The sequence below is a fragment of the Microcaecilia unicolor genome, chromosome 7 (genome assembly GCF_901765095.1).
Source record: "Microcaecilia unicolor chromosome 7, aMicUni1.1, whole genome shotgun sequence".
Taxonomy (NCBI): Eukaryota; Metazoa; Chordata; class Amphibia; order Gymnophiona; family Siphonopidae; genus Microcaecilia; species Microcaecilia unicolor.
In genome coordinates this window covers 70,226,311-70,744,146 of record NC_044037.1, presented here as the reverse complement: position 1 = coordinate 70,744,146, position 517,836 = coordinate 70,226,311, and the positions used below count along the sequence as shown (strand labels likewise).

The 517,836-nt window shown below is 42.0% G+C and overlaps 1 protein-coding gene across 2 annotated transcripts; it reads right to left on the bottom strand.

The window, feature by feature from the left end:
• Positions 1-188,881: 188,881 nt before the first annotated feature.
• Positions 188,882-507,363, bottom strand: LOC115474265 (gamma-aminobutyric acid receptor subunit beta-4). Of its 2 annotated transcripts, none has more exons than XM_030209660.1 (9): positions 507,284-507,363; positions 502,421-502,509; positions 408,207-408,274; positions 276,827-277,047; positions 210,699-210,781; positions 206,238-206,375; positions 203,187-203,339; positions 202,671-202,927; positions 188,882-189,253 (listed from the first exon to the last, which is right to left on the bottom strand). In XM_030209660.1, exons 1-9 carry the CDS (start codon positions 507,361-507,363, stop codon positions 188,882-188,884), a joined length of 1,461 nt encoding a protein of 486 aa, XP_030065520.1. The 2 variants fall into 2 exon arrangements, with proteins under 2 accessions (XP_030065520.1, XP_030065521.1); XM_030209661.1 differs by having other exon boundaries at positions 202,683-202,927.
• Positions 507,364-517,836: the final 10,473 nt, after the last annotated feature.

The window sequence follows — 517,836 nt, the reverse complement described above, 5'->3', positions numbered from 1 at the left end:
CAATAAAGACTAAAACTATAAAGCTTTTACTGTTCAGCCTCTTAAATTTTGTTGCAATTGTATGTCAGGGATCCTATGAGTCACAATGATTATTCAGTTCCCTCTGGTAGCTGATGAAGAAAAGGTCCTGGTACTGTAACCTATGTGGATCCGTCATGCCTTGATATTTGGCTATGGGCCTTTGCCAGACTTCAGTGGAGACTTGCACTGAGGCACCTTTCATGTAGTCTAGTCTCTTGGTTGTGGGAGATCCCTCTGGTTAAACTGTGAGTGGAAGATGTCACCGAATGTTAAATAAAAGGTTCTGCAATACTTCAAAATAAATGGTGCAAAACAAGTCATTCAATTAAAACACATCAACCAACCTCATCATTGTTTTGCAATGTGGGCCTTATACTTATTTAGGGCAGAGATCAGTCTCTGCATGACTTCAGGCAAACTTATCATTATTATCATTTTTTCTCTGTTTTCAGTCCAGTTAGGACCAGATTCTATCTGTGGTGCCAAGAAATTGGTGCAGAACAAAACCGTGCTTATCACTATTCTATAGACCTTGCCTAAAGTTAATTGCGGTTTATAGAATATGTAGCAGCATCCCTTGACTAAAATTTAGGCGCAACCATTTACACCAACTAAATGGTGTAAATGCCCACGTCTTATTTGGCATGAATTGGGCATATTCTGTAACAGTGCATGTAAATTTTAGGAACGCCCTAAACCCATCCATGCCCCTCCTGTGGCCACAACCCTTTTATGATCCGCACATTACAATTTACATGCACCACTTATAGAATGCACTTAGAAAGTTGCATGCATAAATTCTACGAGACACACAAAACGTGGAATCAGTCAATGTAGATAGGAACCAGATAATCCTTTTATTAGAGAGAACCTGGCATAGCTATGTTTCGGCACAGCATGTGCTTGCTTCAGGGGTAAATGTTCTTGTGTTGGAGTGACAGATGAGTTAACATAAAGCATCAAAAGCTGGTCATATGAGTAATTAATCTTGGTAAGCAACCTAAATAGGTCTCAAATTAGGAAGAACACCGTGCAGTGTAGATTGTCTCACTAAGAAAATCATTCAAAAGATTTTCTTAGTGAGACGATCTACACTGCATGGTATTCATAATTTAAATTTGCTGAGACCTATTTAGGTTGTTTACCAAGATTGATTACTGATAGGACCAGCTTTTAATGCTTTAGCTCATCTGTCATTCCAACATAAGAACATTCTCCCCTGAAACAGGCACATGCTGTGCCCGAAAGATGGTTGTCGGGTTTTCTCTATTAAAGGATCATCTTGTAATTATCTACATTGACTGACCCCACTTTTTGTGTGTCTTGTGGATTTTCTCCTTTCAGGGAGGTTTTTCTGTCACTTTGTTTATGAGTAAATTCTAATTAGTGCCAATTAGTGTTGATAATTGCTTGTTTGGCCATTTAATGGTGCTGATTAGCTTGTTAAACAATTAAGCAGATTTGCACATGCAACTTTAGTTGCTGTTTATAGAATCTGGGAGTTAGTCTTATTGACCTTTGTAGCAGCCTAGTGTCTTAAAGAAATTTCATTAGATCAGGTTTTTCTTAATTCTTTTTTCCCTCTTCTCTTTTTTTTTTTTTTTTAATCTTTAAGTCTTGCATGTTTCTTTTTCATAATTTATATTCAGTTTACTGGATATAAGTTCCATTTTCTTACTGTTATATCTAAAATGAAATTGGCTTCAGTTCTTATCTCTCCAGAAAATGCATATTACAATTCACATAATCCTTCATATATTCACCTTCCACATATCTGTTAACATATGAGATCATTTCTTTCCAAACATACTGCCTAACAGTATCAGTCATCTTTTGCTTCCATCCATCCTATCCCTATTACGTGACTATTAACAGAACTCTTACAATGCAGCTAAATTGCAATAAATCACATTTCTTGTTACCAATACTACTTTCTCAAATCACGATCTATAAACCATAATATATATATATTTTTTTTGCAAAAGTACCTACTTACATAATTCCTACAACATGGAAGTAAAATCCCCATCTTTGGGTAAATTATGTCTCTCTGCTCCTTTATATCTTTACTCATACAATTCAAAGCATAACCTTAAACCTCTGACAATGTGGCTTTCTGAATTAAACAACTGTGCACAAGAAGTGACACAAGAAAATCATTATACAGACAAAACTTAATTTATGGAAAGACAAATTAGACTTGTATAAAAGATAAAAAGTATATAAGCATCCTAATTTAATAATGCACATAATTTAAAATGTGTTAATTCTTGATGATTCTTACATAATTTCAAAACTATTTTGACACCTTACAGATTACTCCAATTACTTAAATTTGATTCCCATTACTGCTACTATAATTTGCTTTGTAATAGTAAATGTCAGACAACAAACCAGTTCATATCTGCTTTAGTGTGTGTGTGAAAGAGGAGGAACACAATTACACGGACAATTTAAAAATTCAGAAAGGTATTACCTTTTTAGTTGGACAAAAATAGAACAAGACATAGAAAACTAGAATCAGAATATAAAAACACTATAGTTTAGAATTTAACTTCCTTCCTAAAGTTAAACAACAAGAGGTCTTTTGGAAAAGGTTTAAATATTATTCATCAGTCCTGCAATTCTCTTATCTTTTCCTGTCACTGAAAGTGGATACAGGCATTAAGTACAGACTGTAACCTTAAATCTAAGCTGAAATGTAAAGAACAAGCAAAAGGTTTAATTTAAGATTAAAAAAAAAAAAAAAAAACTTTCAGTGCAACTGTAATGGTCATCACTTAGAAATCAAAAACTCTATGGGGTGTGGAGCTGCTAGTACCCTAGAAAAATGACTCAAAAACTCTACATACTCGAAAATGACAAACTACATATGCTGCTTAGATGACGAGCAGAATGTTGCCGTGTCAAGCTGTGCCCATCCCAATTATAGCCCAGGCACCGAGACCCTGAAGCAGCAGCGTGAAACGCTGGCCATTGTCGGCTCAGGGCTGGACTGGGAAGACTGCACAGCAGAATAATTGATCGGGCAACAAAGTCCTTTGTTGAGCACCACCTCAAAAGATAAGTGCTGGTGTTCATATCAAGTACTGCTTATTGTTCGTCCATCGATGTCGGATTTATATTGAAAATGCATAATGCTCTGTAATACCTTCTACACCTATCAATAAGTGAAAGTCTATCATATTTTTGAAGGTTTTTTGTGAAAGGAGGATCACAAAGATCTGTTTCAGCTCCGCTAGATTATTGAGTATCTTGGAGCTCCTTGAGGTCTTTTTCCTTCATATAGGGAATATGCCTTTTTGTGATCATCATTTGCCTAAGCAGCATATGGAGTTTCTGGTCATCACTTATACACATAAAGAAAGCTTCACTTGACACAATTTATTAGAGGAAGTTAAAGATTGAAGTCTAATGCTCATGCCGTTCCATGTTTCAAATATGCAGTGTTTGTCAGTTTAGGGTAAATCCTCCTCCCCCTTGCTGCGGTCAGGGAAGAAAGGAAGTCAGGTTATACAATATTTGTACTTGGATCAAATTTAATACGGACATTAAGTTAATTCTCCGAGGACAAGCAGGCTGCTTGTTCTCACTGATGGGGTGACGTCCACGGCAGCCCCTCCAATCGGAATCTTCACTAGCAAAGTCCTTTGCTAGCCCTCGCGCGCACCGCGCATGCGCGGCCGTCTTCCCGCCCGAAACCGGCTCGAGCCGGCCAGTCTTCTTTCGTCCGCACTCGATACGGTCGTGTTTTCGCCGTGTCGAGCCCCGGAAAGTCGACCTCGCGCGTCCTTTTTTTCGACGTGTTTTTCTTCGGAAAATCCTTAAAACTGTTCGGGAAGTGTTCCAGAAGCCCCCTTGGGTTTCGTTTGCCCCTTCCCGTATTTTCAGATTTTGCCCCGGTAAGTTTTCTTTCGTCGTCGGGGTAGGCCTCTTTTGGCCTCGGTTGAGATTTTTCTCCCTCAAAGTTTTGGTGCTCATTTTCGCCATTTCGGATTTTGATTTCGCCGGCGTGATTTTTCCACCCATGACATCGAAGCCTTCCAGCGGCTTCAAGAAGTGCACCCAGTGCGCCCGGGTAATCTCGCTCACTGACAGGCACGCGTCGTGTCTTCAGTGTCTGGGGGCCGAGCACCGCCCTCAGGCCTGTAGTCTGTGTTCCCTTTTGCAAAGGCGGACTCAGGTAGCGAGATTGGCCCAGTGGAATGTTTTGTTCTCGGGCTCTTCGTCGGCATCGGCACCGGGGGTATCGAGTGCATCGACGTCTTCAGCGTCCAGAGCTTCATCCTCGGCCGCCAGTGCATCGAGGCATCGGCCCTCTGCATCGGCGCCGAGACATCGGATAGCTGCATCGATGTCGGTGGTACCGGGACCTCGTCTGCTGATGTCGTCGGACGGTGGTGCATCGTCGGGAGTGCAGGTGAGGGCTGTCCATTCCCCTGCTGGTGGCGGTGAGCCTTCGGGTGGGTCTCCCCCTACCCTGAGGGCTCCTGCGGTACAGCCCCCCCGAGACCGACCTCCTTCGGCCTCGGCCCCGAGGAAGCGACGGCTGGATTCTACGTCCTCCTCGTCGGTACCGGGAAGCTCCGGTGACATGCTTAGTTCCAAGAAGTCGAAGAAGCATCGTCACCGGTCCCCTTCCCGTGTCGGTACCGAGAGCTCTGGGTCGCCGAGGGAGTCGGCACCCAGCAGGCATCGGCACCGAGAGGACCGCTCACCCTCTGTTCAGGAGGTGTCGATGCGCTCCACTCTGGACAGCCCGGAACAGCCTCCACGCCCGGAACAGGTTCTGACGTCGACGCCTGCATCGACTTCCATGCCTTTCTCTGCAGCCGCTCTGAACGAGAGCCTCCGGGCCGTTCTCCCAGAGATTCTGGGAGAGCTGTTGCGCCCTACCCCTCCGGTACCGGCGGTGCTTGCGCCGGCTGGCCCATCGCCCGAGGTGAGGTCTCCGGCGTCGGTGCCGCGTGCGGTGCCGGCTGCCGTCGCCTCCCAGGAAGGCTCCCCGACTACGTCGGCGGAGGGAGCTTCGCCGATGCGGGCGAGGGAGTCTACCTCTCGACGCCCCCATCGTGGACGTGGCTCCACGGAGTCGAGTCGGGCACGGTTGCAGACACAGGTCCGTGAGCTTGTGTCTGACACCGAGGGTGAGGCCTCGTGGGAAGAGGAAGAAGACCCCAGATATTTCTCTGACGAGGAGTCTGAGGGTCTTCCTTCCGATCCCACTCCCTCTCCTGAAAGACAGCTTTCTCCTCCTGAGAGTCTGTCTTTCGCTTCCTTTGTCCGGGAGATGTCTACGGCCATCCCCTTCCCGGTGGTTGTGGAGGACGAGCCCAGGGCTGAAATGTTTGAGCTCCTGGACTATCCTTCTCCACCTAAGGAAGCGTCCACTGTTCCCTTGCACCATGTCCTAAAAAAGACATTGCTTGCGAACTGGACAAAACCTCTAACTAATCCCCACATTCCCAAGAAGATCGAGTCCCAGTACCGGATCCATGGGGACCCAGAGCTGATGCGCACCCAGTTGCCTCATGACTCTGGAGTTGTGGATTTGGCCCTAAAGAAGGCTAAGAGTTCTAGGGAGCATGCTTCGGCGCCCCCGGGCAAAGACTCTAGAACCTTGGACTCCTTTGGGAGGAAGGCCTACCATTCTTCTATGCTCGTGGCCAAAATCCAGTCTTACCAGCTCTACACGAGCATACACATGCGGAACAATGTGCGGCAGTTGGCGGGCTTGGTTGATGCGCTCCCTCCTGAGCAAGCCAAGCCATTTCAGGAGGTGGTCAGGCAGCTGAAGGCGTGCAGAAAATTCCTGGCCAGAGGGGTGTATGACACCTTTGATGTTGCGTCCAGGGCCGCTGCTCAAGGTGTGGTGATGCGCAGGCTCTCATGGCTGCGTGCCTCCGACCTGGAGAATAGACTCCAGCAGCGGATTGCGGACTCACCTTGCCGTGCGGACAATATTTTTGGAGAGAAGGTCGAACAGGTGGTAGAGCATCTCCACCAGCGGGATACCGCATTCGACAAGTTCTCCCGCCGGCAGCCTTCAGCATCTACCTCTACAGGTAGAAGATTTTTCGGGGGAAGGAAGACTGGTCCCTACTCTTCTGGCAAGCGTAGGTACAATCCTCCTTCTCGACAGCCTGTGGCCCAGGCTAAGCCCCAGCGCGCTCGCTCTCGTCAGCAGCGTGTGACTCAGCAAGGCCCCTCGGCTCCCCAGCAAAAGCAAGGGACGGGCTTTTGACTGGCTCCAGCAGAGCATAGCCGACATCCAAGTGTCAGTGCCGGGCGACCTGCCAGTCGGGGGGAGGTTGAAAGCTTTTCACCAAAGGTGGCCTCTCATAACCTCCGATCAGTGGGTTCTGCAAATAGTCCGGCAAGGATACACCCTCAATTTGGCCTCCAAACCTCCAAATTGTCCACCGGGAGCTCAGTCTTACAGCTTCCAGCACAAGCAGGTACTTGCAGAGGAACTCTCCGCCCTTCTCAGCGCCAATGCGGTCGAGCCCGTGCCATCCGGGCAAGAGGGGCTGGGATTCTATTCCAGGTACTTCCTTGTGGAAAAGAAAACAGGGGGGATGCGTCCCATCCTAGACCTAAGGGCCCTGAACAAATATCTCGTAAAAGAAAAGTTCAGGATGCTTTCCCTGGGCACCCTCCTTCCCATGATTCAGGAAAACGATTGGCTATGCTCTCTGGACTTGAAGGATGCCTATACACACATCCCGATACTGCCAGCTCACAGACAGTATCTGCGATTTCAGCTGGGCACACGTCACTTCCAGTACTGTGTGCTACCCTTTGGGCTCGCTTCTGCGCCCAGGGTGTTCACAAAGTGCTTGGCTGTAGTAGCAGCGGCACTTCGCAGGCTGGGGGTGCACGTGTTCCCATATCTCGACGATTGGCTGGTGAAGAACACATCCGAGGCAGGAGCCCTGCAGTCCATGCAGATGACTATTCGCCTCCTGGAGCTACTGGGGTTTGTGATAAATTACCCAAAGTCCCATCTCCTCCCAGTGCAGAAACTCGAGTTCATAGGAGCTCTGCTGGATTCTCAGACAGCTCGCGCCTACCTCCCAGAGGCGAGGGCCAGCAACTTGTTGTCCCTCGTCTCGCGGGTACGAGCGTCACAGCAGATCACAGCTCGGCAGATGTTGAGATTGCTGGGCCACATGGCCTCCACAGTTCATGTGACTCCCATGGCCCGCCTTCACATGAGATCTGCTCAATGGACCCTAGCTTCCCAGTGGTTTCAAGCTGCTGGGGATCTAGAAGACGTGATCCACCTGTCCACGAGTTTTCTCAAATCCCTGTATTGGTGGACGATTTGGTCCAATTTGACTCTGGGACGTCCTTTCCAAATTCCTCAGCCACAAAAAGTGCTGACAACGGATGCGTCTCTCCTGGGCTGGGGAGCTCATGTCGATGGGCTCCACACCCAAGGAAGCTGGTCCCTCCAGGAACGCGATCTGCAGATCAATCTTCTGGAGTTACGAGCGATCTGGAACGCTCTGAAGGCTTTCAGAGATCGGCTGTCCCACCAAATTATCCAAATTCAGACAGACAACCAGGTTGCCATGTACTACGTCAACAAGCAGGGGGGCACCGGATCTCGCCCCCTGTGTCAGGAAGCCGTCAGCATGTGGCTCTGGGCTCGCCGTCACGGCATGGTGCTCCAAGCCACATATCTGGCAGGCGTAAACAACAGTCTGGCCGACAGGTTGAGCAGGATTATGCAACCTCACGAGTGGTCGCTCAATTCCCGAGTGGTGCGCCAGATCTTCCAAGCGTGGGGCACCCCCTTGGTGGATCTCTTCGCATCTCGAGCAAACCACAAAGTCCCTCAGTTCTGTTCCAGGCTTCAGGCCCACGGCAGACTGGCATCGGATGCCTTCCTCCTGCATTGGGGGGAGGGCCTGCTGTATGCTTATCCTCCCATTCCTCTGGTGGGGAAGACTTTGTTGAAACTCAAGCAAGACCGAGGCACTATGATTCTGATTGCTCCCTTTTGGCCGCGTCAGATCTGGTTCCCTCTTCTTCTGGAGTTATCCTCCGAAGAACCGTGGAGATTGGAGTGTTTTCCGACCCTCATCACGCAGGACGAAGGGGCTCTTCTGCATCCCAGCCTCCGGTCCCTGGCTCTCACGGCCTGGATGTTGAGAGCGTAGACTTTGCCTCTTTGGGTCTGTCAGAGGGTGTCTCCCGTGTCTTGCTTGCTTCCAGGAAAGATTCCACTAAGACGAGTTACTTCTTTCTATGGAGGAGGTTTGCCATCTGGTGTGACAGCAAGGCCCTAGATCCTCGCTCTTGTCCTACACAGACCCTGCTTGAATACCTTCTGCACTTGTCTGAGTCTGGCCTCAAGACCAACTCTGTAAGGGTTCACCTTAGTGCAATCAGTGCATACCATTACCATGTGGAAGGTAAGCCGATCTCGGGACAGCCTTTAGTTGTTCGTTTCATGAGAGGTTTGCTTTTGTCAAAGCCCCCTGTCAAGCCTCCTACAGTGTCATGGGATCTCAATGTCGTTCTCACCCAGCTGATGAAACCTCCTTTTGAGCCACTGAACTCCTGCCATCTGAAGTACTTGACCTGGAAGGTCATTTTCTTGGTGGCAGTTACTTCAGCTCGTAGAGTCAGTGAGCTTCAGGCCCTGGTAGCCCAGGCCCCTTACACCAAATTTCATCATAACAGAGTAGTCCTCCGCACTCACCCTAAGTTCTTGCCAAAGGTCGTGTCGGAGTTCCATCTGAACCAGTCAATTGTCTTGCCAACATTCTTTCCCCGTCCTCATTCCTGCCCTGCTGAACGTCAGCTGCACACATTGGACTGCAAGAGAGCATTGGCCTTCTATCTGGAGCGGACGCAGCCCAACAGACAGTCCGCCCAATTGTTTGTTTCTTTTGATCCCAATAGGAGGGGAGTGGCTGTGGGGAAACGCACCATATCCAATTGGCTAGCAGATTGCATTTCCTTCACTTACGCCCAGGCGGGGCTGGCTCTTGAGGGTCATGTCACGGCTCATAATGTTAGAGCCATGGCTGCGTCGGTAGCCCACTTGAAGTCAGCCTCCATTGAAGAAATTTGCAAAGCTGCGACGTGGTCATCTGTCCACACATTCACATCTCATTACTGCCTGCAGCAGGATACCCGACGCGACAGTCGGTTCGGGCAGTCAGTTCTTCAGAACCTGTTTGGGCTTTAGGATCCAACTCCACCCCCTGAGGGCCCTGTTTGTTCTGTTCCAGGCTGCACTCTCAGTTAGTTGGTAAATTTTTTAGGTCAATCTCAGTTATGTCCTCGCCGTTGCGAGGCCCAATTGACCATGGTTGTTGTTTTGAGTGAGCCTGGGGGCTAGGGATACCCCATCAGTGAGAACAAGCAGCCTGCTTGTCCTCGGAGAAAGCGAATGCTACATACCTGTAGAAGGTATTCTCCGAGGACAGCAGGCTGATTGTTCTCACAAACCCGCCCGCCTCCCCTTTGGAGTTGTGTCTTCCCTTGTCTTTGTCTTGCTACATATGAGACTGGCCGGCTCGAGCCAGTTTTGGGCGGGAAGACGGCCGCGCATGCGCGCGCGAGGGCTAGCAAAGGACTTTGCTAGTGAAGATTCCGATTGGAGGGGCTGCCGTGGACGTCACCCCATCAGTGAGAACAATCAGCCTGCTGTCCTCGGAGAATACCTTCTACAGGTATGTAGCATTCGCTTTCTGCAACATTCAATCCCATTTAGGGAAATGGAACTTGATATACCGCCTTTCTGAGGTTTTTGCAACTATATTCAAAGCGGTTTACATATATTCAGGTACTTATTTTGTACCAGGGGCAATGGAGGTTTAAGTGACTTGCCCAGAATCACAAGGAGCTGCAATAGGAATCAAACTCAGTTCACCAGGGTCAAAGTCCACTGCACTAACCACTAGGCTGCTCCTCCACTAGGCTACAATTACCTAAACCCAAAATAATCCAGTACAACCATTTTTTTTTAATGGTAAGACAGAAATCAAGGACTTTCTTAAATCTGCTCCAGGTGAGAAGACAACATAACATTTTATTCACACTCAGCACAAGCAAGGCAAACTTAAAACTGGGGGGAAGATTATAAATTAGTTAGTACCATAAGAAAAGAAAATTTAGAACCCCCAAAGTTATGAAATTGTCAGCGGAAAGTGATTAGTGAGAACTTACTTGTGTGTGGCATAATCTTTCTGACTTCTGCTATTTTTTGAAAGCAGAAATACAGGATATGATTTCTCCAAATAGCACGGTTTGATAGTGCAGATTGTTTCTGATGATCCTTATGAGTAAAGCTAATCTTAGTTCAAACCACATATTCATTTTCTGTAGGGATTATAATGCAAAAATGACAAAAAGACCAGAAACTATATTACAGATTATAACATTTACATTTATGAATTAGGATGGCTTATGTATGTCTTGTAAGCATCCACTAGTTGAGTAAAGCTACTGTTTGTGTTATAATTAGTAGAAGGAATATACGTTAATGTTAATCAGATCAGATCAGTAGTTGTATGTCTGCCTATGTTTCTGATTTCTCCCTTCTACCCAGTTCATAAGATTTAGAAATGGGATAGATAATAAGGCAAGAATATGACTTATTCTATAGGTTTTTCCTGAATGATGAAGTTGTTTTCATGCCCTTTTCAGCTGGTGCAGGAAAATCTCACGTGACATGTAAGATAGCTGAACATTAGGAAAGAATCCCCTTTCTTAAGGTGTGGCTGCTTTGATGTGAAGAAGTGCCTGAACTCCAGGTCTGTACCTCCCCAAGCAGGAACTGCAAAAAAAGAGTGTCTTTGCCAAATTAGCTGTTGTCCTCTTTTTTACAACAACCTATAAGGATAGTTTCAGGACCTATCTTAGGAAGATGTGTCATGCCAAATGGATATGTTAGTCAAAGATATGGCATAGTTTGACCTTGTATCCATATCTTACCACCCTTCCTGAGCTGCACCTTCTGCAGCAGATTTGGTGATTATTTTTTTTCCTCTACAACAAAAGCATAACCATCCAGGGTATTTTCCTTGGCTTCTGATTTTTTTCTTAAAGTTATTTAACGAAGGAGGATACACTCTATCAGGGAATCATCTTCCCCTGGCTTTGCAAAATATCTATCTATTCAATCACCAGCCCATCAGATCTAATTTTTTTCAGGAATCCTGACCTTGTATTACTAGTTTACTTGAGTACAATTAACTCTAGTCTGGCAGTGGGGCAGTTCTTCACGCTCTGGAAGGAAGCAATCATCTGCTCAGTACTGAAGAGGACAGGCCTGCCTGCGGATGATTCATCTGTTTATAGACCTATTTCTAACTTGCTGAATGGGTGGTGCTCATGCAGCTTAGTAATTCTTTGCTAGTATGGGTGCTCTTCATCTTCTGACAATCAAGGTCTTAGAGCTGGGTTCAGCTCAGAATTATTAGCATTTTTGTATAGTGATTTGAGAGCAACACTGGATGATGGTAATTCTGTGATCTTGGTTCACTGGACTTAACACCTGTATTCAATTTGATTGACTCATATTTTTTTCTGTCCTTTCTGAACTCAGATTACAGGAGAGGGTCTTGTGGTTCTCATCTGGTGGGAGATTTCTTCATGTGCTGTTTGGCGCAAATATTACTCCATCATATCCCCTCCAGTGTGGAATTTGCAGGGCTCTGTTCTAGTGTCCATATTATACAATATCTACCTTGGTCCTCTTGCGGCTCTAGTGTAGTGCCTTTCTACCTAGCCCTCAGGACACACTCAGCCAGTCAGGGTTTCAGGCTGTCCAAAGTAAATATTCATAAAATACATTGCATGCACTGCCTCTTTGGTATGTAAATCCATCTCATTCGTGTTCACTGTGGATAGCCTGAAAACCTTACAGGCTGGGTGTGCCTCAAGGACTGGGTTAAGAAAGCACTGCACTAGTGGCCTCATTTGGGACTGAAGGGTACTATGTTGCAGATAATATCCAGCTAACCGTTTGACCTCTGGGACTAAGTGGCTTAATAACCATTGCTAAAAGTGACTGTTTCTATGACTTCTGCTATGTGACTCTAACAGCTCTTTGCATCCTACTCGGCCTCCTTTCCTTATGGGTGCTGCTGTTGCTTTAGTTGACACCTTAAAAGTTTTGGATTGCCAGCTTGACTTAGCTCTTTTCCTTTGATCAGCAGATCAGAGGAAAAGAGCTAAGTCAAGATGCCAACCCCAAATTTGTAATGTGTCTAATTGAGCAACAGCAGCACCCATAAGCAGATCTCTGCTTTGAAGGTCTGTTCTTTACTATACTAAATAAGGTCCATCCAGTCTTATGTAGACTGTCCAGTACTTGTGGGTTCTGGTCCACTCTCTGGTCCTTAACTTGATTATGGGATTGTTTTATACTCTATTTTGAGCTGTTATGTGTTTTAGATTTTGTGTATGTTTTATCTGTAAGCTGCATTAGTCCATAAAATCGTTCACAGGGAAGCTCTGACCTACATGTCAGACCTTATAGACTTGCCTATTAGGAATGCAAAAAGATCATCACACACATTCCTCAATCTCCATTATCCTAACTGTAAAGGGCTAAAATATAAATCCACATACGCGACCAGTTTCTCATACATCAGCACGCAGCTATGGAACGCACTACCGAAGGCCATAAAAACAACGCAAGACCTAACCGTCTTCCGAAGGCTACTGAAAACAGATCTTTTCAAGAAGGCATACCATAAACATCTATCTTAAATACTATATAATAACACTATGCACGATCTATACAAAACCGAACTCTTATCACATGACTGATCAACCTCTTTGATATTAATGATCAAGCAATACCACTTTAAACCTTATGTTGTATAGGGTCTCTCTATAGTCAACGACCTAATGTATGTCACAATCTACCCTATACCATGATCTGTTCCATATATGTTATGTTCCAAGTATATTATCATGTATATATGCACCTTAACGCAATACCATTTGTAACTCTTACCCAGAAATGGCAACCGCCATTACGGCAAAAGTATGTATGCACCTTAACGCAATACCATTTGTAATCCTGTTACCCGGAAACGGCAACCGCCATTACGGCAAATGTAAGCCACATTGAGCCTGCAAATTGGTGGGAAAATGTGGGATACAAATGCTACAAATAAATAAGTATTCAATGCATTCAAAATCTCCAAAATACATCCATCAATTTGCTGTAGTTTCACAAGATTCAAGACCATGTTACACCACTGGTTGTGACAAAGCACTGGCTGCTTATGGTCAATAGGACAAATTTTAAAATTCTACTACTTGGCCATAAGGCCTTCTATACTAGGGTCGTGACTTACTTGTTCTGACACATAATGCCTTTTGACGTCTTCACAACCAACTAGATCTGCTAATGAGAATCTTTGTCACGTTCCCTACCCCACTGTGCAATATTGGAATTTACCTATCATCCACCATTCTTTTATTTCACTCACACATTGTGGAATTCTTCACCAATCTACCTGCACAAGGAATACTTGTACAATAAATTGAAACTGGGTGTGAAAATTTTTTTTAAGGCCTACAAGAGCAGTCTGGCCTAATAGTAGCAGGTTGTATTGCCACTACTTTTCTGATGACTTGGTATTATTTGTTAACTGTTGTTTGCTCATAGTTGTTAGTTCTGTCGTAGGTTATTTAAAATAGAACCCACATATTAACATTTCTATGCAGTATACAAACAAAAGTACATAATTCAATATATTAAAAACACCACACGCCTTATCAGAAAATAATTCTTACCCTGTCTTTGTCTTGCCTGTTCCTGGTTATTAGTATCTGTTCCCTGTTTCATTTTATTGTAAACTGCCTTGTTTTGATTTATTCTATAAACAGTGATTCAGTAAGTTAACTAATAAGCTAAACTAGGATATATTTTGGAGAATAGTGTTAGGTGCACTAGTGGTTAATAATGGAGGCCTACCGAGTATTCTGAGAGTTTTCTCCCTGTTTTCTGCTGAGGCTAGTTTTCTGTTCAGCAGTGGACTGCTGGTGGAGTGGGGTAATAAAATCCTTAGGATGTGTAATATGTATGAATGGAAATATCTCCCTATAAGCAGCAGCAGCAGTTTTTAGTCAAGAACAGAAACCGAGAAAATGACATCAGATAAGACCATATGGCCTATCCAGTGTGCCCATTCATACCATCTATTAATCTCTATTAACCCTATTTCTCCCTCAGAGATCACTTGTGCTTGTCTCATCTTTTCTTGAATTCAGATAGTCTGTCTCCATCACTTCCACCAGGAGCCTTCCCATGCATCCACCACCCTTTTCATAAAGAAGTATTTCTTCAGATTACTTCTGAGTCTATCCCCTTTCACCTTCATTCTGTGCCCCTTATTCTAGTGCTTCTTTCAGTTGACAGAGTCTTGCCTCTTGTGTCTTTATACTATGGAGGTATTTAAATGTCTCTAATCATATCTCCCCCCTCTCCTGCCTTCCTTAGTATACATATTAAGATCTTTGTCCCTGTATGCTTTACACTGACCTAACTCTATGCTATTTAAATATTTTTGATGGCTCAGTCTCTAGAATTGTACACTGGAGCATTATTATCTCTTTTGTCCCTCTGGCTATTCTCCCCCTGCACCCAAGCATCCTTCTGGCTTTTGCTGCCACCTTAAGATCGTCAGATAGTATCACCTCAAAAGACCTGCCCTTTTTTCATGCACGTAAGTGCTTTACCTCCTGTACTGTACCACTCACTACCTTGGGGTTGGCAGCCCAAATTTATGGCATTGCATTTTTCATCATTATATCCTGGCTGCCAAATTCCCTCCTTATGTTATCCACACCATCCAGGTTGTGTACCCTATTGCAGATTTTGGTATCATCTGCAATGAGACAGAGCTTACGAGACAGTCCTTAGGCAGTTTCCTTACAAAAATGAAAAGGTGGCACACCACTGGTAACAACCTTTTCATCAGAGTGAATTCGATTTACCACTATCGTGTCTCCTTCCACTGAACCAGTTTCTAGCCCACTAAGTTGCTTTAGGCCCCATACTGAAAGCGCTCAATGTCACCTGTGTGTAAGTGTGTCAAAGGCTTTGCTGAAATCTGCGTACACCACATCTAGCACTCTCCTTTGATACACAACTCTTTGGTCACTGAGTCAAAGAAATTACTCAATTGGATTCCAGAAATCACACTAACCTGTATTTTAGAAGTGCTTCTATTTATTTATTCACCAAAGAGGTCAGACTAACCACTCATTCCAATTTCTTTTAATGTGAGTATTAGAATTATGTTTGATGTTGTGCTACTCTAGTTTAGATCTTTTTTTTTTTCTAGAGAATGGGTCCCAAAGTATGTTGGTTGAATCTGAAGTTTCTAAACCTAAATTTCTAAAAATATGGTGTACCACAAGTTGAATTTAAATAGTGGCTTGGTTATGCAATCAATAAAGAATAGGTCAAAACCTTAGTGTTAAATTTGTCTTTTACTGCTTTGTATATTCTAATTATGATAAAACAAACTTTTGAAGTAACCAAGTTTTAAGCAGTTTTCTAAAAGTTGTGTAATTTGACTGATGTCGTATATATTTGAATAACGTATTCCACCATTTATTTACTTGTAAAGAAAATGTCAATGCAAATTCTGTTTTGTATACAACCTTTAAAGAGGGTAGAGATTTGAAATTTTAAGGAATGCTTAGAATCAACAGCATAACTTTTAACCCGCTTAGTAATTTAGAAATAGAATGAGCCTCTACTGGTAACTAGTGAAGACTACAAAGCAATGGCTTAGCACTTTCAAATCTGGAGGTTTTACTAATTGGACGAGCTGCAGTGTTTTGTAATGGCTGCAGTCGTCACTGCATAGCAGCATTGCATCCAACAGAAATAACATTATAGTAATCCAAATGCGCCATCAGTAAGGTCTGTACAATCAGTTGAAAAACAATCAAAACATGATCTATTGTGTCTTAACTTCCACAGTAATCTAAACACTTTTGTGGACAACAGTTGTACATGAGGTTCAAAGGTCAGTGAACTAGCCAGAGTCACGCTCAAAATTTTCAATTGAGATTCCGGCTTACAACTAACTCCACCCACTGAAAAATCTTTAACAGAGTACTTTTGATGGGGATGGCTGATAAGCAGGAATTTTGTCTTTTCTGAATTCAACTTTAATTTAGCTGCCTTCTCCCAAGACTCCAGACACTCCAACCTCTGCCTGATTTTAAATAAAACATCATGAATCTCATCATCAATCGGGATATATATAGTTATATCATCCATATAAATAAATAGGTGAAACCCCAATTCCTTATCCGTCTTGCCGGGGTGTCAAATACAAGCTTCTTTTTGCCTCTACTGTTCACTACTCCAGCCCGAAGACTTGGAATGCTTTATCTCTGAACCTAAAATCTCAATCTGATCATCACCTTTTCAAGAAGGTGTTGAAAACGTTCCTTTTTGAAAAAACTTACTCCATTAGTAATTCTGCTGTTTAGTCACCCTAATTGCTGTTAGTGTTCTGCTGTAAAATTCTTGTGTTGTACTTCTCTCTTTTGTAATTCATGTAAGCCACATTGTGCCTGCATTTGTGGGAAAATGTGGGGTATAAATGAACCATAAATAAAATAAATAAATTCCTCCATTCTCAAGCCAACGGGGCCATAAGTATGTTAAATAGAATTGGAGACATGGGGGAACCCTGCGGAAGACCACATATTCTAGAGTGGAGGAGTGGCCTAGTGGTTAGGGTGGTGGACTTTGGTCCTGAGGAACTGAGTTCAATTCCCACTTCAGGCACAGGCAGCTCCTTGTGACTCTGGGCAAGTCACTTAACCCTCCATTGCCCTATGTAAGCTGCATTGAGCCTGCCATGAGTGGGAAAGTGCAGGGTACAAATGTAACAAAAATTAAAATGGGAAAGAAAGCCAGCAGATCAATGTCACAACAAAAAGATTTTATTGAAGATACTGTGTATGAACAAATCGCCCGACACAGGCCGTGTTTCGCCCACCTAGGGCTGCGTCAGGGGCTACAATGAACAAATATATAATAATTATCATAGATCATAATAAATAAAATATAACACACATACGAACATAATATATCAAATATATGAATTGACAAAAAACAATTAATAAAATATGGAATATTACTAGGTATACATAGAGAGTATACTAAAATAATTACATGAATAAACATATCGATACGCACTGTCCAATATAAATAATATATATATATACATGTACATAAAAGAGCATATATAAGAAAATATATATATAAAAGAAGTATATATAATGCAACAATTATATGACAGTGCATATAAACATATATATAAAAGCATAATAAAATCTGACATCACGTAACAGCAAATCAAAAGGGCACTGGTATAGTTATGAACTTCAATACAAATATGTATAAAAAAATGTATAAATGAGATAATAAAAGGCACATACCTAATTTGAAACCTTCGTAAAGGGGCAAATATGGTGCATAAAAGTCAAGAAAAAACCAGCTAAAACGGGAATACCTATAATCATGAATCAAAAAGAATTAATAAAAAGCAAAAAATAAAATTAGAGCGGATCAAGACTAATGATATGACATTAGTTTAGGTATCATAGGGGGTATTGACACTACATTGTATATTGACATGACTAGTGCAATGTGTTTATAAAAAATACTATATACAAAACGTCTTGCAATCAAAACAACATCATGGCACAGCAATGTCACATATATAAACACTAAGTGCAATGTAATAATAAAATATCTAAAATGTTACAAGTGCCGTGTTATAAAATGATGCACTTATTGTTATGTATGACAAACAATTATCAGTGCCCTTAAAGGCTGACAGAAGCGCAATGAAATATTAATACAGCATCAGAGGAGAATTAAACCACCACGTTGCTAGTAAACTTCCTGCTATACTACTTCAAGTGATTGTACAGTGGGGGAAATAAGTATTTGATCCCTTGCTGATTTTGTAAGTTTGCCCACTGACAAAGACATGAGCAGCCCATAATTGAAGGGTAGGTTATTGGTAACAGTGAGAGATAGCACATCACAAATTAAATCTGGAAAATCACATTGTGGAAAGTATATGAATTTATTTGCATTCTGCAGAGGGAAATAAGTATTTAATCCCTCTGGCAAACAAGACCTAATACTTAGTGGCAAAACCCTTGTTGGCAAGCACAGCGGTCAGACGTCTTCTGTAGTTGATGATGAGGTTTGCACACATGTCAGGAGGAATTTTGGTCCACTCCTCTTTGCAGATCATCTCTAAATCATTAAGAGTTCTGGGCTGTCGCTTGGCAACTCGCAGCTTCAGCTCCCTCCATAAGTTTTCAATGGGATTAAGGTCTGGTGACTGGCTAGGCCACTCCATGACCCTAATGTGCTTCTTCCTGAGCCACTCCTTTGTTGCCTTGGCTGTATGTTTTGGGTCATTGTCGTGCTGGAAGACCCAGCCACGACCCATTTTTAAGGCCCTGGCGGAGGGAAGGAGGTTGTCACTCAGAATTGTACGGTACATGGCCCCATCCATTCTCCCATTGATGCGGTGAAGTAGTCCTGTGCCCTTAGCAGAGAAACACCCCCAAAACATAACATTTCCACCTCCATGCTTGACAGTGGGGACGGTGTTCTTTGGGTCATAGGCAGCATTTCTCTTCCTCCAAACACGGTGAGTTGAGTTCATGCCAAAGAGCTCAATTTTTGTCTCATCTGACCACAGCACCTTCTCCCAATCACTCTCGGCATCATCCAGGTGTTCACTGGCAAACTTCAGACGGGCCGTCACATGTGCCTTCCGGAGCAGGGGGACCTTGCGGGCACTGCAGGATTGCAATCCGTTATGTCGTAATGTGTTACCAATGGTTTTCGTGGTGACAGTGGTCCCAGCTGCCTTGAGATCATTGACAAGTTCCCCCCTTGTAGTTGTAGGCTGATTTCTAACCTTCCTCATGATCAAGGATACCCCACGAGGTGAGATTTTGCGTGGAGCCCCAGATCTTTGTCGATTGACAGTCATTTTGTACTTCTTCCATTTTCTTACTATGGCACCAACAGTTGTCTCCTTCTCGCCCAGCGTCTTACTGATGGTTTTGTAGCCTATTCCAGCCTTGTGCAGGTGTATGATCTTGTCCCTGACATCCTTAGACAGCTCCTTGCTCTTGGCCATTTTGTAGAGGTTAGAGTCTGACTGATTCACTGAGTCTGTGGACAGGTGTCTTTCATACAGGTGACCATTGCCGACAGCTGTCTGTCATGCAGGTAACGAGTTGATTTGGAGCATCTACCTGGTCTGTAGGGGCCAGATCTCTTACTGGTTGGTGGGGGATCAAATACTTATTTCCCTCTGCAGAATGCAAATAAATTCATATACTTTCCACAATGTGATTTTCCGGATTTAATTTGTGATGTGCTATCTCTCACTGTTACCAATAACCTACCCTTCAATTATGGGCTGCTCATGTCTTTGTCAGTGGGCAAACTTACAAAATCAGCAAGGGATCAAATACTTATTTCCCCCACTGTATGTAAAAACAGGGATGATTACAACATTAAAGCAGGGACCACAAAAAGTGTGGATATCAACATCTCTAAAAAAAGCAAAACTGCTACAGTCTGAAGATTAAAAACAAAAGTGCAATACTGCTTCAAGTGAATATGTATAAAAACAAGTAAATGCCAATAGTGCAATGATGCGCATATATAAAATGTGTCTCAAAACAAAAATATACTTACTGTGGTCTCTAGCATACACAAATGGACACACCATTATTGAAGCTGGAAAAACTATTGCAAGTGTCCTGTGATGTTTATATGCATCATTTCCGGGTCAAAGTTAAAAAAAGCAACAAATTAAATTAAAGAATGCCAGAGACTAAAAAAAGAAGGGGAAATAGCTATGAATCAAATCAAATTTATATGCAATGATCGATTAATAAATGCAGTGAAGAAAATACTGAATAAAAAACAACAATGAATGTGATCTGATGTAACACAGGATATGTAAATTATATTGATGATGGGACTATGTGCGGTAAAAAATAAAATTTAATAAAATGAAAATAAATTGAATTAAAATTAAAAATGAAAAAATATGAACTTATACACCTCTTCTGCTGGGAGACCATTTGATTTGTATAAAAACCACTGAAAACAAAAATGTAAAAAACATGTATGTGAACACCCTAAGTAAAAAAGAGCATGTCAGTGAGCCATATATATAGAAAATGCACAACAATAAAAATATAAGAACAAATTAAAAACCATATATATATATATATATATATTGTGAATAAAAAATGAAAGAAAAAAAAATATATATATATATTATTTCACAGGAATACTGATAGGTCAGTCTCCATGTTCAGACCCTGAGGATGTAATGTTTGTAACTCAAAAATGAATTGTTGTTCCTTTCTTAGGAGGAGGGTGTCTACTGGTCCACCTCTCCAGTTCTTTTTGTGCACAAATAAAATGCAAAAACGCAGTTCTTCAAAAAGATGTCCTAAGGTTTTTGAATGTTCCACCAGTGGTTTCTCAAGTGCATTCCTTTTTATAGCACTTTTATGCTCGATTATTCTAGTGTTAAATTGTCTCTTGGTTTTACCTATATAGGCTAAACCACACGGACAGATAACCACATAAATAACGTTTTTAGTCTTGCAATTAGAGAATCCTTTCAGATGGATCTTTTTATTGGAAGATGGAATATGGATGACTGTGGTTCTCATGTTCACATTACAAACAGAGCATGATCCACATGGGTAATGTCCAACTGGTAAATTCCTCAATGTTTTGGATTCAATGTGTAATGCTGATGGCACTAATAGATCTTTTAGGTTTTTTTTCACGTTTATATGCTACTAGTAGCTCTTTGTTATCAAAAGCAGGGATGCCTTGTATTAGATGCCAGTGTTTCCTAATAATCTTAACAATAGGATTGGACATATGATTGAATGGAAGTGTGCATACAATTTTGTCATTACTTTTCTTCTTAGCTGGTTGTAACAATGCAGATCTTGAAATCCCAGAGGCTCTTACAAACCCTTTATTAATGTGCTTCAATGGGTAACCTCTCTCGTGAAAACGTCTTATCAAATCTTGGGACCTAAAATGATAGGTGCGGGGATCAGAACATAATCTTCTTAACCGCAAGAACTGACTATAAGGTAAATTCTTCTTCAGGGATGAACTGTGACAGCTGTTATATCTTAAAAATTTATTGACATCTGTTGGTTTGCGGTAGATGTCAGTGATAAATTTATTGTCTCTGACGCTGATTTTAATATTTAAAAAAGGAATACTTTTATCATTATAATTCATTTGAAAATTCAAATTTGGGTCAAGGTTATTTAACCAGATGAAAAAGTCTTGCAAGTCACAAATAGTCCCATTCCAAATTAGAAAAATATCGTCTATATAACGCTTCCACAATAAAATATTGGTTTTGAACCTATTTTCAGTTAAAAACTTCTCTTCAAAATTACTAACATATAAATTCGCAATAGATGGTGCGAATGTCGCACCCATTGCAGTGCCCTTGATTTGCTGATAAAATTTACCATTAAAAGCAAAATAATTTTTGGTTAATGCAATCACTGCTAGTTCAATAATGAAATCAGTAGGTACGCGATGATAGAAATCTCTCTTTAATATAGTATTCCTCATAATTTCAATGGATTCTGATTGTGGTATATTGGTATAAAGACTCTCTATGTCTAGTGTAACTAAAACCATGTCTTTATTCGGTGTTATAGTATTCAATATATTAATCATGTCCGCTGAATCACGTACATATGATGGTATACGACTGACAAAGGGTCGTAGGAACTTATCGTCAAATATAGAAAGTGGCTCTAAAACTGAACCGCATGCAGAAACAATAGGTCCACCAGGAGGAGAGGTAAGACATTTATGTATTTTCGGGAGGATATATAGTGTAGGTATAACTGGTTCTCGTACAGTTAAAAAATCTGCTTCTTTGGATGTGATATACTGTGCTTCCTTTCCTAACTTAACTAATGAACTAATATCTTTCTGAATTATAACAGTTGGATCATTTTTAAGCTCTTTATAGAAGGTATGATCATCTAGTTGTCTATTGATCTCATTAATGTATCACTGACATCTACCGCAAACCAACAGATGTCAATAAATTTTTAAGATATAACAGCTGTCACAGTTCATCCCTGAAGAAGAATTTACCTTATAGTCAGTTCTTGCGGTTAAGAAGATTATGTTCTGATCCCCGCACCTATCATTTTAGGTCCCAAGATTTGATAAGACGTTTTCACGAGAGAGGTTACCCATTGAAGCACATTAATAAAGGGTTTGTAAGAGCCTCTGGGATTTCAAGATCTGCATTGTTACAACCAGCTAAGAAGAAAAGTAATGACAAAATTGTATGCACACTTCCATTCAATCATATGTCCAATCCTATTGTTAAGATTATTAGGAAACACTGGCATCTAATACAAGGCATCCCTGCTTTTGATAACAAAGAGCTACTAGTAGCATATAAACGTGAAAAAAACCTAAAAGATCTATTAGTGCCATCAGCATTACACATTGAATCCAAAACATTGAGGAATTTACCAGTTGGACATTACCCATGTGGATCATGCTCTGTTTGTAATGTGAACATGAGAACCACAGTCATCCATATTCCATCTTCCAATAAAAAGATCCATCTGAAAGGATTCTCTAATTGCAAGACTAAAAATGTTATTTATGTGGTTATCTGTCCGTGTGGTTTAGCCTATATAGGTAAAACCAAGAGACAATTTAACACTAGAATAATCGAGCATAAAAGTGCTATAAAAAGGAATGCACTTGAGAAACCACTGGTGGAACATTCAAAAACCTTAGGACATCTTTTTGAAGAACTGCGTTTTTGCATTTTATTTGTGCACAAAAAGAACTGGAGAGGTGGACCAGTAGACACCCTCCTCCTAAGAAAGGAACAACAATTCATTTTTGAGTTACAAACATTACATCCTCAGGGTCTGAACATGGAGACTGACCTATCAGTATTCCTGTGAAATAATATATATATATATTTTTTTTTCTTTCATTTTTTATTCACAATATATATATATATGGTTTTTAATTTGTTCTTATATTTTTATTGTTGTGCATTTTCTATATATATGGCTCACTGACATGCTCTTTTTTACTTAGGGTGTTCACATACATGTTTTTTACATTTTTGTTTTCAGTGGTTTTTATACAAATCAAATGGTCTCCCAGCAGAAGAGGTGTATAAGTTCATATTTTTTCATTTTTAATTTTAATTCAATTTATTTTCATTTTATTAAATTTTATTTTTTACCGCACATAGTCCCATCATCAATATAATTTACATATCCTGTGTTACATCAGATCACATTCATTGTTGTTTTTTATTCAGTATTTTCTTCACTGCATTTATTAATCGATCATTGCATATAAATTTGATTTGATTCATAGCTATTTCCCCTTTTTTTTTTAGTCTCTGGCATTCTTTAATTTAATTTGTTGCTTTTTTTAACTTTGACCCGGAAATGATGCATATAAACATCACAGGACACTTGCAATAGTTTTTCCAGCTTCAATAATGGTGTGTCCATTTGTGTATGCTAGAGACCACAGTAAGTATATTTTTGTTTTGAGACACATTTTATGTATGCGCATCATTGCACTATTGGCATTTACTTGTTTTTATACATATTCACTTGAAGCAGTATTGCACTTTTGTTTTTAATCTTCAGACTGTAGCAGTATTTGCTTTTTTTAGAGATGTTGATATCCACACTTTTTGTGGTCCCTGCTTTAATGTTGTAATCATCCCTGTTTTTACATACAGTACAATCACTTGAAGTAGTATAGCAGGAAGTTTACTAGCAACGTGGTGGTTTAATTCTCCTCTGATGCTGTATTAATATTTCATTGCGCTTCTGTCAGCCTTTAAGGGCACTGATAATTGTTTGTCATACATAACAATAAGTGCATCATTTTATAACACGGCACTTGTAACATTTTAGATATTTTATTATTACATTGCACTTAGTGTTTATATATGTGACATTGCTGTGCCATGATGTTGTTTTGATTGCAAGACGTTTTGTATATAGTATTTTTTATAAACACATTGCACTAGTCATGTCAATATACAATGTAGTGTCAATACCCCCTATGATACCTAAACTAATGTCATATCATTAGTCTTGATCCGCTCTAATTTTATTTTTTGCTTTTTATTAATTCTTTTTGATTCATGATTATAGGTATTCCCGTTTTAGCTGGTTTTTTCTTGACTTTTATGCACCATATTTGCCCCTTTACGAAGGTTTCAAATTAGGTATGTGCCTTTTATTATCTCATTTATACATTTTTTTATACATATTTGTATTGAAGTTCATAACTATACCAGTGCCCTTTTGATTTGCTGTTACGTGATGTCAGATTTTATTATGCTTTTATATATATGTTTATATGCACTGTCATATAATTGTTGCATTATATATACTTCTTTTATATATATATTTTCTTATATATGCTCTTTTATGTACATGTATATATATATATTATTTATATTGGACAGTGCGTATCGATATGTTTATTCATGTAATTATTTTAGTATACTCTCTATGTATACCTAGTAATATTCCATATTTTATTAATTGTTTTTTGTCAATTCATATATTTGATATATTATGTTCGTATGTGTGTTATATTTTATTTATTATGATCTATGATAATTATTATATATTTGTTCATTGTAGCCCCTGACGCAGCCCTAGGTGGGCGAAACACGGCCTGTGTCGGGCGATTTGTTCATACACAGTATCTTCAATAAAATCTTTTTGTTGTGACATTGATCTGCTGGCTTTCTTTCCCATTTTAATTTTTGTTACATTTGTACCCTGCACTTTCCCACTCATGGCAGGCTCAATGCAGCTTACATAGGGCAATGGAGGGTTAAGTGACTTGCCCAGAGTCACAAGGAGCTGCCTGTGCCTGAAGTGGGAATTGAACTCAGTTCCTCAGTTCCCTAGGACCAAAGTCCACCACCCTAACCACTAGGCCACTCCCACTTATTCCATAACCATTCATTGTACTCAGTAAAATGTCATGATCTACCAAATCAAATGCACTGGACATACTGAGCTGAAGCAACAGCACCTATCATCCCGAATTAATTTTGCCTCTGATATTAGATATCTATGTAGCCATTAGTATTTCTGTGCTAAACCCATTTCTAAAACCTGATTGTGAGTAGTGCAAGATATCATATTTAAAAATTCCATTAGCCTAGAAGACACTATGCCCTCCATCACCTTAGTCAGAAGTGGTATTGTGGCTACTGCACTATAATTGGTAATCTCACTTCTAGAGGTTTTGTGATTTTTTTTTTTTTTTTGTATTGGTGTCAAACTAAATTTCCCATACTCTTTTGGAAAATTGCCCATAACAAAGCTTGCCTTCATAATTTCAATCACACAGCAAACATATTTTTGTGAAGCTAGCTTCATAAGATTAGGTGAACAGGTATCAGGCATACAATAGGAAGATGAATATTTTCTTAGATAAGTAGACGGCAATCTGAGTAGTAGGAACATATGAGCACCAGATCCTGTCTGCCGTTATATCTGACCAATCATCAAACCTCATATCTGTCTGACTTGCTCTTGAACCCCTTCTAGAATGCTGAAAGAAGCTGAATATAATCGCAACCAATAAGTATCTATTGTTTGTATTTTGTGACTTATGATGTAAACCTATTGACATGTAACTCATGACCTAATACATTTTGCCAATAAAACAGAACAGACGATCTCAGGGAGTTGAAACAGTTTTGGGTGAGCTCACTGTCATTATGTGGGACCCCCAGGCTCTCTCCCAAAGGCCTTTCAGATATATATTAGTGGTGTGTGTGTAGATTTCTTTCCTTTGGCCTCATAGATATAGGAGTAATGAGCCGGTTATATGACGGGTCTCTCACCTCCTAGGGCATATGGCTCCCTTGGGTTTCTACACACCCAAATCATCACTTTGCACTTCTTTGCATTACATTTTAATTGCCAAACATTAGACCATTCTTCTAACTTTTGTAGATCCCTTTTCATGTTTTCCACTCCCTCTGGGGTATCCATTCTACTACAAATCTTAGTATCATCTGCAAAAAGGCAGCAATGTCCCTCCCAAATATGTTGAACAGAATCGGCCCCAGCACCAATCCCTGAGACAATATGCTACTCACCTTTCCTTCCTCTGAGTGAATTCCACAGACCACCACCCTCTGGCACCTGACAACTGGTTTCTAATCCAATTCACCACTCTAGGCCCTAATTACAGCCTATTTAATAGCCTGCTATGAAGAACTGTGTGAAAGACTTTACTGAAATCCAAGTAGATTACATCTAGAACATGTTCCCGATCTAGTTCTCTGGTCACCTAGTCAAATTTGTTTGGCACAATTTACCTTTGGTAAAACCATGTTGCCTCGGATGTTGTAACTCATTGGATTCCAGGAAATTTACTATCATTTCCTTCAGCAACAGTTCCATTACTTTTCCAATAACTGAAGTGAGGCTTATCGGCCTGTAGTTTCCCACTTCTCTGTCACCACTTTTGTGAAGAGGGACCACATCTGCTCTTCTCCAGTCCCATGGAACCTCGCCCATCTCCAAGGATTTATTAAACAAATCTTTAAGAGGACCCGCCAGAACCTCTTTAAGTTCAAACAGTATCCTGGGATGGATCCCATCCGGTCCCATGGCTTTGTTCATCTTCAATTTTTCAAGTTGTCCATAAACACATTTTTCTGTGAACTGTGCGATATCCATTCCATTCTCATATGTACCTTTACCAGCCGATCTTGGTCCTTTTCTAGGAATTTCTTCTGTGAACACAGAACAGAAGTATTTGTTTAGCACATTCACTTTTTCTTCATTGCTGTCCACATAGCCATCCACAGCATCTTTCAGTCTCACAATTCCATTTTTAGATTTCCTCCTTTCACTAATATACCTGAAAAAATTCCTGTTTCCCTTCCTTACATTTCTAGCCATCTGCTCTTCCGCCAGACATATCTCCCTCTTGGTTTCTTTCAGTTTCTTCTGGTATTCCTCTCTGTGTTCCTCTTCTTGAGTTTTCCTGTTTTTCTTGATTGCCATCTCTTTTGCCTTTATTATCTTAGCCACTTGTTTGGAGAACCATATTGGTTTCCTTTTTTCTTGCTTTTCTTTACTGTCCTAATGTAAAGGTCATTAGCCATTTTAATAGTTCCTTTCAGCCTGGACCACTTTTTTTCCACTTCTCCTATCCCATCAGCTATTTCTTCAGGTACACCCCATTTTATTAAAGTCAGCATGTTTGAAATCCAGGACTTTGAGTTTTGAGTGGTTGCCCTCCGCTCTAGCTGTTATATCAAACCAAACCATTTGATGATCACTACTGCTCAGGTGGGCACCTACTCTGACATGAGACACACTTTCCCCATTTGTGAGCATCAGATCCAGCATCGCTCCTTCCTCGTGGGATTCATCACCATTTGTCTGAGCAGGGCATTTTGAAAGGCATTCACCATCTCCCTACTTCTTTCTGATTCTGCAGATAGAACTTTCCAGTTCATATCTGGCAAGTTGAAATCTCCCAGTAACAGCACTTCCCCTTTCTTTTCCAACTTTTGGACATCTGCAATCAGATCTTTATTAAGCTGCTCCGATTGTGTCAGAGGTCTGTAGACAACACCCATGTGGACAGATGTTCCATCTTCTCTTTTCAAAATCCATATTGGTTCTTCTTTTCCCCAGACCCCTTGCATTTCAGTCGCTTTGATATTATATCTCCCATATAGAGCCACTCCTCCACCTTTTCAATCATCTGTATCCTTCCTAAATAGATTATAGCCTATTATGTTTGTGTCCCATTCATGGGAGTTATTGAACCATGTCTCTGTGATAGCAACAACATCTAAATCTGTCCCTACCATCAGGGCTTGCAGATCATGAACTTGTTGCTTAGACCTCAAGCATTTGTGGTCATTGCTTTCCAGCTACATTTCAGTGGCAGTCTTATCTTCTGTATACTATGATATTGCTAAGAAGTGAAATGCTAGAATTGTTGTTTTGATTGCTATCTGTACTACTGTCACAACTTGTCTTTTTTGTTGGGGGTGACTACCTGAATTGACCTGCTTCCAACTGCCACCCCAGCTTCTAGTTTAAATGCCTAGACACATATTGTCAATCTCTCACCAAGGATTCTTTTTCCTGCCACAGTGAGATGCAGTCCATCATTACAATATAGTCTTTGTTTTTTAAAGAATCTATCATTTTCCTCGACCAATATAGTGGCGAAAGACCAAGTACATAGCCTGGAAGTTTTGTTAGATGCTGGATTAACTTTTGATGATCATATTTCTTAGTTGGTCTCTTCTTCATTTTACTATTTATGCCAATTATGCAGGATTTGTACTTATTTTTACAGAGACTGATTTTTCTCAGTTGCTTTATGCTTATCTTCACACACTGATCATTGCAATGCATTGTTTGTGGGATTACCTGATAAGACTCCAGCATGTTCAAAATGCAGCTGTCCAACCTTTGAAGAATTTAGGTTTACGAGATCATATCTCATCTGTTATTTCTTTTTTGCATTGGCTTCATATTAAAAAATGTTGCATTTTCAAAATGCTAGTGCTGGCATATAAAATGTTTCATGGCATGCACCAAGATATGTTTCCGGTCAGATGCCAGTTTACACTCCTAAGCAATCATTATGTTCTCAGAGTTGAGAGGCATTGGTGCTCATTTTCAAAGCACTTAGACTTACAAAGTTCCATAGGTTACTCACATAACTTTGTAAGTCTAAGTGCTTTGAAAATATACCTCATTGTCTTTTACCTCCTGCCATGTCCTTTCAGTTAGTGTGCTTGCTCTTGAGCTTACTCTTATTTTGACCTGGTTGTGGAACAAGGTTCCTCCCTCTATGAGATCTATTAATGATCTTTTGAGCTTTTGTAAGGCTGTTAAAATGTATTTGTTTTAATCTAGCAATTTGATGAGTTGAAATGGAAATTGTCAGGCTGGAACCATTGTTTAATTTCATTTATTTATTTATTTTTTTGTTATATCTTATACTGTTATGAATGTAATTCTGTAACCCGTTCTGCGTGCTGTCAGGAGGACAGGCTAAATAATGGAATAAATAAATAATGCCACTTCTCCTGCCTTTCTTCTTACCCTGTCCTTTCTGAAGTGTTGCAAAGGGAACATGAAGAGGTGTCTCAAGATCCTCTCCTTTCATCCTTTCATCAATTCGTATATATACAACAAAAGAACAAAATGTCTCAAAGGGAGACACACAAAAAAAAAAAAAACCCAAAACTTTCTTGCTTTGATTTTTGCATTAAATAAGATTGTCCCCTTCTCCTCTACTGCTAATTCCAGACTCCGTTCCTTTTACCTCGCAGCACCTCATGCCTGGAATAGACTTCCCGACCTTGTACGTCTAGGTCCGTCCTTGGCCGTTTTCAAATCCAGGCTAAAAGCCCGCCTCTTACTTTTGACTCCTAACCACTACTCACTTGCCCTGTACCCTTTTATCCCCTCCTCTTTAATTCCCTTACTTCTTAGTTGTTCTGTCTGTCTGTGTGTCCTACTTAGATTGTGAGCTCTTTGAGCAGGGACTGTCTTTTTATGTATGATGTACAGCGCTGTGTATGCCTTGTAGCGCTATAGAAGTGATAAGTAGTAGTAATAGAAACAGGTTTAGATGAAATGTAGGTTTCCTCCTCATCCTGTAAGAAAGACTGTCTGCTCCCTTATTGAAGGTGCTGTAGATATTATGTGGCTCTCAGGGGTCATTCATTGAGGAGTAGCTGGGCTCCTGGTGGCAGCATTGCTTCAGCAGATAATAGCATGACACAAGAGCTGTTCCCAGAATATAAATACATCTCTGGTTTTGGCAGATTATTTTCCCCCTTAAGTCAGGTTTTAGATACACTAGTGAAATCAGTAGGTGGAGCATTCTATTAATTTATAGTATAGAGAATAAAAGTCTCTTATGGAGCTCCTAGTGCACTCATGGGAGTACATATGCCAAGTAGCTGCAATAAATAACGAAAAACGTTCCAGTAAGGGGAACTGTGGGTGACTTTAAGCAATGGGGAAAGCAGGTTACACATTTTGAAATGCTAAATAAAAAAAATAATAATTCCTTTCTTAAAAAGAAGATGTGATACTTTATTGCTTTGTCCTAGTTTTCAACTTTATTTTTGTATTAATGGGGATCAGAAGCAGAGCTGTGAAATTAACTTTTGAATGGAACATACAGGTTCATAAGATATTTAATTTAAAGATGAAACATGCATATATGTGTGTGTGTTTTAACTGGGTGCCTATTATGTGTTTTCTCCATGGCCATCAACTCCCACCCATTCTACAATCCACTTTAGTATCCCTGCAATCACTTCTATTAATTTATCTTTAGGCAACTCTAGCCACTGTCCCCTGTAAGACTGTAATTGGCATATGCACGCAAGTCATGCATGTCTATTCTGTCAAAGAGAAATGAAAAGTAGGTGACAGTTAAGGTTTTCTACTTTCTCATGATCTCAGGATTGTGCACAGTCTGATAAAATAAAGGAAATACCGAAAACTGCCTTTTTTGTTTGTTTGTTTTAGACTATCATGGGTTTGGAAAATCTATAACAATTTTTCACAGCCTTACCATGCAATGCCTAGCAAGTCTGTCTTCATTTTCTCCCCATCTATTGTTAATTTATCACACTAGCTAGGCATCTTGTTTCATTTTCTGTAATTAAAAAAAAATAATAATCTGAAGCACCCAATTAACACACACACACATATATGCATGTTTCATCTTTAAATTGCTTTATAGATATTTTTAAGTGCTGGCCCTGTTATGGATGAGCAAAGGCAAAAAGGTTTTGGTTCATTTCGGGATTTTTTTTGCAGTTTGTCCTGATTTTTGGATGTTTCACATTCCTTTTAATAAATGTATAAGAGAATTTTAATGCATATCAGAACTTTTTAAATAGCTTCATATTGATTGTGCACACTTTAATTCATAGCGTATGGTGCATAAATTCTACATACACTAAATTTATGGCTTGCTCATGAATCAAATGTCACTAATATATGCATATCCTTAGTGGCTTTAGCGTGTTTTATATTCTGAGTACTCTAATATATTTTTTGAATGCAATCACAATAATCTTTGATTATGACTACATTCTTTATTGTTAAAAGTCTACTTCTGCAAATTCACTGTTATTCTGTCCTTGCGCGTGCACTCTCTGTGTCTCTGTCTCTCTCTCTAATCAGTATGATGTCTGCATGAGGTGTTGATGAGCGGCATCCTGATTTTTTCTCATTTTTAATTATAGAAGTTGCTAATTAATATAAGCTTTCAGCCATTTGAACTACTAATTTTTCCTTGGGTATGAAATGTAAATTGGAATAAAAAGAGATTTTTAATGATTTGTTCATGTTAATCTGACAACTGAATTGTAAAAATAGAATATGCTGTACCTTGACCTCTACTCTATAATCTCTGCTCTCTCTTGATTTTATCTTCAACCCAATTCAAAATTCTGGTTTTGCCCTTCCACACTGACCTACTTCAGCTGCCACTTCATCCCAAATGTGCTCTCCCACCCCTAGTGCTCCTGGTCACAAGCCCGGATATGAATGCCTATGCTTAAAAGGAACTGTACCTTTGCAACCATCAGGCAACATGTTTTTATAGCAAAGCACTGGATTTTACACACATCTGCTAGTTTTCAGGATACTGCTAAACCGTGGCTTTTTGAGTTAACTCGGCCCAAAAACTTAACATGGCCTCTTTTCTCAAAACAAGCTCCCCAATCAGTGCAGTACTTTTCATAGCCGCTGAGAGGGGGGGGGGGGGGCAGAGGGGACAAAATTCCCTGGGCCCTGCCTCCGTCGTCGACCATCTGTCCCCTGCATTGAAATCGCAGTCTCACCTCCGTGAAAGCAGCGCTGCAGGCAGCAGAATGCCTCCCTTCGGGCCTCCTTCCCTCCCTGTCTCCTGCCTTCGTCTAACGTAACTTCCGCGAGGGCGGGACACAAGGAGGGAAGGAGGGCCGAAGGGAGGCGTTCTGCTGCCTGCAGCGCTGCTTTCACGGAGGTGAGACTGCGATTTCAATGCAGGGGGCCCGGCCCGGTGGTGGACGGAGGGGCGGATCAGCAGCGGCAACCTGGGGGGGGGGTGGAGGAGGAGCAGTGGCTGCGGCGACCTCAGGGGGGTGGAGGAGGGGAGCGGTGGCGACCTTAGGGGGCGGTAGAGGGGGTACCGGCGGCGAACTCAGGGGGGGCAGGGCAGCAGGGGCCCTGCTACATTTTAAAGAACTGATTGGACATATTTGTATGAAAGACTTGCAGTTAAATGCCTTATTTAAGGTAAGGTATTAAGAGGCCCTTTTACTGAGGCATGCAGAAAAAATGGCCTGTGCTGGTGTAACCGAGTGTTTTAGACACTTGCAGGTCCATTTTTCAGGGTGCATGCAAAAAAGGCCATTTTTTGTGGCCAAAAATGGACATGTGGGAAAATTAAAACCAGCGCACATCCATTTTTGGCATGAGACCTTACTGCCACCCATTGACTTAGCGGTAAGCTCTCACTTGTTAACTGGGCAGTAATTGTCAGCACATGTACACTACCAATTACCGCCAGGTAAGGACCACGTGGTAGAAAATTTCTGTTGTGTGTTTGGACTCGCGTCAGAAATGGAATTAGTACCCGGGGCATGCACTAGCTGGGCGATAGTTACAATTTGATGCGCATTGTATACACATAGGCACCTATGCCCTAAGAGGCTCTTTTATAAAGCTGTGGCAAAAAGTGGCCTTAGCACGCCCTTACATGGGTCTTTCCCACACGCTAAGGCCACTTTTTGCTGTGACTGAAAATGGTAGTGGCAGCTGCATTGGCTCTCATAGGCTGCCTGCGGCCTGCACTGGGTCTCTGTACAAAATTACAGAGCATATTCAAAAACATGGATTTATGAGACAAAGCAAACATGGATTTAGCGGGAGGAAATCTTGCCTCACCAATCTACTACATTTCTTTGAAGGAGTGAACAAACAGGTGGATAAAGGTGAGCTGGTTGATGTTGTGTATCTGGATTTTCAAAAGTCATTTGACAAAGTACCTCATGAAAGACTCTAGAGGAAATTGGAGAGTCATGGGATAGGAGGTAGTGTTCTATTGTGGTTAAAAGATAGAGAGAAGGGTTAAATGGTCAGTATTCTCAATGGAGAAAGGTAGATAGTGGGATTCCCCAGGGGTCTGTGCTGGGACCGCTGCTTTTTAACATATTTATAAATGATCTGGAGATGGGAGTAACTAGTGAGGTAATTAAATTTGTTGGCGACACAAAGTTGTTAAATCACAAAAGGACTGTGAAAAATGGCAAGAAGACCTTACAAGACTGGGAGACTGGGCATCCAAATAGCAGATGACGTTTAATGTGAACAAGTGCAAAGTGATGCATGTGGGAAAGAGGAACCCGAACTATAGTTACATGATACAAGGTTCCACATTAGGAGTCACTGACCAGGACAGGGATCTAGGTGTCATCATTGATGATACGTTGAAACCCAATGTTCAGTGTGCAGCAGCAACAGCAGCAGCAGCTAAGAAAGCAAATAGAATGTTAAGAATTATTAGAAAGGAATGGAAAACAAAAATGAGGATGTTTTGTATCACTCCATGGTGAAATTGCACCTTGAATATTGTGTGCAATTCTGGTCACTGCATCTTAAGAAAGATAATAGTGGAATTAGAAAAAGTACAGACAAGGGCGATGAAAATGATAAAGGAGATGGGATGACTTCACTATGAGGAAAGGCTAAAGTGGCTAGGGCTCTTTAGCTTGGAGAAAAGACAGCTGAGGGGCGATATGATAGAGGTCTATAAAATAATGAGTGGAGTGGAATGGGTAGACGTGAATTGCTTGTTTACTCTTTCCAAAAAATCTACTGCTTATTTCTAGGATTTTATACTGCTTATTTTATACTGCTTAATACATTTTATACTGCTTATTTCTAGGATAAGCAGTATAAAATGTATTGTACTATTTTGGGATCTTGCCAGGTACTTGTAACCTGGATTGGCCACTGTTTGAAACAGGATGCTGGGCTTGATGAATCTTTGGTTTGTACCATTATGGCAACACTTATGTTCTTATGTAATTTCCTCACAGAAATTGAAGCATATACTACAACAGTGCATGTAACTTAAGTGGTTTACTAGCTAATCAGCACTCTTAATTGGATGTTAAATAATTAGTTGTAATTGGCATTAAGATTTACATATAAAACTCGCTAAGTGTATTCTGTAACATGATACGTGTAAATTCCAAGTCGCATAGTTGAAAGGGGTGTGGTTATGGGTGTGGAATGGGCGCATCATGGGTGTTTCAAAAATCTATGCACATTATTATAGCATACTCCTTCTCTGCACCTAATTTAGGCAGTGGGATTTTTGCCAAGTAAAGCATGGCCAAAAAGGACATGACTGAATTTGGTTGCATGGAGAGGCACTTGACATATTCTATATACCGTTTGGAAATTTAAGCCAATTCAATAAAATTTAGGCATACTTTAAAGAATGTGCCTAGGTGTATTTTTTTACTATGTGGCTTTTTCAGGCACCATACATAGAATCTAACCCTACGTGCGCTTCCCACACACTGAAAAATAAACTTTTAATTTTTAGCACTGGGGCGGGGCGGGCGCAGAAAGTAGGCACGTTCTGTGCAAATTGGTTAGTGTAGTTACATTGCCGCTTGCTAACTGATTATCATGGGGTTAGCACATGAGCCCTTACTGCCTGCAAAATAGGCGGTAGTAGGGGCTCACGAGCTAATGGCTACATGTTACTAGGAAATTAGCACACGGCCATTAAAACAGAAAATTAGGATTTTTGGCCATTTTACTGATGTGGTAAAAATGGCCAAAAATCCTATTTTCTGCATTAATCTAATTAGTTGATACTCAACAGCTAAGGGTTAGGTTTTTAGGCATTGATATGTTTTTGCAAATTAATGTTTTGCCTTTTATAATCTTTTTCAATTTCCTCTGGTATCTACATTTTCAGTTTTCCTATGCTCATGGATTTGAATTTTGAATTTTTTCCCTTTGTTTATAATGCTTGTGTAATTTATTAAGAATCTGATTTCCTTTCAAATGAAAAACAAAATTTACATCTGCTCCAGAATGTTATGCTTCTTTATGATGCCAAATCCACCAATCAAGTGCTTATACAGCTAACCACAAATTATAGAATAAAATTTAAGGTGCTGGTTCTGGCATTCAAGGCAATTTGCATGGGTCAGCCTGCTATCTTATTTGATATGCTCAGGCCTCTGTGTACCGCTTTTCTCATTTAGGGCCCTGTTTAGTATTATAGGCATGTTAACATTTTTAACACGCATTAACCATGTACGTGCCTACAATATCCCTATAGGTGCCTACATGGCTAGTGCACACGCTAAGTGTAGGTGTGCTAAAAACACACGCCTTAGTAAACAGGGCCGTTAATGATAAGCTCCTTGTAGTTCTTCTACCCATTTGAACTTATCTGGAGTCAACTCATGTCTTGGTTTTTTACATCCTTGTTCCTCTCATTTGGAATTCACTCCTGAAATATCTTTGTCATGACACATTCTAGCTTATTTTTGAAAGGGAAGGACACCATCTTCCGACACAAATCGGGAGATGGGCGTCCTTCTCCCGAGGTCGCCCAAATCGGCATAATCGAAAGCCGATTTTTTGCATCCTCAACTGCCTTCCGTCGCAGGAAAGACCAAAGTTCACGGGGGCGTGTCAGCAGTGTACCAAAGGCGGGACGGGGGCATAGTTAAGAGATGGGCTTCCTCGGCCGATAATGGAAAAAAGAAGGGTGTCCCTCACGAGCATTTGGTTGACTTTACTTGGTCCCTTTTTTTTCACGACCAAGCCTCAAAAAGGTGCCCGAACTGACCAGATGACCACTGGAGGAAATCGAGGATGACCTCCCCTTACTCTCCCAGTGGTCACCAACCCCCTCCCACCCTAAAAAAATTAAAAAAACATTTTTTTCCCAGCCTCTATGCCAGCCTCAAATGTCATACCCAGCTCCATGACAGCAATATGCAGGTCCCTGGAGCAGTTTTTAGTGGGTGCAGTGCGTTTCAGACAGGCAGAGCCAGGCCCATCCCCCCCCCCCCCACCTATTACACTTGTGCTGGTAAATGTGAGCCCTCTGAAACCCACATGTAGGTGCCCCCCTTCATCCCTAAGGGCTATGGTAGTGTTGTTCAGTTGTGGGTAGTGGGTTGGGGGGGGGGGGGGTTGTGGGGCTCAGCACCCAAGGTAAGGGAGCTATGCACCAGGGAGCAATTTGTGAAGTCCACTGCAGTGTCCCCTAGGATGCCCGGTTGGTGTCCTGGCATGTGAGGAAGACCAGTGCACTACGAATGCTGGCTCCTCCCACGACCAAAGGGCTTGGATTTGGTCATTTTTGAGATGGGCGTCCTCGGTTTCCATTATGGCCGAAAACTGGGAATGACCATCTCAACATTTAGGTCAACCATCTCTAAGGTCGACCTAAATGTTGAGATTTGGGCATCCCCAACCATATTATCGAAACGAAAGATGGACGTCCATCTTGTTTCAATAATACGGGTTTCCCTGCCCCTTCGCCGGAACGTCCTTAGAGATGGACGGCTTAGAGATGGTCATCCCCGTTCAATTATGCCCCTCCACATTACCCAAATTTAAATTTGGTCTGAAGCCTTTTTCTTTTTCCAATGGGTGTTTGGGCACTGATGTTCTCTCGGTGAGTTTGGAGGACAGTGATGTTTAGCTGTTTTCTTTTCCTTTCCTTCTCTTTCTCTGGTCTTTTATTTTAAGAAGATTGTAAACTGCTTTGATATGCTATGCTATGAATGTGGGATGTTAAAGCTGCTAATAAGCATAAACTGCCACATCAGTTTCTGGCAGTTGAATGCATGCTGAATTGAGCCAGGAAGTATAAGATGTACACCTTTTCCCCATGTGGTGTGAATGTTACACATTTGATTGTTTCAGTAGGAGGTATAATTAGAATGTTATGCTCCAGTTCTGCATAGCATCCTTGCTTCAGCACTTATACTCCATTCTGGAAAGGGCACAGAGGTTCACTGAGACTTTCTGCCTCAAGAGGATCAATGTGAATACTGTTCACTGCTGGTTAAAAGCAAAAAGAAAAAAAAAGTGGTGAACAAGCATCTCCTTTGCTCAGCATATACTGATTTAGAGGTAGAAGCAAGAGCCTCTGCAATGGCATTAAAAAAAAAGTACAGATTCTCATGGCATCAACCATCTAGCTTTTGCAAAGACATGTACAGTAGGAAAGGCTTGCTGACATGTTTTGGAGGGAATCATGGAGATTGTGGAAGTCCTCAAAGATTATCACTTGACCCTGCAGTGCCACCTCTATAACAAGAAGGTATAGAGGCCAGGAAGCATTTTTCTACCTGAGGACATGGTCACAGTGTGCACTGTATTCCCCTTCTTCTCCCCCTCCCCTAAAGAAAGGCCTCTGGTCTAATTGTGAAGGTAGTAACTCCAAGCCCCGCCCAGCTATACAGTTGAAATCAAGGTGTGGCTAGTGTGTTTTTGACAGGATCTAAAGTCCAAATTCATACCTTCACTGTTGGAGGGAGGCTAAAGTTTACTTATGGTAACTCTTAGTATTTATTTAAAATAGTTATACACCTCTTAAGCAGTTTAACAGCAAACACAAATATCATATCAAATTAATAGACAAACTTAGTTCTTGTGGGGAAAAAAAATCCTTTCCAGAAGAGTCAAGATGTCAACGGAGTGACTCACTGCTGTGGAAGCATCCAAAGCATTTTCTTCTTATTTGAGTAAATTTGCCTTTTTGCCTTATTTTCCTGATGCCTAAACATAAGGGAAAGCTTATGTCGGTGACTTCTTCGCCACGACAAACTGTAATAACAGCTTTTGAAGCCCCCTCATTGGACGTTTCTGCTGTCAGAGTTAGGAAGGACTCTCTGATCAGGATGCTAAAACTTAGCTGAGCCCATCTGGCCCCACCTCTCCCCCTATTCCAGGAATGCTCGCACAGCAACTTGTCAGGTCTGGAGAGGAGCCCAAAATGGATTCTGAACTGTCTGTTCAGGTTGCTCAGTTGACACCCGGTGGATTTGATTCAGCTTCAGTTCTAGTGTATTTTTTAGCGCTGACCTCAAGAGGTTCTGGAGTTTTCAAGAGGAGGGAGAGAGAGGCATTGAAGAAACACCTACGGCAATAGGTAGTACCCTGAGTAGTTTGCCTGTCCAGTTAGCCTCTCTTCAACCCCTTGTTGGAGCCTCAAGAGGTGACTGGACACTTTGTGGTCAACAATGGAAAGTCTTCACAAGCTTTATTTTTTGTTTTGATTTCTTTAAATGCTTCAACTAAGTCTCAAACCCTGGAAACTCATCTGTCTCAACATGACTAAACTTGGGACTATGGAAACTTCTACAGGGGAATGAAAATTTCTTTATCATCCTCAAGATAAGATTATTTTCATGAGGAAAACTGAAATGACATCAGTCCTTAAATTGTCAGAGACTAATTTACCTATTATGCAAAGGCTGTATTATGTACCTATAACTAAGGTGAGAATACTCAAACTGTTCAAACAGTGCTAGATATCTCAGCTGTTTTGGAGTTATCTGAAGTGAAGGTTTCGAGGAGTACTACATTATTGGCATCATTTGTACTTCTCCATGACAAAGAAGCAGTTTTAAGACTTTATCATAAATCTGCGGGTACTACTTCTTTGGGGAGAAAAAGTGTCTGTTTTTCCAGATGTTTCTAGATGGATGCAACTTATGTGGAAGAATTTTTGTCTATTTGCTCTGCTGTTTTGTCTCTGGGGGCCACTTACGAAGTTTGATTTCCTTGTAAGTGTTATGTTTCTTATCAAAATACTCATTATGGGGTCCTTTTACAAAGCTGCAGTAAAAGGGGGCCTGCGCTATCATCAGTGCATGTTTTTGACTCGTGCTGAGGCCCATTTTTACTGCAGTGGGTAAAAGGCTGTCTTTTTTTTTTCTCAAAAAGAAATGGTCATGCAGTAAGTGAACCACTTACTGCATGGCCATTTACTGGGGTGGCAGTAAGGGCTCCCGCACTAACCCGGTGGTAATCGGGCAGAACATGGTACTGCCTGATTACCACTGGGTAGGCACTGACACTCAAAAATATAAAATATTTTTGTAGCACCAGAAATAGCACAAGCTGGGATTGGGAACTACCGCTGGGCTTCTGCAGTAGCCCAACAGTAGTTCTGGATTGGCGCATGGCAACTGTTTAAGGGCCCCATGCCATTTTTGAGCCCTCACAGCTACATCTTTTTCTTCAGGGTAAAGAGGTACTTTCCACCGTTTATCAGACTGCTCCTTAGTTTTCCTTAAGGGCCTGTTTAAAGTACATGACGGGTTCCTCCAGTTTTTCTTTGTAGTGTTATTTCCTTTACTGCCATTTTCCTATGGATTTTGTATAACTTCCCCTATTTGTAGACTCTCTATAGAGATTTATATTTCTTTATGTTGACTTAATTCCTTTAGTCTATATTTTCTATATTTTTGTTTTAAAGTTTTGATGGTTACATGTATATTATTCAAATTAAATAGAAAAAAAATATAATTTACAACTGCCCACTGATGATATCATTAACTTCCAGTACCCACCAGGAAATAATAATTTTTGCAGATTTCTGCTCTTTTGGATGGCAAGGTACTTTAAATTGTTCCACTATAGGAGAGGAGGCCAGGATTTTACTCCAGGGGCTTCCTGATTCCACAGAAAGCAAGGAGTTGTTGTCTGATTTCTAGTTCTTGAACATATATCTTATAAATAATGCCTACTCTACACACCTTAGCACACCTTTCTGAATCTGAAGGAAATGTACATTCATATTATTATTGTGCATGCTTGGGGTTTTTTTTTCTTTAGTTTTAATGGGTTTTCTTTGTTTTTCATTTTGTTTCCCCTTTTTAGGCTTCTTTAGTGTTTCTTTTTTTGTTTTCAGTTTGATTACATATAACTTGCAAATTTAATACAAAAAAGGATAGAAAACAAAATGAAATGTGGATTTTATTTGGAAATGTAATTAAACAAGAATGCTTTTGTTGCATTTTTCATTTAATTTCAAAATGAGTACATATCCCTAATTCATATGAAGTGTCTCAAATTGCTGTGGGAGCACATTACTTCCAGGACAATGTGTTTAGCTTCAGTTCCATGGGTATTTTGTTAATGTCCCAGTGGGAGGCTTTCCATCCAGTTATGAAAGATGGAATTTGAGGATTTACTTTAGCCAGCTGGGACAAATATTCAGCGCTGTCCTGTTAAACTTATGTATACAGGTTTGGTCACATGAATACCAGACCTAAAGTTACCCAAATAAGTTTATCTGGCTAAATCCTATTACTGAATATAATTGGTTTAACATTTTCATTGATTACTTATGTAACTACAACAAACAAAAATTACAGAAAAAAACCCCTACAACTTTATAAACCTCAGGAAGAAATTTAACCATATATAGAAACCTGTCACTGTACATCATATCTATATTTGACTTTTAATTGGTGTCCAAAAGGCTCTGTGTAGAATGATAAATAATGATTATTTTATAGAAGCTGATACCATAACTTAGGTTGAAAGCATTATGGACTAGATTCACTAAATGATGCACAAATATGAGTGCTGAAAAAAAACATGCTCGCTGAGTGCTATTCTACAAATGGTGCTCTGAGCCGGGCACTGTTTATAGAATAGAGTGCAGCTTTGGGATCTGCACCCAACTTTGGGTGCAAGGATTTACACCAAATGAAACCCGGTGTACAACCTTGTGTATAATTTAGGTGCTATTCCCCCAAATTCTATAATACTGCATGTATCTTTAGTCAATGCCCCTGACCTGCCCATGCCCCTCCCATGGCTATGCCCTCCTTTATAGAATAGCGCGTATCAAGACGTGTGTGTAAATACAAATTGTTGCCAAAAATTGATAACACCCAATTATTGTTGATAATTGAGTCATTACTCAAATTGTGCATACAAATTGGGCATGCACAACTTTGGGTGCCATATATAAAATCTGGGGATATAGGACCTATATTCTAGTTATTTGAGTGCTTATGGGGCTCATTTTTGAAAGAGAAAAATATCTAAAAATTGGCATAAAGCAGCATTTGGACATTTTTCTCACAAAAACGTCCAGATCAGTTTTACAGATGTTTTCCTATGCTGTTCTTCTGTAGTGCGTCCAGATCTCAAGGGGGCATGTTATGGGCATGTTAAGAGTGGGATGTGGGTGTTCCTAAGACTTGGACATTTTTCAGCCATACTGGAACAAAACAAAACTGTCGAGGACTAAAACTAAGACTTTTGAGCTAGACCTGTTTTTATAATGAATAAGGCACAAAAAAGTACCCTAAATGACCAGATGACGACTGGAGGGAATCGGGGGTGACCCCCTCCCACCCCCAAAAATGTGAATACAAATATGACTTACCAGCCTCTATGACAGCCTCAGTTGTTAAAGCTAGGTCTATTAGAGCAGCATGCAGGTCCCTGGAGTAGTGTAGTGGTTGGTGCAGTGCACTATGGAGTGAGGGTCTCAGGTCCCTATCTCCCTCTACCTTTCAAACTTGTGGTGGAAACTGTGATCCCCTCTTAAAATCACCAAAACCCTACTTTACAGTGGGTTTCGGGTGTGTTTTGGAGGACTCAGCAGACCAGATAAAGGAATAAAGGTGAGATGTGTACCTGGATCATTTTTATGAAGTGCATAGAAATGCCCTCTAGGGTGCCCCATCGCTCTCCTGGGATGTCTGGGGGACCAGTCTACTAAAAATGCTGGCTCCTCCTACATCTCAATGGCATGAAGAGACATTTTGCACTTATTTTTTTTAATGGAGCAAAAAACAAAACGTTCAAAGTACAAACCTTGTTCAAAACAGTATTAAAAAAATAGACGTTTTTCTTTTTCGAAAATAATTTTTCCCCTATTCAGATTTTGGACGTTTTGTGCAAAACGTCCAAAGTCAGACTTAGATGTCATATTGAAATTCTAATCTATGTCGTCTTAGAAGAGTGTTTTGGTTTTTTTAATGTGCTCTTGAGGAAGAGAGAAAACTCATTTAGAGGCCACTAGGTAAAAGGCCTTTTTGGGAAATGATGTTAGGGGATTGGAGGATCTTCATAATTTAAAGACATCTGTAAAAATCTAGTTCTTTTGACAGGTCTTATTTTCTGTTATACTTAATGAGTGGAGGGATTTAGGGAATTTTAATTGTGTGTTAGATGGTGTATGGAATGTTTTTTTATTTATATGTATTTTAGTGGTTTGATTAATTTATGGATGTGTTGTGATGTGATTAATAAGTACAATAAACAGGAAGAATGGTAGAAGAGGAGGAAACGAAAAGGGAAGAAAAAATATAAACATTTCCAGATGGGGGAGAGGGGTGGGGGGAAGAAACAGACAAAGGAGGATGGACAAAAGACACACTGAGCTAGAAAATCAAGCTAGAGAATCCAGTAGTTTATTGCCTTATAGAAAGTATCCTATCTGCTTTTGTCTCACCTAGAATGTAAACCGCACTGAACCCTGGAAAGGGGATATTAGTGGTATACAAGAATCGATTTAATTTGAAAGTCTCTGACTTAGACAGGTCTTCCACATAAAATCTAGAAAGTAATGCAGTATTTCATTGGCTTTTTTTTTAAAGTTTGATTTGGTGCATGATTAATTTTTTTGTATAGAGGATATATGCACACATTGGATCTGAAACAGCTTGTAACAAAACATTTTAAAATGTGTCCTTGGGTCTAATTTAAAAGTAGATTTTACAATATGCCCTGGTATAAATTTACTATCACGATCAGACCCTCTTCTCAAACAAACTGCTTGTTCACTACTGGCACCATGAGGAACAAGTGTACAAGACCTTATGTCAGCCCCTTTTAAATACATGCCGACACTCATAAAGTAATTGCTGAAAAACAGGGAAGCCTGTGTATATCAAGAAACACATTAATTATTTGTAAAGGTCAGGAAAACACGTACCATCTATCCATATAAATATCTACATGGAATATCTCTTCCTAGTAGCTCATTTTAGAAGATTTCTAACTCTTTCTAATCTCTTGCCCCTGAATGCCAGAAATATTTAAGAAGCAAAAATGTGGGAGAAATGGGAGAGGAGAGATGAGTTCCAGGAGCAAATACAATGCTATTCTTTGTATCCTCTCTTGGGTGACAGATGACTCTAGGTCAGAAAAAGCAGTCATAATTGTACTATTTTATTTATGGCTTGTAAAGTGCTTGCTCAGGATTGGTTGGCAAAGTTCGAAAAGGGTTAGATTGACCTCTGGAAAGCTACTTGCTAATGCTTCAGTATGTCAGCACTATAAGTTGCCTCCATGCATTTGCTCTAACTGGTTCAATAAAGAAATACATGTTTAATTACTAGATGTCAGGATGGAATAATGGTAATGAAGGGTTGGGCTATTCACTGAGAAAGCAGGCCAGGAGAAAAAGTGGTGAAATGTCTGAAGAACCTTGATCTTCAGAACAGGTCTACTACCAACAATCTTTAATTGATTGAGAACTTCCTACAGTATTTCTTGCTGATTGCTTCACAACTTTTTATTCAGGGGCCCTTTTACTAAAGGGTTGACGTGCGGCAATGGGCTTGCTGCACTCTAATCTGGAACTACTGCCGGGGTACTGAAGAGCCCGGCAGTAGGTCTCATCCCCAGTATACACCATTTCCAGCGCTACAAAATATATTCTATTTTTGTAGCACCGGTGCTTACCTGTTGGTAATCGGGCATCACTGAGCTGAGAGAAATTAGGAAGTATAATAAATTGGTAACATAATAATGGGAGATTTAAAATTACTTCAAAAAAGGAAGCAATCCAACAAAACCAATTATTCATCCGAAAAGAGTTTGCATACCACTCGCTATCCTCAAACTGTGTCAATTTGCCATGAAACTAAATTCCCAAAAAATGAAAACAAAACAAAAACAAGAAGTCTCAAAGCCCCCAGGAGCCAATAATATGCTTTTAAATGCTTAATTGTGGCACCAGTATTATCATTGGATTCTGAGGTGTACAAGCATACATTAAATTAACAATATTTGTAATCCGCTTTGAGGGCCAAGGTTAGGTGGAATATAAATACTGGATTAAATAAAAAATACAGGGATAGGATTATTTGAAAAGCAATGGAGAAAAAACTGAGAATATTGTTAGCCTCTGTACAGGACCCTAATGCAACTGTATTTTGAAGATTGTGTGCAATTTTGGTTGCCCCATCTCAAAAAGTATATTACAGAACAAGAAAAGATTTTAAAAAAAGGGTGATAAAATGATAAAGGGGATAGAACACATCCCTTATAAAGTAAGGGTAAACAGGTTAGAACCTTTCATCTTGGAGAAAAGATGACCTAGAAGGGATATGATAGAAGGTTCTAAAATCATGAGTAAGATTGAATGGTTAAATAGGGAATGATGGTTTAACCTTCCAAAAAAACACAAGATAAGAGAATAATCTATGAAATTAAAGACCAGCAGATTGAAAATAATTTGTAGAAAGATTTTGTTTTGTGTAGTGTATAATTAAATTGTTGAACCTGTTATCAAAGGATGTGATAAGAAAACTTTTATGACCCCTAGGGGTATTACCACCAGACTACTGCTAGGGATCAATGGCACCATTTTAGAAGAAGGTACCATCAAGGGCAGGAGTGACTGGGATCACTCTGCCACATGCAGCCCAGGAGCTTTAGGCCACAGCTTGGCAGTCCAATGTTCCTGGACAATAAAATAGACCCTGCTTTTACTTGGGTTTATTGTACCAGCTATGCTGTGGCTTGTGGTGTGCACCCGGGACATACTACAAGTCGCAATGTAGTGTTTACACAATAATGTGATGCTTTGCACAGATTTGCATGTTTTGTGTTTATTATTATGTAATGTAGGGTGACTTAAGCATTAGGACACCACACCCAGCATTAGAGTCCTTTAATATGAATTAAGGGGAAAATAATGCAGCTTGATAACTACCTGCCTAAAACTAGGGTTATATCCAGTTTCATGTGTGGGAAACACAAACATGTTTTAAGCCTGCAATGACTGTAGTAGAGAAAAAGTATTGGGCACAAAGTTAAGTCTGAACATCAATGTGTAAATAAGATCTCCTGAAATTATAAGAGAAGGATAATCCACACATGCTGAGAATATAAATTCAGCAAAATTCTCATCTTTGGAAGAGGAGTGTGGTAGCCGTGTTAATCCACTCTTAAGGTTATCAATAGAAATCAAACAAAATAAAACATGGAAAAGAAAATAAGATGATACCTTTTTTATTGGACATAACTTAATACATTTCTTGATTAGCTTTCGAAGGTTGCCCTTCTTCGTCAGATCGGAAATAAGCAAATGTGCTAGCTGACAGTGTATATAAGTGAAAAACATTCAAGCATTGCTATGACAGTCTGACAGGGTGGGAGGATGGGGGTGGGTAGGAAGTATGCATGGGGACATCAAAGTATATCTTTGGTATTCTAACAGGGTGGGTGTGGACAGGTGAGGGGAGGGTGATCAACAGAGACATACAGCTTTATGGTTTATAATGGGCTAGGAACCCCAGGTCCTTGTTAAGTCCTTTCTGTTGGGTGTTAAAATATTCAATCATTCTGACTTCAAAGGTCTTACGTTCTTGTATGGTTTTAAAGTTACCTTTGAGGATTCTCACTGTGAAGTCACTGGTGCAGTGTCCTGGTCTTGTAAAATGTTGCCCAACAGGCGTGGGAACCCTGCTGGCACCAGCATTGTTTATATGATGTCTATGTAAATTGAATCTTGTCTTAAGCATCTGGCCTGTTTCTCCAATATAGCATCCTTCATTACATTTTTTACACTGAATGATATATACCACATTGGAAGATGAGCAAGTGAAAGATCCCTTTATGTTGAATGTCTTTCCTTTGTGGATGACTTTGGGGTCCTGTGAAATATTTTGGCATAGTTTGCAACTGGATAAATTACAGGGAAGTGTGCCCTTCTGTTCCTTTTCAGTCTGTGAAGGAAAAAAGAGCGTATAACATAATAATGTAAGAATGTAATACTGGATCTGATCAAGGGTCCATCAAGCCCAGTATCTTGTTTCCTACAGTGGCCAAACCAAATCACATTCTCCCCCCCCCCCCAAAAAAAAAAAAAAAAATCAAGATTCCATACAGCTACTTCTCATAATTTCTACAGCACTACGAAATGTATGCAGTGCTGTACACATTATCCCCCTAATTCTATATATGGTGCTCAAAATTGGGTGTGCAAATTTGTGCATGTGCACAATTTGCACATGCAATTGCATAATGAGCCAAGAAGCACTGATAACTGGGTGCTGACAATCAACTATTGGTGCTAATTGGCAATAATTTCAATATACGCATAGATCTTTATAGTCACTGTTCTATAGAGATGCATGTGTAAATTTTTCCACATGGAACTGATAAGGGGGTGTAGCCATGGGAAGGTCAGGGGCATTCCTAGAATTTGTGGGCAGTATTATAGAATAAGGCAGATCCACACCTAATATAGGTGCAAGGATTTACACCAGGTTTCAGTTGGTGTAAATACTCATATCCAAAATTGGGCACAGATCCCGGCACCAAATACTATTCTATAAATGGTGCCCAACTCAAGAGTGTCATTTATAGAATAGCATTTATTTTTTCAGTGTCATATGCAGAATCTAGCCCTATAGGCTGGTATATTCACTGTCCTTAATGGGCTCATAAATGTGTTTTTTTTTGTAGCTGGGGCAATGGAGGGTTAAGTGACTTGCCCAGGGTCACAAGAAATTGCAGTGGGAATTGAACCCATTTCCCCAGGATCTCAGCTCACTGTACTAATTATTAGGCTACTCATCCACTCCATGCTGCTTACCTCCAGGGATAACCAGTAGATTTTTCCAAACATACCCTAGTGTTCATCAATGCAAGGCCCCGGGCCAATGGTGGCCCCTAGAGACCTCTGGGATGGCACCCATTGTCTTTATGGGTTTTGTTTGCTGCTACTCTGCCTCCTAGCCAGGCTCACGACAGAAAGGGGAAACTGGATGGGTGGGGGTGGGGTGCCGCATGCTTGAAAGACAAGGCGATTCTCAAAAGACAAAAGAGAATGCACTTGGAAATGCTCACAACCTTGAGGATATCCCCACCCCCAATGAAGTCTGAAGGTGGGCTGGGGCAGATGAATGTCATTGATACACACTGGTTAGCAGTGTTGTGGCTCCATGTGGGAAGATATTTGGTGGCTCTCCTTCAGCTCAATAGAATCCAAGGTGGCTCCAGGTATACAATGAAGTTAGGAGTAATCTAAGAAAGTATTATTTCACGGAAAGGGTGGTGGAGGTTGTGGAGTTGAGGACTGTGTCAGAATTTAAAAAGGCATGGGATAAGAATGTGGGATCACTTAGGAAAAGGAAGAGTTATGGGTACAGAGGATGGGCAGACAGGATGGGCAATATGGACTTTATCTGTCGTCATGTTTCTATATTTAAAAATTAATGGAGACTACTGCCCTAGTAGCGGTTTATGGACATTTCCTTCAGAAACCTGTCCAAACATTTCTTAAACCCCCAACTATGCTAACTGCTTTTACCACATCCTCTGACAATGAATTCCAGAGCTTATTTGCTGACTGAACAGTATTTTCTCTGATTTCCTTTAAATGTACATCTTAGTAACTTCATTTCATTTCCCCTGGTCTTTGTACTTTTTGAACTAGTGGGATTAGAAGTAGGAGAAAAATGGAGATGGATATTGTATTTTAAAAACTGGAAATTCACCCTGAGGAAACCATAGTGCAGGCATAATGACAAATGCCAATGGAATAAAAAGTGAAAAATTAAATGTTGCACCATTTATTTGCCCTAAGCTAATGGTAGATAGTATCCTGGAGGTCATAGCAATGACAATGTTACATTACCATTTTCCTTTAACCAAGTCTCTGTAAGATTCAAAGAGGATAACTTTGTATAGGTAATCTAGATAGTAAAATGAATGTTTAGGCCTGTGCATTTAGAATAATCCTAGAATTCAGTAAAAGCTAAATACATATATCATCTAATTCTATATATGGCACCTTGAGTTACATGCACCTAAAATTATGTGCTGGCATTTACACCAGGTTATCATTGGCATAATTGACTGCATCTAAAGTCTAGTTGCATGGATAGATTTAGGCATATTCTATAAACTGCGCTCAACTTTAGACTCAGTATACAGAACATGCATTACCATGTTTTCCTTCGGCGCCAATTTTTTAGGCAACATATATAGTATTAGGTCCATAGTGCTGTAAAAGAAGTGTGTATATTTGGTGCCACTCATAATAGGAAAGCCAGTTTATAAATGGAAAACATTCATAAAGAGCACCACTTCAGGTAGTCAGTGCATATAAGTAAAACTATATATACACAGATGTGATTTGCTAATTATACGTATAAATGATAGAGTTTGCAAGCATGCTTGTAGAAGAACATCCAATTAGGGAGCCATCTTCCAAAACTCCTTATCCCCAGGAAGGTGGTTTTGAACACTAGAGAAGTAAGCATAATTTCCCCCTCAAACATACCTCCAAACCATTAGTCTAAACCTACAGTTAGCCAAGGGTTATACACAGGGCTTTTTTTTGAGGGGGTACTTGGGGGTACTGAGTACTGGCACCTTTTCCATTGTCTACTAAAATTGACCCATGGTCTCCAAGTTTTAATGAAAGAGCTCAGGCTCTACACACCAATTCTGCCTTATCATAGATTCTGTGACTGGTTGCAGGGGGCCTGGCTATTGTGGGGTGGATCTCTCAGTGATCACCCCACCCCTGAAAGGTGGCCTGTCTTTTGAGTATCGGCACCTTTTTTGCTAGAAAAAATGCACTGGTTATACATGACTCAATATAGATATAAATGCTGATGGGGAAATTTACTACTACTACTTAGCATTTCTATAGCGCTGCCAGGGTTACGCAGTGCTGTACAAGTTTAAACATGGGGAAGGACAGTCCCTGCTCAAGAGAGCTTACAATCTAAAGGTAAAAACTATGTAGTCAGTGTAGGTATCAGGAATGGGAAGGTGGTTAGGCACCAAAAGCAAGGGAGAAGAGATGGGCCTTGAGTAAGGACTTGAAAATGGGCAGGGAGGGCGCATGGCGTATGGGCTCAGGAAGTCTGTTCCAGGCATAAGGTGATGCGAGGCAGAAGGGGCATCACCTTATGCCTGGAACAGGCATAGTTTATAGAATATGCTCACATGTCATTCTTGCTACTGTAATTTAGGTGCACCTAAATTACATTTAGGCCAGCTAAAACCAGGCCTAAATACGATCGGGTGTATTCCATAATAGTGCACATAGGGGTCCTTTTAAAAAGCTCTGGGAAAAAGGACCCTGTGGTAGCTATTTTTAATGCAGCTAGTTAAAAGCCCCACAAAAATAATTGCCACGCTGTAAGATAACCCTTACTGTGTGAAGCACTTACTGCCACCCATTGAGATGGCAATAAGGGTTCCCATAGTAACCAGGCAGCGAGCAGCGATGCCTGATTATCACCGGGTTACTGCCATGCTAGACAGAAAAAAATCTCTGGAGCACTGGAAATGGCACGCGCTCCAGCTGGAACTTCCACCAGTGGCCGCGATGGGCCAGCGGTAGTTCTGGATTGTCAAGTGGTAAGCCTGCATTGGGTTTACCGCCACTTCGTAAAATACCTCCATAGTTTTTTGAAATGCCCATAACCCACCCACTTCATGCCCATGGCCACACCCCCTTTTCAGCTGCACGCATTAGAATTTATGCACACCACATTGTAGAATATGCCTAGAAAGTTGTGTGTGTAAATTCTAATGCACACAACTAATTCTGTTAAGTACCAATTATCGACCAAATTAGCATGCACAACTTACAGCGCTAAGGGGATAGTTTAAGTGGGCACCCCTAAATGTTTGCGCATAAATGCCAACTTATACTAGTATTCTAAAATGTAATCTGGGTGCCCAGATGTCATTATAGAATTCATGCTTAGTGTTTTGCATTTTGGTGCCTAAATTTTACTCCATAGAGGGCAGTTTTTCATGCAAAGTGAGCTTCTAGACCAAGTAAGTTTGTATAAAATTGTCTGAGGATATACTTCAATAAAAGTAGGTGCTCTGAAAACAGTGCCTACTTTTTATGCAGTATTCACATAGGCATTCCTGGGGGTTTAGAGTGGGTGGAATCAGCTCTTATGCATGTATGCCTGCAAAATGCATTCATATGTGTTGATTTCTACAAGCCCCTACATGCACAAGGTTACTTCTGTCTTAGAACAGGTGTAACTTTTGTGCAGCAGCTCTCAGGGAGGTAATGTTATAAAACAGATGCAACATAGACCCTAATGTGCCTTGAAAGCTTAGATGCCTACTTATAAATTTACCCTCATAGTGATTGGATCCTCAGGACACCAAGGCCTAGTAAAATCCTTCTCAATATTCTTCAAACTGTTGAGTTGTCACTTTCTTGGGTTGATTTCTTCCCCTTTTGGATTGATTCCCAGGTTTCCAATATTTATAAATCTTTTTTCCCCCTCTGAACAAAAGACGTCCACGTAGTATTATAGCCAAGGCACACCTGTAATTAAAGCTCACCTTTCTGTAATCTTACTTTGCCTGTGTCAGTGAGATGCCTGCATGGGGTTTTAAATAACATCAACATTTTAGTAACCCTCATTCACTAAGATTAATAATGATAGGAGCAAGAATAAAGGAAGCTCTTAAAACATTATCACCTCCCCAGACATAAAATGCAAAAATGAAATCTTAATTATTTTGTTGGTTTTAACAGCAAGTGAAAGAATGATGTCAAAAATAAAGACATTTTCTGAGATCCTAAGTTGCACTGTGGGTATAATCCTGGGAGTCACTGACAAGTATGAGTAAGTGCAGCAGAAACTGTGAATATTTCGGTCTCAAGTGGTGGTAAGCCAGCTACGTAAGCAAGACCCAAGGTGAAGAGCTTTCACATGTGATCCTGCGCAGATTGTGTCCTGTGGATTGATTCTCTACCAAATCGTTTTTTTTTTTATTTGCTAGTGCTGCTGATTTACTTTATAGTCTTTATTTTAGGAGCTATTTTGTGGTTTGCATATGTATATGCCGGTGTTCACATATGTATACCATATAAATGAAAAAAATCTGTTTTTAGAAAGCCAGGATTTACATCTGCATATCACAAATATGTGCAAATGGCAAGGGGGCAGGGCCAAAACATATCTGTGTATTTCCCATTTTAGAAAAGGAATGCATGTCTATGAGCACCAAGATGAGCTCCCAGCTACTTCTAGGTTTCATAAAAGTGCATAAGTAAAGCATATTTGCGTCTTGATGTGCAAAGAGATTTATTATTGATTTAAAAAACTCATCAGGAGGAAGATTAATTTTGTATTGTCATATTCTACTACACTCTATTCTCAAGTTGCTCAATCAGTGCATCGACATTTGCACATTTTAAGATTGCACAACAGTTTTCTGGACCCTCCTATTATAGCATTTAAATATGGGAGAACTATTGGTGAGATATTGATGTATAAATGTTTGGATCAAGTTCATAGAGAAGAAAGAAAAAAAAAAACATTAAAAATGTGGCAGTTGTCAGTGGTGTGAATTCACCTTGGAAGTTCCAATGTGGGAAGATCCATAAAAGCAGAAAATCTTTTTTTTAAGAACTCTGACATCCTGCAATAAATCCAGTGTAATTTATATGATTCAGTGTCCCTGCTTTTTAATTTATATGGGGAAAACTTCTTGGGCTGCACAATGGAGGCTAACTGCACTAGTGACAGCATACAGTAAGTATTGGGTGCTAACCACTGTGTTTAGTTCATGCCTGTTCTCTGCCCATAACCTACCTAATATAGCATGCAATTTATGCATGAATTAGCATACACTAACGCCTGTGTTTACAAAGGTGTGCTATAGGCATGTTAGCATTTTTAACGTGCATTAAATGCTAACAAGCATCAAACACTAACGCACCTATAGGAATGTATTGGTGCGTTAGCGTTTAACGCGCCTTAACTTTATAGGCATGTTAAAAATGCTAACGTGCCTTAGTAAACGTACCCCTAATTGCTTTAACACACTCAACCTGAGAAACATCAGGAAACATCAGACGCTTGCAGTTCATAAACAATGCATCCCTATGTTTAAAAAACATTTTCATGAACCATTCCCTATCAGAGTTGAAGGCCAATTGAACCAGTAAAGTAGGAGGAACCATAACCTTGTATCAGATCTTTCAAGAAAATGTGTTAAATCCAAACTGTTCATAGGAACTCCAGATGGTTGGGGTGAAGATGAAAAATCCTTTTTAGCAGATGGAAGGTAATAAACCTTTGAACATGGAGAAATGGAAGCTTCTGGAACTTTCATAGACTCAAAGAGGTATCTTTTAAACATATCATAAGCAGGAATAGAAAAAACCTTTGGGAAATTAATCAGACAAATTTGACCATCAAACCACATTTCCCAACATTTCCACTGTATTTCATAAATTAACACTATCCTTCATCCAGATCTCTCCATGGGACTCCAAAGTCTACAACTTATCTTGGAAAGATTTTGCCTTTTTCTCTAGGTCAGAAACTTATTTTCAAGGCAGATGACTCTGATATCATAGATTCCATAGTATAGGAAGGTTTTTGCATCTGAGTGCCTAAATTCAACTGAAGAGCAGAAATTGCTTCCCAAATAGGTTCTAAATTCCATTCTATCATTAATTCCAGTCTATCATTGGGATTGGTTCTGATTACATGGAAAGAAGCTACAATGCATCCCATTTTGAAAAAAAAACCTTCCCTTGATCCTTCTCTTCCACTTAATTACTATCTTGTCTCAAGCCTTTGTTTTGCATCAAAAGTGGTTGAAAAAGTGGTCTGTCTTCAGCTAAAAGATCCTTCATTTACATTCAAGCCAATCTGGCTCTCAGGCAGCTTGTAGCACTGAAACCATCTTGGCATCTGTTCTCAGTGATGTACATTCCTCCCTTGATCATCATTATGTTGCTTTGGCTATATCTCTTGATCTGTCTGTGGCATTTGACTTGGTCGATCATGCCCTGCTGTTGGCTCAATTACAGTCTTTGGGAATTTCACATGCTGTATTGAACTGATTCAAATCTTTTCTGTCAGATCGTTCTTTTCACTTACATTTGGATCAACATTCATCTTCAAAAAGGTCTCTAACGTGTAGAGTACCACAAGGTTCCATTTTTTCTCCGCTTTTATTTAACATTTTTCTCAGTCCTTTAGCCACATTTATTCAAAGCTATATCATCACCTTTCATATCTACACAGATGACATTTTATTACTTTACCGAACAGATCTTCAATCTCGCAATATGTCCCCTCTTCATTCCTGTTTAGAAGCCACTGCCCAATGGCTTTTCACCCATAAACTGGTTTTGAATCGAGAAAAAACAATAGCATGCTGGCATACGGGCCATGTGCCACCAAACTCTGTGACTCTTTCTTTACTAGAAACAGTGATTACCCCCGTCTCCAGTTTCTGCTATTGGGACATTATTTTAGATTCTCAACTATCCTTCGAACCCCAAATTTCTTCATTATGCAAGACAGGATTTTTTCTTCTACAATAACTATGGACAGTATGGTCCTTCTTCAGTCATGATGTCATGATGCGTTTCACTCACTGATTGTAGCTCTTTTTGTGACCAACTACTGTAATTGTGTTTATCAAGGAATTCCAAACTTCGTGCTTAACCATCATCAAACTCTTCAAAATATGGCCATCTATCTCCTCTGTCATCTTTCAAGATCATATCACTTAACAGCATACTTGAAGGATCATCATTGGCTCCCAGTTAGATTCCGTATCCAGTTTAAAATCTTGCTTCTGGTATTTCGGGCTGTCAAGGAACTCCACAGTATCTGTCCAGTCTGATGATCCCCTACTCCCCTGCGTGTGTCTTGAGGTCTCTAAATGATCATCGCCTGGTGTTGACAAGCCCTCGGATAACTCAAATGTAGAGCACTCACCATTGTGCTTTCTTTTTTGTTGCCCCTGTGCTGTGGAATTCTATGCCTCTATTTTTTTGTGGTGAAACCTCCTTGAAAATGTTTAAATCACTATTGAAAACCTGGCTTTTTGAGCAGGCTTTACCAGTGCATTTTTTTCTAGCAAAAAAAGGTGCTGGTACTCAAATGCCAGGCCACCTTTCAGGGGTGGGGTGATCACTGAGGGACCCACCTCACAATAGCCAGGCCCCCTACAACAAGTCACAGAGTCTATGACAAGGCAGAATTGGTGTGTAGAGCCTGAGCTCTTTCATTCAAACTTGAAGACCATGGGTCAATTTTAGCAGACAATGGAAAAGGGGCCAGTACTCAGTACCCCCTCAAAAAAGCCCTGAGCTTTACTCAAATATGAACACTTGAGTAATGAAATGACTAACTTGGAAGCCAGATATTCTGAAAGTATGAGTCCTGAATGTTCACTGTTCTCTTTACGAATGGTATGTGTTCTTTCCTATCAAATATTGTGTTTCTCGTTTCATTTCTTCTGATTTTTGTTTAAGAATTGTGAACCGCTTTGCCCTGATTGTCAGTTAAAGCGGTATAGAAAGTTTGAAATAAAATACCTGAGGTCACGGCAAGGGAATCAACTCACTCCCAGTGGTAATGTCTCTCACAGCTGCCCTGTCTTCCAAACCTTGTGTAGTAACCGACAATGACTCAGACACCAACACCCCAGCATGGCTGAAAGATCTTCCCACAGAGTTCCTACAGCAGGCACGTTTCTTTCTGCTCAGACCTATGCCAGTTCATGCACGCTAACTTGCTTGACATCACACTCCAAAGACAGCAGCAGTAGCGCTTGAGTTGGGCACTCCTCTCTTCAGGAGACAGAGTGACATCTTCAAGGGTGGGCCAGCTGACTCACTGCCAAAGGGCTGCCCCCAGCTGAAGTGCTCACTGAAGCTAATCCAGTTCCATGCATCACGAACAAATACATTGGCCCTGCAGCAATGGAAGTAACGTCTAGGGCCTTTGGATAGACTGGGGATATAGATTGACGTTTCACCATCAAAAACAAGGTAGGGCACAGTCAGTGTGTTGAAACTGCCATCTTGATTAGGCTCCACCCCTCCAAATTTCTATATTAAGGAGTTTTTCAAACATTCTGGTACTTTTTTTTACAGTGTGTTGAATTTCAGGTGAACTTCAATTATTGTCTGAATTTCAGGATATAAAAGTAAATATTTATAAGGATAAAAAAATAACATTGGACCTTAATTGTCTGTACTGAGATACATTGCAGTTCTAACTATAACTTCAGCCAGATTGTTGTTAGATATGAATAACTACTGAAGAACCCACCACAACTGCTGTAATTCTTTTCATGTGATGTGTTTGTTCAGTGTGAATTTTTAATATCTTGCAAGGTAATGAATCTAGATAGCTATGCGTTTCACTGATAAGATTTGGATTGATGGGATCAGAAACATGCTGATTCATCAAATACTATTTTCTGTGCATGCACATGTATAAGAACTCTTACTTTTGTGTAGTCAGAAGCCAAATTCGGAACTCTGAATTTATCATTTGTTAAAGTTCCCACAATTGTGTATGGAGATTATTAGATGGTTTAACTTGTGGTTGACCTTTTTTCATTAATTTTTTATCATGATGCAACTTGTGGGATGTTTCAATAAATAGAGTTTCTGATTTTAGGTTTTAATTGATAAACACTGACAAAACTCCCAATTTTAAAAACACTGCAATAGATTTTTTTTTTATAAACCTCACTTTCTCTAGTAAGGGGTAAAATGTCATGGATCTGATTTACTGCCTTTCTGTGGTACAACCAAAGTGGTTTATGTTTATTATATGAAGGTACTTTCTCTGTCCCCCATCTAAATTTTGCACCTGGAGTTACAAGGAGATACAGTGGGAATTGAACTAAATTCCTCAGTTTCTTAGCCCACTGTACTAACTATTAGGCTACTCCCCTGGCTTGCCTTGTATTCTCCACTCAGTTTATGTTTCTTCTTTGCACTGATGGCTCTTAAGTGCCACAAATGTATGTGATTTCATTGGAAAAAGTACCCAGCTATAGTACCTGTGATGCCATAATCAAATATAAACACTAATATTTTTATAAGTTCAAAGAACCTGAAATTAGCTAGAAAACACAACCACATTTACATTTATAAACACCTAAGAACAGAAATTCTAATCATAATCATTAGAATAGAATCCACTCAGAGGAAAGGAAGGTGAGCAGTGGAGTTCCTCAGGGGTCGGTGCTGGGGCCTATTCTGTTTAATATATTTGTGAGAGATATTGCTAAAGGGTTGGAAGGAAAGGTGTGCCTTTTTGCGAATGATACAAAAATAGCCAATAGAGTGGATATCCTGGAGGGAGTAGAAACGATGAGAAGGGATCTCCGAACGTTAGAATAATGGTCGAGAGTCTGGCAGTTAAAATTTAATAATTTTCTATTGCACCAGATAACCTGATCAAATCTTATTTTAATACAATTTTTATTTTGTTTTAATTTGCTGTGCTCAGTAACACTGTTGTGCCCTTTAAACCAAATGTTCTGGATAGGGTACACAGCAGCCAAACATCATAGCACTCGCCCTTCCTTCCTTCCTTCCAAAACTCGCACCCCAAGAGACTAAAATTTAATGCCAAGAAGTGTAGAGTGATGCACTTGGGATGCGGAAACCCGAAAGAGAGATACCGGATAGGAGGGGAGAGATTAGTAAGCTCGACTCAGGAGAGGGACCTTGGGATGTTGGTGTCGGAGGATCTGAAGGTTAAGAAACAATGCGACAAGGTGATGGCCATGGCCACAAGGATTCTAGGCTGCAAAGAGAGGGGCATAACCAGCAGAATAAAGGAGGTGTTGATGCCCCTCTACAAGTCATTGGTGAGGCCCCACTTGGAGTAGTGTGTTCAGTTTTGGAGGCCTTATCTTGCTAAAGATGTAAAAAGATTGGAAGCGGTGCAAAGAAAAGCTACAAAAATGGTATTGCATTTGCATTGCAAACCGTATGAGAGACTTGCTGACCTGAACATGTATACCTTGGAGGAAAGGAGAAACAGGGGAGATATGATACAGAAGTTCAAATATTTGAAAGGTATTAATCTGCAAATGAACCTTTTCCAGAGACGGGAAAGTGGTAGAACTAGAGGACATGAATTGAGGTTGAAGGGGGGCAGACTCAAGACTAATGTCAGGAAGTATTTTTTCAAAGAGAGGGTGGTGGAGGTGGTGGAGATGAAAACGGTAATGGAATTCAAACATGCGTGGGACAAACACAAAGGAATCCTGTTTAGAAGGAATGGTTCCGTGGAATCTTAGCAGAGATTGGGTGGTGACGCTGGTAATTGGGAAACAAAACGGGAGCTGCGCAGACTTCTATGGTCTACACCCTGATCGTGACTGAATAGATAGGGATGGGCTGGAGTGTAAATTTTAAGGGGCTTCGATGTTAGCTTCAGAACTTAGTACAAGAACAGTACTGGGCAGACTTCTATGGACTGTGCCCTTAGAAAGGCAAGGAAAATCAAAGTCGGGTATACATATAAAGTATCACATACCATGTAAAATGAGTTAATCTTGTTGAGCAGACTGGATGGACCGTACAGGTCTTTATCTGCCGTCATTTACTATGTTGCTATGTTAGAATACACTGGGATCAGAAAAGAACTGTTTAATATATAGATACCTGCTTGTCCTTTATTCATTTAGATGTTTTTCTGATTCACTTGTGTTCCTCACTAGGCATGAAATATGTAATGGGAATGAACCTCTTAACATTGCAGAAAAGCTGAAGTCCGCAATATTAACTTGTCCCATGACTCGGAGCAATAATGACTCCTAGATAAATATATCTGAGGTCATCATAATTGGGTTCTGTGTTGATCATATCTTCTGGGACTAAGAAAAGTCACCTTTTAACGTGAAGCTGAAAGTCCTTTTATTAAAATATCAGCAGTAGACATTTATTATTTGCAGTATCTCGTTTCAGTTCTTTTTTTTCTGTTTCCTTGTCTTTCTGAATGTCATCTCACTATCTTTTTAATACCCACAATGAAGGAATAAGGGGGAGGAGGCAGAATAAGACTTGAAAATTCAATTTGTGATAGGGTAAAGGCATAAACATCTCATTTGGTAAGGTTGAATGGTTAGAGCAATGGGCTGAGAACATTGAAAACCAGAGCAGAAATCTCATTTCCTCCACTAACACTCCCTGTGATCTTAGGCAAAGGATATAATTTTGGAATTTACAATATGAACACAAGCAATCACTTGTTTCAGAAAAGTAGCAGAAGCATTCATAGAGAAAAAAAAAATAAATCATTCATAAAGGGAAAGGGAATGAGACTTGATATACCACCTTTCTCTGTTTTTTTTACAACCTCATTCAAAGCTGTTTACAAATTATATACACGTACTTATTTGTATCTGGGGCAATAGAGGATTAAAATGACTTGCCCAGAGTCACAGGGAGCTGCAGTGGGACTCGAACCCAGTTTTCCAGGATCAAAGTCCGCAGTTTACAGTTTATGTAAACTTTCTATACCATCTATACTGACATGCAGGACTAGGCAGTGTACTGTACAATCTAATATCTGGGAAAATATGGAAACAGGAACTACAATCTTAAAAAGGACAGGATATGTTCATACAAGAAGATAGGTCCAATCACCACCAGAGATATACAAATGCTAAAAACCTAGTAAATAAAACTTCTTACCTGGAAAACAAAGCCTAGCGCCTGTCCACATGACTAAATTTAGTTGCAGTTATTTACACCAAGCAAAAAACTTGGCGTAAATGCTGGCAACTAAGTTAGGCATGGACCAGGTGTATTCTATAACAGTGCGCATAGATTTTTGAGCCACACTCGAACCACCCATGGCTATGCTCCCTTTTTGGTTCTGTATCTTAGAATTTACATGCATCATTTTACAGAATATGCTTTGCAGGTTGTGCACCTAAATTCTAATTAATGTCAATTAATGTCAATAATTGTTTGTTAAGTTGCAATTATCAGCACTGATTGGCTTGTTAAGATAATTAAGTTGTGTGCGCAAATCAGAATATAACCTGATTTGCGCATGCAACTCCGGTCACACTATATTGAATCCAGGGGATAATCCAGAAAACCCACTTTGAATGTTATTAAACATATGTATTACATTCTCAGACCCATCTCCCTAAATTTAAATAAGAAAAATAAACAATCATGAATATTGAGCAAAATCAATAAATCCAGGCAGATGTGCCTGCTAAAATACCTACAGCCAGCTATTATCAATAGGATTCTGTTGCAAAAAACATATAAAGTATTCAGGGCCAAAAAAAAAAAAAAAACATACTTCATTGAGATTCTTTACAGAGGTCAGGAAAAAAGCATTTCTAGCTCCCCAAAACATCAATTCCATAGGACAAATATCCATTTTAAGAACTCACTCCTGATCTGATTTGAGGGCAGAACTACTACTACTACTACTACTTGACATTTCTAAAGCGCTACTAGGGTTACGCAGCGCTGTACAATTTAACATAGAAGGACAGTCCCTGCTCAAAGGAGCTTACAATCTAAAGGACAAATGTACAGTCAGTCAAATAGGGGAGTCTAGATTTCCTGAAAGGTATAAAGATTAGGTGCCGAAAGCAACATTGAAGAGATGGGCTTTGAGCAAGGATTTGAAGATGGGTAGGGAGGGGGCTTGGCGTAAGGGCTCAGGAAGTTTATTCCAAGCATAGGGTGAGGCGAGACAGAATGAGCAGAGCCTGGAGTTGGCGGTGGTGGAGAAGGGTACTGAGAGGAGGGATTTGTCCTGTGAGCGGAGGTTACGGGCGGGAACGTAAGGGGAAATGAGGTTAGAGAGGTAATGAGGGGGGTGCAGACTGAGTGCATTTGTAGGTAAGAAGGAGAAGCTTCAACTGTATGCGGTATCTGATTGGAAGCCAGTGAAGTGACCTGAGAAGAGGGGTGATATGAGTATATCGGTTCAGGCGGAATATAAGACGTGCAGCAGAGTTCTGAACAGATTGAAGGGGGGATAGATGGCTAAGTGGGAGGCCTGTAGGAGTAGGTTGCAGTAGTCAAGGCGAGAGGTAATGAGAGCGTGGACGAGAGTACGGGTGGTGTGCTCAGAGAGGAAAGGGCAAATTTTGCTGATGTTAAAGAGAAAGAAGTGACAGGTTTTGGACGTCTTTCTCAGAAGTCCATCAGAAGGATGTCCAAATCTCAAGGGGGCGTATCAGGGGCATGCAAAGAAATGAAAAGTGATGCACTTAGGGAGCAGAAATCCACGGGAGACGTATGTTAGGTGGTGAGAGTCTGATAGGTACCGACGGGGAGAGGGATCTTGGGGTGATAGTATCTGAGGATCTGAAGGCGATGAAACAGTGTGACAAGAACTAAGAAAGTGTACCTAGACAGAGTCTCAGAACCTGAAATTTGCAAAAAACCAGAACTATTTACTGTATCAGAAAGTAACCCAGGCCCATCTGATCTGCCTTACTGACCAGGGAAGGAAGAAATACCTAACTACTAGAGAAGATTTTTCAGAAGACATCATAAACACCCCTTGAAAAAAATGTACAAAGCATCTCTGAAGAGGTCAGATTGCGCAATCATGACAAATAAAGAACATGGAGATTAGTTCTCTGACTCCTTTTCCAAAAATTACAGTTGGCCAAGAATCTTGTCTTTAACAAACATAAGATTATGATTCTGAGTTTGTAATTTCTTCATTTGTAATCTCAACTAATCTAATCTACCAGCAAATTCTGCATCAACCTGGTTCTGTAAAAAAGAACAGGACATTTCAAAGACAAAGGTTTCTCCACCTAGCAGTCCATAGAATATCTAAAATTACTATGGGGCTCATTTTCAAAGCATGTAGGGCCTCTTTTATTAAGCCACGCTAGCAGTTCTGTGTGGCAGTGCTGATGAAGCCCATTCAAAGTGAATGGACTTTGTTGGCATTGTCACACTGGAGACCACTAGTGCAGTTTGATAAAAGAGGCCCTTAGACTTACAAAGTTACATACAGGCTCATTTTCAAAAGAGATGGACATCTAAAAAGTGACATAAATCGGCATTTGGATGTCCATCTCACAGAAATGTCCAAATTGGTATAATTGAAACCGCATTTTGGACGCCTTTTTCAGAAGTCCATCAGAAGGATGTCCAAATCTCAAGGGGGCATATCAGGGGGTGTGCAAAGAAATGAAAAGTGATGCACTTAGGGAGCAGAAATCCACGGGAGATGTATGTGTTAGGTGGTGAGAGTCTGATAGGTACCGACGAGGAGAGGGATCTTGGGGTGATAGTATCTGAGGATCTGAAGGCGACGAAACAGTGTGACAAGGTGGTGGCCGTAAGTAGAAGGTTGCTAGGCTCTATAGAGAGGGGAGTGACCAGCAGAAGAAAAGAGGTGTTAATGCCCCTGTACAAATTGTTGGTGAGGCCCCACCTGGAGTATTGTCTTCAGTTTTGGAGGCCGTATCTTGCTAAGGATGTAAAAAGAATTGAAGCGGTGCAAAGAAAAGCTATGAGGATGGTATGGGATTTGCGTTACAAGACGTATGAGGAGAGACTTGCTGACCTGAACATGTATACCCTGGAGGAAAGGAGAAACAGGAGTGATATGATCAGTGCTTTTTTTGTGCCGGTACGCAACGGTACGGCGTACCGGCACCTTTTTTTTTTTTTGCTCCCCCCCGCCCCGTGAGTCCATGTCCCGCACGCAGTGCCAGCCCCCATTTCCGGCCGCTGCTGCTTCTCCTGTTGAGCAGCAGCGGCCGCTACACAAAGAAAAAGATTTTTAAAAAAACTTCAAACCTGGCTGAAACGCGGCACCCCGGCATTGGCTGTTGCCCCGCAGCCGCTCCTCCTCTTGCCTCTACGTCACTATGCTCCTCCGGGGTTTTCCTCCAGGGGCAGTGACGTAGAGGCAAGAGGAGGAGCGGCTGCGGGGCAACAGCCAATGCCTAATGGCTGTCTACAGTGCCGGGGTGCCGCGTTTCAGCCAGGTTTCAAATTTTTTTTTTAATCTTCTTTTTCTTTGTGTAGCGGCTGCTGCTGCTCAACAGGAGAAGCAGCAGCGGCCGGAAATAGGGGCTGGTGCCGCGTGCGTTGCGACTTCGCGCCGTTCGCGGGAAACTTGGCAGGGAGAGGGAATCCAACAGAGGGAAGGATTGGGGAGAGAGAGAAAGAGGGAAACCAACAGAGGGAAGGATTGGGGAGAGAGAGAGAGAGAGAGGGAAAACAACAGAGGGAAGGATTGGGGAGAGAGAGAGAGGGAAAACAACAGAGGGAAGGATTGGGGAGAGAGAGAGAGAGGGAAAACAACAGAGGGAAGGATTGGGGAGAGAGAGAGAGAGGGAAAACAACAGAGGGAAGGATTGGGGAGAGAGAGAGAGAGAGAGGGAAAACAACAGAGGGAAGGATTGGGGAGAGAGAGAGAGGGAAAACAACAGAGGGAAGGATTGGGGAGAGAGAGAGAGAGGGAAAACAACAGAGGGAAGGATTGGGGAGAGAGAGAGAGAGAGGGAAAACAACAGAGGGAAGGATTGGGGAGAGAGAGAAAGAGGGAAACCAACAGAGGGAAGGATTGGGAGGGGGAGAGAGAGAAAGAAAGAGGGAAACCAACAGAGGGAAGGATTGGGGAGAGAGAGAAAGAGGGAAAACAACAGAGGGAAGGATTGGGAGGGGGAGAGAGAGAAAGAGGGAAACCAACAGAGGGAAGGATTGGGGAGAGAGAGAAAGAGGGAAAACAACAGAGGGAAGGATTGGGGAGAGAGAGGGAAAACAACAGAGGGAAGGATTGGGAGAGAGAGAGGGAAACCAACAGAGGGAAGGATTGGGAGGGGGAGAGAGAGAAAGAGGGAAACCAACAGAGGGAAGGATTGGGAGGGGGAGAGAGAGAAAGAGGGAAACCAACAGAGGGAAGGATTGGGGAGAGAAAGAGGGAAAACAACAGAGGGAAGGATTGGGGAGAGAGGGGAAAAACAGATGGAAGGATGGGGAGAGAGAGGGAAAAACACAGATGGAAGGATTGGGGAGAGAGGGAAAACAGATGGAAGGATGGGGAGAGAGAGGGGAAAACAGATGAAAGGATGGGGAGAGAGAGGGAAAAACAGATGGAAGGATGGGGAGAGAGAGGGAAAAACAGATGGAAGGATTGGGGAGAGAGGGGAAAAACAGATGGAAGGATGGGGAGAGAGAGGGAAAAACACAGATGGAAGGATTGGGGAGAGAGGGAAAAACAGATGGAAGGATGGGGAAAGAGAGAGGGAAAACAGATGGAAGGATGGGGAGAGAGAAAGGGAAAACGGAAGGATAGGGAGAGAAAGAGGGAAGACGCTGGATGGAAGAATGCAGAAAGAAATAGGGGAGACACTGGAAGGATGGGGAGAGAAAGCAGAGCTGCTGGATGGAAAAGGGGAATAGAGAAAGACTGGAGAATAAGAGGAAGGGGCATGGGGAGAACAAGGGTGAGGAAAAGATGAAAAGCCACAGGTAGATGAAGGAAATTAAAGAATGGATAGTAAGAATGAATTAAATCTGGACAGAGAGAGAGCCTGAAAAATATTGAAGAAAGCAATGAAAAAGGAGACAAAAATGACAAATGGCACAGAAGAGTTAAGCGAAAACAAAGAAAGGAGAATCACAGACTGGGACCAATATGGAAAGAAAAACAGTCACCAGACAACAAAGGTAGAAAAAAATCATTTTATTTTCATTTTAGTGTTTGTAATATGTCCAATTTGAGAATTTACATTGGCTGTCTTATTTTGCACTGGTTATACTGGAGCTGTAAGAGCTTACAGAGATTATTTATAATGAAAAAAAATCACGTTATTTTTTTCTCCTATAGTACTGTAATATTTTCAATGATGTCTGTTTATATGCACCATGGCTGGTATAGGGGGTGTGGTTAATGTGGGTGTGGCTATCATAGGGGTGGAGCCATGTGTGGTGACCCCGCCCATAATGAGTACCGGCACCTTTTTTTCTACAAAAAAAGCACTGGATATGATACAGACGTTCAAATATTTGAAAGGTATTAATCCGCAAACCAGGGGCGTATCTGCGTGGGGCCTCAGGGGCCTGGGCCCCCGCAGATTTCGCCCTGGACCCCCCTACCGCTGCCAACCCTCCCCCTCCGTTGCTCGCCTACCTTCGCTGGCGGGGGACCCCAACCCCCGCCAGCCGAGGTCCGCGTCCTCCTGCCGCTGCCGGCTGCCTTTGGTCCTTTAATTCTTCCATTGAAGCTGGCGCCGACGAAAGTTTCTTTTGAGTCTGACGTCGCTGCACGTTGTACGTGCAGGACGTCAGACTCAGAAATTGTTTCTGAGTCTGACGTCCTGCACGTACAACGTGCAACGTGCAGCGACGTCAGATTCAAAAGAAACTTTTTCGTCGGCGCCAGCTTCAATGGAAGAATGAAAGGACCAAAGGCAGCCGGCAGCGGCAGCGGCAGGAGGACGCGGACCTCGGCTGGCGGGGGTTGGGGTCCCCCGCCAGCGAAGGTAGGCGAGCAACGGAGGGGGAGGGTTAGCAATGGCAGCGGCTGGGGGGAGGGGGATCGGCAATGGCGGCGGCGGCGGCGGGGGGGGGGGGGCTATAATGTGCCCCCCCTCTCTGGCCCTGGCCCCCCCTACCGCCGCAGTTCAGATACGCCCCTGCCGCAAACTAACCTTTTCCGGAGATGGGAAGGCGGCAGAACTAGAGGGCATGAAATGAGATTGAAGGGGGGGCAGACTAAAAAAAAATGTCAGGAAGTATTTCTTCACGGAGAGAGTGGTGGATGCTTGGAATGCCCTTCCGCGGGAGGTGGTGGAGATGAAAGCGGTAATGGAATTCAAACATGCGTGGGATAAACATAAAGGAATCCTGTTCAGAAGAAATGGATCCTCAGGAGCCTAGCCGAGATTGGGTGGCGGGGCTGGTGGTTGGGAGACGGGGATAGTGCTGGGCAGACTTATACGGTCTGTGCCAGAGCCGGTGTTGGGAGGCGGGGCTGGTGGTTGGGAGGCGGGGATAGTGCTGGGCAGACTTGTACGGTCTGTACCCTGAAAATGACAGTTACAAATCAAGGTAAGATATACACAAAAAGTAGCACATATGAGTTTGTCTTGTTGGGCAGTCTGGATGGACCCTGCAGGTCTTTTTCTGCTGTCATCTACTATGTTACTATATGTTACTATGTGTTCAAGGTAGGAATTGGGTGTTCCTAAGACTTGGACATCTTTGAACCATAATGGAACAAAGCAAAAATGTCCAGCATTAAAACTTGGGATGACCTCCCCTTACTCCCCCAATGGTCACTAACCCCCCTCCCACCTCCCAAAATTGTGTTGAAGAACATTACTTGCCAGCCTCTATGCCAGCCTCAGATGTCATACTCAGGTCCATGACAGCAGCATGCAGGTCCCTGGAGTACTTTAGTGCACTTCTGACAGTTGGACCTAGGCCCATACCCCCACTACCTGTTACACTTGTGCAGGAAACTGTGAGCCCTCCAAAACCCACCAGAAACCCACTGTACCCACATATAGGTGCCCCCTTCACCCATAAGGGCTATGGTAGTGGTGTACAGTTGGGGGTAGTGAGTTTTGGGTGGGTTTTGGGGGGCTCAGCAGACAAGGTAAGGGAGCAATGGTCAGATGTGTACCTGGGAGCATTTTATTAAGTCCACTGCAGTGCCCCCTAGGGTGCCCGACTGCTGTCCTGGCATGTCAGGGGGACCAGTCTACTAAAAATGCTGGCTCCTCCCACGTTGCAATGGCTTGACTTTGGACATTTTGGACTTGGACGTCTTTTTTTCGAAAATGGCCAAAAATCAAAGACGTCCAAATTGCAAAACATCCAAATCACGGGACGTCCATGGCATTTTTGAACACAAAAGATGGGCGTCCATCTTTTTCGAAAATGACCTTCTCCTTGCTTCAGAATTTGGATGTCTCTGTAAAACCTCCAAATTCTGACTTAGACGTTTCTTTCAAAAATATCCCTCATAGTCACCTATCGAACTTTGTAAGTCTAAGTGCTTTGGTAATACACATCCACGCAATTTTGTAAGTCTAAGTGCTTTGAAAATATGCCTCTATAGGTGGTTTAATGATTAGGGAACATCCAAATCCCACAGTAAAAGACTCAATAAGAGGCAACATTCCACACTGAATTTTTGTGGGAACATGAGATCCTACCTACCTCAGCATTAGAGTCTGGTCATGACACATCACAGGAATTATGTTTATCTCTGTGGACCTCATTGGGAGTCCCTGGGAGACAAAGAGGTGACCAGATATTTAGGCTCAGCACAGTTAAAGTCACCTTGGGAGCAGCTGCCTACCAACTAAGCTCATCTTTGTGCCCAGGAGAAATCTGTATAGGTGATAACATACAGTTGTTCATAGTTGTTTGAATCAGTTGAGAAGCCAGTGCTGTCCCTGATGGGTGGAACCAAATCCACTGCTTGTTTTGATTTGGTTTATTAATCTGCTATACTGCTTAATACAATCAGGGTTTAAAGTGGTTTACAATAATAAACAGCAAACAATAAACTATACAAAAATATATTAAAACGCAATAAAGTATTAGAATAAAACATCATCCAATAAAAAGAAGAAAAAAAAATCATATTAATCACCTAAAACAAATTAAGAACTATCAAAACTACTCTCAAAAAGCCAGGTCTTCAAGGCACTGTGAAAACCAACATAAGTGGTGATACTGCTGATTTCAACTGGTAATGAATTCCATAGAGAGGGTGCAACATAACAATGAGCTCCATTTTTAGTAGAAGTCAATTTGGCTGAACTCAGTGAAGGAAGCTGAAGCAGACAGCCCTGAGAAGAATGCAATAAGCACTGAGAAACTTGCCTGTGTAGCTCGTCAGAAAGATAGTTAGAGGTTTCCATACAAAAAACCTTATAGACAAGGCACAGTAATTTAAAGGTAATCCTTGCAGAAATGGATAGCCAGTATAGTTCAGCCAAGACTGGAGAATGGTCAAACTTATTTCCTCCAACCAGCAAGCGTACTGCCATGTTTTGTACCAATTGAAGTTTCTTCATGCTGACCTTGGCCAGCCCCTAAAAAAGCAAATTACAATAGTCCAGCATACTAGTGACTAGAGTATGTACAATCTTTATCAGATTGAATTTACTAAGGAATGGTTTTGACTGATGAATCATACAAAGCTGGAAATAAGATTTATAACATGTACAATTTATAAGTTAAAACCTTAATGAATTGTCACAACAAAAGCTCCAAGTAATTTTCCCCAGAGCAGTCACAAAATAGAAAAAAATAGGGAGAAAAAATAGTGCTGGAATCCCACCTAAAACAAAAGGTCAGTCTTCTGGTTCTTGTTGTTCCCAAAGAGACAAACCAAAAGGGGCATGTGCATTTGGCTCTCATCTTTGTCCACAGACTGCAATTTATGCCATGCACAGGAACAGAAGGATGTAGTCACTAGAAGGGGCAGGGCCACAGTCATCAACACTGCTATAGCCTGTCCAACCCAGCGTGGGAGCCTCAGCTGACAACAGACTTGTCTGCATAGCCTCTGGCAAGGTAATTTATCACCTGTAGCCATTGATTGTAAGCTCCTTGGTGCATACATTTATTCTACCTGAATTCTAATAATGTTGTAAGCCACCGTGGGCATCATTTGGAAAGGTAAGCTAAAATAGTATTATTTTTTATACTGTAACAGTTTCTAATAGGGTGTATCAAACAAAATAAAGCATGGAAAAGAAAATAAGATGATACCTTTTTTTATTGGACATAACTTAATACATTTCTTGATTAGCTTTCGAAGGTTGCCCTTCTTCGTCAGATCGGAAGGGTAACCTTCGAAAGCTAATCAAGAAATGTATTACTGTATGTCCAATAAAAAAGGTATCATCTTATTTTCTTTTCCATGTTTTATTTTGTTTGATTTCTATTGATTACCTTTAAAAGTGGACTAACACGGCTACCACACCTGTCTACTAATAGGGTGTAAGAATTGGGATACTTGAGTAAGGCCTACTATTTGGTATGTTCTAGAAATGTACTAGAGCACTCAGATAATTTGCAAGGTTCTTTTCCTATGTGAGAGATTCACAAATATGAAAAATAATAACTTAGAGTCTACAAGGAAGCTTTTGGTGCTGGAGTAGGAGTGAAAGGAGAGAGCCAGTCTAACACTGGGCTACTTCTTGAGGACATTAAGGATGGCGAGGCTGCCTTCCTTTTCCAAGTTAGAGAAGAGGATAAGGGTTAACTTTATTTATTTATTAGGATTTTAATGCAGGGGAGGTTTGCTGTAATCATCCATAATATATCAAGAGAAGTATATTCAATCCTGATTGGAAGCCAGAACACTAAGTCCAAGGAGCTTCAGCACTGCATGAAAATCAAAAGCACTGGAAGGAAATTTTTAAAGGGAAAGGGGAGAAAATTTGATATACTGCCTTTCTGTAGTTACAGTCAAAGTGGTTTGAATATTATGTACAGGTATTTATTTTGTACCTGGGGCAAGGGAGGGTTAAGTAACTTGCCCAGAGTCACAAGGAGCTACAGTGGGAATTGAACCCAGTTCCTTTGGTTCTTAGGCTACTTCACTAACCATTAGGCTACTCTTCTACCTATTTCTAGTTACCATGGTGACATGATGTCTGAGATTTGTGGAGTCATTTATCTATCTATCTTTTCTGATATTCAGTCAGTGGCGATCAGTGTTTTGCTGACTGCTGCGACATTAAACCTGGAAATTCAGTGCAGGGCCATGTCCGGGCTCCAGCATTGAATTTCTAGGTATAGGGAGGTAGCTAAAACATAACTAGTTAAGTACGATATTTGGCACTTAAGCGACTATAACCAACCACATAAAGATAGGACTGCATTTTATGCGGTCCTATTTATGCGACTATCATAACTAGTTAAGTGTTGATTCCACCTCTGAATGACCCCCCCCCCCCCCCAAATAGCCAGTTTTGGCTTGAGCGCTAACCAGGCATTTTGAACTATCCAGTTAAAAGCCACTGAAAATGCCCAATTAGCCATGGACAGTTCTCTCCTGGCCATTTAAATCGTTTTGAATATCGGACCCATATGTTTTAATGATATTCTTGTTACTACCCTGAATGGAAATCTTGAAAGCCCTGCTGAAGTATGTGAATGATGATTTATTTAGATAGATGAAGATGATCACATAGATGATTTATTAAGATAGTGACATTACCTGGGGCCATAATAGTACTATTAAAAAAAATAACTTTCAGTCACAGAAGAACGATTTGATATTATAAGAAATGTGCAGTGTAGTCACTTTTCAGCTTACTAAAGGAGGGCACAGAGGAAGAACCTGTGAGGATGGCTGAAATAATCTGATCTATGGTAAGAAAAGATTAAATAAACCAGGAAAATAAAAACCAAGGTCAGATTAACTCAAATCCAGAAAACTATTGAAAGGTTAATGACTTTGAATACAAGAAGCACAATGAGCCTTCAGAGTTGGGAAGTGTCAAAAGTTTATTGAAGGACCCAACATGGGCCGTTTTGCCAAACACATGCATCTTACTTCTTCAAAAACCAACAGCAAAACAGATGCAATCATAGTGTTCCTGTGATGGCTCACTGTGTTCAATTAAAAAAAAACATCAAAACTTTAATACAGCTGTCAGAATTTACACACCTAGTTATAAAATATGGCCCAGTTCGTGTAAATCTATGTGCAGTGATTTACGTTACATTTTCATTGGTGTAATGGAGACACGTAGTTTTAGGCCCTGGGATATCAACTAAGCGTATTCTATATACTGCACCTAAATCTACGTTCCACTTATAGAATACGCTTAGCCAAAAATGTTTACGCGTGGATTTTTTTGGCACCTTATATGGAATCTGGCCCTTTATGCCTTAACAGACAGTAAAGATTTTTAATAGGTATAGAACTGAACAAAGTACTTTTCTTAATAAGACTCATGATGTACTCATCTGATCTAGACAGCTTTTCTGTCTCTTAGATATTAAGAGGACCTATCCTCTTTTGGGGATCCTTTAGGTGTGTCCTCCAAAGGAGGTAGGGGGTTCTTTTAAGCTACTCATGACCCAAAACACTTCCCCCCACCATGAAATAATATTCTGCCTATTAGCCTGGATTCATGAGTGTGCTACAAAGAGAAAGAGAGGGACAGCACAGCAGACTTTAGAGACAGCAGTCTTGGTGTTAGGGGAATTTGATTTCCTTTTTGTTTCCCTTTGAAGTTTTTGTTCTCATTCTGTCTTCTCTGTGGTCACTCAGTGAATGTGTCATGGACCCTGTAGGGATAACCATAGAAGATCATTCTTACCAATGTCTATTCCCTTGTGTCCTCAGTTGAGAGAAAGAACATAGGAGAGGGAGATAGTGACTGTTATTTAAAGGCAGTTCTTCATTCAAGAAAGAGTTAAGAAAAAATAGAGAACAGAATAAAATGCCAAAACTAAAGTGTCAATTTATTGAGGAGCGGAAATGAGGACAATATTTCTATGCTTTCAGAACTGACTGAGAAGCTGAACACTTACAGGCTCATTTTTGAAAGAGAAGGACGCCCATCTTTCGACAAATCGGAAGATGGGCGTCCTTCTCATAGGGTCGCCCAAATCGGTATAATCGAAAGCCGATTTTGGGCGTCCCCAATTGCTTTCCGTCACGGGGATGACCAAAGTTCATGGGGGGATGTCGGAGGCGTAGTGAAGGCGGGACTTGGGCGTGCCTAACACATGGACGTCCTTGACCCATATTGGAAAAAAAGGGTGTCCCTGATGAGCACTTGGACGACTTTACCTGGACCTGTTTTTCTTACGACCAAGGTATAAAAAGGTGCCCGAACTGACCAGATGACCACCGGAGAGAATCGGGGATGACCTCTCCTTACTCCCCCAGTGGTCACTAACCCCCTCCCACACTCAAAAAAATCTTTAAAAATATTTTGTGCTAGCCTCTATGCCAGCCTCAAATGTCATACTCAGGTCCATCACAGCAGTATGCAGGTCCCTGAAGCAGTTTTAGTGGGTGCAGTGCACTTCAGGCAGGCAGACCCAGGCCCATCCCCCCCACCTGGTAAATGTGAGCCCTCCAAAACCCACCACAAACCCACTGTACCTACATCTAGGGGCCCCCCTTCACCCGTAAGGGCTATGGTAGTGGTGTACAGTTGTGGGTAGTGGGTTTTGCAGGGGGGGGGGGACTCAGAACACAAGGTATGGGAGCTATGTACCTGAGAGCAATTTATGAAGTCCACTGCAGTGCCCCCTAGGGTGCCCAGTTGGTGTCCTGGCATGTGAGGGGGACCAGTGCACTATGAATGCTGGCTCCTCCCAGGACCAAAGGGCTTGCATTTGGTCGTTTCTGAGATGGGTGTCCTTGGTTTCCATTATTGCCGAAAATCCGAAATGACCAAGTCTAGGGACGACCATCTCTAAGGACGACCTATATTTCAAGATTTGGGCGTCTCCAATCGTATTATCGAAACGAAAGATGGACATCCATCTTGTTTTGATAATACAGGTTTCCCTGCCCCCCCATTGGGATGTTTTGCGAGGAGGTCCTCAGCAAAACTTGGGCGTCCCTTTTGATTATGCGCCTCTTAGTGTACAAACCTGGCACCTATATATCCGTGGCAAATAAAGGTGTTGGTGATTTATAAGTTCATATAGACTCATATAAGCATAAGAAATCTGCTTGAGGAGAGAACGTATCTTCAAAATTAAGGGGATTTTTTTTTTGTAGAACTATGCAGGAAAACTGGAAGATGCAATATCTGCAGCTGAACTTGTTTTCATCAGAACAGTAATACACTGCACTTCCGTCTTGCTGAAGAAGGTATTAGAAGCAGCTCAAGATAATTTGCTGCTTGAAGCAAGAGATGAGATGACCCAACCTCCTCTCAAGGCATCTGAAAGGGGGAGGGACTTGGTGGCCCCACATCTAATTCAGCAGCTTCAGATAGCATCCAGTGCCACTCATTTGTCTCTTGCATGGTTCAATAAGCATTTGTTTATACCACACAGGTTTTCTGTACCCACAAAATCTTGTGTTATTCAGATGTTTAATGAACCACATGATGAGGGGAAGAGTGTCATGGGTGCCTAGTCACAGCTGATGAGTCAGATGAAGGACCACTAGAACTATGATACAGTGGATGAAAAGCAGCAGGACTTAAAGACTAGTGATACTTCTTTCAGTATTCACATGAGGAGGGAGGGGGTGCAAGACATGGGAAAGGAAGGTGACTACTCAGATCCCTTCCCCCGCTGACATATTACAATCACTAAATCAATGTGCAAACAATTTTTGTACCTTTTCCTGGACATTTTGACCCTAACATATCATCTTCATCTTACAATCTACAAAGACTCCAGTTTTCTCTAGGGCTATTATAGCTACCACAGCTGTACAACACTGATCTATTTAAGAAATCAATATTTGCCACATATTATGTGTGACATGGTAAAAATTGAGGGAACGAAGTACAAACTAAAGTCCAAACAAAAAAACAGCACCATGGGCCTTTAAAAATGGAACACAGTTCTTTAAAGAATGAGCCTTGACAAAAAGACCCGACATGGGCCTTGTTTTGGTGACTAGCACCTGCATCAGGGGTCACAGTGATGATGTGGAAAACTTGGGGAATAACTCGAATATATTCCTCTATAATATATTATTCCTTACCCCACGTCTCATATAGTAAAAGCTACAAAGCAACAAGGCACTTTCACTTTCTGTATCCAAATGGATAGTAGTAGTAGTCCAAACACTCTTCCAGTGCTTACAAACCTCAGTACCAACGGTGGCATTAAAGGGTGAGAAACCAAATAAACATCTGGAGTTTCACACCCTAGGTAACTTCTGCAAGGAAATGACTCTATTTGTATTTTAACACCAGAGCATTTATCTAATTCCTCAAAAGAACATTACAAAGATTCACAATGCAATTTTCATTGCAGTTTATCACATAGTACAAAGTGAAGCTGAAATTAAAAAATGTCTGACTGGCTCATAAATCATCAAATTAATGAGGTAATCAAATAAGGTAATTAAATTTGCTGACGACACAAAGTTATTCAAAGTTGTTAAATCGCGGGAGGATTGTGAAAAATTACAAGAGGACCTTATGAGACTGGGAGACCGGGTGTCTAAATGGCAGATGACATTTAATATGAGCAAGGGCAAAGTGATGCATGTGGGAAAGAGGAACCCAAATTATAGCTATGTCATGCAAGGTTCCACATTAGGACTCACTGACCAAGAAAGGGATCTAGGTGTTGTTGATGATACGTTGAAACCTTCCGCTCAGCTAAGAAAGAAAGTAGAATGTTAGGTATTATTAGGAAAGAAATGGAAAACAAAAATGAGGATGTTATAATGCCATTGTGTCACTCCATGGTGCGACCGCACCTCGAATATTGTGTTCAATTCTGGTCGCCGCATCTCAAAAAAGTTATAGTGGAATTAGAAAAGGTGCCGAGCAGGGCGACGAAAATGATAAAGAGGATGGGATGACTTCCCTATGAGGAAAGGCTTAATCGACTAGGGCTCTTCAGCTTTGGGAAAAGGCGACTGAGGGGAGATATGATAGAGGTCTATAAAATATTGAGTGGAGTTGAACGGGTAGACGTGAAGCATCTGTTTACGCTTTCCAAAAATACAAGGACTAGGGGGCATGCGATGAAGATACAAAATATTAAATTTAAAATGAATCGGAGAAAAATTTCTTAACCCAACGTGTTATTGAACTCTGGAAGTCGTTGCCAGAGAGTGTGGTAAAGGCGGTTAGCTTAGCATAGTTTTTTAAAAGTCCACAGATCATTATTAAATTGGACTTGGGGAAAATCCACTATTTCTGGGATAAGCAGTATAAAATGTTTTGTACTTTTCTGGGATCTTGTCAGGTATTTGTGACATGGATTGGCCACTGTTAGAAACAGAAAGATGGGCTTGATGGACCTTTGGTCTGTCCCAGTATGGCAATACTTATGTACTTATGTAAAGGGTATTAAATCTTTAACGCGTGGTTAGTGAGCGCAAACATTTTGCCTGTTAGTGGGCGGTAAACTGCAGGTTATTGATTTTAAAATAATTTTTCTGTGAGGGGTGTGACATGGGCAGGGAATGGTCATGGAAGCATTATCTAGCTGGAATATTACATTTACTGGGCTAGATTCTATATATCGCACCTATAAATTTGGCGTCAAAATGAAATTTGCCTAATTGCATTCTGTAAAGTATGCCTTAATGTAGGTGTACTTTATAGAATAAGCCTAAATTTCTCTGCAGTTTATAGAATATGTTGAGCACCGGTACACATGACTAAATTTAGTTGTGGGCAGTTATGCTAAGTAAAACCTGGTGTAAATGCTGACTCCTAAATTAGGCGCGAACTGGGTGTATTTTATAAAAACATGCACAGATTTTAGAAATGCCCATGACTCACCCATGACCACACCCCCTTTTCAAATATGCGACTTAGAATTTATGTGCAGCATGTTATAGAATACACCTAGACAGTTCTGTGCATAAATTCTAATTAATTTTATTTTATTTTTGTTACATTTATACCCCGCGCTTTCCCACTCATGGCAGGCTCAATGCGGCAGCCAATTGGTGTCAATAATTGCTTGTTAGCTGGGAATTATAGTGCTGATTGGCTTGTTAACCAATTAGGTTATGTGCATTGCTATGGAATACACATTACCTAATTGGTTAACAACCCAATCAGCACAGCTAATTGCCAATTAACAAGCAATTATCGACAGCAATTGGCATTAATTAGAATGTATGCACAGAACTGTCTAGGTGTATTCTATAACCTGCTGCACCTAAGCGTACTCTATGCGGAAATCTCAGTGCAATCTATAGAATCCAGAGGAATACGCACTAACCCCTGGATTCTATATAGCGTGCCTAATGTTTCATGGCAAAATCCAAGCGTATTCTGTAACAATGCGTGTAACTTAATTGGCTTAACAAGCCAATGAGCATTGTTAACAGCATTTAACAAGCAATAATGAGCACTAATTGGCAATAATTTGAATTTACACACATAACTTGCTAAACATATTCTGTAATGTACTGCGTCTAAATTCTAATGCGTGCAGGCAAAAAGGGGCATGGTTATGGGTGGGAAAATGGCATTTCAGGGGCATTCCAAAATTTATGCGCATTGTATAGAGTATGGCCCAATGCTCCTAAATCTGCATGCCGAAATTTACACTATATTTTCATTGGTGTAAATGGAGGCACATAGTTTTAGGCACTAGGATATCAAACATATTTTATATACTGTGCCTAAGTATAGGCACCCCTTATAGAATACGCTCAGATGGAAATGTTTTCTGCGTGGATTTTCTAGGTGCTATATATAAGATTTTCCCCAAACTGGATAACACAGAGTTAACATTGAAGCACTTAGCACCTCCTAAATATGAGGCGGTAAGTGCCCCTACATTAACTCCTAGCAGGTACCACACGCTCCCTCCAGGAACGGAAAAATGCTTACTAAAGATATAAGACACCTGCAAGCTTGAACTACTGAAGTGTGGTACATTCAGGTACATTAGGTATTTCTGTTCCTGGGTGGCTCAGATTTGCAAAAACAAAAAAAAAAGTTACAATGGGGTCCAACGAAAGGTTTGATGATGACTTACGTAGATTAAAACAGATTAAAAGGAGGTTAGAATGCAAATGGATTAAACAGAAATCTGCTATCTCTAAACAATGTTAGCTGGAGGCCATCCATGCATATAAAACAGCTTTTAAGAATAAATGTGAAATATATTATTCAAAATTGATTGGGACAGACAGACGTTATGAGTACAACCACCTGTTTAGAATTTTTCCTAAGCTTATGGACACATGTTATTGTCAAAATTCATCACATTTAGAGGCCCTTTTACTAAGGTTCGACAGACCTAATGTACGCCTATTGTGAACTAAAACAGCTCTACCGTGGTAGTTTTCTGCATAGTACACACTAATCTCACACTGGAAAATATTTTTTATTTTTTAGTGCAGGAGGCGTGCCCATGGGTGGAGAGTAGGCATGCCTGAGCTAATTAGGTAGTGCGGGCACATTACCATGCACTACCTGATTAGCATGGGAGCAGCGCAGGAGCCCTACCACCTCCTAAATAGGTGGTGGTAAGGGCTCCTGCAGTAATGGCCACAAATTAATGGGGGAATTAGCATGTAGCCATTACAAAAAAATATGGCAAGGTGGCTATTTTACCTCCATGCTAAAAGTGGCCACAGCATGTGGGCTTCGTTCTGTGAGTCTGATGTCCTGCATGTACAACGTGCAGGACGTCAGAATCAGAAGGACTAGGAAGCCTTTTGCGAGGAGGACCTCTGCTGATGGGGGGGTTGGGGTCCCCCGCCAGCAAAGGTAGGCGGGTTGGCGGCGGGGGGGGGGGGGTCGAGCGGGCCATCGCCACTGGTTGAAACCCTCTGCTCAGTGTGAAGTGGTGATGAAGAAAGCAACTAGAATGTTAGGCATTATTAGTAAAGGAATGGAAAACAAAAACGAGGATGTTATAATGCCTATGTATTGCAATTTTGGTCACCGTATCTCAAAAAAAGATATGGTGGAATTAGAAAAGGTACAGAGAAGGGTGATGAAAAGGATAAAGGGGATGGGACGATTTCTTATGAGGAAAGACTTAATCGGCTAGGGCTCTTCAGCTTGGAGAAAAGATGGCTGAGGGGAGATATGATAGAGGTATATAAAATAATGAGTGGACTGGAAAGGGTAGTCGTGAATCACTTGTTTACTCTTTCCAATAATACTAGGACTAGGAGGCATGAAATGCTACAAAGTAGATGTGAATTGCTTGTTTAATCTTTCCAAAAATACTAGGACTAGGGGGCACACGATGAAACTACAAAGTAATAAATTTAAAACAAATCTGAGAAAATATTTTTTCACTGAAAATGTAATTAAACTCTGGAATTCATTGCCAGAGAATGCAGTAAAAGCATTTAGCTTAATGATAGCTTCCTAACAGAAAAGTCTATAAGCCATTATTAAGATGGCTTGGGAAAATCCACTGCTTATTTCTAGGATAATTTACTGCCAAACAACGCAGCTAAACTCTACTTTATATCTCTGATAACAACACAAAAAAAGTAGAGTGCTATGGGAGAATCACTATGGTGGAGTTTACGGGCAAAGTCTCATATTCAAGTCGCAGCTGATTTTAAACTTGTTCGCTGCTAACATTCTAATCATAGACACATGCCCTCCCTCCTACCATTGATCTCAGCTAGCAGCAACGCTGATTTCTTTGTATCGCTTTTTTTCTTCTTTTTGTTTTTTATTTTTTATATTATTCTAACATGCTGCTAGCTTTCATATTACTGTAGCAAACTTGCTAAAGATGGCTTTAATAACTTATAACTTATCTGCATGCCGTTGCTGCCCTTAGCTCTCACACATTGGTCACCTGCTCCTCCTTTACTCATTCACACCTCTTCCTTCTCTCTTATCTGTCTCCCCTTCATTTCCTCACTTTCTTCTTCAATCCCTCCTTCATTTCTATCTTCTTCCTATCTTTTCTTCAATTCTCCCTCTTCTCTACCTCTCCCTCCATTATGTCTGTCTTCTACTGCTTCTTCATCTGTCACAGGCGGACACAGGTAGACTCACATAAAGAGGAGGTAATATGGGATGATCCTGTTTAAACCAGTGCTTAGGGGTCCATAGAATAAGCTGGCACCCTCTACTCTACTCCATTATCGCCACTTGTTCTTTAAATAAAGTTGTGTACTGGTTATTTAGAAATGCTGATTATTGCATTTGTTAGGTATTAAATATAAATATGTATGCAAATTATTGTATGGGCTCACTTTCTAGAAGTGTGCTTTTTGGGGATAATTGGAATTCCTATTCTCAGTTAACTCTAATCCACCAACCGTTTGTTCAGTAGTCTTGGTTTTTGGGTTTTAAATACTCATCCTTTACCATTTTAGGATTTTTCATCTTTCTTGGTAACATAAAAGGCAGTATGACAAAACCCAGAATGCTTGGGCTTGGAAACTGTGATAGGCTGAAATTGGTTTAAAAAGGGATTGTATGAATATTGGCAACTTTGCACTAACTTTTCCTGGGTTTGCTTTCAAACTTTACCTATTAAACTTTGATATAATCATTGAGCTCCATTGTGAGAATACAGCACTGTCCTATTCTGAAAACACAGGGGTATGACGGGACCTAGGGTTTGGAGAAAGACTCTAACCTAATCTTGGTGTTGGCCATTCTGTCTAGATTGAAATCCTGAGCAAAAGTCTTCCCCTAGAATGAGGCCTCCTCCTATCCCTAAAAATAAATGCCTGTTGTAACGAATTCTGAAGTGCATTAATTGTCTTTGTTTTAGGTAATTCAGAAGTGCTCGGGTAAGAGGGACTTAAGTAGAACATCTGCTTGGTAGCTTGCGGACATTGCTATTTAAAAACAAGACTGAGGCATTTTCAGTCATAAAAGAATGATTTCATTATATGGTAGGAAATTTTGCAGCATTAGCACTTTTGGCTACATGGAAAGAGAGCAGTAAGAACAAACAACTTAGAAGACACCCATAAAAGAATCAAAAGTTTGAAAAATTAAGGGAACAGCTTCTGCCAGAGCTCTGAGCTGACACCGGTAAATCTTATGGCAGTCAGTAGTCTTTTCAACATTTCTCTTTTCTCCCTTGATAAGCAAACATAAGACATCTGATTACCTTTAATCCTCTCCTCTTGGCAACGTTGACAAAAAATGTTTTGTTTCCCTGACAAAAAAAAAAAAAGTTAATCCTATCCAGAGGAAGAGAAATATACAAATATATATTGCACAATAAGTTTAAATACTTGGAAATTACAGGGATATGCTTTCATTTGTTTCATTTCATTATTGCTTACTAAACAAATTAGTGTGCACATTAAATCAAAATATTGCACACTGAAAACATTTAGTGAACACCACACAAAATGACTGAAAAAAATTAAATGCACATCCTAAACAAATTAGTCACAAAATTATATCCTGTCTCAGCAAAGAATCAATAAAACGGAGACATAGATGAACTGAGTGAAGGGTAATATAAGAGAGGGAACAATTCACTATCACAACCCCTCCCCCCCTTCCCCGGGTTTCCTGTAGTAACTCTAGTTGATCTGTGACAGTTACACAATTCTGCAGCTCACTTTCTGAAACTTTGCAACAATTATGTAGCACATTTGTCAGGGCATGGCTAAGGAAGGCATAGACAAACTAAGCGGGCCCAAATATTTTGGCAGGGTTCTTTTGGATATGTAACTCAGTGGCTCCCATGGCAGATTTTTGCCCTGTTAAGCCAGCCATTAGCACAAAGAACAGTGTCTGTGTGTGTGGAGGGGGTGAGGCAAGGAGGGTCAGAGCCACTGTTGCCCACAGAGGTCTATCCAAAGCAGGATTATGGTGTAAGCAAAGTAAGCACGTACCTAGGGCCTAAAGGGCCGATGCTCAAAAGTCTTCATTAAAAATCAAGTCAGTTTAGATCCATGGTAGAAGTTACTGATTTTGAAATAGTGAGTGATGCTCAAAGGAAATTGCATACAAATGAGATTCAAGTAAATTTAGCAAGCAGCTCAGTAGGGCAAGCTCCTAGCACATGCACAGAACAGTCTCTCAGTAAGTGTCCTTATTCTGTGCATGACCAGGAATCCCGCTGTTGTACTCTCTCCTTCCCAGCCCCCCCCCCCCCCCCCCCCCCCCCCCCCGTCTCCTTCCCTACAGTGCTCTGAATCTGGCTCCACTTTCCTTCTGCAGCTTACTTGCCTTTCCTCAGGCTGCACTCAATGATTTTCGCTTGAGAATCTCCTCCTTTCTGAAAATCCCTCCCAGCTCATATCATAGGGGCTTTCCTCCAGCCATTTGGCTGTCTGCTTGTTTCTCGGCCCCCCCCCCCCCCCAGCTGACATCATAGGGAATTTTCCCAGCCAATTGGCTGTCTGCCCCTATGATGTCAACTGGGAGAGGGTGAAGAAACAAGCAGACAGCCAATCAGCTGAGGGAAAGTTCCTATGATGTCAACTGGGGGGGGGGGACTTTCAGCAAGGAGATTCCCAAATGAAATTATTGGGGGTAGTCTGAGGGAAAGCAAGTAAGCTGCAGGAGGAAGGTGGAGCCAGCATTAGAGCAATTTGCTATTGAAAAGAATCTCCTTCTTGCTGAAAGCACCCCCCCCCCCCCCCAGCTTGTTTCACCACCCCTCTAAGCTGTTCTCTGCTCTTGGACAAGCTTTGCTATTGAAAAATGCAAATAGAATGCTTCTTTCAGAAGTCACTCTCACATGGAGCTCCAGACCTCAAACAAAATTGTGCATATTAAAGGTAAGCACTCAAAATGCTCATTTTAATACTAATCAGCTTGTTGTAATCCATTTGAACAGGATTACCATTAGCTGCTACTACGAAGAACCCTTTTGTGCATTACTTGCAAAATAACATACACACTAAACTGGATAGAACCAGTTAAAATCGGATGTTCCTAGCATGCTAAGCTTTGTGCATCGGCCCCTATCAGGTATGCTAACTCAGCAGTTTCCAATCAATATGATCAGATATTCTGGTGTTTTGTTTTGTTTTTTTTGCTCTAATAAGTCAGCTGTGCCCAGCAGAGGGAAGGCTGATACCGCTGTCACCCACAGAAATACCACCCCCTGTGCATTATCCTGCAGCCCTCAAGAGGAATCAGCAAACAGTGGTTCTTATCTACTGCTGCCACTTCCTCTGGAATCAAAATCTTGTGTTTTGTGAGACCCACTGGCCCCACAAAATTCTGACTGCATAGGAAACCTAAGAGAGGAGACAGCTGCAGCAGGAATAAGTAAAAAACAAACAAACAAACAAAAAACAAAACTGCTGACTGACCCCTGCCTGCTGGAGGGGATCAAGCAGGGGATGTTGAAGATAATTATGCGACGTGAAATGGGGATAAGATGTGTTATGTGATTAAACCATGGGGTGGGGAGATGAAAGGTTTAAAAAAGTATTTATAGTTTGGTGGGAAGTTCAAATTGTTTCTCTGCCTAGAACCCATCAAAGGGTTAATCCTGCCATGATATTTGTACAATGTTGTGTAGATTTGCATATTAAATGATTACTTGTATTTTCCTTTTTGAAATTTAAAATTATTTTCTTACATTTCTTATTTGGTTAACGTATTTGGTCTTTCCAAGGGGGAAAACGATTTTAGCAATCAGTGTTGGGAAGAGATGAGGAAAGAAGACAGGAATAGAGGAAAAGAGAAAGAGCTCTCAGAGGAGGAATGTGAAAGAGGGGGCAGAGGAATAAGGGGTGGAAGGACTGTCAAGGATTGAGGTTTAGAAGGAGGGGAGGGGATTGTTCATCAGAGGGTGAAAATCTGAGATCAGGAGACTGAAGGTAGGGAGGATTCAACTCTCATGCTCTTTCTTCTGGTGTTGATTCCTTTACTCACTTCCCCCCAACCCCCAAGTCTCTACTCTCATCCACTTATCCCTTCTATTTGTTTATTCGCTTACACAGTTTAAACCTGAAATTCCCAAACCTGTGTCCTGTGATTCAAGTCAGGATGAGCAAAACCAATATACATGAGACAAATTTGCATGCACTGGAGATCCAGTATATGCAAATTTATCTCGTGTGTTCATCGTGGACATCCTGGAAACATGACTGGCTGGGGAATCATCTGGTTTGGGAAGCCCTCTCTGCTCCTCACCTTCCAATTTCAGCTTGAAGTTAGGAAGACATCGGAAGTGTAGTACGTCCTCTTCTACTGTCCAGAGTCACACTGTCTCTCTCTCTCTCTTTTTTTTTTTTATCATGCAGTATTATGGTATCCTCACATGGTTCAAAGCATGACACTGGCCCCAGGCAGCAAAGGAAGAGGGTTTGGTCTAAGACCCTACATTGCTGCTGTCGTCTTCTTAATTGCAAACCCAGATTGGGATAGGGTAGATATGTGAAAGGTGCCATCACCTCTTTGGCTTGACCCTTGATCCCCTGGGATGACTTTTTGTGGGAATTCCATGGTGAGGTCTGGATTTTGTGATTCAAATTACAGCTTTGAGAGATTGGGGATCCTACCCTATGTTCCTAACAAATATTAAGAACTCATTAGGACTTTATCGTGAGTTAAACAGGGGCTAATCTTGGAGATGTATATATACATACAGACAAAGCAATACTAAAAGCTTTAGCAACCTTTTCTCTTGTGCACAAAAAAAACAGACTGCCACATTGCCACAAACTAATTTGTGAACTGATTTAGAAAAGTATTGTTACATATTCTTGCCCAGGAAGAGTAAGCGTAGCACAATCCATTCATCGTCACTTCGGTCACATCCTATTTTATTACACCTGTTTCCCAAATTGCAACTAATTTCTGTAATAGAAATTAGCTTTGTTAATACCACTCTTTCTAATATCAAATCTTCCCATTGTACTACTGAGAATGTAGCTATCTTTGGTTATAATAGCAGTTATTACCAAGTAATTATGGGTTCAAAAATAGATACCAGATCACACACCTATTGTACCATATTTATCAGTTCAGCAATAGCTAAGACCTCCTGACTGGGTCTGTTTTTTCAGACATTCTGTTAATAGTTGTCAATCACGATCAGCTCATAACTTTTTAAGTACAAGGAGTGTGGTAACCTGTAAAGCACTGGTTTTAATACACATACACAAATTACACATATTGCAGGTTTACAGCGCCATTTAGGGCTTCTTTTATAAAGCCACACTAGTGATTCCTATGCGATAAATGAGAGAAAGCCCATTCAATTCCTATGGGCTTCCACTCATTTGCCACGAAAGAATCACTAGCACGGCCTAGTAAAAGAAATCCTTAGATAGGTTGTGGATGTGTGAATGTAGATGTGTTAGCGAAAATGTACAGAAAATTGAATATATTTTACAAGACCAGGGCTGCATGTGTGAGCACAAAGTAAAATAGACATATCTCTGCCCCCAGAAAAAATGTAGAAAAGGGCAAAAAAAAAATCTATAAGAGATACAGTGCACTCCATTTAAGTGCATGTCGGATAAGTGCATGCTCTGTTTAACTGCATGCCGTACTTCGGTCCCGTTTTTGGCACCATCAATTTCTATGGGGACAAACTTCGGTTTAGCGCACCACTGATAAGTGCAAGATTCGCTTGCGCTCTGCAGGAAAGACTCCGCATAAGCGCACACACGGAATATGGAAGTCGATTGGCACGTGACAAAGGGGCGGTAAATTTGAAATCTCATTGGTTAACTGCCACAGGCAGAATAAGTGAAAGAATGCTGTTAGAGCGTACACTGGAGTCATCATCGTCGCTCAACTGTAAGACTTTAACACTGGCTGAACGAATAGAAGTTCTTAAAAAATTAGAAAACAAACAAAGTCAAACATCTATTGCTAAAGAATATGGTGTCAATCCCAGTCAAATTTCACGTATCTTGAAGCAGAAAGATCAGCTTCTGGAAGACTGGCAAAACAATACAAATGCACACAGAAAATGAAAACGGGCGGGAAAAGCTGAGTATGTAGAAGATGCTCTTCTTCAGTGGTTTTTGCAAGTCAGGAGCAGACAGTTTCCTGTCAGTGGTGCACTGATTATGGAGAAAGCTAATCAGCTAGCTGAAAGTCTTGGACTAACTGAATTCAAAGCCACTGTTGGGTGGTTGGAAAGATGGAAGGAGAGGAACAACATAAAATTTAAGAAACAGCATGGTGAAAAACAAGACGCTGATGACTTTGGTGCTGAAAATTGGGTTGCTTCAGTTCTTCCTACCATCTTGAACAAGTTTGCACTTCGTGACATTTTCAATGCTGACAAAAATGGTCTCTACTGGTTAGCGATTCCTGATGGGAAAACTTGCATTCAAACAAGCCAAAACTAGAGGAAGTAATAATAACTACAAGAGACATAAGGAGATAACAGATGAAAGTTACAAAAGAGATTGGTATTAGAAGTAAACAGAATTAAAGCAGAATGAGTAATAATATCTATAATTTTAGGGTACTTCGTTAATGGTGCTCATCCATGAGAAATCTATTGAAAAGAAAGGCTTTAAGGATCTTTCTGAATTTCAAATAATTACGCTCCCATCTGATTAATTTCAGGAGTGAGTTCCACCACTTGGTACCTTGGTATGGAAAACCTGACATGAGAACTGACTTGGAGGTCACATTTTTGCAGCTAGGGTAGTGGAGGGTTAAATAGTCTCTGGAGCCAGGAAGAATACTTGGCCTAGGCATATTTTTTTCAACATGGATTTTTTAGGCCATATATAAACTCTAGTTCATTATCCTGCTTATTTTCAAAGGAAATCGCCGGCCATCTTCTGACACAAATTGGGAGATGGCCAGCCATCTCCTAAACCCGGCCAAATCGGTATAATCAAAAGCCGATTTTGGCCGGATCCAACTGCTTTCAGTCGCAGAGCTGGTGAAAGTTCAAGGGGGCGTGTCGGCAGGGTATGGAAGACGGGACGGGGGTGTGGTTAAGACATGGCCGGCTTCGGCCGATAATGGAAAAAAGAAGGCTGGCTCAGACGAGCATTTTGCCGGCTTCACTTGGTCCATTTATTTTTAGGACCAAGTCTCAAAAAAGTGCCCCAATTGACCAGATGACCACCGGAGAGAATCGGGGATCACCTCCCCTTACTCCCCCAGTGGTCACCAACCACCTCTGACCCCCCCCCCCCAAAAAAAAATAAAAAACTTTTTTGCCAGCCTCTATGCCAGCCTGAAATGTCATACCCAGCTCCCTGACAGCAGTATGCAGGTCCCTGGAGCAGTTTTTTGTGGCTGCAGTGCACTTCAGGCAGGTGGACCCAGGCCTATCCCCCCCCCCCACCTGTTACACTTGTGGTGGTAAATGGGAGCCCTCCAATCCCCCCCAAAACCCACTGTACCCACATATAGGTGCCCCCCTTCACCCCTTAGGGCTATGGTAGTGGTGTACAGTTGTGGAGAGTGGGTTTTGTGGGGATTTGGGGGGCGCAGCTCCCAAGGTAAGGGAGCTATGCACCTGGGACCAATTTTTGAAGTCCACTGCAGTGCCCCCTAGGGTACCCGGTTGGTGTCCTGGCATGTGAGGGGGACCAGTGCACTACAAATGCTGGTTCCTCCCATGACCAAATACCTTGGATTTGGCTGGGTTTGAGATCGCCGGCATTAGTTTCCATTATTGCCGGAAACCAATGCCGGCCGTCTCTAAAGCCGGCCCAAATGCTGAGATTTGGCCGGCTCCGACCATATTATCGAAACGAAAGATAGCCCCGGCTATCTTGTTTCGATAATACAGTCGGGACGCCGTTTTACTGGGCCGGCCATCTAGATGGCCGGCGCCGTTCGATTAGGCCCCTCCATGTGAACCCTGTTATTGAAGGTTGCTAAACTGGACTCTACTCAATGTTCTAACTGTAGATCTGTGGCAAATATTTCATTCATAGCTAAGACTTTAGGACTATCTTTATCAATTTCAAATATTGGATAGTAGACAATTGAGTTTTCATCCCAGATTTAGTAATGAGACACTACTCTTGGTGCTGATGTCAGAATTAAGAGGTATTTTGGATAAAAGCTTGCCAACAATAGTTATGCAATTAGACCTATTGGTGACCTTTGATCTGGTCAATCATGATATTCTCTTGGAAAGATTGGCCAATTCTATATAGGTTGTCCATAGTTGGGCATGCATCCCAGATTCATGTGTGAATTAATTAACGAGCAGTTAATAAATAATTGGTGTTAATTGGCACTCATTTGGGTTTTCAGATCTCCCTGCCCCCTATTCTATAAAATGCGTGCCTAAATTTTATAATGTGCAACTCAAATGGGGTGTGGTCATGGGAGAGGCATGGGCAGGTCAGGGGTATTCCCAGAAATTAGGTGTCATGTTATAAATGTCATTTATGCACTCAACTGTCATTAGTTGTGCGCTAGCATTTACACCAGGTTTCAGAAGGCATAAGTGCCATGTCCAACGTTAGGCATGGATCACCCTTTACAGAATACTATATTAGTGCAGATTTTCCCAGCACCTGATGGCATCATATACTGAATTCTGCCCCTAATGACAGCTTAAAGATGTCTTGTTCTGCCATCTCTCTTCAGATGTATTTTTATATTTTTTATTACTGCAGCACAGTTTATTTGTGAAGTTATCCAGGGACCCTTTTACAAAGGTGCTGTAGCTCTATGCGCGTGGAGCATGTGCCGAAATGAGACTACCACCAAGCTAGTGCATCCCTCTGGTGGTAACTTTGGGATTTGGTGCGCACCCATACCACCAGGACAATTTTTTTTTTTATTTCCAACCACGTGTGGCATTTTCAGCATTAATAATCAGTTGGCATGCGCTCACTGGTCACCACATGCGTAGTGCATGAGTCCTTACCAATAGATCAATGGGTGGCATAAAGGGCTAAGGCCGTAAATAGGCACGCGCTGGTTTCAATTTTATTGCAGGCCCTTTTCCCGGCCCTTTGAAAAAAAAGTCCTTTTCTCCAGATGTGGTAAAAACTGGCCTGGCACGTGCCAAAAACATGCGCCCCCCCCCACTACCGCAGGCCACGTTTTGCTGCGGCTTAGTAAAAGGACCCCCTAGTTTTGTCAGAATTGCCTTGCACTGATTATTGCCGCAGCAAATATCCAGTGTAGACCAGGATAGAATTTCTAGCACAGTGCAGGTATGTTTAAGGATCTGGGTTCTGACTGATCATTCTGGGTGCAAGATTAACCAAGTCTATTATAAAATAGAATAGAAAAACTGTCAGAAGTAATCAATAGCAAGCTTTCTATAGGAAAGCACAACAGTAGGACAGAGATGGAACTGATGGAGGAGACCTAAGGTCATCTAAGGAATCAGAATGCACAGTGAGAACACAGGCGACTGGAAAATGTAATGAATCACAGAGCTGCTAATTTTAATGGAAGGTTTAATATTTGAAATTCAAAAATACAAACATCTCTCTTCTGTCCCTACAAGGAAAGTATACACTGGAGATAAATCTACATACACAATCTTTTCCTTTGTGTTTTATTTTCAGGTTAATGCAGTCAGGGGCCCTTTTACAAAGGCACAGGAGGGCTAATGCGTGAGTAGCGGGTGCCCAATTGGCACTACTGCCAGGGTAGCGTGTGTGCCCAGCGGTAATTATAATTTTGGCGCATGCCGAATCCCATGGTAGAAAATAATTTTCTATTGCGGGGGTGTGGGGGTGTGGGGGGGGTGTGGCATTCCCGGTGGTAACCAGCAGTGTGTGGTGTTCCCGGCGGTAAACGGGAGCATGCCCAAGCTGGCGCGTGCTGCATGGCTACCGTATTGGTAGCGTGTGAGCCCTTACCACTAGGTCAATGGGTGGCAGTAAGGGCTCAGGCCATAAATAGCTGCAAGGTAGTTTTAATATTAGCACAGGCTCAATTCTCGGCCAATTAAAAAATAGCCTTTTTTTCCCAGCCATGGTAAAAAATGGCCCTGCATGCGCCTAAAAAATGCACCCACACTACTGCAGGCCACTTTTTACCGTGGCTTTGTAAAAGGACCCCTAAGTGTGTTCCCCTTAAAATGTTCAGTATTGATGTAGTTTAAATATTGGTGGTTTTGAAACATGCCTATAGTTACTTACCAGTGACATCTCTTTGCTGTATTGCTCAGCCCTGCTAGCACCATTTCATTGTTAAACACTGGAGATAAAGGTTTGATTGATATGACTGCTCACAAATTTCATACTTGAGCTAATTCAGCCTTGTTCTGTGGTTGCCCTCGTGTGTCCAATATACCAGCACATATTATTCCGTGGAATTACAACCTGGTGGATTTTGCATATGTATCAAGGATACTCTCTTTACATATCCATGGACATGGTTCCCTTGTTTCAGGCTGAAGGCCATCACTTGTCTGAAAGAGTGATTGGAAATGTACTGTGGAGTAAAAAGAGAAATCTAAATGCTAGATTTATTAAAAGACACTCCCACTTTGAATGGGCTGTGTTAGCATTGTTGCACGGTAGCCACTAGCACAGCTTAGTATAGGCGGGACTAATTTGTTACCATGTGCTAAAACACATTAATGTGTGCTATTTACTGCGGGTCTTATTTTATGCAATCCAACCTATTTACTAATAATCTCCCTCATTCTATAATTTTGCACTTACTGTGAAGCATCAAAGGCTAGATTCTGTAAAGATAGGAGGAAAAATGATGCGCGCTAAACTAGTATTCTGTAAAGGGTGCATGCACAATTTAATTGAATAATGAGCTAATTAGTGCTGATAATTGGCTTGTTAACAACCAATTATTGTCTAAATGTTATGCACAAGTGCAAAAATGGGGCACAAAAATGGGTGGTCATGGGTGAAACAGGAGTGTTACTAACATTTACATGCATTGTTATAGAATGAGGGGGTGTGCACCTAATTTAGGCATTTCAGCAGGTGCAAATGGCTACGCCTAAAATGAGCTGCAATTCCTGGACGTAAACTCTAGTCTTATACTGTGCATAGCTTTAAGCGTGGTTTATAGAATAGCCTTTTTTTTGCACCAATTTTTTTGGCACCATATATAGAATTCGCCCCTTTGTGCCTAACTTTGGGTGCAAGCATTTACGCTTGCCAAAAGCAGTTAGGTGCACAAATGCAGGTATTCTATAACATCGTACCTAATTTTTGAAGAAGCCACTTACCCACCCATGGCCCTTCCATGGCCACACCCCCTTTGGAGTGGTTTGCTATGCAATTTTGGCATAGAATAGTGTGTAGAGCAGATCCACCCTTAGGGCTAGATTCTATTTATGGTGTCTGAAAAATCGGCGCTGACAAAATTTCCATCTAGGTGCACTCTATAAACTGCTTCTAAATTTAGGTGCAGTTTATAGAACACACCTACACCTACTACTTATTATTTCTATAGTGCTATTAGATGAATGCAGAGCTGTACACTGGACATGAAGAGACAGTCCCTGCTCGACAGAGCTTACAATCTAATTAGGACAGACAAACAGGACAAATAAGGGACATGGATACTGAACAAGTGAGTAAGGGTTAGGAGTTCAAAGCAGCATCAAAAAGGTGGACTTTAGCTTAGATTTGAAGTTGGCTAGAGATGGAGCTTGACGTACCAGCTCAGGAAGTCTATTCCAGACATATAGAGCAGCAAGATAAAAGGTATGGAGTCTGGAGTTAGCAGTGGAGGAGAAAGGTGCAGATATGAGAGATTTACTCAGTGAACAGAGTTCCCGGAGAGGAGTATAAGGAGAGATAAGAGTAGAGAGGTACTGAGTTGCTGCAGAATGAATGCACTTGTAAGTCAATAAGAGGAGTTTGAACTGTATGCAGAAACAGATAGGGAGCCAATGAAGTGACTTGAGGAGAGGGCTAACATGAGCATAGCAACATTGGCGGAATGTAAGTCATGCAGCAGAATTTTGAACAGATTGAAGGGGAGAGAGATGGCTTAGTGGGAGATATGTGAGAAGCAAGTTGCAATAATCTAAGTGATAAGTGATAAGAGTGTGGATAAGGGTTCTGGTAGTGTGCTCAGAAAGGAAAGGACAGGTTTTAGCAGTCTGTTGAATATGTGCAGAGAAAGAGAGAGAGAGAGAGAGAGAGAGAGAGAGAGAGAGAGAGAGAGAGAGAGAGAGAGAGAGGAGTCAAAGATGACCCCAAGGTTAGAAACTGATGAGACAGGGAGGATGAGAGTGTTATCCAGAGAGGTAGAGAATAGGGGAAGAGGAGAGGTTATATAGCCTAAACCTAGTCATGGGAATTTACGCCATGGAAAACCTGGTATAAATACCGGCACCTAAGTTAGGTGCGGTGTAGGGGTATTCTGTAACCACACACATAATTTTTTGTAACCCCCATGATCTGCCCATTCCACGCCCATGGCCACACTCCTTTTCTGGCTGCATGACTTAGAATTTATGCATGCCACTTTATAGAATACACCTAACAAGTTGTGAGTGTAAATTCTAATTAAAGCCAATTAGTGTCAATAATAGTTAAGTGGCAATTATTGGCTCTGATTGACATGTTAACTAATTAAATTGTGCTTGCAAATACAGAATATGCCTGGATTTGCGTGTGCAATTTCAGTTACACTATATAAGTTATGCATAGAAACTGGGGGATAACTCCCAATTACTGCCAATGTATTGCTTGTTAACACTGATTATTGCTTGTTATCACCTAATTAGATAATTAGTTTGCACACGGATCTGTGAACCATGACAACTGTGCACCCAACACTGGGCAGCATATACAGTATCCAGGTAAGTGTTCATGTAATGTACAATGCTAGGACTTACATATGTCACACATGGCATTTATGTGTAAGTCTGTGGTTCCCAAATCTGTCTTGGGGTTACCTCAGCCAGTTAGTTTTTCTGAATATCTACAGTGAATATCCATGATTTAGATTTGCATGCACTGCCTCCATTGCATGCAAATCTAACTCATGAATATTCATTGCAGGTATCCTGAAAACCTGACTGGCTGGGGAAACCCCAGGTTAGGTTTGGGAACCACTGATGTAAGTGCTTGGTGCTCTTCTATCACATATGTGCCAAAAGTCATAAACCCCCAACTTTAGAAAGCTACATGCCTACATTTCCAACTATCATGCAACTCTCCGTGCACTACTTATACAATAGGGTCAACTGTGCTTGTAAATTAAATGCTAATTGACCTTAACATCCAATTTTTGCCTTTAATTCATTCTAATTAGCAGTAATTGGAAGTTATGCACTGTTGCTATTCTATAAGTTGCATGCTCAAATTCAGAGCACACAACTCCAAGAGATGTGTAGACATGGAAGAGGCATTGTTGGGTCGGGGTGTGTCAGGCAGTTACATGTGCTGGTTATAGAATACTGGCATTTTTGCACTTAACTGTCTACAGTTAGGCACAAGTATTTACACCAGCCATTTAGATGGCATAAGTGCTCGTACCTAAAGATAGGTGCATAAATGCAGACTTATGCTAGAAATCTATAATGGCAGTTGTCCTTAGTCCTGTGGAAGGAATTTGAGAAACACTTTGAGAGACAAATTAAACCTCATATCTAATTTGTAATTTTAAGAATGTAAAAATCAATATAAATAAGTAAGAAAAGGACCGATGACAAGTTAAGCGAACTGTGAGTCTGAGCATTTCAAATGAAACGAGTCACTACAAAGGTCCGAAGAATGATAAAAGCTGAATAATAAAGATATTTTTAAGGTTTGGCATAAATAGTTTAGTCTCTATGATGATTTAATGATTATAGATAATAGAATTAGAGATATTTCATATGTTTGAGTCTTTTTATTATATATTTCACTTAGGTTTGCCATAACCCTCTCTCTCTTTCAGCATCCTTGCCAGTCTCTGAGAAGGAACCTTATTATCATGGTATTCAGCAGGGGAGATGTGAATCTTTATGCCAAGAGTGGTCCAAGCTAGGAAAGAGTTGGTCCACATTCTCAAATGCTAGTGGCTGAAAGGATTTAGCAGAAGAACCAAACTGGAATGCATAAAACCAAACAATGATCTTCACAAAAAAGTATGAGCAGAAGATATGAATCAATCTGAAGAGAGATCAATGAACCAGGACTCCAATGTTGAGGAAGTAGTAGACTAGAAGGCTGGAAATATATATATACTGTGTATCCTAGGTATGTATAATAAAGTTCAGAGAGCTAGGAGGATTAACAGCTCAACAAGCAGTTTCATAGTATATTTTTCTAGTGCAAAGGAAAAATGGCCTAGCAGGACCTTATAATATCCTCTGCTGTTTAACAGCAACTTCTGGATGTCCATTAAGCTGTCTTGCCAGGAATCTTCCAAGAGATAAGGTGAATGGAGGACATCAGCATTAAACTTAGGACCTGCCCTCAAGCCCATAATCCTTCCACTTGATCAGATATTGTGTTTTCCAATGGACTATTGATCACAGTTGGAACTGCAGGCATCTTTTATTGAAAGGGTCTAGAGTAGCAGGTTTCAGTAAGGAGACATGGAATAAGTAAGGGATCTTGAGAGTTTCAGGAAGCTGAAGATGCATAGTTACAGAGTTAAACCTGACACAATGCATAGTTATAGGGTTAAACTTCTCTGTAGTGACACATGGGCCAATAAACCTAAGACCTAATTTTGTATAAGGGATTTTTAGGTGTAGGTTTTTAGTGGATAACCAGATTTTATTGCCTACTTGATACTGAGGTTCTCATTGACAGTGATAGCCTGCAAATCCCTTCTGCTGAGCTATGAGATTTTTAACATTACTTCACACCTTGGGACAGGTTTTGTGTTAGATCCAATCTATCCACTACAGGAACCTCAGTATCTGGAGCAGCATAGCGTAACAAGGCAGGATGTTGACCATAAATTGTAAAAAATGAATTGCCCTGTAGATTTACAGGTTTGGTTGTTCTGGGTGAACTCGGCCCAGGAAAACAAGTTCAACTAGGCAAGGGAGGGATCCAAGAGGATAAATACAAATGGTATAAATGGAGGAATTGAAAGTGGGTGATAGAAAGAGGAGAAATAGGAGGCTGAGGAAGGAATGAGCAACAGAGGTTGGAAATAGAAGGATTAGGGAGGTAAGAGTAGGAAATAGAAAGCTGATAAGTAGGTAAAAAGTGAAAAGAGCGAGACTGGAGGAGCAAGATGTTGATTGGAACTCCAGACTTTCAAGATTCTGGCCATAGGTAGTGCTTGATGATGAAAGACCTGCACAGAGTGAGAATACAGAGATCTCATTTTCTCTGGAGCAGCAGAGCAAGATTCCCCAAAGACCTGGAAGTGAGACTGCAGTGGAGGAGTCAGGGCCCTGGAATGAAATGGATACCGCCTCAAGTGGTAGGGCTCCTCTGACTGAGGTATTGTTTAGAGAAGTCAGTGCTTGATTGTTTGGATAAAGTGGTAGAATCTTTTCTTTGCTACAGACCTTGTTTGCTGCATAAAAACAGGGTATAGGAAGCTAGGAGGAGTGGCTTAGCTTTGGTGCCATAGAACTACTGGTTGAACTGAAGGCAAGTGACACCATGCTTGTTAAGGATAAGAAGGCTAACTATTATTATCAGATGAACATGTTAGAAAGTCATAGCCAGCATTTGAATTTATGACTTAAGAACTCTCTCATATCTCCTGTATTGCCATCAATGAAGATGGCGAAAAAATACTTTATGGAGGTTCTTCAAGTGCCTAGGTAAACCATCCCTCCATTAGGTTGTGCCTGTTACATCACTTCTGGCAGGTGTGAGGTGGAAAAGAGTCAGAGAGTTGGGTTATCAGTAGACTGTTTGGATTTGATGAATATTTTGGAAGGTTTTGAACAAGTTGTCTCCTCTTGAGCAATTCTGATAATGGCTTTTGCCTATGAAGCAGATAAAGACTTGACATTAAGACTGAATTTTCATGATAGGCATGAGATGTTTTGGGGCTATCATGTAAATATTTTTCCTGATTTCTCTAGAGGCACTCAGATGAAATGCAAGACTTTCTTGGCTAAGTGATCTCAGGTTTTGTACTTTTAAGCTATTTCTTCCCTTTAGCTTCCATGCAAATGTTATGTTAAATTTGTGGGTAATAGTTTTACTTTCTTTGACCTAAAGCAGTTATAAAATTTTCATAATGCTAAGACTGCTCTGGTAATGAGGTCTACTCCTACTGTAACTATATCCCAGTCATGCTCCTCTGTGAATCATGTCTCTGTGACTGCCACAAGATAAAAATGAATATGAAAGAAATGGAGGAAACAAGATAAAACAGAAGGATCACTGTCAGAAACATCCAAGATGGCCGCAGTCTATTGAGGCGCTGTGAGTCGCGCTTTACTTTTGTTTCCAAAATGCCTAAACGACGAGGGCGAGTAGCAGCCAGAGCCCCGCTAGCTACTCCCTCCTTACCTGGTCCTATTGACCGCTTCGTTCGACCACAGAGTGTTGCTTTTGAAAGCGGGACGTTACCAGCTGGGATGTCCGGCATGTTAGGAGATTCGGTCTCCCCTGGTTTGGAAACCACCCTTAGTCCCGCTATGCGGACTCCGCCTCCCCAACCGGTTGCAGCAAGCTCCTTTCTTGTTGACTCGATCGGGTCTCCCAACGAAGATGAGAGGGACCCGGAAGAATATCGAGTGGAGGACTCGCTTTCATCTCAAGTTGGAGAAACGCTACCACCGTGGAATGCGGGGAGAGGTACCGAGGAACAGAGAGAGATCCATGCGACGGCATCTGAGAGGTTTGAAATGCCTAAAGAATTAATTGTTAAACCAAAAGAGGTAACTTTAGACAAACTATGGGATTTGGTTTCTGCCTTGGGACAAACTTTTCTGAAACAGGCAAATGAAATTGCCCCAAAAGTAAACTTATTAGAGAAAGACTTGAGACAGCTGGAGGGAAAAACTAAAGAAATGGATAATAAAGCCGAAAAGGCTGAGCAAAGAATTGCAAAATTGGAAACATTACAACCTTTGATGATAAATGACTTGGCTAATCTTCGAAAAAAAATGGAAACATTTGATAATTATACTAAAAGTCATAACCTAAGATTTGTAAACTTTCCTAAGATACAGACAATATCTCCTCTTGATATGTTAAAGAGATACTTCCGAGATGTCTTGAATGTAACAGACCAGAATTTGCCACCATTTACTTCCGTTTATTATGTCCCAGGAAAAGAACTGAATCAAATTCCTGAAACTCCAATAGATGTATCTCTTTTGCTTGAGACTTCTGATTCTGAATTAGCAACGGCCGCAACTTTGGTTGCTACCGTTGCTTTGCTGCCGGATAAGGGTTGGATCTTCCGTCTTTTCTTTCGTAATAGAGAAAAACCCTTTTTGGGTTACAAGATACTATTATTTCCTGACGTCTCTAAGGAGACAAGGAAACGGAGGAAACAATTTTTGCTCCTTAAGTCTGGAATAGTGCAGTTGGGGGGTACCTTTTTTTTAAGATACCCCTGCAAGTGTATAGTTAGACTTGATGGAAAGAAATATGTGTTTACAGAGCCTACGCATGCATCAGCTCTTATAACTTCGAGAAAAAAGGATAACGCTTAATAAATAAGTAATACACCTCAATGGCACTTGCTTAATCCTGTTAATTTTCAAAATTTAACTAGATTCTCCTTGTATTCCTGAATCTTGGATTCTCAGTTTATGGACTTGAGTAGTAACGATTTCTTTAATAGATTGTTAATCTTTATTGTTATATGGTTTTTTTTACTCTTTATGTTCTTTTCCGACCAAGATGTTTTCTTGAATGTTTGATGAAAATGAATAAATAATAAAATTAAAAAAAAAAGAAACAGATGTAGGGGATGAAAGGAAGAAGATGGGGACTAGAAAGAAAGGAAATGGAAATGAGACCTTGGGAAAATACTTAGGAAAAGATTAACAAGGAAAAATGCTAACAAAGACCAGGATCAATTGAAAAGGAAAAATAAAATGACCAGATAACAAAGGTAGGAAAATATTTTCACTTTTTAGAGAATGAAATATGTTGTTTTTGTATTTTGTTTATCACATGAAGAAATACATTTTTGCTTCTTTCTTCAGTGTTCTATTGCTCAAGGAGTTTGGTTTTTTTTGTTTTCTATTTTATTTCTAATTCCTTGACTATGTGATAGCCTGTGTTTTCCATGTGTAACTGAGATGAGGGATTCTGTTAGCACCTAGGTTCTGTCTTCTGTGTAGAAATCTGTAACAGCCTGACTAGTTCTCTTCTCTCAGTTGGAGATGTATTGATATTCTAGACACTGTTCATAGGTAGGGTTAGTGCAGTTTGAGTTCTTGGACTTGGTGCTGGTAAAGTGTGTCCGTTTGCAGCATTTTCTGTTACTTCACATACCCCCTCGTTCTATAACCGCACACACCCAATTTTACACTTTGCATGCAAAATTGTATGTGCAGATTATAAAATACCTACAGTTACACAAATAGCTTAATTCGCTGTAATTGACAATAACATCCAATTGGTCATGATTAGTATTAATAAGGGTTGCATGTTAATCACCGTGATTAATGCATTAATTATGAATCGTGATTAAAAAATGTAATCATAATTCATAATTAACCTGCCTCCTATCTCCTCTGCCTGCACACCTGCACACAGAGTCTGTCTGGCATCGCTCCCTCTCCCCCCTCCCCCCCCCGGTTGCTCTCCTTTCCCCTTCCCACCCAGTTTACCTTTAGCATTGTGTAGGTCTTTGGCCTTGCAGCCATGGCAGTCATACTGAAAAGCTGCCTATGGTCTGCACTGGGCCTACCCTCTGACCTGCCCCAAATGGGAAGTTGCATCAGAGGGGCACAGGACGGGTCAGAGGAAAGGCCTGGTGCAGGCCACAGGCAGCTTTTCAGTACAGTTGCCGTGGCTGCAAGACCAAAGACTTTCTCTATGCTAAATGTAAACTGAGTGGTTGTAGGGGGGAGGGAGAGGGAGAGAAAACCTTGAGTGGCCGGGGGGAGGGATAGAGAAAATTGGTTGGCTGGGGAGGGAGAGAGAACCTTGGGTGGCTGGGGGCGGAGGGAGAGAGAACCTCAGGTGACTGGGGGGGCAGGACAGAGAACCTCAGGTGTCTGGGGGGGAGGGAGAGAGAGAACCTTGGGTGGCTGGGGGGGGGGGGAGAGGGATAGAGAATCTTGGGTGGCTGGAGGAGAAGGGTGGAGAGAGGGAAGTGGAGGGAGAATAGAGTCAGAAAGATGTTGGGTTCAGAGAGATGGAGCAAAAGATAATGAACCTCGGGTGGAGAAAGTGAAGGGAAGGAAGAAAAAGAGAGAGGTGTTAGACTGGGGGGGGGGGGGGGGGGTTCAGAGAGAGGGAAGAGGGAGAGAGATAATGGACCTGGAGGTAGAGGAGAAGAAGGGAGAGAGAGTTGGACCTGGAGGCGGGAGAAAGAAAGATGGGCCTTTAATCAGTGGCATAGCCACAGGAGAGATGAGGGGAGGGGCCTTAGAGACCTGGGCCCCCTGCTTTGGGCTCAGGCCCCCTCCATAGCTGCAGTACCTGTTCAATGCTAGTGGGATAGCTCAAGCCCCACCAGCCAAAGAAATCCACTTCCTGAGTCACCCCTTCCTCTTCGTACTGCCTCAGGACTGAGGAAGTCAGCGAGGTGCTTCCAGCCATCAACGCTTGCACTCCCGAAGCATGCTCAGTTTGTGCATGAACTGACCATTTTGGGGAGTGCTGACATCAGCAGCTGGAGGCACTCCATTGACTTTCTTGCTCTTATTTTGCATCCCTTTTCTAATAATCCGTAACATCCTTTTTGCTTTTTTGGCCGCCACCGCACATTGGGCAGAATATTTCAGCATATTGTCTATAATAACACCTAGATCTTTTTCTTGAGTGCTGACACCTGAGGTAGGCCCCAGTATCAGGTAACTATTATTCGGATTATTCTTTCTAATATGCATTACCATACCATACCATAGCATTCCTGCATTTGTATCCTGCCTATTTCTGCATAAGAATCAAAGCAGGCCACACAATTAAGCCAACCCCCCCCCCCCCCCAATAATTAAAACATCTAAAATCACTTAAAATAGGTCTTCAATGATTTGCAGAACAACAAATAATTAGTCATTGTATGTATAAATACGGGAATAGTGTTTGTTCCATAAACTACTAGATTGGTAACTGAATGAACTTTCATGAAATCTTTTACATAACACATGCTTAACTATAGGAAAGCCTAAGCTTAATGTGGAACAGCATTGAGATGAAGATCTGAAGGGAGGTATAGATAATAATTGAGTTTGACAGCTTGGACATAAACCATATATAATCTTAAAAACCATACATGCAACTTTGAATTCTATACTTGCAGCAACTGGCAGCCAGTGCAAATCTATCAAAATGGTGTAATGTGATCATACTTTTTGACACATAAATCAATTTTGCAGCTGTATTCTGCATTAGTTGCAGTCTGTTCAATAATTTACTGTGAATTTCTTCATATAAAACACTACAATAGTCCAAATGTGATAAAATTTTCACTTGAATTAAAACTCAAAAATTATTAGGAAAGAATAATTGAAAGCTCTTAATTACTTTGCATTTGCTTTTTTCTATGTCCATTTCTCCTTTCCTCTATTAGGGGTCCTTTTACAAGTTGGGCACATGCCAATCCATTTTTAGCACGCCTGTACAAAAGGCCTTTTTAAACTTTTTGGTGAAAATGGACGTGTGGCAAAATGAAAACTGCTGCACATCCATTTTGGGTCTGAGACTTTACCGCCAGCCATTGACCTAGCGGTAAAGACTCACACAGTAACTGATCTATGAGCGCCAAATGCCACTTGGCACATGTCCATTATGCACGTCCGAAAAGAAAACATATTTTTCAGATGCGCATATCGGATGTGCGCCAAAAATGAATTTACCACAAGAACCATGCATTAGTCAGGCGGTAAATCCATTTTGGCGTGCGTTGGGTGCGCATAGATGCTTACACAGTTTAATAAAAGGACCCCTTAGTCCTCCTCTTTTCTCACACTCCTCTTCTTTTATTTTCATTTTGCTGTACTTCTCTCGCCTCTCTTACCTTCTTTTTGATCTGGATTTTTCTCCTCCATTCTTCTTTTTTCCATTCTCTCCCTCTGCCACTAATCCCCTTCCTAGCAGAACTTACTGCTTTAAATTTTGCAAACTTGCAATATCAGGCAAAAGAAAGGGAAAAAACCCAACGCCAATGACCTCCACATTCCTTTTTGAGCAGGAACCAGTACACAAAGCAAGGCTGCAAATAATATGATTGGTGATTTATAACTCACAACCTGAGATTCCAGAAGGAACATTGTGCTCAGATATGTGCACTATTGTACATAATGGGGGGGGGGGGGGGGATTCTATATATGGCACCTAAAAAAAATCCACGCAGAAAACATTTCCACCTAAGCTTATGCTATGAGCTGCGCCTAGTATATAGAATACTCTGAGTTGATATCCCAGCATCGAAAACTATGCACATCTATTTATACCAACAAAAACATAGCGTACATCCTGGCATGTAGATTTAGGTGCAGAGGGCCATATTTTATAACAACATGTGTAAATTTCAGAATGCTCATAAAATGCGCATTTCCCTGATTATAACCACACCTCTTTTTGTCTACGCGCATTAGAAGTTATGTGCACTGCATTACATAATACACTTAGTGAGTTGTGTGTGTAAATTTCGGTTATTGCCAATTAGTGCTCATTGCTTGTTATGTGCTAATTAGCTTGTTAAGCCAATTAAGTTACATGTGTTATAGAATCCGCCTGGATTTCAGCATGGATCTCTAGGCGTACTGTATAGAATCTGAAAGAATATGGGATCGCTACATCCATATTCCCCCAGATTCTGTATATCGTGTCCAACTTTGTGTATGCATCAGAGATGCGTGAAGAAATAAATTGACTAATGAGCTTGGAAACATCAATGATTGGGTGCTAACAACCAATTATTTATGTTAATTGGCAGATAAATATTTATTCAACTTCAGTCTTGTGTATCTGAAAAAGGGGCATGGAAAGGGACATGTCAGGAGCATTCCAAAAAGTTGCATGTGGATTTACAGAATTCGCCCGAAACACAGCTAAGTTGAGCACTGGCATCTGTAACTACATTTAGCAGGCGTAAGTACGGCATTCAAAAGTTAGGCACTGGATCCACACCAAATGCTATTCTATAAAGGGTACTCACTTGCTCTGGGCAAGTCACTTAACCCTCCATTGCCCCTGGTACAAAATAAATACCTGAATACATGTATACCGCTTTGAATGTAGTTGCAAAAAACCTCAGAAAGGTGGTATATCAAGTCCCATTTCCCTTTCCCTTCCCTTTATAGAATAATGCTTAGTGTTCTTTTTTTTGGCACCATTTATTGAATTTCTTCCATTGTGTGTGTATGTTTTATAAGGACTATATATTATTAATAGCTATCGACTGATGCATGTATCCACAATGGAAATGTGAAATTGTCCTTGCATGGTGAACTTAGGGATCTAAATTATCTAAATATTTTAGTTATGACAATAGTGTTAACATCCTATTCTTGTGAAAAGTACCATGGGAGAATACCAAGGTATTTCTTTTTCCCCATATTCCCTTGAGTGAGGACTAATTCTCCATTTTCCTTGCTTATCTCCTACATTCTATCTTTTCAATCTAGTTGAAACAATTTTTAAAGTTTATTCCTGTAAGTTGCATGAAATAAAGATGAGCACATTTCACACACAGCTGCCCAGCTCCAGAAAGTTCATAGGAGAGAAAGAGAAAACAGGAAAGCGAGCACTGGATCACTGACTAGTTTGTAGATGGAGTTCCTGTGGGATGTTGAATTTCTCTCTTTCCTTCAGACTGGAAGGTTGCTTTACTGATGTGCTTGACTGGGCATGAGGATGGCTTGTTATGGACAGAGTGTTCCTGAGGGCCTTCCTTCTGTAGAGATATCTGCTCACAGGCAGCTCAGTACAAGCTATGAGATGATAAACTCAACCTGCTTTTTTGTTGTTGTTGCTGCTGCTGTTGTTGTTGTTATTAATTTGAACTTTACTATGATCCATAGAACTACTACAATCTCAGTAAGCACCACTAAACAACAAAAACAAAAGGTTAGAACATATCACATCCCAACCCAACTGACCTCCCAAAAAAGAATCATCCTTCCAGCTTCCATTACTACCTACCAAGAGATGACAGGAATGTACAGAATCTTTTATCCCTCCAAAAGTATAGCATTCATTTCCCGTACACCATATCCCCTATATTTCCAAATCTGTCACCAACCCCCTACTATCTGTTCTTATATGTACTTAGCACAGCCCAGGCTAGTATGTATAAAGGGCTCCTGTAGCTCTAAATAATGTGTTACCTTATTTCTATGATGTGAGCTGATTTTACACATAAGATCAATTTGATCCATAAGCCTTATCGAGGATTGTTGATCCAGACCTGATAACAAACAGGCAACAAATTTAACAATTAACATTTAGGATCCATAGGCATGCTTTACCCAAAATCCTCAACAATAAACACTTTTACCATCCCTCTACTTTTGGACATTCCCATCACATATGGTAGAACCTCCTCTCTCACACACACTTTCCAACATAATTCTGAGGTAAATTTCTTCATTTTCTATGACTGCACAATGGTATAATACATCCTATAGAGCACCTTATACCAATTCGTTACCAAGTACGTAGATATTGATACACCAGCCTGGCATGCAACCCGCCCAATTTATCCCCGATATTCAGTGCCGGTGCTCGGCCATGGCCCAGTACTGAATATCGACGGATAAGTTAGTCAGCGATGATCAGCATTTAAAAAAACACTGACCACCGCCGGCTGACTATTGGAGTGGGGAGGATGGAGTAAGTCTTTATATCCAGAGGACCTGCACATCTATTTTGACAAAACATCACCCATGCCACCTGGACAGTATTTTCCCCCAGATATGTCCAAAATTCCTTTTTGTAGTGTCTTAATAACTACCTCCAGGATCTGTATTGGCAGGGATTAGAATAGATAACAGTGTATCAGAAGGATATTTATTTTAATGCTCATTCTTTGCCTGAGTCTAGAGAGATTCAAAGCCACATACAATTCCAGGTCTCTATAGCTACTAGTCTGCAAGGGGGGATAATTTTGTTTATATAGGCAGTCTAAATCATTAGGGATCTTTACCCCCAAATACTGTACCATCTGCTTGGCCCAATTAAAAAGGAACGATTGTCTAATTAAATTCCACATTTTTCTCTGCATTATGTATAGGTTACCCAGATTTGGGTGTGAATCCCAGATCTGCACATAAACTAGTCAATTAGACATTAACAATCAATTACTGGGTTACCAAGCACTTAATTGGCAGTAATTAGGTGTTGCATGCAGATCTGCCCTGCAATTTGGATGGGCTGGAGTGTAAATTTTAAGGGGCATCGACTTTAGCTTCAGAACATTTAGTACAGGAACAGTGCTGGGCAGACTTTTATGGTCTGTGCCCTGAGAAAGGCAGGGACAAATCAAACTCAGGTATACATTTAAAGTAGCACATGCCGTGTAAAATGAGTTTATCTTGTTGGGTAGACTGAATGGACCGTTCAGGTCTTTATCTGCCGTCATTTACTATGTTACTACGATTTCATAGCGCACAACTCCAAGGGGGATGTGCCCATGGGAGGGGCATAAGTGGGTCTGGAGTGTTCCCAGAAATTAGGTGTGATGCTATAGAATACCAGCATTTGCAATTCGAACTGCCATGAATTGGGCATCAGATTTTGTGCCCAAAGTTAGGCAGAAAATATGCAACTAAGTTAGTATTCTATAAAGGATACTCCATGCAGAATATTGGCTTAATGTGGATCATCCAGGTCACTAGCTTTGGGTGCCATTTGTTGAATCTAGTCTTTCCTCCCAAAGGTTCACCCCAACTTATTCAGCATTAATTTAAAACCCCCAACCCCCCTATATCTCTGTTACTCATTCACTAGTGCTGGAATGGCCTGCAAAGATTTGGTAATCATAAATATTATATCATCTGTGAATAAAGTACCCCCACCTCAATTTTACAAATATATTACCATTTTTCTTAATATACTCCACTAGTGGCTCCATCATTACGGTAAATAGTGAAGGTGATTGTCTAGTTCCATACTCCAAGGTAAATGCCTCAAATGCTCACTTTTGCTTGAATAAGTGCTTGAGCCTCATAAAGGAGGGTCTTTTACAAAGGTGCACTAGCATTTTTAGTGCACATTAAAAATTAGTTCATGCTAAACATGTAGCTGCCCATAATGGGCATCTACAAGGTTAGCGCGTGCTAATTTTTAGCATGTAAAAGGGGCCCATAGAGCCTGCACCCATCTAATAAATTTAGGTCCAATTCACATTTTCTAGTAATAACCACATAAAAACCCAGTGGATCTTTTTAAGGGCATTTTCAGCATGGCTTCTTGCTATTGAGATCAAGCTAGCCATATAAATTAAAACCTTTCTTCCCAAGAGCAACTTTTCGATACCTAATACAATCAATGGTTCTAAGCCATGCAGATTATTGTAACAGAATCTACGCGGGCTGCAAAGAACAACTCATTAAAAAACTCCAGACCACCCAAAATACAGCAGCCAGGTTGATAGTCAGAAAAACACGCTTCGAAAGTGCCAAACCCCTCCAAGAAAAGTTGCATTGGCTCCCAATCAAAGAACGGATCATCTTCAAAATCTGCACCTTAGTCCACAAAATCATGTACGGCGTAGTCCCAGGATACATGACAGACTTTATAGACTTACCAATAAGAAAAAAAGTCAGATCGTCAAGATCCTACCTAAACCTACACTACCCAAATTGCAAAGGACTGAAATACAAAACAACTTACACAGCCGGCTTCTCCTACATAAGCGCACAACTATGTAATGGGCTCCCAAAAGCTGTGAAAACAATCCACTGCCACTTGAACTTCAGGAAATCACTAAAAACCTACCTCTTCAAAAAGGCCTACCCCAACAACCCCACATAACCCTCTTCACCTACCAACACAGCATGACTATGATCAAACAGAACATCACGCAATCTTCATCCATTCCGACCCTCCACTTATACCTCATATGATCACTATACAACTTTGTATTTGTTATCCACCGACTGGGCAAACGCCTTTGACGGTACTATGTAAGCCACATTGAGCCTGCAAATAGGTGGGAAAATGTGGGGTACAAATGCAACAAATAAATAAATAAATATAAGTCCAGGCAAGCATCTGTTGTTATTGCTAGCCTGTTTACTAGGCACAAACCCAAACTGATCTTCATGGATAATCTTTGGGGTAAATGAGAGGCTAGAATCTCAGCTAACAATTTAGCATCTAAGTTTATGGAGAAGATGGACCTATAGGAGCCACAAACTAGAGGGTCCTTCCCTGGTTTAGGGATGACTCTGATACCCACAACCTGCATTGATGGTGGGAAATGATCACCTTTGACCATAGCTTTAAATAAATTCATCCCACAGATATAGATAATTATAAAACTGGCCAAACACAGGTCCTGATCTTTTTTATTCTCAAAGTATAAAATATCTTGGGCATCTTGCAGCTTGATAATTTGGTTGCACATAACTCTACGCTTAAGTTTATGAGCAAGCAACCTGCCCAGCTTTATTCCATGTTCAAAGAAGGTTTGTTTAAGCAAATTCAATTTAAAGGCCAGTGTACCTTCCCTCTGCAAATTATGGTCCCTCCTGGCTTTCTCCAAGTTCGTGCCCACCCCTGGCTCATATTCCTTTTATGCTTACCCTCCAGATCCTCTAACCACCATCTTCAAACCATCACATACAATAGGATCTTTCTCCTTCTTATCCAGTTGGTTTGAAAGTGCCCTCTAATTTCCCTCTCCAGCTTCTCACACAGCCTCTGATCACCCAAAGGTCTATCATTTAAAGCCAAAGCTTCAGGCCTTTCTCCTGCTTCAGCTTCACCATACCAAATCATACAGATGTATGGTTAAGTATTTTCATTGTTGCAAATTAAACATTTGAATATATAGCTGTAGCAGACAATTCTACAAACTCGATGTAAACACTCATTAGTGTAAGCAACTGTCAATAGGGAAGTTAAAAATGTACATTGTCTAACCCAAATGTTCCCCCATCCTCCCACTCACCTTCCGTATACAACTACAACAACAAGAAGAAATAAGCAGGCTATATAAACTACAAAGTTCTTTGGCTTTTGAAAGCTTTCTTCTTTCCAACAATGCCTTAAAAATTCTTCTGAAAATCACAAAGTAGGGTTTAGACAATGGGCATCCAGAAAAAAAACCAGTGGAACATGGCAATCTCAGAGTTTATTGAAAAATAAATTGCCACTTTCTGCTGTTTTTTCTTTTTCTGGATGGCCAATGTCTAATCCCTACGTTATGATTTTCATTTACACTTCCATAGGGGTTCTTTCCTCATTGTGGTTTTCTTTGTGAAAAATTCTATTGCCATACACAGGGGCAGTTCAGCACTCCTTTGCAGCCTGCCACTTTAGATCTTCACAGCTGTAACAACTGAAAGCAAAGACAGCTGTCGAGTTCTCTGTCTCAGTCGCAAGTACTAATTTGGGCTTCCAGTTTTCATTTTTCCCCTTCCTACTCGAGTGATACTGTTACCATACTACAATTCCCTGTCTATAACCTTCATCTCTGTTTGAGATGTAATATACACGTCTGGAAAAAGTATCCATGCTACAGTGCTAGCATCATACAGGGCTCAAAATGGTATTTTTCTTTTTTCGAAAATGACCTTCTTTCCTATTCGGATTTTGGGCATTTTGTGCCAAACGTCCAAATTCGGACTTAGATGACATATGGAAAATGCCCCTCCACATGTGGTTGGCATGGTGTCAAATTGCTGACGGCTCTGTTTAATACCAGTGTTGAATCATGAAGGAGTGTGTCATAGAGTGGTGCTTGTGGCTCTGGTTGCCTTGGGCAGTCTGAATGGACTGTGCATACCTTTATCTGCCACCATTTACTATGTTACTATGGAGTTAGTGAGCACTTCTAAGGGGCAGACACTAATTTTTTTTATCCCTTAACCTCCTACCAGGTAAAGATAAAGGAGTGGAGGAGTAGTGTAGAGGTTAGAACACTGGGCTTCCAAGGCAAGCTTGGTTCAAATCTCACTACTGCCCTTTGTGACCTTGGACAAGTCACTTAAGGGGTCTTTTACTAAGCAGCAGTAAGCCCAATACAAGCTTACTGCTTGCTAAACAGGAAGTACCGGCGGGCTACTGTAGCAGCCCGATGGTAGTTCCCAACCCCAGTGTGCGCCATTTCCGGCACTACACAATTATTTTTATTTTTGTAGTACTGGTGTTTACCTGGCAGTAATCGTGCAGTTCCACATGCTGCCCGATTACCACTGGGTTAGCCTGGGAGTCCTTTCCGCCACCTCAATGGGTGACGGTAAGTGCTTCCCTCGAAATGGCTGTGCGGCAAGTGAAGCACTTGCCGTACGGCTATTTCTTTAAAAGAAAACCCATCCTTTTACCTGCTGTGGTAAAAGGGGGCCTCAGCGCACATCAAAAACACACACTGATGCGAGCACAGGCCCCCTTTTGCCGCAGCTTAGTAAAAGGACCTCTTAAACTCAGGTACAAACTTGGATTGCAAATCCTCCAAGGACAAGGAAATACCCATATTGACCAACTAATGAAAATGTGTGAGTGAAATCTAAATAAATATTTGTATTAAGTTCTATGGCCTTACGTATCTTCCAGGAGAGGAACAAAGGACTCCAAAATCCACCTTGGTTGTGAAAACCTTATTGTAGTTCTGATATATCTGGCAATCACAGCAACCCTACACGACCATGGTTTAGCATAGTCTGCCTGCGTCAGGGGTCTAGAATTGTGTTTGTGCAAATTCTAGTCCAAAGCTTCTTTCTAAGAAACAAGATCATTTCAGAAGAAAAGACCACTCTTTTTAAATGCAACAGCTAATGTCAGCAGTTCTAGACCCCTGATGCAGGTGGACTATGCTGAAACGTGTCTGTGTTTATTTATTTATTGGGATTTATTAACCGCCTTTATGAAGACATTCACCCAAGGCAGTATACAGCAGGTACAGTTAAACATAAAACTTACAATTTTGTTAACAGCATAACAATAGTAAAATGACCAAGAATAAAGATAAATACAATAGAAGAGGTGAAAACAGCAAATTGAAGCCTAATAAATAGGATTACCATGAAACAAGTTATAAAATGTAGACATTTAACAGCACTGAAATTCAAATAACAGAGATATAATACAATGTCAGCATAATACTAATGAAACATCTAATAAGCACACATTAGAACATTCAAATAACAGAGATATGATACTAATGCTTTTCTACAATACAGTTTACCATATAGCTGAGGGGCCAAGTGCAGATGGGGACAAGATGGGTGGTACAGAGTCAGTTGGAATAATTTGATGGTTAGCTAAACTCAAGGCAATGTCTTTGTACAGTTAAACAAGATATAAAGAACTAATCTAATTTACAGTGTAAGTAGCAAGCTAATCCAAATGCAGAATGAGTGTATAGTAAGGCTTGGGAAAAGAGCCAGGCTTTCACCTGCTTCCTGAAGTACAGGTAGTCTCAAGTTATATGTAGCCCCTCTGGGAGTAAATTCCAGAGTGTGAGGAGCTACTCCGGAGAAGATTCACTGGTGGGTATCATATCATACAATTTCTTTCGATGAGGGGACCTTAGAGGTCTCAGTGGTGTGTAGTAGAGGTCTAACTTATTATTTACGTACTCTGGCCCATTTTATCTGAGGGCCTTGAAAATCAAACAGAGAGTTTTAAATTTAGCTCTTTAAGGAAATGGTAGCTTTTGTAGTTTTTTCAGGAAGGGTGTGATGTGGTCAGGGGTGTATCTACATTGGGCCACGGGCCCCTGTAGATTTGGCCCTGGCCCCCTCCCCCACCGCCAACCCCTTCGATCCCCCTCCCGCCGCCAACCCTCCCCTGCCGCTGCTGCCGTCGGGTATGTTTGCTGGCGGGGGTCCCCAACCCCCGCTAGCCGAAGTCCTCTTCTCCAGTGTGGCCGTGTTGCTGATCTGCAAGGGCAGGCTTCTGTTTCTGCAGGACGTCAGACTCACAGAAACAGAAGCCTGCCCTTGCAGATCAGCAACGCGGCCATGCTGGAGAAGAGGACTTCGGCTGGCGGGGGTTGGGGACCCCTGCCAGCAAAGGTACCCGGCGGCGGGGAAGGGTTGGCTGTGGCGGGAAGAGGAGGTCGAAAGGGTTGGCGCTAGGGGGGTCAAAGGTGGTGGTGGCTGTGGGGAGGTCAGAAATGGCAGGGGGTTTAAAAATGGCAGGGGGGGGGGGGTCGGCAGCACCAGGGGGGCTAAAATGTGCCCCCTCACCTCAGGCTCTGGACCCCCCTCCCGCCGAAGTCTGGCTATGCTCCTGGTCATGCCACTTGCAACCTTGTATAATTCATGTTGCAGCATTCTTTTTGGTTTGACCAGTGTACAGGGCATTACTGTAGTCTAGTTGTGATGTTATCATGGCATGGACCACTGTTGTCAGACTCATCTTTTCAATAAATGGAGAGAGATTTTGTAGCTGCCCTAGGTAATAGACACAGTTTTAAAAGGTTGTTTGAATTTGCGGGATCAGAGTGAGCAATGAGTCTAACATTATCCCAAGATTCCTGACCTGTGATTGTAGGAGGAATCCATACTTCCCAAAAGGTATTTTGAAGTCAGATATTTGACCACTGTGTTAGGACAAGAATCTCTCTTTTGCTTGGGTTCAGGCAGAGTTTGTTATTGTTTGCCCATTCCTGAGTTGCAGTTAGTCAGGCAGTCAGTTTATTCAAAGTTGTGGGTAGGTCTAGCTCAATGGGTATGAGTAGTTGCACATCATCTGTCACGGTTTCTGTGTAGATCCTCAAGAAGGGACACAAGAACTGTCTCTGTTCTGTACCCAGGTCTAAAATCAGATTGACAAGGATCTAGCCAATTACTTTCAATTAGTCATTCGTTGAGTTGAATGTAGACTGTCTGTTCTGTAAGTTTTGCCAGGAAACAAATGTTAGAGACTGGTCGTTAGTTTTCGAGCTTGTCTTGGCCAAGTGAGTTCTTTCTCAGCAAGGAGCGCACATCAGCTTTTTTTTTTAGTGTTGATGGCAGCTACCCTTCCACATGAGAGGTGTTAACAATTTTAGTGGCCCCTTCAATGAGGACTATGCTTGCTTGTTGTACTATCTTTGCTGGGTAAGGATCAAGAGGGCAGTTTGTAGGCCATAGGCCTTTCAGGATTTTTTCAAGAGCTTCCTCTGTGACCTGGTTGAATGAGTCCTGGATGACTGTGCATGGTAGGAAAGAGGGAGTGTGTTCTTCATTAGCTGGTGAGAGCTTTGATGGGACTATCTGTAGATCCTGATGGAAACTTTTAATTTTGTTGGCAAAGTATGTGACAGAATCATTGCTGGTTAGTTGTGACTGGGAAGGCTGGTTCTGTTGTGGGGTTTGCAGTAGGCTATTTACTATTTTAAATAGTTGCTGGGTTGAATTTGCAGCTTCTTCTATATGCTGAGAGAAATATAGTTTTTTTGGCTGTTGTTAAAGCCTGGCAGTACATTGCCATGTGTTTCTTACAGCTGAGCCTGTCTTCATCTAGGTGAGCTGTGTTGGGTCGCTGTGATTTCCTAGATTTATTGGAACTACAATAAAATATTCACAACCAAGGTGGATTCTAGATTTCATTGGGGCCCATATTCAGACCATGGGAGGCAGCCTGGCTAACTCCTGCACTTGGCAGTGAACCTGGAAATTCAATGGGCCATATCCAATGACCAGCATTGAATTTCCAGGGTTTTCTTTGGCCACTATGCACATAGCCAATTAAACTGATATTCATCAGCTGACTGGCTAAGTTATAGTAGCCAAAGATAGACCTGCTATTTATGCAGTCTATCTGACTGCTAAACTTAGCTGGTCAGCCAATGAATATTGGCGCTAACCGTCTATGTCACATGACAGCCAGTGATCGGGCTAGCCCCTAAGCACTAATATTCAGTCAAGATAGCAGGCTATCTCGTGTTCAATATTAGTCCTGGCTGATTAAATAGCATGGAATATGGGGGGGGGGGGGGGGGGGGGAATTGTTCCTATCCTGGTCATCATCACTTCTTTCTGTTTCTTTGTTCTATTGTGGGGACATACCCATTTCATTTCTCTATTTATATATTGCCCTATATGTGCAGGTAACCTGAAGACTGAAATGTCCTTGTGAAACATAGACCTGATTAGGACTGGTCTGTATTTCCTACTAGTTCAGCTCTGCTTATGTTCTGTCCCAGGTTTTATGGCTAGCACCAACAATTTGTCAGGTATCAAAGGATTAGGCTCCACACGGGTTAAAAAAACAGAAGATCTCATACCCTAAATTAAATTATATTTGCATGTTTGTTAATAAAACTGTTTAGTCAAACTAAACAGTTTGTTAATACAACTGTTTAGTTCATTCTTCGACAATGGTCCTGATTTTTTTCCCAAGCACTGGGGCAACTTAGAAACCAGGGATCAAAATGCTCCCATTCTTTCTGCTGACAAAGTGCTGTTTAACCGCAGCAAATGACGTGTTCTGAATATGGATTTTCACATGCCATCTGTAAACTTGTCATTCCTTAATCAATCACTTTCCATCCACATCAACACAAAGATGTACTATATTATATTGAATTAAATTCCCAAACAGCTTGGCAGAATATTAAGCAGGTATCCTTGAATAAAAAGGCTGCCTTTTATGGTAGATTTATGTACTCGTCACTGAAGTGAAGATGGGAGAGGAGAAGGAGGTGAGGAATTCTCTTTCATTGCGTATCAATTTCCACGTGAAGCCTTTTTTTAACTTCCTTGCATCGTTATTGTACTGTGTGCGTAGAGGAAAACAACAAATGCATATCAAAACCTGAAATAAGCGGGCTCCCAATAATACAGAATGCTTACTCAGTAAGTTCCTTCTCTTTTAATCATAATCACAGAAATACAGAATGCAGACATGACAAAGCCAGCAGTGAAATCCTGCAGAGTAAGTCATTTTTACCCCCTTGCTGAACAGTTTTTCAAATTACTTGGTTGAATTAGTTGCCTCACAAGACATGCAGAAAATAAAGATCCTTTTTTCCCCTTTATACAGTTTTCCTGTACTGAAGCAGAATAAGAAGGTCTTATGAGATGTACCAAAGTGTTCAGTAATAACATTAAAAACCTAGATAAAGTGAATCTGTTTATTACATCAAGCACTAGAGATGGGAATAGGGTGGACAAGAACAAAGAAGGTCAGGAGCGACACCACTGTGACAGAGTGGCATGATAAGAACTACCTGCTCAAGCAGAGGGTTTTCTTACTAGTTCTTACTAGTTTCTTACTTGATCCAAAGAAGCTTAGCGGTAATTGGGAAGCAAAGCCAGTGCTGGACAGACTCCTGCAGTCTGTGCCTCGATCGTGGCTGGATAGATTCAGCTTCAGAAGTTGGAGAACAAGGCTAGCACTGGGCAGACTTCTATGGTCTGTGCCCTGATTGTGGTTGGACAGATTTGGGTGGGCTGGAGTGGAGCTTTGATGACAACTTCAAAATTTGGAGAACAAGGACAGTGCCAGATAGACTTCTATGGTCTATGCCCTGAAAACGGCAAGGGCAAATCAAGATCAGTTACACATCATACCTTATGCTATGAGTTTATCTTGTTGAACAGACTGGATGGACCATAAAGGTTGTCATCTACTCTGTTACTTTGGAGCTCATTTTCAAAAGGAAAGAAAGGTCCAAAAAGTGGCATAAAGCAGCATTTGGACGTTTTTCTCACAGCAATTGTACTTTTTTCTCACAAAAACATCAAAAATCAGTATTTTTGAAACCTATTTTTCAGATGTTTTTCTATGCTGCTCGTCTGCAGTGCATCCATATCTCAAGGGGTGTGTCAGGGGCTTGTCAGGGGCGTTTTAAGGATGGGATTTGGGTGTTCCTAAGACTTAGACATTTTTCAGCCATAATGGAACAAAACAAAACTAAAACTAAGACGTTTTGAGCTAGACCTGTTTTTAAAATGAATAAGGCACAAAAAGGTGCCCTAAATGACCAGAAGACCGCTGGAGGGAATCAGGGATGACCCCCCCCAATACCCCACCTGTGGTTACTGACCCCCTCCCACCCCCCAAAAATGGAAAGGGAGTGGAGGAGTGGCCTAGTGGTTAGGGTGGTGGACTTTGGTCCTGGGGAACTGAGGAACTGAGTTTGATTCCCACTTCAGGCACAGGCAGCTCCTTGTGACTCTGGGCAAGTCACTTAACCCTCCATTGCCCCATGTAAGCCGCATTGAGCCTGCCATGAGTGGGAAAGTGTGGGGTACAAATGTAACAAAAAAATACAAATATGAATTACTAGCCTCTATTGGAGCTGCATGTGTTATAGTCAGGTCTAGTAGAGGAGAATGCAGGTCTCCGGAGTATTGTAGTGGTCAGTTCAGTGCACTATGGAGTGGGTGACCCAGGTCCCTATCTTTCTCTACCTGTCACACTTGTGGTAGAAACTATGATCCCTCCCAAAGTCACCAAAACCCTACTGTACCCACATATAGATGCCCCCCTTCACCCATAAGGGCTGTTGTAGATCTGTATAGTGGAGGGGGGGCAGTAGGTTTTTGGTGGCTTTCGGAGAGCTCAGGGGACAAGATAAGGGAGCAAAGGTAAGATATGTACCTGGGAGCATTTTTATGAAGTGCACAGAAGTGCTCTCTAGGGTGCCCCATTGCTCTCCTGGGATGTCTGGGTGACCAGTCTGCTAAAAATGCTGGTTCCTCCTATATCCCAATGGCTTAATTTTCTTTGTTTTGCACTTGTTTGTTTTTTTTTCCCCTGAAAATGGACCAAAAAACAAAACATCCAAAGCACAAAACCTTGTTTGAAACAGTATTCTCGAAAAAAAAAAAAACTTACATTTTTCTTTTTTGAAAATGACCTTCTTTCCTATTTTTGCAAAACGTCCAAAGTAGGACTTAGATGTCATATCAAAAATGCCCCTCCATGTATATGTTACTGTGTTCAGCTGGACATGGACTCACTTATTTGGAGAAGAAGCAGAGGAGTAGTGATGGTGGGGTAGTTCTGGGCTGCACAGATTTTCTTCCTTCACCCCTACCCCCAGGGAACTTGAGCATGAAGATACCTTTTTTAAAACTTATTTTAAAGATACATTGGCACTAAGGCATCTTTATAAAACACTAGTACAAATTCTGCAGACATTCTCCCAGAATCTATATAGGAAGTCAAAACTTGAGCATCCCAAATTTGGGTGCATATCTCAAATCTGTGCACAAACTAGTTAATGAGCCATTAACAATCAATACTTGCTGTTAATTGGCACTAATTTGGGTTTACCTGTGGATCTACCTATTCTATAATTTCTGCACCTAAATTATATAGCATGCAACTCAAAAGGGGACATGGCCACAGGAGGGGCATGGACAAGCCAGAGGCCTTCTTAGAACTTAGGCACAATGTTATAGAACAGGGTTATTAACATGCCCAATTGCCATTAGTTGTGCACCAGCATTTGTACCAGGTTTTAGCAGGTGCAAATGCCCAGACTTAGGCACGAGATCCACACTATGCTAGGATTCTATAAAGGGCGCTCCATGCAGAGCACCTTTTTCAGAGAACTAGTTTGGCGCCGATCTTCCCGGTGCCTAATTTTGGGCACCATTTATAGAACTCCTTCCCACTTGTCCAGATTCAGTAAATGGTGCCCAAAATTAGGTGCTGTTATGATCCGTGCAAAGAGAGTATTCTGTAAAGGGTGCCCTTTACAGAATAGTAGCATGGCACACTTTCTGCGCTTAACTTTAGGCATGCACACTTATGTGTGGCAAAAGTATAAATGCTGGCATCCAACTTATGGTGTGGTGTGCAAATCCAAGTATTTCTATAACACTGCGCCTAATGTCTGGAATTGCTCCTAACCCGCTCATACCCCGCCCATGTCCACACTCCCTTTGGAATTATATGCTATGATAAGTAGGTGTACATATTATAGAATAAGCCATAGGGCTCTATAAATGGCACTCAAAATGGGCATTGGAAATGGGCATTGGAAAAGATTGGCACTAAGTGCTATTTTATGAAGGGCAAACACCCTTTATAGAATAGTGCTTAAGTGCAGATCTCATGCCTAGCTTTGGGTGCCAGACTTACATCTACTGAAACCTGGTGTAAATGCTGGCACCCAAGTTGGGTGCACTGAGCCATTATTCTATACTAGTATAAAAGGCCCGTTTCGGTAGGCAATGAAACGGGCGCTAGCAAGGTAATCCCCCCCCCTGCAGCGTCCTTCCTGTCTCCCCTGCCCCCCCCTGCAGCCACCCATCTGGTCTCAGGACCCCCTCCCCACAACCCTCCTCTGCCCCTGCAGCCACGCATGTGCAGCGGCCCTCCTCTCTCCCCTGCTCCCCCTGCAGCCACCCATGTCCAGCGACTCTCCTCTCCCCCTGCCCCCCCTGCAGCCACCCATGTCCAGCAACCCTCCTCTCCCCCTGCAGCTACCCATGTTCAGTGACCCTCTTCTCCCCTGCCCCCTGCAGCCACCATGTCCAATGACCCTCCTCTCCTTTCCCCTTGCCCCCCCTGTAGCCACCCATGTCCAACGACCCACCTCTCTCCCCTGCCCCCCCTGCAGCCACCCATGTCCAGCGACCCTCCTCTCCCCCTGCCCCCCCTGCAGCATCCCTTCTGTCTCCCCTGTTCTCCCCTGCAGCCACCCATCTGGTCTCAGGACCCCCTCCCCACCTCCCTCTTCCCTGCCCCCCCTGCAGCCATCCATGTCCAGCAACCCTTCCCCCCTTCCCCCCTCCAGCCACCCATTCCAGCGACCCTCCACTCCCCCCTAGGCGCATCACCCAAGCCCCTACCCCCCCTCGGGCACATCAACTCCCTCGCCACCCGCAGCCACCAATATTAACGCTGTCCGGCCACTGCTGCGTCTCCTGTTGAGCTGCAGCGGCCGGTACAAAAAGGAAAAAGCCAAAAAAAGATTTTAAACCTGAAACACGGCTCCGTAGACAGCCATCTGGCATTGGCTGTTATCTCTGCAGCCGCTCCTCCTCTCCCCTCTGACGTTGCTGCGCTCCTCCGGGGTCTTCCTGCAGGGGCAGTGATGTAGAGGGGAGAGGAGGAGCGGCTGCAGTGACGACAGCCAATGCCAGATGGCTGTCTACGGAGCCACGTTTCAGGTTAAAAAATCTTTTTTTGGCTTTTTTCTTTTTGTACCGGCCGCTGCTGCTCCACAGGAGAAGCAGCAGCGGTCGGACAGCGGTAGTATTGGCAGCTGCGGGTGGCGAGGGAGTTGATGTGCCCAAGGGGGGGGGGGGTAGGGGCTTTGGTGATGCGCCAAGGGGGGGGGCACTGAGAGCTGATTGGTAGGCAGGGGAGGAGTAGGGAAACATGCGGAGCGTGTTTCCCTACTCCTCCCCTTGCCTTGGAATCAGCTGTCAGTGACATCACTGACGTCAGTGCATTCTAAACTGCCTAGCAGACCACCTCCGAGGCAGCCACGGTACCAGGCACATTAGAACGTTGGAGGTGAGAATTATTATATAGGATGAATGTGTGCAATCTCTTGGAACACCCCTCACATGCTATACCCTTCCCATAACCATGTCCCACTTGTGTTGCACACCTATAAAAATTATGTACCCTGCATTACAGAATAGTGCACGACCAGAGGCTTGCATAAATTCTAATTGTAGCCAATTAAAATCAATAGTTGGTTGTTTGCACCCAATTATTGATTGTTAATGGCTTGTTAAGCCCAGCAGCACACCTAAATTTTGGTGCTCAGCTTTGGGTGCCATACATAGAATCCGGGGGATGGTGACAAGTCACCCCCTCATTTTTCTGGGGGAGACAAAGTATAGGTTTCAACAAGACACATACAGATGAGGAGACCAACTTTCAAGCTTGATTAGAGATAAATAGGAACTTTAGTCAACCAAGAATAGGTAAATCCAGTGATCTTCAGGGTACAACTGCTTCGGATCCACCCAGTATTTCAGGTGGGCCTCTTAGAACCATATGAAAAAAATCTATTTCTAAGTTGGACACTTCCCCCCATAGCTCATAATATTGAAGGGACATCAGGAGTTTATTTTCAAGCAGATTCTCAAATCATCTGAGACAACTACTTTATATAGTTGATTGAAAAGGGTAAATGCACATAGTTTCATGCCCTAGATTATAGTATAAAAAAATCCTTTTGTATCCAGTCAGTCTCTACATCCTCAGGTTCTATGTTCTGCTGTTCTCATGCTCTTCTGTTGGGCTTTCTCTGCCAGTTTTTCTCTCCATGGGCTTTTTCCACCATTGACCTCATTCCATCCTATAGCAGGAAGAAGTCCTATTGTAGAAGTGGCAGCTAGCAAAATTAGCCGCACAACATTAATGGAGTCAAGAAGATGGAGTAAGCTGCTTTTTCTTCTTCCCCACCCTTAACAATGTTCCTCTGTCTCCTGTGTGGGAAAGAGATGGGGGAAAGCAAACAAAGATCTGGACCCAGTAGTGGCTGCTATGGCTTCTTCAGATATCGCTCATTACGTATTTGGGTATTATTAAGAATTCATTGAATACCTTGACCATGTGCCACTACAATAAAACATCTCAGTACAACACATTTAGGGTAATGAACAGGGGAAGATCAGATGCAGAAACAAAGCATTTCTATATGATCTTGTAGTTTTAGACTCCATAGTAATATGACAGACAAAAGGATGGAGAGATACAAAATGGAGTTCAGTGAGTAAATGCAGCTTAAAATGGGTATAAAAGAAAGCAAATTCACTTAGCACAATGTCATATGTATGGGATGACTCATAAAGAACAATGCAAAACCGGCAAAAGAAAAAGGTCAAGGTATTCCTTGGAGAAATACAGAAAAAAAAATAATACAAACTCTGAAACTACAGTCTAAGCTAAAAAAGATTCCATTGGGATATTACAGCTTTACACAGCAGTACTGCTTAGTTCTCTTGAAAATGCCCGATTCTTGCTTCTTTTTACTTCTGGCTTACTTTACAGGTCTCTAATCCAAAATCATTTCATTTCATATAATTTTACAGGTTTCTAACATGATTAGGCATCTTGTTAGCATACTAGTCTTCTTCAACTGTATTCTGTAAAGTAACAAGTTACCAGTGCTACTAAAACAAATGGATGGAGTCACTCAGGGAGGAATTTTGCACAAAAATGTAAAATTCTTTATAACAATTTTTGAATATTCTGCACACATTATTTTAAAATTCAGCATAGTTTATTTGTAATTGTTTTGCACAAAATTCCCCCATCATAAGGCCTGACTTCTTCCCCAGGAACAAAATCCCCCATTCCCACATTTCCCCCTCCTCAGAGTCCTCCTTCCTGAGCTATTTCTCTTGCTTCAACCGCAGTTCTCTCTTCTCCCACCTCCAGCTTTCCTTATCCCCTTGTTCTCTAGCCCTCAAACTCCCAGTGAGACCATTAATTCTCTTTGTTCCCAAGATATGCCCTCCCACGCACATACTCCCATCCCCTTTTTCTCCTTCTACACACATACCCCTGTGAAGAAACAGTGTGTTTTAATCCTGTAAAATGTATTGGATATTTCCCTGTTTTAATTATGTCTGAAGTGTAGTTCTCCTATTTGGCCAGCAGATGGTGCATGTTTATGCTTAAAGCTGTTATAGGGAACTGAGTGTTCTTTTTCTTTAACAGAAGCAGGAAGCAAGCAGCAGTATCTATTTAAAACTTGTTGACTGGGCTCTGATTGGCCTGGAGTTTGAAATTACCCAATAGTGCTGACTGTTGCTTCAGTTGTAGCTTGGAAGAAGAAAGAGACAGATCTCTTTGCTAAGGCTCTGTGAACAATTATATGTCCTGATCTTCCTAGGTACTGTTTAGCCAGTATGCAAATGTTTAGTTAGTGTTATAATTGATTCATATTTCAGTTACCTGTTATTGTTTGCCAAGTGTACATTTTTGTCCACTGTTCCAAGTTCTGAGAATAAACACAATTGTTTGTTCGTTCTGCCTGTCTGTACTGGTGGTTTGTGTGTTGGGTCTGTGAGTGCTTTCTGGGAACTGTGGGACCACTGGGAGTGTGGCCACTGTAACCTAGAAATCACTGGGGATAATTTGAGCACGGGAGACTCGACCAGAGGCAGTTGTGACCTAGTCGGTGCTAGTGGGTGCTAGTGTAGAGCACAAGCGGCAGGTGCAGGCAGACCTGTGCTGTGCTGGGGATACATGCTTTAAGTGGCCACAGGGTGTAACCCCAGGCAGGTGGCTAGGCATTTCATGACACCCCCATCTCTCCATCTTTCTCCTCCTGGCACATATTCCTGTCTTGCCTTCTTTTTCCTTGCTCTGCATGCAGAAACCTCCACCTCTTCTTTTCCTTCCCAGATACTTTCCACATTTCATCTTCTTTCTGTCTCTCCCTCACAAGGCATATCCTCATGCTGGCTTCTCATACCCCCATAGCTTGCTGTCAGGCTTCCTCTGGCTACTCTTCCACGATAGATCACCAAGCTTGCTCCCTCATGCAGCTTGCTCTGCCCCCAACTTCATGGCATACCCTAAAGCTTGCACTGCCCCATGGCACACCCCAAAGCTTTCTCTATCCCACCCCTACCCTCAGCTAACTCCCCATACCTCCAAATTTGTTATGGCTCTCACCCACACAGTACAGTCCTAAGTATGCTTTTTCCCAACAAAGATGTTCTGTGTCACCTCCCCCCCCCCCCCCCCCGGTACCCCAGCTTGATCTGTCTTTGCTCCCTGTCATGATCATGCTATAAGAGGAAAATGAGTGAATAGTTTCACATGGGGCTTGACTACTGTCTTAAGCCCGATTGCTCATTTGAATTATGCCACTCTACAGAGGCCTATGTGGTTCAACTAAGCCATCAGAAGGAGAATGTGGCCTGATGTGCACTATGCCCTGCTTCCTCCTGCCATGTGATTGGGGAAAGGAGGCAGAAGAGGAATGGAGGACAGCTGCTAACATCAGTGCCAGTACCAATGTAGATTTCTGCATAGCAACTGCAAAATTCTGTGCAACTGCGCAATGCAGAACTTATAGAGAATTCCTCCAGGAGTATAGAGTTACATCACCTTCTTCCTCATTGGTTGCTCTCAGTGTTAACATTCTATAAAATGCCTTTCTATAAAATGCCTTTGTCTGTGATAACATCTAGAGTCTTCCAGGAGCAGCAAATTAAAATTACAGTAAGAAATGCTTATTTTAGAGGTATTTTTATTGTCTACAAAGGATTGCCATCTGATTCCATTATTTCAGGACAAGTTGATCTAGTCCTTTCATATATAAACTTGTAACTGATTTCTATATTGATTTTCTCATGAAAAGCAGGTCTATTTCAGGCAGATTGAAACTGATTCCACCCAGTGGTAGGATCAGTCATGTACACAAAGTTAGTTCTACCTTCAAAAAGAAAATCAATCTAAATAAAAAGTTGAGAAGACATGGCCTAAGTCCAAATGGCAGTGGAGTTTGGGCTTTTATTTTTCATTTAGAAATAAAAGCGCAGCTCTGGTTTTGCAAGTAACTCTACACCAGCCAGGGAATTTAAAATTAAAATTGTTTTTATTATTCAATTTTAAATTAGAAATTCTAAAAATTTTATATTTTTAATAATTATTATAATAATCAAATCTAATATTATTTAATCTTATATACCACTAAGTTCCCCTGGATGGGTTCAGTGCAGTTTACAGTAGTTAATAGGCAGGTTTTCAAAGAGAGACGGACAGGTTTGTAGTTTATAGAAGAAATTATAGAATAGAGGAATATGCAGTCAGTGAGAGATAATGGGTTTGAAATATTTAGTAAGTGAAAGATTGCATGTTTGCAATAAACAGTATGCTTTTTCCAAGAGAGGTGGAGAACAGGTTCGTTCGACATTAGATTAGTTCAAGATAAACGAATCTAATTCGTTTATCTTGAGCCTGCAAAAAGGTGGGAAAATGTGGGGTACAAATGCAACAAATAAATAAATAAATACGCTTGAGGTGTGGTTATCATAGAAACCCTGTCATTGCGAGTTAGGAGGATGTAGTGACTTACAGTGTGGTCATCTTAGAGATCCTCTGTGAGTTAGTAGGATCTTATATCAGTTTTTGGGAACAGAAAGGTTTGAGGGATGGTTGGTAGTAGGTATTTTGGGCATTGGTCCAGAATGCATTGGGTGTGAGAGCATTTCAGAAATTATGATTTTGCTTCAGTAAAAGAGATGGTTTGAAAGGTGTCCCATATCTGATCTGCCTTGTGAGCTCGGGAGGAGAGTGTTGTAGCTTTTTATCTGGTGTGTCAGCGATGAGGCTCTGTGTAACTGGGATGTGATTTTGTGGGTCTTCTTTCGCTCTAGCTAGTTCAGAGCGAATTTGGATGACCTTGTTATCAAAGTAGTCAGCTAATTCCTGTGACTTGTGTAGAGTGGAGATTTTGATAACCTTAACAAGGAAAGCACTCAGCATGAATTATTTTTTTATTTGGTACTAGATTTTTTTTATACAAATCAATAGCACAGAGATGGAGGCCACGATGGTGCCCACAATAGGAACAAGTTCTGGAACATCATGATTTGAAAGTGATATAACTTTTAGTGAAGCTCTGACTATTTTCTGTTTATAATTTGTTTGTAGTGACCAACACATGGCCTTGAAATAGCAGCCATGTGAAACATGGTCCATGTCGGGACCCAAGAACAACCTCTACAGCTAAGTCATTTGAAGTTTTGAAGATTTATAAATATATTGACAATTGTGTAAAAGAAGCAATTATAAGGAACATACTACAAAAAATTGATTTAAAAAATAGTGTGCGATGATCAGATGCCTAAGGATGGCAGAAACAAGAAGAAAAAAACCTTTTTAGGTCAGTGATTGTCCTCAAGCTATATGAGCACACTTATATATAAAAAAAAGATTTCATTTTGGTGTTAATTATTGTAGGTAATGGAATAGCTCTGTGGGATTGTGTGATATCATTTTAGTTTTTAAGGCAGAGATGGCTTTATTAATTTCCTGTAAAGAGATCGGAATGTTCAAGGATTGTACTTCAGCCTCAGACAAACCAGGATGATGCAATTTAGCTAAAAACTCATTGATATGAACAGCGGTAGGATTGTTTTTTTTTTTTTTTTAGAACGATAAATCTCAGAGTAAAACTCAAGGAAGTGATTTGCGATGTCCTCAGGCTTGGTGAGCCGTTTGTATTGATGTGTGACAGCACTAATGTTTGGAGCTCTCTTTTTTGCCTTCAAGTAGGTAGCTAAAATTTGGCCTGCTTTGTTTATACCAGCATAATAATAAGATTGTTCCTCTAACAGCATAATCCCAGCATTAGTACTAAGTATTGTATTAACTTGAAATTTTAGCTTCTACAATGATGTCAGTGTGGAAGGAGTATGAACGTTTTGATACATTGTATCAAGTGTTTTAATCTCCGATTCCAATTTATCCTTAAATTGTTTTTATACACAGTGTACTTTCTTATCTCTTCTCTTAAATATGCCTTTTAGGCATCCCATATAATTGAATAATCCATAGTTTGTTTATTCCAAACATGATATACCACTTTTCTGTAGATGCAGTCAAAGCGGTTTACATTTATACTATTTTTAGAGGTGTCCACCTCATTGTGTAGAAAATAATTCTCGGACCAGCTTTTCAAATTAAGGCAAAATTGCTCATCTTGTAGCAAGGGTGCATTAAATCTCCATGTTTTAGAACCAGTTGTGTTCAGGTCCTACATCCAGAGAATAGGGTAACACAAGCATGATGCAAAATATGTTTGGGTTCAATAGAAGTGTTCAATATTTTAGAAATTAAAGAATCTAAGGCAAATAGGTAATCCAGTCTAGAGAATGAGTTATGAGGTAGAGAGTGAAAGGTATAATCCAGTTCAGTAGGATGATGAAGGCGCCAAGAATCAGACAAGTTCAGCTCTGCAGTAACTCTTACAATGTTATTCCTGCCTTAAAAAGTCTAGATCTGAATGTAGATTTGCGGTCTAAATGTATGTCCAATGGGAGGTTCATGTGACTGCCTATTATCATATAATCTACACCCAAAAGGGCAATCTATTGTGATAGAGAATAGAATTGTGGTTTATGTAGATTGGGAGCATAGACATTAATAAACACATATTTAAATAAAATATTTCTTGTGCATATACCACTTCAGTAATCCATCAACCATCAGCATCAGCCAAATGACTCAGCACTTCATGTTATAAAGTTTTTGCTAGCAGTGTGATAATAGCATTTTTCTTCCCCTGTATAGGGGAATAGTAACATTCAGCAACCCAATTCTTCATCAGCTTCCGAGATTCAACTGCGGTGAGATGAGTCTCTTGCAAGAACACCACAGGTGGGTGAAATTTTTAAAAATACAATAGAACCTTCTTTCTCTTTATAGGATGTGAAATTCTCTTTACATTCAGGGAAAAGACATTATAAACAGGCATCAGTACACCACAACATAAAATGTGTTCTTGCCTGTTGTTTATATGTACTGTATGTAATAGACATTGCTTAAAGCCAGGTTTGGTCCCTGTGTCTTGAAATAGGATAGGACTACAAATCTTTGTCATTCTGTAGTTCTCTGTGATAGGCTCTTCCTGAACGCATATCCCAGTCCCCTGTGCCTTATGGGACTCACACTATTGGCTAGCTTGATTCTCTAAGCTTGCTGGAAGTTAGCCTCTCCCCCTCTTCTCTCTCCTTCGAGTAGGGGGAAATCAGTCTGCAGCATGCTTTTCTATGAATTGAAATCTAACACTGCTTTGATGCATGAGCTTTTCAAAACCTTTGTAACATCATCACATTTTCACCAGTTTAAAAGTATTTACAACATCTACACTCTCAGCACAGTGCTGAATCTCCTGGCACCTCTTTGTGTACAGAGAGAGACACTTAATAAACTCCACTATGCTGGGCAGAGACTCTTGTTCTACACTTCAGAACTGTAAGCCATTTCTTTTGTTTGATTTTGCATTAAAGAAGATTTTGGTTCAAGAGTTCTGAGTCTTCTCAGCTATGTTCTATACTCTGGCTTAACTGACAGTATTTACTAACAGCACTTTTGCAAGGACTGTAACAAAATGACTAACCAATAGTCATCATTGTAGTGCAAAAAGACAAAACAAAATAGTACCTGGGCAGAACAACCCCGAAGGGAGAATGCATTTTTGCCTGGAAAAACAAACTCACCAAACAAGAAAACAAATAAAAAGAGAACAAAATCAAAACCCTTGTTCATCCACACCATACCATCCCTACATACCATAAATAAAGAGAGGGGTCAAAGCACACGATGGGTGTAGGGAGAGGCTAGTTGGGCACAACCATAATAGAGCAGAAAGAGCAATGATCCTGAGCATGAAGAAAGTACATAATAGGAGCACATAGAGCTGATCAAAAGAAGCTACATACTAATACCTCATGATGCAGTAGACATGAAAATTGCTTCCTGTTCCTCCAAATACTGCTCCAATAGTCATTGGCCAGTATACGATTTAGTTGCAGTACGGTGTGTAATTTTCATTATGGATGGGGAGAATAGACCATATTTGGCATCCAAAGCTGGGCAAAGTGCAAAAAATCTTCTCCTCTTCGCAATCGTTTGCTTTGCAAAGTCAGCCATAATAGAAATTCTGGCAGCTTTTCATTGCAGTGCAGCTCCAGATTTAGCAGAGTGCAGAATTTCGCTTACTTGTGGAAAACGTAGTACTTTTAGTTCAACTGGGCATGGGCCTTTTTGAGTTAGAGACAGGTGTGCAGGAACTCTATGGGCACGTTTCATTTCAAATGGCCTCACAAATTCCAGTTGTAGCATATCAGGTATAAAATCTTCAAGAAAAGGTAAGATATCTTTCCCTTCACTGCCTTCTGGAATGCCCAATATTCTGAGATTATTGTGCCTATTTCAATTGCTAGCATCCTCTAGCAATTCTAACACTATTTTGTGGGTCACTTGAGATTAAGCCACTTCAACTTCTAGTACACCAATTCTGGATTCGGCCTCCATTATAAAATTTCATATGATGTAAGTCTCTCTTTGACTTGGGCCATATTGAATTGGATTTCCTTTATTGCCACGCTATTTTTAGTTAACAAGGTCAGCATGCTGCTTAGTTGCTCTGTAAAAATAGAGGTGAATGCTTTGGCACCATCATTTCCTGTCGGAGGCTTACCAGGAGAAGGAGGATCACGTTTCTGTCTTTTTGTTGCCAAACCCAGAGTAAGTGCAGCTTCTACCTTGTTTTCTTTAGTGGCAGCCATAATCATATGCCTGGATAATCACCCACAGGTAAGACTGAAACACTCAGGATAAAAAAGAAATGAAGTTAAAGGTATTGTGCCTGAGGAGCTCCTGCCCTATACGTCCATATAGTCAGTGCTTATGAGCGCTCCTTCTTTTGTATTGTATTGCAATTTCATTTTAATTTGTTTGAGTTATTAAGTTCTTAATTGCATTTTGTCGAAGTGGGTATGGTAAATGTACTAATAAGCATAAACATAAACAAGTTGAAGAGTAGCAAATCTCCTGGACCAGATGGTATCCATCCCAGAGTAATGATAGAATTGAAAAATGAACTTGTGGAACTATTTTTAGTAATATGTAATTTATTTTTAAAATCGAGCATGGTACCGGAAGATTGGAGAGTGGCCAATGTAATGCTGATTTTAAAAAAAAAGGTTCCAGAGGAGATCCGGGAAACTATAGACCGATGAGCCTGATGTTGGTGCTGGGCAAAATGGTAGAGACTATTATAAAGAACAAAATTACTGAGCATATTCAAAAGCATGGATTAAATGAGACAAAGCCAACATGGATTTAATGAAGGGAAATCATGCCTAACCAATCTATTACATTTCTTTGAAGGGGTGAACAAACATGTGCATAAAGGTGAGCTGGTTGATACTGTGTAACTGGATTTTCAAAAGGCGTTTGACAAAGTACCTCATGAAAGATTCCAGAGGAAATTGGAGAGCCATGGGATAGGAAGTAGTGTCCTATTGTGGATTAAAAACTGGTTAAAAGATAGAAAACAGAGAGAAGGGTTAAATGGTCAGTATTCTCAATGGAGAAGGGTAGTTAGTGGGGTTCTCCATGGGTCTGTGCTGGGACCGCTGCTTTTTAACATATTTATAAATGACCTAGAGATGGGAGTAACTAGTGAGGTAATTAAATTTGCTGACAACACAAAGTTATTCAAAGTTGTAAAATCACAAGAGGATTGTGAAAAATTACAAGAGGACCTCACAAGACTGGGAAACTGGGCGTGTAAATGGCAGATGACGTTTGATGTAAGCAAGTGCAAAGCGATACACGTGGGAAAGAGGAACCCGAATTATAGCTACGTAATGCAAGGTTCCATGTTAGGAGTCACCGACCAAGAAAGGGATCTAGGTGTTGTTGATGATACATTGAAACCTTCTGCTCAGTTTGCTGCTGCTGCGGCTAAAAAAGCAAATAGAATGTTAAGTCCTATTAGGAAAGGAATGGAAAACAAAAATAAGGACATTATAATGCCTTTGTATCGCTCCATGGTGCGACTGTATCTCAAACATTGTGTTAAATTCTGGTCACCGCATCTCAAAAAAGATATAGTGGAATTAGAAAAGGTGCAGAGAGGGACGACAAAAATGATAACGACTTCCGTATGAAGAAAGGATAAAGCAGCTAGGGCTCTTCATCTTGGAGAAAAGACGGCAGAGGGGAGATATGATAGAGGTCTATAAACTAATGAGTAGAGTGGAAAGGGTAGACGTGAAGCGTCTGTTTACTCTTTCCAAAAATACTAGGACTATGAGGCATTCAATGAAGCTAGAAAGTAGTAAATTTAAAATGAGTCGGAGAAAATGTTTTTTAACTCTACGTGTAATTAAACTCTGGAATTCATTGACAGAGAATGTGGTAAAGGCGGTTAGTTTAGCGGGGTTTAAAAATGTTTGGATGGCTTCCTAAAGGAAAAGTCCATAGACCATTATTAAAATGGACTTGGAGAAAATTCACTGCTTATTTCTGGGATAAGCAGCATAAAATGTTTTGTACTTTTTTGGGATCTTGCCAGGTATTTGTGACCTGGATTGGCCACTATTGGAAACAGGATGCTGGGCTTGATGGACCTTTGGTCTGTCCCAGTATGGCAATACTTATATACTTATCACATCTACTGCTCCCCTGGTTCCCTCTCACCCATCCCCCTTTATTTCCTCCCAATCCTAGGCTACTCTCACTTCCTGCTTGAGCATGCAATCTTGTGGAACAGAAATCCACCAAAAATTCCACTTATAGAATTACCTCCTTTATGAATGTTCCTTCTAAATGGTAAAACCTTTTTGAAAATAAACCTCAAAGTACATAAAGAAGACTCTTGGTTTCTCTGCCTCTGTTCTTCCTTGCTAGCTAGGGTTAATTAAATAGTAAGCAGAGAACCTTGATATTGATTCTTCAAGCTTCAGCTGGCAGCAGAGAGAATCCTTTCTTATTCAGTATACTTGTAGGGGAGGTGTTTTATGTTCCGCTTACAGGAGATATCCTAAATTACATGTAACTTGTGCTCCACTCTACCACTGGATGCAGATGTACAGCTGGGAGTTGAGGGATCGTTAAATACCACATGCCCTAAGGTACTTTCCTACCTGGTCCCCCCAAAAGTCTTTTAGCACCCTTAGACTTTATGCTATCTTCTCAATAAACCACACTAGACTTGCTGCTAAGGACGTTACAAAATAAATGTTGACTGGAGTACTGTCCTGGCTACCAGACAGTCCGGTTTCATGGTCTGTTTGTTTTAACTCCTCTCTCTGATTCTGTTCCTCACCTGTCCTATCAATTGAATTATAGTTCTTTTCTGTTTTATCTTTTCCTTTATTTTTATTTGAATATAAACTACTTTCATTCAAGTCTAAAAGGTGATATCTCAAGCTTGAAATAAACACAGACATAAACATGTGAATAACTTGACAGAATGCTTTTTTCTAGAGTAATGAATGCCAAAAAAAAAAACAAAACAACTTATAAAGCAACACAATCCAAGAGGTAAAGTCAACAAAAATCAGCTTGAGATAGGAATCTTTTTTTCTTCCAACTCCCTGGCAGTGAACTTTTAAACAATAAACACATCCAGGCCTTTCTCTGCATTAGAATCTGCTTAATGTAGTTCAGTTGTCCTTCTCCAGCAGAAGAATGGACAAAACGTTTTAATACTTACTGTTGAGCTCCTAGTAATATTTCTTCTTTTCACAGAAACTCTCTTAGCAGTTTCACAAGTCTAGAAGTCCTCCTTCTGAGTCCAGCAAATAAGTCCAATTCTTAGACCAAAACCAGATAATCCCCATTGCAATTTAGGAGAATGATGTTAACTCCCATCTTACACCAGATCATTTTATGATCATCTTCCTTTCAGGAATCTTCTAAACCAGGAGTACTCTTCTTTTGAAGGCCTGGAAGTGCTGACCTCAAGGCCCACCTACTTTTCCTGAAAGACAGCTAGAAGGAAAATAACAAAGAACCTTCTAGGCTCCTCTTCTAAAGAGAAACCTTCTCTTTCTCTCTCTCTCTCAGATCTTTTCCAGTGGAAAGTATCTAAACTACCAAACTATTCCCGCTCTTTCTGATATCTTTACAAGTGTCTATTGAGACAGCTGGAAAATTAGTAAGAGACAATTCGATGGGACACAAGTTATCTACTATGGTCAAGTTTGTAGTATAGATATGAGATAAAATCTATCCAGTCTTTTCCCTGAAGTTCTTCTTGTCATTTTGAGTGTAATCAGGGCCGGTCTTAGCAAGTGCGGGGCCCTATGCAGACCAATTTGATGGGGCCCCAACCTAGCCCTGCCCCCATCCTAACCCCGCCCCACCTAGCTCCACCCCACCCTAGCTCCACCCCCACCCTAGCTCCAGGGCCGGCCACCCCTCCCTCCGAGCTCCCGGGCCGCTCCCTCCGAGCTCCAATCCCCCAGCTCCAGGGCTTCCCCCCCTAGGGCTCCCAGCTCCAAGGCCCCCCTCCCTCCCTCCCGGTCATTTTTTAACACTCCCCTCCAAAATCCAGTACTAGGTATGCCGAGAATACAAAACACTCAGGACCTATAGAGCAATTCTACCATACCTTAAGCAGTCATTTCTACAAATCACACAAAGAAAAGGAAAACATCTTAAAACACTACAGTGAGCACTAGAACATCAATTCACCTATTGTAAAATGAAACCAGACAGAATAGTACAGATCGTCGATCCTGCACAGTCAATGCCAACTGAAAGCCATGTCTTTTTCACAAACACAGATACACCCTAATCCACTATAGAATAAGTAGTAATATTTAAACTTTCTATTTAGACAAAAATTAAACTGAACCCCCAAGAGGCCAGAATCTGCATACAATGCAACACCACAGAAACAGAAAATGTCCCCTAGTACTGTGCAAAATATAAAGACAGCAGATGTAAATTTGAAAAAAAAAACCCAAATACCAATCACCACTTTACAAATTAAGAAATAGAAATAAAACAAATACAGAACATAAAATAATACCATTTTATTGGACTAATAGATTTAGCTTTCAGAGGCCAAAACATCCTTCCTCAGGTCAATATAGTATAGTTCTGTTACAGTATCCTATCCTGACCTGAGGAAGGGGGTTTTGTTCTCTGAAAGTTAGCCAAAATTTATTAAAATTAGTCCAATAAAAAGATTACCTTGTTTACATGTTCTATTATAAACATTTATTAACACATCTACAATACTACTTTATCCTAGACCAAAAAATAAAAATATATATTTTATTTACAGTTTGTCGTCTCTGGTTTCTGCTTTCCTCATCTTCTTTTCACTGTCTTCCTTCCATCCAGCATCTGTCTTCGCTCTCTCTCTGCCATCCAGTGTCTGCCCTCTCTGCTGTACCCTCCATCCAATGTCTGCCCTCTCTCCCTGCTCCTTCCATCCACATCTGCCCTCTATCTCTGCCCCTTCCATGATCCATCCACCATCTGCCCCTGTCTGCTCTCTCTCTCTCCCCCATCCATTCACTGTCTGCTTGCCCTTTCTCTCTGCCCCTTCAATCCACAATTTGCCCTCCCTCTCCCATCCATCCAGGGTTTGCCCTCCCTCTCGCTCCCCCATCCAGGATCTGCCCCTCTCTCCGCCCCTTTTTTCAGCCCCCAGTTCCAACCCCCACTATCCCACCAGTCCCCCATTTCAGCCCCAGCCCTTTTCTCCCACCAGTCCCGAGCTTCAGCCCCCCAGCCACTTCTCCCTGTCCCCTTTTCAGCCCCCAGTCCCCAGTTTCAGCCCCTGCCCCTTTTCAGCCTCCAGCCAGTACTAGCCCCCTTATCCCACCTACCCTCCTTTTCAGCCCCCAGTTCCAGCCCCTTCATCCACATGCCTTGTATTAGGTCCCCCCTTTTCAGAGCCATTCTCCCACCTGACCCACGCATGCCCCATTTTCCCACCAGCCCCAGGCATGGCCCCCATTTTCCCATACTGCCCCTTCTCAGACCCCAGTGCCAGTCCCCTTCTCCCATCCGAGAACCCCCTCCCCAGTCCCCTTCTCCCATCCAAGAACCCCAGTCCCCTCCCCACCCGTCTCCTTCAACCATCCAAGAACCCCTCCCGACCCCCTTCTCCCATCCGTGAACCCCCTCCCCACCTCAGTCCCCTTCTCCCACCCAAGAACCTCATCCCCACCCCCTTCTCCCATCCGAGAATCCCCTCCCCAACCCCAGTCCCTTTCAAACATCCAAGAACCCCATCCCCACCCCCTTCTCCCATCCGTGAACCCCCCTCCCCACCTCAGTCTCCTTCCCATTTGAGAACCCCCTCCCCTCCCCACCCTTCCCCCACCCTTCTCCCATCTGAGTCCCTCCCCCCGACCCACCTACCAGCTCCGTTCTCCTGCCGCCCACCACCCTCACTGCCTTTTAAAAAAAACAATTTTAAAGCGCCGGAGTGACAGGCAGTGCCTCCCGTCTGCCCTGCTACTAAAAATCTCTTTGACGTCGCGACGTTGGGCTTTCCCACATTGAGTCCCGCCCTCCTCTGAGGTAACTTCCAATTACCACGAGGGCGGGCGGGACTCAATGTGGGAAGGCCCAACGTCGCAACGTCAAAGAGATTTTTAGTAGCAGGGCAGACGGAAGGCACTGCCTGTCACTCCGGCGCTTTGAAATTGTTTTTTAAAATGTAGGACAGGGTGGGAGCAGCGGGAGCGGAGCCCCCCTACCCGCTGACATACGGGGTGGACCGCCCCCACCACGCCACCGTCACGCACGCGCACCGGTCGGAGGGAGGGAGGACTGCAGCTCGGGCGGTCGGGGCGGGGTGACCTCAGGCGCGCCACGCGGAGCCCCTCTGAGCGCGAGGCCCTATGCGGCCGCCTCGGTCACCTCCCCTTAAGACTGGCCCTGAGTGTAATGTTATAATAGAAAGCCTATGTGAGAAGTCCAACAAGATACCTATTTAGGGGACCTTCTACTAAACTGCGCTAACAGATTTAGCATGCGCCAATTATTAGCACATACTAAATAATAAGACGCCCATAGGAATATAATGTAACTCACCTTGAGCTAATGCTGAAAAAGGTGTGAGCAAAATCCAAATAAATAAATAAAAAATAAATTTAGTGCACACTAATCATTAGCGCTTGCTAAATTCATTAGCATGGCTTATTAAAAAGACCCCTAAGCCTTCTTCATAAACCAGCATAGATGCCTATGTTCCTTTTTGTGATAATCTCCCAGAACTAGCCCCAATAGTATAAAAATGCCCATGTATTGGTTTGCAAAAGATGTAAATGTGTGCTTGTATACTACATGTGTACTTGTGTAGTTTATAAAACATGCACATATATTACTACTGTTTTTCCTCTCTATCCAACCACACTGCAGGGAATGCCTTGCCTGTGTATTGATCACATAAAACTTGATGCACTCTTTTAATGCGTCTGCTTTTTACATGCAATTTTATGAGTCCTTTGCTACATGTAAAACAAGCTTTACTACTACTATTATCATTTCTATAGCGCTACTAGACGTACGCAGTGCTGTACACTTGAACATGAAGAGACAGTCCCTGCTTGACAGAGCTTACAATCTAGTTAGGACAGACAAACAGGACAAGAGATAAGGGAAAATTAAGGTGAGGATGGTAAGATAAGGGTTCTGAACAAGTGACTAAGGGTTAGGAGTTAAAAGCAGCATAAAAAAGGTGGGTTTTTAGCTTAGATTTGAAGACGGCCAGAGATGGAGCTTGATGTATCAGCTCAGGAAGTCTATTCCAGGCATATGGTGCAGCAAGATAAAAGGAACGGAGTCTGGAGTTAGCGGTAGAGGAGAAGGGTGCAGATAAGAGAGATTTACCCAGTGAACGGAGTTCCCGGGGAGGAATGTAGGGAGAGATGAGAGAGGAGAGGTACTGAGGAGCTGCAGAGTGAATGCACTTATAGGTCAATAAGGGGAGTTTGAACTGTATGCGGAAATGGATAGGAAGCCAGTGAAGTGACTTGAGGAGAGGGCTAATATGAGCATAACGACCCTGGCGGAATATTAGTCGTGCAGCAGAATTTTGAACAGATTGTAGAGGAGAGTGATGGCTAAGTGGGAGACCTGTGAGAAGCAAGTTGCAATAGTCTAAGCAAGAGGTGATAAGAGCGTGGATGAGGGTTCTGGTAGTGTGCTCAGAAAGGAAAGGGCGAATTTTGCTGATATTATAGGGAAAGAAACGACAGGTTTTAGCAGTCTGTTGAATAAATGCAGAGAAGGAGAGGGGGCGTCGAAGATGACCCCAAGGTTACGAGCTGATGAGACAGGAAGGATGAGAGTGTTATCCACAGAAATAAAGAATGGGGCAGGAGGAGAGGTTGGTTTAGGGGGAAAGATAAGAAGCTCAGTCTTGGTCATGTTTAGTTTCAGATGGCGCTGAGACATCCAGGCAGCAATGTCAGACAAGCAGGCTGATAATTTGGCCTGGGTTTCGGCTGAGATTTCTGGTGTGGAGAGGTAGATCTGGGAGTCATCAGCGTAAAGATGATACTGAAAACCATGGGATGAGATCAGAGTACCAAGGGAAGAAGTATAGATGGAGAAGAGAAGAGGTCCCAGGACAGATCCCTGAGGTACACCAACTGACAGTGGGATAGAAGTAGAAGAGGATCCACTAGAGTATACACTAAAGGTACACTGTGAGAGATAAGAAGAAAACCAGGAAAGAACAGAGCCCTGAAATCCAAGTGAGGACATGGCAAAAGCTTTTTTAAAAAAGGTTGAACTTATGCAACTTCAAATGTTTTGGAAATACAAGGTACTTTGGTGCAAACTGCATAGATACTTTTACCTGTGGGGTTTAGACCGATAAGTAAAACAAGGCTGCATCAGTAGTTTTGCATTGAATATTTCTTAGGGAAAAATTAGGTGTAGAGATTTGCACTGCTTTCTCTGTGCATAGTTTCAATCTCTGCCCTCATAAGAACATAACACATGCATCAGACTCAGCATCTTGCTTCTGATAATGGCCAATCCACGAGTATTCGGTAGCATCCCAAAGACTAGATCCATTCCTTGTTGCTCACTCCTGCGCATATCCAGCAGATAGCCAAGACCTGTCGCTTCTTCCTCTTTAACATCAGCAAAATTCGCCCTTTCCTCTCTGAACACACCACCCGAACTCTCGTCCACGCTCTCATTACCTCTCGCCTGGACTACTGCAACTTACTCCTCACCGGCCTCCCACTTAGCCATCTATCCCCCCTTCAGTCTGTTCAGAACTCTGCTGCACGTCTCATATTCCGCCAGAACCGATATACTCATATCACCCCTCTCCTCAGGTCACTTCACTGGCTTCCGATCAGATACCGCATTCAATTCAAGCTTCTCCTTCTTACCTACAAATGCACTCAGTCTGCTGCCCCTCACTACCTCTCTACCCTCATCTCCCCTTACGTTCCCCGCCCGTAACCTCCGTTCACAGGATAAATCCCTCCTCTCAGTACCCTTCTCCACCACCGCCAACTCCAGGCTCCGCTCATTCTGCCTCGCCTCACCCTATGCTTGGAACAACCTTCCTGAACCCTTACGCCAAGCCCCCTCCCTGCCCATCTTCAAGTCTTTGCTTAAAGCCCACCTCTTCAATGCTGCGTTCGGCACCTAACCCTTACCGTTCAGTGAATCCAGACTGCCCCAATTTGACTGCCCCGATCGGACCGACCGTTCACTTGTCTATTAGATTGTAAGCTCTTGAGCAGGGACTGTCTCTCTTTGTTAAATTGTACAGCGCTGCGTAACCCTAGTAGCGCTCTAGAAATGTTAAGTAGTAGTAGTAGTAATAAGTGATAACTTTCTCACGTCTTTAATGGTCCATTGTTTTTCCTCCAAGAACTTGTCTATACCCTTAAACCTAGCTGTGATAATTGCTTTCTGCAAATCCTCTGGCAACAAATTTGATAGTTTCATCGTGCATTACATGAAAAAATACGTTCTTCAAGTTGTTTTAAAAGTTCTACCCATTAGTTTCACTGAGGGTCCCCTAGTATTATACTAACTGAAAACATAAATGACTGTTCTTTATTAACCCATTCTTCCCTACCCATGGTTTTATAGACATCTACCGCATCCTTTCACAGTTGTTTCTACTCCAAGCTGAAAAGCTTTCTTCCATCCCTTTTATCATTTTGGACAATGTCCTTAGTTCCCTCTCTCGAGCTCCAAGAGTAGTGCTAAGCTGTAGCTGTCCTGGAAGACTGATAGGAAAAAAAAAAAGGAAAGTAGGGCATCTGATGACACTTCTAACACAAAATCATGAAGGCATAAGGTACAAATGAATGGAGATTTTATTGTAATCAGAGTACCTCTAAGACTCAACACGGCGCCGTGTTTCAGCATTGCTGCCTGCATCAGGAGTCTATAAGAACACATAAATATACACAGATAAATAATTACCATAAAATGTTGTAAAAAAAACAACAATAAAACATAATAAAACACTATCAATCCAAGGTATACATCTACATAGAAGTACACGGATAACACATTGAAAAATGACAATATAAGGAGCAATCTGTGAATAAAAGCATAATGAGCAAATCATATATCAAATACATCTACACAGAAGTATACGGGTTAGATAAACTTATATATAAAAAAAAAGAACAGCAAAATCAATATCAAAACATAAATCAAAAATTGTGCTTCATCATCAATCTTCACAATTATAAACATAGAGGAGAGGAACATGATAACATTGAAAGAGAAGAAAAAAAACCCAGAAGTGGTAAATTCCAGTCTTACACACTTACATTTAGAGGTAACATATGAAATAAAACTAACCTGAGGAAGTGTAGTCCAAAAGAGTCTCAAACAATTAGAATGGGAAAGACTGAGCAGTGCTGTTAAAAATATGAAACCAGCATATAATCTGGGTAAGCACCTATATATATATATATATAGGATCAGCGTGAGATAAAGGCAAGAAGTATTAAAATATCGAACTGCACGTGTGTCTTTGGGGCCGTTGTACTAAGCTGTGGTAAAAAGTGGCCTGCGCTATTTTGCATGTCTGAAATTAGCATACGCTGGGCCATTTTTTACCATGGCGAGTAAAAAGACCTTTTTTTAATTGGGCGGTAAATGGCACTGCGCTAATATTAAAAGTAGCACACAGCTATTTACTGCCTGAGCCCTTAATGCTACCTATTTACTTGGCAGTAAGGGCTCACCTGCTACTCCTGCATAAATCAGACAGCACGCGGCAATGTGGCCATGTTGCTGATTACTTCCAGGAACACCCCCTGCGGTAGAAAATAGAAAATTATTTTCTACCACGGGAAACAGCGCACACTAACTTCAAAAGTACCACAGGATTCCCTTGCTACCCTGGCAGTATTGTTAATTTCGCACATGCTACCCGCACTTTAGACCTACCGAGGCTCAGTAAACGGGCCCCTTTGTTCCTCCACCTCTGGTAGTTTTCTCATGGAAGACTGATAGCCAGCAGAACTCAAATTTGAAAATATACCATCTATTGAATCCCTGCCCCCCCCCCCCCCCCCCCCCATCAGCAAACCTACCAGTTGAATGTGAAGGGTGAATGTGAGACAATTTGGACGTGGCACCTCTTCCTTAACTGTCTAAACAGGGACATCAGCATAGGAAGGGTGGGGGGGGGGGGGGGGGACAGAGAGTGAGCACATGCTGGCTTACATGCCCTGTGTTCAAAATTGAATCAAAAGTAGGACCGTTTTGGGAATCTAAATCTGTCTTGTTGAATTATCTACAAACATTCTTTGCATTTAGCTCACACCTTTCTCAGTGGTAGCTCAAGGCACGTTGCATTCTCTTTTTTTCCTTTTCAGGATTGTGGTGGAGGTCTGGTTCCTCGCTACATCTGAGCTTCTTGTGCAGATTCAGCAGCTTTTTGTAGGCTCTGTAGGTGTACTGCACTCCTTCACCTCTCCAGGTGCAGTGGCTGTGATAGCCAGAGACCATCTTCCCTTTCAGTAGATATATTTTAGTATGGGAGGCAGGAGCCATGCTTCTCCTCTTGCAGTGAGCAGAGGCAAAAGACAAGACCTCTGGGCCTGGTATTTATACCAACACAGTTTTCCTTAAAGGGTGTCTTCTGTCACCGTTATCAATCACGGGCAGGACAGCCAGCCCTCTGCTTTAGAAGCTGTCATGTTCTAAGTCAAAAGGTTACATACCTTGAACTGGTAAAATCACTAGAGATCTCTGCTGAGCTGTTTTTAGCAAGCAGAACCTGAGGGTCTCAACAGTTCCTTTATAAGAGTCATTAACAGGAAATTATTTCTTTTGATGTTCACCAAACTGAAAACCTGGGAGCAATGAAGACCTGCCAGCTATGGGTAGAAGTCTAGATCAAACCTATCTCCTTCTTCTAAGGAACTGAGAACCCATGAACATTCACAAAATGTTTAGAGATGAGATCTGAAAAATAATATAGGACAGGCTTAGTGTCCCTCATGACAATATTAGTAGCTGATGTCTCTGGCAGAGAAACAAAGCCTTCCTGAATTAATAACTAATGAAAGAAAAAAAAACAGATTTCCAGACTGGGGCAGCCAAATGCAAAACAGAATATGGAATTGATCTACTGAATAAATAATATAGCAAATGAATACCTTTTATGTATCTAACAAAACCACTAAAAGCTCCTTCAAACAATGTTTTAAATTAATAAAAAGGGTTTAGATGTGGAACAGATAGTGTGCGGGTCATTCACCCTATCACCAGAGTGATCTCAACTGCAGTCCTCAAGGGATGCAAACATGCCTTATTTTCAGAACAACCAAAGTATGCAGATTTACTCAGCTATTGGAATATATTCAGATATGTCTGATGACTATGTATAGTCAATGTACTGAAAACCCTGTGCTTATTTGTGGCTGATGAGACTTAAGGGCTGGATTGAGAACCCTGTGCTATATTCTGCTGCTGATTCTGTGTAAGTTTTTTTTCTGTTTTTAGGTAAGAAAATTATAGCATAACTGAGCAATAGTATAGCATTGATCCTCTTGTAAATCAAGGATTCTGTAACCTAGTGAACAAATTCCTTTCTCCTCCACTGTATAGTTATGAGTTGAGATTACATTATATGAGGTACGGCACTCATTTGTAGATGAAAATAGTAATTTTGGAAGAAACGTTATCCATCTACATCAAAACTGGGAAAATAATTCTAAAAGTAATGTGTGCAGTGCAAGAATGAGATGACTAGTGAAATTCAAACTTCTCTCTCCTTGACAAATTGATTCCTTCAAGTTCAAATTGGAGGTACAAACCAAGGAGCAGTATGGACACATTTAGCGTTGTTATTCTTATGATTGCTTGTTTGTTTTGGTTTACTTCATTATTATCCATTTTCTATCTCCTTAATATGGACTTTGAATCTTTTCAGGTTTTTTTTGTTTATCTGTATTTGAATATAATTTCGTTTTATGGGTTCTTTGCTTGACTATTGTTTTGAGATGATTTAAATTAAAATCGTAATTGCATCGCTGCACATCGGGCATCAAGCTTTTTCTATGTCTCAATTGGCTGTAATGGCTTCCATCTCCTCCTGGGTAGTGCCTCCATGCATAGATCCCTCTTGAGTGTGCTTCTCCAGGTCAATTTCAGTATTCCTCTTCTTCTCAATCTGCCAACTGGTCTCCATTTTAATGTCACTTTGGGATGATGATGATCTTGCATGCATAAAATGTGTCCTGTCTACCAGATTACATTCGGTAAAAAGATCCTATAATCTTCTTGAGTTGTTTTTCTTCATTATCTCATCATTCATGATGTCATCTTGGTGAGTTACACCTAAGATTGTCCTCAAGAATTGCTGGTGAAATATATCCAGTTTCTTTTCCCATGTCATTAGTCTCATATTTAACATGAAATAACATGGGGGAACCCCCTTACATTTTGTTTTATTTCTTGTGTTAAAAACATAGAAACACAGCAACATGACGGCAGATAAAGGCCATATGAGCCATCCAGTCTGCCCATCCTCTGTAACCCCCAATTCTACCTGTTCCTAAGTGATCCCACATGCTTATCCCATGCCTTTTTAAATTCTGGAACAGTCCTTGACTCCACCACCTCCACCGGGAGGCCATTCCATGTCTCCACCACTCTTTCTGTGAAATAATACTTCCATAAGTTACTCCTAAGCCTATTCCCTCTTAACTTTGTCATATGCCCCCTCATTCCAGAGCTCTCCTTCATTTGGAAATGGCTCTCTTCCTGTACATAAATGCCCTTGAGATATCTAAATGTTTCTATCATGTCTCCTCTCTCCCTCCTCTCTTCCAGCGTATACATGTTAAGGTTCATAAGCCTGTCCCTATAATTTTTGCATTCAAGACCGCTTACTAATTTTGTAGCCGCCTTCTGGACCGACTCCATCTTGTTTATATCTTTCTGTAGGTGCGGTCTCCAGAACTGCACGCAGTACTCCAAATGGGGCCTCACCAGAGACTTATACAACGGCACTATCACCTCCTTTTTCCTGCTGGTCATGCCTCTCTTTATGCACCCAAGCATCCTTCTGGCTTTGGCCATCGCTTTTTCTACCTGTTTGAAAGCTTTAAGGTCATCAGACACAATCACCCCCAAGTCCCGCTGTTGTAAAGAGTACACACTATTTGCAAAAAAGTGTGCACTCTTTGGGGTAAATTCTGTAAGTGGTGCCTAAAAATCACCGCTAAAAAGTTTACACACTGAGAGCTATTCTATAAAAGGGTACACATCCTTTATAGAATAGCGCTTAGGATATAAACTATGCCTAACTTTAGGTGCCAACAATTATACCTGCTACAAGCTGAATTCTATATTTACCCACATAAAAATTTTGGAACACCCCCAAAATGCCCGTAGCTGTGCCCCCTCCTAAATTTATGTGTGTTAGGATTTATGTGTGGATCATTATAGAATATGATCTGCATATAAATTCTAATTAAGCCCAATTAATGCCAATAATTAGTTAGCAGCCAATTATTAGTGCTGATTGGCTTGTTAAGCAATTAAGTTGTGCTTGCTGTTTATAGAATCCAGGAGTTTATGGACAATGTGCATTACTGCAATATTGTCTCCCCCAACCCTCCCCCCCCCCCAAAAAAAAAAAAAAACATAAAAAAACCCAACCCCAGAACAAACAAAAAAATCTGTATAAAGAACACAGGAAACTAAACAAAATGAAACATTTTGGCCTGCACACCCCTAATGGTTGCCTGTCAAGCTATCTTCAGTTTGTATTTTCTTTCCAGACTTGTCTGTTTCTATATCTCTTCTTTCTACATGATCTCTTTCTCTTATATTGTTTCTCTTTTGCATTCTCTTCTCATCTTCCTCTATTCTAACCATCTTTGCACTTTTCCTGGATTCTGTTCTTTTGCTTGGGTCCTTAGATCTGGGTTATAAGGCAGTAGTAGGCCTGTAAATTCAAGTTTTCATTGGTATCTTTATGGAATGAATGGAGTTAAATATCTTGGGACTTTATAGAATTTGCAGGTTAATATGTGAAATTAACTCTAGAGTCAGCAGCTGCTGCAATGGGGGAAAAGTGCTGATGGTTACAGCTGCCGGTTTGATTTATGAGTGCTCAGGTAGCTGTAGACAGACTGGGGAGAAGTGCTTTTGTTTAGATGCTGGTAAAAGCATTTTTGGAGATACATCACTGTGTAGCTATACCATCCTCAGAGAATGAATAGCTCCTATTTCAGTAAGAAAGAAAAGGTACTGTATAGTGCAGGGGTACAAGGAAAAGGAACCAGCTGTGTCTATAGAGTGATTGCATTACCTAATGTATGGCCAGTTCTAGTTTTACAGCTGCTGTTTCAAAGTTTTTACTCACTTTGGAACATTCATGGAATGCTTTCAAATGAGGATTGAAAACCAGGACTGACTCACCTGTTTTTTAGGACCTGGATTTAGGTGCTCCCCATAAATGACTAACACCTTTCAGAAGCATTTTTTTTGTGCCCAAATTTGGGCATCATTTACAGAATTGAGTCCTAAATGACTACCACTACTACTTCTTATCATTTCTATAGCGCTACAAGATGTATGCAGCGAAAAAGACTATCATGCTGCAGAAAAGACTATCAAGCCCAGTTATTCTTTCCACACAGCTAAAGGTACATGCCAGATTCCAGCCACAGAGTGAAACAAACTGTATGGTTTTTCCTTATCCTTTGTGCTTTAGCTTTTTGAGTAGAAGAATATATAAGATTCTCCAGGGACCTCACCTTTTCCATGTCTAACCGCTAAGAATGTGCATGGGAAATTTTTGAGCTCAGCTCATTTTCAGGTACTGAAACATTTGTTTCATTCTTTTCATTAAGGTCAATGGGGCAAGGAATTTTGTACTATAACAACAGGGTGTTCTTAGGGCCAGCGTTAGGAGGCAAGGGAAGAAATAAGATAGGTGCCCTGGGCTCCAAAGCTCCAAGAAGCCCTCACAATCAAGCAACTCCTCCCTTTCTCTGTGCCCTGTCCTGGTCTGCTTTTGAAAGAATTTGTTTTTTACAGAGCTTGCTGCCCACCTCTGACCTTTTCCTCTTCCATGTTCTGCCCAGGAGGAAACAGGAAGCTGCAGCAGAAAGAATATAATGTGGCAGAGGGAAAAGTCAGATGTCAGCACAGACAGCCTATCAGGATTGCTGTTGTGCTGGCATCTTCTGTAAAGAAAAATACTTTGGAAGGTAGACCAGGGGGGTTGATGTTGGACAGGGCAGGGAGAAAGAGAGGAGATGCCAGTCCATGAGAACTCAGGATTGTAAGAACAGAAACAGGTGGTCATCATTCCAGTTCTCACTAGACACCAAGGACCCCAGTAAGGCAGAGGATGGGGATTGGGGATGAGAAGTGGGTGAGTCTGCTGGGGGAGGGGGAGGCTTTGAGGAGTCAATGTTGCCAGGTGGTCTAGTGGGGGAACTTTGTTGCAGGATTTTGAAGGTGAAAGGGATTGGATGCATTGGACTGGTGGGGTAGAGGGTCAGTTAAGGAGGGGGCTATGGATGGTATCAAATATGTTATGGGGGTGGTTGGGGGAGGATCAGAGGCTAGCAGACATGAAAAAGAAGGATTGTCACGGCCAGACCTCAGCATTGGCACCTGACCTTTAGAGCAGACACTTATGCATGCCTGGGGGCAGGTGTAATCCAACATCTAGATGTTTATATATCTATGTGGACTCCCATTATAAGATAAGAAATCCATACCACTATGTTAGGCCCTAGCCACTCACTCCCCTTGCTCCTACCATAAAATGTATTGTACTTTTTTGGGATCTTGCCAAGTATTTGTGACCTGGATTGGCCACTGTTGGAAACAGGATGCTGGGCTTGATGGACCTTTGGTCTGTCCCAGTATGGCAATACTTACGTACCTATGTACCATGTTTCCTGGCATTGAAAACTTGGTGAGCATCAACAACTGTAAATAGCCCTCTCTAAAATGACTTTTACATGCGTATGCGAATCAACAGGTATAAATGCTGCTATTTACACATGGGGAGGTTTCTCAGATTAAGGCCTTAATGAACATATATTACTGCATAGCAAACTACACTAAGAATCATCAGGCACTCCTGGCCTTTCTCGTCTCCTTTCCTCTCTTCTTCCATGGTCTGTAAGTTAGAAGTCCAAACTCCCAAAGGCCCCTGAGTGGGACAGCCAGCATTTTCCCACTACATGGTTACATAGACTTCCATCTGTTAGAGGGAAGGAAGGGAGACTTGAGGGAACTTCCTACATTCAGAATTATATTACCTGCCAATTTCTCAGGTAAACCTATTAGAGGGATTGTTCCAGACTACATCACTCCTTGTTAGTTTGACTGGGATAAGCTGCAGCTGTAACTCGGAATATTGTCCCTCTTACTATGTAGGAAAATGAATTTTGTGGCCTGCTACATATAGCAAAGTGGTCAATATGAAATGTTAGACATCCTAGTACTAAGATAGAAATCTACGTTATTTGACAAGCTACAATGGTAGAATCATGCAACCCGTGCCAATGTGGCTACGCTGCTGATTACCACCTGGAATGCCCTCTGTGGTAGGAAATAGAAAATTATTTTCTACCATGGGAAGCAGCACACACCAACTTTGGAATTACCATCAGGCACCTGCGCTACATCGGTGGTAGTGCCAATTTGGCACACGCTACCTGCATGTTATCCCTACCGCTGCTTAGTAAAAGGCCTCTTTAGTGTTTTCATTTTATTTGATGTTTATCCCAATTTATTTTACTTTAAGGAAGGATGATCATTTAATTTAAAAACAAAACCTAACCACAAAAAAATAAAAAAAATAAAAAGATAAGAAAAAAAAAAAGGAAACAAAGGCCCCTTGCCAAGCTCCCTGGGCCTTCCTCTATGGTTCTCTATCTCCCCTATATCTTATTTATTCATCCATGAAATGCCCATAGTGGAAGTGAGGCAGGAATAATCTCCAGTAGCTCCTGCACCACCAAGGTCCAATAAATTAAACTACCAGGCCTTCTCTCATGGCCTTTTGTACCTTACTTACACCATTCATGGGATTACCATAATGGAAATAGGGCAGGGACAATCCCTATTGCTCCTTTCCCATCAGATTATATTTTTAAAAGGGTACCTCTCTTGGAACCACTGTTAGCCAGTTGGTTTTTCAGGTTTGTTACTATGAATATGCACCATGAAGATTTGCATATGTTGGGCCTCTAATCTGTAGGAACCTATATCATACATATTTACGGTGGATATCCTGAAAATCAGACCATTTTGGTGTGCCTCAGGACACAGCCAGACAACATTGCTCTAAATGGCAAACATCTGGCCTAGCTCTGAGGGCACCAGGATTTGCACTAGCATTTTTAACATTTTAGTTTCAAATCTTTCACATTAATTCTGTCAGCTCTAACACACAATGTTGAATAAGATAAGCATAGTGCTGGAAACTCTTCAGTATGTACTGCTAGGAAGGCATGGCTTTCTGCTATTTCATAGCAGTTCAAGATTTCCTGTATTTATCCCTTGCCCTCTTAAAGTGTGCTAAACATCACCTCATGTTCTGGAATTTTCTTTCCCTTAAAACAGGATTGTTTCTTGTTCATTATTAATACCTTTCAAGTATAGTAATGCCTCATATCTCCTGTCTCACCTTTCCTCAAGGGGTATACGTGCTTAAATTTCTAAGTTTCTCCTCACAAAACTTCTGATGCAGACCTCATGCTAGCCCTTTCCTGGATCAAATCCATTCGATCTATATCCTTCTGAAGGTAAGTGCTCCAAAACTGAACATAATACTCTAGGTGAGGTCTTATTAATGATGTGCACAATAGCATAATCATCTCTTTTCTACTACTTATACCTCTCCCTATTCACCTTTATCATCCCTCTGACTATAGCCACCACCTTGTTCCATTGTTTCATACCTTGATATCATCAGGTGTAAGTACCATGAGGGCATTCCTGTTTCGGGGATATCAGTTTCTTCCCATGTTATGTACCATTCCCTTTGATTTTTGTGTCCAAGATGCAAAACCCTGAACTTAGCTGCCAGTAGTCAAGCATTCTTCAGGTTTTCCTAAATCACTTCTCATTTGGTCTGTTCCCTCTGCTGTATCCACTGTGTTACAGATCTTAGCATCATTCAGAAAACCCCCGCCCCCATAAACATTTCCTCCTAATTTATTCACATTATCACTCACAAAGATATTGAACAGAACCATCCCCAGGACAGATCCCTGAGACACTTCATTAATCTCTTTTCCTCAGAGTGAAATCCATGCACCACTACTCTCTGTCATCAGTCACTCAACCAGCTTCTAATTCAATCTGCTACCTTGAAAGAGTCTCCTCAGGTTGTTTCATTTATTGATGAGCCTTCCATGCCCTGAAATATTGCTTTTGCCCACTTTGGGGGTAGTTCTATAACAGTGCGTCTACAGGGTGAGGCAAAAAAAAAAATAAAGTAACCCCCCTCAGCAACCGCTTCAAATTTCAACAAGTAATTATTTAGTCATCATATTTACTTATTACTATAAAACAACGTTTAATTATCTTAAGCTATGTTGATGTTACTGATATTTTATCATGACTACTTATTTTTGTGCATTAAAAAATGTTTGAGCTAAAACACAGTAAAATAACATAATTCAAATGACACAATTAACAATGTGTCAGAATTTTGCAGTCACTGTGAATGCTTAAAGCGTCCACCCCCAGCTTTAACACAGGCCTTCAGGCACTTTGGGAAGTTTTTTTTACAGCCTTGTTGATCGGTCCCCGTGGCAGGCTCTCCCAGATCATCTGCAGTGGTTCCTTGAGTTCGGCAATTGTTTGCAGCTTTGGATGATAGGCCTGCAACACTGCTCCCCAGACATGGTAGTCCAAGGGGTTTAGGTCTGGTGAATGTGGAAGCCACTAGTCCTTTGTAATAAAATCTGAACAGTTGGCCCAGAGCCAGTCCTGTGTGATGTGTGCTGTGCGTGCTGGTGCACCATCTTGCTGAAATATGAATCCGGTGGGTAGCAGTCGATTGCAGTCCTTGACGAGATTAGGAAGAAGATGGCCAATGTAATATGCACAGTCAATTTTAGCTTTCTCATCCACAAAGTGTAGTTGTCCCTTCCCACTGGAACGCTCACCAGCTGAGACCATCATGTGCTATGCAAACGTTATGTTCTGGACTAAGAGACGAGCTGGCTTGATGTCAGCTTTCTTCCCACTCACCCAGACTCAGTTGTTTTGGTTACTGACAGGGGCGTTAAGATAGAAGTTTTTCTCATTGATGAAGAACACGTGTTTCGTCTCTTTCGTGTTACGATCTTTGAACCGATGAAGAAGAGCCGTGGCTTAACGGTCTATAATTTCCCAGATCACTCTTAGAACCCTTTTTAAAAATTGACATCACATTGGCCACCCTCCAATCTTCAGGTACTATGGTACTTGGTGGGCAAGCTGATGTTTCTAAGGACAAACTTTCTTTTGCTTGCTTTCCTTCTTTTCCATGTGCATGGGAGGAGGACTGAGTGAACAGCTCCACTAACACAATGCATGCACAGACATTTTGATCTCAATGTCTTGCAGTGCTTTTGCCAGTTGCTACTTGATTTGCAACCTTTTTCTAGTAGGTTCTGTTTTCTTTTTTTTGTTTGAGATGCTAATTAGAACTTGGCTGGAGTCAGTGTATGCTAAGAGGTAGAAGAGGGAAGATATTTTCTATCAATATCTGAGCAGTAAGCATAGACATCAGGTTTAATCATCGCTTATTTATCCTCTCAAACAAAACCAGAAAAGGAAAGAAAAACCTCCTCTTTCCTTGCTCCTCTCTACTGCTGTATCACTGTCTGCACTGCTGATACCTGGTCTACTCTCTTGATTTGATGTCTTGCTCTATTGTTGCTATGCCACTCTAAGATCTGCCACTATGTCACTGCCTGCCGTGCTGCTGCCCAGCTTGTGATCTGGATTTTATGGCATATATTGTTGCTGGTGCCACTTTAGCTGCTGCTGCTGCTGCCCTGTCACTCTCTTGTTTCTTTTTCTCCCAGAAAGAGAACAAAAAAAAGAAAGAAAATGTTTTCCTTCTTTAACACTATTAGGTCAATATTCAAAGCTAGTTAAGAACATAAGTATTTCTATACTGGGACTGACCAAAGCCCATCAAGCCCAGTTTCCTGTTTCCAACAGTGGCCAATCCAGATCACAAGTACCTGGCAAAATCTCAAAAGAGTAAAACAGATTTTATGCTGCTTATCCTAGAAAAAAGTAATGGATTGTGGACTTTTCTTTTAGGAAATTATCCAAACTTTTTAAAACCCTGCTAAACTAACTGCTTTTACCACATTCTCTGGCAACAAATTCCAGAGTTTAATTACTCATTGAGTGAAGAAATATTTTCTCTGAGTTGTTCTAAATTTACTACTTAGTAGCTTCATTGAATGCTCCCTAGTCCTTGTATTTTTGGAAAGTATAAACTAAAATTTAAGTCTACTATTTCCACTCCACACAATATTTTAATTAACTGAGTAAGAGAGCTTCTTGCTGGGTTAACTAGAGCAGAGCAGGTCCCAAGGGAATATTCAGTGGCACTTGCCCAGATAGTGCTGCTGAATATCCCCTCTAACCTTCTAAGCTGAAACCAGTTATTCAGAGGGCAGTCCAAGAACAGAGTTGGGGTGGAGTTGGCACTTAGCTGGTTAAGTGCTGATATTCAACAAGTTGTGGGGCCCTTTTACTAAGTCACGTAGATGCCTACGCACAGCCAATGGAACTACTGCCTGCTACCATGTGGCCCGGGTGGTAATTACATTTTTTACATGCAGCGCTAACTGGGCAGTAATCGGCATTGTATGTGCGCTGACAATTACTGCCCGGTTAATGTGTGAGACCTTACTGCTAAATGAATAGGTGGTGGTAAGGTCTCAGGCCCAAAATGGATGCATGCCAATTTTCATTTTGCCGCACATCCATTTTCTGCCCCCCCCCAAAAGGCCTTTTTTGCAGGTGTGCTGAAAAATGGACCTGCGCGCGTCCAATACATGCATCTACACCAGCGCAGGCCACTTTTTGGCGCACCTTAGTAAAAGGACCCCTAAGTTAACTGGCCAAATAGGACCACATAAATAGCAGCCTATCCTTTATTGGCTTAACTAGTTATGTCTGAACATTGGCACTTAACTGATTAAGTGGCAGTTGTTCACTCATACCCAGATATTCAATGCCGGTACTCAGACATGGCCCGGCATTAGGATTGCCAACTTTCTGATGAAGAAAAACCTGACAGTTACCCTGCTTCATGCCCCATCCCAAGTCCCTTGCTACACCTATTGTTGTACTCTGTCCCTCTGCCATCTTAAAAGAAAAAAACTGCCATATGTACGTATGTTCTATGATTACTTCACAAACTTTACATAAAAGAAACAGAGCTAAAGTAACCAAATCCTGCAAACAACAAAACACATTCCAGACTATACAGAGAAGCCTGTCATAATAAAGCAGCACTGATGTCCAGAACTCAAATAGCACCAATTCTACCTACAACAAGGCAGTAACCTAGAATAGTAATATACTTCCAGTCCAAGTTAGACTGCCAGGGCCGCCGAGAGACTAAGCCGGGCCCGGGGCCGCTGCTACCCTGGGGCCACAAACCGCCCCCGGGGCTGCTGCCGCCCCCCAATCGCTACCACTGTGGCCTCTCTCTCCTGCTCTCAGGCCGCCGGCGCCGCAGTCCCCAGTCTCCACCCACCCACCCTCAGCCCAATTGACAGCCCCCCTCCGTCCGCCACCGGGCCCCCTGCATTCAAATCGGCAGCACGCCTCACCTCCATGTGAAAGCTGCAGATCGCCTCCCTTCAGGCCCTCCCTTATTATGCCCTGCCCTTGTGGAAACAGGAAGTAACATCAGATGAGGGCGGGACACAGTAAGGGAAGGCCTGAAGGGAGGCGATTTACTGCTTTCGCATGGAGGTGAGGCGCTGCCAATTTGAATTCAGGGGGCCTGGTGGCGGATGGAGGGGGGCTGTCGACGGAGCCGAGGGCGGGCGGGGTGAGACCGGGGACTGTGGCGCCGGCGACCTGGGAGCAGGAGAAGGAGAGAGACCCCAGCGCCAGGTCCCCCTTGGAGGCCCAGGCCCAGGGAATTTTGTCCCCCCGCCCCCCCTTTTGGCGGCCCTGCAGACTGCTACAAATCCCTACAAAACAGACATTACTGGCATGACTTCCCTGTTAGTTCTTTTCTTGCATCCTTTCTGACCTGCTTACTTGCCTTTATGCATGTATGAATGCAACTTAGTTTTCATCTGTCAGGTCTTGACAGAATTACTAGTGCTTCCATCTATAATTCTTGTGTAGCAAGAAGAGCAGCATGTTTTGTGACATTGTCATTGCTACAATCATTGTACATAACTGAATTATCTGTATCTCATCTCTTATTTTCTTCCAGTACCAAATACTGTGGTCATGAACTAGTATTTTGTTGCAAGAGTTCCTATCCAATTGGTTTCAGCTCTGACACTGTATTTATGTCAGTGTTCATTCAGATTTTAAAGATGTTGACAATGTTATTGGATGCCTTTCCCTGCCTGCATTTGACTGATTATAGATTTTTGCTTTAACCAGCATTTATAGTCATTGTATGCTGCTACCTCTTGGCCAGGAAAAAGGACTCAAGAGAGAAGTCCTCAGTACCACAAGACAGAGAGTTGACATGCTGGAATCCCTTCTGCTTTTCTGTTACAGAGACACTGGAATAAAATCAATGCCATTTTACAACTTTATGACAGTTTTTTAAAAATCCAGTTTTATAGATAAATGATGAGTGTTTTAATGTGAGAGTTGGCAAGAGTTCATGAGGATTGATTGAAAAATACTGTTGAAAATGAATGTTTATTGCCAAGTTAGCTAGGGTACATCCATTTTCAAAACCATTTACACAAGTAAATAATGTTTTAACAGGGTAAATCGGGTGTCTGAAAAATTGCCTTCCTTCAATTTGGCTAAATTATATGTGGTCTTCCACAGAGGCCAGATGTACAGGCAGATTTGTAGTCAGCTGACTGAACATTGTCATCAAGTTAAGAAAATGAACATGCGAGTTCCTATTTTTTTCCCATTCTGAAGAGATTTCAGACTTTCAGTGGATTATTACTGCATGACTGATGATTGATTTATGTGATGGAGGTCATAAAAATGCTTTAGATTATTCAAAAATGCAGTTTCCAGTAGCCTTGATATAGAGATCAAATGGGGTGATTGCCTGTGATCATCAGTTTAGTAAGACAGTACCTCTTTATGACGTATATGAGAGTAATTAGTACAGTCACCATCCCTCCAATTCTGTAAAGGTTGCTAAAAATTGCATGTGCAAATTAATTGAACGGTGAGCTAATTAGCACCAATGGTTTTTTTTTAACAAGCAGATATTGGAAATAATTAGATTCAATTGAAATTTAAACATAAATTTACGCACAGCATCTGCACCTAAATTCTACATGCAAGTAAGAAAAAAAGGGCACAGCAATGAGGGTTCATGGGCAGAATGGGGGTGTTCCTAGCATTTATGCGCATTGTTATAGAATAATGGGGATTTGGGCCTTATTAAGGTATATATATTTGCACCACATTTTAGATGGTGCAAATGGCCGTGCCTAAAGTTAGGTACGATTCCCAGGCATAAGCACTATTTTATAAAGCGTACCTAAATTTAGGGGTCCTTTTACTAAGCTGAGATAAAAGTGTGGGTGCATGTTTTGGGTGTGCGCTAGGATATTTAAATTACTTTTAAAATTTGCACCCTGGTCCATAAAATTCTTTATGGTGAAGCCCCAGGTTACATGGATACCCTTATCAATCTGCCATCTAGGAATTCTTGCAGATCATCCCGTTCATATTTAAACCTCCATCATCCTACCTGTAATGGTCTCAAATATAAATCCACTTACGCTTCCACCTTTTCCTTTATTAACACTCAACTATGGAATGCGTTACCTAAATCTGTGAAAACTATTCATGATCATCTGAACTTCAGAAAATCTCTTAAGACCAGCTTATTTGGAAAGGCTTACCCTAATGGACCCGTCTTAAATCCATAATTCCTGGAATACAACTAATTTATGGACCTGATGGACTCTATTACCCTTCCCCTCTTTTCCCTCGTCCCTTGTAATTACTATCCTTCCTATTCACCTTACTATAGTTCATTTGTTTGTTTACCGGATTGGCGAATGCCTTTACGGACTGATGTTAGCCACATTGAGCCTGCCAATGGGTGGGGAAAATGTGGGGTATACATGCTATAAATAAATAAATATTTTTTACCATGGATAGGAAAAAGGGCTTTTTTAATGGGCCGGGCAATGTGCTGAAATTACGGCCTGAACCTTTAACACCGCCCATTGTCCTAGCGGTAAGGGTTCATATGCTACCTGCATGGTAACCATGTAGTGTGCTTCAAGTGCTGACTATCGCCAGGATTCGGCATGAGCCAAACTCAGAATTACCACCAGGCGCATGAGCTAGCCTGTAGTAATGCCGATTTGACGCATGCTACCTATGCATTAGCCCTCCCACACCTTAGTAAAAGGGCCCCTTTAAGCGCAGCTTATTGAATAATGCTTTTTTTGGTGACAATTGTTTTTAGGTGCCTTATGTAGAATCTAGCCCCATGTGTTTTCTCATTCAATAATATGACTACCAGCTTGTAACATCAGCTACCTTCAACGACGAGGTGAGGAACTTTGTGAGCTCTTTGTTGGACAAGGAAATCTGTGAGCTGTTTGTAAGCTGTAGGCTAGCAAAGATGATTTCTCGATCCCTGATTCAGTTTTGCAGACACATGGGCCATATCATATCTGTATTTCTTTTCATTCAAGGAAGTGATTTTTCTATTAATTTATAATGCACAAAAATGCTAAAATGGAAAATTATGCATGACATTAGGGTGCATATTTGAGAAGTGTTGTTCAAGGTTTATGTAGATGTCCATAAACTGGCATGAAGGGAGGAAGTTATCAAGATGCTTTAGGGCAAGAATCCACATTATTTGCTCTTTGATGTGACTTACAGGGCATTAATGCAGGTTGTCTTGCCCTATTACAATGATAATAAAGTCATTGTGGGTTACATAGTTATGAAATGAAAAACATACAAATCATGTAACACAAATTTTTATTAAATTACATACGTGACTTGTAGTGAACACTGGATTGGAATTGCAAGTTGAGTTATTGTCATAAAATGATGAAGCATTGGGCTGCCAAGCTGTGATCTGATTCTTCTGGACCATCTCTAAAAGGGGCAGCAGCTATAGAAGAAGTCCCCCCAAGTGCCTCGCCCATCAAGGCCCAGTACTGCTTTCCTATACAATCCTCCCAAGATGTGCCCCCATCCTGAAGTGTTGCCTCCCAAGTCCAGAAGGTACCCCCAACCCCCACATCCCATGACTCCCCCTCATCCAAATGTTCAAAAACCATAGTAGTCTAGGGGCTGGGCAGGATTGATTCTCATCCTCTGCCAGCACTGGGATCCAAAATGGCACCAACTCCTATCAGTAGTCTTGTGGTACTACCAGTAGGGATCATCTTTCTATACAAGAGCAAAAGAAGCAACAATCCTGGCAGTCATGTTATCAGTGAAGCTGGCATGGGCAGAGTGACTGGGGACCACAAATGATACGGTAGGCCTAGGGGGTGGGGGAGGCCTATTTCTGAGTCCAAGAGGGGAGCTTCTTGTGTTGTTGGGGGGTGGGAGGGAATAGGGGCTACTGGCTGCACAGCATAGCTGAAAATGCACCAGCATTTTCATCTGAAACCAAAACAAAGCTGAACCTGAATTTCGGGCCAGTTTTGGCACCAAAGCCAAAACTGAATCCGTAATTCAGCCAGCTTCTACATGTAATGCAGATATACCACAGGTTGGTGATCCATTGTAAATCAAGTTGCAGAAAAAGTTCTCTTTTCACTAACTTCCCCCTTAGATGTTTATATTGCATAAACATCTAAATCCCAATTTTACAAAGCTGGGATAAACATATCTGAACCCGTGAAATGTGCATATGGCAGGGGTGTGTGTTCTGGACAAATTTGGGGAGGATCTAGGGTAGCCTAAAATATAAACATATTTTTGGGAATGCACTTCTATGTGCACACACTAACCGATCAACATTGTTGTGCCCACTCTCCGCCCCCAGCACTAAAAAATAAGTTTGGGCAGAACATGCACATGCAAAAACTACAGAGGGACAGCTGTGTGCACCCTGCGGTAGTGCATTTTAACCTGCGGTAAGCACGCATTAGACATCTACTTATGTTTATTGAATAGTCTTGAAATAGGTACTTGCTTACCCTCTTGTAGGCACCCTGTTGTAGAATAACCCTATATACTATATACTATAATGAGGGGCATACAGGTACCGCATACAGTTTAAGCTTCTCCTTTTAACCTACAAATGCACTCGATCTACAGCCCCTCCCTACCTCTCTACCCTCATCTCCCCTTACATTCCTACCCGTAACCTCCGTTCTCAAGACAAATCCCTCCTGTCAGTACCCTTCTCCACCACCGCCAACTCCAGGCTCTGCCCTTTCTGCCTCGCCTCACCCCATGCCTGGAATAATCTCCCTGAGCCCATACGCCAGGCCCCCTCCCTGCCCATCTTCAAAGCCTTGCTCAAAACCCACCTCTTCAATGTCGCCTTCGGCACCTAACCATCATACCTCTATTCAGGAAACCTGGACTGCCCCTACTTGACATTTTGCCCTTTAGATTGTAAGCTCCTTGGAGCAGGGACTGTCCTTTATGTCAATTTATGTTAATCTGTACAGCGCTGCGTAACCCTAGTAGCGCTCTAGAAATGTTAAGTAGTAGTAGTAGTATTTTCAATATGACATCTAAGTTGGACTTTCAACATTTTGCATTAAGTGTCCCAAATCTGAATAGCAAGCATATCCATTTTCGAAAAAAAGAAAAGAAAATTGTCTTTTTTTCCCCCAAATATCATTTTGAATAAGGGTTTGTGCTCTGTGTATTTATCTTTTTAGGTCATTTTTGAAAAAAAAACCCCACACAAGTTAAAAATGCACAAAATCAAGCCATTGGGATATAGGAGGGGGCTAGCATTTTTAGCAGAATAGTCCCCCCAGACATTCCAGGAGATCAATGAGCACCCTAGGGGGCACTGCTGCTGGACTTCATATAAATGCTCCCAGTTACACATCTCACCGTTGCTCCGTTATCTTGTCTGCTGAGCCCTCCAAAACCCACCATCCCCAACTGTACACCACTACCATAGTCCATATGGATGAATGGGTCACCTATATGTGAGTACAGTGGGTTTTTAGTGAATTTGGGAGGGCTCACAGTTTCCAACACAAATGTAAGAGATAGGGGGAGGTATGGGCCTGGATCCACCTGTCTACAATGCACTGCTCCAGGGACCTGCATGCTGCTCTTATGGACATGGCTATAACTTCTGAGACTGTCAGAGACTTGTGAATACTATTTTTATTCACATTTTTGGGGGGTGGAAGGGGGTTAGTGACCACTGGGGGAGTAAGAGGGGCAATCCCCGAATCCCTCCAGTGGTTATCTCGTCATTTAGGGCAACCTTTTTGTGTCTTCTTCATTAGGAAAACATTAAAGTTTTCGCCCTAGGCATTTTGCTTTTCTTGCATTATGGCTGTAAAACGCCCAAGTATTAGGCATTCCCTAATCCCGCCTTTGAAACGCCCCTGATATGCTCCCTTGTGATTTGGACGCACTGCAGATGAATTGCATAGATAAATGTCTGTAAAATTGGTTTTGAAAATACCAATTTGGTCATTTTGAGATGTACTTAGGAACAACAAACATAGTTTGAAATGTCTATATGCGAATGCCAGGAGCCTAAGAAATAAGATGGGGGAGTTAGAATATATTGCACTAAATGAAAAATTAGATATAATAGGCATCTCTGAGACCTGGTGGAAGGAGGATAACCAGTGGGACACTGTCATACCGGGGTACAAATTATATCGTAGTGATAGGGTGAATCGGATTGGTGGAGGGGTAGCATTGTATATTAACGAGAGCCTTGAATCAAATAGATTGAAAATTCTGCAGGAAGCAAAACACTCCTTGGAATCACTGTGGATTGAAATTCCATGTGCAAAGGGGAAAAGGATAGTGATAGGAGTGTACTACCGTCCGCCTGGCCAGGACGAACAGATGGATGCGGAAATGTTAAAGGAAATCAGGGACGCAAACAAACTGGGCAACACAATAATAATGGGGGATTTCAATTACCCGCATATAGACTGGGTTAATGTAACATCTGTACACGTAAGGGACATAAGATTTCTTGATGAAATCAAGGACAGCTTCATGGAACAGCTAGTTCAGGAGCCGACAAGAGAAGGAAAAATACTAGACTTAGTCCTTAGTGGTGCTCATGATCTAGTGCAGGGGGTAACGATACGAGGGCCGCTTGATAACAGTGATCATAATATGATCGGTTTTGATATTGGCATTGAAGGAAGTGAAACTAGGAAATCAAGTACGCTAGCGTTTAACTATAGAAAAGGTGATTACGACAAAATGAGAAAAATGGTGAAAAAAAGACTGAAAGGAGCAGCTCGCAGAGTAAAAAACTTGCATCAGGCGTGGATGCTGTTTAAAAACACCATCCTGGAGGTTCAGGACAAATATATTCCACATATTAGAAAAAAGGGAAAAAAGACTAAACGTCAGCCGGCGTGGCTAAACAGTAAGATAAAGGAAATCATTAGAGCCAAAAAACAATCCTTCAGAAAGTGGAGAAGAGAACCAACTGAAAGTAACAGGATAGATCATAAGGAATGCCAAGCCAAATGCAAAGCGGAGATAAGGAGGGCAAAAAAGGACTTTGAGAAGAAATTAGCGTTGGAAGCAAAAATACATAGTAAAAACTTTTTTAGATACATTAAAAGCAGGAAACCGGCCAAAGAGTCGGTTGGGCCGCTGGACGAAAATGGTGTTAAAGGGGCGATCAAGGAGGACAAAGCCGTAGCGGAGAAATTAAATGAATTCTTTGCTTCGGTCTTCACCGAGGAGGATTTGGGGGGGACACCGGTGCCGGAAAGAATATTTGAAGCGGGGGAGTCGGAGAAACTAAACAAATTCTCTGTAACCTTGGAGGATGTAATGGGTCAGTTCAGCAAGCTGAAGAGTAGTAAATCACCGGGACCTGATGGTATTCATCCCAGAGTATTAATAGAACTAAAAAATGAACTTGCGGAGCTACTGTTAGAAATATGCAATCTGTCCCTAAAATCGAGTGTAATACCGGAAGACTGGAGGGTAGCCAATGTTACTCCGATTTTTAAGAAAGGTTCCAGAGGAGATCCGGGAAATTATAGACCGGTGAGTCTGACGTCGGTGCCGGGCAAGATGGTGGAGGCTATTATTAAGAATAAAATTGCAGAGCATATACAAAAACATGGACTGATGAGACAAAGTCAGCACGGATTTAGTGAAGGGAAGTCTTGCCTCACCAATCTAATGCATTTTTTTGAGGGGGTAAGCAAACATGTGGACAATGGGGAGCCGGTTGATATTGTATATCTGGATTTTCAGAAGGCGTTTGACAAAGTGCCGCACGAAAGACTCCTGAAGAAATTGCAGAGTCATGGAATCGGAGGTAGGGTATTATTATGGATTAAGAACTGGTTGAAAGATAGGAAGCAGAGAGTAGGATTGCGTGGCCAGTATTCTCAGTGGAGGAGGGTAGTTAGTGGGGTCCCGCAGGGGTCTGTGCTGGGTCCGTTGCTTTTTAATGTATTTATAAATGACCTAGAGATGGGAATAACTAGTGAGGTAATTAAATTCGCCGATGACACAAAATTATTCAGGGTCGTCAAGTCGCAGGAGGAATGTGAACGATTACAGGAGGACCTTGCGAGACTGGGAGAATGGGCGTGCAAGTGGCAGATGAAGTTCAATGTTGACAAGTGCAAAGTGATGCATGTGGGTAAGAGGAACCCGAATTATAGCTACGTCTTGCAAGGTTCCGCGTTAGGAGTTACGGATCAAGAAAGGGATCTGGGTGTCGTCGTCGATGATACGCTGAAACCTTCTGCTCAGTGTGCTGCTGCGGCTAGGAAAGCGAATAGAATGTTGGGTGTTATTAGGAAGGGTATGGAGTCCAGGTGTGCGGATGTTATAATGCCGTTGTATCGCTCCATGGTGCGACCGCACCTGGAGTATTGTGTTCAGTACTGGTCTCCGTATCTCAAAAAAGATATAGTAGAATTGGAAAAGGTACAGCGAAGGGCGACGAAAATGATAGTGGGGATGGGACGACTTTCCTATGAAGAGAGGCTGAGAAGGCTAGGGCTTTTCAGCTTGGAGAAGAGACGGCTGAGGGGAGATATGATAGAAGTGTATAAAATAATGAGTGGAATGGATCGGGTGGATGTGAAGCGACTGTTCACGCTATCCAAAAATACTAGGACTAGAGGGCATGAGTTGAAGCTACAGTGTGGTAAATTTAAAACGAATCGGAGAAAATTTTTCTTCACCCAACGTGTAATTAGACTCTGGAATTCATTGCCGGAGAACGTGGTACGGGCGGTTAGCTTGACGGAGTTTAAAAAGGGGTTAGATAGATTCCTAAAGGACAAGTCCATAGACCGCTATTAAATGGACTTGGAAAAATTCCGCATTTTTAGGTATAACTTGTCTGGAATGTTTTTACGTTTGGGGAGCGTGCCAGGTGCCCTTGACCTGGATTGGCCACTGTCGGTGACAGGATGCTGGGCTAGATGGACCTTTGGTCTTTCCCAGTATGGCACTACTTATGTACTTATGTACTTATGTAAATTCATCCAAATGCTGCTTTATGACACTTTTTGGACATTTTTCTCTTTCATAAATGAGCCCAAATGTGTAATCAATGAAATGAAAGGTTAGTTCTACTCATGGATAAGTTTCAAAGAGAGTTTGTTTTCTCCTATGTCACAAACTTGAAACTTGGCCTCAGAATAATTTATGTCAGTTAGGGTAATAAGTACTGAGAAAGTATTTTGTATGACTTTTATTGTGCATCGCAGAACTGTAGGTGCAATAAGGAGCCCTGTTTACTAAGCCGCGCTGTAGGCGAGCTAACGTTTTAGTGCACACTAAAAATTAGTGCGCGCTAATGTTAGAGACACCCATATATTCCTATGAGTGTCTTTAGCATTAGCGTGTGCTAAAAAGTTAGTGCGCCTACAGCGCGGCTTAGTAAACAGGGCCCAAATGTTTTTCTATTAAGGTATTGAGAATGTAAATATGCCTAGTATGTTCCAATATGAAAGATGCTAATAAAATAATACAGATTGGCATGCATGTAGAATGTATGCTACATGAAAGCGAACACGTGAGATATGACTTAGTAAGTGTGAGATGAAGGTAAAGATATACATATAAGGAATTATATAAGGGTTGACTATAAGAAAAGAGATGATCTGATGTTGTAGAAAAGATTGTAAACAATATGGCCCTTATTTGTGTTTTGGATGTCTACAAACTGGTATTTACACATCCAAATCCTGATTTTATAAAGCCAGGATATGGATGTCTAAAACTGTTGTAGGTCTGTATGGCAAGGAGGTGTGGCCTGGGCATATTTTGGGTGGAGAATAGGGAGGGGCTAAAATATGGATGTCCAATTACTGAAAGGGAAGGGACATCCAAGTAAAAGGTGGCGGCAAGGGCTCCTGGTGGTAGTGGCCATGTGCTAATGGGGAAATTATTGTGTGGCCATTACAAAAAAAGCCAAATGTGACCATTTTACTGATGCACTAAAAGTGGCCGTAACACACTGGAAACCTAGCAGCACAGGCCACTTTTTAGCATGGCTTAGTAAAAGGACCCCTATGAGAGCTGTTGGAGGCAAATACAAAGGAGGCATGTTTGCGAGTGAAGAGATGATTATAGGCCTGTAGGTGGAGAGCATAGTGTTAATGGATTGTCTGTGGTGGTTTCTCCTTCTGTCTGTGAGAAATATATCTTTTGTGACAAATGCCTAATGAAAATATCTCTTTCCAACTGTCCTTGTTTGGGTTAAAACATTTTTTTAAAGCTAACTATAGAGCTTCCAGAACGCAAAGCAATTTTAGGTGAATCAAGTGTCTAATATCTTCAGTGCCATTTCTTTTTGTGCCTGACATTTATACATGTCTCCTTTAGCAGACTTTTGTAAAATTGAATGGCTTCCCTCTCCGGTCTATCTACAACTTTTTAAACTGTAAAATTTTGTCCAGCATTATAAACTGAAAAAAAAAGAAAATATGTGAAAATAACCTTTAAAAAAATGAGAGGATTTAAAAACAATGCATTACAGTTTGTGAGATTTTTCTTTTAAAACTTTGGGCCTTGTTGTTTTATCTTCAAAGACAGGAAATGTTTCTTACTCTGAAGTTTGGATAGACTGCTAATTTTGTCTATCATAAATTACATTAGAGCTATGACTTGTCTTGAAAACAGGATAGGAGACAGAAGGAGAAGGAAATGCAAAACATTAGGATCTGTTTCTAACTGCCACTAAAGTCGATGGAGGTGAGCAAATGTATCCAGAATAATCTATGTAAAAAAAGACCAGTTGGCCTACCCAGCCTTCCTATTTATTCTTGTCCATAGTGCCAGGATTATGCCAGCAGCCAACTATAGAGACATGACCACTTATAGGACATCCAAGTCAGTCTTTGTGTTCTTCCTTTCCTTCTTGATTCTTTACCTTCCTGGATAGATGAGCTTGAAGAATTCCATATTTAAACTAAAACCTATTTTCCATATATCATGCCTCTGAGCTTTGCACTACTCTAAACAGCTAGAAATACTACTAAAATGGTTATCTGAATACTTTCAAAGTAGAATAAATGTAATTAAAATAATATTTAATCCTTTCTTCTACCTAGAAATTATAAATAAATCTTACTTCTGAAACTTTCTTCCTCTTTTTCTTATCATTTTGCAGACCTCCCATCTGAGGAATAGTGGATGGTCCCTAGGGCAAGACGGATGTCTTCTGTGAGATGAACCATCATCACTGAGCAGTGGGAGGGATACCATGCTAACAGCAGCTGTCGTCCTCTCTCCCTAAAATCTTCTACCATATTGAGACTTGACAATAGAAAACCAGTGTTTCTATTTCTGTGATGTCATATTCAGACTGAAAGTCATACTTCTACTGGTATCCACTTGATGTCAACTTTTTCATTTGAATTTGCTTTCTAGGAACTTGTATAAGTGTATTTTGAAGACATACAGCAACCCCTTGATATATAGGATTGAGTTCTACATATTTTCCTGTATATCAAAACCCATTTCCCCATAGACTGCCAATATAAAATTTGACTGGCCGATATTCAGCCCTCGGAAGGCAGGCTGGCTAAGTCCCATGATTGGCGCTGAGCCTGAATATTCAATGCTGGACCATATCCGATGACCGGCATTGAATATCTATTTTTTTTGGCTGGTTTAAACTTAACTGGCCAAGTTAATATTCAGTGCTGGCTGGTTAAGCTTATAGCTGCCAAAGATAGGACTGCTAAACTTAGCTGGTGATGCTCTGAATATTCACAGCTAGCTGGTTATAGTGTGCAATATATCCAGTTAGCCACTATAGTCTAGATTCTATGTATCATGCCTAAACATTGGTGCAAAAAAAAGAAATACGCCTAGGTGTATTCTATAAACTGTGCCTAAATCTAGGTGTAGTTTATAGAATACGCCCAATGGCCATTTTCTGCAACTATATTTAGTCATGGTCTTTTATGCCAATGAAAACCTGGTGTAAATGGTGCAGCCTAAATTACGTGTGGAACGGGCATAATCTATAACAGTGCGTGTAAATTATAGGCATGCCCACAACCTGCCCATGGCCATGCACCCTTTTCATAGTCGCATTGTAGAATTTACACGCTTCACTTTATAAAATATGCTTAAGTGGTCTTTTGCAAAGCCGCACTAGTGTTTTTTTGCTCATGCTAAAAATCAGGTTGTGCTGAACGCTGAGACTCCCATGATATTCCTATGGGTATCTCAGCATTTAGCGCATGCTGATTTTTAGCATGAGCTAAAAATGCTAGGGTGGCTTTATAAAAGACCCCCTTAGACAGTTGTGCATGTAAATTCTAATTAATGCCAATTAGTATCAATAATTGCTTGTTAAGTTCAATTATCAGCACTTATTGGCTTGTTAAGCTAATTAAGGCAGAGGAGTAGCCAGACTCAGAATTTTGGATGGGTCCAGAGGTAAATTGGATGGGCCCTTCCACATGCATGTGCCCCTCCCCCAACACACACCACAAATATCTTCCCTGAGATATTTTTTAAGAACATAAGAGGGTTTGTTTCACCTACCCCACATCTTCTCCATCTCCTGTGCGGCGTCCTGTCATCTGCGCTCCTGTCTCTGAACTCCATCTCTTCCTGATGTTGGTACAGGCAGCCTCGGCACCTGCAGCGATTCATTCTCGCTGCTTGCGCCAGTCCCGCAGGCTTCCATCTGCCATATCCCGCCCTTGCTGACATCATTGCCTGTTCCCTGTCTGGCAGAACGTGGCAGATGGAAGCCTGCAGAGCCGACGCAAGCAGCAAGAATGAATTGCTGCAGGCGCCGAGGACATCTGTACCGACACCGGGGAAAGAAGGGGTACAGAGACCAGAGTGTAGATGCTGGGATGCTGTGGAGAAGAGGGGGGGAGAGAGCAGTGTGGTACTACAGTTGGGTGGGCCTGAGCCAAAATTGGGTGGGCCTGTGCCCACCCATAGCTACGCCACTGAATTAAGGTGTGTGCGCAAATCCAGAATATGACCAGATTTCTGCACACAGCTCAAGCTGCGCTATATAGAATCCAGGGGTATGCACTAAGGGCACCTTTTTACCAAGCTGCAGCGAAAGTGAGACTGTGCTGGCATCGACATGTGTTTTTCACGCGCACCAAGGCCCCCTTTTACTGCAGCAAGTAAAAGGGAAGTCTCTCCTGCAGGAAATGGCCACATGGCAAGTAAAGCACTTGCCTTGCAGCCATTTAAGGAGGGAGCCCATATTGCCACTCAGCGGCATATCAAGGGTGGGGCGGTGGGGGCGGTCCACCCCGGGTGCACGCCACTGGAGGGGTGCAGAGAGCAGCCATCGGCTCCGCTGGTTCCCTGCTCCCTCTGCCCCGAAACAGGTTACTTCCTGTTCCAGGGCAGAGGGAGCAGGGAGCCAGTGGAGCCGAAAGTCACGCGGCTGTTCCCAGCAGCCAAGAATGCATCCGGGGGGAGGGGTTTTGATGCGCTGGGGGGTGTCATTGCACCAGGAGGGGGGGGGGGGGGTTGTGCTGTACCCGGGGGGGGGGGGGGGGTGCGCATCGGCAATCCGCCCTGGGTGGCAGCCGACCTAGGATCGTCACTGCTGCCACTCATTGAGTTGGTGATTAGGGTTCCCGTGCTAACCTGGCAGTAACTGGGCAGCACACGGCACTGCCTGATTACCGCCAGATATGATGGTGCGCTAGAGGTGGGAAGTACCGCTGGGCTGCTGCAGTAGCCCAACAGTACTTCCTGTTTAGCGGGCGGTAAGCCCGTGTTGGACTTACTGTCGCTTAGTAAAAGGAACCCACAGAAAAATAACCAGCTATCTCGTGCTGAATATTAGCGCTTAGCCAGTTAAGTGCTATTTAATTGTCCAGGCGCCATTCCTGGCTGGTTAAATAGGGCTGAATATCGGCTGGTGAGTGTGTATCCATGTACATCCATGGAGGTTCTTAGCTAACATTTGTATATTGAAAGGTACCTCCCATGACAAACAAGCTAATGTAGAATAATATTTTTAGGTATTTTGTCAGTCAAATTTCATTTACCTTATTCATTTTTTTTAGTTCTAACAAAATTTGATTCTAGTGAACTTCAATTCGGTTAAATTTCCATAAATCAAATTTAGGTCTCTAAAATCAAATTTCATTAAAGTGGCATTCTGTGAGTTTCCATTTTATAAGGGATTGCTGTACATGTCCTTGTGTGTAGAATGATACAAACTTAAAACAGAAGAGGGAAGAACAGAGAGAGGAATTCCTACATATATGTGAAAATATTTGCAGAGTAAACAGAAACAGCAAAACGTGTTAATCTCTGCAGATGATTTTACCATACAATTTAAAGGCAAAATTTTGAACAGATGGGCAATTTTTTTTTTTTTTAAATGGTACTTACAGATGGATATACTCTTGGGCACTGTTGCCATTATGTTTATCACAGTTTATAATATTCTTCTTAAATGTCTTTTGCAATGGTTTTTTTTTACTGTGTAAGCCGCACTGAACCTGCTGTATGTGGGAAAGCGCGGGGTACAAATGTAATAATAAATAAATAAAATAAAAAAACATGCTATGGAATTTGTAAATTTAGGGGGTCTTTTACTAAGGTGCGCTATTGTTTTTAGCGCACGCTAAAATTTGCCCATGCTAAACCCTAGAGACACCCATATATTTCTATGGGTGCCTCTAGCATTAGCGCTCACTAATTTTTAGCACACAACTAAAAATGCTAGTGTACCTATAGCATGGCTTAGCACAGAGGGCCCTAAGGTAAGCTAGCATTCATTAGCGGATTCCGTTTTACTAAGGTATGCCAAAAAACAACCTGTGCTGGTGTAGATGCGTGTTTTGGACGTGCGCAGGTCAATTTTTCAGCGTGTCTGCAAAAAAGGCCATTTTATGGGGGGGGGGGGGGGGGGGGGTCCGAAAATGGATGTGTGGCAAAATTAAACCCAGTGCACATCCATTTTCAGCCACCGTACTGCCACCCATTGACTTAGTGGTAAGGCCTCACGCGTTAACCAGGCAGTAATCATCAGCATACGTAGAAAATTTCTCCCGTGTGTTTTGGACATGCATCAAAAATGGAATTACCGCCCGGGGCACAGGGTAGCCGGGCTATAGTTCCAATTTGGCATGCATTGGGCATGTGTAGGTGCCTATGCATCATAGTAAAAGGGCCCCTAACTGTGTAGGTGGCTATAGGAATATTGTTGGTGCCTATAGAGCACGCGCTAATTTTTAGTACATGCTAACAAATGCTAGTGTTCCTTTGTAAACAGGGCCCTAAGTGTATTCTGTAATACACTGACTAAATTTTAATGTATGCAGGCAAAAAGGAGCATGGCTATGGGTGGGGAAATGAGCATTTCATGGGTATTCCAAAATTTATGTGCACTGTTATAGAATACTAGTGGAACCATGCCCGTTTCCTCAACAATGAGACGGGCCCTAGGAAGGCTGTCATGTAAGCTTTTTTTTTCTCTCTCCCTTCCCCTTCATGTCCAGCGATACTCCTCTTACCTGCCCTCCCATCCATGTCCCGTGATTCTCTCCTCTACTGTCCTCCCATCCCATCCATGCCCATCAATTCTCCTCTGCCCTCCCCTGCCCTCCCCTTCCCTTCCTCCCGTACTCCCTCCCCTCGATGTCCCGCGTTCCCTTCCCTCTCATTGTTCTGCCCTCTGACGTCATTATGTCTTGATGCAAGGGCGGAACAGTGAGGGGGAATGGAACGCTGGAGGATGGCTGACGTCAGGAGATGTTATGAACCCAGGCAGCCAGACATGGAACGTTGGAGGTGCAAATTATTATATAGGATAGTTTTCTGCACCTAAATCTGTGTGCCAAGATTTACGCCATATTTTCATTGTAAATAGAGGTGAATAGATTTAGGTGCAAGGGTGTAAACAAAGCGTACTTTATATACTGTGCTTAAATCTAGGCGCTGCTTATATAATACACTTAGGTGTAAATTTTTTCTGCATGGAGTTTTTAGGTGCTATATATAGAATCCCCCTCTTAGCTCCAGTTGATTTGTAGTATGAACTAAAAACACTAGCACACCTTAATAAAAGACCCCCTCAGCCATTTTTAAAGCTTTTGTGTAGAAAATGTTCCTTTAAAATCTACGGTGAAGGGTTTCACCAAGAAGTGAAATTTGTGGAATGCTTGCATACCTGTCATCAAAGTACACCACAATAATATTTGTTTCATAGCTTTAGATGTTAGGAATGTACAGGAAGTATAATAATTACCATTGTTTGAACTTTAAAAGTCAAATTGTGCTGCAGTATGTGTAGCTACTGAATAAGGCTTTTGTTCCCTGATTCACCTGGATGCACTCTAATAGCTCATGAAGATATGTAAAATTTTAATTGTCACATTTAAAGAAAGTCGGATTTCCAGGAACCAATCAATATTTAAAGAGCATGAACTGTATTTTACATTCCATGTTCAAATGCAGAATTTATTGTTACTCTCTTTCTTTTAATTATTGTACTGGAAACAACAATGAGACTTTTGAGCCTTGGTGATTAGGGATGTTTTGGTCTTTGTCATATTAGGGAAGAGAAATGGGACTTGATATACTGCCTTTCTGAGGTTTTTTGCAACTACATTCAAAGTGGTTTACATATATTCAGGTACTTATTTTGTACCAGGGGCAATGGAGGGTGAGGTGACTTGCCCAGAGTCACAAGGAGCTGCAGTGGGAATTGAACTCAGTTCTCCAGGATCCCCACTGCACTAACCACTAGGCTACTCTGCCACTCCTACTATGGGATATGGTTTTCAACAATGCACTCACATCAATCAGGGATCCTTTCACTAAGGTGCGCTGAAAATAGCTTGTGGTAGTGTAGGCACGGGTTTTGAGCGTGCGCCGATCCATTTTTCAGTGGGCCTGTAAAAAAAGGCCTTTAAAAATTTTTTTTGCCGAAAATGGACGTGCAGCAAAATCAAAATTGCCGTGCGTCCATTTTGGGTCTGCGACCATACCGCCAGCCATTGACCTAGTGGTAAAGTCTCATGCGGTAACCGGGGCGTTAATGAGCTACACGTGTCGAATGCCACTTGGCGCGCATATGATACTCATATCCAAAAATAAAAATTATTTTTCAGCCGCACGTATCGGACGCATGCCAAAAATGAAATTCCCGCAAGAGCCACATGGTAGCCGGGCGGTAACTCTATTTTGGTGTGCATTGGGTGCACATAGATGCTCGCGCAGCTTAGTAAAAAGACTCCTCAACCTGGAAGAAGCAGATTTTTCATGTATTCCTGGTTCTTAGTGAGGATATTTATATGGTGGTTTTTGTTTTTTTTTAAATTTAATGCAATTATGGCAACCTGTGGTGTTCTATTTTCAAAGGGGTCCTTTTACTAATGGGTTGGTGCACAGCAACAGGTTTGCCGTGTGCTAATCCGGAACTACTGCCGAGCTACCACAGGTTGGTTGGGGAAATGAGCATTTCATGGGTATTCCAAAATTTATGTGCACTGTTATAGAATACTAGTGGAACCATGCCCGTTTCCTCAACAATGAGACGGGCCCTAGGAAGCTGTCATGTAAGCTTTTTTTTTCTCTCTCCCTTTTTTGCTCCCCCCCAAAATGACCACATGACAAGTGGTTCACTTACCTCACGGTCATTTCTTTTTGAGAAAAAAAGGACAGCCCTTTACCTTCTGCAGTAAAAGGGGGCTTCAACCTGCATGAATAACATGTGCAGACACTAGCACAGGCCCCTTTTATCACAACTTAGTAAAAGGACCCCAAAATGTCCACTGTTGTTTCTACAATGACCCTGCATAATCTCTTTTTTTTCCTTACACCCTTAAGATCTCTCTCCTCTTGTTCCCTTTCTCTGTTCACTTTTACAATGGTGCGGTGGTGTTTTTAGCACACGCTAATGATTAGTGCATGCTAAACCCTAGACACATCCATAGGAATATTTTAGGTAGCACACCTTTATAAAAGGCCCACTAAATAATTGAGGGGGGTCTTTTAGAAAGCGTCGGTAAGCCCAACGCAGGCTTATCACACACTAAATCTGAACTACTGCTGGCCCAACATGGCTGCCATCTGTAGTTCCAGGTCGAGTGTATGACATTTCTAGTGCTCTGGAAATTTTTAATTTTTTTCTAGCATGGTGGTAACCCAGCAGTAATCGGGCATCGCCAGGTTAATGTGGAAGCCCTTACTGCCACTTCAAGGGGTGGAGGTAAGTGCTCCCTGCCTCATGGCCATGCGGTAAGAATTATCTTACTGCGTGGTCATTTTTAGGGCATTTTACCAGCTGCGGCAAAAAAGGCCCTGGTGTGTGAGAAAAACAGCTCCCACCACTACCGCATGGTCCTTTCCCCCACAACTTAAGGGGGAAAAGGGACCGAGTATATTACAGTAGCTCCTGATAATAAACAGGTCTTATCTTCCACTTTTATTCTTGCATATATTATACACTTTAAAAATACCATTACCTCCTAACCTGTTTGATGAAAACAAAACTGTCTATCAGGACCTGTGTTCTATATGCTGAGCGTTCCAAGGAGGAACAATAGATAAATTCCCATTAATAAAATGTAATTTTGACTCCATTCCAATAGCAAAATGGATGCATTGACTCCATGCGTTTTCAAAATTAGTTTTTTTTGTTTTACAGTAAAACAGAACTCATCTGCATTCAAAATGACCAACAAAGAAGAACAAATCTTACACTGTCCTTTCAAAACTGTATTTTTAAAGTAGTATTTTTGTCCTGGGGGAGAAAAAAAAATTGTAAAGATTCCTAACCAATTAACAACCTTCAAGTACATTTATATCGCATACATTTCCATTGGTTAAAAAAGAATTGTTCTGTTTAACACCTTCCCCCAAAATAATAAAATAAAAATAAATGAAAATTAATGTACATATTACATTATTTTGGCACTGTATGATTTTTTAAAAACATTTTTTAAATACTTAGAGGACGGTTTATACAAAACTGTAAACTATTTTCAAGTTTTACTTGTTTTAATTTCACCTTTCAAAAACTGCCACAAAAAAAATAAAATAAAATAAGGAAGGCAATTTTTGAAAGCATATAATAAGTGATTAATGAGAAAGCACCTCATGTCACAGTCACTTCCTTCAGCAGAATGGGATTAATGGCTGTCCAATAGGAAGCTTGCTGTAAAGGATAGAAGTGCCCACCTATCAGTCACATGGTTACACCTGTAGAGTACACAAAGATGGCTCTTTAGGTCATTTTATTTTAGATTCTTTGTTCTTTCTTTTTTCTTTTTTTTTCATTCTTTATTTTCTTTTTTAAATCTTTTTTTTTTTTTACAAAATCTCTACATTTAAATCACTTTGCTAGAAACATTTTTTTACATTTGTTAAGCAGGATCTGCTCTGTGAAAAAAGACAAGGATCAAGGTCTTATTTCATGCAGAAAATGCAAATTAAAGGTAATAAAAATGAATGTTTGCTTTCTGTTCATTTTTCTTTTTGTTTGTAACTGTACAGGATGCAATGCAGCCACTCAAGAGTACATTAAGAGGTTTTAACAGCAGTTTTTCCTGAAATTTACATTAGCATATTTATGAAGTAATGTCAAAGTCATTGGTTTCCTGTCCTTTTAAATTATTTATTTTTGGCCATGGCTCTTGACCTTGTTGCTTCTTCTCCAGGAGCTTAGGAAAATGACATGTTGGCTCAGTGTCATGGATGACCTTTAATTCCCTCTAATTAATATCCTGGTCCTAAGAACAGAACTTGCTATTTATCATAACATCCAGTATTTGTGGACCAACCTGTTTTAACCAGACCTAACTGTGAGATAAGACTGCTGCCATTTTTATCCCAGCAAAAGAACAAATGTTTACTCTCTTTCTAAATAAACATAAGATACAGTAATCATTATGGTAGGCTTACATTTGGAACCAGATAAATCTGTATAAATGAGACTCCTCTGCCCAACCCTTGTTAAAAGTGGCCATTTTACACAAACTGATGACTCAGCTCCCAAGCCATGCAAATGTGTTAAAGCTCAGCTAACCAGCAGCAAGAGCATGAAATGGAAAAAGGAAGCAGTAACTGCATAGGTGATTCTATACAGTACCCATATGCATTATTTCTGCTTATCACACAAGCAATATAGATAGCCATTTTGCAGAGTGGGATGGAATTCCAGAAAAAATGCAAATGTTCCATCATGATAGTATGGTAAAATTGTGAGCATAGTATACAGAGTTTAATTTACAGGCTGGTGATTAAAGCACCAATCTGGACCACCTGAAATCTCTAATATTATTCACTTCTTCATTAGTGATTTTGTGACCTTAAATAAGCCACTTAACTTCCCTGCACCCACACCTAGGTTGAAAGCTCTTGTGGGGTAAAAGTCTTGTACTCATGCAATTTATCTTGTATTTCACAGTATAGAGACTTACATATTATATGAAAACTAAATATTACTTTAGAAAGTATAAAAACAGCATATTCCTGCTATGGGGCTATGCCTTCTTGTTCATGGGGAAGTAAACAGTGCATTTCACTTTAATCATGGAGGCGTATTATCTGCCTCTACGTACACAGAAAAAACAAGGGTGAGTACACTCTTCTGTCTTGTCATGGTGCTTGCCTCTAAATTAATACAAATGGTCAGTTGTTTTAGTCCTGTAAGCACTGTTTATATTAACATCCATTCTGTTGAATAGACACTTATAGAAGGCATGCTTTTGCATAAAACCACACTTTAAAGGAAAAACTCAAGATGAAAAAAATAAATGACCAAACATTGAATAAAACACTTTCTCTATCCATTGTGTAATACCCTAAAAAAAAAAAAATCAAAGTTAATGAAAAGGCATCTATGAAGTTAAAATATTTTTCATTTTTAAAGAGACTACTACTACTTATCATTTTTATAGCATTACACCACCCAAAACTGATAACCTGTCTTTGACTTAAATACATAATCTCCTGGATTCGACATAGCATGCCTAGCGTTTCGTGCCAAAATCCAAGTGTATTCTACAAGAACACATATAACTTAATTGGCTTAACAAGCTAGTCATTGTTGTTAACAGCTATTAACATGAATAATGAGCAGTAATTGATGATAATTAAAATTAAAGAACACAAATCACTAAGGGCCCCTTTTACTAAGCTGTGGCAAAAGGGGGCCTGCACTGGTATTGGCGCTGAGGCCCCCCCATTTACCACAGTGGGTAAAAGGGAAGTCCCTCTTTCCTGTAGGATTTTTTTTAGGGGGTAGCCCGTACCGCTACCAATTGAGGCAGTGGTAGGGGCTCCTGCGCCAACCCAGTGGTAGCCAGGCAGCATGTGGCACTGCGCAATCACCGCTGGGTACACTCTGGTGCTACAAAAATAAAGGGGTGTGGTTATGGACATAGAAATGGGCATTTTGTGGGTGTTCCAAAATTTACGTGCACTGTTATAGAATATGGCCTTCTAAGTCTACACACCATAATTGACGCCATGTTTTCATTGGTGTAAATGGAGGCACATAGATTTAGGCACTAGGATATTAACTAACTACCGTGCCTAAATCTAGGCACTGCTTATAGAATACTCTTAGGTAGAAATGTTTTCTGTGCGGATTATTTTAGGCGCCATATATAGAATCCCCCCAATACCTATACATAGATGATGTGTATTTGCTTCAAGAGCACTAAAATAACTATATGCAAATCAAACAAAATAGATGAGACTCATAACCATGTTTCTCTAATTTGATGCTAATGGGGAAAATATAAGGCCCCATATTTAAAGCACAGTAGCTGCCAGTCACATGACCTGAAGTTCAAAAGTCATATTCTGCTTTCATTTGGTGAAGCAGTTTTTGAACAGCCCACCTAGTTCTAAGGTTCACACCTACTTTTGTATTTGGGTACACAGTAGCTAATTTTCAGGAAGAAACTTCCTGAGTAACTTAACTTTAAAAATTAGTTGCAAGCTTGAATGCACAAATTGCAAGCACACTTTCTACCTGCTATGCATGTGGGTGATTGATTAGGGAAAGAAAGCAAGTGGACATTTGAAAAGGTCAATGTAACCCTGTTGTTTATTTCCCCAAACCTCAATCGCTTTTGAGAAAGCATCTCTTTAACCGGTTAAAAAGTCTGTGTGCTCCGAAAGACGGAGAATATATTTAGCCATTCCGAGCACAACTTACAACCAAGTCAGTCTACCCAGGTAATTCTTTTAACAAAAACGTGAGTAGATATCAGTCACCTGTTATGGAACACACTGAAACTTTCTAAGTCATAATAACAATGATATTTTCCTCATGGAATGGTGATATGATGTTCATGTGATGTTTTTTTTTCTAGATTTTTGGATGCTTTTCTTTTTAAATTTGTTTGACACATTCATTTTAATAATCTTTTTAAAATATGTCTTAGAAACTTTTTGTGCACAAATTGATTGTACACACATTAATTTGTAGGTTAATGTAGGTACAATTAATTTTGCACCGATAAACACTTTAAGGCACTCAAACTAAATGCACACAAATGTACATCCCTAATGATGTGCGATTTAGGTAGAGGCGTTAACAATTTCCCATGAGACTGTAACAACAAACTGCAGAGATACTTTTAAACTGAAGACCATGTGATTTCTGGAAAAGGGACTCCCCTAGCTAAGCTGAAATATCAATTCTTGGAGTTAAAAAAAAAAAAATCAAAGTTCTACTTGAGGAGGCAGAAGAGAGGCAACAAATACCACCTTCCCAAGTGGGAATATTTTTATGAGTGCGCTCTTACGATAAAACCTTGTTAGAAATGGATAAAGGCTGGAATTTCTTGCTTTGCTTCTTGAAAACAGTCTAAAATTAGATTATTTGCAATCTTCAGACAAGACTGAATCTGGAAAGGTGCAGTGCATGCAGTTACGTCATGAGTTATGAACAACACATGAAGGATGGATTTGGTCATTCAGAACAAGTGAAATGAAACAAGAACCATGCATTGAGCTTGGAGCGTGATAGTTCTTTCTACACTGCCACAGAGAGAACTTGGTACACAGAGGAGTCAGATCGGACCTACAAAAATGCTGCAGATAAAATTTTATTCACAATAATCATCAATGGGGGGACAGGTTTCTGTAACTCATGCGTTGGAAATAATGAAATCTCTGCTTGCCAGATAAACCTGTGCACCTAACCCAAACATTTTACCTACGTATATGAATGACTATTCATATAAAATATGATACAGTAACACTATGCTATTTGGGGTTGCCAGTGTAACTTAACTGAAGAACAAAAGCTCAGGGCTAAATAAATTGGTTAGTCAATAAGGTGCTGCCATCAGCTAGCTCTCTGTTAAGGATGTGGATCTAGAGGACTTTGATTTCCCTTCTCTGCCACTCATCATGTAGCACTGAGCAAGGCACCTAGAGGCCCTTTTACTAAACAGCAGTATGCCCACTGCGGACTTACCGTGTGGTGATCTGCGGGCACCAGTGGTAGTTCCACCCCCAAAATGCGCCATTTCTGACCCTAAGGAAAATAGGTCCCTATTTTATGCCACAGCAGTTACTGCCAGGTTAGTGTGGGAGCCCTTACCTCTAAGTACTTCCCCTGCATGGCCATGTGGTAAGTGCAAACTTACCGCATGGCCATTTCTTTTTTTGGCCTTTTTACCCACCGCGGTAAAAAGGGCCTCAGCGTGTGGCAAAAATGGCCACCACTGCTATCTCGGGGCCCCTTTTACCACAGCTTAGTAAAAGGCTCCTTAACCTCCAAACAAGGGATAAGCTTTCTAAACCAGGGACAATGGTTGCGCACAGGACAATAAGCACCAGTCATGCTACATAAGCAACAGAATTTGTGGTAATTATTTTGGGTTGACTGAAATTGTCAGTGTCTTTTGTGATGCCATGATCACAATGGCCTTGCAATGTTAAGGATGCTCCTCAGACATAACTCATGCCTATGTTGCTGTGCTTAGAATTTCCAGTTAATGCCTAAAACACCAAAACAATAAAACAAAGAATGTGTAATGATTCCAGTTTATTTAATAATTTTTTTAATGAGACATGCTGCTGTTATTTGATTTGCGTATATTGGGGCTAGATTTGTTAAGCAGTGTCTCATAAGTTCGGGGCCTTTTGCAAAACCATGCAGGCACAGATGTCATAAGGGGAAGGGAAAGGGAAATGGGACTTGATATACCGCCTTTCTGTGGTATTTTGCAACTACATTCAAAGCGGTTTACATTTATACAGGTACTTATTTTGTACCTGAGGCAATGGAGGTTTAAGTGACTTGCCCACAGTCACAAGGAGCTGCAGTGGGAATTGAACTCAGTTCCCCAGGATCAAAGTCCACTGCACTAACTACTAGGATAAGCAATGCAGTCGTATGCTTTCCCTTTGAAAAATGCCCGAGGAAAAAGTACCAGTGCATATTTGCACCTGCTTTTCCTGCAGGTACTATTCTGAAAAAAAAGCAAGGCTCCCTTTTACAAAGCAGTGGTAGGGCTAACACGTGGGTAGGGTGTGCCAAATCAGCACTACCGCAGGGATAGCACGGGTGCCCTGTGGTAGTTTCGAAGTTGGCATGCACTGTTTCCCGCAGTAGAAAAGAATTTTCTATTTTCTACCAATGGGAGGCGTACCCGGAGGTAATCAGCAGCATGGCCACATTGGCGCGTCCTGCCTGATTACCACATGAGCAGTGCATGAGTCCTTATTGCTAGGTCAATGGGTGGTGGTAAGGGCTCAGGCAGTAAATAGCCATGTGCTTCACCCATGACCATTTACTGCCACCATTAAAAAAAGCCCTTTTCCTCAGCCATGTAAAAAATGGCCCAGCATGCACCAATTTCAGATGTCCACACTACCACAGGCCATTTTTTCCCGCAGCTTAGTAAAACAACCCTTGTGTGCTTTGTTTCCTCCCTAGCCTCCTCCAACCCCAGAAACACCTACATGAAAATGCACATATTTCTACCTGCCTATAAAGCAGGACCTTTTCAAAAAGCCCATTTGCCTGGGTAGTGTTCAAAATTTGTCCTCTTTCCCCTTCATTCTATAATCTTGTGTGCTCATTTTTGCCTATGGGGTAAATTTAGTAAATGGTACCAAAAGATTACAGAATAGTGCTAAGCACCAGGAATTGAGACTACATTTAGGTGTGACCATTTACACCAACGAAACCTTGATGTAAATCCAGGTGCCTAAACTGAGCATGGATCCCCCTTATTCTATAACAGTGCATATACATTTGGAAATGCCCCTGATCCACCCATGACCCTCCCTTAGTCATACCCTCACTTTTGGAGTCACATGTGTAAATATATGTGTGTAATTTTTAATTAATGCCAATTACCACTGGTAATTGACTATTGGAAGCTACCACTGGTAATTGATAGCTTCCAATTGTCAATGCTAATTGACTCATTATTCAATGAAATTGTGCGTGCAAATTGAGCATGCACCCAAATTTGTGTGTACAGTTTAAAGCACCATTTATAGAATTAGAGGGTTAGCATGCAAAATTACGAGCACAGATTATAGAATACTGTCAGTTGTGCACATAACTTAGTTGTCTAATTAGGTGTGAAGTAACACTAGCAATCAATAATTGGCAAATTTTGGAGTTGATTGGCACTAATTAGTCATAATTTGCAGCTACGCATGTAACTACACTTAGGCACTGTTCTATAACGTTAGCGCCTAGGTTTTATAGCCCGTGAGAAGGGCATGGATGTAGGAGGGGCACAGGCAAGGCAGGGGCGTCAGTTACATGCCTAATTACCTCATTTAGGTGTGTGCATTTACACCTGCTGTAGAGCTAGCATAACTGTTCATGCCTAAAGTTATGCACACTCTTTAGGTGACCTGTATGGAAATTTGTGAATATTAGCTAAATGGTTTGTACATAGGGCTTAGAAAACTTCTTACAGTTCATTTTTGCTTTCCTAAAAGATTGTATTGCATGCACACATTCAGTCTGTCCAGATTCTAGTTTTTAATGTGTGTCAGAAATAGGAAAACAACATAACAGGTGTTGCATGGACTAAAGATAGAAAATCTGCATTGCTGTACAGTAATTTATCTCATTTTGTTATGGTATCAGTTTGTTTTATGCTTTTTGCATATACAGGGCCCCTTTTACTAAGCCGCTTAGGCGCCTACGTGTGCCAAATGTGTGCCAAATCAGAGTTACCGGCCAGGTATTGCGTGGCCCTTGTGGTAATTTCAGTTTTGGTGCGTATAACGGACATGCGCCAAGTGGCATTTGACACGGGTAAGTCATTACTGCCCAGATTCTTTACCGCTAGTTCTATGGCTGACGGTAAGGTCTCAGACCCAAAATGGACGCGCGGCAATTTTAATTTTGATGCACGTCCATTTTTGGCAAAAAAAGAGGCCTTCTTTACAGGCACTTTAAAAAATGGATTGGCGCGTGACCAAAACCCGTACCTACACTACCGCAAGCCATTTTTCAGCAGGCCTTATTTATTTATTTATTACATTTGTACCCCGCACTTTCCCACTCATCGCAGGCTCAATGTGGCTTACATAGTAACAAAAGAATACAATCTATAGTATCAAAATCAACAAAGGAGGTATGTGATAGGACAAATAAACAAGGAGTAAATGGGATAAAAGAGGCATGAGTGAAAGGACAGGATAGGTAAGGAGGTGGAGCAATAAAGAGAAATTGAGGAAGACCATGGAGGGTAAGAAGGTTGGTAGGAGATTTGTAAAAGGACCCCTTAGTTTGTTATGTCACTTGTGCTCTGGCGACAGAGCACATTTCAAAACTACGCAGAAAGGTGAAACATTTGTGGATGGACTTTGTACTAGCTGTCACAGGAAAGGCAGTCATGTATTTTACCTTTGAAAAATACCTATGGAAAAATACCTGTAGAGATTTATACCTCCTTTTTTTTCTTGCAGATACCACAATTGCCCCGATATTTGAACTCCATGGTTGCTGTTGTTTTACAATACTGACCCTGGATATTTAGGGGTCCTTTTACAAAGGTGAAGTAAAAAGTGGCCTGCGGTAGTGTGGGTGCGAGTTTTGGATGCACGCTGGGCCATTTCTTTACCGCATCTGGAAAAAAGTTTTTTTTTTTTAATGAGCTGGGAAATGGATGCATGGCAAAATTAAAACTAGCGCGTGCCTATTTACGGCCTGAGTCCTTAATGTCACCCATTGACTTAGCGATAAGGGCTCACATGCTACCTGTGCAGTAACTGTGCAGTGCCAATTACCACCAGGAACGCCTCCCCGGGGTAGCAAATAGAAAATTATTTTCTACTGCAGGATTAGGTGCACGCCATGCTAGCCTGGCAAGAGTGCTGATTTGGCATGCGCAACCTGCTCGTTAGCCCTCATGTGCCTTTGTAAAGGGTCCCTAAGTGCTGGGCCATACCTGGATACCAGCTCTGAATACTCATCTATAAGAAGGTGGCTGATGAAAATTATCCAGTAATATTCAGCACTGGTACCCAAATAACTATCTGAACAAGTTATGACACCTCCGCCTTTGTTCAGCCCCCAGACAACCCAGTACTATCCGATAGCACTGGCATGGCCAGTGAGAATTTTCAATGGTATAATCTGCACAAGGCCTCTGAAAATCTGGTTCTGGCCCTTGATCGTGGCATCTGGGGAGAAGTTACTCCTATCCAGATAAATGCCACTAAATACTGAGGCCAGGTTTGAAAATTCAAAGCCATATGCACTGTGGCACCTTTAAACTTAACCCTGCCTACTTCCCACAGTCAAAAACTGTTGATCACTGCAATACTTTTACCCGAATGGATAATTTTCAGATAACCTGTTTTTCTATTTGGATGGGTTTTGACAAGCACCCTATGTTTGATCATTCTAATAGGCAGTGGCCCCCTCCCATGACAAAATGTTTACACTACTTGGTTATGTTGAAAGAAACCAAGTCCTTGGAGTAGATTTACTGAAAATCTAGAAATTTGCAACAGGATTCTCAGACCTACAACATTTGCAAGTAGCCAAGTTTACGGAATGGACTTGAACAGTGCATATATGAGTCTTCATAATTGTAAGAACTAGTAGAAAGTATCAATTCAAGACTTGCAGTAAAAAAAAGACAGATTTCTGTAGTCAAGCAACAACTTGTTGACATAATTCTCAAAGTCAAGCAGTTCAAGGGTTTGTTCAATGTAAACAAAGTCTTCGGGATGCATTATTTTTAAAGGGAATTTTCAAGTTAAAATATTTAAGTTGAATTTACTTAAGGTTTTAAAAACAATAATTTTGAAGTGAAACTATTCATGTTTGTCATGGCTGCTTTTTACAGGTGTTTCATGTCAGAATTAAGCCTGCTATTTTACCATAAATATCAAGAAATTAAAATGAATAAATTACAACTGTTAGAATATGCATTTAATTGAGTTCTGAATTGCCTCTGGGAGATATTAGCATTTTCCTGTTTGCTAAGCTTTCCACCCAGTCAAGCCCATCAACTGCAAATTTGGGGGTTAGAATACTGTTTTTCTGCTTCTCCTTAGAAAAATTATTTACACATAGGGTTTTTTTTTACTATGGTGCACTAATGGATTAAGTGCATACTAAATGTTAACTCACCTATTATATTCTTATATTTTAGCACACACTAAATCCGTTGGCACACTTTAGTAAAAGGACCCCATAATGACAGATTTCTCCTATATTATCAGATGTCTTTAAGGTTAAAATAAGCTTAAACTCAGTTAAATATTATCTCCAGGAAAGCAGACTTAGAAATTCTTATTCTTCCTCCCTCCTCCAGGTTAGGCATGACACTTAAACATATCCTTCTTAAAATTATTATGCATTATGTATAAAAAAGAAAGGCAGAGACATGCCATACCTATGCAGTTTTGAGACATTAAGATTTGCTAATGCATAAATTTCTACAGGGCAAAATCTTGCACAAAAAAAAGAAGATTTTAACTTAAAGATGTTGTAAAGTGCTAACCGACCTTTGCCTTGGTCTTCCAGTTTGCTCCATGAAGTCTTAATACAGAAAAATATATCATGCAAGTACGGTAACTAATTGTTTTGTCAGTACTATCTGTAAAAAGAGAGTGCTGTAACTAAATATGGTCTGCCATACTATGGGAGCCATTGTCCTCAACCAAGGAGAATATTTTTATTTGTTTTAGGTGTGGAAAGGAAAGAAAGGCCACAGCATTTTGGAACCCTTTTGATATTGTTAATCTCCAAGCAGTAGGCCTTGACCTATTCATTGAGCATTCCCTCTTTCATCTTCTGTAGTTCTGCTTAAAGTGCTTTTATAAATTATGCTTATTTCATGTTTATACTGAAAACAATTATGACAAAAGGCAATGTGTATGACCTGAAGTCAGGGATACTGTTTCCTGAGATTCCCTAATGGTTAACATTTCTTCAACTTATCATAGATGCTGACTTCACCAGTTACAACAGGGACCAGTTAAGTCCTGGTTTTCAACTTACACCCCTGCAATGTGGGATTTCTAGTTCTTGCTTCTACCCACTGAAATCAGTGCTACAGGTCCCATAATACATCAGGACAGGTTGTCAGAAATCCAGGATTGGCCTAAAATATCCTGACTGGAAATGGGTAAGTCAGCGGTTATGTGTTATCTTGACTTTGCCAACTACATTGTGGGGAGGCCTACAATGCAAGAAGACCAAGAGTTTAAAAAAGTAGGAAAGATGTCCCATGGACTTTTACAGCTCCTGACTTTGCTACATGAGATTGTGCATTTGTGGACTAAATTTACTAAAGCTTTTCCCCATAGACAGTGAACAGGAAAAAAAGCCTTGGTAAATCAGACCCATAATTTTAAAATTGCCTTAGAGAAGCTGAAACAATTGGCAGGTACTGTTAACGTTACAATGCTTCTGGGTTTCAAATTTTTAGTGTTTTTTTTTAAATCTTCTTGTTTGAGGCATAGGTAGTTTGGAACCCAGAAACATTAACTGTGATACTTGTTTAACCCCTGAGGAGGTTTTCAAGTGGAACTTAGATCAGCAGGACTATGTATTTCGCAAACAAACATCATTAATATGATTTAAGCAATATCCCCCTCATTCTACAATTTTACACACCCATTTTCACATTTAGCATGCAAAATTGCATGCACAGGTTATAGAATACTGCCAGTTATGTGCATAACTTAATGGTTAAATTAAGAGCTAATGGGGTTACAATCAATAATTGTTTATAATTGGTACTAACTAACACTAATTTGCAGTTATGAGCATAAATGCGTTTAGTTGATATTCTATAATCTTAGTGCATAATCTCTTTAGCACATAACTGCTAAGGGGGATGTGGACAGGAGAAGGGCATGGACGGGCATTTAGGTGTGAGCATTGATACCAGCCATTGAACTAGCGTATGTAACTGCAGACTTATGCTTGCAATCGAAATGGCAATTATGCATGTAATTGCTGTGATAAACGTTGTGCTTAACACACACATTTTAGGAGCCTATGTTTAGGCAACCTTTTGAAAATTACCCTCTTTTATGATATTTTTTGTTCTCAAAACCTGGCTAGTTAGTAAGCAAGCAAGCAATCCATCTCTTATATTTACTCTGCTGAAATTATGGAAGTTGGATTCAGACTTAGGGGCCCTTTTACTAAGACAAAAACAGTAGCAGAATTCAAGAATGCATGGGATAAGCACGAAGGATTCCTATAGAGAAAGAGAATGGAAGCAAATCAAAGCTGCACTTAAGTGGCAAATCCTATAATTGGGAAGTAAGACCGAAGCCAGGTAGACTTCTATGGTCTGTGACCTGATCAAGGATAGGTAGATCTGATTGGACTGCAGTGGGCATCAATGGAAACTTCAGTAGTTGAAAATTCAGCCAGTGCCTAAAAATGGCAAGGGCAGCTGAAGATCAAATATCATATACTAGCCGACTGATATTCAAAAAAGATTGAACTGGGCAGGAGAGGCTTCTGTCTGGTTAAACCTCGCTGAGCGACCTATTCAGTGGCACTTAACTGGTTAGTGCCACTGAATATTGCCACTAACCAGCCATTTCCTAACCGGTTAGGTTAGGGGCAGGCTGGAGCAGCATGTGGGTACGGCACCTTCTTAGCCAGTTAGGACTAGATTCTATACATAACGCCTGAAAAATTGGCACCAACAATATTTCCACCTTGGTGTAGTCTGTAAATCATGCCTAGATTTAGGCGCAGTTTATAGAATACGTCTAGTGGGTTTATAGAATTTGCCTAGCAGCAATGCCTGCACCTAATCTAGGCAGGTCCATTTATGCCAAGTAAAACTTGGTGTAAATACCGGTGCCTAAGTTAGGTACGGAGCAGTTGCATTCTATAACCGCCAGTCTATTCCATGTCCATGGCCATTCCCTTTTTGGCAGTGCGCATTAGAATTTACATGCACCACTTTACAGAATATGCTCAGCAAGTTGTGTGCGCAAATTCTAATTAATGCTAATGTGTGTCAATAATTGCCTGTTAAGTGGCAATTATCGGCACTGATTGGCTTATTAAGTAACTAAATTCCATGTGCAAATCCAGAATATGACCGGATTTGCACGCGCAATTTTGGTCACGCTATACAGAATCTGGGGGTTGGGGCAATTTTCAGTCTGCTAAGTAACTGCACAAAGTTAGGACAGGAAAAAAGGCGCTAAAGTTAACTGATGCAGTCTGAATATCAGTCGGTGCCTGGTTAACTTCCCAGTGACTGGTGACATCAGGATATTCAATGCCGAGAGCCTCAAATTGACAGGGCTGCTGAGAGACTGAGCAGGGCCCAGGGCAGAGCCACCACCGAGCCATCCCCTGGACCACCGCCACCACCGGGCCCCCACTGCTGGGCCCCCTAGGTCTGCCAAATAGCCAGACAAAAAAATTTGGGGTACCGGAGCCCAAAGTGGGGGGCACATTTTGTGCCACTATTTCTTGCCCCAACTCCACATACCTAGGTTGGTGAGGGTCCCCAGCCCCGCCAGCAGAAGCCTTCCTCCAGTGCTGTTCTCTGTCACATTGCCTGTGCATTGTTTTAGAATTTAGGGTAAAGTACGTACATTTAGGTGCAGGCATTTACACCAAGTCTTCAGTGGCACAACTGGCCATACCTGGATGCACATGCGTTTCTCTGGCCTATACGCTATTCTATAAACTACTGTAGTAATGATTTATAGAATAGTGCTAAGTGCGTTTTTCCAACACGCCTACATTTTGGAGCCATATATAGAATCTGGACCTAAGTGCATCCGCACTAATTGCAACCAAGTTTAGGTGTGCTAATGAAGTTTTCAACGTGGTAGTTGCAGAGGACTTGCTGGGCACATCCCCAACAACTACCACACAGCCTTTGAACTTAGGGGCCCTTTTACTAAAGGGTTGTTGTGCAGCAACGGGCTTGCCGTGGCAACCTGGAACTACTGCCAGCCCAATGCACCTGCTGTGGTAAAAAGGGCCAAGGCACACAGCAAAAATGCCCCCTGCCACAGGGTCTTTTTTTTACCACAGCTTGGTAAAAGCCCCTAGTGCATTTTAATTTTTGCTGTTAAGATGTGCACTAAGTGTAAAAAATGTACACACTTTAGTAAAAGACTCCCTTGATGTTGGTTGAATGAGGAATATTACATGTGGCCTCTTGAAATCTCAGCTGTTTCTGGATGTCTTTTTAGAATGTAAAATAATTTATTTTTGATCATGAAACTATGCTTTGATCAATGAGACTTTCTGTAAAGTCCACAACTCCTTAAATATAAATCCATAGCATATAATACTGCGCCACTTCGAAGAGTTATATTTTAGTTCATGTTATAAATGAACATTTCAATGGCACAGTGATAGTCTCTTTCTGTTTCTCTTAAACAATGCCCAGCTTGCAAAGTAGGTATGCACCTAACATTGAATATACCACACCCATTCATGATTGATGTGGTATATGTATATATGGTAGGATATGAGAACTTGGTTTATGTGGTTGTATCATACTTAGAGAGTTGATGTGGTCAGATACTAATTGATTCAGACATATTTCCAATAAGGAAGGGATTTACAGGATGAATTAGGCAACTGACAGGACATTTCAGCAAGAACTGTAGTAAGATAGATATATTCTAGCTGGAAATGTTTGAACAGGGCCTCTAATTTTTAGTCTGAGAAAACAAAAGTGTCTCATTTTCATCCTTCTTTTGGTTATATCCTGATTATCATATTTGCTAATATTTTTTAAACTGATAAAATTATTGTCTCATGATATATACTTAACACTACCTAGCTACTAGTAGGCAGCATATTCCATAACAGAATGAGCTTACTTTACTAGATAAATAGCTACATCTTAAACTTGAATTCAATTTCCTTATCTATAGGTTCAAGTAATATGTTTTCACTTTTTCCATATATCCATTCATATTTCTATCTTAACTATTTATGAACATGAGTAACACTATACTAAGTAATCGTAATCATAGACTATCATATTCTGGTATTTATATGTTTGTGTTGCAGTATGCTTATAATAGTTATGTAAATAGCAAAAATGTGTGTATGTGTATTCTTTTCTTCTTTTGTTTTAGAGTTATGAAGTATGATCAAAGAGGTAGGTTAGCACCAATAAAATAGAAAAGGCAAGTATTTTACCTTGATATTAGTACTGAGGGAATTCACCAATATGGAAAAGATTTTGGATCTTGAACAGATCTATGCACAATCAAACCAAATGAATTCCAACACTTTTTGATGGATAGTGAAAATTGGTTAGCTTTATCTTGGGAGGCCTTCGACAATTCCAGTAGTTGGGAAGTGAGACCGGTGCCAGGCAGACTTCTATGGTCTGTGCCCCAAAATTTGCAGAGAGAGATAGAGATAAAGTATACTAGTATTTAATCATGAAGTGGAACCTATACAGATTGCCAGATTCAACTTTAGCTGCCTTGATGGGCAGACTGGATGGACCATGCAGGTCTTTATCTGCTGACATTTACTATGTTACTATGACTAACACATTGGAAAGGTCATTTTCCAAAGCCTTCTATGTGGTAAACAGCTGTTTACCTGCATAAAAGCTCCACTGAATACTGTATCTATCAGAAAGGGGAAAATAGATTTATCTGCTTAAAAATGGGCTGGTGATAGGGCAGGTTTAGGCCTGAGGAGGGACAAAAGATGGAATGTTTTTGTTTTGAAAGGCTTGTGCAGAACTTCTCTGGGTCAATTTGAAGCTGTTTTAAAGCAGGGTACAAATGAATACAGGTAGTAGCTACCCACTATCCCTCCACTTGCAAATTTTCAAAGGGAAACACTGTGTGCTCGCAGTCCTGAAGGTACAAAAACCTGTGGGACTGCAAGGGTGCTGGGGGTGTACCTTGATCACAACCCCCCCCCTTCACAAAGCCATGCTAACGGCAGCCAGTGAGGTAATGCTGACACAGCCCAAAGTGAATGGGTTGTGTTGGCATTATCACACTTAGGAGCCAAATCTGTGGGTGCTTGAGCACCCCCAATATTGAGAAAATTCCTTGTATGTGTCCAAGGAAGGGTTATTTCCACTGGGCTTAGCACCCCCAATAATTTTGAAACATTGGCTCCTATGCACATGGCAGATGCTAGTGTGGCTTTGTAAAATGGGGGGCTGTGAGCAAGGTACACACCCAGCACCCTTATTTCACTTGAAAACTAAGATTTGAGAGTATATCCCCAGAGATGAATGTGTAATGCATTAGCATAGTGAAATATTTAGTGATAAGAAGCTGATCATTTGCTATTCAGGTTTCAGGCCTTGATAAATAAGTAAAAGACCTAGAAGAGGAAGATAGAGATAATGTTATTGAAAATACCTTTTGGCTTCCACTTGGGATAGATCTAGTAAGTGCAAGCAATTGCTGTAACAGCAGAGAGAAAGATTGATTGTCAGGAATGAGTAATCCTAAAAGGCAGAATGTTAGTAAATATTTTTCCTTCTCCTGCAGGAATATTTCTGGCCCAGCTGGTGGCCAAAAAAATCAGGTTTATCAAAGTCATTCCTTTTAGGTTCACTGTCAGCATTTTTCAATTCTCTATGTGGATTATATATTTCCCCCTGGGGAACCACAATTGGGGGACTGCTTTATCACACCTAGCTTTAATTAAAAAAAACAAACAAAACAAAAAAAAAAGCAAGACTAAGTGGTGACAGACGCCAACGCTTCTACAGAGAGTGGAAGAGAAGGGTTAAAATTCTGTTTTACTATAATCTTTCCTTCTGATTCTCTTTCAGAATTGAAATAACAATGTTAGCTTGGTCACAGCACTGGACACTGCACTACAGATGAGTTCCATTCATGCTAAGATGAGGGCCAGAAAGAATGTGTGGGCAGGAAGGCCGAGGGCAAGCAGAAGGTTCTCCAGTGAAAGAAAAATACTTTTCTATCAGTGTTTTTTCCAGACGTTATTTCTTAAGGAGTACAGTTTGAGATGTTCTAGTAGGAAATTATGCTTTATATTTCATGAAGAAAATGAAATAGAACCAGCCACTTGAGCGTGAAATTTGAACAGGTGAAGCTGACAAACTACTGCAACAATACCTCCAAACAAGTACAGAGCTATTCCATTGCTGGACTGGGCCATAAGAAAGGGTAAACTATGCACCACTGCTAGAATACCTCTAGTTTTATGCAGTCCTTCCTTTCCTCCTACTTGGGTGACCTTTCAAAAGTGTATGGAATTAGATACATTAACATCTTATGCATCCTATCTCTCCCCAAGAAATCTGTGGAAATACTGGCCTATTGGGATAGAATCTTGAACTGTAGCATGGTTTGGATGACTATGAGCCTGGCCACTATTTTATTGTTACGTATTTGCTTCTTTCTCTATAGTGATTAGTCTGTTTTGGCTTTTAAGAATAAATCAATAAGTTAAATAGAACAAAACTTTTTTATACATCAATATCCACAGTTCCCCCCTCCCAAACATCCATTAGGATCTGAAATAAACACTATTTACAATCAGATGTTCCCTTTAACCCATTTTAAGCCTCATATGAATGTTCACACTCGTATCTTCTGACATATTTAATAATTTGAGCTCTACTCTTTGGAGCTGTAGGGAATATTGTCTTCCCCTTACTAGTTCCTGAGTTTCTCAAAACCAGCTGCCTCTACATTACTGTAATGTTGCATTTTATTTTTGAAAGCTTTAGAAAAAACTAGTTGGATTGATGACCCTATGCTCATCTATGCAATCCATCTATCTCTAATCTCTTACTCATATCATCAGTCTCCCTTCAATTCCTACTTATAACAGGCACTGAATGTAGACTTCTACCTAATCACCAGCATGACCTTAAAATTATGTTTCTCTCGTATGAGAGGGACAAGGCTAGTGGTCTGCCTTAGTGGCTTTCAAATAGTGATCTTTCTATGTGCATTTGGTATTTATTCAAGATGAAAAACTGAGCTTTGCAAAAGTCTTTATTTGCAAGCAGGACTGGATTTAGGCATAGCCAGTAATCACATGTGCCTACTGTGCAATATTTTGAAGATGCCAAAAAGCTGAGGTGTTGGAATCTTTTCTATCCAATCTCAAGTGGAACCTCTTACCACTATGCTCTACCTCTGGGCACCATGATCTTAAATTTAGCCCAGTTTGAAGACAAAAATAGCTGGTCCAGTATTACGGCATGTGCAGTGAGATAGTAAAGTACCAGTTAAGGACAATCCTTTTGTTTCTTGCACTCTAACCTTAGTCTATATCTATTATTGATAGCCTGTGATTAAACATCGGTATGTACTGTAGCTCATTGTTTTCCCTTACCTAAAACCTATCCTTTTCTGATGATTTAACAGTTATTTTCAAAGCTATTATTTTCCTTTGCTTTACAACTTTTGTCTGTCTGAGTTAAATGAGAAAACAGTAATAAGGCCCCGGATTCTCACTTTATCAAATGCACTAGAGTTAATGGAACAGTGCTTTCAGAATAAGAAAATAAAATGACTGATCATTTTTGTAGATGGGTTAATTTAAAAATGACCTGGCTCCTTTCCTTCCTTCTATGATCCAGGCTTATTAAAAAGAGAAACTTGTTTACAGTATACCATGGGTATGTTGAGTCCAATATTCATTTATTTATTTTTGTTACATTTGTACCCCGCGCTTTCCCACTCATGGCAGGCTCAATGCGGCCATAGGATGCTCAGAACTTAATTGTAAGCATCGATATGCAGTTCAGTATAGGCGCCTTAATTTTGGACTGAACATTAGTACCTAAACTATAGCCTCCTTAAACAGAGGTGCTTACAGCTAGGCTTGCTGTTTAAATACCAAACTTTAGGTGTCTAACTTAGTAACTTTGTAAGGTTAAGTGCTTTGAAATTATGCCTCCATGTAACTTCGTAAGTCTAGTTTACTAAGGTGTGCTTGTGTTTTTAGCACATGCTAATGCTAGAGACACCCATAGGAATATATGGGTGTCTCTAGCGTTAGTACACACTAATGTTTAACACATGCTAAAAACACTAGTGTGCCTACAACGCAGCTTAGTAAACAAGGCCCTAAGAGGGTCTTTTACTAAAGATTAGTTTGAGTTATCTGCAGCAGGGACCATTTCATTCCTATGGGCCCTGCTCCAGATAACTCAAGCTAATCTTTAGTAAAAGACTCCCCAGTGGCGTTCCTAGAGGGGCTGACACCCGGGGCGGATCGCCGATGCACCCCTTCCCCTGGGTGCAGCGTCCCCCCCGGTGCAGCGCGACCCCTCCCGGCAAAAGGACACCCCCCCACCCCAGCGAAAGCCCCCCGCCCAGATGTACGCCGCTGGGGGGGGAGGGTGCCGCGCACCGGTCAGGGTCATTCGTTTCCATGCTCCCTCTGCCCCGGAACAGGTTACTCCGCCCCCACCGCCCCCCCTTGGTACGCCACTGAGACTCCCTAAGTGCTTTGAAAATGAGCCCCTCAGTCACCCAGCACTGGAAATCAATCTTTGCTCCCCTAACGTAGCCCTACCCAACCTTAAGGCACCTAAATTTAGGAGGGCTGTGCCTACAGTTTGCAACATTTTGATTATAAACATTTAGGCATGTGAGTGGTAATTCTGTGTGCTGCCTACTTTTAGGCACCCAGAATGTGTCTAATTGGAGTCTATGCTATAAAGAAAAGTAGGCACCTACTTTTTTTAAAAATAGAATACTGGTATAAAAGGCAAAATCATGCTTATATTTTAGGTGCAATCACTTACACTAGCTATCGAGCCACTGTAAATGTTTATACCTAAATTCTTAAAGAACAAATGCACATTGTAGTGTTTAAAAATATATGTGCATAAATATATGTCCCACTCATGCTCCACCCAACTCCACTCATGTAAATGCCCCCTTGCAAAGTACGCACCCTCAAATTTTGGCACAAATTTTCAAAATAGCATGAAGCCAGAAAAAAGAGTGCAGGACCTGCAAAAAAGAAAACTTCTTAATTTACTGTCATGTAAAATATAGGCTTAGTGCATGGGAAAGTCTAGCGATAAAATGTGCTAAGCCCATATTTTAGTGTGTTTTAGTAAAAGGGCCCTAAAGTTCGTGGTTGCTTTTCACTTAACAAATCTTGGTTTTGGCAGGCTGACACAGCACTTCCTCTCTGCATCATCATTTTAAGGAAACAAGAGAAGGGGCTCAATGAAGTTTAATAGTTTTGGGAAGTCAAAATATTGCACATATACAAATGTTAAAGGATTTTGCATTATTATCAGAAAGCAACAGATACCCCGTATATTTGAAGGAAAAAATATAAAAAGGTTTTGAAAACCAATGACTGTGCTACCAGCTAACCTGGGATGTTTACTCACATCTGATCCCAGAGCCCATGGCTGGTGGTAAAAGCGCAGTGACACCATTACTTTCAACAGAAATATCTGGAAACCCCAAAGATTGAGTAGATGGCATATCTTTTTATTGGAGGCATTTGAAAGTTAAAGCCCTCCCCAACCAAGCCTTTGTAAATTGAGATAAACCAAATATCTGAAAAAGATTTCCATATTTTTACAAGTCTGCTTTGCTTCTATAAATGGTACAGTTCTTATTTCCTGCAATTTATGTATTTTCTGAAACCTGAGTGTCTGTAGGCACATTGGAGGGAAAAACGAAACACTAATGAGTACCTAAATGATTCTTCTCTATGTCATCTGCTTATGTACACATTTCCATGCAAATCCAAAAGAGATTGCATGAAGAATGCTTTGTAGTCCCGTGCATTCTACTGTAAGTCTGTAATGGATGTACTGACATTGCATCTTAAATGATGGGAATAACGAATAAACTTTGCTGTACATTATACCACATGTATGAACTACAGTCTATTATAAATATCAAATCTTATCTTGTCCAAAAATTATTCTCAATGTCCCAACATTAACATTTACTGGTGTCGGCAATTCTTATGGCTTATACTTTGTTTTTTTGATGCAATTTGTCAATTTCCACAAGCAACCACACCTTCACCCACTCAGTTTCTTTTGTTTTGCATTGGTAAGTCATAGTATTTCATATAGTTTTTCACTTTATCATCACTAAACTTAGCTGTTAAATAGGTTGTTTTAGTTGTTTGTTAAGTGCTTCAGTTTGCTTTGGATCTTGTTTCTTTCTCTCATTTGATGGGGCAGCTCTATTAAAACTAGAACAACTGCGACATGCCTCTTCTATTGTATGCCTAAGATAGTTCCTATGTTTTATTTTGTTAAGGTCTGGTAAATTCTATTCATCATCCTATTAGTAGTACTTCTTTTGATCATCTCCTGCCATCCACTCTCTTTTTTTCCTTGAGTGTATCAGCATAAAAGCTTTGATTTGTATCTCAATACTTACTAATAATGCAGGAAAGGACAACTGGTTTGGTCCTTTCACCTTCCCTTAAACTGGGAATCAGCGACAACATTTTCCTGTCTTTATATACTTGTTATTAAATAACTGTTCCTGTAAGTCTTTAGTAATTATAATAAAGAAACAGCCACAGGGGAATGGGAGTGAGATGGCAGGAGAACAGGAGGTAGCAAGGGAATGAGACGGGTTAGAAAAGATCATTTGCTGTTGTTCACTTAATATGCCTGAGGATTTTTCTTTACGTTTTTGGTAGCTTTTACACTTGATTTATACATAACCGAATCGTAATGCATACAAGGAAAAATCTCCACAGAGAGCAGAGAGAATGGGAAAAGGTTCTCATGCAAAGGGAGACTGCTTTTCCCAAAGTTGAGCATTAATGCAGAACAACCATGTCTCCTGAACAGCTTGAACTGGGAAACGTTTTAACCATGTCCATATTATAGACTTTCATTATGCAAAGGCTAGAAATGTCTAAAAATAAGTCACTGAGGACCTTGTTTACTAAGGTCCGCTAGTGTTTTTAGCGTGTGCACAAAATTAGCGTGTGCTGTTTAGGCGCCCATAGGAATATCGTGCTCGCCTACACAGCGTGCGTTAAAACCACTAATGTGGCTCTAGCGCAGCTTAATAAACAGGGCCCTGAATGTATAAATTAGTTAAATGATTACCACAACTAAATAAAAATGTCTATGAGTGTCCACAAATTGTAGTTTTCGAGCACCACTGACAGAATGGTCCAGTTCAAGATTTTTGTGTAACTTTTCAAAATATTCTGGAGTCTCTATTCCTGTTTAATAGGAAAAAAAATCAGGATTGAAAACCTTACAATGCTTTTCAAGTGGTTTAAAAAAGGATACATGGATGTCCTACTTTCATAGAGATGAATCAACAGAATATAAATACTCAAGATCTTGGGTAAGATCAACTGAGTAGGAGAGAAAAGGAGGGGTAGGCCTAAAACCATCTAGTGTTTACTCAAGTTGTAACCCTATAGAATGAAGACATGCATTCCATGACTTATAACATGGCTGACACAAGCTATGCTCCTTCTTGAGTAATTTCCAGTCATTTTTTTTAACAATGTAATATTATCAGAACCATTTTAGACTGCAATTGCATCTTGTTTCAAGTGGACCAATGATCAGCTGTTATTCCTTTATTTTCTCTTCTTTAAACTCTGCTTTCCCTGAACAATTAGCAGGGATTTGGGCATTCTTCCCAGCCCTAACTTGCCTCATCATTCTACATATGTACAATTTGACTTTTGTTATATTTTCTTATGAAAAATATTAAGATTCAAAATTCTGAAGATATTTCAGAAAGAAGTTGTTTGGGCACAGAAGGAGACAGAAGCAGAAAGAGGACCAAAATGAAAATACATTTGACTGTCCCCTTCACATTCTAAAATGGTTCTACGGTGAGGCAGGGCCAAAATATCAAAGTGGCTGGACATATTGGTTTTTCAACTTCTCAGGTGCGTCAGTCAAATTAGTACAGTATTCTTTTACTTGTGTTCTCTTATGCTTTGTCGCCCTCTCTCTAAATACATTTTGTTTCATTTTACTAGAGAAAACACTGTAAGAAAATGCTCAGCAGAGGCAGGCGAGAGGTCTCTCCAGTACTGGAATCAAATATACAGAGTTCTGTCGCTCTCTGTAATGCTTGACATGAACTTTGCCTCATTTCTCTATTTCATTATATAAAAAGTATTACAAAATCTTATTTCCTTTTCAAAAAAGGCGTGCTGGTAGGCATGCATTGGCACATACTGCACATATGCCCACATACACCTTTTACAACGATGCATTTTAGAATCTCCTAATGCATCCTTTCTCTTTCCCCATCACCATTTTAACCAAATCCTTACCATCTTTCCAGACTAAGTTGAACAGATCCATTTTTTTAAGATCCCATTTTCTCTTATAAGCAAGAAGAAAACTCATGCACTGCAACAAACCCTTTCTCATTGGAGCCATCCAGGAATTAACGAGAAAAGTGCGATGAAGTACAAGACTGAAAAATTAGTCGGAAAACAAAATTTCAAAATCAAATTACACTAGCAAGAATGAAATGGATGTCAGCCTATTCGTAAGCATTGCACATTCAAAGGTAACCTATTGTCCCTCCCCCTCCCCATTCTTGATTCTTGTTTAAAGGTTTTTAAAAAAATTTCTGCATGGTTTTTTTTTGTTTTTTTTTTTCCATCTCCTTTGTTTCCTGTTTTTTTTTTGTTTTTTCTTTTTTTTTTTACAATGGTGAAATTATCCTGTAAGAAATCAAAAAAATGCATTTGCATTGAGAAAGATTCCCTCTCTCTGTATTTCCTGTGTGCTGAAAGGGAACAAAAATGTCAACCCTCACTGCCCTCCCTCCCCCCGAAAAAAGCACTCCCATGTGTCATTTCCCGAGTGTCTTTTGCTCTCTTCTGGAGATGACAGGTATCAATTTACATAGTATAGCCAATAAACCAGGTTGAAAAATCCAAATGTGATAGGAAAAATGATCCTAGACCACTTGTCAATGGTGCTGACATCAGTCAGGTCTGGGATTTTGAGCTTCAACTTGGAGGAGCGCCGACGCAGGCGGCAGTTGGCACGGTTGCGGGCCACAGTAGCGGTCAATGGGGCATGACGGTCCAAAGTGGCATGACCAAAGCCATCCCGAGAGGTCAGTTGTTTCCGGAACTGAATTCCTGAGCTGTCAAAGGACATGACGGAGTTTCTGGAGTCACTGACACTACTTGCCACTTCAGAAGGCATCAGCTCATTGTTCATGTCTAGGGTGCTCAGAAGAATGTTGCCATAGGGGTCCACCTACAAAAGACAAAATAATATAAAAATGAACCTGTACTAAATGCTTGACCTTGGGCAGAAGAAAATGATAAGAAAGAGAAGAGAATGATAGAGAGAACAATATGGTACGGCAGAGTTTCCATAGGCATATTGATCCTGGAGAACACTGGATATTTTGCAGATTATGATACATTTTGACTAATATAAGAATAAAGCAAAGATAATGCTGAAGAAGAGATGTTGGTGATCTCAAAAGCTTGTATATTTCTTATGTTCGCCAAAAGTCAGGAATTACAGTCTGTAATGAATTTTATTCTTAGTCTAGAAAAGGGAATGGATATTCGTTGATCAGCCAGTGGTAAACATGTGGAGGGCAATTCTATAAGTGGGCACCTCCATTAAGCAAGGACACACAGTACGATCCTAAATTCTATTATAGAATACTAGCATAAGTCAGTAGAGACATGTCTAACATTTAGGTACTTGCACGTATTGCAGCCATAGAGGGACACGTGTAACTTACAGTATTCTGCAAGTTAGCTTGTGAATGGGAGCTCCCTTACGTTCCTCCCCTGTGTACATCCCCTTTGCACTTAGATGCTTTGCACGTTACACATGTTGGTGCAGCATTCTAAACAGTTACACCATAGGCAAGCTATCAGATTTCATACAGCAAAGTAAAATGGATTTGCCCCCATAACTCCTTCTGAATACTGACCTAAATGAAATCATGTAACATGCTCAACCTAGAGGAGACAAACCAAGAGAAAAAAAAGCATAAGGAAGAGAGACAGAAAGAAAGAAAGCATGAGAGAGACAAATACACAAATATAAGAGACAGCAACAGTGACACAGTTACAGGGTTTCCTTACAAATGGCAAAAAAGAAAGAGTAACAGGAGGAAACTGAGTGCATTTTTAAAGTAGGACAATACTATAAAAATCAATGAAGTCATAAAGCCATAGTCTATTGTAAATGTCATTACTAATGTCATTTTCAAAGCGATTTAAGAGGACAGGAGAGGCTCAGGCTTGCTTAAATCACCCAAAGTTGCCCAACTGCCAATATTCAGCGGCACTTAACCAGGCAGTGCCACTGAATAGCGGATAAATCCTTCTTATCTGTTCCCTTCTCCACTACTGCCAACTCCAGACTTCGCGCCTTCTGTCTCGCTGCACCCTACGCCTGGAATAAACTTCCTGAGCCCCTACGTCTTGCCCCATCCTTGGCCACCTTTAAATCTAGACTGAAAGCCCACCTCTTTAACATTGCTTTTGACTCGTAACCACTTGTAACCACTCGCCTCCACCTACCCTCCTCTCCTCCTTCCTGTACACATTAATTGATTTGATTTGCTTACTTTATTTTTGTCTATTAGATTGTAAGCTCTTTGAGCAGGGACTGTCTTTCTTCTATGTTTGTGCAGCGCTGCGTACGCCTTGTAGCACTATAAAAATGCTAAATAGTAGTAGTAATAGTAGTAGTAGTGGCTCTGACCAGCCCAAAAAATGTGGGGTCAGGGGCGGTACAGGGGGTGGCATTGGGGAGGACCTGGAGGTTGTATGGGTGCTGACAATATTCAGTACTCACATAGCCAACCTGGTCAAGTTAGTACAACTCAAAAGCTGTCCTAACTTGGTCTGTGCAGCTACATGGGTCACAGTAGTGAATTTCAGCCCTACAAAACAGCCTGCCTCCTTCCCTTCCCCTTCCCCATCCTGCGCCAATAAGCAACCCCTCCCCATGGAATGTCCCCATAACCCCCTGCCTGTATCCCTGGTGGTACAGGAGCAAAGCCCAATCACTCATGTCCCTTGCAGTTATCTCAGAAAATGCTGGGGAGGTTGTGGGTTGTGGGGACGTTTCTTGGGGGGGGAGGGGGGTTGCTTACTGGCATGGGATGGGTAGAAGGAGAACAAAAGCAGGTGAGCTACTTTGGGTGCTTGGGGGGGATATATTTTTAAAAGTTATGTAGGTCTTGCCTGATATCTAATTTAGCCAGACTTGGTCAGTATTTAAAAACTGTTGACCGCTACTGGCTGAATATCTACTCTATTAGTGTTTTACCATGACTACTGTGGCAGAGGCTAATCCCTGATATATATTTTTTATCATTACATGGCTCCATTTCTTCACCAAGTACAAGTGAACATCCTACATAAACAAGAGATATTAAAGACAAGGATCCAGTAGAAAGATATTGTTTTTGGTTACTTTCAGGCTTATTTTCGAAAGAGAAGGACGCCCATCTTTCGACACAAATTGGAAGATGGGCGTCCTTCTTACAGGGTCGCCCAAATCGGTATAATGAAAAGCCGATTTTGGGCGACCCCAACTGCTTTCAGTCGTGGGGACGACCAAAGTTCCTGGGGGCATGTCGGAGGATTTGGGTGTGCCTAACACATGGGCGTCCTCGACCCATAATGGAAAAAAAAGGGCATCCTTGATGAACACTTGGACGACTTTACTTGGTCCTTTTTTTCTTATGACCAAGCCACATAAAGGTGCCCGAACTGACCAGATGACCACAGGAGAGAATCGGGGATCACCTCCCCTTACTCCCCCAGTGGTCACTAACCCCCTCCCACCCTCTATGCCAGCCTCAAATATCATACCCAGCTCCATAACAGCAGTATGCAGGTCCCTGGAGCAGTTTTAGTGGTTGTAGTGCACTTCAGGCAGGTGGACCCAGGCCCATCCCCACTACCTGTTACACTTGTGGTGGTATATGTGAGCCCTTCAAAACCCACCAGAAACCCACTGTACCCATATCTAAGTGCCCCCCTTCACCCATAAGGGCTATGGTAGTGGTGTACAGTTGTGGGGAGTGGGTTTTGGGGGGCTCAGCACCCAAGGTAAGGGAGCTATGCACCTTGGAGATATTTGTATATTTTAAAAAAAATTTTAGAAGTGCCCCCTAGGGGCCCGGTTGGTGTCCTGGCATGTCAGGGGGACCAGTGCACTACAAATGCTGGCTCCTCCCACGAGCAAATGCCTTGGATTTAGCCGGGGTTGAGATGGCCGCTTTTAGTTTCCATTATCGCTGAAAAACAAAACCAGCCATCTCAAACCCGACGAACTCTGGCATTTGGCCAGGCCAAACCGTATTATCGAAAGGACTCACCCAGGAATCTGTCAATTTTTCAGGGCTTCTGTATGGCAGCAGTTTCCATCTGCTGTCACCCTGGTCAGCACAGTCCTTTAAAATGCTACCTCTGACCTCTGTGGAAGGGTGCTCCCTAGTGGTGATACCACTAGGGGGGCAGAGGTGCCATTTTGGAAGACTGTGCCAACCCGCTGTCAAACAGAAGCCCTGAACTACCATTTAGAGACCCCTGCGGGAGTCCAAGGGGAGATTGGGGTGAGGACAGGGTAGGGATCAGGGCAGGTTTTGATGTTGGGAGTTGGAGTTTGATGCTGAGGGATCAGGAGAAGTCAGGTTGGGGATCAGACATTGAGGAGGATTGGTGCAACAGGAAGTAAGATCTGGAGGCACTGGAAGATGGCAGGAAAGCTGCACTACCACCATTAATTGCAGCCACACTATTGGCAGTCTTGACAGCTAGTGCACAGTAACACCCCACGTGTTAGCTCTCAGGGTAGGCCACTCCTCTATGCATCCTGGTTCCTACATGATTCCTACCCATTCCCACATTATGTGGTTAGCATGGGAATTTTTACCGCAGAGCCTATCAATGCATGTTAAATGTTAGGCCCCTGTTTACAAAGTTGAGCTAGCGGCTGGTGATGCAGTACTGCCGACACAGTCCATTCACTTTGAATGGGCTGTGTCAGCAATGCTGCGAGGCTTGGTAAACGGGGGGGGGGGGGGGGGGTGTTAGTGTGGATCCACATTGCGTTTAACATGTAGTAAAACCCATGCTAGCAGCTTAATGCAGCTTAGACAAAAGGGCCACTTAATTTTTTTGACCTATCAACGCATATGTGTTTTCTCTCAGGGAATCTGCGAGAGGAGACTTCATTAGCAATACTAAACCTGTTTGTGTGAGATAATTATGTATTAGAGCTGAGTTCCTTCTATAGCATAGAGTTTTATGTAATTTATTCAGTGAAAGGTAACAAATCAAAAACTGAATTCATTACAGAATATCCTGTCTATATATGAAAAAAGGATACATTTTAATTGAGTAAACAATCTTATTGGAATTTCTTCTAGAGTTGTTTGTCCCAATAACAGGGTCATGCCAAGTACAGCAGATTAGAGGAATTTAGCATTTTGTTACAGTACTATCTTGGGATGTTACTGCAGTAGCCATATCCTAGATCTATAACAGCAGGAGACTCCTAATGACTATCAGCGGCATTTTCGAAAGAGAAGGGCGCCCATCTTCCGACACAAATCGGGAGATGGGCGTCCTTTTCTCAGGGTCACCCAAATCGGCATAATCGTAAGCCAATTTTGGGTGCCCTCAACTGCAGTCAGTTGCAGAGATGACCAAAGTTCATGGGGGCGTGTCGGAGGCATAGTGAAGGCGGGACTGAGGCATGCTTAAGAGATGGGCGTCCTCGGCCAATAATGGAAAAAAGAAGGGCGTCCCTGATGAGCATTTGGTCGACTTTACTTGGTCCATTTTTTTTCACAACCAAGCCTCAAAAAGGTACCCAAACTGACCAGATGACCACCGCAGGGAATCAGGGATGACCTCCCCTTACTCCTCTAGTGGTCACCAACCCCCTCCCACCCTAAAAAAAAATATATATATATTTTTTGCCAGCCTCTATGCCAGCCTCAAATATCATACCCAGCTCCATGACAGCAGTATGCAGGTACCTGGAGCAGTTTTAGTGGTTGCAGTGCAATTCAGGCAGGCGGACCCAGGCCCATCCCCCCCTACATGTTACACTTGTGCTGGTAAATGTGAGCCCTTCAAAACCCACCACAAACCCACTGTACCCACATGTAGGTGCCCCCCTTCACCCCTTAGGGCTATGGTAGTGGTGTACAGTTGTGGGGAGTGGGTTTTGGGGGTGGGGGTTTGGAGGGCTCAGCACCAAAGGTAAGGGAGCTATGTAGCTGGGAGCAATTTGTGAAGTCCACTGCAGTGCCCCCTAGGGTGCCCGGTTGGTGTCCTAGCATGTCAGGGGGACCAGTGCACTATGAATGCTGGCTCCTCCCATGACCAAACGGCTTGGATTTGGTCGTTTTTGAGATAGGCGTCCTCGGTTTCCATTATGGCCAAAAACCGGGGATGACCATCTCTAAGGTCGACCATCTTGTTTTGATAATACGGGTTTCCCCTCCCCTTCGCCGGGACGTCCTTAGAGATGGGCGCCCTTAGAGATGGTCGTCCCCGTTCGATTATGCCCCTCCACCAGGCCTACCTTTAACCACTAAGCACTTAACTGGTTAGCGTTGAATATCAGCTTAACTGGTTAAGTTGCTGTGGTCAAAAGCGAAACCAGATATTCAATGCCGGTCACGGGATACAGGTCGGCATTGAATAGCCGGTCTGAGCATCGGCATCGGGCAATCGCCACACAGCCTGATGCCGGCTGAATATCTGGGGGTCTGTATGGAAAACTAATAAAATGTTGAAAAATAAATAACAGTGGCTTCAAGTTTGAATCCACACCCCATGCTGCTGCATTTAGAGGGCCCTACAAGTGCCCAAATTGCCAAACAGGCTTTGATAAGAAATTTGAACATATATTGAAATTTATTTCAAAGCACAAAAACTTGTTATGTAACTGCTGTTATGTAAAAAGTGTTATGTAACTGCTGTTCGACAGAGCGCCTTGTTTCGGATAAATCTTCCTGAGGAACAGTTAACTTGCAATGGTCTAGATTTGCTGTACTCTTTCTGATTTTAAAGAGCAAGCCACGATTTTGAAGCACCAAATTCAGAAAATAGAGGACATCCTCACAGGGCTATACTTAATGCATATCTCAGGGCATTATATGCTAACCCGGATTTATTACCACAAGATACAGCAAAGGATACATTGAGTAAACAATTTCTACATTGGCTCTGAACATTGCCCGAAGCATGCTGCCACGTTCTGGTTTTGTTCATTTTTTATCAGGCTAAAGATGCTATTATGAAACTCTTTTTCCAAGCACAGGATACTCATTTCTATGGGGGAAAAAAAATCAAGATTGACTCAACTTAGGAGGAAGCAATTTTTGGAACTCAGGCAGTGTGTAATATCACTTGGGGCTTTGTTTCGATTAAGATTTCCCTGTAAATATTTAATTTCCTATCAAAGCCATAAGTATGTTTTTAATGATGTTTCTCAGTTAATATTTTTTTTCTGGAAGGGAGAGGTATCTCAATTTGATTAAGTTTAAATGGCTTTTGCATCAGTTATTTCCGGATACTAAGGGCTTCTATTACAAAGCCACACTAGTGATTCCAGTGCGGCAAATGAGAGGAAGCCCATAGGAATTGAATGGGCTTCCTCTCATTTCCCATGTGGGAATCACTAGCGTGGCTTTGTAAAACAAGTCCTGAGTAGTATAAGAGGAAAATGCTCTGTTACTTTAAATTTTTGCTTTAAAATGCCAGCTTCCTATGGCTTTCTTAATTTTTGTTCCTTTTCCTGTTGTGGACTATTATCCTCTTAATATATTTCTGTATTCTTTATTAATGGATAGATATTTTCTTATAATTGTTTGTTATCTATTCAGAGAAGGCTTTCTTTGTTGTAAACTTTAAAAGTAATTAAAAAAAAACCCACTGGAACATTCTGGAACTTAATTCCACTTTTTTTGAGGGCTCCTATATTACGTTTTCTAGGGGAAAAAACTTGGTTATTTGGTACATTCCAGATGCTCTTCAACAGCTTCTGAGTCTATTTCTCAGTGGGGTCATACCTCATGTGGTCACTATAGCATGAGGAGTGGCCTAGTGGTTAGGGTGGTGGACTGGTCCTGAGGAACTGAGTTCAATTCCCACTTCAGGCACAGGCAGCTCCTTGTGACTCTGGGCAAGTCACTTAACCCTCCATTGCACCATGTAAGCCACAGTGAGCCTGCCATGAGTGGGAGAGTGCAGGGTACAAATGTAACAAAAAAATATGTCCTACAGCCCTCAAATGTGATCAGTGGGCACACCCTCAAAGTCAAGAGACATAGAAATGAACACATTTTACAACTTGCAAGTCCACCTTTGTTTTATATGTCATCATATGTCCTTGAGAGATGATTTTGTGGGATGCACTATTTGTTGAGTTAAATCTAGGCTCATTGAACATTGCAGTCATATCAACACTGCATCTGTGTTTTCTCCTATGGTCCCTCATTGCTTAGAAAAGGGTCATGTGTTCACTGATTTATGCTACTGAACAAATTCCTGCCGTATATGAGACGGACAGGACGTTTTGTCTCTCTATATCAACAATATTGGATTTTTGAACTTTAATCAGTAAAACCTTGTGAGTTAAACAATTCTACTGAATAGTCAACTATAGTTTGATTGTTCAAGTCTGCCATTGATAAAGTTGTTTTAATGATGCCATCTTGTTTTCCTGTTCTTTTGGAAGATGGCGTGGGTTCCCAATTGATCCATTTTCTAGGATTCTTAGCAGATTGGCCATGTAGATATCCCAGCAGAGCAGTAGGGCAACCTAGGATGCACTTATATTGCATGCAGGGCTTTTTTTTGAGGGGGTACTTGGGGGTACTGAGTACCGGCACCTTTTCCATTGTCTGCTAAAATTGACCCACAGACCCCAGGTTTTAATGAAAGAGCTCAGGCTCTACACACCAATTCTGCCTTGCCAAAGATTCTGTGACTGGTTGCAGGGGGCCTGGCTATTGAGGGGTGGGACCCTCAATGATCTCCCCACCCCTGAAGAGTGGCCTAGCATTTGAGTATTGGCCCCTTTTTTGCTAGAAACAACACTCTGATTGTATGGTAAGCCCTCCAGGAATAGCAAAATATGTATTGTATCCAACTGTACACTACTACAATAGCCCTTATGATTGTAGGTGTCACTTATATGTAGGTACAGTAGATGTTTTGTGGTTTTTGGAGGGCTCACACTTTCCACCACAAGTATACCAGTTAGAGTGGGATATGGGCCTGGTTCCCCTTCTCTACAGTTCACTGCACCAACCACTAGGCTACTCCAGGGACCAGCTTGCTGCTTTAAGGGGAATGCCCTTTATATCTGCTGTTATCATAAAGCCTGGTATGTACTGTCACTTTCACTTCTTGGGTTTTGGGAGGGGAATCATGCCTTCATCTCACCAGTGGTCATCTGGTCAGTTTGGACACATTTTTAGTGCTTAGTCATTGAACAGATCTAGAGAAAAACATTCTATTTTTTTTTGGCCTGGATGTTTTGTCCATGTTCCATTATCACAGAAAAATGTCCACATCATATGCCCGCCCTAGTCCCACCCAGAACATACCTCCAACATGCTCTCTTCTGACTTAGATGAACTGCAGAGAAAAGATTTCAATTATGAGTTTCAAAAATCATGATTTGGACGTTTTTCCGAGAAATACGTCCATCTGCCACTTTATGCTGTCTTTTGGACATTTTTCTGTTTCGAAAATGAGCCCCATAGTTATTTTGATTTTGTGGTTTGATATTGGGGAAGAGTTTTTCTATAGACAATATCCCCTTGAATTCTATATAGGTTGCTCAAATTTGCATACCCAAATTTGGGTGTGATCCTGAGTTGTACGTGCGGCTAAATTGGATAATGACAATCAATTATTAATATTAATTGGCACCAATTTGGATTGTGGGTGTATCTTTGTATGTTCTATTCTATAAAACTGCAACCCAAAATGGGGGGTGGCCATGGGAGGGGCATTATGGGTCAGGGGCATTCTGGAAATTTGTACAAGGTGTTATAGAATACTGTGGATGTGTGCACAAATTGGGCACCAGAAATTACACCTGGTTTCAGCAGATGTAAGTGCTGGTGCTAGGCGCTATTCTATAAAGGATGCTCAAATCTGAGTGCCTTTTAGTGAATAGTGCTAGGCACCAATTTCTTATGATACCCATATTTGGGTGCCACTTACCAAATCTGGTCCGATATGTTTTTACTCTTCTTATCTGGGTTTTTGTTAGTAAACTGCACTATTTGTGACAGTAAATGTATACCGAACACCATTCAGGACTTAGACGGGCTTTCATTTAATATAAGAGTTATACATTCTATGCCGGGATCCTGGAGGTTAATCCTGTCCTTCATATAAGGGCTATAATGAATAGTATATACTCTGTAGCTTTGGTCAGTAAGAATGGGCCTGGGATAGGGCTTACACAAAATGGTATACAACAAATGGCTTGAGATATGTACAGACTGTATTTTATGTTATTTGACATTTAAAATGCAAGTTTTGGGGCCTAGAAATTGCAGCCATGATCAGAGCAAAGTCATTACCATAGGGAGGCAATTGATTATTTACTTGTTCCAAAAATACAAAGACTAGAGGACACTCGAGGAAGTTACATGGAAATACTTTTAAAACAAATAGGAGGAAATATTTTTTCACTCAATGAATAGTTAAGCTCTGGAACTCTTTGCCGGAGGATGTGGTAACAGCGGTTAGTGTATCTGGGTTTAAAAAAGATTTGGACAAGTTCCTGGAGGAAAAGTGCATGGAGGGGCATAATCGAACGGGGACGACCATCTCTAAGGGCGCCCATCTCTAAGGATGTCCCGGTGAAAGGGCGGGGAAACCCGTATTTTCGAAACAAGATGGGTGTCCATCTTTCGTTTCGATAATACGGTCGGGGACGCCCAAATCTCCACATTTAGGTCGACCTTAGAGATGGTCATCCCCGGTTTTCGGCGATAATGGAAATCGAGGATGTGCATCTCAAAAATGACCAAATCCAAGTCATTCGGTCATGGGAGGAGCCAGCATTCGTAGTGCACTGGTCCCCCTCACATGCCAGGACACCAACCGGGCACTCTAGGGGGCACTGCAGTGGACTAACTGATGCACCAACTGAATGGAAAAAGGCATGCAGTGGTCACTAACCACCTCCCACCCCGACAAAAACAACTTTAAAAACTTTTGTCTTTTTTTTTTAGAGTATGGGTGAAGGATGTCCTTCGTTATGCCTCTGTAATGGCAGTTGAGGACATCCTTTGCTATTTATTTAGATTTTGCTCATACCTTTTTCAGTAGCTCAAGGTGAATTACATTGAGATACACTGGATATTAATATGCCTCCGTCTCTGAAATGGCAGTTGAAGATGTCCAAAATGTGGATGTTTGTGAGAAGGATGTCTATGCCTGCTATGCCTCTGACAACCCCTTTATTTATTTAGATTTTGGATCACAAGTAGCAACAGTGGGATTTGAACCTGCCACCTCTGTATTGCAAGACCAGTGCTCTAATCACTAGGCCACTCCTCCACTCCTTTGAAATTTGGCCATCCATGTGGGGGGGGGGGGGCAGTTGAGAACGTCCAAAATGTTTGAAAAAAGGATGTCCACGCCCTCGTTATGCCTCCGCTGACACACACATACTCCCCCCCCAGGGACCTGCATACTGCCCCCTCCCACAGGAATGGTCAAATTTCAAGGGAGTGGAGTGGAGGAGTGACCTAGTGGTTAGAGTACTGGTCTTACAATCCGGAGGTGGCTGGTTCAAATCCCACTGCTGCCACTTGTGATCCAAAATCCAAATAAATAAAGGGGGTGTCAGAGGCATAGCAGGTATGGACATCCTTCTCACAGAAACATCCAGGCATGGACATCCTTCTCACAAACATCCACATTTTGGACTTCTTCAACTGCCGTCGCACAGACGGAGGCATATCGAAGGACGTCCTCAACTGCCGTTGCAGGGATGGAGGCATAGAAATATCCAGTGTACTTGAATGTAACTCACCTTGAGCTACTACTGAAAAAGGTGTGAGCACATTCTAAATAAATAAATAGCGAAGAACATTCTCAACTGGAGGCATAGCGAAGGAGGTCCTTCACCCATACTCCAAAAAAAAAAAAAGACAAAAGTTTTTAAAGTTGCTTTTTTTCAGGGTGGGAGGTGGTTAGTGACAACTGGGGGAGTCAGGGGAGGTCATCCCCAATTCCCTACGGTGGTCATCTGGTCATTTAGGGCACATTTTTGTGGCTTGGTCGTAAAAAAAAAGGACCAAGTAAAGTTGGCCAAGTGTTTGTCAGGGATGTCCTTCTTTTTTCCATTATCGCTTGAGGACGCCCCTCTGTTAGGCACACCCCAGTCCCGCCTTCGCTATGCCTCTGACATGCCCCCAGGAACTTTGGTCATCCCCGCAACGGGAATCAGTTGGGGATGCCCAAAATCGGCTTTTGATTATGCCGATTTGGGTGACCCTGAGAGAAGGATGCCCATCTCCCGATTTGTGTCGTAAGATGGGCGTCCTTCCCTTTTGAAAATAAGCTAGATAGTGTACTATTGTGACAGACATGGGGAAGCCACTGCTTGCCCTGGGATTTGTAGCATGGAATGTTGCCACAATTTGGGTTTCTGCCAAGTACTGTGACCTTGCTTGACCACTGTTGGAAACAGGATACTGGGCTAGATGGACCATTGGTCTGACCCAGTGTGGCTACTCTTATGTTCTAAATTCACTTATACAGAATTTTCTGCAACAGGTTTCCACAGCAGGTCACCTAGCAAGAGGGATTTTGATGGCAATGTCTTAATTGAGAAGCAGAGAGTAAAAGACCTGGCACTCAAAAGTTTCAAGGAAAAATGTCCCAAAATGCTGGGTATATATCCTTCATTTTATTGTCATTTTGAAATAAATTTAATTGAGCACATGCAAGCTGTATATAAGTCCACAAAAAAGTATTACCGGTGTAATTTTCCTATACACCATTCTGTAAGAGTGCACATAGGTGCAATGGGAGTAATTCTATAAATGGCACCCAAGGTTAGGCACTGGGACGATCTGCGCCAAATTGGCATTCTGCAAAGGGCACTGTACATGGAGTGTCCTTTATAGAATACTAGTTTAGCATGGGACTTGCACCTATCTTTGGGCGTGGCACTTACTCCTGCTGAAACCTGGTGTAAATGCTGGCATGCAACTAATGGCAGTTGGGTGTGTAATGACACTACAACCCAAATCAGTACCAATTAACACCAATTATTCATTGCAAATGACTCATTAACTAATTAAATTGCATGTGGGTCTGGGATATGCATCCAAATTTTGGTGACCCATATAGAATGCGGGGGATAGCATGTAACTGCCACCCTTATATGTGCAACTTCTAGAATACTGTTAGTCACATTAGACTAGATTCTATATATCATGCCTAAAAATTTGGTACCGAAACAAAACATTCCTAGGCATATTCTATAAAGTATTCCTAAATGTACGCATTCTTTATAGAATATGCCTAAATTTCCACAAGGTTTATAGAATATGCCGAGCGCCCATTTGCATGACTAAATTTAGCTATGGGCAGTTATACCAGCACAGATGCCTAAATTAGGGGCAGAGTGGGTATATTCTATAACAACGCACATAGATTTTAGAAATTCTGATGACCCTCATTCCACTCCCATAATCATGCCTCCTTTTCAACTATGCAATTTAGAATTTATTCAAATCACGTTGTAGAATACCACTTAGACAGTTGTGCAAGTAAATTCTAATTAATGCCAATTAGTGTCAATTGTTAATTGGCAATTATCAGTGCTGATTGGCTTGTTAACTAATTACGTTGTGCATGAAAATCCTGAATATGACTGGATTTGCATGCATAACTTAAGTCACTCTATATAGAATCCAGGGGATTGAATACTGCACTTAGACATGCCCATGGACTCCTGCCATTGACCTGGCCTAAACTGCTGTGCCTATATTTAGACTTATTAATGTATATTTATGCTAGTATTCTGTAATGGAATTCAGGAGCCCAGATAACATTATTGAATAGACACTCTGTGTGCAGCACTGGAGCACCTAAATGGGGGTGCCAAGGTATAGTTTGCCTCTACGTGCCTAACATAATCCATAGGAGCATAATTTATTGCTTGGCCTTTTTATTCTTATGATGTGAGAACCATTGGGTGAACATTCAAGTACCATGGTCAGCACTTAAAAAAAATGTGAGCTAAGGCATTTAAATTTATCCTGTGTCTACCATAGTGCTATCTATATGTGGACAATGTTGATTGATGCTGTCTGTATGGATCATGGCAATATTCAGCTGCTAGCCCTACAGCTGTGCTATTTAAATTAGGACAACCTCTTTTCTGCTGCTGTACAAAAAAGTGCTTCTGAGAACTGACCAGTGTATTTCTCAAACTGACATGAAGTTAAATTGCACTCAATTTTCAGCATGTGTCTCTCAAAATATCTATAAATAACCTTTCTCAGGGACCTGAGAAATACCAGACTTTCTGTCTCTCTAGATCCAATACCCAAAAAAGTTTTCAATAATGGAATGAGCATTAAAAGAAAGTGAATTAGTGAAGAACAGACAACGAAAAATGAACAAACCTGTTCTCTCACTCTCTTCTCTTCATATCGGTGGCGCTCGTTATTAGCTTTGGTCATCCGTTCACTTAATTTCTTCTGCTGTTGAGGTCCTCGCCCGAAGAAAACATAGTTGACAAAGGCATACTCAAGAAGTGCCAAGAAAACAAACACGAAGCATCCCATAAGGTACACATCAATAGCCTTAACATAGGGGATCTTCGGCAGTGTTTCTCGCAGATGAGTGTTGATGGTTGTCATGGTGAGCACCGTTGTGACTCCTGCAACAATATAGTTTGTTCTGCATTACTGAATTTGGCTAATTCAGACTAGATATTTTTACTTTGCTGTTCTGAATCTAGTTGACTACTTGAGAGGGTATAATTAAAAAAAACCACTGATTTTGGAGATCAAACCTGTGTTCAAAACCATTTTCAGTATAGGCATTATAATTGGGGTGGGGGGTGAATCTTAGGCACTTTTGGTTAGTCTCATTGAGTTAGGCACATTCTAAAGAAAGGGGTACAGCAGAGAACCTACCCAATGCTACTCTTGCAGCAGATGCATCATAGTTGATCCAAAAGGAGACCCAGGACAAAATAGTGATGAGGATGGAGGGCATATATGTCTGTAGGATGAAGTAACCAATGTTCCTTTTAATTCGAAAACTCAAGGATAACCGTGGATATGAGCCTGGCAGTCAGAAAGCAGAAGAAGATGTTAGCTAATAACAGCATGTAGGCTCGAATACAGTTATAATTCATAATCAATCTATTGGATGCATCCAAGGATAACTGAGATTTCAAGGGGATGTTATGGTGCATATAAGCATAATTTATATATTTAAAAATAAAACATGAAGGCTATAATTATATCTATTTTGCATTCTAAAAATAATGACTTTGGACACTTGGGTGAGGAAAGTAGACACTAGTGCATGTATCTATAGTTCTAAACCACAAGTGGGAAACCGTGGACCTCGAGGGCCATAATTGATTTGCATGTACTGCTTCCATCATATGCAAATAGATCTCATGCATATTCATTGTGGACATCTTGAAAACCCAACTGGGTTGTGGCCCTTGAGGACCATGGCTGCCCACTCTTTTTCTAATCCACATTACAACTTCTCTAACATTTTGACAGGAGTATCAGTATCATACTGGACAAGCAAATCTATCTAATTAAAGTGTGAATGCTACTTAACCACATTATTGGAGAATAACTTGAACTTTATATTACATTGACATCAGATGATATTCGAAGGCACTTAACTGGTTAACAAGTGCTGGTAACCAGATAAATGCAGGTCAGCAGAATATCCAGTGGCATGAACCATATAGTGCCACTGTACATTCCTTCTGACCCCCTTGGCACTATCTGGGCAATACTGGGGAGGTCTGTGGGCAGAGGTTATCCAGTTAGTGGTGATACTGAGACTGAGGGCACAGCTATTCAGAGCATAATCCAAGATATTTCGCTCCAGATGGTATCTGGATATCTGGTGGTTTTTTGTTTTTTATTTTACTCATGGTGGCCAGCATTTAAAAATAAACACAGACCACTACGGGAGAATATAGGCTGCAAAAATTATTACAGTGTTTAAGTTTCAGGCAGTGTTATTAATTTGACGCATTTGCCTCAGATTCTTCCTTCTGTTGTTCAAATCCTAGATTCTCCTTTCTCTACTGGCCAAAAATCAGATACAATTGGCATTTAAAAATTTTTTGGCATGAATCTAACTATAATTGCTCATCGTGGTTATAAAACATCCATGGTTTATTAAGTAGCTTTCTTCAGACCTTATTAACTTTCTTGCAAAGACCTGTACTCAGTCTTGACATTAATTTGATTTTATAATTGTTTTATTTCTTCCACAGTACTTGCAGTCTTCAGTTAGACCTTACATTATACAGCTCTCTAGTTTTTGAGCAGACAGCAGATAAATGTTGTAGAGGGCACACGTCTAGTGATTTGGGTGTCCCTAATTATGCAAAATGTAATAGGGTGCTGCAAGGATTTCTGTTTTAACACTGAAAAGTAAATATCCAGATAACTGCCAAAGTTATCTGGATATTTCACTTAGCTACAGCTATCCAGGGGTTTTAATTTGATTGGATCTATTCACATTATATACCACTTTTAGGGCCCTGTTTACTATGCTGCGTTATAGGCGCGTTAATGTTTTAAACGTGCATTAACCATGTATGCGCGTTAACCGTGTACGTGCCTATAATATCCCTATAGGCACCTACACGGTTAGCACGCGTGCTAATTGTAGGCGCATTAAAAACACTAACACACCTTAGTAAACAGGGCCTTTAATGTAACTAAGGCATTAAGGGGGAAGTTATCAATGTGGGCTATCATTAAGATTAATTATGTTACCACAAGTCATACTATTTTATCATGGGGTCTCACTGCATAAAATGGGACTTGTGCTAAAATTGCATAATTTAATGGTAAAAATGTGTCTTAACAGTAACCCACGTTGATAACTTCCTTCCTCGGTGCTGCTGCTGCTGCTCGCTGTCCTAGCTAGATATTAAGCTAGATACAAGCACTGAATATCAAGTCTCAAATTTATTTTGGCTTGATATGCTGCAAATTTGCAAGGTCAGCTAAGCCGTTTACACTATTAATAAAAAGGGAGAAATAAAGAGACACAATCAAATAAAAATGGGATGAGCAAAGATGAAAATAGAGAACAGCTACAATTCATAATACAGATATCTTTGACTGCTGTAGCTGGTGTTGAAATAAATGCTGACCATAGAGACTGAATATCTAGAATCCTTCGCCTAATCATGAACCAGAAGGCATCCAAGAACATCACGTCAAGCTAATAGATAAGAATGTTGGCAGTAGTACCTGTGTGTGCCCAAATGAATAATTGTGGCTAGGCTTGAGCCCAAAGTGGGTTGACATAAAGTTTTCTCTTCACCCTCCTCCATACCCCCACTTGCCACCCCATCGTTCCCCCCCCAACTCAAAATATAAAATACCTGAGCTGGTGGGTATCCCCAAGCCCCACCAGCTGAAGACCGTCTCCTGGCCAGATCTTTTACAAGTACCCCTGAGTAGCTGCTGCTGGCCCCCACCATACATGCAGTGGTGATGGTAGCATCAATCTTCTGTTAAATGCTGAGCGAAACATCAGCAGGAGAACTGCACTTAGCTTGGGGCTGCCTCTTTTTCTTCTCAGTCTAAATGATTGCTGTTGAACTGGCATGGCAGTTATGCTCAGTTCAGGACAATCTCCATACCTCCCTGTTATAAATGCATTGGCTTGCCCAATTTGCCATTGAGCTCTTAAAAGTACAATGGTCAGCAGTATAAAGTTTATCCCATAGCACCATATGGTAGAGCTGAACATTAGCTATCAGCACAGCATACCGGAGAGTACAGTCTGAGTTCAAACTCTGATTTTATAATTCTTTTCACAGTAATTTCCATTACTGTGGCAGCCAGGCAATTGCTTTCTGCCTTTCCTCTTCATCTTCTTGCTATGCCACTTAGAGGAACAAAACATTTACTAATGCCCAACAAATCAATCTGTCATCCCATCAATCTGCCCATGGCAAAACTCACCTGTGGCAAACTCCACCTTTTTGGTGACCAGTTTTTGCTGGATGATGGTGAACTGGGGCAGCTCCAGCGAATCTACTCCTGTCACAGCATTATCATCTCCTTGCCAAAAGAACTCAATGTCATCCGTGGTGTAGCCATCTGAGGAAAGACAACTCTGGTGTTATGCACGAAGAGTTGGAAGAACAGCCAGGGAATCTAACAGATACAGTTTTCACCTGCTAATGCTAGTGGAAGTGCCACTAGTGATTGCAACCATGGGTACTTGTATGAAATTGATAAAAATGCTAATACTGGCAATACCGACACTTGTGTTTGTCATTTTATCTACTTGAGTGCCAGAAGATGATAATCTATGCCACATTCTCTCAAAATGAAACATAAGCACGCACATGCGTGTTCTTGTAAGGAACTTGGGGGTCTTTATACCAAGCACCAATGAGTGCTAACCATTGCAAAATAATGCCTTACTGTGGGGTGCACTCAGGCAATATTTTAGCGTTGGGTTTGGGTTTGGGTCTGGGGGTGGACAGTGGGCATGTACTGCTCTAATCAGTTAGCGTAGCTACATTGCTGTATGTTACCTATTAATGTGTGCTTAGTGTGTGAGCCCATACTGCCTCCTTAATGTGTGTGAGCCCATACTGCCTCCATTACACACTAATGGAAAAATTAGCATATGGCCATTAATAAGGTAAATATAAAAATTGCCCCTTTTACCCTGCAGTAAAAATGGCCCTAGTGCATGGGAATGAGCCATGCAAGGGCGCGTTAAGACCACTTTTTTTTGCCACAGTTTAGTAAAAGGGCCCCTTAGTTGCAAAATTTTCAAACCTGGAGCACAGACAGATTTTAAAACATGGTAGGAGTTTCATGGGATTTATCAGGTTTTTCAGGACTTTCCAAACTTCTGACAAAATTCCTTTGAGTTACTGTTTTATTTTTAGTTTTACAGTTTGCACCTTTCTAGTCCTTGCTGCTTAACCTACCTAGTTAGTAAGCAAACAATCCCTCTTTTATATTACTCTATTTGTTGAAACTATGGAAGTTGGATTCAGACTTAGGGGCCCTTTTACTAAGACAAAAATGGTAGCAGAATTCAAGAATGCATGGGATAAGCACAAAGGATTCCTATAGAGAAAGATAATGGAATAAAAACAACTTAGCTGTGCCTTAGCGGCAAATCTAATAGTTGGGAAATAAGACTGATGCCGGGCAGACTTCTACGGTCTGGGCGTCTAAAATGGAAAAAATGGATCAGGATTGAGGCAGGAGTGGGCCCCTGGATAATAAGGGTCATGGGCCCCTAACCAACCATCCAACATATATTACTGGTTAGAGAAGGGTGAGCTCCCACTTGCTCTGGGTCCTCAGGCACTGCCCCATTGATAGGCAGGTCAGTCCAACAATGCCTGACAGTGCCATACTGTTTCTACTTTGCAATAGTGGACCTGGCGACAAATCAAATCTTAATCCTAATAGGATATATATATATATATATATATATATATATATAATAGGAAGTACCTAAAACATTAACAACAAACAGTACTCCTGTTCTATATAAATTACAAAATCTTTATTAGTGAAAACAAACCAGTGCATTAAAAGAATTACCAAATAGTATCCCTGCAACTCACTCACACTGCCATCCACACCAGACTTATACCCTGATCACATATGTAAATCCCACAAAGAACATTGAACATAAACCCTAAATTGCAGTTTCTTCAGTCTCTGTGTATCATCAGAGCAAAATCTCAATAAAGATCAGTCAGTGAGCCCTAAAAAAACACAAGGGCACACAAAACCCAGTTCTTAATCAGTGGCATAGGAAGGGGGGGGGGGCGGTGGGGTGGTCCGCCCTGGGTGCATGCCGCTGGGGGGTGTCGGCGGCGCTGGTTACTTGCTCTCTCTGCCCCGGAACAGGTTACTTCCTGTTCCGGGGCAGAGAGAGCAGGGAACCAACGGAGCCGACGCAGCTCCCAGCGACGACGTGCACTCGGCGGGGTGGAGCGCCAGTGGTAAGAATGCACTCCGGGGGTGGGGGGTGCACACGCCGAGGGGGGGTGTACCATGCTGCACCCGGGGGACGAACTGCCCCGGTTCTCAGCTGCCCTCGCTACGCCACTGTTCTTAATAATTGTAGCAGATATTGAACATTGCTGATCTTTGTATCCAACAAGTTCTCAAGTGAAGAAAGAAAAAAACTCCACTGCAATATAAAGCAACTGTTCTTATCCCTGTGATAAAAAAAAAACCACAGAGAAACACTGGGAATTGCAGAGTCACACAAATCTTCTGTGATCCTCCTGCACACAGTCAAACCTTTAAATTAAAGGCAGCCAAAGAATGCTTCAGGTAAGTGGGAGGCTTCCAGGAATAGGTAAATTAAACCCACATAGTTGGTATACTCCAAGGTTTCCCAATATTCAAAGCCATTGGCTTGCCTGGGGCTATCCAGGGATATTCAGCTGCACTTAACCTGTTAAGTGCTGCTGAATATCTCTACTAACGGGTCATCTCCTAACCTCTTAGGTTAGGGGTGGGCCGAGGGCAGGGCAAGGGCAGACCATGAATTTAATTGGTTAGTGGTGATTTCCAGCCCGCTAACTGCGATAGGGTTTTAACTTGCAATAGAAATCAGCTGGCAGTAAATACCGAGATGCCTATTATATTCCTATGGGTGTCCTGGTGTTTACCGCCAGCTGATTTCTACAGCGTGCTAAAAACGCTATCGCAGCTTAGTAAAAAAGAAAACCTTTATGCGGTGAAGTTAATTGGGTGCCGGTCTGAATATCAGTCAGCGCCCAGTTAACTTCTGGGTGACTGCTGAGACCTTGATAGTCAATGCCTGGAGTTGTACAAGCCCTGGCATTGAATATCTGGGGTCAGTTCAGCTGCAAGCTGAGTATCGGGCAGACTGAAATTTTCCCATAGCCTTCTTCCATTCTGTAATTTTTGAATAATTTTACTCTAGATTTCATTGCTGAAAATTCACTTCATATAATGGAAACCTGTGATTGGAAAGAAGTAGGTTATATTTAACTTATTATGAGCCTTGTTAAGGAAGTTTTTGAAAACAGACTAATCTGAAGTTTCTATGACAAAGACTTTGGTTTGTTATTCTTAATAACGTTTTGGATATTTCTATAATTGTTTTCTCACACTGAAAATGTAGAGTATGCTGTATAGATTGGAGGAACAGTTCCTCCTTTAATACATTTGCAATTGTGTTTTTAGACAGTAGAATGTAAAAAATTTTTTATGGGATTAAATATTTTTACAATGCACTGTGGAGACAATTCTACAACTAGGCGTCTGCATTTAGGTGCTCCAAGGATATGCAGAAGAAGCTTATTCTCTAATGGAAGAAGGGCACTCAGGTTCTGTTATAGCAAGCTAGTATGACCTGATATTGGCCTGCCTAAGATTTACGTTCCTGCAGTTGCACCAGCCATAGATCTGTGGTAAGTATAGGTGCCTAAATGCAGCAGGGTCATGCATGTAAGTTAACTAGGAGCCCTGTCCAGGTCCCGCCCACGTTCCACTCATGCATAGGAAGTTAAGTGGGTATTTGTCAGAATATTGCTTAGGTGCCTTGCTAGCATTTACACCAGTATGCATGTAAATGCTAGCTTTCTAGACATTTATGTGCATAAGAGGCATTTAAATGCGGGTGCCTAGATTATAGAATTGCCCTTCGCATGTTTTTAAAATAATCATAGGTGGCACTAGGTGCAAGGAGACAAAACAGGCGTATATTTGTATGATAGGATGTCATGTGCAATATTCTGATCTGAATTCTTGCATGAAAAACCAAAGCAGATCAGTAAGGTCTAACTTAGCTCTGGTTTACTATTCCATACGCTTTTGTGACATCATCATCTCTAAATAATGCTCTTACAAGTGGACAATAGCAACCTCAGAGGAAAGGGGACACAGGATCAGCTCAGCTCTGAAGGACACACACACTCTCTTTACTCACATAGCTAAAAGACTACTATAAAGCAAACATAGAAATGGTTCAAAAGTTAACCTGAACTGTGTGAAGATTGTTTTGTGATGCAACACATCTTATGAAAGGCCAGCAGCTCTTCTGCACATACAATTATAGCAGAAAGGACGGAGGGCAAGGAAATTAAAACTGACGCATGAGAGTGGATTATGAGCATTATACTAGCGCCTTGGACCTGTAGGTTATCCAGTGTTGCTTTCCTCAAGGCACTCCCACTGTAGAAGAAAGATGCATGCACAGATACAAGAGATACTCAAAAAAGAATGAGATAGGAAATAAGGGAATGAGTGTGAGACAGTTTGGAGAATAGTTGGGAGGGCACAGTAAAATGTAAATGTACAAATTGGGGTGGGGGGAAGCTTTGCCTTCTCCTTCCCCTTCCCTGTATATAACAAGTCATAGAGATCCAGCAACTGCAGTGACCAGAATACATATGGAATACCCACAGCTCTCGATTTCTAGCGTGCAGTTCTGCTGGTCCAAGGGGTATCTCCTCAGGTCCATCATGCAAGCTGCTGTTGTCGTGATTCTGAAAGAAAAAAAAATATAAAAGGAAGAAATCAAAGTCAAGCCGAAAAAAGGGGGGCAGTGTTACTATGGCAACCTGCAAGAAGTAGTAAGAGGGTGGGGGAATGAGGGAGGGAGCGGAACAGGAGCAGGGAAGAGGGAGGGAGTTCACCCGCTGCTGTGCAGCTTAAATCTTTTGTGACTCACTTCATCAAGGCTGTTTTTTTTTATTCAGAGAGAATGAGTGTGTGTGTGTTACAAAGAAGCAAATCAAATGTGTACTGCAAAAGAAAGGAGAAGGGGAGAAAGACAGAGTAAAGGTTTTATGTGTATGTTATGTTGCAATATATCCATAATACACAACATATGCCCTCAACTGTACAAGCCAGTGACAAAGAAATCAAAAATATGGTTCTTGAAAATAGGGAAGATTGTATTTTTATTTCATTGATTTGTGGAAAAAATGCCAGGGAAAGAGACTAGATATGTGTTTATCTGAGGCAAAGAGATTGCACCCTGTTTTCAGAGGAGTTTTGTCATAATCACAGAAAGGAAGAAACCATTTTGAATCTGGATTTGGTTTTTGAGAAGTGGGAAATTAAGACATCCACCCAACCTTTACAAAAAATCCAAACAACCCCCCCCCCCCCATGCACCCTTTTTACTTAGTTCTATTTCTGTTATCTGCTTGTGGCAAGTGCTGAAGGAATGTCTACTCTTCATGACCTCATCACTTATTAAAGATCCATGATGCATAAATCAAGCAATGCATGTTTTATGATGCATGAATAAATGATCAGCTATGAACAAGGATGCAATACAGAATACAAGTACTTTATTGGGAAGAAAAAAGGTGAGGGTTCAGAGAGGACTGAGAAAGGGGACAAAGAAGATATACAGAGAATAGAAGATGAAGAAGCTGACGCTTTAAGAAACCCTGTATACTAAATTTATCTTTCCAGTCTGCAAAAAACTGTTTGCAGAAGATGAAGCCTTGAGGTAAATCTCTGTTACTACTGGTCTCACTATAAATAGATCCAGAGACAGAGAGCAAGGAATTTTATATATATCAGTAGTGGATCTTGATATAGCCATCCAATGATCCTGGGGGCAGGAATGTCCCACTCAAAAGTGGACATTTTTCAGCCGCTAACCAACTGTTAGCTAAGAAAATCCATTGTAAAAAAATTGCTTTTTTTTGTTTTTCTTAACCAGACACAGGATTGTCCTTCAACTGGGCTGGCAGATGTAGAAACATGTCTGAAAATCTGTCCTGTTTCTAGCTCCCTTCCATAATGATGTCCATGTTTCTGTTAGCTTTCAGCACTTACCCTGGAGGTTTTTAAACTAGGCAGAAGGAGAAAAGCATGAGATTTTCTCCAGAAAGAAAATGGACCTTATATGCAACAGAGACGTTTTCCTCTATGGGGAAAAATTTCTTTATTGAAAAGATCCAATGATTGCTTTCCTTCTTGGGTTTTCTCATAGACCGTTTTCCCCGAATCACTCTGGTTAATGTCTCTAGATGCATTTCCTATCCTATTTTGGATGACTGCCTCTTTTCCCTAAAATACAAAAAGGGGCAGCCTAGAGGACTGTTTTTTTTTAGGGAGAACATGTTTTATTTGTTGTTCAGTTTTATCCTCTTCCTTCTATCTTTTTCTTTGGAGTTTTGCTATGTAGTGCCAATGGGCATGTCTTTCTCCGGAAGCCACAGAATGTAAATATATCTACCAGTAGCAACGTAGTGAACTAAGAGGCTGCTAAAAGTAGAACCCATTCAGAAAATTAAAAATAGACCTTTATAGAGAGCTCTTGAGGCTTTCTTTCCTCACCTTTTAAGGAGTGAACAGAATGGAGAAAGATAAAAGCATTACTTTTTTTATTTGACCATCTTCCCTCCCCTTGATGAGGGCACATAAGTTCCTTTTCTGATTGAGAACTGAATGGGCTGCCTTGACTTAGACTGAATCCTTCACTACTCTTCTTACAACAGCAGGGCTCGCTCCTGTAACAGTAATTATTCAATCCAATTAAGAAACCCAGGCATAATTTCAAAACCTTACAAGCCTGCAAGCAAAATTTCAAATGGAAACTACCTTTGAGACTGCAGGACCTGGAAGCAATGTGCATGCTTTAGTATCTGTGGACTCTGTGCTTGCTTTAGACTAGGTAGAAAGTACATACCATAAATCATATAACCTTGCCTACTGCTTCCAAATTTCCCCTGTCTCCACTCTTTTACAGCATGGGTAAAAATACCCATGTTATTGTACAATGTAGGTGCTTTTTCTCTCAAAGGCAGAAGACAATGTTCAACTATGTATTTCACCTGGTTACCTGCTTATTTTATTATTATTAACATTTGTATAGCGCTACCAGACGCACGCAGCGCTGAACACCTGACATAGAGAGACAGTTCCTGCTCAATAGAGCTTACAATCTAAAAATAATACTGACAGACAATTAAGGGCGAGCGAAGTACTGGGTGAGAAGGAACAAGGGGAGGCAATTGAGTAGTAGCTAGGCGCCAAAAGCAGTGGTGAAAAGGTGGGTTTTCAGCATAGATTTGAAAACAGGTAGAGATGGAGCTAGATGTACAGGCTCAGGAAGTCTATTCCAGGCATAAGGTAACATGTAGTAACATAGTAGATGACGGCAGAAAAAGACCTGCACGGTCCATCCAGTCTGCCCAACAAGATAAACTCATATGTGCTACTTTTTGTGTATACCTTACCTTGATTTGTACCTGTATAATAGAGCTTACAATCTAAAAATAATACTGACAGACAATTAAGGGCGAGCGAAGTACTGGGTGAGAAGAAACAAGGGGAGGCAATTGAGTAGTAGCTAGGCGCCAAAAGCAGTGGTGAAAAGGTGGGTTTTCAGCATAGATTTGAAAACAGGTAGAGATGGAGCTAGATGTACAGGCTCAGGAAGTCTATTCCAGGCATAAGGTAACATGTAGTAACATAGTAGATGACGGCAGAAAAAGACCTGCACGGTCCATCCAGTCTGCCCAACAAGATAAACTCATATGTGCTACTTTTTGTGTATACCTTACCTTGATTTGTACAGACCATATAAGTCTGCCCAGCACTATCCTCACCTCCCAACCACTAGCCCCGCCTCCCACCACCGGTTCTGGCACAGACCGTATAAGTCTGCCCAGCACTATCCCCGCCTCCCAACCACCAGTCCCGCCTCCCATCACCGGCTCTGGCACAGACCGTATAAGTCTGCCCTGCACCATCCCCGCCTCCCGCCACCGGCTCTGCCACCCAATCTCAGCTAAGTTCCTTAGGATCCATTCCTTCTGAACAGGATTCCTTTATGTTTATCCCACGCATGTTTGAATTCCGTTACCGTTTTCATTTCCACCACCTCCCGCGGGAGGGCATTCCAAGCAACCATGAGGGAAAAGGGACGAAGCCTGGAGTTAGTGGTGGAGGAGAAGGGGGATGACAAGAGAGATTTGTCCAGTGAGCGGAGTTCATGGGGAGGGATGTAGGGAGAGATGAGAGGAAAGGTAATGGGGAGCTGCAGAATGGATGCATTTAAAGGTCAGTAAGAGAAGTTTGAATTGTATGCTGAAGTGGACAGGGAGCCAGTGAAGTGACTTGAGGAGTGGGCTACTGTGGGTATAACGATTTTGTTGGAAAATAAGTCGTGCTGCAGAATTTTGGACAGACTGGAGAGGAGAGAGATGGTTGAGAGGAAGACCAGTGAGAAATAAATTGCAGTAATCCAAACGAGAGGTGACAAGGGTTTGGATAAGGGTTCTGGTAGCGTATTCAGAAAGGAAGGGGCAGATTTTGCTAATGTTGCAGATAAAGAAACAACAGGTTTTGGCGATCTGCTGAATATGCGCAGAGAAGAAGAGAGAGGAATCAAAGATGACTCCAAGGTTACGAGCCGAGGAGACAGGGAGGATGTGCGAGCCATTAACAGAGATAGAGAATGGGGGAAGAGGGGAGGTGGATTTAGGGGGAAAAATGAGAAGTTCAGTTTTAGTCATATTTAGCTTCAGATGGCGTTGAGACATCCAAGAAGCAATGTCAGACAAGCAGGATGAGATTTTGTCCTGGATTACGGTTGAGATTTCAGGGGTGGACATGTAGATCTGAGAGTCATCTGCATAAAGATGGCATTAAAAGCCATGAGATGAAATCAGGGTACCAAGGGAAGAGGTATAGATGGAGAAAAGGAGGGGTCCAAGGACAGAACCTTGGGGGACACCAACTGAAAGTGGGATGGAAGTTGAAGAGGAACTGCCAGAGTGAACACTGAAAGTGTGAAGTGAGAGGTAAGAGGAGAACCAGGAAAGAACAGGGCCCTGGAATCCAATCGAGGATAGCGTATCAAGGAGTATGGTGTGGTCAACAGTGTCAAAAGCAGCAGATAGGTCAAGAATAATAAGGATAGAATAGAGACCTCTGGATTTAGCCAGCAGCAGGTCATTAGAGACTTTGGTAAGTGCAGTTTCAGTAGAGTGAAGAGGGCGGAAACCGGGTTAGAGATACATTTCTCTTTGTATCATCTGTATGATGTACCCTTACTGGTCCAGATAATCAAAGACAAAGTCAAAAAGGCCGATTTTCAGATCATGGGACTTCTGTGGTTGACGCTGAGAAAGGATATTCAACGCCGGGCCATTTCTGGTGATTGGCATTGAATATTCAGTTTATTTTTGGCAGTCTGACTAACTGGCCAAGCCGATATTCAGCGCTGGCCAGTTAAAGTCAGACCAGCAAAAGATATACCAGGGTTCCACATGGCCAAAGTGGCCACCAAACCTGGCTGGTCAAGCTTTAAAAATTGGCAGATAGCCAGTTATATTGCTCGATATAACTGGCTATCCACTAGTCACTAATCAGCAAGCTTCAACGGTACATGGCCGGCTATCAGTGGATAGCTGGTTAGTGGGCATTTAACTGGCCAGGTGCCGATCATGGCTGGTTAGATGCCTCTGAATTTCGTGGGAAAGAGTTTCCTGTCCCACAGTCACACAGTGTTGTAGGTAAGTCAGCGTCAGTCTTGTGAAGAATACTCTTAAAAGTCCAGAATGCTGGCTCATATGCACATGCAAGACTTATAACATGACTCCAGTGAAAATTATGCTAGTCAATAGGGCTGGTATTCAAAGTGAGTTATGCATTTGTTGGCATATAGCAAATAAATAACTTACTTAGGAGTGTTTTTAGCCCTTATATAGTTAAAAGTGAGGCAATTTATTCACTAACCTCCTCAATGTGAGCACCTAAATGTAGCTCCGATTATAGAATAATAGCTATCATGCATATGAATGTTACAGTTTTGCAAGGGCTAGTTGAGCATTAAGCAGTATTCTAGAATCTTTGTATGCAACTTGCATGGTGTGCAAATGCAAGGGGTGTTCATGTGGGTAGGGCAGGGGTGTCTCCCACAATTACACACACATGCTAAAGTGCTACATTTAGGTGCATGCATTTACATTTGCCACAGATATGGCGTTAATTAGGCGTGCCTAAATGCTGGCGCATAAATGCTGATTAAAGCTAGTATAATATAAATGCCCAGATCCTATTATAGAATTCACGTTCAGTGCCCTAACGTTTGGCACACTTTATAGACTTGTCCCCTACTATGATGGTATGCCCTTAGCGGTATATCAAGAATAAAGCAAAATTGTGCATGCAGGTTATAGAAAAGTGCAGAATACACACATAACTTAGGGGTCCTTTTACAAAGGTGCGAAAGGGCCTATGCATATCTAGCACAGGCAAATTGGGTGCCACGGATGGTAATTCTAAATTTGATGCATGCTGGAAACACGTGGTAGAAAATATTTTCCATTTTCTACTGCGGGGTGCCTATCCAGTGGTAAACAGCAGTTGACATGCACTGCATGCTTACCGCCCAGGTAGCGCATGAGACCTTACCACTAAGTCAATGGGTGGCAGTAAGTTCTCAGGCCGAAAATGGATATGTGCTGGTTTTCATTTTGCCGCACATCTTTTCTGGACCGTTAAAATAATACCTTTTTCCCAGACTCAGTGGAGAAATGGTCCAGCGAGCATCCAAAACACATGCCCACACAACCGCAGGCTACGTTTTGGCGCACCTTTGTAAAAGGGCCCCTTAATTGGCAAATTAGGCATTAAGGGAGCTAACAGCTAATAATCACCAATAATTGGAGTCAGGGCTGGTTCTAGACAGGCTGGGGCACAGGGCAGAAATTAAGGAGGGAGCCCCTCTCCCAATCTCCCCACCCACCACTGCTGCCACATATGAAACATTTTAAATGATTTCACACCCAAAACACAGACAGGCCTTCACCAAATACAGAACAAGGGATCAGAAATTAGAAAAATGGAAATATGGACATCAAAATTGAAACATGGCAAGTACTGAAAGACTAGAGAAATAAAAACAGAAATGCACTTCCTTTTTCTATTGAACACAACTGGTAGCATCACTATGGGGAACCTGTGTCCCGCCCCCCCACACTTTGGGCTCAGACCCCCCCCCCCAATAAAAAAAATAGCCATCACCCTTGCTGTGGCTGGCAGGGATCCCCAAGCTGTGTCAGCTGAAGATCACCTCCTCTGGTCCGGCAGCCAGAGCTCGCCAAGCTGTGTCCTTAAGCTGCTACTGTCACCACCACCATTGCTGTCCCCTCAACACATGCTCAGTTTTCATGTATGTAGAAAAAACAAGCTTTCACGGGCATGGGTCAGCAGTGGCAGCAGCAGCTTGGGGACACTGCCACTGGCTGCAGAGCTTGGAAGAGTTCTGGCTGTCAGAGCAGCGAAGGAAGAGGAAGTCTTCACCTTCCCGCTCAGGTATTTATATTTTTTATCCAGGCGGGGGGGGGGGGGGGGGGGGGAGGGGGGGGCAGGAAGCAGGGAGAGAATTTGGTGCCCATCCGCTAGTTCAGCCTCATTTCCCCCTCAATCCACCATATGGCTATGCCAATGAACACAATACAAAGTCATTTGTGATACATGAATCCCAAAGTTATCATATTCCAGTTAATAAATTGAAAATAAAACACTTTTTTCTACCTTTGTTGTCTGAACATTTTATTTTTCCATCATGTTGGTCCCAGTTTCTCCATTTTCTGCTAATCTTTTTCCAGCAACTTTTGTCTATTTGTCTTTTCTTCTTTCTCCTGTCTTGTTCTATTCCTTTGCTACACCTGTCTCTAATATAATGATCCTTCCCGGCTCCCCTGACAAAATAGCCAGGACACAATAGTCCCAACAAAATAGCCCTGATACGCTGCCTGTGACTGCCCCGGCGCTGTTTCTCTGCCGCCGCTATGTTCCAAACAGAAAGTTGCATCAGAGGGGGGTGGAGCGTGACAGAGGAACAGCAAGCATCGGGGCAGTCACAGGCAGCATATCAGAATTGCTACTGCAGAGACGATCTCCTGTAAACAAGAACAGGATGTAAGGTAGTCAGGGAAAGGAGGGAGACCTCAGATCAGGGTGGCAAGAAAGGGGAAGAGATTGGTGGACCTCAGGGACCCCCTGGAGCCGTGAGGCCATGGAAACTGCCCTGATTGCCCCCATAACGCCGGCCCTGATTGGAGTTAAATGGTGCTAATTAGCACTAATTTGCAAGTAACTGCAATTAGTTACTATTCTTGAAACTTAAGGCACAAAAAAGTTATAGCGTGTAACTGCAAGGGGTGTTTAAGTGAGAGGGGAATGGGAGGGTCAGGGTTTGCCTAGCACTTATGCGCTAAGATTCTAGAATATTGTCAGTTATGCGTGAAACTATGATATTTAGTCCAAGACATTTATACTAGCCATTGACAAGGTGCAAGTGGCCATGCATTAATGCTGGTGGGTAAATGCCAACTTACATTATCAGGCTTATTTTTGAAAGAGAAGGACGCCCATCTTTTGACACAAATCGCAAGATGGGCGTCCTCACAGGGTCGCCCAAATCGGCATAATCAAAAGCCGATTTTGGGCGTCCTCAACTGCTTTCCGTCGCGGGGACGACCAAAGTTCACGGGGGCGTGTCGGAGGCGTAATGAAGGCGGGACTGGGGCATGCCTAACACATGGGCGTCCTCGACCGATAAGGGAAAAAAGAAGGGTGTCCCTGACAAACACTTGGACAACTTTACCTGGTCCTTTTTTTCTTACGACCAAGCCACAAAAATGTGCCCTAATTGACAAGATGACCACTGAAGGGAATTGGGGATGACCTCCTCTTACTCCCCCAGTGGTCACTAACCCCCTTCCATCCTCAAAAAAAATTTTAAAAATATTTTGTGCCAGCCTCTATGCCAGCCTCAAATATTATATCCAGCTCCATGACAGCAGTATGCAGGTCCCTGGAGCAGTTTTAGTGGGTGCAGTGCACTTCAGGCAGGTGGACCCAGGCCCATCCCCCCCACCTGTTACACTTGTGGTGGTAAATGTGAGCCCTTCAAAACCCATCAGAAACCCACTGCACCCACATGTAGGTGCACCCCTTCACCCCTAAGGGCTATGGTATTGGTGTACAGTTGTGGGGAGTGGGTTTTGGGGGGGTTCAGCACCCAAGGTAAGGAAGCTATACACCTGGGAGCAATTTGTGAAGTCCACTGCAGTGCCCCCTAGGGTGCCCTGTTGGTGTCTTGGCATGTCAGGGGGACCAGTGCACTACGAATGCTGACTCCTCCCATGACCAAATGACTTGAATTTGATCGTTTCTGAGATGGGTGTGCTCGGTTTCCATTATCGCTTAAAATCGGGGACAACCATCTCTAAGGACGACCATCTCTAAGGTCGACCTAAATTTCGCAATTTGGGCATCCCCGACCGTATTATCGAAACGAAAGATGGACGCCCATCTTGTTTCGATAATACGGGTTTCCCCGCACCTTCGCCAGGATGTCCTGCGAGGACGTCCTCAGGAAAACTTGGGCGCCCCTTTCAATTATGCCCCTCCACATTGGCAATTACACATGTGACTGTCGATCTAGAATTTGTGCTTAGGGATAAATTCTATATATGGCACCTGAAAAATCTGCGCAGAAAAAAATTACAGCTAGGTGTATTCTCTAAAGTATACCTAAAAATGACAGAATAGGTTTAAAGTTCTGCACAGTGTAAAGAATACACCAAGTGGCTTTGCAATACTTAGGCCATGTTGTAGTTGGTGTACATCCCGATACCTAAATTAGGCGCAGAGTAGGTGTATTCTATAATAATGCACATAAATTTTAGAAACACCCACACCTGCCACCTTTTCAACTATGTGACTTAGAATTTAGGCACACAGAGTCACAAATAGAACAGAAACAAAAAAGAAGCAACACTGGGCTTTCAGGATTGAGATAATCGATGTCCTTTTTATTATGAAAATAACCCAACATGGGCCATTGGTGGTTTCTGTACTGTCAGCGTTTTTCTGAGTAAGCAGACTCTACCTACGTTAGAGGCACTATATCCTGACTGTTTGGTCAAACCTAAATTTCTATGAAAATCATAACTAGGATTTTCTGACCCCTGAGGCAGGCATTTGTACAGCGAAACACGGCCCGTGTCGGGTCATTTTCTTAATAAAAAGTACATTGATTATCTCAATCCTGAAGGCCCAGTGTTGCTTCTTTTTTGTTTTAGAATTTAGGCACACCATGTTATAGAATTCACTTAGCGAGTTGTGCATGCAAATCTCAATTAATGCCAATTAGTGCTTTAATTACTTGTTACCATCCAATTAACAGTGCTGATATTAACCAATAGTTATGCGCATTGTTATAGAATACACTTTGAATTCCATGTGGAAATTGAGGCGCCATATATAGAGTCCTGGGGTTAATTTGCTGCATCTTAGGGCTTAAATTTATGCAACCTTTTTAGAATTAACCCCATAGTGCATACATGCCTTTATTTGAAACACTTAGGCATCCTGCTGGCACTTACACAGTGCACACATACCCACGTAAGTGATAGAATTCTAGACATTTATATGAGCAATGTAAATGTGGGTGCCTTATTTATAAAATTGCCTTCTAAACGAATACCAGCAGGCCTAACTATAAACATATAAGTGCCAGCATGGTCCACAGTTGGACAGATATTCAGCGGTGCTAGTTAAATGGATAATACTGCTGAATATACAGTGCCCAGAAATAATGGGACCCCCCAACATTTTTCCAAATGAATCGAACACGCCTTACTGCAGAAGAAACTTCTCGCTGAGATTCAAGAAATTTCAGAGTACTTTACTTTTCAGCAGGATGGTGCTCTAAAACAACCAAGCTCTTAATTAATGTCTTAATTAATGAAATTCCAGAATTCATTGAGCCAATAGCTCAGTGTCATCGAAACTTTGTGAACGTGTCAAGTCTTGTGAAAAATTGCAAGAGGACCTTACAAGACTGGGAGACTGGGCATCGAAACGGCAAACATTTAATGTGAGCAAGTGGAAAGTGATGAATGTGGGAAAGAGGAACCCAAACTATAGCTACGTGATGCCAGGTTCCACATTAGGAGTCACTGACCAGGAAAAGGATCTAGGTGTCATCACTGATGATACTTTGAAACCTTCTGCTCAGTGTGCAGTGGCGACTAAGAAAGCAAATAGATTGTTAGGTATTATTAGGAAAGGAATGGAAAATAAAAATGAGAATGTTATAATGTCTTTCTATTGCTCCATGGTGTGATCACACATCAAATACTGTGTGCAATTCTGGTCACCGCATCTCAAAAAGATATAGTGGAATTACAATAGGTACACAGAAGGGCAACAAAAATGATAAAGGGGATGGGATGACTTCCTATGAGGAAAGGCTAAAGTGGCTAGAGCTTTTCAACATAGAGAAGAGACGGCTGAGGGGAGATATGATAAAGGTCTATAAAATAATAAGTGGAATGGAATGGGTTGATGTGAATCACTTGTTTGCTTTTTCCAAAAAATGCTAGAACTAGGGGGCATGCAATGAAGCTATTAAGTAGTAAATTTAAAACAAATCAGAGAAAATATTTCTTCACTCAAAGTGTAATTAAGCTCTGGAATTTTCTGCCTGAGAATGTGGTAACATCAGTTAGCTTAACAGGGTTTAAAAAAGGTTTGGATAACTTCCTAAAAGAAAAGTCTATAAACCAATATTAAGATGGACTTGGAGAAAATCCACTACTTATTTCTAGGATAGGCTACATAAAATCTCTTTTACTGTTTGGGATCTTGCCAGGTACTTGTAACCTGGATTGGCCATTCTTGGAAACAAGATAATGGGCTTGATGTTCTTATGTTCTAGGTTGAAGGAGGACCCTTTGAAGACAAAGCTAAGAAAAAACTCATTATACAAATATATTTTCAAAGGTCATACTAAACGATTAAACAGTTGCAAAGGATTTTGAAACTATTGCCTATGTTTACTAAGGTGTGCTATAGGTGTATTAGTGTGGTTAATGCGTGTTAATGGGTAACAAGTGTTAAATGCTAACGTGCCCATAGAAATGTATAGGCGTGTTAGCATTTAACGCGCCTTAACTTTAAAGGCATGTTAAAAATGCTAAAGCACCTTAGTAAACATACCCCTATGCGTTGGATCCCTTTTTTTCCAGACACCATGTATAAAGTTGAACACCTGTGTGGGATTTTGCTTTCCTCCTTTTGCTTTTCTTCTGGTACTTAACTTTATACATGACAGAAATTCAGGCCCATGACAGAAATTCAGGCCCTCTGAACCAACAGTTTTGCATGCTCATTGCCTGTGAGCCAGAATCTGCATTTGATTCATTCATTCATTCAAGCATTTATATACTACTTAGACCTAAGTGGTTTACAGCTTCACTTTACAGGTATTGGGTCTGTCCCTATTGGGCTCACATTCTAGGTAGTACATTGTACTACTGTTGTACCTAAGGCAACGGAGGGTTAAGTGACTTGCCCAGGGTCACATGGAGCTGCAGAGGGAATTGAATCTGGTTCCCCAGGATCTCAACCCACTGCTGACCATCAGGCAGCAGCGGGAATCAAACCCACTTCCCCAGGTCTGCAACCTGCTCCACTAACCATTAGTAAAAAAAAAAAAAATAGTCAATCCAAAAGAAAGGTATATCAGATGCCTAGATAAATGCAAAATCCTGTAACACTCTATTAGAAAAGGGAACAAAAGAGAGTTCAGAATAGGCTGGACCAACAGCTGAGCTTGAATTTCAGTGAGTTTAGCTGCAAAACGACTCACTTGAAAGCTCTATACATCATAGATACTCACTATATTTGTAACCCTTAATTTTGTCTCCTTTTCTCATTATTGCTGGCTACTTTTTCTTTGGTAGTACAGTGCAATCCACTTAAATGCAAGGGTCTGGGACCAAAGAAATACATGCAGTTAACCAGAGCGTGCACTTAACCGTTGTGACCCAAAGAAGCTTGACATCTGATAAACATATGTACAGTATTGATTATTATACATACAGTATACAGTCTCCGTTAACTGACGTTAGGCTTACTTGAAGTAATCAGTCATAGTCCTCTGTACACTCTTGTGTCTGTGAGTTCCATAGACTACGTCTGCCAGACGGTAAAAACTGTCATAGCACTGACATCCATTGGCCTCCAGATAGGCCCGCATGGTGTTGAGACTCTCCAGCGCTCTTGCAAAAGTGACAGGAGGTTGCTGAATTTCATCAGCATGTGCCTCGCTGCTTATTTCATCATCTGTTTCATCATCAGCCGTTGCCTGCGTGTAGGTGCATATCTCGACATCAGTGCTGTCGTCAGCTGTTTGTAGATCGCAATCAACAGCTACGTAGTGATGAAACTCCTCTTCAGTAACACTGGCTGAGATGTCACTAGCTTGTTCATCTGACGCGTTGCAACAGCTGCATCTGTTTCGTCCCTCTTTACATCCCTAACAAAGCTTGCTCGCTTGTAGCAGTTCACAATGGTTGCCTGTGTAACATGATTCCAGGAATCTTTCTGCATATGTAGGGAATCCAACAGTGATAGATTACGAGCCCGTTGAACAGCACATTAATCCTTACCAGTCTGGTCATCCATAATGCCCATCAAACGACGTAGCACAAGAGCCCGATAATGTTGTTTGAAATTGGCTATTATGCCCTGATCCATAGGTTGGATCAAAGAGGTAGTGTTTGGTGGCAGGAAGACCACCTTGACGTTAGACAACGTGACATAATCCCTGTGTGCAGCGCAATTATCACAAAGCAGCAAAATCTGATGCTTTTGTGCCCGCATTCTAGTGTCTAACTTCTTTAGCCACTGCTTCCAAATTTCCCCAGTCATCCAAGAATTTGCGTTAGCCTCGTATGACACAGGAAGTCGCTTAACTTTCTTGAAGCAACGGGGCTGTTTGCTCTTTCCAATGACGAGGGGTTCCAACTTCTCACTCCCATCCATATTGCAGCAAAGGAGGATGTCAGTCGGTCCTTCAATGTTTTGCCTACAGTAGTTTCGGCATGTTTGAATGCAAGTGTTCCATCAGGAATTGCTCGCCATTGAAAATGTCATGAGGTGCAAACTCGTTCAAGATGGTAGGAAGAACTGAAACAACCCAACTTTCAGCACCAAAGTCATCAGCGTCTTGTTTCTCATCATGCTGTTTCTTGAATGTTATGCTGTTCCTCTCCTTCCATCTTTCCAACCATCCAACAGTGGCTTTGAATTCAGTTAGTCCAAGACTTTCTGCTACCTGGTTAGCTTTCTCCATAAGCAGTGGACCACTGACAGGAAACTGCCTGCTCCTGACTCGAGAAAACCACCGAAGAAGGGCATCTTCTACTTCCTCAGCTTTTCCCGCCCGTTTTCGTTTCCATTGTGAATTTGTATTGTTTTGCCAGTCTTCCAGAAGCTGGTCTTTCTGCTTCAAGACACGTGAAATTTGACTCGGGATTGACACCATCCAGCTCATTTTCGAAAGAGGAGGGCACCCCATCTTTCAACACAAATTGGGAGATGGGCGTCCTTCTCTCAAGGTCGGCCAAATTGGTATAATCGAAAGCCGACTTGGCCATTCCTCAATGACCAAAGTTCACGGGGGCAGTTGGCAGTGTACATGAAGGCGGGACGGGGGCTTGGTTAACCAGATGGGCGTCCTCGGCCAATAATGGAAAAAAAGAAGGGTTGTCCCTGACGAGCATTTGGCTGACTTTACTTTGTCCAATTTTTTCACGTCTAAGCCTCGAAAAGGTGCCGAACTGACCAGATGACCACCGGAGGGAATTGGGGATGACCTCCCCTTACTCCCCAGTGGTCACCAACTCCCCTCCCACCCCCCAAAAAAACAAATTAAAAACCATTTTTTCCAGTCTCTATGCCAGCCTCAAATGTCATACCCAGCTCCATGACAGCAGTATGCAGGTCCCTGGAGCAGTTTTTAGTGGGTACTGCAGTGCACTTCAGACAGGTGGACCCAGGCCCATCCCCCCCTACCTGTTACACTTGTGGTGGTAAATGGAAAGACCTCCAAAACCCACCCGAAACCCCACTGTACCCACATGTAGGTGTGCCCCTCTTACCCTTTAAGGACTATGGTACTGTTGTACAGTTGTGGGTAGTGGGTTTTGGGGGGCTCAGCACCGAAGGTAAGGAAGCTATGCACCTGGGAGCATGTTCTCAAGTCCACTGCAGTGCCCCCTAGGGTGCCCAGTTGGTGTCCTGGCATGTGAGGGGGGATCAGTGCAATACGAATGCTAGCTCCTTCCACGACCAAATGGATTGGATTTGGTCGTTTTTGAGGTGGCTGGCCTCGGTTTCCATTATTGGCGAAAACTGAGGTCGCCCATCTCTAAGTCCGGCGATCTCAACATTTAGGTTGACCATCTCTAAGGTTGACCTAAATGTTGAGATTTGTGCATCCCCAACCATATTATGGAAATGAAAGATGGCCGCCCATCTTGTTTCAATAATACGGGTTTCCCTGCCCCTTCGCCTGGTCGTCCTTAGAGATGGGCACCCTTAGAGATGGGCGTCCCCGTTCAATTATGCCTTTCCATATTCTTTAGCAATAGATGCTTGACTTTGTTTGTTTTCCAAGCCCTACTCCAATACACAACGTAACCAGCTGCACAGCTCCCTTCTCCCTCTGTCTTACTGGGCTCCTAGATAAAACTGTGGGTTCACCCTCCAGACAACTAACAAAGACTATTTTTCTTTTTTCTATCTCAGTAGTAGCCTTCTGCCTCTCCCTGGATGACACTGGCTGCAGGCTTCTCTGCCTCTTACAGCTCCCCGAGTGAAATCCCTTTTTCATTGGGTAGGCTGTGGGTTGTGGCTCCCTCCCTGGGAAACCCTCTTTTCCCTCTTGACTCAGGGAAATGGCCCTCTCTTTCAATGGGCTTCTTCCTTTCCTCTGGTTTCTAGGAAATCTGACCCTTCCTTTATCATGGCTTCTCTTTGCTGCAGGATTGTTACTTTTAAATTGAGTATGCCTTCCAGCCCCACTCTCTGTTTCTCTCTAGTTGCTGGGGAAACCAAGGAACACACACACCCAGGCTACCCTGATTACCAGACTGACGTGCTTTGAGGGAATTGCCCTCTCTGGCTCAGATTTCTTCTACCTCCTTTTTGCAAGGCAAGTGCTGGAGATTCAATTATTTTCCACTTTCTCCAGCATGTACAAACCTTAACATAGTCTGCCTCACATCTGGGCAGAGTGAGAAGGTGGCATAAATTTACGCCTTTGAGAGTGGTAGGGTTGCCACCTAGGCCCACTCAAAAACCTGCTACACAAAAAGGTTTGCAGCTAGAGGTTGCCAAAATAGGGTTTGGATGGTATCTATGTTTCTTCATGAGTTCAGCGACCTCCTCCATCTTGTCCCTCAAAAGATTGTCTCCTCGGCAAGGCACGTCCTCCAACCTTTCCGGAACCACTGGTTCTAGGTCAGAGACACTTAGGCATGAGAGTCTATGCATCCCTGCACCCATGGTAGAGAGTCTGGACACAATGTCAAAAGATTCATATGCATCCCTGGACAGATACTTCCTATGCTCCAAATCAGGGGCAGACTGACAGTGATCTGGACCCTCAAGCAAAAAGGATAATGGGCTCTTAAACACCTATCAAAGAGATTGAATTAAATAGATTTATGGCACAGTGGGCCACCTGTTGTGGGTCCTTGGGCACTGCCTATTGTCCCACTGGTCAGTCCAGCCCTGCTCCTGTTCCTTACTGGCCAACTAGTGAAGCTCTGTGGCCTGCTCCTGTGGGAGAGAATCTGCAAGACTTAGTGTACCGCATAGTAAAGATTGCAAGTAAAGGGAATCTGCCCTTGGCGACTCATCCTTCCTTGATTTAGGAATATATACATAATAACAATTCAGAAAAACCATAGAATCAGCTGAATCAATAGGTAAATCTTCCTTAAGGTATTTTTTTCAGGAGTATCTCTGGAGCGAACAAACAATATATAAGAAAATTCAAAAACCTCAAATTCCTCACTTGGACATATTTTCCAAGTTATAAAGGTATTTATACATATATAGACTATCCTTAATTGCAACCACACTGGATCTCTGAAGAGTTTTAATCTGAGAAAGATCTGAGGTTTTTCAGAGATACTAGGTTTAATCAGAGAGACTGAGTTTTATCAATTAAGGCAACCTGAGTGTCCATTCCAGAGAGCTTAGTCACAGTCTGCTGAAAAAAAGTATATAACTTAGGAACAGTATCTTTCAAATAATTTTCTGTGTGTGTGACAAACTCTCTATAATCAACCAAAGTAACATCCATGATAGCAACAATTCTACAGGAAATAAATCTAGACACTGCACTGCCATAGGTAAAACCTCCATAGATATTTGGAAATTATTCACCCTCTGATATTTATCAATACCAAGTTAAAGCAAGCCTTCTGAAAAAAGCTCTCCACTCCAGTGGTCAAAGGAGGTTGCTTGTAGAGAGGGAGTTGCTCTACCCCCTGAACTCAATGAAGGATCAGAGTCTGGAGGACAGTCAGGCGAAACTGGAGGAAGCCCCGATACAACGTGCCTGTCCATTGACCCTCTACCTTGGGGGTGCTCATCAAAACCTTAGGCTTGCCTCTATGCTTCCTTATGCCAAATGAGAGAGAAACAAAAGTAAACAGTACCTGGGCAGACCAACAGAGTGTCCGGCTCCTTGTGGCTCCCAAGGTACCTAGTGTGCCCCTTCAGGCATGCCCCTTCAGGCATACACCTAAGGCCATGCACCACAGAAGTGGAAAAGCTTTATGCTGGAGAAAGCGGTGCCACTGGATGACAACAGACACCGCTCAGATGTCCATGCTGCACCAATCACCAGCTTCCCGCCAATAAGGGTCTCAGACTCTGTCTGCTCCTGTTGAGCTGCAGAAGCAGTGAAGCTTTATGCAGGAGACAGCAGCGCCACTGGATAACAACAGACGCAGTTCAGATGTTCACACTGCACCAATCACCTGCTTCCCACCAATGCGGATCTCACACTTCATCTGCTCCTGTTGAGCAGCAGAGAGTGGCGCCTCTGGATGAAAACAGATGCCACTCAGATATCTACGCTCCACGAATCACCAGCTTCCTGTCAATGAGGATCTCACACTCAGTCTACTCCCCAGGAAAGACACACTTTAAGGCATACCATCTCATCATTAGAACCAATCTTTTATTCTTGAAGAACAGTCACACCTGCCATACCACTTAGCTTTGTAGATTGAACTACTGTTTATCAGAAGTTTTTTTTTTTTTCAATGTCAGTGGGAAGAAAGCATTTTGAATAATCAGTCATAATTTTAAAATATATGGAAAAAATTGATGGTTTTTACTTTATATAATCCTACCTGGGAACAACATGCTCTTTTATAAACTGTAAGGCTGCTCTACAATCCAAATATTAGGAAGTTTAAGAAACTATCATATGGCTAAGAGCAATACTCAGAGAAAGACCACAGTATTCCTTGATAACTTATATATGTGCTTCCAAAGATGGTGATGAGTATGTTGAATACATATAATGTGTATTTCAGTGCTAGACTGAATCAACCTGCCATACAAGTGTCTAGAAGACAGTCCTGCTTATTTTCGAAGGAGATTGCCGGCCATCTTCCGACACAAATCGGGAGATGCCGGCGATCTTCTGAACCCGGCCGAATCGGTATAATTGAAAGCCGATTTTGGCCGGTGCCAACTGCTTTCTGTTGTGGAGCCTGCCAAACTTCCAGGGGGCATGTTGGTAGGGTAGCGAAGGCGGGACGGGGAGGAGCAGGGCGTGGTCAGGAGATGGCCGGCTTTGCCCGATAATGAAAAAAAGAAAGCCGGCCCTGACGAGCATTTCGCCGGCTTCACTTGGTCCCTTTTTTTTCAGGACCAAGCTTCAAAATGTTGCCCCAACTGACCACCGGAGGGAATCAGGGATCACCTCCCCTGACTCCCCCAGTGGTCACCAACCCCCTCCCTGGGGGATGGGCCTGGGTCCACCTGCCTGAAGTGCACTGCACCCACAAAAAACTGCTCCAGGGACCTGCATACTGCTGTCAGGCAGGTGGACCCAGGCCCATCCCCCCCACTGTACCCACATGTAGGTGCCCCCCTTCACCCATAAGGGCTATGGTAATGGTGTAGAGTTGTGAGGAGTGGGTTTTGTGGGGGATTTGGGGGGCTCAGCACACAAGGTAAGGGAGGTATGCATCTGGGAGCAATTTATAAAGTCCAATGCAGTGCCCCCTAGGGTGTCTGGTTGGTGTCCTGGCATGTCAGGGGGACAGTCCACTACAAATGCTGGCCCCTCCCACAACCAAATACCTTCGATTTGCCCAAGTTTGAGATGGCCGGCATCGGTTTCCATTATCGGCGAAAACCGATGCCGGCCATCTAAAACCCGGCCATCTCTGACATTTGGCCGGCCCCAACCGTATTATCGAAACGAAAGATTGCCGGACATCTTTTTCAATAATACGGTTCGGGACTGCTGTTTGCGGCGCCGGCCATATAGATGGCCGGCGCCGTTCGATTATGCCCCTCAGTATTACCTGTCCCACACCTTGCTGCTAAGCACTTCCTGTGATATGTCCCTTCCATGTGACCTCCAAGTGCCACACACTGACACCCTAATATATCCAGTGAATTCTACATATTCCCCCAGTTTCTGTATAGGTCGCCCAAACTTTGGGATTGGATCCCAGATTCACGCATAAAGTAATTAGTCAATTATGCACTAACAATCAATGATGGAGTTAACAAGTACTTAATTGGTAATAAATAGAAGCTACACACAAATTTCCCTACGCCTTATTCTATAACATGCTTGTCGTTCAAAATGGGACATAGCCATAGAAGGGGCATAGGTGAGTCAGAGGCATTCCCCTTTTTTAGGTGTGATGTCATAGAATACCAGCATTTGTGTGCCTAACTGCCATCAGTCAGGCTCAAGTATTTACACCAGCTTTTGGTAGGCGTAAGGGCTTGCATTCAAAGTTAGATGCAAGAAGCATGCTAAGCCAATATCCTGTAAAGGGTGTCCTTTAGAGAATACTAACTTTGCACGGATCTTAGCGGTGTCTGATTTTGGGCATCATTTTCTGAATCTGGCCCATTGTACTGTGTTGAGGAGGTGAGCAAACAGACTTCTCATTATTCTTGATTTTGGTCTTCCGTTAATATTTCTGAAATGTCATTTATTTATTTATAGAAGTTATAACCCCCACCATCTACTACTCTGGGTGGATTACAAGAATGACATTCATAATAATATCAACTTAAAACATTCACAGTAAAACCATCGTAATAACTGAATAATCACACAGATCGCTACACACAACCATTATACAGTAGTAAAAGCTTGTTGAAAGAGAAAAACCTTTAACTGCTTCCTAAAAGGAAGAATCAACTGAGTGTCATGCAATTGCTGTGGGAGGCTATTCCATAATTTAGGTGCTGCACTCCTGAAAATCTTTCCTCTATATATATCCAATCTCACTGTGTAACTTACGATTAACCTGTTGGCAGTTTGTGTTCTACTCATTTGCCAAATGTATTAAGTGTAAGGCTTAACGGCACTGCACACATATTTCTACCCAGTGCTTTTTTTGTGCCGGTACGCAACGGTACGGCGTACCGGCACCTTTTTCTCCTCCTCCCCTCCCCTCCCATTACTTCCAGCGATTCTCCGCCTCTCCCCTGCCCTCTCATCGACGTGCAGCGATTTTTCCGTCCCTCCCCTGCCCTCACCTCTCTCATATCCAGCGATTCTTCGTCCCCCAGCGTCCTCCTTCACTGCCTGCCAGCCAGTCGGACTCAGAAGCGAACGGTGCAGGCAGCGATTGGCTGGCAGCGTCGTAGCTTCCCTCTGCAAGTCCCGCCTACAACTTCCTGTTTACGCATAGGCGGGACTTGCAGAGGGAAGCTACGACGCTGCCAGCCAATCGCTGCCTGCACCGTTCGCTTCTGAGTCCGACGCTGGCTGGCAGGCAGTGAAGGAGGACGCTGGGGGACGAAGAATCGCTGGATATGGGAGAGGTGAGGGCAGGGGAGGGACGGAAAAATCGCTGCACGTCGATGGGAGGGCAGGGGAGAGGCGGAGAATCACTGGAAATAATGGGAGGGAAGGGCAGGGGAGAGAGAATTGCTGGAAATCAATGGGATGGGATGGGAGGGAAGGGCAGGGGAGAGAGAATTGCTGGACATGGGAAGGGCGGGGAGAGAGAATTGCTGGACATGGGATGGGCTGGGAGGGAAGGGCAAGGGAGAGAGAATTGCTGGACATTGATGGGAGGGCAGGGATGAGATAATTGCTGGACATGGAGGGGAGGGCAGGGAAGAGAGAATTTCTGGACATGGAGGGGAGAGAGGAGAATCGCTGGACGGGGAGGGGAGGACAGGGAAGAGAGAATTTCTGAACATGGAGGGGAGAGAGGAGAATCGCTGGACGGGGAGGGGGAGGACAGGGAAGAGAGAATTTCTGGACATGGAGGGGAGAGAGGAGAATCGCTGGACGGGGAGGGGAGGACAGGGAAGAGAGAATTGCTGGACATGGAGGGGAGAGAGGAGAATCGCTGGAGAGGGAGGGGAGGACAGGGAAGAGAGAATTGCTGGACATGGATGAGAGGGGAGAGAGGAGAAATGCTAGAAATGGATGGAGAGGAGAGCAGGAGATAGAGAATTGCTGGACATGGATGGATGGAGGAGTTGGCTAGGAGAGAGGAGAAATGCTGACTTGGATGGAGGAGAGGGGAGAGAGAATTATTGCGTGATATGGATACAGAGGAGGGAAGAGAGATGAGAAATGCTGGACATGGATGGAGGGAAAGAGAGAAGAGAAGTGCTGGACATGAATGGAGGGGAGGAAAGAAAAAAGAAGATGCGCATGGATGGAGATGAGGGAAAGGGAAGAGGAGAAAAACTGCACATGGATGGAGAAAATAGGCAAAAGCTAGATCCATCTTATACCTCCTCCAGTCAATTCCATGGAGGAGGACCCAGCTTTTACTTATGGATGCAGGGCAACAAAAGAAGAAGAAAGGAGGAAAGTAAAGAAATAAATGGAAAGAAAGCCCTGGAAACGGAGTTAAGAGAACAGATAGAGAGCAGCAGAATCAGAGACTGGGACCAATATGGATAGAAAAACAAAGTCACCAGACAACAAAGGTAGAAAAAAATCATTTTATTTTCATTTTAGTGTTTGGAATTTGTCTTATTTGCACTGGGTATACTGGAGCTGTAACAGCTTACAGAAATTATTTATAATGAAAAAAAAATCACATTATTTTTTCTCCTATACTAGTATAATATTTTCAATGATGTCTGTTTATATGCGCCATGGCTGGTATAAGGGGTGTGGCTAATGTGGGTGTGGCTATAATAGGGGCGGTGCCATGTGTGGTGACCCCGCCCACAATGAGTACCGGCACCTTTTTTTCTACAAAAAAAGCACTGTTTCTACCACATCATGCACTGTGAGACTTTGCAATTACAAATTCCAGGCAAGTTCAACTGAAAATGCCACAAACCACTCCAGGCATAAAAATAAAAGCAGCTAGTGAGTGACTGATACATGTTTATTTACTAGCAATGAATGACCAAATCACTTAATTATAGCTCTGTTAGTCATAAGTGATTGTCATCTCTACCCTATGAAAAATAAACACACAAACACATAAATACAGGTAAATAGAAAGGGAAAATTGAACAATGTGATCGGTTCCAAATGATCGCTCATCTGACTGCACGTTAATTTTATTTCATGCATAACATACACATTTCAGTTTCTGCTGAGGCACTAGCCGGTAGGATTCTATAAAAACATATTAACACAACTTGCAATAAGCAGATTTCTCACACTGCATCAAAGTCATGCACCGAATCTAATGACACTTAAAGCAGTCCAAGTTCAGTTCTCGAGGGCAAACAAACCAGGTTTTCAGGATATCATAAGAACATAAGCATTGCCATACTGGGACAGACCAAAGGTCTATCGAGCCCAGTATCCTGTTTCTAACAGTGGCCAATACAGGTCACAAGTACCTGGCAAGATCCTAGAACAGTAAAACAGATTTTATGCTGTTTATCCCACAAATAAACAGTGGATTTTCCCAAGTCCATCTTAGTAATGGCTTATGGACTTTTAGGAAATTATCCAAATCTTTTTAAAACCCTGCTAAGGTAACTGCTTTTACCACATTCTCTGGCAATGAATTCCAGAGTTTAATTACATGTTGAGCGAAGAATTATTCACTGGCCACCAGATGGCAAAACATATTATCCCACAATCTGTATTTTGAATAGCTATATTCAGCCATTAAAAGGATAAGTTATCCATTAACTTTAGGCCGGCTAAATGTAACAGGCCTAAACTAAAAAAACAGTGCTGGCATAGCCACCATACTACCTACATATTCACCACTGTTACCTTTTCCTATAGTGGCACTGAATAAGCAGATTAATTTAAGTGCTGGTGCTCAAATTAATACAATGACCCACTGACTGAATATTAACTTGAGTACATAAACAACTACCTCAAGAATTTGCCTCAAAAACCACTTATAGTCTATAACATTTTATAATGAGAGTTACATATCAGACAGGGCATAGAAGTCATATGGGAGACACATACATGACACAAGCATTTTGTTTTTTCCAAAGTGAGCTTTTCGCAGAGTGGTAGGGGTGTAGAGAAAGGTAAACTGATTTCTTAGTGTCAGTTAAAGCAGTATTGCGTTCAGTTCTGGTCGCAGTATCTCAAAAAAGATATAATGGAATTAGAAAAGGTTCAAAGAAGTGCAATCAAAATGATAAAGAGGATGGAACTCCTCTCATATAAGGAAAGGCTAAGAGGTTAGGGTTCTTCAGCTTGGAAAAGAGACGGCTGAGGAGAGATATGATTGAGGTCTACAAAATCCTGAGTGGAGTAGAAGAAGTAGAAGTGAATTGATTTTTTACTCTTTCAAAAAGTACAAAGACTATTGGACATTTGTACATTTGTCCTTTAGATTGTAAGCTCCTTTGAGCAGGGACTGTCCTTCTATGTTAAATTGTACAGCGCTGCGTAACCCTAGTAGCGCTTTAGAAATGTCAAGTAGTAGTAGTAGTAGACATTCAAGGAAGTTACATGGAAATACGTTTAAAAGAAATAGGAGGAAATATTTTTTCACTCAACAAATAGTCAAGCTGTGGAACTTGTTGCCGGAGAATGTAGTAACAGCGGTTAGCATATCTGGGTTTAAAAAAAGTTTGTACATGTTCCTGGAGAAAAAGTCCATAGTCTGCTACTGAGACAGACTTGGGGAAGCCACTGCTTTTACTGGGATTGGTAGCATGGAATATTGCTACTATTTGGGTTTCTGCCATGTGCTTGTGACCTGGCTTGGCAACTGTTGGAAACAGGATACTGGGATAGATGGACCATTGGTCTGACCCAGTATGGCTATTCCTATCTTACTATGTTATGTTCAAAATTAGCAGAAACACTAAGGGGGTCTTTAACAAAGGCACACTAGCATCTTTAGCGCACACTAAAAATTCATGTGTGTTAAACACTAAGATGCCCATTGGAATATAATGGGTGTCTTAGTGCTTAGTGCACAGTAATTTTTAGCACACATTAAAAACGCTAGCGCACCTAAGTATTGTCTCAAGAAAAGTCATGTCATAGTTTATTAGACAACAGAGAAAAAGTTCATAAGATACATACAGAACTATGTTGAAAAAGACTCCTACAGTATCTGGCAAAAGCAGGGCCAAAAGGAATTAAAAAAAAACCCTTACTAATATCATTTAGCGCATCTTTTGCCAAAAGGCTTCACCTTCTACGATTTCTGAAAGAAAAAAAAAGCACATTTACAGTTTTAAAAAAGGGATCACCTAAACAGAAAAGCTCTGTACAAAATCATTTTGGAACTTTTGTCCAAATTTTCAATATAGAAATTTTGGGTAAAAGCTCCACAGGGTTTCTTCTATAAGAGTTGGTTGATTTTTTTTTTCTCTAAAATGTTTCTCCTTTCAGAAGCTGCAAGAAATTAAGTCCTTGGGCAAGAGATGTGCTTTTTCATAACTATACAAGCAATGTGCCTTGCAGATATTGAATAAGGCTGTAGTAGTTTTACTGGAAACAAATTGTATATTTTAGCATAAAATACTCCAGTTATGCCATTAGATCTTAGCTATTTCTGATCATAAGTTGCCTCCTTCAGAACTAAGACTTTCAAATAAATACCCATCATCAGTCAAGTGTGCTTTCCCAGAGTTGATGGCTTGTGAAGCCCAAGGCTATCACCTCTATGACACATCACAACCTCATCATTTCTAAACATGGGCTTCAAGCTTAGATTACTTTTGCTGCTGCTGACATAGTTGTACTGGCAACACTATTTTGGATGTTACCAAGTCAGTGTTAAATGTTACTTGTAGTCATTTTCTAAACACTATTTCTGGTCCTTGTCAGGGCCGGCCACAGGAGAACCTATGCAACCTTTTCAGTCATGTCCCACTCCCAGGGATAGCTCAAGGCCTTCTGCTCATAGTTCAGTATCTTCCTTTCCTTTTCCTACCCGTGTTCAGCATCTTTCTTTCTCAAGAAATGGTAAAGACACAACATAAGGCTAGCCAAAAAGGGGGCTACAGCAATTTAACCATAGGTTTCCAAATAGCCTTAAAGCATCAAATTATATACTAACTAGTATAAAAAGGCCCGTTTCGGTAGGCAATGAAACGGGCGCTAGCAAGGTAATCCCTCCCCCCCCCCCCGCAGCGTGCCTCCTGTCTCCCTGCCCCCCTTGCAGCACCCATCTGGTCTCAGGACCCCCTCCCCACCAACCCTCCTCTGCCCCTGCAGCCACGCATGTGCAGCGGCCCTCCTTTCTCCCCTGCTCCCTCTGCAGCCACCCATGTCCAGCAACTCTCCTCTCCCCCTGCTCCTCCTGCAGCCACCCATGTCCAGCAACCCTCCTCTCCCCCTGCAGCTACCCATGTCCTGCGACCCTCCTCTCCCCTGCCCCCCTGCAGCCACCCATGTCCAACGACCCTCCTCTCCTTTCCCCTTGCCCCCCTGTAGCCACCCATGTCCAGTGACCCACCTCTCTTCCCTGCCCCCCCTGCAGCCACCCATGTCCAGCGACCCTCCTCTCCCCCTCCCCCCCTGCAGCGTCCCTTCTGTCTCCCCTGCCCTCCCCTGCAGCCACCCATCTGGTCGCAGGACCCCTTCCCCACTTCCCTCTTCCCTGCCCCCCCTGCAGCTACCCAAGTCCAGCGACCCTCCCCTCCCCCTGCCCCCTCCAGCCACCCAAGTCCAGCAACCCTCCCTTCCGCCCTCGGCGCATCACCCAAGCCCCTACCCCCCCCAGCGCATCACCCCCCTCGCCACCCACAGCCTCCAATACTAACCCTGTCCGGCCGCTGCTGCGTCTCCTGTTGAGCAGCAGCGGCCGGAACAAAAAGAAAAAAGCCAAAAAAAGATTTTAAACCTGAAACATGGCTCCGTAGACAGCCATATGGCATTGGCTGTCATCTCTGCAGTCGCTCCTCCTCTCCCCTCTGATGTTGCTGCGCTCGTCCAGGGTCTTCCTGCAGGGGCAGTGACGTGGAGGGGAGAGGAGGAGCGGCTGCAGTGATGACAGCCAATGCCAGATGGCTGTCTACGGAGCCGCGTTTCAGGTTAAAAATCTTTTTCTGGCTTTTTTCTTTTTGTACCAGTCGCTGCTGCTCCACAGGAGAAGCAGCAGCGGCCGGACAGCATTAGTATTGGCGGCTGCGGGTGGCAAGGGAGTTGATGTGTCCAAGAGGGGGGGGGGGTAGGGGCTTTGGTGATGCGCTGGGGGGAGGGGCTTGGGTGATGCGTTGGGGGGGGGGTAGGGGCTTGGGTGCTGCGCCAGGGCAGAGGGGTTTGGGTATTGCGCCGAGGGGGGCACTGAGAGCTGATTGGTAGGCAGGGGGAGGAGTTACTCCTCCCCCTGCCTGGCTCACGGTTTTGCAGGGCAGGGGCTTGGGTGTTGCGCCAAGGGGGGGCACTGACAACTGTTTCCCAGGCAGGGGGAGGAGTAGGGAAACACGCTCCGCGTGTTTCCCTACTCCTCCCCTTGCCTTGGAATCAGCTGTCAGTGACATCACTGATGTCAGTGCATTCTAAACTGCCTAGCAGACCACCTCCGAGGGAGCCACGGTCCCAGGCACATTAGATCGTTGGAGGTGAGAATTATTATATAGGATTGAAGCAGTGGGAAAAAACAAAGCAATCAAGGTGAAAAAAATTAAAAAAAAAAAACCCTCCACTGTGTTTGAATGTTCCGAATAGCAAATAGCAGAAGCATAGTTTCAGATGAATACTTTAGAGTTCCAAATAGTTTATTTATTTATTTGTTACATTTGTATCACACATTTTCCCACCTATTTGCAGGCTCAATGTGGCTTACATAGTACCGTAAAGGCGATCGCCAAGTCCGGTATGGAAACAAATACAATTTGATGTTAGTTAATAACTGATCACATACATCAATAACTGTCAAAAATTGAATCCAAAACAAATCATATAAATAACATTACTTTCCTCTGATTGTTCAATTCTGATGCTTTGATCACCCAACAAGGGACCCTTATTTCACTAGAGCTGCTTCAGGGGTTATCAAGCAGGGAATGTCCAACATATTACAGAACAAAATACATAGGAGCCCTTTTGCAAAGTGGTGGTAAGCAGTACCGCATGCGTACCACAGCCCACATAAGCACTACCTCTTCTGCACAAGAAAAAGCACAGGGGCGTGTTTGGGGGGCGGAGAGAAGGCGTGCCCTGTGATAATCGGCAAATCACCACAGTAGCCGAGTGCGTGAATTCTTACTACCTACAAAACGGCACGTGACCATTAATGGAGAAATGCAAAATTGCGGCCATTTTACTGCTACACTAAAAGTGGTCTCTGCACGTGGAAAACTGATACACTAAAAACAACATAGGCCACTTTTTAGTGCAGCTTAGTAAAAGGGCCCCATAGAAAGGTTATATGGAACAACATTCCCTTATATGCCTTGGAGTAGGCTGGGTGGGGATTCCAACCAAGAAGCAGTTAGAGACCCACTGGGGAAGGGGGATGAGCAATTACAAAAGCCTTCACATATGGAGATAGACAGACAGTAGTAGTGCTAGAATGGTGTATGAGTTGTGAGTCTGAGGGGAACAACTGGCCTGGTAAAGCCTGAGGAAGAAGATAACATAGTAGAATGTGCAGTACCCAAGTAGAGGTCTGATGAAAATACAGAAGGACAAGACCTCACAGCACTTCTCAAGTATCAATACTAGGACTAGCAGGCATGCAATGAAGCTACAAAGTAGTAAATTTAAAACAAATTGGAGAAAATACTTCTTTACTCGATGTGTAATTAAACTCTGGAATTCGTTGCCAGAGAATGTGGTAAAAGCAGTTAGCTTAGCAGGGTTTAATAAAGGTTTGGCTAACTTCCTGAAAAAAAAAGTCCATAAGCCATTATTAAGATGGCCTTGGGGGGGGGGGGGGGGGGAATCCACTGTTACTCTCCACTCCTACACTTATTTTAAACCCCTTCAAGTGGCCATATTAAAAGCACTCTGATATAAATAGGTTTTTAAAGCTGATCAAGCTTATCAATCACTTAGGGAGATCGTTCCATAAAATAGGTCAAATGACTTAGAAAATGGCGCATCTGCATTCCTCCAACTGGATCATCTTAAAAGAAGGCACATCTAAAATCTTCAGTGGTTTATGTAGGCATTAAATCCATTAAAATGTTGAAAAACAATAAAAGTATCTCATATCTAACCCTAAATTCTATTGGCAGCCAATGTAGGTCCACTAATGCCCATGAAATGTGATCACATCTAGACAATCCACCAGTGTGTGGTTCTGTCACTTTCGCAGTACACAAGTAGGACATGCTCAGAAGGAAAGCACGGAAGTGTGTGCAGCAGTGGAGACATTTTCAAGAAAAATCATGTAGAAAACTAGGGGGTCCTTTTACAAAGGTGCGTAGGCACCTACATGAGTCCAATGTGCATCAAATTTGCACTACCACCCGGCTACCGTGTGCCCCGGGCGGTAATTCCATTTTGGCGTGCGTCCAAAACATGCGGTAGAAAATATTTTCTATTTTCCACCACAGGGCCCTTACCTGGTATGAATCGGCAGTTGGTGTTCGCTGCACACTTACCGCCCGGTTAGCACATGAGACCTTACCGCTAAATCAATGGGAGGCGTTAAGGTCTCAGGCTGAAAATGGACATGCACTGGTTTTCATTTTGCCGCACGTCTATTTTCCGGCACATTAAAAAATTCCCTTTTTTCCAGGCGCGCTCAGGAAACAGCCCAGCGTGCATCCAAAATGCGAGCCTATACCAGCACAGGTCAATTTTGGGTGCTCTTTAGTGAAAGGGCCCCTAGATTATTTGAAGTTAGCGTCACAAAAAACAGACTAACTGCTTGAAAGGAAAAGTTGTTTGAAAGCTGTCAGGTGTTCGAACTGCAGCCATAGCAGTGGCGTAGCTACATGGGGCCACAGGGGCTTGGGCCCCCATAGATTTGACCCTTGACCCCATGCCAATGAACCTCATGACCCCCCCTCCCACCGCCAACCCTCCCCCGCCATTGCCTACCTTTGCTGGCGGGGACCCCAAACCCCCACCAGCTGAGTTCCTCTTCTTCCGGCACAAGGCTTCGTTCTGTTTCTGTGAGTCTGTACGTGCAGGACGTCAGACTCACAGAAACAGAACGAAGCCTTGCGCTGGAAGCAGAGGACATTGGCTGGCAGGGGTTGGGGTCCCCTGCCAGCAAAGGTAGGCGACGGCGGTGGCGGGGGAGGGTTGGCGGCGGGAGGGGGGGTCATAGTTGGTGGTGGTGGCGGCGTTGGAGGGGAGAGGGTCAGCAATGGCTGGGGGGTCGGCGGCAATGGCGGAGGGGGGTCACTGGTGCCGGGGGGGTGGGGGGGCTAAAATGTTCCCCCTCACCTTGGGCTCTGGACCCCCTCCCACCGAATTCTGGCTATGCCCCTGAGCCATAGTATTAAAGTACTGAACTTTTTACTGGAGATTTAATAATGGATATAAGCAAAAGGCTGGAGTGTTACTGAGTACTGAAGTGATTTATCTAGACGGCTGAGAGGAGATTTGCATTTTATGACTACTGTTTCATGAATTCAGTGACTCCCTAAATAGCCTATGAGGTGGATGATAGCAGATCTGGATTGTTAATGCTACCATGGGAGGTGGCCCATCATTAATAGAAAACCTCTGTTAATGTGAGGGAACATTAAAAACTGAAGACTTTGCTTATTTGTTCATCAAGATGGGATGCAAAAATTAGAGTGCTAAACAAGAAAGAAGAAAAAAGAACTGATATTTACTAGGCTTGCTTTTCTGAAGTGGGCTGTGAAAATTGTAAGGCTGTTTATAGCTATTCTGCATGCTGTTTTAGACTCTTTAGGGCTCTGTTTACTAAGCTGCTCTGTAGGCATGCTAGCATTTTTAGTGCATGCTAAAAATTAGCGTGCACTAATGCTAGAGACACCCATATATTCCTATGGGTTTCTCTAGCGTTAGTGTTCTAATTTTTAGTGTGCGCTAAAAATGCTAGTGCACCTTAGTAAATAGGGCCTTTGTAATTTTTCAGTTTGTATTTTGCATTTCTGATCTTTTTGCTACATTTTATCCTTTAATTTTTTAAGGATTGTATTTCAATTAAAATTTGTAATTGTGATGAAGCACATAGTTAATTGCATAATTAAAAGTATGTTATTTTTCCCCACTGCAGCTCCTTGTAACTCTGGGAAATGGAGAGAAAGGGAACAGGGAAAAGGGATGGGACTTGATATACTGCCTTTCTGTAGTTATAATCAAAGCGGTTTACATATTATATACAGGTACTTATTTTGTATTTGTGGCAATAGCGGGTTAAGTGGGCCTTTTACAAAGGCATGCTAGCATTTTTAGCGAATGCTAAAAATAAGTGTGCGCTATACAATACATTCCTATGGGTGTCTCTAGCATTTAGCGTGCACTAATCATTAGCTCGTGTTAAAAATGCTACCGTGCCTTTGGAAAAGACCCCCCTAAGTGACTTGCCCAGAGTCACAAGGAGAAGCATTGGGGAAAAATTACATATCTTTAATTGTGTAATTAATTGCAATTAAAATTTTAATCAAAATTTGCCAGGAGGATAAAATCCTGCAGGATAAGCATATACTTTATTTGACTTTTGGTGACATCTGTTTGAGTTACTTATGAACTCTATATGGTAATGTTAAGTTGAATCCTGAAAGTTTGGAGACCTCAACAACTTGGGTCTTCAAATGTCCAGCAGCATCTTCCTCCCCCATGCCTAGCATCTTCCCATTCCTTCCCCTCCCCATGGGGATACAGAGCCTTGATCTTTTTAAAAAAAGAATTGAAAACATTTTTATTTATAAAGGGTTTTGGAGGAGTATAATATAGTTGGTGACTTCCTGTACACTTTATTGTGAATTGGAGAAAAAAGGAATGTTTATTTTAGGGGAGAAGGAGAGTTATACGTTAGAGTTGGATGGACTTATTGTTTTGTATGATTTTGTATGTTTTTATTATGTATGTTGTTTTTATTATCTGCTGAGCATTGTTTAGATCATGCAGAATATAAATTGTTTAAATAAATAAATAGGTAGCACATTTCTAACTTCTTATGCAGCTTTCTTTGTTATCTGTCTATATGTTCTACCTCTGCTTAGACCCTATGCTATCTGTTAAGTGTTTTATTGTATATTGTGTCAACAATGTAAGTAGCATACTATGAGCTCCTGCAGTGGCGTCAGTGAGCGGCTTTGCCGCATGCCAAGACTGCCTTTTACCGATGGGTAAAAGACTTTTTCTGTGAAGGGGAGGGAAAAAGCCATACACTAAGCAAAGGCTTTGGTGTGCAGCCATTTCCTGGGGGAGCCCTTACCACTTCTATCTAGGAGGCAAAGTGGCTGCGACAGCAACCAGACAGCACAAGGCACTGCCCGATTACCACTGGGCACATCCCCTCTGCTAGAAAATACAAAATTATTTTCTAGCACTTCAATGACTTACAGGGGAGCAGGAACTACCCACTAGACCCCCCTCCTCCACCAGGAGGATAACTGGTGATAATATTGGTTATATCGGCCAGTTATCATCACTGGATCGGCTCTTTACTCAATTAAGTAGTGTGCACCCAATTTAAACTCACGCTACGCGACATGCCTTATATAGAATCTGGGGGTTTATACCTGTGAAATATGTGTTACACAAGGCAAATACTCTATGAAATTAACCCGTAGATGGAAGAAACATGATTTCTGAAGCAGTTGTGAATTGTGTAGGTTCAATTTTACTTCCAGAATACCCTTATTGGTAGATTGCTGAAAAGTGACCTACCTCTCAATGTCTAATACCTAATCTATCTTCGATGCCAATAAGAGGGACTGAATTGGCAAACAATCACCAAGGCCTAATTTCAACCAATGAAAATAAAGGAGCACTCAAAGCCCATGGGCAGAGGGTTCTATTTCAACATTAAGGAGGGCAATTCTTTAACAGAGCATTTAAAAGTTACACACATATTATAACACAAATGTTTAGAATATTGGCATTTACAGATGTATGTGTTTACGTATGTGTGTAAATACCACCTAAGCCCTATTCTGTAAATATGGGCATAAGTTACATAGCACAGTGGTTCCCAAACGTGATTCTGGAGGCACCCCAGCCAGTCAGGTTTTTGGGATATCCACAATAAATATTCAAGAAAGATATTTGCATGCACTGCCTCCAGTGTATATATCTCTGACATTTAGGTGTGAATTTAATGCTGCACCTTACTCCCCCACCCCCCCCTCCTTCAATGAAAGACAGAACAGGTGCCAGTATCACAACATGCCTCCCTCCCCTTTTCGAGAGAGATAGAGCAGCCACTGCTCTACTCTCCAACTTTCACAACAATTGTAAAAGACCCCCCCCCCCGAGTTTCAGCAAAGGTGATGCATCAGAATATCTGTTGTGAGTAGTCGTGACCAATATTCAGGCTCACCACTGAAACCGGAGGGACTTACAAATCACTAACCTCGCCACCATAGGCGTAGTTTGACTGTTTCATTTGGGGGGGGGGGGGGGGGGGCAAAGGATGGGCGGAGCATATTAGCATACGGGCGGAGCTTATTAGCATATTCATTTGCATATATACATATTCAAATGAATATGCTAATATGGAGGAAGGAATTGAAATTTACAGGCAAAATATCACAGATGCACATTTCAAAAAGCTGACATATTTCAATTAATAAATTCTGAATAAAATACTTGTATCTACCTTTGTTGTCTGATCATTTAGTTTTTCTATTCGCTTTGGTCCCAGTGTCTTCTGTTTTATGCAGTGTCTTCTTTCCAGTAGGCTTCCCTCTGCTCCCCACCCTCCGAGTCCCATCCATCTCTTGCTCCTTCCCTTTGCTCCCCACCCCTCCCAGTCCCATCCATCTTCTGTTCCTTCCCTCTGCTCACCATCCCTCCGTCCCATCCGTCTTCTGCTCCTTCCCTCTGCTGTGCCTGACCTGTCCCAATCCCATCCATCTCCTGGTCCTTCCCTCTGCTCCCCACCCCTCCCAGTCCAATCCATCTCCTGGTCCTTCCCTCTGCTCCCCACCCCTCCAGTCCCATCCATCTCTTGCTCCTTCCTCTGCTCCGCACCCCTCCCAGTCCAATCTATCTCCTGGTCCTTTCCCTCTGCTCCCAATGCTCCCAGTACCATCCATCGTCTTGCTCCTTCCCTCTGCTCCCCACCCCTCCCAGTCCCACCATCTCTTGCTCCTTCCTCTGCTCCCCTCCCCTCCAGTCCCAACCATCTCTTGTTCCTTCCCTCTGCTCCCCACCCCTCCCAGTCCCATCCATCTTCCATCTGCTGCCCTTCCCCCCCGCGTGAGTCCAAGATCGTGCTCCGTCTACCCCCTCTCTCCTCCCTCCCTCCCTCCGGCGCAGGCAGCAGTCCTTTCCAGCGTTCCTGCAGCGGTAGCGATGTACACGCTGCCTTCGGTCTGCCCCGGAAGCCTTCTCTTAAAGTTCCTGTTCCCACCTATGCGGGAACAGGAACTTGAAGAGAAGGCTTTGGTGCAGAGCCAAAGGCAGCGTGTACAACGCTACTGCTGCCAGGAATGCTGGAAAAGACTGCTGCCTGCGCCGGAGGGAGGGAGGAAGAGAGAGGGGTAGACGGAGACGCTCCTCTCCGTCCGCTTGGCTTCCCTGCCCTCCTCTGTCTGCGTCCAGCCCGAAAGGAAATGCGACATCAGAGGAAGGCGGGACGCAGACAGAGAGGGCAGGGAAGCCAAGCGGATGGAGAGAAGCGCGTGCCTGCTTGTTTTTTTTTTTAACTACTGGCGCGGCGGTGCCTCGTCGTCGTTTGGGGGGGCATTGCCCCCCTCGCCCCCCCCCAGTCTACGCCCATCGCTTGCCACCTACTCTCAAAGAGTGTGTGGGGAAAATAAACTAAAGTTAGATTTTCCTGTTTTAGTAAGCACGAATTCAAATCTTTGGTTTAACAAATGCAGCATTATTAAAATAACCATTTAAGTACTATCACTCTGCATAAAATTTCTTTTCTTTGCAAAATATTTGAACTATACATGAACACTTATATGGTTTTACTTCATTACAGAAACTGTGTCCCGCCCACAACCAGCTAGACGCCTATCAGATAAGTACATATATCATTAAAACACTTAAAATATTCAATCTCCCTTTCCTTCCCTTTTTCAAACTATAACATGTAAAATCACCCTGCAAGAAAATGATTCTTTGTGGTGTGTGGGGGGGGGGGGGGGGGGGTTCTCTTCCTTTTTCAGTCACTTAGCTGCACGGCAAGCTTCAGATACAGCAATTGCTTTCTTGCGTGGGGGCCCAGACGATCGCTGTAATATTCTCCTCCCTTCCGTATTCTTCTTCCTAAACCTCACACTCTTTAAAAAAAAATAACTGAAGCCAAAACCTATCTCCTATCAAGTTCTCAGCAACCTCAATGGGAATTTTAATCAGGACTCAAATACTGTGGTCAGCTTTTCTAATTAAAATAAATTTAATTAAGTATTCCCTTCTAAACACCTATACTGTACTGAAGCTCCCTAATCTGAGGCGCTGCACTGCTTTGGTTGCACTCACTCTACTCCAGGTTCTATTTTCATTCAGGCAGGAACATTCTATTCCGCTCTCTCTTGTACATTGGATACAAAAAACCCTCAAACCATTTTACTCCTTTTCAAATTTTAAATAATGGTTTTCTCCCTTTCACATCCAACCTCATTCATCCCCCTTCTGCTCACTCAAACCCAATCACCATTTGGCTTTCATTCTCTGTCAACCATCAATTCCTTTACTTTACCTCAAACAGATTCTCCTGCACTTTCCCTTATTACCACACCTTTACCATACTCATTCGCACACCTCAGTCTGAAAATCTTATTTTTACCCTCAATTTAATCCTCCGTTTTTTCACCAGCACTCAGAGCTCAATCAGACATCACCTTTCTCCATCAAAGCAGCAAACTCCTCTAACTGCCACTAACACCCGTTTCCTAGGAAACCCAGCCTTGGCGTGTCATTCCAAGCACTCCCAGACAATCCCAAGCCTTTTTCAGAATTCCAAACCTTCATTGCTGACCAACGGAATGCTGGTCAGCCCTACTAAATCCCTATTATTATACCTGCCCCAGCCTAATTAATACCTAACCCACAGGCTCCTTCTGAATGGCCAGAATCAGCCACAACTACCCAGCACTGCCAGTTCATCATCTTCTGGGGGCCCAGACACACCCCAGAAAACCCAGGTAAGTATTTATTTATTTTTTCCATTAACCCTTAGTTACACAATTCCATGGGAAATCAAGTGGGAAGGGCTCATTTTTGTCACCCTTCCCATGGCTTACAGATTATGGGAAACTGGACCTTGCTATAACCTGCCTGAGATGCAGCTGTTTCTAAGAAACATACCACTTTGTAAAATATTGTTTACAAACGTTTGCTACTGCAAACCACAAATGAACTGATATGAACAGATCTACAGCTCATTACTTTATCATAATTTTTGGGGAAAAAAATCCATGTGTAGAAAACCAGTATGCAAACAGAATGACTGCACTATTTGCTGGTTTTTCTGCACATAATTGCCTTGGTGAAGTCATTCACTCTTTAGTACCTTGGCCTCCTAGTGCCCTACAGACAGCTCTTCTATATTATGACTAGGCAGGTTCTGTTGAATAAATAATGGCAACATGCTGTGATGCTGCCTGAGATCACAGGACAAACAGGAGCAGTCTGATGTTCCTTTCCTGGTGTGTCAGGAAATGTATTGAAAAAGGGAATAGCAGGAAATGTGGCACAACAATTTCAGAATGGAAGAATGAGGAGGGCTTTAAGCAAGCTTGAGGGGTAGTGGCAGGGGCATAGTATGGTGACAATCAACCTGGAGGATTGGAAGGAAGAGGGAGGAGTCTCTCTTTCCTGTCCTTCTCCTCTACAATCTTTTTGACAGAGAAAACTCCACCAACTGCCATTGCCTGTGCTCTGCCCCTTCTCATCCCATGCCCCACTTCTGCCCTGTCCCTAAACATAACTGCAGTGACATCAGGGGGAAGGAGATCAAGAGGTTGTACTTTTCAGTCCTCATTTACAGTCCCCACCTCAGTTTCCCAACACACGTATGATCATAGGAGCTAGCTCTGTGGGTGCTGCGGGTGCTTGAGCACCCCCAATATCGAGCAAACTCCTTGACTATATCCAGGGATGAGTAATTTCCATTATGTTTAACACCCTTAATCAATTTGAAAAGTTGACACCCATGTATATGATGCCCCCCAAGGTGAATCTATATTATATATCCACAACGCCCTCCTCACCCCATCTTCTCCCTAGTAATGGATGCAGAGCAGAGCTAGTTCATTTCCTCACAGAATTTACCTAGATTCGAGAGTCATCTTAGTAACAGCAACACAAATTCTCCAAGTAACAGGCATATTTGAAATAATAAAAGCAAGAAAAAAAAAGAACAAAAAAAGAGGGCATTCAGAACCTACCACTACAGCACTAACTTCCAACACTCACAAAAGGATTCTACCTAGGAAAAGACAGCAGTGTAAATATTGCAGTGAGCCCTAGAACATTAGTACACCTATTAGGAAAACTGAAACAAGCTAGATCACTGCACATTGTTACATTGAAACTCCATGTAAACAGAATATCCAGCTTTGATCACACACTCAAAACTGGGCTTTGGAATCCCCGCTCAAATCTCTGCCCTGGACTCCTATATTTAACACAGGCCCTGGCAGATATACTTCCAAAAATTGACATATTCCAATCAGAAAATAGACATTAAAATTCTTTTTTCTCTGCTCTTGTTGTCTGATCATTTTATTTGTCTAATTGTGTTAATCCTAGGGTCTGTTTTCTGTTTTCCTTTGTCTTCTCTTAACTAGAGTTTCCTGTCCATTGACCATTTCATCCTCATCCTATCTCCACTTCCTCCCCCTCATTCATTTCTAGCATAGATCTCTTCCTTTCAGCTTTTTTCCATTAATTTTTCGGATTCTCTGTCCAGATTCCATCCTTCCTTCTTAATAACCATCTTCAGTATACTTTTTTTTAACTGCATTTACCTTCAGCTTTCCATCTCTCCCCTTTACCCTACACTCTCATTCCCCATTCTCTAACTCTCCTTCTGTCTCCTTTTCCATTCCCCCATGCCCAACATCTCCTCTCACTCCTCCTCCCCAGGTCCAGCATCCCCTATCTCTTTCTTCCCCCTCATCCAGTATCTTACATTCAGCATCCTCTCTATCTCCCTAGTCCCCTACCCCATGTCAAGTATCTTACCTCTCTCTCCCTAGTCCCTCTTTCAATGATCCAGCATTTTCAATCTGTGTCCCTATTTTCCCCTCCCCTGTGGTTCAGCATTGCTTCCACCTGCATCTTTATTTGTGCCCCAACCCTATCATGTCCACCATCTCCCATCTGTATCACTATTGCCTCCTCCGCAAGTGGTCCAGCATCTCCCCATCTATGATTCTATTCTCCCCCATTGCCCATTCACGTCAAGCATAACCCTACAAATGATCCCCTAAAGCAGTGGTTCTCAAACCTGGTCCTGGAAGCTCCCCAGCCAGTTAGGTTTTCAGGATATCTACAATGAATATTCATGAGAGAGATTTGCATACAGTGGAGGCAGTGCATGCAAATCTATTTCATAAATATTTATTGTGGATATCCTGAAAACCTGACTGGCTGAGGTGCTTCCAGGCCCAGGTTTGAGAACCACTTCTCTAAAGTCCAGAATGCTTTTTTCCAGGACCTCTCTTCAGCCCTCCCCATGGTCCAAAATCTTTCCTTTTAAACTTATATATTGTGCACCGCTAAGATGGTATCTATCGATTGATGGTATATCAAATTGAATAAACTTGGACATATACCCTCTCTTAATGCATCCCTCCCTGTGGTCTAGTTTCTCACTGTGTTTATTCATAGCCCCCCTCCAAAGGTCCTGCATCTAGGTGGTGGGAGGCGGGGCTGGTGGTTGGGAGGCGAGGATATTGCTGGGCAGACTTATACGGTCTGTGCCAGAGCCGGTGGTTGGGAGGCAGGGATAGTGCTGGGCAGACTTATACGGTCTGTGCCCTGAAATGACAGATACAAATCAAGGTAAGGTATACACAAAAAGTAGCACATATGAGTTTATCTTGTTGGGCAGACTGGATGGACCGTGCAGGTCTTTTTCTGCCATCATCTACTATGCTACTATAGCATGTTATCTATACTTTTTGTTGCCATACTGGAACATAACAAAGGTCCATCAAGCCCAGTATCCTGGTTCCAACAATGGCCAATCCAGGGTGCAAGTACCTGGTAAGATCTCAAAACAATAAGACAGATTTTATGCTGCTTATGCCCGGAATAAGCAGTGTATTTCCCCAAGTCCATCTTAATAATGGTCTATGGACTACTATTTTAGGAACTTGTCCAAACATTTTTTTTAACGCTTGCTAAGGTAAATTAAATTTATCACATTCTCTGGCAATGACTTCCAAAGCTTAATTAAACCTTGAGTGAAGAAATATTTCCTCTGATTTGTTTTAGATTTACTACATCTACCCATTGCATTTCTCTCAATATTTTAAAGACCTCTATCATACATAACATAAGAACATAATAGTAGTCATACTGGGTCGGACCAATGGTACATCTAGCCCAGTATCCTGTTTTCAGTAGACAAGATAAGGGAGCTATGTTCCTGGGAGCATTTTATGAAGTCCACTGCAGTGCCCCCTAAGGTGCCCGGTTGGTGTCCTGGCATGTCAGGGGAACCAGTGCACTAGAAATGCTGGCTCCTCCCATGACCAAAGGGCTTGCATTTGGTCGTTTCTGTGATGGGCGTCCTTGGTTTCCATTATTGCCGAAAATCAGAAACGACCAAGTCTAGGGAAGACCATCTCTAAGGACGACCTAAATTTCAAGATTTGGGAGTCCCCGACCGTATTATCAAAAAGATGGACATCCATCTTGTTTCGATAATACAGGTTTCCCTGCCCCTCCACCGGGACGTTTTGCGAGGACGTTCTCAACAAAACTTGGGTGTCCCTTTCGATTATGCCCCTTTATATCAAACGGCTCATCTTTATCCACATGTTTATTCACACCTTCAAAGAAATGAAGCAAATTGCTGAGGCAAGACTCCCCTCGGCTGAACCCATACTGATTCTGTCCCATCAAACCATTCTGTAATTTTATTCTTTATAATAGTTTCCAAAATTTTGTCCGGCACCGACATCAGGCTTATCGGTCAATAACTGGATATTCATGGAACTTATTCAGACATCTATCAGTGCTGCTCAGATAGTTTCACCATGCCCTTGGAATGCCTCCCCACTTCCACCAGTAATGCTGCTTCTTACTGGCTAATTTTTGTACTGTCACTGAGGTACATGGACAAAATTGAACTGCTCAGTAGGGAAGAAATTTCCACCTCTGAGATTCATTATGACTAACCACCAAAGATGCTGATGCAGAAAGCTACCGCAGGCAGAAATGTGCAGTTAGCCAGAGGTCTGTGTATGTTACTTGCAGCACAATATAGGAAGGAGTTAAATATGAAGGTTAACTCATGAGGTAGACATCAGTACAAAGCATATTAACATGAATGGTAATGAGGCTATTAGCTATTTCTTCCTGATGCAGAGAAGTACACAGAGTTTAAGGTAAGCAAAAGGTTGCATTGGATCAGAAAAACTAATAGCCCTCCCATCCCCCCCAAAGTCCCAGACTCCTCATCCCTGATCCCCCCGTGTCTAGTGGCACCCTCAAACCCCAGAACCCCCAGGCTACTCAAATAACCCCGCTACCTCCCAAAATAGCCCTGAAATCTTGTAGCACACATGACCCCTTCTGGGCCTCGCAGATCCTCCTCAGCATACCTTCAAGAAGAGGCAGGGGCGATGTCCATTCACTCCTGCCTCTGCACTACCATCTTCAAAAATGGTGGTGCCTTACCTCACAAATGCATCCTGCAATGCACCATGTGTAGTTTGTCTGCCAAATAAATTAGGAACCCTTTTACTAAAGCTTGATGTGTGCTAATGGTCATTAACATGTGCTAAGTGATGCATGGCCTTTATATATAAAATAGGACATGCAACACCTAACATGTGCTAATGTCCATTAGCACGCATTAAGCTTTAGTAAAAGGGCTCCTTAATTTGTCCCTCATTGGATAGTCTTCACCCAGACTACCAACTAATGTAATAAAAAAAAAATCTTATTTGGCAAACTTACCTTGTGCAGTGTCAGGCACCACCATTTTCGAAGACAATGTGGTGGCAGGAGCAAGTGGGCATCGCTCCTTCCTTTTTTTGAAGATATGCTGAAGGGTGTTCTGGGGCCCCCAGGAGAGGGGGTGGTTTGTGTGTTCTACTAGACACCAGGGCTTTTTTTGTTTGTGGCATTTGAGATACGACTAGATACCAGGGCTATTTGTGGGGTCCAGGGTCTGCCAACAGACACCAGGGCTATTTATTTATGGGATTGGGGCAGTGGTGTGCTGGAGCTGGCTCGCGCCGGCTCGCAAGAGCTGTTTGTTAGTTTTTTAAGAATTTTGAGAGCCGGTTGTTAAAGCAGCTACTTTAACAATCGGCTCTCAAAATTTAGGCTTGTCGTGCCTCTTCTTGATGTCCTCCTTCCCTGTGGCTCGCTCAGCATGTCTCACCACCTCCCCCCTACCCGATGCAGCTCCTCTTCTTGCAGCAATTTTTTTTTCAGTGGTGCCGGCCGGCAGGCACAGTCAGAAAAAGCAGGTTGCTTTAGCCAATCCTGGGGACTTTTCTTCAGCCTGTCCCGCCCCCGGGACAGGCTGAAGAAAAGTCCCCAGGATTGGCTGAAGGAGCCTGCTTTTTCTGGCCGGCTGGCACTGGTTTACGTCAGCAAATGTTCGCATCAAGCTGCAGTTGGAGCAGGACGGGTGGGCTGCTGCTTCCCGGTACTCCAGGACATGCCCACGACCCAACCCCGCAGGCGACAGCTCAGTAGTCGCACTGCAGCACAGCCAAAGAGCTCCAGCAGCAGAGGCAAAGCGGCGAACCCCGGGAAAGAAAGTCCTATCAGCCTCTCTGCCTCTTCTTTCTGGGAAAGGAAACTGAACTCAGCAAGCAGGAGCAACACAGCTGACCTCTGCCGCTGCTGCAGTGAGAATAGCATGTCCCACTTGCAAATCTTTCACCTCACCCCTTGGAGCTACAGAGGCAGGGAAACTAGGGGAGGGGAACAAACGCCGGCACCAAGCACTTTTTCTAGCTTGCAGACCATACAGAAAGACTAAAACAAACAAAAAGTAAGAAACAAATTCTGGACTGCAGGGCCAGACGGGGAGATAAAGTTGCTTGGTTACGGTGTTAATTCTCTTGAAACGAGTCAAAAGTACATAAAAGGTGCTATCTTTTAACCTTTATTTTTGTATTTTCTTTTGGTTTTTATGTAGTAGTCCAATTAAAAAGGCTGCATCTTTAGCTAGTACTTAGTAAAGACGAGCAGGAAACGTAGAGCTTATCTGGTGCTTTAACCTGAATATTTAAAGGGATACAGTCAAGAAATTTGGTAAAGGCCAGCACCAGAGAAGGAGCAGCTTGCAGGGAGGGCAGTAATTATACAGCCTGGGTGAACCAGGGAAATTAGTAGGTCAACTGAAATGATCATTTATTGGTGCAACCACGAATTTCCAGAATCCACCTTTCACTTCTGTTTATTTTTACATAGCAGCTAGACTAGATTATTGTTGTTTAATGGGAGCTCTGAGATGAGGGGGGAAGGAGAGAGAGAGTAATGCATTACCCCTCCCCCCCGCAGTCCACCTCTGCGCCCTCCCCTGCAAGCCCCTCCCCTAAATTGCAGGGCGGGAAGAGAGCTTGTTGTTAAAAATTTACCAGCACACCACTGGGTTGGGGGTATCATGTGTCATCTCTGGGGGGGGGGGGGGGTGGATGACTTGGAGGGTCATAATCAAACGGGGCCGGCTATCTATAAGGGCGGCCATCTCTAACGCCGGCCCCGTCAAGCGGCGTACCCCGCTGTATTATCAAAACAAGATGGTTTCGATAATATAGTCGGGGCCGGCCAAATCTCAACATTTGGCCTGCCCTTAGAGATCGCCGGTGTTAGAGATCGCCGCCATTGGTTTTTGCCAATAATGGAAACTAATGGCGGCCATCTCAAACCCAGCCATATCTAAGGCATTTGGTCATGGGAGGAGCCAGCATTTGTAGTGCACTGGCCCCCCTCACATGCCAGGACACCAACTGGGCACCCTAGGGGGCACTGCAGTGGACTTCACAAATTGATCCCAGGTACATAGCTCCCTTACCTTGTGTGCTAAGCCCCCCAAATCCCCCTAAAATCCACTACCCACAACTGTACACCACTACCATAGCCCTTATGGGTGAAGAGGGGCACCTACATGTGGGTACAGTGGGTTTTGGGTGGGTTTGGAGGGCTCCCATTTACCACCACAAGTGTAACAGGTAGAGGGGGATGGGCCTGGGTCCGCATGCCTGAAGTGCACTGCACCCACTAAAACTGCTCCAGGGACCTGCATACTGCTGTGATGGAGCTGGGTATGACATTTGAGGCTGGCATAGATGCTGACAAAAAAAAAAAAAATTATATTTTTTGGGGGTGAGAGGGGGTTGGTGACCACTGGGGGAGTAAGGGGAGGTCATCCCCCATTCCCTGTGGTGGTCATCTGGTCAGTTGGGGCACCTTTTTGAGGCTTGGTCGTGAACAAAAAGGGACCAAGTAAAGTCGGCCAAATGCTCGTCAGGGCTGGCTTTCTTTTTTCCATTATTGTCCGAAGCCGGCCATCTCTTAACCATGCCCCCATCCCGCCTTCGTAGGGTTACCATATGGCTCCAGAAAAAGGAGGACGGATTGAGCCAGCCGGGTTTTACTTCCATTGCTTTCGCAATGGAAGTAAAACCCGGCTGGCTCAATTACTTCCATTGAAAGCAATGGAAGTAAAACCCGGCTGGCTCAATCCGTCCTCCTTTTTCTGGAGCCATATGGTAACCCTATGCCTTCGGTACACTGCCAACATGCCCCCTTGAACTTTCGCTGGCTCTGCGACAGAAAGCAGTTGAAGTCGGCCAAAATCGGCTTTCGATTATACCGATTTGGCTGGCTTTAGGAGAAGGCCAGCCATCTCTCGATTTGTGTCGGAAGATGGCCGGCCTTCTCATTCAAAAATAAGCAGGATGGTGGCTTAATGCTGGGACTTGGGGGATCTGGAAATTTTTTGGGAGGGGCATGTGCGGGTGAACTTTTTCATGGCAGCAGCAGGCTTATTTTTTTTTTTAATATCTTCCTTCCTGTCAGTGCATGAGCTAGTAACTGCTCACACAGACAGGCAGGGGGACAATTAACAATGAGTTGCAGATTATTTCCACGATGTGCACTGTTTATTCTGACAACACACACTGTTTAAGATAGCTGTGATTTGCATGCTCATCGATTACTACATTGGCATATTTTTACGGTAATTTTGCAGTAGAAGCCAAGCATTGACCATTGGTGCGTGGCTATACCATCCGGCTTTCTCCACTGACTTCAAACTTAGCTGGACAAACTTTCTGAGCGTTGGCCCTTCTGTTGCCTCATTGGGTCCTAGTCCTAGATTTTCTTTTTGATCTAATACAGTGTCTTTCATATATTGTTATGCAGGGTGTATTTTTTACTGCTAAACCATCCATTCTTTTTATATACTTCTACTTTCTTGATAACATTATTTTTTTTTTTACAACCAAATATGCAAGCCTATCTAGTTGCTATTCAATATGATTCATATGATCATTCCAAAATTACATAACTGCTTTTCTACCGAGCAATACATCGTTTTTTTAAAAAACATCTCTGAGGATTCAGCTTCATAAATTCCTTAATACTTCTTCATAGGCCATGAGTTCTCAGCATGCCATACAATAATGGACTCTTAAAAACATATTAAAATGTCTCCTTCCCTGAGCTTAGACTTCCTGCTATATTCAAACTTGACATGTATCACATTAATATCTGCATGGAATTTAATTAAGGACAGCTTCAGCAATGTTCTGATTTACTCTTAATGAGATGAGAAGGAGGGACTATTAGAAATGTGACCACTAATGTCCTGTCAGAAACAAAGCATACATCTAAATGTAAAATATAATGCTATCTGATTCTATTCATCTGTCAACTAAACTAACAATCTGCTAGCACAGCTGCTTTTAACCAAAAAAGCAAAAACTTACCGCTCGACTTATTTCTTTGACAATATGGATCTTAATTGCTACTCACAAATGTCTGTGCCAACCATTCTAATTTCTAAGTAGCAGTGCTTATTCTGTGTAAATAGCATAGTACTTCTAAAGTCCCTCTAACCTGTGAAGAATACTGGGTCAATTTTTCAGATGTGGGCACATGCAATTGCTTCCCTGGAACGTGCCTAAGGCATCTTTGTGTCTGAGACACAATTAAGCATTTGGTTGGTGCATAAATTACCACTCTTGCTGAAAAGAGTGGTCTTAAATAATATGTTTCTAAGGTACCTTGACCAGCCTGCAGGGTGCAGGAGTCCAACAAAGAAGGTTTCTTAGATTGGCAAGCCTGCCTTTATGTGTTGTGGTGATGCTGCTGCATTCCAATGGAGCAGTACTTGAAGACAGAAAATTTATAACAGCTTGCTTAGGTACGAAGTTAACATATATTTTGAGACTATTTTATAAAGCCAATATAGGCGTCTATGTGCCCTTATAAAACAGCTCCACAAAAGCTACAATAGTAACAGCTAAAATGCAGCACTGTACATTTACATCTGCTCAGGAGCAAGTGTAAATGTATCTACATGAAGTATGCACATATAGACATAGAAACAGAGAAAATGATGACAGTAAAGACCATATAGCCTATCCAGTCCACCCATCCATGCTATCTACTTCCCAACCTCTCCTTTAGAGAACCTATGTACTTGAGATATTTTATTAAATTATCTCTCAAAAGGACACAATAATACTAAGTTCTATGGAGTATTTAAATTAAAATAAATAATAATAGGAAATAAGATTGTGTCCCGCTCTATTTGGTTTGAGATACATGCTTTTTTTGGACATCTGTGGTGCAATTCTTTAATACAGTGGCAGGCCTTTCTCCTGACTTTTTGTCTGTACAAAAAGCGAATGAAATTCGGGGATATTGTTCTGACCCTAACCCACTGTTATATACTGAGTATGTTCCTTAACTCTGTCTAATTACTGAGTCTATTCAGAGAGTTAAAGTTAAACCTTGGGCTGCTTGTTACCAAGAATAGACTCCAATCCAATTCTTTATTTAATACAGTCAATGACAACATAAAATAAATCACTTACAGTTGCATTGAGATGGATTAGGGATTCTGTATATACAGAGTGAGTCTGTGTCTATGATTAGCCCCTCTTCCAGAAAGAAGGAACTTTTAGGGGCTGGAAAATATGAAATGCCCAAGAGATAGCAATAACCTCTTCAGATACAGGTAAAAAAAAAATCACTATCAACTACTACCCTGAGAGGAAAAAACAAGCAGCAGTTTACTGCCTCAGCATGGAAAGATCAAGCCCTCTACATGCTGAATCCCTGACCTAGGTACAGCTACCATCTCTCTCAATTTACTTCAAGAAAACAATTTGAGGGAGGAGAGAATTCTGCTCCTCCCAGCATGCCCACAGGCAGACAATAACAACAAAGCTCCAAAAGGCACTGAGAGTAGAACACAGGTGTTCATACATTCTAAGTCACAGAGGACCACAGAAATGCAGGTACTTGGTCCATCATTCACAAGTAAATATATAGACATGTAAACGTTTACACACAGACAGCACAAGCTGCAGAACAAATATCACCAATAGCATCAGTTTGCCAGCATTCATTTGCTGACCTCATTAGTATTTGAAATGTGGAATTTTATGAGATAAACCCCTATGCAGTCTGGGGCAAAACATGGCCATGTTGGGTATTTTAATAAATGTATTTTATCAATCTAACTAATCATGGTGATACTTGTGGTTTCCTTTGCTATCTGTACTAATACAATTTTGTAGCCATGGTGTGGATGGCAATGGTAAAATCATAATAGCAATTTAAGCAAATGTAAATGCACTATATTGCTTCTTTGTTAATGTACGTCATAATAAACTGATACAATTATTCCTTCTTTTCTCATCCTCCTTTCTGTAGCTGCCATAAATAAAACCCCTGTGACTTCCATCCCAGAAGTTGTCATATCCTTGTGAAGAGATCCCTAAGCTTCTGCCTTGCTTAGATGATAGAGATCTCTACTAGTTCTACTAAAGTATTGTGCTGTGACCTGTGCATACACCCATAGTTTCCAGAAAAAGAGAGGGTTCCACTGACCAGTGAATAATTGTAGGAGGAGACCCCTTTTGAAGGGAAATTTGGACTGATACAAAAGCTCAGACCCTTTGAAATAGATGCCCTGTATAAGAGACTTGGGGAGGCTAAGCCTCCTCAGCCCAACCACTTCCTCCCACCTGCTGGGTACCTGCTTCTCAACCTGTGGGGACAGCAAGAAAACCAAAATCGAGCTTCACCTCTGCACTGCCTGCCTGTCTGACCTGCCACCTTCCTGATTCGGTGGCTCAATAAACAGAAACCATGTGCAAGGTCATAGAGCTCTGTGTGCCACTGTCAACTCTGCTGGTCCGCCCAAACAGGAAGTTACATCATAGGGAGTGTACTGGTAGTGCTGTCAGCGTTATGCAGAGCTCTATGACATTAATTTGCTTAGACATATATTTCATATTGATTATAGTATATCAAAAATAAACTGAACCTTGAACCTTCAGTTAGCTGACAGCTATGATGGGTAAGAGAGAACAAAGACAGGATGATCTCAGAATAATTAAGTTCATTCACAAATGTATTGTGCCATGAATCTATTGTCTCTCCATTCAAGTTTAGTGTGATGATTCAAGCTTTTTGATGAGTTCCAATTCAGTAGTTTCGTACTAGAGTTTCTCTTTAAAGTTCTTTTGTAGGAATATGGAAACCTTATGGTCAGTTAGAGAGCATCCTGGAAGGCTGAAATGTTCTCTACTGGTTTTTGAATGTTGTTATTTAGAATACTAGATTTGTGTCCATTTAGGACTAGATTCTATAAATAGCGCCAAAAAAAACAGCACAGAAAAAAATGTGCTTAGCAGTACTCTATAGCCCACATCTAATGTTAAGCATGGTTTATAGAACATGCATAGCACCTGGACCTGTGACTAAATTTAGACACGACCATATACGCCAAGTAAAAACTGGTGTATATGCCCATGCCTAACTTAGGTGTGGATTGGGCATATTCTATAACATTGCATGTAATTTTTCTAAATACCCATGACCTGTCCATGCCCCTCTCATGACCACACCCACTTTTGAGAGCCATGCAGTTGAATTTACATGCACCGCTTTATAGAATTTGCTTAAAAAGTTGCCTGTGTAAATTCTAATTAGTGTCAATTAGTGCTAATTGCTTGTTATTGACCAATTATTGGTGCCAATTGGCTGGTTAAACAATTAAGTTCCACATGCAATTTAGCCACACTGCCAAATTTGCATATGCAAATATGATCACCATATATATGTCACGGACACAGGGGAGGTGAGCCCCTGGGCTGCAGCCAAGCCCCGACTGCAGCAGACAAGTCCCCCAGGCTGGCACAAGGCAGGAATCTAGGCAAGGTGATTCAAGGAAAGAACTTGAGGCAAGGTTGAAATCAAGGCAGGAACTTGAGGCAAGGCTGAAACCAAGGCAGGAACTTGAGGCAGAGAGGACAAGACAGGACAAGAGCAAGACAGGACAAGTTAGACAAGACTAAGCAAGACAAGGCAAGAACTGGATCTGGACAAGACAAGGCAAGGCAGGCAAGACAGGAACTGGATCCAGACGAGGAAAGAAAAAGCAAGGAAAAGGGGTAAATCTCTCTTATCTGCACCCTTCTCCTCCACCGCTAACTCCAGACTCCGTTCCTTTTATCTTGCTGCACCATATGCCTGGAATAGACTTCCTGAGCCGGTACGTCAAGCCCCATCTCTGGCCGTCTTCAAATCTAAGCTAAAAGCCCACCTTTTTGATGCTGCATTTAACTCCTAACCATTATTCACTTGTTCAGAACCCTTATTTTATCATCCTCACTTTAATATTCCCTTATTTCTTGTTTGTCCTGTTTGTCTGTCCTAATTAGATTGTAAGCTCTGTCGAGCAGGGACTGTCTCTTCATGTTCAAGTGTACAGCGCTGCGTACGTCTAGTTGCGCTATAGAAATGACAAGTAGTAGTAGTAGACAGGACATGACAAGACAAGGGAACAAGGCTAGAACTGGGTCCAAACAAGGCAAGGCAGGGCCAGAACTAGATTTGGACACAACAAAGCACAACACAACACAACACAAGACAAGGCAAGGGCTAGAACTAGAACTAGATAAGGCAAGGAAAAGCAGACAAGACAGGACTGGAGCTTGGCAGGAACTCAGAGACAAGGCAGGACTGGAGCTTGGCAGGAACTTGGAGACAAAGCAGAACTGGAGCTTGGCAGGGACTCAGAAAGCAGGACTGGTGCTCAGCAGGAACTCAGAGACAAGGCAGGACTAGAAGTGTGGTGAGGCTGAAACTGAGGCAAAGCAAGGCAAGCCTCAGGTCAAGGCAAAGCAAGTCTGAGTTTGGAACAAGGCTGGGGCAGGAACAAGGCAGAAATTGGACCATGACAGGAACTTGGAGACACATTGAACTCAAAGACACACTAGGGCTAAAAGACCACTTGTGAAGGCATGGAAGAGAGGTTGGACCTCCCTTAAATACCACCTAGGGTAGAAGTGGGTTCTTCCTGGCGTTCTGGAACTCCCAGTTGTAGATTCAACAAAAGCCGGTCTTCAGCAAGAGCATGTACCCTAGAAAGCCCGGCCCCACAGGACACAGAAAACAGCAGAGAAGAATGCTGAGGTTTGTTTAGTGATTTCAAAATATGCCATTTTTGGGAATCTGAAAGTGCAGCATTTCTGACATCTTTGCATTTAGCACAGCACAGGAGAAATGCATTTCTGGTTCTATTTTTCTAGTGCTATACCACAAGCAGATTCTATCCATATTTTGCATATATGACCAACATGAGGTATTTTTCTGAGTACTGTATATTATTTCTGTGTAGGGATCTGTAGTATTCTGGCTTGCTCTCTTTTCCCAACAAGAGGTGTGCAATATTTGCAATGCAACCTTTTAATAGATTCTGTAGCTAGTTGCAGCCATCATGACTATTGTAGAAGTAGCCCCTGAATACTCCCCTCACCCTTTAAAAATAGACATGCAGGTGAGTACCAGCACATTTTTCCCTACTAGAAAAAAAGGGCTGGGTTTTTGTAGGGTAATGATAATGAAGTTTTAGATAAGTTTATTTCACCTCTCCAAAATGTTCATCTCATTAATATGTAAATTTTAACACATATGCATTATAGAAGAATAAAGACAAAGTTGTTAAGAGTTGGGCAACTGTATTCCTAATTTACTTACCATCTACATAAACATTTTAGGGAAAGTTTTAGTATGAGACATGTTATGTAGTTTACAAAGAAGCCACAAGATGGGGCCATATTTTCAGAAACTAGAAAATATTGTTTAGGAAGAAGTTTTTCCTCTTAAAAGGCCAGTAAATAAGGTTACAAAGCCTGAGCAAGACAAGAAACAACTCTCACCTCTATTTCTCTATCCCATAACACTTCTACGCATGCCAACTGCACTCAAGACATGGACAGATCAGACAATTTGATAGATGAGTCGAGGGAGAACCTGAAGAGTGTAACTAGGCTCTAAAGTAAGCTGCCGACTGGGTTCAGATTCTCAGGACAGGGTTGATCCAGCCCTGGGTTTATCCCGTTGCATACAGAAACTTGTAGTTCTGATTTCCCCATTGATTCCCTAAGAAAAGCAAGACTACAAGTCCCAGCATTTATTTATTTATTTATTGCATTTGTATCCCACATTTTCCCACCTTTTTGCAGGCTCAATGTGGCTTACAATACAACATGAATGGTGGAAATACAATTAGGAAATAGAAATTTAGTGTTACAGAAGAATCTTGGATAACATGATAATGATAAAACATGATAGTAATATAGGAAGCAGATATTATGTGAAATTAAGGGAAAAATAGCAGTCAACCTTTTTGCATATCTGGTTTGATTTATTCTCCCTTTATCCCCCCATGTTCCTTCTCTCTTGGTTTTTCTATCTTCTTGCTCCTCTCCTCTCTCTCCTTCTTCATCCTCCTTGTCTATTTCCCCTTCCTTACTCCCATTCTTCTATCTTACATATATTTTGGTAGTATAGTAAATGACAGCAAATAAAAGCAAAAATTGTTCATCCTGTCTACCAAGTGATCCATCCCAATTGTTTCTAGAGTTATATGAAACTTCAACTGACTGCCAAGTGGCTAACACATGGTTCCTTTTACCCAAGCTTTTTCAAACTGATAAAGGTAATTGCAGGCCGTTTAAATTGCTAAAGTGCCTGATGTTGTCCTGATAATTATGGGTTGGGTTAGTGCAGGAGTGAAGGCAGTATTCAAATTATTCATTTAGCATATTTATCAGGATAGTGGGCCTAAACTTAATGGATAATGTTGATACTAGCACAGGTGTCAATGACGTGCCAAACTTAATCCATTGACTGTGCTGGATCTGAATCAGGCCCTTTGCTGTTACTGAATACATATACAATATTCAATAAATCTTTTCCTGTTGTCTCATCCCTTGTATTTTCAGAATTTACCCATCTTCCTGGCTCTGTCTGATTTCTTCAATTTCTCTTTTTTATTTCCTTCCACTCTGTGAGCCTTTCTCATTCTGTCTACCAAGTGATCCATTCCAAATTGGTTCTAGACTTATATGAAATCCCTTATGCAACCCAACATCAATTCCCCCTCTTGTATGTTTTCACATAAACTCCCATCGTGTTTTAAGCCTGTAAAGTGTATTGGGTATTTCCTGAAGTGTAGTTCTCTAGTTTGGCCAGCATGTGGTGCATGTTTAGGTTTTGAAGCTGCTGTAGAACCAAGGTTGTTTTCTTTGTTTAAGCCTTTGGAAAGGCAGTCTGCAGTATACTTTCAAAGATTGTTGTTCTGGGCTCTGATTGGCCCAGGAGCTCATTTTCATTTGGATTTTACTGGCTTTTTCCCCAGTCTTAGCCCGGGAAAAGAGAGAAACAGATATCTTTGCTGAGGCCCTGTGATCAGTTGTATTTGATAATCTGTGAGCAGCATATTTCCTGATCTCCCCAGATACTTTTTAGAAAGCAAACAAATGTTTAATTGCTTTTTAATTGATCCATATTTAAGTTACCTGTTATTGTTTGCTGATTGACTTTTTCTGTTCCACTGTTCATATTTTTATGAGAATAAACATTATTGTTTATTCACCCTGCTTGTCTGAACTAATAAAGAATCCTGGTGGTTTGTGTGTTGGGTCTGTGAGTGCTTTCTGAGAACTGTGGGACTACTGGAGTGTGGCCTCCAGTAACCTAGCAATCACTGAGGATAATTTGAGAGCGAGAGACTTGGCCAAAGGCGGTTGTGACCCAGTTAGTAGGAGGAGAGTGCTACTGTAAAGCACAAGTGGCAGGTGTAGGCGGACCTGAGCTGTGCTGGGGTTAGACCCTCTAAGTGGCTGCAGGATAACCCCAGGCAGGTGGCTGAGTGTTTTGTGACAGACCTTTAATCCTTTTTTTGTGTCAGTGGTGGGATTGTCAGACTCAATGTGTGGCGTGAGGGTCACCATCCACTGAGTGACTGTTTTCTTATAATGTTGATCTGCACTTTTAGTTAAACTCCTGAAGATGCATGTAGCGAAACATAGACCTGTGTAGAGTTTGACAACTCTACAAGTGGGGTGAAATATGATGTGCTGATTGCAGAGACGGGCAGTGATAGAGAAAACTGCAATACTGCTTGATGGAGAAATCTTTGTTATCGGACAATTTGTATTGAAGATTTAAAAAAATTCTTGACCAGATATGTGGGATCTACAATTATTGGAAGAGTATTATTGGTGGAACATTAAGCTTTGAATATAAGCGGGAAGGTGCAAGATTATTTGAAAACAACTTATTGAAGAATTACAGCTTGTGATGTTCGAAATATTTGTGGTACACTTACATAACACCACCAATATGAGCTATTGTTAAAGAAATCAGATTTGAGGGAAAAGTAGTAGGAAACTGAATGGGCTCACATAATCAGGCCGATATAAAAAGGTGATAGTGATATGTATGATTGGTGTGCATGAATATGAGTGTGGGATTAATGTTAAGTGAACCTAATGTTTTTATAAATAGCTTTATGGTTTGAAATTTTCAATAAAGGAAATATATTTCAGTAGGTAATAGTTTGGTAGTTATTTAGTATGTATATTAATTGGAGATATCTTGAAAACCTGACTGCCTGAGTACGTCCTGGGGAAAGTGACTTTTGGGTGCAGGTATTTGAGTAACACTGTTTGGGTGCTGCTATTTTGCGCCCATGATTTTTGGGCACTGCTGTATTAGCACTGGACTTCTGGGCACCCATATAGGCAGACTCTAAAAGTCTTCCCCCCTTCCCCACATTCACTAGGATCTGAGTTGGGGCCTTCTGGGCCAGCACAGGCATAGTGTTGTGGGTGAGGTGGTTCTTGGAACATAAGGGAAACATAGCTGCCCAAGGATATGCCTCTGAGAGAGGATGGAACAGGCAGTGTTGTCTTTTATAGGCAATGCCTGGGGCAGCTATGATCTCCTTTATGCTCCAGGGACTGTTGCTTCAAGGGATATCATAGCTGCCCCATGTATTATCTGTGAGGGAGGATGCTATCTGTTCCATCTTCTCTCACAGACTCCTCCTGGGGCAGCTATGCTTTCCTTTATGTTCCAAGGACTGCTCCACCTGCAGCACCATGCCTTTGCTAGCCCAGATGGCCTCTGGCTCAGATCCCAGTAAGTACAAGATGGAGAACTTTTACACACCTCCAGTTTGGGTGCCCAAACGTCTGGCACCAATGTGTACAGCTGCCTGAAGGGTGGTGCCTATACCAGGCACCTATATACTTGCACCTAAATGGCGGTGCCCAAAATTCCTGCTTCGGTGTCCTGAGGACTGGCTTGAGAACCCCTGTTCTAGATTATACATACTTAGGTCTTTCAATTTCATCTCATGGAAAATTTATGCAGACAGATGTCACACCATTTTGCCTACCCTTCTAAGAATCATCTTTGACCTCTCTATATATTTTCCGAAATGTTGCCTCCCGAACTGAACTCACTATTAGAAAACTACTTATTTTTGTAGCACTACTGGATGTATACAATGCTGTATAGTGGTGATAAGTATTCATGTACAATATATCCCTGCCCGAAATGCTTACAACCTAAGTGGGTATCTGAGGCAATGAGAGATAAAGGGACTCATTAAAAAAAAAATCTAAAATATGTCATAAGATGGTAGAAGGACATTTTTCTCTCATAAATGTCCAAGTTTAGATGTTTTGCTTCACAGTTCATCCAAATTTCAAGGGGGCATGTTTTGGGTGGCACCAAAAGATAGACGTTTTTCTTCAATAATGGAACATAATGGAAACTGGGTCAATGACCGCCAGTGCATAGGCGGTCGGTGACTCAAATGTTTGGGGAGGCTAAATTGGGTTGGGGCTAAGGCAGTTTGAGAAGGGGTGTGGTGGGACAAATGTAAATCCTTGGGGTGGCAACATCTGTTTGGACACAGCAGAGAAGGACCCTCCCCCTGGCCAAAATTAAGACATTTTTAGCTAGACCTGTTCCAATCACACCTAAGTGACCAAAAAGTGCCCTAAATGACTACTGGGGGGGATTAAGGCATAACCCCAGTGGTCACTGACCCCCTCTCAGCCCCCTAACATATGACAGTGACAGTATATACCTGGCTCTATGACAGCTTCAGATATGATGGTCATTCCTATTAGAGCAACAGACAGTCCCAGGAAGTAGCTTAGAGGTCAGTGCAGTGGACTGTAGAGAAAGGGACCCAAGCCCATATTCCACTCTAACTGATACACTTGTGGTGGAACGTGTGAGCCCTCCAAAAAACACTAAATACCTATTGTACCCACATATAGATGATATGTGGGTATAGTAGGTTTTTGGAGAGCTCACTATACAGTATAATATGGTAACAGTGAGATGTGTACCTGGGATCTTTTATGTGAAGTACACTGCAGTGCAGTGCTCCCTAGGGTGCCCCACTGCTCCGCTGGGATGTCTATGTGGCCATATCGAAAATACCTCTCTACATATTCTAGAAAAGATGTCTCTCTTTACCCAAGTCTATTTTTGTTTATTTGTTTGGTCTTCTGCTTTGGTTCTTTAGCATCCTGTGTAACAAGCATCCAATTATCATATTTAATCCAACACCCCTCCCTTCTCCCCCTTCCATATCATAATATCAAGCTTTGTACTAATCTAAACTGCTACTAAAATTAGAGAGACAATTGCTCTAACATCTGACTGCCTTTTGTCCTTACTGGATGATACTTGATCACTACTCTGCTACTGGTATAAACCTACTTGGATTATGGGGAGCTGTAGCGTGTAGGTTTCCTCCTGTGTACCCTATGGCTTGTTGTGTCTCTAGCAAATGTTTCCTTTATTTACATGTTTTTTAGCACCTGTCCCCTTGCCTCTGTCTTTGAGAGAACTGAAGGGTAGACTGTTGGCAATATTGTAGCCTCCTAACCATTATTATTGCAACCTCACCTCCTAATAATTACTTGTTCAAAGATGCCAGCCCCTGAAAGACTCAACTTAATACATATATTTCACTCCCTTCTTACTAGATGATCTCTTGCCTTGACTGCAAAATTGTATTACAAATTTAGGGTTGGATGTACTAAGCATTTTTCTCATTGTCACAAAATGGGAATACCCTTTAGTGCATCTGACCCTTAATTGTCTACAACTGAGCAGGTAAACATTTTTTTCTCAGTTGAGCTAATATACTGATACAGTTTACAGTAGAAGTCAGAATCTGTCCAACTACTCTACTTTAGAAACAGAGTTAATTTTCTGAAAGAAAAGGTACCAGGTCAGAGCCGGGAGGGAAAAGGGAGGAGGGGAGTGGAGTTCTACCTTCCACTCCAGCTGCAGTGGGGAAAGAAAACAAGTTCCAAGTCAGTGACAAAAGGTTTCAGGTCAGTAACCTGGCAGAAAACTTGTTTTTTTCTCTTCTGTATATTTACTTTGCAATGAGGCCAATGCAGTAGAGTGTGCTAATGTTTTTGTCAGCATTAATGTGCTTTGAAAGGGGTTGTTAGAATATACGATGTAGTTTACATATATTAACTTATGAGAGTTTTAGCACATAAACCTTGTAGAAATATACTGTCACTTGCTCTCAGTGAAATACAGGCCAATGGCTCAGGCTAAGAGCTAGGCCTGTAAAAATCAAAGATCATCTTTGACACAGTTACATTTCACTGTGGCAAGTGCTGAAATGAGGTAACTGAGAACTGACAAGGGTGGGGGAATCTATAAACAAATAAGCAAGACTGGCACCTGCGAGAAGTCATGAGCAAGATGTTTTGGCTAATGCAAGAATTAGTAATGGGTCAGGTGCAAGTAGAGGGAGGGGGAGCTGAGGAGGGCAAAATGACCTGTGACGTTATTTCTTCACAGATGTTTGTTTATACTTAGAGCTTGAGAACATGTGAAGTCATTCTGATAACTGATAAGGGCAAAGAGCTCTGGTGAGAAAGCTGGGGTCCATTGAAATGAATAGGGTCAAAATGGTATAAAAAGGGGAGTCTGAAGGGTATTAGATCAGAAGGCTCCAGAAGGCTGGGGAGAGAGATCAGACTGCACCTGCTGTGTGAAATGTTATCCCATCATGAACCAGAGAAGAATGCCTAATTTGCCTGTACTGCTGTTGGTGAGATTATAATAAACTATCTTCTTATATCCCAGCGAGTCCTTCTGATTATGGAGCTTGTTAATTCCTGGACTGTGTAGGGGCAGTCTGGGGAAATATGAGGTCGAGATAATTGGTGGGAACACGCAAATTATTTACAACCTATGGTAATAAAGTGCAAAAGTATGCAAAATAGCTCAGTCTATTAGTAAGTAAAAAAATAATGCATGTTGAAATGCTCAAATTGAAAACAAAACCATTAAAATAAAAATGACTATATCTGTGAGAAGTGATCACATTAACATGCAATTTTTAGTACTTAGCAAAATAATCTTCAATTACATGCCATTAACATGGACCTATAATGCAAACTATTTATTTATTTATTTATTTGTTATATTTGTATCCCACATTTTCCCACCTATTTGCAGGCTCAATGTGGCTTACATAGTTCCAGAGACGCGTTTGCAGACTCCGGTGTGAACAAATACAAAGTGATGTTGTGGTAAGATAAAGTTCATGTAGCACAGCCACATTAGGGAATCGTGCAACGGAAGGGTTGAGTTATGTCCATTACGAACTTTAGTTTTGTTGTGTTGCAGAGATCAGGTATTTAAGTTGGATCGGTAGGGTATGCCTTTTTAAACAGGTTAGTTTTTAGTGATTTCCGGAAGTTTAGGTGGTTGTACGTCATTTTCAAGGCTTTTGGTAGTGCGTTACACAGTTGCATGCTTATGTAGGAGAAACTGGATGCATATGTTGATTTGTATTTAAGTCCTTTGCAGCTTGGGTAGTGCAGATTTAGAAATGTTCGTGTTGATTCGGATGTGTTTCTAGTTGGTAAGTCGATCAAGTCTGTCATGTATCCCGGGGCTTCGCCATAGATGATTTTGTGAACCAGGGTGCAGATTTTGAAAGCAATGCGTTCTTTGATTGGGAGCCAGTGTAGCTTTTTGCGGAGGAGTTTTCCACTTTCAAATCGCGTTTTTCCAAATATAAGCCTAGCTGTCGTGTTTTGTGCAGTCTGAAGTTTCTTTAAGATTTGTTCTTTGCATCCCGCATAAATTCCATTGTAGTAGTCTACGTGGTTTAGTACCATTGATTGCATCAGGTTGCAAAATGTTTCCCTCGGGAAGAATTGTTTCAAGGGTTTGAGTTTCCACGTTGAGTGGAACATTTTCTTTGTTGTGGATGCCACTTGGCTTTCTAGCGTTAAATTACGGTCTATCGTAACACCAAGGATTTTCAGGCTGTCTGAGATAGGAAGGGTGAAGTCTGGGGTGTTGATACTTGTGGGGTTGTCCACGCTGTATTGGAATGAGAGGATGAGACAATGTGTTTTTTCTTTATTGAGTTTGAGTTGAAATGCATTTGCCCATGAGTCCTTTATGTTCAAGCTGAGATTGATTTCGTTAGTGATTTTTGCCAGTTTGGTTCTGTAAGGAATGTATATTATGACATTGTCTGCATATATAAAAGGGTTAAGGCCTTGGTTGGATAAGGTCTTGGCTAATGGGGTCATCATTAGATTGAAGAGGGTCGGTGGTAGCGGTGATCCTTGTGGTACTCCACAGTCTGCTTTCCACGGTGATGATATGCTGGAGTTTGATTTTACTTGATAAGTTCTTGTGGTTAGGAAGCCCTTGGTCCAGCTAAGTATGTTTCCACCAATCCCGAAGTTATCTAGTAATCTTATTAGTATATTATGGTTTACCATGTCGAATGCGCTAGACATGTCGAATTGGAGGAGAAGGAAGTTTTTGCCTATTGCTATTTTCTGTTTGAATTTGGCTAGGAGAGTGAGTAGTACTATTTCAGTGCTGTGGAGGGCAGTGGCATTCCTAGGGTGGCTGACATCCGGGGCGGATCGCCCCCCCCCGGGCCCCCCCGGGTGCAGCACGACCCCCCCACCCCTGGCAAAAGGCCACCTCCCCCCCCCGGCAAAAGGACACACCTCCCCCCGGTGAAAGGACACCCCCTCGGGTGCATTTTTACCTGCTGGGGGGGTGCCGTGCGTCTGTCTGCTTTGCTTGTTCCATGCTCCCTCTGCCCCGGAACAGGAAGTAACCTGTTCCGGGGCAGAGGGAGCACGGAATGAGCAGAGCAGACAGGCGCGCGGCACCCCCCCCAGCGGCGTGCACCCGGGGCAGACCGCCCCACCCCCCCTTGGTACGCCACTGGTGGACGGGGCGGAAACCTGACTGTGATTCGTGTAAAATTCAGAATTTGTTTATATAATCTGTAAGTTGTTTGTTTACCATGCTTTCCATCAGTTTGACTACCAACGGGATCAATGCTACTGGACGGTAATGGCTGATTTTAATGTACTTCAGAAGGTTGACCTTTCTATGTGTTAAAATCTGAGTCTGGAGTCCGAATAAAGGTTGACAAAGTTTAAGGACTTTTGTTGAAGAGATCCTAAAGGAAAGTGAGTACATTTTGCTGGTGTCATTGAGATCTAATCAACATGAAAATCAGAAGTTTTTAGAAGGAAAAATGGATTTTGAGATTATAATCTAGAGGTTATCTAGCTTTTACATATTGATTATTTATTTATTTAGTAGGATTTATTTACCACCTTTTTGGAGGAATTCACTCAAGGCGCTGTACAGTAAGAATAAAACAAACATGAGCAATAGGTAATTATAGCAGTAAAAATATTCAAATAACAATACAAAGTATGGCGTGGTATATTACTTACAATGTCAACATGATATGTATTAGAACATTTTAATTGACAGTGAAGGGTACAAGCAAAGATGGAACATATAGATAGGTAAGAGAGTAAGAAGAGTTAGAAAGTAAGGTGACTAATTTAAAGAAAGTTGCACATGTAGTCAGAGAGATGGTTAAATATTATCTCAGCTAGAGTAAGAGTGGATAAACATATCCATATGAGTTACCTCCTGAGGTATCTATTGAAACGGGGCAATCTAGAATTAATTTACTGATAGGGTTTACAACTTACTACTACTACTACTACTACTTAACATTTCTAGAGCGCTACTAGGGTTACGCAGCGCTGTACAAAATAAACAAAGAAGGACGGTCCCTGCTCAAAGGAGCTTACAATCTAAGTAACGAAATGTCAAGTTGGGCAGTCTAGGTTTCCTGGGCAGAGGTGTAGAGGTTAGGTGCCGAAGGCGACATTGAAGAGGTGGGCTTTAAGCAGAGATTTGAAGATGGGCAGGGAGGGGGCTTGGCGTATGGGCTCGGGGAGTTTGTTCCAAGCGTGGGGTGAAGCGAGGGAAAAAGGGCGGAGTCTGGAGTTGGCGGTGGTGGAGAAGGGTACTGAAAGGAGGGATTTGTTTTGAGAGCGGAGGGTACGGGTAGGAACGTAAGGGGAGATGAGGGTTGAGAGGTAAGGAGGGGCTGTAGATCGAGTACATTTGTAGGTTAGTAGCAGAAGCTTGAATTGAATGCGGTACCTGATCGGAAGCCAATGAAGTGACTTGAGGAGAGGGGTGGTATGAGTGTATCGGTTCAGGCGGAAGATAAGACGTGCGGCAGAGTTCTGAACGGACTGAAGGGGGGATAGGTGGCTAAGTGGGAGACCAGTGAGGAGCAGGTTGCAGTAGTCAACTTCCTAGTGTTTAGTTGGCCAATGGCCAGACTTCATTTCTGAGACTTGTAGCTGGTGGAACTATTTACAAGGAGGATATGATTACCAGAAATTTAAACACACACATCCCCTTTGGCAAATCTGGCAGTGCTAACTGTATACTTTCCCATTCTCTGCAGCATCAACTATTTTTCTATGCCACAGGTTTCTCCTCTAAATGGGAAGCCCATTCAGGAAGAGGAACCTCTGCCAGCATTTTGAGCTGTGACACAGTTCCACACTGTCAGATAGCTAATGAGGGTACAGCCCTGTCTAGGGTCAACATTCTCTATCCCACTCTGCCTCCCCACTCCTCACCTCCACTTGGTGATTCTGCTTTATCTCTCCCATCCTAATTCAATTCCACCGTATCACCACTTTCTCACCTCTCCTTTCCTCCATCAGTTTCTTCCACACCCAACCCACCTACTTCCCAACTCTTGATGTCCTGCTGTAGCTTTTAGAACCACGTAATCAGCTGAGTAAGATTAAGAACATAATATGTGTTATGCAAGAACAGACCAAAAGTCTTTTGAGTCTATCAAATTAATTCTTGAAAGTGGCCAATTTTGGTCACTGGGAGTCAGTCCATTACTTGTTGCTCATTGCTAGGGATAAGCAGTGGCTATTACATGACACAACCAAAAATTCCACCAAATATAAAAGTTTAGTATTGAAAGACTAACTAATTTAACCTCTTTTATATTTGATGGAATTTTTGGTTGTGTTATTTGATTTCTGTTTCACAGTCCTCTTCTTTTTTGATTTGGTTAGTTAAGCAGTGACTTTCTTCAAGACTACATGAAGAATAATTGTTTATGAAGTTTTCATCCAGGAACTTGTCCAAATCCATTTTAAATCTGGCTATGCTAGATGACTTGACCGCATCCTTTGGCAACAATACCACAGCTTAATTGTATATGGAGTCTGCACAGATAGCCCAGCACTTTTTCAGGTGCTGGTGGAAGTCCACTGTGATTATTATTATAATACAGACTGCTGGCACTACACCACTCAGATTTACTCAGCAAAGCTTCTGATACTGTTCCACATAGGAGATTCATTAAAGAACTGAACAGCCAGGGGGAGGGGATCTAAGATGGTGGACTGAAATTGAAAATAGTTGAATGAAAGAAGAAAGAAGCTGAATTCAATTCAATCTGAGGAAACAAGGGTGATTAGTGGAGTTCCTTAGGGACTGCCCTGGGGTTTGGTTCTGTTCAACATCTTTCAACAATATTATCGAGGGTTTAGAAGGAAGCATTTGCCTTTTTTTTTTGTAGATGATACAAAGATCTGCAACAGAATAAATACCCATGGGGAAAGATACACAATAAGTAGTGATTTAAGCAAATTTGAGGTGTGATCTAATGCTTGGTAGTTAGGATTCAATGCTACAACGTGCAGTGTATGTATCTGGGGTGCACAAATATACAGAAGCAGTATGCATGAGATAGATTTGCTGAAGTGCACCAACCAGGAGAGAGAGTCTTCAGAGATGATGGGTGGCACTTCAGGAGGTCAAGGGGAGTACATTGCCCCCCAGATTGTGGGGCCAAGTTGTCCTGCATGAACTTAGAAAAGGAAGTCTCGTCAGGCCTACATGGAACCTAAGCTGGCTGCATGAATACTCAGAGCATGCACAATGCTGCCACTCTCAATGATTCCCTCCACTGTTTACCTGAGTACACTTTATATTTCAAAGTGGAAATACATAGATAGGAGGAGGGAGGAACTTATGGTCCAGCAACACTTTGTGTATGCTAAATTCCCATATTCTGTGCTGCTGGTTATGATGAAGGACAAGGTAGAGAAGGTGGAGAAGGAGAAAACAGCAAGGGGGAGAGAGGGTGGGAGTTGTAGTAAAAATGGGTAAGAGGGATGGTGAAGGAGGAAAGAGAAGAATGGAAAAGGCAAGAAGAAAGGACAGATGGTAGAAGGGAGAAGGCAAGAGATGAGATGTGTACAAAGAGAGGAAGGCAAGAAACAGAAGGGAGTGGAGAAGGATGGATGAGGAGAAATTAGGGAGAAAAAAATAAAGGTAAAAGAGGCATAGAAGAGATAAGGATATTGTGATGGGAGCAAAGGAGAGCAAAATATGAGAAATGGGAAAGGTTAGTGCTGATAGAGGAGTGGTGTTTTAGAGGAGTAGAGGAACAAGGCTGTGTGAGAGAAAGAGGAAATGAAGAATGACAGAATATAAAAAAGAAAGAATGAAAATAAAAGTGAAGATGGATCAATAAAAAGATAAATAAATACAAAGATATGAAAATATTTTATCCAACAGCTCTGTTACAGGTACAGCTGAACAGATAGGAGTAACGAAATTGGTTGGGGTATGAGAGAGAGAGAGAGAGAGAGAGAGAGAGAGAGAGAGAGAGAGAGAGAGAGAGAGAGAGAGAGAAATGGGAGAATGGAAAGGGAATGAAAGTTTGCACTGTGTCCTCTCCCTCAATCTGGGCCAACATGTTTGGAGGGTAGGAGAGTTAACCCCCATCACCTTCCCTCCACCTTATGACTTTTTTTTACTTTTAGTCCCCCAACTAAATAGGCAATCCACACCTATCTCATAATGATAGTCCAATAGCAACCAAGCAATGTAATAAGATGGTGGCCAGAAAGCATCATCATTAGAAAAAGGATGAGATAATGACTCCATACTTCTCGTTGATTGCCTAGAATTATCAGAGCAGTCAGTGCTCAAATCTCATTTCTGCCACTAACACTCCTTGTGACCTTATGGAAGTCACATAGAGTGGCATTTTCAATATCATGTCTAAATCTGATTTTGGATGTTTGCGGAAAACATCCAAAAATCAAATAGCAAAAACGGCCATTTTTAAACCAGAAAAACATCCAACTTTTTGTTTCAAAAATGGCCATTTGCTAGATGTTTTTGTGCTCAGTGTGTCTATCATTTTGGACCATTTTTGAAAAAAATAAAAAGTATCCAAGTGAAAAACACAGACATCCCATCAGAGCAGTGGGGCACCCTACGGGGCACTGTAATGTACTTCACAGAAAAAGTCCCAGATACACACCTCACCATTACCCCTTTCTATTGTATGGTGAGCCCTTCAAAACCTTCCAAAAACCTACTATACCCAACTGTACACCACTACAATAGCCCTTACATCTGCTGGTAGCACCTATGTGTGGGTACAGTAGGTTTTTGGTGGGTTTTGGAGGGCTTATGCTTTCCACCACAAGTGTAACAGTTAGAATGGTATATGGGCCTGGCTCTCCTTTTCTACAGTCCACTGCACTGACCACAGAGCTACTCCAGGGACCTGCATGTTCCTCTAATAGGACTGGCCATGACATCTGAAGCTGAGACAGGTACATACTGTTTCTTTTACATATTTAGTGGAGTAACAGGTGTCATGTGTTAATCCCTCCAGTGGTAATTCAGGGCACAGTTTTGTGTCTTAGTTGTGTTTGAAACAGGTCTAGACCAAAACATCTAACTTTTAGCCCTGGACATTTTTGCTATATTCCATTATGGCAGAAAAATGTCCAAGTTTTGGGAATGCCCAAATCCTGCCTCCAACATACCCCCTTGTAATTTGGACACACTGCATAGAAAACTATCTTAAAATGGACTTCAAAAATAGCAATTTGGACATATTGACAAACAAAAAAAAAGTATATCTGCCGATTTGTGCCACTTTTTAGATATTTTTCTGTTTTGAAAATGAGCTCCATAATGAGCTCCATAGCTTTAGCACTGAAAACCTGAAAGACTGGACAGACCAGATAGGTAATTCAATGTTGTGCACCTGTTATCCACAGACAACAGAATTAATAAGGCACCCAAATGGGTGCTGTCATCTAAAGTGGCAGTACAGAACTGCTCTCCCAGAGTTGGAACTCAGTGTGAATTTCTAAGCGTACATGTCCCTTCCTTAGCTCAGCCCTCTCTTCTGCTCCTCAGTTAGTTCCAAAGTTCAAACATTCAGGCAGACCTCAAGGAGGTGGGATGGACTGTGTGTCTTATCAATCCACTGTCTATGGGAAATACCTGTTACAAGTGAGCCATATTGCTTTTTCAGTTGATAAGTAGGATTGAGTTAGGCACAGAAATGGGTAACTACCAAGTTTAGGGCTGTTCAGCCTTAAATTTTCTTAGTCCTTTGAGCAGCCCATACAGTTGAATACGACAGTTGTTAGTTCACAGGGACAGATTGACCAGCACTGCTTGACTGAAGGTACCATCCTGTGCTAAAGCTTGGTCTATACGATAATGCACAGTGAAAGTATGAAAAGAGAACCATATAGCTAATCTGCAGATGGAATTTATCGAGGCAGATTTCAGGATGTAGTGGCAGTAAATCTAATCTGATAAGGCTTCACCTTGGAGCTGAGAAGAATATCTACTTTTCCATAGGCAAATTGTGTACAAGAAGCTAGCCATTTTTTTCTGGTATTATTTTTTTCCAACTAGCATACAAGTCTTATTTGGATAAAATGAGATGACATTTTGAGCTGTTTTTCTAATGATTCAGTTCTTTTTAAGTAGCAGGTGAGAGCCCATTCATGAAGATTTATGTGGGGCTTTGGATAGAAGATAGGAAGTATTATATCTTTATTTACATTAAAGGTATGACAGCTTTAGCCAATATGGAAATATTGTACCAATTGCTGGAGTTCACTTACTGGTCAATATTACTTATACAGATCCCGAATGAATATCAGCTGGAACCTGCCTAAGTGACTCTGTCATTTTGTCTTTTCCCCTGCCCCCCCCCCCCATGCTGATTCTGTCACCCACCTCCTGAACCCTCTCCACCTGCTGATTCTGACATCCCCTCCTGAACCCTTCACCGAGATTGCATGAAATTGCCTCCCTGAGACCAGGCCCTTCCTCCTTTGGGGTTTACTGACATCCCTGCTGGTCCAGTAGGGGTCTTCTAGACGGTCTTGCAGTATTACTTTTATAGCTAGTGGCGGCCATTTCAAGAAAGTCAGAAATTTAATGCTTCTTTTGCAAAGCCTTGCTAGCAATTCCCGCTCGACAAATGAGATGAAGTCCATAGGAATTGAATGGGCTTCCCTCATTTGCCATGTGAGAATTGCTAGTGCAGCTTAGTAAAAGGAGCCTTTAGTGAGTTGAAATGGCTCAAAATATATATATTTAACATTGTTACATTTCACTACACATTTACAAGGTAAATTGAGCCAAAACAATACTGCAAGCTGCAAAACTCCTGACCATAGAAAGACAACCTCTTTTCTTCATTTCTGAGTAGCTTTAGAGATGTTGTGATACATCCAAATCTTTAAATCATAGAATAGAAAATCCTTACAATGAAAGAAATATTTCAGAAGAAAATTTCTATCAGAGTCCACTAATAAATCTTATTTGTGCTTTGGTATTACTCTGATTGGTGTTAACATAAGTAGCTTCTCTCAGACTTCTGTAGGTGCTCTCAAAATGATTGCATTGTGAGTCTGGATACTTTAAGGGGATCTCCTTTGTGAGCATATGGACTCTCAGGGTCACTGTGTCTAGAGTATGATGGTTTTTCCAAGGAGATTCTCAACTGGGCTGCCAGGAGTAGATGGTGCGTGAGTACTTATTCCAGTCAAAGGGCTGGTGTAAATGGTCACACATAACTGTAGGTAGTTAGAATGATAGCATTTGCATGCCTATAACCTGTCTGGGTAACTGCCTGGCATGCCCATGATCCACATATGCTTCTCCCATGTCCACGAGTTACACACTCTAGAATTTGAGGACACAAATTATAGAATACCAACTAAGGGCAGTTACACACATAACTGCCAATTAGCGTGAATTAACACCAATTATAACCCATAATTTGTTGTTAAGGTTTCTAGAATTAGGGGGTTCATTCTTTCAAAAGCTGAACAAAAAGGCAAAACAATGAGAACAGTTTCAACCCCCCCCCCCCCCCATAATTATTATTTTTAATGGACGAGCTTTGTTTCACATTCATTCGGCTAAGCACAAAAAAATAAAACACAGCAGCTGAGGAGATCACTGCATGTAGAAAGGGCCGTGCATGTTCAGAACTTTACACTAAATTCTGAGCTCTGGGACAGCAGTTTGGTCCGGAAGAGTTAGATAATGTCACCTACTTGTATGCCTGTCAATAGAAACTTTGCTCTTTACCTGCCATCATTTAATATGCTACTATACAGTATATTAAGAGGGGTCATTCACTATCAGTTAGTGGGTGATGATGTCATCATCAAGTGTTATGTTCCTCGGGGTCCACAGAAATAGAATGGGCCCTGCAGCAGATAAATTGTAATAACGGCAACATTACACACTATTAGTAAGTGTGAACTAAATATCTCCCCATGTGGTTCAAGGTCCTGAAAGCTTCATCTTGACTTTTCATGCGTTCTTACAATATTGTAGGTAAGAATGTAAACTGAGCAAAAATCTCATGTAAGTCACAGAACAATTTCACTGTGTCGACACGAAGGTCTCTCTTCTACAAGGTCAGTTTCATATCTATATACCTACTTAAATTTTATCTTTGCCAAAACTGCTGGATTTCTTTTTCAGGAGATGGCAACGGAATCCCCAAAGTACTGCAGTACAGACTTACCTCAGCCCATATAGGACAGTCCCATCTGGATGTAGTCGAATCATGCGGTTCTTGACAGTGACACCATGCAAATAGGACTTTTTGTCATTCAGAAAGTAGGTGTCAGGAAGCCATAGCTGGTCGGCCACTCTGTTGTCCAGTGTGAGGTTCAGCGGAATGTCAGTGTAGGCAAGGCGTTTGTCACGCCAGCTCTGCTGAAAATACATGGTGATTGTATAATCCTAGAAGAGAGGGAGAGCACAAAATCACATAAGGAAAGCACTTCATAGAAGAAAAAAAGCTCTAGGCAACAAAACTATCTATATAATAGAATTGCGTTGCAATAGTCATTTACCTAAAAAAAAAGAGCAAAATACTGACGATTAAAATTTTAGTTTAGGCGTTATTTTACCCAATAGCTGCTCTGAATCTGGTTCTGGCTAAGCATCAGTTATGCCTAATTTTGATCTATATGCCAGAGTTGGTTACAGAGACAGGGGTATAGAACAGTATATAATAGCTTTGTTCAAATTCTGCTGTAGCTCCATTCATGTTCTATCACTCCTATTCAAGGCTCTTACAACTCAGCATTTCCTGTGGTTTTTGAACGGGCTTACTGAGTTGAAATAAAGAAGGTGTAGATTTGGATATTCACTTGATAAACTCTTGCTGTAAGCTTGCTTGCTAGAAAAAGTCTAAATGGGAGAACTATAAAATTGCACAACATATTCTTGTTTATGCACACTGAAAATATGAGCAGCTCTTAAGTGGTAAGAACAGCTTTAACTTTAACAATTTCAATTAAATTGAGCACACCAAACCCAAGCCAGGTGTGTAAATTCTGATTTCTCAATTCAAACTAGGCTAGCATCAACCTGGAAATCCAGACAAAAATCTGAGTCCAGTTTAAGACAGGTGTACATATTTGTACTCAAGAGGGCCACTTTTAAAGCAGGAAGCCTATAATTTTTTAAAACTATGTTTTTATCTGTTTTATAATGGAAATAGGTGTGTATTTGCCTTGCTGAAGTAGGCTCCCAGAACTATCCCTAACAGTATACAAAGCATATAGTGTTAGGTGCCTTGAAATAGAGGAAAAGGTGCATGTGCTCTGATTGGGTCAGCAGAACAACAGCAGACTACCAAATGAAGACTGGAGTAGTAGTTACTGTATGTAATGCATTTGTTTTTTTCCATTTATTATTTGTTGTTGAATGTTATATTGGTTTAAATTTTCTTGAAAACTCAATGAAAATGATTTAAAAAAAAAGCTTTAATAAACATCAAAGAAAGCTTGTGCCCGACCTGGACATGTTTTGCCTACCAAGGCTGCCTCAGGGGCAATGACTAGATGGGGATGAAGAAATAAAAGCTTCCCTCAAGAGCACCAATCACTGGCAAGAAGCCTCCAAGAAGCCCCTGTTGATTCCTAGTGATCAGCAACCAGGCTCACAGTGTTTAACCACCTCATTTGGTGGTCTGCTGTTGTTCTGCTGCTCCATGCATTGCAGATGCCTCCTTCATTTTGGCTCTGTACTCTGAAGTACACACACATTTTTATGAAGTATTTGTCAGAAGGTGTATTGTACTTCAATGTGTATATTCAAAGTGCACAGTTTTATAATAGCCATTTTTTGTGTGTCAAATGTTTTTTTTTTTTTTTTTTTTTACAAAAGAAAACACTTTGTAACAGTACTCTCAAAATTAGATCTGGATTGGTTGAAGGCTAGTAACTTTACCTTGAATTGCTGCCATTGTCTTTTTTAGTTTTGAGCGCAAATTCATAGTAATAGATACCCAGTCCTCCAGACTGGAAAGCCTGTGTTCTATCTCCTCAATTGTATAGCAAAAGTTGTCAGTTTTTTCACTTAGATGCTGATGCACATTGGCAACCGTTAAATACAGGTGCCACAGTAAAAATTAACAGGTTGCAAACAGCAACCAATGCACAAAGGGAATCATATGCAAATCCTTCTTTGTGCATTGGTCACTGTTTCCGATTCCAGGTTATCAAATGCATTTGATAGCTTGCTTGCTGAACCCCTCCCCCCCTCCCACCTGCGACTCACCTCCCGGCCTCCCAGCCTCCCGACCTCCCCCCCGGTGACTCGCCTCCTGACACCCCAACACCCCCTGTGACCCCCGATTCTTTCTTACAATTTTCCCTGGTGGTTCAGTGGACCCCAACCCCCTGCAACTCTCCCCTACCCAGTGACCCTACCCCAAACCTTTTAAAAAAATTTTCCTTGGTGGTCCAATGGAACGGACCGCCCCTTCCAATGCACACACACCCACACCCACTCCCAGTACCGGCTCCTCCTGCACCCTCTCCCTGTACCTGGTGGAGGCATGAGGGCAGGTGCAACACCTCCTCCCTCCAGCCTTGGGCCCACTCAGAACAAAATGGCAGCACCCTGGCCCTGCCCAGTGCATTCTGGAATACACTGGTTGGGGCAAAACACCATATAAGGAGAATAATGCTTAGCCCTGCCCATTGCATCCCAGAATGCACTGGGCAGGGGTGTTCTTGGTGGGCCCGAGGCAGGAGGGAGGAGGTATTGTTCCTGCCCTTTTGCCTCCACCATAAGTACATAAGTACATAAGAAATGCCACACTTGGAAAAGACCAAGGGTCCATCAAGCCCAGCATCCTGTCCACGACAGCTGCCAATCCAGGCCAAGGGCACCTGGCGAGCTTCCCAAACGTACAAACATTCTATACATGTTATTCCTGGAATTGTGGATTTTTTCCAAGTCCATTTAGTGGTGGTTTATGGACTTGTCCTTTAGGAAACCGTCTAACCCCTTTTTAAACTCTGCTAAGCTAACTGCATTCACCATGTTCTCCGGCAACAAATTCCAGAGTTTAATTATGCGTTGGGTGAAGAAATATTTTCTCCGATTTGTTTTAAATTTACTACACTGTAGTTTCATCGCATGCCCCCTAGTCATAGTATTTTTGGAAAGCGTGAACAGACACTTCACATCCACCTGTTCCACTCCACTCATTATTTTATATATCTCTATCATATCTCCCCTCAGCCACCTTTTCTCCAGGCTGAAAAGCCCTAGCCTCCTTAGTCTTTCTTCATAGGGAAGGTACAGGGAGAGGGTCGGGACTGGGACAGTGCGTGTGTATGTGTGTGCATGGGGGGAGGGGGTCTTGCCCAGGGGGGGTCATGGGGGGGGGGAGGTCAGGGTCCATTGGACCACCAGGGAAATTTAAAAAAAGATATGGGGGGTTCACCTTGGGGGATTCTGGGGGGATACCAGGAATTAAGGTAGGAAGCACAAGCAGGCAGCCTTTGCAGCTGCCTGCTTGTGCTTACCTCCTCTCCGACAGCTCTAGAGCAGCCACAAAATTTGCTCACTAGAGCTAGGCACTCTGGAGTTGTACATCGCCTGGAATGCTTATTAGAATAATAATAAGCTCACTGTAATACATTTACAGGGAGTTCTTTGTTGCTGCTAATGACACGTGTTAGAGCCACAGAAAACCCCTTTGTGCATTACTAGCTAAATAACATTTGCATTAGACTGGCTAGAACCAATCTAAAGCAAACGTTTACTGCACAGTAAGCTTTGTGCATTGGAGACTTAGTCACAAAACTCTAGAGTATATACATCTCCATAGCAAAGTCTCCTCTCACAGCTTTAGTTTTGACCAAGATACATTCACTCATGTCTAGATCTTTCAGCTATACATTTGGTGGAACTGCCACCATCTTTTCTACTGCCTGATCTGCATTTTTATTTATGTATTTATTGCATTTGTATCCCATATTTTCCCACTTATTTGCATCTACTTACTTCAGCTGTTTTTAAATTTGAACCTACATATCTGTCATGTTTTATGCTCTCCGGGACATAATAGTGATAATGATAATACAACATTTATATTTGGCTCATCTCTCAAAAGGTCAGAGCAGATCACAATAAATTTACTAGTCGTACCTAGGAAATACAATCCAGAGAATTAATAAAAATGTAATGCAACCTATAAAAACAGGCTGTCTTTTAATTGATTTTCCAGATTTGCCCAAGGAAATTTCACAGAAAAGCTACTGTCTCCATCAACACTGACCAGCACTCAATGTTTTTAAAGGTCTTTAGTTTGGATTGGATTGATTGATTTGATTTACCATAATATACTTTGTCTCTAAGTGGTTTACACAGTGCAATTTTTCTAGCAAAAAAGGTGCCAGTACTCAAATGCCAGGCCACCCTTCAGGGGTGGGGAGATCACTGAGGGACTCACTCCACAATAGCCAGGCCCCCTGCAATCAGTCACAGAATATATGACAAGGCAGAATTGGTGTCTTGAGCCTGAGCTCTTTCATTAAACCTTGTGGTCCATGGGTCAATTTTAGGAGACACTGGAAAAGGTGCCGGTACTCAGTACCCCCGAGTACCCCCTCAAAAAAAGCCCTGGGTTTACATTAAAAGGTAAACATAGATCCTAGAAAATACAATATATCATAATAAGGGCCCTATTTACTAAGCCATGCTGTAGCCACGCTAGCATTTTTAGCGCATGCTAACCCTAGAGACACCCATATGGAGGGGCTCTAGTATTAGTGTGCGCTAATTTTTAGCATGCGCTAAAAATGTACAATGCAAATTCTCATATATATATATATATATATATATATATATATATATATATATATATATATATATACATACATACACACACACACACACTTCTTCAAATACAGCCCCCATTAAACAAGGAAGAAGAAAAAAAAGCACATTCTTTTTTAAAATCTATAAAACAACCATAATATTGCTGAAACAATAAAGTCTTAAAAGTTTACGAAAGGTATAATAATAAGAAAGGCCAGAAAAACTATTCAACCAAAAATTCCATAAGGGAGGGTCTGACATATGTTTCCAAGTCGATGATAACCTAATAGTGTCCAATCCAGTTTGCTGGCCTTCTTTCTCTTGACTTTCAACACTCTAAACCATATAACAGCATGTTAAGGAGATTAATTTTAAAAATCATTAGTTTTATCTTTAATCCCACTTGCTTTGATTTCCAGATGTTCATCAGCATAAAAAAATGACAGGATGGCTTTTAATGGTTCTTGAGCTGAACCCTCTTTTAAAACCTTACTATCTTGGTAGGTGAACTCAGTAATGCATACACTATAATCAATTCAAGTACAATTTTCTGATAAAATACAATACAGTTATGGTAAATAACCAGACTTCTGCTAAACTGAGAGATTAAGTTGCATCTTGTTTCAGATATTTTTGTCATAAATATATGCATGCTTCAAAAAAACCCCCTCTTTTCTTTTGTAATTTCTCTTTCCTTCTCCTTCTCTTGCCCTTACAAGCAATTTGCGTGTTTGTTGAATAAAGACTTGCAGAAAGGAAGAGGTAAGCAGTCATGCAATATTGATAGGCTGAAGTGCTCTTCAGGAGAGGAGGCGATATAGATTCATTAATGAGCTGCAGTTCTTTGCAGAAAGTGTGACGATACAGGCTGCTAACAGGAACACGCTCTGCATTTCAGCCTCCAGTGCTATGTTGGGCGTGTTTGCATCCCTCCAATCTTTAGAGTAGAGTTGTTGGTTCTGCAAGCTGTTTGATGTACTTTAATCAATTGACATGTGCAAAATAGCTAATTAACTACTGTGTGTATGAAACTATATATATATATTTACTCGTGCCTGTGCTCCTGGGGCACGTACTATATTCCGTAGATCTTTGTTCCATCATATACAGCAAAGAAACCCATAGTAAAAGACAATTCTTAGCACATATTCTTAAACTATGTCTTAGAGAGCTTTCAACAGAGAGCTGCATTATATTCCTCAATTTATCCTAACAGGCTGCAATATGTCATAAAGCACTATCATGCTATCTCAATGCATTATGCCAAGAAGAGACAGAGAAACTCTGAATTGTTGATTAAAGTGACAAAGGCAAATGAAAAATCTATATGCAATCTTTTATTTAAAAATATATGATTTTCATTCCTATGAATTTCCTACATATTCAGCTTTGGCCTCTTGCATAATTTCTCACTCAGAACTTAAGAACTGGCATACTGGATCAAGTGCCTAGCCCAGAACCTTGACCCTAATTGTGGCAAGTAGTGGATGCTTATAGAGAAAGAATATATGATTGTGGAGAGGGCCATACAACACCTTCAGTCTACCCAATTTGATTGTTTAAAATGCCAAAAACCTCTAAAAAGACAGCACATATGTAAGAGTGTCCTTGACGTACTGTTATAGTGTTTCAATTTCTACAACACTGGAGAACGGCAAACACAGAAGAAAGCGGACCTCCGCAATGGAAAAACCAAGAAAAGAACACAGCGAAGGTGACAAGATGGATGATGCCAAACAAACTTCTACTGGACTCAGAAAAAAGTTCACAGCAAGAGTTTATTCTTAAAAAACTGGACTTGACATGAGTCGTGTTTCAGCCGTTCAGGCCTGCCTCAGGAGTCTATGTATGGCAAAGTGCTATTGGTTCTCATAAGGAGAGTCTTGTGCAAACTCTGGATTTCTCTAACAACACCTTAGGAAATTTGAGAAAACCTTCTAAGCTTCTTGATGAGAGTGTGAGCGTCACTGTTCTCGAAGCGTGAAGTTTGTTTGGCGTCATCCATCTTGTCACCTTCGCTGTGTTCTTTTCTCAATTTCTACAAGTCATGTTTCATGGATTAACTAAACCCAGGGTGAGAACCTTGAATTTTGTGTTTATGAATATAATTGACTTATCTTCCATAAATTTGCCTAATTTGGTTTTGAACCCAATTGTACCAATTGCCTTCATATTATTCTGTGACAATGAATTCCATAGCTTAACTGAGTTGTATGTAGCCATACTTCCATTTGTTTCTTTAAAACAAAGCATCTGAAATTTCATAGGGCATTTCCTAGTTCTTACATTTAGGGAAGTTTTTAAAAACTTCCCTAAATGTAAGAGTTCTGTCTGTCAAATACGAGTAGAACCATTGAAGGAACATATCGTCAATGCCTAATGTCCTAACTGCTGGCGGAAAGGGTATAATTCTATAACTGTGCACCTATAGATAGGAACATATTCTATAAAGGAATGGTGTCTACTTTCCTTTATGGAATACTAGTGTAACAGGGCATATTTGCCTATATGTGCTTAGATGTGAGTGCTTATAATTGGTATAAATATGTGCACGTAATTTATAATATTCTATAAGTTATCCCCCAAATTCTATGTTGCATGTGAAAATTTGGGCATGCATCCAATTTGCATGCACAATTTTATTGCATAATGAGCCGATAACAAGCAATAATTGGGCGCCAGTAACCAATTATTGCAGTTAATTGGCTCCAATTAGGAAAAACAGGTACTATTTTATAAAGATGCATGCACAAATATTTTAGCATACAACTGAAAAGGGGGTGTGGCCATGGGAGGGGCATGGGCAGGTCAGGGGCATTCACTAAAGATGCAAGTAGTGTAATAGAATTTGGAGGATTTACACCAGGTTTCAGTTGGTGTAAATCCTCGGGCGTGGATCCTAGTGCTATGCGCTCCTCTAAGAACAGCACTCAACTTAGAGCACTGTTTATAGCATAGCGTTCAGCGTGGATTTTTTTTGGCACCATTTACTGAATCTAGTCCTATGTGTGTAAATGCATGCCCTGCCCATGCTCTGCTCAAACTTCATCTGTAGAATAACATGCTATGTAAGAAATGCACATATTTACAGATCTGTGTATAGGCACACATCCAGTATTTATGTGCATATATCTTTATGAAAAAGCTTGATATAACGCTCACCTTTGCAGATCAGAGCAGTTTACATCACATAGAGGGGCATAACCGAATGGGGGCATCCATCTATAAGGGCGCCCATCTCTAATGATGGCCCTGTAAAGCAGTGTACCTGACCGTATTATCGAAACAAGATGGGCAGCCATCTTTCATTTCGATAATACGGTCGGGGCCGGCCAAATCTCAACATTTGGGCCACCTTTAGAGATCGCCGCCCATAGAGATGGCCGACATTGTTTTTTGCCGATAATGGAAACTAATGGCGGTCATCTCAAAACCGGCCAAATCCAAGCCATTTGGTCATGGGAGGAGCCAGCATTTGTAGTGCACTGGTCCCCCTGATATGCCAATACACCAACCAGGCACCCTAGGGGGCACTGCAGTGGACTTCACAAATTGCTCCCAGGTGCATAGCTCCCTTACCTTGTGTGCTGAGTCCCCCAACCCCCCCCCCAAACCCACTACCCACAACTGTACAACACTACCATAGCCCTTAAAGGGTAACAGGGGCACCTAGATGTGGGTACAGTGGGTTTGGGGGGGGGGGGTTTGGAGGGCTCCCATTTACCACCACAAGTGTAACAGGTGGGGGGGGGGGATGGATCTGGGTCTGCCTGCCTGAAGTGCACTGCACCCACTAAAAACTGCTCCAGGGACCTGCATAGTGCTGTGATGGAGCTGGGTATGACATTTGAGGCTGGCATAGAGGCTGGCAAAAAAAATGTATTTTTTTTTTAATTTTTTTTGGGGGGTGAGGGGGGGTTGGTGACCACTGGGGGAGTAAGGGGAGGTGATCCCCGATTCCCTCCAGTGGTCATCTGGTCAGTTCAAGCACCTTTTCAAGGCTTGGTCGTAAACAAAAATGGACCAAGTAAAGTCGGCCAAATGCTCGTCAGGGCCGCCCTTCTTTTTTCCATTATCGGCCGAGGACGGCCATCTCTTAACCACGCCCCATCCCGCTTTCGGTACACTGCCGACATGCCCCCTTAAACTTTGGCTGGCCCTGCGACGGAAAGCAGTTGAGGGCGGCCAAAATCGGCTTTCGATTATGTCGGTTCGGCCGCCATTAGGAGAAGGGCGCCCATCTCCCGATTTGTGTCGGAAGATGGGTGCCCTTCTCCTTTGAAAATAAGCAGGATATTCTGAACATTTGTGCACAAAACTGGTGCATAAATGTTTGCACATGCTTTATAGAATTACCCTCAAAATGTTATGCACAACACTATCAAATTCAGAGATTCCAGTTGACTTATGAATGGTTCACAGTTACAGTATGACACAGTCAATGACAGGGGTTCTCAACCTAGTCCTCAGGACACATTTAGCCAGTCAGGTTTTCAGGATACACACAATGAATATGCATGAGATAAATTTGCATACAACGGAGCCAGTGAATGCAAACTTATCTCATGCATATTCATTGTGGGTATCCTGAAAACATGACTGGCTATGTGTGTCTCGAGGACTGGGTTGAAAACTCCTGGACTATGAATAACTTTAGCACAAAAGTCAAACCATTAATAATTAGGCTTTTCCCTTTAGTAAAAACATTCACAACCTCACTTTACTTAATGGCATGGCACAGGTCATAGGATACAGTTAGGGAGAGAGGGTGCACTGATTTTAAACCCTAACACCAGGCACCCCTATAAAAGTGGAGATTTGATAGCACTACTTTCCTGCTCGTCATACTGATACAGTCCCTGTATCCCTCGCCAACAGCATTTGAATAGAGCAGACAGAAGGCTTGCTAGGCTGGCTGGGAAGATGAGATAGCATGCAGGCTGCAACCTCCTCCAGTTCCAGACTGAGTGGTTGCCTCCTCTGCTCTGAGTGCTAGGAGCTGGTGGGGGCACACTGACCTTTATGCCATGACTGACTCAGCTTTCCTCCTTTCTAGTAGATGGTGGGTGGTGTGAAAACTTGATAACTTGTTGGTGCCATGGACTCATGTGGCAGACTGGCAGGACTCCATCAGAATGAGGCATTTCAGTAGGAGGCAGAAGAAAAACTCCCAGGCCTGTTCCAAATGTGAAAAACATTCCTAGCAAGCACTTTATAAGATGATGACGTTGGGTTGTAGAACAGAATTTTTTCTTCAATAAGATTTCACTACAGCATTCTTCTATTAAGGGATGATTGGCAACTCAGTGTGTGATAGCAGGGGTGGGGGAGGGAAGGCGACACCCACTGCAAGAAGAGATGCTTGTGAATATATGGATTTTTCTGCATACGTACAAAACTAAGTATTTAGTTTCTCATTATTGCACATTCATATGTATTAGAACCATTTTCAGCCGTTCTCTAATTAATCCATCCATTCCCTTTTGCCCTAGATTAATATTTGATCCAAACTTGTAACAGTAGATATACTGTGAAGGGTGGGAAAAATGAGAGGTGGCTTGTGGAAGATAATTCTATAAAAGGGTGACTTGGATAATAAGGTAGTTGGGGGCCTATTTCAAGACTATTCTTTTTAAAAATAGTAAGTGCCTACTTTTCTCTATAGAATAATGGCACATGTGGTAGAAAATATGCTTACATTTAAGGCATAATCACACCTCCCAATAGCTGGTGTAAATGCCTATGCCTAAATTTTTATCAGAACTTGCATAAATTATAGTATCCTATAATTTATGTATTATTTGTGGATTCTGACACATATTTTTCTGCTAGTTGATATTCTATGAGGATGTGAGGGGGTTTATAGAACACTGTCCCTCACCCTTAAGGATAATCCCTCAGGTAGTCTGAGCCACCTTAAAACCATTAGTCCCATCCAGAGAGGAAGTAAGATGGGAGGAGTGGAGCTAAAAGGACAGGAAACAGGAAATAAAAAAGGCAGGGCCAGAGTGGGAATGAGGAGGCCCAGGGATGGAAGAACTGAAGCCCCAGCATACATCTTTGCAGAATACTTCTAGCAGCTGTGACCTGTTTATGAGAAGCCAATCTTTTATATGAAGATTTGTGAGCCTTGTTCTGAGGTTTGGCTGCAGCCAGGCCTGGAAATCCAAAGAGAGAAATTACAAACTGTCTTTGGGTCATGGCAGTCACTGGCCTTAGACTGTCCCATGCGCAGACTTTTCCACCCTTCCTGCAAAAACTATACTAGCTACCAGTACCATAAAGGGCTAAATTTAAAATCCTCAAAAGGATCATCACTATCTGTCCCCTCATCATAAGAAATTGTACGATGTGATACCTGGTAGTGAGCTTTCTCAGGAGTAGCCCCCATGCTCCGGAATTTACTCCTAGAGGGATTACATATAACTCAAGACTACCTCTACTTCAGGAAGCAGGTAAACGCCTGGCTCTTCTCCCAAGCCTTTAATGCATAGGGTGACTGACTATACAACCTATTCTGCACTTGGATTAACTTGCTTCACACATTGTAACTTAGACCATTTCCTTATATGTTGATTAACTGTACAAAGAACTTGCCTTTAGTTTAGCACCCATTTATTTATCCCAACTGACTCTTTACCACGAGTCTTGTCCCCATCTATATATCTGAGTTTGGACCCTGTGCTATATGGTAAACTGTATTATAGAACAGCATTAGTATCATAGAAATGTTATTTGAATGTTCTAATTATGTGCTTATTAGATATTTCATTAGTTCTTACCTCGTATTATATCTCTGTTATTTTAATTTCAGTGCTGTTAGATATGTATACTTTTGATCTTCTTTCATGGTAGTCCTATTATTAGGTTTCAATTTGATGTATTTACTGTATTTATGTTTACACTTGTACATTTTACTAATGTTATGCTGTTAACAAAATTGTAAATTTGATGTTAAACTGTACCTACTGTGTACTGCCTTGGGTAAATCTCTTCATAAAGGTGGTTAACAAATCAAAATAAATTAAAAAATACCTTTGCTTCTATCTCCATATGCTTTATGCCAAAAAACATCAGCAATTTTAGTAGCCACGACTGGCTTCATATGGTTTATATCTTTCTGAAGGTATAGACTCCAGAATTTCACACAGTAGTCTAATACCAGAGGAATTGTCACCTTGGTAATTCTTCTCTTGATACAATCAATCAGTCCCTATTTTGCCATATTAAGATCATCAGGTATGATCACCCTCAGATCCCGTTCTTCTTTTGTCTACCTCTCCCTGGTCTTTACAGCCAAATGCATGACCCTGCAGGGTTTTTTGTTTGTTTGCATTTCAAATCCAGTTAGATACATTTTGGCCCCTAGCAAGGGTATTCAGTAGATTAGTCTCTATGTTGAAAAGTATCAAAGGCCCTGTTAAAATCCAAAAAGTATATCATATTTAGGGGTCGATTCAAGAAAGAACACCAACATTTAGGCATCGGGATGATGCATTCTAAGCACAAATTCTATAATGACTGTTCCATGCAGAACTGTCATTATAGAATACTTGCCTAAGTCTGCAGTGAGCACTTTTGCCAATTCAAAGGGTGGTGTAAGTGCTCATGCTTAAGTGTTGGCAATTAGGCGCATAGGAGGAGATTCTATATATGGCGATTAAAAAAAACGGTACTGAAATAAGTGCCAACTAAGCGTATTCTGTAATCGGCACCTAGATTTAGGCACCGATTATAGAATTATGCTTAGTTGATATTTTAGCACCGATATCTGCGCACATCCATTTACACCAACGAAAACCTGGTGTAAATCTCAGCGCATAGATTTAGGCGCATTGGGCCATATTCTATAACTAGGCACCTAGATTTTGGAAGGCCATTGAAACACCTATTCTCCTCCCTAAACCACACACCTTTTTGCCTCCGCGCATTAGAAGATCGGTGCACATCGTTACAGAATACGCTTGGCAAGTTGTGTGCCTAAATTCTAATCACTGCCAATTAGTGTTCATTATTGCTTGTTAAGTGCTGTCATCAGCGCTCATTATCTTGTTAAGCCAATTAAGTTACGCACTGAGTAATAGAATTTGCGCCAATTTTGGCACCTAAATCTAAGCGCACTCTATAGAATCCGGGGGATAACTCCTAGTATTCTATAACCCACACACCTAAATCATAGGCATACCCCTGACCCACCCGTGGCCCTAAGGAAGAAGTAGTGTAGCCAGTAAAGCTCTTCCAGAAGTAAAAGCTGGGTATTATAGCCATTTAGCAGGTTTCTGAAGATTGATCCTTTAATATTAGAGTGCATTCCTGTATTATAAAAGGCCTGTTAAATTAAGAATGGAGTAATCAAGTGAGTCATATTTGTTGACTAGAATGGAACATATTTGTTCTGGCATATTTGCTGCAGGAATGTGTATAACTTGCAAAAAGTCCAATATATGATGTATGGTTTTTTACATGATTGTGTCATGTCATAATGTTCATAGGGAGGGTAATGCTCAAAGCAATTTCCACAGCTAAAACAGTGCTTTATCCATTGAAATGAACTTTTTCAAAGCTAACTGTTTAATATTCATGTAAAAGTATACACATAGCCCAGATTCTATATGAAGAGGCCAATTTTCAGACTAGCTAAGTCCACTGGTCTGCGCTGAGCCCAGATATACAATGCTGGGCTGTTTCCGGTGCCCGGCACTGAATATCCAGTTTATTTTTGACCAGTTTGAAGGCAACCGGCTAAGTTGATATTCACTCTTAACTGGTCATCTTGAAACTGGCCAAAGATATTCTACGTTTTCATACGGCCAAATATGCCCACTAAACTCGCTTTTAAAATCGAAGGATAGTCAGTTACATCTCATGATATAACCGGCTAGCCACTAACCAGGGATATTCAGTGGAGAACAGCCGGTTATTACCCACTGAATATCAACGGATAGCCGGTTAAGCACTACTTAACCAGTCAGCAGCCATTCTGACCAGTTAAATACTGCTGAATATCAAGGGGAAGGTGCCCAAATTTGGACACTGAGATTTGCGCATTGATTGAAGATGCATGTGACAATTAATTAGTTAACAAATTCATTAACTATCAATAAACTGATGGTGCGAATAGCTGTGCCGAAAATTAGGAGCAAGCCCTGGGCATAAGCACTATTCTATAAACTGCACCTAACTTTAAGCGCAGTTTATAGAATAATGCTTTTTGGCACCAATTTTTTAGGCACCGTATATATAATGTAGCCCATAGCGTGCATCTGCAAGGGAGGTGGGGCATGAGCAGGTCCCACACTTAGGCATATGACTTATAGAATACTATAACTCGATATGCAAGTATGGATTACCCTATGGGCCAAACACAAAATCTTAAATGATATGCTATATGACACAAGAAGCCAATGCAGGTGCTTAAAAAGCAGAGAAACTTGTTCAGACTGTCGCGCACCACAAAGGAAGAATGCAGCAGTATTCTGTTAATTCTGTAATCTTGTTGATTTATGCTCTGTTCTGGGTGCTCAGATGCTATTTTTGAATTTGCACTGAGTGCCCTGCATTTTAGTGTCCAAATTTGGGTGGCCTTTATCTAGTGGCCCCTATACAGTTCATATCGATGTACTTTTGCCCTCAGTGGGCAGAGATATTAATGAGACAGGGTTAGGTCAGGCTTTTACTTAAATGCATACCTTTGAAAATCCAACCACATGCATGTAAATTGACCAAGAAAATTGTGCACCCCAAAGAGCAGGTGTCCATGTAAGCTCATGTGTCCTGAGGTGATTTTTTAAAAATATCTTTATTTTTTTATTTTTCTGGGGTAAACTCTTAAAGAAGAAGTATGCCAAGTTTCCACAGCAAGAGTAAGTAAAAGTCTTCACATAGAAAATGTATATGCATATTTTGTTTTACCTATGTGTGCAATTCTAAAATGAGGGATCCTTTTACTAAGGTGGGCTGAAAAACGGCCTGTGGTAGTATAGGCTCGAATTTTGGACACGCTCAGGTCCATTTTTCAGCACGCCTGTAAAAATGCCTTTTAAAAATTGTTGCCGAAAATGGATGTGCAGCAAAATCAAAATTGGCGCGTGTCCATTTTGGGTCTCAGTCCTTACCATCAGTCATTGACCTAATGGTAAAGTCTCATATGGTAACCGTGCGGTAATGACCTAAGTGTGTTGAATGCCACTTGGGATTTTTCAGATGTGCATGTCGCACCTGCGCCAAATTTGAAATTACCACAAGAGCCACGTGGCAGCCAGGCAGGTTACTCCATGTTAGTGTATGTTGGGCGTGCATAGATGCTTACGTGGCTTAGTAAAAGGGCCCTTGAGTGTATTATAAACCATTTTGCACTTAATGCCCTGCTTTATGCATGCAAGAAGACTTTAAAAAAATGTCTCACAGATTACCTGTATAAAATTATGTGTAGTGCCAAGAAGATATGCACTGTTACATGATTATATATATATATATCACTTTATGTGCCAACAGTCCTTGACTCTAGTGTAGCCACAATGTTTGTAGTTTGTTGTGTCTTCATAAAATAAGCTACTAAAAGACACATTTTTACTCTCTTAGCCTAGGCAACCTTATTATTATTATTATTAACATTTGTATAGCGCAGGGGCGTAGCCACGGGTGGGCCTGGATGGGCCCAGGCCCACCCACTTTTGCTACAGGCCCGTCCCGCCCACGACAGCCCCCTGCACTGACCTGAAGCGCGTTCTCCCTCCAATCCAGCACCGGCGATCATAGCCAGCCTTCTACCACGTCCAGAAGGAAGTTGCAGAGTAGGCGGGACGCGCCTGAGAAGAAGCTCCGACGACGCGCGCTGGATGTGGTAGAAGGCTGGCTATGATCACCGGTGCTGGATTGGAGGGAGAACGCACTTCAGGTGAGTGCAGGGGGCTGTCGCGGGCGGGGTGGTCGCGGATGGACACAAAATGAGGTGTCGGCGGCGGTGGACGGTGGAGAGGAAAGAGGTCTGTGCCCACCCAGTCCACCTCCAGGCCCACCCAAAAATTAATCGCTGGCTATGCTACTGGTATAGCGCTACCAGATGTACGCAGCGCTGAACGTTCACCTGACACAAGAGACAGTCCCTGCTCAATAGAGCTTACAATCTAAAATAATACAGACAGACAAGACAAAGGCGAGGGAAGTACTGGGTAAGAAGGAACAAGGGGAGGCAACTGAGTAGTGGCTAGGAGCCAAAAGTAGTGGTGAAAAGGTGGGTTTTCAGCATAGATTTGAAAATAGGTAGAGATGGAGGTAGACGTATAGGCTCAGGCATAATGTGCCGCGAGGGAAAAGGAACGAAGCCTGGAGTTAGCAGTGGAGGAGAAGGGGGACGACAAGAGAGACTTGTTCAGTGAGCGGAGTTGACGGGGAGGAATGTAGGGAGAGATGAGATTTATAAAAATGATCTCTTACTTATGATATTTAAAGAATGACTGCCTGCATTAGTTTCTTTAGGAATACGTTATTTCTCTTCAGTGTTTGCCGTAGGCTTGTCACACTTTATGACAGTAGAGAGTTTATATCTGTCACATATTTACTTGCACCTGGTTAAAGCAGCATATTATATTCTTCCAGAATTACTGGCCTTAAAATATTTGAGGAGATTTGCATTGTATGTAACCTCTAGTATTCTGCACTGTTTCCTCCTCTACATCTAAAAACCTAGTAAACTATGAGGGGCATAATCGACCAGAAACGCCTATCTCCATGGGCGTTTATCTCCGAGAACGGGTCCGTGAAGGGGCGGAGTGAACCGTATTTTCAAAAAAAATAGACGCCCATGTGTTATTCGCCAAGGTGTGAGCTGGGCGTTTTTGCTTTTCAGCGATAATGGAAAATGAAATCGCCCAGCTCAAAAACGAATAAATCCAAGGCATTTGTTCGTGGGAGGGGCCAGGATTCATAGTGCACTGGTCCCCCTCACATGCCAGGACACCAACCGGGCACCCTAGGGGGCACTTTTACAAAAACAAAAAAAAAGGTAAAAGAGCTCCCAGGTGCATAGCACCCTTCCCTTGGGTGTTGAGCCCCCCAAATCCCCCTCAAAACCTACTGCCCACAAGTCTACACCATTACTATAGCCCTAAGAGGTGAAGGGGGGCACCTACATGTGGGTACAGTGAGTTTGGGGGGGTTGGACGACTAAGCATTAAGCAGCACAATTGTAACAGGTAGGGGGGGGATGGGCCTGGGTCCACCTGCCTGACGTCCACTGCACCCCCTAACAACTGCTCCAGGGACCTGCATACTGCTGCTTGGGAGGAGGGTATGACATTTGAGGGTGAAAGTAAAAAGTTGTGAAACATCATTTTTTTGTGGTGGGAGGGGGTTAGTGACCACTGGGGGAGTCAGGGGAGGTCATCCCCGACTCCCTCTGGGGGTCATCTGGTCATTTAGGGCACTTTTTGGGGCCTTATTCGTGAAAAAACAGGGTCCAGGAAAAGTGCCCTAAATTCTAGCTACAAACGTATCCATTATCGGCGAAAGGCGCCCATCTCTGTTCAGGTGATAACCACGCTCCAGTTCCGCCTTCACCACGCCTCCGACACGCCCCCGTCAACTTTGTCCGCATCTGCGACGGAGTGCAGTTGAAAGCGTCCAAAGTTCGGCTTTCGATTATACCGCTTTATTTGTTTTTGTGAGAAAAACGCCCATCTCCCGATTTAGGTCGGAACTTGGGCGTTTTTCTCGTTCGATTATAAGCAGGTATGTCATTTTCATTATTAAGTTTTGGTAGGCATATATGGCTCAAGGCACTCAACTTCAGGATGTAAAAAGATTTCCAATGCAAAGATATTAATTGACTTTACCAAATAAAAATGGTCAATGTGGTATGGTTTCCTGAAGCTTTCCTAGTTATGACTCCAGATCTTCCATTGATGCAGCCTTAAATGTTCATATATTATATATGCCTCCCCCCCCCCCACCCCTTTCCTTGTTCAACTTAAATTTTTCTTTGTGATTTCTTTGTTTCAAATGAGATTTATAAATAATTTAAAAAAATGTTCAATGTAGTTCAAAGACCCTTCTTAGCTAAGAAAATCACATAAACCCCTACATGTGGGTTTTTAGGCTGATCAAGCTGTAAACAGTACAATACATTATTTTACTCATTTCAGTATTTATGAACCTAATTATGCTTATTTGAATAGGCAAAATTGTTTCCCACTATCACTGTCATCTTGGATGGGGTGGAAAAAAACTACTACCCACAATTGATATGCCTCTTATAACTCTTTTAACCTTGAGGAGTGGCCTAGTGGTTAGGGTGATGGACTTTGGTCCTGAGGAATTGAGGTCAATTTCCACTTCAGGCACAGGCAGCTCCTTGTGACTCTGGGCAAGTCACTTAACCCTCCATTGCCCCTTGTAAGCCGCATTGAGCCTGCCATGAGTGGGAAAGTGGGGGTACAACTGTAACAAAAAAAATTCATTAAGGGGCCCTTTTATGAAGCTACAGCAAACTTTTTGACATGCGCCGAGGCCCCCTTTTACCGTAGCAGGTAAAAGGTAGATTTCCCTTTCTTAAGAAATGGCCATGCGGAAAATGAACCACTTGTTGTGCAGCCATTTTGGGGGGACCACTTACTGCCACCCATATTTTTGTAGCACCAGAAATGACATATGCTTAGGGAAGGAACTACTGCCGGGCTGCTGCGATAGCCTGGTGGTACTTCCCTTTGAGCAAGCAGTAAGTCCGTGTTGGGCTTATCGCCGCTTCGTAAAATGGCCCCTAAATTTGATAGTCTATATTTCATAGTTCTACTTTATTTGATATATTCTCATCAAAACAAATATCTAAGTGGGGCCAAGAGGGACTGGACATAAGGATGCCAAGGTTACAATATACAACAATCACATAAATCAAAAGAAGGAAAAACATTACTTAATTTAATTTAATATTAAGATAAAATAGGAAGAAGGTGTGCAGTTTCGGATAGATCCAAGATGGCTGCAGTCTGCTAGGACGCCTTAGACCTCGCTTCCTACGATGCCTAAACGTCGGGGGAAAATCGCGGGCAGAGCTTCCCCGCATTTATCCCCGTTACCTGGTCCTTTGGATCGATTTATGAGGCCACGGGAACTTATACAGGAAGGCGGAACGCCTCCGATCGGGAACGCCGGCGAACGGGAGATATTGGCTTCCCTCGGACTGGAAACAACTTTAAGCCCCGCTGCACGTACTCCACCTCCTCAACCGCTTGGCACCAGTTCCTTCCTCTCTGACCCGACGGGGTCTCCCTCAGAAGGAGTAGGGGACCCGGAAGAACTTCGGGGAGAAGCGTCTTTTCCATCGGGGGAAGGAATGGAGGGAAGTTTTGCCCATTTTACCATCTCTCACTGAGGAGAGAGAAACTGAGGGTCGAAGTGCAGCAAACTTACAGGCTTCAGTAAGGTTTGAATTTCCTAAAGAGTTAGTGGCCAAGCCAAAGAATGTGACTTTAGATACTCTGTGGGATTTAATGTCTAACCTGGGACAATGTTTTCTCAAGCAAACTGAAGAGTTTTTACCAAGAGTAAAGACTATTGAAACTGACCTGAAAAAAAAGGAGGAAGAGTTTAAAGTTTTAAATGAAAAAATGGAAAAAATTGATCAAAGGGTTATGAAAATGGAAACGCTGCAAAATTTGATGGTAAAAGATGTAACTAATCTCAGGCGGAAAACAGAGGTTTTCGATAATTATACCAAGAATCATAACTTGAGATTTGTTAACTTCCCTAGGATTCTAAATGTTCTTCCTCTTGATATGTTGAAACGTTATTTCCGTGAAAAGTTAAACGTTCAGGAAAAGAACTTTCCACCCTTTTCCCAAGTTTATTATGTCCCAGAAAGGAACTTGAATCAAGAGACTGAAAAACCTATTGACGTTTCTCTTTTGCTTGAGACTTCTGACTCTGAACTGGTGACGGCTGCTACTTTGGTAGCGACTGTCGCCCTACTACCTGATAAAAATTGGATCTTCCGCCTTTTTTTCCGTAATAAAGAGAACCCTTTTTTGGGTCTCAAAATATTGTTATTTCCTGATGTCTCCAAGGAGACACGTCGACGGAGGAAACAATTTTTACTCCTTAAGCCAGAAATTCTGCACTTGGGGGGTGCCTTTTTTTTAAGGTACCCCTGCAAGTGCATAGTAAGGCTTGGGGGGAAGAAATATATATTTACTGAACCTGAACATCTGTCAGCATTAGTAGCCTCAGTTAAATTGGAGAAGCTTTAAAGAATAATGTATAATTTCTTAGCAGAGAAGGATTTACCTGTAATTTTTTTTTTTCCTTTATTATAATTCTCCCCTTAGATTACCTGAAATCTTGGATCTCCCATTATGGACTTCAGTGTCTTATAAATTTGAAAGTGTATAGATTTATATGATTGTTTTTGAGAGTATTTTCCTTTTATAACAGTTCCTAGTTATAAGACACTTTCCTAAGCAAGATGTTTCTTGTAAATATTGTTTAAATGAATAAATAATAAATAAAAAAAAATAGGAAGAAGGTGAGGAAGAAACAATATTGCAAATGGAAGAATAAGGTGCACAGTAAGTGGGTACCACTGAAATTTAGACCACGAGGAGCAGAAGTGGACGGTATACAGAAAGGTGGCTGACATCGATTTAAGAGTTGATCAGGGGGAATGCTTGATGATGGAAAATGAATCTATTCTGTTATAGGGTTCTTCCCTGCCCCACCCAATTGAGAGGTCTCTTTAAATTGCAAGATGCTAGTTTTTTTTTACCCCTTTTTTCCTTTACATATAGAGAGTTTTATGTTTGAACTCTTGTAATTGTCCTCTTGAAATTGTTTTTTTTCCCTTTGAAGGTAATTTTATAAATCTTTAATATTTTCAAAAAGTGAAAAAAAAGGATTAAAATTGGCACAACTCTAAAATGTCTTAGCAGAAATGCCAATCAGGTCCAAGATGGAAGCCTTGAAGATGAGCACTGCTGTTAAGTTGTAGGCTTGTACTAATTCATCATCTTTTATGTTTGTGTCTGATTCAAGATCATCCCCTTCCCTCTGGGTTCCTGCAGAACAAGAGGTAAACACATCAGATGGAGCTAGATTAGGAAGCAGAATAACTGCTCTATGCTTTATCTGCTACTCTCACCACCTTCTCTTCCCTTTCCTGCAGTTTATCTGGAAGGGAGGGGCTGAGCAGAACATCCCTGCTGTTTGGCTCTAGTACAAAGAGAACAGTGTTTATGGCTGTCGCACCAGAAATTAAGCCCTGAATTGAAGTCAGGAATTAACATTTCCCCCATCACCTTAAACTTCATCTACTCTGAAGTATTCAAATAAAAGCCCTACTGAACTCACACCTGCAGGCTCATTTTTGAAAGAGAAGGATGCCCATCTTTCGACACAAATCAGAAGATGGGCGTCCTTCTCCCAGGGTCGTCCAAATCGGTATAATTGAAAGCCGATTTTGGACATCCCCAACTGCTTTCCTTCACAGGGATGGCCAAAGTTCAAGGGGGCATATTGGAGGTGTAGCAAAGGCGGGACTTGGGCGTGCCTAACACATGGACGTCCTCGAAAATAAAAGGGCGTCCCTGACAAGCACTTGGACGACTTAATTTTGTCCTGTTTTTCTTATGACCAAGGCACAAAAAAGTGGCCAAAATGACCAGATGACCACCGGAGAGAATCAGGGATGACTTCCCCTTACTCCCCCAGTGGTCACTAACCCCCTCCCACCCTCATAAAACATCTTTCAAAATATTTTTTGCCAGCCTCAGATGTCATACTCAGGTCCATCACAGCAGTATGCAGGTCCCTGGAGCAGTTTTACCTGTTACCTGTTACATTTGTGGCGGAAACAGTGACCCCTCCAAAACCCACCACAAACCCACTGTACCCACATCTAGGTGCCCCCTTCACCCATAAGGTCTATGGTAGTGGTGTACAGTTGTGGGTAATGGGTTTTAGGGGAGGTTGGGGGGTTCAGCACACATGGAAAGGGAGCTATGTTCCTGGGAGCATTTATGAAGTCCACTGCAGTGCCCCCTAGGGCGCCCGGTTGGTGTCCTGACATGTCAGGGGGACCAGTGCACTACAAATGCTGGCTCCTCCCATGACCAAAGGGCTTGCATTTGGTTGTTTCTGAGACGGGCGTCCTTGGTTTCCATTATCGCCAAAAATCAGAAACGACCAAGTTTAGGGACGACCATCTCTAAGGATGACCAAAATTTCAAGATTTGGGTGTCCCCAACTGTATTATCGAAATGAAAGATAGATGTCCATCTTGTTTCGATAATAAGGGTTTCCTGGCCCGCCATCGGGACGTTTTGCGAGGACGTCCTCAACAAAACTTGGGCGTCCCTTTCGATTATGCTCCTTCTGGTGTCCAATAGCTCTCATGTAGTTCATTTAAACCATAATCTTTACTTCCCCTACCTCCCAACATTAAAAAAAAAACAACCAACCAACCAACCAACCAAAAAAACAAAAATAAGAGAGTTTCATTACAAATCCACATCACATTTCTTGAGAATGTTTTAACTGAATAACACATTTCTAATACATTTTAGATTTTTCACTTCTTGCAAATGTAGGAATCAGATGGGGCAAATTAGTTGTTTTGTTGTTGTTATATGCAAGGTTAATTTTTTGTGCAGTTATTTTTGTGTGCATTTGATGAAGCTAAATAAAGACTGGCTGCTCTTTTTTAAACACTGACTGCCGCCGGCTAAATTAGCCCTGAATATTCAGTGTCAGGCCATGTGTGGGCAGTGACACCAAATATCTGGAGCTATTAAAGTTTATGTGGGTCCTGGTTGATAGTCAGCTGAGGCCAGCATAAGACAGTATTTGGGATCTTGGCTGCATATCGGCTGGGACTCACATAATCATTAATATGATTCCCAGCCACTCCAATCCCCCTCCTACCACCCAGAATGTCCTCCCTTCTGATCCTCTTGCCTTGAAAACAGCCCCCTCCATCTAATCCCCCTCCTTCCAGCAAGGGCAGATCCCTCCAACCTCTATAACTCCCCCCCACCATTTGCTCCAACCCCAACACCCTGTTGGACCAGGGATCTTAGGTAGGTCCAGAGGAGCCCAATCATGATGGGGAGGGGGGAATTGGCAGGGTTAGAGGAGCTATTCTTGCGAGGGTGAGTGAGGATTGGATGAAGGGGGCTGTTCTGGGGGTGGGGAAGATCAGAAAGAGAGGATTTTCTTTAGGACGGGGAATTAGAAAGGTGGGACATTCTAGTATTGGAGATCCTGGCTGCATATTGGCTGGGACTCGTGTAATGTTTAATTTGTTTCCCAGCCCCTTCAATCCTTCTCCTACCCTTCTGAATGCTCCCTTCTGATCCTCTTCCCCTGAAACCCACCCCTTCCATCTGATCCTCTTCCCTCCAGCAAGGATAACTCTCCAATCTCCATCAACCCCCCCCCCCCCCATTTGCTCCTGTCCCCAACACCCCTGCTGGACCACCAGGGATCTTAGGTAGGCTCAGGTAAGCCCTATAATGATGAGGGTGGATTGTGAGGGTTGGGGGTGCTATTCTTGCCAGAGTGAGTGGGGATTGGATGGAGGGGCGCTGTTCTGGTGGGAGGAAGATCTGATGAAGAGGACTTTGTGGGGGGAAGTGGAGGACTTTCTTGAGGAGGGGAGATCAGAAAGGGGCAACATTCCAGTGATGTAGGAGGGAGATCAGAAGGGCTGGGGACCAGTCAGAAAGGAAGTGCACATGCCTAGCAACTGCACAAAAAAATGTTTTGCTGCCTTTCTTTATAATGAACATAGACTAGACTGCACACATCAAGTCGAGGCTGAAAACTTGTGCACAAAATGCTGGCACGGACCTGCAAAAATGAGAAAGAACATTCCTGGGGACCATTTTAAGAGGTATGCAGTTGCCGGCTGATATTTAGTGGTCAAAAGCAATCCTAAATTCGGCCAGTTAGCTAGGTGGGTGCTGGCACTGAATATTTACCAGCATTCGCATAACTGCCAGCTCTTCCCAACTCTGCCCGCTGTACCACCCCTTTCTTGCTCACTTTAAACATGGCTCATCAGAGCTGATATTTAGTAGCACTGTCTGGATAACTTCCACTGAATATTAGAAGTTGGGCAGTCATAAGTGATATAAGTGGGCAGGAGCCTTGCCTGCCTACTTAAATCGCTCTGAATATTGGGTGGAAATCACAACATATGTTGAATGTCAAAATATCTGCCATTGGAAACACTGGAAGTTGTGACAATATGACAGTGCTCTAGCCTAAAGTGACTCCTGATTAAAGCAGAAATAAAATATATATTAGATCTGAAGGCTACCAAATGTGATTAGAAGGCATGTATGGATTTGGGTGAATAGATATTAATGGCAATATCTTTATGTAGAAAGGAGAGTGTTTACAGTGTCCATGATGGTTCAAATTTCTGGGTGACCCAAACACCTTTGTTTCAAATCATTTCAAAATTTCATGAGAACTGCTTCTTGCAACTGTTCACAACCAACAAAATCTTAATGTTTCCAACAAATCCAATGAACATTTCCTGATATGTGCCCTCCAAAGGCCAAAATGTTTTTAGGGGGTGAATCTAAACAATAGAGCTATATAGATTATTTCATTTACTAGTTTAATATAACTTGATAGTCCACCCTCTTTGCAAGCAAATCAGAGTGGTTTGCAATAAATAAAATCAAAGAGAGAAAAGAATGCCAGTAATTAAAAGTAAAGCAATTTGTCCTAAGGCATACAATCAAAACAGAATCACACTGCTATATATTTACTGGTCAACTGTCCAGGAAATAATAAAACCCTTAACCTCCCCAAAGTTTTACCAAAAAATAAGTCACTTTTTAAACAGATCCTGCTTCACAAATATCTAAAGGTAGCTGGCTCCACAGGAATGGAGCATTCAAAAAACAAACAAACAAAACAACCTTTCCCTAGTAAAGGTTAAGTGGGCCAAGGATTTAGGCAGAAGCCTCAACAACACTTTATCTTGAGACCTAAGGGCCCTAGTAGAGACATAACCCTGCAATAAATCAGCTAAATTGCTAGACCTTACTGTATGAAGCACATGATACACCATTGTCAACACTTTATACATTGCCTGAAACTCCACCGGAGCCAATGATACTTAACATATATAGGAGTAATGTGCTCCCTCTTAGTCAATCCTCTCAACATTCAAATCTCTGCATTCTGGACTCTCCACAGCCATTTAAATACACTGTGGGAGAGGACACTTCCATGTAAATCTCATTGCCATAATCCAACCTGGACATCAGGAAGGAATGCAAAAAAAGAATAAAGCACATAAAAAAAGGAATGAACAGCCCTCAACATACGTGATGCAGCGAACCTCGCACACACTACATAAAAGCCTTCCTACATTGTTTGAGGCAAGAAATACTTATAACTCAATAAGGACTTGAGTTCAGCTCAGCAATACTGTCAGAGAGGCAGACGAGAAATAGAATAATCAAATAGAATAGCAGATTTGGACATTTTCTAACCCTAGAAATCTTCACCAAAATCCAGGCGTATTCTATAACAACATGCGTAACTTAATTGGCTTAACATGCCAATCAACATATTTAACAGCTCTTAACAAGCAATAATGAACACTAATTGGCAATAATTAGAATTTACAACCGTAACTTGATAAGCAGATTCTGTAATGAATGACACCTAAATTCTAAAGTGCGCAGTTCATAAGGGACATTTCATGGGCATTCCAAGATGTACACGCGTTGTTATAGAATATGGCCCATTGTGCATAAATCTATGTGAAGGATTTATGCCACATTTTTATTGGTGTAAATGGACATGCATAGTTTTAAGCACTGGGATCGCAACTAAGCATATTCTAGATATCACGCCTAAATCGAGGTATCGCTTATATAATACGCTTAGGTGGAAATGTTTACCAGGCATATTTTTTAGGCACCATATATAGAATCTGGCCCTATATGCTAAGCATTATGATTCAGCAGAGATAACTGGCTATCTCACGCTGAATATTAGCGCTTAGCCGGCTAAGTGCTATTTAACCGACCAGGAGCCATTCCTAGCTGGTTAAATAGCACTGAATATTGGGCAGACAGGTTATAGAATACTGTCAGTTAGATGCATAACTTAATTGGTAAATTAGGTGCTAATTGTCACTACCAAGGACTATAATTGTAGTTAATTGGTGCTAATTGGCACTAAGTTGCAGTTTCCCACGTAACAGCACTTGGTTGCAGCTCTATAACCTTTAGTGTGTAAATCCTTTAGCACATAACTGCTGAGGGGTGTGGATGTGGGAGTGGCATGAGCAGGTCATGACGTGCCCAGCACTTACATAAATGCCATTATCGAATTTGCTCTTAGCTCACATATTTTAGGTGTCTGACTTTAGGTGACCTCTACGGAGTTACCCCCTTTGTGTCATTTCTTGCATGAAATGATAGGAAAAAACCCAAATATCAGGTGTTTTCCTGTGTCATAAATAGTGGGCACTCTTCTGTAGACTGTGCACTTTTCATAAAGAGTGTGCATTGTTTCCCCATAGTTTGCACTCTTTGGGAATAGTGCATACTCTTTCGGAAGAATGAGTACTATTAACAGTATTGCACCCAAGATGAAAATTTTAAAAAAAACCTGAACAAAATGAAAATTCCTTGAAACAATTCATCACGTTAAACAAAATAGTTGATAATCCAGGCTTGGGACATCTGAAATTGGAATAGGTGCATAAGTTGGCAATAGTATTATCTAATCAGTCTCTGTATATTGGAGACTGGCTTTTTATGAGACCTACATGTGTTTGCTATGAAAATATAAAGTTTCTTTTTCATAGCAAACACATACAGGTCTCATAAAAAGTCAATCTCTCATATATACAAAGACTAATTAGATAATACCATTGCCATCTCATTTTGTAGCAAATAGTTCAGGTATCACAATGGTTAAGGTAATAGGATGTTAGAAATCATTTGAAAGGATTTACAAACAAAATAGAAAATTGTATCATGTCCTAATACAAATACATGTTGTGCCCAAATCTTGAACACTGTGTTCAGGTCTGATCACCCTAGTTCATTAAGAACACAATGTATCTACAAGAGGTATGGAATAGGGCAACAGTGATGACTACTCAAATACACTTCTTGGAAAAGGGGGCCCCTATGACAAAAGATGTTGAATACAGAGTATGTGCAGAAAGTACCATATATACTTGAATATAAACCTATCTGAATATAAATGGAGGTAATTTATTCCCCCCCCCCCAAAAAAAAAAGGAGGGGAAATGGTTGAACTAAGAGTAGAAATTTGGATACAATTATTTCTAACTGAGCAGTAGGCATCATGATTCCATCTGGAATTCTCTCCCTCCCTTCAGTTCCCAAGCCTTGCTAACCTCAAGGGTGCGACACAGCTTTTAAGAACCGTACTAATATCTTCTGAACACTGGGCCTTGGAGTTGGCCTAACACTTGAGCATGTCCAGCCCATGGATTCTGCATGTAGCTGGTGTATCCCAACCCCCACCCTATTTTCTTTCCCTCATCCCCTCGAATGACTGTAAGTACCTACTCACACATTCCTTTCCCTCTCCCTCTCCCCCCATGGTGTCCATCATTTCTCTTTTTTTTACCATCCCACCCCACCTCCATGGTGGCTGGAATTTCTCTCCAAAACAAAACAACCAAAAAGGAGGAACAAACCTCACGAAGTCATGAGGAACAAAAAGAAAACAGTGAGGTAAACCAAGGAGGATAACAAAGAATTCTTTATTGAAGATGCTAAAAAACGGCCCGATTTGGCCGTGTTTCAGCCCGAAGGCCTGCCTCAGGGGTCTTGATGAATCTTGGATTTTGTAATGTAGTGCTCAACAACAGGAAAGATAATATGCAAGGAGCTAGCTGTGAAATCCTTCTGTTATCCTCTGTCTTGCAAAAACGCTGAAGAACAGTAGCCAATTAGTTGGCTAATGTAAATGATGCAAGGTCGTTTTTTAGCATCTTCAATAAAGAATTCTTTGTTATCCTCCATGGTTTACCTCACTGTTATTTTTGTTGTTGGAATTTCTCTCCGTCATCTCTATGGTAACTGGCATTTCTCTCCATACCTCCCTCTGTTAGCTGATGCTGACAAAAATCATCATACTCGGCCAATGTGCGGCCGTGTGCATCTGTGTATTGTGACCACCAGTGGCCCCCTAGAGCTGGTGACCTTGTCCTGACTTCCCTGCCTGTCAGTAATAGCCTGAATAGAGTCACCCTATGCTAACGTGCAGCTGCCCTACTGACTATTCAAACTCCTGCAGGGATCAGACCACTCTGTCCCTTTCCAAGATGACACCCCAGTTAATCAAGCCTTCTGCTAGCATTAAATGAACAAGGTATCATTTATTATGGTTCTAACAGAAACATTACTTAAAGTAAGCTAAAGGAATTCTAATATTTGGCTACCAACTGGTGTACAATGATCAGAGGGGTGTGGCGTGGCAAACAATGCCCATGTCAGGGAATACCACAGAGCTTATATAAATGATATTTATATGATACTAGTAAAAAAGGCCCATTTCTGTTTTAAAGGAATGTGTATGTTTGAGAGAGTGTGTGTGAGAGTGACTGTGTGAGAGAGAGTGAATGTGCGAGTGTGTGTGTGTGACAGAGAGAGAGTGAGACTGGGTGCAAGTGTGTGTGTGAGAATGAGAGTATGTGCCAGGGTCCCCCTCTCTCCCAGTTCCAGGGTGGCTGCCCCCCCCCAGTCTGTCTTCCAGTTGCAGGCCCCCCCTCCGTCCCAGTTGCAGGGGGTCCCCCTCTGTCCCAGTTGCAGGGGGGTCCCTCTCCCTCCCTTTTTCCCAGTCGCAGGGTCCCCCCTCCTCCCCTCCCCCCTCCCTGCATCCGTCCCCCCCCTCCCTCCCTCAATTTAAAAATGACAGTGTGAAAGAGCAGCTCCTAGTTTTGCTTGTTTTTTTAGTGTATATGAATGACGGCTATGTAGGGGAGTGAAAACAGAGATTAACCAATGTGCTTCCTTGCTTACCTCCCCTCCTTCCCTTTTTCCCAGTTGCAGGGTCCCCCCTTCCCCCCCTCCTCCCCTCCCCCCATCCGTCCCCCCCTCCCTCAATGTAAAAACGACAGTGTGAAGCAGCAGCTCTTAGTTTTGGTTGTTTTTTAGTGTATAGGAATGATGGCTGCATAGGGGAGTGGAAACAGAGATCAACCAATGTGCTCCCTTGCTTACCTCGCCGTCTCGCCGCCCTCCCTCTTCGTCGTCTCCGATGGTTGGACCCACTGCTCTTCCCTCCCCCCTGTATTCCAATTCGCCTGTCGCCGCATCCGTTTGGTCGACGTGTTGCCGCCCTCCCTCTTCGTCCTCTCCGTCTCCGACAGCCGAATCTTGGGGAGGGAGGACAGCAGCGTTTTTTTGAGGGCGGAGTCAAGTGTTGAACTGGGTGGGAGGGGCGTGAGGGCGGTTAGGTTACACGGAGGGGGCGGAGTGTGGGAGGGGCGTGAGGGGGAACGTCACAGATTGTGGGAGGGGCGTGAGGTGGGACATCACTGATGGTGCCTCGCAGACTACGGATCCACAGTCCCAGGCACAGAACGTTGGAGGTGAGAATTATATTATAGGATTTATACAGTGCTCTAATTGTACGGGCAGAATTCCACCATAGAGGGCAACCCTACCCCCAATCCCCACTTGCCATGGTGGCCTAGTGCTCCCCAACCCCCCCCCCCCCCCCATACCATGAGAAGTGAGGAGGGAGTAGCACACCTTCCCTCCTGGGATGCAGCATTCAAAATGGTGATGCACTGGACAGGGCTTCAATACAATATAAGGGAGTTCTCAATCCTCCCGCAGAATTACCCCTATGATCAGAGCTAATAGTGTGCCTTAATTTGCATGCTATTAGCTCTGATCATTGGGGCTTTATTTCCCCATGTTGTTCTGGATTTAATTTTACAGCGCTGTTTGGAACAGTATGGGGAAATTGCCCATCAGGGCATTTGTGTTTCCAGCTACCCCTTCCCCAATACTTATGTTTTGCCTGGCTATAGGGTTTTTTTTTTCTAGAATTGGATAGAACAGGTCTCAGATTAGAATTCTCAGCTTTCTCTTCTCTTTTTCTCTTTGCCACTTGGGGTTTACGTGGAGGGGCATAATCGAATGGGGCGCCCAAGATTTCCCCAGGGTGTCCTTGCAGGACGTCCCCGCGAAGGGGTGGGGAAACCCATATTATTGAATCAAGATGGGTGGCCATATTTTGTTTCGATAATACGGTTGGGGACGCCCTAATCTCAACATTTAGGTCGACCTTAGAGATGGTCGTCCCCAATTTTTGGCGATAATGGAAACCGAGAACGCCCATCTCAGAAACTACCAAATCCAAGCCATTTGGTCATGGGAGGAGCCAGCATTCATAGTGCACTGGTCCCCCTGACATGCCAGGACACCAACAGGGCACCCTAGGGGGCACTGCAGTGGACCTAAGAAAAAGCTCCCAGGTTCATAGCTCCCTTACCTTATGTGCTGAGCCCCCCAACCCCCCCTCCCAAACCCAGTGGTGTAGCAAGGGCGGGGCGGTGGGGGCGGTCCGCCCCGGGTGTCAGCAGAAAAGGGGGTGCTCCACCGCTCCCACTGCTCGCTCCTCTGGCACCCCCCCCCCCCCGCACCAGCCCTTTAAAAAGAAATCTCCGACGCGGTAGCGAAGCGCAGCACCTCGTGTCTGCGACTGCAAGTAAAAGAAGTGGATCATCTCATTGGGCCTTCCCTCACTCTGTCCCGCCCTCCTCTGACGCAACTTCCTATTTCCGCAAGGGCGGGACAGTGAGGGAAGGCCCGATGAGACGATCCACTTCTTTTACATGCAGACATGAGGTGCTGCGCTTCTCTATCGCGTCGGAGATTTCTTTTTAAAGACCGGGTGGCAGGGAGAAGACGAGGCAGGGTGAGGGTGGGGGGGGGACTCGGATGGCAGAAGGGACTGAGTGGGGGACAGATGGGTTGAGAGGGACTCGGATGGCAGAAGGGACTGGGTGGGGGACAGATGGGGTGAGGGTGGGGGGACTCGGATGGCAGAAGGGACTGGGTGGGGGACAGATGGGGTGAGAGGGACTCTGATGGCAGAAGGGACTGGGTGGGGGACAGATAGGGTGGAGGGACTCGGATGGCAGAAGGGACTGGGTGGGGGACAGATAGGGTGAGAGGGACTCAGATGGCAGAAGGGACTGGGTGGGGGACAGATGGGACAAGGGGCATGGAGCTGGAACTGGGGTCTGAAAAGTGGGCAGGAGGGAGAATGGGGTCATGCCTGGGGCAGGGGTAGGTGGGAGAATCAATGGATCTGGAACTAGGAGCAGCCGCAGGTGGGATAATGGGGCTGAAACTGGGAGCCGAAAAGAGGGGGCAGTGAGAGAGGGGGGATAGAGCCTGGATGGAAGAGGGAGTGAGAGGGAGGGCAGACCCTGAATGGATGAGAGAGGGAGAGGGAGGGCAAATGGTGGATCGAAGGAGCAGAGAGAAAGGGCAGACAGTGGATAGAAGGGAGTGAAAGAGCAGACAGTGGATGGAAGGGGGCAGAGATAGAGGGCAGATGCTAGATGGAAAGGAGAGAGAGAGGGCAGATGCTAGATGGAAAGGAGAGAGAGAGGGCAGATGCTAGAAGGAAAGGAGAGAGAGAGAGCGGGCAGACAGTGAATGGAAGGGGCAGGGAGAGAGGGCAGACATTGTATGGAGGGAACAGGAGAGAGAGAGCAGACACAGGATGACAGGGAGAGAGAGAAGGCAGATGCTGGATGGAAGGAAGACAGTGAAAAGGAGATGAGGAAAGCAGAAACCAGAGACAACAAACTGTAAATAAAATATATATTTTTATTTTTTTTTGCTTTAGGATAAAGTAGTATTGTAGCTGTGTTAATAAATGCTTATAAATAGAACATGGAAATAAGGTAAGCTTTATTGGACTAATTTTAATACATTTTGACTAACCTTCGGAGAACAAAACCCCCTTCCTCAGGTCAGGATAGGATACTGTAACAGCACTATACTGTATTGATCTGAGGAAGGAGGTTTTGGCCTCTGAAAGCTAAATATATTAGTCCAATAAAATGAAATTATTTTATTTTCTATTTTTGTTTTATTTCTATTTGTTAATTTGTAAAGTGATTGGTATTTGTTAGTTTTTTCAAATTTACATCTGCTGTCTTTATATTTCGCACAGTACTAGGGGACATTTTATGTTTCTGTGGTGTTGCATTGTATGCTCAGTCTGGCCTCTTGGGGGTTCAATTTAATTTTTGTCTAAATAGAAAGTTTATGATTACTTATTCTATTGTGGTTTAGGGTGTATCTGTGTTTGTGAAAAAGACATGGCTGTCAGTTGGCATTCACTGTGCAGGATCGACGATCTGTACTATTCTGTCTGGTTTCGTTTTACAATAGGTGAATTGATGTTGTAGTGCTCACTGTAGTGTTTAAAATGCTTTCCTTTTTCTTATGTGACTCGTAGAAATTACTGCTTATGGTATGGTAGAATTGCTCTAGAGATCCTGAGTGTTTTGTATTCTCGGTATGCCTAGTACTGGATTTTGGAGGGGGGGTGTTAAAAAATGACCGGCCCCGGGTGTCAACTACCCTAGCTACGCCACTGCCAAAACCCACTCCCCACAACTGTACACACCACTACCATAGCCCTTAGGGATGAAGGGGGGGCACCTAGATGTGGGTACAGTGGGTTTGTGGTGGGTTTTGGAGGGCTCACATTTACCTCCACAAGTTTAATAGGTATGGGGGATGGGCCTGGGTCTGCCTGCCTGCCTGAAGTGCACTGCAGTACCCACTAAAACTTCTCCAGGGACCTGCATACCGCTGTCATGGAGCTGGGTATGATATTTGAGGCTGACATAGAGGCTGGAAAAATATTTTAATTTTTTTTAGGGTGGGAGGGGGTTAGTGACCACTGGGGGAGTAGGGGGAGGTCATCCCCGATTCCCTCTGGTGGTCATCTGGTCATTTAGGGCATATTTTTGTGGCTTGGTCATAAAAAAAAGGACCAAGTAAAGTTGGCCAAGTGTTCGTGGGGGATGCCCTTCTTTTTCCATTATCAGCCGAGGACGCCCATGTGTTAAGTACGCCCCAGTCCCGCCTTCGCTATGCTTCCGACATGCCCCCGTGAACTTTGGTCGTCCCCTCGACGGAAAGCAGTTGAGGACGCCCAAAATTGGCTTTCGATTATACCGATTTGGGCAACCCTGGGAGAAGGACACCCATCTCCCGATTTGTGTCGAAAGATGGGTGCCCTTCTCTTTCGAAAATAAGCCTGTTGGGGACACAAAGGGGAAAATTTTTAATCTCCCTTTCCAGTGGTACTTGATCCAGCTAGTGGGTCACAATATGCTTAAGGAACCCTGGCTCCCGCCTTCTCCAAAACTTACTGCTCAAACTTTGGAAGATTCAGAGGAGCATGATTTCTCAAGTCCTTGCACCAGCAGTGTGATGATTTTTGTGTCAACATCAGCTGAGAGATAAAGATAAGGAAAAAAATACCATACCATGGGGAACGGGGGCATGGGGGGAGAGAGAGAGAGAGAGAGAGAGGGGAGAGAAGGAGAGGATGAGAAATGCCAGTCGCCATGGAGGTGGGGAGGAAAGAGAGAAATGCTGGACATCATAGAGAAGAGAGGGAAAGGAGAGAAATTTTGCTGTGGCTTGAATATAAACCGATACCTGATTTTTTTTTTTTTGGGGGGGGGGGGGCTATTGGACAAAAATATTGGTTTATATTCAAGTACAGGTATATATGGCAACGATTGAACTTTTATTTACTTGAGGCCTCATATTCAGTAGTAATTATCTGGGTAGGAAAGGCTTCTACCAGGGTAAGTGCTGCTCACCAGAACCATACCTGGATTTTTAGCAACATTGTTTTTATCGTGCCACTGAAAATTTTTTCTGACCACCCTGGCAGTCCGGGGGCAGACTCTGGGTAGAGTCTGTAGTTAACTGGTAAGCACTGTTATCAACCTGCTAACTGGGTAACTACCTAGATAAATATAGGACAGCAAGAAGCCTGTCTAATCTTAATCTGGTTAGTTATCTGGGTACCAGCCTAAATATTGCCATAAGAGCAAAAGAATATCCATACTGGTTCAAACCAATGGTCCATCTAGCCCAGTATCCTGTTTCCATTCTTCTTTGAACCTTTTCTAATTTTGCTATATCTTTTTTGAGATATGGCAACCAAAATTGAATGCCAACACCCAGATAACTGCTGGCAGCCAATTTATACCCAAATATTCAGCGTTAGCTGGTTCTTTAATGTCTGATGCTAAATAGCTAGGTGTAAAAGAACAGTTTCCCACAACTGTCTTCCATATATCCTCCAAGAATGTCTAAAATAAGTCAAAATGATGGACTCTACTGTCTCTGCGAGTAAGCTTTTTCAGGCCCTGCCATTTCTAGCTATGTTTCTCACAAAACCAATTCTCTCAGCCTGTAAGGTTAAAGACGTTGTGGTAAAACATTCTAGCTCTCTATGCTCACTGAAAATTGGGGCTTTAACCATGGCCCGTCCTGCAAGTCACTGCCACAGTCTCTTTGAAGCTACTATTTAAGAATGTAACTGCTGGCCCAGTACTCTTCAGCTTGGAAAAGCGACAGACGAGGGGAGATAGGTTTGAGGTCTACAAAATCCTCAGTGGTGGAGAACAAGTAGAAATGATTTGATTGTTTACTCTTTCAAAAAGTACAAACACTAGGAGACACTCAATGAAAATACATGGAAATAATTAAAATGAAATATTTTTTTCACTCAGCAAATAGTTAAGCTCTGGAACTCTTTGCCAGAGGATGTAGTCACAGTGGCTAGCGTATCTGGGTTTAAAACAAGTTTGGACAAGTTCCTGGAGGAAAGGTCCATAGTCTGCTATTGAGACAGACCTGGGGAAGCCACTGCTTGCCCTGGGATTGGTAGCATGGATTGTTGCTACTATTTGGGTTTCTTCCAGGTACTTGTGACCTGAATTGGCCACTGTTGGAAACAGGATACTGGGCTAGATGGACCATTGGTCTGACCCATTATGGCTATTCTTATGTCCGTCTTTCTATATAGCGTGCCAAAAGTTAGGCATGCAACTTCCATGCTAAAATGGCAGTTATGTGCCAAAATGGGGGTGAAATGTTAGGTACATGCAAAAGTGCATTAGGTGCTATTCTGTAATTTAGTGCCAAAGTGTTCTAGCATGCAACTTCAAGAAGGAGTTCAGTGGGAGGAGCATGGAAGAGCCATGGGCATGTCCCCAAGCAACAGGAAAACTTATGGAACACTGTCAGTTGCATGCTCAGGATGCTATATTGAGGCATGCGCATTTTCAGAAAGGGGCGGGATGGTTCACAGATAAAGTCCCCATGCAGGCCTCAAGCAGCCTATGCCGCTGATGCTGCCTGGGCGAAAACTGGAGGGAGATGATTTTAAGGCATGGGTGGGGGGTAGTCTGACATGGGTTAGGTACGCAACACATGCACCTGGAATAAGTACACCACTGCCTGTGTTATAGAATAGTCCCCATAATGGGAATATGGGGCAGATTTGCAAATACATGTGACTAGTAAGTATTAGAAGCAACAAACTGCTTCCATAATATACTGGAGTGGATATGAGGTTTTGACATAACTATAGATGCTGGTAATTGTTCCTGTATAATGAGTTCCAGGGGCTATTTAGACAGGTAGAAGGATGATGAAATTGAGTCTCTCCTCTTGTGTCTGCAATTGGCATCTTACATGCTCTAAATCTCTAACATGGTACTGAGGGCTGCTCGGGGACATAGTCCTCTCTGCTGAGTAAGCTTTCAGTCAACAGATGAAATATTGGATTTCTTTACTAGAGGATGGCAGATGAAAGTGATGACTGTACATGGCTCTTGACTGCATTTATATTTAGATTTGCAGGGATTTTGAACCAGAATATGCACAAAGCCTATTCTGCAAGCAAAGATCATTTGAAATAGTTATTCATTTCAGGTTTACTTCATGATGTAGATGGGGAACTTCCTTGCCGTGGCTTTTGCAGAACAAAGGAGCCCTTTTTCTAAGCTGTGGTAAACTTTTCAGTTACCGAGGATTAACATGGGACCTTAGTAATGCAAATACCTATATTTTAGCCAGAATGCATGTAATGATAGTTTTCTTTAATTTACACATATTTTTGTGTGCTCTTACCATGCTCTGTCCAAACTCTACCCATGTGCACACTCACCATATTATGGTTGGTATTCTATTTTATTTAGAGCTTGGATTAAGTAACTTGTTCATTGCTGTAATTTGTTATAAAGTGTTAATAAACAAAGCTGTGACCTTTGTTACTTCTAATTTGGTGTCATGTCATGGTTATTGGCACAATTTATAGGGATTTAGGGGTTGTGGGGGTTGAGGCCTAAAGGGGGCTGGGTCCCAGCTTTGAGGGTTAAAAAAGAAAAACTTCTTGAAAAAAAACAGTAAACACGAAAAGCATAACTACATGAAGGTTTGCCCCGCGTACACTTTAACTGTGCATCAATATTGAGTTTCAAGACGAGGTTGCACTTGTTCTAAGCAAGCTGGTGGTACTCTCTTGTTTTGGAAGATGATGAAATTGAGCAGTTTGAGCCAGATTCAGTAAATGGCGCTCAAGTTTAGGTGCTGGAAAAAAATCCGTGCTAAGTGTTTTTCTATGAAGGGCACTTCAGGCTGAGTGCCCTATATAGAATAGTTCTTAGAGTGGATTTCCACACCCAGGTTTGGCTGTGAGGATTTATGCCAGCTGAAACCTGGCATAAATCCTGGCATGCAAGTTGGGCATGTAAGTCTCATATTCTATAACACTGCAGCTATATATTTGAAACGCCCCTGATCTGTCCATGCCCCTCCCATGGCCACAGCTCATTTTGGATTGCACACAAGACTTTGGACGCTCAATGTTATAGAATAGCATATAGGCAGATGCACACAAATCCAAATTAGTGCCAATTAACTCTAATTAACAGCGACGTACCGAGGGCGGGGTGGTGGAGGCGGTCCTCCCCGGGTGCATGCTGCAGGAAGCGCAGGGAGCAACTTTGTGGCTGTCAGCTCCACCGGTTCCCTGCTACTTCCTGTTCCGTGGCAGAGAGAGCAGGGAATCAGTGGAGCTGATAGCCGCGCACGGCTGCTCCCAGCACCCCAGGAGGTAAGAGGCAATGCACCCGGGAGGAGGGGGGGGGAGATGATGCTACACCCTGGGGGGAGACAATGCTGCACCTGGGGGGTGCGCAGCGGCAATCCACCCCGGGTGTCAGTCGACCAAGGAACACCACTGCTAATTAACCTCAATAATTGGTTGTTAGCACTGAATTGACTAGTTAGTTTGGATCTGGGCTCTTTGTCCACACTAAGCCCCCAACTTTCAACAGTTTATATAGAATCTGTGGGTTTGTGACATGCACATTACTATGGTATCTTGGTTCAAGGGTGGTTGCAAAAGAGGATGTGCAAAAGATTATGGTTAAGGGTAAATTTAGAGCAGCCTAAGATATTACTCTGACTGCATGAGTTTCATTTTTTGTATTTGTTCCATATGTCTCAATTTTGTCACAGAAAGGTTTTTTTTTTTCTTTTTTATTTGGCTAAGATAAATCTGGACATGGTTTTTCTGTTGGGATTTATAGCATAATGCAGAAGATGAACTTCCTTGCCCAGAGCCCAAAAAAGTACAATACATTTATGCAACTGTTTCCACATTAGCACAGACCCAGGGGCTGCTCTCCAGAGGAAATCCCCAAGTAACTACTTGTAAACTTACTATTTTGGTACTAAAGTGCCTAGGTTTTGGTAACCATAACATAATTTGCATTCGGTTGTGTTGTATCTATTTGTGACAGGTTTATTGATACAATTCCTTTGACGTCTGTTTAATCCATTTGCACGTACCAGGTATAATTACAGGAACCCGGGATACAGAACTCACAGCAAAAGCATCAAAGAAATGATTTTACATAGTTGTCAAAGTTCTATGGGCCTGACCGCTATTTAACCAGGCAGGAATAGCTCAGCCTGAGATAGCTGAATATTAGCGCTTAGCGCATAGGGCTAGATTCTATATAAGATGCCTACAAAATCCACACGGCAAATATTTTCACCTAAGCGTATTCTATGAGTGGTGCTTAGATTTAGGCATGGTTTATAGAACACGCTTAGTTAATATCTCAGGAGCTAAAACCATGCGCCTCCATTTACACTAATGAAAATGTGGTGTAAATCTCTGCACATAGATTTATGCACACTGGGCCATAGTCTATAACTACACATGTAATTTTTGAACGGTCCATAAACCACCCATTTCCCCACCCATAGCCATGTCCCTTTTGATCTGCGTGTATTAGAGTTTAGGCGCAGTTCATTACAGAGCATGCTTAGTGAGTTGTGTGCGTAAATTCCAATAATTGCAACCAGTGCTCATTATTGCTTGCTAAGTGCTGTTATCAACACTGATTAGCTTGTTAAACCAATTTAGTTACATGCCTATTATAGGTTATCAATAGAAATCAAACAAAATAAAACATGGAAAAGAAAATAAGATGATACCTTTTTTATTGGACATAACTTAATACATTTCGAAGGTTGCCCTTCTTCGTCAGATCGGAAATAAGCAAATGTCTTAGCAGATAGTATATATAAGAGAAACATCAAAGCATTATTTTGACAGTCTGACAGAGTGGGAGGGTGGGGGTATGCATGGGGACATCAAAGCATTCTAACAGATGGGTGTTGGTAGGTGAGAGGAGGGTAATAAACAGAGAAATAAACAAGAAATGTATTAAGTTATGTCCAATAAAAAAGGTATCATCTTATTTTCTTTTCCATGTTTTATTTTGTTTGATTTCTATTGATAACCTTTAAGAGTGGACTAACACGGCTACCACACCTCTCTACTTAAGATGGAAGATGCCTATTATAGAATGTGCCTGGATTTCAGTGCGGATCTCTAGGTGTGTTATATAGAAACCAGGGGATAGCAGCTAACCAGCTATGTCACATGTTATAGCCAGTTATTCACAAATATTCAAGAACAGGCCAGCTAGGTTTAGCAGGCAAATCAGATTTCCTAAATAGCAGTCAGTGCTGAATATCCACATAGCCAGTTATATTAGAGCCAGCAAAAAAAAACCAAAAAACAAACCTTGGATATTCAATGCAGGTCACTGGAAATGACCTGGCATTGAAAATCTGGGGTCAGTGCAAGCGGCAGCAGCTAACCCCATTGCCGGCTGAATATCGTGCGGGTGGGGGGTATAAACTTATGGGAAACAAAAAAGATATAGTGGAATTAGAAAAGGTGCAGAGAAGGGTGACAAAAATGAAAAAGGGGATGGGATGACTTCCCTATGAGGAAAGGCTAAAGTGACTAGGGCTCTCCAGCTTGGAGAAAAGGCAACTGTGGGGAGATATGATAGAGGTCTATAAAATAATGAGTGGAGTTGAACGGGTAGACATGAAGCGTCTGTTTACACTTTTCAAAAATACTAGGACTAGGGGGCATGCGATGAAGCTACAAAGTAGTAAATTTAAAATGAATTGGAGAAAAGTTTTCTTCACTCAATGTGTAATTAAACTCTGGAATTCGTTGTCAGATAATGTGGTAAAGGCATTAGCTTAGCAGAGTTTTAAAAAGGTTTGGACGGCTTCCTAAAGGAAAAGCCCATGGACCATTATTAAATTGGACTTGGGGAAAATCCACTATTTCTGGGATAAACAGTATAAAATGTTTTGTACTTTTTTGGGATCTTGCCAGGTATTTGTGACCTGGATTGGCCACTGTTGGAAACAGGATGCTGGGCTTGAAGGACCTTTGGTGTGTCCCAGTATGGCAATACTTATGTAGTTATATATATGTACTTATGAGAAAGTTGAATATGAAAAGTGCTATGGGAAATCATTAATTGTAAAATGAGAAGAGGAAAGGCTAGGGAAGAAATGCCAAGCTGCATAGCATGCAGTATGGAAATTCCAAGAGCAAAGCTGGAACTAGTTATTTTGGGGGTCCTTTTACTAAGGTGCACTATAGGATTTAGCATGTGCTAATGATTAACGCAGTGCTTCCCAAACCTGATCCTGAAGGCTGTCAGGTTTTCAGGATATTTACAATGGAGGCAGTACAGGTAAATGTCTCTCATGAATATTCATTGTGGATATCCTGAAAACCTGACTAGCTAGGGTGCCTCCAGGACCAGGTTTGGGAACCACTGGACTAGCACCTGCTAAATGCTAAGAGGCCCATAGGTATAAAATGGACTTCTTAGCATTTAGTGCACCCTAATTGTTAGTGAGTGCTAAATCTGCTAGTGCACCTTAGTAAAAGGACTCCTTGGTTTCAAGACAAAGATGAACTGTTCAGAGCCCTACCCTCATGGTAGCCCCATCCTCTGTGACTAGTCACAATCCCTATGAAAACACTGCCTTTGAAATATTACATTGGTCTCTAGAACACCAAAGTCAACTAGACAAACAAAATAAACTGGACTGATGTAGATCCCTGCCAGTGTTGCCAGGTGGGCGGTTTTACCGCCCAATTGGGCGGTTTTCCGCGACCCGCCGTGGGAAATTTTTGCCCGCGGCGGGTTGCGGTTTTTTGGGCTGCTTTTTGGGCTTCAGGGCGGTTTTTTGGGCGGCTTTTTCGGCCGCAGGGGGCGGGGTTAGTGACGGTTTTGGGCTGGGTTAGTGACGTTTTGGGCGGGATTAGTGACGTTTTGGGCGGGGCCGATGACGTGGGAGGCGGGGCCGATGACGTGGGAGGCGGGGCCGGTGACGGGGGAGGCGGGGCCGGTGACTGTGGGGGCGGGGTTGATGACGGCGGGGGCGGGGTTGATGACGCGGGGGTGGGGTGTCAGGGGCGGGGTTTGAGTTTGGGCGGGTTTTGGGCGGTTTTTATGCTGGATTGGGTGGGAAAAAAATTTTCCACCTGGCAACACTGATCCCTGCCCCCAAACTGCAACACTAGAAGAATGTGTAAATTTGGTAGCAGAGCACAAACACCCCCTGCCACCTACTATTTGTTCAGAACCAATACGAAAGAAATTTAAATCTGAGCTCAAGACATACTACATTAGCCTTGCATTCGGGGAGTGGCACGTGGGTGTGGAGTACTTCTTTAAAAATTTTTTTTATTTATTTATAACCATTTAAATTTTTACAAGCGATAAAACAACTTGCTGGAATTACAAAGAAAGTAATATATAGGAATTATTTCAGTCAGGTAATTCTATTCTCTTTCTTAGACCACTAAACAGGGAAAGTGAAAAAAGACAAGGAGTCAATTAAACAGTAAACAGGAAAAAAAGTGGTATTACCCTGATTATCCCCAGATATTACTAATCTAATTCATTATTCCACATTGATAATCTGGTTGGCTTCTTCAAGGCCAATACGGTGTATAGTCAAATCATTTCATTGAAAACATACTTATTGTCCAATATTAGAAATAATACAACTGATTACATTCTTTCTCTTTTAAAAAACAGAAGTTATTTAACAATACATATGCTTAAATCTCTAATTCAAATCCCACTGATTAAAGTAATCCCAGTTTTCACAGGCTTCACTCATTTCAAAGTAATAATTGAGGAAATATTTCTGAGGAAAATGTTAGGAGTCATACCCGAAACTCTGGGAAAAACAATAATCTCAATATTAATCATCTATAATAATATTCATTTTATTATTCAAAGTTTCTGGTCTATTATCATTTTCAAAATCATAACCACTTCTTGCTCATGTAGAATCATTTGTTGTATCAATTTTTCACTCTCAAAGGGTTCAGTTAAATTGTCCATGTAACTCTCTAATAAAATTATATCTGAAACAAAATTATTTACTGCCACCATTAGGTCCCGAAGCGCCTTCCAAATGGTACTCAATGTAACCTCCACGGGAGCCAAAAACTCCAAGTTGATTTCTCTTAGGTGTTTAGGAGTGGTTCCGCCGATTCGGGTTCTGCTGTAAACGTCCTCTGTTTCAGCATATGCCTCTAACTCACTCCGCCACTCCTTTGGACATGGTGGTTGAATAATTGGGGAGCGATGGAGTTGTTTTTTCCAGGTCCAAGAGAGTTGACACTCCTTCGCCGGCACTAATCAAAGGACTCGCCAACCCTTTCATCTGTGGGCAGTTCATCGCACAGCAGTCCCGCACTTGCTGCTCAGGGGACAAAATGCTGGCCATTGGTGGCTGACCACCGGTTGTCCCCTTCCTCTCAGTTAAGGTAACTGCAATTGCAGAGAGGAAATTTACGTAAAGATGATGAAACTTCAGAGGGCAGCTGGGCCGTTGGGCATACAAACTTCAGGTTGCCATCTTACCACTCTCCCAGTTTGGGACACTCTTTGTCTGGTTTCTCCTCAGAGGCCTGTCTGATATGGGTAACCCTTCAGCATAGCCCTCTGAGTCATTGAAACACAAAAGCCCCTCCACCACTACAAGGTGGTGTCCCTTCGGAGGGGGAGTGTGGAGTACTTCTGAGAATTATAAAACGGAACAAAAGATAAGAAAGTTAAAATGCAGGATAAACAGGAGTGGCCTAGTGGTTAGGGTGGTGGACTCTGGTCCTGGGGAACTGAGTTTAATTCCCACTTCAGGCACAGGCAGCTCCTTGTGACTCTGGGCAAGTCACTTAACCCTCCATTGCCCCAGGTACAAATAAGTACCTGTATATGTAAGCAGCATTGAGCCTGCCATGAGTGGGAAAGCGCGGGGTACAAATGTAACAAAAATAAAATGTTGTGGTTTAGTATGTTTTCTTTGTTTCATGATGCTGTTGTGATGAGTGTGGGTATCTATCCTATCTGTAATTGGCATTATTTTCCATCTACTTAAATTTTGTGATTGTACACTGCATTGGTCTGTACATCCGTTTAACTGGTATATCAAGAATTCAATAAACATAAACCATCAGTAAATGCAGAATATGAGACCACAAAATAGAGCCAGAAACATGCAAGTAAAATCTGAAAATCTGCCCAGCTACAGTATTCACAGGCTTCCATAAACAAGCATGCTTTGAAAGGGTCAAATGACATTCCAAGAAGTGTGTTTAGGTCAGTAGAAGAAACCAGCATAAAATCATGGGATTTTCAAAATTACGTTTTATCCGTCGCCTTCCCTCCCTATGTGGAAATAGCAATTGCAAAGAACATAGATATGCTTTGGCGTACGTATTTTAGTGTAGGACATTTTCAAAGGCAAATTGCCCAGTAGTTTCTTTTAACAAAAACAAAAATGGATGAGTATCCTAAAGAAACCATGAGTGATATTCCATTGACACATAAAAAAAGAAGCAATATAATTTGCAAGCCCTAAAAGAAAAAACTCTTTAAGTAATTGAACCTGCAAGGAAGGAATTGCAAGTATCCAGAGCACAAATATCACATGAAATTCAAAGCATTACTTCAATAAACACACGCACATCAAAATCTGATATAGAATACTAAAGTGAGATTGGTAATTGCAGCGCAGGAAAGTGGACTATGCATAAGATGTCTCTCAGCATTCATAGAAAGAACTAGAAACACAGGCAAATGCAGATTCTGCAGCACAGAGCTGAGATGATTTCTGATCTTGTAGCTGGCTGCTTTGGCCTAAAATCAGAAGGCCTCTACAGAAAGAGGCACAATAAGGTGACACAGCTCGTCCATTGGAAACCATGGAAACACCTTAATACTGTGGTAGCAGAGAAACACTGGAATCATGATGTAATGTCATAGTGGTAAAAGATTTTTAAAAACAAGAAAAAACATTACTATTTCAAGTGTCAGTACCAAGTGACTATAATGTACTGGCTATGATTGAGAGAAGTTCACCAGATACACATTAAAGATATACTGTGCCCATGTGCCAATTCGGAACTACTGCCTGGCTACCGCGTGGCCTGGGTGGTAATTTAATTTTTTTACGTGCGTCCACTACGCGCGCTGGAAAATATATTTTATTTTCTGGTATGTGGTGCTAACCGGGTGGTAATCAGCATTGTATGCGTTCTGATGATTGCTGCCCAGTTAACGTGTGAGACCTTACCACTAAGTGAATGGGTGGCAGTAAGGTCTCAGGCCCAAAATGGATGTGTCAATTTTCATTTTGCCACATGTCCATTTTCAGCCAAAACAAAAAGGCCTTTTTACAAGTGCGCTTAAAAATGGATCTGCGTGCATCCAAAACACGTGCCTACACTAGTGCAGGCCATTTTTCAGCACACCTTAGTAAAAAGACCCCTGGATTATCCAAATTATGAATGGGGGGGGGGGGAGGGACATGAATGTCTGTCTGGCGGCATTCTTTCAAAATGACCACACAGATGTCCATTAATACAGAGGGGCAACCTAGTGGTTACTGCAGTGGACTGTAAACCAAGGGACCCAGATTTAAATTTCACTTAACTCTGTGTTTTTGTAATTGTGAGCTCTTCAGGAACAGAAAAATACCTACTGTACTTGAATGTACACCATGTCAATAGTCTTCAGGCTTGCAGATGTCTGATGTATTTATGCACAGTAATTATTTTTCTGTTTCTGGAGAGCTCACAATTAAAAAAAAAAAAGAGTTGAAGCAAAACATAAGGGTCAGACCAATGGTCCATCTAGCTCAGTATCCTGTTTCCAGTAGTGGCCAATCCAGCTCACAAATACCTATCAGAAACCTAACTAGTAGCAACATTCCATGCCACCAATTCCTGGGCAAGCAGTGACTTCCCCATGTCCATCTCAATAACAGTCTATGGAATTTTCCTCCAGGAACTTGTCCATACCTTTTTTAAACCAGGATGCTCTAACCGCTCTTACCACATCCTCTGGCAGCAAGTTCTACAGCTTAACTATTCTTTGAGTGAAAAAAACATTTACTACTATTTGTTTTAAAAGTATTTTCATCTAATTTCATTGAGTGGCCCTGTTCTTTGTAGTTTTTGAAAGAGTGAAAAATCAATTCACTTTTACCCATTCTACACCACTCAGGATTTTATAGACCTCAATCATATCCCCCCTCAACTGTCTCTTTTCCAAGCTGAAGAGCCCTAACCTCTTTAGCCTTTCCTCATATGGGAGGAGTTCCATCTCCTTTATTATTTTGGTCACTCTTGTTTGAAGTTTTTCTAAACTGGATGCTAAGAATTATTATGAACGGATTCTAAATAAGACCAAGAATATTGTAATGCCTATGTATCGCTCCATGGTGTGACCTCACCTACTAGGAGCCTATTCTATAAAGGAACTTTCCTGTACATAATTTTAGCAAACTGTGGGGCCCTTTTCTACCGTGTGGCGCTTACTCAGTGGTAATCGGCAGTGTACGCATGCGGACGATTACCACCTGGTTAGTGTGTGAGACCTTACCACTAAATGGATGGTGGTAAGGTCTCAGGCCAAATATGGACGCACACTGGTTTTAATTTTGCCGCACATCCATTTTCGGCCACAAAACAAAGGCTTTTTTTCCAGGCGCGCTGTAAAATGGACCTGTGCACATCCACAACAAGCACCTACACACCAGTGCAGGCCATTTTTGGTGCGCCTTATTAAAATGAACCTGCACATGTCCAAAACACGCACCTACATACCAACGCAGGCCATTTTTCGGTGCACCTTAGTAATTATCTTAAGCTATGTTGACGTAACTGACACTTTAGCATTACTACCTAGTGAGTTTTGTGCATTAAAAATGTATTTTTATTTTATTTATTTTTTGCATTTGTATCCCACATTTTCCCACCTTTTTGCAGGCTCAATGTGGCTTACATATTACCGTTAACGGCGTTAGCCGATTCTGGTCTGAACAAACACATGGTATGAATGAATACAAGATAATATTGTAGTAAATAAGGTACATGTATGGTAGGTACAATTGGGGGGAACTTAGAGAGGGAGGGGGGAGGAAGAGTCAGGTAATGTCCTTTACGTTCTTTGGTTGCATTGTGTTGCAGGTGACCATGTAATTTTATGTTGGGTCAGTGGGGTATGCTCTTTTGAATAGGTCTGTTTTTAGTGCTTTCCAAAAATTAAGGTGGTCTGGCATAGTTTTTACTATTTTTGGCAGTGCGTTCCATAGTTGTGTGCTTAAGTAGGAAAAGCTGGATGCATAGGTGGATTTATATTTGAGTCCTTGTTGCTTGGGTAGTGGAGTGTTAGGTATGATCGTGTAGATTTTGTGGTGTTTCTGGTTGGCAGGTCAAAAAGGTCTGTCATGTATCCAGGTGCCTCGCCGTAAATAATTTTATGAACAGTCGTGCAGATTAGATTTTGAAAGTGATACTTCTTTGATTGGTAGCCAATGCAGTTTTTCTCGGAGTGGTTTGGCACTGTCAAAATGCGTTTTTCCAAATATAAGCCTGGCTGCTGTGTTTTGGGCGGTCTGAAGTTTTTTTTAATGATTTGATCTTTGCATCCCACATAGATTCCATTACAGTAGTCTGCGTGGCTTAGTACCATTGATTGTATCAGGTTACGAAATATTTCCCTCGGGAAGAATGATTTCACTCGTTTGAGTTTCCACATTGAGAAAAACATTTTCTTTATGTTGGATTTCACTTGGGTTTCTAGTGAGAGGTTACGGTCGATTGTTACTCCAAGAATTTTCAGGCTGTCTGAGATAGGGAGGGTGTATCCTGGGGTGTTAATGTTTGTGGTTTGCATGTATTGTATTGGGATGAGATGATGAGACAGTGTGTTTTTTCTGTATTGAGTTTTTGTTGGAATGCATTAGCCCATGAGTTCATGATGTTTAAGCTGAGCTTGGTTTCGTTGGTGATTTCTGCCAAATCACATTTGTAGGGGATATATAATGTAATGTCATCAGCGTAGACAAATGGGTTAAGGCCTAGGGTGGATAAGGTCTTGGCTAGTGGTGTCATCATGAGGTTGAAAAGGATTGGTGATAGTGGTGATCCTTGCGATACTCCGCAGTCTGGTTTCCACGGTGATGATATGTTTGATTTTGATTTCACTTGATATGTTCTCGTGGTTAGAAAGCCCTTAATCCAATTGAGAGTGCTGCCACCGATTCCGAAGTATTCTAGAAGTCTTAGCAGTATGTTATGGTTAACCATGTCGAACGTACTTGACATGTCAAATTGGAGGAGGAGAATGCTCTTGCCTATTGCTATTTCCTGCTTGAATTTGGTTAGGAAAGAAAGTAGTACTGTTTTGGTACTGTATAGGGGTCGAAATCCTGATTGTGACTCATGTAGTATAGTGAATTTGTTTATATAGTCATTGAGTTGTTTGGTCACCAGACCTTCCATTAGTTTGACTACTAATGGGATAGATGCTACTGGGCAGTAGTTGGTAATGTCATTTGTTTTTTTTCTTGGTGTCTTTTGGTATTGGGGTGAACAGGATGTTGCCTTTTTCTTTAGGGTAGATACCCTGCTGAAGCATGAAGTTTAAGTGGAATGTGAGATCTGTTATGAAGCGATGGGAGGCAGATTGTATTAGGTAGCTGGGGCAGGTGTCCAGTTGACAGTGGCTACTGGAGTAGTTTTTAATCGCCTTGGTGACTGTATCGGCACTGAGGGGGGCAAAATTTGACCATATTCGGTCAGCAGGCTATTCTCCAGGGGTTGGGTCTTGACCATTAATGAAGTTTTCTATATCCATGTTGATCGTAGGTAGGGCTTTGCATAGATTTACGATTTTTTAATTGAAATATTTAGCAAGGTTGTCTGCAGATGGGATGTCAGTGTTGGTTGTGGTAACCGGTGTTGTGTCCAGTAGTTTGTTCACGTGATGGTATAGTTTCTTCATGTTTTTGTAGTCCGGTCCAATTTTAGTTTTGTAGTATGACCTTTTGGTCTGCCTTTTTGCGTATTTGTATTTCCTTTGTAGTTGTTTCCATGCGTTGAGTGTGTGTTCGTTTTTTTTTCCACGCGCGTTCCAGTTTCCTAGATTGTGTTTTTAGTTTTTTTCAGTTCTTCATTGAACCATGGTATCGAGTTGTGTCTATGTGAAGTTCTTGTTTGTAAGGGTGCTATTTCGTCTAGTATGTGTCTGCATCTTTTGTCCCAATCTGAGAGGTAATATAAGGATTCCGTTTTTGCTGTCCAGTCGTTGTTGTATATCTGTTGCCAGAAAGTAACCGGGTCTATTTCGCCTCTCGTGGTGTGAGTTGTGTGTTCTCGTGTGTGGAGAGAGCCCCTTTTCCACCATTTTAGGGATAGGTTTAGTTTGTAATGGTCGATCCATGGTGTTTCTGTCCATCTAGTTTGTGTTATGGTTAAGTTCTGATCAGTGGACAGTTTGTGTGACAAGAGGTTGAGTGTATGACCTTTCGCATGGGTTGTTTGAATGTGTGGGCATGTAAGATCACATAGATGATGGAAGTCCTTGCATTCTCATGCGTTGGTAGAGTTTGGGTCTTCAAGGTGAAGGTTAATGTCTCCTAATACTAGTATGTTGGAGTTGGATACACATATGTTTGAAACGAAGTCCATGAAGTCCGCCTGGCTTTTGTTCCAGTTTCATGGTGGTCTATAGAATAGTACGCAATTTAGGTGGTCGAGCAGGGTTTTGTGGTGGATTCTAATTGAGAATATTTCGAGGTGGGTTGTTATAGATTCTGCAGTGGTTTCAATCATGAAGTGAGATCGGTATATAAGTGCTATGCCCCCTCCTCTTTTTTTCTTTTCTGGTCCAGTGGGTGATTTTATATCCTGGAGGACATAGGTATTCTGTCCTCTGACAGCCTGTCCCTGATTGTAATGAGGCTCTGGGGTGGGTGTGGCACTTTTTATGCCATTCTCACTGCAGAGTCACATGAGCGTTGCATTGTGGGGGTGTAGTTATCAGGCAACGTGACTTCATTAGCTTGTCTGCATAGAACTGTTATATGATTGGTTATGCTGTTGCTAGTTAGCAGGCTCTGGTCCCATTGGTGGTTTTTTCCCTGCTCACTGGGTCAGAGTGTGCCCTTTTCTGTTCCCTTTAGTCTGAGGTAGGCTCCATTTGTTAGACAGTACAGAAACCTTTCCTGCGTTACCCTCTGTTAGAGTACTTAGTTTTTACCTTGAATATATCTTGCTGAAAAAGATATTGTACACCATTCAATCAGCTCTGAGCTAATGTTGTTCTCAGTACCACTGAGACTCTTTGTCATTGGGCCAGAACCTCTGATCTATAGCTGACTGTGAGTAAAAATTGTGTTATTCAAATAAAGGACTTTCAGAGAGATAGAGTCTTCAGGTGTGAACTAGTGTACCGAGCTTATACGTCAGGATATAAGATTTAGAAGCTACAAGTCTTAGAGGCCTGAACAATAGGTTTAAGATGATAGGGTCCTTCTGATCATGGATCCATGTTTCAGTGATGAAGAGTAGATCAAGTTTCGCTGATGTGATCCAGTCTGTTATTGTTGTTGTTTTGTTTACTACAGATCTGGCGTTGACGTAGCCTATTTGAATGTTTTGGTATGGGTCTTCTGCATTTGGTGTTATGTTGACTTTTGTTAGTTGTCGTTACTTGGTTTGTGTGGGTTTTTTATGACCTTTCTTTTCATTTTGTTGAGGGTGTAGGCTTGTTGATTCTCTTCCTTTGTTTTGGTTAATGTCGGTTTGGTGTGATGTGGTGTTTCTGGTCAGTATTCGGTTATTAAATAGTATGGGTATATTGTTGATTTCTGCGAGTGGGGTGGTCACTGTTAGGTGGATCAGGGATAAGGAGTAGATTGTTAGGAGCAGTTTGACCGTGTTCATTATGGTGTCAATTCAATTGTTTTTAAAAGAAGGCTATTGCTGTACTGTTTTTAAAAGAAGACTATTATTTTTTTAAAAGAGTATTGTTGTATTCAACGTTGAGGAATATTCTCCCAGAATCTCGTATTTGCATAGCAATCTTGTCCTCTTTAAAAGTTGTGAGGCCTCTGTAGTGCGATGGTAACTTTATGTCACAGGGGCGTGACTTAGCAGGATCTGGCGTTCTTGGGATAGTAAAGTTTATTAACGAAGCATGCACTTCCTTATTTTGATGGCCAGTGCTGCTTACAGTATGCAGTGATTGCTAGTCATAACCCAGCGCTGTGGTTCTCTATTCTACTCTTTACTGGCGAATCTTGAAGGAGGTTTAGTAGTCTGGAGTGGAAGTGAGCCTATCTAGTCCACTGTAAGCAAGGACGTCATTTGGTTGATCTTTGATTCCACTGCCCCGCACAGCCGTCTTTGTCGTTCACTCAAAGCACAGCAAGAAAACCTATGAGATGGTGAATCTTGTAGGAGGTTTAATAGATTGGAGTGGAAGTGAGCCTATCTAGTCCACTGTGAGCAAAGAAGCCATTTGGTTAATCTCTGTATCCATTGCCCTGCGCAGTCATCATTGGTGTACACTCATAGCACAGTGCGGGCCTCCGGTCAAGAAAAAGGACCATGAGACCAACCGTGCGGTGATCTCCCTCACTAGGTTCGGGTGCCGCCGCCGTCGCAACCTGGCACTGACCTGCCACTCTGCTCCAGTGCCTGTACCTCTGTCGCACAGTCCAGTCCCCGGCATGAGTGCAGAGTCCTCGGGGCCAGCAGCTCCCTTGACCCCCGCCGCACAAGTTCCGGTCGGGTGGGGGCAGGATCGGGTTCGCGTCTCTCTCTGATTCCGCGAGGCTCTTTGGATGGCACGACTTGGTCCCTCTCGCTGCTCTCTGTTCGGTCTCGGTCAGGCGGGCAGAACCGGCTCACGGCGTGCTCTGCGCTTCCACGTGGAGAGAGGCACTCTGGCCTCTCCCTGTTCCGAGGTCGTCATCAGTCAGCCACCAAGCTCGTCGATAGCCTTGTGCGCTTGGAGCTCCGATTGCAGCTACAGCAAAGGCCTCACTCCACTCTCACAGCCTGACGCCGTTTCCTGGGGTCGGAGCTCCCGCAGGTCAGTCCTATTTCGGCGCCATCTTGAAGTATTTGACCAAAAACACAATAAAATAATGTCATTCAAATGATGCAATTAACAATGTGTCAGAATTTTGCTCAGAGTGTCCACCCTCAGCTTTAGTACAGGCCTCCAGTCATTTTGGGAAATTCTTAACAACCTTGTTGATTGGTCCCTGTGGCAGGCTGTGCCAGATCATCTGCAGTGCTTCCATGAGTTTGGCGATTGTTTGGATAGAACTTGTGATAATCCTCCTACATTGCTGCCCAGAGAAAAGTCTGTCACTGTGACATCATTAACAGTAAGCTAGGACTCCTGGGGGGGGGGGGGGGGGGCAAATAATGGTAGTTTTACAGTGCAAACATTTTTGAATTCACAAAAATCGCTAGGTGGTCTCTCTTAAAAGTCTGGAATTTCACTATATTTAAATTTAATCTAATTCTACCCTGCACGGAAACATAGATTGTAACAACAAACAAAGCTGTAAAATTTCACATTGAAATTCCAAGTAGTTGCTGAGAGAACAGCAAAATACTCTAGGGGGCTCATTTTTTTGTCCCACCCTGTACATGCTTTATATTTAGGCACAAACCCTATATAGTATTCTATACATTATCACCCAGATTCTATATAGTGACTTAAGGTGAGTGCACAAATCCGGGAGTATTCTGGATTTGCGCACACAACTTAATTAGCTAACAAGCCAATCAGTGCTGATAATTGCCAATTAACAAGCAATTATTTACACTAATTGGCATTAATGAGAATTTACACACACAACTATCTAAGCATATTCTGTAAACTCTATGCATGTTGTTACAGAATACACCCAATCCACGCCTAATTTAGGCATCGGCATCTATACCAAGTTTTACTTGGCGTAACTGCCCATAACTAAATTTAGTCATGTGGACGGTCACTCGGTACATTCTATAAATTATTCTGAAATTTAGGCATATACTTTATAGAATATACCTAGGCATATTTTTTTACGCTGATTTTTTAAAAGCATGATATATAGAATCTAGCCCTACCCACGTATACACAACTCTTGCAAATATGCACTAAGGGGGGAATTAAAATCGGTGCCAAAAAGAAAAGCACATTGTGGTATTCTATAAACTGTGCCCAAAGTTAGGCGCAGTTAATAGAATTGCACTTAAGTCTAGGGATCATGCCTACCTTTAGGCGTGGCCATCTTCACCAATGAAAACATGATGCAAATGCTGGCGCAGATCCCCCTTATTCTATAATGACATGCATAACTAAACATCACACCCCCAATCCTCTGCAATCTGCCCATTTCTGTGCCCCCTTTTCTGACTTGGGCATAAAATTTAGGGGTCCTGTTTATTAAGCCTCACTAGGGATGTATTAGCATTTTTAGTGCATGCTAAGCATTAGTGCAAGCCAACCATGTAGATGCCCATAATATTCCTGTGGGCATCTACACGGTTAGCGCTCGGTACATTTTAGCACATGCTAAAAATGCTAGCACATGTTAGTAAACAGGACCCCAGGTATGGATCCTGCACCTAAATTTATGTGCGTACATATTAATTGAATCTAATTAGTGCCAATAATTGCATGTTAAAAAGTCATTTATTGGTGCTAATTATCTCAAATTCAATTAAAATGCACGTGAAAATTGGGCATGCGCCCAAATTTAAGTGCACACTTTTTAGTGCTTTTTATGGAATTAGGGGGCAATAAGTTAAGCGGGTATCTATAAAATAGAGCCTGGATGTAATATTGGCATTTATGCCCATATGTGCATAATGTCATTCTAAATATGCATAAATATTAGTACCTATGTTATATAATTAACCCCCCCCCCCCCCCCACCACCACCAAATGGGAGAAAACTGAAAATACATAGCACCTTATTTTAGGAAAAAAAAGGGATCCTCAGTGTAGAAGTGAAAGGGTGAACTTGAAACAAATAATAAAAAAAGATCAAGTAAGGTTTATAGTTCTGAACTGGTCTGATATAATGGGTAGCCTAGTTGAGTCTGCTTCTCTTTGTCTCCCATTAATTTTTCTGTTTCTGTTAAATAATTGAATGTTAAATACTTCAAGGTTCCATGAACCACAGACTCTCAATTTTCCCTTTAGGATTAGGTTGGAATTATTTTTATAATTCGTTTACACTTTCTGAAATGTCATATTTTGTTCATTGTGTTCTGACCTGAGAAGACTGTTAGCTCCCCAAACCTAAGCTGTTAAATTGTCCAATAGAAAAGGAGAGTTTTCTTTTTCTGTTTTCGTTTTTGTTAGCGTTTCTAGTTCTATTATAACATTCAAATGCCCTGCAGTACTTGCAAGTGAATTTGTACTCTTAAGCCTGCAAGCAAATGTTGAAAAGGAAAATCCCTATTGAATTTGCCTTTTAAAATTCAAGTGACTACTGGGGGCACAGATACTTTGGTACCTGCATATTTTCCATGTGAAAAAAAAAATATTCAGGGGTATCACAATGAAATCCCGCACCTAATGTATGGTGTTCACCTCAACCCTGTTCGTAGCCCATTTTAGTAGAGTAAATATTCATAAGCTACATGAGTCACAATTTTCAAAATGCATTTTTAAGTGGACAAAAATGCATTCTACCATACAATAACTTTTGAAAATTGCTTCCCAAAAATATATGATCTTACCCAAGTATTTTTTTCAGAAAGCTTTCCTTTACATACTCTACTTCTTTCTAGCTTTTGTTATCCAGTTTTGAGCAGATATCCATAAAAATCTGTATTTACTTGGTGGTTCCATAAAAAAAAGAAAAGTTTACATATAAGTTTACACATATCATAAAAAGTAACAACTCGGTTACAGCAAATTACAGCCATTAAATCTGTAAGTCTGTTACAGTTCTGGTACTTGTCTTAGAAAATAAGGAGAGAAGCAAGCAAAAAAAAACAGAAATTATGCAAGAATGAATGCAGAAGGGTTTAAAATGAGAAAGGCAAAAATGATAAAGAAAAAGAAGGAAGAAGAAAAGAGGCAGGCGGATCTCATTGAAGATACACATAGGGCTAGATTCTATATATAGTGCCGAGTAAAAACACGCTGAAAGGAATTCTGTAAAAGCCATGTGGCCTTTATAGAATCCCACTCAGCACGTTAAATTTGTGCATCATGTGGTCTGCTTAAATCAATGTATCTCTTACAGAATATGCCGAGAAAGTTTCCACGCTGTATATAGAATACGCCTAACTTGTTCTGTGCAGTATATAGAAACTTATCAGTGTTACTTCGATATCCGCACATACAAAGCCCCATGATGTCATGATGTGATGCGCACAGGGTCATTTGCTAAAATGGCTTCAAGAAGGAGACAGACAAACTTTTCCCATCAGGACAGCAAACTGTTCTTGAGAAACGAAAAAATACATGCTGTTATCCCAGGCCACAGAAGGTCATACCTTTGGTGTAGAAGCAGTGCCGTAGCGAGGACTAATGGCACCCGGGGCGGGTCGCCGCTGTGCACCCCCCTGGGTGCAGCACAGCGCGACCCCCCCTCTGCGGCACGACCCCCCCTGGAGCGCAACCCCCCCCCCCCCCCGGACCGCATTCTTACCTGCAGGAGGGCCGATCCGGCCCGAGTGCACGTCACTCGGAGCTGAGTCGGCCCCGCTGGTTCCCTGCTCTCACTGCCCCGGAACAGGAAGTAACCTGTTCTAGGGCAGAGAGAGCAGGGAACCAGCGGGGCCGGCACCCCCTGAGCACGTGCACCCAGGGCGGACCGCCCCACCCGCCCCCCCCTTCCTACGCCACTGTGTAGAAGGTCCTGGGAGAGGCTCACTGTGAGCTACAACTCCCAAGCCTCCTTGCCCAGGGAAGTAAGTATACTGTAAGTACTGAGCTCACATTATGTTTATGATTCTAGTGGTTTACTCCCCCCCCCCCCCTGTTTGGGGATGCCTATTGGGCAGAATGTGTGGGGTGTGGGGGAGGCACTGGTGAGAAGATATGTGCATTTATGTTGTGGGAAAGGAAGAGGCCAGGCATAGTCTTTGAACTCCCCAATCCAGAAGGGTAAGACAAGTGTTCTAGATCCTCTGCCACCTCCTTCCCTGGGTAGCAATCCCTCTTAGGATGGGAAAGTGTATATCCCTGAGGAGCCAAGTGCATGCAGATTGGGTGGGGGTGGGGGGAGGCACCAGTGACAGAATTTGAAGTGCTCTAACCACTCCGCCACCTCCCTGTCTGTGTAGTAATGCTACTCAGAATGGGAAAGCCTGTGTCTCTGAGGGTTGAAGTGCAAGCAGCTCAGGAACCAGTAAAGGTATTTGCAACCCCACAAAGATCAATCTAGTCTTCTAACCACTCAGCCACCTCATCTGCAATGCGCCCAGTGATCCACTAGGAGGGCAGCATGTTCATACCAGATTGTATGGTGACCAAATGACAACACAAATTAGTGTTATATGCTCTGCAAATACAGTGAGGTTCAATGCTGACTGACAATCACAACAGCCTCTCTGTTTATGCCGTGACATATATACACAGACATTAACATGGCAAGCTACACTGCGAGAAGGAGGTGGAGGCAGGAGCTGGCATGTCATATGAAACAGCTGGGTGAAATCTCTGTCATGTTCCTGGCACTCAATCTCCCTTTCTTTCCTACCCCTTGTCTTTATACAGATGGAGGCCCTTCACAAAAAGGGAAAGTCCTTGCGGCAGCACAACCAACAGTTTCTCCAGGGGTGCGTGAGGAGCTGTGTGCAAACGCAGGTAACACTTTAGTATCCAATGACCCTCTCTACTTCTCACTTATCTCTATGGTAGCCACTAGGTGCCAATGTCTAACCAATTGCCACCAATAAGAGTCAAAAGGTTGGTCCCTAACTCCCAAACTTCAATGCCTACCTTAGAATATGTCATGGTCAAATGAGCTGCTGATGGAAAGTATGACCATAACCAATGTTTCCCACTTTTGTAGTTCACCCACCAGCTGCCCCACCCCTGGACTTGCTGTCACAGAGCCATTCCTCAAAAGGGAAAAGGAGGACGAGGCTGAGCCTGAAAGAGAAGGGGTGGAGGAGGAGGATCCTGAGGAAGAAGAGAGAGGAGGAAGAACATGGAAATGAAGAAAATGATACCTCTCCTGTCCCTATGGCCACAGTTTGAGATACTTCACCTTTGCCAAGAGAAGTCTGATTACAGCATGTCTAATAAGTGGACTTATATAACCATGCATAGATACAGAACCTTACAAAATCAATCATGTTTGGAAGCTCTCTGCTTAATAAAATTTAGGTTCAGATGTAGGTTTGACTTGAAAATAACTCTTACCCAGTCATAATCTGATACTGTACTATAACATCTTTGCTATTTCTGTCGATTCATCTTTAATCCGAGGAAGTCTTTCTTTCTTATATATAAGAAAGTACTTATGCTTGTCTGTTTTGGTTTTGGGTGGAGATAGGCTGGGGTATTTCTAACAATAAAAAGTCATTTTAAAAGTGGTTGAGCAGATGTTTTAATGGAAGGCAGGTAAATGCACGCAAAAGTAAGGCTGACCAGTCCTTTCTGTGACAGCTATTAGGGGGTCTTTTTACTAAAGATTAGCTCAACTTACCTGCAGTAGGGCCCATTTTATTCCTATGGGCCTTGCTGCAGATAACTTGAGCTAACCTTTAGTAAAAGACTCCCTTAGTGTAGTCAAGACCCTGAAATAACTGTGCACACTCCTGAAACGTGTTTGAAAGCTGTGTGACTTATGTGAGCACTTTATCAGAAAAACAAATGCTGTTTGTTGCATAGAAACAGGGAAACGTATGTTATGTTTAGTAAATTTGATTTGATTAACTGCCTTTTGCTTAATCCAAACAAAGTGGTGCATAAGTGAAAAGTGCACCCTTCACTGAAAATCGTGTGAGCTTTTGAGTTCAGAATCATAGGGTCAAGCTACATTTATATTTATTGACACTTATATCCCACATTAGCCTATAATACTTCAATGTGGTTTACAATCCTTACGAAACATAGTAACATAATAGATGACGGCAGAAAAAGACCTGCACGGTCCATCCAGTCTACCCAACAAGATAAACTCATATGTGCTACTTTTTGTGTATACCTTACCTTGATTTCTTTCTCTCCTCTTCAGGGCACAGACCGTATAAGTCTGCCCAGCACTATCCCCGCCTCCCAACCACCAGCCCCGCCTCCCACCACCGGCTCTGGCACAGACCGTATAAGTTTGCCCAGCACTATCCCTGCCTCCCAACCACCAGCCCCGCCTCCCACCACCGGCTCTGGCACATTCTGTGACTCGTTAATGCTGAACTGAAAATGAATAATAAGTTTCAATAAAATAAATCAATTAATATACCTTTCATTTACATTATTTCCTAATTCGATTGTAACAGGAATCTACAAAGTAAGAAAACGTTTTTGACATTTCTCTGAAGGAAAGATCATTCTTCTAACCCCTTATTTCCCGCGGTAGTGAATTCCACCATTGAGTTGCGGAATGTGAGGTTTTATAAACTAACTTACTACATTTTGGATAATGGAGAATCAAAAACTCCCTCAAATCTGCTCTTGCATTTCTTCTGGGTGTATCAACAAGATCTTGCATATAGGACGGAGCCGCACTATATATTATTTGATGAACTTCAAAGCTGAGACTTATCTATTCATTTCAAGATCATGTTTTCATAATAAATCTTAAAGCTTTACAAGGTTTGGCAACTTCACAAATGCTGGGGAAAGAGCATCTCACAAATCTTCTCTTCTTTGGCTTTTCTTGGAGCCTTAGGATCACGGTTCTCAATTCAGTAGAAAAATCCATAATGATCTTATACCAGCTTCTGATAACTACCTAGAGAAAACTTAAGGATTTTAAATCCCGCGGGCAGCGGGCTCTCCCTGGTTTTCACAAAGAATTTATCTTAGTTTTTAAAGATTGGCTTTCCCCTTGTAAGGGGTACCTTGCTTTGGGGCAGCCTATTAGGCAGCTCTCACTTCCAAGGGCCCATAGAACATTTATTTTCTCCCATTTCTCTCCTCTTTCACTCAGCACATGCACACTCTTCTCTAAGGGGGAGGGGGTCAGTTCTCTTCAAGGGAAAGAGATTTCCCTTTAAGACTCAGGCATATATTTCACACTGCACCACAAATATTCAGAGACCGATATTTGGGGTGCTCCAACTAACTTTGCTGGCAACTTGTGCAAAGAATACTGCTATGAGATAGTGTTTCTTTCCTGAGATTGCCCAGCCTTAGCTAAACACTGTCCTATGTAGCCACAAATCAGACATTTGTATCTGTGATCCCTTTCACTGCTTGACAATTTTTAGTGTTAAGGGTTTTTCTATGTCCTAGGGAGAACCTATTCTTTCCTTTATGGTCTCCTCTTCCACAGACTTCACAAGGAATCATGTCCCCATAATACTTTCTCCTGTTGTTAAGGTTGTTGTTTCTCTCTTCTTTTGACTTGTAGCTCAAACTCCTGAGTTCAATCTGCAGCAGGAGAAGGGGTAATTTAAACCTCTGACTTTCACAAGCACTTCACACAAGGACAATAACTTAAAACTTAAGGGAGGCTTCACACTGGACATTAACTAAGCCAAAAGGCTTAACCCTAAATAAAAGCTAATCCGTCACTCAACAGTCCATTAGCAATCCACTCAGAAATCTAAATTATGCCCTAGTAGTCTCTGGCTTATATGGAGTTAAGAAGAACTTTTGCAGTCCTCCATGAAGAGGACGATGTAACAGAATGGTATACAAATCCTCACTACACTAAGATGGCATAAACCTGTGGCCAGAAGCATCCTGGAAGGATTCCTATACCCTCATAAAATCTCTGTACAGGAAGGCACAACAATGTGGCACATCTCATCCATTGGAAACTTTGTAAACACTACAACATCGTTGTACTGGAAAAGTATTGGGAGCATGACCCAAAGAAAATCATGGAGAATGAAGAGGTTATGCTCACTTGTGACATCCTCATTTCGACAGATAAAAAACTAAGTACCAGGAAACCAAACTTAGTGGTGAAAGAGAAAAACAACAGCCCCTGATATTCAAAACCATTTAACCGGCAAGGAATGGCACCTGGCTGGTTAGATGACACTTAACCAGTTATCCGGCGATATTCAGTGAAGGATAGCCGGCTATCCCCTGCTCAATATTTCTAGTTAGTGACTATGAGATAATCAGCTATATCACGCAATATAGCTGGCTATCCCCAAATATTCAACGCATAGTTGGCTATTGTAAGTGCCCACATTGGGCCACATAAATTGATGTAATGTTTGGCCAGTTTAAACTTAACCAGTTATCTCCTAACATTAACTTAGCTAGTTAAGCCTAAACCAGTCAAAAATAAACTGGACATTCAATGTTGGTCACTGGAAATGGCTCAGAATTGAATATCCAGGCTGACCACCAACCATGGGAGTTAGCTGGGCTCCCTCCCATGGTCTCAATATTGACCCCAAGAACAGCATTGATCATAGTGGTGTCAGTCTCAAGCGACTATTCTGTGAATCGTGTTGACTGAGAAAAGATTGTCACGTACAAAGAATATCAAAGAATAGCATATGTCTCTGTATCCCTCCATGGTGAGACACACCTTGAGTACTGTATGCAATTCTGGTCACTGAATCTAAAAAAACATATAGTGGAATTAGAAAAGGTACAGAGAAGGGCAACAAAAGGTTTAAGGGAACGGAACAACTCTTGTATGAGGAAAGGCTAGAGAGATTTGGGTCCTTCAGTTTGGAGAAGAGATGGCTGGGGGGAAATATGATAGAGGTCTATAAATTCCTGAGTGGAGTAGAACAAGTACTATTTCAAAAAGTACAAAGACGCACCATGAAGTTACGAAGTAATAATTAACCTTTGTAGCTCATTGCCAGATGATGTAGTAAAAGCGGTTAGGGTAACTGTTTTTAAAAAAGGGTTGGAAAAATTTCTGGAAGAAAAGTCCATAAACTGTTGTCAAGATAATCCTGGGGAAAACTGCTGCTTATCTCTGGGGATAAACAACATGGAATCTTGCTACCTTTTGGGATCCTGCCAAGTACTTGTGAAACAGGATACTGGGCTAGATGGACCTTTGGTCTGACTCAGTAACAATTTTAATGTTCTTATTTTCTTATGTTTTGCACAAGATATTTATTTAGGAGGTGAAAAGTGAAGCAAAATAGAAAGTATACATTTAATCAAATGTTTGTGTGCTGGACTCCTCCCCAACTTAAAACAGACTACAGGAATATTTAATTTTTTGGTGACTAAATGTATTCAAGCTAGGGAACCCCACAAACTCCAGCTGCCTTTGAGAAGGTCAATTTTCAGTAAAGTAATAGCTTTGAAAATTGCCCTTCTAAAGTATCAGCAGCAATTGAAGGTATGCAGAGGTTAATATTATAGCAGATCCCAGCGGCATAAATTGTATGTGTACTTCACACTTTCTTTATTTTGAAAACCTTGCACAATTTGCAATGTGCTTACTTTCATTTGGAAAAAAGGTCTCAGCAAAAATAAGCATTCATATTTACACCTGATATTTTTAGCTGAAGTATCCATTGCAATTATAAATGGCCAAATTGTGCACATAACTTGATTAACAATCCAGTCAGTTCTGATAATTGGTACTTATCCAATTAGTGGCACTAAATGGCTTTAATTAGAATTTATGTGCACAACTTTCTATGCGTATTTTATAACGTGATGTGCGTATATTCAAATGCGTGCAGCTGAAAAGGGGGCGTGGCCATGGGCTTGTACTGGGCGGTTTGTGGGCATTTCAAAACACTATGTACAATATTGTGGAATATACCCAATCTGCGCCTTAGTTAGGCGCAGCTATTTAGACCTGGTTTTAGGTGGCCTGAATGGCTGTGCCTAAATTGTAGTCACAAGAACAGCACGTGAGCATATTCTATAAACTATGCCTAACTTTAGGTGTTGTTTTTAGAATTGTGCTGTGTGCTTTTTCGGCGCTGATTAGTAACGTGCCATTTATACAATTTGGCCCTATGTGCGTAGACCCAAATCCTGCTGTAACCACACCTTTGGAACGCCTCCTCCTACATTGGGGGAAAGTACAAACAACGTAACTCTGTGCATATACTTTTACCCCATATAGGATAACAATAATAGTAAAGCCCATTTCTGCAGCTCATGTACTGTACTGTACTATATGTTAATAACAGTAGGAGTAGTTAAGTAATTAAACAACTAAGGGGCCCTTTCGTTACAGTGCGGTGAAATCTGGGCTTAATGCATTTTAACACAGGACTTCCCCATGTGCTAAGCTCAGATTTAATGTCGCACTTTGGGCAGATTAAAAAAAATGTTATAAATAGAAATAACAAAAGAAAAGAAAAGAAGGTGGTACCTTTTTTATTGGATAACTTAATACATTTTTGATGAGCTTTTGAAGGTAACCCTTCTTCTTCAGAACAGAAATTCAGAAATGGTGTAAATGGTTGTGCCAGAAAGTAGTATGGCTCCCAGCGCTAAGTGCTATTCTTTAAACCACACCTAACTGTAAGCATGGTTTATATAACTGCACCAAGTGCTATTTTTTGCGCAAATATTTTAGGCACCATTTATAGAATCTAGTCCTTACTGCCTAACTTGATGAGCGCAATAGGGACAGAGCCAGTACCTGTGAAGTGAAGCTATAAACCGCTTAGATTTAAGCAGTATATAAATACTCAAATAGAATTAAATGATTTACATTAAGTAAACCCTGGTGTAAATCCTCATATCTAAATTAGGAGTGAATCCCCCATCTTCTATGACAGTGCACATAAATTGTAAGAACACCCCTGATCCACCCATGGCCTCGTCCCCTTTTTGAAGTAATGTGTAATATTTATTTATTTATTGCATTTGTATCCCACATTATCCCACCTATTTGCAGGAGGGCCATAATCGAATGGCGCCAGCGAAATACATGGCCGGCGATGTATTTTGGCGGCACCGCAAACAGCTGGCCAGACCCATATTTTCAGAAAAGATGGCCGGCCATCTTTTGTTTTGACAATACAGTTCTGGCCAGCCAAATGCCTTGGATTTGGCCGGGGTTTGAGATGGCCGGCTTCATTTTTTAGTGATAATGGAAAGTTACGTCGGCCATCTCAAACCCCGGCCAAATCCAAGGCATTTGGCCGTGGGAGGAGCCAGCATTTTTAGTGCACTGGCCCCCCTGACATGCCAGGACACCAACCAGCCACCCTAGGGGTCACTGCGGTGGACTTCAGAAAAGCTCCCTTGTGCATAGCTCTCTTACTTAGGGAGCTGAGCCCCCCAACCCCCCCCCCCCCCCAAACCCACTACCCACAAATGTACTGCACCCACTAAAATTGCTCCAGGGACCTGCATACAGCCTCTAGGACTTATTGCTGCTGTATAACTTTGGCACATCAGTTCACACCTGAAGACTAATCTCTCTGAAAAAAGTCCTTTCTTGAAATAAGCACGTTTACTCACAGTTAACTGCAGATCAGAGGTTGTGCCCCACTGGCAAAGAGTCCCCTGGTACTAAGATTAGCAGTAGGTCAGAGCTGGCACAATGGTGTACAATGCCCTCTTTCAGCACCATTCAAGGTAAGAACTATGTTCTCTAACTTGGATAACACAGGAAAGGGAACTAAAACTGGCTTACAAAAATGGCCACTACCGCATGGACTACAACAGGAAACAAAACAGGGCACACTCTGACCTGGTTGGCAGGGGGGGAAAGCACCATGGGAGTAGAGCCCAGTACCCTACACCCAACACAATGCATTGATAATGTGACTCTGCAGGGCACCTAACAGAAAAGGTGTCACACTCACCCGAGAGCCACATCGCAACCAGGGAAAGGCTGTTGGAGGATACAACACATTCTGCTGTCATGGAGGTGGGTACGGCATTTGAGGCTGGCATACAGGCTGGCAAAAAAGGTTTTTAGTTTTATTTTTTTAGTTTGGAAGGGGTTGGTGACCACTGGGGGAGTATGGGGAGGCCATCCCCCATTCCCTCCAGTGGTCATCTGGTCAGTTGGGGCACCTTTTTGAGGCTTGGTCGTGAAAATAAAAGAACCAAGTAAAGCCGGCAAAATACTGCTTAACGCCGCTTTTTTTTTTCCATTATCGGCGAAAGCCAGCCATCTGGTAGCCACGCCCATGCCTGCCCATGTCCCACCTTCGCTAATCTACCAAAACGCCCCCTTGAACTTTCACTGGCGAAGCGACGGGAAAGCGGCGATGCTGTCAAAAAAGCAGCTTTCCATTATACCGATTTCGCCGCTTTTGCGAAATCGCCGGCCATCTCCCGATTTATGTCGGGAAATGGCCGGCGATCACTTTCGAAAATAAGCTGGATAGTTTTGTTAACATTGTCATTGCAGGGTGACAGTTACATTTAATATTGTGCAGAGGTTAAATAAGGGTGAGGAAGGAAAGGATTGAATAAGGTATTAATATTAGGTGAGCTATCTTGATAGAGTGGGTTGTCGGGTGAATTGGAGGGGAATAATCGAACGTCGCCGGCGAAGTAGGTCACCGGTGATCTATTTTGGCGGTGGCGCAACAGCTGGCTGGAACCGTATTTTCAAAAAAGATGGCCGGCCATCTTTTTTTTCGATAATACAGTGTGGGCCGGCGAAATGCCTTGGATTTCGCCGGGTTTGAGATCGCCAGTTTTGTTTTTCCGTGATAATGGAAAAAACTGCCGGCGATCTCAAACCCGGCGAAATCCAAGGCATTTCGCCGGCCCACACTGTATTATTGAAAAAAAAGATGGCCGGCCATCTTTTTTGAAAATACGGTTCCAGCCAGCTGTTGCGCCGCCGCCAAAATAGATCGCCGGTGACCTATTTCGCCGGCGACGTTCGATTATTCCCCTCCAATTCACCCGACAACCCACTCTATCAAGATAATGGAAAAAAACTGCCGGCGATCTCAAACCCGGCGAAATCCAAGGCATTTGGCCTTGGGAGGAGCCAGCATTTGTAGTGCAATGGTCCCCCTCACATGCCAGGACACCAACCGGGCACCCTAGGGGGCACTTCAAACATTTTTTATAAACAACCAAATTAGCTTCCAGGTGCGTAGCACCCTTCCCTTGTGTGCTGAGTCCCCCAAATCCCCCCCAAAACCCACTGCCCACAAGTGTGCACCATTACCCTAGCCCTAAGGGCTGAAGGGGGGCACCTACATGTGGGTACAGTGGGTTTTGGGGGGTTTGGGAGGGCTCAACATTACCCACCACAAGTGGAACAGGTAGGGGGGGGGGATGGGCCTGGCTTTGCCTTTCTGCAGTCCACTGCAACCAACAACAACTGTTCCAGGGACCTGCATACTGCTGTCAGGGTGCTAGGTATGACATTTGAGGCTGGCATACAGGCTGGCAAAAAAGGTTTGTATTTTAATAATTTTAGTGTGGGAGGGGGTTGGCGACCACTGGGGGAGTAAGGGGAGGTCATCCCCCATTCCCTCCGGTGGTCATCTGGTCAGTTGGGGCACCTTTTTGAGGCTTGGTCGTGAAAATAAAAGGACCAAGTAAACCCGGCGAAATACTGCTTATCGTCGGGTTTTATTTTTCCATCATCCGCGAAAGCCGGCCATCTGGTAGCAACGCCCAAGACTGCCCATGTCCCGCCTTCGCTTCGCCGCCAACACGCCCCTTTGAACTTTCGCCGGCGAGGCGACGGGAAAGCGGCGAAGCTATCACAAATGTAGCTTTCGATTATACGCTTTCGCCGCTTTTGTGAAATCGCCGGCCATATCCCGATTTGTGTCAGGAAATAGCCGGCAATTACTTTCGATTATAAGCTGGTTGGTGTGGCTATTAGTTCTCATTGTATTTATGAGTGGATCTCCATGAGTAATAATGCACATGTAAATTTCAGTTGCCAATTAGTGCTGACAATTAATTATTAGCACCCAATTATCATTGCTAATTGGCTCATCATTCAATTAAATCGTGCATTCAAATTGGAAACACACCCAAATTTGCATGCTCTTTTAAGCACCCTTTATAGAATTTTGGGGACTTTGTCTATATGTGTGTGTGTGTGTGTGTTTGTGTGCCTGTTTGTGGTACTGAATAATTCAGTTGGCTAAAATAAATACTCTAAAGATTCTCTTGGTTCTCTCAGCTTTGGATTCTACTCAATATTTTGAAAGCTGTTTGGCCTCAGTCTCTCCTGTCACTCTCCCATCTAATTAAATTAGAGGTGATTCTGTTCTTTATCAGTGTCCCCATGCATGATGTACAGAAAAGGAGAGAATACCCAGAAATGGGTCTAAAGAGGATAGCCAATAAAAGGCTTGTACTGGACTGTTCAGTGGACATTTTATTGTTCTGTACATCTATCATTCCTTGAGTCACCTGATATATCTTCTTAACCTTACACTTAGGGCATAACGGCGGGTCTCCTTGGCTGCATCTCAGAAACACATCTGACAAATAAAACTCTTCTGATCTAATTACCTACTGATACACCCCAGTGATCCATCTACTGTATCATTTGCTCAGACACACTCACAAATTGGATTTTCATTGGGTTGAATTTTTACACAAAATCAGGTGGGGAGTGTTTCTATCTCTACTAACTTTTGACCCTGTCTTAAAATGAAGAAACAACAATGATGGAAAAATAAACTGTGAAATCCCATTTCATATTTGAACAGTTCAAAGCAAAAATTCTAACAGAGTCTGTAGTGTGGCCTCAGAGTTTACCTTCTCTCCATGGCTTTGCAAGGTTTCCCAGCTACGAGATCACCCCTATCTTAACATCCTGTAATCTAAATCTGAATATTTGTATTACTGCTTGTAATTGCTCTGTTGTCCTGTTGGAAATAGAAGTGCATGGTTTTGAGGAATGATATCAACAGGGACATGTGATTCCTATGGAGACATTTATGCCCTTGTTTTATGGTAGATCTGGGCTGACCTGGTTGGAAAATGGTTGCTGAATGTAGGAACAGCTAATATATTTCTGGGCTCCCCTGAATTCCTGGGGGGGGGGGGGGGGGAAAGAATATAAGGGAATGATAAATTCCTCTAATTTAAAAGTTTGCATCAGAGACTTAATAGGCTTTGCTTGCAGTAACTGCAAGTGGAGGAGGATATTCTCATGACACCATTTGGAGAGAGCGATGTCAGAGAGTGGGATGTATAAAAGGAGGGGGATCTGTGCCCTTTATGTACTGTATATAGGACATGCCTCGACAAGACCTAGCCACCAGCAGGAGCTCTTATGGTGGAAGACTGCTGTAATGATCTGAAAGGAGCCACTAGGGAGCACTCAGGAGTAGAAGAAGCCTGCTTAAATGGGTAGCGAACTCTATAGGGAATTCTAATTGTGGAGGCCCTTGTGTTATTTTGTAGAGGCCACTAAAGGGAGCCCTACCTCAAGGATAGCCCAGACACAGCTGGGAGGGGCGGAGGTAACTTTTGTGCTAAGTGAAAGGGGAGGGCCCATGGCACAAGATAGGAATTGTTCCCTTCAGAAGGCAAACCCTTTGGAGAAGGTTCTGTACCTTTTCCAGAATATAGGAGGAGCCCAGGAAGGGTGGGGATGGTAGGAAGCAACCCTTTAAAAATGCCTTTTCCCAAGAAGAGAGCAAAAGGAGCCTTCCAAGACGAATGCCAAGCAATTGATGACTGGACACCAATGGAAGAGATCCATAAAGACAGGCTGGATAACCCAGGGCCTGGACCCCAAAGGAGGAGCCCACAAGCAGACAAGATACTTACCTCAAGTCCAGTTTAATGGGAAGAATCTTTGATTTGACCACAGTGTAGAGGGAACACTGTGAGCCTTGAAATAAGACTTTAATATCAACAGCTGGGGGTGGAGGACAGGATTGTAAAGTTGAGGTGAAGTGAAATCCTGTCCAATGGGTGGTGACTGTTTTTATCTGAGACCCTCATCTCCCAATGTAGGGTTCAGTTGAAGAGAGATTAATGAATTGTTTGTTGAAAGAAGAGTAACCCCTACAGAGTGGTTAGCAGAAGCTAATTGGAGTGGATTTGCATTTAGAATGTTTAATTTGCATATCCTGGGAAGCCGTCTAACCGAGTATTGTATAACTGACCCACACGTTCTTCCAGTGGAGGGCTCAGTTCAAGAGTGCTTGCTAAAGTGTTTTTTTGCAAGAAGAATACCCCTTTAGAGTAATTAAAGTATAGCCTATGAGAGATTTGCCCTCTGAGTGGTTAATTTGTATAAGCCTGTTTGTCAAGTGGTATTCCCCAGACGGAGCAACAGGTGGTGCAAAGAGGGTAACAGAATTGTGACCTGTTACTGGGGAAGGCTTCAGAGGGGGCATGTTGGACAAAATAACAGATGTCTTATGATTATTCACCCTGAGTAAAAAGGGAGCCTTGCAGATTGACTTTGAAAGGGAAATAAAACATTTGAAAGAGAACTTTCTTATCTCACTAGTGGTGTCCTGTTGAGGAGAGAATGCTACATGGCTACCTCCTGTTAAAATGAAGGAGGAGCTTATTGTCAGGAAGAACTCGAGATGTCACTTCTTGGTTAAAAGGGGCAAACATCACAGTACTCATCTTGCAGAGTATTGGGGCTCAACAGCCTGCTTAGGATCTGGGAAGTGGGTCCCAGATTCAAAAGGGCTTGGGCTAAAGAGAATGAATTATTAGATGCTTGTTAAATTGTAGGAGTTGCTCTTTAATATTTTCAAGAAGTAAGAAGTTACTCAATGAATCAAATCTAAGACAAACTGGTGAAAATGCAGGTCAGCCAGAGATGAACTTTTAACCAGTCTAGAGGAGAAAAGCTAATGGTCTATTCAATCTAGGTGTCTATCAAAGATAAGAACTGAGATCTTACCCATATACAACTAATCCAGGATTTACTTCCCGCACATGAATCTAAGTGATTTGTGGTGTATTTACCACATTCTGGGTTGAGCATACTAGACTGCTTTTCTTTTTCAATATTGCAATATTGTACTGGATTGCTACAAAGACTTATAATCAGTAAATCATTTTCATTTTTGGACAACCCAACTTGCCTGGACCTAGACTAATCTGCTGTAATTGTTAACCAGAGGTAGAGTACTGAAAGACTTTCCTGTCCCTTGTCCAACATGGCCACAGAGGCTTGGGGTGTGCAATGCTACCCTTATGCACTCAGTGACCCTCACTGTCACTGAGGCAGTACTCCAGAGCTACATGAAATCACCACTGTGTAACATAGTTTTGCCTGCTAACTTCCTAAAGTTCAGATATGTTAGAACATAAGCATCATACTGGGACAGACCAAAGGTCCATCAAGCCCAGTATCCTATTTCCAACAGTGGCCAATCCAGGTCACAAGAACTTAGTGTGATCCCAAAAGAGTAAAAACAGATGTTATGTTGCTTATCTCAGGTATAGCAATGGATTTTCCCAAGTTCATCTTAGTAATGGATTATGGATTTTTCTTTAAGGAACTTGACCAACCTTTTAAAAACCCTGCTAAGCTAACTGTTACCACATTCTCTGGCAACAAATTCCAGAGTCTGATTACACCTTGACCCCTAAATTCTATATATGGTGCCCAGATATGAGTGCCCAAATTTGGACGTGCTTCCAAGATGTACATGCATATTAATTGGCTAACTAGTTAACGATCAATAATTGGATGTTAACAACCAATTATTGACATAAATTAGCACTAATTAGGATTTGCATGTGCATCTGGCTGCATGCTATTCCATAACAGGGATGTGGCCATGGGAGGGGAATGGGTGGGTTATGGGAGGGTCATGGGCATTCCAAAAAGTTGCGCATAGTGTTTTAGAATATTGGGTTTCTGTACCAAGCTTGGGCACCAGGAATTACACTAGGTTTTAGCAGGCATAAATTTGGTACCCAGAGCTGGGTGCGGGAACTGGCACTAACCCCCCCCCCCCCCCCCCGATATTCAAAACTATTTAACCAGCCATTAATGGCACCTGCCCACTCAAATGGAACATAGCCAGCTATCTGGTGATATTCAGTGGGAAATATCCAGCTGTCTCCTGCTGAATATCACAGGCTGGCGGCTAGTGACTAGCTAGTTATATTGCCCGATATAACCGGCTATCCACTGATTTTCAGTCTGAGTTTGGCAGTCGTATCTGGCTGTGTGAAAACCTAGAATACCTTTGACTGGTTTAAACATAACTGGCCAGTGCTAAATATCTGCTTGGCCAGTTAAGTTCAAATCGGCCAAAAATAAACTGGATATTCAATACAAGTCACTGAAAACGGTCTGGCACTGAATATCCGGCATCATAGTAGACCGTGGGAGTTAGCCGGGCTAACTCTTGAGATCTGACTATTGGCCTCTAAGTGTTATTCTATAAAGCAGATGCTTTCAACCCAGTCCTTGGGGCACACCTAGCCAGTCCTTGTAGTTTTGGAAAGAGTAAACAAGTGATTCATGTCTACCCATTCCACTTCATTCAGCCATCCCTTCTCTAAGCTGAAGAGCTCTAGCCTCCTTAGCTTTGCCCCATTTTCATCACCCTTTTCTGTACTTTTTCTAATTCTGCTATATCTTTTTTGAGATGTAGTGACCAAAATTGCCCACAATATTGCATCATGAAGTGATACAAAGGAATTACAATATTCTCAGTTTTGTTCATTTGGTTAAATGTTAAATAGGGAAAAGCTCTTTTCCAAAGACACACAGACAGGTGTTTAGAAAATACGTTCTTGTTTGAAAATTCTTTGAGGTAACTTCTTATGAAATTACCCCCATACTAAGGCCTGCGAGTTCACAATCATTAAAGGCAGGGGGAAAAATCTTGTAAAGGAAAGTCACTGGATGATGCTATCGAAGAAAATGCATATTATACCCCCACAGTATTTAATGCTTCTGTTTGCTTTGTGTGAATTGGGAGCTGGAAGAATTCCCTTTGAGAAAGAGATGACTTTTATAATTAAGCTCATGATACAGACAAATAGCATCAGAAGGAATTCTCCCATTTGAACCACAGATAACAAGGTTTCAAAATTGAATTTGTAAAACATTTTTTTTAAGAAATACAATGCAGCAAAGAGCAGAGGTGTAATATACCAGTAGTTCAGTGATTGGTTGTACTAGCATGGAGTCACTGATACATCTTTTAGAAATATAGTAATGGTAATAGAATTTAAAAAAACAACAACTGTTCAGTATTCAGTAGCCCTCCTGTCTTCAGGAACGGGCACCTCTATCAGAGTAATGGATACAGGAAGGGTAGTATCTTCAGTTTTGCCTCAGGGATTCTTACTCAGTTCACTAATCAGTAATTGACTGGATAGTGTCCTTGCTAGTATTTAAAACCAACTGAACTCTTTTCTCTCTTCCTTACAAGTTACATATCATTCCATGTTGTCTAAGTCTACACCCAGTTAAATTTTTTGTTGGTGGAGAAAATAGGGAAACTGCAATTGACACAGTCACTCTTACAGCCTTTCTCCTGTACTGATATTTTTTTCTCCTGACAGGTAATCTAGAAGCCCAGCTTGTGCCAGCATTTGGATTCTTAACCATTCTAGGGCAGATGAGAAATGACACCTGAGCCTCACAGAAAAGCTTCCATCATCATTCCCTTTGAGAACACAGAACAACACAACAGAGAAAATGATGGCAAATGGAGACCATACAGCCAATCCAGTCTGCCCATGCACGCAACTGCTTAGTTCTACAATCCCTTCCTCTGTCTCAGAGATCCTTTATACTTATGCCATAATAACACACCTACAACTGTTGAAAATACAAAAATCATTTAATTTTATTTGTTTATAAAAAAATTAGCTCAATGTCATTAGATTACAAATTAAAAAAAAAAATTTCACATACATTCTCATCCACTCATAGCCATACAACCACTAACACACCAAACATTTAAATCTTACACAAATTTACCCAATACAAATGAGCTCTGGCTTTTACTAAACAGTGCCTCATATATCACATAAACATTAATTAATCATGTCAGTACACCAGTCCTTTCATTGAATTCACAATGCCCCAGTCCTGGCAATACAACTGTAGGCTGGATTCCTCACTGTGTTACGTTCCTTAGGACTTCACTGTAAATATTTGTTCTTAAAATGAATATCCTTGAGCCAATAAGCTCTAGCTGAACAAAAATCTTCAACCCGCATACATCTGGGTCAACACTGTTAAATAAGTAGCACAGTTGCTCTATTGGTAAATCTTCTTCCTCATAGGGTTATATCACAAAACACAGTTGATACACCACGGAACCTGGACCCGACATGGTCATGTTTCGCTAAAAATAGCATCTTCAGGGTCAACGTTCAGCTCCTCCAGGCGTGCAGGCACTCAACTCCAACGATGCTCAGGTGAAAACTGCAGGAAGGAAGCAGCCGAGAAAGAGGAGAGTGGAGGCACTGTATTTATTTGACTGGCAGGTCTTTGGCATCCCTGTCAGCAAAGGAAAAGGGGTATTGCAGTTCTAGAGGGGGCATGAGCCTAAAGTGGGGGAACCCCCAAGGTCCCCCTGTGGCTATGCCACTGCCATGAGCAGATAAGATAACTGGCTATACTTAGCATCCAACTTACACTAAGTGCACTATCAGTAAAGTTTGAATGATCAATTGAAAGATTCTAAAATGAAAGCAAGATCTAATTCACTTTAGCTTCCACACACATACATACACACACACACACACACACACACACACACACACATACACACACACACACACATATATACTATTTCTCCAATTGTGTGTCTATGATAAATCTTATTTTATCAGTTCCAAAGGGAGAGGTAGAACAGACACTATACACTAACATATAGTACTAGCAAGTTTATAGATGTTGTTTTAAACAATTAGGTCAGATTTAATTACAAACATTTATGTATCTATTGAAAAATATCTGATATATCAGACCAGCTCTATTGTTTTGTCAATACGGAAACTTGGACTTCATCTGTGAATCCATACCAATGTTGCCTAGCTCCCAATTAGCATCACGACCATCCTTTTCATCCATCCATCCATCCCCTTCTCCTCTACACAGTGGCGTACCAAGGGGGGGGGGGGCGATGGGGGCGGTCCGCCCCGGGTGCACGTCGCTGGGGGGTGCCACACGTGCCTGTCCTTCGTTTGTTCAATGCTCCCTCTGCCCCGGAACAGGTTACTTCCTGTTCCGGGGCAGAGGGAGCATGGAACAAAGGACAGGCGCGCGCGGCACCCCCCAGCGGCGTGCACCCGGGGGGTTCTTTTGCGGGGGTGTCCTTTCACAGGGGGGGTCGTGCTGCATCCAGGGGGGGGGCTGCATCCGGGGGTGGGGCGCATCGGCGATCTGCCCCGGGTGTCAGCCCCCCTAGGAACGCCACTGCTTCTACATGTATATTGTGCCAGCTGTTTGTTTTAGAAGTACCACAAGTATGAAAGAGCAACCCCTGTCTTTAAAAACCCTCTGAAATCATGTTTTTATTCTCTGCTTTGTGATAATGTAGCATGGAGTATATTAGTGGAGATAAAAGGAGTGCTGTGCTGTGCTGTCTCTCTCCACTGTTATTGGTTAATATCTTCTACTCTCCAAGTAAAAGCAATTAAAGCTGCTATTTTATTTAATATTGTATAAAAGCATTTTTCTATGAAAACCATGGAGATAATGCCTATATACTTGGTAAAAAAAAAAAAAAAGATGATATAGAAATAAAATTGTGTGTCAATTTGGTTTCTGTCCAAAAGAATCACAATTTTCAAAAGGTCTTCCTATTCATAGTCAGGATTTGATGTTAGATTGTTAAATTTAGCTGCTAGATTTAAACTAGCTATCTCTGTATGGCTATCGCAGTTGGCAAATACAGAAAATTATCAGTAGTTGATTAAGTGGCTCCCTGGACTGTATAAGGGTCATTTCTTTTAAGTATCTTTATTAAATCCAAGAGTATGCACACCATACAAATCGCAATGCAAATGACCAAATAAGATTATATGAAGTATAACAGAGCAGTAAACAAAACCAACAGGTCGTATAAAAGACAAAGAATCCAAACTTAATAACAAGGACATCTAGGTTAAATGGGATGGAAGGCACCTATTTCTCTTTATGGAATACTAGTGTATATCCTGCAGAGATCGAGCCTGTAAGAGTTTTCAGTAGCAACATCCAAATTGTGTCGATGAAAATTCATGGATGGTGCTGGCTAGAGCACTTATCTAGACAATAGCTGCTGCCATCTGAATAAGTGCTTTTGAAAACTGGGTAAATGTTTACTTTCATTAGATTTTGGGATCCTGGGCAGTGGTATAACTAATATTGAATGGGTCCCAGACAGAAAAATTAAGATGGACCTCCTATAACACTATCTTTCCCAAAGTAGTGGGGATTGGGGGTTGGGGAAGCAGAAGAGGAAACCCCTTCTGAGCTCCAGTAAAGAAGCTTTGTGAAAAGCAAACACATTTCAGACCTATATAGAAAATCTGACATAGTAATAGAAATACCCCCGCTATTCAGCTTCCGACAGGCAGCATGATTAGCTGCTGCTGCTGGTGCTGATCCTGGATATTTCAATGTTGGGCCGTCTCTGGCAACCGGCATTGAATGTAAGGATTCAGTTTTTTTTTTTTTTTTTGCGGCAATTTAATTACAAGCCAACATTCAGCACTAACCGGTTAGCCCCTGGATTCTATATAGCACGATTTAAGTTGCACGTTCAAATCCAGTCACATTCTGGCTTTGCACATACAACTTAATTAGTTAACAAGCCAATCAGCACCATTGTAATTGGCATTACTTAGAATTTATGTGCAGAACTGTCTAAGTGTATTCTGTAATGCCAGGGTCTTTCCTCTGTCAAGTCCTGCCCACAGGAATAAATCACAGGAAAGGGGATGTGGCAGAGGAAAGGCTTGAGGCCAAACACAGCCTTTGGAGGATTGCAGGGGGGGGGGCTACAGACTGATGCTGGCCTTGTGGGGGGGGGGGGAGGGTGAAGGGTGACTACAGGATCATGTTGGATCTGCCACCGGGGGGGGGGGGGGGGGGAGAGGAAGGGAGAGAGTGATACTAGACACCAGAGGCTGGTGTTAAGGAGGGCAGTGAGATGCCCTACAGTGGGACAGAGATCAGAGTGCACTAGGCAGCCCCGGGCACATGCAGTAATTCATGTATTGCATATGTTATAATTCTTTCTAAGTGTAAAACCTCATGATATGGGTATTACTTAGTCAGCAGCAATAGACTTTTCCAGAGAGCCTGAAAGGAGGGAGATCCCTGCCAATGGGTTGGAAAGTTGGGATGTCCCTGGGTGGAAGGAAGCTCAGCATTGGGTCTTTGGTTGCCTGTACCCCTGTCAGAAGCCTTGGGAGTATTGGGGGATTCTGGAGTATGAGAAATAAATACAGGCTGATTATAAAAGATGTTGCTGCCCCATAAGAGGCAATGGAGAAAGAGAGTGAGTTTCCTGGAAGATGGGGAGTCCAGCCTGGAAGATGGATTGGGACAGGGGAAGCCTGTCCAAGGATGGAGTTTAGCCCTGAGAGGTGCAGTGCTGGAAGGACAGCCCAGAGCTAATATGGGTGGGCACTATACATATATAAGTAGTGTTTCTTGGGATACTACAAAATAATGCCTCAGAATGCACTTGATGATGGATTTCTAAGTATTCTGCCCACAGCAGCCCTGCATACTTATTGGGTGGGGATGGGCTTCTCATTGCCTAGGCTGGGGCAAAAGAGATATATTTAATGATTAAATACATCTTTTTTTTTGCCCTAGGCAGTGAAGAGTCTATCCCCATGGCCCATCCAGAATCCCACTACCAGAGTAATCAAAATGCTGATTGGTCACAGTGGTGGGCTTCTGGGTAGGGGTGGGCTCTTCACTGCCTAGGGCAAAAAAGGTATATTTTAACCATTAAATATACAAGCTTACTCCACCCAGAAATTCCCCAACAATAAATTTTAATACTGCCCAGCTAGCTTAATTTTAAAAAAATTACATGATCATGTTTAAAAAACTTACATGATGATGTTAAAAAAAATACGTATTTAAAATTTTATTACCTGGTCCTGCAGTGCTGAGCAGCTGCTTGCTGATCCATATCTCCAACCTTTCCTTGCACTAGTCAACCCCTGGCAGCAGTAAGCGTGGTGCGTGCATGCAGCTATTTTGACCAGCAACGACGAGCGAGAACGAGGCTGAGTGCACCGCGCGGGTGGGGATATACAACAAAACATGACTCAACTCAACAGAATGCAGCGAAGGAAGGCTGCATGGGGCACCTGAGGTCAAGCTGCGACCTGCAGTGCGACTGTGTGTGTGCGTGCCCGTCGTTACTAGTCTGTCTCTGCTCTGCCTAAAAGGTAGGTGGGTGGGACTGGAGATCAGTTGAGCGGGCGGCCACCGCCGGAGTGACAATGCGGTACGAAAGTGATGTGTACAACCATGCTTGGGTGGTAAAGTGATATGTGCAACCACGCTTGGGTGGACGTGCCTGAGCCGAGATTGGATGGGCTTGGGCCTGCCCAGGTCCGCCCGTAGCTACGTCCCTGGGACAGCTTAAAAGTTTGTCCTGCAAGAACTGGACTGGAAATCAGGAGCATTAGAAACAGCCTTAGATTTATTACTGTCATGATAGGATGAGTAAAAAACAGGAGGGATGTAAATATGCACAGCTGTGAATTACCTGGAGAGGGAGGATGAGAGGTCAAGATTAACACAACTGAATCTTGAATAGAACTGTGTATAGAAAGAGTTTGAAATGTTGACTGCTGGTTGCAGAAGTTCCAGCAAAGTTGGTTTGCATTTAAATCAAACTTCTGAAGTCTGGAGTGATTTTGGTGAGGGAGTGAGAACATTCGTTCCTGGACTGAAAATAAAGCAGCATCATAGTTCTCAAGCTCCCAACACCCTGGATTGTTATTATGTCTGTTTTAAGCAGGTACATCATTTTGGATCGTGCTCTGGTAAGGTACCAGGAAAACAATTTTGCATTTAACATTAAATAAATGAATACAATTTAATGCATTTTCCCCCTTACCCTGAAGTAGTTGAATTTCTGTTTTACAAATTCAAATTTGTTTTTTGATGTATTTGGATGCAAAGACATACACAGGCTCTAACTCTGACTCCAGGGAATGGTGGTACCCACATAAGATAGCTGAAATGCATTGACATACTGCTGGTAGAGGCTTCTGAATTCTAACTAGAAAAACTGGGATTGAAAGGCTGGCTTACTGTCCTAGCACAACACCTTCCCTTGTTTCTGTCTTTTGGACTAAGGAAGGTATGCTGTGGGCAAGTTTAGCGTGATGTGGAGTAAGACCATACATTCCCCTTGGAATCTCAATTAAATTTAGAGCCCCGATCAGAAACAAGGTCTTCTGGAAGTCCATCAAATTGGAAAAGGTTTTTCATTAGAAGCCATGATCAATTTCCTGTGGTAGCGCAAGATTACAGGTGTCTGAAACAGAAGACAGAATTACGATCAGAGGACTATATCAGTACCAAAAGCAAAGAAGCAAATCTAAGGTGGGTTAAACAAAGAAAAGCATAACGCAGATAGGAAGTAAACTTTGATCAAGATCCAGACAAACAAGGAGTTTCAGGAGCGAAGACTTGAGAGCAAAGAGACAGGACAGGTGCAGCTTGAGCTATTTTCCCAACAGACCTCCTTGGAACAGCTAGTGGTACAGTTCATCCAATTAGAGACTAGCATGAGCCGACCAACCAGCATCTTGTGAAAGAGCTATTTAGCAGCTACTGAAGGATGAATATCTGGGGAAGCCATTTTCAGACCAGGCTGTATAGCTCCCAGGAAAGGAATCCAGCAGTGCAGATCCTCACGTTGCTGGTTTAAACTTGAGTGTCGCTGGCAAACACAAGACGACATATATGGAAATTCCATAATTTTGTGTCAGCCATGGAAATTGATGATAGTTGTTCTCTGACAGAGATATTATCCCTGTACAGTCTGAATTGGAACTTGGAAGGACAGAACCTGCAGAAATGTTGCGAATGAGATAATTTTTGATTCAGATGGCATTCCTTCCTGGACAGAGCTCAGACTTGTTGGTGCTTTAACTACATCCTTGTCTCCAGTTTGCTTGTTAATCCAATGACTCAGGTCGTTAATCTTCTAGTGATTGCACCCAGGCAAGGATTGTTTAATCCTCACCCCACTCCACCTCACCTGCTGAATCCCCACAACTGATTACACATTGACCCCTTTATCTGACCAGAGAGACTGACTGGACCTCAAAATCTCATTATTTTTCCTCCCCTCCCTACTAGTTTCTTGCTTTGAAGGTTCATTTCTCTGTTGCCTAGCAACCTGGTACAGCCTGCGAATATTAACAACCCCTCTCTCCCCTTTTTGCTTCTCTAGAGGTCTAAAAACATGATGCTTAGGGAAAATATGGGAATATGAAAGGAACGTCATTCTACGTTTTATAAACAAAACAAATCTTTATGGAATCATTTATAAAAAGCCACATGTTCAAAAACAAAGCAGCTTATCATTTCAAATAAAAACACATGAAATAGCTACAAGTGCATCTTCAGCGTGCTCAGCGCTTGTATGATCACACACTATAAATATACATTTCCTAGTGTTTGGACATAGGAATTGATAGCTAAGGGGGTTGTCAGAGAAAAAAGTAGTATTTAAGCCTAAAAATAGAATATAATTATATTTATTTATCTTGTTTTTTTTTAATCTTTCAAAAAGCTGCAGTTTTATCATGGTGCAATCTGGGATCTGACATACCATTTATTTCAATGCAGTCTTTGCATATTTTACAGGGCTAACTATGCAAACCTGTATCTAATTATGAGAGGGCACTGTATATTTCATTGTGTGTTATTGCACAATCCCATTTTCCATGACTAGTCTTACAGGGTAATAGTCTCCTGGTATATTCCTAGAGAAAAAGTTCTAATGATATTTTCCCAGGTAAAGTGATAGAAAATTATGCTCCCTTTATCAGGATAAGTGTGTGGTCTTTGATTGCACTCATACATTTTTACCATACTGAGGAGGCGTTCCACAAGCATGCTTCTAGCTTGGGGGAAGTGGGAGAGGAAGGGAAATAATGTACACAGACTGGATTTACAAATCTCTGTGTATTATTTTCTATTGCCATTTCACTCGCAGAAAAAGGAGAAGCAAGGTCTGTGGGTACTGCATAGATAATTTTCAAAGGAAAGATACACCCACATTTTGCCTTTGATAATTAGACACAGAGAGGGGCATAATCGAACACGAACGCCCATTTGTAAAAACGTCCATCTCCGAGAACGGGTCTGTGAAGGGGCGGGCCGAACTGTATTTTCGAAAAAAATGGACGTCCATCTTTTTTTTTTCGAAAATACATTGGATTAGGGCGTTTTTTGAGCTGGGCATTTTTGTTTTTTAGCGATAATCGAAACCGAAGCGTCCCAGCTCAAAAACGACCAAATCCAAGGCATTTGGTCATGGGAGGGGCCAGCATTCGTAGTGCACTGGTCCCCCTGAGATGCCTCTATGCCAGCCTCAAATATCATACCTAGCTCCATGACAGTAGTATGCAGGTCCCCAGAGCAATTTTACTTTAGTTGGTGCTGCGCGGGACCCATGCAGAGAGGAAAAATCGGAAGAAAAAAAAAACAAGCAAGCAAGTGCAGTCAGGGACGTCCAAATTAAAAGATAGTAAAAGGGGGAATTGAACCAGCAACCTTTTGATTACAAGCTCAGTGCTCTAGCCAGTGCACCAATGATTAGACGTCTTTCCCTTTCCATTAAGTCTCTCCAAGTTTCTGTCAGCCAATCACAGCTCATTTAGCTGACATCTGTGTCAGCTAAACAGCGGTGATTGGCTGACAGAAACTTGGAGGGACTTAATGGAAAGGGAAGGACATCTAATCAGTGGTGCACTGGCTAGAGCACTGAGCTTGTAATCAGAAGGTTGCTGGTTCGATTCCCCCTTTTACTATCCTGGTAATTTAGACAGTCCCTGACTGCACTTGCTTGTTTTTTTTTTTTCTTCCGATTTTTCCTCTCTGCATGGGTCCCGCACAGCACTAACTAAACTAAAATTACTTCGGGGACCTGCTTACTGCTGTCATGGAGCTGGGGATGACATTTGAGGCTGGCTTACAAGTTGGGAAAAAAGTGTTTAACATTCGTTTTTTTTTTTGTGGGAGGGGGTTAGTGACCACTGGGGGAGTCAGGGGAGGTCATCCCCGGTTCCCTCCGGTGGTCATCTGGTCATTTAGGGCACTTTTTTGGGACCTGTTCGTAAAAAAAAACGGGTCCAACAAAAGTGTCCTAAATTCTCTCTGAAAACGCCTTTCTTTTTTCCATTATCGGCCGAGCACGCACATCTCTGCTCAGCCGATAACCACGCCTCAGTCCCGCCTTCACCACGCCTCCGACACGCCCCCGTCAACTTTATGCGTTCCCGCGACGGAGTGCAGTTTTGAAACGCCCAAAATCGGCTTTTGATTATACCGATTTGGGCACCCACAAGAGAAAGACGTCCATCTCCCGATTTAGGTCGGAATTTGGGCGTTTTTCTCTTTCGAAAATAAGCCTCAGAGTCAACAGGTACAACGTACCCACAGATTTTGGGCTGGATACTCAAAGGATTTATGCTCCTAATTTTGGGGCCCATTTACTAAACTGGCTAACACACACATCACAGCTTAAAATGGCGTTCTGATGTAACTGCCAAATAAGCGCGTGCTAGCTGCAAGCTAAAAACTATTTTTTGAGAGAGCGTGTCAGGAGGCCAAGAGGTGGCATTTTGTGTTAATGAGTTAGAGCATCTACATTAACGTGTGCTAACGTTTTAGCACATGGATTGTGCATGCGCCCTTACCACCTACAAAATGGGTGGTGGTAAGGGCACCACTATTCCCTCTAAGCTGAGCGGAGTCCTCTAACTGCATTGCTGCCAGAGGGGGGCAGTACTTCAATATTACGTTTTCAATCACTAGGGTCAGGCAGGTTCACTGGATTCCTGCAAAGCTTGCCAGTCCCTCACTATTGAAAATGTGATAGTGAAACAGCAACTCTCACTGGCAGGACTGTAGGCGCAAGACTTCTGCTCAGCTTAGAGGGAACAGTGAAGCTGTATCAAGGACTTCCCCCTTATGCCGTTTAGTGCCAGCTCAGTTACATTACTTCCGGGATTCCCGCTGTCAAGGGGGAATCCCGGAAGTAATGTAGCTGAGCTGGTGCTAAATGGCATAAGGGGAAGTCATTGATACAGCTTAACAGCGAAACATGCATGTCAGACGTCTTTGAACCCCCAGTCCGAATATCTACACAGATAAGTGCTTAAATCATATATAAAATAATACGTATAGCCGATGAAGATTTGGGTGCTACAGTAATTGCCACAGAAATTATGACTGGGCAATGAGTACCACTGAGGCAAATTGAAAATAATTGAAAAAATTGTAAAAAGAGTGTGAAGAATACTGTGAATACTTGATGAAGTAGGTGGAGGGAAATGGCTATCTAGGACCGAATCATTTGAAGAGGCAATACAAGGTTGCTAGTAAGATTAATAAAAAAAACTGCCTAATTTATTGGCAAAATAAAAATTGGCATGCGTCCATTTTGGGTCTGAGAAATTACTGCTACCATTGACTTAGAGGTAAGGTCTCTCGAGTTAACTGTGCGGTAATCACCTATGCACCTCAAGTCAGAGTTACTGGCTGATTTTTGCTGTGCGCCAGAAAATAAAATATATTTTCTGGTGTGCATAGCGGACATACATAAAAAATGAAATTACCGCATGGGCCACATGGTAGCCGAGTGGTATCTCTGAATTGGCGTGTGTTGGGCATGCGTAGGCATCTATGCAACTTAGTATAAAGGCCCCTTAATGATTGAATACATCATGATAAAGAAATTTTAGGTGCACAATATACAAAGCAAATTAGGATTAAAAATTTTAGAAAGGAGGTTTTTCTCTAGACTGATGATAAAATTGGAATCCATTGGATGCTATCACAAAGAATTTATTACTTGCTGTCAAGCTGGGATGTATGTGGTATTTTTCCTCCTTTTTTGTTTGGAAATTAACATTAAATATAAGATTTACCAACATCTATACTCTTCAGCTCTATAGATTGTTAACACATATGAATGGCAACATTAGCATATGTTTCAAACCTGCCTCAAGAGGAATCCACCAAAGAAAGGTTTTTTCCAGTCTTTCAAAAAACCTTTCTTTGGTGGATTCTTCCTGAGGCAATTCAAAACAAGGGGGCCCTTTGTCCGGGATTTATACACTGCTAGAGCTGTTCTACTTTTGTGAGCTAACCTGGATGGATACCTTCGCTGGAATGCACAATTTCCGGAGACTACCCGGGTGGAGAAGATAAGAAGTAGTCTTTTCTGTGCACTTGTAGTTATTATATACCTTTTCCAGTATTGGTTTAACGTTAACCATATGGAATATTGCTCTAGTGTATTTTTTACTATAGAATCCCTCTGTTTTTTGGCTACAATAGTTTTTTCTCCGGGTAGGAGTCATTTTCTATTGTGACTTGTTTCAGAGGTTTTGAGAAACCTGTGATAAAAGTCATTTAAGGGAAGGCCATCTTTGTTGGTGTCCCCGACAGTTGAGGTTTCTATTCTTTAATTAGTCATTTACAGGCAATTTCCTTGGTTAATGTTCAGAGCAAATTTAATAATTTTTGTTTCATAGTGTATTTTTGCTCTTCGGCATTTTTTGATTTTTGAGTATTCAGCATTAGCATATGGCCATTATTAATAAAAAAAAAAAACATTTTTACAGTTATGGTAAAATGGCCTTTGTGTATGTAGGGGTGTGCTAAGGACATGTTTTCCACAGCTTAGTAAAAGGATCCCTTTGAGTGTTATGTTCATAAGTTAGTCTCTTTAAAATTTGACTAGGGCTGAGTGTATAAATTTTCACTCAAAATTTCACTAAACTTAAATTTAGAACATAAAAAAGTGGGTGGCAACGGAGTGGATTTAGGATGGGGAAAAGAAGCTAGGAGTTTAGTACTGATTTAAAGCACTATGGGGTCCTTTTACTAAGCCACAGTAAAAAATAAATGGCCTGCGGTAATGTAGGCACGTGTTTTGGGTGCACGTCGGGCCAGTTTTTACCGTGTCTGCAAAAAAGGGCTTTTTTTAATGGGATAGGAAAAGGGCATGCAGTAAAACTGAAATCAGCACGTGCCTAAAACTGGCATGAGCTCTTAATGCCACCCATTGATCTAACAGTAAGGGCTCACACGCTACACACACGGTGACAGGTCAGCGAGCGCCAACTGCCGATTACTGCTGGAAATACCGCACATGGGAGGAAATAAATAAATCATCCAGGCATTTTGGGCGCATAGCAAATCTGAAATTATCACCAGGGGAATGCGGTAGCCTGGCAGTAGTTTCATTTTGGTGTGCGCTGCACACACGTAGAGCCTAACATGCCACTACTACTACTATTTAGCATTTCTATAGCGCTACAAGGCATACGCAGCGCTGCACAAACATAGAAGAAAGACAGTCCCTGCTCAAAGAGCTTACAATCTAATAGACAAAAAATAAATAAAGTAAGCAAATCAAATCAATTAATGTGAACGGGAAGGAAGAGAGGAGGGTAGGTGGAGGCGAGTGGTTACAAGTGGTTATGAGTCAAAAGCAATGTTAAAGAGGTGGGCTTTCAGTCTAGATTTAAAGGTGGCCAAGGATGGGGCAAGACGTAGGGGCTCAGGAAGTTTATTCCAGGCGTAGGGTGCAGCGAGACAGAAGGCGCGAAGTCTGGAGTTGGCAGTAGTGGAGAAGGGAACAGATAAGAAGGATTTATCCATGGAGCGGAGTGCAAGGGAAGGGGTGTAGGGAAGGACGAGTGTGGAGAGATACTGGGGAGCAGCAGAGTGAGTACATTTATAGGTTAGTAGAAGAAGTTTGAACAGGATGCAAAAACGGATAGGGAGCCAGTGAAGGGTCTTGAGGAGAGGGGTAGTATGAGTAAAGCGACCCAGGTGGAAGACGAGATGGGCAGCAGAGTTTTGAACCGACTGGAGAGGGGAGAGGTGACTAAGTGGGAGGCCAGCAAGAAGCAGATTGCAGTAGTCTAAACGAGAGGTGACAAGGGTGTGGATGAGGGTTTTGGTAGAGTGCTCGGAAAGAAAGGGGCGGATTTTACGGATGTTGTAAAGAAAGAAACGACAGGTCTTGGTAATCTGCTGGATATGAGCAGAGAAGGAGAGAGAAGAGTCAAAGATGACCCCAAGGTTTCGAGCTGAGGAGACAGGGAGAATGAGAGAGCCATCAACAGAAATAGAAAACGGGGGGAGCGGGGAGGTGGGTTTGGGGGGGAAAATGAGAAGCTCGGTTTTGGTCATATTTAATTTCAGGTGGCGTTGAGACATCCAGACAGCAATGTCAGACAAGCACGCTGAAACTTTGGTTTGGATGCAAGGTGAGATATCAGGGGTAGAAAGGTAGATTTGGGAGTCATCAGCATAGAGATGGTAGGAAAAGCCATGGGATGAGATTAATGAACCAAGGGAAGAAGTGTAGATAGAAAAGAGGAGGGGACCAAGAACAGAACCCTGAGGTACGCCGACAGGCAGAGGGATAGAAATAGAAGAGGATCCACCAGAGTGAACACTAACGGTAGGAAGAGAACCAGGAACCAGGAAAGGACAGAGCCCTGGAATCCAAGTGAGGACAGGGTATCGAGAAGTATGCTGTGATCGATAGTGTCAAAAGCAGCGGAAAGATCAAGAAGAATGAGGATGGAATATTGACCTCTGGATTTAGCCAGTAATAGGTCATTGGAGACTTTAGTAAGCGCAGTTTCGGTTGAGTGGAGAGGGCGAAAACCAGATTGTAGTGGGTCAAGAATAGCATGTGAGGAAAGAAAATCAAGGCAGCGGCGGTGAACAGCACGCTGAAGTAAAGGGGCCCCTAGGCTGTTAAACCTAGGCAAACAAATGGCAAGCCTAAATTTATAAGCAGAATTTTTAAGCTCCTAAAATTAAAATGAATTTCCAAACTGAAAACTTATTCTCCTAAATTTGGCTGAAAATAGGGCAGAAATTTAGGAACCTAATTTAGGAGCTCAACATTTCCAGAATATCAGGCCCTTTGCTCCTAGTGAGGAATTTGAAAATTGCTTCCTTAATATCTATTATAAAGGTAATTTCATAACAAGTTGCCTAGGTTGAGAGGACAAGAAAGTGCCTGGCACATAAGCATCTATGAGTCTTTATAAAATTGCCCCAACAAAACTGCAGAAATCATGGCTGAAATGAAGCTGTGGATATTTATGCCTGCTCAGCAGCATGAATGTTCATGCTTAAATTACATGCAAATGCAACTATTTTATAAAACATACACATCAATAGCAACTCTGCCCATGCTCCACCTGAACTCAAGTTATGTAAAAATACACACATTCTGGTCATTATCTGCAGATTCTATATAGCGTGACTTAAGTTGCATGCGCAAATCCAGTCGTATTCTGGATTTGCACATGCAACTTAATTACCTAACAAGCCAATCAGCGCTGCTTATTGCCACTTAACAAGCAATTATTGACATTAATTGGCATTAATTAGAATTTACGCACAGAATGAAGTGTATTATATAACGTGATGTGCGTAAATTCTAAGTTGCGTAGTTGAAAAAGGGGCATTGCTATGGGCGTGGAATTGACTGGTCATGGGCAGTTTTAAAATCTATGCACATTACTATTAAATATACCCAGTCTGCACCTAATTTAGGCATCAGAATTCACACCAAATTTTACCTGGCGAAACTGCCCGCTATTAAATTTGCTCATGCAGATGAGCACTCAGAATATTCTATAAACTGTGTGGAAATTTAGGCTTACTGTATAAAGTGTGCCTAAATTTAGGCATATTTTATAGAATATGCCTAGGTGTATTTCATTTTGGAGCCAATTTTTTAGATGTGCTAATAGAATTAAGTCCTATCCCCAAGATTCTATATGACTTACATTGTACATGCAAATCCGGTTGTATTCTGGATTTGTGTGTGCAACTTAACTACTTAGCAAGCCAATCAGCGCTAATAATTGCCACTTAAGCAATTTTTGACACTAATTAGCATTAATTAGAATTTACATGCAGCACTGTCTAAGCATATTCTATAACGTGATGCGTGGAAATTCTAAGTCGCATAGTTGAAAAGGGGGCATGACCACAGGTGTGGAATGGGTGGGTCATGGGCATTTTTAAGATCTATGCATGTTGATATAGTATACACCCTGTCTGTGCCTAAGGCACTGACGTTTACACCAAGCTTTACTAGTCATGTGGACAGGCACTTGGCATATTCTATAAACTGTGCTGAAATTTAGGCTTATTCTATAAAGTACTCCTAAATTTAGGCATACTTTATAGAATATGGCTAGGCATATTTCATTTTGGTACCTATTTTTTAGGCATGATATATAGAAAGGGAAAGTGAATAGGACCTGATATACTGCTTTTCTGTGATTTTTGCAGCTACATTCAAAGTGGCTTACATAGTATATGCAGGTACTTGTTCCTAGGACAGTGGAAGGTTAAGTGACTTGCCCAGAGTCACAAGGAGCTGAAGTGGGATTTGAACCCAGTTCCCCAGGATCAAAGTCTGTTGCACTACCACTAGGCTACTCCTCCACTCTTATATGTACTTTTACATGAGGGGTAATTTTATAAGGAAATGTTATGCATGTATCTTGCTAAGGACATCAAAACACTTGAGGTGGTTCAGAGGAAGGTGACAAAAATGATATGGGGGTTATACCAAAACATGTATGAGAAAAGAGTTGAAGACCTCAATATATATACCCTAGAGGAAAGGAGGGATGTGGGGGATATAATACATACATACATACAAGCAAGCAACTGCTCTTATACTCCACATGAGGTTCAATGTGGATAACACAGAAAGATACCAAAGTTACATTAACTGTGTTATGTCATAAGATTTCAAGTAAAATATTTTTAAAATAAAAATGTCTACAACACCTTCCTAAACAATACTTGATTTTGAATAGATTTAACTGCATAGGGAGAGATAGTCCATGTAAAAAGTGAAAGAATGTGTGCACATGCTGTTTGTTTCTGAAGAGTGAGAGTGCATGCCTGCACATGTGTGTAAGTCTGAAAAATGAGGGTGTAGATGCTTGCATCTGAAGGGGGAGTGAGATTCCATGCATGTGCATGTGTGTGACTGAAGAGGGAAACAGTGCATGCTACTACTACTACTTATCATTTCTATAGCGCTACAAGGCATACGCAGCGCTGTACACCATACACAAAAGACAGTCCCTGCTCAAAGAGTTTACAATCTAGATAATACAGGTAGACAGACAGAACAATTAAGGGTAAGGGAATAAAGAGGTGAGCATAAAGGACAGGGCAAGTGAGTTAGGAGTCAAAGGAGTTTGGACTTAAAAACAGCTAAAGACGGTCTGTGTCACTGGCGGATACTTTCTCATTTGGGGCCTAATCTGTTGGCTCACTGCTAAGGAAATGAGGGTGAGAAGAAGCAATTTATTACTGTTACTGGCTGAACTGAGTAAGATTGAGATGATGTGACTTGAGTAATAGTCACAGAAAAACATCATATTTGAGCTCCTGAGTCCTAAGTCTGCCTGAATAGTTTACTATTTTAATTTTAAAAAGTACACTGGGACATATTTAGTAGGGATGTACACTGGAAAATGTTCAGTCCTACTTGTCAATCACTGGTCTCCTGTATTAGTTTTTTTAATTATTTATTGGGAATAAGCATTTTGTACACTTGGGCTGTTTTATTTTGGATTGAAATATGGAACAGAGGTTAGCTGAAAAGGACAGACCTTCCCATGCTGTGCTTTTCTCTAGCGCAGTCTCTCCTAGCACAGAGAGAGACAGTCCCCAGACTCTCATTTATTTTCTAATTACCAGTGTTCTCCAGCTAAAATTGTCATGGAATGCTACATTTCCTCCATCTCAGTCTCAAACATTGCAATAATTGTTATATTATTTCAGTTATGATATGATATGACATGGTACTTGTATTCCACTATCTCCCAAAATATGGTTCAAAACGGATTCCAAACATAAATGTGAAAACAGACAGAGAAATTACAAGTAATATTTCTGAAATAAATAGTCTTCAAATTCTTTTGAAAAGAATGGTAAGTAGGAGATATTCTCACTGAATGGGCAAATAATTCTAGACCTGAACGGCCTGATTTTTTTTTTTTTTTTTTTATACTTAACATCAGAAAATGATGGAAAACATAAAAGACAATGGTTGCCTGCTCTAGAGAAAGTAGAGGCCATAGAAAAAGAGAAAAGTGTGATCAAATACTTAAGACAGTGGTTCCCAAACCTGGTCCTGGAGGCACCCCAGCCAGTCAGTTTGAATATTTATGAAAGAGATTTGCATGCAGTGGAGGCTGTGCATGTAAATCCCTCTCATGAATATTTATTGTGGGAATCCTGAAAACCTGACTGGCTGGGGTGCCTCTGGGACTAAATTTGGAAACCACTGACTTAGGACAAGAACCATCAAACATTTTATAAACCCGACAGGCTAATTTAAAAGAAGTACGTGCATCAATAGGAAGCCAATGAAGTCTAACCAAACAAGGGTAGCATGATCAAATTGTTTCTTAGCAGCGGTATTCTTCAAAAGTTGTAATTTTGAAATTAAATGCGCAGATAGCAGACAGGTATTAATCTGCAAACAAACCTTTTCTGTCGATGGGAAGGCGGTAGAACTAGAGGATATGAATTGAGGTTGAAGGGGGGCAGACTCAGGAGTAATGTCAGGAAATATTTTTTCAAGGAGAGAGCGGTGGATATGTGGAATGCCCTCCCGTGGGAGGTGGTGGAGATGAAAACAGTAATGGAATTCAAGCATGAGTGGGCTAAACACAAAGGAATCCTGTTTAGAAGGAATGGATCCACGGAATCTTAGCAGAGATTGGGTGGTGACGCTGGTAATTGGGAAGCAAAACCGATGCTCAGCAGACTTCAACGGTCTATGCCCTGATCGGGACTGAATAGATAGGGATGGGCTGGAGTGTAAATTTTAAGGTGCTTCAATGTTAGCTTCAGAACTTTTAGTACAAGAAGAGTGTTGGGCAGACTTTTATTGTCTGTGCCCTGAGAATGGCAAGGACAAATCAAAGTCAGGTATATATATAAAGTATCACATATCAAGTAAAATGAGTTTATCTTGTTGGGCAGACTGGATGAACCGTAGGTCTTTATCTGCCATCAGTCACTTACTTACTAGTATATACCATTAGAATAATCTATAGATGATAAAACAATAGACAGTTTTGTGAGCACTGTGCGCTCTCACAGATTTTTGCAAGCACCCACCTCAGCATACCTTTCTTTCACAAACCTTTGTCTACTGCCTTTGTTCTGTGGGCCTTATGGAGGCATTAGCCTTCCTCTACAACATTAGCAAAATTCGCCCCTTCCTCTCTGAGCACACCACCCGAACTCTCATCCACTCTCTCATTACCTCTTGCCTTGACTACTGCAACCTACTCCTCACTGGCCTCCCACTTAGCCACCTATCCCCCCTTCAGTCCATCCAGAACTCTGCTGCACGTCTCATCTTCCGCCTTGACCGATATACTCATATCACCCCTCTCCTCAAGTCACTTCACTGGCTTCCGATCAGATACCGCATACAGTTCAAGCTTCTCCTACTAACCTACAAATGCACTCGATCTGCAGCCCCTCCTTACCTCTCTACCCTCATCTCCCCTTACGTCTCTACCCATAACCTCCGCTCTCAAGACAAATCCCTCCTTTCAGTACCCTTCTCCACCACTGCCAACTCTAGGCTCCGCCCTTTATGCCTCGCCTCACCCCATGCTTGGAACAAACTCCCTGAGCCCATACGTCAGGCCCCCTCCCTACCCATCTTCAAATCATTGCTCAAAACCCACCTCTTCAATGTCGCTTTCGGCACCTAATCACAACACCTCTACTCAGGAAATCTAGACTACCCAACTTGACATTTTGTCCTTTAGATTGTAAGCTCTTCAGAGCAGGGACCGTCCTTAGTTATTAATTTGACAGCGCTGCGTAACCCTAGTAGCGCTCTAGAAATGTTAAGTAGTAGTAGTAGTAGTAGTAGGCAATGAAGATCCACTATAGGATAGTTCTAATGAGAGAGGTTACAGATCCTTTTTTAGAATAATCTCTCAGATTGATCGTCCTTTAAAGTTTCAATTCCTGGTCCCATTCACTTCTATTATTAGGAATGTGGTCATCTTTAATTCTAGATGGATCTTGGCCTCCCCAGCTTCTCTACAAGAAAGTCCTCTTCCTTAACTGTGGGTATTACCACCTGGCTTGAAACATCCATTTCCTTCATAGCTCTCAATCTCCCTTGCCATAAAGTTACAGCTGAGCTGCTCTCAGACCCATATACAGATGACCCCATAAGTCTAATATCCCTGCCTGATCAAACTGCATATATGCTTATTATTAGAACTGTCATCAAATAGGGATGTGCACAACCACACAGAAATTACCTTTGTTTTGGTTCATTTTCAGTTCTGTCACCTTTGCTTCATCTTTGGACCAGAGCATTGGGAGAAGTTTGAAAGGAACATTATCCATTCTTTTTAAGAGAGTGGTTGTAGGCATGCTTCAGTTTATACTTGGAGGACAGGTTTTACTTTTTATGCTGTCTCGTGCTGATATTACTGAGGAGATTTGTGGTATATAGTTCTGCTGCAGCTTCCCATTGTTTGTGAATAGTGTCCTTCTACACAGATGCCAGTTTTTCTCCTCATCCTGTTTTGCACCTTTCTTGTTGATATGGATCTCCATTATACTGTTGTTGGTGCATCTTAACCCTTTCTGGAATATCTTAGGTCTTCTTCCCTCCACAGTACAGATGCAAAATGTTGTACCTCCTAGACCCCCAATTACCAACTACCCTCTAGGAGAACATATTCTCCTAGGTGGACACATTTTGTATACCCAATTACCTCAAAAGAAATTGGGTCTTAATGCTGCCTCTAATGCTGACCTGCCCACTGATTTCCAATGGCCAAATTTTGGAGAGGTAATTCCCATTCACCCACTCAACATCAATGTCCAAAGTTTTTTTCATCATTAACTTTTGGTCTTCCTCTTAATATTGATGCTGCTCTGCCTCTCTCTCACTACCTTGGGGTCTTCCAGCCAATGCTAGTGCTGCTTTGCCATCTTTTATTGTCTTTGGACCTTCATGCCAGTAGTCTGACATCTCTTCCCCTCTCTCCCTCCTGCCCCTTTTTGGTCTACCTTAAAATGCATTTCTTTCTTCACAGGGGTCACTGGCACAGCAGCGATTCTGAAACACTGCCTGAAGCTGCCCCAGGTCTTTCCCTATGCTGCATCCTGCCACTTTTGTTGCAACTTCTTGTTTCCAGCTGGAGAGAATGTAGCAAAGAGAAAGTTCTAGAATGGTCACAGGTAATGTATCAGAATTGCTACCACACAGGTGAGGCCTGTGAAGAGAAATGCATTTTCAGGTAGACATGGAAAGGTTTGGGAAGGAGAGAGGAAGGGAGATTTTGGACTGGGGTGGAGAGAAGGGGAAGATATGTTTTAAGGTAGAACAGAGGGGTGGGAGGGGGGAAAGAGAGAAAGAGAGAGACAGAGAGAGAGAGAGAGAGGGAAATATAGACCAGAGGTGGGGAGAGGTGACTAGAGGAAGAAATATTGGGCATGGGAACAGAAAGGATAGGGAGAGAGAGAGAGAGAGAGAGAGAGAGAGAGAGAGAGAGAGAGAGAGAGAGAGAGAGAGATGTGGACAATGGGATGGAAAAAGGGAATAGAGAAGTGGAGATGTTGGAGCATGGGGCGGAGGGAAGGAAAGGAGAGATGCTGGATGGGAGGGCATTTGGGAATGAAGACAGAGATGTTGGACCTGGGGATAGATGGAAGGAGAGGAGAGAGAGGAGGAGAGATGTTGGACCTTGGGTAGGGGTGGGACAGAAAAATTCTAGATTGTGGAGGGAAAGGGGCAGGGAGATGTCAGGCTACAAAGGCGGAGGAAGGGGGAGGGAGAGGAGATGCTGGGGTCCAAGAATAGAGAGATGAAGAGGAAGCAGAGATACAGGAGATGGTGGAACCATGTGGGAGAGGCTGGGGATACAGCAAAGAGATGAGTGAGAGAAGGAAAGTAAATACAGAGGGTAGAAATGTGGTAATGAAGAGTAGATAAAAGATGGAAGGGAATAGGAGGCAGGTGAAGGAATGAGATAAAAAATGGGAGCACTATGGCATGAAAAAATAAGGTGAAAATGTATAGGTAGCTGAAAAATAAAAACAAGGAGAATGGTGAGAAAGAGAGTGAAATTTGAGTGGACAGAGAAACAGAAATTAAAAATAAAAGTAAGGAAAGAACTGAAAGAAAAAGATCAATATGCTAGAGACAGGTGTAGTAAGGAAAAAGAACAAGATAAGACAGGAGAAATGATAAATGTACAACAGCCACTGGAAAGAAAATTAGCAGAAGACAAACAGGAAAGCAGAAAAGAGAAACTGGGACCAATATGATAGAAAAATAAATTACCTAGACACCAAAGATAGAAAAAATGTTTTACTTTGAATTTATTAACTGGAATATGTTAGCTTTGGGATATGTGCATCACAGGTGTATTTGTGTTGTGTTCAGTACAAAAGAAAGTGCATTTCTGTTTTTATTTCTCCAGTGTTGCAGTACTGTGCAGTATTTCTGTGTCTTTTTGATCCCTTGTTCTGTATTTAGTGATGATATATCTGTGTTTTGCTTTATGAATGGTGGTAGTGGTGGGTGGGGAGGGACAGGAAGGAGAGGGGATCAGGAGACCCCCTTCTTAGCAATGGCCCTGGCTACTCTTGATGTCTTGTAGTACTGCTGCCTCTATTACAGATGATTGCTGTATGTTTTAAGCAAGCTTAATTGAAATGGATGGGAAATGTCACTGTTAAGAGTATATAAAATTGCTTGCCCACTGACGTTCATGGACACAAATAAAATACATCATTCCATATCCAAAATGAACCAAATGGACGATTTGATCTGAAAAAGAAATTAAAAATGTTCCTATGCACAGCTAAAAAGGAAGAGTAAACGTTACTGCATTATCTTCACTAGGAGGTACTGTTTGAGATCTTGTAAATGAAAACATGCCTCCATTACAGTTTCTAAAACACTGCATCTAATCTACTCTAGTAGTTAGATATATATTTCCATCTTGGTAGGATTATATCATTCCAGAACTTTCATTGTGTACTACACATAAATTGAGATTACTTCCATAAACTAAGCAACATCCACAGACTCACTGTACCAATAGATATCGCTTTGCTTCTGGAATGTACAGTGGTGAGACATGACTGCATTAGCTCTGCTAAATTACTGCACAGTTATCAGTATGCTACATATCTGAGAAGAGCTATCTTGTAGCAGTTTAAAACAATATAAATAAGACTAAGCATTATATCCATTGTGCTGAAATGCTACATCAGGAAACATCTAGCAAGTGAACAAGTTGTAAAATTCAGAGCATGGGCCAAGGTAGAGATGAATCAAGATATTGACTTGAAACCCTCGGCTTAACCCTTCTGGAGCAAAGCCTTATTCAGGGCTTTAAAACCAGTTTTACTGTGTTGTGGGATTACAGCTTTTTGTCCTACTGCTAGAAATACAACTAAATCACCACTGTAACTTGACATTTCTTGACTCTTATCTTCTATCCCCTTTATATACTGATGGACAGATCCGCAGTGTGTCTTGATCCTATTAGCACTCAGAAATGACTACAATATCTCTAGTGCATTAAATAGCTGGACTGGGAATAAGTAAAATCCTTCCCCTACTGTACTGATTTGCAACATTTAGAAACTACTACAACACTGAGAAGTGATTGCTCATGTCTCTTATATTGCACAGAATATCTGTGCACTGCATATGCTGAAATATTTACAAATGCTTTATTTGCCACTGATTCCAGAAGATGCACACATAAAAAAAATAGATGTAACTTTATACAAATATGCATCATACCACATCAATAAATATCTATATCTATATGTCACTGGGTGAGCCCAATACTCAATACCAATTTCAAATGCAGCCTTGCTACAACGTTTAACAGCATCCTATTCAAGGACCTACAGAAATCAGGGGTAAAGTTCAAATCTGCTTTGTATGAACATCTGATTTTTAAATCCTTATAGGGTTCAAATAGCTATGAAGGAAATGTAGGTAAGAGGGAAGAAGAACAGTGTATGATAAATTATTGGCTTCTTCAATGCTATTTGAAGAGAAAGAAGTATCAATGTGTATGTGAGATTAAGGTAATTCTAGGGTTAATGAAAAATTATTTTACTAGGCATAGTCAGTACCAGCATTGGCTGAATAACAATGGACCTTATCCTGTTTCCCTGGAAACCAAACCTTGCAAGCGCTCTTTTCATTTGTTCATTTACTGGTTTCTTAGGGGACAAACAGGAAGTTGAGAATGTTGTTTCTCTGTTGTCCATAAGTGCCACAGAGTTTGAAAATTCAAAGAGGTGCAAACCTTTCAGCATTCAAGAATTACTTGATAGAAAGCAATCAAAGCATTGGTAAATACTCCACCTATAACACAGATGAATGACAAAAAGCTATTTCTATAATGGAGTCGGTTATTATGTCCTAGAAATCTAAGAGGTGTGCTGTAATTTTCCTTCATAATGGTTAATATATTTAAGGGCTGATGCACTGAAGCTGTGCAGTTTAACAGGTTTTTCTTTGCTAGTTTATAGGTCACTGTTACATGCAGTTCACTAATCAACACAGCTACAGGTTTTAGGAAACCCAGGGAAGTTTGTTGGCTGTCTGTGGCCGTTTTCAAGTCCAGACTCAAAACCCACCTCTTTACCGCTGCTTTTGACTCCTAACTTACTTGCCCTGTCCTTTATCCTCACCTCTTTATTCCCTTACCCTTAATTGTTCTGTCTGTTTACCTGTCTTTCTAGATTGTAAGCTCTTTGAGCAGGGACTGACTTTTGTGTTTGGTGTACAGTGCTGCGTATGCCATGTAGCGCTATAGAAATGATAAGTAGTAGTAGTAGTAGCACAATAAATTAGCACATCTTTGTATAGTAATGTGCACTTGGCAGCATGCATTTTGATTTGTTAGCACACCATAAATTGAATGTATGCAAAATCAAATTAATGCACGTGCAACCAAGTGGTACACACCAAATTCTAATGTGCATTTTTTTAAAGCAAATGTCTGAAATGAATCAAAAAAGGTCTGAAAATCTGGAAAAAGTCTGTAAATGAACCATGACTGGCTGATATTAAGCCCTATTTTACCAACCAGGAATGTCTCCTGGCTGGTTAAATAGTTCTTAACCGGCTTAGTTATTCAGCGCGAGATAGCCAGTTATCTCTGCTGAATATTACTGCTTAGCGCACTAAATGGCTATTTCAGGTGATATAACTGGCTAGCCGTGAATATTCAGCTCATGGCTGGGTAAGTTTACCCAAATAGGACCTCCTAAATAGCTGGCTTCTTTAAACCTAAATCTTTGGCTTCTTTAAACTTACCTGGCCAGCACTGAACATTGAGTTGTCCAGTTAGGTTTAAACTGGCCAAAAAAAAAAAATGGATATTCAATGCTGGTCACCAGAAACAGCATCTTAGCCGTCCTGCCTCCTACAGGCAAAATGTTGGCCAGAGTATATATAGTTTTCCCCTGTACACATACTACTACTATTTATTATTTCTAAAGCGCTACTAGACGTACGCACCGCTTTACACTTGGACATGAAGAGACAGTCCCTGCTCGACAGAGCTTACAATCTAATTAAGACAGACAAACAGGACAAATAAGAGATAAGGGAATTACTAAGGTGGGGATGATAAAATAAGTGTACTGAACAAATGAGTAAAGGTTAAGAGTTAAAAGCAGCATCAAAAAGGTGGGCTTTTAGCTTAGATATGAAGACGGCCAGAGATGGAGCTTGATGGACTGAAGCGTGCACACTAACTTTGTGTGCAAGCTTTTCTGATCCTGACACCTGATATCTGCCACCAGCAGGAGTAGATTAAAGGCAACTTTGAAGATGCTAACAGGATTGGTGCTGAGAAGGAGACTCGCTGTACAGTAACCAGCCCATAACATGGAGGAGTGGCCTAGTGGTTAGGGTGGTGGACTTTGGTCCTGAGGAACTGAGTTCAATTCCCACCACAGGCAGCTCCTTGTAACGCTGGGCAAGTCACTTAACCCTCCATTGCCACATTGAGCCTGCCATGAGTGGGAAAGCACAGGGTACAAATGTAACAAAAAAAAAAAGGAGAGAAACTGTTAGGTGCTTGTCAATATCATTGGAGTGTGGTGTTTTGTGATCCTTTGTTGTAACTTCCTGGTTTCCTCTGTTTTCTTTTTTTTTGAATGGGTGCAAGTGTTGCCCTGTGAGGGTCTGTGTTTGTTCCTATCTAGTTACTTCTAGAGTATGAACTATTGAGACCACATAAGTCCCTCTTCAGCTGTGAATAATGTCTCTGAGGCTGTTCAATACCCATGTTGTATTAATCACTCCTATAATAAAAGTAACTCCCTAATCTCATTTTTGTCCTGTTTGTCTGTCTTGAATAGATTGTAAGCTCTGTCGAGCAGGAACTGTCTCTTAAGTGTTTACTCCTTAATTCTATAAAAGTTGTCAAAAATTGTGCATGTAAATTTGGGTGCATGCCCAATTTGCCCACACAGTTTAATTGAATAATGAGCCAATTATTGCCTATAATTGGCTTTTTAACAAGCAATTATTGGCACTAATTAGATATTGGCAGGAGGATCATGGGCATAATGAGGATGTTCCTATAATTAATGCATGTTGTAGAATAGTGGGGATATGCACCTAATGTAGGTACATACAATTGCACCATGTTTTGGTGTAAATGGTTGTGCTTAAATTAGGCACATAAGTACTATTCTATAAACCGTGCCTAACTTTAAGTACGGCTTATAGAATAGCGCTTTTTTTTAGTTGATTTTTTTAGGTGCCATATATAGAATTTAGCCTTAGTGTACAGCACTGTGTATCTCTAGTAGCACTTTAGAAATGATCATTAGTAGTAGTATATTGTCAGTTATCTGCCTACTAAACTAGTTAAGGTTTCAGAATCTGACAAGAATTCCTTGATTGGAATATAATGTTCAATCTACAATTTATGTTTTGTTGTATGGAGGATACTATCAAGGCTGGTTGAAGGGATAATGGCACCCTGAGCCAACTTACTTTGTCGGTGCCCCTCCCCCCGATTGCATTGCTTCTGGTGCCCCCTTCGTCCCCCACCCCTATGAGTTTGGCATCTTTCTCCCCCCCCAGTCCAGTCTCTTTTTCCCTCCCTCCCTGCGAGTCTGGCACTTCTCCCTCACCTCTCCCCCTCCCTCGTGGTCCAGTAAAATTTACATCTATTGCTGGCAGCAGCAGCATCATGACATGCTGCCTTCAGTCAGCCCCCGGGGTCTTCCCTCTGCCATGTCCCACCTACAGGAAATTGCACCAGAGGAGGCAGGATGTGGCAGAGGGAAGACCCAGGAGCTGAGCCTGTTATGATGCTTCTGCCACTGGCAACAGATGCAAACTTTACAGGGCCATGGGGAAGTGAGAGAGGTGAAGGAGCCGTGCCAGACCCCCAGGGAGGAGGAAGACAAAAGGGGAGATATTAGACAGGGGGTGGGGTGGGGGAGGAGGAGGCTTAATTTGTAGTCCAGTTGAGGTCAGAGGCTGGGTACTTTGGCACTCTTAATTGTCAGCGCCCTGGGTCAGAGCCTCGCCTGCTCCAATGGTTAAGCCGGCCCTGGATACTATATACTTTAATTTTGTTTTCTCATGGTTTAGTTTCAGGTGATTATTAATAATTCAATGATTGATTAATCCAACACAACCGGTCAAGCTATTCAAAGTGGAAGACCAATCACTAGAGGTCAATAGTAACAAAGTAATGTCATCTGCATATATGTACAATTAAGACCACAAAAAGGAACATTAGAGTTTAAAAGGGTCTTTTACTAAGGCGTGCTCACGTTTTTGGCGTGCACTAAAATTGTGGGCGCGTTAAACTTTAGAGATGCCAATGCATTCCTATGGGCATCTCTAACATTTAGTGCACCCACAATTTTAGCGCACACCAAAAACGTGAGCGCGCCTTAGTAAAAGACGCCCTAAGTTTGATATTGCAAGAGTACCCAACAAATGACCCTTATTGTATGAGCATTAAATATCAGGCCATCTAAAACCTAAAGACTCCAAGAATTCCAACAAGTCATTTGAATTAGTATCCTGTCTATTTTCTAGATGTAAATTAATACCCCCTACGAATAAAGTATTTTGATGGTACACAGTATGGGCCCTGTTTACTAAGGTGCACTAGTGTTTTTTTTGCACATGCTAAAAATTAGCACATGCTAACACTAGAGTCACCCACGTATTCCTATGGGTGTCTTTAGTGTTAATGCGTGCTAAAAATGCTAGTGTACTTATAGCACAGCTTAGTAAACAGGGCCCTATATTTGGTAACAAACTCGTGTAAAATTTCTTTTAAACTCACCCATTTATCTGGGGGGAGGGGAGGGGCAATAGACAAGGATACATTCCAGTGTACCTAGGAAAAACGAACCAGTAATAGAACAGCGCAAAATTTCTAAAGATGGTGTAGAAAACTTATCCAACAAAGTAACTGACAAAAAAACTCATAAAATGAGTAACCCACACCCTTGTTTATCTCATTGCAACAATTTATATCCAAGGAGACAGATCAATCTCAGTCTTGGATCATCCAAAAGTGAAAACCACATCTCTGTTAGAAATATAAGCCCTGGCTGTGCCTCATCAATCAAATCCTTAATAATTTCAGTCTTATAAGGGAGTTGGTGGACTGTAAGCATCGTTACCATTACCGTAACAGGAGCTAAATGTGGTGCTGTACCTATCTTTAAAAGTAACATGTTTATTCATTTAAATTAGCCAGTTCCCTGTAGCAGCCAAAATTATGTGGCTCCTATCATGAAATACAGCCTAACAGCAGGAGATGACATGTTTAAGTGCTTCTCTAGCTACCTGTGGGGGGGGGGGGGGGGGGGGGGGGGGAGGGTAAAAATTTGCTAATTTAATTGAATAAAGATGTTGGGAGGCCCCATAGTAAAGTTAAGTTCAGTGTTGCCATGCACCACCTCCATCCTTGACGGGGCTCCCCACACTGCAGGGGCTGCCTGAATGGTACGTGTGTCACTGGGTGGGAATCAAGCAGCTATGCAGAGAAGCAGTTTCCCAAAATACAGGAGAGGAGGAGGAGGGAGAGTTGAGAAGGAGGAGGAAATGGAAGGAGATTCCTTCTCCAAATTTATATTAACAGTCTGTCACAAGTCAAGATGAGTGAGCCCTTAGACCATAGCCGGGCAGGACAGTGTCAGATAGGTGCTGGCAGATGGTATGTAAGCCTCTCCTAGAGGGCTGCGAAATATGGGTGGCCCTAAAAAGGACCCTGGGGGGCAGGTCTGGCAGAACTAGGACCTGTGGGAGCTCTCAGAAGAGTCCTTGGGGGCAAGCCCAGAGAACCGGATCTGGGATGGGTCTGACAAGAGTCCTTGGGCCAGGCCTGGCTAACCGGGACCTGGGGTGGCTCTGAGAAGAGCCCAGGGGTTGACTTTTGGTGGCGAAGCCCCTTTTGGTGGCACTGTTGCAAGGCTTCAAGTGGTATCAATTTTCTACACTGACCATTCAGGCAACCAGGCGGTGCCTGAGGGCCCAAAGGCTCTGCCCGGTTGCCCTTGCCTGCTGCTACTGCCGCCGCTCACTACAGCCACCCTGGTGATCTAGTGGTCACCATTGCAGCACGCTCTAAAAAGAAAAAGATAAAGCTGCCAATACAGAGCCCTGTGCTTGCAACACTGACAGCGAGGCTTGCCGGAACTTCACCCTGTGACACACTTCCTGCTGCAGCGGGGGAGGTTCCATCAGAGCCTCGCTGTCAGTGTTGCAGCACGCAGCTCTGTACCGGCAGCTTCATCTTTTTCTTTTCAGAGCTCAGAACCACTGCATGGTAAGGAGCTTCCAGTTTGAAGTGGGGTGAGGGGAAGACAGACCGCAGGAGGTGGGGGAGCCAGAACCCTATGGGACTAAGGAGGTTAGATTGAGAATAGGAGACGGCATTTTGTGGAATACAGTGGTATATGCAGATTACAATAACAGTTAAGATGAGGTGAGCCCATCAGGAAACACGATATCCTCACTGAAATTTGGCCATCTGTATTGTATAGAATAGTGTAGAAAAATGAGCACAAAATACAGGTTATAACTGCTGTTTCTACCGGTTACAATAATTTTTGAAGCTGTTCTAGTGATATTCAATTTTTATTTAATGATATTTATATCTACATATGAGAAGCTTTCAAATGAATTAAAAAGCTATCAAATAAGTTTAAAAAAATCTTTTGTCCTCCACTTTTTAAGGCACTGCCTACAACCGGAAGAGCTTTAGACTTTTACAGATGGACCACGTATAGGCAGCCGATTTTTTTCTAATAATCTTTTGCTGGATATGGTTGAAGGGGAGTTTGAGGGGGCATTTTGATCTGGGTATGGAGGGGGTGGAAAGGGAGATCAGGGGGACATGGTGGAAGTGGAGATCATGGGACGTGCTGGATATGGCGGAATGTGGGAGGGGAATGGGGGGTCATGTTGGGCATGGAAGAGGGTGGAAAGGGAGATTAGGGTGACATGCTGAGAATGAAAAAAATCAACGAGTGGAAAAAATCAAGAAGACAGGAGGAGAGGAAAAACACAACAAATAGACAGGAGGCCCTGGACAGCGATCTAAGAGATAAGAAAGAGCAGATACTGGGACCACTATGCTTAGAAAAATAAAATTAGCAGGCATAAAGGTAGAAAAATAATTTTATTTTCCATTTATTGATAGCAATGTGTCAGTTTTGGGAATTCTCCAAGACAGCAGAAAAAAGCACTAAGAGCCTTGAAAATAGGGACAAAGATCTTTTTAATCATGTAGCTTGAACACCAATCTTATGTTAATGACCCAACACAAGCCGTGTTTCGGGGCACAGTGCCTGCATCAGGGTTCAATGGGTTATTCTTAAACAATTCTGGTTGAAAAGTTCTGATGCTCCCTGCAGGATACAAATGGAATGTAGTTCCTTACTCCTCATAGTTGGAAGTGAAACAGTCCTTCATAATCCAGAAAAAAGGACTATTTCGCTTCCGACTGTGAGAAGTAAGGAATTACATTCAGTTTGCATCTTGCGAGGACGTATCTCCGTTTTGAAAGCTCTTAGTGCTTTTTTTCTGCTGTTTTGGACTTTGTCTTGTACTTTGACCCGCTCTGTTTTGGTCAGTTTTGGGAATTGACATTTGCTATCTTTATATTTTGCACTGTACAAGGAAATACAACATTTTCTATTTATCTCTTGTGCTGCATGTAGAGTCTGGCATCTTGAGCTTCTAAGCTGATTGTTGATTACATATTTCTACTCTTAGGGGCCCTTTTACTAAAGCTTAGTATGCACTAATGGGAATAAATCTGCGATAATTGCCCTATGGCTCATAGGTATATAAATAGGACGTGCAGCATTTAACGCTGCTCATTCCATCAGAACTCATTAAGCTTTAGTGAAAGGGCCCCTTAGTTTGTGGTCACTTATCCTGTATTTGTGTTTGCAGGTGTGACCAAGGCCATATACTCTGTTAGTGTTGATTGTTGGGACCTGTAGTAGTAGTAGTAATCCAGCTTGTTCAATTTTCCCAAAAAGTGTATTGATGCTCTGGGCTCACTGCAATATTTTCAGTGCTGCCTTTTCCTAGGAAGGTCCTTGTTTCTTGCTGTTATGGAATGGTAGATTTGTGTCATACAGGTCCTGAGTGACTTTTGTAGGGTTTTGTATAAATTCATACTATCAGGCTTATTTTCAAAAGTGATCGCCGGCCATTTCCCGACATAAATCGGGAGATGGCCGGCGATCTCTCAAAAGCGGCGAAATCGGTATAATGGAAAGCGGCTTTTTTGACAGCATCGCCGCTTTACCGTCGCCTCGCCGGTGAAAGTTCAAGGGGGCGTGTCGGCGGCGTAGCGAAGGCAGGACATGGGCAGGCATGGGCGTGGCTACCAGATGGCTGGCTTTCGTGGATAATGGAAAAAAAAAGTGGTGTTAAGCAGTATTTCGCCGGGTTTACTTGGTCCTTTAATTTTCACGACCAAGCCTCAAAAAGGTGCCCCAATTGACCAGATGACCACCGGAGGGAATGGGGGATGACCTCCCCGTAGTCCCCCAGTGGTCACCAACCCCCTCCCACACTAAAAAAATAAAAATAAAAAACTTTTTTGCCAGCCTCTATTCCAGCCTGAAATGTCATACCCAGCTCCCTGACAGCAGTATGCAGGTCCCTAGAGCAGTTTTTAATGGGTGCAGTGCACTTCAGGCAGGCAGACCCAGGTCCATCCCCCCCTACCTGTTATAATTGTGGTGCTAAGTGTTGAGCCCTCCAAACCCCAACAAACCCCACTATACCCACATGTAGGTGCCCCCCTTCAGCCATAAGGGCTATGGTAATGGTGTAGAGTTGTGGGGAGTGGGTTTTTTGGGGGGGATTTGGGGGGCTCAGCACCCTAGGGAAGGGAGCTATGCACCTGGGAGCTATTTGCATTTTGTTTTTAAATTTTTAGAAGTGCCCCCTAGGGTGCCCGGTTGGTGTCCTGGCATGTCAGAGGGACCAGTGCACTACAAATGCTGGCTCCTCCCATGGCCACATGCCTTGCATTTCACCGGGTTTGAGATGGCCGGGCCTGGTTTCCATTATGGCTGAAAAACAAAGCCAGCCATCTCATATAAACCCGGCGATCCTTCTCTAAATCCGGCGAGCGATTTGGCCAGCGCCAAGCGTATTTCGAAAATTTGCTTGGCTGCGCCTGCTTATGGCGCCAGCCCCAAAGATGGCCGGCCATCGATTTGGATGGTGCCGTTCGATTATGCCCCTCTATGACTCCTTTTATCTGTGTATCTATCTGCATCTGTCTCTGTCTGCCTATGTCTCTCCTTCCATCTCTGTGTATGTAGGTGTGCCATCCTCTGTCTCTGTATACATATGTATATGTCTGTGCTTTTGTCTGTCTCAGTCTGTCTTTCTCTTCCTCTCCATAGTGGTCTCTGTCTTTTTCCATCTGTGTGCTTCTCCTTTTGCACCAGTATATTTCTCTCTTTCCTTCCATTTTGTATACATGTGTCTTCCCTTCTCTTTCTTTCTCTAGTGGGGACAACAGTATATAAATACTTTCCCTTCAAAAAGCTGGGTTGCTAAAGTTCATAGGTTTAAAAGTAGCCATGGACCCTGCATCTGCTTTGCTGTAGAAACAAAGTACATGCAGGAATTTCAGAATCCCGGTTCCATGTGTTCTCCTTCATCCCTTTTCCTTGCACTTAAAAGTACATATTTCTAGTCAGCCAATGACTGGAGGGCAGCTTTCAGTCTAAAGAATTTACCCGGGAAAAGTCCTTTGAAAGTTGTCCTCACATTGCCTCTACTCTACCTATATCTTTCATAGGCACCAAAGAAAGGCAAATATTTTATGTTGCTTCATTCATCTACAAAGCAAAACAGTACTTTAACTGAAGAATCAGTGGCACAGAGAGGCTCTCCAGCACTCAGGGGTCATAGTTTATTTTTGGAGTGCCCCTCTCCCCCCCAGCCACCTAATCCCAGCTGACAGCAAAGGAGTGCAGCTGGTAGCACAGCAGGCCCAGTGCTTGTCTAATTCTATTTCCTGCCCACATTGCCTCTCCTGCCCAAGTAGTTCACAGCTCAGATCAGCTGTCTAGCCCACATGATGTTCTATAGATTTCTGTAGCACACCATGAGGCAGAAGAAGTGCTGGCAGCAGGAAGAACAGGTTAGAAAAGTGCCTGCCCATCACACCACTACTTTCACTCCCCTACTGTCTGCTGGGATAAGGCAAACAGGAGGGAACCGGAAAGATAGGAGAGTGAGAGAGAGATAGAGAAAGGCGACAGATGGTGCCTATGAGTTCCAAGCAGAGACATTTTTAAATGTTTTAAAGAACATAGAACCCCCACTAAAGATTTTGTTTGCTAAACCACTGATCACCCTTCCTCCCTCCCAAGAATGATCGTGTGGAAACACATAATTGAATATCATATATTATTAACAGCAGCGCAGCCAGCCTATAAAATAACACAAAACTGGACAAAAATCACGTTACGAGTCTACAGTAAACTTCCCATATCATAACAGTGTCTACTGTGAAGATGACCTCAAACAGCCCTGACCCTAGCAATGAAAAGGCAGCATAGCAAATGGTACACCAGGCCCTTACAGTAAGTCAAATAGTTGTAAGAAACTTAAAAGGAGAGAATGACAAAATGGGAAGCAATAATGAAAACACTACACCACAGCAACCCCCCCCCCCCCCCCTGCTGCTTAACACAAGGCCCACCATCATGAGAGAACAAGAAGCTTGTGTGGACTTCAACTCCATACCCACTATTGTTTCCCCCAGTAAGGATGCCTAGAATACCCAAAAATCCACATGACCCCCCCCCCCAACAAGATTTCCCTGATTCCTTGTACTCCTCTGCAGGCAGAAGAAGAGCTTCTGCCTGCAACACTATTTTATTAATTTGTTTGGATTTACTTCACACCTTTTTCTGTAGTTGCTCAAGGTTCAGCACCAGTTTGGATAATGAGCAGAACACCAAGGGATAAGCACACATACTATATTCTCCTAAGGGAGAAGGAAGGGGCAAGTATAGGAGTCTAGGTGGCTTTGTTGCAAACTTAATAACACAGTTTGTATTGAACTCCACAAGCTGCATTATTCATGGATTACTAATGCCATCTCAATGTCAGTTTATTTATGTCTAAGACTATGAAGCTATTAACACACAAGCAACCAGCAACAGTAGAATCTCACCTCTCCCCATCCCCCTCCTAGAAAAGGAATCCCCCACAACAGACTACCTTCCACCTCCCTGAGAGCTTTTGGCAAAACCTTTGTCCCTATAACCTGACCCCTAGTGATAGTACCATGAGATTACTACTAGGAGTCATGGGTGCCATTTTGAATTCAGAGACACAAGGAATAGAACAACTGGGGATCACTCCTACCCCATTCTACTAGACCACCACAGATTGCCTCAGATAAGTCTGGGCTGGGCATACATCGGCTGGGGTGACTTCAGGAGGTACCATTAATTGGGGTGTAGGAGGAGTGGCTCAATGGTTAGTGCAGTAGGCCTTGATCCTGGCAACCTGGGCTTGATTCCCACTGCAGGTCCTTGCGACCTTGGGTAAGTCACTTAATCCTCCATTGCCCCAGGTACAAAAAACTTAGAATGTGAGCCCTCAAGGGACAGAGATAGTACTTGCATATAATGTGTACAGTGCTGCATACATCTAGTAGTGCTACAGAAATGATTAGTAGTAGTAGTAGTGGAAGGGAACCCTCTAGAAGGAGGGTGTCTGTTCTGGGTAGGTGGGGAAAGAGGTCTGCCATTACTATTTAGACAGATCTTGCCTCTTTAAAATGACTTTCCAGGAGCCCTGGGCTGTGCTATAGTGGCACAATGCTCCTAAAGAGCAGAGTAACACAATTTGTGAGGTTGATTGCAAGCTGTATTATTCATGTATTCCAGAAGTCACTATGCTATAGTACTGAGTTATCTCGTTTGTAAATCCCACAGCAAACTAAGCTGTTGTAAAATACCAGATTTTACTACAGGTCAGTAACTTCCTCCCCTAAGTTTATAGATGAAGCAATAGAGGGCAAATTGACTTGCCTAAAGTCACACAAGCATCACCAAGATTTGGATCTTGTCTTCCTTTGTTCTCCACATGCTGTTTTTAACCACTAGGCTATTCCAAAAGTTAGCATATATAGTACCACTCTCCAGACAATTATTCATTTATGACATTTCTATCCCACATTAGCCCAAGCGGAACTCAAGTTCAATGTGGCTTACAATATAAACTTAAAAGAAAATAAATAAATTAGAGTTACATTTAAAGAATACATCATTAAATATTATATAGGAAGTGATAGGGGTAAATTCAGTGGGGCATCAGGAAGATGTGAAATATAATGAACTAAATAATATTCATCACTGAGTTCTAACATTGTTGAAGACTGAGCTAAGAAAGTTAAGTTTTCAATAAATTATGAAGTAACCCATAATCACTATATCTAATTTGTTTACGAAGAGAATTCTAGATGTGGGTGCATTGATAAGAAAAGTTAGCATTGTGGATTGTTTTGTAAGACACATTTCTGCAACTGGGGAGATGTAAAATGAGATATTCTTTGGATGACAAGGAAACATTGTGTGGAGGTAAATCAATGAATTCATTCATATAGGACAGTGACAAATCAAATAAAATTTGATGGACCAATGCACATAGCTTGAACAAAATTCTGCTCTTTATAGGTAACCAGTGTGAGTTATGAAGGAGTGAGGTAGCTTTACAAATAAGATGAGCAGCTGTGTTTTGAACAGTTTGAAATATTATTAAATATGTCAGAAAATAGTGCAGAGCTATAAGTATAGCAGTGCAGTATCTCTAGTGCAGAGCTTCTGAGGAAATTTCCCAGTTCCGGGTTCTGTCAGAAATGTATTCATAACACCAGTTAAATGAATGAAAACATAAAACAAAACAAATCACAATTAACTATGTATAAAGCAGAAACAAAGCCATGATGAAAAGCAATATCTAGCGCAGCTATTTATTTTCACACATGGTAGAATCAAATAGGTTTGCAAATATTTTAAAAGAGACAAACTTGCAATGAGCTATTGACTCACCCTCAACAAGTAATCAAAGCCAGGGTAGCACAGGCTTCAGTTCCTCCAGGTGGGGGGTTCAAGAGAGTGGCGTCTTCAATTCCCATGGAGCCACATCACCCTCACTACCCAATACATACATTCTTCCAAAACACCTGATCCATGCCTCATTGAAAGAACATAAGAATAGCCATACTCTGTCAGACCAATGGTCCATCTAGCCTAGTATCCTGTTTCCAGCATTGGCCAATCCAGGTCACAAGTACCTGTCTGAAATTCAAATAATAGCAACATTCCATGCTACCAATCCCAGAGCAAGCAGTGGTTTCCCCATGTCTGTCTGAATAGCAGACTATGGACTTTTCCTCCAGTAACTTGTCAAAACCTTCTTAAACCCAGATATTGGAGTGAAGGAGTGGCCTAGTGGTTAGAGTGGTGGACTTTGGTCTTGGAGAAGTGGGTTCAATTCCCACTGCAGGCACAGGCAGCTCCTTGTGACTCTGGGCAAATCACTTAACCCTCCATTGCCCCAGGTACAAATAAGTACCTGTATATAATATGTAAGCCACATTGAACCTGCTATGAGTGGGAAAGCACAGGGTACAAATGTAACAAAAAAAAAAAAGATATACTAACCACAAGTTCCAGAGCTTAACCATTCATTGAGTGAAAAAAATATTTTCTGCTATTTGTTTTAAAAGTATTTCTGTGTAACTTCCTTGAGTGTCCCCTAGTGTTTGTACTTTTTGAACGAGTAAAATATTGATTCACTTCTACTTGTTCTACACCACTTAGGATTTTGTAGGCCTCAGTCATATCTCCCCTCAGCCATTTCCTTTCCAAGCTGAAGAGCCCTAACCCCTTTAGCCTTTCCTTATATGAGAGTAGAGAGGTGTGGTAACCATGTTACTCCACTTTTAAAGGTAATCAATAGAAATAAAACAAAATAAAACATGGAAAAGAAAATAAGATGATACCTTTTTTATTGGACATAATTTAATACATTTCATATGAGAGGAATTCCATCCCCTTTATTATTTTGGTTGCTCTTCTTTGAACCTTTTCTAATTTGGCACACCTTTATTGAGATAAGGGGACCAGAACTGAATGCAATACTCAAAGTGAAGTCACACCATGGAGCGATGCAGAGGCATTATAGTATTCTCGGTCTTATTTACCATCCCTTTCCTAATAATTCCTAGTACCCTGTTTGCTGTTTTGGCTGCCACCACACACTGGGCAGAAGATTTCAGAATATTGTCTACAACATCTACAACTTCTTCTTGGGTGCTGAACCCCAAGGTGGATTCTTGCATCAGTAACTATGATTCGGATTATTCTTCCCAATGTGCATCACTTTGCATTTGTCCACATTAAATTTCATCTGCCATTTGGATGCCCAGTCTTCCAATTTTCTAAGGTTTTCCTGCAATTTTTCACATTCCGAATGTGTTTTAACAACTTTGAATAGTTTTGTGTCATCTGTAAATTTAATCAATCTTACTCGTCGTTCCAATTTCCATATCATTTATAAATATGTTAAATAGCACCAGTCCCAGTACAGATCCCTGTGGCACTCCACCATTCACCATCCTCCATTGAAAGAAATGGCCATTTAAACCTACCCTCTGCTTTCTGTTCAATAACCAATTCCTAATCCACAACAGAACACTGCCTCCTATTCCATGACTCATTTTTTCAGGAGTCTCTGATGAGGAACTTTGTCAAACGCTTTTTGAAAATCTATATACACCACAACAACCAGCTCACCTTTATCATGCCTTCAAAGAAATGAAGCAAATTTATGTGACAAGACTTCCCTTGGCTGAAATCATGCTGACTCTGTCCGATTAAACCATGTTTATTTATGTGTTCCTTAATTGTATTCTTTATAATAGCTTCCATTATTTTACCTGGCACTGATGTCAGACTTACTGTCTGTAATTTCCCGGATCACCCCTGGAACCCTTTTTAAAAATCGGTGTCACATTGGCCACCCTTCAATCTTCAGGTACTATAGACAACTTTAATGATAGGTTACAGATTACTAACAGCAGACCAGGAATTTCATGTTTGAGTTATTTCAATATCCTTGAATATATGCCATCCTGTCTAGGTGATTTACTACTCTTTAATTGTTTGATTTGGCTCAGTACATCTTCCAAGTTCATCGAGATTTCTTTCAGTTTCTCCTCATCATCACCCTTGAAAACCATTTCTGCTACAGGTAGATCTCTTACTTCTTCTGCCGTAAAAACAGAAGCAAAGAATTAATTCAGTTTTTCCATTATGGGAGCAATTCTGTAAAGGATGCCAAAAATTAGGGGCCAAGATGTAGAGCACTAAGCACTGTTTCTATAATGGAATTTGGGTATTCAGATTCCATTATAGAATAATCTAATAGGTCAGCATTTATGCACCAGCACAACAGAAGAGCAAAAAAAGTATTCTAGCACCAGGATAATCCAAAGGTGATAATAACGATTCTTTATTGGTAACTTGTAAAGTACTAGGATCTGAATGGATCTAGGTACAAATACTCAGATCTTAGTGGATCTATGTTCATTCATGTCTTATGAAAGAATCAGCCTTAATGATGCATTCCTTGGCTCTTTCGGTGCATTCACCTATATTGTTGGTGCCCACAGGGATAATTTTACACATTTTTTCCATGGTAAATATCTGTTTTATTTGCAGAAAATGGCTTGTATACTATTACTCCACAGTATATATGTGTACAAGTATATGTAGTGAGAAGAAGGTACATAATTTTACATGACCTATATGTGGATACGCCCAGGACCATAGTTTGGGTAGTTCATAGGCGGGGGATACTTCTCTACAGTTCACCAAAAGTTAGGCACTGGGATGCTGCACACTAAGAGTGAATTCTATATTGGCAAATTCATGCATAATTGCCACTATAGAATACTAGGGGGTGTGGCAAGATGGCGGTATGAGGCTGTCAGCATGAAGAGCTTCTTTTGCTTGGCTTGAGAATCTTACTCCTGAGACCAATGCCGCATACCAAACGTAAGGGCACGATTCGCCCGGTTTCCTCACTGGCCAGGACTTTGTTGCCCATCCAGCAAATGATGGAGCGATTCACCATCAGCCCCCTGTGCAGAAGACTGGATATGTACATAAGTATTGCCTTACTGGGACAGACCAAAGGTTCATCAAGCCCAGCATCCTGTTTCCAACAGTGGCCAATCCAGGTCACAAATACCTGGCAAGATCCCAAAAAAGTACTAAACATTTTATACTGCTTATCCCAGAAATAGTGGATTTTCCCAAAGTCCAATTTAATAATGGTCCATAGACTTTTCCTTTAGGAAGCCGTCCAAACCTTTTTAAAACTCTGCTAAGCTAACCGCCTTTACCACACTCTCTGGCAACAAATTCCAGAGTTTAATTACACATTGAGTGAGAAAACATTTCCCCAATTAGTTTTAAATTTACTACTTTGTAGCTTCATCGCATGCCCCCTAGTCCTAGTATTTTTGGAAAGCATAAACAGATGCTTCACATCTACCCTTTCAACTCCACTCATTATTTTATAGACCTCTATCATATCTCCTCTCAGCCACCTTTTTTCTAAGCTGAAGAGCCCTAGCCGCTTTAGCTTTTCCTCATAGGGAAGTCGTCCCATCACCTTTATCATTTTCGTTGCCCTTCTCTGCACCTTTTCTAATTCCACTATATCTTTTTTGAAATGCAGCGACCAGAATTGAACACAATATCCAAGGTGCGGTCGCACCATGGAGCGATACAAAGACATTATAATGTCCTCATTTTTGTTTTCCATTCCTTTACTAATAATACCTAACATTCTATTTGCTTTCTTAGCCGCAGCAGCACACTGAGCAGAAGGTTTCAACGTATCATCAATGACGACACCTAGATCCCTTTCTTGGACTGTGACTCCTACCGTGGAACCTTGCATGACGTAGCTATAATTTGGGTTCCTCTTTCCCACATACATCACTTTGCATTTGCTCACATTAAACATAATCTGCCATTTAGATGCCCAGTCTCCCAGTCTTGTAAGGTCCTCTTGTAATTTTTCACAATCGTCCCGCGATTTAACCACTTTGAATAACTTTGTGTCATCAGCAAATTTAATTACCTCCCTAGTTACTCCCAACTCTATGTCATTTATAAATATGTTAAAATGCAGGGGCTGCACAGGGGCTACCAGACTGGAGGTGGGACTTCTCTACAACATCCTTGTAAGTCTACTCTGCTAGAGGCTATCTGTTAATGCTGTGGTACAAAGTTCAAGTTTTAAAACTAAGGGGAAAAGACTATGGAGATTAGTTGATAAAATTTGCTTTTTTCTTTATATTCTGCCTATCATTAACCTACAATTCCTCTTTTAAACCCCAATCTTTAAGTTCCCAAAGCACAAAGCAAAATAGTGTTCACTTACCAGAGAAATGTCCTCTTCTCTCAGAACTTCTCAGAAAGAAAGTTCAGTGGGACCTTTCCTCTTTATATAGTTTTGAATCTAAGGGGCCTTTTTTTAAACAGGCTCGTTGATGCTAACTCAGCAACCTATGCAAATATTCTACTTCCCCACACTTTAGTTAACACTTATTTGAGGTCACTGGATGTGCTACCTCTCCAGCAGTACATTCTGCTGTGGCACCAGAGGAAGGAGCCTCCGGCGCTCTAAGACTTGATACAACTCTCTCTCCTCTGGCGATCTGTCCTCCTCCGTGTTAGCTTTAGTGGCAGCTTCTAAGCAGAGCTCAGTTCCCAAAGAGGGTTGGAAGTCCTGTGTAGAGGGTGAGGCTGCCAGCAAGTCTGAAACTGTGATAGAGTCCCAGGGAGTGCTTGGGAATGACTCCCCCACAGAAATAACTTTAGAGAGTAGTTGGAGAGCACTGAGTCTGGAAGCTACTGTTTCCAAATCGATGGGTGAAGTTTCAACATTTGTGAGTAAAATTGACTTGCTTTGTTCTAATATAGAAGGTGTTAAGAACAATTGTTCCACTCAGATTAAACAAGTACAGAATGAAGTTAAATCTCTCCAAGCACTTTCTGCTACGCTGGTGAAGGACAAAATGGTGACTCAAAGGAAAATTGAACAAATGGAAAATCAGTTTAGAAGACTTAATCTTCGTGTCCTGAATTTCCCCCAAGTGTCCTGTGATGACCCCTGGTGACATGTTTAGAAAATACCTTCTAGAAGTCTTGAATTTACCACTGAAACTATTCCTCCTTTAAATTGAATTTATTATATTTCATCTAGGTTGGAACCAGGTATGCAACCAGGAGCGCAAGGATGTGTAGAAAAATGACTTAAATAATCTCTCTGACTTATTAGAGCAATCTGTTACAGAGATACTAGAGCATTCTACTCTGATTATTTCTTTTGTATTTGAGCAGGATTTAAACATAGTATTAAGAATATATTTTCATTACTCGCAAGAGCTGTTTTATGGCCAGAGAATTTGTGTGTACCTTGATGTTACTAATTCTACACAGGAATGTAGAAAGCTTTTTCTGACCATGAGACAGGAGACCAAAGATCTTGGGGCTACTTACTTGTTGAGTTACCCATGTAAATGTATAATTAAATATGCTGGAACTAAGTATGCGTTCTTCACTCTGGAACAACTCAGGGCTTTCCTGGACTTGAAAAAGTTAGATTAGAGGATCAACTGGGATGAATATAGCTGGGGGGGGGGGGGAGTGGGGTTCACACTAGACCTTTATTTTTCTTTCTTCTTTAACTGATCTCCTTATCTTTTTGTTTCTCTCTCTCTCTCTCTCTCTCTCTCTCTCTCTCTCTCTCTCTCTCTCTCTCTCAATTGTGGTCTGAAGAAGAGATTTTTTTGTTACCTAATATTTTTTGATAATACCTTGATATATGCCTAACCCTGTACTGCTGTAACAAGACATTATTGCTTGTGATATTTGTTACTAAATTTGATAAAAATAAAGTAAAAAAAAAAGAATACTAGTGAAAGTCTTTAGTTATGTGCCTAACTTTAGGCATGAGTATTAGCTCAATGGGTGGTGTAAATGCTGCACCTAACTGCGTAACTGCTAGTATCCTCTGTGTGTGTGTGTGTGTTAGTGTGGACACACCCCTGACCCACCCATGCCCCTCCCAGGTCCATATTGCCTTGCAGTTGAACACTCTCCACCTGATATTCAGTGATTTAAATTGCTTTAGTCCACTTAACCACTGATATTCAGCAGCGCTTAACTAGGCAGTACCGCTCAATGTCATCTGTGACTGGTCATGTTTAAAAGTGGGCATGTCAGGAGCACTACAGGGGGTGGAGCCCACAGTTATGCAGATGCCAGCAATATTCAGTACTGGCACCCGCTTAGATAACTGGGCAAATTTAGGATAGCTTCAAAGCTGTCCTAAATTCACCCGGATAGCTATATGGACCCTAGTCGAAAATCAGCCAGGACCTGCAAGACTTTTTATATAGTCCAGCCCTTCCAATCGCCCCTGCAGAACAACCCTCCTTCCATCCCCAGGCCTACATGGGATCCCTGGTGGCCCAATGGGGGCAGGAGGAAACCCCATTCACTCCTGCCCCTACTAGCTGCTGCAACAAAATGGTTGCTGCAACCTCTAGAAGCAGCCTCATGGTACTTGGTAAGAGAGATTATGGCAGTCATTTTGTTGTGGCAATGGTAGGATTGAGTGGGGTTCACTCCTACTTCCATGACACCCACTGGACCACCGGTGATCTCAGGTAGGTCTGGGGGATGGAAAGAGGTTCGATATGTGCCAAGGGAGGGGGGATTGGGGAAAGGAAAGATCTGAAGGACATGCCTCCTCAAAAAATTATTTTTAGCGTGCAGTTTGTGAGTGCATACTTGGTAGTGGGATACAAAATGCAATAAATAAATAAATAGTTACCACAGTATCCTTGAGCTTATCCCTCAGTATGCCATTTTAAGTTGTAATAGGTGTACATTACTACCTAACATACCCTAGTAAAGTGGTCTCTATATGAATTAAGGATAAGCATTCGCTTTAGGCTGAAATGACAGGAAAAAAAAAACCTGAAATGTTGTTTTCTCCCTGTGTTGTAAATAATGCATACAACCTGCAAACAGCACTAACTCAATAATGTGCACTCTTCGCAAATTGTGCACACTCTTTGAGATATTGCCCCCAAAATGAAAAACCAAATCAAAGCTCCCAGATTCTGTGTTTGTGCTATATCCCTAAATTCTAAAAATGGCTCTTTAAATTGCGTGTGCAAATTTGGATGTGCAATTGAATTGATTAACGAGGCAATTTGTGCCAATAATTGGGCCCTAACAATCATCAGTTCTAACTGGCATTAATTGAAATTTATACATACAAATGTATGTGCCCGGATCTGAATGCAAATTTTATGCTTGGCTCCAAAAAGGGGGCAGGACCATGGGAGGATCATGGGTGGATGAGGGGCTTTCCTGCAATTTATGCACATTGTTATAGTATAAGGGAGATCCACTCGTAATTTAGGCACAAGGATTTGCACAAGGGTTCAGTTGTTGTAAATGCTCATGCCTAGAAGTAGTCGTGGATCCCAGCACTAGTTTATAAAAAGTGCCTAACTTTGAGTGCCATTTATACAATAATGTTATTTTTTGTTATGCCAATCTTTCAGTGCCACTTTTAGAATTTAATCCATAGTTTGTGTCTACAGCATTTGAATGCTTTTGTTGTCCCAGACAACTTGTGGTCTATGAGCTTTTAATAGGTGCAGAATATGCACATAGAGAACTTGTCCTTCATCCCCCCCCCCCCCCCCCCCCCCCCCATAACAGGGGTGCTGAATATCCACTTTCTGACTCAGGGCATAACCTGTCTCTCAGCTGGTCATCCTGGAAGCAGGCATTCTGAAAAACTCTTTGTTCTAAGCTTCAGCTTCCACCACAGGCAAGGCCTTGATCTGTCTTTTGAGGCAGGCTTCTCGCTGCGATCCTAGGAGCACATTTTCTTTTCAAACTGAATTTCAATAAAACTTCAGTGTCTCATCAGTTTTATGGACTGAAGCTCCGTGTAAGTACTCTAATTTCAGCTCATCTTACAATTAAGTTCCTGTTTGTTCAGTTACTCCGTTAATAATGTTCTGGAAGTTATGAAGCGAGACACTGGACTGTTTAGTTATCTGCTTAACTGTACACTGACATGTGGTGAAAGGGCAGAATGACCTAGGATCCCTATCTAAACACAAAGCAAATGGTAACTTGCAAACATTTTAAGACACACTCACATTTGTGGGACATAATTTAGTAACAGCAGGTTCAAAGTATCTGAGCACTCTCTCCTACTCAGATGGCCTCTCAGTGGCTTTGCTTTTGAAGCTGTACTCTCCATTGAGTCCCCAGCTCTTCCAGCATCTTTCCCTCTGCTTACCTTAAACAGGCAGTCTCTCTCTCTTTCTCTTTCTCTTTCTCTCTCTCTCTAGCTTTCTGTAACAGCCTTCATTCCCTGTTATCAGATGCTCAATGGTAGAATTTTCTAAGGTTTCTTAAAATACAGAAGCTTTTAGCTTCACCCTCTACTCTATCCTACCTCTACTCTTCCAGTGCTATCCTACATCTCACATCCAGCAGATGTGTTCCAGGTATTTCTCAGCAGGCATACATTCTTGGCTGTATCTTTAGCTCCCTGAAGTTCTGTACGCAGCCTTCTCTGTTGTGGGTCTTTTGTCAAAATTACCTCCAAGCACTCTGGCTCCCTATCAGGCTTATTTTCGAAAGTGATCGCCAGGCATCTTCCGACATAAATCGGGAGATGGCCGGCGATCTCTCAAAAGCGGTGAAATCCGTATAATCGAAAGCTGTTTTTTTGACAGCATCGCCGAGTCGGCGAAAGTTCAAAGGGGCGTGTCGGCGGCATAGCAAAGGCGGGACATGGGCGGGCATGGGCGTGGCTACCAGATGGCTGGCTTTCACGGATAATGGAAAAAAAAAAGCAGTGTTAATCAGTATTTTTCCGGGTTTACTTGGTCCTTTTATTTTCATGACCAAGCCTCAAAAAGGTGCCCCAACTCACCAGATGACCACCGGAGGAAATGGAGAACGACCTTCCCATACTCCTCCAGTGGTCACCAACCCCCTCCCACACTAAAAAAATAAAAACCTTTTTTGCCAGCCTGTATGCCAGCCTCAAATGTCATACCCAGCTCCCTGACAGCAGTATGCAAGTCCCTGGAGCAGTTTTTAATGGGTGCAGTGCACTTCAGGCAGGCAGACCCAGGCCCATCCCCCCTACCTGTTACACTTGTGGTGGTAAGTGTTGAGCCCTCCAAAACCCCCCAAAACCCACTGTACCAACATGTAGGTGCCCCCCTTCACCCATAAGGACTATGGTAGTGGTGTAGAGTTGTGGGGAGTGGGTTTTGGGGGGGGGATTTGGGGGGGCTCAGCACCCAAGGTATGGGAGCTATGCACCTGGGAGGTATTTGTATATTTTTAAAAAATTTTTAGAAGTGCCCCCTAGGGTGCCTGGTTGCTGTACTGGCATGTCAGGGGGACCAGTGCACTACAAATGCTGGCTCCTCCCAAGACCAAATGCCTTGTATTTCACCGGGTTTGAGATAGCCGGCATTTTTTCCCATTATCGCTGAAAAACAAAACTGGCCATCTCAAACCCGGCGAACTCTGGCATTTGGCCGGTCTAAACCGTATTATCGAAAAAAAATGGCCAGCCATCTTTTTCGATAATACGGTTCCGGCCAGCTGTTGCACCGCCGCCAAAATAGATCGCCAGCGACATTCAATTATGCCCCTCCACAGTTCATAATCAGCACGGTGTCCTTCTCCTTTCAGCTAGCTTCCAGTCCCTTTGCTATTTTTTTTTTTCAGTCATAGGTCTCCTGCAGTGTCCCATGATTCTGCTTCACAGATCCTTCTCAGCAAACTTTTGTTACCTGTCCATGCTGCTGGTATCTGATAAACTTCTCAGCCTCTTTTTGCTGGGCTTGGGGGGTGGGGAATTCCAGGCTCAGCACCACTCTTTTGCATTCTCTCTTCACCTGCAGCCTCTGGGTCTTTGGGGCTTCATCTTATGCTCTCTAGTACAGTTCTTCCTCCATAAGCTTCTGGTCTTCAGCATACAGGTTCCACATGGTATTTATGCAGCTTGAGGGCTCTGTGGGATGCTTTTTGTTTCTTATTTTCTGCTTTGTTGGTGCAGCTCAAAGTTCCTCTTCTCCCTTCCAGATAAAGCTTTCTTCTGCCCTTTTCGGTGGGTTCTATAGTAGAAAACCTTTCTCCAGAGATTCATCTCACAGCTGGATCTCCTCAGCTGCCCTTTGGTGCTTCTGCAGTGGGCTCTTTGCCATCCCCTGCTCTTCTACTTAGTGCAAAAGCAATAACCCCCCCCCCCCTTCACTCCTACCTTTGCTCTTCACCACCCCCTGCAGTTCCAGCTTCCAGGTTGTTCCATTACAGTTAGCTTTTCCTCCTCTGGCATAGCTCCCTTCACTAGCCTTGGTTTCCCCATTTCTCTTCTCTTTTTGGCATTACCGTGGCTTTTCTGGGCTAACAAACCCACAGTTTTTAAGCTGCTGCAACAGCGTTTTGGCTTTCACAATGCTGCTACTAGGCCAGCTCTTCCCTGCCCTAGTGCTTCTTGTGTTCTGGCTCCCATTGTCAGCAACTATGGAGGGGAGTAAATTAAATTTAAGGATTTTTAGCCCCAGATTGAACCTGCCTTTTGCTGCTTTTATTGGTCCTGGCCAGTCAAATCATTCTCTAGCTGGTCTTTCACTGCACTGGAGTGGAGAAGTGGCCTAGTGGTTAGGGTGGTGGACTTTGGTCCTGAAGAGCTGAGTTCAATTCCCGGCAGAGGCAGCTCCTTGTGACTCTGGACAAGTCACTTAACCCTCCATTGCCCCATGTAAGCCACATTGAGCCTGCTATGAGTGGGAAAGTGTGGGGTACAAATGTAACAAAAATAAAAAAACTGAAGGAAGCAGAGAGTTTCCTATAGATTTCATTGCTATTTATTTTTAATTTTAATTTGGAATATGTGTAGTAAGCTGCTTTGATTTATTAGGGCCTATTTATAAAAAAAAAAAAAAAGAGAAAGTCCTTCACAAAAGTGGAGAATTTACCCATAGTGACCAATTTCTTGTTTCATTTTCCCAGAGAAGTGAAACTGGGATTGGTCACTATTGGCAATTTTTGTGGAGTATTTTATTTTCTCTGCTACTACTGCTTATCATTTCTATAGCGCTGCTACTACTACTACTTATCATTTCTATAACGCTACAAGGCTTACGCAGCGCTACTAGACGTATGCAGCGCTGTACACTTGAACATGAAGAGACAGTCCCTGCTCGACAGAGCTTACAATCTAATCAAGAGAGACAAACAGGACAAATAAGGGATAAGGAGACAAAAAGAGGGATTGATGTGATAGAACCTGAGAAAAAGTTTGTGAGGAGAGGATCGGTGCAGGGAAGAGGCATGCAGAGATAAGATAGCTGGATCAACTGACTCTCTTCCTCTGCTTCTACCACCATTTTCATGTCTACCCTTTCCAATAATTATGATTCAGTCTCACTAGATTGTAAACTCTAAGAAGAAGGATTTGTATCTTTTATGTGTCTACAATCTTACATACACTGATATTGCTTTAGGAATAAGTGGTAGTAGATTACAGGCAAAGACAAGAAGACAATCTACCCTGGCTCTGCTCTTTGAGTTCCTTTTCATCTGACTTTACCATGAACTAGCAGGCTGTCTGAACACAAAGAGCCTAAAAAGTAGACAGTTTTCCGTGATACAGATAAAACACTAGCCTGCCGTTTCCCTATATTTGTTTTTGTTTGTTTGTTTGTTTGTTTGTTTTGTTTCCTACCATCACTCAACAGTGCTCACTGCTCAGCATGTGGCTGTAGAGTATACTGGGGTACCCATCCCCAGACAAGACAGCTGACGAGAATTTTACTGCGTCACTTTGTTGTGACACGGAAAAGAGCAGTGCTGCCTCTCTCTTTCTTTCTCTTTTTCAGTGTTCTGTCTAAGCTGTTATGAGACTTTATCTGTTTCTTTTTCAACTTTTTGACTTCATCAAAGGCATTATAACATCCTTATTTTTGTTTTCCATTCCTTTACTAATAATACCTAACATTCTATTTGCTTTCCTAGCCGCAGCAGCACACTAAGCAGAAGGTTTCAATGTATCATCAATGACGACACCTAGATCTCTTTCTTGGTCTGTGACTCCTAATGTGGAACCTTGCATGACGTAGCTATAATTCGGGTTACTCTTTCCCACATGCATCACTTTGCACTTGCTTACATTAAACGTCATCTGCCATTTAGATGCCCAGTCTCCCAGTCTCGTAAGGTCCTCTTGTAATTTTTCACAATCCTCCCGCGATTTAACTACTTTGAATAACTTTGTGTCATCAGCAAATTTAATTACCTCACTAGTTACTTTCATCTCAGGTCATTTATAAATATGTTAAAGAGCAGAGGAACCAGCACAGACCCTTGGGGAACCCCACTAACTACCCTTCTCCATTGACAATACTGACCATTTAACCCTACTCTCTGTTTTCTATCTTTTAACCAGTTTTTTATCCACAATAGAACACTACCTCCTATCCCATGACTATCTGATTTCCTCTGGACTCTTTCATGAGGTACTTTGTCAAACGCCTTCTGAAAATCCAGATACACAATATCAACCAGCTCACCTTTATCCACATGTTTGTTCACCCCTTCAAAGAAATGTAGTAGATTGGTGAGGCAAGATTTCCCTTCACTAAATCCATGTTGAGTTTGTCTCATTAATCCATGCTTTTGAATATACTCTGTAATTTCGTTCTTAATAATAGTCTCTACCATTTTGCCCGGCACCGATGTCAGACTCACCGGTCTATAATTTCCCAGATCTCCTCTGGAAGCTTTTTTAAAAATCGGCGTTACATTGGCCAACCTCCAATCTTCCGGTACCATGCTCGATTTTAAGGATAAATTACATATTACTAACAATAGCTCCGCAAGCTCATTTTTCAGTTCTATCAGTACTCTGGGATGAATACCATCCGGTCCAGGAGATTTGCTACTCTTCAGTTTGTAGAACTGCTCCATTACATTCTCCAGGTTTACAGAGAATTCATTAAGTTTCTCCGACTCGTCAGCTTCGAATACCATTTCTGGCACCGGTATCCCACCCAAATCTTCCTCGGTGAAGACCGAAGCAAAGAATTCATTTAATCTCTCTGCTACGGCTTTGTCTTCCCTGATCGCCCCTTTTACTCCTCGGTCATCTAGCGGTCAAACTGATTCTTTTGCCAGCTTCCTGCTTTTAATGTACCTAAAAAAACTTTTACTATTTGTTTTTCCCTCCAACGCAATCTTTTTTTCGAAGTTCCTCTTAGCCTTCCTTATCAGCGCTTTGCATTTGATTGACATTCCTTATGCTGATTCTTATTATTTTCAGTCGGTTCTTTCTTCCATTTACTGAAGGATTTTCTTTTAGCTCTAAAAGCTTCCTTCACCTCACTTTTTAACCACGCCAGCTGTCGTTTGGTCTTCCATCCTCCTTTTTTAATATGCGGAATATATTTGGCCTGGGGTTCTATGATGGTGTTTTTGAACAGCATCCATGTCTGATGTAAAATTTTGATCCTCGCAGCTGCTCCTTTAAGTTTTTTTTTCACCGTTCTTTTCATTTTATCATAGTCTCCTTTTTTAAAGTTAAATGCTAATGTATTTGATTTCCTATGTATACTTACTTCAAGGCTAATATCAAATCCGATCATATTATGATCACTGTTATCAAGCGGCCCCATTACCTCCAGCACCAGATCATGGGATCCACTAAGGACTAGGTCTAGAATTTTTCCTTCTCTCGTCGGCTCCTGTACCAGCTGCTCCATAAAGCTGTCCTTGATTTCATCAAGGAATTTTACCTTCCCTAGTGTACCCCGATGTTACATTTACCCAGTCAATATCGGGGTAATTGAAATCACCCATTATTATTGTGTTGCCCAGTTTGTTTGCGTCCCTAATTTCCTTTAACATTTCTTCATCCATCTGTTCATCCTGGCCAGGTGGACAGTAGTACACTCCTATCACTATCCTTTTCTCCTTTACACATGGAATTTCAATCCATAGTGATTCCAAGAAGTGTTTTGTTTCCTGCAGAATTTTCAATCTTTTGATTCAGGGCTCTCCTTAATATACAATGCTACCCTTCCACCAATTCGATCCACCCTATCACTATGATATAATTTGTACCCCGGTATGACAGTGTCCCACTGGTTATCCTCCTTCCACTAGGTCTCAGTGATGCCTATTATATCTAATTATATCTAAGAGCCTATATTTGGCTTCCAGAACCTTTCTCCCACATTTTCCTATGTCATTGGAACCCACATGTACCAAGACAGCCAGCTTCTTCCCAGCACTATTTAATATCTTATCTAGGTGACGCGTGAGGTCCGCCACCTTTGCACCAGGCAGGCAAGTCACCAGGCAAACCTCACGCCCACAGCCACCCAGCTATCTGTATGCCTAATGACTAAATCACCAACTACAACAGCTGTCCTAACCTTTCCCTCCCGGGCAGCACTTGGAGACATATCCTTGGTGAAAAGGATAGCACATCCCCTGGTGGGCAGGTCCTGTCTACTGGAGTACTTCCTATTTCACCAGGGTGATGCTGTCCTTCTAGGAGACCTCCCTCCTCAAAGGTAGCACAGGGGCTACCAGACTGGAGGTGGGACTTCTCTACAACATCCCTGTAGGTCTCCTCTATGTACCTCTCTGTCTCCCTCAGCTCCACCAAGTCTGCTACTCTAGCCTCAAGAGAATGGACACTTACTCTGAGAGCTAGGAGCTCTTTGCATCAGGCACACACATATGACATCTCACCAACTGGGAGATAATCATACATGTGACACTCAATGCAAAAGACTGGATAGCACCCCTCTCGCTGCTGGACTGCTGACTCCATCTTATTGTTTTTGAGTTTTACAATAATTTAAAACTTGCTACAGTATTAAGGATATTAGCCTAATATAAAAGTGTCTTTTAGTTTATATAGTACTAGTAAATAAGGCCTGTTTCTGACAGAAATGAAACGGGCGCTAGCAAGGTTTTCCTCGGAGTGTGTATGTTTGAGAGAGTGAATGTGCGAGTGTGTGTGTGACAGAGAGAGAGAGTGAGTCTGGGTGTGAGTGTGTGTGTGAGAGAGAGTGTGTGTGAGAATGAGTGTGTGTGACTGCGTATGTGAGACACAATGACTGTGAGAGAGAGTGTGTTTCACACAGATACACTGTGTGAGAGAGAGTGTGTGTGACACAGAGTGTGAGAGACTATATGTGCGATACACAGACTGTCTGTGAGACCGAGTGTGTGAGAGTGACTGTGTGACACATAGTGAATGTGATACTACTACTACTACTTAACATTTCTAGAGCACTACTAGGGTTACGCAGCGCTGTACAATTTAACAAAAAAGGACGTTTCCCTGCTCAGGTGAGCTTACAATCTAAAGGACAAAATGTCAAGTTGGTGTAGTCTAGATTTCTGAGTATAGGTGTGGTGGTTAGGTGCCAAAGGCGACATTGAAGAGGTGGGCTTTGAGCAGTGATTTGAAGATGGGCAGGGAGGGGGCTTAGCGTATGTGCTCAGGGAGTTTGTTCCACGCTTGGGGTGAGGCGAGGCAGAAAGGGCGGAGCCTGGAGTTGGCGGTGGTGGAGAAAGGTACTGAAAGGAGGGATTTGTCTAGGGAGCGGAGGTTACGGATAGGAACGTAAGGGGAGATGAGGGTAGAGAGGTAAGGAGGGGCTGCGGATCGAGTGCATTTGTAGGTTAGTAGGAGAATCTTGAACTGTATGCGGTACCTGATCGGAAGCCAGTGAAGTGACTTGAGGAGAGGGGTGATATGAGTATATCGGTCCAGGCGGAAGATAAGACATGCAGCCGAGTTCTGAATGGACTGAAGGGGGGATAGATGGCTAAGTGGGAGGCCAGTGAGGAGTAGGTTGCAGTAGTCAAGGCGAGAGGTAATGAGAGAGTGGATGAGAGTACGGGTGGTGTGCTCAGAGAGGAAAGGGCGAATTTTGCTAATGTTATAGAGGAAGAAGCGACAGGTCTTGGCTATCTGCTGGATATGTGCAGAGAAGGAGAGGGAGGAGTCGAAGATGACACCGAGGTTGCGGGCAGATGAGACGGGGACGATGAGGGTGTTATCAACTGAAATAGAGAGTGGAGGGAGAGGAGAGGTGGGTTTGGGTGGGAAGACAAGAAGTTCGGTCTTGGCCATGTTCAGTTTCAGGTGGCGATTGGACATCCATGCAGCAATGTCGGATAAGCAGGCCGATACTTTGGCCTGGGTTTCCGCAGTGATGTCTGGAGTGGAGAGATAAAGCTGGGTGTCGTCAGCATAGAGATGGTAGTGGAAGCCATGAGATGAAATCAGGGAGCCCAGGGAAGAGGTGTAGATTGAGAAAAGGAGGGGTCCAAGGACAGATCCCTGGGGGACTCCGACAGAGAGTGGGATAGGGGAGGAGGATGAACCCTGAGAGTGTACTCTGAAGGTACAATGGGAGAGATAAGAGGAGAACCAGGAGAGGACAGAGCCCTGGAATCCAAAGGAGGACAGAGTGTCAAGAAGTAAGTTATGATTGACAGTGTCAAAGGTGGCGGATAGGTCGAGGAGGATGAGGATGGAGTAGTGACCTTTGGATTTGGCAAGGAGTAGGTCATTGCAGACTTTAGATAGTGCCGTTTCTGTCGAGTGCAGGGGGCGAAAGCCGGATTGAAGCGGATCGAGAATGGCATGAGAGGAGAGAAAATCGAGGCAACGGCTGTGGACGGCGTGTTCAAGTAACTTGGAGAGGAAAGGTAGGAGGGAAATGGGGCGGTAGTTGGAGGGACAGGTAGGGTCAAGTGATGGCGTTTTGAGGAGGGGTGTGACTATGGCATGCTTGAAGGTGTCCGGGACAGTTGCAGTGGAAACAGAGAGGTTAAGGATATGACAGATAGGGGGGGGGGGGGTGATAGTAGGAGAGATGGTATTAAGTAAGTTGGTGGGGATGGGGTCTGAGGAACAGGTGGTGCATTTCGAGGAGGAGAGGAGATGGGCGGTTTCCTCTTCGGTGATATCAGGAAAAGAGGAGAAGGAGGCCTGGGTTGGTTGGTTGAGGGAATGGGTAATGGGATGAAGAGGAGGGGAGGGTTTGGTGGTGAATTCAAGGTTGATCTTCTGGACCTTGTCGCGGAAGTAGTCAGCCAGTGATTGAGGAGAGAGTGAGGGGGTGGGAGCAGGAGCGGAAGGCACTTTGAGGAGGGAATTGAGGGTGGCGAAGAGACGACGAGGGTTAGAGCTGAGGGAATTGGTCAATTGGGTATAATAGTCCTGTTTGGCGAAGAATAGGGAGGACTGGAAGGAGGATAACATGAATTTGTAGTGAATGAAATCAGTATGGGTGCGAGATTTCCTCCATAGGCGTTCAGCCGATCGGGTGCAGGAGCGAAGGTATCGGGTGCCAGGGGTCAGCCAGGGCTGGGGATTAGTATGCCTTGTGTGGCGGGAGACAGATGGTGCAAGGGTGTCAAGAGCAGAGGAGAGAGTGGCATTGTAAGTGGAGACAGCCTTGTCGACAGACTCTGAGGAGATGATGGAAGGGAGGCGATCAGAGATAATAGAGGATAAGGTGGGGGGGGGGGGTCGACAGCCAGGAGATTCCTGGAAGTGGTGGTTAGAGTTGGGCGGGACTGAGGGGGAGGGTGATGAAGTGTGAATGTGATCAGGTGATGGTCAGAGATAGGAAGAACTGATGTACAGAAATTGGAGGGTGAGCAGGTAGAAGAGAGGACGAGATCAAGACAGTGACCAGATTTGTGAGTAGGGGTGGTGGAGCTCACCTGGAGGTTGAAGGAGGAGGTTAGAGTGAGGAATTGAGAAGCGTATGAGTTGGATGGGTTATCAGTGTGTATGTTGAAGTCACCAAGAATGAGGGATGGGGATGAGGGCTCAAGAAAAACGGAGAGCCAGGAATCAAAGTCGGTAAGGAAGGAAGGGAGGGACTTATCAGGGGGGCGGTAAATGACTGCAACTCTTAGTGGCAGCGGGTGGAATAGACGGATGGAGTGAACTTCAAAGGATGAGAAGTAGTAAGACTGAGGTAGGTGGAAAGGTTGAAAACTGCAGGAGGGCAAAAGTAGTATCCCGAGACCGCCACCGCGGCCAGCTGGGCGGGGTGAATGGGAGAAGAGATAGCCTCCGTGGCATAGGGCAGCAATTGAGGCAGAGTCGTCAGGGGTGAGCCAGGTTTCAGTTAGGGCGAGCAGATGAAGGGAATGGGAGATGAAGAGATCGTGGGTGAAGGGAAGTTTGTTGCAGACTGAGTGGGCGTTCCACAGGGCACATGAGAAGGGGAGGGAGGAAGGGGAAAGGAGGAAATGGAGATGAGATTGGAGATATTGTGGGAACATAGATGAGGCGAGGACAGGTGTGGGGGGCCTGGGTTGGGATTGATGTCTACCGCGGATAGCAGGAGAAGGAGTAAGAGAGAGCGGAGAAGGATGGGGGAGGTAGGGCGACGAAGGCGACAAAGACGGGGTGCGCATAAGAGAAATGGGGAAGGGTTCATGGTGGGAAGGAAGTGTTGAAGGTTGAGAGCTAGGAAGGAGGAGGAGGTCAGTAGGGATGGTGAGGTGGTGGGGGACAGGGGTAGGTAGGGTATTGCAATGGTGAGTGGGACGGGAGAGGACAGGGCTGGGCAGTGAGTTCGTGTGGGGAAAAGATTAGGGAGGGATAGGGCAATGAATAGAATGTGAGTGGGGGCCATAAGTGATAACTGAGATGATTCGGGCAGGTAGCCGGACTGGGAGACAGGCAGGTTGAGGTGAGCAGTCGGGGAGGAGAGTGATGAACTGGCGGGAAGATGGACTGGGAGACAGGCAGGCAGGTGAGCAGTTGGGCAGGAGAGTGATGAGCTGGTAGGAAGATGGACAGGAGAGTGATGAGCTGGTAGGGAGATGGACTGGGGCAGGCAGGAACAGGTGATTGGGTAGCGGGCAGGCAGGTCGATTGGCTAGCAGTTCGGTACCGTAGCAGGACTGGAACAGTCTGGAGTGGTTTGGAGCAGAAGAGAGCAGAGCTGGATCAGGCAGGCAGGTCGATTGGCTAGCAGTTCGGTACCGTAGCAGGACTGGAACAAGCAGGGAGAAGCTGGATCGGGCGGACTGGAACAAGCTGGAGCAGATGTGAGATATAGTGTGAGATATAGTGTGAGAGACTGTATGGGAGTGAGAGAAAGACAGTGACTGTGAGAGAGTGTGTGTGTGTGACAGAGATACCTCCCCCCTCCCTCTGTGGTCTCAGCACCCCCTCTCCCCCCTCTTGTCTCAGGATCCCCTCCCCCTCTCAGGTATTAAGACCCCTCCCCCTCTCTGCATTCCCCTCCCCTGTTGTGTGAGGACCCCCTGCCTTTCCCCCCCTCTGCGTGGTTGGCAGCATCATGCGAGTATGTGTGTGTGTGACAGAGAGTGAGACTGGGTGCGAGTGTGTCTGTGAGAGAGAGTGTGTGTGATTGTCCTGTGTCCCCTGCCCCCTCCAGCCACCCAGCGATTCTCCTCTCTCCCCTGGCCCCCCTCCAGCCACCCAGCGATTGTGCTCTCTGCACTGCCCCCCTTCCAGCCACCCAGCTATTCTGCTCTCCCCTGGCAGCCCTCCAGACACCCAGTGATTGTCCTGTATCCCCTGCCCCCCTTCGAGCCATGCAGTGATTCTGCTCTCTCCCGTGCCCCCCCCCTTCAGCCACCCAGGGATTATGCTGTATCCCCTGCCCCCCTTCAGCCTCCCAGCAATTGTATGCTCTGCCCTGCCCCCGTTCGAGCTATGCAGCTATTTTCCTGTCTCCCCTGCCCCCCTCCAGCCACCCAGCGATTCTCCTGTATCCCCTGCCCCCCCTGGAGCCATGCAGCGATTGTCCTCTCTCCCCTGCCCCCCCTCCAGCCACCCAGTGATTATGCTCTCTCCCTTGCCCCCCCTCCAGCCTCCCAGCGATTATGGTCTCTCCCCTGCCTCCCTTCAGCTACCCAGCAATTGTGTTCTCTGCGCTGCCCCCCCTCCAGCCCCCCAGCTATTTTCCTCTCCCATGCCAGCCCTCCAGCCACCAAGCAATTGTCCTGTATCCCCAGCCCCCCCTCGAGCCATGCAGTGATTCTGCTCTCTCCCCTGCCCCCCCTCCAGCAACCCAGCGATTAAGGATTTGGTCATCCCTGATGGTATTTTCGAAAAGAAAGATGGACGTCCATCTTGTTTCGAAAATATGGGTTTCCCCGCCCCTAGATTTTGCCGTTTTGAAAGGAGGTCCAAATCGCAACTTGGATGTCCCTTTCGAAAATGCCCCTCCACGAGGCGTATTTTCAAAGCATTTAGACTTACAGAGTTATGTGGTAACCTATGGAACTTTGTAAGTCTGAGTGCTTTGAAAGTTAGTCCCATTATCTCTGTCTTCATCCTTGTTTTATAGTCCCATCCTAACCATACCTTTCCCTCCCACTCCTAGGTTAACTCTCCCTATATAGGAACATCCAGAGACAGTTATCTTCAATAAACCCTAAGTTGCTCAATCCTCCTCATTCATATCTTTTAACACAGTTCAAATTTTCACACTTGTGAATCACATCAACATGACCTTCATTCAATGCAATACATGTTGGGCTTTAGTCCTAAATCAAACAATCTGCAACCTTATAGCTTGCCCCATCTGTCTTCGAACATCTGCTATGAAAGATGAAATCAACCTCAAGAAGGAATTGGCTTCAATTAAGGAAGCATCCAGAATTACTCATTCCCCAGCCTATTTACCACCACCACTGCCACAAAGATTAAAGCAACAGAGGAATAGATGGGTCACAGCAGGTTCTGGTAGATTACAACCTGTAACCCTTATATAAATCCTTTGCTGCATTGGAGTATTATGATGCTCAGAAAAGTGCTGATGTGGAACCAGAGCCAAAGAATGTAACACAATCCAAGAGACATCCCCAAAACAATGATAGATTGGTGGAAAGCAGAAAATTCTTACTGATAGGATACTCCATTATCAGACATATTAACTTAGGAACACAGTTCAAAGGATCCAATCTAATGAAGTGCCTTCTAGGATCCTCAGCTACCAGAAGTACCAACCAAATACTGAACTTGATCCAAGAGGAGATTACTGATGTTGTAATCCACCTGGGGACAAATGACCTGGCCAACAATAACAATTTGAGAACATAGAGAATGTTCCAGAAGCTTGAGGAGGGACTGAAGTCTTTGGTTCACACTGCAGCTTTATCTGAAGTTATTCCTACATGTGGGAAGAGTGAAGAGAGACTACAACACACTATATGGCACTTCAACTACAGGATCAAATTTTTTTCCTTTTTCCCTCCTCTGAAACCTAGGTGCTCCGGTGCGTCTTGTCCGAGTTCAAGATCGCCCTCCCCCCGGCCCTGTCACCACTTCTCCCTACTCACGTCACGCGATCTTCCCTGGTGGTCTAGTGACGTCGGGGCAGGAAAGAGCCCCCTCTTTCCTGCCCAGCGCGCTGCTCTCCATCCTCCTGTATGCAGCCTGACGGTCTCGGCGAGATTCAAAATGGCCGCCGAGAATTGAAGTCTCGGCGGCCATTTTGAATCTCGCCGAGACCGTCAGGCTGCATACAGGAGGATGGAGAGCAGCACGCTGGGCAGGAAAGAGGAGGCTCTTTCCTGCCCCGACGTCACTAGACCACCAGGGAAGATCGCGTGAGTAGGGAGAAGTCTACCTTCGGACTATAAGATGCACCCCCCATTTTCCTCCCAAATTTTGGGGGAAAAAAGTGCGTCTTATAGTCCGAAAAATACGGCAATTTCAGGTTCCCAGTTATAGAATTGTCCCTTTTGTTACTAGCTTGTAGGGTTTTGGGGGGGGGGGGGGGGTTAGCCTATCTGCTTCATTTTAGATAGAAGGTAGAAACTGGAATTGAGTTGTCCAGGTTGGAATGTGTCTGGTAGTATTTTAGAAAAGGATCTGCCAATGTAGAGCCTTTTCTACAATATATGCAGAGATACAAACATGTATGTACAGCTAAGTGCAGCAGGGTCAATCGTTTTACATTTGTCAATGTCTCAGTGGAGGCAACTCAGCAACTTGCGCATCTAATTATTGACATTTAACCAATACTTGACAGGTATGTCTGCCATTTTGGAAACCTCCATGCCTAAATGCCCCTAATTAAGATCAGAGTTTGCAATCTTTCTGCAGTTTCTCAAAGAAGAAAAACACAACAGATTAAGGGGAGCCCTCCATTAATCTCTCTTGTAAAGTGCTACCCAAAACAAGCACTTTTAGAAAATCTTGGGATTTCTATGTTTATTCAGGGTATATGTTTAAATGCCTATATTTATTGACATATGTAAATTATGAATAGGCTTCTCAAATAAGGTTCTATATATAAAGCCTTCAAAAATGCATGAATAGTAGAGATATATGTTCACCAACTGCCTGGGAGCATATAACTCCATTTGAAAACCTATTTCACTGTATTTAGATTTTTAGATCTACTTTTTAATTGGTAGCTTTAGATAAATTATATTCAGGTACAGTTGGTACTATGACTCTATGCCCAGAGGAGAACTTACAATCTAATAGCCTCATTTGCCTAAATTAACATGAGTTAACACACATTATTTAACATAAACCCTATTAATCTCAAGGGGGCCTATTTTCTAAGCACATAAAGGGCTATTCTATAATCTAGGCTCCCATATTTACACATGTGTTACATGCATACATTCCTAGAATATTTGCATTTATGTATGTATGTGCACACATACATAGGTTCTAGCAGGACACCTAGGCACTATTCTGAAAACACTCTCTTAAATTAGCATGTATTTGGAAGGGGGGATTAGCATGCAGTATGGGCTGAAAATAGGCAGGACTCCTACTGTAAGTTATTCGTGTTCCTGCCATATTTTGGTGTCCACATGTATGCCAGCTCTATGTTATGCTAGCATTTTATAACAGAGCCTAGTTGCTCAAGTTCCATTATAGAGCAGGCTCCTACCGCACAGCTTCAGGAAAGCTAAATGGAGGTGCTCAGTTATAGGCTTGTGTCCATAACTTCAGTGCCGGCCCAAGGCAAGATGCTGCCTGAGGCAGAGCTAAGATGCCACCCCCCCAGGCCGAGATGCCACCCCCCTGTTCGCAGCGTTTACCTCTTTCATCACATTTCAAACCCGGCAGTGACAGCGATTCCCATACGCTGCCCTGCTGCCAGCACCCGCCTCTTCCCTTTACTGCGGCTGCCTGAGCCTCTGACAAAACAGGAAGTTACATCAGAGAGGCAGCCGCAGTAAAGGGAAGAGGTGGGTGCCGGTGGCAGGGCAGCATATGGGAATCGCTGCCAGGTTTGGAACATGAAGAAACAGGCAAACACCGCGAATGGGGTGGCCGCTCCCCAAACAGTGGAGAGATGTCGCCCCTGAAGAGTGCTGCCTGAGGCTGCCCTAATGATCGGGCCGCCCCTGCACAACTTACATTAAATGAGCTAACTGCATTAGTAAATAAGGCCCTACATTTGTACCTAACACAATGGTTGATGATGTGACTTGCTCAAGGTCACAAGGAACCCTGATAGGATTTGAACCTTAGCTTCGTTAGTTCTCAACCTGCCACTCTAGCTAATAGGCTACTCCTCTACATGCTGAAATATCCAATATTTATTCCAGTTAGACTACCCCCAAAGTCCCCATTATAAACAGTAACACTGTAAATGACAGCAGGTTAAGACCTGCATGGTTCATCCAGACTGCCAATCAAGGTGGTGAGAGCCACGCCCGCCAGTCTATGTGAAGCCAGAAAAGAAGGTAAATTTGGGGAAGGAAAGGTGGGGGATGATAGAGCACAGTGGGCGTAGGGGTGGATGGTGCCCAAAAGAGTGCCACCTGAAGCACCCACCTCAAGTGGCATAATGGTAGGGCCACCACTGGTCAATTATTTATACTGAAAACTAGTGTTACAGTTGGAAGATCAGAGTGTGTGCTCAACAATTTTTCTCCAAGCACTTTTCAGTACATTCACCAAAAAAGCCATCTCCTCTTCTTGAATTATGTGTTCAGGGAAAATCTAAAGCTATTCTGATCTTTCTTGCAAACCATATGACTAGCAATATCTGCTTTCAGTAAAAATGTCATAAAAAGATTTTCAGCTTTTATTAGTCTATCATTACATATTTTGGTACATGCTTATAATAATGCCATAATTTTGTATTTCCCCAAAAGTTTCTTTTTTCTATAGCCCATGAATATAAAATTCAAGTGCCAAGGATACTGAGGGAAAAGGGGTCACTCTTAACTTTTCTGGGCACCTGGGACACATCATGAAGGATATAAGGCAAGTATTATGATTATCACCATTCAAATGACTGAAATCCTGCTGAGAACTTCAGGAAGGGATATTCACCAGCACTTAACTGGGTAGTGCCACTGAATATCCCCTCTGATCATCATTTGAGTGGAGCTAAGGTGGTACAAGGGCAGAGTTGGGGCACTGCTGGAAGTTATTTGAGCAGTACCAGCAATTAGAACTATGTAAAAAAGCAGTCCTAAGACCTAGTTAGCTATGCAAGTACTCAACTGAATGTCAGGCATACGGCATACATGCATAACTTCCAGGTATTGCTGCTGACCCGGATATTCAATGATGCTGTCTGGATATGGTCCAGCAATGAATATCTGGATAAGTGCATTGAAAAATGCTGACCACCACCAGCTGAGTATTGATCTGAAGCTTTTATATCTATTAGCACACACACACAGACAAGTCGAGATTTAGACAGATACTGTTGTAGAACATGTCATGAATTGAAGGGTTATGAAGACTTCTGATAGCATCATATATATTTTTTTACTGAGGATTTGGAAAACTTAAATTCAGAATTGCTTAATGAAGGGAAAGAGTATTCATGCTTATTCTCTCAATCATGCTTGTTTTCATACCCTACTATATCTCAAACTTTGAATAGCACCAGAATTATACTTTATCCTCTGCAAATTCATACGATTGCCAATAAATATAAAAGAAGTGCTTAGTGTAGAAACAAATATAAAACAAAGTACAGAACCCAAATGTAATACTAAGCTGTTACTAATATATATATGCACAATATTGCATTGGGGAATGACTACTTATACTGAAACCAAATTCAAATCACTTGCATTCAAAAATGGAGATCACATTTCACAAGAATGCCTTTTGTTTCAACCTAACTTCAGGTTTATAGCACTTTGTTTGCTCATTCATGGTCTCAACTTCATTCCCTTGAGTTAGTAAATTGGTTTTCCTGTAAGAAATTTATAGACTTAATAATTCATTGTGACCCCAACAGTAGCCACAAAGAATCTATCAGCACCAGAATGGAAAACATTCTTAACAAAGATATAAACCTGTGAACTATGAATCACAACAAAATTTCACTTGTCCTATTGTAACATAACATGGATTTCAATTGCCAGTACATGAGTTAAATAACTAGACAGAAAGCACCTTCTTTTCTTAGTCTGTGGGAAGAGACAGGGAAGTGGGAAGCAGAGGTTTAGGTTGTGGCCAAGTGACGCAAATTTTTCAACCCTTCAAAACTCAAATTAGGAGCTTTTGCTCATCATTTTTGTTCTTGGTTTCAGGGTTTATTTGGGAAAATATGTGATAGAATAACTAGGGATATTTAAAACACTGGTTCTTATGTTTAGCTTTATCAGAGTCACATGACAACCATGAAATATTGAAAAGATGCGGAGATTCTATCTCCTGAATTATTGATTGAATCTCCTTCATCCTGGCCCTCAAGACCCACTGGAAAATTCTGTGTTAATGATATAGCAGTGTTCAGCTCAGAGGAACCCTATTAACATATAAGAAAAACCAAGAAAACTTCTTCCCTTAATTACAATGTTCAGTTAGGGGGAAGCAGCAAAATCCAAGTGTATATAGAAAGAATGAGACTTACAGTACCGCAGGACTAATGAAGTCAGGGAGAAATCCCAAGCTTCTTGCTGCCACACCTATTTGAAAGGATCAGCCAAAGACCCTCCTTCCCTAACATAATTTTCCAAGTCTTATTGGATTCATGCACTTACCATATTGACCTCTGAAATTTGGTCAATGCTGGAAATATGAATGCTCATCCCCACTGTCACCGGAGAACCTAAAAATAAAAAGAAGGAGTTAATGAGAGCATCAGTGTGAGAAAATGAAATCCTAGAATAGATCATAGTGAAGGAGTTGAGGACATTAATTCACTATGTGGCTTTTTTTTTTTACTAAAGTGCACTAAAATCTGGGCTTAACACATTGTAACGCAGGATTTTACTGTGCACTGGGCCCAGATATGAGGTGGCACCTTTTGGGGGGGGGGGGGGGCATCCCTCTATTTTTATTGCAGGTCATGCGTTAATATAACCATTAACACACAGGTACCTGCAGAACATTAACATTGGACATGTACCACCTTCTAATTAAGAAGTGTTAAATGTTCCCATGATAACTCTGCGTTAGCCAGTTAGTCAGCACCCAGTATAATGTGCTAACTGGCTAATGCTTCCATGCCCACTCTCTGCCATGTCTCCTCAGAGAAAAATTAAGAGAAATACAATAATGTGCAGTTTAATATGTGGTAACAAACTACTGTACAACCATTTAAGGTGTTTGTGTGGTAGCCTGTTACCATGCACTAACTGTGTGTTAAGGGCTTAACGTCCTTTAGTAAAGGGGCCCCTATATTTTGAGAAAATACAAAGGGGGAGAAGATAGTTCTAAAAACATGGATTTAGAAATCTTGCAAAAAAGTTTTTTTTGGGGGGGGGAGGGGAATTCTGCTGTTCTCACACTTTTATGACATTGGCCACATGTCTTTACAGACAAAAAAAGCAACATTGGGCCTTCAAGACTGAGACAACAGGAGTTATTGATAAATGACCCGACACGGGCCGTGTTTTGGCGTGAAACAACGCCTGCCTCAGGGGTCTAACAACAAAACATATAAATCACCATAGGAAATGATCAGATAATTTAAAAAACATGTGAAAGATATATATTATATATTGAAAATTAAAATATATATTATATATTGAAAATTAAAATTTTAATTTTCAATATATAATATATATCTTTCACATGTTTTTTAAATTATCTGATCATTTCCTATGGTGATTTATATGTTTTGTTGTTAGACCCTTGAGGCAGGCGTTGTTTCACGCCGAAACTCGGCCCGTGTTGGGTCATTTATCAATAAATTACTCCTGTTGTCTCAGTCTTGAAGGCCCAGTGTTGCTTTTTTTGTCTGTATACTTTCTGTGTATGCTGTTTACCCTCTCTGTTCGGTCTCCATGTGTCTATACAGAAGCTTTTGCTGATAAATTGTTCATAGATGACATATAGCTGCCAGGCTTAAGAGACTGGTATAATATGACAAAACCTTTTTTTATTTCCATCTTCAGGTCATTTGTGTAATGTGTACAGCTAATCATTAAATCAAGAAAATGATTAGGAACTGGAAAAAATATATGAACCCCAATTAAATTATATTTTAATTACATGGTACTACAAGCAGTAAAGTATCATTAAGGATTTCTCATTATGGGGTAGACTGTTACCGAGACCCTCTGCATGAAATATAACATTACCTTTAATGAGATATTAATAACTGAAAGCATAAAAAACAATAATAGCTGTAATTGGCATCTTCTATGCAAATCTTCTTAAAGAATACATGTGTTTATGTGCTCTGCCGCATAGGACTGGATGGTATGTTATGGATGAAAGTGCCTCTTTGTTTTTCACTTAAAATAAAAATCTAAACAAATGAAAGTAGATTGAATCAAAGTAGGCAGCTTTCACCATACAGTATGTGGCAACCCTCAGCCCACAATAAAAGGTATGGTAGACACTGCTATATGATGTAACTAGGGATGTGAATAGGGCAAATTGTTTTGGTTCATTTGGTCTTTTTCTCCAATTTTCAGATTTTTTTGGTTCATTTCACATGTTGTCTTCATCAAAACTTTTTAATGCACCTTAAAGCTTTTTAATGAGCACTAGTTGACTTAGGGACCCTTTTACGTAGTGACGGTAAGCCCACTTGCTAATAGGGAAGTACCACCGGGCTATCACAGCAGCCCGTCGGTAGTTCCCTCCCCCAGTGTGCGCCATTTCCAGCACTGCAAAAATATTTCAATCTTTGTAGTGCCAGTATGTACCTGGCGGTAATCGGGCAGTGCACCAGTTACTGTGGGTTAGCGCGAAAGCGCTTACCGCCACCTCAGTGGGTTGTGGCAAATGCTCCCCCGAAATGGCCATGTGACTAGTGTTTCATTTGCCACGCAGCCATTTCTTGAAAAAAAACCCAAAGACCTGCCTTTTACCCGCTGCGGGAAAAGGAGGCCTCGGCGCACATCAAAAACACGTGCTGACACCAGCAGAGGCTCCCTTTTGCTGCAGCTTCATAAAAGGACTCCTTAATGCATATTAGATTGTAGAGTAACACATGTTAACTGATTTAGCATGCATTAACATTTTTTAGGCACACTAATGAACCAAATGCATACTAACAAATGCACACACCTATGAAAAATTAAGGGGTACATCTTGTAACTCTATTATTATTTAAGAACCACTAGCTCTCCATGGCTTATCATACTTGTTTCAAAGTTCTTCTGTTGATCTATAGAGCTCTGAACACATGAGTGTTCTACTTTGTCTTGCTTTTCTGATTGTTTTTCGCACCCCTCTTGTGTTGTCTCTTAAGTTTCCATTCACTTCCACTGGTCTCATAGCTGACTCTGAAATCCACTAGGTATGCTGGATTTTTCTTTGTGGCCCCTTCCCCATGGAACATGCTACCTTTTTCACTTGCAAAAATGGCTATTGATGATTGGTTTATGGCCCACTGTCTACTTCTCAACCTCACTAAAACAACTGCTATGTGGGCTACAAGTTACCCATTTTTTCCAACCCATGTACCTACCCTTTCAAGGTTCCCCCATAACACTGGTTGACTCCTTTAAATATTTCAAAGTGGTTTTTGACACGATTATCTTTTGAGCCTCAGATTTTCTTAGTTATTAAGGCCTGTTTCTATTTGCTCCATCACATCCGCTCTATTAATTATTGACTTGAGATGGCAGCCTGCGAGACCTTAATTTATGCTTTGATAACATCCCATTTAGATTAATGTAATATCTATTTAGGACTTCATTCAACTCTACTGTGAAGACTCTAGTTGGTACAAACTACAGTGATCCATCTGTTAATATATGCATTCTGCTTTGAAAAATCAGCCACAACAAGGGTGACAAAAGAAAGGGCAGTTGACAATGTCTGAACTATCACCTTTATTAAGCATCCAGGACTCGACATGTTTTGGCCTGCAAGGCCTTCTTCAGGAGTCTTTGGTTGGATGTATGTTGATGTCAAGTTAAACACAGTGTGATACAGGTAATGTTCAATATCTTGCTGTTCCTCTCCTAAAACAACCTCGTAGAATGCTTGAACTCTCTGGAGTATGAACCGAGCATGTGCAACATGAGAGAAAAAGCAGCCATTGGGGCAGGCAATGCAACAGAGGAAAGAGCAGTGCTGGAGGAAGCAGCATTTGGACGTTTTTCAAAACCTATTTTTAGATGTTTTTCTATGAAGTCCATCAGAAGTGCGTGTAAATCTCAAGGGGGTGTGTTCAGGATTGATGGTCTTCAGATTTTTTAGACTCTTGAAGTAACCAATCTCTACTGGCGGTGAATAATCAAGTAAAAGAAGTACCAACTAGGGAGAGGGGATTTAAATGCTGCTCAACATGTTATTATAGTCAGGCGATAAGAGGGTGATACAATATATAATCAAAAATTGCAAAAAATATTTTTCCTGAAATGTTCAGGCAAGTGTAATACAGAGGGAGTAACTTATGTAATTGTATGTCCCTGCAAACTGTGGTACGTAGGTCAAACAAGTAGAAAGTTAAAAAATCAGAATTGGGGAGCATTTAAGCAACATCAGACGGGGGAATGTATAAGCACCCCTGGTACGACATTGGATAGACAAAAATCACACACTTAAAGATCTTCTTAGTTAAGATCGATATGGGAGGCAGGGGAGGTAATGTGAGTCAGAAATTGTTAACTATTGAACAACAAATCATATTTTCCTGGAGGACCTTTCATCCATACGGATTGAATAAGGAGGTAGAGTGGGTAGAAATAATATGAGGGTAATCAGAATTAGGGTTGACAATTAAACACAGGTGGAATTAATAGTGACCACACACAGCAAGACAAGAGGTTCTTTAAATATAGATGACTCCTATTGCGCATGTGAAGGCGTCCCTGATAGATTACAAGTGGGGAAGGACGGTTCAACCAGAACAGTCTCCTATCTGAGGGATCGCGCTCAAAAGTGAAATGATGAACAAGTTATAAAATGTAAGTGAGATTTATTTAAATATAATTAGCAGAGTAGCTTCTTGTATAACATGTATGGATTGTAAACAGAGTTGAGATTGTGCTATAATTAACAGCCATGCTACTGCGGAATGAGAAACAGTTGGAAAGTTTGTTGGAATGTCGCTGGATTACAGTGATTTATGAACAGCTCCTGAAGACGCCAAAGGTGGAGCTGTAAGACCTGTTGCACAAAGATCTTCATAGACTAATATACAGGAAACTACAAATATCATAAGAACTGAACATTATCATGTCTGGATTGTGAAAGAGTTGTGGACAAATATAACACAGCACAATGGGGATTTTTCCATTCATTGCTTCACATGGACTATTGATATTAAGAATTATGTTTTTGTATAATAGAAGAAGATGTGAACAACAATGGATTAGGAGGATATAAGATTTATTAGTAATTATACTCCTAATAACATAGTTTCTATAGCATTGTGGAGAATGATACATATGTTTGAATGTTAAAATATTTGCGAGATGAATGTACAATAGCAATAAATAGATTTTGAGATAATAATTGATGTTTAATACACTATTCTTATTATTCATGGCTATTTTCAGCCTTTTTCACCTGCTGCGGTAAAAAGGGTCACAACTTGAGTGTACGGCAAAAACACCTCCTGCCGCTAACGCAGTGCCCTGTTTACTGCAGCTTAATAAAAGGACCCTATAGTTAGCAATGTTGAAGACACAGTAACATGTGTTCCCATGGAAAATTTACAGCAAAAGTATGATGCAGTAATGTGTGACCATATGTGATATTTTCTACCACTCTAACAGTGTGATCATTGCAAATGATGTAGTTTTTACTGAGTCTCCTAGTGATAGTGCACAGATAAGACCAAGTATGTGTAGGTAAAGAGCTAAGAAAGATGATGTGTACCTATCAAACAGCCATCCTTGGCTGTACACATCTTCAAGTTTCTCAGAACATGGAATAATGCAGGATACAGGAATCACAGCAGGCATCTTGGCTACTGCATTAAGAATTTTCTTGTGCATGTTATAAACCAATTGTACATTTAACAAATGAAAATCCTTCCAAATGCATTAGAGTACTTCTTTTTCATCAGAGAACACCAATTCAATGTTCATAATTAATACCACTCATCATGTCAGGTAGACCAATAATGACAAAATGCTCTTTCACATCCTGCCATTCCATCCTCTGATTAGAAAAAAACATGATATAATTCTTTTATTCATCTTATATGGTTTGTAGTACTTGGTTGAAACACATGTACTCGATAATGATATGATGCAGGAAAGCCCAGCAGACTGCTCCTAGGTCTTAAATTCCTGGATCATTGATGCCTGTGTAGCCTCCAGCAGTGGTACTGCTGAGGCCTCTTTCCCTTTCTCTATGGCTGCTTCTTTACTCCTTTCCAACTTTTCTCTCCTTCCATTCTTTCTCCTACTGCCTCCATTTATTTCTCATTTCTCCCGTTTCCTCTGCAGCTGCAACTAGAGAGCTCCATGTTAGTGAAAGAAGGTATTCCATCATGTGTGGGTTTCTGTGCTTGATACAATCTGTATTTCACACTTTCCTCTACGTGGTGAGGTTTTTTTTTTTTCTGAATGTGCCTGTTTGGATCCTATACTGTAAAAAGAAGTAGGTGCTTACTTTTCTTTATAGAACAGTAGTGTAAGGCGTGAGAAATGCACTGATATTTTAGCCATAGTGCTACACAGTGCTGCGTAGATTGCAAAAGAATGCGTACAGATTATAAAATACTATAATCTATGGGCCAGATTCAGTAAATGGTGCCCAAAGTTAGGCAATGCTATGATCCACTCTAAAACAGTATTCAGCAAAGGGTACTGCGTAGAGCGCCCATTACAGAACACTAGCTTGATGCACTTCTTGTCCCTAACTTTGGGTGTGAGCACTTACACCTGCCAAAAGCTGGTGTAAATGCTCATGCCCAAATGATGGCAGGTGCAAAAATGCAGGTATTCGATTACATTGTACCTAATTTCTGGGAATACCCTGACCCTCCCATACCCCTGTCATGGCCATGCCCCCTTCTGAGTTGCCTACTATGTAATTTAGGCATGCATGTTAAAGTATAGGGTGTAGGACAAATCTGCATGTAACTCCAATTACTGCCAATTAAGTGCTTGTTAATGCCAATAATTGTTAGCACCTAATTGACTAATTAGTTTAAGCGCAGATCTGGGATCTACGCCTAAATTTGAGCAACCTATACAGAATCTAGGGGTAGGTGCATAAATTGTGCTCCCTGGTCACACTTTGCCCAAACTCTATCTATAAGAATACCCCCTCCCAAAGTATTGAACCATCTCATTTTGGTACATACTGAATGAATACAATTTAGCTGTCATTTATGTATATACAGTATATATATATATATATATATATATATATATATATATATATATATATATATATATATATATATATATATATGCGTCAAAAATTGAATTACTGCCCGGGGTGCATGGTAGCTGGCGGGTAGTTCCAATTTGACGTGCATTGGACGCACATAGATGCCTATGCACTTTAATAAAAGGGCCCCTTAATAAGCTTTTCATGCACACACAACAGAGTTTGCATGCAAAAAAATCCTTCATAAAGTTACTCATCCCCCTCCCTGGGATAATTCTATAAAGAGTAAGGAGTAGCCTACTTTCAGGTAGAAGAATGAGTATAAATGTCAGTATTCTAATTTATGGTAGTATATGAATTTATGGTATATATATGTTTGATGCTTGTCCAAAACACTCAGTAGAAAATATTTTCTATTTTCTACAACGGTAATCGGCAGTTTATGCACACCGACGCTTACTGCCCAGTTAGCATGTGAGACCTTAATGCTAGACTGCCCCAATTGACTGCCCCTATTTGACTGACTATACATTTGGCCTTTAGATTGTAAGCTCCTTGAGCAGGGACTGTCCTTCTATGTTAAATTGTACAGCGCTGCGTAACCCTAGTAGCGCTTTAGAAATGTCAAGTAGTAGTAGTAGTAGTAAGTCAATAGGTGGTGGTAAGATCTCAGACTGAAAATGGACTCGTGCTGATTTTCATTTTGCACATGTCCATTTTCGGCCACACAAAAAGGCCTTTTTTCCAGGCACGCTGAAAAATGGACCTGCACATTTCCAAAACAAGTGCCTACACCAGTACAGGCCACGTTTTGGAGCGCCTTAGTAAAAGGGCCCCTAATATAACTACTTCATGTGTAAAAGGACCTATGGTAAGAAGGGGGCACATACTTTATGTAACCTGAGGGTAGCTGTGTTCAAAGGGGGGGGGGGTGGAATCATGAAGTATGTGCACAGGTCATGAAATACTCTCCTATGCACATACTTCATTCACATATACAAGTATAGTGATACATTTTACCTATTTATTTATTTATTTGTTGCATTTATATCCCACATTTTCCCACCTCTTTGTAGGCTCAATGTGGCTTACAATACATCATGAATAGTGGGAATACATGAGGAAGTATACATTTAGTAATCGCAGAAGTGTTTTGGGTACATGATAGTGAAATAACATGGTAGTATCATAACAAGTAAACATATTAAAAGATATTTAAGAGAAATGTAAGACTTATAGGAAAGTGTGCATTTAGTAATAGCAAAAGGTTTTGAGTGACATGATAATGAGAAAAAGGATGATAGTAGTTTGACAAATATTGTAGGGGCCTTTCTGGATATGTGTACAGGATTCATGTTTGTTGGTCATTGTTGTATGCCCTGCCGAAGAGATGGGTTTTCAGTAGACTTCGGAAGTTAACTTGTTCATAGGTCATTTTTAGGTTTCGCGGCAATGCATTCCAGAATTGTGTGCTCAGGTAGGAGAAGGTTGACGCATGTATTCGTTTGTATTTAAGACCTTTTCAATTTGGGAAGTGAAGATTAAGGAATGTACGGGATGATTTTTTAGCATTCCTAGGTGGTAAGTCTATCATATCTGACATGTAGGCTGGTGTTTCTCCGTGAATGATTTTGTGAACTAAGGTGCAGATTTTGAACGTGATACATTCTTTGAGTGGGAGCCAATGCAGTTTTTCTCGTAGAGGTTTGGCGCTTTCGTATTTTGTTTTACCGAATAGTAGTCTAGCTGCAATATTCTCGGCTATGATTTCTGCTGCTATTTTATAAAAACCCATGGAGGGGCATTTTTGATATGATATCTAAATTTGACTTTGGACATCTTGCTGATAACATCCAAAAATCAAGTAGGGGAAATGACCGTTTTGAAACCAAAAAAACGTCTATTTTTATTCTTCGAAAATTACCATTTCCTAGATCATGTTGTGCTAAGTACATCTATCTTTTTGGACCCTTAAAAAAAAATCCAAGTGAAAAGTGCACAAAATCAAGCCATTTAGGGATTTAGGAGAAACCAGCTTTCCTAGTAGACTGGCCACACAGGCATCTCAGCAGAGTAGTGGGGCACCATAGGGGGCACTTCAATGGAATTCACATAAAAGCTCCCAGGTACACATCTCACCATTACCCCCTTATATTGTATGGTGAGCCTTTCAAAACCCATGGAAAACCTACTGTACCCAAATGTACACCACTATAATAGCCTTTATGGCTGCAGATGTCACCTATATGTGGCTACAGTAGGGTTTTGGGGGGGGGGGGGCTGACACTTTTCACCACAAGAAACAGCATGGTGAAAAACAAGACGTTGATGACTTTGGTGCTGAAAATTGGGTTGTTTCAGTTCTTCATACCATCTTGAACGAGTTTGCACCTCGTGACATTTTCAATGCTGATGTAAACAGTCTCTACTGGCGAGCGATTCCTGATGGAACACTTGTATTCAAACAAGCCGAAACTATAGGAAGTAAAACGTTGAAGGACTAACTGATGATCCTCCTTTGCTGCAATACGGATGGGAGTGAGAAGTTGGAACCACTCGTCATTGGAAAGAGCAAACAGCCTCGTTGCTTCAAAAATGTTAAGCGACCTCCTGTGTCATACGAGGCTAATGCAAATTCATGGATGACGGGGGAAATTTGGAAGCAGTGGCTAAAGAAGTTAGACACTAGAATGCGGGCACAAAATTGTCAGATTTTGTTGCTTTGTGATAATTGTGCTGCACACAGTGATGATGTCAGGCTGTCTAACGTCAAGGTGGTCTTCCTGCCACCAAACACTACCTCTCTGATCCAACCTATGGATCAGGGCATAATAGCCAATTTCAAAAAACATTATCGGGCTCTTGTGCTACGTCGTCTGATGAGTGTTATGGATGACCAGACTGGCAAGGATAAATGTGCTGTTGAGCTGGCTCGTAATTTATCACTGTTGGATTCCCTACATATGCAGAAAGAAGCCTGGAATTGTATCACAGGCAACCATTGTGAACTGCTACAAGCAGGCAAGCTTTGTTAAGGATGTGGAGAGGGATGAAACATATGCAGCTGTTGCAAACGCATCAGATGAACAGGCTATTGACATCCCAGCCGGTGTTACTGAAGAGGAGTTTTATCACTACGTAGCTGTTGATTACAATCTACAAACAGCTGACGACAACACTGATGTTGAGATATGCGCCTACACGCAGGCAATGGCTGATGATGAAACAGATGATGAAATGAGCAGCGAGGCACATGCTGACGAAATTCAGCAACCTCCTGTCACTTTTGCAAGAGCGCTGGAGAGTCTCAACACCGTGCGGGCCTATCTGTAGGCTACTGGATGTCAGTACTATGACAGATTTTACCATCTGGCAGACGTAGTCTATGGAACTCACAGACACAATAGTGTACAGAGGACTATCACTGATTACTTCAAGTAAGCCTAACGTCAGTTAATGGAGACTGTATAACATCAGTTAACGGAGACTGTATACTGTACGTATAATAAACAGTACTGTACATATGTTTATCAGATGTCAAGCTTCTTTGGGTCAAAATGGTTACATGCACGCTCCAGTTAACTGCATGTATTTCTTTGGTCCAAGACCCTTGCACTTAAGCAGATTGCACTGTATTATTATTGGGTACTGTTCTGCTCAATTGGGAAGGGATTTTAGATTCCATCAAGTATTATATTTATCTTATAAATAATTGGGCTATGAGTCAAATAAATAGAATAAACAGAAGATGAAAATTTTATGGTTTGGTGATACAGCTAGATTGTCAAATACAATTGTTACCTTATGTTCAGGGGAGATATTAAAACAGTTGAGGGTCATTCCAAAGTATTGGGTGTAATATAAGACTCAACTTTGTCTTTGAGAAGCAGATGAATGCCCTTAGTAAAAGATTATTTTTAAAGCTTCAACAGCTTCGTTCAATAAGATCTATATAAATTGAAGAAGAGTTTAGATCTATTGTTCAGGCTGTATTGTTGCCACATTTAGACTATTGCAACTCACTGGGAGCATTTTATAAGTCCTCTGCAGTGCCCTCTAGGGTGCCCCCTGCTTTCCTGGGATGTCAGGGGGACCAGTCTACTAAAAATTCTGGCTCCTCCTACAGCCCAATGGCTTGATTTTGTTCATTTTGCACTTGGATGGTTTTTTTTTTTTTTTTTTCGAAAATGGACCACAAAACAAAACATCCAGATCACAAAACCTTATTCAAAATGGTATTTTCATAAAAAGAATATAAACTTTTTCTTTTTTGAAAATGGCCTTCTTTACTATTCAGATTTTGGAGTTTTTTTGCAAAACGTCCAAAGTCGGACTTAGACGTCATATCGAAAATGCCCCTCCACGTTATCTAGTTCAAATTCCAAGGGTCTAATCAAGTTGCTGTTTTTTTCCATCAGTGGAAAGAACCTTTGGTTTTTCAAGGATGGGTTTCTCTTTCTTAAAAGGAGAAATTTGTTTAACTCTATCTTCGAGGACACTTTTTCGTTTGTAGGGGCTAGCCTATGGAATAAGATTCCTTTGGAAGTAAGTCTAGCATCTTCTTATTTTTCTTTTACGAAATGTTAAAAATGCATTTATTTGAATAATAATTTTATATTTTAGTATTTTAACTTTCTTTTTTAGTTTTTGGTGAATTTGTGATGTATTTATGTTGTATTTGCAATTCTTCCATTATTTTGGACTGTCTTCTAAAATGTTAATTGCTTTGAATTAACTTGGAAAATAGCAGTAAAGAAAACTCTGATAGTCTAGTCTAGTCTGGACCAAAATATCCAACTTAGGCCCAGATGCACTAAACGTTTTTCATCGTTAAATGAGCCCTTAAGGAAGAATTTCCTATCCTTTCCATGCACTAAAGCCTATTTTTCGACGGCAGTAGCAGCTAATGAAACTGGAATGCAAATGAGAAACTACCATTGAAATGTAGACAATTTGGAATGCACTAACCATACCGACGATAGCAACGATTCACTTACCGCCAGAAATTTAACGTCAGCTCAGACCTGTCGTTAAAGCCTGAGCTGTCATCTATGTAGATAACTGACGTCAGAGGAGGGCGGACACAGGAAGAAGAAGGAGACATCGGAGGAGACAGAAGAGCTCAAGAACAGCTGATCCATCCTGTGCAGCTCCTTCAAACATAGGTGAGAGGCGCTGCACTGGCCATTATGGTGGAGGGGGGGGGGGCGGGGCACGGAGGTGGAGGAGGGCAGGAGGCGGAGCATTGCCGACTGAAGAAGAGAGAGACAGGAAGGGAGGGGGAGCCCAGCAACTGCAAAGGTTTCATTTTTAAAAGCTTTTATTTCACAAATGGAGCAGCGGGGACTTTGGGGGGGGGGGGGGCAAGGCAAGGCAAGGCCATCCATACAGGATGCTGCTGATGAGCGCCTTTGCCCCCTCCTGATCTTTTAATATTTGTGGAGACATGCAGGGGAAAGCGGGGAACCACGTGTTTGTGTTTTCTTTTTTTTCTTACGTTTCTGGCATGCGCAGAGCAGCCAGCATAACGCTTGGCTGCTTTGCGCATGCTTTACGAGCCGATTACCGACGGGGATTAGTGCATCGTTCTTTACAATACCGCACCAAACTTGTGCGACTTGTTTTTTTGGAGCATTGGTCGTTTTTTAAAATTCGGTAATGGCTTTAACGATTTTGCTTTTTTTACGTTTGATTGATGCATCTGGGCCTTATAGCCGTGGATGTTTCTGTTTTGTTCCATTATGGCAGAAAAATGTCCAAGTGTTAGGAAAGCTTAGATCCCACCCTTAACATGACCCCTTGTGATCTGAACACACTTCTGATGGACTCTATTAAAAAAAAAATCTAAAAATTGTTTTTGAAAATACCAATTTGGATTGTTTTGTGAGAAAATCATCCAAATGCAGATTTATGCCATTTTTTGGACGTTTTTCTCTTTTGAAAATGAGCCCTAAGGGTATTTATGTATCTTTATAAAATAACTGAGGCACCTTCTAGGCCTTAAAGACTAGACAGCCTGCTATAGAATTACACTCCACAAAAGGAAACTGGTTATTTTTATGAATATTTGAGGTATTACACTGTATGGCGATAAAATACAGAACTATGTAGGACTAGGTACATAGCTAACCAAAAACAAATCTGAAAGGACAGTGCAACTTTCTAAATTGTTGTTGTGGGGTAGGGGCAGGAGGTCTCTAAATTCAACTGTTTTCAATGAATCAAGTTTTAAGAAAAGAACATTCCTAATCTATCCATGTTATTTTCTTGTCATTTGTTTTTCTATTTTATGATCCCATTAAGATGAGGCTCAGTTGACAGAGGGTTGGATAGAAGTGTTTTCTAAGATTACGCCTCAATGAGGCTCATGCACTCACATGTGGAACCACAATAAGCAGCTGCTGCCTTCCCTCCTCCTCTTGTTTCAATGTGTCACCTCCATCACACATCAAAGGTCTGCAAGCACCAATAGACTAGAGCCTGTAATTTGAGTTTACTATGCAACCACAGATGGGACTGTGGTCAAATCATCTCTATATTTTTAATACTGGGAAGATGCATTTTTGAAAAGGAGAAATCAAAGAATCTAAAAGTGATGAATAACATTCTACTGTAGAGATTTCTAGTCAGTTAAATAGAATCTTTATTCCATAGACAATAACATATAAGCTGAGAAAAGAAAGAATTCAAGTCCTGAAACATAAACAAGACTTTATACTTTTCACTTTAGTCACGTACTGTCTGCCATAAAATAAAACTCCAAGGATCTACTCAGAAAAAAAAGGTAACAGCTGGATGAAATTCAGATTTATATAAATGGAACAAGTGTGAGAATATGTTTATACTAAATAGCTTTTTTTTAGAATGGTGTTTGTGAATGATTTTTCTTCTATAAGTTTTCTTCTTTTTCATGCTTTCTGATATACAGAATCTTGGAAATAATTATATATAAAAGGGATTTTGCCTAGCTGCCCATCTGTCTGTAGGCACAATAACTCTTTAAAAAGTGGGATGGAAGGTTACCAGATTTGACAATCAGGAGGAAAGTATGAATATCTTGAAAATTAAAAACCAATATTTGAGTTTAGTTTTTTTTTTTTTTTTGCCACTAAGCTGTGGTAGCATTTTTAGCTGACGGTAAATGCCGAGACGCCCATTATATTCCTATGGATGTCTTGATGTTTACCGCCAGCTGATTTCTACTGCGAGTTAAAAACGCTACTACGGCTTAGTAAAAGATCATCTTAAAGAATAGTTTTCAAAAGAATTCTTAATGCTTTCTTTCTTTCTTTTTTAATATTCAGGCCAGGGGCTCTGCTGGATCCAAGACAATCTTATTACTTTCTATGTAAAATAGTTACAAACTGGAGAATGTTAACCAATATATCACTTATATTCTGCACAAACCCTTTAAAGTTCAATACAGATAACAATTTCAAATCAGCCTAGCTATATCTAGGGAAGATACAATAATATTACCACTATCTACTTTCCATGAATCAATTATAAAGATTTAAGACACGTACAGAATTGTAAATAAATTGTTGTTAAAGTAATATCTAAAGGAAGTTCATTACACATCTTAACAGCTAGAAAGGAAAATTAAGCTTAAAATATGTTTATATTTGACCCCTTTGATTGACAGAAAACCTAATTTAGGGCCCCTTTTACCAAGCTGCAGCAAAAGGGGGCCTGCGCTGGTGTCAGTTCGTGTTTTTGATGCACCAATGCCCCTTTTTACCACAGCGGCTAAAAGGTAGGTCTTTCTTTTTTTCAGGAAATGGCTATGTGGCAAGTGAAGCACATGGCCATTTTGGGAGGGGGGGAGCCCTTACCACCACCCATTGAGGTGGCAATAAGGACTCCTGTGCTAAATAGCAGTAACCGGGCAGCCGGCAGCACTGCCCGATTCCAACTGGGTACACACCAGCGCTATAAAAATATGATATGATGGCATGTTGGGGGAGGGAACTACTGCTGGGCTGCTGCGGTAGCCCAGTGGTACTTCCTTTTCAGAGAGTGTAGTACTTACTTTTAAAGTAACAAGGATATGGATGTGTTTCTTCCTCTTCGGGGACCCTGCGCTCTACATTTGATTATTTAATCTATATATTCTCACAGAGAACATCACAATTACTTTCACATTACTCCGAAACACATGGACAAGTATCTTTGTATGCTAACTAGCAAAATGATAAGTAAAGGACAGAGGCAAGCTAAGGACAAACCACGGTAGGCAGAATCCAAGATGGAAGATTTACCCCCGACGGCACCAATGTTTACCGAACAACAACTACAGCAACTTACAACTGCGGTGGGAAAGGCTTTGGAGTCTAAATTTGGGCAAATACTAGAAAAACTTTCTAGCCTGGAAATGCTTTTGGAAGACACCACAAGTCGAACAGAACTTGATGCATGGGCCCCGCACACTTCTGCTGTTCTCTCAACTCTCAAAAAATGACTAAACAAGCATGTGGAGAAGTTGGAGGACCTTGAAAATAGGTCCTGCTGACATAATTTAAGAATTATAGGAATACCTGAAACAGTTGGATATCATGTGCTTTCTTCAGAACTAGAAAAATGGTTCTTAAAAGAACTTGCATTGTCCGACAGTTTAGGCCCTTTGTGTTTGGAGAGGGTGCATGAATTGAGTGACCCCAAGACGGCACACAGAGGACCCGAGTGGTGCTAATAAAGGTCCACAACTACGTGCATAAGGAGGAGATACTTTGAAGATATTGGCAGAAGCGAGACACACTACAATTTACGGTTGAACCCATAAAACGTTTTCAAGATTACTTAGTTCTGCTACAACAACGACATAAGAAGTTTACTCCATTGTGTTCCATTCTTCATGAGAAGCACTATCTCTTAGAAGCACTATCTATTTATACTGAATTATCCTGCCACCTTAAAAGTCTATATAAACGGCTGCTGGCAAACTTTTGAAAATTTCACAGCGGTGCAGGAATTTGTAAAAGGCATACCAGCAATTACAGATGAATGCCTATAATTACATGCTTGCATCATTGCATATCATGGATACAAAGTCCGAGTTGGATTTGGGTAATGGTAATTTACAGATATATCTTTAAATTGCTCCTATCATTTCACCATTCTGGTATGATGGAAGGAATTTTGAAGCTGGTAGTAAGCTTGTAAATATTATAATGGGTGAAGATACTGTACTCTGTATGATAACAAGGAAGAGCGAAGGGAGGTTATTTGACCTATATTACAGCACGTGGAGGCAGAGCACAAGATGAAGGTCATAAAATATGAGATTTGTTCTCAATTAAACTCATTCTACGCATCTTCAAATGGAAGATTGAGGACTGGAAATGTTTGTCCATCCTCTTTAACAAAGTGAGCATTTACTATGTACTGCAATGGTGGGGCAAAGTCCCTGTAAATATCAGTGATTTATGCAGCTCACTCACATGTTCAACTCCTTTGCTGACACCTTCATAAATCTGCAGATGCGCAGTTTAAGTTGGGCACTGTTAATGGCAGCATGAAGCTATTGTTTTAATTGCTTCTGAATATCAAATGAGACAACAGAATAATACTGTACTTTTTTAACATAATGGCGTTAGAGTTTCAAATGATGCCAAAGATTTGTTAGGCATCTCCAAACGGAGAGTTAGAACCTAAGTTGTCTGGTTAACCTTATTGCCTAGTGAGGAGATCCTTTACTTCCTGCAGAGTTAGAGCAAAAGGGTCCCCCGGCAGAACTTGTGATCTCTGAGACTCAGTCACATGTGGTTGATTCTCTGCTGGCTAATGGTGGTCAGGAGGGTTGGGAGGGGGGAGGGGAGCAAAGTTGGGAAGGAGAATATGAAAAGATGGAATGTACTTTATATATGGAAATACTGATTAAGAAGGGGAAGGGGAGTGTTTTTTTTTTTCTCTCTCTTTTCCCTCCCACTTCCAGAGTGTTTGTATGTGGATGTGTACACTACGAAGTATGTGTGTGTTTGCATGTGCATCCTGCCTTGGGTTGAGGTTGAGCACCCTTGGGGAGTTCTCATAAAGTTTGAATATTTTGTAAGACATCACTTTAACCTAGCAATTGATGGCAAATTCATGTAAAATAACCTCCTGGAATGTCGGAAGAATAACCTCACCAATTAAGAGGTCAAAAATATTAAATTCAGAGGAGTGGGAGCGCTATAGTTTGCCTGCAGGAAACGAGGCTCACCGATGCTTAGCATCAGAAGCTTCACAGACAGTGGGAAGGAGAGGTACATTACACCTCATCAGGGATTCGTAGAGGGAGTGTAGCAGTCCTTCTTAGGAAAACTCTGGCCTGTATTTCTAAGTTGATGTTTGCAGACACTAGGGGCCAGTATCCCTAAATAAAAATGTGGGTGCAGAGCAAAGAAATTTACCTTTTGGGGGTTTATGGGCCAACACCCTTTGAAAAGGGATGGGGAACTTTGGTTGTCCCCGCGACGGGAAGCAGTTGGGGATGCCCAAAATTGGCTTTCAATTATGCCGATTTCGGCGACCCTGAGAGAAGGACGCCCATCTCCCGATTTGTGTAGAAAGATGGGCGCCCTTCTCTTTTGAAAATAAGCTTGAGAGGCACACATGCCTCAAAACATCCCCACAAACTCATAGATCTACCTTCTTCAAGCAAAGTAAGGCAAAATAACCGACACATCTGGAGAAGGATGATGCTGAATGACAACCACATTCCTCTACCCCAGACACATATCCCACACGTGCATTCAAATGTTCATGCCCACATTCTTTCATACCCATAAACATACACCCAACACATAGTCATACCTCCGAAAAAGTCAATCTTCAGAACCCTCTATACATGTAAACCCCTAACCCCACCCATATCTCTAGGCATCCACCTACACACCCCTACCTATGCACCTCATATATACGTAATGACCTCAAATACGTTTCTCAAATCCCAAACAAATCATAACACATCCCTCTATCAATCCCCTTCATATACACGTCTCACCTCACAATGATACCTTCTACCTATACACACAATAATATCCCCCAAAATGCACATATCCCAGAGTGCCCTCAAAATATAACTTTACCCAACACACAACCCTAGTTGCAAAAAATGCTCCAAAAATGGAAAGATATGCAATGCAGAGTTCTTACTATTCACAAACATTGAATAATGCATGATAGCCCTTAGTCCTTAATGGATTAAGCATAAGTAAATTTTAAATGACAGTGCTGACTGTCGAAGCTGATGGATCACTATTTAAATCTTTTGGTCAGTGTTTTAAAAAATGCCAGTCACAGCGTTTAAATACTTTCTGGTCAATATTCAGCCAGTGATAGTCAAACGCTGATTGCTATGGGCTGAATCAGGCCACAATATTCAGTGCCAGCACTTATGCAGGTTCTGACACTGAACATCAGAACTCTGTATAGGCTCTGGCTGCACCCAGAATGCAGGCAGTCAGGTTGCGGGCTGAATATTGGGTAAGTTCATAAGATCTCATCCAATCCGCACACCAAAGCCACCCACTTGAACCCTCCCTCCGTCTGATCCAGCTATCTCAACCACCCCATTCTTTTCTTTTTTTAAAACGTTTTTATAGGATTACAAATTAGCCATACAATTGAAAAGGAAAATTGAGAACTTCTAATGAAATAAGAATAAGAATTGACAATACTGTCAAAAATACAATATTTTCTCAATACTAAAGTCCACAAAATATAAGGAAAGGAAACATATAAAGGAGGATTAAAGCATGGAGGGGCATAATCGAACGGGGTGCCCACGTATTATAGAAACAAGATGGGCGGCCATCTTTCGTTTCGATAATACGGCTGGGGACGGCCAAATCTCAACATTTAGGTCGACCTTAGATATGGTCGTCCCTAATTTTCAGCGATAATGGAAACCGAGGACGCCCATCTCAGAAACAACCAAATCCAAGTCATTTGGTCATGGGAGAAGCCAGCATTTGTAGTGCACTGGTCCCCCTGACATGCCAGGACACCAACTGGGCACCCTAGGGGGCACTGCAGTGGACTTCAGAAATTGCTCCCAGGTGCATAGCTCCCTTACCTTGGGTGCTGAGCCTCCCAACCCCCCCCCCCAAATCCCACTACCCACAACTGTACAGCATTACCATAGCCGTAAGGGGTGAAGGGGGCACCTACATGTGGGTACAGTGGGTTTGTGGTTGGTTTTGAAGGGCTCACATTTACCACCATAAGTGTAACAGGTAGGGGGGATGGGCCTGGGTCCGCCTGCCTGAAGTGCACTGCACCCACTAAAACTGCTCTAGGGACCTACATACTGCTGTCAGGGAGCTGGGTATGACATTTGAGGCTCACATAGAGGCTGGAACAAATATTTAAAAAGGTTATTTTTGAGGGTGGGAGGGAGTTAGTGACCCCTGGGGGAGTAAGGGGAGGTCATCCCTGATTCCCTCCAGTGGTCATCTGGTCAGTTCGGGCACCTTTTTGAGGCTTGGTTGCAAGAAAAAATGGACCAAGTAAAGTCGGCCAAGTGCTCGTCAGGGACGCCCTTCTTTTTTACATTATTGGCTGAGGGCGACCATGTGTTAATCACGCCCCGGACCCACCTTCGCTATGCTTCTGACACGCCCCCGTGAATTTTGGTCGTCCCCGCAACAGAAAGCAGTTGAGAATGCCCAAAATTGGCTTTTGATTATGCCAATTTGGGCGACCCTGGTAGAAGGACGCCCATCTCCCGATTTGTGTCGAAAGATGGGCGCCCTTCACTTTTAAAAATAAGCCTGAAAGTCACATAGAAAATAAACACAGCTGCACTGACTAGAGCTAGACAATTCTTACAGTGCAGGGCAGTTCAAGGCCCCCCCCATTAGGTCCATCCATAGGCCTATCTAAAACAGGATTATCACTCAAAAAGGTGACCAGTGACCACTCCTATTCTGATCCTCCTACTTTCTGGCTCCCCCCATGCAGAAGCAGGCCCTAAACCAGATTCTCCCCACCCCTATTTTTCAACCCCATGGTGGTCCATGGGTCATCTGAGCAGAAGCAATGCCCACTCACTCCTGCCCATCTTGGATTCTCTTACAAAATGGCTGCTGCAACCTCTAGTGGCAATTTTGTGGTAGTACTGTGAGACTTCCACTAGAAATTTCAGCATCCATTTTTCTGAAGGATACTCAATGAGCATGAGTGAGTGGGCATTGCTCCTGCCCAGACGATTCCTGGACCACCAGGAGTTGAAAAATAGGCTTGAGGGACCTACTGGGGGGAGGGATTATGTTAAAGTCTACTCATAGGGGGGGGGGGGGAATGGAAGGAGAGGGATCAGATCTTGTCACGGGGTGAAGTGGATGAGAGGGGGATCAGCTTTAGGATGCAACCTAAGAACATAAGAATAACCATACTGAGTTAGACCAATGGTCCATCTATCCCAGTATTCTGTTTCCAACAGTGGCCAAGCCAGGTCACAATACATGGCAGAAACCCAAACATTATTGGGATAAGGGTAATCAGTGCATGGTTAGCTTCAATGAGGAAAACACTCTGATCTATTGCAGAGGCAAAATAATGTTCAAGTTGTGATTCTATTTGGGATTCTAACAGCCTGTTAAACTTGCTAGAAAAACCATCTGGCCCTGCAGCTTTACAAACTATCAAAGAGCAGATGACTTGCTTAATTTCACCTGCTGCCATATGCTCCCAGCATCTTGACCCACATACATTTGCTGGTAGTTATGCGGTTGCCAGCCAATATTCAGTGCCGGCACCTGCATAGCTAACTTTAGAAACTCACCTAACTTTAGAAACTCATGCAGAAGCCACGATGAAGAAGATGTTCAACTTGATGTGGGTACTGAAAAGAGTGAAACCATTCCTCCCACAGAAAACTTTCCGCAATCTAATACAATCCACAGTGCTCACCCACGCTGATTACTGCAAAAGCATCTTCATCGGCTGCAAAGCTCAAATCATGAGAAAACTCCAGACCGCCCAAAATACAGCAGCTAGACTCATTTTTGGCAAATCATGATTCGAAAGCGCAAAACCACTTCGAGAAAAACTTCACTGGCTCCCCATTAATGAACGTATAAACTTCAAAACCCACACAATGATCCACAAGATCCTCAATGGTGAATCTCCAATCTACATGTCCAACCTGATCGATCTTCCAGCCAGGAATTGGTCCAAATCTTCTCGAACATATCTCAATGTTCATCTTCCCAACTGCAAAGACCTCAAATACAAAACCTACTACGCATCCAACTTCTCTGTTATAGGTAGCCAACTCTGGTACGCCATACCTCGACACATCCGAAAACCAATGAATACCTACCCTTCCGAAAACTGCTGAAGACTTACCTCTTCAAACAAGCCTACCCAAATGACGAATCCTAAACCCGATCCTAAGTCACACCACTAGCACCACCCACACTCCAATTCTCTCCCCACACCTATCACTTTTGTCCCACTATATGTAACTCTATCATCTATGCGACACTCTGTCCCATACTTTGTATTATCTCTGTTATACTTTGTACCATACATGTAAGCCATACTGAACCTGCTATTGAGCGGGAAAGAGCGGGGTATAAATGCCACAAATCTATCTATATAAAAGGCAACCCCAACGTTCTGAAGCCTCCACGGAAGTTGAGGCGCCCGAGATATCCGGTGTGCCCTGGAGTGTCTGCACCGCCCTCGCGTCAAAACGTCATGACGCGTCAAAACGTCATGACGTCGAGGGCGGAGCTATTGACACTCGAGGGCCGAAACAGCCAACAGCGAACAAGGCAAGTAGCTTCGAGGGACGGAGGGAGGGGGCCCCTTGCTAGCGCCCGTTTCATTCCGCTCAGAAACGGGCATTTTTTCCTAGTAAATAAATAAATAGCTAACCAGGCAAAGTTAGGACTGCTATTCATGTGGTCCTACATTCTGTGTTATCTATATGGGCATCAGAATTGAACGTTGCTGACACCTGCATAACTCCCAGTTCCTCCCGACTCTGTTCATATAATGCCCCTCTTCTGCCCAGATTTTAGAGGACTGGTTAGGGTCAACTTTCAGTGGCACTACCCTGTTCAGTGCTACTAAATATCGGCAGTTGCCCAGCTGAGCATAATTTAAGCAAGGAGGAGCCTCCCCTGCCCAATTGTTTTGATCATCTGGTTGTTTGTGTATACTCAGCACTGTTTTTTGAAGAAGAGGTGGTGCTGAATATACATATAACTGTCAAACTATAAGGTTAGGAGTGATATTCCAGCTGTCTTAAAGCGCTTAGCTATAACAATATTGGCTGAATATTGCTGGCTCCCCCATGCAGAAGCTTTTCCTACAAGAGCACGCAGATGTGGAATACTCTTCCAAACCACTTGAAAACAACTAATGAAATAACGAACTTTCGCAAATCATTGAAAACATATCTCTTTACCAAAGCCTACCTCAAGAATCCATAACCAACTACAACACATCGACACTCCTCCCTCTTTCTATAACTGCTTGATCAGATCGACTGTTAGCCTGTTATCATTGATATCTTTATACCACTAAATGTATCTCTTACCCTGAAATGGTGATGCCATGACAGGTTTTTGTAAGCCACATTGAGCCTGCAAATAGGTGGGAAAATGTGGGATACAAGTGCAATAAAATAAATAAAATAAAATAAATAAAAATAGCTGGGTGTAACACCCATGCTTCACATTTGCTCCACCCTAGCACTATGTGTAAGAATTTTCAGAGGCACTGTGAAGGCAAATCTGTAAGAAAAGTACATAAGGTCATAAGTACAAACGTATTGCCATAATGGACAGACCAAAGGTCCATCAAGCCTAGCATCCTGTTTCCAACAATGGTCAATCCAGGTCACAAGTACCTGGCAAGATCCCCAAACAGTACAATACATTTTATGCTGCTTATTCTGCAAATAAGCAGTGGCTTTTCCTCGTCCATTTTAATAATGGTCTATGGACTTTTCCGTTAGAAAGCCAGCCAAACTTTTATTAAACCCCGCTAAGCTAACCACTTTTACTACATTCTCTGGCAACGAATTGCAGAGTTTAATTACACATTGAGTGAAGAAATATTTTCTCTAATTCGTTTTAAATTTACTACTTTCTAGTTTCATTGCGTGCCTCCTAGTTCTAGTATTTTTGGACAGAGTAAACAAGCAAATCACGTCTAGCCGTTCAACTCCACTCATTATTTTATAGACCTCTATCATATCTCCCAACATTTAGTTACCAAGAACAGGTATACTCCAGCTTTGTGCTATTCTACCACAGGGTGCCTAAATGCGATGGCGCATATTTTACAGAATGAGCTCCACATTGTTAGGCGTCCCGTTCTAATACTACTTTCCAATCTGTATAGTGCACCTGAAAATTCATGAATAGGGGGATTATACATAACACTGACAAGACCAGTGATAAAATAAAAAGTAGTTTATTAAACGCTTATCTGATGTGGTCACATTTCACCAACAGGCTATCAGGCTAATTTTCAAAGGAGAAGGACGTCCATCTTTCGACGTAAAATGGAAGATGGATGTCCTTCTCACAGAAACGTCCAAATTGGTATAATCGAAACCTGATTTTGGATGTCTCCAACTGCAGTCCATCGCAAGGACGTCCAAATTTCAAGGGGGCATGTCGGAGACGTAGCAAAGGCGGGACTTGGGCGTGCCTAACACTTGGACATCTTTGACCCATAATCGAAAAAACCAAGGACATCCCTGATGAACACTTGGACGTTTTCACCCAGATGTGTTTTTATTACGAATAAGGCACAAAAAGGTGCCCAAAATGACCAAATGACCACCAGAGGGAATCGGGGATGACCTCCCGTTACTCCCTCAGTGGTCACTAACTCACTCCCACCCTCAAAAAACATCTTTAAAAATATTTTGTGCCAGCCTCAGATGTCATACTCAGGTCCATCACAGTGCATGGAGGTCCCTGGAGCAGTTTTAGTGGGTACTACAGTGCACTTCAGACAGGCGGACCCAGGCCCATACCTCCCCTACCTGTTACATTTATGGAGGAAACAGCGAGCTCTCCAAAACCCACCACAAACCCACTGTACCCATATATTGGTGCCCCCTTCACCCGTAAGGGCTATGGTAGTGGTGTACACTTGTGGGTAGTGGGTTTTGGGGGGCTCAGCATACAAGTAAGGGAGCTATGTTCCTGGGAGCAATTTATGAAGTTCACTGCAGTGCTCCCTAGGTTGCCTGGTTGGTGTCCTGGGGACCAGTGCACTACAAATGCTGGCTCCTCCCACGTCCAAATGGCTTGCATTTGGACATTTTTGACATGGACGTCTTTGGTTTTGAAAATTGCTGAAAGTCAGAAACGTCCAGATCCAAGGACGACCAAATCTAGGGACATCAAAATTTAAGGATTTGAACATCTCTGACGGTATTTTTGAAACGAAAGATGGACGTCCATCTTTTTTTTGAAACTACGGGTTTCCCAGCCCCTGGATTTTGACGTTTTTTTCGAAAATGCCTCTCCACCTCAGGGGATAAAACTAAACGCATACATAGAAAATTCCTTTTAATGACAAATAATTACTTGAATACAATAAATTAAGAACATACATCAAGCCAGCTTAAACAAAAGGTACTTACATATATAGGACAGGTATGTTCAGTGTGATGATATGTGCATAAGAATAATGAAATAATAAATATACATATTGAATATATGCATAAGTGCGTCTATGTCCGAGAACGGGTACGTGAAGGGGTGGGACAGACTGTATTTTCGAAATAAAATGGGCATCCATCTTCCGCTTCGAAAATACAGTTTGTACGGACCAAAATGCCATGGATTTAGTTGTTTCCGAGCTGGGCATTTGTTTTTTTTTTAGCGATAATGGAAACTAAAAACTCCCAGCTCAAAAACGTCCCAATCCAAGCCATTTGGTCATGGGAGGGGCCAGGATTCGTAGTACACACGCCCCCCCTGACATGCCAGGACACCAACTGGACACCCTAGAGGTTAGTGCGGTGGATTTCAGACAACACTCCCACATGCATAGGTCCCTTACCATGGGTGCTGAGCCCCCAACCCCAACCCCAACCCCCTCCCCCAAAACCCACTACCCACAAATGTACACCACTACCATAGCTCTTAGGGTTGAAGGGGGCACCTACATGTGGGTACAGTGGGTTTTGGAGGCCTCCCATTTACCAGCACAAGTGTTACAGGTAGGGGGGACGGGCCTGGGTCCGCCTGGCTGAAGTGCACTGCGGTACCCACTAAAAGTGCTCCAGGGACCTGCATACACACAGGCCTCTAGGACTTGTTGCTGCTGTATAATCTTGCCACACTAGTTGAAACTTGAAAACTAATGTCTCCGAAAATGTCCTTTATTGGAATAAGCATGTTTACTCACAGTTAACTGCAGATCAGAGGTTGTGCCCCACTGGCAAAGAGTCTCCCTTGTACTGAGATGAGCGGTAGGTCCAAGCTGGCAGAATGGTGTACAATGCCCTCTTTCGGCAACATTCAAGGTAAGAACTAAGTTCTGTAATGTGGCTAACACATGAAAGGGATCTAAAACTGGCTTACAAAAATGGCCACTACCTCATGGACTAACGGAAACAAAAAAGGGCACAATCTGACCCAGTAAGCAGACGGAAAAGCACCATGGGATTACAGCCTACCAACTACCAACATCATGAGCATGTAGCGCAAGCTAGTGGAATCACGGAGCCCAATACCCTATACCCACCACAATGCATTGCTGATGTGACTCTGCAGTGCCCTTAACAGAAAAGGTGTCACACTCACCCGAGACCCACATCAGAACCAGGGAAAGGCTGTCAGAGGATAGAACACATTCTGCTGTCATGGAGGTGGGTACGGCATTTGAGGCTGGCATACAGGCTGGGAAAAAAGTTTGTAAAGTGGGTTTTTTTTGGTGGGAGGGGGTTAGTGACCACTGGGGGAGTCAGGGGAGGTGATCCCCGATTCCCTCCAGTGGTCATCTGGTCAGTTGGGGCACCTTTTTGGGACTTGGACCTGAAAAAAAGGGTCCAAATAAAGTGGACCAAATTCTCGTTAAAAATGCCCTTCTTGTTTTCGATTATCAGCTAAAGACGCCCATCTCTCCTTGGCCGATAGCCACGCCCCAGTCCTGCCTTTGCCACGCCTCTGACACGCCTTTGTTCGTTTCTGCGACGGAGTGCAGTTGAAGACGACCAAAATCGGCTTTTGATTATACCGATTTGTTCACCCACGGGAGAAAGACGCCCATCTCCCGATTTGGGTCAAAATATGGGCGTCTTTCTCTTTCGAAAATAAGCTGGATAGTGGTACAATACAGAATTGTGTTTCAGTGCATAGTGCTAAAGGAGAAACTATCATATACACCTATCTTAAAAGGGGTTTAAACAGAGTGTATCTCTAACAGTCAATTTTTTGCAACCACTTGTAAAAGAGTTAATAAAAGAAGAGAAAGTCCACAAAAACATAAGAGCTTAGTCACGACCTGGTAGCTCAATAAAGAAAAGGGAGGATAGTCAAACCAAAAGATCAACTGATCTGCTTTGTCTTGTTAAGTGATTTTGAGGGCAGATTTGTATCTCTTTTTATTTATTTAGGGGGGTTATACATTCAACATCTGTTGCTAATCATATAAACATCTTTGAATATTCAGTCTTGAATGTTTTGTAAAAATTAACTTCCATTTCTCTGGATAATATGTACAAGCTCAGTTATGTCATGAAACAGATTGTCAGTTTTGTAGATCTTGTCCCATAAACCTAGAAAGAATTTGTGTGAGAAAAAAAAACTATCAGGCAATCATCTACATGGGATGCTCAGGAATTACAGAAATTAAGGAAAGGGGAATGGGAAATGGGACTTGATATACTGCCTTTCTGAGGTTTTTGCAACTACATTCAAAGTGGTTTACAAGCATTTGGGTACTTATTTTGTACCAGGGGCAATGGAGAATTAAGTGACTTGCCCAGAGTCACAAGGAGTTGCAGGGGGAATTGAACTCAGTTCCCCAGGATCAAAGTCCACTACACTAACCACTAGGCTACTCCTCCATGCCACTTAAAGCAAGACTGCCACCATTTAGAAAGAGTATGGTGTAAATATAAGGTCTCTTCTGTGAAACTTTCTTAGAAATTACAGCTCAGTTAGTCTTGCCAAAATATCTTGTTCAAAAAGTTTCATTTGGAATGTTTGAAAAACTTATAACACCTCCTATGCCAGATGTTAACACACTAGAAAGGCAGCCTAATGCACAAATCCTAGTGGACCATTTTTCAAATAAGGTCCAGTGAATTAGAAATTTTTCGTTCAGGATCCTTCAAGTTCAGAGTGGACGTCCGTTCCCTCCCTATGCACAGGTTTTGATATCCCATCAGCTTGAACTTGGTCCACCTTGGATGTCATTACTGCTAATGAGATTCATTCTCAACCATACAAACTTACTCATTCCCATAGAATATTGGATAGCAGACCATCATTTTTATTGATCGATTCTCCTCCATCTATATTACTGTAGATCACCATGCTAGTAAATATATTTTTACAACTTGTCATCTTCTCTCTATGATAGAATCGATAGCATTGACTCCAATTCCAAAACTGTCTAGATTGAACCTGTCACAATCTTCGAATTTCAGACCAATAGCTAACATTCCCTTACTTACAACATTAATTGAAACTTTAGTGGGAAATAGATTGGCAAATATATATTATATATATAAAGAGAGAGAGAGAGAGAGAGAAGAATCTGCTTGCAATTTGAATTCACTAGCCAACAGTACTGAACTATTAATGTTAACCTTGATAATGAAAATCAGATATGCACTGAATCAAGGCAGATAATTGGTGCTCCTTCAGTTTGATACATCAGGAACATTTGATATAGTTCATTATACTTTATTATTAGAGATACTTAGGGGTCCTTTTACTAAGGTGAACTAATGGATTTAGTGCACGTTAAATGTCACACAGCCCATTCTATACCTATGGGATGCATGGCATTTAACGCACACTAGTTTGTTAGCTTGCATTAAATCCATTAGTGCACCTTAATAACAGGACCCCATAGTGAGCTTGGAATGCCAGGTTTATTTTTAATTGCTTCTCTGACTTCTCATTCAACCATAGTTATTGTGTGCTAAAAAACTGAGGAAAAATCTTTTCAATTTGTTTACAAGTTTGTTAGGGAATTTATTCCTCCCTGTTGGATGCCATCTGATGATATTTTTGTACTTCTACCAGTTCTAAATGACTTAACCAGTACATATGGTGAGTAGCTAGTTGCATTAATAATATTTTTTTAATGGGCATGTTCACATTTGTTAACGTTAAATGCTGATAAGACTAAAATATTGTGGTTTAATAATTCCACAGTAGATAGACCTCTATCTATTCCATTGGATTATGATGGACAGTTGCAGGTTGAGAAAACGTCCTGTTTTTTGGGGAATTATACTAGATTCTACACTTTCTTTGTACCACAGATTAATAATCTAACAAGGAAAGTTTTCTTTAAATTTAAGCAACTTACCCCCTTATTTACTAAGCCACACTAGCAGCTGTGCAGCTTAGTAAACAGGAGGGTAGATTGATCCGATCCTACTTTAAGAAACATTTAGCCTTGTTAGTTCTGCTGTTAATTCTATCTCACTTAGATTATTGTAATTCTGTTTATGTTGGCATTTCAGAAGAATCATTAAGGGTTCCTTTTACAAAGGCGTGCTGAAAAATGGATTGCAGTAGTGTAGGCATGGGTTTTGGGCATGCGCCGATCCATTTTTTAGCACGCCTGTAAAAAAGGCCTTTTTTAAATTTCTGCCAAAAATGGACATGCGGCAAAATCAAAATTGTCATGCGTCCATTTTGGGTCTGAGACCTTACCACCAGCCATTGACCTAGCGGTAAAGACTTACATGGTAACCGGGCGGTAATGACCTATGCACGCCAAATGCCACTTGGCACACATCCGTTACATGCGCCTGAAAATAAAAAATATTTTTCAGATGCACATATCGGACGTGTACCAAAAATGAAATTATGGCAAGAGCCACGTGGTAGTCGGGTGGTAACTCCATTTTGGTGCGCGTTGGGCACGCGTAGACACTTACTCGGCTTAGGAAAAGGGCCCCTCAGTAGGCTCCAACTGATTCATAACACAGCTGCAAAGCTGATGTTTAGACATAAATGGTACAATAGGGTTCCTCTTCTCCTTGTAAATCTCCACTGGCTCCTAATCATAGCCTGAATCATTTATTAGTTTAATAAACTACATGCGTCCTGTTTTTCTTACATTGGCACACAGCTGTGGAATGCATTACCACTGGATCTGAAAAAGATAACAGGTATCTAACCGAAGTTACCTTAGAAGAGAATACCATAATGCAGGTGCCAGGAAGAAAAAAGCTTGTGTCCTTGTGACTCCCAGCTTTTTATAGTCAAATCTTGTGATTGCGTCACTGAACAGACCAATCTCATCCCGTTGTTTCTCATCTGTTAAGGGAATCTCCTATAAAAGACATTTGCATACCCATAATAAGATGAGATCCAAGATGGCGCTGTGAATGGACGCACCTGTGTTAGTTCCTGGAAGTGCTCTGTTTGTAGGTTCTCTTCGGTTGCCTCCGTCGCCTCATCAAATATGGGAAATGGAGGAGAAAAGTGAAGGAACATCCCTCAGCTCCTGTGACTTCTTCGGCGACGAGGCAGACAACTTTGCAATTTTTCAGACAGCAACTGGGTCCTCAGGGTTTTTCGACCCCCTCTGCAACTCTCGGCGCTTCGGCGTCGATTGAGAATGGAAACGGGGCTTCCCTGAGCCCCATGGAATGAGTTGCTCCACCCCAGCCTGGAGGGGAGTTGCTAGCAGCTCTAACAGAGAAGGAAGCCGAAGGGGCTCAGCTCGATCTGTTTGAGGGAGTGTCTGCAGTAACGGAGGCTGAAGCTCAACGCCGAGAGCTATTGTTACAATCAGCTTCAAAGGTATTGCCCCAGGACATAGTTTCTAAACTTGCTCGTGTTGAAGATCAACCTCACTCTTCTCCAGCCATTAGAGATGTGAATAGACCAGCAACTGTGACATTAGAGTCACTATGGGACATGGTTTACAGCATTCACACTTCTATGCAGACTACTTTAAAAATGAATACTTCTGACATAAAGACTCTTTCTGAGGCTGCCCTGCTTCAGGCGCAAAAGACTGCACAGCAAACCTTAGATTTGGAGACTGTGAATACTAAAATTCAAGAAATGGGATCTGTAGAAGCGGCTTTGGTTAAGGATAACAATTTCCTACATAAAAGATTGGAGTACCTGGAAAACCAGGCTAGAAGACTTAACCTCAGGTTTCTTAACTTTCCCAAATTGCCTTTAATTTCCCCTTTGGATATGGAATGGATAAGGACTCACTGCCTCCCCTTACTTGGGCTTATTACATCAGGAGTGGTGGAGTGGTGGAAGAAAATCCCCCGATAGTAGGGGAAGGAATGGATCTTACTTCTTTCCTTGAAAGTTCATTGGAGATAATTACTCAGAGGTTGACTCTGCTTGTTACTTTTGTGCTGGAGCCTGATAGGAATGCCGTATTAAGGCTTTCCTTGAGACATTTAGAAAATCTGTTTCTGGGCTCAAAAATTCGTATTTTTCCTGATCTCTCAAGGCCTACACAGATGAGACGGAGGGCCTTTCTGGAACTCCGCCCTAGGGTGGTGGCACTGGGAGCAACTTTCATATTACGTTTTCCTTGTTATTGTAATGTAATGCTTGAGGGTAAACAGTTTCAATTTGTAGACCCAAAACAGTTAAAAGAATTTCTAGATGCTAGAGTGAAATTTAATGTTGTGTGCCCTCCCTAAATGCAGGCTGGGGTCTGATCCAGAGGTTGCAACCATTAGTTCGTAATTATTGCTATATGTTTTATTTTTAAATTCTAATTCTTGGATTCCAAATTTCCTAAATTTCCTAAACTTGTGGACAGAAAGGCTGTTAATGATATTTCCTTTTATTTCTTTTTTGCCTTTTGTATAAATGCCGATTGCATACTCACGTATTGTGATGATATATTGAAATAAATGTATAAATTTTTTAAAAAAAGACATTTGCATAGCACTTTCCTTTTTCAGTTTGCACACCTTTGGAATAGCCTTCCCTTAACCAGTAGGCAGGAAACATAACTCATTCTGTAAATTGTAATTGGCTTCTTTTGGTTGTACACCACTCAGGACCGTCAGGAAATAAGTGGTTTAAAAATCTTAGATTAGATTAGAAAGTAGGAGCCTAAAACTCAGATGGTATAAAAATTTATTGTAGAAAAATCTGACATGGACTGTGTTTCAGTAACAGTCTGCATCAGGGATCCAGTTTTGCCAGGATGATTTTGCTGGTACTCAGCAACTGAATCACATCACTATCTACTTAGGTGACACTGAATATCATCTTGGAACTCCTGTCCAGTTACTCCAGCTGAATATTTGATCCCTGGATATTTATTCTTTTTGTTTTAAGCACAAAGTTTATGGGCTAATTTTCAACAGAGAAAAATGTCTCAAAAACATCCAAACTGCAGTTTTCAAAACTAGGATTTGAGATTTTTTTTTTTTTACGCAGAGCATCCAAATCACAAGAGGACATGCTGGGGGTGTGATTTGGGCATTCCCAAAACTTGAAAATGTTTCTGCCATAATGGAACAAAGCAATGTCTGGGGCTAAAAGTTAAGACGTTTTGGTCTAGACCAGTTTCAAACATGACTAAGTCACAAAAGATGCCCTTAATGACCAGATGACCACTGGCGAGATTAAGGAATGACCCCCCTACACTCCTCCAGTGGTCAATGACCCCCTCACACCCTCAAATATGTGAAAGAAACAGTACATACCACCTCTATGACAGCTTCAGATGTTATGGCCAGTCGCTCCCCCACCTTCCAGCATTGCTCCTCCCTCTCTCTCTTCACTCTACACCTCAGCCTCTCTTCTTCCACTGCCTGTTTTTCTTTTCACTATCCAGCTTTGCTCCTCTGTCTCTTCCCCCTCCCCAATATCCAGCTTTTTGCTCCTTTGTTTCTTCTCTCCCCCTAATATCCAGCTTTGCCCATATGCCTCTTCTCCCCCAAAACATCTAGCCTTGCTTCTCTGCCTCCCCCCCCCCAAATATCCAACATTATGCCTCTGCCTCTTCCCTCCCCCATCATCCTCTCTCTTTCCTCCCATTTCCTGCCTCCAGCATTATCTTCTCTCTCTCTTTTTTCTTCCCCTAGCCGCAAAAAGAAAAAGAAGCTGGAACTTCCCTTCCATGCTGCCTTGCTGCCAAATCCACTGCCTCTCTGATTCAGTGGCCATCGGTAAACAGACACTGTGCACGGAGCCATAGAGCTCTGCAAGGCAGCACTGACAGCTCTTCTGGTCCCACCCTCTATGATGCAACATCCTGTTCGGGCAGGAACCGGCAATCTGTCAGCGACGTGCAGAGCTCTATGGCCCTGCACATGGTCTGTTTATTGAAGGCCACTGAATCGGGGCGCAGAGAGTCTCAGGCAGAAAGGCAGCGGGGAGGGGAAGCTCCAGTTAATAACTTATGCTGCCGCCAGATTGGGAAGCGCTCCAAAAGAGATTGCATTTGGGCTAGGGAGGCTTAGCCTCCCCAAGCCTCTTATATGGGGCGCCTATGATTATGGACTTTTGTTCCAGAGCTGTTCTCACACTCACACAATCTCTTAAAAATATCCAGGTCCAGTTAATACAAGGCTTCAATTAATTCAAGTCAGCGTCAACTAAATTGTTATCTTTATATAAACCATTTCACTTTAACCTTAGGCTTCAGATAACCATGCGCTCAATTTTTCTCAAACCACTTTTCTGGTTTCACACTTCTGTCAACACTCTAAAGCCACAGACACAGGCGCACGTGCTTCGCCGACATCCAGGGCTCCTCTGATAACAGCTGAAACTGTCATTTCAGCTGTTATCAGAGGAGCCCTGGATTCCCAGGCAACCAGGCTTCGGCTTGGGTCACTTGACCCTCCATAGCCAAACAGGCATATGTACATGGAATTTTTTTTTTTTTACTGTTTGGAATGCAATGGAAATCTCCATTTTGAAACTCATGGGAAAATGGTTAAAACAAAGTCCAAACTATATCATATTTTATTAAATGCCATACCATTGTCCAAGCACTTCACGCACAATCAAATCCATGTTTTTAAATTTAAAATCCATGTTCCAGAACCAAAGTACACAATTTTACCCCAAAACCTCCACTAAAATTCAATGAAAATTCACCAAATTTCCTACACAGGTTAAAATAAATTTACACTTGGATGCCACCGTCAGATTCTGAAAATTCATGTCCTGAGCGGCATAAGGTACTCTGCACCAAAACTACCCAAAATAGCCATTAAAATAAATTTTAAAATGTTTCAATGACCCAGCCCACCTAAAGAGAAACCCAGGACACCATGACCATAAAAAAAAAATGTTTTAAATTAATCCAGGAAGACTTGAAAAATACAAAAGTGAGTAAAATAAAGTTAAATTAAACCAAGGCCCAAAGGTCTCCTACCTTACGCCTATGTTTACTAAGCGGTGCTATGGGCATGTTAGCATTTTTAACATGTGTAAATTACGCATGTTAAATGCTAATGCGCCCATAGAAATGTATAGGCACATTAGCGTTTAACACACCTTAAATTTATAGGCACATTAAAAACGCTAACACACCTTAGTAAACATACCCATTAATGTCTACACGTCCACTCAGTGGTCCATAACTTTCTTCAAGGTCCTGGTGGACCCTTGATGCCACCATTATTTGAGTGCACTAGGCCATGGAAGCCCGCGGGGAAACCTCAAAAATTGAGACTCCGGCTTCAAACGCGGCCTACCGGAGCTCTCAAACCTCCTCGGCACATGCGCCGGATCCACAGGACTCAGCACACATGTGCAGAAGCCCTATCAGGCCAGTCCCAAAACCAGGCATTTTCCTGCTGGCTGCCCTGCATATCTTCTCATTAGTGGTGGTGTTTCCTGTCCCTCACCAGCCCCAGGACCTGCACCAGACCCTAAACAGATCTCAAGGAAACAGGAGCTAGCCCGGGGAAACACCAGAATGCCCCGGTACACCCCACAGTGCTCCAGATATCATGGGCCGGCCCCACAGCAACAGGGACCCCAAGCTGGCCACAGGCCACCAATATAAAATTAAAATGAGTCGAGAAATGACCTGAAGACCACTGGAGCTGCAGGCAAGCCCCCAAACATCGGGGCAGAGCCAAATTAGCCCCACAACACCCAAGGACTCAGGTAACCTCAGAAATCAGGCAAATCCTTTTTTTTTATTATTTTTTTTACACCCCTTTACATTTAGCTCACTATAGCATTGGTTGGTGATTTCCTAAAAAAAAAAAAAAAAAAAATCCTGATTGTTGTGTAGATCTTCTCTAATTGCCGTGTTCTGTCTGGACCCATGTGGACCCATGGAAACTGTCAGCTGCTAACTGGTAGTGCACTTATAAAAATTATTCCATCTGTATGTATATTGCCTATTTAGATTTGTTTTATTGCCTTTAGCAAGAAGTTAAAATTTTCCTGTTTATTTTGTTAAAATTGCATAAATAAAAAAAATATATAATAGTAATGGGCAAGACATAAAGCAATATAAGTAGAAGCTTTGAGCATTTCTTGGGGATAAATCTCTAGGTGAGAGAGGAGTTAAAACTAAGTAAAGTCAAGGACTATTAACCCCAGATACTATATATTTTTTTTCAGAACTGTTAATGTGTAATAAAGATTCTAACCCTTTTCACAGAGAAAGTAATTTGACTTAAATAATTCAATTTCATCTAAGCCCATACAGTATGCAATGTGAACAGCTCTGTTTGTAGAGGGCTTTGAAGTTCTGTGTAGGTGTAAATTATTACTATTACTGTACAGACATGCCAATTAGTGAAAGAATGGCATTGGCAGATGTGACATCAGAATATTGTTCATTTAGCAAGTTGATGTTAATTTTATAGAGAGTACAATATGCTTGGAATTGGAAGGTTTTGCAACTATTAGCTTTCACTTTGCATTTCCCTGTATTATCAAAGAAGGCCTATGTTTTGGATATTCTATTGCCATCCTGAAACCTACAATAATATTTAGTCCATATGGTCTAGAATGGCATTAAGAACATGTGTTTATATTTAATATATCATATATGCACATCTAGGGCTAGATTCAGCTCTGAAAAAAGCATTATTCTGTAAGCCATGCTTAAAGTTAGGTGCAGTTTATAGAATAACACTTACTCATGGAAATCGCACCTAACTTTAGGCACAGCCAGTGCTTTTTTTGTGCCGGTACGCGCCGGTACGGCATGCCGGCACCTTTTTCGTGAGGCCCCGCTCCCGTCCGTTCCTGCCCTGCGCTCCGTTAAAAACATTACCCGTCGCGATTCTCCGTCCTCTCCCCTCACCTACCCTCCATCAGCACGTCGCCTCTCTCCACTGCCCTCCCCTCTGCAAGTCGCGCGAACCGGTCCGGAAGTGAAGGCAGCAAGGCAGGCACGCAGCAGACAGGTTCCTCTCCTCTTGCATCGCTTCCCTTTAGCGCACCCCGCCTTCGTGGGCGGGACACGCTGAGAGGGAAGCAACGCGAGAAGAGAGGAAGCTGTCTGCTGTGTGCCTGCCTTGCTGCCTTCACTTCCGGATCGGTTCGCGTGACTTGCAGAGGGGAGGGCAAGGCAGTGGAGAGAGGTGACGTGCTGGACATGGAGGGTAGGTGAGGGGAGGGCAGGGGAGGGGAGAGAGAATCGCCGGATGTACAGAGGAGAGGGCAGGGGAGAGAGGAGAAGTGCTGGGCATGGCTGAGGGGAGGGCAGGGGATGGAGGAGAAGTGCTGGGCATGGATGAGGGGAGGGAGGCGACATGCTGGGCATGGAGAGGAGGGGAGAGAGAATCGCTGGACAAGGAGGGGAGGGCAGAGGAGCGATGAGAAGTGCTGGGCATGGCTGAGGGGAGGGCAGGGGATGGAGAAGAAGTGCTGGGCATGGATGAGGGGAGGGAGGCGACATGCTGGGCATGGAGAGGAGGGGAGAGAGAATTGCTGGACAAGGAGGGGAGGGCAGAGGAGTGATAAGAAGTGCTGGGCATGGCTGAGGGGAGGGCAGGGGATGGAGGAGAAGTGCTGGGCATGGATGAGGGGAGGGAAGCGTCATGCTGGGCATGGAGAGGAGGGGAGAGAGAATCGCTGGACAAGGAGGGGAGGGCAGAGGAGAGATGAGAAGTGCTGGGCATGGATGAGGGGAGGGCAGGTGATGGAGGCGACATGCTGAGCATGGAGGAGAGGGCAGGGGGAGAGGAGACATGCTGGACATGGGCAGGGGAGGGCAGGGGAGAGAGGAGAAGTGCTGGGCATGGATGAGGGGAGGGCAGGGGAGGGAGGCGACATGCTGGGCATGGAGGGGAGGGGAGAGAGAATCGCTGGACATGGAGGGGAGGGCAGGGGGAGAGGAGACATGCTGGACATGGGCAGGGGAGGGCAGGGGGGAGAGAGGAGAATCACTGGGCATGGGTGGCTGGAGGGGGGCAGGGGGAGAGGAGGGTTGCTGGACATGGGTGGATGGAGGGGAGAGGAGGGTTGCTGGACATGGATGGAGGGGAGGGAAGAGTGAGGAAGGAGATGAGATCAGGGAAAAGGAAGAGAGGAGAAAAACTGCACATGGATGAAGAAAATAGGCAGAAGCTGGATCCACTGGACAGTCAAGTCTGTGGAGTAGGACCCAGCTTTTACTTATGGATGTAGGGCAAGAAATGAAGAAGAAAAGTGGAAAGTAAAGAAATAAATGGAAAGGAAGCCCTGGAAACGGAGTTAAGAGGACAGATAGCAGCAGAATCGGATACTGGGCTAGCATGATCAGAAAAACAGTCACCAGACAACAAAGGTAGAAAAAAATCATTTTATTTTCATTTTAGTGTCTGGAATATGTTCAATTTGAGAATTTACATCTGCTGTTACAGGTCTAGTATCCCACTGGGGATACTGGACCTGTAACAGCTTACAGAAATTATTTATAATAAAAATCACATTATTTTTTTCTCCTATACTACTATAATGTTTTCAATGTCTGTTTATATGTGCCATGGCTGGTATAAGGGGTGTGGCTAATGTGGGTGTGGTTATAACATGGGGTGGAGCCATATGTGGTGACCCCGCCCACAATGAGTACCGGCACCTTTTTTTCTACAAAAAAAGCACTGGGCACAGCCATCTGCAACAACTGAAATGTGGTGGAAATGTATGCACCTATATTAAGCGTACATCCCCATTATTCTGTAACAATGCATGTTAATTTTAAGAATGAGCTTGATACGCCCATAACCTTCCCATTTCCATGCCCCCTTCTTCAGATCACGTGTAAATTTTAGATGCAAATTCCTCATCTAAATTTAAGTGTATAAATTTCAATTAAGTCTAATTAGTGCCAATAATTATTGGTGCTAATAAGCTCATTATTCAATTAAATTGTGTGCCCAAATTTGCCCACCCAATTTTTAGTGACTTTTACAGAATTACGGGTCTAATGCTCCTACAGTTATCAACAATGTCTGTTCTCATTGAAAATTGCAGTTTCGCCTTTCTCGGAGCTCTGGAGAATAATATTCTTTGAGACTAACATTTTTTGGGTTGTATACCTAGGACTGTGATATTCACTTCCAGTTTATGAGGGCCACAAATGGTCCATGTTTTCTGGATACTCCTAAAGAATATACAAGGAGAAAAGTAGCATATAATTGAAGTAGTATACATGCAAATTAATCTTATGATGATTTGGATTAATTCATTAATTAATCTTAAGATGATGATACGGAGGAACTGAAAGAAATCTTGGTGAACCTGGAAGATGTACTGAGTCAAAATGACAAATTAAAGAGTAGCAAATCACCTGGACCGGATGGTATTCATCCAAGGGTACTCAGAACTCAAGCATGAAATTGCTGATCTGCTGTTAGTAATATGTAACTGGTCACTAAAATCGTCCACAGTACCTGAAGATTGGAGGGTGGTCAATTTGACACCGATTTTTAAAAAGGGTTCTAAGGGTGATCCTGGAAATTACAGACTGGTGAGCCTGACATTGGTGATGGGCAAAATAGTGGAAACTATTACAAAGAATAAAATTACAGAACATGTAGACAAACGTAGTTTAATGAGTCAGCATGGGTTCAGCTGAGGGAAGTCTTACCTCACCAATTTGCTTCATTTCGTTGAAGGCATGCATAAACATGTTAATAAAGGTGAGCCTGTTGATGTAGTGTATCTAGAGTTTCAGAAAGCTTTTGATAAGGTTCCTCATGAGAGACTCCTGAGAAAATTGAAGAGTCATGGGATAGAAGGCAATGTTCTGGTGTGGATTAGGAATTGGTTATTGGACAGAAAACAGAGGGTAGGGTTAAATGGTAATTTCTCTCAGTGGAGGAGGGTGAACAGTGGAGTGCCACAGGGACCTGTACTGGGATTGGTGATATTTAACATATTTATAAATGATATGGAAATCAGAATGATGACTGAGGTGATTAAATTTGCAGACGATACAAAACTTGATAAAATACGTGCAGACTATGAAATATTGCAGGAAGATCTTAGGAAATTGGAAGACTGGGCATCCAAATGGCAGATGAAATTTAATGTGGACAAATGCAAGGTGATGCACATTTGAAAGACTAATCTAAATCATAGTTACCTGATGCTAGGGTCCACCTTGGGAGTCAGCACTCAAGAAAAAGTTATAGGTGTGGTTGTAGATATTACGCTGAAATCTTCTGCTCAGTGTGTGGTGGCAGCAGCCAAAAAAGCAACCAGAATGCTAGAAATTATTAAGAAAGGGATGATGAATAAGACCAAAAATACTATAATGCCTTTGTATCGCCCCATGGTGCGACCGCACCTTGAGTATTGGGTTCAGTTCTGGTCGCCATATCTTAAAGAAGATACAGTGGAATTAGAAAAGGTTCAAAGAAGAGAGTCCAAAATGATAAAGGGGATGGAACGCCTCTCATATGAGGAAAGGCTAAAGAGGTTAGGGTTCTTCAACTTGGAAAAGAGACTGATGAGGGGAGATTGGATTGAGATCTACAAAATCCTGAGTGATATAGAACGAATAGATGTAAATTGATTTTTCACTCATTTGAAAAGTACAAAGACTAGGGGACATAAGTACATAAGTAATGCCACACTGGGAAAAGACCAAGGGTCCATCGAGCCCAGCATCCTGTCCACAACAGCAGCCAATCCAGGCCAAGGGCACCTGGCAAGCTTCCCAAAAGTACAAACATTCTATACATGTTATTCCTGGAATTGTGGATTTTTCCCAAGTCCATTTAGTAGTGGTTTATGGACTTGTTCTTTAGGAAACTGTCTAACCCCTTTTTAATCTCTGCTAAGCTAACCGCCTTCACCACGTTCTCCGGCAACGAATTCCAGAGGAAGTTACATGGAAATACTTTCAAAACAAATAGGAGGAAATATTTTTTCACTCAATGAATATTTAAGCTTTGGAATTCTTTGCTGGAGGATGTGGTAAAAGCGGCTAGCGCACTTGGGTTTAAAAAAGGTTTGGACAAATTCCTGGAGGAAAAATCCATAGTTTGCTATTGAGTCAGACATGCTTGCCCCGGGATTGGTAGCATGGAATGTTGCTGCTAATTGGGTTTCTGCCAGGTACTTGTGACCTGGCTTGGCCACTGTTTGGAAAACAGGATACTGGGCTAGATGGACCATTGGTCTGACCCAGCATGGCTACTGTTATATATATATATATATATATATATATATATATATATATATATATATATATATATATATATATAAACCCTCACCCATTGTGGCACTTGAGAACTGTCAATGAATTCCAGTGACATAAAGGAATGCCATTTCTCAAAATTCAGTAACAATCTCATTCTTTGTCTACTCTATTAGTATAAAACCTCATCAAACTCCTGTTTTTATTTAGGAATTCTATGACCTGTAAAGCCTAGTACAACCCAGCTTCCTGTAAGGATCATGTAATCTTTACTTATTAGTGGAATACTGCATGGGACCCATTCTCTCCAGTCCCATTGAGGAATCCTTACCCCCTTGTCTGAGCTCAGGATGTAACACTTGACATTTTTGGTCATCTCTAGAGACCCCTAGTCATTGCTCTTATGGGTAGATTCACGAAAGGGTGCCAAAAGCTATACAGAAAAAATTGAGCACTAAGCACTTCAATAATGGCAAGTTCGGTGCTGAAGTCATTATAGAATACTAGCATAAATTGGTATTTCAGCGCCAAACGTTTGGCATGAGCATTTAGGCTATGTCAAACACTGGTGTAAATTCTCATGCCTACATAATGTTAGTTCCACGTGTGACTAATGATATTCTATAAACTTTGCACGTAAGTGCCCTACATGTCCCTAAACTGCACATGCTCCTCCCATGATTGCCACCGGCTGCCACTGAAGGATCATTATTGGGAATTAAAGCCAATTAGCACCCACCAGTGGCGTAGGAAAGGGGGGGGGCGGGAGGGGCGGTCCGCCCCGGGTGCACGCACTGGGGGGATGTCGGCCCCACTGGTTCCCTGCTCCCTCTGCCCTGGAACAGGTTACTTCCTGTTCCAGGGCAGAAAGAGCAGGGAACCAGCGGAGCCGACACAGCTCCGAGCGACGTGCACTCGGGGCGGATTGGTGCTCCAGCCCGTCCCCAGCAAGTAAGAATGCGCCACGGAGGGGGGGGGGGTGCGGCGTGGAGAGGAGTGCGTGCTGTGCTGCACCCGGGGGGGGGGGGTGCGCAGTGGCGACCCGCCCTGGGTGTCAGCCGGCCTTGCTACGGCACTGGCACCCACTTAAATAATTGTTATTCTATATCTTATTGAGGGGCCCTGCACTAGCAGCGGGGGCCATTTTTGCCATGTGTTGAGGCCCTTTTTACCGTAGTGGGTAAAAAGACCAAAAAGAGACATGACCATGTGGTAAGATTGCCCTTACCGCGTGGCCATGCATGGAGGGGGGAGTACTTACCACCATATATTGAGGTTTAGGTAAGGGCTTCCGCGCTAATCCGGCAGTAACTGGGTAGCATGCGGCGCTGACCAATCACCAATCAGAAATATTTTAAAATATTTCTGCTAGCACTGAAAACATCTTGCGCTGGGGGTGGAATTACCTCCAGTGCCCACATTGGGCCGGTGGTAGGTAGCTCAAGATTGGCTCTTGATAAGCCCGTTGTGGGCTTACTGCCACTTAGTAGAAGAGCCCTTGAGAAAGGTGCAAAATTGTGCAACCATGTTTATACAATTAGAAGGTTAAACCTATTCTTTTCTTCCCTCAGAGTTAAAAATCTTCATTTTGGACACAGAAATTGAAAGCTGGCTTACTGCTGTCCCTTCATTCTGCTCTTGTAAGCAACATTGACTTTTTTGCCATCTGTATTTGACTGAAATAGATCTCATGCATGTTCATTAGGGATATTCTGAAAACCAGACTGGGTTGTGGACCTCGTGGGCGGCCCTGCAAAATAACCAAGCCAGACACAGTATGTAAATGAGAAAATAACTGGCATATTAACTGAGCCCTGAGACCTGTTACTTCACAGGCCAGGAGCATAAGGAAAAACCTCTCTGGTTCAGTACACACATTCTTAAGCAGGCCTCTGATGGCAGGTCCAAACAGTCGGTGGCTGGTGGGCTGCCACACTCAAACACAGCTGTAAGTTCTCAGTTCTTTTCTTAGTCCTAGGTCTGGCTCCAGCCAGACCTCAAACAAGGCTTGCAAGTCTTAATCAAGCAGCAAAATTGGCTTACCTCAGCCAGGTTATGGTAGCTTTCACAATAGCTAGGGAACCCTTACACTGCAGGGTGGCTTCTCTCCTTCTGGGACCTCTGCATCGGGGTCTCCCTGTTCTGTACTGCCTGAGGGCTGTTACCTCCTGCTTGCTGTTGAACCCCACCCTCCTGGCTGGGCAGCCTATCTTCTCTGTATTACTTTGGCTCCTCAGTTCAGCCTCTGACCCGGCAGATTTAGCACCACCTGCTTTGAAGTGGCTGAACTGCAACCTCAGTGAGGCAGTGTTTCCAGGGAGGCCTGACTCTATGTCACTCACTCCCTCACAACTTGCTATAACAGCATCTGGGTGCCCAGATTCCATGATAGAATTTATTTATTTATTTATTTATTGTTCACTTATATCCCACATTTTCCCACTCATGCAGGCACAATGTGGCTTACAAACATTAAATAAAATACAGAATAGGAAAACTCAGAAGAATATACAAGGAGTATGCAGGGGGAGAAGCATCTAACAGGGTGAACTAGCAGGGTAGGAGCCAGGGAGGGTGCATCAAGCAGCGGTATAAAGTGAGGAGTAGGTCTTGGCAAAGAAGTAGGTCTTCAACAACTTCTTGAAGAGGGCGTGGTCCACTTGAGTTTTAAGGTGTTGCGGGAGAGCATTCCAGTGCTTAGGACTCCAATAGCGGAAAGACGAGGCGAAGATCCTCTTGTACTTGACACCCTTACAGTTTGGGAAGTGAAGGTGGAGGAAGGAACGAGCAGCAGGGTTGGCATTCCTGGGCGGGAGGTCGATCAAAGGGTGCATATACTCCGGGGCAATACTGGGTTATCTCAAGACTTCCCACATCCGCAACTCTACACCCTGGTTCTCGGCTGATCTCAGAGCCTTAAAAACAGAGACTTGGCATAACTCCAGCCACGTAAATGTGGCAAGGACACATGTGAGAGCCCTGCCCATGTTTTGCCCATGCTTCTACCATGTATATGCCCCCTTCTGTTTATCCGCAATACCACTTACCCGCACTGTTACTGAATTGAACTTAGTCAGCTTGCCCTTATACTTTTGTGGGTACGGGTACACTATCATGTAAGTGACTACATCCTGTACATTTACATGCTGGGCATCCTGCCATAGAATTGTCCTTCAGATGTCAACATTCTTTACATTTTGACTTCCATCACTGGCTAAAAAACCTCCCATCCTCCATTTTATACATAAATTATTTCACTCAATTTTTCGCTGTATTTGAATTTTCTTTTATATGTAAAAGCAATATCTTCAAATAGAGAGAAAAACTGAGTGAAATAATTTGAATATAAAATGGAAGGTGAAAGGGTTTTTAGCCAGTGTTGGAAGCCAACCAGGCAAAACATACTAGATGCCTTGGGAATAACTGAGGCTTTTCCTTCCAAACTTACTGAAGGTCATAAGAACTGTTTATATACTGAACACGTCTTTAGTGAAGTTTTTTTTGTATTGGTGTATATTTACATCAATCCTCTTTAATAGAATTTGTGATTAACATTTTAATGGTTTACATCTTCTATAAAATTGTTCATCCAAATGGCACTTTATTTCTAAAATACTTTCCAAACACTCCTGATTGTGAAACCACTCTGAAATAGCACATATAGTCCAACATACTGTGAAAGTGAGACAGGTGATAGAATCCACTCTACGTACTGCAGTTACTGTCCTAGGGACCCTTTTATTAAACCGCGTAAGCAACTACGCATCCAACGTGCACCAATTCCGAGTTACCACCTGGCTACTTTGTGGCCCTTGCAGTAATTTCATTTTTGGCGCGCATCTGCTACGCTCATCTGAAATATATTTTTTATTTTCTGGTGCGTGTCAGCTACGTGCGTCAAGTGGCATTTGATGCGCATAGGTCATTACCGCTTGGTTACTACTTGAGACTTTACCATTAGGTCAATAGCTGGTGGTAAGGTCTCAGACCCAAAATGGATGCACAGAAATTTTCATTTTGCCGCATGTCCATTTTTGGCAAAACGTTTAAAAAGGCATTTTTTACAGCTGCGCTAAAAATTGATTCTGCGCACGCCCAAAACACTCGTCTACACTTCTGAAGCCATTTTTCAGCACACCTTAGTAAAAGGACCCCCTAATTTCCCCACTAGTTCTGTATCATTTTCAAAGAAGCAGTACAACCTAAATAGCTTTCAAAAATCTGGCCAGCAATTCAAACAAACACACTCACATCATTTAATCAGATATGTTTTCCTTTGTGATTTTTTTTAAGACTAAAAAGAGTCAAATTTACTAAGTATTCCTCAACACAGAATCAGGAAAATGGCCTCCACCAATAAGACCAAAAATTTTACTTTTGGAGGTTTTCCATTTTTATAATCATTCATATTTTTATTATTTAGGATGCTGCTCCGCTAACTAGCATCAACAGCCTTTGCTGATACCACTTTAATTTCCTCAAAGTACAAATATTGCACAGACTTCTAAACTGTGCTTGTCTAAGCAAGCACATTCTTAAAAATAATCTGTGTGTTCATAGAAGGATATGTCAAAATCATGGTTAGATATTAACCCTGGGATTCTATATAGCATGACTTAAGTTGCACACACAAATCCAGTCATATTCTGGATTTGTGTGCGCAACTTAATTAGTTAACAAACCAATCAGCACCAACAATTGCCACTTAACAAGCAATTATTGACACCAAATGGCATTAATTAGAATTTATATGCAGAACTGTCTAAATTTATTCTATAACATGATACATGTAAATTCTGAGTTATGTAGTTGAAAAGGGGGTGTGACCATAGGCATGAAATGGGCAGGTTGTGGGCATTTCTAAAATCTATGTGAGCTGTTATACAATGCAACCAGTTTGCGCCTAATTTAGGAATCAGAATTTACACCAAGTTTTACTTGGTGTAACTGCTAGCGACTAAATTTAGTTGCATGGATGGGCGCTCAGCATTCTCTACAAACCACATGGAGATTTAGGCTTATTTTGTAAAGTACACTTAAATTTAGAAGTACTTTATAGATTACTCTTAGATGTATTTTGTTTTGGTGCTGATTTTTAGGCGTCATATATAGAATCTAGACCTAAGGGCCGGATTTTATATATGGTGCATGTCTGATTCATGCACTGAGCAGTATTCTGTAAGCCATGTCTACATTCATGGTATGTTATGGACATTGACTCAGAAGTTAATTGGGCAATGGCCAATATTTAGACTGGTGCCCAGTTAAATCACTACATCAAGTTAGGACAGCTGTTTTGCTGTCCTATCTTTATGCAGTTACTTAGCCGGTTAGCAGACTGAATATCGCCACTAACCGGCTAAGTTGACACTCTACCCCCAATCTGATAGGAATGGCCAGTTAGTGTGGATATTCAACTGGTTAAATACTGCTGAATATCTGGAATTGGCTAGCTCAGCAGAGTTTAACTGGTCAGGAGTCTCTCCTGCCTGAGTAAACACTTTTTAAATAATCTACCCCCAAATTATTAGCAGCCAACCACCTGGCCACCATCTTCAGATGATTACCTGGGCCAAAGACCCCTGAATTATTTCCAGTATTTTGTATACATGTTGAAATAGATGAGAAATAAGAAACAAATGCAGACTATTTTGGCACAAAACCAAATAAAATTGATACTGGCATGTTCAAATTGATTGGCAATAAGAATTTTCCAATACAATTAAAACTGGTATACCAGAAAACTAACTAGTTATACTGCATTACAGACATGACTGTGGTAAATTATGGAGAATATCTAATAGAGCAGAGAAAGCATCAATAGCACATCAACACCTTTTCAGTGTTGACCTTCACATCTTAATCTATTTAATAATAATAAAAAATGTAACAAACAAACATTAACTAAAACCATGAAGAGAATTAGCTCCCATCTACTATTGTTGAAAGAGAAAAGAGACATTAAAAGAGTACAGCTTTAAATCTCAAGCAGCCTTGTTTGGATGTTCAAACATGCTTATGAAGGTTTGGCTTCATATTGATAAAGCTAATTAAAATCTATATAAAACATTTATATAAAACAACAATTTTTTTTTACTTTACATGCATTATAGTTTCTATTATAAGTAGAAGAAACCCCTGCATTTCGATTGATTTCTGTCCTATAATACTCTTGTTTCTTCCCTATACACTGAGCTAATACACGGTTATATATCTTCTTCTGCTTCTATAGAGTGCATAAGTGACATGTCAAGGGTCACACAGAGCAGCAGTGGGGTTTGAACTGGGCTCTCCTGCTGTATTAGGCTATTCCTCCACTCCCTTTTGCAGATAGTACAAGAAAGCAGAAACATACATAAGTAGGAGAGCAAAAAACTGCACCAGTATTTTACACAAGTGGCGATAAAGTCTGCTATATTGCTGCTCCCAAAATTTTAACACTGGTGGAAATATGTAGATACAGGATTAGTTGCTATATATGGTGCCTGAAAAATCAGGCCCAGAAATTTCTGCCTAAGCGTATTCTGTAAACTGTGCCTAGATTTAGAATATGCCTAGTCTGTTTATAGAATGCACCAAGCAGCCATGCCTGTGCCTAACTCTAGGTGCATCCATTTACGCCAAGTAAAGCTTGGTGTAAATACCGGTGCCTAAGTTAGGTGCATTCTATAATCATGCATACAGATTTTCAGAATGTCCATGGCCTGCCAATTCCATGCTCTTGGCCATGACCCCTTTTTGGCAGCACACATTAGAATGTATGCACACCACTTTACAGAATATGCCTAGCAAATTGTGTTTGTGAATTCTACTTAATGCCAATTAGTATCAATAATTGCTTGTTAAGTGGCAATTATCAGCCAAGATTGGCTTGTTAAGTAATTAAATTGTGCATGCAAATCCAGAATATGACCAGATTTGCATGCACAATTTTGGTCATGCTATATAGATGTGGGGGACAGAGTATGAGCATCAATCTAATGAGGGTCTGCTCTGTACATATTCTATACTTTTCCAGTTATGCAAGGAGACACCAGCAAATAAAACATGGGCTCACAAAATGAATTTCTCATGGAGGGACATACATGGAGATTATGATGGCCCAGGAGCTGGTCAAGTTCAGTTTGATATACTACAAATATAATGAAAATCTAAACGGTTAACATAATAAATAGGGGGAAAGGTAGACAAAGAGACTAAAAATCAATAGAAAAAAGAAACTGACAATCCACAATAAGGAAAAAGGGGAAGGAAGATACTTGGGTTCACAAAATGAATTTCTCATGGACAGTGGCGTACTGAGGGTGGGGTGGTGGGGGTGGCCCTCCCCAGGTGAACTCTGCAGGAGGGGTGCAGGGAGCAGCCGCGTGGCTGTCAGCTCTGCCAGTTCCTTGCTCCCTATGCTATTACTTCCTGTTCCAGGACAGAGGGAGTAGGAAACCTGCGGAGCCAACAGCTGCATGGCTGCTCCCAGCACCCAAGCAGGTAAGAAGAATGTACTTGGGGGGGGGGGGGCTTGGAGGTGATGCACTGGGGGGGGATGGTGATGCACCGAGGGAGACGCTGCACCCAGGGGGGCTGTTGTGCTACAACGGGGGAGGGGGATGCACAGCAGCGAACCGCCCTGGGTGACAGCCAACCAAGGAATGCCACTGCTCATGGAAGAACATACAGCCGCTCATGGAGATTATGATGGCCTAAGTAAATTGATGTGGTAAAGGCAAGAGAAAAATAATACACCTTTAACTTGAAATTTGAACTTAGCGAAACAGGTTTCCATCCTGAGGTAGAGGGGAAGATGTTCCAGAGGGTTGCTGTTCCCCATTCCAAGTGTATGGAGGAAGCAATGTTGGGTAAACTGGGACTGGTATGTCTTTGGCTGCCATTTTAACCAGTGGACCTTCTAGCCAAGAGAGGTAAAGTCCTGTAAGTTTATTGATTCAGGAGTCACAGTCCAGATTTCAAGAAGGTAGGTGATGGAGCGTACAATGTTGTAGTACTAAGGAGGAAGATTAAAAGCTTTTCTGGATATGGACAAAATTAGCAGGTAGGTGCAATCTGTATTTGGGAACTTGAAGGTATTCTTGTCAATGCGAACAAAAGGACATGCCAGGCTCCATGGTCAAGATGATCATTTTCAACTGTCATGTTCCCTGTGAGTTTCTACAGTAACTTAGTTCAGGGGGAAGACTGATAGTGGCATATATAGTACACTTACTGGAAATACAACAGGCAGAAATGGTCATGGAGTGGCAGAGTGCATGGGCAAAATATCCACAGATGCAGAAAAATGAAGGGAAGCCATGCAGCTACAGGGGTATATGACTATTGAAAAAGAAGGGAATAGAATACATTACATGGGCATAATAATGGTCCCACTATGGTCTCACTATCTATCTATCTATCTATCTATCTATCTATCTATCTATCTATCTATCTATCTATCTATCTATCTATCTATCTATCTATCTATATCCCTCTCCATCTCTAGATTGAAGACGGTCTAACACCTGCAGTGGCACGAGACAGTAGTTGGAGCAGGTTCTTAATTTTTTTTTCTGTAATAAATCTGCAGTGGCAATGAGGTGAGAACATCTAAGTTTCCAAGTTTATTTATCATTTGATAACCACCCATCAGTTAATACCATCTAAATGGTATTATTTTAAAAAAAGGAAGAAGCTACAGTATTCCAATAGGAAAGAATTGGCCACAGTACAGCTGTGAAGACCCTCACTGCACCATCCAGCATCGAGCATTAAAGTCAGCAGATGATTAATTGGGGTAGCATAATAGGAAAAAATAGGGTTTCAAATTTGTTTTGTATCTTAAGAGGGACACTTCCTTAGTAAGACCTAACGGGAGGTTGTTCTATAAAGGACAGAGCAACAATGGAGAAAACAGAAGAGCATGAATTCTCAAAGCAGATTTGATGAAATGATGGAACTACCAGTAAATCTTGTTGAGAGGATCAAAGAGATCATCCCAAAATACAGGGCACAAGATATTGAAAAAAAATAAGGTTTCTGGACAAGCATCATGACTCTAAAAGGGATTTTTGCTGATATCAGAAGCCAATGTTCTTGACTTAGTAAGTCTATTCTGCAAGGTATCAAATAAGTTTCCCTATTTGCATTTTTTTATTATTCAGCCACCATTACTCATCTAGGTGTCTTTCTGCAGAAGGTAGATTCTCAAGGTCTGAGAGCAGTGTTCTGGATTGGTTAAGCCAGATTGTGGTCAGGATACATGGAGAGAAAAAAGGATAAAGAAGAGAGAGAGAAATTGCTCAGCTGTTAGGAGTAGTTCAAAACATCCTCAATGAGGTATTGGCTGTGCTTGTAATTATTTATTATTATTATTTATTGCATTTGTACCCCACATTATCCCACCTTTTTGCAGGCTCAATGTGGCTTACAGAGTGTTGTTATGATGCAGTCATTACATGATCTTAAATACATTCAATAATCGGTTGAAGGTATATGGCTTAGATGTAGGTGCTAGGTGAGGTATTGTGAAAGGTGTTTTGATGCACCTGAGTAGTTTAAGGAATGGTTTATTAGGATGTATTTAGTAGGCTTTGTTGAAGAGATGTGTCTTCAAAGATTTGCGAAAGCTGGTTAGATTGTTCATAGTTTTCAGGGCCATGGGTAGTGCATTCCAGATCTGTGTGCTTTTATACGCAAAAGTAGTAGCATATGGCTGTTTGTATTTAATTCCTTTGCAGCTGGGGAAGTTCAGATTGAGGAATTTGCGGGCCAATTTTTTGGCGTTTCTAGGCGGTAGGTCCACTAGGTTTAACATATAGAGTGGGGCATCTGCATGGATGATTTTGTGGACGGTTGTGCAGATCTTGAACTCAATTCATTCCTTGAGTGGTAGCCAATGTAGTTTCTCTCTTAGAGGTTTTGCCCTTTCGTATTTAGTTTTTCCAAAGATGAGTCTGGCTGCGGTGTTCTGGGCTGTTTGGAGTTTTTTAATGGTCTGTTCTTTACAGCCTGCGTATAAAGTGTTACAGTAGTCCAGGTGACTTATCACTAATGACTGTACTAGGGTGCGGAAGATGTTTCTTGGGAAAAAAGGTTTTATTCTCTTAAGTTTCCACATCGAGTGGAACATTTTTTTCGTTATATTCTTCACATGGGTATCAAGTGTGAGGTTTCAGTCAATAGTGACTCCAAGAATTTTCAGATTTTCTGAGATAGGAATTGTGCCGTATGGTATGGTTATGGTAGTGTAGTTGTTTGTGTTGTATTGGGAAGTGAGAACTAGACATTGAGTTTTTTCTGGGTTCAGTTTTAACTGGAATGAATCCGCCCAAGAATGCATGATTTGGAGGCTCTGGTTGATCTCGTTGGTTATTTCGTTTAGGTTATTTTTGAACGGGATGTAGATCGTGACATCATCCGCATATATGTAGGGGTTGAGGTTGTGATTGTCTAGAAGTTTGGCTAGTGGTATCATCATAAGGTTGAAGATAGTTGGCGAAAGGGGGGGTCCCTGGGGAACTCCACATTCCGGTGTCCAAGGTGGTGATCTGTCATTGTTCGTTGTTACTTGGTAGGATCTGGTGGTGAGGAATCCTTTGAACCATTTGAGAACTGGGCCTCTGATTCTCTCTCATCTTCCCTGTACCTTTTCCCCTTAAGGCTATTATCATCTGTCAGGACTCCTTCTCCTTAGTTTCCTGGAGTCCTTTCTGTTGTGTCATTGTTTGCCTCCTTTGATCTTCCTTTCCTCCATGTTTGTGAGTAAAGTTTTCTATTGTTGATACATCAGCTGTTAGGTGAGGGTTTTTTTTCCATGTATGGAGCTCAGTAACCCTTCACTCAGGACTGCCACTGGAGGTTATAGACAACATACAGTAGATATAAGTGAGAAAGGGTAAGGTTCAAAAGAGGAAGGAGTGACCCTTAATCATCATCTCACATAGGCACATCTAGATTAGGGCCCATCTCCATGGTAAGGTTTTCCTTAGCTACATACAGTATTAATGAAAGATAAATGGAAAGTATACGGCAGCCTAAGCTACTCAGCTAGGGTAAGCCTCTTATATAGCTAGGCTTCAGTCCCTTTTGAACTGTTACAAGTATAAGGAATGACCCCACATATCTCTACTATGCAGAAATGGTGTCAATACCTTCTATTATTTGGGTCAAAACCTTTCCTGACGGGGCTTCTCAAAAGCAAACTACAGAGCAGCAATAGAATCTGCCATAGGTGATATTACACAATTATATAGCTACTTGTATATTTGCTGGAGAGATGTGGCCCTTGGTGGCAATTAATATACCCTTCTTTGTACTTTTGGCCTTTTCAGTCAGAAACATTGTTTCACTGCCTATAACAGCCAATCCCCTTTAGACCTTCAGCCCACTGCAGCCCTGTGTCTTCTAACACATATAGAACCAAACATTTGCCCAGATTCTGAAATAGGGTATTTATTCATGGAAACAAGTAGACAGATTGGCAAACTCTGAAAGCAGAGTTGCTTGAAACTGTGCAGTTCTCATACAATACAATTTTTTTTCCATCACATAGCATAGTTATGTTTTCTCCACAGCAAGCTTATATAGGTAATGGTAAGGGTCATGCCTTTGATATACTCTCTTTCTGTGGTACGCCAAAGCCAAGACTCAAAATTTCAGAGATCAGCCGAGTCCCTATATTGAGTTTTATATATGGGGATTAGCCCTCCATTTGCTGTGAAGACAGGAAGACCTTTGCCCTAGGATTCAGCATACTTGGTTTACTAACTGCCTTAAGATATATCTCAGATGCTGATCCAGTCCATTCTTTAGTTCACTCCAGGAATGCAGTTGTTCACTAGGGCAATGCCAGGGGGAAAAGAGAATTGCAAGTCCCTAAAGCCAGCAGTGAATTAAGCAGTCCTGAAATAGTTTAGGCTGCAGAAAAAAGCAGCCAACATGGCAAGCCATTACATTGTATTAACCTGAAAATATTCAGCCTACAAGGCATAGTTATAGGTCACAGATTTTATTTTCTTCAAATTAAGTTATACCATAGATTGAGAAGAAAATAACCCCACCTAGATGGTTTACAAAACTAAAATAGTAGCAACAGACAAAACAAAACAAGCTAGAACAGCACATGTACACTAAAACCTCAGCTATTATAGTATCAACCAGATTCCCTGTCCCCTTGTCCCGTTCCTGTCTCAAATTCAGCAGCAGAGAGTTCTAAAGAGGAAGTGATAAGAAAACAAAAGCAGAGTGCTGGCCATATTCCAGTGGGGAGGGGGAAAAGAGATGGAGCAAGGAGATAGGGGAATGGGGAAAGAGACAGAGTAAGGAGCCCTTAGATAAGTGGAGGTCTGATTAGGGGTGTGAGTAATAAGACAATCTACTAGGTTCAGAGGTTAGTCTGATGTTAAGGCTCTGTGGGCCAGCATAAGGATTTTATGATTAGCTCAAGAAACAATAGGGAGCCTGTGTCAACAGGGTCACATGATTGAAATATTTTGCTACTGTGAGCAGCTTCACAGCAAAAGTTTGAATAAGATAGAGGTGCTTTAGCAGTGAGGAAGGCAAACTATTATATGGGGCATTACAATAATTCAATCTAGAAAGAACCAGAGAATGAAAGAGAAGCCTCAAATCCGACAGTACTAGCCAAGGTTTCAGTGTCTTGACCCTTTGTAATGCTGCAAAAGAAAAATTACTTATAGCTAAACCTGATACAGTGCAGAATGTAGCAAGACCTCTAGGATACAGATGAAGTCACAGACCAGCAGTGGAGTCCCATAATGGAGGGAGCAAGGGAAGGAATTTTATCAGGATGACCACATTTGGTGACATTCAAAACAGGTTTTTGGGAATACAGACGGTTTGTCATTCATGACTGAAATATTTTGGGATACCTGAGGCCAGAAGATTTCAATGTTATCTGCATAGATGCAGAGGCTGTAATTATATGACAAAGTTAGAGTTATAAGTGGAAAGATAAAGTTTTTGAACAGGGTTGGGGCTACTAAGGAGCTTTGTGGAACACTTGAGAGTACCAGAAAGTTTGCAGAGAATGAACCACTGGAATCTGTTTGAAATGTTCTAAAATGTGAAGATAATGTAAACCAGGCTAAAACAGTGGCTGTTAAACCCACTTTCTTGAGACAGGAAAGAAGGCACAATATCTACTAAATATTAAAATAATATGCATTTCCTAGAGCCTAGCATATGGAGAATTTTCTTTGAAAAGCCCTGTCAGTCAATAACACCTCAGTATCATGCTCTCTTGAAAGCCAGATTGTATCAGATGGACAACCTGTATCTTGCCCAGTAATTAGAGGAGCTGAAAGAACTAAGGACCCAATATTCTTTACTTTATTTTTTTATTGCAATTTATCATAATAGAACAAGCAATACAATCTTGCTACAAAGAAATATGAGTCAATAACATATCAAATACATGGGAATCAAAAATTTTAAGTAAAAGGACAAAAACTCTACTAGACCACAAAAGATGGAGGCACTAGTACAACATTAAATGGGGATTATTATTAGAAGTAATTTGACAAAAAAGAAAAGGCTTTAACATCATACAACAAATCATATCTTCAATTCAGCCAGGGTCATCTACATTGGACAAAATTGTGGGAATAACTGGAATCAAAGATTTCTTGGCATCTGAAAAGGATCTCTACTGATCTGGGACAAAGAATATATAGGAATTACCTAAGTATTTCACTAAACACTTACAAGGATATCTAAGGAAAAACGAAGCACCCAGACTTTACATCTCTACCCTCATGGATAAGAGCTTTTTCTATGCTCTTGACTTGATCTCGCTAGATCAGGAAGAATCCAAATTTCATGTCCCAAAAATAAAATCCACAAATTATGAAAATAGAGATGAAGTATCATATTCAAGTCTGTTCAAAAACCAGAGTAATCGATATTAAAACCATCTTATTTATAAAAGCCTATTCTTTGGATCCAAATTAATGTCCTACTATATGCGACTGTATTACCCTTTTATCACCACCCCTCCTTATTTCACTGTTGCTTTATACTTCTGTTACTTTATGCTCCTACTTTATATTGTATTTTTGTAAGCCACATTGAGCCTGCAACTATGTGGAAAAATGTGGGGTATAAATGTGTTAAATAAATAAATAAGTTTGCTTTCCCAACAACCAAAAGACCTTTCAGAGACTAATCCAGTTGCCACATTCACACATACATTTCCCAAATTTTCACTTTGAGGCCATATTACAGACTTGGAAGGTATATAATAAGTTCTGGCTATAGGTGGTAGTAACTCTGATGAAATCTTCAAACTCACAGTCAGATATTTCTTAAAAAGATCTAATGGTGCCATATCTTGGACTTTAGGAAAATCCAAGATCCTAAGATTAAGGTTTCTGGTGTAATTTTCCAAAATTTCAACCCTTCTATTTGATTGAGTCTTATCCTTAATTAAAGTATTATTGACTGACTTCATACTTTCCACTTCTTTTTCCAGGGAATCAATTTTCTACTTCTGTGTCTCTAATTGTTGCTCAGTTGCCTGAGTTTTATTTTGCAGTTCTTTTGCAAGTGTTTAAGTCTTACCATCACATTCCACAAAGGATCCAAGGTGATAACTGTTGGTCTTTGAGGGGGGCAGAGGATTCTATTGATGGTACCTGGGTATAAGATGTTATCGAAGGCTTCTCCTGTTATGGGTCGGGTTCCCTTTAAGACAAAAGCTATATTCCCAAAGCCAGTCCCACCCAAACTTGATCACCAACCTCCAACACGGGCGATTCCCCTCTGCACCAAGCAACTGCCTCACAGAATTTCTTGCAACTAAAGGCTGAGATCGGGGGTGATAAAATTCTTGTCTCCCAGGCAGGTTCAAACTTTCGACTTTGCCATGTCGCAAAAGCTTACTGGACTGTAAACTTCTCAATAAGTTTAGGGTCTCTTATCAAGCCATGCTAGCTGCTCTCAATGTGGTAATGCCAACAAAGTCCATTTACTTGGAATGGGTTCCTTCGGCATTTCCAAGCAGGGACCGCTAATGCAGCTTGATAAAATAAAGTGCCCCTTAGCTAGGAATAGAACCTATGAAATAGGATGGAATTGAGACAATTCTTTAGGACCATGCCCCCCCCCCCCCACTTTTTTTGAGCTAAGGATAGATCACTGCCTGCTTCCAGGTTATCAGAAATTACAAGTTTTGCAGTTAGCTTTTTTTCTCCTAAAATGTTGCTGCTGAAACTAAGCAAGAGGAAGTAGATCTGAGACTCATTAAGGCCTTTACAAAGCAAACAAAGAGGGTGGATAGAATTCAGTCCAGTAAGAAGAAAGAGGGACCACATCAGATGTGAAAGAGTGAGAAGACACTGAATCTGTGGGTGAGGGTTGTGAGTTAGAAAACTCCTATTTAAAGGTAACCATCTTTTGATGTAAAAAGTTGGTGAAATCATCTGCTGATGGCAAGGAGAAGAGATACCAGAGAGCACACTTGTTGGATCCTACTCAGCCACAATTTGTAAGAATTTTTTTTTTACATAGTTACTGAAAGACTTCAATGATTTAGAAATGCATGTCTTTTTGCTAATCTCATTTCTTTCTTGCATTAAAGCGGTACCATATATACAACACAATAGGCACCAGAATCAGAGATATAGAAGGTTTAATTTTTAAGGATGCTGATTTCTTAAAGGTACATTTCAAACAATTGGGAGCAAAGGCACAAGATTAAGACGTTTGTAGTTCTTTTGTGAAATTCACAGACCTGGGAGTGTTGGAGTGGAGGGGTAGCCTAAACGTTAGAACAGTAGGCTGACAGCCAGGGGAATCTAGTTGAAATCCCACTGCAACTCCTTGTGATCTTGCACAATCCACTTCTCTATTGCCTCAGGTACAACCTCAGATTGTGAGCTCTCCAGGGACAGAAAAATATCTCCTGTACCTGAATGTACACTGCTTGAATAGCTTATATATATATATATATATATATATATATATATATATATATATATATATATATATATATATATATATATATATATATATATATAATATTGTCATACAGTTCAGAACAACATAGTACTTGAGAGTAGGGTATCTATGCTAGATCATTGTAGAAAAAATGTGTAAAATATGCCTGCCCTTCTAAGGAACCTATATGACAAAATATACCAGGGGTGGACAACCTCAGTCATCAAGGGCTACAACCCAGTTAGGTTTTCAGGATTTTTCCAATGAATATGCATGAGATCTATCTGCATGTATTGCCTCCATTGCATACAAACAGATCTCTTGCATATTCATTGGGGAAATCCTCAAAACCAAACTAGGTTGCAGCCCTCAAGGACTGAGGTTGCCCACCCCTGAGATACACAGATGTTTGGAAAGCACAGGCACCAAAGTGGAATAGGGCAAAAATGTAAGGCCCTAGTAGTATATAGCCCATGAACAGAGAAACAGCAATAACAAGTAAAAATTTATATTTTTCTTTATTCCAGATGTCCCACAAGCATTCATGAAGGAAAATATACTTGCACTGAGAATGGCAAGCCTACTTTCCTGGAGGCCAACTAGTACTCAGCAATCTGGGTGGACAAGAACCTGACCGATACCTTTCATTTTTTTAAAACTATTAGATGAACAAATTTATTAAAGAGGAAACAGAAGAAAATATCTCTCTCCATATTCATCCATTTTCCACTCCTCCAAAAATAGCAGTTTTTATATTTCAGCCTTTTCCCTCTAGCTGTAGTCTTTAAAATAAGAATTAACAGCAATCAGAATATCTGTTTCATTCAGGGCCGTGCCGATGCGGTAAGCGGGGTAAGCGCCGCAGGGGGGCGCCATCTTCTGGGGGGCGCCGCCGCTGCGTGCTTACCTTGCCCCTCCCGCTCCCATGTAGGAACTGCCCGCCCTCTTCTCCCCCCCAAGATCCCTTTCCTTTTTTTTTTCTTTTAAATTTACCTTCCTCCGGCAGCGCAGCATCAGTGAAGGAGGCGGCGCTCCCAGTCCCGACGTCTCTAGCCTTCCATTGGTTCGCTCAGTGTTCCGCCTTCTTCTGACGTCATCCTTGACGTCAGAAGAAGGCGGAACACTGAGCGAACCAATGGAAGGCTAGAGACGTCGGGACTGGGAGCGCCGCCTCCACTGACGCTGCGCTGCCGGAGGAAGGTAAATTTAAAAGAAAAAAAAAAGGAAAGGGATCTTGGGGGGGAGAAGAGGGCGGGCAGTTCCTACATGGGAGCGGGAGGGCAGGGGAGAGAGGAGCATAGATGGGAGGGCAGGGTTCATGGAAGGGAGAGAGGGGAATTGCTTGATCGGGATGAATGGCGGGGGCAGGGGACAGATGGGCATGGATGGGTGGGAGGGTAGGGCTCAGGGAGAGAGGGGTGCGGGGGGGGGCGGCGGTGGCACCAACTGGTAGTCTGCAGGGGGGCGCCAGAGACCCTTGGCACGGCCCTGGTTTCATTGATCCCAAAATAAGTTTACTAAAGATGAAGATCAAACCTGTTAAACAAAGTGCATAAAATATTTCTTTAAACAGATCACGTCTATGAATATTTAAGCTCTGTTGCTTTTATGACCATAAGAAAGGAAAAAGCAGTTATGGGTAGAGATAAAATGTGGCCTATTTGCTGAAGTGTGCTAAGCAGGTAGGAAGCAATTCTACAATTGAGCGTCTCCATTTAGGTGCCCTTAGGACACATGGTCAGAGCCTATTCTATAACAGCAGCTGAACACCCAGATTCCTTTATAGAATTGCTTGTAACCTGGGCATCAGTGTGCCTAATGCTTATGCACCTGTAGTTACACCATCAATAATAACCATAAGCATGTTAATGCAGCAGGGACACATGTAACTTACAGTATTCTGTAAGTTATGACCTGGATTCTATAAATGGCACCAAAATTTGGGCGCAAAAAAAAAAAAAAACCTGCGCTAAATTCTATTCTATAAACCAGTGTTTTCCAAGTCCGGTCCTGGAGTACTCCTTGCCAGTCAAGTTTTCAGGATATCCACAATGAATATCCATGAAAGATTTGCATATATTTGAGGAAGTGTATGCAAATCAATTTCATACATATTCATTGGGAAACTCTGCTATAAATAATGCTCCAAGTTGGCCATCATTATACAATAGTGCTTAGCAAAGGGATCTGTGCACCTTTTGGTGAGAGGATTTACACCAACCGACAGCTGGTGTAAATCCTTGCACATAACTTAGGCGCGGATCCCCAAAATTCCATAATATTGTGCTCATTTCTAGTGAATGCCCCTGATCCTCCCATGCCCATGTCCCCTTTTCAGTTGTATGCTAAAAGGTTTACACACGCATCGTCATAGAATAGCGCTTAGCAAGATGTGCGCATAAATCCTGATTTTTGTCAATTATTAGAACTAAATGGCTTGTTAACCAATTAAGTTGTGCATGCAATTAAGAACACCATATATAGAATCCAGGCCTAAGTGTGTGACCCCCTCCCCCCATATCTTGCCCATTTTTTCCCTCCTTGTGCTATATAAGTTAAGTGCACTGTTACAGAGTGCTTAAGCGCCATGTTGACACTTTCACAGGTCAGTGTATACTTATGCAGGTAAGTGCTAGCATTCTTTACATTTAAAGGACATATAAATGCAGGCTCCTAGTTTATAGAATTGCCCTATTTGCATGCAGTAACTGTTACCATTCAGCTATTACAGAACATGCTCATTTGTATGCTTGTCAGTATGTCTTGTTATCGAACAGGAACTGGGTAGCTTATATAGATGCCAAGGATGCCCTAAACCAAAGCTGGAGATTTACCACCGCTAAGCTAGAGAATGCTGAAGATTTTTCTCGCAGGCCCTACCTATGTCTAAAACCAGTTCTAGCAGATGTATATTCCAAAAAACTGACATATTCTAATCAATAAAAAGTACATAAAATTCCTTTTTCTACCTTTGTTGCATGTGTAGACTGATAGCGATTTGAGCCCCTGAGGAAGAAAGAGTCATTGGGCCCCCCGGGCCCCTGCTGCCCCACCCCACCTTTGTTTACAGCACCCCCCTGCACACTACAGCCCCCTCGGGCCTACCCTGAAGAGCCCTGGTGGTCTAGTGGCCTTTTGGGGGGGGGGGGGGCAGGAAACAACTCCATTCTTTCCTGCCTGCCACTGCTGCTATACCCAGTGCCGCCACATTTTCTTAATGACTACCAAGACTTCCTGGGGCAGTCTTGTGGTCTCGGCAGTCTCAGCAGACATTTTGAAGATGTAGTGGTGCCAGACAGAGCAGTGCAACAGGCAGAAAAGAATGGGATTCTTTCCTGCCCCTGGTCGAAGAGGCCACTAGACCACCAGGGTCCCTCAAAGTAGGCCCAGGGGGCTGTAGAGTGCAGGGGGGCTGTAATGTGTGTGTGTGGGGGGGTGGGGGGGTGGAGGGGATAGAGGCACTGGGCCTCCCAGATCCTCTGGGCCCTTGGCCAATGCTTGGTTGTCCATATGGTCAGTCTGCCCCTGTCTGGTCATTTTATTTTTCTAACAATACTGGTCCTAGTCTCAGGTTTCTGCTTTCCTCTGTCACCTCTTAACTCTTTTGTCAGGGTCTCTTTGTCCATTTGGCTTCTCTTCTTTCTTTCTCCACATCCACCATACATCTTCCCTCTATGTTGATATCCTCCCTGTGTCCCTGTCCCTATCCTCCCACCTGGTTGAGCATCCTCCTTCTCTTTGTCTGTATTCTTGCCCTAACCAGCATCTCCATTCTGTGTATATATCCACCCTTATGGGTCCATCATAATCCCTGTTTCATGCATTGCCCCTCTGTGTCTCTATCCCTCCCACCCACATGTCCAACATCATCCCTCTATGTCCCTATCCCTCCCCATGCCCCAAATTTATCCATCTTTCTTTTCTCCCTCCTGCACCATCCCCAGGTTTCAGCATTTCTCCCTTTCTCTTCCCTTCCTCCTGCCCTTCTCCCTGGGAATTTAGCAAATTTTTCTCTCTCTCCTGTCCCTCCCCTCACCTCTGGGTCCAGTATTTCCCTCTCTTCCTCCTTCCACTGCAGGTAGCAGCATTGTTTCCTCTCCCTCTCTTCCTCTTCCCCTGCAGGCCCCAGCATCATTTATCTTTCTCTCCCCCACACTTGTCATGGTATAGCATTCAAACATAAGCTTCCTCGGGGGTTATTTGACAGAACAGCAGGCTGTGTCGGCATTCTGCTTAAATGGAGGCCCCATTTTACAACAAACAGCGCAAGTCATCTGAGAGGTGGCAAAGCCGGTGCATGAATGTGGTATAAAAGAGCACTTATTCTGCTATGCCTTCAAATAACCCCTGAGGAAGCCTATGATGTTGGTGAAATGGGCCCTGTTGGTTCTTTATGACTGAATAAGATAAGTCATTTTCTTTTTGCATAGCAGTTCAGCGTTTTAAAATTTGCACTGAAGAAAGTTTGAAAAAAATTTTGAAAAAAAAAGAGTTAAAATGTTTGAATGGGTTTTTAAGGACCAGCAAATGATAAAAGGAACATAAAGTTCTAGCAGGCAACAAATCATATGATCTGTCTTAATTCTAGGCACATGTTACACTGGTGTTCTATAAAGAAAAGTGCATGTATACTTTTCTTTATAGTATCGGCTATAAGTAGATGCATTGTAGGCACCTAAATGTAGATACCCATTTATAGTGGTATATAATCAATGGTGCTAAACCACCTATATTACTGCAATGCAATCTATGCCGGATGCAAAGAACAAATCATCAAGAAACTGCAAACTGCCCAAAACACAGCAGCCAGACTCATATTTGGAAAAATGAAATATGAAAGCGCCAAACCCCTAAGGGAAAAACTACACCAGCTCCCACTCAAAGAACGTATTGCGTTCAAAATTTGCACTCTGGTTTATAAAATCATTCACAGCGAGGCCCCGGCCTATATGTCAGACCTTATAGACTTACCAACCAGGAATACAAAAGGTTCAGCACGCACATTCCTGAAACTCCATTACCCCAGCTGCAAAGGACTAAAATATACAACAACATATGCATCCAGCTTCTCCTACATAAGCACGCAACAATGGAATGCACTACCATATGCCATAAAAACAATGCACGACCTAACAACCTTCCGAAAATCACTAAAAACCAGCCTGCTCAATGATCCATCCTAAATACCAGACAACAAAACTTATACCAGAACTGAACAAAACCAAACTTTCTATATCTGACTGCTTCATCTACTTTGCCACTAATGAACTTTTTTTTTTTCCATATTTTTATTAAGGTTTTCAAAACATAATACAGAAAAGCAAACAAAAACAACAATCCATGGCAAACAAACAAAAGTAAAAATCAGAACAACATTATCCTCGTTCCATGACAATACCTCTGGACAAATAACCTCGATGCGGGAGGTCAAGTAGTGCTATTGAGCCTGCAAATAGGTGGGAAAATGTGGGATACAAATGCAATAAATAAATAAATAAAATTGCCCTCCATGTGGCTGGTAAAGAACCTTTTTGCAAAATAAAGAATTTTTCAGTGCAGTAGCTGCAAGGAACATGCTAGGCATACTCCTAGTGATTAGTATACAGGCTTTCCAGTTACCATGTGTTAATTTTTGCGCTTAAAGAGCAGGAAAAGTAAAAAAAAAAGAAAAGAAAAAATACCACGCTTTAGTAAACAAGCACCAAAATGCACAAAATGATTTATTTATTACTTTCATTGACCAACAGTTTCTCTCTCTAGAGCACAGAAAATATATCTTTGCAAGTTGAATATTTAGCAAGGTGATCACTTAAAACACATTTACCACTGTTCTCTAAATCTGCTTTGTTTGTTGCAAAGAATCATCAGCTGGCATTTTCATAAGTAGAAGCTTAGAGGCATGCATAGGTATAGTTTTAGCTGAAAAGTAAGAGCTCCAGTATTTTATAAACTACCCTGAAACTTATAGGAAATTAATTCCTTACCCAGCTGCATCCATGGGTATGTATTATTTTGTTACTTTATGCCTGACTAGAAGTTTAGAATTACAAGTAGCTATTACTGATGAACAATGATGATACACTTCCCTTTTTTACTGCTTTGGTTGAAGTGACATGGTCAGGTTATTAAGGGGGTCTTTTACTAAAGCTTAGCTTAAGTTATCTGCAGCAGAGCCCATAGGAATAAAATGGGCCCTGCTGCAGATAACTCAAGCTAAGGTTTAGTAAAAGACCCCCTAAGATTGCAATATATTTAGGCCTCAATCTTAACACTAAATGTAGTATAACATTGTATATATTAGAAATTAATGTCAAGGGCTTGATATTTAAAGCTCCTAAACATTATCCCCCGAATTCTATATAGTGTGACTGAAATTGCACACGCAAATCCGGTCATATTCTGTATTTGTGCATGTGCTTAACAAGCCAATCATTGCTGATAATTGCCATAAGCAATTATTCATACTAATTGGCATTAATTAAAATTTACACAAGTAAAGTGGTGCACATAAATTCTAATGTGTGCTGCCAAAAGGGAGCATGCCCATGGGTGTGGAATGGGTGAACTGTAGGCCTTCCAAAAATCTACGCACATGGTTATAGAATACACCTGCTCCATGCCTAACTTAGGCACCGGTATTTACACCAAGTTTGCCGGTATTCACTTAGCATAAATGGATGCTCCTAGAGTTAGGCACAGGGATGGCCGCTAGGCATATTCTATAAACCACACCTAAATCTAGGCATGGTTTACAGAATACACCTAGGCGGAAATATTTTCAGCACCGATTTTTCAGGTGCCATATATGCAGTCCTATGCTCCTAAGTTAGGCTTTCAAATTTGTGACCTATTTTTAGCCAAACTTAGGAGCTGTGGACGGGCATAATCGAATGTGAACGCCCATCTCCATGGGCGTCTATCTCCGAGAACGGATACGTGAAGGGGCGGGACAAACCATATTTTCGAAAAAAATGGGCATCCATCTTTTTTCCAATAATACGGTTTGTGCCAGCCAAATGCATTGGATTTGGGTGGATTTGAGCTGGGCAGTATCGTTTTTCAGCGATAATGGAAACCGAAGGCGCCCAGCTCAAAAATGAACAAATCCAAGGCATTGGGTTGTGGGAGGGGCCAGGATTCGTAGTGCACTGGTCCCCCTCACATGCCAGGACACCAACCGGCACCCTAGGGGGCAGTTGTAACAATTTAAAAAAAAGGTTAACTACCTCTGAAGTCCATAGCTCCCGTCCCTTGGGTGCTGAGCCCCCCAAATCCCCCACAAAACCTACTCCCCACAACTCTACACCATTACCATAACACTTATGGCTGAAGGGGAGCACCTAGATGTGGGTACGTGGGTTTTGGGGGCGGTTTGGAGGGCTTCCATTTACCACCACAAGTGTAACAGGTAGGGGGGGATGGGCCTGGGTCCAACTGGCTGAAGTTCACTGCACCCACTAACAACTGCTCCAGGGACGTGCATACTGCTGTGATGGAGCTGGGTATGACATTTGAGGCTGGCATACAGACTGAAAAACAAAGTTTTTAAGGTTTTTTTTTTTTGGTGGGAGGGGGTTAGTGACCACTTGGGGAGTCAGGGGTGGTCATCCCTGATTCCCTCCAGTGGTCATCTGGTCATTTAGGGCACTTTTTTGGGACTTGTTTGTGAAAAAAAGGGTAAAAAAAAGTGACCCAAATTCACGCTAAAAACGCCTTTCTTTTTTCGATTATCGGCCAAGGACGTCCATCTCTCCTCGGCCGATAAACACGCCCCAGTCCCGCCTTCACCACACCTCCGACATGCCCCTGTCAACTTTGGCCGTTTCCACGACAGATTGCAGTTGAAGACGCCTAAAATCGTTTTTTGATTATACCGATTTGGGCGCCCACGGGAGAATGACGCCCATCTCCCGATTTGGGTCAAAATATGGGCGTCTTTCTCTTTCGAAAATAAGGCGGTTAGGGGACTATTTACCAAGCTGTGCTAAAAAGTGGCCAGTGCTGTTGTTAGCGAGTGGGTTTTCTGTGCACTGCAGCCACTTTTAGTGTGGCAGTAAAATGGCTGCATTTCCTTATTTTTCTATAATGGCCACACATTAATTTCCCAATTAGCATGGGGTCATTACCACAGGAGCCCTTACTGATATCTATTTTGTTGACGCTACAGGCTCCTGCACTATCCCCGCAGAAATCAGGCGGTGTGCTACAATGCACCCATGCTACCCAATTAGGGAAGGGCACGCCAACTCTGCCTATAGTCATGCCACCTATTTTTTAGCACAGGATTAGCGTGCGCTGATGGGCACACTACAGTGGTTGCCCTAGCACATCCCACAGCAGTGCTTTTTGCCACGTAGTAGGCATACACTAGTGCCTACCACAGCTTAGTATTTTTAGCTGAAAATTCATCATCAATGCCGGGGTGGACTGACCATTTGGGAAACCGGGCAGTGCCCGAGGGTCCAGGCTCTAGGGGTCCCAGAAGCTCTGGGGCACTGCCATGTTTTAGAAATGTCTGCCAAAACTCCCTGAAGCAGTCTTGTGAGACTGTCGAGATCCGTGAGACTACAGCGGAAAGTCTCGGCCGCCATTTGAACACATGGTGGTGCCAGGTAGAATAGCGGCAGTGGGCAAGAAAGAGTGGGGTTCTTTCCTGCCTCGGAAGAAGCCACTAGACCACCAGAGCCCTTCAAGGAAGGACCAGGAAGAGCCCACTGAGGCTCGGTAGACTGTGGTGTGTGGAATAGAGGTGGCAACTGCAGTGGTAGGGGGGCAGCAGCACAGTGTGTTGGGGGCGGCAGTGCAAAGGTGGGGGCCCAGATCACCCTCACCGCCCAGGGACCCAGATCACTCTAAATCCACCCCTGGTCTAATACAGAAAATCAGTGTTAAAGCTCATAAATTTTTCCCCACCCTAAATCTGCACTTGTTGCCTCCCATTTTTTAGGCACCTAAGTTTAGGAGTAGTTAAATTTTGAGTATGAATTTAAGAACTCAGTCCAAAAAACTGATCAAATTCATCTGACAAAGCCATGTTGTCTCAGATCTTATAATCCACTGAACTCCAGAGACTGCAATATCATCTGCTTACCAGTGATTCTTTTAATATACTCATCACCAAGTTCAGATTAATCAACCTGTAGGGCCAAGCCTTTTTCTACTTCCACTTTTGTGAAGAAGTACCACATCTGCTCAGGGCCGCCGAGAGCTGGGGCCGGGCCCGGGACAAGACCGCCCCCGGGCCCCCCCCCCCACCCGAGATTGCGTCGCGCCTCCCCCACCCGAAGTTGCCGGGCCCCCCCCCCCCCCACTCCACCCACTGCCGGGCCCTCTCTGAACTAACCTGAAGCGCTTTCATCTTCGGAGCAACCAGCAGCAGAAGCAGCAGCGCAGACCTCTCCTTCCTTCCGTGCCCCGCCCTCGCGGATGTTACATCAGGCGAGGGTGGGACACGGAAGGAAGGAGAGGTCTTTGCCCTGCTGCTGCTGCTGGTTGCTCCGAAGGTGAAAGCGCCTCAGGTTAGTTCCAGGAGCGATGGCAGGCGGGCCGGACTGCAGCGGCGCCGGGCCTCACCCCGGAGGCCCGGGCTCGGGGACTTTTGTCTCCCCTGTCCCCCCCCCCCTCTCGGCGGCCCTGCATCTGCTCACCTCTGCAACTACTTCTGACTCAAAAAAACATCAAAAAAGTTAGACAACACAGATGCCAGAACTTTTCTAAGTTATTTTAATACTGTCAGAGGTATCTAATCTGGTCCCACTACTTGTGTCCACTATCTGAAATCCTACTCCCAGCCCTTCCTCAATAAACACCAAACAGAAAAATGTATTAAGCAATTTTGCTTTTTCCTTATCATCCTCTACATATTCCTACCCTTCACTTTTGAGTCTCATTATGACACTTTTGAACGTTCTTATGTCACTAGCACTGTGCATCACTTCAAAGTGCAGTCATTTGTGATTGTAATGAGATGTATAACACTTATGAGCAACCAGTAGGGATGTACATTCATTAGCATGCATTTGGGTTGTTATAATGCCTTAAAAATGCCAAGAGTGTTCTCTACCCACCTTACTTTTTGCTTTAGCTTTAGCTACTGAACCATTATCAGTTGGTATTTCTAGCTATGAAGTTATTACTAGGAACAAGATTGGAGAAAAGGTACATTTCCTTCAGTCTCTTCCAAACTTATGGGCCCTTGTACTAAGTTGTGCTAAAAAGTGGCCAGCACTATCACCAGCATGGGTCTTTCCCATGCAGAAGCCACTTTTAGTGTGGCCATAAAATGGCCCCATTTTATTGTTTATTTATTTGATATACCACCTCTTTTGTGCCGAGATGAGGTGATTTACATACATAATAAAACGTAATAAAAAACTAAAAACAGAAAAGAATGCCATCAATTGATAGTGCAGAAAAAACACAGTGTAACAAAGAACATTCATACAGATACTAAAAACAACCTTCCAGGAGTGTTACCAATTGGCCCAACTCCATCATCTCAAATAAAGAGTTATCAGTGTCAAATGCCAACTTAAATAAATATGTCTTTAATGCAGACCGAAACAAGGCATAGGAAGTATCCAATCTGAAATGTTGTGGCAGAGAGTTTCATAATGCTGGAGCTACAAAGAAGGCGGCAAATGATCTTGTGGACTCCCATTTTGCCTTTTATGGGTGTGGTATCACAAGCCTGTTGTCAGTCAGCGACCACAGTGTACGTTGAGGGGGGTATATGGAAGTAATCAGGCATCTTAATGTAAAGAATTTTGTAAGTACTACTACTACTACTAATAATAATAATCATTTCTATAGCGCTTCTAGACTATTGGCAGCCAGTGTAATGTGATATCGCCTCTTTGCTCTGCATAATTATGCCCATTAATGGCCAAGTGTTAATTTGGTCATTAATGGGAATAATTATGCAGAGCAAAGAGGCGAGATCACATTACACTGGCTGTCAATAGTCTAGTAGCGTTATAAAAATGATTATTATTATTAGCAGTAGTAGTAGTACTTACAAAATTTCTCCATTAGTATGTGGACAATAGTGTGTGAGCACTTACCGACACCTATTTTCTAGGTGATAAGGGCTCATGTGCTAATCCATTAGCATGTTGCAATATAGCTGTGCTAACCGATTAGCACAGTACACACCTACTCTCTGAGCACACCCTGAGGTAGTGGTTTTTAGCCTATGGTAAATACGCATTAGTCCGTACCGTAGCATAGTAAAAGGGCCCCTATATTGTCACTTTTTTCTTTACAAGTGTGAGCTTTCCTATCTATTTATGAAGTTCTTTTGAAAGTATGTTTTTATATATTGTAAACCCCTGTGATCTATCATAGCTAAGCAATACGTCAAGTTTAATGAAATAACTAAACTATTGAACAATTTTGGGAAAATGGCTAGATTTTTGTTAATTTTTTAAAGTGTACAAATATATTCTGTGGTATTGCTTTGAAAAGAGTGGTCGATATTGGAAAATGTAATTCTAAAAGGGCTATCTCTGTTATATCCCTTAAACTATTATAAAATGCCAGAGCTGATTTATAGTTTATTAAAAAAACTTTCTATACCACCCATACTGACTAGCAGAACTAGGCGGTTTACAATCAATAAAACAAAGAAGTAAAAAAACAATGAAAGGAACTACAAAATTTGAGATAGAAAAGGAAAGAAATAAGTAGGGCTTTTCTTGAGGGAGTACTTGGAGTTATGAGTACCGGCACCTTTTCCATTGTCTGCTAAAATTGACCCATGGACCCCCAAGTTTTAATGAAAAAGTTCAGGCTCTACACAACAATTCTGCCTTGTCATAGATTCTGTGACTGGTTGCAGGGAGCCTGGCTATTGTGGGGTGGGCCCCTCAGTGATCACCCCACCCCTGAAGTGTGACCTGGCATTAGAGAACCAGCACCTTTTTGGCTAGAAAAAAAAGCACTGGAAATAACAGTCATAAAATAGCACTAGTAACAAGTCAGGATAGTAAAGGGTGAATAGGAGAGAAAAATAGGGATGAAATAGGGACACAAACAGGTAGGTAGTGCAGAATAATGGGGTTGGGGGAGGAGGGGATTGACTGTGACAGTCTACGAAAGAGTCCTAAAACAATAGATCAGTCCAAAGAGAAAGCCTGTTAAAAAGCCAAGTTTTTAGCACAATCTTAATATTTTTAAGCAACAGTTCAGCCTGAAGTGAGAGAGGTAGAGAGTTCTAAAAGAAAAAAAAAACAGTGAAAAAGAAAATATGGTGATGGTAAATTCTAATTGTGCAGACTTAGGGTTGGGCAGGACCAATCTGTGGTCGTTGATGGAGCATAGCAGATGGGTAGGAGAATATGAAATGTTAATAATAGTAAGGTAAGCTGTGAGCTTTGAAAGTAAGGGTAAGCAACTTAAAGAGGATGTGTTGTTCAATGGGTAACCAATGGAATTTTTGAAGTAGAGGAGAGAATTGATCAAACTTGTGTGTGTGACAAACGAGACTAATTGCTATATTCTGGACTGACTGAAGATTTTCAGGACTGATATAGTATAGCCTAAATATGCGATATTGTAGTAATCAAGTGAGAAGAAGAGAAAGAAGAAGGGAATGGAATGTAGATTGATCAAAGTACCTATGAATTGACCGGAGTTGGCGAAGGATGAAAAAACAAGGCTTACATAAATTGGAGATTTATGGGCCTTCAATGAGGATGTAGCAGGAAACTGTATCCCAGATGGAAGCCTGAGTTGATACTAGTCTGATGCAGGAAAAAGTAGATGATAACAGTCAGTGGGCTTTCCACTGAGCAGCCAGTGAAAACTTAAACAGAAGAGAGGAGAAGCCTAAAGACTGACTGAGCATATGGAGTGCTCCAAAAGGATTAAGTCAGCTAGTCTGAGGATGTTTCAAGTGAGTCACTAGAAGGTCATTCTTTATAGTGATAATCATGTAACAGTAATTTTTATAACAGATCAGCTAGGCTAGGTGTCCACATAGGTCTCTATTATGATGATGTTTTATAAAGGTGTATGTGTCTTTATTAACAAACAAAAAATGTCTTACAAAACCTGTTATAAGCATAAATTTACGTGTTGGGAATATGCAGGGTGTGTGTTTTATAAACAACTTATATACTTCATGATTATCACATGAGTTCCTCCCCCAAACATACCTACATTTGGGTCCCATAAAAGCAGGCACAGATATGTGCTGTGCCTACTTTTCTTGTGAATAAAATGTTAAAATTACCTGTCAGAAGTCCAACTATGTATAGGACATTTAGGTCACAAAAAGAAAATCTAGAGATAAGAAATTCAAAACTTGCAAAGTATTTTACAAAAGATTCACTGCTTCTAATGCCTCTTAGTAAAATATGTGTTATTTGGTGTGTAACATCCTCGCCTTCTGCCAGGAAGTGACATCTGGGGTTCCTCTAGACAACCCTCCCTCTGATGAGGGCATCAAGACAGAAACCTCCACAAACCCCTCCCCCTTTTAATCAAGAGGTGGCCTTTTAGCTCCTACTCCATTTCTGCTAAAAAGCCAAAACTTTTCCCTAAGAAAAGAAGTCCATAGGAAGGTTCTCTTTTCATTGCCTCCTTTCACTCTCAAAGTCAAGCTTGAGGGCTCCCTTATATTTCAGGGTGAGTCCTAAAATAGTCTTTCTGCCCCCTCTCTTCTATGTACAAGAAACAGATATGTTATTTCCCAGTTCACATCATTCCTTTGTCTTCTCGAAAAGGAAAAAAAAATAGAAAAAAATCCAGAAATAACCTTCATCAACGATTGAGAGAAGCTTTATGCAAATTAGTTCAGGTTCAACCACCACAATCAGTCCAGTTCCTCAACTCATGGTTCTAGGCAGTTTTAACACAGTCTTGTAGCATTTAGGCTAATCTTCTCTGGGCTTTTCTCATAAACAAACTTGATCCCCCTCCTCCCTTTTGTCTTAAGAAGAGGGCATGTCAAAGTCCAAACATTTAAAGCAAAACAACAACAACCCCCCCCCCCCTTTGTTGAAGCATCAAACAAAAGGAATACTCCCAAATGCAAGAGTTTGAGCCCCTTTTCCCTAAGCCTAGGGCCAAAACTGCTTGCAGAACCAAAATCATAACTCATGGTTTCCTCATTAAGCTCCAGGGTATTCCTTCACCTCACCACTTTCTAGTTTAACCTGAGGCTTTTTATAGCTCTTCTCCTGCCCAGGAAGCCTTTCCCCCACTGGGTGGTACCACCAGGGTTTTTCTGCACCTTTCTTCCTCATCCTGGCGTCCCTTCCCACCTTGGCTTAACTGAGTCCCAGTGCCCTCTACTGGGGAAACCTTTAATTGCATCAAAAATTCTCTGCTTATCTATTTTCTGCAATATTTAGCACCTAACTGGCTATGTTTATGGGGCAAATAGGACTGCATAAATAGCTGTCTTATCTTTAACTGCTAAAATGTTAACCAGTTGGTACTGAATATTGGTATAACCAGTTAACCTTCTAGCGGTTAAAAAACACAGATATTCAATGCTGGTCGCCGGAAACAGCCAGGCATTGAATATCTGGGTTTAACACCTGTAGTGGACAGCAAAAGTTCTGCCTGTCACCGGCTGAATATCGGGCCCATTGGGGTTTTTTTTGGGAGAGGGCATGACCCAATAGGCTTTGAACACAGATGCTTGAGGCTCTGAGCTGGCCTTGATCAGTCTTGTTTAAAAAAAACTGAGCTAAAAGAACATTCTTCAAAAAATGAAAGAATCCAAATTAAGAAAAAAGGAAACAGCATAAGCAATGGTAAGTCAAATGTAAAGCACTGATAAGGAAGGCAAAGAGAGACTTTGAAAAGAAGCTTGTGTCAGTAACAAAACAAGTAATAAAAACTTTTTGAGTACATTTGAAGTAAGAGAATCACTAACAGTATCAGTTGGACAACTGGATAAGCAAGGTATAAAAGGGGCATTCAGGAAGGATAAGGCCATAGAAGAGAGAGAATGAGAGGATTAATGGGATGAAGCCAGCATGGATTTATTCAAGGAAAATCTTGCCTCACCAATCTGCTACATTTTTTCAAAGGGGTGAATAACATGGATAAAGGTAAGCCAATTGACATTGTGCATCTGGATTTTCAGAAATCATTAGACAAAGTACCTCTTGAGGAAATTAAAAAGTCATGAGATAGGAGGCAGAGTTCTACTGTGGATTAAGAACTGGTTACAAGATAGAAAAGAGAGAGCAGGGTTAAATGATCAATATCCTCATTGGAAAAAGGTAAATAATGAGGCTGCACAGATATATATTTCAGGACCACTGCTTTTTAGCATATTTATATATCACCTGTAAAAACAAATAATGAGTAAGGTGATCAAATTTACTGATTGTAAGAAATTACTAGATGACATTATGAGAATGGGAGACAGGGCATCCAAATGGCAAATTAAATTTAATGTGAGAAAATGCAAAGTGATGTACATAGGGAAGAGCAACCTAAACAATAACTATATGATGCAGGGTTCCACATTAGGAGTTGTCATCTAGGAAAAAAAGATCTAGTTATGAAATCCTCTGCTCAGCGTGTAGTGGCCTCAAGAAAGCAAATAGAATGTTAGGAATTACTAAAAAAAGGAATGGAGAATATTGGAGTATATTATAATGCTTTTGTATTGCTTCATGTTGTGACCACACCTTGAATACTGTATACAATTCTGGTCACTGCATCTCAAAAAACATATAACAGCATTAGAAAATATACAGAGATTGATAAAAATGGCAACTCCCCTAAAAAGAAAGGCTAAAGAGGTTAGGGCTTTTCAGCTTGGGGAGGAGAGCTGACAGGAGATATGATAAAGATGTGAATCACTTGCTTACTCTTCCCAGAAGTCCAAGAACTAAGGGACATACAAAGAACTTACTAAGTAGTACATTTAGAACGAATCGGAGAAAATAGTTTTTCACTCAATGTGTAATTAAGCTCTGAAATTCATTGCCAGAGAATGTGGTAAATGTGGTTACCATAATAGGGTTTAAAAAGAGGTTTGGACGAATTCCTAAAAGAAAAGTCCATAAACCACTATTAAGATGGACTTGGGAAAATCCACTGCTTCTCCATTTTACTCTTTGAAACCCTGCTAGGCACTTCTGATCTGGATTGGTCACTGCTGGAAAAAGAATGCAGGGCTTCATGCCCCAGGTACAAAAACTTAGATTGTGAGCCCTCTAGGGACAAAGAAATTACCTGCATATAATGTGTATAGTGCTGCGTACGTCTAGTAGCACTATAGAAATGATTGTAGTAGTAGTATGAGCCTTTGGTCTGTCCCAGTTCGATAAGGCAATGTACTTATGTAATTATATAAGTTGACTGCTGCACCAGTGCTACTACAAAGGGAAAGATATGGAAAGGAAGAGAGGTGAGTGAAGCTGGCAAACACCTTGGGAGAAGGGGAAAGGGAGAGAAATGGAGGTGCTGAACTCTTGGCAGGTTGGGGAGGAAAAAAGCAGATAGATGGTGGTGACCTTGGGGAAGGGAGTTAGGGAAGGTGAAATGGTGGACACAGGTGTGTGAGGAAGGGAAGAGGAGATGCTGGACAGAGGGGTAGGGCCTTCAGCTGCCCCTTGACAGAAGGGGATGCATAGCTGAGTGTCCAATACCCTTGGGCTGGCCCTGGTTGCAAAATTTTATTAATTAATTAATTTATTTATTTATTTGTAGCATTTGTATCCCACATTTTCCCACCTATTTGCAGGCTCAATGTGGCTTACATTTGCCGTAATGGCGGTTGCCATTTCCGGGTCATGGAATTGCGACTGGTATTGCATTAAGGTGCATACATGGAATCATAACATACATGGAACAGTTCATGGTATAAATATGTTTCATGTGCATATATACATGATAAGGAAGAATACATTATGGTAATGCTTGAAGGTTCCTGAGTAATAAATTGGATTGTAACATACATTAGGTCGTCAAATTTGGAAAGATTGTATTCGACATAAGGATTAGAGAGGTAATGTTTGTTCATTAGTAGCAGAGAGGTTAATCAGTCATGTGATAAGATTTCAACTATGTCTAGGTCTTATAAAGTCTAATTATTTAGTATTTAAGATGGGTTTTTATGGTATGCCTTCTTGAACAGATCTGTTTTTAGTAGCCTTCGGAAGATGGTTAGGTCTTGCGTTGTTTTTATGGCCTTCAGTAGTGCGTTCCATAGCTGCGTGCAAATGTATGAGAAACTGGTCGCATATGTGGATTTATATTTTAGTCCTTTGCAGTTAGGGTAGTGGAGATTGAGGAATGTGTGTGCTGAACATTTTGCGTTTCTGGTAGGTAAGTCTATCAGGTCTGACATATAGGTTGGGGCTTCCCCGTGGACGATTTTGTGGACTAGGGTGCAAACTTTGAACGCAATTCGTTCTTTTATTCATGTAAACAGCTGAGTTTTTTTTTTTTGTTACATTTGTACCCCGAGCTTTCCCACTCATGGCAGCAATGGAGGGTTAAGTGACTTGCCCAGAGTCACAAGGAGCTGCCTGTGCCGGGAATCAAACTCAGTTCCTCAGTTCCTCAGGACCAAAGTCCACCACCCTAACCACTAGGCCACTCCTCCACATGTGTAAATAGCACACACATGTAAGGAATGATTTCAGAAAAGCCATAATTTACACATGTATACCTGGAATGTACATCTGAGCATGGATTTGAAGGGGGCATGTTCTGAGTGTGGTTTGGTTGGACTTTAAAAGTATAGATGTATCTCCTTACATGTGTGTGCTATTTACACATGTAACTCAGCTGTTTACATGAATAAATGACACCTAATCCTTGCAAATCACTATAAGTATCTCTCTCTCTAGATACATAGATATATAGTATTATCATATATAGACTACTGTATATAAGAGGAAATGAGGGGGCTTTGTAAGTGTAGTAAGAGACAATAATGAAGAACAATAGAAAGATGGACAAAAGTAGGTATATGTTGGTCTTTATTGAAAAAATTAAGTAGTCTACTTTTGTATTGTCAGGGGTAGGAGTCCCCCCCCCCCCCCTAGAATAGTGGGTCCTGGTGTTTATATGGATATCTACCAAACAAAAATCTGTATTTTCACTAAATTTGATTTATTACTTGATTTATTATTATGAGGGCTACACCTATAGAGAGTACAACATGATGTATAGAGCTTTTTAATGTGCTGCATCGTGGCTAGACTCACTGAAATTTATGCTGGGCTGTGGGAACAGCCTATACTGAACTCTCTGTGAGCCCTTATCAAAATTGTAGACTACTTTATTTTTGGTAGTTATCTTTCTATTAGTTTAGGGGATTGACTCTTTTTGGACATTGGTCTTTATAGAAAGGCATGACAAGAATGAGGGATGGGCAATGCGATTTGGATTTTTAAAAATCCCATCTGAATTGTGGGTGTGCAGATATAAAGTGTCAATTTTGGAAACAGTTAAAGTAGGATATACTGGGAATCAACAAGAGTAAATTCAAATCATTCACAGTACTACTTAAGGACCTGGTTTACTAAGGTGCATTTTGGAATATTCCAAATCAAAGAATATGGGGCCCTTTTACTAAGCCGAGTAAGCGTCCATGTGTACCCAACGCACACTAAAATGGAGTTACTGCCTGGCTACCGCGTGGCTCTTGCGGTAATTTCATTTTTGGCACATGTCTGATACGTGCATCCACAAAAGTAATTTTTATTTTCGGATGCGCGTATTGGATGCATGCCAAGTGGCATTTGACACGTGTAGGTCATTACCACTCAGTTACCACGTGAGATTTTACTGCTAGGTCAATGGCTGGCGGTAAGATCTCAGACCCAAAATGGACGCATGGAAATTTTCATTTTGCCTCACGCTCATTTTCAGCAAAAGTTTTTAAAAGGCATTTTTTACAGGTACGCTAAGAAATGATTCTGTACGTGCCCAAAACACACGTCTACACTACTGCAGGCCATTTTCAACGCATCTTTGTTAATAAATATCAATAATATTTATTTATGTTTATTTAACATTTATTTAAATGTTTAACAAATTATTAAACAAATATTTAAATGTTTAATTAACATTTATTGCTGTTAATAAATATCAATAATAATAAATCCATATCCTCCTAAAATAACAACAAAAAAGATGATCTGCTTCATATTTAAATCAAGTTGAATCTTACTAATTATTCAATTAAAGCATTTTCCCCTTCTGTAAATGGAGGGGGAATAGGGAGTGGAAGGTAGTGGGAGGGAGAAAGTTGATTGAAAAATGTCCTAATCGGAAAACAAACATTTAGGGACCCTAACTTGTATTTAAATGGGGTTGGAGGATAGTTCTTCATTTCTAGTATGGATAATAATATCAATAATACCATGGTGTCATAATGAAAACAATCCACTGTAATATAATGTAAGTCTATGAAGAATGCCGAGAATTTGACCTGAAATCATATAACAAAATCTGATAAGGATCCCAAGATAAATGGTCAAAATGAAAAGACTGCTTTTAAGTACTTTTTAATGTAAGCCACATTGAGCCTGCAAATAGGTGGGATAATGTGGGATACAAATGCAATAAATAAAAATAAGACTACAGCTCTTCTACCTAAAACTGAATCAGCATTGCAGCTGCTATTGTATATTGAAGAAGTCATAATTTGCATTGTACTAAAGAAAGGAACGGCTCTCAATATGGAAAAAAAATCTGCCTGATGGCATTTTATTTGGGAACTAAAACATTGGTATTTTTATATTTGTGCCTTCCTGTTAAATTATTTTTATAATACAGAGGTACTAGCTTTACAGGCTCTCATTCTCAGTCCACTAACAAATCAGGTTTTCAGGGTAACATTAATGCATATGCATGAGAGAGAAATGCATGACTACCATCTCCATTAAGCCCCTCATTCTACAACAGGTCACCTAAATTTAAGTGCCTTTTGCACGTGTAAGCCCTGTCTCATCACACACCATCTGGGCACCAGCTAGCATGCCGCAGGTCAGGGGCACCCAAGATCAGGTCCACAAAGAAATACCCATTCACAATCCAAGTACTGCAGTTTCTTTCTTAATCAAAAATCCAGAAGGCCATAAGGTTTTGAGCTGGGGCTTTACTTTTATTGTACTCTCTGGTTTTTTGTTTTTTTTTACAGTCTGGGAATAAATAAGATTTGTTCTCACTCAAAGAAAAAACTCCAGTCCAGAGAATTATTCAAAATAACCAAACTTTACCGAATATTCAGCAATCAGCAGTTCAAATCCTTCTTGTAAACAGTCAATTCGTAATCCAATTTAATACCAGATGCAAACTATAAATCCAGAACCAAACTTAGGGATATGGTGTATCTTCCACAATGCAATTGTTAACCCTACAAAATGTACATATTTAAAGTCCCTCCTGTCCATACCCATCCCTTCTGGGTGAAACAACCTAAGGCTGTGCCTGCAGCACTTCTGTAGCAAGCAGATCTTCTTTTGGATCAGACCTCCCTGTCTGTCCACACTTTCGAGTACCTCTCCAGGCTACCACCTTTGGCTCTGAACAGCTCTTCATTGTTCCTGCTCCCAGACTGGGATTTCCTAACTCCCACCTGGATCATTCCTCCACTTTATGGTTAATGCTGGAATTTTCCCTCTTTGGTCAGCCATCCCATCCCATCCCATCTCCTCTAGGTGGGGGTACAGCAACCAAAGACCTTGTGCACTCCCCAACAATAACATTTATCACTTCCTAACCTTTCCCACACTGGCTCTCAACAACCAGGAACATTTCCCTCTTCAACTTACCCAGGAACCCACCCCCTTGGGCTGGATCCTGTACCACTCACAACCTTAGAACCCTCCCCTCAGTAACTCTGCAGAGTTCTCTCATAATCTTTAGTAATCCCCACACGCTTAAATTTATAGAATGCTATCAGCTAGACGAGTAAGTGTACACAGCATGTACATGGCAGTAACACTCCTAAGCTCTATTCCATAATTCCGCAATAAAATTGCATAGCGTGTAATTGCTAGAGGGGTGGTCAAAGGGGAGGAGCATAGGCGGGGCACAGAGAAGGCCAACATTACTTAGGCTATTTACAGACTATTGTAAGTTACGCACTTTAATGTTACATTTAGGCACTGGATGCCATAGACCTATCAAAAATGTTTATTCCTACATTTTGACACATTGATATGGCTTTACGCTAGTATTCTATAAGGCTTATTACCCCAGGTAATATGGCACCCTGTTATAGAACTTCATCGCTCTCATGTATATGGGGATATCCTGAAAACCTGACCTGTTGGAGGTCCTGAAGGATAGGGAATAAACACTGGAGTAGCCCCTTTCTTAGCTAAGCAAAACAGATAACACTTGAATATGTTAAAATGATGCTATTTGAGGGTCTTATATATTCTGGGGGACTATATCAATTGTTTTTTCTTAAGGTGTCCTGATTAAATTTAATTAGAACTGACCAGAAGTTATTTCATGTAAAAGCTGGTTAAATAATGAGAAATGAACTGGTGATCTCAGTCTTCTTTACAGTGGGCAGTGTTCATCCTGGATGGCCAACTGGAAGCTCTGAAGTCAGTCCTTTGTGTCTTTCTCTTTCCTTCATTTCTCAGAAAGACTGTGCTACCAGATTATAAACACAGAGCTCAGCAGTTTGCTCTTTTTCTCCTCAGTGCTTCCTGTGTTGATTGGAAGCATATACCAGTTGACGGAAGATTGGGCCAGACCAATCCATTACTGTTTTCTGTTGCTATTCTTAATTCACTTTCCCCCGGATTTTATATAGGTCGCCCAAGGTTGAGCATGCAAATTTGGGTGTGGATCAAAGATCCACATATAAATTAATTAGTTAAGAAGCAGATAACAATAAATAATTGGTGTTAATTGGCACTCATTTGAAATTATGCATGGATCTGCCCTACCCCCTATTCTATAACATGCAACTCAAAAGGGGGTGTGGCTAGGGGAGGGGCATGGGCAGGGAAGTGGCGTTCCCAGAATTTAGGCACAATGTTATAGAATAATGTGATTTACGTGCCCAACCACCATTAGTTGCATCCAGCAATTATACCGAGTTTCAGCAGGTATAGTGCTCACTCACACCCAAAGCTAGATGCAAGATCTATGCTAAGCTAGTATTTCACAAAAAGCCCCCGGGCACAGAGCATCCTTTGCAGCATATTAGTTAGCACAAATATTCCCAGTGCCTAGTTGTGGGCACCATTTACTGAATTTACCCTATATGACATTGGTGGACTAAGATAGAATTTAGAGAGTCATGGGATAGGATGTAGTGTCCTATTTTGGATTCAAAACTGGTTAAAGGATAGAAAACAGAGAATGAGTAGAGTAGGGTTAAATGGTCAGTATTCTCAATGGAGAAGGGTAGATAGTGGGGTTCCTCAGGGGTATAATTAAATTTGCTGATGACACAAAGTTTTTCAAAGTTGTTAAATCGCATGTGGAATGTGAAAAATAAGAGGACCTTACAAGACTGGGAGACTGGGCGTCTACATGGTAGATGACATTTAATGTGAACAAGTTCAAAGTGATGCATATGGAAAAGAAGAAACCAAACTATAGCTACGTAATGCAAGGTTACATGTTAGGAGTCACGGACAAGAAAGGGATCTCGGCATCGTTGTTGATGATACGTAGAAACCCTCTGTTCAGTGTGCTGCTGCGGCTAAGAAAGCAAATAGAATGTTAGGTATTATTAGGAAAGGAATGGAAAACAAAAGTGAGGATGTTATAATGCCTTTGTATTGGTCCATGGTGCGACCACACCTCGAATATTGTGTTCAATTCTGGTCACCACATCTCAAAAAATAAATAGTGGAATTAGAAAAGGTACAGAGAAAGGCGATGAAAATGATAAAAACAACTTCCCTATGAGGAAAGGCTGAAGTGTCTAGGGCTCTTCAGCTTGGAGAAAAGGCCACTGTGGGGAGATATGATAGAGGTCTATAAAATAATGAGTGGAGTGGAACGGGTATACGTGAATCGTTTGTTTACTCTTTCCAAAAAAACTAGGACTAGGGGGCATGCGATGAAGCTACAAAGTAGTAAATTTAATACGAATCAGAGAAACCTTTTCTTCACTCAAAGTGTAATTAAACTCTGGAATTCATTGCCAGAGAATGTGGTAAATGCGGTTAGCTTAGCGGGATTTTAAAAAGGTCTAGACGACTTCCTAAAGGAAAAGTCCATAGACCATTATTAAATTAACTTGGGGAAAATCCACTGCTATTTCTGGGATAAGCAGCATAAAATGTATTGAACTTTTTTGGAAACTTGCCAGGTATTTCTGACCTGGATTGGCCACTTTTGGAAGCAGGATGCTGGGCTTGATGGACCTTTGGTCTGTCCCAGTGTGGCAAACTTTATGTACTTATGATAAAGCAGCGGGGGGGGGGGGGGGAAGGGGGAGAGGATTGGCATAATAGGTTAGCACAGACATGGGGGAGGGAGCTACGGAAAGAGGGAGGAAAATGGGACAATGAAAAGACAGGGGAGAGAGAGGGAGGAAGGACACAGAGAAGACTAGAGAACAGTAAGAACTGGAAGACTGAGATAAGATGAAAAAGAAGATAAAGAAGCGATGAAGTGTTTGTGTGTGTTTTCACCTCAACCAGTTGCTCTCAACCCAGGCCTTGGAACATGCTCAGCCAGTCATGTTGTAAGGATAACAACAGTGAATATGTATGAGATACGTTTGTATGCACTAACTCTATTTTTGTAAATCTATTTTAAACATATTCATTGTGGAATCCTGAAAACTAATGGACTGTGTATATGACAATGGAATTTGGAGGAGAATTGTCAAACTTCTCCAGCTGGGTAAATATGGGGTTTCTTGGGTAAACTGCCTGATTAAAAAATGTCCTCATTAGGGGGTCCTTTTACTAAGCTCTGGTAAAAGGGGGCCTGCTCTAGCATCAGCACTATCTTTTTGGGGGGTAAAAGAAATGGCCATGTGGTAAGTGAGCCACTTACCGTGTGGCTATTTTGGCATGAATCTCGTGGTGCTGCCGAATTACCACTAGGTAAGCACCAGCGCTACAAAATTGAAATATTTTTGTAGCGCTGGAAATGCCGCGCACTGGGATGGGAACTACCACTGGGCTCTTGTTTATACCCCGGCAGTAGTTCCAGATTGGTGCACGGCAAGCCTGTTGCCACACTCCAACCCTTTAGTAAAAGGACCCCTAGAGCAGCTAAAATTTTGAATGGGGTTTTATAGCATGTGGAGTCTACTAAAGGCTCTTCTAGGGTATTACTATGTTGAACTACTACTGAAAAAGGCTTGAGCGAAATCTCAAATCCCATTCTATCAGTTCTAGAGGGGATCTTCAAGAATGGGGAGGATACCTGTAGTGTGATGTAATATTATGGGAGGTACTGCCCAAGGATAGGACAGAAGTATATATGGCTCACAGAATGCTCTCTGTATTATCTCTCAAGGAACAGAGGTGCAGTTGCTGACATTAACTCCGATAGATTTATATAACTCTTTCTATTCTGGAATGTTGATCAACTTATTGAAGAGGCTTCAATTCATGCAAAAATAGAGCAGACAGAGTGATTTTCAGATTTAAAAGAAATGATCAGATTACTCTATTGTTGATCCAATGTCATTAGTTGCTTATTTAAGCCCAAATTATATTTAAGGTGTCTTGCTTGGTTTATAAAATAAATTGCTAGGCCAATCTTCAGATTATAGGGATGTCCTTTTCTGATCAAACTTATCATTCTTCAGATCATTCTTTATTGATATTTCCTTCTATTAAAGCTAATGACGTAAATGAATATTTGATAACTTGTTTCCTCTTCTAGCTGCTAGAATTTGGAATGCCTTATCTTGCGTCATGGTCTTTATCTGCCTGCATTTTTCTATGTCTCTATAAATATGATAGAGACGTTTAAATACCCATGTGATATACATGCACAGGAGGTAAGTATCTTTCAATTGAAAGGGAGCTCTGGGATGAGAGAGGGGACATAAGATGAAGGTGAAAGGGGATAGACTCAGAAGTAAACTGAGGAAATACTTCCTCTCGGAAAGGGTGGTGAATTAATGGAACAGGCTCCCGGTGGAAGTGATAGAGATGAAAACAGTATCTGAATGCAAGAAAGCTTGGTACAAGTACATAGTATCTGTAAGGGAGTGGAAGGGATAGTAAATGGCATGAATGGGCAGACAGGATAGGCCATATGGTCTTTATCTGCCTTCATTTTTCTCTGTTTCTTGACAACACCCCTGTTATTCAGTGCTGTTTAGCAGGCCAGGAATGGTTCCTGGCCAGTTAAATAGCGCTTAGCTGGCTCAGTGCTAATATTCTGAACCCTGCAACACAACGAAACTAATACTAGAACTGGACAAAACTTAACTCTTTCTCCTTGATTACCTAATGTATTCTGTCACTCATGAACTCTAACACAATACCACTCTGTACTTGTCATACCGGAATTGGTGATCGCCATCAAGCCACATTGAGCCTACAAATAGGTGGGAAAATGTGGGATATAAATGCAACAAATAAATAAAATAAATAAATTCTGTGCAAGCTAGCCGGTTATCTCCGCTGAATATTAGCACTTATCGCATAGCGCTAGATTCTATAAATGAGCCTAAAAAATTGGCACTGAAAAACCCACACAAGCAGTATTCTATAAGCTATACATAAACTTTGGTGCGGTTTACAGAATAATGCATAAGCAGAGAGGTCACATGTATATTTAGGCACCATCATTTGCACCAATGAAAATGTGGTACAAATGTCTGCACCTAAATTTATACACGGAGAACACATCTACTATAATAAAACGCACCCTCAACGTTCTGAGGACAAAGGTACTGAACTCAAAGCACAACGATAAAGGGTTCGTAACTTCATGGTGGTGAAGCCATCCCACTATGAATTTGTGTCCCGCCCTCGCGTCAAATGTCATGACGACAAACGAATCCTTTAACGTTGTGCTGTGACTTCAGAAACTTGGCACACAGAACGTTAAGGGTGACAACGAATGAATCGCAAACAAGCAGGGGGAACAGTAGGGAAACACACGGAGTGTGTTTCCCTACTCCTCCCACTGGATGCCCACCACCCACCACCCAAAGACAAGCACGAAAAAACACACAGAAAAAAAGAAGCCCCACTCCAACATGCTGGAGGTGCAACACCCACCCCCGCGCTGCACCTCCACCAACCCACCCACGAAAAACAAGGAAACAAAAAAAGCAAAACAAAACCCACCCCCACCCCTACCCACCCACCCACCCACCCACCGACGCGTAGCTTTGCTGCTGGGGAACCCGAAACAACAAGTCCTGTCTTCTGCCTCCTGCGTGATCTTCAAGTAGGGCTTCTCTGCGTCTGACGTCCTGCACGTGCAGGACGTCAGACGCACAGAAGCCCGCCCTGCACAGGCTACCAATGCAGAACATCATGTTGGAGTCAGCAAAGCAAACATCAGAGGAATTCTGCTGGCGGGATTTCGGTTCACCCGCCAGCAAAACTACAAAACGGTAGGGTGGGATGGCGTGGGCGGCGGGTGCCTCGCGCAGCGAACAGTCCAACGAAAACCTTGCTAGCGCCCGTTTCATATGTGTCAGAAACGGGCCTTTATAACTAGTATTCTATAATTACTCACATAACCATGTCCTCAATCTGCCCCAAAATGCCCATGAAAAAAGCCAATTGTTAGCACTAACTTGCTCATTAATCTATTAAATTGTGCATGCAAATCGGGGCACACCTAAATTTGTGCACACAATTTTTGGTGACTTTTATAGAATATGGGAGATAGCAGCTAACCAGCAATATCATGCGATATAGCCAGCTATCTGTGACTATTCAAGCGCTGGCTGTATAACTTTAGTGGCCAAATCGGACCGCATTAACAGCAGTCCTATCTTTGCCCGCTATAAGCTTAACTGGCCAGTGGTTAATGCTGTATCCCAAAGTTATTATTAGTTTCTTATTTCGTTTTCCACTTTGGTTCTTTTTAGGGATAATGGATATAAATGCTCAGGAGGAAGCTGCGCTCCAGGGAGTGGAGAAACAATGGTTTTTCCTTTCTAATAGGAGAATGTGTGCTTATCCTTATACCAGTTGGAAGAGTTCTGAGGAGGGATTTATTTGAATCTACAATATCCTTGAGGATGAATATTCTCAGGTCGGTTGAGATGGAGCTATGCTATGGAAGCAGTGCTCACTAACAAGGCATTTAATTTATTAGGATTTATTTACCGCCTTTTTGAAAGAATTCACTCAAGGCGGTGTACAGTAAGAATAAATCAAACATAAGCAATAGGCAATTACAACAGTAAAAATATTTAAATATCAATGCAAAGTATGGCGTGGAGGGGCATAATCGAATGGAAACGCCTATCTCCATGGGCGTTTATCTCCGAGAACGGGTCCGTAAAGGGGCGGGCCGAACCGTAAATTTGAAAAAATGGACGTTTTTGAGCTGGGCATTTGTTTTTTTAGTGATAATGGAAACTAAAAACGCCCAGCTCAAAAACGTCCTAATCCGAGCCATTTGGTCATGGGAGGGGCCACGATTCGTAGTACACTCGCCCCCCTGATATGCCAGGACACCAACTGGGCACCCTACGTCAGTGCGGTGGACTTCAGAAAAAGCTCCCACATGCATAGCTCCCTTACCAAGGGTGCTGAACACCCAACCCCCCTCCCCCAAAACCCACAAATGTACAACACTACCATAGCTCTTAGGGGTGAAGGGAGCACCTACATGTGGGTACAGTGGGTTTTGGAGGCCTCCCATTTACCAGCACAAGTGTTACAGGTGGGGGGGGATGGGCCTGGGGCCACCTGGCTGAAGTGCACTGCGGTACCCACTAAAAGTGCTCCAGGGACCTGCATACACGCAGGCATCTAGGACTGGTAGCTGCTATATAACCTTGGCACACCAGTTGACACCTGAAGACTAATCTCTACGAAAACGTCCTTTATTGGAATAACCGCCTTTACTCACAGTTAACTGCAGATCAGAGGTTGTGCCCCACTGGCAACTAGTCTCCCTGGTACTGAGATGAGCAGTAGGTCAGAACTGGCAGAATGCTGTACAATGCCCTCATTCAGCCACATTCAAGGGAAGAACTAAGTTGTCTAACGTGGCTAACACAGGAAAGGGAACTAAAACTGGCTTACAAAAATGGCCACTGACCGCATGGACTACAACAGGAAACACAACAGGGCACACTCTGACCTAGTAGGCAGGGGGAAAAGCACCATGGGAGAAGAGCCTACCAACTACCAACATTGTGAGACTGTTACACAAGCTAATGAAATCACGGAGCCCAATACCCTACACCCACCACAATGCAATGCTGATGTGATCCTGTACTGCACCCGAGAGCTGCATCTGACCCAGGGAAAGGCTGTGAGAGGATCGAACACATTCTGCTGTCATGGAGGTGGGTACGGCATTTGAGGCTGGCATATAGGCTGGGAAAAAAGTTTTTAAAGTGTTTTTTTTTGGTGGGAGGGGGTTAGTGACCACTGGGGGAGTCCGGGGAGGTCATCCCCATTTCCCTCCAGTGGTCATCTGGGCAGTTGGGGCACTTTTTTGGGACTTGTTCGTGAAAAAAAAGGGTCCAAAAAAAGTGACCCAAAATCATGATAAAAACGCTTTTTTTTTCGATTATCAGCTAAAGACGCCCATCTCTCCTCAGCTGATAACCACGCCCCAGTTCCGCCTCCACCACACCTCCGACACGCCCCCGTCAACTTTATTCGTTTCCGCGATGGAGTGCAGTTGGAAACGCCCAAAATCGGCTTTCGATTATACCAATTTGGGCGCCTTTGCGAGACAAATGTCTATCTCCCGATTTAGGTCGCACTATAGGCGTTTTTCTCTTTCGAAAATAAGCTGGATAGTATACTATTTACAATGTCAACACAAATGTAATAGAACATTTTAATAGACAGCGTAGGGTATAAGCAAAGATGGAACATATAGAGATAGGTAAGAGAGTAAGAGGATTTAGAAAATAAAGTGACTAATTTAAAGAAAGTTACACATTTAATATATGTTTAGTGTTTTTTTTCTCTGAAAGAGGGAGAGGAGAACTTCCACAGTTTTCCTGCAAAATTTAGGAGGCCCAATTTTTTTTCTGTATGCTCAAGAATGAGAATTAAATTAGTTTATTTTCTATTTTGAAGCTCTATAAATCATGAAGAAGGAAGCCATGGATTTATAGAATGTGTTTTCTCTACAATTGTAGCCAATTCTTCCTACTGTGCTACTGATTTTGCTTCTCTGTTAGTGAACCCGATTTGGTTTGGAACAATCATACCGGGAAAGGACTTTTGTTGAATGACGTAACAGAGAGCTACGTCATGACTTCAAACCTATATCAGTTCCCACCACAAGTACCTGATTTTAGATATTGCAGCCAGCTATTTTTACACTACAACTTCTGAAGATGGACACCCTTTATCTCTAGGGGAAGATCCCTAATAAAAGAGGAGTTATGAGTGCATACCTTTTGTTTGATTAAAAAGAGAGGATGAGGAGTTCTTATAAAAACAGACACTTTAGTCCTTGTAAGAAAAGGAAGCAGTGAAAAAGGATTATCTAGCTGGGAAAATGGAATAAACATAAATAGGCTAAACAGGTTGTTTGCAATGGTTAACCAGCACATGACACTGAGGATTATGAGGCTATTGGACGCATGCATTTTATTTATTTACACAATTTTAATACACCACTCAATCAAACATAGAATTGCAAGGTGATTTATAATAAAATTAAGTTAGAAAAGAGAGGAAAATGGGTAGAGGAGAACAAAAAAAAAAGGAAAAGGGGTGGGATTATAGAAGGTTCTAGAAGGCTGATTGGAATAGTAGAGGAGGTGATATCAAGCTGAAGGCCTGGGGTGGGCAGAATCTCTAGTAATATTTAGTTGGATGTGGGATAGAGGTGGAAGAGTATGACGTATTTTCAAATTATATGTGAGAAAGGATGGATATTGAGTTCACAGAAGACACATAAATAGTGGTAGGGGAAATTAAAGTACGAAGGAATGGAGGAGTGGCCTAGTGGTTAGAGAACCAGTCTTGCAATCCCGAGGTGACTAGTTCAAATCCCACTGCTGCTCCTTGTGATCTTGGGCAAGTCACTTAACCCTCCATTGCCTCAGGTACAAAATTAGATTGTGAGCTCTCCTGGGACAGAGAAATATCCAGTGCACCTGAATGTAACTCACCTTGAGCTACCACTGAAAAAGGTGTGAGCAAAATCTAAATAAATAAAGAATGGGTGGTATAATTGGGGGGCAAAAGTGTTGATAAGGACATTGGACTAGATTCTATAAATCATGCTGAGATTTCCACATGGAAAATGAAGCGTATTCTATAAATTGTGATTTAATTTAGGTGTACTTTATAGAATAAGCCTAAATTTCCATGTGGTTTATAGAATATGCCAAGCACCGATCCACATGACTAAATTTGTTCACCGTCAATTACACCAAGTAAAACCTGATGTAAATCCCAACACCTAAATTAGGCACAGAGAGAGTGTTTTCTTTAACAATGCGTATAGATTTTAGAAATGTCCATGCCCACCCATTCCATGCCCATAACCATGCTCACTTTTCAACTATGCAACTTAAATTTACATGCACCACATTACAGAATACATTTAGCAAGTAGCATGCATATATTCTAATTAATATCTATTAGTGTGATATATAAAATCCCGGGTATTATGTTTATGATGGAAAGAAAGTATACTAGAGGGCTGGAGATCTTTTAGTAATGTTTCTAAATCAGTGTTGAAGGAAATTTTATACTCATTGAAAGTTACATTCACCCTAATGGATTCTTGTCCCTCTTTTGATTAGGGATGCAACAGGCATTTTCATTTTACCATGGTTTCAAATTGTTTCAAACTCATTTGATATTGAAATTTAAATGAAAATTATACTCACGTATATTATACCAAGTATTGCAGTACTACTGCAAATGGAAAAGGTAGTCCTGATGCTGACTCAGTGTATTAATCACTGCCAATTATCCAGCTTTCACTATTTATTTAATAATTTCTAGGGTAAATTTATAATAAGTATGAAAGCGTGAAGCAGAAATCACATGACTGAATACTTTTTACTCTTACAGGAATGACCAAGACTCCAACCCTCCTTCAAAAAGTGCACATTAAGGTGTTTGAAATGATGTCAATATTATTTCATGTCAAAGTACATTTCAACATGATGCAATATCATTGATATCTCATTAATCCTGCTACTATATTAAAACATTTATATGGGTCAATATTCAAAAGAAGTTATAGGTAGGGTACGGTCTGTGCCCTGAAAAGGACAGGTACAAATCAAAGTAGGGTATACACAAAAAGTAGCACGTATGAGTTTATCTTGTTGGGCAGACTGGATGGACCGTGCAGGTCTTTTTCTGCCATCATCTGCTATGTTACTATGTCGTTTCATATCATTTTTGTGAATGCCCCAAATTTAAGGGGTTTTCCCTTGTTGTTAACAATGCTGTTAGTATACGCTACTGAAAAGTGACATGCTTACTGATAGATAGTGCTAAACAACATATATAAGGCCGAGGAAACGCCCCATAATGTTTTAACTTCTGGCTATATAATTGTTGTGATTGGCAATAACGGCATACTTATCTATTATTAACAATGATCATAGAAACCCAGTGGAAGCTAGATATCTTCACCAACAGGGCCATGTTCTGTACCCTTTAGATTAATTGATTTTATCACAGTGTTGGGAATGCTATACAACTCCTTCATGAACAACCATTTTGAAAGGGAAATGGATACCAGCTTCAAAGTTTTTTGGAACATGGATTTATGCTTTCCCATAATGCCTTGTAAAATGGCCTTCTGTTAAACAAACTGAAATAAATTGTCCTGTACCTTTACGAATGGATCTTTCTGGAGACATTATGACTAGGGATGGACAGCCAAAAATTTGTTTTAGTTCATTTCTTATGCCTTTTGCAACATTGTTTTGGTTTGGTTTGATTAGTCTTCATTTTTGTTTCAGGGGCAATGTCCTGAAGAGTGTATGTTCTTTCAAAATGGAGTGCCCTCTTTGCAAAGAGTTCACCCTTTTTGCAAAAATAGCACAGGCTTTTAGAAAGAGCACACAAACTGCGAATATGAGTGCTTACGCATGCATGCACTATCAGGGAAGAGTCACATTTATTCTGAAAGAGTGCATCCTCTTTGCAAATACCGCTGGATTTTATATAGCGAGCCTAGAGTTCTGTGAGGTTCTGCACGTAAATCTAGGCGTATTGTATAACTACATGTGTAGATTGTTTTAACAAGCATTGTTAACAGCTCTTAACAAGCAATTACGAGCACTAATTAGAATTTACGCGTTTACATTGCTAAGCATATTCTGTAATGTACTGCACCTAAATTCTAATGCGAGCAGGCAAAAAGGGGCATGCTTAGGGGTGTGGAAATTGGTGTTTCATGGGCATTCCAAAACCTATGTGCATTGTTATAAAATATAGGCCAGTGCAAATAAATCTATTACACAGAGATTTATACCAGCTTGCTGTTGGTGTAAATGGACACACGTAGATTTAGTCACTTGAACTATACCTAAGCATATTCTAAATAGCAGGCACAGATTTACGTATGGTATTTAGAATACACAGACGTGATTGCCTAACGCGCATTAATTGTAGGCGCCATATATAGAATTGGGCCCATAGTGCGTACTATTATTGGCAAACAAACAAACAAACACAAGTGGATAATTCTCTACAGTTTGCCTAAAGGGTCCTGTTTACTAAGCAGCATTACAGGCACATTAACCATGTACGTGCCTACAATATCCCTATAGACACCTACATGGTTAGCACACGCACTAAGTGTAGGCGTGCTAACAACACTAACACACCTTAGTAAATAGGGACCAAAGTTAGGTTTCGGGATGATGAGCTTTAAGAATTAATTCTACACAGACAATTACACATGTAATTACCATTATAGAATGCTAGCATAAGTCCACAGTTCCATGCCACACTTTAGGTGCAACCACTTACGTTATCTCAATGGCTGGTGTAAATGCACATGCCTAACTGCTGTCAGTTAAACGTGTCAATGATATTATTCTATAATGTGATTGCATAAGTGCTAGGCATACCCCTGACCCACCTATGCCCCACACAAGTCCACGTCCCTTTTGCAAACTATAGAGTTTGTGCGTTTAATTGATAGAATACCGATTAAGGGTAGTCATGCACATAACTGCAAATTAGTGCCAATAAGCAAGAGTTAACACCAATTATAGCCAATTATCCATTGTTAACACAAATTAGCAGCTAATTAACAAATAAGTCATGCATGTAAATCCGCTAATTCTATATATGGTGCCCAAAATTGCACACTGAAATTTGGCACACCTCAAGCATATTACATAATTGCACACACTACGTAATTGACAAACGAACAGTTAATTGGCAATAATTGGGTGCTAATAATCAATTATTGATGCTAATTGTCAACAATTAAAATTAACTTGCATCCATCTTTCTAGTAGGGATTCTATAAAGATGGATGCACAAATTTTCCGTGCAGATCTGAAAAAGGAGCATGACCATGGGAGGGGAATGGGCAGACCAGGGGTGTTCCTAGAAATTATGCACAGTGTGATAGGATATGGCAGATCTGCACCTATTTTAGGCATGAGGATTTATACTGGCTTTCAGTTGGTGTAAATCCTTGCACCAAAAAATGAGTCAGATCCTGGCACTAAGTGCTATTCTATAAATGGCACCAAAATTTGGATGCAATTTATAGAATAGCATTTAGTGCTCACTTTTTTCAGCACCTAATAAATTTGGGTGGCATTTACAGAATCCAGTCCAAAGTGTGCACAACTTTGCATGCTAAGTGTCAAATTGTACGTGCAAGTTCATAGAATTAGGGGGCAATATGTTTTTTTTCTTTTGCTTGTTTTCATCTCTTAATGACATGCAATGTCATGGGATATGTTATTTGGCATTTCCCATGCCATTGCAAACAGCAGTCCATTGCTAATTAAGACTATGCTTCTTTCAATTTGCATTCAATTGAAAATCTCTCTATCTCCCCTTGAGTCATGGGGGCCTATTATTTCTTTTGATTTCCTAGATGTCTGTCTGCTTGAAATTCTTTCTCTGTGGTTCTCTACTACTTTGGGTAGATTTACATATGAATTTCTATACTTAAAAGAACACTAGCTCTTCCATGTCGTCTACCTGATCTCTGAATTATGATACTGCTGTTGTCATCTGAAACTGTTCATCCTGAGCTATTTATTATTAACAGCCTAGCTGCCACATGGCGATTTGTATATCGAATAAAAGGAAATAAAAAATTAACTTATGTTACAGTGCTGATGTCCTCTATCTTCAGTAGTTGGCTATTCTAGGCTATGCTATCTTCCTCTTTGGCTCCTGGAAGACCTATAGTTAAATCAACACCCAGACCCCCCAACCAGCCAAGATGTCTACAATATTTGGGCCTACATTCTGGCTGATAAATTGCCTGGTAATTTTGTCAACGACAATCAATGAGAGGCACTAGGTATCTTGCAACAAAGCACTGGAGCAGACACTATCAGATCCAAAGACTCTTTATTTGAACAGACCCGACGTGGCTACGTATCGCCAAATAGGCTGCATCAGGGGTACAGAACCAAAACAGTTGTAACAAGGAATGAAGAAGCAGCTTGTGTACTATCTGCCATTGAGAAAGTGCTGAAGACATCTTGGTTGCTCAGTTTTACTACCAGGGCTAAGCATAGTGTGTCCCTGGCTAGCTGTTCTGTACCCCTGATGCAGCCTATTTGGTGAAATGTGGCCACGTTGGGTCTGTTAAAATAAAGAGTCTTTGGATCTGATAGTGTTTGCTCTGGTTCTTCTGGTAATTTTGTCAGCCAGTGCTGAAAATCAGTGTTGACTAGTTAAAAGTTGAATTGTGCTCCGTGAACATGCTCTTCATTGTGTCTTTTTATCTGGTTAAATTTTATCTGCATAAAAATTTTCCTACAGAAAATTTTGCTAGTATCTGCAAGAGGGAAGGGACAAAAGGAGGATGATGGGTTTAAAATGTCAAAGTTTGGCAGATTCTCAAATGTACCTGGGCAAACACTGTGAGTATCAACCATTAATTATTTTTTTGTAATAAAATATTTGTAAGATTTAGAGGCCCTTTTATTAAAGGGTATTAAGCCCTTAATGTGCATTTTTTGGTAGTTTGCCTTCCCAAAATACTTTTCTTTTGATGATGTCCTGTCATTCTGGATAATAATCTCTTATGCTTTAATGTCCTTTCTGTAGAAAATCCAATGATTCCTTGCATACAGAAGTCTCGATTCACTGCCTCTGGTTTCCTTGCCAACATTTTATATTTTTCTGAATTCATGAGGTAGATGTATCCTCCCTTGTTGTCTGCCTCCCCTAAGCTGAAAGGTGTCTGGTATATAGTATGAGTTGGATCATTGGAAATACAACAGAGACCCAAAATTTACTGCAGATATTATCTGCTTTTAAAATGTTATAGATGGTCTTATATTAGCCTTGCTTCTTTTACAAAAGTCACATCACAAAACTCGGTTATAATGAGCTTCAAAAGTGGAACTTTTTTTTTTTTAACTTAACAAGAGAATTCTGTAATTCATAAATAAAGGCATCCATAACATTGTCAGATGAGGTTTAGCTCCTCAGTTAAAACCAAATGAAAAGTCTAAAAAGTCCTATAAAAGCAAGAGGAAAAAAACACAACAACAAATAAAACAATAACAAAAAATGTATGAGGCTCTTTTACTAAAGTGCATTAAGCAGATAGGATGCAAATCAATAAATGGTGTGCAACGTTAGGTGCTGGGATGATCCATACTAAGATAGTATTGTGTAAAGGGCGCTCTGCGTGAAACAGCCTTTACAGAATAGTAGCTTAGGAAGAGATTCTATACATGGCGCCAATAAAATCGGCGCTGAAATCAGTGCCGACTAAGCGTATTCTTTAATCAGTGCCTAGATTTAGGTGCTGATTATAGAATACACTTAGTTGATATTTCAGCATCTAAATCTATGCGCATCCAATTATACCAACAAAAACTTGGTGTAAGTCCCTGTGCATAGACTTAGGTGCACTAGCCTATATTCTATAACTAGGCATGTAAATTTTGGAATGCCCATGAAATGCCCATTTCCCTGCCTTTAACCATGCCCCATTTTCACTGTTTGTGTTAGAAGTTTGGCACACTTCATTATAAAATACGGTTAGCGAGTTGTGTGCATAAATTCTAATCAGTGCCAATTAGTGCTCATTATTGCTTGTTAAGTGCTGTTATCAGTGCTCGTTACCTTGTTAAGCTTGTTAAATTATATACATTGTTATAAAATCTGCACCAATTCTGGCACCGATCTTTAAGTGCACTGTATAGAATCCTGGGGTTAGCGTACATTTTGCACCTAACTTTGGGTGCCAACAGTTATGCCTGCCAAAAACTGACATAAATACTAGTGCCCAACAGGCAGGCAAATGACTGTATTCTATAACATCGTGTCTAAATTATGGAAACACCCCTTACCTGCCCATGTCCCTCCCATGGCCACACCCCCTTTGGAGTTGTATGCTGTGAAAATTAGGTACACATGGAGTGGAGGAGTGGCCTAGTGGTTAGAGTGGTGGACTTTGGTCCTGGGGAACTGGGTTCAATTCCCACTGCAGGCACAGGCAGCTCCTTATGACTCTGGGCAAGTCACTTAACCCTCCATTGCCCCAGGTACAAATAAGTACCTGTATATAATATGTAAGCCGCATTGAACCTGCTATGAGTGGGAAAGTGCGGGGTACAAATGTAATAAAAATAGGGTGCAGTACAGAGCCACATGTAACTTCTAACTGCTGCAAATTAGCACCAATACTTGATTGTTATCACTTAATTAGCTAACTAGTTTATGCACCGGTCTTGGATCCATGTCCAAAATTGAGTGCTCAACTTTGGGTGACCTATAAAGAATCTGTCATGTTCACTGCTACCACACAAGCATGCTATTTTTGCAGTGGTTTAGCAGTTAAAGTGCACTAATTCACTTGATAAGTATGTTTTGTGTTAGGGGGCAAGAATGAGGCACTACATGAGTGAAAAATGTGCATGGATAGAATGTTGCAGTTAGCACAGGTTCACTTAGCACCTTCTCAATAGGAGTTGCTAAGTTTGTTCATGCTAGTTGCAACCAGCGTTAACTTGCGCTCATGAACATTACTCCATGAGAATGGCAGAGGACATGCTGGGCACACTTCAAACAGTTGCTGTGCTGCCTTTGCACTTATTTCCCTGCATTCTATATATACATTGCATGTGCATCCAACTTGCATGTGCAAATTAATTAAATAACTAGTCAATCAGTGCTGATAAATAGGCAATAACAAGAAATTATCAGCAATAATTGGCAATAAGTAGACTCTACATGTGCATCTTTTTAGGCGTATTCTATAAAAAGGTGCATGTAAATTCTAGTGCGCGGAACTGAAAAGGAGACATGGCCATGGGAGGAGAATGGATGCATTCCTAAAATGTGTGTGCATTGTTATGGAATTAGGGGGAATCCGTGCCTAATTTACGCATGGTGATTTACACCAGGTTTTCACTGGTGTAAATGATCACGCCGAAATGTAGTGGTGGTTCCCAGCACTTAGTGTTATTCTATAAACCATACCCAACTGTAAGCGTGGCTTACAGAATAGCACTAAGCACTATTTTTTCAGCGCCAACTTTTTATGTGTCATTTATAGAACCTAAACCATAGTGCATTACCTTTTGATGTTAAGGTGTGGTGGGTGCAAAACTTAATACACTTTAGTAAAAGACCCTTATGTTATCCCTTCCATTGAGAAAATAATGGAAAGCTAGTGCAGTATGTCCAATACATTAACTACTGAAACCCATAACACTACCAGAATATACACTGTGTCCTAAATCTATAAGTTGTCTCCTCTATTTAAGACAGTGATATAATTGATTCCCATTTAAAACCCTGAAAAAACAAGGGATAAATATTCAGCCCCTGGTGGTCAGTGATTTTTTTCGCTGCTGATATCTTTATGCCTGGACATTCAATGCCAGGCCATGTCTGGGCACCAGCATTGCATATCTGGGTATGTGTAGTTGGGTGGCATTTAACCAATTAAGTGCCAATATTCAGACTTAATCGGTTAAGTTAACCTTCCCAAAGATAAGACTGGTATTGTGGCCCTAATTGACTGGTTAGTGTAACTGGTTAAGGGCTGAATATTGGCATTTAACCAGTTAAATGCCAACTTCGCCCCCAGACTGCCCATTGAAAAGCTGGTTTTGGCTTAGGCAGTTGGTGGTGATGTTCAGCTGCACTATTCAGTTATGTACCAGTGAATATTGACAGATAGCCTTGCACAGGTGATTTAAATGTGCAGGAGCCTCTTCTGACCAGTAAAATTACTTTGAATATTGATCCCATAAATGTTTTGTTAAAGCAGGGGTTCTCAAATCAGCCCCCGGGACATACTTAGCCAGTCAGGTTTTCAGGATTCCTGCAATGAATATGCATAGGATAAATTTGCATTCATTGTCTCCATTGAATAATGCATATTCATTGTGGGCATCCTGAAAACCAGACTGGCTGGGTGTGTCCTGAGGACTGGGTTGAGAACCCTGTGTTAACGTGAAGAATACCACTAAAAACAACAAAGGTGAAAAATAAGATCCAAAGGTGAAGTTATCAACTCCACCCCACCCCCCAAAAAAAAAAAAAAAAAAAAAAATTACCTCCAAAATCTGGTCTGAGGCGAATGTCATACCCCTTCAGCAATTTGTCCACAGTTTTTTTCACCACAGAGATATTCCCAGAAGGTAGGCTGAAGAGACAGAATAGGAATGAGAATTGTAGCAACAGTTTGGAACAATTCCAATAGTAAATTACCCTCCTCCCCCAATACACATCCCTTCCAACCTGCCTCAATAGTTTGCCTTGATAGCCTTTGCATCTGAGAGTTAATATTTCATTGCACTTTATCTTTGCTGCTTCTTATGCCTTAGCAACCCAGCTATAGCTCCTAGTGAATGGATCATTATTATATTTCTGTACTAAAAAACAAAACAAAACAAAACATAAACAAAAAAAAAAAACAGCGTCTGTTTTCTGACACAAAGTGGATTATATTCACTGGTCTTTTGATCTTTAACCATCATTGTGGAATGGTGGAGAGGAAATGCTTAGCCATAAAAATAGTGATAGGTTGGATTAAAAGCTAAGGAACATGGAAATCTCATACAAAACAGAAGAGGACAAGAGGAGGGAAGATGGAATAATGAATAGAACCTGGTGGTGGAAGCGTTGGGGTGGGAGTGGGAGAGGTGTAAAGAACTATGGATGTATATGTATGCGTGTCATGCACAGCTGCCAGTTCACAGTATTTTCTCATGATCACATGATATCATAGTCAAATTCTCTGTCACATTTCTACACAAATTAATGCAGTCTACTTGGGAATCCTTCTGATTCTCCTTCCTGAGTCTCACTATCCTGTGCTCAGAAGAAAGAAAAGAACAGAACCTAAAAAGAAGGTTATTGTTCATAGCAAGGTTCACTTTCTAGAATGTCACTGGCACTTATACTCCAGAACCCAAACAAGGCCGGCACTATATTTAGGTCAACTAGGCAGTTGTATAGAATACCAAACTGTGGAGGATGGCAAAAAATACCCCCCAAAGTACCCTTGCAGTAGCGGCCTCCAATCTCCCATCACTGCCATTTACACTGCTGCAACTCTGCCACATTTCACCATGACTGGTGGTGATGGTGGCAATGCCAATAAAACAGGAAAAAAGCATGGTGAGGAGCCTCAGAACCCTCTGCCCGCAGCACTCAGAAAGCCAAGCCGGTCCAACTCCTTTTGATGTTGACTTCCTTTTTGCATGGGGGTGGGACCGGCTGGACTTTCAGAGGGCAGCACACAGGGATTCAGAGGCTCTGTACCACATTTCTTTCCTATTTTATTGCTATTTCTGCTGCTGTAGGTCCAGGAGAGATGTGGCCACAGTGGTGATAAGGGCAAAAGGAATGAGAATGGGGGAGGGGGTGTTGGCAAGAATGAGGATTCACCTAGGATGCCTAATATCCTTGCACACCAGGTCTTGAATCCAAAACCATATATTTGGTGCAACATAGTCTTGCTACTACTGTTGTACCCTTGCATTGACAAAACTTATCTGCTTCAACAAAGAAAAACTATTATCCCAGGGTAAGAGTTTATGGGAGATGATTCTAAAACAGAAGCTGCACTTGAGACATCTAGGACTTATTTCTCACTACTGCCTGAACTGCAATGAACATGATAGAACAAGGCACGCGCCTCAAATATGGTAATTTTTGCTAAAGGGGAAAAGAACTTCAGGGAGGAGAAGAGGAGGAGGAGACAGACATAAAGGGGAGAGGGGAAAATAAATAAGAAGATTGAAAGCATGGAGGAGGGGAAACTGCTGAGAGGGAAAGAGGGTGAGAAGGAGACGGTTGGAAGAGACTTAAGACAGAAGGTCCTCCTATTGTGAAGGATATAGGGCTAGATTCTATATATCACACCTTAAAAAATCAGCGCCCAAAAAATATGCCTAGGTGTATTCTATAAACTACACTTAAAGCTAGGCACATTTTATAGAATACGCCTAAATCTATATGTAATTTATAGCATATGTGGAGGATTGGCCTAGTGGTTAGGGTGGTGGACTCTGGTCCTGGGGAACTGAGTTCAATTCCCACTTCAGGCACAGGTAGCTCCTAGTGACTCTGGGCAAGTCACTTAACCCTCCATTGCCCCAGGTACAAATAAGTGCCTGTATACAATATGTAAGCTGCATTGAGCCTGCCATGAGTGGGAAAGTGCAGGGTACAAATGTAACAAAAAAAAATGCCAAGTGCCCATTTTCTGTGACTATATTTAGTTGTGACCATTTAGGCCAATGAATGCCAATGCCTAAATTACGCATAGAATGGTCATATTCTATAACACTGCACGCAAATTCAAGGAATACCCATGACCTACCCATGCCTAGGGTTACCATATGGCTCCAGAAAAAGGAGGACAGATTGAGCCAGTTTGGGGTTTGCTTTCAATGGAAGCAAAACCCAGACTGGATCAATGAGTCCTCCTTTTTCTAGAGCCATATGGTAACCCTACCCATGCCCCTCCCATAGGTATGCCCCCTTTTCAGATCTGCACCTTAGAATTTACATGCTTCACTTTAGATTGTAAGCTCTTCTGAGCAGGGACCGTCCTTATTCGTTAGTTTGTACAGCGCTGCGTAACCCTAGTAGCGCTCTAGAAATGTTAAGTAGTAGTAGTATAGAATACACTGACAGTTATGCCAGTAAATTATAATTAATGCAAATTAATATCAATACTTGCTTGTTAAGTGCAATTATCAGCGCTGATTGGCTAGTTAAGCTAATTAAGTTGCACATGCAAATCCAGAATATGACCGGATTTGTGTGCACAACCTGTTTTGCACACCATAGAATCTGGAGGATACTGTTGAAAGCAACAAAGACTATTGAGGAGGAGGAAATTGAACATTCTAAAGGGAAATACACTACAGTGGAAGAAACTCTGCTCATAGATGATGTATGAAATGGCAGAGTAGCTAAAGAGACAGACAAAAACTGCTGGAGAAAGTGCAAAGAGGAAAGATAAGTAAGAGGCTAAGAGCAAAGAAAAACAGTGAGGGTGAGATTGTTTAACAGGATAAACTGATGGAGGGGAAAGTGGAAGAAAAGCAGATGAAGGAAGAAGGCGAGGAAAAGAATGAGGAGAGATAAACAAGAGGAAGGAGGTGAGGAGAGAAAACAACAGAATAAGGAAAGACAATGATTAAAGGGAAACTAAGAGAAACAAATAGTGGCATAATGAAGGCGATAATGGATAGAAAATAGCAAGGGAAAGCAAAAAGATATATGTTTGGCCAGAGACTAAAAGATACCCAGAAAACAAAGGTGGAAAATCTGTTTTGATTTGTTTCTGAAAGAGAATCTGGACTCAAAATTTAGTCAAATATAGTCTGACTACATATTGACTTAATAAAGGATTTGCATCAAAAAATTTTAAATTAGCTGCTTTGGAGCAGATTATAATGCATCTGCTTAGAAGGTTACAGTTAGGCCACAGATTGAGAGATATCCACATTTTATAATAGTCCATAAAATCCTGCTTAAAATTAAAGTAAAAGCAGATATCTACTTCTTATGCATCACAAATATATTATGGTAAATTATTGCATTTTGCATACATTTATCAATCTATTTGTAAGAAGAGAAGGATATGGGTTCTTTATATAAGCACTAGGACCAGTAGGATAGCACATGAAATTGCCCCATCATTATTTTCACTGGAAGTTACTTGACTCAAGAGCCAACCCACATTTAAGTTTGATCATTTTTCAGAGATCATCTCATTTTTCCATCACATCATTTTTCTTTGCTTAGTATAATTGTAGTGAAAGGTAGTCTGCAGTATGCTCTTTCTTACTGTTGTGTCAAAAATAATATACAATTACATAGAAGTTTTACTTTGGATACACAACAAGAATGACTCAGTCTCCCACTGACGCCACTAAAATGGAAGCAACCAAGACATAAGAAGCATGAGCTAAGGATGGAAATAGTTTATCCAGGATCATTCTGCATTGCATTATTAGAATGGAGTGAGGAAAAGGAAGGGCAAAATGAATGGATGAAGAGGGGATGGAGTGGCAGGAAGGGAGGGAGTGAAGGGCTATGGTATGTAATTCTGCTGGGCAGGAAGGAACCACTGATGGGGGGGGGGGGGGGGAGTGGGGAGCAATACATAGGCTTAATCAAAGGTAAACTATAAAACCAGAAGCCCTGAATCCTTCATTTTATTATAGTTCCTCATTTACATTTCCTCATTTGCAAGTAACTGTGGTAATCAAAATTACATTTCTGGGTAATGTTGAAAGAGCAAGAAGTCCTTTATTTATGTCATCATTCAATGAAATTCTGCAAATGCTAATGAAAAAGCACGACTGATTCCAGGAAGTGGGTACATATGATATGAGTGCAGTATTTTTGTTTTTAATTAATAAAAGACCATTTAGCAGTAGTATCTTAGCAAATGAAGCATCAAACTGTGTTTCAAAACGAGACCACATTAAAAAACACAGGGATACACATTTCTTGAGAACAATGCTACATACTGACTCGACCTGTGCCCAGTCCAGCATCTAACCTGCAAAGCAACACTTGCCTTGCCAACAAAGCCTGGGCGCACTGGGAGTAGGGTTTTCTTTCCCCAGCTACCATGTTGGCATTCTGTGCAAGCTTGTCCCTATGATGAGTGCATCCATGCACACAGCTACATGCATGTGTGGACATGCGACTTTATGTGTATGCAGTGTATACCATATTACAGGTCCTGTAAATCTGGACACCATATTCCTCAATACAGGCTTTATTTTGTCAGTTTCCCCGGCATATCTGTTTTACTAAGGGAAATCAAATATACATGCCATACTACCACTGCAGGACCAGGAAGGCAAATGTTCACTCAATGTACGCACATTAAAAAGACACACCAATCATATTTTGCAACATTTTTTTAATGGAATGATGTCTCTTACCTTTGTGCACAGCAGACAAAGCAAAGAGCTGCTAAAGCAGATAAAATTCCACTAAAACTGCCTGCCTGAAATCTCCACATTTCCACAAACACCATTGAGGGGGAAAATTATGGAGGGGGAGGGGAAGTGGATCTTCTGGAATCCCCTCAGAAATAATTCCTAAAAATGTTCTCTATCTACCTATATATATGTATATGTATATATGTATACACACACACACACACATATATATATATGTATATGTATATATGTATACACACACACACACACATATATATATATATATTTATATATATTTAAAAAGAAAAAAAAAGAACAAAATTCTTATTAGTGCCAGTCAAAGAAATCGTCTTTTCTTTCTTTCAGCATCCTCTCGGCAAGAGGCATCTTCTGACTATGAAGAATATCCCAAGAGAAATAAGACAGATGTCCCCAAATAGAGTCGAAATGTGGAATAAATCTTGCCGAAAGATAAATATTTTTTTTTCTTCTCCCCACTTTGATTTTTTTTCTCATGCTATTTTGCCAGCCGGTTCTGCAGATGTTGCATGGTTCCTGCTTTCCACCTTCGGAGGAGGAGGAGGAGGAGGAGAGGAGGAGGAGGAGGTGAAGGGGAAGGGGGAGGGGGTGAGAGTTATCTAGCAATTCAATTTTACACTGAATTTCATCCCGGTTTTTTTTTTTTTTTGTTGCTTCTTCCCCCTCTTTTCGTCACACCTTCGGTGTGCTTAGGGTCTTGTGCCCTGCCACTGATGGATGCTTAAATGGTCTTGTTTAAGAAAAGACAAAAAGACTAACAAAAAAAAAAAAATAGCTGTGTTGAAAGGATGGCCACAAAAGGCAGAACTGCATCTCTTACTGCTGCTGTTGCAGCTCCTGTACAGTTTGCTCTGCTCATTGCAAAGTCACAAAAGGAAGGGGAGGGAAGAGAGGAGCGTTTGCAGAATGTAAAATCTATCTATAACTATATCTATCTATGTGTGAGTGTGTGTGTGTGTGTGTGTGTGTATATATATATATATATATATATATATATATATATATATATATATATATATAGTTTTTTTTCCTTTTTCCTTTGGGCAAATTAAGATTCTGACGTGTCTTGACTGACAATATTAACCCTTCCTAGCTTGGAAGACTTTGCTTTCCATTTCATTTCCTAGAAGATTGAATTTTGTAAGATGGAGAAATGTTATATGAATTGACGGATTACTCCTTTTTTACTGATTCTCACTATCCTTGAGGTTCTTTTTCTTGATTCCTCCCTTTTTACTGATTCTCACTATCCTTGATGTACTTTTTCTTTGTAATTCCTGTAGTCTCTCTTTACTCCTCTTAGACATTTCTCTCTCTCTCTCCCTCTCTTTCTCTCTCTCTGGCTCACTTCTCATTAGTCATCCCTTTTCATGAGTCTCCTTGCTTCTCTTTTCATCAGTCATTTTTTATGCTTTGTCATCTGTCTTCCTTGATTGTTTTGTTCTTTCCCTTCTCAGTAGTCTGTTTCTTATTTCTTTGTAGCACTCTTCTATTTTAGTGTCTTTCTATTCCAATATTTCTCTTTTTATTCTCACCATTTTCATTCTCAGTGCTTAGGTCTCTCCCTTTTAAGAATGTAATTTCTTCATCAGCATCTCTCATTGCTCAGTAATTTCTTTCTCTCTCTCTCTCTACACCTCTCCCTTTTTTGTCACTCCATCTCAGCAGTCTCTGTTCCTTTCATCAGTCTTTCTCCCCTCCTTCTTCCTTTCTCTAAAGATTTGTTCAAGAAAACCATACCTTTATTTTCCCCTCTCTTTTCTAACAGTTTCACTCTCTCTCTCCCCTGCAGTCTCTGCACCTGAGCAGCCTCTTTTCCCTTCTCAGTAGTTACTTTGTCTTGCTTCTCAGCAGTTTCACTATTACTCTGTCATCAACAGTATCACACTCAGTAGTCTCCATCTCCCCTCAGCATTTTTTCTCCTTCTTCAGCAGTTTCTCTACCTGCTCATCAGTCTCTGCCTCCCTTCTTTACAGTTTTTCTATCTTTATACCTCGTTTCTCTTTCCTTTCACATTTGTTTCTCATCTTACAGTCTGTCTCTCTTGATAAGTTACTATCTTTTCTTTTTATGGAGTTTCTCTCTCCCTTGTAATGTCTCATCCTTTAAGTATTACCTTTAACAGATTCTTCTTTATCTCATCATGTTTTTTTTCCTTAATACTTTTATCACAACTCAGCAGTTTGTTCTTCCTCAGCATTCTCCTTTTTTCTTTTCCCCCTCTCCCTTAGCAGTCTTCCTTTCAAATCCAGCAATCTCCTCTTCCTATATTAGCAATGTTTACCCCTTCGATAATTTCTGAAGTTGTTTCTGACCTGATGGCATAGAGCCCTCTTGGCATCCTTTCATGAACAGTCTCTTTTCTTAAACCAGTCTGTTTCCCATCAATATTTTTTAATCCCTTCTCAGCAGTTACTTCCCCATGAGTAATCTCTCTCTTTTTTCTACCATAGTGAATTCTCTGTCCTCTTTATCTTACTCCAGCAGTGCTTCCGAAACATTTCTCTCCTGTTGAAGTTTTGCTTTCTGTTCAGCATAGCAGTCTACCCACTCTAAAGCTTCTTTGAGAAAAGACAGGATTATCTCCTCTCCATCTCATCATTCCTGACCCCCGTTGATTATGGGTGTGCACACCAGTTATTTTTGATCTTATTTTATTTCATTCCTGAAGGGGGAAAATGTTTCCAACCATTTTCATTTCATTCATATTTTTATATTGTTTCATTACATTTACCACTTGATATTCAAAGTAAATTATATGTTGGTTGCCAAGTAGCCAACACATAACTCCTTTATCCATATAGTTTAAAAAAAACTGTACAGATAATGTTGAGACACTGAGGTGTGAAGTTACTAATGTGGGCTAGCTTTAAGACATGTTATTTTAGCACAAATGTGCTACTTTAGTTATAGACTGTCATGAAACACCTAGCCACTCACCTAGGGTTATCTTGCGGCCACTTAGAGGGTCTATCCCCACCACAGCTCAGTTCAAACTGCATCTGTCACTTGTGCTTGGACAAGTCTCCCACTCTCAAACTATCTCCAGTCATTTCTAGGTTACTAAGGCCACTCTCCCAGTGGTCCCACAGTTCCCAGAAAGAACTCACAGACCCAACACACAAACCATTAGGATTCTTTATCAGTCCAGACAAGCAGGGCAAACAAACAATCATGTTTATTCTTTTAAAAATATTGAACATTGGAACAAAATAGTGCAAATTTCAAACAATAACAGGCAACTAAAATATGGATAAATTATAACACTAACTAAACATTGTATACTGTCTAAACAGTTCCTGGGAACATCAGGACATATAATAAGTCACCAAGCCTCAGTAAAGAAATCTGTCTCTCTTTTCTCCTGGGCTAAGACTAAAGCAACAGCCAGCAACGACTGCTGGGTAATTTCAAACTCCAGGCCATTCAGAGCCCAGTCAACAAGTTTTAAAAGTATACTGCTCACTGTGTTGTAGATTCACTTCTTCACTAAGTGAAACTAAAAGAGGGCATGCACTTTTCTATAACAGCTTTAACATATATGCATCACCTGCTGGCCAAACTACAGAAATGCACTTCAAGAGTTAGTAAAGGCAATTTTTATAGGTTTAAACAAACTGTTCTGTCACACTTTCTTCTCAAGAAAGGGACCCCAGACTGTGGCTTCCATTGACCGCTGATTGGGTCTTGATAGTCCTGTGTCAGGGTGGTTCTGGTTTTTCCTTCCTGGAGAGGCCATCAGCTTTGCCATGCTCATTTCCCTTCCAGTGCTTATAACAAAAGTTTTTTTTTACCACACACAGTACATTTTGTGAATAGTGAGGCGTATCTTCCGACAGAAGCTTTTACCACACTCAGTACATGTGAATGGTTTTACTCCTGAGTGCATTCTCTGGTGCTTTGTTAGCTGTGATTTATGAAGAAAGCTTTCCTACATTTAGTGCATGTAAATAGTTTCTTCCCTGAAGGGATTCTATGCTGCTTTGACAACAGTTTCTGGCAACTGAAACTTTTTTTACACTCTGTACTTGAAATTGGTCTCTCTCCTGGGTGAAATTTTGCATTTCTTGTGGAACTTTCTTCCTGTTATAACCAGGACATGAAGATATTCTATTATCAGTGTTTTTCTGATATTCTATAATGTTTACTTTATTGTTACAGCTTTCCTCATATTCTGTACTTTTAAATAGTCCAGTTTCTTTATTATTTTTCAGGTGCTGCATTAGCTCCTTTTTCATACTGCAAACTTTCTCATACTTAAAGCATGTAAAATGTTTCCTGTTGTTCTAGTTCTAACTTTTGACTGAAAGTTTTCCCACAGTTTACATTTAGATGGTCTCTCTTCAGGGTCAGATCCCTTTCGTAATGTCTCTGCTAGGAGGTCAGGTATGGGCTCACTATCCTGACACTCTTCTGGTATGCTGCATACCGCTAGCAGCATAGCAGTGCGATTTGCATAGGTCCTTAACATATTTACATGTAAATATAGGTCAATAACCTCCTCAATCCCTTGAATTCCAGGCCTAAACAAGCACTTGAGATATTAAAGCGCATACATTTGTAATTGCACCAAACCTAATAAGTAAGGTACCAAACATAGTTATACATTGCAATAAATAGTACTTTTGAAATAATCTTAAATAGCTTAAAACATTTTAAACAGTGTTTGTATTGAACTCAGCTGAATTCTTACATTTCTTTTTAAGACTAATAAAAAGTACTACTACTACTATTTAACATTTCTAAAGCGCTACTAGGGTTACGCAGCGCTGTACAATTTAACATAGAGGGACAGTCCCTGCTCAAAGAGCTTACAATCTAAAAGACAGGTGAACAGTCAGTCCGATAGGGGCAGTCAAATTGGGGCAGTCTGGATTTCCTGAATGGTAAGAGTTAGGTGCCGAATGCAGCATTGAAGAGGTGGGGCTTTAAGCAAAGACTTGAAGATGGGCAGGGAGGGGGCTTGGCGTAAGGGCTCAGGAAGGTTGTTCCAAGCATAGGGTGAGGCGAGGCAGAATGAGCGGAGCCTGGAGTTGGCGGTGGTGGAGAAAGGTACTGAGAGGAGGGATTTGTCCTGTGAATGGAGGTTACGGGCGGGAACGTAAGGGGAGATGAGGGTAGAGAGGTAGTGAGGGGCAGCAGACTGAGTGCATTTGTAGGTAAGAAGGAGAAGCTTGAATTGAATGCGGTATCTGATTGGAAGCCAGTGAAGTGACCTGAGGAGAGGGGTGATATGAGTGTATCGGTTCTGGCGGAATATAAGACGTGCAGCAGAGTTCTGAACAGATTGAAGGGGGGATAGATGGCTAAGTGGGAGGCCGGTGAGGAGTAAGTTGCAGTAGTCAAGGCGAGAGATAATGAGAGCGTGGACGAGAGTTCGGGTGGTGTGTTTAGAGAGGAAAGGGCGAATTTTGCTGATGTTAGAGAGGAAGAAGCGACAGGTCTTGGCTATCTGCTGGATATGCGCCGAGGAGAGGGAGGAGTCAAAGATGACTCCGAGGTTGCGGGCAGATGAGACGGGCAGGATGAGGGTGTTATCAACTGAGATAGAAAGTGGAGGAAGAGGAGAAGTGGGTTTTGGTGGAAATACGATGAGTTCGGTCTTGGACATGTTCAGTTTCAGGTGGTGGTTGGACATCCAGGCAGCAATGTCGGATAAGCAGGCTGATACCTTTGCCTGGGTCTCCGCGGTGATGTCTGGTGTGGAGAGATACATCTGGGTGTCATCAGCATAGAGATGATACTGGAAACCATGAGATGAGATCAGGGAGCCCAGGGAGGAGGTGTAGATTGAGAAGAGAAAGGGTCCAAGGACAGATCCCTGGGGGACACCGACAGATTGCGGGATGGGGGTGGAGGAAGATCCATGAGAGTGAACTCTGAAGGTGCAGTGGGAGAGATAGGAGGAGAACCAGGAGAGGACAGAGCCCTGGAACCCAAATGAGGACAGTGTGGCAAGAAGTAAATCATGATTGACAGTGTCAAAAGCGGCGGATAGATCGAGGAGGATGAGAATGGAGTAGTTGCCTCTGGATTTGGCAAGGAACAGGTCATTACAGACTTTAGAGAGTGCTGTTTCCGTCGAGTGTAGAGGGTGAAAACCGGATTGAAGTGGATAGAGGATGGCATGAGAGGAGAGAAAATTAAGGCAGCGCTTGTGAACGGCACGCTCAAGTATTTTGGAGAGGAAGGGTAGGAGGGAGATGGGGCGGTATTTGGAGGGACAGGTAGGGTCAAGTGATGGTTTTTTGAGGAGAGGTGTGACTACGGCGTGCTTGAAGGTGTCAGGGACAGTTGCAGTGGAGAGAGAGAGGTTGAGGATATGACAGATGGAGGGGGTGACAGTATGAGAGATGATGTTAAGTAAGTTGGTGGGGATGGGATCAGAAGAGCAGGTGGTGCATTTCGAGGAGGAAAGAAGGCGAGCGGTTTCCTCCTCGGTGATGTCAGGAAAGGAGGAGAAAGAGGCCTGGGTTGGTTGGTTGAGGGAGAGGGTTGAAGGGTGAAGAGGAGGAGATGGCTTGGTAGTGAACTCAAGGTTGATCTTTTGCACCTTGTCGCGGAAGTAATCGGCCAGTGATTGAGGAGAGAGTGAGGGGGGGTGGGAGCGGAGGGCACTTTGAGGAGGGAGTTAAGGGTGGCGAAGAGACGACGGGGGGTTGGAGCTGAGAGAATTGGTCAGTTGGGTGTAATAGTCCTGTTTGGCAAGGAATAGGGAGGAGTGGAAGGAGGATAGCATGAATTTGTAGTGAAGGAAGTCAGAATGGGTGCGAGATTTCCTCTAGAAGCGTTCAGCAGATCAGGCGCAGGAGCAAAGGTAACGGATGCAAAGGGTCAGCCAAGGCTGGGGATTAGTACGCTTTGTGGGACGGGAGATGGATGGTGCGAGGGTGTCCAGAGCAGAGGAGAGAGTGGCATTGTAAGTGGAGACAGCCTTGTCGACAGACTCGGAGGACATGATGGAGGGGAGGAGATTAGAAATACTAGAGGATAGGGTGGGAGGGTCAATAGCCTGGAGATTCCTGGACGTACTGGTTAAAGTTGGACGGGGCTGAGGGGGGGGGGGGGGGGTGAAGAAGTGTAAAGGTGATCAGGTGATGATCTGAGAGAGGAAGAGCTGAAGCGTGGAAATTGGAGGGAGAGCTGGAAGAGGAGAGGACGAGGTCAAGACAATGGCCGTCTCGGTGAGTAGGGGTGGTGGAGCATAGCTGGAGGTTGAAGGAGGATGTTAGAGTGAGGAACTGAGAAGGGATGTTATTCAACAACCCTTCCTCAAACAGGAAAATACTTAATGAAATATGTACATTTCGTTAACTTTAAAGCAACTTTCTAACACATTAGAGTATTGCAAGCCAATTTCTTATTATCTGTAAGAACAATTATTTGTGAACAGGTTTTCTTCCTCAGGTTATGGGTTCCCAGAACTACAGAACTTAGAATGCTAACTGGTAAGTACTATGTTATGCTTACTTACTTTTCCTGTTTTTTCTATTCTTATCACATTTCCTTTGTTTTTTTTTTTAAATATATAGAGGGACATAATCGAAAGGGACGCCCAAGTTTTACTGAGGACATCCTCGCAAACAGTACCAATGGAGGAGCAGGGAAACCCATATTATCGAAACAAGATGGATGTTCATCTTTTGTTTCGATAATACGGTCGGGGACGCCCAAATCTTGAAATTTAGGTCATCCTTAGAGATGGTCGTCCCTAGACTTGGTCGTTTTTTATTTTTGGCGATAATGGAAACCAAGGACGCCCATTTCAGAAACGACCAAATGCAAGCTCTTTGGTTGTGGGAGGAGCCAGCATTCATAGTGCAATGGTCCCCCTGACATGCCAGGACACCAACCGGGCACCCTAGGGGGCACTGCAGTGGACTTCAGAAATTGCTCCCAGGTACATAGCTCCCTTACCTTGTGTGCTGAGCCCCCCAAACCCCACTACCCACAACTGTATACCACTACCATAGCCCTTACGGGTGAAGGGGGGCACCTAGATGTGGGTACAGTGGGTTTGTGGTGGGTTTTGAAGGGCTCACATTTACCACCACAAGTATAACAGGTAGGGGGGGATGGGCCTGGGTCCGCCTGCCTGAAGTGCACTGCACCCACTAAAAACTGCTCCAGGGACCTGCATACTGCTGTGATGGACCTGAGTATGACATTTGAGGCTGGCATAGAGGCTGGCACAAAATATTTTTAAAGATTTTTTTTGAGGGTGGGAGGGGGTTAGTGAGCACTGGGGGAGTGAGGGGAAGTCATCCCCGATTCTCCCCGGTGGTCACCTGGTCAGTTTGGGCACCTTTTTGTGCTTTGGTCATAAGAAAAACAGGACCAGGTAAAGTCATCCAAGTGCTCATCATGGATGCCCTTTTTTTCCATTATGGATCGAGGACGTCCATGTGTTAGGCACGCCTAAGTCCCGCCTTCGCTACGTCTCCAACACATCCCCCCCTCCTTGAACTTTGGTCATCCCTGTGACAGAAAGCAGTGGGGGACGCCCAAAACTGGTTTTCGATTATACCGATTTGGGCAACCCTGTGAGAAGGACGCCCATCTTCCGATTTGTGTCAAAAGATGGGCGTCCTCGTTCGAAAATGAGCCTGAATGTCTCTCTTTTTTTTAGTCTCCTTGTATTGATGAAACGATCACCTATCTGTTTCAAGCTTTCTTGTATGTCTTCTCCTTGCTTGCATAGGAGCTCTTAGTTCTTCTAGCTTTCAGAAATCTTCTTCAAAATTTCTTTCCTGGGTACTTACTCCCTATTCTTTAATAAACATGCAAGGCAAAATCTAGTTTTTCTATTTTCCGGTGTCTTCTTTATCTAGGTAGCTACAGCTACTTTTACTTACCACAACTATTTCTCTTTTGTGATCTCAAAGCTGGGAAAGGAACAGATAATTATGGTCCCTAACTATGTTTCCAAGACTTTGCACTGGTCAACTATGTATAGAAGTGCCCTCTCTAAAATTTGGTCAAAGGTTCACCCACTCTGCCATATCAACAACCAGATATGCTGATGCTATTTACACAAAAGTTCTCTGCACACACAGCTTTCACAGTTTAGCTCAGGTCATACAGGGCCCAATATTCAGAAAATGCTGAGCTCCTAAATCTAGTCCTGTACTTTCTACCCAGCAATAAAAAGATGTCTTACCCAATCACAGGTCCATATAGCACAACACTTAACTATTTAGATCTTAATAGACTTCAGCGGCCACTCATTTTATGTAAGCCCATAGTTCACCTGCCTCCTCATTGGTCCATCTCTTTTAACTTTTAGTTTGAAATATTTAATTTTAAAATGTTTATCCATAAGACTTTACATATCAACACTTATCGTTGAAGAGCACAATATACATGTTTCTATTGCTGCCTCAGGGTGTGGTCCACTATAACTTCAAACTCACAGTATGCATGCAGTGCGCCAATCCTGCCTCATTTGTTTGAGGCAGGATTTGGTGTACCGCTGGGTAAAAAGTACAGGATTTATGGTTTCCCTGCTGCTAAATATTTACCGTCAAATTGATTGCACTCCTAAATGTGTGCACCTAGGTTAGCCTCCTAAATTTATGTCTATTTTCAGCTAAATTTAAGAGCATAATTTTTCAGCTGAAAATATATTTTTATATATGAGCTTAAAAGTTATGCTCATAAATTTAGGTCTGCCATTTCTTTTGCCTAGAATTAAGGGCCTAATTTGTGAGCCTAGTGCTGAAAATCAGTGCTAAACTCCTAACTTATTTTCCCTGTCTTAAATCTGCCTTATTACGATCCTAAGAAGCACTTTTACAAAGCGGTGCTAAGCCAGGCTTACCTGTGTCAAGCTGGAGCTACTGCCGGCCCAACACGGGTACCAGCGGTAGTTCCACCCCCAGCGTGTGGCATTGCTGGCGCTGGCAAAAATATTTGGGTGGCAGTAAATGGGTGGCGGTAAATGTTCCCCCCCCTACATGGCCACGTGGTAACTGAAATCTTACTGCATGGTCATTTCTTTTTTCGGCCTTTTTACCTTCTGCAGTAAAAAGGGCCTCAGCTCACGGCAAAAACTGCCCCTGCCGCTAGTGCAGGGCCCCTTTTTATCACTGCTTGGTAAAAGAACCCCTAAACTTTTATACTCCTAAATTTAATAGTTTGGGGCCTTTTACTATGCTGCACTAAAAAGTGGCCTGTGCTATGAATAGTGTACGGGTTTCCCGCGCATTGAGGCCACTTTTAGCATGGCTGTAAATGACCACATTGTCCATTTTTGCAGTAATGTCCATGTGCTCATTTTTCTATTAGCTCATGGCCATTAGTGCATGAGGCCTTAACTACACCTATTTTCTAGATGGGAAGGGCTCACACGCTAACCACGTGCTAATCGGTTAACGCACAGTGATGTATTTGTGCTAGCCGATTAGCGCTGGGAAAGCCTAGCCTCTGCCCCCAGCACTAAAAAATAAAAAGTATTTTTTAGCACATGGGAAGCACATGCAGATGCCAAACTGCCATGGGACACCTAAACGTG

What these genes read in the sequence shown, in the direction of transcription:
- LOC115474265 (XM_030209660.1), bottom strand. Translation starts at nt 507,363, where the DNA reads ATGTGGAGATTTCAGGCAGGCAGTTTTAGTGGAATTTTATCTGCTTTA. An exon ending in TTTGTCTGCTGTGCACAAAG is followed by an intron (nt 502,510 to 507,283) that starts GTAAGAGACATC and finishes CTGTCTCTTCAG; the next exon opens with CCTACCTTCTGGGAATATCT. An exon ending in ACTGTCCTATATGGGCTGAG is followed by an intron (nt 210,782 to 276,826) that starts GTAAGTCTGTAC and finishes TTTTTCTTTCAG; the next exon opens with AATCACGACAACAGCAGCTT.